This window comes from Ochotona princeps, chromosome 14, assembly GCF_030435755.1.
Source record: "Ochotona princeps isolate mOchPri1 chromosome 14, mOchPri1.hap1, whole genome shotgun sequence".
NCBI lineage: Eukaryota > Metazoa > Chordata > Mammalia > Lagomorpha > Ochotonidae > Ochotona > Ochotona princeps.
Genome location: NC_080845.1, coordinates 26,824,166 through 27,400,881, shown reverse-complemented (window position 1 = coordinate 27,400,881; position 576,716 = coordinate 26,824,166). Strand labels below are relative to the sequence as shown.

Below are 576,716 nucleotides of genomic sequence, written 5' to 3'. Positions count from 1 at the left end.
TCTCAAAGAGCTGTGCCCTCAAAATAAAAATGAACCAAAAATAAACTAACTCTCCTACAAAGAACTTACAAAGAAATTTTCTTGTGTGTAACTTGACAGTAAGAAACGTGACAAAGCTTTGCACTCTGCTGAGAACTAACCAAGACAGCCAGCCCTTACCAGGGATCACACTCACACTTTATACTCTTTGATAGATCTAGAAGAAGCAAATTTAAAAAGCAAGCCAAGAACGTAAATGAAAATGCCCTTGCCATACACTGTTACCTCCAAGCACTTGGCAGAAACAAACATAAAATTATCTGGGAACAAGAGAAAACAAAAACTGCCCTCATTACACTCTCAACAGAGTTTATAGGATTCCAAGGCAAAAATCACAATGGAAACATAGAATTCATCAGAAAATTAGAAGGATGAAATGATAGCAGAATTAGAAAATCAGAGCTGCAAAGAACATACTAGAATTAACAGATAAAGGCCACAAAGTAAAACCATTTAATATTTTCAGGAAATAATAAATGGAATTGAGAATTAGACTAGATAAAGATTAGCCCTTATGTATACTTTTAAAGGTTTATTTACTTAGAAAGTTAGAGCTAAAGAGAGAGTTGAGGTGGGGATGGGGGATGGAGACAGAGATCTTCCATTTGCAAATTCAGCTCCCTGGTAGCTGTAACAGCCAGAGTTGGATCAGGCAGAGACCAGGAACTAGGAGCTCCCAAGTAGGTGAAGAGATCTTGGATCATCTTCCACTATTTTTCCCAGGCCACTATTAGGGAGCAGTGGGGTATGAGTCAGTGACCATATGAAATGCTGGCATCACAGCTCCATAGCTCTACCAGCTATACCATGATGCCTGAACAAACAAAAAGAAATCTAGAAATTAATCTTTGAAATTAAAACCTGTGGAGGTGCGTAACAGACTAGATGCAATGAAAACAAATAATGAATTAGAAATGAGATATGTAGAAAATATCCAGAACACAATGCACAAATAACAGAATTATGAATAAAAGTCTAAAAAGAGACGGTATGAGTTAAATTTTAGCATGTTTGTTGGAGTTAAAAATGTCTTAAGAAAATCCTTGAATAGCCTTATAATTATTGAAAAAATTGAATAACAGATTGAATACTTCCATATAGAGAAAACTTCAGATCCAAATGATCTCATCAGCAAATTCTATCAAACATTAAAAAAAATACAATTCCAGTTTCATGAAAACTCGTGCAGAACTGGAAATAAGGGAATACTTTATGCTTCTTTATACTTCATTTTCTCTTTGTGAAAGACTAAGATGGCCTTGATCCAACGACCTAACATGAACTGATGAGGAAGAAGAAGCCTTGACTAATCTCAGTCAAGAGCATGGATGCAATGTTTACCAACAAATAATGAAAACAGAACAATTGTCAGTTTATGAAAAGAATGATCCATCAGTGCCTAGTTGGACTTAATGAATAGTTTATCACTAGAAAATCAATATAATTCAGAAAAAAAAAGAAAAAAAGAAAATCAATGTAATTCTCCAGATCAATAAAGAACATAATGTAATAATAGACAGAGAAAATAATTTTTAAAAATTAAAACTCATTTGTGAGTTAAAAAAAAACTACTAGTAATACAAAAATAGAGCTATAATTCCTTAACCTGATAAAGAATATCAGCACCAACAAATATAAACTTATATAAGTCATCATAATTAATAGAAAAACAAGGAAAGCTTTTCTTTCATCATGGGAAACAGGACATCAACTGTCTCTACTTGTTTAAAACATTATACTGAGAAATCCAACCAGCATAACACAGCAAGAAAAGAAACAAATCATTTCACAACTGAAAAAAAAAACTAGAACCATGACTTTTGTACATCATACAATCCACTAACAATTGCAGATAAATCCTTTGGCTGAAAAAGAACATTTAGCCCTTCAACTGGATATACAATTTACAAATTTTAATGATATTATATTATAGAAAAACATTATTATAATAAGTAGCATATTTTAAAAGATGTCATTTGAGATAGCATTACAAAGAAATGCAACAAAAGATGCACAAATATTCCGTGGAAAAGTTATTCTAAGTATTATAAAAAAATTCAAGAACTAACTATGTGGAACAATATTTCACATCCATTGGTGTTGCAGAAATGTCCACTCCCCCAGGTTAATCTATAAATTCAACAAAATTCCAAATAAAACCTGCGTATTTTTTTTTAATTGCCATTTCCATGCAGACGCTAACATTTGTATGGAAGAACAAAGGGTCAAGATTAGTCAGTGCCCGCCTGAATGCAAATCAGGGGTTTTTTTTTCTTTACCAGATACCAAAACCTTATATAAAGTTGATTCAGGATCAAATATACTGGGCCAGTGTGGCATAGCAGGCTAATCCCTTGCCTGCGGCACCAGCGATCCATATGAACACTGATTCTTAGTCCCCAGATGCTCCATTTCCAACTCAGCTACCTGCTGGGGGATGACCCCAGACCTTCTGACCCTGCATCCATGTTGGAGACCTGGAAGAATGTAATCAAAACTTGAATGAATGATATATGGGTATGGATTTTACAGCGACTTCATGTAGGATAAATGTAATTTATAAAATTTTTACAGATTCAAACATTATACTTTTAAAAGAATGCTGATGTGAAAATGCATGACACCACTTAAAATAATCATTATAAATCATATAATATAGTAAAATGGAAACATTATTTAGATATTTTATTTTAAAATTAGCTTTAGCAACAACTCATATTAAAACGCCATGATTGCGGTTCTGCCTCTACTCCCCATTCTAGCTTCCTGCTAACGTGCACTCTGGCAGACACCAGGTGATGCTCAAGTAGTTATATATCTCTGAGCCTTGTGGAAGATGCAGATAGAATTTCTGGCTCCTGAGTTTGACCTTGCCCAAAATCAGCTGTTGTGCGCATTTGCAAAAGTGATTCAGCAGATGGATAAAAGATCTTTCCATCTCTATTTCTCTCTCTTTTTCTTTTACTCACTCACTCAAGCTATCTTCCTCCTCACCCTTCCTATTTCCTCCAAAATAAGCGAAATAAGTAAATTTTTAAAATTTAATTACAGATTAGTGCTGAGGCATAGTGGGTAAAGCTGCTTCCTGTGTCACCAACCTCCCAAATGGATACCAGTTCGAGTCCCGGCTGCTCCATTTCCAATCCAGCTCCCTGCTAATGCAACTTGGAAAGCAACAGAAGATGACCCAAGTGCTTGGGCCCCTGCACCTACATGGAAGACCCAGAAGAAGCTTCTGGCTTCTGGTTTTGGACCAGTCTAGCTCAGTCTGTTGTGATCATTTTGGGAGTGAAACAGCAAATGGAAAATCTCTCTCTCTCTCTCTCTCTCTCTCTCTCTCTCTCGATCTCTCTCTCTCTCTCTCTCTCTCTCTCTCTCTCTCTCTCTCTGTGTGTGTGTGTGTGTGTGTGTGTGTGTCTCTTCCCCGCCCCTCTGTCTAAAACTCCACCTTTCAAGTAAATGAAACACACTTTAAAAATTAATTGGGATAGAAAAACCAATCAATGATTATCACAACCAATGATTTCAACTGCACACAAATTACAGTTGTAAATGAACACAAAGCAAAGAAAAATGAACAATACTTGATTTTTAACTTGATTTTCTTCTTTAGCTTTATCTTGATTTATGTGGTCACAATTCTGTGTCAATAATAAAATGGTATAATTGAATCGGCACATTAGTGTGATCTGAAAAAGTCTTGGGTTAAAAAGCTGCTTGGATTGAAACAAGATACCACCATTCATTCCATGGCAGCTTCTCTCGACTGCCAAGTATCCAAGAGAAACAATCAGTCTCTTGATTCCTGCGCTTAGGAATCTGGCTCTGCACAGCAACCCAAACATGCCTCATCAGCCGCCTTCATCCTTGGCCTGCTGTGCAACCCCATAATTTCATTTCATAAAAGAACTTGATTCTAGATTTATAGAAGAGAAAGATGAGAGACCAGTGAGAAGCCAACTTACTCCCTCTCTCTATAAGCAAAGAAGAGGAATATGATCTAAAGAAACTGTAGTACTGAGTTCCATTTGATTCTCAACAGAACATCACTCACACCATTTTGCAGCTAAGAGCCATGGATACATCAAAGTCATCAAAAATATATGATCTCAGTCATATTAACAAATGATCTAAATGGTTCACAAAGGAATTATGAAAAGGAACTTTGAGAATCATTAATATCGATTAATATTGCCCAGATATCTATCTAGAAAAAAAATACTGATGATGGTAAATGGCTTTAAATCACAACTAAAATGTTCATACCATCAAACTCAGAAGAAAAAAATCAACACTGCTATACTAAAGTTAAGAATAAATTAGAGGCATGTAAAGTCTGGAATAACAATATGCTATAAAAATTACTGATATAAAAATATGCCATTTAACAAATTTGATACTACAGAGGCATAAAATTCCACATAGAGTCTGGAAGCAACCATGTGAACATAAGGAGGCAGCTGGGGGGATGCCAACATGGTTAATTCAGAAAGAAACTCAGATTTATAACTGGTTGGGTTTAATTTCTGTTTTGAAGATAAATTACATGCCAGAAATCTATATGTTCTAAATTTTTTTCTACTGGCATTTAAAGGTATAAACTGGACAACATAGAAAATATTGTCAAATCTTCCCTCTTGTGTCCCTTAATTCTCATGCATACTTCAGTTCACACATGTATGCAACACACACACACACACACACCACATTCATAAGTACAGTTTCTAAGCTAGATTTCAGTAATAAGCAACTTCCACTCACCAAGAACAATGCAATATATACGTAGAAAAATGTCACTGTTTAGAAACAAATTGTATATTTTGATGCTTAAAAGAATGTTCAAAGACTTGTAAAGAAATTTATTTGTGAAAAGTTGGAAAAGAAGACCAAGTTGATTGACAGTTTGGAGTTTGTATTTCCACCATCTGATCACAGCCAAAATGCAAATGTGATTAAGTTATGAGAGACAGGAGTCTGCGAAGCGTCTGCAGCTTATTAGACTCTTTCCTGTAGGTACCAAGCCGCAGGGGGGTTGAGAGTGACCCCTGCTTTACTGCTCCAGCAGCCCCTTAGATTGGGAGTGGAAAACAATCTGTACCTAGTGTACCAAACGCGCTCTATTGGGGCAGCTGTTATTAGAAAGCAGGGTTCTGCATTCATGATTGGGATCGATAGGAAAAAGAGCTAAAATAATTTGCCTGTCACAACACACACACACAATAAAATGGTAGCAAAGGTGCTACATCTTTTTTCTAAGAAAACTGTGTAATTAGTACTTCACTGGAAGATAACACGCATACATACACACATACCACTGCAAGTACATATCTTCCTGAACATGAAAGTTGCATTGGTGCAAAGCCCTCTGTGCAAATCGTTTAACAAATACATTCAGTTTATTATTTAGAAAATCTATTCACGTGTAACCATTTAACAAACTTAGCTATAATTGCAAGATCACGCACTGTTGTAGGTACCTGAAGCTACAGAATAAACAACTGGCTTATGCTCACAGCAAACTCACAAACTCAATTAAAGGACATAAAAATCACGAACCTACATTCTACCCAGTGGAGGAAAGTCCAAAGTATTAAAAAGACTTGGGGGGCGAGGAGAAAACACAATTCTTCCTACAGGGGAATTTAACAGCTTTCTCAGAGAAAGTGGCATTTGCTTTTGCTCTTGCAGGATAGTCATTTGTGAACTGCTAGGTCTGGCAAAGGCAACCCATTTATCACTGACCAGCATGACCAGCAGTCTTCCAGCTTTGCCAGAATCTGTGCAAATTTTAGGAAACAGAAGCAGATGCCAAGTCACGCCTTTCTGGACCTGTGGTAGAAGATAAACTAGAAAACAAGTGGTGAGTAAGCCCAAGCCAATAGAGAAAACGACCGGAGGGAATGGAGATTGAGATCGAGAGGAACAGCACCGTGAGTTACTTCATAATATGAAAAAAAAAAAAGCCTTTAAAAATCACTCTCTTCGGACTTGTGTGTTCCACGTGGGATGTAAACACTGCGAAAATGTCTGCCCAATGCTCTCAATGCAGAGCTGCACAGACTGCACACCATCGGGGTCAGCCTGAACTCCCTGAATTCCAGGACCATGCAGTGTCCTTCAGAAGCACAAGCAGAAACTAGGCACCCCACGCGTGGGTAACAATTCAGCTTCGGGCCCGGCGTCGTGGCCTAGCGGCTAAAGTCCTCACCTTGAACGCCCCGGGATCCCATATGGGCGCCGGTTGTAATCCCGGCAACTCCACTTCCCATCCAGCTCCCTGCTTGTGGCCTGGGAAAGCAGACAAGGATGGCCCAATGCATTGGAACCCTGCACCCACACGGGAGACCCGGAAGAGGTTCCTGGTTCCCGGCTTTGGATCAACACAGCACCAGCTGTTGCGCTCACTTGGGGAGTGAAACATCGGATGAAAGATCTTCCTCTCTGTCTCTCCTCCTCTCTGTATATCTAATTTTGTAATAAAATAAATAAATCTTTAAAAAAAATTCAGCTTCAAGTTGTAGCTAGTGGCAATAGTCAAAAGATATCTCTCTATATATTTCCATCTCTCTCTCTTTCAAAAATTATGACAGCTACAGTATGGAAACCATTTGAAACAATGGGGTTAGATAAAAGGGGTTATTTGGATTTGAAAAATAGTTTGATTTTCCAAGCCTACCAGTCCCTGCAATTCTAGACTCTATTCCCTCGTTTCAGCTCTCAAACCACCTACGTCTTGCTTGACTTTATCTCATTCTTGGAAGACGTTGTTTAAAGAAGCAAAGTAAAAGCCAAAACACAATAATTTCTTTATAACTTCTCCCCTAAGAGAACTCACATGAAAATCAAATTGATGGCTTGTGCTCAGTGAACACAAGGAAAAGTCTTCAGGTGGGGAAAAAAAAAGCTTTCAGTCTCATCCCTCCCTTTTAACCTCTAGCTCCACTTCAGAAGGACACTGACACTAATCTAACTTTTATATATATAAAGATTAAGTGCTAGGGCCAACCACAATGCCTCAATAGCTAAATCTTCACCTTGCAAGCACCGGGATTCCACATGGGTGCCAGTTCGTGGATAGAAGATCTTTCTGTCTCTCCTTCTGTTCATATTCTGATTTGCCTTTCCAATAAAAATTAATAAATCTTTTTTAAAAAAAGCATTACACATTATCACTATTCATCCCGATAAAGTCAAGGTCAGTAGGTGCCTGAGAAGATAGTTTCAAAGGCATATCAAATGCTGTACAACAGGCTCCTATCAGATTTATAAATCTATACCATCTGGCTCCCTACGGACTCCAGGTGGAGAACTCTTGCTGCGGTACTGAGCAGATCACATGTCTAACCAAGACTGGGATTCTTCACCTGGGTTCCAGGAATAAATCCTTATTTTTACATGGAACCTTCTTGCTGTATTCTTAGACAAAGTTTCTTTGGAGATCTCCCCAATCAAAATGCTGGACTCAGAACCCTAACCAAGAAAAGACAGAAGACAGAACAGGTCAATCAACCCTCTCAGCTATATTTTGGCAGCTAAATATAGGGCAAACGGAGACTCTATGATGGACTAAGCCAATCAGCGGATTCTTCAAAGACCTCATCATGCTTGGAGTGGCAAGATTGGCAGCGATTCATAATTGGTGAACCATCAAAACCACTTGAGCAAGAACCTCAAAGCATGCCCTACTTCCGGGACCTGGGGAGGGTGGGAAATTGGGTGGGCCTTCTCCCTTAATACCCCCTTTAAACATGAAGGAAACAATATGGAAATAATAGTCTTACCTACTTCCGTATAGCCCTTGAACCTTTTTACCCTAATTAACTATGTAAAGATTGTAAAAAATAAAAAAATAAAATAAATTTAGAAATACATGATAAGTATAAACCATAAAAGAAAAACATAAATTAAAAATACAAGTAAACTGTACTATCTGCAAACTTAAAGCCTACAGGGCTGGTGTTGTGGCACATCAGCTTAGTCTGCCACTTTTGATACTGGCATCCAGTATTGGGGGCTGATTTGAGTTCTGGCTGCTCCAAAACAGGTGTGGCTTTCCTGTTTGTGTGTCTGGGAACGAGGGGAAAGACAACTGAAGAATCTGGGTCTCTGCCACCCATGAGACATACAGATGGAGTTTAGTTTGGTCCAACCTTGGTCACTACAACCACTAAGGAATTGAACCACTAGATAAAAGAATTCTCTTGCGTTCACTCTGCCTTTAAAACAAATAGATAGATAAATAAAAAATTTTTAATATTTTACTACTTATTTTAATTGAAAAGTCAGATATACAGAGATGAAGAGGAGAGTAATAGAGGATGATCTTCCATCTGCTGATTCACTCCCCAGCTCGTTGCAATGGCTGGAACTGCGCCAATCTGAAGCCAGGAGCCAGGAACCCTTCTGGATCTCCCACGTGGGTGCAGGCTCCCAACCGTTTGGGTTGTCCTTGACTGTTTTCCCAGGCCACAAGCAGGGAGCTGGATGGGAAGCTGGGATGTTGGGATTAGAACTGATGCCCATATGGGATCCCAGCACATGCAAAGTAAGGACTTTGGCCAGTAGGCGACCGCACTGGGCCCAATAAACCTTAAAAAAAATAAAAAATAAATAAAATGTTTGCTCATCGCAAACCTTAACTCACAAACAAGAATAGAAATCAGGCTGGAGCACAGGTCATGCCGAGCTAGGCTCTTACACCTACTGGTCTGGTCTGCATGAGCCACATATACTAGGCCACAGCATAGAGGACAGGTCTGGAAACAGAACTGACCCAGCAATTGCAACCACCAACACAGGCATAAGCTGACTGGCAAAATGGACTGTGCCGGACTCTGTACAGGCACGCACAAGAATCAGGTCTGGGATCACCTTAGAGGAAGTTTCTTTGGGGATCCCTCCAACTGAACTGCTGATCTCAGAACCACAACCATGAAGAGAAGTGCAAATTCCATGGTCTGACCATGGAGTGCAAGTGTCAAAGCTGAGCCTCTTCAGTGGCGCAGATGGAGCAGTGGACAGCATATCCAGGTGCACATGGAGGATAAGACGGTCCATCGTAGCCTGCAGAGGATACCTGTACCACCCCAGAGGGTGGAGGACAGAACAAATCGATCATCTACTCCAGCCATGTGTTGGCAGTGAAAATCTGGGCAAACGGAGACTCTAAGGTGGACTATGTCAGCCAGTGGATTCTGGAGCAATTTCATCGTGGTTGGGACGGCGAGATCGGCAGCAATTCAGAACCACTGAACTATCAAAACCACTTGAGCAGTGCCCTTGGAGCATGCTCCATGTTGGGATCCTGGGATGGGGTGGGAAGATGGGTGGGACTTCTCCCTTTATCCCCCTCCTTACCCCAGACACACACACACACACACAAAATGTGGAAACAATGGTCTTACCAACTTTCCTGTAACCCTTGACCCTTTGTAGCCTAATAAAAAAATCAAAAAATGCTTGCTCATCAAGATCTCCATCAAAAAATAAATCACAAGCCACACACTCGGTAAAAAATATTCCTCTGTGTGTGACAAATACACTATGTCTAGAATGTACAAAAAACCCTATAATTCATTAAATTTTAAAAACCCAGTTATAAAATGGAAATAACATTTAGACAAATAATGAAGGAAAATGCATGTATAAGTGACCAGAAAGTACTCAACATCACTAGTTATCAGGTTAACACAAGGTGAAACACATACGAATGATTATAAAGGAAAAATATTAACAGAATGTATGGAGAAATGCAAACTGTTACTTGATGCTAGTAGGAGAGCACACTGATACTACTATTCTGGTCAGTAGTTTTTTAAAAAAATATTGAGCATTCACCTACCCTATTACTCAGCAATTCTACTCCTATTTTCCAGTTTCAGGACCACAACAGGAACAAGGATAACGTGCTACCAGGCGAAATTCCTCTGTGACAGGGTAGGCACCATGGTGTAGCAAGTTCCCTCATGAGGTCATTCAATCATCCTTGGGCTTTAAGCCCTGGCAGATATGAATGAGTACAAGTCACACCTTAATCTAAGAGATAGAGAACATCAGGAGTTCTTACATAACCATCTGAAAGAATGGATCTTTATAAAGAAAGCAGGGTAGTAGACTGCAAAGGGGGATAGAACGACAACATAAGAAATCCAAAATACCCTAGTGTTATCATTTAAAGAGATCTTTGTTGCCATTTTGCTCAGAGCCCAATCAAATGCAATATTATCTATTCTTAATGTATTTCATGGCCTCTGCTTAAACATTTCCAGTGGTGGGAAACTACGAGTCTAGGAAGACGGTCCATTAATACATCAAGTGCCACTTTCCATCAGAGCCTCTCTGGATCATACCCTGATTTCAGACTTCGAAACTGAGGTCTAAAGACTTGAGACTTGACAGCATACAGTCCCTTAGAGGCAAAGCTTGAACAGGCTTCTGTCATCCTGTCCCCACTTGGGAGTTACAGCACTTCCACACTCACCCTGTCCTCTCTTACTCCTGCCCTTTACTCCTGGTTCCGTCCCCAGAGCAAAAGTGATTCTAATTCTTATTCCACAGGACAGCCCTTCCAATCCTTCAGCAAAGCTTTATTTCAGCTTCTGAATCTTCATTCAAAAGAAGATACCCTATTCTCAATCCAAGTCTTTCCAATCTCCTTCACTTGGCATCATTCTACAGCCCTACAGCCTTCAGCACTTCAAGTGTAGACAGTCCTGCAATGAGGGACACTCAAACTGCACTGAACGAAGACTCCCAGAAGGAAAGGATACAGTTAGCCATAAGCCTCCCTTGATTTTGGTTGTTGCAATCCCAGTACTATTCGTTTGATCAGACTGCAGCATCTTCATCTCACAGGTAGGAAAAATAAAATAGATTTGGAAAATTACAATAAAAATTACACAGTAAGTGAAGAACCAGGATTCTGACATAGGCAGAGGCCTCCAAAACCCACAATCTGCAGTCTCAATTCAGTGCTACAGCAAAGTCAAGGGAAACAGTTTTAAAAATTGCAGATACTGGTAACTGCCTAAAGGAGGTCTCTCACAACCCATGAGATGGGAAGTTCTGCTTTATTTTGTGCTTATCTTGCTAAATTTCAGATTGTGAGAAGGAAAAACTCAAATTTTGATCATTCCAGATATTAGCTCTTTTCCCAGGTTACAACATCTTCAAGTATGAGAGTATGGTTTCCAGCTGTTCATTTAAAAATTTATTTTAAAAATAACTAACAATAATGTAACAATTTTGCAGCGAAAATAAAAATAAGGATTGGTGCTTCTTTGCTCTTCTCAGTTAGCTATGGTATTTCATGACTATTCCATTTGTAGCCCACATGTCTTCATTTTTCCAGAAGTTTATGATAAAGACACTTAACAAACATTGCATAAGTATCAGAACGTGCTAAGACTTCAGAGTTTACCCAACCTATATATCTGGAATACTTATCAAATGCATAAGTGAAGCTAGTCTTGTCTGTCTTGTACTTCATGAATCCATGTTAGCCCTAAATTACTACACTTTGTAATAAACCACTCAGAAATCATCTTTTTAATATTCTGCTTTAGAAATGCTGCCTGGGGCTGGTATGTAGCATAAAAAGCTAATCCTCCATGTGTAGTGCCAGCATTCCATAAAAAAGCCCGTTCAAGTCCCAGCTAATCCAATTCCTATCCAACTGCCTGCTTATGGTCTGAGAAAGCAGCAGAGGATGATCTGAGCATTGGGCCCCTGCATCCACACAAGAGACCCCAAAGAAGCTCTTAGCTCTTGGCTTGGAACTAGCCCAGCTTTGGCCATTGCAGCCATTTGGCAAATGAACCAGAGGATGGAAGATTTCTCTCTTTCTGTCTCTCCTTCTCTGTAACACTAACTTCCAGGTAAAACAAAAACTAAGTCTTCAAAATAAAGAAATGGAAATGGTACTTGATGATATCATCAAGCTTATTGACCTATTTTGTTCAATATTCATCCCTGAGCCCTTCAAGTTTTATTGAAATTTACTGTGGCTCTCTTACTTGAAATCCATTCCTAGATCCTTAACTAAGGTTACCAGTAATTGATTCTCAAGCACATATACACATTCTTTTAGTATCATGGACAGCTGGTCAACTGAGCCCCTGGGAACTGAAACATATTTCACAACATCAGAACTTTACAGCCAACTGCCTACTTGGCATCTTCATTTAGACATCTATAAGGTATCCCCAAATTAATATGTCTCAAACAGAGTTTTAATTATCACCTTATTCCGAAACTTGGTCATTCAGTCCCCCTAATCTTAATAAATAAAATGGGTAGACAAACAGTATTATCAAATTCCTAAAATTCTTTGAACTCTTGTATGTGCTTCTCATTGTTGATCAGAAGCTTTATAATAAGTTTTCTGAATTCTGTGTCCTTCATCTTCTTGATGTCTTCCTCAGTTAACCCTGAGGTTGACATAGGGTTTTGCCCCTTTGCAGGGGAATCTTCAGTAATATTCATTTTACCTTAGTGTCTCCTTTTGCTCTTGATCATTGTACTTCTAGTTATCAGATTCTTCTCCTTGAGGCAGGTTTTTAAGCTGTGTCACCCACGGGTCTACAGATCAATTTTACTTATTGCAGTTGGTACACAGCTCTTTGCTTGCAGCCAATTGTGCCACTCCCTCCAGTAAGTACCAGGTCTGGGTTCTAACGTTAGATTTCCACCATGGTCTCCGTAGCCCCAGCTTCTGGCTCACCACTCTCCACCTCCTGTGATACTGTGCTGAGGCTGCACCATTGTCTCTGCAACCTTTCTCCCACTTCTGGTTGGAGCAGGTTCCAGGATTAGGGAGACACCGGGTATGAAATGGACACTTACCTATCCAGATGTGAGGATACAATGTAGTATGCATCTCCACTTCCAGACAAAGATGTACTTATATGAAACTGTTTACTATATCTTGACAATAGGATGCTGAACTCTCTGCCATTGTCTATGCCCGCAATGATGGACATATGACTGTGTATGAAGAACTATACTTTAGTAGTGATATACAGGAACTCTGTGGGAGAGGGTGATATTGGGGAGGGGATAAGGGAAATCCCAGGAGCCTATGGAAATGTATCATAAAATGATAATAATAATAATAAATAAAGATAAAAAACATATGCAGAATTCAAACATTTTTCAACACTTCCTTTGCTGTATTTTAGTGCATGCAGTCTTCATTTCTCTTCTGTATTAACATAGTAACCTCCTAACTAGTGCCCACAGTTCGGCCCTTATTCCATGCAGAGAGACCATTAGGTCTCCTGGAAACCCTTCCATCAGTTTAGTTGGTGAGCCTTTTCCTGAATTACTAGTCAGAGAGAAATTCCTTCAGTTGAAGGAAGTCACTGTATCTACTGGTGCCTGGGACTTACAGTTACCATCCTTTTCCCCAGGGTCTGAAGCCAGCAACCACCACAAGGGCAAAGAACTCTCTCCCTTATTTCAATGTGGGAAAGACTTCACAGTGTAGCTTATTCTCTGGGGTCCTTGTGGGTTCAAGCTGAAGCTACGCATGGCCCTGTGACCACCTTAATCCTTTGCTTCGTATCCTTTATCCTGATTCCACCACCGCCAGTGCCAGGACTCCCTCCATACATAAACTGCATCCCCACCTCAGCTTGTATCTCTTGGGAGCCAAGCCCAATACAGTATACTTACAGCAGTCCCGGGGGACCTATCAAAATGTTCACAGCACTGCTTTGCACGAAACTCTCCACTGATTTCCCTTCTCATGAGTGACAGAAAATCCAAAGCCTTTACCTCAGCCTAAGAACTTACATGATCTCCAGCTAACTTTCTTCATTATCTGTTTTTAGTCTGTCACTTACCATTCTACTCCCCTCACAGATGTCAACTTTGTATTCCTCTAAATACAACAAGCTAGTGGACTCAAGTTTCCTCCCTCTAAGAACACTCTTCCTGCCCACATTCACTATGCTTCTCCCTTTCTGCCAGGTCTGTTCAGATGTCACTGGTTGATTCTAGAGGCCTTCTATGTTGGTGTAAAACAGCATGTGCATCCTGCTTCCTATCACTCTGGTCCATTAGCCTTCTCCCACATGAGGGTCTGAGTCCCTTGAGACTGAGAGCAGACCTCCATATACAGTGGTGTCGCCAGCACCTACAACAGTATCTGCCATTTGTTTGGCATTCAGTGTGTTTGTTAATTTGTCTAAATAAATTACCTTTTGACTTCTCACACACAAACTCCATGAACACACATCTATGCCCAACAACGATCTTTTATGTCAAAGCCCTATTAACAATATTTAATCTGTTTCTTAGAGCTTGGGATCCATTACCTATGACAGAAATAGCACACAACTAAGAAGTTTAATTGTTGTTATGACTTTTTGCTGTAATGTTTCAATGGTATTCCATTAGAGAACAGGTGGATAATATGTGGAAGTCAAGAAACAATAGAGCTTTGCAACCCAAAAAGCTTGAGAACTTCTACTCCAATGGTGCATTGTCAGGTTGCTGGGCAGATAGCAACTATATCCAAAACATGCAGCATAGTTGCTAACACTAGTGAGAATCACAAAAATGAAAGTCAGGAAAAATTCATGGAACAAAGATTGCTGATACTTACAGATAAAAAAGCCCAAAATTATTTAATCATATAGAAACAATATATTTCTTGTATTACTTATAAGGAAGGGATTTTGTGTTGTGTTCTTAAAATAAACAACAAGTAACAGAAGAATTTTGGATTTGTAGTACTGGGTTATAAGTGGACCATGAAAATGAAGTCATGTTTAACTTACAATTTGTAAAACAAAAATGTGAAGGTCTATTTACTTTTACTTAAAAGGCAATTTTTTACCAAGAGACAAGAAGAGAGAGAGAGAGAGAGGTTTTCCATTCACTGCTTCACTCCCCAAATGGCCTCAACAGCCAGAGCTGAGCCAATCTGAAGTCAGGAACCAGGAGCTTCTTTCTGGGTCTCCCAAAAGGGTGCAGGAGCCCAAGGACCTGACTCATCTCCACTGTTCTCCCAAGCCATAAGCCAGGAGCTGGATGGGAAGTGGAGCAGCCAGAACAGGAACTGGTGGCCACATGGGATTCCAGTGCTGCAGATAAAGGATTATCATGCTAAGTCATCCCACTGACCCCTAATTTGTAATAATGTTTATAGAATGATTTATTAATTTTTAAAAGCAGAAGGGGGAAAAGAGAAAGAGAGAGAGAGAGAGACAGAGAGAGAGAGAGACAGAGAGAGAGAGAGAGAGAAATATTTCCCAAGTGCTGATTCATTCCCCAGGTCTGAGCAAAATGGAAGTCAAGAGCCAGGAACTCCGTTCTTGTCTCCCTCATGGGTGGCAGGGTTCCAAGTGCTTGGGCATTACCTGCTGCTGCCTCCCCAGGTACATTAACAGGAAACTAAATCAGAAGCAGAACAGACAGGTTCTAAGCAAGCATTCCCATATGGGACTGTCAGCAGTGCAAGTAGTGGCTTCACCTGCTGAGACATGCTGGCCCAATATTTTTTCTTTAATTGGAAAGGCAGAGAGGCAGATCTTTCTTCTGTTGACTCCTTCCTCCCAAATGTCTACAACAGACAGGTCTAGATTTGGTTAAATCCAGGCGCCTAGAATTTAAGCCAGGTTTCCCTCAAGGTGGCAGGGACCCAAATACTTTAGTCATTACTTGATGCCTTCCAGAAGGAAACTGGAATCCAAAGAGGAACCAGGACTTGAACCTACACACCCAGATGTCCCAAGCAGCATCACAACCACAGCACCAAGTGTCTACCTCTCAGCTATCATTCTTCAGTGTATAAAGGTGACCTTTGTGACAGAAGCACGGATGGCACGAGAGAGGCGGGCTGATCCTGTGAGGAAACGCCACATTTCACTTAGATCAAATTGTAACTCAAAAATTTGATATAGCACAACTTCAATGCTTAGGACAACTCCTTTCCCTTTCCTAAGTACTCTTACTATTCTACAACATTTTCCAAAAAGATTAACCCAGATCAATATGAGAAGGCAGCCTGCCCTGTGCACCTATGAGCTAAGTGAACTTTGGAAAGTATTCGAGTGTGTGTAGTTATCAGAGGGAATAGAGTCCCAGGCTTCTTCCACATTGAGTCTCACAGAGCTGCTACGCTCATCAGCTTCATGCTCAGACTTCTTGCTCCTCTGGAACATGCCCACTGTGCCCTAGGGCCAACACACTCCCCGGCATGTGAGCCCCAGAAACTGTCCCTTTCCTGTGTGCAGCTGGGTGGTTGCCACTTGTGCACTTCCCATTGCAGCCCGGATGGGTGGTCACCCCTGTCCACCCTCTGTTCTTGGCCCCCAGGTCCTTTTCTCTTTTTTCTTCTTATTTTAAAATTTACTTCCTTATTCAAAAGCAGACTTACAAAGAGAGGAGAGAGAGGCCTTCAATTGGTGAGTTCACTCCCCAGATGGCCAAAATGGCCAGGTTTGGCATCATAGGCTGTCTCTGTCTGTGGCACCAGCATTCCATGTAGGCACTGGCTCATGTCCCACCTGCTCCACTCCTGGATCCAGCTCCCTACTTATGGCCTGGGAAGAGGAGCAGAAGATGCTGCAAGTGTATGAGCCCTTGTCCCCATGTGAGAGACTTGGAAGAAACTCCTGATTTTGTTCCAACCCAGTCCCAGCCGCCACAGCCATCTGCAGAGTTAACCAGTAGAGGGAAGATCTCTGTCTCTCCCTGCCTCTCTGTGGTCCAAACTTTCAAATACATATATTTATATACAAATACATACATATGCATATATGTACATATGTCTGTATATACATATGTATATAAACATATATGAGAAAGAAAAGAAGAGAAGAGAAAAGAAAAGAAAAGAAAAGAAAAGAAAAGAAAAGAAAAGAAAAGAAAAGAAAAGAAAAGAAGGCTTACGCTTCCAGAAGGGAGAGTGCACCCCACATGCAAGTGGAATAAGCTGGTCTGGGAGAGTTTGGGGACATTTCAAAGGTGAGTGCTCCTTATTCATGCTCTTTTGTTTAAGGCAAACCCTGAAGAAGCAGCTTGGAGAGAAACCCGTGTCTGCTTCACTGGATCCCTTTGTCCTGATTTCGCTCTTCAGTGGACATTTCTTTCACACCCACCTTCTCTGCAGTCAAGCTCCGATGAAACGTCCCTGCCTGGTCTTGTTATCAGAAATTCAGAAAACAAAAGGTCTGTCTGGGCTAAGGTGACTCTGCAGGTAATCCTGGCAATGATCAGTGAGGGACTTCCAAGGAGGAGGTGGAGGGCAGGCTCACGGCAGCCTCCTCCTCAGATCCCGGCCAACTCTGGAGGGAGCAGATGGGGTCCATACTATTGCCTTGTTTTAATTGAGAAAACCAAAGCTGAGGATCAGGGACACTTGCTAAAGTAAGAGATTCTTTAAGTAAAGAATTGAACCTCTTCCTTAGAGTCTCACGCCCACAGTCTCAAAGAGCCAGAAACAAAATTTGTAAATTCAGCAGACACTTAAAAGAGTTCTGTTCATCCGTTCTGTCTCCAGGGAAAAGTGAAACTCCTTTCCACTCCTGAAGGCTTTCTGAGTTCCTGGACACATTAGCAAGGCAACATCTTCCTACTATCTCATGTCCAGAGTAAGAAAAGAGGAAGCCATGGGGCAGATATATCACCACCTGCCTAGGAGAAGAGGGATCCCCAAACTTAGACCTTCCTCTTGAGAGAAGCAAGTGATAGCGTGCTACTGTCTACCCAAAATTCTGTGGATTTATTTAGCTACAATGTTATCATCTCCATTAAGCCACAAGGAAGAGACAATTCTGTGCTTTTTTTATAACCTGAAAGGATTTTTTTGAGTTAAGGCTTTAAGAATGCAGATCTATCAGGCAAGAACAGCTTGTGTAACGAACTTCCTGTTTTCATCATATTTGGACACCGGGCCTCCTTGTTGCCTGTTATTATTACCCAGTTAATATGAACTGCCTGGAGTTTATTTTTAGCTGCGTTGACTCTATTGTAAGGACTGCATAACTGCTTTCAAAATGGGAAAATGTAATTATGGGATCTAACACTAAGTTGGGGATATTCTTAGGTCCTTTCACAAGGCAATGGTTTAAAAAAATGAAAATAGATCATTTAAAATGGCTAAAGAAAACACAGTTATCTGATCTAAAATAGTCCACTGACCCCTTTACAATCTAAACACTTCACAGAATAAAGACCCATTTTTGTTTAAATGATCAAAACATGTAAATTTTTATCTCCAAGTTCAGTGTAGGGGGAGGAGAAGAAAAAAAAACCTTGGTGGAGAATAGAGGCAGGAAGGGCATGGGGCATCATTCACCAAAAGAGAAAAAAGATGGAAGCTGAGCTGAAAGGATAAAACACCTAGCAGGGGCCCCGGGGGCTGAAAACAGACCTCAGAGCACTGCAGGTGGCTCCACACCCTGTATCCCTTGTCTAACTCCCTGGACACATGGGAGTAAAGGATTCAAGGTGCAGTGGACAGGAAAGATCACCTCTTCACCTTTGCTGTGGCCTAGAGCTAGTCACTCACATGGGTTCACATCCTCTGGGATTCCACACACTTGTCTTCTCCATTACACATTCGTTCATTCAATAAAAATGGAATTTGTCAGACCCTGGGAATTAAATGGTGAATAAGACACCATCTTCACAGTGAATCTGACAAACACATCAGTACAAAAAAACTCTGGATATTTTAGATACACACACCCAGGAGAATTCCTAACCTAGTCTGGGTAGGAGTTGGCATGTTTCCTGCAGAAAGTGCTGTTCTGAGCTGAGTCTGAGTTCAAGCTGGGCTTATCAGGAAGAGTAACACTGTCAGCCAGGGAAGCATCTTGGTCGGAAATCCAGATGTGAAACAGGGTGGCCACCACAGGTGGGGAGAAGACGGGGATAAGGAGAATAAAAGCCAAGCATTGGATGAGAAATACTTTATCCTGTGGGTAATGGGGGACAAGCCACTGTCAAGTTCTAAGAGTGAAAACATTTAAGAAATATTCCTGCAGCTACACTGAGAAATGAGTAGATAAGCAAATATGTTGCTACATTAAAAAAAGAATATATTTAGTCTTCAAACAATAGGAAATTCAGACACAGATGACATTATATTAAGTGACTTAAGTCAGTCACAAAGGAACAAATTCTGTAGAATTTCAGTTAGATGAGAAAATTGCAGTAGTTAAATTCACACACACAGAAAGACAGTGGTTATCAGGGGCTGGTGGAAGGGGAATATAAAAGTGTTGCTTTACGGTTTTAGCATTTCAGTTTGCGATTATTAGAAAACTTCTGGAGATAAGAAATGGGGATGACTGCCATGTGAATATACTCGATGTGTAGCATGCCATACTTTAAAATGCTAAGTTTTAGATTGTCTTTTTTTTTTTTTTTTTTACTTTTTAGACCTATTTTATTTCTGCTTTTTCTTTCTTTTTTTTTTTTTTATTGATTACAGTGCATTATGTGACACAGTTTTATGGGCACTGGAATTTCCCCCACCCCTCCCCAAATCCCCCCCATAGTGGATTCCTCCACAGTTCAAATTCAGTTGAGATTCTTTCATTGGAAGCATCTACCAGGCATAAAGTCCAGCATCTTATTGTCCAGATACGTTCATCAGTTTCTTGGGGAGACCATCCTAGTCTGAAGGTAGAGCCGGCAGGGTGGTTTTGATAGTTCAACAGATCTGAATTGCTGCCACTCTCACCACTCCAAGCACGATGAGGTCGTTGGAGAATCCACTGATTGACATAGTCCATCATATAGTCTCCATTTGCCCAGTATTTTCATTGCCAATATATAGCTGAGGTGGTTGATTGACTTGTTCTGTCCTCTGTCATTTGATGGTTAGCGTTCTGAGTCCAAAAGCTCGATTGGGGGGATCCCCAATGAAACTTTGTCTGAGGTGTTCTCAGACCAGATTCTTGTATGTACTAGCAAGTACAGGGCCCGGCACAGTCCATCACCCTGATCAGCTGGTGGTTGCAGTTGCTGGGTTGGTTCTGTTTCCATCCCTGCCTTCCACTAGAACCAGTGGGTGTTTGCAGTCCAGCCTGGTTCTGCCAAGCACAGACTCAACCCTCACATAAACCAGTCGAGGCTGCAGCCTAGTCAGAGCGACCCACAATAACCCCCACCAGGCGCGCCCCCTACTCTGGTTTGCCAGTATGTGTGGCAGACTAGTCCAGTCTGTCCCACATCCCCTTCTGCTCTCAAACATGTCAACGGGTATTAAAACCTTGTTCCATCTAACCAGCTCAACTATCCAGCCCTCATGGATGTTGTTGGGTGTCTGTCTAGCCACCCCAGCCCCTGTCCTAGTTTTCGTGCCCTCCCATGGGGGGGGGGGTGGTAACCCAAGAGGGAGGAGCCCACTATTTCCCTCCCCAGGCCACTCCCACTCCCGGATTATGCACTCTCCAGGTGGTACTGTGGTTTAACTTGACAGAACTAGCCCCCAGTGCCAGCTTCTGCCAGCTGATGCTGTGGCTAAGCCCCAACAACCCTCACCCGCTCTAATTGTAGATTGCACCAGTAGGAATAATCAGCCCAGCCTGGTTTTTCCCTGATCTGGTGCACATGAGGCACACAGGTGCCGTAGCCCTGCCTAGTCTGGTCTACCCCCATCCCAGCCCACGCTCTCCAGTGGGAGTAGCTGTTCAAAGGGAACCACCCCTTATTCCCCTGTCGGCTCTGCCCCTCCCTTCCTGGTTCTCATGCGTGCTGGTTGGGCGCTGCAGTCACATCTGGCATATGCGACCTCACCTTGGCATTCCGTGTTGTGTACTGCTTTTGTTGCGACCGAACCTGGCTCGACCCACGCTCTGTTCTGGTGTTTGGATTTGCCAGTGGATGATGTGAATTGATTCAGCCTGGTCTTCCCCCGACCCATGCCAAATGTATGCCAGTGGGACACTTTCCATAACCTCTTGGCTGTTTCCTATCATGCTTCTTGCGCTTACCTGCTGGGTCTGTATCCTGCCAGAGGAGTTGCCCAGGCTCATCCATCAGAACCCCTCCAAGTGCTATACTGAGTGCATACCAGGGGGTCCATGAGCCAGCACTACTCAGTTCACCTCCTATCCTAGCAGGAACAGTGGCTTTTCCTAACTGGCCTTCAACCCATTCTGGTTCTTGCTGTTGGATGTTTCAGCCCAGCCACGGCTTGTCTATACCCACATATAGCTCACACATGGCTCAGTAGGGGTCGAGACCTAGCCTAGTCCATCCCACATCTACCCTGGTCCTTCAGAACACCAGAAGGTGTTACAGTCTGGTCCGGCCTGGTGCATCTTGTCCCAGTCCACACTTGTGCCAAGGGAGACTACAACTGCATCCTGACCAGAACGCAGCCCCATTCCAGCTCATGCACCCCTTGGTGGGAACCTCCACCCAGCTAGGGTGTTCCCTTAGCCCCCCAACCAGGCCTGTTCCCAGCCATAGATCGCACACATGCCAGTGGTTGCTCTGACTCAGCTTGGCATAGCCCCTCTCCTGTCCCGACCCCTGCCTTAGACACTGTGGCTCAGCATCCGTGGCTCAAGCAGACCAGTTGATGCAAAAACCTAGCTGGGCATGTCCTGTGCTCCAACCTGGTTTCCAATCTTACTTGTGGGCTAAGGTTTGCTCAGTACTGCCCGGTACACCCGTGCCATCGCCTTTTCATACACTGACGAGGCATTGGTGCAACTTTGCCCAGCCTGTCCGACATCCAGGTCCGGAACACCTGTTCACCAGTGGGAGCTATAACTCGCCAGGGGAGCTTCCCAAGTTTCTCCCCCGACCCCCTCCCAGACCCAGTTCTACATGCCACTGGGCTTTAGGCCAGTGTCCAGGGCAGTCCGGCCCTCCCCTTGGCCTTGCTTGAGCTGGTGAACTTTGCAGTCTGGCCCACCCCACACCCTACTCAGGATGCCGTCGGTTCTCCAATCTGTGATCAATGGCAAGCTCCCTGGTCACACCTAGCTTAGTCCACCACCACTCCATCTCTTGAAGTAACCTGTGGGGCTAGAATTTCCATAGGGTTTGGCCCACACATCCCCCACAGAATCTTCCCCCAGATATGATTCTTTAGCGTGTTTGTTAATGTCATGGCCCTGCTTAATGTGACCAGTCTCCGCTGGGTCAGTTCTATTTCCAGCCCTGTCATCCACTTGGGACCAGTGGGTATGGTGGTCCAGCTCGAACCTACCCACTTCATACTCGATCCTCACGCAAACCAGTGGGAGCTGCAGCCCGGCTGGGGCGGCTCCCCATAACCCCCACCAGGCCTGCTCCCTTCCCTAGTTCGCATGCATTGCAAGTATGTACCGCAGGCTTGTTCAGTCTGTCCCACCTCCCATTAAGCTCTGGAACTTATCAATGGGCATTGAAGCCTAGTTCGACCCAACCAGCCTACTATCCAGCCCACACACATACTGGCAGGTGCCTTTCTGTTTAGCAACCCTAAACACCAGTGGGAGTAGTTACCCATGAGGGAGGTGACCACTATCTCCCTACTACGCCACTTCTGGATTGCGCACTCTCCAGGTGGTTCTGGCATTTAACTTTACAGAATTTGCCCTCGGTGCCAGTCTCTGCCATCTGATGATGTGGCAAAGCCCTACCAACACTTGCCCACTCTAATTTTGCTTGCACCATTCGGAACAGTCAGCCCAATCAGGCCCTTCCCCGATCTAGCTCACATGAGGCCCACAGGTGTTCCCCTCACCTGTCTCAGCCTTTGCCTTCAATGCTGTGGCATAGTATCCCTGCCTCCTGTAGACCAGTTGTTGTAAGAGCATGGGTTGGAATGACATGTGCTCCATCCTGATTTCTATTCTTTTTATTTTGAGTTGAAATCTGTTTGGCCCTGACAAGTCAGCCCCCTTCCAGTTGCAGCTCAGCCCACTCCACATCCTGTTTTAGGATGCTCCTTCGGGTGATGTTGCCTTGACCTGACCAGAATGCCATTGGTTCTTTTACTCATAAGTGATGGCAGGTACCTTGGTCACTCCTAGCTTAGCCCCTCTCCACCCCAGCCTGTTCGCTAACCTGCAGGACTTGTATTTCCACAGGGTTAGGCCTATACTTCCCCCATAAAGTTTATCCCCGGACCAAATTCTCTCGCGTGCTGGTAAGTGACTTGACCCTGCCGAATGTGACCAGTCCACTGTTCCACCACCCAGTCGAGTTATGGTGCCCAGCTAGACAGGCCCCCATCCATAGCCTTGGTGTGGACTGGTGTGTGGCAGTCAGTGAACTCTATGCTAATAGCCATTCTCAGGATTCCTAATTTGGCTGGTGTTTCAGTCTGGCTCAAATAGATCTTATGACACTCCCCTTCAAACCTTCAGGTCTCATTCCCACTCTTGCCCTAAAGTTTCATGTCCCTGTTACTGGGAATCACCAGGAATTCATGTCTCACCTACACTAAAGCTGGCCTTATTCGTGGGTGTCCCTAAGCAGCTATTTCAAATCATAAAAACCCTAGAGCTCGCTGCTGGGCAGCCAGCAGGCAGAGCCTGGCACCATTTGGTGCCCTGGCCGCCCAAAATCAGGGACTCAGTCACTGCCTTGTGGCAGTGGTCTTGGCCTGCTGAGTCCCCATCCTCGGATCTGACCCGGCCGGGGCGCCCCCCAGGGCCGCCACCCCCATGGGGGGCTGCCAGCCGCCCCCAAGCCCCAAGGTTCCGAACCCTCCCAAACTCATCCCGCTGCCGGCTTTTTGATTATTTGTCTTTTAGTATGACTTTAAAATTTAATAGATGGAAATATCACTGTAATTGCTTCATCTATACATATTAAATATATCAATTTAGATATACATATCTGTTTAGAGATGGGGAGGGAAAAGGAGAAAAAGAGACAAACGCAGTTAGTAGCTACTGTGATAATATGAGAGATAAAAGTGACTCAAACTTGGGCATTGTTGATTAAGACACAACAATAAAGTAAAATTAGTTTAGGAAATAGCTTGGAGAGTCTTACTTTTGACTAGAAGCAAGTACTAATGGAAAAGGAGGTGTTAGGAAAAGGTCCTGATATCTAGCTCGAAAACTAGGTAAGTGGTGATAAAGTCAGTCACTAGAAAATGTGAGTGATTGAAAAACATGGTTTAATTTCTAATATGAAAAATTAGAAAATAAAAAAAAGCATATTTCAGTAAACACACTCACACACAAAACTATTGCTATCACATTGACCATGGAATAAGAAAATACATAAACAGAGCACAGTAAGAACTAAAATTCCCACATGGATTTGCAAACCCTCAAAAGCCAGAAAATATGATGATAAATGGAACAAGTGAGGATCAAAGTGTAATGAAAGTCCAAGAAACAGTGAAGGGTGGAGTGAGGTCAGAATCTTGCAGGGGGACTTGGTGTCGGGGGAGCCAGAGCCCTTGTTTCTTGGTCTTTTTAAGTGTGTTTACTAGTCATAGTACATGAAATCCTCTTTCATTCCTACATCATCCCCACCCTTCCTCTGAATGCACTCTGTGTCATTCCTTCAGACTCATTCACCACGTTCCCAACATATTAGACCTTTAGGTACAACTTCCCATAAGTTCATGCCTCCATTTGAATGCCCTTCTCCCTCCTCCTGTGCCTGGAAATTTCCACTTATTTTTTAAGGTTCCTTCGTTTTCAGTCCATGAACATATTTTGACCTGGGTTGTATGCTGGATAGAAACACAGAAGACATAATCTCTGCTCTTAAACAGTCTGGGTCAAGAAGAGAGTGTGGATCTCTGTCAACAAAAGTTGGGAGCATGTGGTATGGGGAAACAGTGGAAGGATGGAAACTGCCTTGTTGGTGGTTAAGAGGGAACCACAAGAAAGCTTTGACAGTCCAAGTGCCAAGAAATAAGCTGCCTTTTTCTCTCTGATATCCTGGAACTGGGTTTTGCTACTAAAATGATTTAGCATAGTTTGGTGTAGTATAGTATTAGAGTTAGTTCTACTCAACTGTGAGCTTATCAAGGCCGTATCTTTCATTGACCTCACAGTCTTTTGTTCATGGTATTTGTTCAACAAATGTTTTCTGGATGGATGCACAGATAAGAATGGATGTAGCCTTGTTACTAATCCTCTAACCTAAGTCCTTCTGTGACAAGGAACTCATTGAACTACTAGTAGGTATTTTTTCATTAAGTTTATAATGTAATGGGCATGAATTAGTGAGATTCTGTCACTATTAGTACTCTTTGAACCAGAAGTAGCTATCTTGAATGTTTAATTCTTTGAAGCCACTAATATAACATTCATATACTAATATAAAACATGGTTTTAATACTCTAATGCCAATATATGACAGATGGACTATACTTCTTATTTTTAACAAAACTGAGGGTGAAAGAGAGAGAGAGAGAACATACAGAGAGTTCTTCCCTCTGGTTGCCTGCTACAACCAAGGACAACACCAGGAACTCCTCCGGGTCTCCCATATGGGTTGGTAGAGACACAGTTATTAGAACCATCTCTGCTGCCCCACAGAGTCTGAATTATCAGGAGCCAGTGCTGTGCACTGAATTTAGGCACTCTAATGGGGGATGAGGATGTCTTAACCAGCACCTTAACCATGAAGCCAAACACCTGACCCTACAGCTAGACTTTATGCCCAGGCAGGATGGGCTATAAGCTAAAAGGTGCACTAGGTAAACTTTCTTTTCAATTAACACCTTTTCCCAGTGCAGTCACTCAAAACTTCATGGATGAAATGGAGGCCATAAATTCTGCCACGGTGAAGGGGTAAACTGGGTATTTGCCATCCCAGCAGTGTTTATGCTTTGGAAAAGGATGAAGCCTTGGAAGCAAAATTATTCAACCAGAAAGTATTTTTCTGAATACTTGCTATGTACAAAACCTTATGCCCCAGGCCTCAAAGGGTCTACAGTCTAATTTAGGAGGAAATCTTATGCCCATGAAATCTTAAACCAATACAAGAGAACCAAGAGGACATATACAGGTACACGGAGTGCCTTCAGTCCCCAGGAAAAAAAACGCAAAAACTGAAAAGAACAAAGCTTAGTGGCCATCCACCTGTCATCTGCTGCTCTCCTACCCTCCTCTGTTCCTGCCACACCCATCTCACTGTCCTCAAACACACCATCACACACCTGCGTTAGGGTTTTTGCACAAACTGTTTCTTCCACATGGAAACTCTTCCCAGAGAGACTCACGTAACTCCCTCCTTCCGATCCCTGCTCAGATGCCACCTGATCACGTTGTTTAAAATAGCAGATTCCACCCCCACACCCAGTGCATCCTCTCTCTCTCCCTTACCTACTTGACTTTTCTCCATTGCACTGAACACCAACTGTCATGCCATATTTTTTTAAGAAATTTATTTATTATTGACTGGCTCCCTCAGCCAGGATGTAAATTCTGTCTGTTCAGCTTCCTGATGTATCCTTGCTACCTAAAATGGTCCTTGGAAGATAATTAGGCACACATATTGAAACCCTGAAAGAATGAACGAGTGAGTAAATATGCTCCCTTCCCAACTAGTGAATGAATATGCTCCCATTATGTTCATAGAGGTGAGAGCTACAAACATGATTCAACTCAATTGTTCACACTTCTCCTTCTACCTGACAAATTGCTACAGCTTTCTTTATCTACCATCCTTCACTAATTTCTCCTCAGCATTTGGGTAATGTATTGGCTTAATTCAGCTATGTACCTTATGTCATGAATTCCTTAAATAGTGGAGCTGTGGTTGTAATAAAATGGATCTCTTCAAAGCTTAAGAAAAAAACACTATGAGGAACATTGTTATCTAATTTTTTATTTTAATGAATAATTATAAAGATGAGTAATTTATTTCTATATTTATAGAAAATTAAGAGCATCTTTTCCTTTAGGAAAATGTAGCACTTTAGGAACAACAAATGCCTGGAGAATTTTTTTCTAATGGGATCATTCCAGTTAGGAACATTGCACCTGCTTATCCATAACAATCCCAGCTACTGAATGGGCGCTGAATGGTATATTCCTCCTTGGGCCTAACTGCTATCTGAGCATGTTGATCCCTCTGATACGATCTGCTAGTGAAAGAGTACTAGGGAGAGTAGCTAAGACACAAAGAGAAGCATGTGGTCTGCCTATGTGACAAGCAAAGCTGATGTCTTAAATCCAAAAAGAATTTGTCATGCAATTTTCTTGGTAATAGATCTTAGGTGACATAAGGCACAACATCCTCAGACATGATATTTCAAAAAATATGCAAAAACATGGTTCCAATGGACTGTTATTGGATTAATTCTCATGAAGGCTAAGGGAATATGCAGACTTTTTAACTCAGTGACATCATCTCTATCAGGAACAGAAGTAATGCGGCCCAGTAATGCAGTAAGGTTGCTTCCTGAGACTAGAACAAATTAGAAGGGCAGAGATGAGAGAAGAGGAGGAAACCACCTGCCCACTACATCGTCTCTCTGATATTCTGTGTCTTAGGTGAACCTTTGGCAACGTCATGACTGAAGCAGCTGACAAGTGCCTGAAGTGCCAGGAGTCTTTGCTGTTGAACATCCCCATAGTTTATACATCAGATATGCAGGAAGTGAGGCTGAGAACCTGATGACAAACTCTTAAGAACCTGACCTGCTTGCTTGCCATTCCCTTTCTACACAAAGATAAGCCACAGGAGGTTCCTGTAGATGACACCAGAGTTTCTGAGCTGACTTCACTCATACACTCACACAGCCGATGAGGGCCCTGCACTATTCATTATATTATAGAAGGTAATTTGAACGCAGACCTTTCTTAAAGCAGGAGTGACCAATCAACAATTTCAACTATTTCTTTAAAATAAAACACAAATAATGAGGCCAGCAGGATGGCTCAATTAGCTAATCCTTCACCTACAAAGCCAGAATCCCATATAGGAACAGGTTTGTCTTCCAGTGGCTGCTCTACTTTCAATCCAGCTCTTTGTTTATGGCCTGGAAAAGCAATGGAAGATGCTGCCAAAGCCTTGGGACCCTGCACTTGCATGGGAGATGTGGTAGAAGCTCCTGGCTCCTGGCTTGGGATCAGCTCAGCTCCGGCCATTGCAGCCACTTGGAGAGTAAATCAGCAGAAGGAAGATCTTTCTCTCTCCTCTCTCTAAACATGCCCTTCCAATTGAAGAAAAAATATGAAATCTTTTTTTAAAAACTACAAATATCAAAACGAAACACCCTTACAACAGGCAAAGCTGAAGTAATACCTGGTCTGTCTGCCGCATGGAGTTATCTCTTATGGACCACAAGGGGTTGACTTTTTGGTTAAGGTTATCTAACATTGCCAGTTTAAATGTTGGAGAGCATCTGCCCTAAGCAGCAAATTTAGCTCTGATAGAGTTGATGTTAAGCTGCTCTTTCTAACAATAATTAGTCAGCAGGTTCAGCTGCTTCTTTTATAGTATTGTTTATTACAAAACATTACGAAAACATTAACAAAACTCAAATTAAAATAAAGAAAAATCCACCCAAAATTCTGCCATCCCACAAACCAAACTGTTTACACTTTTTTATTCTCCCTTTCAGTCCCTGTCCATATGCAGCCAGAATTTTTATAGTTATAATCATAGCACAGATACAATTTCGTATTCAGGTTTGTCTCAATTAATGTTCGCAAAGGATTTTTACAGTTTCCTTTGTCATCTTTGTTTCTCCTACTAGCAGTCACCAAGGTCAGGTGCCTCCTATGGCATCTGCAGTGGTGAGCAAGGTTTCAACAAAATAATAAACAGAGTGACAGGAAAGAGCTATTTTTAAATTTCTCTTGTAAAGGATGAGATCTCTAGAATGAAATATGCATGGATAGGATTTCTCTCACCCTTTGTTCCCCTGGCTGGAACTCCTTATGAAGATAATTACATTGCACCATCACAAGCATGCCTTTTGTGATTTTAAGAAACAGCTTTTATAGGTATTTCCTCTATTCTTGGGTTGTTTTAAAGGGCTGCTTAATGTTTAAGACATATACAAACACAGAGGGTATCAAGGGTTTGTGTAACTTGGACTTTTTAAGGTGCAAAGATGCCATGCTGAGTCCACAGGAATGTCAAGTGGAACACTCAGCCATCAGAAGGCTGGGTACACAAGAAAAACATTTAGCATTTTAATGTATAGCTTGATAATCACTGGCACATCAGATTCACTGGGAGTGGAGAATGGGCAGGGGGTGGGGATTGAGCATTTCTAGTGGGAAAAAAAAAAGGCAGCTCAAATCCCAGGACTCACCATTGACAGTGGGCAACAGAATGTTCGAACTTCTCTATGGATTGATACTAGGAAATGACATACATCACAGCATGACACAACTTTTGAGTTAAGTGTTGTGGCACAGAACGTTAAGGACCATTTGCAACACCAGTAGCCCATATGATCATGCCCTTTTGGATCTGACTTCGCTTCTAATCTGGCTTCCTACTAATGAACCTAGGAAGACAGCAGAGGATGGCCAAAGTGGTTGAGCCTTGCCACGCATGTGGAGAGCAGATTGGCACTGCTGGCTTTTGGCTCTGCCTGGCCCAGAACTAGCTGTTGTTGACATTCAGAGGGAGTGGACCAACAGATGGAAATCCTCTCTCTCCCTACCTCCACCCCATTGCTTTAGTTTTCAAATAAATACATTTTATTTAAGAATGACAGAAGTGTTTCTTGATAAAAGCCCTTACTGGGTGGTGGATTTTTTATAGTGAGGGGGGGAAAGAACTACAAATATTTGAAAGAAGTATGTGCCTGTTTTTATACACTTGATTGTAATTTCTCTGAGCTGGATAGGCCTGAAATGTGAAGCACCTATTCTATCATGAAAGCCAACAACATCCCCTGTTTTAATGAGACAACTTCACACAGCCCTGGAGCTCCCCCCTCCAAGTAGCCATGACCACAAAGGGAGAGGATATCTGCTGGTGACAAAGTTAGGGACTAAAAATAAGTATGTACATGTATCAAAAAAATCATTTGTGATTCTTCACTTCTTGAAAGCTTTTGTTTTCAATTCTATATTGTATATTGTTGGGATCTTTATAAGCATAAATTCCTACAATAACTGGATAATTTTTTTAAAAAGAATAACATGTCATAACATTATGTGTGTGGGCTTCAAGGGATGCTGCCTGTGGTCCAGTGATCAATATGAGTCTTGGCCAATCAGATTCCTCGTCTTTCCTTTGCAGTGGAAACAGAAATGTTAGTGAACAAAAGGACAGAATATCTTCCTCATCTATTCTCCACCAGAGTCCAAGGGGATGTCCTGGTGAGACATCTAGAAATATTAGATTTTGGCTATGTGTGTGTGTTTGTTCTTGGTTATCGTAACAGAGAAAAACAGAATATCTCTGGCATCTAATGGGCAGGGGCCAGGAATCCTGCTGAACATTCTTATGACACACAGGGCAACCCCCTCATAGGAAACAATGAACTGACACAAAATGTCAACAGCCCAGTAATGCCAGTGCTGAGATACCATGCTGCCATGTGAAGTGGGAGTCAGTGAGAACAGCAAGCAGGAGCAACACCTAAGGCCAGATCAGGGTGTGGCCTCAGGTGCTTGGCCTCAGCCAAAGTGCTTGGGTATTTTGTTTGTTTGCTTTGTTTATTTTATTGGAGATGATGAGAAGCCACTGAAAGGAAAGCACATGATCTGATTTGGGTTCAAAACGAATTACTCTGAGTGGTCAACCAGAGGAGACCACCATGACCAGATAGAGAAAGCTCTTCAGATGCTGTTGTAAGAGCCCAGAGAAAATGTGATACCTGGGCTTAAATTTGCACCAGCGGGAACTGAGAAGGGAACAGCGTTAATGTACACATTTAGGGCATAAAAGTCAGCAGATGCTTGGAAGGGTTTGGCTCTCCAGGAGAGCCATGGAGGATTACTGGGTAACTCCCAATTTTCTTTCTCAGATGATGTAAACAAACACTGATTTCAGGACGGGAAGAAATATGGGCAAGCATGGAAGAAGATAATGAATCTAGGTGAGTTTCACAAAGATCTTAGCTATCATTTAAAGGAGATAAAGTATTTTAATAATGATCATCAATAGAGAATTGTTTATGCCTAAAACTCTTAGGTTGAGACATAGACTTTCAATCTAAAAAGAAATTTGGTATTATTTTGAGAAGGTCTCTGAGATCCTTAATGGCTCCATAATTTCATGAAATGGACGGTTTCCCTTTTTCAATCTGTAGTCAACCACACTTGGAGCTCATTCTGAGGGAACCATACCTGTGGAGTTAATTAAAGTAAATAGGTTGGCACGGACTTCAGCCAACTACTTAAGCAAGATTAAAAATAATTCTGGCAACAGACAATTTCTTCTAGAGTTCTTTTCAGTCTTGAAAGATAGGACTTTTTTTCAGTTGATGAAAATATTGGATTCCAGCTATGGACAACATTGGAAACAACCAAATGAAGACAGAGCAGAAACTGAGATGATTTGTTTAATAATCAAGCCACACTCGTGATTCTAACCTTCCCTGTACTACAGAGATACCAAAACAGCTAAGTCTCCAAATCCACATGATCAGTATCCCAGCAAACCCAAAATACACCAGAATTTTTATGAGATTTAATTTTTGAACGATTAAGTTATTTTTACAAGAATTACAATAAGTCTTTGAATGACTTGATCTCAGTTGTATTTGTGATCATATCTTGATCATATATCCTAGAATTTTTAATAATTATTATCATTATTTTGGTTTCCCCTCTCCTTCATGAAGCAGGAAATAACAATAAATAAATGATTCTTGAATCAGACAGCATGACCATCATTTGTACAAGAACACTTCAAAAAGTTTGTGGAAAACAGAATTCAAAAATAAGTGTTATGCTTAGATAAAAGGAGTACATTCTTGTGTTCTACATCACAGTGGAGTGACTATAGTTCACGACAACCTAGCATAAACTTTGTGAATGGAAAGAAGAAGAGAGCTCAAAGTCTCTAAGCATAAAGTGATGCTGACAGGAGGAAAACATCGGTTGTCTTTGATTCATACACATGGTATACATTTGTTGAAATGTTATACTGCTTCTCATAAACTGATGCAATTGTTGAATGTTAATCTAAATATTTTAATCCTTCATGACATAAATATTAACTTGATTTGATCAACATCCACTGAATACATGCATCAAAGTATCATACTGTACCCAAAAAATAAATACAATTAAAATTATTTTTTAACTTTTGGAGCCAGCAGTTATATACAAACCAGTATAGACCAGTTTGTATCCCGACTGTCCCACTTCCATTCCAGCTAACTGCTAATCATCTCCTTGCACCCATGTGGGAGACCCAGAAGAAGCTCTGGGCTCCTAACTTCAGATCAACTCACCTCTGGCCATTACAGTCATCTGGAGAATGAGCCAGCTGATAGAAGATCTGTCTCTCCTTTTCTGTGTAGTTTTATTTTCAAATAAAAACAAAATAAATGTTTTTAAAGACTTATTAAAATTATTTTTATATGTCATAAAAACGAGTTTTCTTCTTTCTACAAAGAATTTTTGAAATCTGTTCAGGGTTGTTTCATAAAATGCATTTTTCCATTAACTTTTTGAAGGATATTCTCTATGCATGTCATGCATGGATTTAAAAATGTTTTCCACCAAAATAAAGTTATATTTCAATTCCATTTTTTGCATGAGTTTTTTAAATACCCTTATAATGTAGTGGCCTCTGAATATTTCTAGAATCAGATGAATGCCATACATTCTTTATATGTGATAAACATGATTTGTTCACTTCAATTTAACTTTATTCCTAAAAATCTCACTGCCTGAGTTATGTTTAGGGACAGATACAAGGACAATTTAGAAAGTTCAGATGAAGTTTAACAGGAAAATATTTACTTTCAGCAAATCTAAAATATCCAACTCGATGATGTAGATAAGCTCTGAAGAGCTAATTCTTTAATCATCAATAATGCTGCCTCAGGTTGGAAATGGAAGTGAAAGGCCACAGCTCTATCGTGCAGCCTGCCATTTACCATTATGGGACTATGATTATAAATGAGTTTGACCAGATATTTTCTCTTTGATTCAGATAGTTATTCCTGGAGAAGTGCCTTAAAAGGAAGAATCTGACAATTGCAGATTTCTTATGGATGTAGCTCTTGTGGAACTGCTGCCAATTCCTGCAGTCCAGTCCCCTGAAATTATGGCAGCTAATGAATACTTAGAAAACATAAAGTTCAGAAGCCTGTCAAATGACTGTACAATTTGATGTATCAATGTGTACACTGTAGGAAAAACGTATATGTTAAAGCCCTGCCAAGGACTGGATTCATCTATACATGCTACAAAATCTATAGTTGTAATTTATTCATTCAATAGGTGCTGCCTATGTGCTGGCCACCATGTTGAGTCATATTCACAGCCATGTATCTCCATTACTCAATAGTTCCTAAAAAGTAGCCATTGTAACCTGTTTAGGTTGAAGAATACCTGATGTCCACAGTCTTGTGTCAAGTGATTGTTGGAGCCAGAAAGTAATCCAATTCTCTGTCCATGAACCCACCCCCTTGTCATTACACCACTCTTCTTCCTACAGTTGCACTTACAGGAATTCAAGTTCTGCGGGTCGATCTGAGTTCATCATTTTCCATCCCAATTTAGTTTCCTTTATTAAAAACCTGCCTTAACCTGTCTTCTTCCCTTTATGACCAATAAATACCCAAATCCATCAATCCCACCCTCAGAACACTGGCTGTTGTGGTCCATGGTCCAACTACCTGGGATCTTGCTATAAAGGTAGTAGCACTTCAACCCCATTCCTAGATCCACTGAACTAGAATCTGAATTTTTACAAGATCCCAAAGTGACTTGTGTGCATGTGAGCATTTGCAAAGCATATCTCTAGTCTAAGTGATAAGCCCCTCACCATCACTGCCACTGCCATTATCCATCAGGCTCTATGTTTGCTAATCCCCTCATTAGTCTTGCCCTTGTCTGGTCTCTCTTCACTCTTTTACCACCCAGCTCCTATGGATAAACCTCCAACAGATTCATTTCTCTAAAGAAAAAGTTGGGTCACTCTACAAACCCTCATACTTCATCCCAACCTCCACCTTACCACTCACCCCAAAAACTTCTACTAGCTCCTCAATGCCTATGGAAAAATATCAATAATGACAATACAAGTATATCTCTTCTGGCACATATTTTATAACAATACATGAACTAATTTGTTCATATCACCCCTATGAAATTGGTGGTATGATTATCTTCATTTTAGAAATGAGAAAATTTGGGGCTGAATGAGATTAAACAACTTGCCCAAAGTCATGAGCTGTGCTAGTAAATGGTAGAGCTATTAAGGCGTTAGCAAACTCCTAAACATTGCCTCTAATGCCCTCCACATTCACATGGAAAAGGAAGAAGGGGTTTTTGTAAAAGTGCTACATATTTGTTTTACCAATAAATCTACTAGGCATTTCCATCTGATTTCACAGATTACACATGCCATTTGCTACACATGCCATCAAACCTTGATGCAGGCTTTTGATGTCACTGTTCCAATTTTATAGAAGTAAACTAGGAATTACGGAAAACTGAATCCAAGTCAACACACTGTCTACTATATTGCATTGCAATTCCTTTTACCTAGAAAGTGTCCCTCATGTCTCTACATGTCCTCCTTTCACTATCTTTTTTTTTTTTTTTTTTTTTTTTTTATAATCTATTTTATTGTGTTGTTCTCCTTTCACTATCTTCTGAGGCCAAAGTACAGGTTACACATGTTTCTCTTTTCCTCTAATCCAGAAGTAATTTTTCCTTCCTCAGAGATCATATTAGTTCTGTTCTCCATTTTTGTCTTTATAATGCTACAAATATTATTTTAAGGTCATTTTAAATTAGGGTATACACACACACACACACACACACACACACATAAACTCTTAGATACTGGGCCCTAAATCCTTTACGTAACTATAGCTATAGTTCCTAAATTTTCAACAGCTTAATCTAAGAAGACAAGTAAAATCAAGACCACAATGTTAAGAAAAATTTAACGTGAATTTATGAGTAGAAAACAAATTGTAAGTGTGGTAATTGAGAGTTGAGACAAGAATTATTGCCTTGGAAAGAACTTGAGAAACAGACAAAAATTAACATTTGTAATTTAATTTCTCCCCAGAAGACCAAGAAAACCCATGTTATGAGTGGGTTTTCATGCCAAATATTCTCTGGCTTTTCTACCAGCTCCTTAGTTATTTTCCATTCTTTTGCCTATATTTTTCATTCTATTTTATTTTACCTGACAGCTATTATCTGACATAAATAACCCTTTTAAAATCTCCATTCTGGTAATAGTTACAAAATCAGCTCAGTATAACGCCAACCTTTTGTTACTACCTGGCAAAAAATCCTCCCAACAAATAGTTCACTTTACATTATTAAATGAGATGTGAAGGGACAAAAGGCGAAGACTTAGCTTAAATATTCTCTGTAGGATTCCTATCATGGTTATTCCTGTAACAATAATATCCCATTGGCAAGTAAGTTTAAACATTTACCAGCCCTCTATTCCACCAAGGCATATGTCACATACTATATTGTCAGCCAAATAATAAGATGTATGCTTTTTGCTCTCCACTCTTGTTGAATCTGTACTGATCCTCAGTAACCAGTTTTCTGTTCTATAACTGAATACAATCTTATAACTCAATAACTATTGTCATATTGGCAGCAATCAAGAAAGCTTTCATTTCCTCTTTCACTAATGCTGACTCCCACATCTAAATAAAGGTCAGTGGCAATTATTCCAGTAAATCTTTTTAAAATATGTTTCAAAAAGCAGAGCACTGAGCTGTATTTCCAAAAGCATTTTAAGATTCACTTTACAAGGGGAGACATGATGTGTAGCTTTTCACCTAACTCCTTTCTAGACAGAGCATCTCTGGTGTTCATGGGACTACCGTTCAAAGGAACAGTAAGGCATTTGCTATAAGCCAAAGGAATCTCCAAAGTCAGAAATAAAGTTCAACGCATTACAGGTATTTCTACTCTGTTCCAAGAACTGGGGTTTTGTGTGATTTTATACACAGCACTATAAACTCTAAAGGATCCTAGAGAGGCAGCACCTTAACTCTTGCTCACTGGGACTTATCCAGCATCTAGCACAGTGCCCAGCATATAAAACGTGCCTAATAAATATTTGTTGAATAAATAAATAAACTCACAATGAGGAAATTAGTGGCCAAAACAGTTAAGCAACCTAACTAAAGTGACACAATGATTTTGTAGCAAACTGACACTAAGGCTTGGTCTGCAATCTGTCATTTGATGTCATTTTCATGGAATTCAACATAAGCAAATGTAGATGTTGTGGTGAGAAGACAAATTGATGAAAATTGAGAGACAGACAGAAGCCTGGTTTTCAAACACCTCATCAGAAGTTACACAACCAAAAACCAAGTTGCATGTGAGATTGGGAAAGAAACATACCCCAAAATAGTAACTTAAAAAATTTTAAACTCTTCCAAGAGTAAACACACAAAAACTCCCTTTGTCTCCTTGATGGCCAAAATAACAATTATAGGAGTTGAAAAACTAGCTCTTAATAATAGAAAGCCAACCCATATAAGGAAAAGCAGCCCAGAAAACCTAGCAGGTTAACTATTAACTGAAAACTAGACCAAATATTAGTTGAGAAATACTTTGAAAAGGACTCTTAAATGCTTTAAATACTTTCTATAATATATTTTTTAAACCAACAAAATGGCCTGAAGAATCTGAGTAATGATGTAATGACCAGGGTCCAATTCCTCTCAGGGGACAAAAAAGCAAAACAAGTTGGGTAAATTTACCATTTTTCTTAGTCTTCATGGGATGAAAAAACACACAGGCAAGACTCCTGATCCATCATTGTCATCTTCTGAAACACACAAGCCAGGCCTTCATGTCAACGAGTGGGAAATATCAATAGGCAAGCTGAAAAGGAGCACAAAGCTCTCAATGTGTGCCAAGTACTCCCTGAACCTACATTATGACAGCACTGTAACTCGGGGGAAAGACAAAGGGATCCCACGAAGAGCACCTGCACCTGCCTCCACACGATGCTGCAAAGTCCATGAAAATGCTGCTGAACGGGATCAAGTAGAGTATTGGAGGAAGGACAACATTGCCTACTTAATGTTTCCAGCTGTGCTTTATCCACACTGGAAGAAAACACACATTTCTGACAACTCATGTTAAGAATAATGTAATTGAACTGGAATATTAAAAGGGGGCAGGAAGGACTAAAACGTTCAAAGAGAGTATGGAATGAACAGACTGTCAAAGCCTAGTTTATGCTCTTGAGAGCTGTACTTGGCCTAGAAATGGTGTAGGTCCTCCCGAGAGACTACTCCTGTATGTGAATGCAACTACTAATCACTAAGCCCTAATCACCATTGAAACTTTGTGCTCATCACTTTATACCCATTATCTCACTGAAATTTTGAAATAATATGAAGATGAAGTTATTAATACCTGCACTTTGCAGATAAAAGACTGATGTTTAGATAAGCCAAGCGATCAACCTTATTTTATGAAGCAAATAAATCTCAATATAAACTAACTCTGGTTAAATGTACCAAGACCTTTACTGCCATGTTAAACTGCTTTTTCCTTTCTTAATCCTACTAGCAAAATGGACTGCTTGCTTCTACCTTACCCCCTTAGGTGTGGCTAAGTTGGTTTGCCTACATCTCATCATAATGTAACAAATCAAACAGCTACCATTCGCTTCATTCTTAGGTATATACCTGCACACTTAACCAGATAGAGAGCAAAAATACTCAGAGGAGTAGGTGCTATGGTGTAGCAGGTAAAGCAGTGCCAGTTCAAGACCCAACTGCTCCACATTGATGCAGTTTCCCAGTAATGTAGCTGAAAAAGCAGCAGCAGATGATCCCCAGGACGTGGGCCTTTGCATGCACATGGGAGACCCAGACATAGCTTGGGGATGCTGACTTCAACCTGGCCTCGCCCTGGCAACTGATACCCTTCCCTCTGAAGAGTGAGCCAGTGGGTGGAAGCTCGCTTTCTCTCTCTCTCTCTCTCTCTCTCTCTCTCTCTCTCTCTCTCTCTCTCTCTCTCCTTCTCTCTTTGTAACTCTGTCTTTCAAAATAAATAAATCTTTAAGAAAGATATTCAGGAAAAAAGTTGCATTTGTACTGAACATGCACAGATTTTTTTCCGCCATTATTCCTGAAAACAATTGCATAGCACTTACATTGTATTCAGTATTATAAGTAATAAAGAAAGACTCAATGTATACAATAGGATTCTTTAAGCTATATGCAAATACTACCAAATTTTCCAGAAGCAATTGAGCATTTTTGGATTTTAGTATCCAACAATGGTTCTGGAACTAATCCCCCATGGCCCTGAGAGATGACTGGATGTTCAGGACAGATCCTGGGGTTTTTCTGACATTGTGTCTCCAAAGCCTAACTATTGTTCACTCAAGGCAAATGTTCAATATGTTGATAAATTGATGTTAATTGAGTAAGTGTAATACATTCCGTAATGACACAACAAACTTCTGACATGAAATACAGTTGATTATGATGAGGTGCAGAGACCCAATTCCTTAAAAATCAGATTTAAAAGACTGGCACAGAGCCCGGCAGCATGGCCTAGCGGCTAAAGTCCTCGCCTTGAACGCCCCGGGATCCCATATGGGTGCCGGTTCTAATCCTGGCAGCTGCACTTCCCATCCAGATCCCTGCTTGTGGCCTGGGAAAGCAGTCAAGGACAGCCCAAAGCCTTGGGACCCTGCACCTGCGTGGGAGACCTGGAGGAAGCTCCTGCTTCCTGGCTTCGGATCAGTGCAGCACCAGCCGTTGCAGTCACTTGGGGAGTGAATCATCGGACCGAAGATCTTCCTCTCTGTCTCTCCTCCTCTCTGTATATCTGACTTTGGAATAAAAAATAAATAAATCTTAAAAAAAAAAAGACTACCACAGACAAAGGTTAGACTTTTTTACAATACATTTGAAGTGACATAAAGGCATGGCCAGCACAGCAGCAGGTACAGGACAGAACCGGCGGATCACAGAAAATCAGTCCATGAAGAAGGGTTCCAAGGAGCTAACGATACACACAATCCTTGCTAATTACTGAGAAAAAAAAACATTCACTGAAACTTATTTGGTAACTCAAAAAACAACGCTTTAAAAACAAACCTCAAGAGGTAAATAGAAACCAGGACAATATTGGTAACCAGAATCCCCACTAAAGCCACATGTCAAAAACAGCCTGGTTAGCTGCTGAGTTCCAACCACTGAATTGTATCTTTTGTCTTTTGTTTTTGTTGTTAATGTTAATGTCTGGAAAGGCAGGGAGATAGAGATAGAGAGAGAGAGAGAAATCTCCCATCTCTTGGTCACTACCCAAATGCTTTCAACAGTCACAGCTAGGCAAAGCCACAGCCCAGGATAAACAAATCTAGGTAGGCACACATGGGTAAGAATTGCCAGAACTATGGATGCCACCATGGGCACTGCTACTACTTACAGCTTCCAAAATTCTGCTAAAACAGCTGGATCCTGGAGGTTACCACCACTGCAAGATATTCTACACTGTACTATCTCTGCTTCTTTAGATAACTCCCCAAAGATTCCAATTCTTGCACATGCAACTGTGGCTGTGGTTAAAAAAAAAAAAAACCTAAACTCAAGAGATAATGGAGAACACACACCTGACTTTTTGCCTCTGTTTCTTCCCACGGCTCACAAGATTCCCCAAATACAGAAAATGAATGTGGGTGCTAAGGGATCACAAGCAAACAGATACTTACTATGACACTGTCATCTAAGAAGGGTTGCAGAACTAAATTAAAACTGATCTCTCACCTAAGGAAGTCTCCAGAATTCACTAACAGGAACTATAGTTCAAAGTTAACCATTTCACAAGTGGAATGCACTTCCTGGAAAAGTTAGCCCTGGAGAGAAACATCACCTCAGGGGATCCCAAGCAGACACAGATTCCCCACTGCGTACCTTGCCAATTACACTTCCATTCCCTTCCAAGTCCCTGAAGTGACAACATGCCTGTGAGCATAATTTCTTTCCACACTTAGGACAATTATGGATGATTTCCTCCAAGACTGTACCAATGCATCTGATGTCCTTCATAATCATATTGATGGTGGATATTATGTTCAGTGAGTTCTTACTAAATGTAAATAGGTACACAAGGGTTCATCATGTATTACAAATGGAATGTCTAAATTGAGAGAATCCAAAAGTATTTGGGGGAAGAAAACAAAGGACTTGAGCCTTGGAAATGAGGGACAGGGTAGAGTAGAAGTCCCCAGCTGAAGATATGTGGGTGTTTCCATCCAAGATTAAGAATATATGTATATTCTTAATAATATTGTTAATAATCTTAATAATGTATATATGTTAGTATATTAATAATATATTATTAATCTTAATAATGTGCATATATATTCTTAATAATGAGGATGTTTATAAAGAGACGGTGATGATATCAGTTTAGGACACAATCTGTTGCCTATGGTGGATCCAAGTCAGGTTGCCCAGGAGGCAGCTAAGACTGTGTGTCCAATATTTGAGACAAAGGTCTGAGCTAGAGCAAGAGATCAGGACCCACAACCAGAAAAATGGTAATCTAAGCCATGCAATCAGATGAGACACTCTAGGAGAGTGTGAGGAATATAAAAGAGGCCCTGGGACAGATATCAGGATTGTATCCAATTTACTCTGACTTTAATCTGTTTCTCAATCATGTACTTATTTATAAAAACCAAAAATGTAAGAAATATATTTCAACTAAAAAGTTGGAATGGGATATGAAGGGATAATTCGTGACATGAAATATATACACAATAGAAGGTATGGTTGGTTCACTTAGAGGAGCATGTTTGACAGAACAAACCCCTCAAAGGATCGACGAAAACTCCATACTTTCAACTCAAGTGGATAATGAGGACCCAAACAGGCAGAAGGCACCCCTCAAAGACTCTCCCTGGAGGCCAAAAGCTAACCAGAGTCCCCATTATTCAGAAAGCCCCTCTGAGTGGTTGTCATGTGATTTGTCATCCCTGGGTTCTCAAATGTACGCTTTCCAAGGATGACAAAAAGATACTATAGGGGTTTTATAAAGCATATCCAAACCATGGATTTATATAACAACAACAAAACTTCAGAGAAGTACACCATGTCATCTGATGAGGTCACAACACCTCAGCCCCAGGCTTTACCCAAGATGTGGGTCACTGAGCGTTGGAACATGGCCAAGGATCGCAAATATCAGTCTCACAAAACCTTCTAACTCACCAAAATATACCTGGAAGAACAGCATCTACTTGCCACCTTTCCAGGAATGTTTTTGCAATTTCTTGGCTACCAAATTTCATACAGGTAAACTTCCTCTTTCCAGGAAAATAGTGATAATGATACTAGTAGCTATCATTTATTGAGTATCCTGTATCAGCCCCATGCTAGGACTGTGTATGTCTTAGTTCATCTCGTTTTTATAATATACCTATGGCAAATGAACAAGGCTTACAAAAATTTTTGCAAGGTCACATAGTTAGAAAGTAATACAGCCAGAAATCAAAGCCAGATCTTATTGGCTCCAATGCCTGTGCCCTTCCCTTAATATTACATTGCCAATTCTACTTCAAGCTGATAAATATTTTTATGATAAGCAGTCTGAAGCAATAGTTATATTTCTAGAAATGGCAGGCACCATTCTTCTTTGCTTTTCTTTTAAAAGGGAACTTAAGATAGAAGGAGATGGTAATAAGTTCTGTGTCAGAAGTATTGTTCTAATTGAAAAGGAGTCCAGCTTTGGACTGAACAGAAAAGCTTGCTTCTATCACTCTAGAAACACTGGGTTCCATTGTATGTCAATCTAGTGATGGACATAGGGCATGAAAGCCAGGGGTGCTATTGTACCTTTCCATTAGAGAATTCTCACCTAGACGTAGCGCATTTGCTAAGTGTTTCTGGTACAGAGGCACTAAATGGAATGTTTCATACCCAGAGAGTAAGAATATGTTGGTAGCAGAAATAGAAAGTGAATTAAAAGTTGACCAAAGTTAAAGTAGCTTGAACATCCAGCAAAAAATAGACCAGGCACGAGTAACTTATTCATCAGACACAGCTTACATTCTTAAGAATGTAGCCTCACAAACAAGGGCATGGCATGATCACTGCCTAGGCTTTGGAGTGAGGTAAGGAGATTGGCTTGCCAAAGGAAGATTTAGCCACAGAGCTGCCCAACACCTCATCATATACGCCAGATTTCTGGGCTAGAAATATTGCTGGTGTGCAGAATGCTCCATCATAGAATGAGAAGTAAGAGATGCTAGGGATGGAAGGCTCACTGTTCCCCAGGGGACTGAACCTGAACTGTTTCTCAGAATCAGTGGAGACATACTCTCTCACACACACACACACACACACACACGAGTATATCACCAGTATTGCCTCTACCCTAAGGACAAGGTCTCCTAATTCACCAAAGTGTATAAGGTTTCAGTTCTATGTGAAGGGTTCTCCTGAGACCTCCTTGGAGTTCAGCCCAAAAAACTGAGTCATTCCATCCCATCTCCTGGGCAAGAAGCCAGAACAGTCCCCGGCCCCCATCTCACACTGAAGCCTATGGCTATCACTGATGGCATTCCCATCTGCTGTCACAGCAGGATAAAGAATAACCCACAATTACAATGCACTTTCAAAACACAAAATGTTTAATAAGACTTTCATCTTTTTTTCTGGAATCACTTTATGTTTAGTTTGGACAACGGAGGAAAAAAAAGTCTGGAGACTTGGCAAGCCAGGAATAATAATATTCTGCCTGTTACTGGGGTAGCTGTCTGTTCTGTCTGTGGATATTAAAATTGCCATGCAGAAATGACACAGAAGGATTGTGATCAATTAGTTTATACCTAATGGTCATGATTGAAATCCAGTATAAAGTTATCATTTTATCCTGTCCACAAACACAGACAAAATTTATTTCACCTCTACCTCAAGGGAATTCAACTGTCCTTGTGCCTTACTGAAAAATGAGTCCTCAGAAAAACAAAGCCTCTTCCTTATGATGATTATAGAAATGTAAGGCACTAAGTCTGGCGATCTGGAAAACAAGCTAACGCTTCTTCAAACATCTTAAATAACATTCTCATTCTATTAACAGAAATAATTAATTACTCCTGCATGTGAGATATTTTTCCCACACTTTCTTCCACAACTCTAAGTTTTCTACTGAGAATTAGGCTTTCATTATAGAATGGGAACTGTGACAACTGAGTTTCTTTTCAATAATAATTGGCAGTTGATTTGTATAAATCAGTCATTTAAATATTTATACACAAAATCATAATTGTTTAAACATTTGATAAAATATCCTTACCCAGAATACACTCTAGCATTTAGGGAAAATGCCTGAATCATTTCTTATGACTCACTGACCACTATCAAATTTTTCTGTATTACAGATCTTGGTCATTTGGTTGGGTCAATATGTTCTCCAGATTCAGAGTTCATTTAACTCGTTGCCTGAATCGACTTCATAATCAATTGTCACATCACTTTTCATTTAGGATGAAGCAGGGAACAAAGATTAGAATTCTAACAAATTCATGAGTAAGCTGCTTAACTACTCTGAAAGTAAATTCTTTATTTGTAGAATGGTGTGAGTCGGGGAAGGAGAAAACTGTGAAAACCCTGTGAGCTCTGCTGGAACTTGAAATAATTTTTTGCTTTCTTGATTCATGTCTTGACTTCTTTTGTTGTCTCTTCATTTTCACTCAGAAACCTTCTCATTTGCCTTTTATTAATTCCCTGTCTCATTCTCTTTGGTGGCCTTTCAAAACTTTCTCTTCCTCTGGGTTCCCAAAATCCCCAGTCATAAGACACTGCTTCTAGCTTTCTGAGAAAACAGACGCATCTGAGGGATTTTTCTTTTGGACTTCCTGCCTCCTGCCCTCTGGATTCCTCCCAACTGTATACTGTTCCTCCTCTGAATCCCTGGCTCAGGTGGAAGCCTCTCCTCCTTGCTCACCTTCACTTTCATTCTGGTGACCCTCCCAGCGCCTGAATTCCTTGCTTTTTCAACTCTATGCCTCCTCTGGTTCCTCTTCTTTCTGCCTTTTAAGACAAGCTGTTCCTCGTGATTTTACCCTTGGCCCTCCTCTTTTTTCCCTTCGCTCTCTGCTTTCACAATCCCCAATTCTTTGAGGCTCTTTGAGCTCCTGGATCTCCTGTCCAAAACTCTCCAGTGTCACATGTATAAATCTCTATCAGACAGGTAACCTCCCAGTATGCAGGGACTCATCAAAGACACAACCTTTTTTGAAATCCAAGCACCAGCTTCCACCAGCCAGAGCCTAGAATAGGACAGCAGGAACTCAAAGTTATTGAAGTTGAAATAATATGTCTATCACCTGAAACTCAACCAACACAAAACTAACTTAACAGCTGTGTGGCCTTCCACAACCCCAAACAATCCACCTTCCTAACTTTCTTGTTTATCTTAATGACAATATCAACCTCTAACAGCCAAAACTTAAAATTGCAGCACCAACTTTGACTTGATAGTTCCCTTATCAGTGATATCTTGTAAATTATCATGTATTGCTAATCTTTGCTGTATTTTATATGTTTTATCTATCCATTCATTTAGCTGCCTGCCATCATAAAGCTCAAGACCTTCATTGTCTCCCGTATATTTATTATAATAAGATTAACAAATGATTTTCTCCATCTCTCCTCCATACTATCAGTTGATTAATCTTCATTTAGTTTATTTCTAATGCATTACTGCATGTCTCAAGAGCAATGAATATTTATCTCTTGCCTAGCAAATTACAAACAGCTTGCCCTAGCATTCAAAGTTCTTCACAATATGGCCCCCAAAATGCCTACAGGCTTGGAAGAACTAGCAATCCACTTAAGAAAAATAAAATTTAAGTACTCATTGATAGCTGAGAACTTTCAGAAAACAAGAGAACTCTGAAGCTCAACCACTCACTCTTTCTCTCAGTGCCATTGCTTCTCTTTTCAGTTTCTCTTCTCCCTGTTGCTTTGCTTCTTTGGTTGTTCACAGTTTCCATTCCCTCATAGTTTCAGCTTTTGTACAGCACAAAGCAGCCACTCCCAAGACCTCCCTAACCCTTGGAACCCCTCCACACTTCCTTGTAGTGTCCCCACTATTAACTGATTCAGTCTCGTGATTTCCCAGTCCCAAATTCTAAAAGTAAAAATGGCCCCATCCATCACAGAACAACATACATAGCATCTGCATTTGGAGTACATGTCTACCCACTTCTGCTCAGCTGTGACTCAATGACATGGTGGATGGAGAGGTAATTGTACAAAGACTCTTTGGGAAGCAGGGCTGTACGCAGGAAAGATTCTTTTAGAAGGGAGGTAGGCAAGGGCAGGCAATGATCAGCATCTCTCAGGTGTAACCTTTGATTGCTCTCCAACCTATACACCTCAATTCTGGAACAGGGAATCACCGTCTCACAAACCTACTGCACAATGCTATATTGTTTGCCTTCACTGACACTTGTCCTCTCTCCTTGGAATAATCTCTGCTACCAACTATCTCAAAACCTGCCATCCAAAGGACATGAACAGACATAAAAGTAATTCATAAAGCAAGAGGTAACAGGAAGAGTCAGCTATGGGAAATTATTTGAGCACTAATAAACAAAACTGAAAATGAGGTGTAACCTTGCCAAATGAGTAAACTTGAGTTTAGAATTATGTATATAGGCCCCTGTGTGGTGGCCTAGCAGCTAAAGTCCTCACCTTGCACACGCCGGGATCCCATATGGGCATCTATTCTAATCCCAGCAGCCCTGCTTCTCATCCAGATCCCTGCTTGTGGCCTGGGAAAGCAGTCGAGGATGGCCCAAAGCCTTGAGACCCTGCACCTGCGTGGGAGACCCAGAAGAACTCCTGGCTCCTGGCTTCAAATCGGCACAGCACCGGCCATTGAGGTCACTTGGGGAGTGAGGGAGGGAATCATCGGACGGAAGATCTTCCTCTCTGTCTCTCCTCCTCTCTGTATATCTGACTATGCAATAAAAATAAATAAATCTGTTTTTAAAATGACATATGTAGAGATATATCTAGATAGATAGATAGATAGATAGATAGATAGATAGATAGATAGATAGATATAAAGGGTCCAGCAATATGACCAGGGGCTAAATAAGTACCAGAGCCAAATGGGATGGGGGACAGACTGGTCTTCTGCTACACAAATTGGCAAACCAGGGTAGGGGGCAGGCTTGGTGGGGGTTATTGTGGGTCGCCCCGACTAGGCTGCAGCTCCCACTGGTTGATGTAAGGACCGAACCAGACTGGACTGCAACACCCATTGGTTCCAGTGCAACTCGGGACTGAAAACAGAACCAACACAGCAATTGCAACCACCAGCTGATCAGGGTGATGGACTGTGCCGGGCCCTGTGCTTGCTAGAACATACAAGAATCTGGTCTGGGAATACCTCAAAGTATCTTTGGAGATCTCCCCACTTGAACTGCTGGACTCAGAATTCTAACCAAGAAAAGACAGAAGACAGAACGGGACAATCATTCATCTCAGCTACATGTTGGCAGCGAAATATGGGACAAATGGAGACTTCATGATGGACCATATCAATCAGTGGACCACCTCATCGAGCGAAACTGGCAGTGACTCATAACTGGAGAACTATTAACTCCACTTGAGCACATATCTCAGAGCATGCCCCACATATGGGACTTGGGGTGGGCGGGAAACCGGGTGGGGCTTCTCCCTCAATATCCCCTTTTACCTCAGATACATGATGGAAACAATATGGACATAATAGCATTGCCCACCTCCCTATCCCCCTGAACCTTTTTTTTTTTTTCCTTCTCTTTCTTGATTTTCCTTCAACTATAGTTAACTATGTAAAGATTGTCAACAACAATACAATAAAATGGATTATATATATAAAAAAAAATAATAATAAATAAATCATTGCCTTGCACATTCCTGGATCCCACATGGGCACCAGTTTGTGTCCTGACTGCTCCACTTCCAATCCAGCTCCATGCTTGTAACCTGAAAGAGATGACTTTAAACCTTGGAATCCTGCATCCACGTGGGAGATCCAAAAGAAGCTCCTGGCTCCTGGCTTTGGATGGACTGACCTCCAACCATTGTGGCCATTTGGGGAGTGAACCAGTGGATGGAGAATCTTTCTCTCTGTCTCTCCTTTTCTCTGTAAATTTGTCTTTCCAATAAAAATGAATATTTTTTTAAAAAAAGAATATACATCAAGGCAATAGTTTGTCTTCCTATATACAGCTCTAATAATGTGCATTTAATTTACAAAATTCTCCAAAGATGTCCAAATATAAACAATGAGAAGCAGTAATAATATAAAAAATTTAAAAATGACAACACTATTTGTGTTAAGAACACAATAAAGCTGCTGACCTTTAAATGACTGATGATATTGCAAACTACTAGAATTCTTTTAGAAGCACATTTACCAACCTGGTAAATTTGGACAATACAGAAAAACCTAAACAGCAAAACAAACTCACTTTTCAACATGATCCATCTAGAGGAAACATTTTGATACAGACTTCCATACCCTCTCATTTTTTATATACTTTCTTTTTTTAATTAAAGCAACGTTTAGATAAAACTAGGTTAACTATTAACTGTCCTATTATTAAAAAAAAAAAAAAGGAAAAGAAAACTCTTGTTCCAGCACTATGGCACAGTAGGTTAAGACTCCACCTGTGCAGCTGCGGTGCCAGCACCAAGTACAAACGACAGTTTGAGTGACAACTACTCCACTTCTGGTCCGTCTCCCTGCTGATGGCCTGAAAGGCAACAGAGAATAGCCCTGGTGCTATTCTCTGTGAGAGACTCCAAAAAAACTCCAGGTTTCCAGCTTTGGACCGGCCCAACTCTGGCCATTGCAAGCATTTGGGGAATGAACAACAATGTAAGATCTCTTTGGGTGTCTCTCCTCTCTCAGTAAGTCTGCCTTTCAAATAAAAGTAAATAATTACTTTAAAAAATCATGAATCTTTGCCTATGCCATTAACCATCCTCAAAAATCATTACATAGTAGTTTATCATATGAATAAGTGATAATAGAGTTTTGACCAAAAAAAAATCCCTAATGCAAGACTTCAGATATTGTCTACTTGTTCACAATTATCTTTTAAAGATTTATTTTTTATTGCAAAGCCAGATATACAGAGAGGAGGAGAGACAGAGAGGAAGATCTTCGGTCCGATGATTCACTCCCCAAGTGACCTCAATGGCCAGTGCTGTGCTGATCCTAAGTCAGGAGCCAGGTACTTCCTCCGAGTCTCCCACACAGGTCCAGGGTCCCAAGTCCTTGGCCCATACTCGACTGCTTTCTCAGGCCATAAACAGGGAGCTGGATGAGAAGCAGGGTCACCGGGGTTAGAACTGGCACCCATATGAGGTCCCAGCATGTGCAAGACGAGGACTTTAGCCACTAGGTCACCAAGCTGGGCCCTTGTTCACAATTATTGATGGATTGTAATGGTCATTCTTGTATATATGTATGTTGTGGATAATCTTTCATCATTTTACTAAAGTAACTTTTCAATCAAAGAGTAATTTGAAAGCAGGATACCTTGATAAGCAAAGGAGTACAACCATTAAAAAGAACTTCTAAATTTTAATTTAATCTTGTGACATGACTGCATTAGAATAGGAAGGGATAGAAGGTAGCTGGCAGGAATATGATGGAGATGGTAAAAACCCCATCATCTATAGTAGGAAGCAATTGGGATGTGAACAAAAAACTTTTTAATGTCAGAACAACAATTATTTAGAAATAAAGAGGGAAACAGCTAATAAAGTAGAAGAATGAACAGAATCAGATACGAAAAAGCATGGCAGAAGACACAGCTGTTTTCATTATAAGTTTTGCTTTGTTGGAATTTTTTAAACCATGCATTAAAATTGGTTTGATAAAGGCACAAATCAAATTAAAAAGACAAAAACAGTATTATTATTCAAATACATAATAAGAGCGGATATACAAGTTGGTTTAAAGTCTACAGTTCTAATTAGGCAGAAAGAATTCTGTCTTTGTATATACCATTATCTACACACTTCTTAAGTTGATCATTTTGTGCATTTTTATGGTGAATCCTCTGTAAACAGCACATATGAGGAGATACTGGAGGAGATACTAAGAGACACCTGCCTTCTTATTCTCTCTGGAGAAAAGACAATGTCAGTCATCCTCTCCACATGACTCAGCTACGGGAATGTCAGAAAAACTGCCCCTGTAGAAATCCTCAAGTTTTCTCTCAAAAATTTTTAAATGTAGAGAAAAGTAAAGATTCCAATTCCCCCAAGCAAAGTTGAAGAGTGAATTTTTTTCCAGAAAAAAAAATCCTTAATTTTCCTGCATGCTGGAGAATATGCTATAGGCAACCCATACCAAAGTATACATCAGGAAATCAGGGAAGTCAGATCGTGAGACTAGGTGAAGTTTAGAGTTCCTACCTTTCAAATAATCTCTTCACATATTTTGCCATTTGACCTCAACTTTTTAAGGCTTATTTACTTTTTGCTTGAAAGTCAGAGTCATAGAGAGAGGAAGAAAAAGAGATCTTTTGTGGACTAGTTCACTCCCCTAAATGACTCCAAAAGCCAGAGTTGGGCCAGTCCAAAGATAGGAGCCAGGAGCTTCTCCCACAGGTCTCCCACAGGGGTGCAGGGACCAAGGCCATCTTCAGTTGCCTGCCATGCCACCCACTGGTAGCTATATTAGAAGTGGAGCAGCCAAGACTCCAACAGGTGCCCATATGGGATGCTGATGCCAACACTGCAGGTGGAGGATTAGCCTGATGCACCACTGTGCCAGTCCCCTTTGATGCATTCTTTAGTTCTTTTGAATATTGACTTGACAGAAAAAGCAAAAAGAGAAAATTTTACCAAGTCTCAGGGTGAACTTTGGTTCAACAGTTAAGATACCACATCCAGTATTTGGATGCCTGAGTTCCAGTCTCTGCTCTGCTTCTTAGCCAGCTTCCTGCCACCATGCACCCTGGGAAGACTCAGCTGAGTTCCAGCCTCCTGGCCTTACTCCCACATTTGGGATGTCTCTCAGCAGATAAAGATTCCCTCCCTGTCTCTGTCTACCCCTCTGTCTCAAATAGAAAATAACTACAAAGAAGCAAGAAGAATATTAGTACCTTTACAAGAAACTTTCACGGCAACACTGCACCCAAATTACACCCCCCACGCTTCTATATGGAACCAGCTTGTAGAGCATATTTACACAAACAAGAAACTGGATAAGTCTCCTACTGAAGAATAAGTCTTTGTCTCCTTCAAACTCTCTCCAGGTAGTGCCCAAAACTGAAATTTTAGAGCCAGGTCCTGTCCCTGTTCTTTCCTTACAACATCTTTCTACGCCCTTCCTCCTCTCCACGCTACCTTTCTCAAGGAATATCTCATTTTCCTTTCCAGTTCTTCCTTCCCTGAAACCTCATGGTAGAGTTTTATCCTATCACTCCCCTCCACTTCTACCCAACTGGTGTCAGAGGCTGAGCTGAGGGAGAAGACTGTCTCTTGTTCTTCCTCTACCTCCCTACATGAACAAGACCCACACATTCTGCCTTTAGGTAACAGACGTCTGGTAATGAAGACAGCTAACAAAAGGCAACTCATATTTTAAGTATGTCACAGACTGAACTATCTGTAAGTTTCTCAGACCTTCATGAACAATCTTCTCAATACATTCAAGTATCTACCATTTGGGTATATGTATTTTGATTTTCAACAGCAAATTAAATGCATAATTCTGTTTTCCATTTCTGCATATATTAAAATACCTCTAAAGTATTGCATCTCATCTACTCACATGGTGCTGGCTTTACCAACCACTACCAATATCTACCTTTGCTTCCAAAATAGTGAGTATTTGGAAGAAAAATGTGAATGCTCCCTCTTCTCACCCAAGTGTCTGTACTGACCCACAAGAGGCTCTGTTCCAAGGAATAAACACCACAATACTCATTGCTCCAGAGCAGTAACATCCAAGTGTTACACTGATCAAAGTCCAAGTTCGTGTACAATATGAAGCTTTGAACTCAGGAAAAAAGGTGGGGGGGGGCTTACCCTCACAACAAAGTTGACTTTTGGAGTGAAGATCTCATCTTCCAGGCAGGATACAGATGTTACAAGAAGAACCTGGAAGGAAAGAAGATTAGTAGGGCTGATGAATGTTATAAACTAAGACACGAGAGAATGCCAGAAATAGCCACTGTTTAGATTATACAACTGAATCTGTACAGTCTATCTAAATTTCAAAAATATGGATTTTAAATGATACAAAAAGTATAATAAGTCCCAAAATACAAGCTTAAAACAGTCATATAAATTAGCCAGCACCACAGGTGTAGGACTAAAGCAAAACCCATTGCCAGTGTTGGTTGGTAAAGACATAAACTGCTGAACAGACACACCACACAAATTTAGATTACGAAGCTCTACCTTCTACCAGAGTAACAGGACGAGTGATTCAAACTCATGGTTTTCCTAATTCCCCTTCTGTAATATCAAGGCCTGACAAATTCAAAAAGAAAAAGCCTGAACAGACCCTCTCTGTGTTATGCATTGTGCTAGGAATGCCTACATGATATGCACTACATGAGGAGCAAAATATCAAAATTCCAGACAAAGACAAGATTATTATTGCCTATAATTCCAACAGGACTTGGCAATGTTCTATTTTCCATCTTTATTTAAAATTTCAACATTTTCCTCACCATGGATTTTTGCATTAGTATTTATTTTTTAATATGGCAGGCAAGTGGTATTTAAGTTTGATGTCTGGGTTTTTTCAGTGCCCCTTTAAATTTTACACCATAGGTGTGACAACTAATTTTATTTGTTCACTTATCTAAGTCACAGGATACCAATATATCAGGTTAAACATTTCTGGTTGTGCCTAGAGGAGTTGTGCATTAAAAACTGATAGCCTGGGGCCCAGCGGCATGGCCTAGTAGCTGGGGTCCTCGTCTTGAACGCATCGGGAGCCCATATGGGCGTCGGTTCTGGTCCCGGCGGCTCCGCTTCCCATCCAGCTCCCTGCTTGTGGCCTGGGAAAGCAGTCAAGGATGGCCCAATGCTTTGGGACCCTGCGCTCACGTGGGAGGCCCGGAGGAGGTTCCTGGCTCCTGGCTTCAGATTGGGGCTGTGCCGGCCGTTGCGGGTCACTTGGGGAGTGAATCATCGGGCGGAGGATCTTCCTCTCTGTCTCTCCTCTCTGTATGTCTGACTTTGTAATAAAATAAATAAATCTTTTTAAAAAATTGATAGCCTGGGTCTGGCACTGTAGCCTAATGGTTAAAGTCCTCACTTCATATGCGCCAGGATCTCATATGGGCACCGGTTCTAATCCCGGTGGCCCTGCTTCTCATCCACCTCCCTGCTTGTGGCCTGAAAGCAGTAGAGGATGGCCCAAAAGCGTTGGGTCCCTGCACCTGTGTAGGAGATCCGGAGGGAGTTCTGGGCTCCTGGCTTCGGATTGGCTCAGCTCCAGCTGTTGCAGTCACTTGGGAAATGAATCATTGCATGGAAGATCTTCCTCTCTGTCTCTCCTTCTCTCTGTATATCTGACAGTCCAGTAAAAATAAATATTAAAAAAATTGATAGCCTAAGTAAAGCAGAATGCCAACTTTAATGTGGCTGGGTCTCAATAGAACAAAAGGCCAAATAAAGTCGAATTCTGTCTCTCTGACTTACATTCTTTCAAGCAGGAAGACAGGCCTCCTGCCTGCACAACTGGACTCACACTGAAACCTACACCTCAGCCCCTCCTGACACAAAAGGCTCAGACACAGACAGTATCATCAGCCTCCCCTGAGTACAGCTTGCCAACTGTATATCTTAGGACTTCTTAGAGCCAAAATCACAAGAGCAGCTCCTGTAAACTAGTTAGTTAATTAAATCATTGTTTCTGCCTTATGTAGATCCCTAATATACTAGGCAGGTGCCTTACTCTCCACATTCTAGTTCTGGCCCCGCTCAGAATTTACAATCTACATCACAGACAGGGGGAAAAAAAACTCTTCAAAAGAATACACTAAATATTTCAGGCTTTTTTCAGACTGGTAGTTCATGTTGTAACAACTCAACTTCACTCTGTAGCAGTAAAATACCATTAAACAACACATAAATGGATTTCTGTTCTTCTATTCCAATAAAACTTTATTTAAAAACACAGACTGAAGGCCTGATTTGGCTCATACATTGTAGTTGAGTAAACCCTAATCTGCAATAAATCCTCGTTTAGTTGTCAGTGCTAAAGTGTAAAGTAATACTCATTAATAAATTATCACTAAGGAACAATTTACAGCCCAGCAGTTTAAGCATCCATGCGAGTACCAGTTCAAGTACCCCATATGCTACATTTCTGAACCAGCTGCCTTGCTAATATGACTAGGAAAGCAGCAGTCCAGTTGTTAATCACAGCCCCGCTGCAATGAGTTGTTGATTGTGAGGACCTGTCTTCACCAGTGACTTGTAGAACAATGGCAATGCCATCAAAACAACGCAAGCTGGAAAGTAGGAGCCAGCGGAAGCCTCACCACATTGTCCACTTCCTTCTTGGCTTCCTTGGAAAGATGACTGGCTTTGGACACTGTAGTGTACGTGGATTCTTAGGCCATTGTGGAAGCAGGGAGAATCTTAGAGATGCAGTGGATTTCAGATGTTGAATCAGGTTTCAAATGGACACAAAAATACAAGAAATGGAAGCAGAAGAATTTTCCTTCAGACTTATCTTACCTTTAGATGAGTTCTCCACTTAAAGTGAAAACCTGTTCTGCATTGTCTTTAGATTTTTGCATAATTTCTGTCCTGTGATGACGATTCTACAAATTGTAGGACTCTCTGTGCATCATCACATATCTTAAAATGCTTCTTGAACTAAGGGATTTACATATTTAAAGCACTAACAACATAGTTGGTTAAAAATTCGCCATCCTAATTATTTTTATTCCTTGAAGACTTTTTTTTTCATTTTTGTATGTAGCACCTTATTGTATTGAAGCATAATTTTTACTGAACTTGGCAGATATTGGGATAGTCCAAACTGGCTTATAACTTTAACAAGGCATATGTCTACAGTTGAGGCACAGAACAGTTTTAGGAGGGGTGTGCAGAGAAATCTTCAATTCCCCAGTGAAGAGTAACTTACTTTCGGGTCCTGCCTAATAAGGTATATGTGAGTACCTGCTGACCATTTCCTGTCTGGTTCTAGGCTTTCTTTGTTGATCTCTATCTATTCTAATTTTGTTGTTGTTGTTTTGTTTTGTTTTGTTTTGGAAGGGGGGCTCCGGGGCGACCCTGATGGTCATTGCAGGAGAGGGTGGGGATCCAAAGTTGGAACTAAGTAAGGACCAGAGAAAGCTCCTCTCCCTAGTCCTGAAGGAAGTTTACTGTTCTTCTGTTTCTGCAGACCACTCAGGGCTCCTGACTGTTGTTCCGATGACATTGGATCCTGCAAGGAAGGATTTGGGCTTCTTCCATCCCATGTGGTAGATCCAAATAGGAGTGGATGACCTCAGAGTTCTCAGCCTCCGAAGGCACTCCAATTCCCCGTGGTCTCCTTGGCAGTTGGGATGTAGTCCTTGGTGCCCGTACTGATAGTCCCTGGTGAGGATCTGGGAGTCTCCAGGGTTGGGATACAAGCCTCCTCCTGTCCACCTGCTCCACTCTGGGGTCCCCCGTGTCTGTGCATATGACCTCCTGTTAAGATGTTGTCAGGATCGCTCCTGACTCCCCCTATACGTCTTTGTGGTTTTACTATTGTCTAATGTTGATTCGAGTCTGTTGTCTAGAAGTTACCTGATATGTTCCTGATAGGTTATACTGCACATCTTCCTCACACATTCTAGGGAGATGGAAGATTTCTCTGCTCTCCCTCCCCATTGCCAAGAAGCATAGGGTCTTAAAAGTGCATTAGGTTTTACAGTTCTTTGATGTAGATCACGAGCAGTCTGACTCACATTGATTGTTGGTTCATTGATTACATCACAATATCTTACTGCGTGTAATACAGGCCGTTAGAGGTTGAAATAATATTACAATTTACAGGTAATATTTTTTTTTCAGAACCCTAACAATAACTCTAATCATCACCCTCATTAGAACATGAATCCTAAATGAATCCTAAATCCAACCTTAGCTAAAACCTTAGTCACAAACCTAACACTAGATTTGGACCTAACCTTAATCCTAGAAGAACTTTAGCACTAGCATTAGCCCACACCCTAACATTAACTCTAGCTCTAAGCATAATAATTCTAGCATTGACTCTAACCTCACCATAATACTAAAATTAACAAAAAACAACTTCTTAATCCTAAATACAAACACAGCTTTAACCTTAACATTAATTGTAACCCTAACTGTATTGTTTTTTTTAAAAAAACACCTTTATTTGCTTTAAAAACATAAGACTTCTTGTACAATAAAGCATAAGCATGTATCATCTACAAAGTGAGAATATGTTCCTCATGGAACACGCAGGAAGAAAGGAAAAACACACACATGGCAAAGTAGTCACAGATTACCTCTAAAATAATTAAGACTTTCGGCCAGAAAAATTAACCTTTGAAAACAAAAGTATAACAATAACAAAAAGCCATATTTCACATACAGGTACTATTTTTCAGATTGACTTCATTTCATCTTAAATTAAGGCAAACATGTAGTATCTAACCTTTTGGGATTGGCTCATTTCCCTTAGCATAATGGTTTCCAGTTGGGCCCATTTGGCCACAAAGCACTGCATTTAGTTTTTTTTAATAGCTGAGTAGTATTCCATGGAGTACATGAACCAAAGCTTTCTTATCCAGTCTTCTGTTGATGGGCATTTCGGTTGCTTCCAAGTTTTTGCAATTATTGATTGTGCTGCTATGAACATAGTGGTGCATGTAGGTTTCTCGTGTAACAGGTGTTTTGGATATATTCCTAGGATGAAAACTCTATTTTTATAGAGAACAAATTCCATGTTTCATAAAACAGTTGCAATAACGTAATACTTTCTACTCTCTCCCTTGTTTCCATCCTCCTTCCTTCTTTCTCATTTTAATTTCTGCAATTGAAATTTACTTGATAAACACAAGCTTAACCCTCCATTAAAACAAGAATTCAATAAGTAGTAAGCAGAAAAGCCACTGTTTCTCAGGCGTAGAGACGTCTATTAAAAATAATCAAATCTCAAAATGCCAGTTTCATTCACATACAGTACATTTCTGTTACCACAAATCAGAGAAAATATGATATGTCTATTTGGGGGAACTATCTTATTTCACTAAGCATGATGGCCTTCAATTACATCATTTTGTAGTAAAAGACAGGATTTCATATTTTTATGGGTTAGTAGTATTCCATTGTGTATTTCTGCCACAATTTCTTTATCCAGTCATGAGTTGATGGATATATGAGTTGATTCCATATCTTAAGTAATGTGGATTGAGCTGCTAAAAGATGGAACTCAGATAATTTTTCATATGCTGATTTCATTTCATTTGGGTAAATTCCCACGAGTGGGATGGCTGAATCATATGCTAGATTTATTTTCAGACTTCTGAGGAATCTCAATGCTATCTTCCATTATGGTTGTACTAGTTTACATTCCCATCAACAATGTATTGGGGTACTTTTTCACATCCTCTTCATTTTTTTAGATGATAGCCACTGGGTAAAGTGAAACTTCATTGTGGTTTTCATATTAATTTCCCTGATGGCTAGTGTTGCTAAGCATCTTTTAATGTTCTGCTGGCCATTTGTATTTCATCTTTTGAAAATTACCTGTTCATATCCTTAGCCTATTTCTTAATCATATTGTTTGCTTGTTGCTGTTGAATTTCTTAAACTCCTTATATATTCTGCATATCAATCATATCAGATGTGTAGTTTGCAAATATATTCTTGCATTCTATCAGTTGCCTCTTCACTTTGTTTAACGTTTCCTTTGCTGTGCAAATGATATTTTAGCTTGACATAATATCTGTGTATTCTTACTTATGTGGCCGATTTTACTGGGGTCTTATTTTTAATTTTATTTTTTCTCTTTTTTTTTTAAAGATTTATCCATTTTATTACAAAGTCAGATATACAGAAAGGAGGAGAGACAGAGAGGAAGATCTTCCGTCCAATGATTCACTCCCCAAGTGACCACAACGGCCAGTGCTGCGCTGATCCAAAGCCGGGAGCCAGCAATCTCTTCCAGGTCTCCCACGCGGATGCAGGGTCCCAAAGCATTGGGCCGTCCTCGACTGCTGCTTTCTCAGGCCACAAGCAGGGAGCTGGATGGGAAGTGGAGCTGCCGGGATTAGAACCAGCGCCCATATGGGATCCCGGGGTGTTCAAGGTGAGGACTTTAGCTGCTAGGCCATGCCACTGGGCCCTATTGCATACATTTTTAAACCTAGCTTCTCTTTCTGCACCTTCTGGAATGCCCATAACTCATATTTGGCCTTTAATAGTGTTTCTTAATTATTCAATACTTTTCTTAGCCTGACACAGTTCCTCTTCCACCTTTTTTATTTTTCCCCCATTGTTGAAGGAAATGTCTTCCAATGATGAGATCCGTTCTTCTGCCTCACTCATTCTATTATTGAGACTTTCCACTGAATTTTTAATTTGTTCCACATTGTGTCATTCATTTCTAATACTTTGGCTTGATTTGGTTTCTGTGTTGCTACTTAATGTGTGACATATGCCTTCAACTCCTTGAACTCCTATATGTGCTTCTTGTTATTGTTAAAAATCTTTTTATAACAAGTTTTTAAAATTCTTTATCCCCCATTCCCTCAATGTCTTCCTCAGATAACTCTGAAGCTGACAAAGGCCTTGTTCTTTTGCAAGGTGGAGGTGGAAGGAGACAGCCATCTGTAATATGTGCCTCTGTCTCTTCTTTGCTCTTGGTCATTGCTGTTCTGGTTAGCAGATTCTTCTCCTTATGGAAGGTTTCCAAAAGCTGTGTTGCCCAATGGTCTACAGGTCAATTCTACTGATTGTGTTTGGTACCTGATTCTTTGTTTGCAGTCACTTGTGCCACTCCCTCCAGCGAGGTTGAGACCCAGGCTCTTATGCTAGGTTTCCATCATGGTCTCCTTTAGCCCAGCTCCTGGCTCACCATTTTCTATCCCCTGTAATCCCATGCTGTGGCTATATTATAGCCTGTACAGCCTTTCTCCCACTGCTGGTTTGAGTAGCACCCAGTATTAAGGAGACACCAGTTGTTCTAAGTCACTTGGTTGGCAGTGGTGCTGATTTTGCCAAAACCTGCTGGTCGTTAGGTTTGAGGGCCACCTGGGCCTATTTTGCTTGTTACCTATAGGTTACCAAGTTGGTACTCTTTTTCCCTATGAGATCAGTGCCATGCATTGAGCCAGAAGTAATTCCTGTGCTGGCTCAGTGCCTGCACAGCTCACTGCTGCTCCTTCAGCCTGACAGCCTTTTGCTGAGTACACAAAATGGCACCTGATGTGGTTCTGGTGGAGGGCTGGTCTATTAGTCATTAGGTCTGGAGGCCACCTGGACACGTTTTGAGTGGGACCCATATGATGCCATTTTGGTTCTGTTTTCCTTGTGGGACCAATGCAATGTGTTGAGCTGGATGTGGGTACTCTCCCAGCTTAGCACATGGGGAGCTCACTGCTGTTCCTCTAGTACCTCTGCCCTGAACACACACACACACACACACACACACAGCCTTTTCCTCAGTGCACACAATGGCACCTGATGTGGCACTGGGGGTGATCTCAGCTACAAAATCCACCCTGTTCTTGCATCTGCCTGCTTGGGCTCTGCCACTCTGTTTCTGCTCATGGTTGAAACACCAAATCAGCAGAATGAGCAGTTCTATGCCTGAGTTGACCTCCTGAGCTTCTGGTGAACTCCCCTTCCAACCTGGCTGCAGGTGAAGCTCTGGTTGTCCATCACTGACTGGCATATATCATCACTGCAACACTGCTCCATGTCTCTGCTGCTTCCCCATGTCCACAGGAGTCCCTTGTCATTGGCCTGTCCTCTCCTATTTCCTGGGATCATGGCCTCTCTGCTTCACCTTGGCTAATGATTCTCCATCTGTTTAAATGTGTCATTACCCTAAACCACCTTCTTGTTTCTCCCATTTCTGGGGTCTTATGCAGGAAGTCATACATATGACAATGTCTTTTAGTCTTCCCCTGGTTTCCTCTAGCAATTTGATGATTTCATATCTCAGGTTTATATTCTTTATTCATTGTGAATTGATTTTTGTAAAGAGTATAAGGTAGAAGAAATCCATATTTTCCAATGCCATTTATTGAAGAGATTGTTCTTTTCCAAGGATTGATTTTAGTTCATTTGTCAAAATTGGTTGTAGGTATCTGTTAATTTCTTGGATCTTTAATCTGTTCCATTAGTCTAAATGTCCATTTTGTGCCAGTATCAAGTTGTTTTTTAATATAGCTGTCCTGTAAGATGTCTTGAAATCTGGTATTATTATGTATCCAGCTTTGTTTTTGTTCTTTAAGATTGCTTTATTGGGGGCCCGGCGGCATGGCCTAGCGGCTAAAGTCCTCGCCTTGAACGCACCGGGATCCCATATGGGCGCCGGTTCTAATCCCGGCAGCTCCACTTCCCATCCAGATCCCTGCTTGTGGCCTGGGAAAGCAGTCGAGGACGGCCCAAAGCTTTGGACCCTGCACCCACGTGGGAGACCTGGAAGAAGTTCCTGGTTCCCGGCATCGGATTGGTGCGCACCGGCCCGTTGCGGCTCACTTGGGGAGTGAATCATCGGACGGAAGATCTTCCTCTCTGTCTCTCCTCCTCTCTGTATATCTGGCTTTCCACTAAAAATGAATAAATCTTTTTTAAAAAATTGCTTTATTTAGTTATTTTCAGTCTCTTGTGTTTCCATGTGGATTTTAGGGTCATTTTTTTCTATATATAAGGAGAACATTCTTGAAGTTAAGATTCAGATCACATAGAATCTGTTATTTGTGTTGGGTCTTGTGGACATTTTGTGATATTACTTCTTCCAATCCATGGACAGGAAAGATTTTTTTTCACATTTTTTTGTATCTCCTATTTATTTCCTTAATGTTTTGTGGCTTTTATTGTGGAGATCATTCATATCTTTGGTTAAACTTATTCCAAGGTATTTAAAGTTTTTGTGACTGTTATGAATTGGACTGATCTTACATGTTCTTTCTCAGTCATGGCTTGTTTGTGTAAACAAATTTTGTTGACTTCTGTGTGTTAATTTTATATTTTTTTTAAAGATTTATTCATTTTTATTACAAAGTCAGATATACAGAAAGGAGGAGAGACAGAGAGGAAGATCTTCCGTCCAATGACTCACTCCCCAAGTGAGCCGCAACGGGCCAGTGCTGCGCCAATCCGAAGCCGGGAGCCAGCAACCTCTTCCAGGTCTCCCACACGGGTGCAGGGTCCCAAAGCATCGGGCCGTCCTTGACTGCTGCTTTCCCAAGCCACAAGCAGGGAGCTGGATGGGAAGTGGAGCTGCCGGGATTAGAACTGGCACCCATATGGCATCCCAGCGCATTCAAGGTGAGGACTTTAGCCGCTAGGCCACGCCGCCAGGCCCTAATTTTATATCTTGAAACTCTCAAACTCTCTTATCCATTCTGATAATCTCTCAGTGGAGTCTCTTGGTCACCCTGATCATATCATCTGCAAACAGGGATCATTTGGCTTCCTCGTAATCCTCATAATTTGCATTTGTATCCATTTCTTTGTTTTCTTTTCTCTTTATTTTTATTTTCTTTCTTTCTTTGTTTTTTCTTCTTTTTTTTTTTTTTTTTTTTTTTTTTTTTTTGTCTAATTTTCTGGCTAAAACTTCCAGGATTATGTTGAATAGTAATAGTGAGAGCGGACATCCGGACATCCTTACCTGGTTCCAGACTTTAGTAGAAGTATTTTCATGTTTTCCCCCAACCAATATGATTCTGGTTGTAGGTTTGTCATAAACTGCATAACTATGTGGAGGTATGTTGTGGTGTTCTATCAAATACTTTCTCTGTATCTACTAATTATGGGGTTTTATATTTTTGAATTTGTTAATGTGATATATCACATTTACTAACTTGCTTATATTGAATCATCTCCCTGGATTATCTCTTGATGTGTTGTTGGATTGAATTAGCTATATTTTCTTGAGGTTTTTTTGCATCTGTGTTCATCAGAGATACTGGTTTATAGTTCTCTTTCTTTGTTATATCTTTTCCTGGTTGAAAGTTAAAGTGTTCCTGGCCTCATGGAGGAAGTTAGGAAGGATTCCCTCCCTTTGAATTATTTTGAATATCTTAAGAATAGTCAGTATTCAATAAATGTCCTTCGGGACCAGGGAGGAGAGCTTTCTCTGGTCCGAGCCTGGCTCCACCTCTGGACCCCCGCCCTCCCTCGCAATGACCATCAGGATCGCTCTGAAAACCCCTCACAGCAAACAAACAATCATACAAACTAAAAAAAAACTAAAATAAATAGACAAACAACAGAAAGTTGAGCTTGAAATCTGACAGGAAAGAGCTGGCATGGATTGGCTCATGCCTCGCTGGGTGGGACACAAAGATTAGTCACTCTTCACCATGGTGTTGAGGATTTTCCTGCACACCCCGCCCCCCCAAAAAAAATGTTCTGCACCTTAAATGTTGACAAATATCTTGTTAGAGTTACAAGCCAGTCTAGATTATCTTAAAATCTGCCTAGATCAGCAAAATTATACTTCAACACAACAAATGGCTAAATACTAAAATGAAATAGACATGAGACAGCTGAATGGTACCTTATAGCCATTTTAAGGTATATAGCAGCCGGTCCTGTATATAAACTAAAATTGAAATGTCAATGAGCTAATCATAGGTTGTGGTTAGGACTTGCTTTTTTTTTTTTTTTTTAACATACTGGTTACTCAAAACCATGTCAATTCCATAATATTGCAAATTGCTGTCGATGTTATATTGGGACTCTTAATTGACTGTGAGGATATTATACCAGCTCTGACTTCGGACCAGAAATGGTCTCCCCAAGAAACTGTTCAACCCATCTGGACAATAAGTAGCTGGACTCTATGCTTGGTATACGTTTGCAAGGAAAGACTCTTGATTGAATTTGAACTGTAATACTGCATCAAGGTGGAGGAATCCACCAGGGGGGAGGGGAGGGGGAGGGGTGAGGGGATTCCCAGAGCCTATGAAACTGTCACATAATGCAAAATAATTATTAAAAATATATATATATAATAAAAAAAAGAATAGTCAGTATTAGTTCTTCTAATGGCCCTGAGTGTTTTCAAAGAGCACTGTCTGGCCCGGCGTGATAGCGTAATAGTTAAAGTCCTCACCTAGCATGCACCAGGATTCCATATGGTGGCCGGTACTGATCCCAGCGGCCCTGCTTCTCATCCAGCTTCCTGCTGGTGGCCTGGGACATCAGTAGAGGACAGGCCAAATCCTTGGGACCCTGTACCTGCATGGGAGACCAGGAAGAGCTCCTGGTTCCTGGCTTAGGATTGGCGCAGCTCTGGCCATTGCGCTCACTTGGGGAGTGAACCATCAGACAGAGCATCTTCCTCTCTCTCTCCTCTCTGTATATCCGCCTTTTAAATAAATAAATAAATAGTTTTGCAGAATTCAGCAGTGAAGTCATCTGGACCTGGGAGGATCTTTATTACTAATTCAGTATCTGTCTAGGTTATTTTCTATGTCTTTGTGCCTCACTTTTAGTAAATTGCATGTATCTATAAATTTATCTATTTCTTCTAGACTTTCCAATTTGTTGGCATATCTCTTTATAGTAATTCCTGATAATCCTTTTTATTTTGGTGGTTTCCATTATGACATTTCCTTTTTCAATTCTGATTTTATTATTTTGGATCTTCCTCCTCCTCCTCCTTTTATTTTGGTTAGTTGAGTCAATGGTCTGCCAATTTGTTTATTTTCTCACAAAATCAGCTTTTCATTTCCCTTATTTTTTATGTAGCTTCTCTTTTTAATCTCTCCTGTAATTTTTATTACCTCTTTTCCCCTAATAACATCACAATTGACATGTTCTTGTTCTTCTATTTTCTTGAGATGCACTGTTAGGTCATTTACCCGTGACTGTATTTTTAAGATGGCAAATTAAACCTTAAGCTTTACATGCCAAGTTTTGTTCTGGTAATAATCTCATTGTAAGAATTATCACAGAGATGACAAATACATGAGAAACTTCTAATGGCCAAATTTTGTTTACTCAGAAGGCATGTTAGTTTTCTAGCGCTGCCATGAACTTTCATGCCTTAAAACAACAAGGAATTTGGGTCCAGAACAACAGCCTAGTGTTAAAGGTCTTGCCTTGCAATCTCCAGGATCCCACATGGGCACCTGTTCATGAGCCGGCAGCCCTGCTTCCCATCCAGATCCCTGCTTGTGGCCAGGGAAAGTAGCGGAAGACAGCACAAGGCCTTGAGACCTTGCACCCACGTGGGAGACCCAGAAGAACTCCTAGCTCCTGGCTTCAAATTAACTCGGCTCTGGGCACTGCGGTTACTTTGGGAGTGAATCAGCAGACAGAAGGTCTTCCTCTCTGTCTCTCCTCCTCTCTGTATATCTGACTTTCCAATAAAAATAAATAAATCTTAAATACATACACACACACACAGAGGAATTTACTGTCATACAGTTTTAGAGATCAAAAGTCTGAAATCTAGGCATTAACATGGCTATGTTCCATGTGAATGCTCTCATGGAAGACCTTCCTTTGCCTCTTCCTAGCTTCTGGTGATTGCCAATTCTTGGCTTTCCTTGTGTTGAAGATACATTACTCCAATCCCTGCCTCCATGGCCTCAAAATATTGTCCTTACTATTGTCCAGATTTCCCTCTTATAAAGTATCGTAATCCATTATGCATCATCTCAAATTGATTGCATCTGCAAAGACCCCATTTCCAAACAAGATCACATCAATAGATACCTATGTTTAGGATGTGTATATAACATTTTTGATGACACAATTCAGCCCATAGAGCAAGCTTAAAGATGTTTTTATTTCTTCCTCAGAAGACAGAAGACACAGAAGGATTATTCTCAACTCTTTTGTCAACTTGAATAGAAACTCTGTTTAGTATTGATAATTTTTCATCAATATATTCCTACTCAAATACTCTCTCAAGTAGTTAACCACATTGAATTTCAGCTCTTTGGGAGAGAAAAACTGGAGCCATATACATCATATATAATGTAATATTGCTTACTTTTTATTAAACAATAAATAGGTCTCTAAGTTCAAACAAGCTGACCTACAAAATTTAGAAATAAACCCATTTGATACTGGAGAACTGCCTGTAATTTTGTTATTCATTTTTCTCCCTAAGGACAAGGCTCTGTTATTTAGAATATACTATCTATAAATGCCATTAGAACTGACAATAGCTAGCAATCAATACTAAGCAATACTACTTGATGATGCCAGTAATTATAAATATAATGATGTTGATATGGATAGAAAAATACATTTATAAGAGTTCCAAAGCTTTTTTATTAATAAGAAATAACTTTTTAAAGTACATAAACACGTTCAAGTATTTGCTATTTCTTACATAATAAGTACAGATAGAGATCTGGAGTTTTTTAAAAAAAATTAACCGAAGCTCAAAATAAATATATTCAGTTGGGAACAATAGTCTTGTAACAATGTAGCCTTTAGCAGAGCACCTTGGAGTGATGAATCATGTACTTGATGATCTTAAGCAAGTTTACATATAATTAGAGAGGCATGGAAGTTAGGGGGCTGGTATTGTTGTTTTACACAGAAACCTAGCAGCAGACATCTAATAAGTACTCAGAGGTTTGTACTCATGTTATGTAAGAATTACAACACTAACAGGAAAAAAATCTCTAGTCAAACTGTAAAATAATTTTTCACTTCCGTTTCTGAGTCATTTATTGCAAATAGCAAACCAAAAATAACAGCACATAATCAGGAAAGGAATGAAGCTAATTTTGTAACACGTGTACATTGAACTCTTAATTTCTAGAATAACAGGAGCCCATCACTGTTTTTTTTATAGACAGAAATCTTAAGAAATATCTCTACCTTATGATATACTTGAGATAGCCAGATAACTCTTACGAACAATTCATGAAATCTATTTTAAGTGTCTAATGCATATTCACATTGTGAGAAAAGTTTGCAGGGAATATTCGTAAAATATGTATTGTTATTGTATTTTTAGATTGTAATATGTATTGTTAATGCTTAAATAGTTCAAGGACAAACTTAGATTAAGTTATTGAATAAAGGAATCTTATTTAATGTATGCTGCTGTTTTCTTGTAAAAATTTTTATAAATTGTGACTGAAATTCTGGCTTCTTACTGCTGGTATCCTGTATTTATTAGCCATAACTCTGCTGGATTCTGATATACAGCTGTTCTCTTTAAACACTGAAATCCTGGGGTTGGCTTTGTGGCATGTTAAGTTGCCACCTGCAACAAGAGCTTCTTTATGGGTGCCAGTTCGAGACCCAGCGGCTCCATTTATGATCCAACTCCTTGCTAATATGCTTGGGAAAACAGCAAAAGATGATCCGACTCCTTGGGCCCTTGCACCTACACAAAACTGCCAAATGAAACGCCTGCCTCCTGGCTTTGGGCTGGCCCAGACCCTATTATGTGGCCATATGGAGAGTAAGCCAGTGGGTAGAAGATTCCCTCTCCCTCTCTCTCTATCTCCCTCTCTCTCTCCCTTTTTCCTTCTCTCTTTTTTAAAGTAATTTTCAAGTAAATAAAAGCTTTTAAAATACAAATAAACTAACATGGTAATGCCTTACTACTTCAAACGCCCCTTTCCTCAGTCTATCCTGTTTCTATTCCTACTGGTGTTCCCTTGGGACTTGATACCCAAGCTTCCTCTCAGCTTCAACAGCTTTAACTAATTGCTTTTCCAACAGAACAAGGTGCCAAAGAAGTCTTTATCTTCCAAAGGAGAAAAAGAAAATAAATAAAATCTCTCCCAAAGATTCCTCTTTACCAGAACCAAATATAGTTCCAAGATCTGAATGTATGAGGTAGTTCTTCAGTTGTGTCCCGCCCTCTTCTTACTTGCTAGCCCTTACCTCGGGTCATTTCTTTCCTAGGGTTTCAAACCACACTCACAGCTTACATCTTCAACAGCGGGGAACTATTCCTCCTGAGTTGCTTAGATGCTAGTTCTCATCCTGTGAGTCCCGTGTGAACAGGCTTGGAAACAGGCTCGCCGTCCTTTCCTGAACCCACTTTTTAAAACCTCTGATACATTAGATACAGTGAGAGAAACCAAAATCTCTTCTCCAAGAATCTTAGAAAATGCCCAAAAATATGTGCCTATTTTCCCTTAAGTCCCTCAATGGTCCAATAACCCTATCTCACTACTGATTCCTAAAAGTCATAAAAATCCATCTGCTTTCCAAAGAAATTTGTTGCTATTGCTATAACCTCACCAAATCTGCTTGCAATGACTTCTTCCGTACCCTTTATTCATGGCATCTATACATCAGGGCTCAACCAGATTCCCTAAAGCATTACATTTGGTATTCCTGCTTCTGAAGATTGAAAGAAGAGGCACAGTGGTTTAGTAAATTAGTCATGTCCAGAAAACTTCAGGTCCATATCACAACAGGAAGCTATGGAGCTAGCAGAAAATTCATTGCCACCTTCCTCAGAAACAATCAACTAAATACTGCTGTTCTACTCAGTAACAACACAGTGACTACATTTCTTCAGAATATAAAGATACATTGATCCAAGAATATAAATGCAAGTAGAAACTGTATAGAACATCCAAACCCCAAGATTTCCATGTGACTCTTTGAGCATACCTCTATAAACCTAAACCACCCAGAATGATCTAAGAGTTTCAAAACTCAGATTGGATATCTTTAGGCAAGCAAGACCTCTGCCCAGAAACCAGCATTCTCCAAAGGATGAAGTTACCTAATAAAACAATCTGGAGAATAATACCAATTAAAATATCTCTTCTGAAACACATTTGAAATAGCATAATATTAAAATTTATATTCTCTCATGCCATTGAGACTGTAGGTATACATATCATTGTTAAAGTTCTGAAATACAGGTCCAGCACAGTAGCCTAGTGGCTGAAGTTCTCATGTCGCATGCGCCAGGATCCCCTATGGGCACCATACTTCCTATCCAGCTCCATGCTTGTGGCCTGGGAAAGCAGTTAAAAATGACCCAAAGCCTTGGGACTCTGCACCCACATGGGAGACCCAAATGAAGCTCCTGGTTCCTGGCTTTAAATCAGCGCAGTTCTGGCTGTTGCAACCACTTGGGAGTGAATCAACCGATGGAAAATCTTCTCTGTCTCTCCTCCTCTCCGTATATCTGACTTTCCAATAAAAATAAAATAAATCTTTAACAAAATAAATAAAGTTCTGAAAGAGAATCCTTTAGTAACATGAAGAAAAGGAATCCTTTCCAGGCATTGCCATGTTTAATCTCATAGGTCAGCCACTTGTCTTGGTATTGATGGATGAAGCCAATGATGGGAGAATTTTCCACCACTGGGCATTGTACATCTGGGCTTATTGCAAGGACAACTATTTTCACATGCTAAACTGAATTTTCTGTAATAACAGTCCACCAGCCTGTTAGAAAAGCTGTGTGGAAGGACATTTCTCATTAAAACAAATATGACCACTGATGGCATAGAAGCAGATTTTCCTTTTTAATTCACTTTTTCCTGCTAATGAAGTTGAACATGATATGCATCATTTCTCTTCAATTGTCATGTTGGGCATTGGCCATGGGCCATATGTAGGAATAATAATACTCACAAATAACTTTGAATGAACCATGGCATCACTTGAGAATTAGAATTTAAAAACACTGAGTTTCTCAAAAGGGCAATTACCATGATACACAACCTAGGAGTTCATATTCGTATTGCTACTCTCAAAAGAACTATGTGGCAAAAAATGTCTTTTTTATATTTTTCACATCAACAACACACATTACATATGCATTGCTTATTAAATATACTTCATATATAATAAAGATCACAAATCAATGTAGAAGTAGCACACAATAAAGAATACGGTTGCAAATTTTCGTCTCCATCTCCTAGATAAATTTCAAAAGATAACACAGTTATATGTAAAATTAATGTATAATTTTAATAATTTGTAATGCCTATAGGAGATTATACAAATTTATGTATAAAAACTGTGCAGTGGGAAAAAATCAAGGAAAAGTTTAAAAGTAAAATATTAATACACCTAATAGGTAACACTGCATAGGTTTAAATGCTCTAAAAGTATAAGATCAAAGATTACAATGCAAATAAAACAAAAACTTATCAACAGTAAATTCAGTTCAACAAGCAGTTATCCACAGTATGCACAAATCAATAAGAAAAACCTTCAAATTTCAGCAAACATGTTATAAATGGCAAAAGTAAATCATTCACAAAAGGAGAAATGCAAAAAGCTATCAAACATATGGAAACATGTTAAATCCCAATCATGATCAAAACATAGAAAATCTAAATGTTTTTGCCTATCTAATTAGCAATAACTTTTTTTTAAAAAGTTCAATTCTACTGCCTTGTTACCACAGCTAGCACAAAGGAAATAAGACTTGAGAGTGCAAGGTAAAGATATTTGTTAATTTCTTCTGACAAAAGGAGAAATTTCAGAGAGAATCGATTACTTTCTCCTGTACCCCAGCATCACGATGGTTTTATTCAAATATAAGGTCCCAGGTCACCCATCCTCTGAAACATTTTGTTCTTCATCTTTCAAACGCAAAACTCTCAAGCTATAATTCCTGTTATTCTACGCTTAATTTCTCAGTGGCTCACACTTTGACCTTAACCCCTGAGCTGTGTCTCCTAGCCCTCTAGAAGTCCCTCACTTCTGCTTCCTCTTCTGAACTGATTCCTTCTGTCCAATAAGACGTCAGCCATAGCCTCTGATGCACAACATGACACATTCTCTACTCAAATCTTAGCACAGCATTGTATATAAGGAAACTTCCAAAAGTTTGTGTGAAATGAGCATCAATTAAAAAGCGTGCATGAATTAAGAGATATTTGCACTAAAATAAATTTCTTTTAGCCCTATTTTTCACACACTTTTAAAAAATATTTATTTGTTTTTGTTGAAAGAGTGAGATACAGAGAGAGATCTTCTCCCTGCTGATTCAGTTCCCTAATGTCAGTAACAGCCAGGTTAAGTCAGGCTAAAGCCAGCAGCCTGGAGTTTCTTCCCCGTCTCTCACTGGGTGCAGGAGCCCAAGCACTGAACTGTCTTCCACTGCTCTCCTAGGCACATCAGCAGGGAGTTGGAAAGAAAGTAGAGCAGCAGGGACTCTAATTGATCCTCATATGGGATGCAGGTTTTAAAAGTGGAGGCTTTGTCCGCTGTGTCAGAATCCTGGACCCCACAAGCTTTTTAAAATTATCTTGTATGGCATCAGACAATAAAAGTAGCTAATCTGAGCTCGGCATCCCATATGAGCACTGGTTTAAGTTCCACCTGCTGTACTTCCAATCTAGATCCCTGCTAATGTACCTAAAGAGGTAGCAGGTAATGGCCAAAGTTCTTGAGCCTCTACTACTCATGTAGGAGAACCAGACAGAGTTCCAAGCTCCTCGTTTCATCCTGACCTAATCCTGGCAATTGTGGGTTATTTGAGAATTGATCTAGCAGGTGGAAGATTTACATCCCTTTCTGTCTATGGATGGGCAGATGGATGCATAGATGATAGATTGATAGACAGATAGATAAATAGATAGATCTTTCAAAGAAATAAATCTTTGGAAAAAGGTAATCTTAATTAAATCAAAGTGTCATGTCAAATGCCTTACATACATTATTCAATTAAATTGTCATAACCTCTGAGATGAGCAAATATTATTTTCCCAAGAGGAAGATGTCATTTAATGACTTGTCCACTCTGACACAGCTACTAATTCTACTTCAAGTTAATTTGACTCCAAGGTGTCCTTCAGATGCCTCCCTAGGTACCAGGGACTTCCATCACACAGAGCATACCAGAACATGGTCTGATTTACAGAACAAATCCCTGTTATACTAAACAGTGTCCTTCTGTATGAAGTTCTTTCTGCATTTATAGCCTCTAGCTAGGGAAATCAAATATTTCCTGGGAAACAAGTCAGTACTAAAGTAAGCAGCGCCTTATATTAGCTTTTATAAATGACTATTTTCTAAGGATTTGATTGGAATAAGAATTGACAGAATCAAACCAAAACCAGCATGCACAGACATAAAAAAGATCACCTATCCCATACCCATAACACTGAGAGGTCATTGAGTTGAGACAACAAATGTGAAGTGAAATCCTAGGGTTACAGGATACTTGTTGTAGTGTTCTCACAACTGGCAACTGGGTTGTATAAGTGAAATCCATGGGCACCGAGTATGGATATGTATCCAAAGGGACAGACATCATCCCTCAGGTCTTACCAGCAGACAAAATTGCACTATTGTTGACAGCCATCAGAATAACACCTTTTCCAGAAGGATGAGGTGAATGCCTTGAAGAAGCTAGTGGCTACAGTGAGACTGTTTTCTCTCCCTTATCCCATACAGCCAAGTTTGTTGGAGGAGTGCTGAAATGCTCCAGGAGAAATCTTTGCAGAGGTGGGAGTGCCAATCTGGGAGTGGAGACCACTAACTAGCATCTGGTCTAGGGGCACAGAACAACTCACAGCCTACTGAGATGGTTCTAGAATGCTCTGGACTGGAGATAGGATGCACACCCAACCACAGAGATTTGGGTCTGCTCTCCGCCTTGGAGTTCTGAAGACAAGAGGCCTGTTGGACAAGTCCTGCAGCAACACATTGAGGATGACAAGAAAAGGAAGGGTGTCACCTGCACCCATTTACCTGATAGCTATGGGAGAAAATCTCAGTGGCTTCCATTATGTCCCAGAAAGAACTACAGAGGCAGGAGAGGGATAAAGGAGGATTTGCACACATCCAGACAAGGCACTAGAGATATGGCCCATAGCAGAGCTACCCCACTCTGACGAAGCTTTCATCAACAGAGATGGCCAGGTTGTCCTGAACAAGAAATCATTCCATAGAGATCATTGCATCAGCAGACTACCAAGCACAGAAGCAACCTGCATGGCTGGAGCAAGAACAAAGGCACATTCTTGCAGCTGGCAGGAGGCCAACTGGATGAGAAAGGTACTATTTTCTTTATCCAAATGACCCATGTCCAGTCCTGGATAATCTACATGTATATCTTACAAGCAGCTTTTCTGACTCCCTTCTTTTCCTCCCCACATAATCCCTTCTTTGGGCCCCTTAAGCAAAGGGTTGAGGTAAAAATTTGTTGGGGGATTTCTAATGATTTATTTTATTTTTATGGGAAAGGTAGATTTACAGAGCAACAGAGACAGGGGAAAGATCTTCCAACCACCTGTTCACTTCCCAAGTGGCTGCCATGCCTGGAGGTGAGCAAATCCGAAGCCAGGAGCCAAGAGCTTCTTCTGGGTCTCCCAAGTGGGTTCAAGGTCCTTGGGCTTTGGGTCATCCTCCACCGCTTTCCCAGGCCACAAGCAGGGAGCTGGATGGGAGGTGGAACAGCCAGGATATGAACTGACAACCATGAGGGATCCCAGCAGTTATAAGGCAAGGATTTAACCACTAGGCCATTGCACCAGAGCCCAAGCTAAGAGTTTTAAATTGCATGTGAGGTCACAGTTGTAAACTCCATTGGACTGAACTTTAACCATCAAAAATGGCAAGAGTGTCAGTACTTGCCAGGGTTGAGGAGATGGGAGGGATGAGCAGGTGGAACATGGTAGAATTTTCAGACAGCACAGTGAAAATATTCTATGAAACTATATTGACAGATAAATGTCATATCTGTCACAATCCATGGGATGTACAATACCAAGGTTAACCTTAATGTAAACCATGGATTTAATGTGATGATGTAACAATGTAGGATCATCAATGCCCCCACACCTGTTAGAAGACATTGATAAAGGCTGGACAGCCTTCTATGTGGGAGTAGGGGACAGACAGGGCACCTCTGAACCTTCCTCTCAGTTGTGTTGTGAACCTAAAAACACTCTAAAAAACAATACCCTTTTATAAAGAATGTTTGAGCTGGCTGCGTACAGGGTGCTAAAGACTCAGTGCAAACTTTTGGAGCGCCTGGGGGATAGTGCCAGCAGGAGTGTGTGGAGACCTGGGGCTTCACATCCAGTCAGATGGAGTGAGCCTGGGGATCTCCCCACGTGCATGGTCTGTGGATTGATCAGGGAGGGGGGTAAGGAGACATGTGGGAGGGAAGACTGGTGAGGGAATATGCTGCAGGCAAGGAATGATATCTGAGGGATGCCCATTGACAAAGCCACTGTACTTGCAGGTCAGCAGGGGGGCTGAGACTAAGCGGTTTGGAAGGTGAAAACCATGGGACTTTCATGGGTCAGACAGATGCACCAGACCATGTGGGAGATCTCAGCTGGGCTAACTAGCATTGATCACAGCCAAACAGCACCCACCAGTGCACACTAAAGCTATGGCTTGGGGCCTGCCTGACAGGGCTAGATGACAGTACCTGCCAGAGAGAGTAGGAACAGGGTATGAATAATGTTAGGCAGGGTCCTGACACCAACCAACATGTGAGAGAACCAGATCTGGGGACAGATTCTGTGGACAACTCTCTGATAGGTTACAACTCCCACTGATGAGCATGAGATTGGGGCAGGTCTGGCTAGACAGGCGCAGCACATGCAAGCATGAGCGCGGTCTGGATAGTGGGGTCAGATGGCTTGAACTAAGTTTCAACACCCATTGAAGTATACAAGAGCTGAAAGGGATGCAGGACAGATTGGGTCAGTCTGCTGCATAAACTGGCAAGCACAGGAACCAGGGCTGGAACCAGGGCCAGTGGGGTTACTGGAGGTTGACCCTGCTAGGCTGCAGGTCATGCTGGTGCACATGAGGGCCGAGTGTGTGATAGGCATGGTTAGGCTGGGTCACAACATCCACTGGTTTACAGAAGAGATGGGGTTGGAGGCAGAACTTACCAGCAATTACAACTACCAGTGCATGTATAGGCTGACATGGTGACATACTGAGCCAGATCCTGTACTGACAAACACACACAAGAGTCAAGTCTAGGATTACCTCAGGCAAGGTTTCTGTGGGGATCCTCCCAACTGAACTGCTGGACTCAGAACTCCAACCATGGGGAGAATCATTGGACCTATGGTCTGGCCATGGAGTGCATGTGTCAGAACTGGACCTCTTAAGAGGCTAAGACAGAGCAGTGGATGGCATATCCAGATGCACGTGGAAGACATGGCAGTCCATTGGGGTCTGCAAAGGACATCTGATATCATAGCATAGGAAGAGGAGCAGAACAAATTGCTCAACTACCCCAGCCAAGCACTGACAGCAAATATCTGGGCAAATAGAAACTCTGAGGTGAACTGTGTCAGCAGATGGACCTTGGAAGGATTTCCTCATCCTTGGATCAGTGTGATCAGCAGCATTTCAGAACTATCAAAACTACTTGAGCAGAACCCTCACAGCAGGCCCCCACCAGGCAACCTGGAATGGCATTGGGTGGCCATTTCCAATCCCCAGGTACCAAAATGGCAGGGATGCTAGGTGTGGCTTCTCCCTTAATTTTCCCCCTTTCCCAAGATAAAGGAGGAAGAAGGGGGAAGATTTGTAAACACTGGTCTCACCCTGGTTAACTATGTAAACATGATCAAAAATAAAATTTAAAAAATAAAAACTAAAAACAATATCTGGCACATAGTTGACACTCAAGAGCCATAAAATATACAAATCAATCACTAGGTAGTTTGTATGCAGAAAATCAATCAATAACAGTTGTACTGGATTCAATATAGTACTATAAACAAAAAGAAATGATAAAGACAGTTTTTTTTTTTTTATTTAGCATTATATGACAGTTTCATAGGCTTTGGGAATCCCCCTCCCCCTCCCCTCCCCCCTGGTGGATTCCTCCACCTTGATGCAGTATTACAGTTCAAATTCAATCAAGATTCTTTCCTTGCAAACATATATTAAGCATGGAGTCCAGCTACTTATTGTCCAGATGGGTTGAACAGTTTCTTGGGAAGACCATTTCTGGTCCGAAGTCAGAGCTGGTATAATATCATCACAGTCAATTAAGAGTCCCAATATAACATCAACAGCAATTTGCAATATTATGGAATTGACATAGTTTTGAGTAACCAGTATGTTAAAGAAAAAAAAAAAAACACAAAGAACAAAATAACAAAAAAACAAGTCCTAACCACAACCTATGATTAGCTCATTGACATCTCAATTTTAGTTTATATACAGGACCGGACCGGCTGCTATATACCCCGAAAAGGCCACTGGGTACCATTCAGCTGTCTCATGTCTATTTCATTTTAGTATTTAGCCATTTGTTGTGTTGAAGTATAATTTTGTTGATCTTGGCAGATTTTGGGATAATCCAGACTGGCTTTTAACTATAACAAGATATTTGTTGACATTTAAGGTGCAGAACATTTTTTTTTGGGGGGGGGGGTGTGCAGGGAAATCCCCAACACCATGGTGAGGAGTGACCAATCTTTGTGTCCCACCCAGCAAGGCATGAGCCAATCCATGCCAGCTCTTTCCTGTCAGATTTCAAGCTCAACTTTCTGTTGTTTGTCTATTTATTTTAGGGTTTTTTTTTTTTTTTTTTTTTTTTTTTAGTTTGTATGATTGTTTGTTTGCTGTGAGGGGTTTTCGAAGCGATCCCGATGGTCACTGCGAGGGAGGGCGGGGGTCCAGAGGTGGAGCCAGGCTCCGACCAGAGAAAGCTCTCCTCCCTGGTCCTGAAGGACATTAATTGTTCTTCTGTGTCTGCTGACCGCTCAGGGCTTCTGGCTGTCTTTCCGATGACGTTGGTTTCTGCACGGTAGTGGACTGATCTCAGAATCTACATTTTTAAAGATTATAAGTTATTGACTCAATTTCTATCAAACTATAGAAATTTAAAATTGGAGCTATAGTCGAAAAAGTATACAGTGGTATAAGAAGTAGAGAAATAAATGGATTACTAAAAGGGTATCAGAAAAAGTTGGGTTGTGAAAATGTTCATTTTTTAATTATACTGATGTCTTCACAGATATGTATGTATATATGTATGTAAGTATGGATGGATAGATGGATGAAGATACATGCCTATCTCAAAAATCATCAAGCTGAATCCTTTAAGCATGTGAAGTTTATTACATGTCAAGTATTACCTCAATGACAAGAAAATAAATGATCAGCGGCTTCTTGATCCTTCTTAAGACACACTGTATAAACCAAAATAGAAATGTCAATGAAGTAGTCGCAGGATGTGGTTAAGAATTTGCATTTTCTAACATATCGGTCACTCAATACCATGTCAATTAACTCCATAATGTTGTTGTTGATGTTATGTTATGGCTTTTAATTGGTCGGGACGATATTCTGCCAGCTCTGCTTTTAGACCAGAGATAGTCTCCCCAAGAAACTTAAATTTATCTGGACAATAAGTGCTGGACTCTATGCATGGTACATGCTTGCAATGAAAGAAGCATGACTGGATTTGAATTATAATACTGCAACAATGTGGAGGAATCCACCATGGGGGGAGGGTATGGGGAGGGGTTGGGGGAACCTCAGAGCCTATGAAACAGTGTAATAAAATGAAATGTAATAAAAAAAAAAAAAAAGGAAAAAAAACCACAGCCAAGCTTTAAAAAAAAAGATTCCACTGAAGGAAGAGAAAAAGAAAAGATTCTCCAAGATTAGTGGAAAGAAATGATTGAGGGGGAGGGAATAAAGTCCTCGATATATTCCAAAAGAGTTGTCAACAGGTAACATTAAAACACACAACACTAGAACTCCTTCCAGAACCTTATCAAAAATAACCCGTTTGAGAGGACAGTGGGCAAGGATCCTCTTGTTAAGAAAAAAAAATCACTCAATACAATTTCCCTTCCATGATAGTCAATCACTAGGAATCAGGCTCCACAAATTACACACACACACAATCAAATCAATGAAACAAGTCACGTTTTTTTGCACAGCAGATAAGCTGAAGAAGTACCTACATTCCCCTTCCTTGTGAGTCATCCCAACAATACAAAAAGCTGTGGCCTGGTGTTTGCAGGAGAGTCAGCTGTGCCGCTCTGCAGATGAGTAATGAGGACCCCAGCCAACCATGCCTGACACCCTCAAAGCACCTCCCATGGAGCTGGCCATTTTCTTTCCACCTTATTCTCTTTTTTCTGCTCACATTTCTTTCCAGAATCTATCCTTATTTAAATTAGTGTGACAAGCATATCCTACCTGCTGCCCTGAGAAAAGGACAATAAAAGCTTACCAAAAAAAAAAAATTTCACTGCAGCTACAGAGTGATTCTATTCTATATTTCCTTCTTACAAAAGCAAAGCAGATTTTTTTTGCCTCCGCCAGAAAACAGTCCAGATTCCTAACAGTCTCCAATCTCAATTTGATACCATAATTGCCATAAATAAATTTCTTACGCACTAAAACCAGTTTTGCCCTTTTCCCAGGAGGCTTTTGTAAAGCTCAACATAAATTCAGCTATCTCATATGATGCAATTGTGATTTCGGAAAAGCAAAGACCATCATCAATACACAGTTTCATCCTCCCACTCCAACAGCCCCATGTAACTGCCGCCAAGTCCTCAAACCCTGAAACTCCCACCCACAAGCTGCCAAACCCTCTGGCTGCCCTATCACTGGCAGATGCTCTGATGCTCTGTCAGTAAAAGGTTTGTGAGAAGCTGAAAAGTGTACAAAATCAAACAGAATGCAAAGACATTTTTACTGAATTCAGTATTTCAGGATTCTGGAATACTTAATGCTTCAGAAATGAGAGATTTGTGGATCCATGGCTCAGTGTTTCTCTGTTTGGGCTATAATGGCTTCTCACTATTCACCTCAACGGAAATGAGAAATGGCAGTTCTGAGGACTTTAAACTTGCGCCCATGTAAAGCTCATTAACATGTAATTCTATAAACACAAACCCTTTCAGTCACAGAGGGCTTGCCTTGGCCATGGTCATCATGTCTGCAAGTACCCAATGAACAATTGTGTTGTTTTCTGAGCAAGAAGCCATATTGCCCTATCTTCCCAGGTTCTAGCTTGAGCATGCCTGTAAACTTGGTGACACAGTAAGCTGAAATACTACAGTCACAAGACTCCCATGGAACTCATGAAGGTCCTTCACCAAATTAGGTAGTTTCTGTTTCAGTCTCGAAAGTAATCTTGATGCTTTCAGCCCCTCATCTTACACATGAGAAAACTGAAGGCCCAGCAAGCTTGGAAATTCACCTGTATCAGAAAGCTTAGCAGAATGAACAAAATTCAGGCTTCTTAATTCCTAACCCAGTGTCCTTTCCACACCATTTGTCTGTTCCTGTTCCCTGTCAGAATCCACTGTTTTCCCAGTGGAGTCTCCCCTCAACGCCAGTACTCACATACTCCGAACAGAACATTCCATGGTCCTGTGTCTGTATGAATTTTCTAGAGCCAGAGACAGCAAAGAAGCCTAGAAATAGAGAAGGCACAGGTGAAACACCATGTGTTATCCAAGTACCCAGAAAGACCCACGATCACCCTGCTACTGGTAAGGCTGGACTTGGCACTGATCAGACATAGCATCAACACACAGGCTACTGAATATGAGTGTTGAGCCCTCAACAGAAAATTCCTTGGAAACAGATTTCACAGCCAGGAGGGTAACAATTCACTTCATTCTCTCAGGTAATCAGTATATTTTCTTTTTTTAAGATTTATTTATTTTTATTGCAAAGTCAGATAGACAGAGAGGAGGATAGACAGAGAGGAAGATCTTCCATCAGATGATTCACTCCCCAAGTGGCCTCAATGGCCGGTGCTTCGTTGATCCTAAGCCAGGAGCCAGGAACTTCCTCCAGGTCTCCCATGCGGGTGCAGGGTCCCAAGGCCTTGGGCCATCCTCCGCTGCTTTCCCAGGCCACAAGCAGGGAAGTGAATGGGAAGTGGAGCCGCCAGAATTAGAACCGGCACCCATATGGGATCCCAGTGGTACGTTCAAGGCGAGGACACTAGCTGCTATACCACCATGCTGGGCCCAGGTAATCAATATATTTTCTTTAGAGGGAAAAAAAGCCCAACTTAGGAAACTGTGGAATATATTATGCAATCAGCCCTAGACTCTTATTAACCATCTTGAAAGATGTGTATGTTTATTTAAACTGAAACAAAGATAATCATGAAGTTATAAAAATAGAACTGAGAGGTCCCTCATATCCCTCACTCAGTTCCGCCCCCTCTCCAATGGTTGCATCTTACATTTAAAAAAAACTACAATAATAAAATTAGGAAATTGACATTTGCATACGGGTTCATAGTTCTACGCCATAAAAAATACACTTTTAAAAATATAACTGGACAGATGTATATGTCACTGTCTACCACTCAACTGGAATCCTACAAAGATGGCAGCAGTGCTCCATGAAACCTGTGGGGCCATCTCTGCCAATGGACATGGATTGGGTTGCTACTATGGATCCACAAAACCCAAAGGTCAAGTATACAGTAAAGCACAGAGAACTTGACAGGAACCTACACCAGCAATGAGAAACCACCACCACACACTTCCCCTACCCTGCTGGGAGCTCTCAAGTCCTCATGGCACACCTGCTGAAATGAGGAAATATTCTTTGAGCATTTTCATATGGTTCCTCAGTGTATGGGAACAGCTTTCAAACTTCTACTATGCCAGCCATCTCAGAGAGGAAGGATAGAACTAGTTGAAGTGATGTCTTGTTTCTCTCCTTCCCCAGCAAGAGACCAAGGAAAGTCTTTTGAATTGGCCCTACAAAGAATCACAGAAGTTCAACTTGCAATGATTCTGAGAGTCTTCCTACTTTGATGCAAACCTTCTATTTGCAGATGAGGAAACTGAAACCTGGACATGAGTAAGGGGGAGGCAGAATTGCTCAATCATGCAGCTAGTTAGTGGTTGCTCTAAGGTTAGAACGTCAGTCTTCTACCTTGCAAATGGGCACACTCCCTAGTATCTACATTCTCTACCTTCAAAAGACTGTATTTGAAGGTGGAAAAGAAGGGGAATATCAACCAATTGCACGATACCCTGTGGAATGAATTTAAGTGGCACAGAAATTGATAGGAATAAATCAAAACGGAGGTAATTGAGAAAAATGTTAAACTTGTAACTCACTAAGGGACTATACTACTATAATCATATAGGGGGAAAGAGGTAAGAGGAAATTGGAGGAGGCAATGCAAAAGGGAAGGCAATGAGGGCATCCCTATACATACAAAAAATATATCCTAGAAAATAATAAAAAAAAAAAACTTAAAAACAAGAGAAAACAAAACTTATTTACCTACATTTAAAAGAAAGAGGCTGTTGAAATATACTAAGAAATAGTAAGAAATACTATTTCTAATACTAAGAAATATACTAAGAAATAGATAGATAGATAGATAGATAGATAGATAGATAGATAGATAGATAGATAGATAGATCTTGGTAGCTTCAACTAAAGCAATGACATTAAAATTGGAAAGAAGCAAAAGGATTCAAGATATATTCTGGAAGTAGAATCAGAATCTACTCAATTCTGTCATCCAGACCCTCAGTTACAAATTTCTGAGTCAGGCAGTACAGTGCAGGAAGGCCTCAGCAACCAGACTATAACCATGCATTAGATCAGAACTGAGTAACCTATATGGAGTTCTGACAACTGGGCTTCATTTTGCACTGTCATTGTTGCAACCTACCAACAGCTACTTAGTTCAGCCTGTTTCCATTTGTCTTGAAAAGCAACACCTCCTTCTTTCACACATTTACAGACCAACCTCCCCCATGCACCCAGCCTAAAACAATGACACAAAAACTGTGCTATAAGAATAATCTCAACTGTGCACTTGGGGTTGGGGTGTGTATCAGCTCAGCTCTGTGTGTATCAGCTCTGCTTTATCTGCCTATAAAATCTACGTTCAAGTTCAAGTAAGATTAGTGACACAATAATAGCATCATGAGGTGGGTTTTTGGCACAGCAGTTAAGACACAGCTTATCAGATGGAATGTCTGGGTTCAACCAGTTTCTTGCTAACATTTAGGAGGTAGCAGATGATGGTTCTAGTAATTTGGTACCGGTTATCCAGTAAAAGGCAAAGATTAGGTTCATAGAGTTCACAAATATCCTAGCTTTGGCCTAATCTGGTTCACCTATTACAAGCATTTGGGGAATAAACCCATGGTTTGCTCACTCTTAATCATAAACTCTTAAATCAAAACTCATAAGGCAGCCTTGCCTTGTTGTTGGTGTAAAAATTAAATGGCACTTGGGTCCAGCATGATAGCTCAGTGGCCAAATCCTTGCCTTGCAACCGCTGGGATCCCAATATGTGCTGGTTCATGTCTCGGCTACTCCACTTTCCATCCAGCTCCCTGCTTGTGGCCTGGGAAAGCAATAGAGGATGACCCAAAGTCCAGGGACCCTGAACCCACTTGTGAGACCCAGAAGAAGCTCTTGGCTCCTGGCTTCGGATTGGCTCAGCTCCAACCATTGTAGCCACTTGGCGAGTGAACTAGAGGATGAAAGGGTTTTCTCTCTGTATCTCCCTCTCTCTGTAGATCTGCTCTTCCAATAAAAATAAATAAACATTTTAAGAAAATTAAATGACATTTGACTCATCTAAGAATTCAGCATGAAGCTGGCTCATGGATGTACCATTCTTCCCCAAGACCCTCCAGTTCCCTGAAGAAACTGGAAACTGGCCCTGGCATCCTATATAGGCTCTGATTCAGGTCCTGGGTGCTCAACTTCCAATCCAGCTCCCTCCTAATGGCCTGGGAAAAGCAGAAGAAGATGGCCCAAGTGGTTGGGCACCTGTCATCCACATGACAGACCCAGATAAAGCTCTTGTCTTCTTAGTTAAGCCTGGCCCAGACCTGGTCACTGTACCCGTCTCAGCAGTGAACCAGTAAAATGGAAGGTCTCTTTCTCTACCTCTCTCTCTCTCTGTAACTTTTTCAAATAAATAAATAAATCCTTAAAATGTAAATGATACCTCAAAAGTTGTAAAAAAAAAAAAAAAGATCATTACATAATGTCAACAAAATCAAAATCACTCACATCCTACTTCTCAGATACTATTCTCAGGTGATTTTTTGTTGTTTTTTTTTTTATTTACCCATCATGCTATTTATTAACTCCATTATTTTTACTGAACATATTTCTTATTTAATAATCTGCACAGAAAATAATCTTCAAGCTATGAGCAACAGAAACCTTTCCTGAAACAAAAATGTACATGAATCTTCAATACCCCAATATTGCTCTAGTTCAAGATATGTAGGAAGGCACGTCCTGTCCGTTTTCTTGTTCTTCGTCCGTTCTCCTCAAGCAGCTTCTCAGCCATCCTGGCACACAGATAGTCTGTGTTTCATTTCCCTAGTGACCCACATTTTATGCAGCTCTGACAATGACAACCTAAAGAGTCACACTCTTCTCCATACTGTGTAAGAGGAAATCCTGCATATTTCTGATGAGAACTCATCCTATTTCAAGTGGGCAGGGAAGTAGATAGCAAAGAGAAACTGAGGTTGCCCGCCCCTCCCTGAAGCCCCACAACTGTGCTGTCCAAACCTCACCTCACTTTCTGTGCAGCTGAAAAAGCCACTTCTAGAAAATTCTGCCCAGAATGAGCAAGAGCCAAAACATAAAACATGGCTGCCAGATGTGCCCCTGTGATGACCTTTGGCTGATAGTAATGTCACGAAACTCAGTTATCATTACTGACACTCCTATTCCCATCATGCACCTGACACTAAGTCACTGTCAAGATTTCCAGAAAAGGGCAAGAAAATAACCGGTACTCCAGCTTCATCCCAAATTCTATCCCATATGCACATTCAACTAAATTCCATCCAAGGTACCACCCTTTATGCCTCAAGATAATGTAAAAGGATGTATCCATACTCTCACATGAACATGACCACACTTCTTAGGCAATTTTTACTTTGCATGCAAATAAATTTTGCTTCTCTGCTCACCTTTGCCTATTTCTTGTCGTTGAACTCTCTCCTATGTTAGAGACAAGAACCTGGGCCCAACCACCTTGTGGCACATTCAACCCACCTCAAATATTCTTCAAGAAAGATTGATTTATGCAATCCCATAATAGGGACAGTTTAAGATGAATAGAGACACTGAGCTGAAAAGCTATCTGAGGTTTGATACTGGAAAGGCAGAGAACTACTGCAGAAAAACAGATCCAAGAAATAGAAAGTTGAAGTGGAAGATGAGAAAGAAGGGTCCCAGAGAGAATATGAAATAAATTTTGGACAAAGCATAATGTTGGAGACAGCTGAAGGGGTTGGGAAGGCCATTCATAGTTAGAATCTGATACCGTAAAGAGCAGCGGGAGCAGAATCGGCACTTCTTTAAGAATTTATGAAGTGTATTTTTGCATCATTGCTTGAGTCTGCTAGCATTTCTGTGATCAAAATCTTATAATTTGTTTATATGAATATTCATGGAGTACAATGTGATGCTCTATAATAGGTGTACATTGCAGAAAAATTAAATCAAGTTAATGAAAGCACGCAATATCCCACACACTGATTTTATTTGGGGGGAAGGGTTAGTGAACACATTTAAAATCTACTACTTAGCAATTTTTGAATTTACAATGCATTATTATTTATTATAATATGTCACCATTCTCTGAAACATATCTCTAAAGCTTATTCTTCCTTGTTTAACTGAGCTTGGTACCCTTGGATCAAAAGCTCCACTTTCCTTGTCTGGGTCTCTAGAAACCACTATTCTATAATCGACTCCAGAGTTCAACTTTTTTTTTTAAAGATTTATTTATTTTTTATTACAGCCAGATATACACAGAGGAGGAGAAACAGAGAGGAAGAGCTTCCGTCCAATGATTCACTCCCCAAGTGAGCCGCAACGGGCCAGTGTGCGCCGATCCAAAGCCGGGAACCAGGAACCTCTTCCGGGTCTCCCACACGGGTGCGGTGTCCCAAAGCTTTGGGCCGTCCTCTCCTGCTTTCCCAGGCCACAAGCAGGGAGCTGGAAGGGAAGTGGAGCTGCCGGGATTAGAACCGGCGCCCATATGGGATCCCGGGGCTTTCAAGGCGAGGACTTTAGCTGCTAGGCCACGCCACCGGGCCCGAGTTCAACTTTTTTTAAAAGATTTATTTATATTATTTTTATTGAAAAGTCAGATTAAAGAGAGGAGGAGAGACGAAGATCCTTCTATCCATTGATTCGTTCCCCAAACGGCCACAATGACCAGAGCTAAACTGATTCAAAGCCAAGAGCCAGGAGCCTCTTCTGGGTCTCCCACGTGGGTACAGGGTCCCAAGGCATTGGGTCATCCTTGACTGATTTCCCAGGCTACAACAGGGAGCTGGATGGGATCTGGGCCGCCGGGATTAGAACTGGCACCTATATGGGATCCCACCGTGTACAAGACAAGGACTTTAGCCACTAGGTTACTGCAGAGTGCCCCAGAATTTGATTTTTGTAGCTTATACTTAGAAACGAAATCATACAATATTTGTCCTTCTGTGCCTGGTTTATTTCACTTCACATAAATTTCACCTAGGTTCATTCAAACAGCTGCAAATAACAGAACTTCCTTCTTTGTGAAGGCTGAATAGTGTTCCGTTGAGTGTGAGTGTGTAGGGTGGTTCTTTATCCTATCATCATCGAATGATGGACACACCTACCCAGCTTCCAGCTATTAGTTGTTATAAACAGTGCTGTAATGAACAAATGCAGATATCTTTCTATCATGCTGATTTCAGTTACTGTATACCCAAAAGTTGGATTACTATATCATATGGTAATTGTTTTTTAGCTTTTAGAGAATTTCCATATTGTTTTCCATAATGGCTGTATTAACTTAAATCTCCACCATTAGTGTGCAAAAGTTTTTTTTTCCCATACCCTCACTGACATTAACCATTCATCTGTTTGATAGCCACTCTAACAGGTGGTATAAGGTAATACCTCATTGCAGTGTTAATTTCTATTTCCCTGAAGATTAGTGATGATGGATATTTCTTCATGCCTATTAGCTACAAAATATTTTTCCTAAGATTAATGAACTAGTATGTCCTCCTTCACAATTACTACAATATAACATTTGTCTTGCTTATCTAAAATGAATTTATCACTTCATTATATGTTACATACCCTTGTGACTATTTCTAGGCTTTGGACTGTATTCCTGTGATATGACTGCCTGTTTCTGAGCCAGTTCTAAGCAGAAGAAATTGTCACAGCCTTACATTGTTTTGGTAACTTCTAGGACAAGTTTTCCTCCATTACTTAATGAAACAGCTTTCCTAGGTAATTTTAATATTTATAATTCTATATAACTTTAGAATCATGTTGTCAGATTCCTAAAAGTTATCTATGGAAGTTTTGTTAGAATTAAATTTGTAGAATAGTTTGGAAGAGATTTACATGTTTATAAGTTTGAGTTTTTTCATCCATAAACACAGGCTGCTCTCCACTGACTCAAATCTTCTGTCCCACAGGAAGTTTCGTTAATAAAGTTCAGCACTTTTCTTGGTAAATTTATGCTCAGGTCTCTGTATTTTCAATTGTGATTTTTTAAGGGTTGTGTTTGTTTGTTTGTTTGTTTAAATTCAGATATACAGAGAGGAAAGACAGAAAGATCTTCGGTCTGCTGAATCACTCCCGAAGTGGCTGCACCACCGGAAATGAGCAGATCCAACCAGGCTCATGCAAGGTGAAGACTTCAGCCACTAGGGTACCATGCCGGGCCCTCAATTGTGATTTTTTTTAAAGGACTTTTTGTACTTTCAAGCCCAGTGTGGCATCCTAGGGCTAAAGTCCTCATCCTGTGTGTGACAGGATCCCATATGGACACTGGCTCGTATTCCAGCTACTCCACTTCCCATCCAGCTCCCTGCTTGTGGCCTGGGAAAGCAATAGAGGATGGTCCAAAGCCTTGGGACTCTGCACCCGCTTGTGAGACCCAGAAGAAGCTCCTGGCTCCTGGCTTAGGACAGGCTCAGCTCCAGCTGTTATGGCCACTTTGGAAGTGAACCAGCGGATGGAAGATCTGTCTCTCCTTCTCTCTGTAAAATCTGATTTTTCCAGTAAAAATAAAGAAATCTTTAAAAGATAATCTTTAAAAGGTGTACTTTCTAGCAGATTTGTGTTGGTTTCTAAGAATGCTAATACATACACACACCACTGCATATGTATGTATATGTGTATATATGCATATGCACATATTTATGTACATATGTGGGTGTGTATATACACACTACCTATGCAGCCTACCAAAAATTCGTATTAGCACTAAAAGTTTTCCACTTGATTCTTTTCTATTTTCTAGGTGATAATTTTGCTTCTTCCTTTCTAAATTTATGTTTATTCTTCATTGAAAACAATGAGTATAAGCTCTCAAAATATCATTATAACTATTTTCAATGACATTCAACACCTTTCATGGAATGCTTCTAAGGTTTGATTATTAAGATGTTTATTCTTGAAGCTGGCATTACGGCACAGCAGGTTAAGTCACTACTTGTGGGAGTGCTTCTTCTAGTCCTGGTTGCCCTACATCTGATCAGCTTCCTCCTAACCACCTGGGAAAGCAGTGGATGATGGTTCAAGTGCTTGAATGCCTGCCATCCAACATAGCAGACCCAGACAAGAGTTATGACTCCTGGCTTCAGCCAGGCCCAGCCTCAGCTGTTGGGGCCATTTGACAAGTGAACTAGTGAAATATTCTCTCTACTGCCTTCTAAATATTCTTTAAAAAAAAATGTTTAGGGCCCGGCGGCGTGGCCTAGCGGCTAAAGTCCTCACCTTGAAAGCCCCGGGATCCCATATGGGCGCCGGTTCTAATCCCGGCAGCTCCACTTCCCATCCAGCTCCCTGATTGTGGCCTGGGAAAGCAGTTGAGGACGGCCCAATGCTTTGGGACCCTGCACCCGCGTGGGAGACCCGGAAGAGGTTCCAGGTTCCCGGCATCGGATCGGCGCACACCGGCCCGTTGCGGCTCACTTGGGGAGTGAATCATCGGACGGAAGACCTTCCTCTCTGTCTCTCCTCCTCTGTGTATATCTGGCTGTAATAAAATGAATAAATCTTTAAAAAAAAAAAAAAATGTTTATTCTCATTAATACACTGGTTTACTAAGAAATATACTTTTAGTCCTACCTTACTCAGTTTTAAATTTGAAATATACTTTTGTAGATGATAGCATACTATGATGTGATATTACATCAGTTTTTATTTAATAAATTTCATTAATAATTTCATGTTGAACCACCCACAAACTTCTGAAATAAGCCTACACTGTATCACTATTGGTATACCATTTTTAAAATAGTGTAAAATAATCAATTTACAACACAGTGGCATATTGGTGGAAGCATTATAGTCTTGTCAGGTTTGATGATCTAAATCATGCCTATTTCAAGTAATGTAAATTGAATAGATTTATAGATATATCTAGGTAAAGAAATATATTCCCTGAACATTTTCAGAAATTATTCATAAAGCAATTAACCTATTACTTTTTGGTAGAATAGATATTCAACAATCTTTGCAATTTCCTTATTGGTTGCTGGTATATACAGGTATTCTTTAATTAGGGAATTTGTTTTTGTGCCAGGATAATATTCATTTTACCATGATTTTCAGATCCTTTAAAGATGACTACTGTGTTATCTTTTTATCTATTTCCCTCAAATCTGTAGTTTTGTGCCAATTTCCAGTCTTAAATTTGTATCTATTTTCTTTTTTCTTTGATTTCCCTTTTTTCTTTTTCCTTATCAAGTATGTTTATCATTCCATTCTCTTTACTAATTCAGTAATTTTTTTATTTAATTGTGTTACTTTCTATCTCCTCTATCCTCAGTGAGATTATCTTCCAATTTCTTCATTCATCCTACTCTTTCTTCACGTTTTATGTTCAAATCAAATATGATATGATCAGCTTTGAATACCATTTTGGTGACATGCCTAAGTTTTTAGCAGTAGCTCCTATTATAACTAATGCATAAATTTTCTCTTTGACCCAAAAAGTTGATTTAGAAGAATCTTTTTACATGTCCATAGCTTGGATTCTTTTTTTTTTTTTTAACTTTTGTTTACTAACCTCTAATCGTGATTTTAGAAGTTTTATAGCACGAAGATCAGAGACTGTGGCATATATGTGTTTTTGCTTTGGAAAATTTAAAATTCCTACCTCATCCACCATAAACCACTTTGTAAATGTGTAATGTGGATACCGAGAAAGAATAAACATTGCTTCTTTATAAGAAAAAGGGATTGATTTTTCTCATTCTGATTTTATATATTCTCATTTCTTTACACACTTACTCTGTCAATTACTGAGAGAACTGTGTTGGAAATTTCTTGTAGTTATTTGGTCATCTAAAAACAACTCTTGTATTTATACTAGTTTGGCTTGCATATTTTAATGATGTATTTTCCACACACAAACCTTTCTAATGAGCTGCCACTTACCAATATAAAATGTGACTGCTGCATTTATTGTTTCAAGCAATTATTTTGCTTTAAAATCTACTAGATCTGGTAATCATATTGCCACTCCCTTGTCTGCTTATTCTTTAATTTTGGCTCAAATGTGTGTTTTCATACTACCTATGTCATTGTCATAACAGAATATAGTTAGCTGTTTGGTTTTTGTAGAGGTATATCCACATAACCATTATCCTTATCCAGATGCCAAAATTATCCATTACTCCAAATTTATCACTTACCCCCCAAGGCAATCACTATTCTTATTTCTAGCAACATAAACTTAGAACTTTATACAATCATTATATATTGTTTTGTGTCTGGTTGCTTTCTCTCATATGATGTTTTTGTGATTTGTTCTCATTCTTGCATAAACCAATAGTTCCTTTGTCTTGGTGGGTAGGTTTTTTATGAATTAATCCTCCTATTAATGAGTACCTCAATTTGTGCAAGAATGAATGAGTGAAGTTGCAAAATTCTTTTATAAAAGATTTGTGCGTTTATTTGAAAGTCAAAGAGAGAGGAAGAAACAAAGAGATCTTCAAATATTGGTTCACTCCCCCAAATGGTCATAAGAGCCACGACTAAGCCAGGCCAAAGGTGCCCACTGTTTCTCTAATGGGCTCACTCCCACTCTTGGATCTTGCACTCTCCAGGAGGTACTGCAGTTGAGCTCTATAGAGTTTTCCCCCTGTGCCAGCATCTGCCAGCTGATGCTGCGGCAAAGCCCAATCAACCCACATCCACTCTGACTTTGGCATGTACCAGTAGGTACAGTCCGCCTAGCCTGATTTGTCCCCCATCCAGCTTACATTCAGGCCAATAGGTGTTGTAGCTCTGCCCGGTCTAGTCTGCCCCTGATCCCAGCTCTCACACTCACCGGTGGGAATAGTGGCCCAACAGAAGATCTCCCTTCAGCACTCCCTCCCAGGTTCGCCCGCTCACCCCAGGGTCTCATGTGTGCTGGTTGGACACTGTGGACCAGTCTGGCATGGCCCTATTCACCTTGGCATTTGCCAATGGGTGTTATAGCCTGGCCCGGTCCAGTCCACCCCCAATCTGGCACACCCCAGACTCAGTCCACACTTGTGCCGAAGAAGACTGCAGCTATGTCCAGACCAGACCACAGCTCACGCTGGTGGGGACTATAGCCTCGCCAGCCTAGCCAGCCAAGCCAGTCCCCAGTCCCAGACCTCACGTGAATTGGCTGGTATAGTGGCCCAACCTGGCATGACCCATACACCACTCTGGCTCTCTGATTTGCCAGCAGGGGATATGAACTGGCCCAGCCTGTCTAACCACCAACCTGAGCCAAAGGTAAGCCTGTGGGTACCATTCCCTGGCCTGGTCTGGGCTGCTCCCTTTCTTGGTTCTTGTTCTCACCTGCAGGGACTGTGTCCCAACAGAGGAGTTCCCCAAGCTCCTCCATCAGAACCTCTCCCAATACCAGATATCACACACACTGGTGGATCCGTGGGCCAGCCCTACTTGGTCCATCTCCTGTCATAGAAGGAACAGTAGCCTTTCCTGTCTGGCCCTCACCCATTCCGGTTCTTACTATTAGGTGCCACAGCACAGCCAAGTCTAGTCCACACCCAGACAGAGCTCACACATTGATCAGCAGGGACACAGACCTAGCCAGGCCCATCCTACACCCACCCTGGTTCTCATGATCACCAGCGGGTGCTAGAGTCTAGCCCAATCTAGCACACCCCAGATTCAGTCCACACTTGTGCCGAGGGAGACTGCAGCTATATCCAGACCAGACCGCAGCCCCCACTTTGGCCCCCATGCTCAACAGTGGAACCCACCACCCAGCCAGGGCATCCCCTTAGCTCCTCAACCAGGCCTGATCCCAGTCACAGATCATGTGATGCCAGTGGTTGCTTTGACTCAGTTTGGCACAGCCATTCTGCTGTGTTGGCCCTTGCCTTCAAATGCTGCAGCCTGGCCTAGCCCAGCCGGCCTCCAGTCCCAGCTCTCACTGGCAGGTGCTGCAACCTAGCGCTGCTCAATCTGCTCTCATCCCTGGCCCATGCAAACCAGTAGGTATGGCAGCTTTGCCCAGCATGACCTGTACTCCATCCTGGTTTCTACACTTACCAGTAGGCTACAATTTGCTCAACCCTGCCAGGTCCACCCTATTCCAAAACCAACTCACACACTTGCTGACAGATGGAGCTACCCTGCCCAGCCTGCCCAATACCAAGGCCTGGACCACATGCTCATCAGCAGGAGCAATGACCCACTAGGGGAGTTTCCCAGGTTCCCCCATTTAGCCCATTCCCAGATCCAGATCTCACGCATGTCAGAGAGTGCTTGGCCCTTAAACAGCATTGCCTGCCCTATCCATCCCAGCCTTTACATGAGTTGGTGCAGCCCAGCCCACCCCACGCCCTGTTTTATGGTGTTCATGTGAGTGCTGCAGCCTGGACCTGCCCAATTTGTTCCAGACCCAGCACTGGTGATCATCGGTGAGTTACATGATCACACCTAACTCAGCCTATTACCATTCCAACTCTCAAGCTAACCAGTAGGACTTATAGTTCCATAGGTTTGGGCCCACTTGTCCCCATAGAATTCACTTCCAGACCTGATTCTCTTGCATGCTGGTTGATGTCATGGCCCAGTCTGATGTGATCCATTCCTTGATCTGACACACCATCAGGTACTGACATCTAGCCCTGCCAAACATGCCCCCAGTCATAACTTGCATGTGTGCTAGCATGTGGTGGTCAGCCATGCTCCATGCTAACAAGGCCAACCCAGGACTCCCAGGTGGGTGTATCAGTCTGACCCAGAAAGATCTTCAGGTCTCTCCCCTCCAAAGCACCAGGTCTCTGTCCCCTCGCTTACCTGCAAGTACAGTGGCTTTGTCATTGAGTGTCCCTCAGGATTCATTCCTCACCTATACATACAGTAGCCTTATCCATGAATGTCCCCCAGTAGTAACTGATACCCTCAAAACCCCAGAGCTCACTGCCAGGCGGGGAAAGGCAGAGCCAGGCACCAGTTGGCACACTGGCCACCCATAAGCCCAGGACCCTCCCCCAACCCAGCAGCAGTAGATGGGGAGCTAGAGCCCCCAGGATGTAGCCTGGTGTGGCATGGTTTCTCCCAGCTACAGCCACATGGCCAGGAGAGAAAGGTACCCACTCCGCAGCTCCAATTTTTTTCATTATACCACATATTTTTGTGGCTACAGCGTGATATTTCATTAAATATATACAGCATGTGACAACCAAATAGGGCTGTTGGTATTTCCATTTTCATAAATATTTCTTAAAATAGCTTAATAACACATAGTAATGGCTGAGTTTCCTAGGGTTTACATTCCAGTTTAATGCTATTGATGGCCTATGAAATCTTTGACTACCCCAAAATTGCTAGAATAATCTCCTGAATTTACATGGTTCAGTCTGTGGTCCCTCTCTGAGTGCTTCTGGGTTTGGTGTTAGATGCAATTAAGTTTTTCAACGATTTCTGCAAGTATTTTTTTTGCTGATCTGCTAAAATACAAGTCATTTTCATATTTTTGTATATTGTGACTTTTCTGACGTATCAGTTCTAACAGTTGTAGGTTCTTTTAAGGTTTTCTTTGTGAAGGATCACAGCTGTAAGAGCGTTTTACTTTCTTTCCATGATTGCTAGCTTTTGCTTCTTTTTCTTTCCTCATTCCATTGCTAGGAGTTCCAGTACAATATCAAATGAAAGTGCTAAACGCACATCTGTACTTGGGTCTGGCACAATGGCTCAATCCTCACCTTATATGTCCCAGGATCCCACATGAACACTAGCTTGTGTCCCCAGCTGCTCCACTTCCCATCCGGCTCCCTGCTTGTTCCCTCGGAAAGCAGTAAAAGATAACCCACCAAACCCTTGGGACCCTGCACCAAGAAGAAGCTTCTGGCTCCTGGCTTCAGATCCACTCAGTTCTGGCCATTGCAGCCATTTGGGGAGTGAACCAGTGGATGTAAGATTTTTCTGTCTCTCCACTCCATAAAAAAATCTGATCTGTCTTTCCAATAAAAAGAAATACATCTTTAAAAAAGAAGATCAAAAGTCAGGGAAAAAAAGAGGAGAGAAGCACACCCATACTTGTTCTCTATCGGGGTGAAAGGTTTTAATATTTTAGTGTCATTTGTCACTGAAGGTGTTTTATTTTGCTAAGTCAACAATAGCGAAATTTTGTGGAAGATATCTCTGTGTATGTTGAAAGGATTTTATGGAATTTTACCCTTTGCTCTGTTAATACATGAAGTATATTGATTGTTAGTCTCTTGCTCCTGGAAGAAATCCCACCTGGGGCCAGGCGGCGTGGCCTAGCGGCTAAAGTCTTCGCCTTGAAAGCCCCGGGATCCCATATGGGCGCCGGTTCTAATCCCGGCAGCTCCACTTCCCATCCAGCTCCCTGCTTGTGGTCTGGGAAAGCAGGAGAGGACGGCCCAAAGCTTTGGGACACTGCAACCGCGTGGGAGACCTGGAAGAGGTTCCTGGTTCCCGGCTTTGGATCGGCGCACACTGGCCCGTTGCGGCTCACTTGGGGAGTGAATCATTGGATGGAAGATCTTCCTCTCTGTCTCTCCTCCTCTCTGTATATCCGGCTTTCCAATAACAATAAAATCTTTAAAAAAAAAAAAAAAAGAAAACAAATCCCACCTGGCCAGGCATATGGCCTTTCCACACATTGCTAAATTCAACCTACCAATATTTTATTAGAATTTTGAGTCTATGATCATAAAGAATTTATATTCACTAGGAATTTTCTTTCCTTGAAATATTTTTTCTCAGTTTTTTATCTGGGTAATGCTTTCTTCATAAAATGGGTTCTTCTATTTTCAAAATTTGCTTAACATTCGTATTATCTCTTCTTTAAACATTTGATAGTATTCAAGGCCTCCACCTGCAGTTCTTGCATCTCACATGAGTGCTGCTTTGTGTCCATTGCTTCACTTCCATTCAGGCTCTCTGCTTATAGCCTGGGAGAGCAGTGGGGGATGTCTCCTAGGGCCTCTGTGCTCACAAGGGGGATCTGAAGGAGGTTTCTGGCTTCAGATTGACTCAGCTCAGGCCATCTTGGACATTTAGGGACTGAATCAATGGATGGAAGATCTGTCTCTCCTTCTCTCTATAACTCTGCCTTTCAAATCTTTTTTTAAAAGTTGGTATCATTTGCCAAAGCAATCATATAGGATTGTTATATTCTTCTTGGGAAGGTTTTTTAACTATAGATCCAAACTTTAAAATAGCTGTAAAGCTATGTAAGACTTTTGGTTCTGTCTTCTATTACCTTCTATTAAGATTGTTTTAAATAAAATTGAAAACATATCTAATTTGTTGAACGCATTGTTGTAAAATGTTCAAAATATTCCCTTACTATTTTGTAAATACATATTAGTTTTGAAAGAGCTACAGAGAGAGTGGGAGAGAGACAGAGAGATTTTCTACCTGTCGGCTCACTCCCCAGATGACCACAATGACCAGCACTAAGCCAGGCCGAAGCCCAGAGTCATGAGCTTCATCCAGGTCTCTAACATGGAGAGCAGGGTCCCACAAACTTAACACTACCTTTACTCCTTTGCCCAGGCCATTAACAGGAGCTGGATTGGAAGTGCAGCCTCCAGCACACTAACCAGCACCTCATAGCATCATGGCAGGCAGATGGTGATAGCACCCACTATACCATAATGCCAGCCCCATTTATTCTTTAATGTAAAATGCCACCTATTGTTTTAGTTCTTTCTCACTTCTAACGCTGGTGATTTTTATTTTCTCTCTTATCAGTGATGTTAAGGATTCACTGGGTTGATTATACTTTTCAAAGAACCTGGGGTTTTGTTAGTATTTTTATTATGTCCTCTTTATTTGGCTTTATCTACTTTGAGCTTGATTTGGATTTGTTTTTCTAAAGTCTTAAGGAAGCTTTAGAGCAAGTAGAACAATATTTGTGTGTACAGCATACCAAATGCAGGTTCAAGTATCACTTTAAGTGTGAGAGACACATTAGAGAACAGCACATTTGGGCTTTAGGGGATGTTTCTCACCTCTGGATACTCATTGAGAGTTTCTGCATATTGCAACACGTTGGATGAGATCCAGGACCAAAGTGCTGAAGGACCAGACTCAATGCAATGAGCATGTCTGGCTAGTCCACTGGGGAAACCCTGTGACCCACTGAAAGATAAGGTCCTCACGTTTAAGTCTCTTCTCACATTTCTAAAGGCTTTCCTAGGAAAATAGTGGGAGGATTATTGTCCCAGCATCACTTTCAACATGAATTTGAGCTCTCTGGAGACCAAAAACTATGAAGGTTGTTTTTCCTGGATGAGTCTCGCATAACTGTAGTTGTAGTTTTGTAGATTTTAGCATACTGATCTACCAATTTTGAAACCTAAAATTTTATTGGCATTAGTGTGTGGGTGATCTGAGGTAGGAATGCAATAAGGGAATAATACTGTTAAAGTTTCAAATATAATTAGTAATGTAAGCAAGGGATTTGCAACCTGGAAAGGAAGTGATTTTGGTCTGCTGTCCTACTAATAGAAAGTCTGTAGAAGGCCAGTGATTTCCAGGGAGATTTTCAACCTAGAAAGTGATTTGAAGCAACAATCTTCTAGCTATATTCTATTTCCCTTGGATTATGTTCTCTCTATCCATCTCCAGCTTAAATAGTTATGTCTCTTCTGGCTTATTAGCTTCCCTTTTGTCCTTCAATCTCGGAAGGGCTTCCATTGTGAAGCCACAAACTTCGTGAAAGAACTTAGATTCAAAAAATAGATTTAATGAAACAACCCTGCCATCAACCTGGAGATCTTCCTCAGTAGTTGTAAAGTATCGATTCAGTTCCTTTATGATCCAAAGCTATACCTGGGATAACCAAGTAAGTATACAAGTTTGGAGGGAGGCTCTAATGTGGAGCTGGAGCTGAAGATCTATGCCACAAGCCAAAAATAATCTGTTCTCAAAAACTTAAAGCAAGGTAGTATCTTTGCTTATTTTTCTGTAATTGAATAATATTAAAGTGTTGAATATATAATACATCCTTCTTTTATGCTCAAAAAATCTATTTACTGAATGCCTGTTTCATTTCAGGCATTGTGTGACACAAAGGAATCAAATGTCAAGCAAGCAGAGAAAAGAAAGGTGGTAAAACAGTCAAGAATGTAAAGGAGAGGAAAAAACAAATTGCTGGTGATCTCTGTTATTACCAAAGGCTCTGCATGTTCATGAGCCCATGAGGATAAAAGGAAAAAGTAGTTATGCTGGATCCCTGCTGTATGTATAGCAGAGAATATGGAGAGAGAGAGAGAAAGAGAGAGAGAGAACGTGCGTGTGGTGGGTTTTGGAGGAGATGAAGGAGCATAAGGAGAATACCTCCATTTCTGCCCAATAGAAGTGGGAGGATGGAATCACTGATGTTCCAGAAGCTAAGAAAGGAAAAAATGTAAATTATTTTCTTTACGCATGTGGTTTGCACAACATCCTCCAACGTAAGACACCCACTTGGGTCCTAAAGTTGGAAAAATCTGGGGAGGATAGGGAAGAGGAACAGAGCACTAAGACTTGACACAGTATGCCAGATGTCAGCACTCGCAGACCACCACCTGTACTTCACAGTTTTTACAAGCATAGGCTTAAGGTAGTGTTCATAGACTTGGAGTGAAAAAAAGTTCCCAGTACTATTACCATTTTAATTATTAAAAAAAAAAAAAGCTGGAGCAAGTCCCAGAAAATCCAATTCAGCTTCACTGAGCCTTGCTGATGTGTTAAGCTCTGTATCAGGTGTTAAGGTGATACTGTAATGGCTAGGACTCCATTCCTCCTACCAAAATCTCACAGAACTCAAGACTCACACTGCCACCCTACACACAATCCTTCAAAGGTTCTGTATTGCTTTCAGACTGCTCACATCTGCAGCTTAGCACCAAAGGTCCATCACAACACCACCCTTCCTGGCTCCCTTGTTTCATCTCCCACCATCTTCTCCATTCACATTCCAGCCTAACTGAGCTACGGCTCACTCTCCCAACGTGCTACCTGTTCTCCATTTCCATGATTTCCAATGTGTTGTTCCATCAGTCTAGAAAATTCCCTTCCCTATCTCCATTTCTCCAACTTCAATATTCAACTTTCTGCAGTTCTCCACCTCCTGCTTGATCAACCATGCCTTCTTTGAGCTCCCACAGAAGCCTATGCACACACATTGCACTTGCTGCACTGAACTAAAACTGTGTTGATGTGCCTCCCCCATTATTCTGTGAGCTTGCTGAGCACAGATTGTCTTAGTGGTCTCTTATCCTAGCTCCCAGAACAACATATGCACAGTAGACACTCAAAGAACGTGTAGAGAATAGATGAACAAACTGTAGTGCTTGAAAGACAAAAAGAAAAAGCAAAAACAGGATGAATAGTCTGTATTGACATATTTGACAAAGGCGGCAAACGAACTGGCTCTTTATGGGCAGGAAGTGTCATCTGGATTGTCCAGAGAAAAAGAATCAATCATCAACAGGAAATACATAAACACATACAGAAACTTACATACATCTATGTATCTTAGAAACTCAGGAAAGATGGAATGAAAAGCTAAGTCTAGAGGAAGGCATTTTACAGCACAAGGTAAGCCACCGCTCGGAATATCCATGTCCCATTTCTAATCAATATACTCCTCTTCCAGTTCAGCTCCCAGTTAATATGCATGGGAACCAGAGGATGGCTCAAGTACTTGAATTGCTCCCACTCACTTGGAAGACCTGGATGGAGTTCCTGGGTCCTGGCTTCAGCCTGGCACAGCCCTGACTGCTGCAAGGTATTTGAGAAGGAAACCAGTGGATGATTTCGATATCAAATATTTTTTGAAATCCATGCTTAATTTTTGCCTAATACACATTTTCCACGAAGTTGCTTAAGATCTCTGACAAGCACAGGATCTGAGATTTATTATAAGGACTTGGATCGCGTGAATATGGAAGCTGCAGGCACAGGTGGTGGTGATGTCTCAGTCTGAGTCCAATGCCCTGATGATATCTGTCCCATGCAAATCTAGATGATCAGTGCTCCGGCTCATGCAGCCATGCAGACAATTCCAGTCTGCATCTTCTCACTCTTTTCAGGCCCTCAACTCATTGGATGATGTTCACCCAGACTGGATAAGAGAATCTCCTTTACTCATTCTTCTAATCCAGACTTCATCCAGCAACATCCTCATAGATACCTTAGAGGTCACATTTTACCAAGTACCTGGGCATCCTGTGGCCCCTGAAGTTGACTATAAAATTGACCATCACTATAGAACATGGGTTAATGGTTAAACAGGAAGAGGCTGTCCCAAGAAGAAAAGGGCTGACCGGACAAAACCTCTAGAAGGAACTTTAGGATTCTGATAACAAGGGTCTCTGTGACTAGGATACAGGGACGAAATATGCATGATTACGGCCATAAACTGGAAATATAGAGATCTCAGACTATCAAATCTACTATCAACCAAATTTTAATTTAAAATTGTATTGCTTTCATTACAGGTTTCTACTTCCACTCCTTTTACTTATATTTCTTCTCATTCATTAATAATGGACTTCTCATAACCTAAAACAAAAATACACCAATGTTTACTGGGTGGGACTGTAGCAAAAGAATGAAAGGAAAACTACAAAAGGGGAAGACAGGAGAAAACTGCTCCCAACTGCAACACCAAGCAGACAGCACTGCCTCACCTGTATCACTGCATCCTTACTAAAGATGCAGAGACAGGAGTCCTTGGGGGTGAGCACTGTCATTCTAGAAAGGAAACATTTGACCTGTGTACTTTGAACTGCAACTAATGAGCCCGTGGCATTGCTAACAAGTCAGCAATATCTAGGGTTTGGTACTATAGACTGGTCACATCATGCAAAGAACAGAAAAAGCACAACCACCTAGCTCATTGTGCTCAATATTTACTGTACACCTGTTACAGAGGGACACCTGACACAGAGGGAGACCTGGGTGACTGTGATATGATTCAGGTGCTCTTACACCACATAGAGTAGGTGAGCTAAATGTGTTACACGAGAACACAATTCGGAGCCGCAGTGGACACATGGGAAAATGGAGACCAGAAGGAAAAGGAAGTATTCATTAATCTTAACAGGAGAAGTGAGGAAAAGTTCAAGATGGAGTCAACAAAGACTGCTAAGAAGTTTTCTCTGTTTTTTATTTTTGTTATTTTTAATTTGTTACAGAAAAAAAATCAAAGTATAGGATAAACAAAACTCAAACCACCATTTGTATATGTCATTTATTCATAAAAATGAGACCATATTACACAAACTTTTCAATAAATGTTCCAAGCAACAATATGTTACAATCAGCCTTCCATGTTATTTATTATATGCTTCTTTAACTGACGCTCACATTTATTTGTGTATGTGTCTGGCAAAAGGTATAAAAGAGTATACAGTCAAAGCATGTCGCTCCCAGGCCTCTCTTCTCCATCACTTAGCAAGTTTTAACCACAAGCAGTCACTGTTGTCAGTTTCCTGTGGTCCACCAAGAAACTGTTTGTATGTATATGGCTGTTTGTCTTCATACATCGATGAAGCTTTACAGTTTTGCACCTTGCTTCTCTCTGCCCAATCAGTACAAATGATGCTGTTTTGTTCTCTGAAGGGTTGCAGTGTGTTCCATCATGTGAATATAAAATGCATCCATCAGGCCTCTCAACTAGACATTCAGACAGTTTCCAGTCTCTTACTACTACAGTATTAATGCACTTGTGCACACATTTTGTGAATTCATCTGTAGGGGGAGGGAAATGCTAGTTGCAAGACTCTGAAGTCGAAGGATAACTGCACAGTGCCTTCCATTCAGATGGTTCCAACTTCCATTCTTGCCAACTACAAACAAGAATGCTTGTCTGTTTCCTTAGCGGGGGTTACCCAGCCAGTATTCCCATTTCCCTCCCCAGATATACACACACACACACACACACACACACACACCTTGCAGTTAGCTGAAGTTGCATGTTTAGTTCTGGCCAATGGAACATAAGAACGGGAACAGCAGTTGATGAGTATCACGTGTAGGTCAGCCTAACTAACAAGAGCGTGCATTCTCACCCTATCTTTCCAGTTCCACCAGTTGGAAACAGAAGAGTTGAAGGCTCCAGAAAATGGTATAACCACACAATGAAAAGAAACTGTCCCCAGATAACCCTTAAGAAAAATCAGCTTTTATTGTATTACATCAATGAGATGCTAATACTTGTCACAACATCAAGCTTTACCCTAATTCACCAACACACTCTTTTTTATATAAAAATCTGATTCCCAATTCTGAGGACACATTCCTAAGGAATGTTATTTGAGTATTTCAATGATCACATTCAATGTTAACCATGACATTAAGGCCAGGACACTGTTGATAAAATATCCTTCATTTCCTGGATTAGAGCTGTTTTTGTTTCTTTTTTTTAATCAAGAATAGATAGTAGTTTATCAAATACCTTTGCAATATCTGTGGAAATGATCTTAGTTATTTTTTCTTTGATCTTTCCAAATGATATATTATGTTAATATTTTATAAGGTTGAAATAGCCTTCCATTTAGTTCTAAAATTAACAATGCTCATTTGTATGTTTTATTTATATGTATATTTATACACTATTGAATGAAAAGGGATAGCACAACCAGGTAATAGACTGAAAGTTCTTTAAACGTGATTGAAATCTTGACATTTCAATTGAGGAAATAAAAAGCATAACAGAGCTTCTAGAGAGCTACTTTATCTAGAAAATCAGGTAGGTGAATATCATTTTTTCCAAAGCAAAAACAAAAAGAAACACAATTCCTGAGTGAAAAGAGAATTACAGAGCAGGCCTAGGAGGTCTAACTGAAAACAAGCAATGTTCTAGAGAGAACAGGGGCCATACAGGAGAAGGCCAAACTCAGGACAAGGTAAAAACGCTTCTCTTGGAGAAGGCTAGGATTGTATTAAAATTACTCACTGGGTGCTGGGCAAGGGTTAAGACTAGCTGAGTCTACATTTTGGAGTGAACTCTGTCAGTTCGTCATCCTGTAGCAATGGATGGTGGCACTGCTGAGTTAGTAAGAATAGCTGGCAGCACCTCTGAGGTAACACATGGAAGAGTGGAGCACACAGTCACCACACTTCTTTCTTTTCATTTTATTTTAGAGACAGAAAAAGATCTCTTCATCTGCTGGTTCATTCTCCAATGTCCACAACAGCCATGGCTGGGCTTCTCAAGTAGGTAGCGTGAGACATCACCAACTGCCTTCTAGGATGTGCAGTAGACGGGAGCTAGATCAGAAACTGAGCAGCCGCACTCAAGCCAGGCTCTCTGACTTGGGATGCAGGCATCCATGGGAATCCTAAGAAGCAAGCAAAGCACTGCCAAACACTTAGCCCAAGTCACTACACATCCATCTATGAAAACTAAAAGCTTCTCAGCGAGACAAAAGCCTGACTCCTTCCCAAAACACAGAATAAAGCACCCATAGTCTGAGGAGCTATGCAGCAGGCCCCTACAATCAGCTCTGCTGGGAGCCAAACCCTGTGCCAGTGAGAAGGGAACCAACATGCAAAAGAAACCTTTTTCAATTAATGTGAAAAGACAAGATTTTTTCTTTTTTTCTACTAAGTTCAAAATTATTGGAGATGGGGAAAATCTGCAGGCTCTGTCAGAATAAACGGACCTACAGCGCAGCTTCTTAAAGTCAAGGGGGCAATCCTACAAACAGTGGATCTGATCACCTGCTGAAGAATGAAATGGCACAGGAATGCAGCAGCCTCATTTTGGTGTCCCACTGTTACTCCATTCATACAGGTGTGGTTTGAGTATCACCACCGTGTGTCAGGAACTATCCTGGGGGTCTATCTATAAATAATAGTCCCCTCAAGTCGTTTATATACACATATCAGCTTGATTTATATGATGCAAATTAGGATGTCTGTATTATGTTAAAAAAAAAAAAACCTCAGCATCTTGACTAAAGCCATTCATCTATCCCCATCTATCCTCATCTTTTAGTTCTAATACACCAGAAATGAGAAATTCAACTATTACTATTGTTAATCATGAAAAGTCAGTTGTTACTTTAGCCTCATTTAGTCCTCTTTTATAAATTTGTCAACATAAAAGATAGCACAACAATTTGGTAGGACTCTCTTTTGAGTTAATTCCCTCAATTCTTTTTTTTTTTTTTTTCTTGTAAAGTACTGTAAATTAAAGCCTTTTGGAAAAAGTATCATACTTTTCACCTCATACCAATTTACTTCCTCCAGCTCGTGTTCAAGACACGAAAGTTTAATTAGCATTTAGTAAACCAGAAAAATAACAAGTTTAAAAGTTTAGTTATTTGACAGGTGGACAGAGTGAGACAGATGGAGCTTTCAAGTGTCCATTCATTTACCAAATAACCACACTATTGCTGGGGCTGGGCCAGCAAGTGCCAAGTCAGGAGCCAGGAACTCAATCCAGTTGCCCACCTCAGGGGCAGGAGCCTAATCACTGCAACCATCACACTGCCTCCTAGGGTCTGCCTTGGCAGCGAGCTGGAGGCAAAGCCAGACAGGCGCTGATTAACCCAGTAACTTTGATCTGGGATGTGGATTTCCTAATCAGCAGCTTAACAATTAGAGTAAAGACCCCAACCACAAACAGCTTAAATGTTCTCCCTTTACCTACCAGCTAAAAATTCCCTGGTGTACTTTCTTTAGGACAAAAGCAGATTTATTCGATCCAGAAGGAAAACACAAAAGCAAATGGCATATAAATAATGTAATTAGTTGAATACGACCCCCTAAAAAGGTAAACACATATCCTAATCCCCAGGACCTGTAAAGGTGATCTTAAATCCAAACGGGGTCCCTGAAGATACAATTAAGGACACCGGTGTGAGAGCATCCTGGATTACTTAGGTGGATTCGAACCCTCAGAACGGAGAGAGGACAGATTCCTGTTGTTTTAAGTGACCTGTTACAAGCAGAAATCAGCTCTCAAACCCTACCCCTATTACTTAATCTCAATTTGCCCTTAGTGAATATGTTCTTCTCTCTGAACCTCCAAAGTGTACTTCTGCTCCCCCAGAGTTCTTACAGGCATTGCGTGAGACTGCATATAGGAAAACACTCAGAATATTGTAAAATCTTATACAAAAATAGGACTATTATAGGAGTATAAATCTTATTGCATAAAAATCCAGTATGAATTATTTATTCTTAAATTTTATCTGGAACTTCAAATGAGGTTTGGGATCTGAGCTCTTTATTCAAATCCATTTGTTGCAATGCTGTACCTGCCTAATTTCAACAAAGCCAACATCATATCAATTCTTAATATCGAGTTTTACTTAGAGAATCAAGCTGTCACTAAAGCACAAAGTCCCTCTTTTGTCCCAGAATCTAACAAAGAGGGTCTAATTACCCCTAACTTCATCATCGGATTCACTTCCGCCCAGATATCCTCTACTGCTGAAACACTAATTTAGTACAGAGATGGACTAATTAGCTTATTGTCCCCGTGTATATTAACAAATCGGTTTTAACCAATTTGTCTTTAACAATATCTGTGAACTCACTTAACATAACCATAATTCTTCCTCTAACTGACCTTAATTGTTCCATACAAAATTTTCTAAGCTAAGAATGAACCATTAAGGACCTCTTTTTCCTATTTCTGGTTTTCCCCAACAGGTTAACCCAGTGGATCAACAGACCTGGTTCTTACTTCATGAAATGTGTATGAAGGTTAACTATAAGTAAGGATTACAAAATCTCACTTCAGTCATACACAAGCTTTCCCAATGGAAAGTAGGGGCTACTACAAGTTAGAAATTTCTTTCCCTTAGGTAAGGAAGCCTGGCGTAAAAAATTAGAGTGCACTGATTATGCAGTCTTGTATCAGAATTCATTTTCTTGGGTTTTATTTTTTTTAACCTAAATAAGATTCTTTCTATTTGTGTAAATGGCAGAGTTATACAGAAACAGGGAGAAGCAGAGTCAAGGAGAGAAATATCTACTTCCATCCTCTGGGTCCCCAAATAGCCACGATGATCAGGGAGGAGCCAGAGCCAGCAGCCAGCAGTCCCATCTAGATTCCATCTGAAGGTGGCAGGGGCCCAAATACTTGGGCCATCTTCTGCTACCGTTCCAGATACATTAACAGGGAGGTGGATTAACAGCAGCCAGGATCCCAACCAGCACTCCAACACAGGATCTGGTGTCACAGGCAATGACTGAAATGCCACATCGACAGCCCTGTTTTCTTGTGCCTTAAGTATTATTTCCTGTGTTAGTGCACAGTGGCTTTCAAATAATTCTAACACAGTACGTACTAAAATCTAACACAGTACATACTAAAAATGCTATTCCCTAAAATCTGCCTCTTCAGAAATCTTTGACTTAAAAGAATTCTTTTCACATATTAGTTCAAACAATAGAAGCAGACTTTGAGATGTGCAGTATCATTATCACTTGCAGTCATTACCATCAACACCACAGGCCCCCAGATTCCCTTCAAGAATGCACTTCAGGGCCCAGCACAGTGGTTTAGTGGCTAAAGTCCTCACCTTGAACGTGCCGGGATCCCATATGGGCGCCAGTTCTAATCCTGGCAGCTCCACTTCCCATCCAGCTCCCTGCTTGTGGCCTGGGAAAGCAGGAGAGGACGGCCCAAGGTCTTGGGACCCTGCACCCACATGGGAGACCTGGAGGAAGCTCCTGGCTCCTGGCTTCGGATCAGGGCAGCACTGGCCGGTGTGGTCACTTGGGGAGTGAATCATCAGACGGAAAGTCTTCCTCTCTGTCTCTCCTCCTCTCTGTATATCTGACTTTGCAATAAAAATAAATCAATCTTAAAAAAAAAAAAAAAAAAAAAAAAAAAAAAGAATGCACTTGAGGGCAGCACTTGTGGGCTGAGCCCAGCTGCCAGTCATGGTGCTCGCAGCCTGTTTCCCAGTAGCTTGAGTCTTGACTGCCCTGCACTTCTCATGCAGCTCCCTCCTCATGTGCCTGGTGAAACTTAGCTGGTGGCCCAGGTACCTAGACTCCTGCCACCCATGCAGGAGACCCATATGGAGTTTCTGGCTCCTGGCTTCAGCCTGGCCCAGACCTGCCTGTTGCAGGCATTTAGGAAATAATTTGGTGTAACATATTTCTGTCTCTTCTTCTTTCTCTCACACTGCTTTTTAAATAATAATCTAAAAGTAGGGAGCAGTACAATGACATAGCAAGCTAATCCTCCACCTGCTATCTCCTGCATTCCATATGGAACCTAATTCATGCCCCCACTGCTCTACTTCTGATTTAGCTCCCTGCTTGCGGTCTGTGAAATCAGAAGATGGTTCAAGTCCGTGGGCCCCTGCACCCATGTGGGACAAACAGAATATGGTCCTGGTTCCCAGCTTAAGATCAGCTCAGCCACTGCAGCTACTTGGGGAGTGAACCAACACATGGAAGGTATCTCCTTCTCTTTCTCTCCTGTCTCTGTAAAATCTGCCTTTCAAATAAAAATAAATAATATATGTATATTTTTTAAAGATTTTATTGTTATTGGAAAGCCAGATATACAGAGAGGAGGAGAGACAGAGAGGAAGATCTTCCATCCGATGATTCACTCCCCAAGTGCGCCGCAATGGGCGGGTACGCGCCAATCCGATGCCGAGACCTGGAACCTCTTCCGGGTCTCCCATGCGGGTGCAGGGTCCCAAAGCTTTGGGCCGTCCTCGACTGCTTTCCCAGGCCACAAGCAGGGAGCTGGATGGGAAGTGGAGCTGCCGGGATTAGAACCGGCACCCATATGGGATCCCGGGGCTTTCAAGGCGAAGACTTTAGCCGCTAGGCCACACCGCCAGGCCCGGATAATATATTTTAAATAATAATAATCTTAAGAAAGAATCCATTTGGTCTTTCTACTGAGCCACCTGAATTGTGGGTAATGTTATTTTCATATGCTTAACTTCAATGCCTTTCCACAGATAGAAATTAAATAACTTGCATGATGCAAATTAAACACCTGGGCCTCAGGATCGCCACTGAAATTTTCAAATTAAAAAGAATATTCAGGAAATCAATAAGTATATTCACAGGCATACCGATGACTACTCCTTGATGTTATTATCCATAACTTTAAGTGTAAGATTTACCCTCCACAGATGGAATTATAAAGGTATCTGCCATGTCTCAGACCAAGCAGTTTAGCAATAATGATCTCTTAATGTTCAGATCTACATGTGGCCTTCATAGAAGTCAACTCCGAGCTTCTTCCAATAATTACTGCCTTAATATTTTTCAGACAATCAATTCTCCATGAGGGTGTCAAGATAACCTCTCAGCCCAGGAAATATGCTAACTCTCCTGGTAAGGAAAACTTGAGTTACAGACGTCCCTTAGGTATTCTAACTCTTGCTCTGCAGGATCCTTCTTCAGAAACAAAACATCCTAAATCCACCATTCCTATAAGCCATCCTCAACCCAGTGTAGCATCTGGCCCCTCGCCACTAGAGGGGGTGTTTCTTCCATAGGTTTCACTTTCCCCATATTAGGCTGACCAGATTTTCTGGTTGAACCAGAAATAAGCCTTAAGATCAACACTTTGACCTTTATTTCCCCCTCAGTAGTGTGTGGGCCTGTCTTTTATTTTCAGGCCTGTGTCATCACCAAAATGTGAAATTCAAACTCGTATTATTGTACCCCATATCATACTGCATTGCCTTGTCACAGGAAGACAGGCTACACAGAGCATCCTCTAGAGACTTTGACATTAATTCACTTGAAAACAATCGGAAAATCCAACCAAGCTTGAGTATCTTTATAAAAGGATTTTTTTTAACCTACCAGGTTCATATTATCATTTAAATCACAGCAATAACAATGAAAAAGAACAGGCATTAATAAAAAGTGTTAAAGGAGAAACTCAAAAACTCTAAAGGGACCTGTCCGAGCTCTCGGGTAGCAAAAAGTGACTCCAAGAATATTTCCGTCTCCTTATTCTACACCATGAGCAAAGGGCACTGGATGTGAAATGGACCAAGTGCGAACCACATCTTCCTTTTAACCATGTCAGCCCAGAGCGCAAGCTGTGTATGGTCACTAGTTTTATTTAATTCAGTATAGTTCCTGGGCAATCCTACATACTTAGATTTGTCTCCACTGATCACAAAATCAAAACACAAAGTGGGGACAGAGTGGATGAAGGAGATTGAGAGAAATAGCTGATGATGGAAATGAAGAAAATTTAAAAAATAATAACAAATTTATCGAAAATCTTAAGGCAGGTGTAAGATACAAAATCAAAGCAAGATATCAGAATGAGAATCAGGACAAGAAGGAAGGAAGGAGAAAGCAGGGCAGTCACACCACCAGCCAGGCACTAAGCAACCCGCACAGCTTCAGAAGACAGGCCGCTGCTGCCTGGCTCACTGTTTGCTAAGGCAGAGCCCTTCAGCACAGAGGCAAGAATCAACCAGTCAGAAACCTCATCCAATGAATGAAACCAAAAAGCAAGGCAGGGAGGGATCCCTATAAAGAAAAACCTGTCAGGGCCCTGCCATGGCTTAGATTACAGGGCAGCACCATGACTTAGCAACTGAAGTTGCCACTTGCAGTGTTGGCAATCCATACGGGCTCCAGTTCAAATCCCGGCTGCTCAACTCCAGATGTAGCTCCCTACTCGAATGCAGCACGAATGCTTGGCTCCCTGCACCCATATGGGAAACTTGGAAGAAACCCCTGGCTCCCAGCTTCAGACCAATCTAAGCTCCAGCGAACCAGTGGATGCAAGATCTCTCTCTCTCTTTCTTTCCCTCTCTCTCTCTCTCTACCTCTCTCTCTCTCTAATTCTGCCTTTCAAATAAATAAATTTTAGGGGGGAAAAAAAACTTTCTCATAATAAAATGAAATTCACCTGATAGGAATTTGCTGAGGTCAAAGTGAGTCTTAGTCGGGATACTTTGGGTTCCCGGGACAAGCTCCCGGATCATGCTGGTTTACACAGTGAGGGACTGCACTCTCACAGAACTGAAGCTCAGAGGTAACACACACCAAACCAGCATTATCAGCACTACAGTAAGGTCATCAAGAGCTCAGATTCTTTCCACTCCTCTCCTCCACCAGTTTCTAGATCAGCTTTATCCCAAAACTGACCTCTCTTTGCCTTCAGGTGGCTGGAGCATCACCAGTCATAACACCAGAGAGGTGGTACCATCTCCTTCTAGTCTCTTGTTAGGATTAAAAAACCCATTTTCCTGGAAGCAGTGCAGCTCTCTCTCCTCCACTTCCCATTCTTGGCCAGCACTGGTAGTCAGCCATTTCTAACTGTTCATTAGTAGGGGAAACAAGGGTTACTCATGATTGTCAGAGCCATTATCAGGGATGGAATGACTGCTGGGAGTCCACCATCAGGACTCTGCGGCCGGCAGTTTATAATGATGAGCGCTGTTGTGACCCTGCTTTCGCTTCACGACCTATCAATAATTTAATTATGCGGCTTCTAGGATCCTTACGCTGAGGCATGTGGTTTGTCTGAGATTCAGAGAATTAATATCTGCTCACATCTCATACCTCCTAACGTGGACTTATTCATTGGTTCTAAAACACTTTATTATATAACTTTCTTGGTCAATCCATTGCTTTAAAAAAAAAAAATACAGCTCTAATGAACCCTTTTGTCTCCCACAGTGATTTGAGAGGAGACGGCTACTGACGAGAAGCCAGTCGGAAGCCAGGCTGGGAGCCAGGCTGGGAGCCGAACAGAAACAATGGCATGACTTAGTCTACCACAAACTCAGGTAGAGGAATGACACACAGCACATACCTGTCACCCCCGAGACAAAGAAAAATTGTTTAAATCATTTCCTACTGATGGTAATGGATTTGTCTGCTAGGACAGCTTTTCATTTTAATTTACCTGGAGCTCTGGTCTAACCCCTCCCCTCCTACCTCCCTCTCCCCATTTTAGTATACACCTGGTAATGAACGCCAACGAATCCTGCACACAGACTCAGAGGCCTACGGGAATTCTGGATCTGAGCCCTTTTAGCGACTCCCCAAACAGGCTTGACAGAAGGGGATCACTTACCAACTGTCTCATTTAAGAAAATCTGGGGGTGTCTTTAGGGGCCCAGGACTGGAAAACAGAAAGGAAAAGACAGTGGCCAATGAAAGGTGAACCTGGCCTGCATTCACCAGATGACAAAAACCAACCCAAACCTACCCCTGGACCAAGCTGAACTAGACACCAGCTCCACGTTGTTTCATTAAATGATGACAAAGTGCGGGCAGCAAGCAGAGAAGCTAAGGAATGCATACAGCAAAGGATATCAAGGACAATAATGTCAATTCCTGGGTGAATTAATTTATGCAGTTTTTTCCCTTTTTCATTTTCCTTTTATTCCTTATCTGTACTTTTCCGAGTGTTAGACTGCAGGAGCACTGTCTTTTATTTTTATTTATTTTTTAATATCTTCCATCCACTGATTCCCTCCTCAAGTGGCCACAACGGCTGGAGCTCCCCTGATCCGAAGCCAGGAGCTTCAGGCTGAAGCCTCATCTAGGTCCCCAATGTAGGTGCAGGGTCCCAAGGCTTTGGGCCATCCTCGACTGCTTTCCCAGGCCACAAGCAGGGAGCTGGATGGGAAGTGGAGCTGCCGGGATTAGAACGGGCGCCCATATGGGATCCCAGCATGTTCAAGGTGAGGACTTTAGCCACTAGGCTACCATGCCACGCCCCAGGAGCACTGCCTTTCTTTTTTTTTTTTTTTTAAGATTTATTTATTTTATTACAGCCAGATATACACAGAGGAGAGACAGAGGAAGATCTTCTGTCTGATGATTCACTCCCCAAGTGAGCCGCAACGGGCCGATGCGCGCCGATCCAAAGCCGGGAACCTGGAACCTCTTCCGGGTCTCCCACGTGGGTGCAGTGTCCCAATGCATTGGGCCGTCCTCGACTGCTTTCCCAGGCCACAAGCAGGGAGCTGGATGGGAAGCGGAGCTGCCGGGATTAGAACGGGCGCCCATATGGGATCCAGGGGCCTTCAAGGCGAGGACTTTAGCCACTAGGCCACGCCGCCAGGCCCGGAGCACTGCCTTTCTAAAGAGAGGACAAACTAAAATGATAATTTGTTTATCTTATCGCTACATCCTTTGACTGTTCCAATTAACATCTTACTGCCTTTTAGTTAAGAACATTCTTATCCAACTATTCTATCCTCGGTCAAGTAAGTCACTTAACTATTACATCACAAGCAACCCAGTGCTGATGTAGCTGAAAATTTACTTGAAACGTATTTATTAAATACACTTAAAACAAATTTATTTATTTATATTTTAAAGATCATCCATCAGCTGGTTCACTCCCTGAACGACTGCAAAGCCAGAACTGAGCCAATCTGAAGCCAGAAACTTCTTTTGGGTCTTCCATATATGGACACAGGGTCCCAACACATTGGACCATCCTCCACTGTCTTCCCAGGCCACAAGCAGAAAGCTGGATGAGAAGTGGAACAGCTGAGACACAAATCGGCCCCGATATGGGATGTCAGCATTTGGAGGCAGGGAATTAGCCAGTTGAGCCAACATGTCAGCCCCTTTACTTAATAAATAAATAAATAAATAAATCCCAGAAGATGGGCCAAAAATGTTTCAGCAATCTCTTAACACACTAAAATAACCAATTCTCAAAAAACAATAATTTAAGCTATTCTTTTTCTTTTTTTTTTTTTAACCAAATCACTGTTCTAGCAAAATTATCCAGTTCAGTTTCCAACTAAACTATACTGGGCCAAAATTGATTTGGACCAAAATAACCCTTCAGTTGAAATGACAATAGCCGAAGGCAGAGCAGAGACACGGGATCAAAAAGCAAGGTTCTATAGTAAGCAAGCAACACAGCCTCGAAGCTCAGGAGGGAGACTACCTGTGGGAAGGAGCCTTCCCCGGAGAAGCAGTGGAACTAGCCAGGCTGTTCGGGTAACCAGTCGGCTGGGTCAGCACCGCCCACCTCGGCTCCACAGGTGAGTCGCTTTAACCTATGTGGGTTAGGAGAAAGGCTTCTGGAAACACCCACCCACAACCATTTTCCCAGAAAGAAGGTTCTGGAGCCAGCTGCTGCGTGCTATCCAGCTCCACTTTCTAAGGTTTCCATTCCTGTCACAGACAGGGCAGAGGACAGGAATGGTGGCAAGCTGTGTGAAGGACTGCAAGCCCGGGACTCAGCCACAAAAGCTGGGGCGTAGGAGTGGAGACAGAGGACACCTCTGGTTTGAACAGTCTTCCAAGGAACCTGGTTATATTTAGGACTTCTGCTTAGCCTGTTTTTGCTCAACTGGAAAATCCTGGCAAGCCTTTTGAGCAACCAGTATTCACGTACATCCTCATTGGTTGCCAGGCCACTGGTGTGGGTGAGGAAAGCCAGTAGGCAGCATGGTTCAAGACAGCTTTGCCACAAAAGAAGGTGCTCTACGGGAAAGAAAGCAGCCCTTGTATTTCTATCCAGAACAGCAAAGCAGGTGTGAAATACAAAAAGAATGGGTGAGGACTGGAGTTTGGGCAAGAGGCTGAGCAGTGTGGAAGTATACTTCATTGTAAATAGTGTTGAGGAAACCCAGCAGCCATTCACAAAAGGAATTACATTGTACCTGTCCTTCCCAACATACCCCAAGGGGGAAAAATGAAGATTTAAATGTGAAACAGAGAAACCACAGAAGAAGTAGAAGCCAACATGAGAGAAATCTTTCATAACTTTGGAGTAGAGAGCAAGCTTTGTGAACCATGACAAAACCCAGAAAAAGGCAGAACAACATACATTTGTTCTGCTTCCATTATGTAAAATGAAAGTAAAAGGGCCGGTGCTTTTATTTATACAGCAAGCTAAGCTGCAGTCTGAGATGCCAGCCCACATTCACAGCGCTGGTTTGTGTCCCAGCTGCTCCACTTCCGATCTTGTTCCCTGCTAGCACACCTGGGATGACACACGTTTCTGGTTTCCTGCCACCTAAGACCAGAATGAAGTTCCTGGCTTCTGGCTTCAGCTTGACCCAGTTCCAGCTATTGTGGCCTTTTGGGGAATGAACCAGCATGTGGAAGATGCTCCCTCTCTTTCTAAGTATGAGTGTGTGTCTATGTGTGTGTGTGTGTGTTACTCTTCCAAATAAATAAATCTTTGAAAAAAAAAGCAAAAGAAAAATACAATTTATATTGGTACTGCCGTGGACATGCATTTAAAAAAATACCTTGGCAGGCTAATAATTCACTAGATGGAGGGCAGGGGTGAAAGGTAGACTCATTCCCAATTTACTATTTGAACCATGAGAATACATCTCACTTTCACAAGTTAAATCCTGTAAAGCTTAAACATGTGAAATAGATGTAATCTGAGATCTTCATGACCTACAGTCTATAGGCAACAGTTCATGTTCTGGTTGTTTCACTTTTGATCCAGCTCCCTGCTTATGGCCTGGGAAAGCAGTCGAGGATGGCCCAAAGCCTTGGGATCCTGCATCCATGTGGGAGACCCAGAAGCAGCTCCTGGCTCCTGGCTTTGAATCAGCTCAGCTCTGGTTATTACAGCCCTTGGGGAGTGAACCAGTGGATGGAAGATATTTCTGTTTCTCCTTCTCTGTAAATCTGAGCTGCCTGTCCAATAAAAATTAATAATTTTTTTTAAAGGTGGGGGGAGAGGGAGGGAGGGAAAGAAGGAAGAAGAAAGGGCCAGAAATTAGTTCTTGGAGGCACCTGCGGTCCAAAGGGTCTGGGTTCAGGGGCACTGCCTTCAGACGGACAATCAGGAGACTCAGCAGAGTGGCTCGGAGGCCACCCCAGGGAGCAACAGAACAGCAGCCCAGACACAGAGCAGGCCTCCTCTGCAGCCTTCAGCCTGAGCCTTGGACATATCCATCTCGGCACAGTTCCTGAGGCCATGAGGCTGGGGAGGATAAAGAAAACACAGCACTCCGAACAAAGCTGCCTGAGAAGTGCTTTCATTCATTCACCAACTGTTTATGGAACACCTCCTCTCTGCCAAGAACTGTTCTAACCGCTCACCAAGTTAATCCTGAAGAATATTCATCCCAAAGAATACACAGGTCCAAGACAACGGAAACAAAAAGACATTTTAATACAAGACAACATAAGCTCCTCTCGACAACATCCTTCAGAGACGGAAAAAGTCACTAAAAAGTCAATTTCACAACTACAAATTACTGTGGAACTAATGGAAATGTGGCTCATATTTTATTCGATCTATTCTGTTGGTTTTTTAAAAGCTGAAAATAGTGATGTAATACTGAATTTAAAGTAAGAGATATTTTCAAGAAATTAGAAAAGTGAGGTCATTTATTTCATTGTTACTAAACCTGAATAGCATAAATCTTTTGTAATATGACTTTCTAGTCTCCTCACCACAATTGATAAAACAGGAAAACATAACTGGGAAAGGAAGCTAATTTAGAACAGATGTCAGGGAGAATTTTTCCAGTAGTGAACCATAAACATGAGGAGTAAATACTGGAAAATGTATTACGTTTAAAAAAAATCAGAACCAGTTACTAATTACATGATCTCAGTAGGAAACCAGATACCTAACTATGTAGAACAGACATTTTAAAAATAACCCAAATAAAAAAAAATAACCCAAATGAATGGATAAATCATGCTTTTACTATCCAAATCTGGTTTAGACAGTACATAAACCTAAAAATCTGCTAAAATTCAGAAATGCCTTTCCAATGTCTATTAAAGTCAGCTCTTAATATCCACAATGATGTATCCAACTACAGACCCAAAATATTTGCAAGCAGAATTTCCTGTATTCTTCCTGACTGCTTTGCCTTTCTTTTTTTTTTTCAACTTAATACCTGCCTGGTAATTTCCCTATGCTCTACCTTCTTAATATTTCACTTTCTCTACTCACATTCTAGAAGATGAAGAGATCCACAGCTCCACCATTACCAGGTCTTCCCTAGGAAAGAAAATGAAGGGGACAGCCTTGCCTCAGCTGCTACACTTCAGAATTGGTTTATGCCCAGCATTCAATAAGGACAGAGGGGAACTAAAGAGCGGTCAACAACAGAATGCACCCAATGTAAGTTTGATAATTTGTGTGAAGCCTATATGTGACTCATTCGTACTCAAATGAACATATGAAAACAAATCCCAGGACCTGACGCAGTAGCACAGTAGCTCAAGTCCTCACCTTACACCAGGATCCCATAGGGGCACCGGTTCATGTCGCAGCTGCTCCACTTGCCATCCAGCTCCCTGCTTGTGGCCTGGGAAAGCAATTGAGGACGGCCCAAAGCCTTGGGACCCCCACATCCACATGGGAGTCCTGGAAGAAACTCCTGGCTTTGGATTCAGATCAGCTCAGCTCTGGCCATGGCAATTCCTTGGGGAATGAACCAGCAGACAGAAGATCCTTCTGTCTCTCCTTCTCTCTTTATATTTGACTTTCCAATAGAAATAATAAATTAAAAAAATCCCAATCTTAAAGAAAAAGCAACATTTGAACTCTCCGGTTTCTGCGTGTTTCTACAAGGTGGACAAAGGGTTATGCTGCTGGCCATATGTTCTCTCTTAAACATCACCATCCCACTACAGTTAACTACCAGGCAGGCCCAAGCATTTAATATCATTTTGCTACTAATACGACTACTGAAAGCACACGTTAATCCACAAGAGAGTGAATGAACCTCTGGACCACAGCCACCAGAGGTGACTTGGAACACCAAGGCAGAGCTGGCCCAATGCATTCTACTCCAGAATGTGAGATATACTTTAAAAAACATAAAATGAGCCCAACACTATCATATTACTGACCAAAATTCTCAGTCCCCACCCCGCCTCCAATAAAAGATGTACTGACGCAGGGTGAGCAGCTTCAAGGCAGCTTCTGTCACACACACACAGCACCTCCCAAGACAGCTTCTGTCTCACACACACACACACACAGCACCTCCCAAGGCAGCTTCTGTCTCTCTCTCTCTCACACACACACACACACACACACAGAGCACCTCCCAAGGCAGCTTGTCACACATACATACATACACACACACGGCACCTCCCAAGGAAGCTTCTGTCACACACACACACATACACAGAGCACCTCACTGCGGGAGAAGATGCTGAAGATCCTCAACCTGTGCACATGAGGCACCTCTGTTTTTCTCAGAGTCGTGATGATGGCAAAGGGTTACACAATTCTATTTTATAAACAGTGACTTCAGCAGTCAACTCTTCCTACAATGCAGGTGTTGTATTCCAGGCATAAATAAAATCCTGGATTATCACAAATGAGTAAGAGCACTTCTCCCTCAAATTGTCAAGAGTCCTTCAGAGCTTGCCAGTGATTGGGGAAAATATGACAAAGTAAACTACTTTCCCAACCAGATTACAGGCCTGTCCTTACTTATTACTAGCAATGGATAAAAAAAAAATTTAATAAGACTAAAAATACAATCAGCATTTCTACCACACAGTAAATTTCCATCTCAGGCTTTTTTTTCTAGAATTTTCTGTAACATAAAAAGTCTTTCCTGATCTATTACACCGCTTTTTCCTTGTTAAAATATAGTATACCAAATCACATGGACTTCTACCTAAAAATTCTAACAAATTCAAATCCCAAAACATTTTGCTAAGTTTACCTCTGAATACATATATGTGTGTGTCTGTCTTTATATATATCTATATATGTATATAATCTATAAATCTCTACATATACACATATCTATTGTTTAAATGTTTTGGAAAAAACAGCAATTCAAAAAAATTTTTGTAGCTAACTGGTTATACATAGATGCCACAAAAGGCTCTCAATTTTCTAAACTTAAAAAAAAAAAAAATTTTCCAAAGAAACTGACACTAATATTTCCTGGCTTCTAGCATCCAATCCACCATTGAGAGAAATCAGCAAACAGCAAGAGTTAACAGTCAAACCAAAAGTATATCAGGAAAAAAAAATCATAGCAAATCTTCCTACGCAGATATAACAGGTACACACCAAACTGCCATTTCCTTGTGCCATCACGCAACTGTCTGGGCCTGTGGCAGACACCTTGACAGGGAATGTTCAAACACAACTAACAAAAGTTCACGTAAAGAAAACAACTCAGGTATGATCTCAGAAATCCACTCCGGCCAAGAATATCCTAGTCCACAGAATGTGTTCCTTCTATTATGGCTGCTCCCTATTCAAATTCAAATTAGGTGAGACAACATTTAAGTACGGTTACTAGCAGAACTGAATATTCTTGGTTGCCAAAGTAACTTGAAGAAAGGTGTGAGGTGGGGCTTGGCCTGGCAGGGGGAATCAGGGTGTAGGCACAACAGCACAGAGACAAGCCAGATAAGGAGGACCACACCGCAATCTGAGCTCTCTCCTGGAGCCAGGTTAGGTGGCAGTGTAAGAAGGCGACAAGTAGAGAACGGGAAGCAATCAGATGCTGTAGGAAGGCAAATTACAAACAAATGTGGAAGGCTGGAAGGATGTCTCAAGATCAGTGAGGATGGCAGCTTGTCCAAGACATCCAAGAGGCTCTGGGGTTTTGGTGTGGAGACACAAGGCAGCTGCTAAGACGTTTGGGTCTAAGAGGGACACAACAAAAGCTCCCTTCTAGAAACATTAATCTTCCTACGCAGGTATGGAATTGATGGACTTGACAAGGAAGGATGGTGTTGCAGGCACATCAGACACCAGATGACTCCAACAGCCCAGGTTCCTAAGCCAGGTAGGTCTTGAGTATATAAATGTCAGCTGAAGGTACCAAATTTTATAGATGCGCTGTAAATGCAATATAGAAAGCCCATACTTGTGCTAGAAAACCCAGGTTTCACAAACAATGCTTTCACTTTTCCTTTCTATCATCCCCTTAGTTAACAACTTCTGGCTTGAGGTTTTTTTAAAAAACACCTTTCCTCTGCAGATCTTTGCATTAATAAGACTCACTACAAGATTCTGCGCTGTGGTTTCATCAGCAGAGCATTTAAAGCAATTCTGAAATCCCAGGTTGCTTAAGTGATTGCCTTATCACACATACAACAAGTCCCACAGATTCCTTATTTTACTTTCCAAGAGAAAGAGTAGTTTCTTTCTTACAGGCAGATTGGGCCTACAAATCTAAAACAAAATTAAAGGGAATTATCTCGCGAATCTGTAATCATTCCTTTACAGAGTCTCTAACAGATTGGCTCCCAAAAGTGTCAGGGAAGCAGAAACTAGCTGCTTGCTTTACTTCGCGTGTGTAAAACAGGCAGTGCATGCACCTCCCTCTTCCAGAAAAAGGACACACTCTGAAAGGCTTCCAACACTTCACAAAGTGGCCTCACTCCACCTGACCGTCCAAAAAAGAGCCTTAGCGTCTTAATCACATTTTCATAATCATTAAAGTATTGATTTAAAAAGCCACCCAAATGGTAATTTAGATGACTGAAACTGTCATATTGCATATGTCTGGGGAGTACCATGCCTGCCTTTCTAGTAAACCAGCCTTTTAGAAGATATAGAAAATAAACATTAATTTGAAAAAGAGAGAGAGAAAATAACTCTGCTTGGGTCACACGAAAATTACATTACATTTGAGGACCTAAAATGAGGCCAGAGACCTGGTCCTAGCTTGTAACCACCTCCTCTGCCCCCAGGACCTTCCAAGAGGATGCCACTAAACTCCCCAAGCTCAGCCTGACTGTTGTCCTGCCCGAGAGAGCTCTATACCAGGCTGGGGGCTAGGACCACCAGACCCACAGCCCCTCTGCGAAGGCAGGGCACACTAGAGCAGGCACTGGCGCCCTGGCGCAGGAAGGCAAAGATCTGGCACAAGGGGTGGAGTGGGGAGAGAACTAATCAAGACAGAAGCCCGGAAGGCACTCACACCCCGCCAGGCACTAAGCCCTAAGATAAACCAGGACACTGCTTCCTGTCCATGATTCTTGCCCATTGCCAAGGCCAGGACTCACAAACTCACTGAAAGACGTCACATTTCCCAAAAACTACACCTGATTCAGGAGTGCCTGCCTCTAGAGACCCAGATTAGGCCTGAGAGTTTAAACCGAACAAGGAGGGGAGAGGGTGGATGGGTGGGGTGCACGACACTGATGAAATTTGTCCTGCATGGAAATAAAAAGTATTTTTAAACCTTGGGGGGTGGGGAGACGGGGAGCGAAGAGTTAGACAAGAAGTAATACGTGGAAACTGTCAACTGCTTCTCTACACACCCACCCACCCGATAGCATCGCAGCCGGCCGGGGTAGTCTCCGTCTTGCCTGACAGCTTCACTTTCTTTGAGGTCTGAAGCTGGTGATCACACTGGCCCGTCATGGTATTTTCAGTTAACAAAGCAGTTACTCAACAGGGGAAAAAGCCACAAAGGAGCAGGGCAGCTGCTGCTGCACCCGTGATGCAAGTGCAGGATGAGCCCCGGGCCGCCACCGCCGCCTCGGCTCCTCCGTGACGTCCGGGAGGGGTATCCCCGACTCTCAGGAAGCGGTGGCCGCGGGCAGCTCCGCCCCCACGCGACTCGGGCCCGGCAGGGGCCAGCGGCGCGACCGAACACCCGGCCTTCCGAGGGCGGGAGGTGAGGCGGCCGAGCCCTCCAGCCCGCGCGCGCGCGCCCCTTGTCCCGCGAGGCCGCGCGCCCCGGTCCTTCGCCCGCGCGGCCGCCTCTCGGGGCGGACCGCAAGCCCACGCGTCGCTCCGCCTTCTCGGCTCGCCGCCCGCGCCGTCCTCTCGACACCCCCACCCCCACTCCACACCCCCAGCCCTCTCTCTCTCTCTCTCTCTCTCTCTCTCTCTCTCTTTCCATCTTTCTCACGGTTTACTCCCACTCACCCCGACCCCTTAAGCGCTGAGCCCGGCCTAGCCAGTGTCGCGGCCTTCACCACACAGGGTCCAGCCGCGTCCAAGATGGCGACTCCGCCCCCGCCCCCTTAGGGTCCACGCGCCCCCTCACCTCAACCCCGGCGCGCTCGCGCCCGAGGCCGGGCTAAAAATAGCCAGCTCCCCCCGCCCTCCCCATCCCACTAAATTTGGTTCTGCCGGATCCCGGCGCGGCCGCGCGCGCCCCGCCCCGCCCCGCCCCGCCCCGCGCGCCCTGCCCCGCCCCGCGCCGCGCTGAATGGGGAAGGGGCGGGGGTGACCGAGGGGAACCTACTCCGCTATCTGCGGCGCGCGCCGGCGGCGGGGCCCGGCCAACCGCCCGATTTAGTAACATCGCCTGCGTCAATCACGCGCCTCGCGTGCGTCAGCGCCGCGCGGCTCCAGGTCCTGCTCCCCGCCCCCCACACCCCACAACACTCCCTGCTTGCAGCCTTTGAATGGATGCGATGTAGCAGCGCCCTCCTCGCTGGAGAGGCTTGGAGAGGAATCCGCCGGCTGCGCGCGGCTTGGGTCGGCTGGCGTGCAGCTTCCTCCCACGGTCTCCACAGCCACCCTGTCCCCCTGGCTCAAGTGGATGCGCGGGCAAGAAGGATAACCCGTGCCAAACGCCGCATCGTTGTGTAGTTCAGCTGACAAGTGTCCGGTCACCACCGCACCTTCTCCGCTTCTGAATCGTGTGATCCTCGACAGTGGCATCCCCCACACCATGCAGTCCGCCACATATACACACACATTTCTAAGAACCTAGGAACAGGTTAAATGTAGAAGTCCCGTCTGCTTGCAGCGGACCACGTATGTCAACACCGCTTCACTCATGGTTTCTTCTTGCACAATTCATTTCGGAAAGGGTTTGCTTTCACTCGAGTAGCAACCAACCCTTGGAACTCGGCACCTTTAACTCTGATGCGCTTTGATTTTTTTTCTTTTCAGCCAGAAACTCACACTTAACATTCGTCGATTCCAGGAAGATGTTGCTCTTCCCCAGTGCGGTCACCCGGGCTTTGGACACAACCTCCCAAGACCAATGTGTCCCAGGAGACTAGAGCAAATCCCGAGCGAGGAGACTGACTCATAAATCCTTCTGTTTTGGGATTTGGAAATGTTTCATTTGGGAGATGGGAAGCGGTTGGAGGAGGGGCGCGGCTCTACACAACCATGGAAAAGTGAAAGTGCGAGTTCCCTTTCTGACCGAGCCCTGGGGACAAGGGACGGCTCGCAAGCACAGCCAGCCCCCGCTCCGCTGTTCAACCTGTTCAACACGTGTGCGACTGGTTTACACACCTGGGGTAGTTTGGAGAGCGCAGAGAAAGGTTGTGCGTCCGACTGGGTGAGAATGTTGGTAGTTAGGAAACCCACACCCGAAGGGTGGAAGAAAGAAAAAAAGCTTTTTCCCCGAGCCGGCTGCAGCCCGGTGCAGAGCACGCACCCAGAAAGTGACTGGCGGAGGCGGCGATTCAGCCTCGCCGCCGAGGGCCAGCGCGAAGTAAACAGCCCCCGAGCCGCGGCAGGAGCGCCGTGCAGCTGCACCTCGGGGAGTCTTCGGGACGCTGCCAGACTCGGGTTTGCAGCGCCTGCCAAGTCACTCTGAGAAGCCGGCTGGCGCAGCCTTCCCTTTCGGAAGAGCTGTCCTCTCCCTTACCCCCTGGCCCTGGCTGCGAGCCTCGGGGCAGCCTCGGAGGCGAGCCAGCAGCACTCCTCCAACTCTACTCCACCCGAGCCTGACAGCTGGGCGGGCCCGCTTGACCCTCGGGCGGGCCCGCGGCACCCTCCCGCAGACGCGCGCTCTGGCCAGCAGCGCCGCGGCACCAGGGGGGTTGGCGGCGCAGGTCCGAGAGGCTGCCCGCCGGCCCCGGGAAGGGCGGCACGGGCGCAGTTTCCATTGTGCCGCCGCTGCCGCGCTCCAGGGCGGGGAAGGTGCGCGCGCGTATACCCAGAGACACACTCACACACTCACACACACACCCTCCCTCGCACACGCGGAACCGGCTGGGCCAGGGGAGGGAGGGAGGAGGAGAAGGAGGAGGAGGAGGGTGACGTAGCGTCCCATGGCGTCACATTGACGTCTCGCATTCCAGGCACTCTATGGAGAGGCCGCTAGGGCTCCTGTGGCATAAATGACGTGCCGGGAGAGCTAGCGAACGCGCAGCCGGGAGAGCGGGAGTCTCCTGCCTCCCGCCTCCCCCCCCCCGCCCCTCCAGCTCCTGCTCCTCCTCCGCTCCCCCAAACACAGACGCGCTCACACCCGCTCCCTCACTCGCACGCACAGACACACACGCGCGCACACACGCTCCGCACACACGCTCCACTCGCTCGCCCGCGCGCTCACACCCCTCGCGCCCTGCGCCCTCGCCGGGGCCGCGCCGCAACCGCAGCGGGGAGAGCCGGGCTCACTTTGCAACGCTGACAGCTCCGGCGGTGGCCGTGGAGGTGGGAACGGCGGCTGGCTGCATCCTGCCCCGCGGTCGCGGCCTGAGCCAGAACAACCGCTGACCCTCTCGGCGCCACTCTCCCATGAGTCGGGGTCGCAGCATCCCCCCGCCAACCGCTCGCCGCCTCCGGGAGCCGCGGGGCTTGTACACTGCAGCCGGGCCGGGACAGCAGCCGTGACTGACCCTCCCCACCCAGTGCAGATTTCGGGGCAGCTCTCTAGAAACTCGCGCTAAAGACGGAACCGCCACAGCACTCAAGTATGTATTAAGATCCGTCCGGTTGAGAAAATGGGGACTCGCTCAAAAGTTGGCGCGCTGGGAAGCATAGCTCCTGGAATTGACAACTTTGAGTGTGGGGGTCTCCTGCCCCCCTCCCGCAACCCGAACCCCATCGCTGCCCTCCCCGGCTCCGGCTTTGCCGGATGAGCAGCCACCACGGGCTCTGATCTGAAACTTTTTTCCTCTGTAGCGGGCCCGCGGGGATCTCGGGAGCGCGTGGGATTCCTCTCCCCACCCCGAGAGGCGAAAAGCCTCTAACAAAGAGGAGAACCGCGATTTGTGCACCAGCAGCTCCGGCGCTGTAATTCAGGGTATTTCGCTCTAGTTGTCATGGTAATGATGCTCTCGGCGGCGGCGGCGGCGAGTTGCAGCTTCGGTGATAAGCGGCAGTAATTTTCCTGCCTTTTAAGGAGGATTGGAAATAGGGGCTATGGTGGGTGCCAGCTAAGGGGCCGAATGGTGTGGTTCGGAGTTGGCTGACTGGCTGGTTAGCGGCGAGCTCGGGAGGGCAGGGGGCTTGGGCTGCAGCCGCCAGAGTTGGCAGGGACGCTCAGGAAAAGCGCGTAATTGTAGGAATGTGGGTTTATTGTATTGAAATGAGCCCGCTGCTCCGCTGGGCACGTCTGCCCGGCCTCACCAGCTGGAGGGTTTTACCCTTTTCGCCTCGGGGGTCAAGGGGAGTAATTGCCAGCTCCCGCGCTCCGACACGCGTGGGGACCCGGAGCCTCTCCTCCGCGCTAGGCTCTGGTGCGGGGAAAGGGGAGCTACCTTCCTGGTTGCTACTCGAGCGCCAAGTTACTCCGAGAGCTCCACCGAGTAGAAATGAAAGTTGTCGGTGGCGAGAGGAGCGCGGGCCGGCGAGCGCTGCCCGCGACCGCCGACTCCCCCGGTTCCTGACGAACCTGTTCGAAGCTTTCGAGAGGCCCGGGAGGGAGGGAGGAGGGCGCGTCGTCCTCCGCCTCTCCTGGATGTCCAAGAAATGTTCTTGGAGATGGCCCTGCTTTGGCTAGGTGCTTCGGACCAACTTCCCCTGGGAGGGATGGCACCCACCGGGAGTTCAGGATCAGAAACCCAGGGTGCCTTGGCAGGGGAGAGCTCGCCTACGCCACGCACCCCTATTCTACCCCGAAGCAGATCCCTGGAGCATTTTACAGAATCAAGCTGGGGTCGGAGGGGACAGAGGGAAAAGAAGCTACCATCTGGGCGCTTGGGCACAATGAATGACTTGACTTACTCCGAGTTGGTTTAGCCTAGCTAGGCGCTTCGTCCTATAACTGTCAGACTCCCTGAGCCACAGCAACCTCCACGCATCCCAGAGCGGTCCCCCGGTCCCCTCTGCTTCCAGAAATCCTCCTCCCCGCCCCCACCCCCTGCGATGCGGCTGGTTTGGCAGGGTCTTTCTGAGAATCTTTCCCTTTCTGGCCGTGTCTCCCCTCAGTGCCCTTGCCCCCGCCCAGCCTCCGCCCCCGCTTCCCCAGGGTTGGAAACTCCGCGGAGGAGCCCCAGTCACAATGGTGCGTTTCACGGTTTCCTCCACACACTTCACCACCGGGAGGAGAACACGGGGGTGTTCCTTTGGTCCGCCCACGAGAAAGAAAGGGGCTTTGACGGAGGTAGTGACTGTTTCTTAATTTACAACCTCGTGGCTCAGCTCCTGGCCAGCGGCCGCGAGCCGGAGCGGCCCAACGTGTTTCCAGGCTCCCAGCCCTCGCCTAGGTAACTCGGCCGTTTTGGGGAGGTGGCGGGGAGTTGGGGTGGAGAGTGGGCTGCAAAGACCACCCAGGGGCGCTGGGACCCGGCTGTCGGGCAGACGCTGGGGTTGACCACGCGAGGGGAACTCCTTCCTCCGGGTGGTGCGGTCGCCCCCACCTCCCTCGGCTACCGGTCACCTCCAGCTTTGAGGCCATCCCAGGCAGGGGCGGGGAGGCGAGCACCTGCTAGAGGAGAGGGGGAGGGGACTGCTGAAGTCCCCCGCTGAAGCTGCGTGGGGAAAGGCAGCCTGTGCTGTGGCCGTGGAAAGATCCGCTGGGGTCTGCGCTCCACCGAGCGCAAGCTTTCCGTCGGAGCAGCTCGGACAGGGGCAAGCGAGGGAATCCCCCGTGCAGTAGTCCTTGAGGCTTTCCCGGACCCGAGGGCGGATTCTGAGGCCCTTTTTTTGTCCCTGCAGGGAAGGTCTGGGCGGCAGAGGTAGCGGGAGACGAAACTTAACGTGATCCTGGCAGACCGCGAAGCACCCCAGAGGTTTGGGGTGGTTTTTGTTTTATTTTATTTGTTTTTCTTTCGGACTGATTTGCTTTGATTTGGGTTCTGCGTGCGTGTCTGTGTCTGTTCTCACCGGGATCCACGTTGCCACCCTCGGAGCTTTGTCCACCCCGGGCCAAGGGGGCGCTATAAGACGGCGTTTGGGGTCCGAGCTTTCCGCGACAAAGTTTCACGAGGCTGCGCGCGGAGACTTTCGCCCGGGAGCCGCACTTGGCCTCCTCAGGAATGCGCTCCCTCGGGGTCGCCGGCTTGCCTGCAGTCGCGAAGCCACTCCGTCTCGGGAACTCCTCCCGCCTCAGGGACCAGTCCCGCCTCGCCGCCTGGCTTGCAACACGGGCCTTCCTTGCAAGACGCCCCTTTGTTTGCTTGGCCCACTGGCCCCAAAAACTTGTGCGGCTACTAGCAGCAAAAACCCATTAGCATTTAGAATGAAAAGCGTTAAGAGTCTATTAATTCCTCTGGGCGTTCACGCATTCGTTCCGGACCTCATGCATTTCCTATGCAATGTGTAAAAATTGTGTTTGAGGGGTGGGGACGGGCGGAGTTGGAAAATGGCTATTTTCCGCTCAGGCACACTCGCTGAACCCCCCCAAATTCTGACGGAACTCGTTCCTCGAGCGTTCTCTTTTCTTCGCTGTTCCTGCCTTCGCGAGTTTGGAACCAATTGTTGGGGGCAAAGAGATCAATTTCTGGGCGACGACAGGCTGCGAGGTGTTTAAGCCTCGGTTCGGGTGCCACAAAACAGCGATGAGCGCAGCGGGTGCGGACAATCTTCCCTCGACTTCCCCCAAAGCTGTGTGACGCTTCTTGCCCAGGCATTCCGGTACCCTTAAGTGCCCTTACTTGCCCTTGTGCTAATTCTTGGTCTTGAACGCAGTAGTATTTTCTAGACGCTCCCCCGCCAAAGCCCTGCCCAGACGCCCGCCCAGGCTGTGGTGAACCCAGCCCGCTCTCATGGCGACCTCTTGTCTGCCCTCTCTCCTGGCACCTGCAGAGCCCACTGCGGAAGAGCATCGCCTGGCAAGTCCAGGCCCTGAGCCTGGACCCTCCGCGGAGTCGGGCATCACAGCTGCAGCCACTTCGCCTGGCAGGACGTCCCCGCCTCCTACGCTCTCGGCCTCCACTGGAGAGACCCCCAGCCCCACCATTCAGCGCGCAAGATACCCTCCAGGTAGGAGCTGAAGGCAGGACCCACTTCTACCGCTGGAGAAGTGGGGAAAGGGGGACCTTCCAACACGCACCCTGCAGACTGGTCCATTCGCTGAGTGCTAGGACAGCGATGGCTGGCTGGCCACGCATAACACGGCACAGGTGGCTTCCTAGCACGAAGCTCCTCAATGTCACCACACCGTTGTTGCCTATCGAGATTAAATTAAGCGTTGCATTTCTCAAAATTAGGCTTTCCCAAGGGCAAAACACAAATACATCAGGTAGAGGGGAGCCTTCCATACAGTTCAATGTCATCATTGTTGCCTTCCTTTTTTTCCCCCATCCAGTGTGTGCATTTAGAGTTACTGAATTCCTCAGGGCAAAGTGGTGTCTTTTTGTGTCTGTAAAACCGAAATCTTTTGAGGGCACTGGTATGGGTAATTGGAGGTCAGAGGGAATGGGAGGTGTCAAAGAAGCATTTGAACTGAAAAACAAGCGGGTAGCACAAGTTTGGCAACAAAACAAAGGATTCTAGATTTGGTGGTGCCAGCTCTTGATGAGCTTGTTCCAGGCGTGCTTAGGTGCCAGGCCTACATGGGCATCTGAGAGGTATGCGGATATGCAAAGCAGGGTCCCAGCAAGTTCATCTTCTATCTGGAAACCTCAACAAGAGACAAGGAGAAATAATTAGGCACTGGCGAAAAGAGTGATAGGGAAGAGACAGAAAAACCTTAGAGGCACTGAAAGGAGCAGACCCCATGAAGGCTCAGGAGGTGTTTTTGTAAGTCAGGAGCCTGGCATTGTATCCCAACAGCCTGGCAGCCAGCTAAGTAATCCCTCAACTTCCAACTAGTGAGGGCGTTCTTCAGGCCTGCCTTAGAAAAGACAAGTTTGAACTGCTTGCCCTCATCACCACTTCTTCCAACAGGCCCTCATCACGCTTTTTCAAAGATTTCATCCCTACACGCATGACTCAATCAGATTTTGAGAATGTGGGTAAGAGAAAGATGCCAAAGGAAATGTGAAGCACTCACTTTGTGGATTAGTCACGCCCTGGACCCTATGCGATCCAACACAGACGTTAAGCACCTGCTTTTCCTCTCACTCAGAAGAACCAACCACCAGAAACTGGCCCCCTGGTACCCTGGACTGCCTCCTAACCACACTGGAAGGGAAACAATTGGCTAAGTCATCCAATAGACCTCTGAGGATGCTCTCAGCGGGAGGTCCAACCTCTTAGCAAGTGGCAAGCACCCTGGACACCCATAGCTGCGAGGGGGCTCAGTGTAGTCACCCAGGCAGGGAAACTAAGTATGCACAGAAACTGCCTCCTTTTTTTCCAGGGAGTTCAATCTTCTGTCATGAGATTCACTTGCCTATTGTGGTCGCCGTCCCCTGTTGTTCAATAGTTTCATTAGTCGGAGACTATATGTGTACATATATCATATATATATATATACACACATATATATGATAAAGCAGAGAGCTGCTTTGGTGGGTGTTTCTTTGCAGCTGCTGATCTTTTTCTTTGCAGATGGTGCAAACACCCCCAAGTTCATTTCCCTGGGCCTGTGTTCCCACCTCACCACCTAGCTGGCTGTAGTCAGCCACAGGGGTCCACTTTGTGCAGACTGCTAGGCCTGTTTGTAGAAGTGGGAGTGGGTGGGACACGGCAACCACACGTGTGTGGGCAGCATCACTTGGCACACATAAAATGTTAGGATGTCACCAACTCCCTCTGGGCCAGCAAGTCCCACGTAGGACACTTTTTTTAAGCTCCTAGGTTTGCAAATCAGTGTGTGTGATATGGAGGACCCACAGCCTTTTCCCCACACCATTCCCAAAAATAAAGCAATGGAGCATTCATTGGTGCCTCTCTCTTTGTCCCTTCAGCTAGGGCTCAGGGGACCACTCTAGTTTCAGAGGATTCTAAGCAAATCTTGAAAGACATTTCTGAGTGTCTGAGAGGGAGACATCAGGGTTCCCAGATCTGGTGAAAGACAGGGCAGGTTCCCCTGCGGAAGCTGGGTTTGTGGGTCAGGGATTCAGCTTTCTTCCCAGGGAGGAAATGAGTAAAGCGAGAAGCCTCCAGTCTGCTCCCGGGAGGGGGAGAGGATGCGGCTTCCTCTCTTTCCCAGATCCCAGAGCAATAGATCCAGCATCGGCAGTTAATGAAGGAAAGGGTGGGGTCGGAGGGTGTCCTGAGCTAGCGTCTGAGAGACCCTTCTCCCTGTCACTGCAGATATGCCCTGCGTGCAAGCCCAGTATAGCCCTTCGCCTCCAGGTTCCAGTTATGCCGCGCAGACGTACGGCTCTGAGTACGCCACGGAGATCATGAACCCAGACTACGCCAAGCTGACCATGGAGCTCGGTGGCGCCGAGATCACGGCCACGGCCACCACGTCCCTGCCCAGCTTCAGTACCTTTATGGAGGGCTACTCCAGCAGTTACGACCTCAAACCTTCCTGCCTGTACCAAATGCAGCCATCTGGACCGCGGCCCTTGATCAAGATGGAGGAGGGGCGCGCGCACGGCTACCACCACCATCACCATCACCACCACCATCACCATCATCATCACCAGCAGCAGCCACAGCCGCAGCCGCCGCCGCAGCAGCAGCAGCAGCAGCCGTCTCTTCCTCCCGCCTCTGGCCCGGAAGACGAGGTGCTGCCCAGTACTTCCATGTACTTCAAACAATCCCCGCCGTCCACCCCCACCACGCCGGGCTTCCCTCCGCAGACCGGGGCGATGTGGGACGACGCGCTGCCGTCGGCGCCGGGCTGCATCGCGCCTGGCCCGCTGCTGGACCCGCCTATGAAGGCGGTGCCCACGGTGGCCGGCGCCCGCTTCCCACTCTTCCATTTCAAGCCCTCGCCTCCGCACCCGCCCGCGCCCAGCCCGGCCGGCGGTCACCACCTGGGCTACGACCCAACGGCCGCCGCCGCGCTCAGCCTGCCTCTGGGAGCCTCGGCCGCCGCGGGCAGCCAGACTGCCGCGCTCGAGGGCCACCCGTACGGGCTGCCGCTGGCCAAGAGGGCGACCGCACTGCCCTTCCCGCCGCTGGGCATCACGGCCTCCCCCACCGCGTCTGGCCTGCTGGGAGAGAGCCCCAGCCTGCCGTCGCCACCCACGCGGAGCTCATCCTCGGGCGAGGGCACGTGCGCCGTGTGCGGGGACAATGCCGCCTGCCAGCACTACGGCGTGCGCACCTGCGAAGGTTGCAAGGGCTTCTTCAAGGTGAGCACTGCCGCCCCGCCCCCTTCTCCCATCTCCCGCCCCGCAGCCAGCCCCCAAGAGAGTGTCTGAGCGTGTGTGCAGGACAGGCCTCAGCCTTAGGTATGAGAAGCTTCACCCTTAGGGTTTCAGGGCCTGTGGCCCTTCCTGGTACCTTCTTAAGCCACTTATATCAGGCAGTAGGCAGGCCCTGACATAGTCCTAGGAGAGCTTTCCACTGGTTCTCAACAGGATTTCTGTCTTCCAGATGCAAAACCTCATTGCATTTCTTGTCTGTCCTGTGTGTGCAGCACACCTGTATGTCTGCTTTCATCTTTCCAGGAAGCGCTCATCTTCTAGACTCAGACAGTCCTAAGACTGGCTTTGGGATGCTGGAGCTAGTTTTGTTAGCAATGCTTGAAGGTAGTTATCTTTATTTCATAGGAAGGCTCAGAACGATTGATCCACTGTCCAAAATTCATTCTCTCTCTCTCTCTCTCTCTCTCTCTCTCTCTCTCTCTCTCTCTCTCTCTCCCTCTCCTCTCAGAGAGAGGGAGGCAGGATGCTAACTCACTGTGTGTGACCCCAGAAAGCTTGCTCTTCTCACGGTAATTCAGTCTGGAATAGACAGGAGCCACTGATGGGGTACATTTTGGGATGGCTGCCTCCTTGGAAACTAGGAGCTGGAGTTTAGGTGTCATTGGTCCACTCTGCCCTCCAAGAACTCCCCTACACTCACCTGTGTCCATCCCACCCACACGAGGCGTCAAGTGCAAACCTTGTTCCTCTCACATCTAAAGGCGGATTTTGCAGCATAAGGGTCATGGGCCTTAGTTCTATTTTTCCAGAACTTTCGGAAGTACCCTTGTATTTCACCTCTGAGGAACTGAATCCTAGAATGGTAAAGTTTTGGGCAGGCTTTAAGCCAGCACTTGGCTGCACGCAAGGACCGAGCAGGCCCTCCTTTTTCCACTGCTTGGTGTGGGGGGCTCAGCAGGGAGGTTTTCTCTTGCTGCAGTACCTTGGGCTTTGATTCCCAGGCTTCTGGTACTTCTGTGCCACCCTCCTTTCCCCTCCAGTCATTTCTTCAACGCAAGTGACCACTGAGTGTCCAGTGCCAGGTAGAGGCAAGGGAGAGGAAGAGCAGAATGTCAACGGCTGACTAGGTTTTGGGAGACCAATAGGGTTTATTTGGTAGCATGTTGCAATGAGAATCAGAAGACTCAAATAGGAGCAGTGCCCCGGTTGTCACCTGCCAACTGTATCACATTGGGCATGACATCACTTTGTAGGCCTTCCTTTCCTGTCAGTGACAAAAACTCAGAGAAGGGCTGTACCAAATGAGATTTTAAAATATATGAAAGCACTCTATCATGTTGTAAAAAGCCATAAAACAATAGCTCATTATTAAATGAAAACCAGGAAGCATTTATTAAAATGCACATGTTTATGGATGAGTATACATACTAGCCAACCATAGTTGTTTTTGGACTGGGATGGCAATCATGTTATTAATTGAATTCTGCAGATAAATGGGAAAGAACTTGTGGGAAGGCTTTGCAATATGTTAAGCGCCCTGCAGGTACCATGAATGATGATGTTTTAAGTGCTCAACCTTAGCTTTTTTTTTTTTTTTAATTTTGCCATTTAGTTTAGCTGTCGTCTCTATCCTCAAGCTTTAGCGGAGCACTGCTTTCAAGTGTCTGCATTCTGGGAATGCACAAAGGCAGTGAAACATGCAGCAGCAAGATGGGAAAGAAAGAAAAAAACAGTGAAGAGGATTACAAGTAATGCACAGTCATGGGGCCCTAGGTAACGGAAAGTGACCCAGGTCCAGCATGAAAATACATCCAGAAACATCCATCAAGTGTTCCCCAACAGCTTCCTTTACTGCAGCAATGCCTTGAAAACAAATCTATACTTGAAAAGGTGGGGGGTGGGGGGCAGGCAGAACAGGAGAGAACCACCCCACGGATCTGTTTATTAAGGGAGCAGGAGCAGATCTTACCCAGAGGTTTTCCACCATTAAATTGAATTCTTTCAACATGTGGCATGAAGTGCAGTGAATGATGGGAGCTCAGGGACTGAGCTGTAATGAACCCTGCCTTGCGTCACCCTACACATGCACACATCCATAGGAGCAAGCCTACAGGGTTGTGGGAAGCCACGTGCCACCAGCACAGAGCCTGACAGACAGCCTGGAGAAGGCTAGCGAGAACTAATGTTAGACCTGAATGACATGTGCCCTGAGACAACTTCATTTGGGAGACAGGAGTCTCGGCTCCTTACATGCGGAAGTGTTTTTGTGGTAGGGAGTTGTGTTTCCCACGGAAATTTCCTTCTCAAGCAGGAGATTTGTTTTAGAGAGATAGGGTGGCTTTGCTAAGTTTCAGGTCAGCTATTTAGAAGCTAATCCCTAAAGTGACATTGGAAGATGTTTGGGTGAAAGATGTTTGCAGGTGACTGGGAGAAAAATTGGAGGTGAAATAGAACACAAAACCTATTACCTGCACTTTTTTTTCTTAGTGCAGCCTAGGCTTACCAAATATAGTTATGAAAAATTTCACTCCAAGTGGGGAAATCTAGCCATTGGCATAAATATTTTCAGTTTAAAAGGCAAGCATTCTTTCACATCCGGAACATAAAATATGCTTAATTTTTTCTCCATGTGTCATTTCAAAATTATATGTGATCCTGAAAAATACAACATTGCTTTTATATCAAAGCCCAAATGTCGTCTACATATGGCTATTTTGCTGTCAGTAGTCATTTATGAAATGACCTAGTAATGGGTTTTTCACTAAAAATACATGATTCTCATGTTTCTTTCTCTCACTCTTTTAAAATTAGGCTTTTAATTTCATCATTTCTTGGATGTGATAAACAGTTTCAATAGCCAATTCAAAATTTTTCCTTTAAAAATCGAAAGTGGCCAGTTTATCATATGTATTCCTTAAGAAAAACAGAGCAGGCTAATAAAGTGAATTTCATAAACTTATGATTTCCTGTATGTTGCAACTAGACAAATCTCAATTTTGCTTTTCGATGATCTTCGTCTCTATTGGGTGACAAAGCCAGTTATTGTGATATTGGGCTTACAAAAGTGATAGCATACACAGTATATCCCAGATAATTTTGATTTTATTTTAATAAGGTCAGCAATAATCAGGGGAGTAGAACAAGTGGAAAATTGTTCCCAAAGGGATATTAGAAGTGAAGATAATCTAATCCTCCAAAATATGCTATGTTGACCTGGTAATTTCAGATAGGATTTTATCATTCAGAGTTGGGCGTCTCCTGGGACTCGCTTCAGAACAATCCAAGATGATTTTCATTGTCAGCAGCTAACACTAATAAAATTGTTTTTCCTGCAGGCTAGCGTGTTAGGAAATTAAATTTATCTAATTATACGAATTGTGCTGTCGCTTTTCACATTGTAATTAAAATACATTTTGTCAGGTCCTACCTCTTTCCAGAAACTGTTGGTTGACTATCTCGGTATTATATTTTCACAGAGAACAGTGCAAAAAAATGCAAAATATGTTTGCCTCGCAAATAAAAACTGCCCCGTAGACAAGAGACGTCGGAACCGATGTCAGTACTGTCGTTTTCAGAAGTGTCTCAGTGTCGGGATGGTTAAAGAAGGTATGAAGATAATATTTTAATTCCAATTTTCTTATACATATTCTCAGATACTGCTGAAAAAGATGCTAATATATATATTGGGGGGGTGAATTTCCAAGTTTCTCTTTTCCAGCATTTTGTTCCTGTGGCATATTTTTAGGCTTAAAAAAAATAAGTGAGGACTACTTATTTTCATTTCTCAAAAATCAACAGAGAGCTAATGTACTTAAGAAGCGGGCTTTTAGTGCTAATTCATTACCAAACACAAGCCTGGAGTGGCTTCCACTTTGCTTGCTTTAGCTCATTCTAAACACCACCACTGTGACCTGATCGGGCTCATGAATGACTGCTCCACTATAATGTGTTTGGATTCCTGTTTGTGATTCATGGCTATTGGTAACATGATCTTTGAGGATCGTTTTCTCTCTGTGTCTCTCTCTGCATCAGTTGTGCGGACAGATAGTCTGAAAGGGAGAAGAGGTCGGCTGCCATCCAAACCAAAGAGCCCATTACAGCAGGAACCTTCTCAACCCTGTCCACCTTCTCCTCCCATCTGTATGATGAATGCCCTTGTCCGAGCTTTAACAGACTCAACGCCCAGAGATCTTGATTATTCCAGAGTAAGTATAGCTACATCCTGCCTTTAAATGAGTGACTGCACTCTCTGTGTAGATACTAGTGATACTCCTGGATTGAGTGAGTTTGCTAGAGAGTTTTCATACCTGTTCCATATTTCTCCCTTCATTTAGCAATGCAGTGCCTCCATTGCACCAAATAATTGTTGCTTTCTTGGATCTCTAAATGCCTTAACAAATGACCCTGACAGAGCTGCACCTGTCATACCCATTGTTGCAGGATTCCTGGTGTTTGGGCTAATGAAAATCTGCACAGGTGAACTGCAATTGATGGTTTTCTGTATGGTCTAGACCAAGTGACTACTGTTCGTTTTGTTTTGGTTTGGTTTCATATTGTGATCAAGTCATCTGGGCAAGCCTCAAGTTATCCTTAAGCAATTTCCCCAGTTGCATCAGCATTGATTGACCTGCTGCTTACTCAAAGGGATTAGACCATTGATGGAGGGGAGCGAGGTCTGGCCTAACCATCAGGAGGTGTCAGGACTGGGATGGAACGCCGCCTCTGCTGCTTCCTGCCTGTGTCACTTGGCTCCTGCTCTTGGCTTTCTCGTCCCTACGGTGGAGATGATTACAATACTTAACCCCAGAGGGGTGCTCTGAACATCGGTCACACGCGAGTGATGACAACATTGTGAAAACCATAAATGATTACCAGTGTTGTGGCTTAGGTCAACCAAAACATATGGACATTTTGATTTCCCACGGGATATATCATAAAATCCCAGCCATTGAACTCTACACGTCGCCCCCAAATATGGACACTACAAAGGGGAGCAATGAGTGAAAGGATTTTCTGAGAAAATATATGTAAATGTTACTGTAAGGTAGTTTCCTTAAAAAGATTTATTTACTTTTATTTGAAAGGCAGAATTAGAGAAGGACAGATGAGATTTAGCTGCTGGCTTACTTCCCCAAAATGGCTGTAATGGCTGGTGGTGAGCTGGTATGAAGCTAGGAGTGTAAGAGTCCCTACCGGGGCTGCCACATGGATGTAGGAGCTCAAGGACTCCTATGCTGCTTTCCCAGGTCATTAATTGAGAGCTGGATCGAAAGTGGAGCAACCAGAATACAAAGTGGCACCCATATGGGATACCGGTGCTGCAGGTGGAGAATGAATATGATATGTCACGGCGCCAGCCCCATAAGGCAGTTTTTTAAAGGATTTAAAAGAGCAAACTTCTAGTAAAATGGGATCACACTGAGGAGGGAAGGGAAGGGGAAAAGTTAACAATTCCTGCAACAATTCCTACTCGCTAGACACTGTGGTACACTGTCTCATTTACTGCTTTAAACAGCCATGAACTGTAGGGACCATTATTCCCCCTGGAAGACCACACAACATGAACACATAACTTGCATACAGATAAATGACTGCAGTTTGGGGATCCCTGGTTGACTGATTAGACCTAGCAGCTACTGCCACATTGCCCTCCCCAGTTTTCATCAGCATTTCCAGCTTATGGCTGAATGGCTGACAAAGGGTGCGAGCGTGTCTTTGCTATGGGCTCTCCTCCTAGGTGGCAGAGTTGACAGAAATGATTGGTGTCCCTGCTGTGAGTCTCTTTCCCTCATCCTCACCCTCATTACAGGCTCTGAAGCCTCCTCCGCACCTGATCACAGACTCACATGAGAAGCATGGCAGAGCCTTTAGCGCCAAAGGTTGAGGACTCTTACCCTGATTACAAGTGTAGCATCTCTTCACGACAGTGAAATCGCAAATAATAGTGTCACAGAATAATGCCGCTGTTGAGAGTTTAGGCTTTGGAACCATGCAGACCTGGGTGAAAATCTTAGTACCACCAAGGATAAGCTGGATGATCTCAATCAGCAGATGGAACTGTACAATGCCTCAGTTTCCTCATCTGTGCTGTGGGGTAACCATAATAATAATCATAATATCTTCCTCCTGAAGTTTTTTGTAAAGCTTAAATATGATGACACCTGTCAAAGCTTTAGTACAGTACCCTGTGTGCTGTTTCCTTGGCCAGGTTTTCTTACTGTGTCATTGTTGACAATACTAATGAATATAAACAAGACAAGTCAAGTGCTATGCAACAACACTATTAAAGTAGGCATGGTGATGTCCGCTCCACAGATGAGGAAATTCAAACTGGAAGAGGCTAATGGACTTTTGCCCAAGGTCATATAGCTAATATGCTCTAGAAATAGAATTAGGAGCCAAGTGAATTGGACCCAAAGCCTGTGCTCTTAAGTGCCAAGCCTCAGTGCCACTGTGGTTTCAGTGACAGTGGACAGTGGGGGAAAAAAATGCTCAGGAATGAGACCTTGCCCTCCCTAAAACACCCCTAGCTTTGATGTATGCAATTCACCTGAATTAAGCAAGTGTCTAGGTACTGCTTGAAGTAAAGCTCCAGCACACCATCTGACGTTATCCTAGGGCATTTGAAATCACCCCTGATGGTCAGTCAGAGAAGTGGGGCTCCCAAAGTGACTTTTTTTCCCCTAAATTATACAATTATCAGTTGACTTGGCCTAATTAGTCATTCAATGGCAAACCCTCCCGGCACTTTGAGTTGTCCCAGCTGGGAACTGTCTCCACAGTGAAAAATCAATCCAGTGTGTTTGCTTGCCCCTGTACCATTCAGTCTGTGAGTCCAGAGTCATCATCCTCATCAACAAACATTTATCCAATTTAATTGTTAGCTTTGTCCAAAATACCACATTGACCGGACCAGAGTGAGGGTCACATTGAGGCATGGCTCAATTTTGCAAAACGTATTTACTTTCATTGTGTTGTTTTGGAATCAGATTGAACTTCATAGCTCAGATTCTCCTGCTTTTAGATTGCTTTACAAAATTATCAAGAATTGGACCAAAATCAAGTAAATGAAAAGACTTTTTAAAAAAACACAGTGAGTTTTCATCAGAAAACTTGGATGAAGGCGTAGGAGCATGCTGATCACATTTGCAGATGACAGAAAGCTGGGAGGGATCGCTAATATGATGGATGTCAGTATCAACATTCAGAGTGATCTCGACAGGTTGGAACAGGAAGGGCTGAAACCGTCACAGAGAAAGTTAACAAAAATAAATGTGAAGCTCGGTATTTAGAATTTAAAAGGAAAGGCCTTGGCTTGCCAGTAGATCATGTTAAGAAGCTCTTCAGGATTTTTCAGTATGAACGAACAAAGTATGTGTGTGGCCAGAGGGAGGGATGCTAAGTTGCCTTAGTTACTGTAGTCGATACAGTATGGGATGAGACCGGAAGTGTCAATAGTCCCAGGCTCTATCCTATCTGATCATACTTAAAGTGTAGATCAAGTCAGATTTTAAGTTGAGGTTGAAGAGGGCTATGGAAACACTGTTGCTAGAAACTTGTAAAGGATGCAAGGAGGACTTAGAAATATCTAAATCAGAAAGGGGACAATCTGGTGGGATGAGGCCATTCTTTTACCCTCTAGTAAAAAGAACCTGCTCCCCAGAGCAGATCCAGGGGGGAGAAGGAGAGAGACCTCTTCTAGTTTGTCCTGAAGGGGCACTCTCTTGCCTGTTCCAGCTCCTGTGAAAGTATGAGTTCATCAACATGAATAGTAACAGGATTGCTCAAAATGGGAGAGGTTACCTTGGATGATGTATAGTCCTTTATAACTCCTGAGATTTTATGATTCCAAGGTAAATATGAGTTCTTATACACATACATATGTATGTGTGCATATATGTATATATATATATGCATATCTATATATAGATATATATAGATATAGAAAAAGAGAGAGAGAAGAATGCATGTGGTTAAGTAACCTGTTATTTGACAAGATTGAATGGGCTTTGTTCTCTATCAAAATATGAAGACATAAAGTGAACTCATTGAATCCCTACCTAGAGCTAGGCATCAGCATATAGATCCTTCTCTTAAAAAATATTTATTTGTTTTTATTTGAAAGGTAGATTTACAGAGAGGAAAAGAGACAGACAGGGAGAGAGAGAATCTTCCATCTACTGGTTCCCTCTCCAAATGGCTGCAGTGGCCAGACATGAGCCAATCTGAAGCCAGGAGCCAGGAGCTTCTTATGGGTCTCCCAAGTGGGTGTAGGACCCAAGAGCTTGAGCCACCCTCTGCTGCTTTTACAAGCCATAGGCAGGAAGCTGGGTCAGAAATGGAGTATTTGGGACTAGACCTGGCTCCCAGATGGACTGCTGGCACTGCAATGCAGAGGACTAGCCTGTTAAGCTACCACACCAGCCTGGATAGATCTTACAGAAGTTCACTCAAGCCCCCAGCTTTGTATATGTTTTATGATTTTGTATCATTTTTGAGTGGCATTCACAGAAATTGAATTTTCATAATACTTTTCCCTTTAAGTTTTTATATCTGCAATCTCATAGAAGCGGAGGTGACCTTGAGAGCATCTAATCCAAACCCTGTATTTCCAGAGGAGAAAATTAAGGCTTAGAGGGACTAACAGGTTTGCTTAAGGTTAGTAGCAGAGCTAGAACAAATTCAGACCTCATCACTCAAGACAATCAGAGGGATTTTCAAATCAAAATGTTCTTGGAAAATTTGTATTACAAAAATAGAAAAAAAACTATGCGTGGATTTTTTAAATACCAAATAGACATTTATTGTAACTGCATCTTTTCCACAACCTTTTTTTTTCCTTTGGAGAAGCAAAGAAACAGACAGATCGGGAAAACTCCCATGCACTAATTGACTTCCCAAGTGTTTAAAATGGCCAAAACTGTGCCAGGCTGAAGTGAAGAGCTGGAAACTCAGTTCAGATCTCTTATGTGAGTAGTAGAGGCCAGGCCACTCCAGCCAGCACCTGTAGCCTTCCATGAGGTCTGCATTAGTAGGAAGCTTGGACTAGGGAACCAAAGTCTAGATGTAAACCTAGGATCTCCAACATGAGATGCCGGCATCCCAACTGGAAGATGAACTGCTAGGCCAAATGCCTGTTCAAAGTATCAACTCTTTGAAGAACTCCCACAAACTTCTTTTTCATCATAGTGCTATATGTCCCAGTGTCAATTTGCTGTATTTTTTTTTTTTTGGTAGATAGAAGCTTTATTATATTTTAATACAATTACAATAATGGTAATATCCATTAGGGTTTTTTTTTTTTTTTAAGCAGGTAAGCCATTTAGGAGTAATAATGAAAACTAAAAAGTTTCTCTTCCTCTTCTGATCCTACTCGCCAGGATAACCAACATTAACATTTTAGTGGGCATCCACATTTTACCCCGCTTGGAGTCAGAATCTGCCCTCTCAGGCTTATGCTCAAGAGTCAATCTGACGAACACGATTTTTCAGCAGTACTGGTTAACTCCAGTGAATCAGAATAACAAAAGAGAATACTTGCAGTGTGGTGTGCTTCCATTTTCATGAATCAATGCAGTTTCCTCCCCATTTGTGGGGAAAGGAAGGGTTTTAGTCCAAGTTCCAGAAGGACTGAATGTTAGAGAGGCCAGAAAGAGAGCTCCTTGGGAAGCGTTCCTGGCCCTGGGACCCCCACTTCTCCTCTGGGCCAAACTTCTCTCCCTCAGAAATGAGTTCTGATCCTTGAACATCACTGCAGTCAAAACATGTCACATTTGATTTGTTTCTCCTCGAAATGCTGCAGTTCTCTGCCCTACAGTTGCTTTTCGTTTAGCGATACAAGTGTATATATAGATACTCAGCTTGGCTTTGGAGCTGCAAACTTGCTAACGAGAAAATATACTTAATGTCCTCATTAGTTGGTCATTTCAAGTGTTTTCAACACACGAGGGTGTTTGTGGTAATTGGTGTTACTCAATGCAGAAGCAGGCTTACATCCCGAGAAATATGGCCCAGATAAAACCAGACACCAGCCAGTGGTATTTAAAGGGGGAACAAGATAGCCCATAAGCAACAACGTGGCTAACACGTGCTAGACCTACAAAGTCAACAGCAGGAAGACTGCCGAAACAGTGGTTGCTTGGAAGCTTCTCAGAAGCCCCTCTCAAACTGCCACTGATTCACAGAATGAGTTCTGTCCAGTTCTGCTCCTCCGTGGCACTGTTTCCTTATCGAAATGGAGCAGAGATTGGATCAAATGCACTCCCATGGTCTGCTCCAGCCATGTGACTCCCAGCCTTCTACCCATGCAACCTGCTGCCACTCTGATGTGGGCACAGGTCGGCATTTCCTAAATCCTGGAGCCCAGACTGCCTCTACCAGGAAGATCCTCAGTGTTTGCTTTAAAGCCAGGTTCTCAGACCACAACCAGACTCCCAAATCAGAACAGAGAGGAACGGGAAGCAGACTAGTGCCTCAGGTGATTCTTTGGCAAGCTAAGGCTTGAGAACCCTCTATAAGAGATTCATAATCATGATTCCTCTTTATCTTGAATTTACCAGCTTTTCCTGGGATTGGGAAGGGGTAAGCAATCAAGGGGCAAACAATATACGTTGTTCAGAAATTAATTTAAAATATTTATGGAACGACTGTAGGGTGTCAAACACTGTTCCTAGGGCATTGTTGATAAGGGAAGAAGTCTTCTACCCTCATGTAATGTAACTGTCAGTGAAAGAAAAAGAAAATAAACAAATACTGTTGAGATTCCTGGTGGTGGGAGAGGAATTTTTTTTTCAGTTTCTTGAGGCAGGGGCAGGCAGTTGTCAGAAAAAAATAAATATGGAGGGAAATAGTCTCATTGCCAATTTTGAAAAGTCACCATTTTTTTAAAATGTGAGGACCCAAGAACATATATATATAGTTTGATTTTTAGAATGATTGCATCTAAAAATTTTTGATATATAAAGGCTCAGAGAAAAGTGACCTTCTGAGAAGAGAAAGCCAATGTCCTTAGGGTATTTTACATAGTTAGCCAGGACTGAAAGGGAGATGCAGTACATATTAGAATCCACTCTGCTGTTACAGCATCACGTAGCCAAAGGTCTCATTTAATTCCCCTGTAAATGTCTTATTTTAGGCATAAGCTGTGGCTAACGTCTGGCCTGCACAGCTGCACTATTGCCCTAGGAAGTGTTTAGACTCTCTATAGCTTCAATAATAACAGTTGCTGTTGTTTGCAGCTTTGGGATATTATTCCAGATACTTTGGAGAAACTTCCACTAGAGGCTGGCTGTGAGTAATGTGTAATCTGACTTGATTACTGTAAAACCAGAGTTCTGGTAGACCAGTTATCCCTACTGGCTGGAATTTAAAAATCAGGGGAAAAACTCTCTTTTAAAACGTTTTTGTGTTTGGTCTGTGTTTAATTGGCATGATCAGTAGACAAATATTTCTGTATTTTCTTCAATGGGTCCAAGTCTGTGTAGCCCAAAGACAGAATGACATAGGAGAACATGGAAGTAGGATTGGTAGACCAAGCAGAGAAGACCCTGAAGTGTTTTGCTGTGTTTCTTCAAATCTTCTCTTCAATAGCCCCTGAGTTACGGGTGGCTCAGAATGAATCCAGTTTGACTCCAGAGTTCTGGGCTTTGGACCAGAAATCACTGCAGGTGCAGCCCATAGGGTTTGGCAGGAGCCTGGCTTTCCTCCTCACTGGGCTCCATCAGAGAAAAGTACACACACAGAGTAGGCAGAGCCTGTACCTCCCTGTGTGCAGGAAGCATGAAATGCCAGCCAGCAGGAGCAGAGGCCTGCAGTGGACCCTGGCGAAAGCTCTGTGCTCTCATGGGTTCTGAACAAATATTGGAAGCATAGGTTGTTGAGCTGGAAGCCAGGGTTTCATAAAAGTCGGTAGAGACAGGAGCTCTTAGGTCTCATTCCTAGGAGAAAGTTTGCATCTTTTGGTCTTTTTCTCTCCATTTAACTCACTGTTTTGCAACAAAATGGTGCTTGATTAGTGTGAGTTTCTGGGCAATCACATCATACCTGGGGCAATTTTTCAACATTTGGAATCACTGAATGTAAGAGCCAGAAATAATCTTAGGGACTACTAATTTAGTTGATTCTTGTTTTGGAGAGAAAACAAAGCCAGAGAGGTTAAGTAACTTGTATAAAGTGACACAATAGTTCTGTGCTAGAACCTCAACTAAGATCTAAAGGCCTGCTTGCCTAACCTGTCATACTTTGCTCTATTCCATACCAGACCTCATTTGGGAGTTGCACATGGAATACTGTTGTCCTTTTTTTTTTTTTTTTTTAAGATTTATTTTATTTATTTATCTATTTATTTTTGAAAGGCAGGCTTTTACAGAGAGAAGGAAAGACAGGTCTTCCATCTGCTGATTGACTGCCCACATGTCTACAATAGCCACAGCTGAGCTTACCTGAAGCCGGGAGCCAGGAGCTTCTTCCAGGTCTCCCAAGTGGGTGCAGAAGCCTATCCACTTGAGCCATTCTTCATTGCTCTCCCAGGTCATAAGCAGGGAGCTGGATCAAAAGTGGAGTAGCTGAGACATGAACCAGCATTCATATGGGATGCTGGCACTGCAGGCACAGAATTAGCCTAGTAAACCATGGCACTGGCCCCATAGTACTGTTGGTTTTTAAAAGGGAGTCCTGTCCTGAAATTCATCATGCTGTTGGAACTAAAGTCATGAAAGAAGAGGAAAAAAAAAATATATATATATATATATAAATTAAATTCCTCTTTTAGTCCACTATAGTTAAGAGTATATATGCTGCACAGAGATGGTAGGAAGTAGGTACAACACAGGCTCAAACCCTACCCCTTCCTGTCCCCAGGGAGGAGTGTTGCTTCCCTCTGGACTTGGCCCCACTCCATCACAGACAATCCAATGCCTCCCAGAATCCCTGTGTGATTGTTGGGTACACAGGAATAAATTACAGATCTTACAAAGTCTGGGCTGAAATTCATAGACCTTCTGCCTCAGCCTGTTCCCCACTTCATAAATACAGAAACAGGGTGCTGGTGATAGTTCCAAGAATTGCCATCATTTGTAAAACCTGTTCTAGATATCCCACTCTTCGCATGGATTTTTAAGTTTGATCAGCACAGCAGCACTTTGAGAAACGGATTGTGTCCATGTTACAGAGGAGAAAATTGAGGCTCAGAAAAGTGAAATAGTGTTTCACACATTAAGGGGTACCCAAAACTTTGTTTAAAGTCACTGGGCCCTCTGTCTAATGATTCTTTAGTTATTTCATGCTGCATCCGGGAAAAACATAAACAAAAGGAAGGCCGAGTTAGGCAGGTGCCCCATTTCCTCAGACCCAGATAGTTTTGCAATATGCAAATTGCTGTTTATTGCCAATTCCTTATTGGCTAATTTTCCTCCGATCAGGCTAGAGCAGATTGGCAAGCCTCGGCAGTACCCTGACTATTTCACTGAAAAAAATTTCAACAGCTGTGTTTTTTGAAGGCCTGTTACATGCCAGTCACTGTGCTGTTGACAGAAACATGGAACCAATGAATATATTATGTGGGAGATTCCAATTATAAAAGGCCAAGAAATGATTGGGAAGTTCCAATTGTGGTAAAGCAAAGTGCTCCATCAATCATTCAAAATGGTGCCACAGGCTACCACCTAGTAACATCAGGCATTACCAGCCAAGAGTGATAGGACTTAGCACCCAAGTCCTAAATCTTGGTTGGTTTACCACAATCTTGGTTGGATGTGCAGCTTGGGAAAGTGTCTTAACATTTCTGAGCCTTGGTTTCCTCATCTGTTTAACTAAAGATTTAAATCCCTGCCCCATGAGGGTCGACTGAGAGAAGAAATGCAAGATCATGCTTAGCCTCATTAAGATAAAGCAAATGATGTGCATAATCACACAAATGTTTCTCATATCTTTTAAATCTCATTGCTGGTTGTCCCTTGATTATTATCTTACTTTATCAACCTTCCTGTTGGAAGCAGAAATGTTTTTCCTCCAAGAACTCAAAGAAAATCATGGTACTACCTAATGGAGTACCTGAAAGCTGGCTAGAGACTTTTTTCCAACTGCTACCTTTCTTTGCTTGGGACTCCCTAGATCAGGGCTGTACAGCCCATCTTTCTGAAGTGATGAGAACGTTCTTCACCACCTTTGAAATGCAGTCAATGTGACTGAGGAACTGAGTTTTAAATTTTCATTCATTTTTGTTCATTGAAGCAGCCTCAAGCCTTGAGTCTGATGGCACATAGTTACTTGGGCTCTGCCAAGGACAGCTCGTCTTCCTTTACTTTCTGATATGTTTCATCACATGGAAACCCATCAACATCAAATAGAAGTCATTCTCATGCCCTGCTGCTTAATTCAGACTCTCAGCGTGCCATGAGAGTCATCTAGAGTCCTCACAAACTCTGCTGTTCCTGCCCCAGAATTTCTATATTTAGTAGGCTGGAGGGGGTGGGGAGCAGGCTGAATTTGTCATTTCTAACTTCTTCCCAGGTGTTGCTTATGATGATAGTCCAAAGACCACAATTGTGGAGAAGCATTAGGTAAATTTCCCCATGGCCAAACCCATCCTAGATCAGATACATTAGATGCTGTGGTGATGGGATCTTGACATTTATGTTTTTTCAGAGCTTTTTGGGTTACTAGGGTGCCCAGTCAAGGTTGAAAAATCACTGCACTAATGGGACTTCAACAGATGTCCTTGGCAATGGCATGATAAAGTAAAAATCACCTTCCTTGTACAACAGGGTCAATGTCAAAATCAGATGAGGCTTGGGAGTATGAAAAGGTCTTATACACAGAGGGACCTATAATCAAGGATTTGGGCATTACCAGGCTTGTGAGAGGCCATTTTCAAAGAAAACAGGGTCACACTACTCTCTGTGGTTTGTATTCCAGTATTGTCCCACTGACCAGGCTGCTGTGGGCACGGATGTGGAGCATGTGCAACAATTCTACAACCTTCTGACAGCCTCCATTGATGTATCCAGGAGCTGGGCAGAGAAGATTCCAGGATTTACTGATCTCCCTAAAGAAGATCAGACGTTACTTATAGAATCAGCTTTTTTGGAGCTGTTTGTTCTCAGACTTTCCATCAGGTAATGACTATGATACTTCTCCTCCATCCATCCATTGCTTCCTTGGAAAGGATCTGGAACGCTTCTGTTCCTAGATAAACCATCAGCCAAGAGTCTGCTCAAGAAGCAAATACGCAATGTGGTTTCTGTTGGAGTCTGCTTTCTGTCACTAGTAAACAAACTCGAGGGTGGGGACTTTGTTCAGATAGAGGGTTACTGGGTTTACATCTGCAAGCCAGAATGATATGGGGGTGGGCTAGGCTCCTGTAATGGCCCCTCCCGGCCAGGTCACATTACAGCAAATGACATCAATGTCTATGGTCCTATGGCGAAACAGGGAGCGCGAGAGTGGGGAGGAGCTGGGGTTGCTCTTTGGTCACCCACTCTCCTGAGAACTTACTCATTCCATGGGAACTGTGTTAATTCCTTCTGAGAGAACTCCCTTCCACTGCCTCCCCCAACTAGAGCCCCACCAGACCCTGACATCTCCCTCCAGCCTCACCTCTTAGAGTGACCAGTAGGGACCTAGTCTTCAAAACACAAACCCTTGGAAGTATAAATCAAATCCAAATCAGGGCGATTAGTGCTCAGTAAATATTTGCTGACTGAACTAATGCATTATGCCCTTCATCCAAGAATCAGAACACTGCACAATTCCTGGACCCCTCACTTTCAGTCCCAATTCTAACATGGACTAACATGGATCAGACTCTGAGCCAACTGCTTGCCTCGCTGGATATTCAGATCCCTCCTTTATAAAACGGGGAAGTTGGATTTTTAGAGTCTCTCGCAGCTCCAATATTCTAGGAGTCCTGGAAGATTTTTTTGACACTGAAGGTATTTCTTGAAAGCGAGTATTTGCCTTGGAGCACTGCATTTAACTCATGAGTTTCTATTTCACAAGTTCCTGTTCTAGTGCACCTGCTGGGGCTCCCAAGAGTTCCCACAGCTTCTTCCAGTCGCCGTGCTTATTCTGAAAACAGCTCCTGATCCCAGGATTTGATCCAACCTCTCCTACTTAGGGAAGCCAAATGCAAAGAGGAAGTGATTGAGCAAAACACTACAATCTCAGCTCTCTAAGCCCTCCTGGTATCTTTTTTCTTAAAGTTTATCACTGCTTTTATTCTCACAGAATGTTTAATTACAACTTCCTTGCTTCTCTTCCTAATTTTTAGAGGATTCTACTAAATGTTATAGAAAAAATTATCTCTACCCTCTTATCCATCCATATTACCCCCACCTCCTCCAAAGGGCAGGTTTCCGTGCTTAGTTCCCATCTATTTTAGCTTGGGAAGCTTTGGAAGATGTCCAGCAATCTTCATGTTGAACTCATGCTCTGGTGATTCTGGTGCTGGTGGTTGGTGGGTCCATTTTTTACACTCTGAGATTGAATCTTTCTATCCTGTGTGTGTCCTCTGTGGGAGATCAGTAGCATGGGTGGGGTGGAGTTAAATTAAAGTACAACTGATTAGCTTCAAGTGCAGCCAATTGCATGTACACCAGAGCCAAGCCAGCCTTGTGCTGGCTATCAGGCACACAAAAAGGGAATAATTAGCTCCATGCATGCAGGCACCATATAGGTCCTGCTCACCAAGATTTGTTCAGTGTCTGGCTCTAGAAATAGCACAGTAAATACTGGCAGAATGAAGAAATTAATACAACTGTTCACACCAACTACGCTACATGAATGGTATTAACTTGTACATGTGGCCAGTCAGGACAGATAAACATGTGGCAAGAGATCTGAGTAGTAAGATTAAAGTAAGGATGACATAAAATTCAAAATTAGTTATACCTAATACTTGTTTAGTCTTCCTGTGTTCTGGGCACTGTGTATGACTTTCAATTTCTTTATTTAATTCCCTCTGCAAATCTTAGGAGGTAGCCATCAGAATTCCTGTTTGATAGCTAAGGGAAAGGAAATTAACAGAGATTACAGGAGTGCCCAAGCCCTCCCTGCCAAGCAGTGACGTCCAGCTGTAAGCTCCAGGGCGTCTCTCGGGAGACAAGAATAGGATGACTATGGACATAATATGAATTATCAGGATAGTTTCAGAAAGAGTCCTCTACAGCCTCCCTGTTAAAAACAGAGAAGGTCGTATAAAATCAGAACTCATTTATATTAGGCCTCTTTTGAGCTTGTGATTGACTTCTGGCTCTTGCAGGGAGCTGGTGTTTTAGAGTCTACAAAATGGAATTGTAGTATCTAGCCTCAGGCCTTATCTGGTTTTGACATTTAGGAAAATTATGGGCAAGCTCTGACTCAGGAGCCCTGAAGGAACAGTCTCCTATTCGCACCAGAAAGAACGAGTGCCCTGGGCTTCACCCCTGTGATCCATGAGAACCCATTCCCTTACGTTCTGGCCCAGGCAAGCCAACAATTGATTCAAGTAAAGACAGCAGGTGCCATTCCGTGGGCTAAGGCTCATTCAGGATGTGGTGTGGTCTTGTTAATCACACATGCCTGGGAATATTTCTCAGCCCCACTATGAGTTCCCAACACTGCCTGTAGTCATCTGGGGCCTGTGTGTTATCCTGTCAGACAGACCCATGTAACGCATCTCTCTCTCCACCCTCCAGGTCGAACACTGCTGAAGATAAGTTTGTGTTCTGCAATGGACTTGTCCTGCATCGACTTCAGTGCCTTCGTGGATTTGGAGAGTGGCTCGACTCCATTAAAGACTTTTCCTTAAATTTGCAGAGCCTGAACCTTGATATCCAAGCCTTAGCCTGCCTATCAGCACTGAGCATGATTACAGGTAAGCACCAACTCGCCAAAGACCTGTGATTGATTCTGTCGCCTTCGGCTCCTTTCCCTTCGTTAAGCTGGATTCTGACTTTTGTCATTACACACACTAGAACATGAGGAAAATGACTGCCACTCATCTGAAATCTTCTGTGTTGAACCTCAATTAAAGACATGCATCTACAGCTTGTTGTCACATACTTCTAGGAGCAAGGCTTCCTAATCTGTTATTGTTAGCAAAACCAATGCAATACATCCAACTTTCCACTGAGCTCTATGGTGATTGGATCAGCAACTTTCTCGTGATTTTCAGAGTATTTCTAAGGAGGACTATCTTAACTAGCTGGTTGCTGTAGGACAAAAGTGCTAGTGATTACAGACATTGAAAACACAATTTTATTTCATTGCTTTGATTGGCAGAGAACTGAGGAAGGTAGAGATTTGTTACATAATCAGTGACTTGGCTATATTATGTACTTTCTGTCTCTGTGTATCTCTCCCTCTCTGTCTTTAGATTCCTAGGTTGGTGGTATCAGGTGGTGCATGGTAGGCAAGAGAAGGGAAACAAACTATGTCACTGTGGCTGTTGAGCCCCAGCTCCCTCAGCTCCTTAACACATCGAAGATGAACTTCTGGAAGTCCATCTTTTTCTGTGCAGTACTGGGGCATGGTGAGGCAGTGATGGCAGTTACAAAGGAAGCTGCTTAGATCTAGTACCTGTCCCCATCCTTTGGTCAGACCCAAACACCAGCTAAGCTGTTGAACTGAGGGTTCAAGTTCAGATGGATGTACTCTGGGCTGCAGAAGATATGTGTTTCAGACAGGTGGTGAGTTTTGGAGTCCCAGATGCATCCTCTGGTGCAGACGGCCTCTTCTTGCTGATGTATCATGCAAGAAACATGCATTGGTTTGCCTAGGCATTGCTTCTGTGTAACTTCTTGGAGCATTTCCAGTTAGCTAAAGGGCGATGTGTCTGTGTGCCTTAAGAGGTTCATGCTTTGAACAGTTTACATGAAGGCAAAGAAAAGCAAATGGCATGCTTGTGCGGCAGTCAGAAATCAGATGCAAATTGTTTCTTGCAAGTATTCCAGATAGAACCTGAGAGGCTCACTGCTTTTGATGGAATGGTCACAGGCTTTATGTCATTAATAAGACAAAAACAGGTACACTCTCAAGGAGTATTATCCCATTTAGAGGGCTTTCAAATTACATACTACAGCCCCTGAAGGAAATGGCATATTTAAGACAGGCTTGAGAGCATTTCAAAAAGTTAGTGGAAAAGTGAAATTAAAAGATCAATGTATTCTGATGCCAAAACCTTTGGAATCCATGGACCTTTTTCCATACTATAAATTTTCCATGAACATCTTCAACACTCCTCATGTTACTCCAGTAGGTCTATAATGAAAATGGCTCAAAGGTGATCTTTGAACTAAAGTTTTTGAGCTCAAATTCAAAACCATTCATCCCCTCCTAGAGATCTTAAACGTTCCAAGATGGGAAGTATGGAGCTTTGTTCATTTAAAAATAAAAATAAAATTAGAGGCAGCCCTGGCTTTCTGTAAATAAACCCATTGCCACATCTCTATGGAGATGGGTGTTGAGCTCAAATAATCAACAAATGTTCACTGATCTAGGTGCTATGCTGCATGTCGTTGGGTTATCAGCAACAATAACACACACACTACAGAGAGCTAGACCATGCAAACTAATGTGCAAGATGCTAAGCGTCGCATGGCATGGTAGAGACCTGGGGTGGGTGCAGAGTGCCTGGAGACCCCAAGTGGGAAGTAGTCTTCTCAGAAGTGAGCACAGCAGCTGGTCCCTGGTAAAGGCAGAGGATGTCTCTAGGCTAAATTCAAAGGTGTGAAAATTCCAGGGATAAATAAAAAACTTGCTTAATATGGCTGATACAAGTTTCATGAAAGAAATGGCCAAAAGCAGAGTGACAGAAGGTGCTGCTGGTCCGATATGGAAGGGAGGGACAGAACATGAAAGAACCTCAGTGAGTTGGGAGTGGGGGTTATCCTGAAAGCAGTGGGGATCCATAGAAGATCTTTACCATGGATGCCCTAGGCCGGACTTACATTTTAAGATATGCTCTGGTAGCAGGTTTTGAGCGCTAATTGCGAGGGGAAAGAAACTAAGAAGAATGAGCTCCACCGCAGGGGCTGAGAGGAAGGTTCACCCATGGATCCACATCTTTTGTAGTTTGATTTTTTTTCTTAAGATTTAGTTTTATCTGAAGTTCAAAGTTATAGAGACAAGAAGAGACACAAGAGATCTTCCATTCCCTGGTGCACTCCCCAAATGGCTGCAATGGCCACACCTGAGCCAACCTGAAGCCAGGATCTTCTTCTGGGTCTCCCTCATGGGTGCAGGGCCCAAGGACTTGGGCCATCCTCCACTGCCCTCCCAGGTCATAAACAGGGAGCTGAATTGGAAATTGGGCAGCCTTGGGTGCAAATCAGTGCCCCTATGGAATGCTGGAGTCATAAGGTGGAGGCTTAACCTACTATGTCATCGTCCAACATCTTTCCTAGATATACGTGTTAACTGGAAATCATTAGGCAACCAAGAGGCCAAGACATGTAGGTGACCAGTTAGTTACAACACAAGGAGACTGAGCAGTTCAGAGCACTGAGTAGGAGCTGGGAGGAGAATGATGCCAGTCCTCTCTGCAGGCACTTCGTTCTGTATTCTGTGGTCATAGCTTCTCTTCTTACTGCCCGTTTATGTGGGAAAAATCACATGGACTTTGGAATCCCGAGTTCAGGATTTAATCAATATGTGCTTTTAAGGAATGCGTTTCATGTCTCTGAACATCAGTTTCCCCATCTGTAAAATGGGTGTAATGACATCTATTCCATGGAGCGACAGCGAATATAGTAGAGAATTGGGTTTATGATGTAAACAAACTGAACTCAGGACAGACTCTCGGATCTCCCTTGCATCAGTGGCCACAGAGTTTCTCTCAAACGAGACACATGCCTGCTCCTTCTTCTTGAAAATTCCTGGGCGGGCCAAAATCAAACTCAAGAGGAAACAGGTGGTGACTTCAGAAGGCATTATATTTAGTGGGTATCCCTCTGAACTCCTGAGAGGAGGAAGCATAGCAATGATATTAAATAAGCACTTCGAATGGGCCAAGTGCTTTGTGATGGGTGTCTTTGGGCTTCCACCCTGGGGTAGCAGCAGCTCCCACCCACATCCCCTGCCAGATTGAGCAAAAGGGGATATTGCAGGTGCTGTGGTTATACCCACAAGAAAGTAAGACCTCTTTTCTCATATCTGGGCTCATCACACCTTCCCTGTTCTCTCTTGGGTGGGAGGAGGTTTAAAATGTGTGAAAACATCAGAGGTTGGCAGAAAAAGCAGAGCCTGGGAAACAGGGTGCATCGCTGTAGATGTGAATTGTTGTTTGAATGTGGGCCTGCCTGGGCCTTGACTTCTGAGTCAGCTCCACTGATCAAATAGGGCGCTTGTGCAAAATTGCCTGGGCTGATGGCTATAGATGGCTTGCCCCCAGTGAACTGTTGTTAAGCCAAGAGAGGAGCCCAGAGAGGGAAACAGTCTTGCTTCTAGGAAGTGTTAAGAATCTGAATAGCACTGATGATTTGCACAAATGGAGTTTGCTGTCCCCCTACACCTAGTTCTTCTTCCTTTCCCCCACCTTTTTCTTGTTCCTTTTCCTCTTCTTTCTGCCTCTTATGAGAAACTGGGTGGTGTGATGGGGCAGGAAACGGTTTCTTTCAGATCACTCTGCTTTCCTACGGAAGCAGGAAGTTCCCCATAGTTGTGGTTTTCAGATGCTTTTAGGTCTCCAAATTATCTGCTCTACCATGGCGTTTTACCAGTGCCATATCCCTGGAGTCATGGGATGTGAAAAACAACTACACCTGGATTTTGCTGTCAGGAAGGATGCCATCTACCAGGAAGCCATAAGTGATTATAGAATAGAAAGAATTCAGTGTATGGTGGCTAGTGCTCAGATCTTAAGAGAGATAAATTCAGGACAGGGGAAATGCACATTATTGCCACATTTTGGGGGTGAAGAAAGGTGAAGGTTTGGTCATGACTGCATGACTGACTTGCCCAAAGTGATAGTAGCATCTAGACATGAGAAGATAATGGACATTTCAGACCAAGAAGACATCATAGCAAGTGCACTGGCTATGAAACATCTTGGGGCAGAGGAGAAGCTGAGTATAGTAGAGTTGCATTATCTATATATTAAATCATTTTTAAGTTTTTTTAATTGGAAAGACTGATTTATAGAGAGAAGGAGAGACAAAGATCTTCCATCTTTTGGTTCACTCCTCAAATGGCCACCATGGCCAGAGCTGAGCCAATCTGAAGCCAGGAACCAGGAGCCTCTTCTGAGTCCCCACGTGGGTGCAGGGTTCCGAGGTTTAGGGCCATTCTGCACTGCTTTCCCGGACCATAAGCAGGGAGCTGGATGGGAAGTGGAGCAGTAGGGAAATGAAGCAGCACCTGTATGGGATGTCAATGCTGTAAGGTGGAGGACTACCCAGTTGAACTATCAAGCTAGCCCCAAAGTTTATCTATCAGATCTCAGTAGAATGGCATGAGAAACTAAACATGTGCAAGCAATTACATGCTACTACTGTATACTCTCCTCAGGGAAGCAGGAGAAGAACTGTGAATCCACTGTGGGTCACCATCTCTTGGCCTCTGGCACTGAACTAGAACTTTCTGTGCTTTGGGGAAATTTAAAGGATTTTCAAGGAAAAACTTATTCTGTCTTATATTTCTCTTATGGCCTGTTATGATCCAACCTTTAGAGTAAAATGAGTTTCCCATATAATAGTAGTATAAATAATATGGGAAAGGTAGGTTTTCTTATTGTTTTATAAATGTATTGCTAGGCACTTAATTTAAAAAAAAAATTTTTTTTTGAAAGAGAGAACTTCCATCTCCTGGTTCACTCCATTAGTGCCTGACAGTACTGGGCAGGGATGGGCCAGAACTCAGTCCACATCTCCCACATCTATCACCAGTAACCTTCTAAAGTCTGTACATCATCAAGAAGGTATAGTGAGGCACCAGAAAAGGAATCTAGTCAGACACTATGATGTGAGATGTAGACAACTTGACCACCAGCTGGACCACCTGACCTGAAAGGGTGGTTGTAGACCAGATAACAAGAATTCTCTAGTGCCCAAAGGTCATTCTGTGAATCACTACATTGAAGGAATATTCTGTATAGCTTTTCCTTATTTGGGTTTTCCACCATGTGAAGAGTTGAGTCCTTCTTTCTCTGCATGATTTTCCCTGGTCTTATTGGAACACAAGCTGTAAGACTGAGGAAGAACACAGACAGAGGTGGAACAGTGACATGACAGGATGAGGCTGGTGGCTGCTCCTGTCTCGGTCTCTACCACCTGTCTTCTCAGAGCTCCCTTGACCCCTCTCAATGGCTAGCGGGTTACCCTGTTTTTATATCAAATATAACCATTAGCTACATTTCAATGAAAACTAAAACCTGTCAAAACAATGCAGTTAGTTATTTGGAAGGCACTAAGAGAGAGATCTCAGTCTTCCATCTGATGGTTCATTCCTCCAAAGGCTGCAACAGCCAATGCTGGCCCAAACCAAAGCTAGGAGCCAAGAATTCCATCCAAGATTCCCACATGTGGATTGCAGGGACTAATGTACTTGCACCATCATGTGTTGCCTCCCAGGCACATCAGCAGAAACTAAATCAGAAATAGAGTAGGGACTCAAAACTGTACTCCAGTATAGTATGAGAGCATTCCAAGCAGTAGTTTAACGTGCTGTGCCACATTGCCCATCCAATGGACAACACAATTTTTGAAAAGGAGGGGCAGTTGCAGGATTTGGAGATAGAAGATCTGAGTTTATGTTTTCCAAAACTGTTTGATAGCTGTGCAATTTTATACAGTCCCTTGCTCTCTATAAATGTCAGTTTTCTCATTTCTCACGGTGACAATGTTTTAGTTCATTGAGGCTGTTCTAACACAAACACTGTAGACTAGGTAACTTATACATAAGAGGAATTTATTGCTCACAGGTCTAGATGTGAAAGATCCAAAATGAACTTTACGACATATCACAGATTCTACTGCTTTATTGCATTGAATCCTTATACACAGAAGAGGCAAACAAGCTGCTTTGGCCTCTTGCATAAGAACACTCATCATCTTTTTTTTTTTTTTTAAGATGCAAGCTTTGTATTTTTTTTAAAGATTTATTTTTATTACAGTCAGATATACAGAGAGGAGGAGAGACAGAGAGGAAGATCTTCCGTCCGATGATTCACTCCCTAAGTGAGCTGCAACGGGCCGATGCGCGCCGGTCCAATGCTGGGAACCAGGAACCTCTTCTGGGTCTCCCATGCGGGTGCAGGGTCCCAATACATTGGGCTGTCCTCAACTGCTTTCCCAGGCCACAAGCAGGGAGCTGGATGGGAAGTGGAGCAGCCGGGATTAGAACCGGTGCCCATATGGGATCCCGGGGCTTTCAAGGCGAGGACTTTAGCCGCTAGACCATGCCGCCGGGCCCAACACTCATCATCTTTATGAAGACTGTGCCCTCACTATTCCATCATCTCCCAAATAACTAACCTTTTAATGCTATCATGAGTTTGGTTTCAGCATATGACTTCTGGTGGAACAGAAACATTGAGACTCTAGCAGATAATGATATATTGCAGCTTTCTTGTAAAGGTTGAATCAACTAGTGCGTAATTCTGCAGAGAAAAAAAGATTCCAGACTAACTTTGATAGCCATTATCCCAAATGTTCTTCACCTTACACATTTCCTAGAACGGCTAGTTCCTCTCCTTCTTAGAAGGCCATAAAGATTTTCGCCCTTCCTTGCAATTGCACATGCAAGTTGTGTTACAACATTTGTTTCTTTCTTGGCCGACTAGACTGTGTGAGTTTCTTAAGGGCAAGGAGAATGATTTTTATTCCCATTGCTAGTATCTTGGTTTATTTTCCTCAAGTCTCTTAATATGCAAAGATTCTTGCATTTCTTCTTCTTTAACCAAAACTGTAATTACAATCTAGAGTCTTGGGATCATTTCTTTTTCTTTTCATTTATTGAATTGTGAATATCTTCCCATATCACAGTTTCCCATGATACCAGGTGTCTCATTTGTCCCATCTCTTCAGTAGAAATCAATGGGATTGGTGTTTACTGAGGCTTTTTCTAGGTATTTGGAATATACATTGGTATTCAAATAAAAATTCACAAGCAGGACAACTGCACTCATTTATAATTACATTAATATTGAAAAGGAATGGCAAATGTTGATTGAATAAATGGGTTACTTCAGAGTATCAGAGTATTCCAAGTTAGGGAAGTTACACTTAACTGATATTAATAGTCTGAGTTCCTCAGAATTGTCCTATTTTAATTAACATTAATTTAGTAAATATTTTATAAACTCTGCTACACACCAGGTACATAATCCCTGATTACCAGAGGAACTATGGTCTTGTTGGAGAGATAGACACACTCTCAAATCAATCAGAGACAGTCAGATGGAAAGACACCAAAACACCTCGTCTCTGGCTGCTGGCTGGCTTCCTGTCCTGCGTGGGCTGTGTCTCAGGGACTGCCCACTGTAAAGGATGTAGCATATGACATGAGAAGTAGCAGTGAGACAACTTCACAGAGAACGAGATGGAACTTAGAGCAGGAAGTCCTAAGCAGGAAGTCCCATTTGTTGATGTTTGAATTACCCATAAAAGCCTCTCCAGGAGCCAGTCTCTCCTTCTTCTGGCTAGAGCTATGTTGTTGTCTCTGTGTTAGCTGGTGGCCCAAGACATGCTCAGTGAATTTTTGGCCTGGTGCGGCTCCGGACGGCCCCTCTGCTCATCCCCTGCTCCCTGCTCTGCACAAGAAAATTGGTCATTTCTCTCGGATGGGCCCAAGAGGCAAAAATGGAAACCACTGGATGGAAAAATGCAGCTCATTGTGAGACATGCGACTCTAGAGGTGTCTGAAATTGGAGAAGCTCACGTTTGGGGCTCACGTTCTTCTCCTGGGGAGTAAGATTTCTCAACAGAGACTTATGAACACTAGATGTAGTTGGGGGTCAAGCTTTGAATGGGAACTAGGATTGATGAGAACAGAGCCTTCCAAGAGCTTTCAAATGCAAACACATCCCTGGACCTCTGGTTAAATTGCAGGCCCTGGAGGTAGGGCCCGAGATTCTCCCTGTCTAACCAGCTCCCCATGATGCTGATGCAAGTGATGTAAGGACCACGCCTTGAGAAGCAAGGGATAAGGGAACCTATCAATAACTGAGATTCAATGAAATTAGGAACAGCTATCATTTTTTTAAGTACCCATTATGATACATTGGGCCAACAGTTTGACATGTGTTCTTTTGTTGAATGTTCCTTAATAAATAGTTTTGAAAGTACTTGGGATAGATAATAGCAGAGATGGAAAGCAAAGATACAAGTCAAAGAGCTAATATAATAATTAGGGTCACATATATTTTTTAAAGGTTTAGTTATTTTTACTTGTATTATATATAGAGAGGAAGACACATAGAAAGAGATCTTCCATCTGCTGGTTCATATCTGAGCTGGTGTGAAGTTGGGAACTAGGAGTTTCTTCCAGATCTCCCATGTGGATGCAGGGCTTAAGCCTTGGACCATCCTCTGCTGCTTTCCCAGGCCATTAGCAGGGAACTGTATCTGAAGTGGAGCAGCCAGAACACAAAGAGGCACTGCCCATATGGGATGCTGGCACCACAGGCTGAGGAGTAGCTTTTTGTACCACTGTGTCGGTACATATTGAAGATTTGGTCCAATGGCGAGGAGTATTAAGAGGAGGTGCATTCAAGGAACATCAGTCATAATTAACTATAGTTCTCAATGCATATTAAATATGGTGAGTCTGGGAGGAGAATTTGTTAGAGATTATTATGAGACAGGGAAGACGCTGATACATAGCAGATGAACACAGACATTGCTGATTAGAAAGGAAGATTGCAAGGTTAGATACTTAGGATACTTGAAACTATGTTAGTGTTTATTATTACATAATAGGTATTGTTACAAATGCTTTATACATCCTATTAACTCATTTAATTCTTACAACAATCCATAAAACAGGTGCTGCTAGTTCTATTTCACGAACTGTAGAAGCAGATCCAGGGTTACCCAGCCAACAAGTGGTAGATGTAGGAATTATAACCAGGAGATTTATTCCCAACTTATGCTGGTGGAGGCATGAGAATTTATAAAGGACTTTGCTGTTTTTAGCATCTTTTTAAAAGTGTTTGTTTTCATTATGTTGGATAAGCTGAGTCAGAGATAGACAGAAAGATCTTGCATGCCCTCATTCACTCCCCAAATGCGCATAACATCCAAGGCTAGGCCAGGCTGAAACCAGGAACCAGGACATCCATCATGGTCTCCCACAGGGGTGGCAAGAACATAAGCACTTGAGTCATCACCTGCTGCTTCCCAAGGTCTGTATTGCAAAGAAGCCGAGTGGAAAGTGGATCCCGATCGGGGACTTAGATATGGGGTGTGGACATCCCAAGTAGCAGCTTTACCTCTATGCCAAATGCCCACCCCTCCCGCCATTGTTGGCTTCTTGATCACTAGCTCCCAATCTCTGTATTAATTCTGAGCAACCTGTATCTTTGTATTCATTGAGTCATTTACTCATTTAACAAATACCAATATATTTGGTATATATTGGTCCTGGGCTTGGTGCTGCAGATACAGTGAGGAGCAAATGTCCTTGGTGTCTCCACAGAGCTTACCTTTAATGGAGAAGATAGGCAGTTGTCATGTAAATACCTGATTTTAAACATTCAGGTCCTGTAAAGGAAAACAAGAGAGGGCTGAGGCAGAACATAATCCAGGCTGAGTGTAATGGGGCAGCTTCCTTGAAGAAACACCTGACTTGAGATAGAAAGGATGAATGGTTCTTAGATACAAAGGCCAACATGGGACAATGTAAGCACACAGTTTAGCTCTGTTATTTCACTCCATCTGTTTTTTCTTCTCGCCCCTTCTGAATTCCTCTCTCCTCCCTCCCTTCCTCTCATTCCCAGCAGAGAAATCTGTGAGTTGGATAGCTAAAATGTCCAGGAATCCAAATGTGTCTTTAGATGTTAACAGCAGACCAGAGTTAAAAACGTAAGCCTGTCTCCTCGCTACTAACTGCAGCAGTTCTAACATTGCTTGCCACAGAATAGGTACTCAAAAAACTGCTTATTGAAAGAAGTAACTAATTAGTTCACTTAGGCATATACAAACTAAAAGGGAATTCCATATAGGCCAATTCATCTCAGGATGGGGAGGAGTGCTCTAAAATTGGACATGTTCAGTGTTAAAAGGTAGCCTGGTATAGAATGATCTCTGCATTTGAAGGGAAAGAAATTAGTCACTTGCTAGTTTTTACTATGGAGAAGTCAATTTAGCCTTCTTATCTATTACAAAAATTAGTATTTGCCCTGCCTAATCCGTAGGCTTGTTCTGAGAGTCAGATAAAATAATCCAAATAATAATAATCCAATTGGCACCTTGCACTTTACACTCTGTGATATTATGTACTGGAGATGGTTTTTTGAGGTGGATATCTGAACTAAATGATTCAAACCCTGTCCAGTTCACATATATGATAATTGTGACACAGAACTCTATTGCATAATCATTTCTGCAAATTGCATTTTAGTATTTGCAATAGGTAACACCTAAGTTACTGAGACATTAGATAAAAATAATGTAAATCAAAATGCAAAAAAAAAAAAAAAACACTTAGAAGCTTCCTTTGTTTCATGGTGGATGGAAATCTTAAATTAAAATCTCTGGGAAGTGGGAAAATCTCAATGTCTGCTTCCCTTTGAATTGATGCACTCTCCATGTATCTGTTCCACAGCCATGTTTACCAAGCTGCAAGAAGAAAGTGGGCCCCTTCAGCTAAAATGTCAATAAGGGGGTCTTTAGGAATTTCAGATGACTAGGAAGGTCCCAGCCATTTAGTGACTCCCTGACAGGAGTTTGCATGGAAACCGAGATTTCTCTCAGCTCTTTGGAAAAAGTGAAGAAGCCACGAATCCAGTGGCTGTTTCAGAACAACAAAGAAGGATTGGGATGCCTTTGGCCGCTAACAGGAGTGCCTCTGAATTCCTCAAGGAATTCCAGGCGTACGGTAGATCCAGCTGGCAGGAGGTATCGATCTCCGCTTGAGTTCACTGAATAAATAATGGTTGCCATAGTTATTGAGCAGTCACCACTGGTTGAAGAGCAGGGGAAAACTCAGCAGCTCCTTCTGTGACTTTGACCATGAGAAAGCCGTGGTATACAAGATTCCACAATCAATCCCATCCAGAAATTCAGCTGGCATATTGCTCATATTCACAAAGGACCATCATAGCATTCTGTTTAGCATTACTATACCAACAGTACTCACCTGGTCATTTTAAAAGAAAGGAACAAGTAACCCTATTACCTTGTAATTATTTTCAATTTTTTGGTTTCTTTCAGCCTTCTTTATATGCAAAAGTAATCCTTACATAGATGTAAGCACAACTTAGATATGTAAATATTCTCCTTCTTATTCCATACTGTGATTTTCTATGTTGCCTTCATAGCATCTGAACGTATTGATGCTTACAGGATCATTATATGAACATACCATTATTTACTTAACAGTCCCCTAGTCTTTCTTCATTTGTATGTTTTTGTATGGGGCAGAGGATTGATAGTATATAATCCTATGTATTCAGGGTTATTTTTCTGCTGAATTTTTCCTCTGGATAAATCCCCAAGAGTGAGATTACTGGGTCAGAAGCTATAAATGCTTTATCACTCTTGAAATTTACTGTTGCATTTGTAACCTGATCTTCTGCTCTTGGGGGACAAAATAAAACTTAAGGTACCTATCACTGCAGGAAAGATTTCTCTATGAGTTCATTCTTGGGTACTTCCTCTGAGACTGACATACAGGAACTAGTTATTTAGTAAAGATAAGCCAAGGAGATGGTTTTTACCTGGGGTGATTAGCTCACAGTTTCCAGGGGAAAGCAAAATCATGCACACTAAAGTTTAGAAAGTAAGGGTTTTATTGTCTTTGGTTTCCTTGCCTTTGCCAACCACTTGCCACCTGTCACACTTTGTCAAGATGCTGACTGCTATTGTGTGCAGTGCCCTGCAGTTAACAACACTTTCACGTTACATGGTCTTAATTGAGTCTTTCAATCCCTGTAGTGGAGATCAGTTGTGTTCTAATCACCTTTTTCTTCTACTTTAGTGTGTAGTATTTGATATCTACAGGTAGAATACAAGATTTGTATATTTATTACCTTGTGTTCCCTATTTTCCTATAAGGTCATTGAACCTGAAGGAAATTAGGTCACCTATTTATTATGTACTAGAACCGTAACTAGAATTCCAAAACTATTTAACTATTTAATGCCACAATGCCTGCAGGTTAAAATCTGCTGAGGTACTGCTGAAACTTCTCATCACTTTTAGTATAATTGTAACACAACAGACCTGGAGTCTACTTTTAAGATCATAAAATCTAGCTTGCTTCTCCAGGGTATCAAAAAGGGAGGCACTTAACCAAGTCATACCTAAGCTGGGAAGAATATAAATTTTTATGTGGAACAAAAAAAAAAAAAATCTGAACAGTTGCTTCATTTTTCTGATTGGCTTTTGCTTTAAGGAAATAATTTTTCTAATTTTTTCAGTTGGGAATATCTATGTTAGAAAAAAATATGATTTCTATGGATAAATGTACTGAGACAGGAAAACTTTGAAACAACTTAAGCTAGTTTTTTCCTTAGAAGAGAGGTTCTGACATCTAAATTCTGAGGGAGAGCTAAGTGATCTGTATTGGATGTTGGATGCTTTTCTCACTTCAGGGAATTAATACATTGCTGTGGAAAAAGAAGATAAAATGTGTCACAGAACACTAGGTTGAAATCCCAACTACAAGCAGCTGACTTGGGAAAAATCATTTAACCTAATACATAAAAAGATCATGTTATTTAATGTGGAGGTCACTTTCTTTATTATTTCAAAAACATAAGACAGTGCTATTCACGTCTTGATACATTATAGATTGCTTGCACCACATACTTGTGTGTATCTAACTTTTCCATTTCCATAGCAGGAGAGCCTATGTGTTTTACACAGAGTGCCACATGTAGGCCAATTGGTGATTTCAGGGGTTCTAGAAAAGGAAAAACAAAGCTGGGTCCTTCTCAATGCTAGTGAGCATGGCAAGAATGCACTTTGGATTGGGTCTTCTGGGATCAGCTGTGGCATTAGCAGTTACAAATCACACCCTGCCTACCTCCCTCATGTGAGGGTCTGGATGGGAACATTAATTCATTTGCCTGGGTATGTTTTTGTGTCCCTCTGAAAAAGAGCGGTTGTGAGACCGTAGACGAAGAATGTGTGCAAAATAACAGCCATTCTGTTGTGAATTCGGTGTGGCTAATGTGCCAGGAATTGTGTGTAGCTAAAGTGGCCCTCTCAGAAACCCTGAGTTGAATATCATCATCATCTATCTCATAAGTGAACTGTGACCCCAGAGTCAGGAGATTTATGTGGGGGGGGGGGGGCATGCAGCAAATACCTGGCAGCATTTGGGCTTCAAACCCTGGAGTTGTTTTACATAACCATTAGCTACTCTGAGAGAGGGCATTTTGGCTGTAAAATGTCCTCCCAAGTGGCAGAATAGGACAAGGCCCTCCACTGGGGATTCCAAGGCTGTAAGGATGTATTTGCTTCCTAAACTCATCCTTTTTGTCCCTTGCAGAACGACATGGGTTAAAAGAACCAAAGAGAGTGGAGGAGCTATGCAACAAGATCAGAAGCAGCTTAAAAGAACACCAGAGTAAGGGACAGGCTCTGGAGCCCACCGAGTCCAAGGTGTGTGGGGCCCTGTCAGAACTGAAAAAGATCTGCACCCTGGGCCTCCAGCGCATCTTCTACCTGAAGCTGGAAGACTTGGTGTCTCCACCTTCCATCATCGACAAGCTCTTCCTGGATACCCTGCCTTTCTAAGTAGGAGCAGCCTCATCTGCCAGCACCTGCTTGCTCAACAGCAAAGCGATGGCTCTGGACCATTTCTGTCCTTCCTTTAAATGAAAGAGAAGCTCCTGTAGAAAGCAAAGACTTTTTTTTTCTGGCACTTTTCCTGACAAACTAAAGCCAGAAAACTTGTAACGTATTGTGTTGGGGTTGTGTTTTGTATTTAGGCTTTGGTGGGTGGGGTGGGAGTGGGATATAGTTCATGAGGGTTTTCTAAGAAATTGCTAACAAAGCACTTTTGGACGATGCTATCCCAGCAGGAAAAAAAAAAAAAGGATAATATAACTGTTTTAAAATTGTTTTTGGGGAATACAGTTATAGTTGCTTTGTATTTAAAAACAAGAACAACCAGGGGTTGTTCGCCAGGGTAGGCTGTGTCTTAAGATTGATCCCTTTAGAATACATTTCCTGTATTGAGGGTACATGTGTGGTGCAAACAAGGCAGAAATTCCTAATTTTTTTCTTTCCTTTTTAAACTAATGGTGAAGATGGAAGATTACCTACAAATCAGACATAGCAAAAATGATAATGGCTGTTCGCTTCCATATACAAGTGCAATTTTTTTAAAGTGCTGTCTTACTAAGTCTTGTTGATCACCTCTCCTTTATTTTATATGAAAATTAAAAAGGAGACAGTCGTGTTAGCAAATGACACAGGCTAATTTTCTGAGTAGAAGCCTGATCCACCTGCCCTACAGAACCTGTCTGAAGTAGGGCCCATCTAAGACATTGAGGCCATTCATGATGGAACCAGATTCTTGCCCTGACTGTCCAGCTGTTCTGAAGCGGGGAAGAGGGTCAGGTGATAAAAATGGATTATATACATTGTTTGGCTTGCATAGGATCATCAGCACTGGCAGAGTTCCCCAAACTGGTCTCAGTTGTCAAGGACTGATACATCCATTCAGAAGCCCCAGGAGTGCTGAACCAGTTAAGCATTTGATATCTAAATGAGAATGTGCAAATCAGTAGGAACTCGGTCATACAGGGTAAGCACCAGGGATAATAAGGATTTATATATATATATGTATACATATATATAATTTAAATTTTGCTATTGGTTCAAGAGACAATTTTGGAGAGCAAGCAAGTCTTCTTTTAAAAAATATACAAATGAATGTGAGTATTAGAAAAGATTAGTGGGCTGCGTTTCAACATTCCGTGTTCGTACTCCCTTTTGTATGTTTATACTGTTAATGCCATATTATTATGAGATACTTTGTTGCATAGTGTCCTTATTTGTATAAACATTTGTATGCACGTTATATTGTAATAGCTTTGCCTGTATTTATTGCAAGACCACCAGCTCCTAGAAGCTGAGTTGCAGAGTAATTAAATAAATGGGGTGTTCACAGTGACTTGGATACACCAGTTAGAAATTAAATTAGCAAATATATATATAAATATAGCAGGTTACATATATATTTATAATGTGTCTTTTTATTAACCATTTGTACAATAAATGTCACTTCCCATGCCGTTATTTTATGGTTCATTTGCAGTGACTTTTAAGGCAGTACTGTTTAGCACTTTGATATGAAAATTTTGCTTATGTTTTGCTAAATTTGAATGTTTGAAGATTTTTAGGTCTAAAAGTCTTTATATTATATACTCTGTATCAAGTCAAAATCTCTTTGGCCATTTTGCTAAGAAACAAACTTTGAATGTCAAACTGATGTCACAGTAGTTTTTGTTAGCTTTAAATCATTTTTGCTTTAGTGTTTTTAAAGGAAAAATAACAAAACTATGCTGTTTATATTGTCATTAAATGATACAATCAAACAAATGCCAAATGAATTGCCTAGCTGCTGCAAAATATAACCCAGATAGAAAATCATATACTTCCCCCCAGAGTCATTCTGATATTTGATCATGTATTATGTTTGTGTGAGCTTTTATGAAAGATTATTATTTTTATAGCAAGATTGTAGGACCTGGAATGTCAGGATTTTGAAATGTTAGGTTTGGAAGGGACCTGACTTGTCAACCAGTCCAAACCCCTGAAATTCACAGAGGAGCAAACTGGGGTCCTTTGACAAGTGAAGAGCAGCCAAGGTCAAATAGCTAATAACAAAATCAAGACTACAACCTAACTCATCTTTCCATCGTCTTTTTTTTTTTTCTTAACTGACTGCATCTGTAGGAAAACAGCTTTTGAAACATAACTACTAATATTTACATTTTACCTAAAGGTAGCCATGAGTGAAGTAATACTTTTGCATTAATTTCCTGAGCTTATATGCAAACATAATAAACATTATTAAATATCAGGAAAGCTAACATTTCACACAAGATCGCTTCAGACCAAATTCAAATTGAATTTGAACAAATTAGAAACACTGTGCATACATAACCTTCTTGCACACCATTAGTATTTAGAGAGTGAATCCTTGTTTTTGACATGTATGTAAAGGAAAAGCAAAACAAGACAAACTCAGAGCCCTGGAGAAATGCTAACTTTTTCTTTTTGCACTTATCAGACTTAAGGCAAAGACATTTTAGCTGTTGAATCTCTTGGTTGGAAGGAATGAAGAAGCTGATGTAGTTACAGGTCCAGACACTAGTGCTGAAAATAAAGATTGCAGCCAGTGTTGTTCTGTCTTCCATAGTTACTACAACTATGAGAGCCTCCCAAGTCACCTATCAATCCAACTCTCTCTTGTCTTAATGTTGACACACAAGTTTATACAGAGTGGATGACTACACTAGCTCAGAAGAGGACAAGTATTAAAGCAGGTGATTCTTCCCCTGGTGGGAGAGCTCTCTCAGTGTGAACAAGCCTCCTATGGGCAGGAAATCAGGAATCCACCAGCTGTTAATGGAGAGTGCCTTGCTTTTATTTCATACAGCGGAGTTTCCCCAAGTTTCTCTGCTCCTCTGACAGCATTGCTCTTTAGTGTGTATTAACTTGTGGTTTGAAAGAAATGTTCTTGTACATTAACCATGTAAATTTAAATGATTAAATTAAATTACATTTTATCAATGGCTACTGGTGTGTTGAATAAGCATGCTTCATTTAACAGTTTTTCTCTGAGTCATTTATATAATAGTATTTGCTTGTGAACTCTTAAACACATCCCCAAATGGAATTTTTAAAAGGCTTAGTAACACTGAAAAATTAGTAGGCATTCTGAAAGTGAAAATATATTAAATCTCCTTGATTGGAAGGAAGGACATTCTAAATTCAATAACCATTTATTGACTGCTTCCTGGGAAAAGCACTGCTGGGTGTTTGAGGATATAGAAATATGTGCAGTGTCTGAAACTCCAATTTTCTTTCAACTATATATGGTATAAACAGAGGTGCTAATTTTGTTGTCTAAAAGTATCCCTCAAAGGCATGAAAGATTCATTCCTACATCAAGATGATAGGGTATAATTGTTTGTGAACAAACATTTACTAGGATCAGGGTTAGAGTTATCAGAGAAGGGTCAGTGTTCTCTGCCTGTTTGTTTAAGCCATTCCCACTGCCTTGCTTAGAAACATCTTGTGTGGGGCCCAGCATGGTAGCCTAGTGGTTAAAGTCCTCGCCTTGCACACACCGGGATCCCATATGGCGCCAGTTAGTGTCGCAGCTGCCCCACTTCCCATCCAGCTCCCTGCTTGTGGCCTGGGAAAGCAGTCGAGGACGGCCCAATGCTTTGGGACCCTGCACCCGCATGGGAGACCAATGCTATGGGACCCTGACCCAAGTGGGAGACCTGGAGGAGGTTCCAGGTTCCCAGCTTCGGATCGTCGCGCACCGGCCCGTTGCGGCTCACTTGGGGAGTGAACCATCGGACGGAAGATCTTCCTCTCTGTCTCTCCTCCTCTGTGTATATCTGACTGTAATAAAATAAATAAATCTAAAAAAATGGACTAGATTGAAAAGAATGAGGGGCACATATTTGAGTTCATCTTGTATGTGAATTCAAATATGAGTGCTTGTCCAAAAAAGATTAAAGGGGGGATAGGCAAGGAGAGTGTAGAGTCTCTGGTCCACTGTGTCTTGGAAACGGACAGGAAGGTCAGGGTTAAATGAGAAACACTTTCCTGTAGTTGAATTTTTTTCAATTACGTACACAAACAGACACAAGAAACTAATTTTTAAAATGGTAGTAAAATTCACATGACATAAATTTAGCCTTTTTTTTCCTCAATTTCAGAGGTAGGGAGAAAGATATAGGCAAGCAGAGGTTCCGTCTGCTGGCTTACTTCAACCCACAAATGCCCAGAAGACCAGCCAGGCTCTCTGATATCTGAGAACTCAAATCTAAGTCTCCCACATGGCACTCCCTGTTTTCCCATTCCACAACCCCCAGCAATTACCATTCGACTGTCTGTTTGTAGGAATTCAACTGTTAATATAAATGGAATCATTTAACATTTGTCCTTTTGTGACTGTTTTCTATCTCTTGGCGAAATATTCTCAGGTTTGTCCACATTGCACTGTAGCATAGGTCAGAGTTTCCCCCCTAGGTGGTCAGTTAGCCTAGTGGTTAAGGATTCCTGTTTCCCATATCTCCACATTGGAGTTCCAATGCCAAGGTGCTTGGGTTCAATTCCTAGTTTTGGCTCCTGATTCCAATTTCCTGCCATTGCAAACCTGGGCAGGGAGTGGGTGATGCTGAAATAGTTGGATTTCTATCACCCACATGCAACACCTCAAATTCCCAGGTCCTTGCACCTGTCCAGCTTGGCCCAGCCCAGCACTGGATCTTGTTCATCACAGGCATCGCAAAATAAACCAATAACTGGTAGTTCTCGCTGTTTGTCTTTTACCCTCTGCCTCTCAAATATACAAATAAAATTATAATTTTTAAAGAAATTTCTTCTTGTGTAAGGCTGAATAATATTTCATTTTTGTACAAATGTACCACATGTTGTTTAGTCATTCATCCACTGATAAGTATTTGGCTACTACCTCTTGGTTACGTGAATCACACCCCTGTAAACGTGAGTGTTAAGATATTTTTTGGATATCATGCTTTCTATTTTCACTAGTAGCTTTTGACCTTCATTATGACTTCAGAACTTTGCAAGAATAATATTTTAAATATATTTGGGCTTTTCCTTCAGTACTGAAGTCTCACTGTTTTTTTTCCTTAGAGGAGGTACCTGAAACTGCTTCCCAAGCAAGGATATTCAAAATCCTTTGTTCTAGGACTTAGCCAAAAATGAAAAAGACTAAAGTATAAGAGGCTTGATACTTGTCCAAATACTTTTCTTTGAAAGAGCCCAACTGGTTGAAAATCCCATCAAGTTTCAAAGGGGATTTTTATGCCTTCTTTTATTTAACATCACTCACCATGAACAAATCCTTTCCTGAATGTTGTATGAGTTGCACTGTGACGTTGACCTAGGCAGTATTTTCTGTGTTCCTTGTGGCCTGTGTTACAAGCACACTGTCATTTCTGTTTTGCTTTTTCCTTTGTTTGTCCCACCCACTTCATGGCTCAAAAGCCCTGGGATCATCAACCCCTTTTTGATGTGGTCCAGGCCATCACTCATATGAGGTCTCTCAAGGTACTTAATTTGAGGGAAGACAATAGAGAAGCATTTATTAAGCATCTATTGCGTCTGTGTGTCAGATAATCTTTTAAATTCACTCATCCATGATCTTATTTAATGGTTACTACTTCTAAGACATTGTTACTCCATTCTGAGAGTGGAGAAAGGGGCTGAGTGAGACTAAGTACCCAGCCTAAGATCCCATAGCTAGTGAGTGGGATTTGAACACACATTGCTATGGCTCTACCACCCCTGATTGCTTTTGTGGAGCTTAGCCGTAAAACTACTCCTTCCCAGAACCTGGGGATCATTTAACCTAATATTCTTGCTCATTAGCAAGAAATCCACACTTCAGCAACCATTTCAATAGTCTAATTCAACTACATCTTTTTCTTCCTGCCACACTTGCCACCTGCCTTCTAGATTCCTTAAATCCGTAAGACTCCATCATCTTGTCTCCACAATGTTGGAACTATGTCCATCACCAACTGTAAATCCACTGAGACTGATAATAACAAAGTCCTGCTCCACTTTGGAGTCACTTTGTGGTGCTCCCCACCCCCATCCCTGAACACATTGTTGGGGCAGGTGTTGGAGTGCAGCTGGTCAAGCTACTGTATCCCAAGTTGGGAGTGATTAGGATAAAGCCCCACTCTAGCTTCCCATCCAATTCCCGCTAAATTCCTGGAAGACAGTATATGACAGCCCAAATACCTGGGTGCCTGTCACCCACATGGAAGGATTACTGGCTCCTGGCTTCAAACCAGCTCTGCCTCAGGCTTGTGGGTATATGGGGAGCAAACCAGCAGGCAGATACTCTTTCCCTCTTCCTCTCCATCTCCACTCACATTATCTCTCCCTTTCAAATAAATGTTTAAACAACTTACAAAACCATACAAGCTTTCTCTACTCTCAGAGTGGACCTTAATTATTTAATTTCTCATAACTATTTCCTGATTCTAGCTAGTTTTGCAACTTTTCTTGCAAGTGATTTAAAACTTCCATGTGAAGTGAAATCATCATTATTTAGCTTCTATAATCAACTTTCTATCCATTTCTGGCCACTTTCACCAAACTCACGAAGACCAAAACCACTGCCCATTAGATCTTCCTTTTTTTTTTTTTTAAAGATTTATTTTTATTACAAAGTCAGATATACAGAGAGGAGAAGAGACAGAGAGGAAGATCTTCCGTCCAATGATTCACTCCCCAAGTGAGCCGCAATGGACCGGTGCTGCGCCGATCCAAAGCCGGGAACCAGGAGCCTCTTCCAGGTCTCCCACGCGGGTGCAGGGTTCCAATGCATTGGGCCGTCCTCGACTGCTTTCCTAGGCCACAAGCAGGGAGCTGGATGGGAAGTGGAGCTGCCGGGATTAGAACCGGCGCCCATATGGGATCCCAGGGCATTTAAGGCGAGGACTTTAGCCGCTAGGCCACGCCGCCGGGCCCCATTAGATCTTTCTTTATGGCTGCAGTGCAATGCTGGAACACCACTAACAACCGGGCACTCTTTGCACATCTTGAAGTTGTTTTTCCCTAGGAGCCTGGCACTCATCTTGTACTTTGAATTTATATGCCCTCCACTCATTGTTAAACCTTCATTTCTTCCCATCAACCATCCCATCCTTGCTCATTTTTTCCTGCTAACTTTTAATCAGTTTCTCTGAATTACACAAATGTATTTTTAATGGAAACACGATGGTGGTTCAGGGTAAGGACATGTACAAACAGATGGAGAGTCATAGCCAGGATGAAGCAGAGCGGCAATAGTCCAGGAAATAGGTGAGGACAGGCCGATGGCAGAGGGACACCTGGAAATCTATGGACACAAGCAGCAGCAGAGCAGTGTTATGATGACCAGATATGCCAGTGGCAGTCAGCGATCAGCAATCAGAGTTCCATCAGTGGCCAGGTGGTAAGGGGAGCTCACTGGGAACTCAGAGGGTGAATCCAGGCATAGAACTGCCCATCCTGCTGGTTTACTTGATTCAACCATGAGCAGAAGCTGAGTAGCAGAGCCTAAGCAGACAGGTAAAGGAAGCAGATGGATTTCACAGCCCAGTCCCCCACCAGTGCCACAGCAGGTACCATCTTGTGTACTGAGGAAAAGGTTGGAGGATTAAAGGAACAGCAGCCAACTGTGCATGCACTAAGCCAGGAGGGAACTCATTTCTGCTCAATGCATTGCACTGGTCCTACAGGGAAGATGGTACCATCTTGGCATCCAACAGGTTCCACCCAGATAGGTCCAGGTGGCCCCAAGACCTACCAACCAGAAGACCAAGACTTCCACCAGTGCCACATCAGGCACCATTTTGTGTACTGAGGAAAAAGCTATGGGGCTGAAGGAATAGCAGCAAGCTGTGCAGGTGCCAATCCAGGAAAGAACTCATTTCCAGCTCAATACATTGACTAGTCTCACAGGGAAAATAGAACCAACTTGGCATTGTATGGATTCCACCCAAAATACATCCAGGCGGCCTTCAGTCTTAATGGCCAGCAAGTTCTGGCAAGATCAGCACCACTGACAACTCTGTGATTTAAGACAGCTGGTGTCTCACTAATCCCAGGCACTGCACAAACCAGCAGTGGGAGAAAGGCTGTACAAGCAACAGTGCAGCCACAGCACAGGATCACAGGGAGTAAAAAATGGTGAGTCAGGAGCATGGGCTATGGAGACCATAGTGGAGGTCTAGCACAAGACCCTAGAACTGAACTTTGCTGGAGGGAGTGCCACAAGTGACTGCAAATGAAGAATCAGGCACCAAACACAATCAGTAGAATTGACCTGTAGACCAGTGGCAACACAACTTAGAAATCAGCCCTAAGGAGAAGAATCTGACAACCAGAACAGCAATGACCAAGAGCCAAAGAAGAAACAGAGGCACATATTACTGATGCCTCCCTTGCAAAGGAGCAAAAGCCTTTGCCAACCTCATAGTTATCTAAAGAAGACATCAAGGAAATGAGGGATAAAGAATTTTAAAAACTTGTTATAAAGCCTCTTAATAGCATCAAGAAGCATATAAAGGAGTTCAGATACTTAAGGAATATGTCACACAGAAGGTAACAACACTGGAACAAAATCAAGCCAAACTATTAGAAATGAAGAACACAATGGAGCAAATTAAAAATTCAGTGGAAAGTCTCAACAATAAAATGAACAAGGCAAAAGAAAGAATCTCAGAATTGGAAGACACTTCCTTCAACAATGGGGGAAACATAAAAAAATCTGGAAGAGGAATTGAGTCAAGCTAAGAAAAGTATTCAAGAATTAAGGGACAGCATTAAAAGGCTGAATATAAGAGTTACAGGAGTTCCAGAAGGTACAGAAAGAAAAGCTAGGTTTAACAATGTATTCAATGAAATTATAAAGGAAAATTTTCCTAATTTGGAAAAACAGTTGGGAAACAAAATTCAGAATGGGAACCAATAGGGTTGACCAAAATCTACCTTTATCACAACTCATGATAATGAAACTCTCTTCAGCTGAACACAGGAAATAGATTCTTAAATATCCATGTGAAAAAAATCAATTAATATATAGAAAAGCTTTAATTAGATTCACTGCTGACCTGTTAGAGGAAACTTTACATGCCAAAGAGAATGCAGTGACATATTCCAGATTTTAAAGGGGAAAAATTGTCAGTCAAGAATAAAGTAACCAGCAAAGCACTCCTTTGTCCTTGAAAATGAAATAAAATTCTTCCACAGTAAAGAAAAGCTCAAAGAATTCACCTTTTCTAGACCTGCCCTAAATGATACTCAACAGTGTTCTCTTGACAGAGGAAAGGAAGAAATGGCTCTTTCTTGTTGCAATTTGTAGTTATTCAGTTTTAAATCCATTTATTTTTGCTATGATTTTTAGTATGTCTTACTTCCCATTCATTTTTCTCTTTTAATAAATCCTTGAGATGCATTAGATATTTTATTTGTGATATTTTGATTTTGTGTAAGCACCTGGTATTATAAATGTCCCTTTCAATACTGCTTTTCATACATCTGATGGATTTTGAAATTTTTGTTTTTACTTTCATTTCTTAAAAAAGTTTTTTTCTTATTAATTTATTCAGTGAATCATAGGTCACACAGTAGCATTGTTTTCTTCAAGAAGGTTTTTTATTTTTATTTCTTTTTCTTTTTTTTAAGATTTATTTGATTTTACTGGGAAGGCAGATATACGCAGAGGAGGAGAGACAGGGAGGAGGATCTTCCATCCGATGGTTCAGTCCCCAAGTGACCGCAATGGCTGGAGCTGAGCCAATCCAAAACCAGGAGCCAGGAGATCTTCCAGGTCTCCCACGCAGGTACAGGGTTCCAAGGCTTTGGGCCGTCCTTGACTGATTTCCCAGGCCACAAGCAGGGAGCTGGAAGGGAAGCGGGGCAGCCAGGATACAAAGGATATAGTATCCCTGCGTGTGCATGGCAAAGACTTTAGCCGCTAGGCTACCACACCAGGCCCAAACAAAATAAATCTTTAAAACAAAACACAGCAAGACCTTTAAAAGACTAGTTTGAATTTCTGCATCTTGCCCAACACTTAGATTTGTCAGAAATGTTTATTATTCTTAATTCAGTAATTATAAGATGACATCTTAGTTTACTTTGTTCTTAATTTTTTTTCACAGAACAAATTTAATATGCTCAAAACAATCACTTTTCTTACCTTTCAGAACAGTTTTCATTTCCAACTCGATGAAATCTGAGATGATGTGATTTTCATCCACTTCAAGGTGAGAAATGAGAAATCCGGACACCATGCTTTATACACCACATCTTCTTTCAGAAGGCGTTTGATACTGGCCTTATTTCTTTTTTCCATACTGGCCTTTTAGATACAGCATTGCCATTGTCTGGCCCCAGATAGTGGCTCTGCATGTGAAAATATAAACTTGGAGACAGTCAAGGGAAGTACTATGGCAGCTGATAGTTTAGAATTGCTGATACGAAGGGCTGACCCTGCACTTGCACTAGGTCTGATTTTGTATTGTAACCCATAGGTGAGCTAGGGCCTTCTCTCTCTCCTTAACATTGAAAAGGGACTGGTTTCAACTCTATTTCACAAAGAGGGAAATTGAAAGTCTTTATCAAAATGATTTGCAAATTCTGTCCATTTTTTAACTGGCTCTGACTTTAGGCTCCTCCCCATCCTTCACATACACACACTAGTATTTTTGTTTTTGTTTTGAAGGCTGAGTTACAGAGAGAGAGAGGAAAAGACAGAGATCTTCCATCTATTGGTTTACTCCCCAAATGGTCATAATGGCTGGGACTGGGGCTGGACTAGGCCAAAGCCAGGAATCTGGAACTCCTGTTCTTTTTCCCACACCAGTGCAGGGGCCCAAGGACTTGGGCATCTTCCAATGCTTTCCCAGGTACAGAGAGCTGGATGAGAAGCAGAGCAATCAGATCTGAACCAGCATCCATAAAGAATGTCAGTTTCACAGGCAGCAGCTTAAGCAACTGTGCCACAACTCTTGTACCCAGGTTTCCTTTCTGATTCATTAGCTCAGTTAATGTTGTGGGTTTATTGCTGTTGTTGTTTGTTTGTTTTGCTGTTCTGACATTATCATCCTTATGATCTGTTTCCTGTGTTGCTCTAGAGACTGACTCATATTCCCCCCACCATTCCTATGCAAAAATTATGGATGAGATTTTCCCAGGATGCAGAAATTAGGAGCCCATCTTAAGCAATAGCTGGTGTTTTTTCCCCCTTCTTCTCCATTCCTCTTGACTATTGCTACATATGAAACGTGGACATCACTTTAGTCCTTGAGTCTCTTCTACTGAGAACTGAAGAAAAGCAAATAGTAAGGAATCGAATCCCAGAGGGCTTTGTGGAGCAGAGCTACTCCAGGCTGCTAATGATTGGGCTTCTCATGAGAAAGAAACACTTGATTAAACCAACATTATTTTGAGTTTTTCCCTTACTGAAAGTCACATGATACCCAATGGGAACACACAGGATGCAAGAAACCTGGCTCTGCAGTGTAGATTAAGATAAAGAAAAAAATTTTTTAAGATGAAGAAAAATTTTTTTGATCAAAACATTTTATTCCAAAATGCTTCTATTAACTTTAAACAAAAGGAATAAAGGCACTTTATATTAAATGTCATCTTCAAATAAGATGCTTCAAATATTTTATATTTTTATGTCTAATTTTTTTTAAAAGATTTCTTCATTTTATTACAGCCAGATATACACAGAGGAGAAGAGACAGAGAGGAAGATCTTCCGTCCGATGATTCACTCCCCCAAGTGAGCCGCAACGGGCCAGTGCGTGCCGATCCGAAGCCGGGAACCTGGAACCTCTTCCGGGTCTCCCACGCGGGTGCAGCGTCCCAAAGCTTTGGGCCGTCCTCAACTGCTTTTCCCAGGCCACAAGCAGGGAGCTGGATGGGAAGTGGAGCTGCCGGGATTAGAACCGGCGCCCATATGGGATCCCGAGGCTTTCAAGGCAAGGACTTTAGTAGCTAGGCCATGCTGCCGGGCCCTTATGTCTAATTATTTTATCTGATCTTATCTTAAATGACAATTGATGATTGAATATACCAAAAGTTTTGTCTTACATTTTTAACTTCATGATGTTGCTAATTTCTTTTTTCTTCCTGTTGTTGATTTTGTCTTGTGGCTTTTCATTTAAGGGATTTACAGTAGCTGTGAAATGGAGACTAACATATCCAGATGTGAGGATGCAATGTAGTATGCATTTCTACTTCCAGACAAAGATGGACTTACAATGAAACTGTTTACTGTATCTTGACAATAGGATGCTGGACTCTCTGCCATTGTCCATGCCCGCAATGATGGACATATGACTGCGTATGAAGAACTATACTTTAGTAATGATATACTTTAGAGGAACTAGGTGGGGGGGGGAGGTGACTGGGGAAGGGATAAGGGAAATCCCAGGAGCCTATGGAACTGTATCATAAAACGATAATAATAATAATAATTTTTTTAAAAGATGAAGAAATTTTTAACACTAGCGATTCAGTGTGAATCACCCGGTTTTTGAGGCTGTCAGAACAAGGAGAGACATCTAAAATCACAATTACTTGCTACTATTCATTCCTTTATGCATTCAAGCTGAGCTTGGCCCTGTTGGTGCTCCCTCATAAACATGTAGCACTGAGGCTGTCTGCTCCCTCAAGCTCTTAAAGCTTTCTACCTCAACATCTTTCTCACTGCATCATATTCACTCCAAATCAGCTCATTCAGTGTTTTCCAATTTCTATTTCTAAAAGAAAGGATGACGATCTAGCTCAGCTTTCATGCCAGAATATACTGTAAACATCTGGAGGAGTTATAAATTAAATGTTCTTGGGTTATCACTGGTCTAGTCAGCTGTGGCTGAGAAACACACATTGGTCAACCCTTGAATATGTGACTTCACCGATTTCACTCTGGAGGGACTGTGAGTATAGCTTCACAGTGACTACTCTTTCTAGTATAGTAAAGAGCTTACCTTGGCTCATAGGGCCAGGTATAGGGGGACAGGTTAGAGAGAATAATTTTTTCTTGATCTCCTTGGTGCCTGGAACAATGTCTGGCTTACTGGAAATCCTTAGAAAATTCTTCTTGAGTGAATTCAAGTTAGACACTCATCGAATGGAGTGGGATGTGAAAAATATATTAAGTTCCCAGGAGATAGACTCTGTCATGATTTCCAAAGTTGGCATCCAGAGCCGAAGTGTCTAGTTTCATTTTTTTTTTTCTGAACTTCAGTGCAAGAGGGGGAAAGAGAGAGAGAGAGAAAAAAAAAAACTAACATAACCCCCTTCCAAGAAAGGTTTCTTTTTTTCTTTCTTTTAGAAAGCAGCTGTCAGTTTAACTTATCCCAAAATACTGTCAGTGATGAGCATGACTGAAAATGCGTTTTATCTGTAATTAGAGAGATTACATTAAACACTATTATTTGCAGACACACATTGAATTAACCCTAATCGAGGCTAGCAAATAGTAGAGCCTGCCTATTTTTCTCCTCAAAATTTTTAGAAAATTGTGACAGTTGACACACAAGGGACAATGCTGACAAGATTTCTTTCCATCAAATGCCAGACAGTAATTGTAATTGCCTTTAAAAATGTTTTAAGCAGTTTCGTTAGTAAATCAGAAGTTGCCACAAGTCATGCTGATAGTTTCTAAACATGGGGGCTGTTGACTGTGCATTCCAATATGAGTTTAATGAATTGATTTCCTAAGGAATTTAACTTTGCATCTGTTTTTAGGTATAATTAATTCACTCTGATTAATGTGATTAGCATGGATATCAGTGGATTACACATGATGCCCTTTATTTATTCTCTTAGTTTTAATCTGCCACTCTGTCCACTGGGAAATTATACAAGTGATTTTGGGGGGACACATCTTGCTGGTGGCTCTGGTCACATTGCATTTCTTCAAAGCAGAATCCTGGCAGGAATTCACTGATTATCACAGACGGGTGCAGTAATATACTTTTGTTTGAGGGGACTTCTTAAAGTTTACACAGTCCCTGCCTTTAAGGAGCTTAGCTTCCAGAGGAGGTTGAGACAAACATTTGAACACAAGTCACTTACAAGGACAAAGGATTGTCCTCAGGCTCTCTTTTCTCTGTTTGCTCCTCCTTGAGTCTCCTACAATGATGCTGTTAGAGCATGTCACCGGCCCACTGCCATGTCTAGGGTTCCTGCTTTCTCCTTCCACATGGCTTCAGCCACCACTCCCACATACGAATCTCCAGCTTAGTCCTTGCTCCTGAGCTCTAGACCTGGAAGCTCCAGATGGCTCCACATACATACTTCTGATTCAACATCCCAGTCCTAAACCCCTGATGGCCCCCTAAACCTCCTCCTCCTGCCTCTCCAATATTTGTAAATAGCTCCACCATCCATTCATTCAAGCTCAACCACTACTACAAGTCTCTGGACAAGAAGAAAATCATTTGTTCCTTGTGATTCTTACCTTTAATGTTTATCTTTAACATTTCACTGGTGTCATCTGGAAAACTTATGAAAGCCTGGTTTCTTGATACATGTGCCCAGAAACTATGATTCAGTGGTCTAGAGTGGGGTCTGAAAATTTTGTTTTAATTTGTGTATTTATTCGGAAAGTAAAGCTAGAGAGAGCGAGAGAGAGAGAGAGAGCCATCTGCCAGTTCAATCTCCAAATAGCTACAACAGCCAGAGGACCAGGCCAAAGCCAGAAGCCAGGAGCTCCATCCGTCTCCCACGTGGGGAGCAGGGGCCCAGGTGGTTGGACCATCTTCCACTGCTCTCCTAGGTACTTGGATCAAAAGTAAAATGACTGGGACATCAACCAGAGCTCATATGGGATGCTGGCATCACAGTCAGTGACTTAACTCAAGTATTTACATTTCTAACAATGCTCATAGGTGACACTAATGTTGTTGGGCCAAGGAACACATTTTGAGAACCACTGTTCCAAAGAATGATGAGAATTTAGGTATGTTTCCATGAGCCACCAAATCACCATAATATGAACAGTCGCTGCTGAAGAAGGAAGGCCCAGGAAGGAGAGTACTTCTACATCAGCCAGAGGCAATATGAATTAACAAAACAGCATGTGATTTCATTATTCCTTTATGAGGAGTGGGTTTCTAACACAGTTTGGACAGTCCTTTTTGATAATACAGCCTCAGGCCCTCGCTCTAGGCCAGCTTCCTGCTACAGTGCTCCCTGGAAAGCAGCAATGCTTGTGTTCCTGCCACCCATGTGAGAGACCTGGATTGAGTTCCTGACTCCTAGCTCTGGTCTGGACCAGCCCTAGCTAGTTTGAATATCGTGGAATAAACCATAAGGATTTGGACCCATCACAAGTAGCATCTTAACCCAATGTGTCGCTGGACCCCATTCACCAGTCTTCATGTGAGAAAAGACGTCAAAAACTGAAGACGTGATGGAATATTCAGGCTTGTAGCATCCAGAGTTTCTTTCATTTTTTAATATTATTAGGACCAGGATGTGAATAATTTCCCAACTTCCCTCAAAGACTTTTTTTCATATTAGTATGCTGGTCAATTACCTGTAATTCTTTTATACAAACTACAGCTCAAATGCCAAGATAATTGACAAAAATCTGATTTCCCAAATATCTTGTAGAAGGAAAATGAATATAGAGATAAAAAGGAAACCTCTGTTTGCACTAATTGTGGTACAACCATACAATGGACTGTTATAAAGGCTTTGAAACTAGCATTAATTTAAATGTATAGATATGGAAAAATGAAATGATGGGAGACATGTTGCATAGCAGTATGTGCTTGTATATTTTTTTGATTAAAGAGAAAGTATAAGTTTCTTACATATGTATATAGATGCAGAAAAATGTGGAAAGGTATAATCAAATCCTGTGTAATATTTATCTGTGAATTAACCTCCAAAGATTGATTTGTACCTTCTAGATTTGTATGTATTGATTCTGTATGATTGCTGCAATAAGCATTTAGGGGAAAGAATGCATTCCCAAATCCTACAAAGAACAAGTACATCGCGGAAGCCCTCAGGCACTGCTTCACAATCTCAGTTTCTTTTTAGCATTACCTGGAGAGCTTTTAACCTTATCCACAGCCAGGCTGCCCCAAACACCAATAAATCAAAACCTCCGTGCGGGGGCCCCAGGCTTCAGGATGCTTGTACAGCTCCCCACGTGTTTTTAATATGGAGCCAACAGTTGAGAGCCAGCACCTCCAAAGACCTTTTCCTGCATGCCCTTGCTTTTCACAGGATTGCTACGGGCTCTGGTTTATAGGGCCTCCTTGGGTCCCTACAAACAAGCCTGTCGCCAAGAGAAACACCACCGTTCCTCAAATCCTGATATCAGTGTAGTTAGACTTCAGAATAACTTGGCAATGGAACAGACCTAGAAATTTCCTTGGCCACCAGATGTGGTATAAGGAGGAAAAGTGGAAAAGAGGACAGAAATTAAAATATTGTGATGCCTGTCAAAAGCTGCATGATCTTGGATATTACTTTTCTCTGAGCCTCAGATTCTTTACAACCCTGCCTCTCTGTGCTGCTAGTAAGATTAACTGACCCAAAACACATGAAAAGTGTTTTGTAAAATGTAAATGTGATTGGGCCACTGCTATGGCGTGGTAGGCTAAGTTTCCACCTGTGGTACTGAAATACTATATGGACACTGGCTCATGTCCCAGTTGCTCAATTTCTGATCCAGCTTCCTATTTATGACCTGGAAGAGCAGCAGTAGAGGATGGCTCAATTCCTTGGGTCTTTACACCCATGTGAGAGACCCTGGAAGAAGTTCCTGGCCCCTGGCTTCAGATCAGCTCAGCTCCAGCTGCTGTGGCCATTTGGGGAGTGAACCAGCAGATTGGAAGATTTCTCTCTGTCTCTCCTTATCTCTATAACTCTGCTTTCAAATAATAATAATAACAACAACAACAACAAAGAATGTCCCTAGAGAAAGCTGGCATCTGGAGAAAAAAAAGAGGATTAACTGAGTCTCTATAGGAGATCCAGGCGTCTAGACAGACAAGAAGACCTAAGTTCAAAGAGAATTGAATAAGGAGCAGATCCAGTGAACTGAAACTAAAAGCAACTTGACAGGCCAAACATGAAACACTTCTTTCTCAGAAATCCAGGGAAGACTCTAAGAAAGATCTTCCATCGGCTTTTCTGATGGCTTCCAGGAATTTATCCCAATGTGGTGCTGTCCCAGAATAAATAGGTTTTCTTCTCATAATTAACCAGAGGTTCTGGGAATGGGCTGAGCTCAAGGCTGAATTCATTACTGAGATTGCTTGAAATTTAATTCAGGTCTCAAGGAGGTGGTTCCAATGTGTCACCCGAAAAGAATCCTTGCATCGAGACAACAGTCTACATATGTCTCCAGATTGACTTTGAAATGACTCCCCCTAGTCCTTAGGCTTAATTTATTCTCTGAAAATAATAGGTTCTGGAAGGAACTTCACTGCAATGCTGTCTGTGGGAGGAGCTGAACAATAGGTGGGCTCATGGGAGACATCATCTGAGCCAATGGGTGGGGATGAAGGAAAGCTAAGGGCCCTGTAGAAATTTTCATCTCTGTATCCCCTAAATATCAAACTGCTGTGGAAAACACACACAGTGCATCAACACCCTGGAAGTTTCTCCTGAAGGTACAATTCCTAGTGCATAGTAGGAAGTGAATGGATATTTGTGGAATGGACAACATTGCCATCAGGTCTCATACACAAAATATGTTCACTGCAGTACAAGTGTTGTTCTTTTGTTCATTTTTATTCCACACTTGGCTGCAACATTTCACATAAAATGGGTGCATTCAGCACATTCTCATGGTTACTATGGGTACACAATGAAAATAATCCATGACCTTCAACAGGTGCACCCTATTTGTAATGTTTACTTGAATCTTCACAGATTCAGAAAAATGAGTACTGCATTCTTCTACACAAGCGGTAAAGGAAAGCCAAAAGAGAAGGGTGGCAGTCACAAGGAAACAAGTCAAAGGGTTTCAAAACTGATTTCTTGTTTGAATACCTGTGTGGATGATGGTGCTGTTCAAGACACAGGAAGAATTCACAGCTTGGAGGGGAAATACCATGAGCTGAGCTATGGATACAGTGGGTTGTGTCTTTCTGCTATCCAGGGAGACATTATTATGTAGACTACTGGATCTGCAAGAACACAACCAAGAGAAAACATCTGGATATAGTTAAGTATACTCCTGAGAGCCATCAGTATATTATAGAGATAGAAATTCAGAACGGAGTACTAAGGGAAGAATAGTGAGGGCAGTTTTAAGGGGAAGGAGGCAGCCTAGTCGGGAGCAAATTGTTGAGGAAAGCAGAGAATATAGGGGAAAATGAAAGGGGCAGTTTGAAAGTATGAAAGGGGACACAAGGTCCCAAGAGATGTGTTTCAAGATAGGAAAGTCATGTTCAATATCAACAGGAGAGAACAAGTGGGTACCTCTGTACCTATCAACACAAATGGTCACAACAACCTTCCGAAAGTAACAAATGCTTCACTTTGTCTTTCAGATCTAGCCCAGTGTCCTTTGCTTGGCCAACTCTAGCTCAAAACCATACAACAATATGTAATTCTAGGAAAAGTACTTCTCACTTTACCCATACTGACATAGCACAATTCAGCACAGTCCATCCCTTGTGCACTTGGTACTCATAAAAACTTCTTTAATCATATTTAATTTCCCCCACAATAATAAGACCATGTTTCTGTGTAACATGATTCAACTAATGAGCTTTGCTACTCATCTATTACTAAACTGAGTTTTCAAAAGGTTATTACAAAGTTCTATCAGCTCATTGGAAGATGGCTACCAAGTCATTGGGAGACTAATTCTATACTCATTCTCTTTAAAAAAAAATTTTGAATTCCTTGATCAGAAACAAGGCTGTATGTGATACCATAATGACCAAAAAAGGCACTCTATAAGAACAATGTATTTCTGCCCCTAAGGTGGACACGACACAACGCAATCAGCATGGACCAAATGGACTGAGAAAAAGTACAAAATCTCCAGATGAAACTGGTCTTTCTGCTGCAGTTGGTTATTCAGCTATGGAGATAACCAGATTGGGTCTGGTGAGAAGTCCGTGGTACTAGGTCATCTCTGTCCCTGCAGTCATGACCACATTATCTATGAGAGAACTAGGGAAGGACAGAAGTGACTGGGGAAGGAAGCTGGCAAAACTAGTCAGTTTTGTCACCTGATTTATACAGTTTCTGTCTAACAAGGTTGCTGTTTGGCACCTTGGCTAAAAATATTGTGCTAGTCCATCCTCATTCAGAGAGGTCTGTTCACAGCCTTCATCTCCAGGCTTCAGTGTTTCTAATTTTCCCACATCTTCCTGCTAAGTTCATAACGAATCAAGCACTGATCACAGTTCCACATTTTGTGCCATCTCCTTGGGCAAACCTATCAACCTTTCAATATTTATTCATGGCCTCATGTGAGTTTGGGTACAGTGCTACGTGCATATAGCTTCAGATTCCTCTAGAATTTTTGGAAGATCTCTCCAAAAGTCCTTCTCTTTATAAAACTACCTTTCAAATAAAAATAAATCTTAAAAAAATAGAAATAAAAAAGAACTGAGGCCAAGACAGAGGAGTGGGTATGCCAAGCTGGGTCAGAGCAATCACTGACACTTACGAGATCTATGGTGGGGAATGGGCCTGGCTGGGGAGAAAAGAGGATACCCTGGCTGGGTTGTGCTTCCCATTGGTAAGTGTGAAGGCCAGAGTGAGGGCTGCTGTCTAGTTTGGGCATGGCTGCAGTGTCCCTTGGCACAAGTGTGGACTGGGTCTGGGGTGCACCAGACTGGGCTAGACTTCAGCACCCACTGGTGATTGTGAGAACCAGGGTGGGTGTAGGAGAGGCTGAACTAGGTCTCTGCTCCTGCTGAGCCATGTGTGTCTGGATATGGATGAGTCTTGGCTGAGCTGAAACATCCAACAGTAAGAACCAGAATGGATTGAAGGCCAGTCAGGAAAGGCCACTATTCCTGCCAGTACAGGAGGTGAACTAAGTAGGACTGGCCCGTGGACCTCTGGTGTGTGCGAGATCTGGCATTGGGAGAGGTTTTGATGGAGGAGCTTGGAGAACTCCTCTGTTGGTACACAGTCCCTGCAGGTGAGCGCAAAAACCACAATAGGGAGTAGCCTGAACCAGGCCAGGGAATGGTACCCATCGGCATACATTTGGCCCAAGTCAGGGGCGAGCCAGACTGGGCCAGTTCATGTCACCCACTGGTGAATCCAAGCACCAGAATGCAGTATGGGTTGGGCCAGGTTGGATCACAACACAAGCCAGTTCATATGAGGGCTGGGACTGGGGGCTGGTTGGGCCAGGCTAGGCTATAGTCCCCACCAGCATGAGTTGGAATTGGGGATAAGCCAGGACCAGTCAGGTTACAGTACCCACTGGCAAATGCTGAGGTGAGGCAGGCCATGCTAGACTGGATTGCAGCACCCAACCAGCACCCATGAGATCCGGGGTGGAGGAAGCAAAGCTGGTAGGGAGGCTGTAGAGGGCTTTCTTGCTGGACCACCATTCACACTGCAGAGCATGAGTTGGGATGGGAGCAGACCAGGCCTGGCAGGGCTACAACATCTGTTGGTTTCATATTAGCTGGATCAGGGAAAAGCCAGACTGGGCTGATTGTTCCTACTGGTGGATGCATAAGCCTGAGTGAGTTTGGGTTGGATGGACTTTGCCGTGGCATCAGCTGTCAGATGCTGGTATGAAGGGTAAATTTTGTCAAGTTAAACCGTAGAATCACCTGGAGAGTGCAAATGGGCCCATTAGGAAAACAGTGGTCACCTCCCCCTTGGGTTGTCACTCTGGCTGGTGAGCATGAGAACCAGGACTGGGGCAGGCATGACAAGACAGAGAGTGGCACCTGCCAGCATGTGTGTGGGCTGGATAGTGGGGCTAGTTGGATTGAACTAGGGTTCATTGACATGCACGAGAGCTTAATGGTACAGGCTGGACCAGTCTTCTATACATGTTGGCAAGCACAGGAACCAGTGCAGGGGGGCGCAGCCTGGTAGGGGTTATTGCGGTTGCTCTGACTAGGCTATACTAGTGTCCATGAAGGCCAAGTATATGATGGGCAGGATTGGACTGGGCTGCAACACCCATTGTTTTGTGTAGAAGATGGGGCTGGAGGCAGAACTGATCCAGCAATTGCAACTAAGAGCATATTTATAAGCTGTTTGGGGCAACAGACTATGCCAGACCCAGTATTGGCAAGCACACACGAGAATAAGGTCTGGGATCACCCCCAACCGAATAGCTGGACTCAAAACTCCAACCATGGAGAGAATTGCAGGCTCCATGGTCTGACTGTGAAGTGCATGTTTCAGAGCTGGACCTCCTCAGTGGCTTAGACAGAGCAGTGGACAGCATGTTCAGATGCACATGGAGGATATAGCAGTACATTGGAGTCTGCAGAGGACACTTGGTACCACAGCAATGGAGGACAGAATAACTTGATCAACTACCCCAGTCAAGTGTTGGCAGTGAATAACTGGGCAGAGACTCTAAGGTGGACTATGTCAACCAGTGGATGCTAGAGAATTTCATCATGCTTGGAGTGGCAAGATTGGCAGTAATTCAGAACTGTTGAACTATCAAAACATGAGCAGGACCCTCAGAGCATGCCCCATACTGGGGACCCTAGGGTGGTGTCAGGTGGCTGTCCTCCATTCCAGGGTGCAGAGGGGTTTGGGAGGCTAGTTGTGACTTTTCCCCTTATCTCCCTCCTTCCCCCAGATACAGTAAAGAAAAAAAGAAAATGTGGAAATGGTGATCTCACCTACCTTCCTGTAGCCCTTGACCCTAATCACCATAATCAACTATATAAAAATAATCAAAAATAAAAATAGCTAAAAATTTTTTTAAAAAGAGCTGAGAGGCCAGTGTGATGATTCAGTTGTCTAATCCTCTGTATTACAGTGTCAGCATCCCTTATGGGCTCCAGTTCATGTCCCAGCTGCTTGACTTCCCATCCAGCTCTTTGTGACCTATGAAAGCAGAAGAGGATGGCCCTGCACCCACATTGGAAATCCAAAAGAAGCTCCTGGCTTTGGTTTGGCTCAGCTCTGGTCATCGTGGTCATTTGGAGGGTGAAACAGCAGGTAGAAGATCTTTCTGTCTCTCCTCTCTGTAAACCTGCCTTTCCAATAAAGATTAATAGTAAATATTACAACAGAAAGAGATGAGAAGCCGATGAGGAGTCTGGAGTGTGAACTAACAAACAATTGTGGAGAGGGAAGATATTTTTCTCTGTGTGTGGCAAATTAATGTTTTTACGTTTATGTTTTCAACAATGGTACGTTTAATGAATTATTTCATATTTTTTAAATTTTTTATTAGCACATTTTGAAGGGACAGGAGAGCTGCTGTTCACAGTAGAAAACTGGGGAAAGAACAAAGATACTTAAGTGGTATTTTATTATTAATTTTTGAAATATAATTTTGTAACATATGGCTTCTTCTCTTAATCCTGTGCAAGCTGGGGGAAAACATCCATTCTTCCTCCCTGGGTGTCAGAGGTAGGCTTACACTGGGAATATATCAAAGCTGAGAGCAGATGCAAACAGAAGGCCTGGAGCAGGAGCTACACTGCTCCCAGGAAGTGTACTACACTCCAGTTACACTGGCAAATGAAACAATGCAAAACTCTGTTGTTAGAGAGCTGAAAGCTGTTTCTACTCTACAAGAGAATTCCTACAGACAGACTGTCCTTTGTATCAGGGGCATAAGCCCTGAACGGAGAAGTAGAGGGGGTGGCTTTAGTTACATAAATAGCAAACAAGAGTCTACCTAATGTTCTTGGGAAGATCTGTGATGTAGCCTAAACACCTCAAAAGTTCAATGACTGTGCTATGATACAATGGTTAGGTTTCAACAGCCAGAGTGATGCATCTACAGGTTATGTGGCTTCTTTGAATTTGGTCTGTGCAGAATTAAACTAGATGTTGTGTACCTAGAAATAGCTCATTATTCCTGAGACATTTGTGCTCTTGTTTGCAGCAATGGATAGCTGTAATGAAGAGAAGGACAGGAGTGACACATAAGTAGAATTTTCACGTTGCCTGGCAGGAGTCTTTTCAAAGACTGAGCTGGGATTGATGCCTGCTGGCCATTTGACGGCCTGTCCATGGTACATGCGCACAAGAACATAGGCTGTACAGTTAGATTACTGCCATTGGTGGCAATGATGCAATTGTCTTATTGTAACCAGAAAATGAGGCCCTACCTCTGTTGGTAGGTTGGGCTGTCTTCAGAAGCAGTGAAAATGTCCACTGCTACTTGTCCTAAGGTGTGAATTGCAGGAGCAGATGCTGGAATAAGAAGCCAAAGACAAATGATGTGAGAAATGGGCCAGAACTAAGTTAGACAAAAGTACTTAACAAGGATGTCCCAGATCTCCAGAGAGAAATGGAGAAATAATCTTCAAAGGTTAATGGTCGGACTTATGGATCCTAAGACATAAAACTCTGAGAAACATAGGAGATGAAGGTTACCCAAGATTTGACAAAGGGGGAAGTCACAGAACAAAATACTATGTGTTGGGCAGGGGGTAGCTGAATCTATACCCAACTTAGGATACTTACTCAAAATCTGTGGGAAACACATTCAAGACTGCTATTGCTGTGTAGTCAACCACTCTAAAAATCTGAACTAAAATAACCATTTCTTGATGCTCCTGGCTTCCATGGATCAGACATTTACACAGAACACAGTAGGGGCAGGTTCTGCTCTCTGGTGTCTGGGCGTTGGCTGGGAAGGCTTGAAGGTTGGGGATACTTGTTGACTGGCACTACCACAATCACCTGCAGCGGTTGTCACCATTGTTGCTGACTGTAGGTTTGAAGAAGGAGCAAGTGACCTCTGCATGTGGTGTCTCTGCATGAGCCAGTTTGGAGTGCTCTCCCATAGTGGCTGGGTTTTAAACGGAGCATGCTGTGACAGCCAAGCAGGGACATTGCCATCTTCTCTCCTCTTATCTCTGATGTCACATAGCAACACTTCTTCCAAAGCCACAGCCCACCCACATTCCAGGGAAGAAGACATGGGCATGTCTCTACGGCGAACAGCCAAAGTCACATTAAAAAAAAAAAAAAAAAGGAGAATATGTGAAATGGGAGTTATTCTTTTGGTCATCTTTGGAAAACAAAAACAGAATCTGCCACAGATAAATGTCGCTATTGAACTTCTCTCGCGTCTGGACCTTGGAGAGTTCTTTGTGTATTACTCCAAAGTTTGGGCTCAAAAGCTAATGAGCAGGCCTTTGTTATATTTGAAATCCAATAGAAAACCTGGAAGGATGAGTTTCTGGGGCCAGCCTTGTAGCATAGCCAGGTAAGCTACCGTCTGCAGTGGCAGCATCATATTTGGGCTCCAGTTTGAGTCCTAGCTATTTCAGTTCTAATCCATCTTACTGCTAATGGCCTGGACAGCAGTAGTAGAAGGCCCAAGTGCTTGGACACCCAGATAAAGCTCCTGACCGAGCCTTGCCCGTTGCAGCCATTTGGAGAGTTAAGCAACAGATAAAAGATCTCTCTCCCACTCTGTCTCCCTCCTGTGTAACTTTGTCTTTCAAATAAATAATTAGCAAAGTCCTAGAAACAAACCAAAAATGACAAATTCCTTCCAACCTAGAGGATGAAAGAACAGGAACACAATGTAATTTTTTTAAAAATGAAGCCATAGAAATAGGTCTTGGTTGGGGAAGCACTGGAGAAAAATAGTGGCAGAGTGGAGAATGGGGAGAAAAACAGACCAGTGGAGGCTACAAAAGGAAAAATCAGTTTCTATGATACATGAATAAACTTTGGGAACTATTAACCAATCATACTGTAGAAGGAGAAGGCAGCAAACTCTTTCCAATTAAGGAAGCATTAACTAAGACAAATGATTCATTGTTAATGTATATTAACATTAAGCACTCAGTTATTTTCAGCAGTGACAGCTCAAATGGGTGCCAGATACACACGACCAGTGATTTACTATTTTCACATTTACAAGCTTGTTGTAACAGGTAAGCTACATCTATTGTTTATTATATTCAGTTAGGTTTAGTTATTATTTATAATGTTATTTTTTATTGGTTATATTAAACACTCAGCATGCTAATTTGTATTATCTTTGATTCTACGATTGTTAAACTACTTGGTCATCACTACAACCTGGAATGTTTTAGCACCAGGTGGCAGCAAAATCTGAGAGCTGAAATAAAGTTCTTGGCAGGAAAGCAAACACCTAATTAAGAATCTACCTTAAGCCTGGCGCAGTAGTCTAGTGGCTAAAGTCCTCGCCTTGCATGCATAGGGATCCTATATGGGCACCCGTTCTAATCCTGGCTGCCCCGCTTCCCTTACAACTCCCTGCTTGTGGCCTGGGAAAGCAGCTGAGGACAGCCCAAAGCCATGGGACCCTGCACCCACATGGGAGACCTGTAAGAGGCTCTGGGCTCCTCACTTTGGGTTGGTGCAGCTCTGGCTGTTGTGGTCACCTGGGGAGTGCATCAACAGATGGAAGATCTTTCTCTGTCTCTCCTTCTCTCTGTATATCTGACTTTCCAATAAAAATTAATAAATCTTAAAAAAAAAAGAATCTACCTGAAACCCAGGACAGTCAGTGAGGAACAGTTTCTCTCTCTCTCTTGCTCTCTCTCTCTCATTCCCCATTTTAGTGAGTGATTATCGAAATTGTACCTTCACTTTGGCTCCCTCTATCTGTACCCTCTTATGTTCTGATGCACTCACAAATACTCTTGAAGACACAGAGAAGATCTAGCCAGCCAAGTGGACAGTGCTGGAAGTTAGCTGAAAGTTAGGACAGGAAAAGCTTGGGTAGCCCAACTCCATGAGAGCCAGTAGCATGAACTGAACTGGAATGTTAGGAAAATTCAGAATCGAAGGAGCAATGATCAAGATCAAATGTCAATTCTAAAAGACCAGAAGCAGGACTGAAGTTGGGCAGCAGAATGAGATAAGACAGTAAGCAAAGCAATAATGACTCACTTTTAGAGGTCAGGAAGAGTGTGTGATAAGAATCTAGACTTACCTTGTTTTCTTTTTTTTTTTTTTTTTTAGCTATTAATTTTTATTGGAAAGATAGATAGGAGGCGAGTCAGAGAAGAAGATCTTTTGTCTGATGATTCACTCCCCAAGCGGCCACAATGGCCAGAGCTGCGCCAATCCAAAACCAGGAGCCAGGTGATTCTTCCAGGTCTCCCATGTAGCTGCAGGGTCCCAAGACTTTGTGCCGTCCTTGATTGCTTTCCAAGGTTGCAAGCAGAGATCTGGATGGGAAGTGAGGCTACCGGGATTAGAACTGGCACCCATGTGGGATCCCTGTGCATGCAAAGTGAGGACTTTAACGGGTAGGTCACCCGCCTGGCACTACCTTGTTTTCTTAAATGTCTCCAAGTGTTGACCATTTCTACAAAAGCCTTTCTTGAACAAAGGCTGGCTGAAGACCAGAGATCTGGTAACCGTGTGTAGTTTTACTCTGTACTTGCTGGCTGATCCACACTGGCTGTTTGCAAGCTTGAGGTGACTGCCTCATCAAACGAGAGAGTGAGTGCTAGTCAAGCCTTGCCAGGAGAGAAGGTAGTGATTTGGGATGGCAGTTCCAATTTGCTCTTATTTAAGAAGCATTGCCTTAGTCACTTCAGATTTTATCTAGCTGGTGCCTGGTACTTAAGCTGTCAACATGGATAGAGAGGCATACTTTTTAGACACGAATACAAAATCATTTTAAAGTCCATTAAACAGATTTTTAGTGGCAGAGTAATGCAAAATTGCCAAGCAACTTTATTTTCAGATGCTTCCTTAATCATGATATACTTGCACTTCCAAACAGTATTTTTCAATAATTATATTTCACAAGCATTTTTTTAAAAACAGGTGTTAGAGCTTTTAGACATTTCCAGTCCTTTTCCCTCGTTGTCCTAAAGGCCCAGGATTCAGTCCTCAGAACATGTATCAAACTCTCAAATTAGACACAATCATTTGAAGAATCCCTAAAAGGTTTGGAAAGGAGTCTATTGTAATCTTTCTTTATTCATGAAGCTTTCTGCACAGCTGCATGTTTCACTGTATGGCTGTAAAAATCGATTTTCATGTCATATGTCTAAAGAAGAGACAACAGTCTTTGTTCCATGTAACATTTCAGAAGATTCACAGGTGTCAGAAGTTGGATGGATTCCAGCTTTTGCTCTTAAGGAAGAAAAGACCTATTGTGGCCAGCAGCTGGCTCTTGAGAAATAGCTGGGGTTAACGCTTGGCCTTGCAACCCAAGAGGTGGACTGTCTTCACAGGGCAGGCATTTGTGAACCACTAGCAATAAGATGAAGTGAAAGTGTCTCATGGAGAAGGATTGCTAGGTACTCAAAGAGACCTCAAAGGTGTGTTCTTCATGTCCCAAGGCTACAGTTCAGGAACCTGATACAGCAGCATGTTGATAGTGGATTTCTCTCAATCTCCATCTCTCTCTCTCTCTCTCTCTCTCTCTCTCTCTCTCTCTCTCTCTCTCTCTCAATCTCCTCTATCTCTAATCTCTCTAATGGGCATCCATTAACAAGCTGTGATGAACAGGAAGCTCAGCTATTCATTTGAAACCAGGAACTTGGATTCTCTGACATATTCTTCATCTGTTTATATAACAGATTTACACAGGAAGCCAGACTATTATCAGAAGTCATCTTTACATAGACTCAGAATAAGGGAGCTAAAATATGATTTGAGCATTTAATATTGAGCTTATCTGCCTCATAGCCCTTTACACTGTCTCTATGAAGAGCAAGATAGACTAGAAGTCTCTCTTGATCTGGATTTGATCTAATAGCTTTTCTGCTTCTAACATTCTATTCTCAATTCCGATTCGATTTCCATTTTCTCCCAGGCCAAGTAGAAGCATAAAAGGAACTCAAAAGGGTCAGACAAACCACAAAAGGAGAGACCTGTCTCAGGATACATAAGGAGTAAGAAAAAATGTCCTTTACTACTTGGCATGACTTCAAATACCTATACCCAAGTACATCACACCATAATGTTCAAGAAGCACAGACATGGTTAATTATCCTCTGAAATATTTTGGGACATCACAGAGATAAAGTATTGGGTAAATTTTCTGATTTTCTAAATTCAGAAATGATTCAAGGATAAGAAATCACTTATACAACAGAGCTTTGGAAAAGCTTAGGCAAATTATTGAAAACAAAAGAATTCAGAGATCTGTAGGAGACAACATTAGTTACAAATGCATGAACAATTCTATACTGGTTCCTCATTTGCTCTCCAGGCTAGTTAATACATATATGTACTGATTTATTGGTTTATCAGATTTAAGATTAAGCACATGTTTAAGCCATTAAATCATTTAGATGGTATTTTTCTTCCATGATTCAAATCAGTTAAGTAGGCAAAATGTCTTTCACACTTTCAAATCCTCAAATATTGTCTTGTTTCCAGGTTTAAAAATACCAAGTTTAGATGATAATGCAGATTGAACATCAAAATATATGCAGACTTTTCTATACCTTCCTTTTTTTTTCTAATCTAGCAAGGTATTCCAAACATTCCAAGATCTTTTAGTAACAGAATAGCTTTCATTCCATTCCAAATGCATTTTTATACACATGATTCTAAAAAATCAGGGCAACAGATTTTCTCTCCTAATATGCTAACAGGCTATAAATTTTAGCTCCTTTATTTAAACTTACATAGATTTTTTTAAATGCACAAGAGCAATAATTTAGGTAGTTTGATATTTGCATCATGATTGAGGTCTTTTGAGAACAAATTGGAACTTTAAATTCAAATACAAAAATATTCATTTATTATTAGATTTCCATTATATGCAAGTGTTATGCTATATATGACTTTAACTAAATTTTACAAGTTGGGGAATAGGCAGACAGAGATCTGTAGCATTACTTCATCTGTAATTTATCTGCAGCATTACTTCCTACAGTAATCTGTAATGTTACTTCATCATGCATAGTTCTCCTGGGGATATTTCCAGTTATCTTCACCACAAATTAATTTAAAAATACATATAAATAAATTATTTTTATATATCTATCAATATTTGAAGTCAGAATTACACACAGAGAGGGGTACAGAGGCAGAAACACAAAGAAAGTGATTTATCCCATCCAGATTCACTCTCCAAATGGCCACAACAGTCAGCAACTCCAGGTGGAGTGGCAGGAACTCAGGAACTCCTCTGCTGCTCCCCAGGCACATTAGCAAGGAGCTGGCTCAGAAGCAGAGCAGCCAGGCCTGGAACTTGCACTCTGATATGGGATGTGGCAGTGCAAAACAGTTGGCTTAACCTGCGATGCCACAACACTTAGCACGATTTATAATTTCACCTCTTCCAGAAGTGATTAAAGTTCTTTTACAAAGCTACATAATTCAACAACATTTCTTAAAAGCAAAGAAAAGATTAGATATAAAATAGATGTTGGAAAAAAACAATAGGGCTTAGGAGACGCTTCACATCCAGAGAGAAATCACGATCATACTTTGAAGTCCTGTTACATGAAATTTGGCATAGGCTTTCCTTTTTTTCTACTTTTTTAATTTAATTTTTAATTCTGTTTTTGGCATAGGCTTTCTAACAGGCATTGCAAAGAAGGAAACAATCAGGTATCTAATTCGTAAGTTCACAAACCCAAAAGTTGCTATTCTATTATTTTTAAAGATTTATTTTATTTTTTATTGGAAAGTCAGATATACAGAGAGGAGGAGAAACAGAGGAAAATCTTCCATCCAATGATTCACTCCCCAAGTGAGCTGCGATGGCCGGTGCTGCGCGGATCCGAAGCCGGGAACCAGGAACCTCTTCCAGGTCTCCCACTTGGGTGCAGGGTCCCAAAGCTTTGGGCCGTCCTCAACTGTTTTCCCAGGCCACAAGCAGGAAGCTGGATGGGAAGTGGAGCTGCCGGGATTAGAACCAGCGCTCATATGGGATCCCAGTGTGTTCAAGGCGAGGACTTCAGCTGCTAGGCCACGCCACCGGGACCCTATATCCTTTAATATTTAGATGTATGGATTTGGGGAATTTTTTTCCATACTTAAAATCATTTGCTCAGGTTTGAAACGTTTCTTTTCTTTTATATAAGCATTTGCTTATATAAGCAATGGGGTGATTATTGAATCTATCAATTTATTTCCATGAAACAAGTATCGTTTATTTCTTTAGTAATCATCTCCTGGGAAATATAAAAGTTAACACATCTTTTGCTATAGGCAATGTAAGTATTAATTAAAAATCTCTTGCAGAGCCTGGTGCGGTGGCTTAGGGGCTAAAGTCCTCGCCTTGAAAGCCCCGGGATCCCATATGGGCGCCAGTTCTAATCCCGGTGGCTCTACTTCCCATCCAGCTCCCTGCTTGTGGCCTGGGAAAGCAGTTGAGGACGGCCCAAAGCTTTGGGACCCTGCACCCGTGTGGGAGACCTGGAGGAGGCTCCTGGCTCCGGATCGACGCAGCACAGCCGTTGCAGTCACTTGGGAAGTGAATCATCAGACAGAAGATCTTCCTCACTGTCTCTCCTCCTCTCTGTATATCTGACTTTGCTGTAGGCCCCGGTCTCCCAAGGGTTAACTCCACAGCTTATCTTGTTTCTAAGGGGTAACAGGATGGGCAATCTTGGCCTGATACATTTAGCCCCTGGCTTGAATGCAAGTTCCTCTTCCCTGCTTCCCCTTTTTTAAGATGCCCCCAGGGGAGCTTAGGAGTTGCTTGAGCATTGGGATAATACTGGGAGGAACTAGGAAGACTATAAAAGAGGCAGGCTAACCCCAAATAAACGGCATTCTGTTTACAAGAATGACCCATTGTGTGTTGTCTTTTTTGTAACCCTAGTCCCGCCACTCGGCTCTGGGTAAGTGGCATTGAGGGCATTGCCGACACTTCGCAATAAAAATAAATAAATCTTGTAAAAACAAAATCTCTTTCAAAGGGTTGCAATGTAGAGAAGGTGGGCTGGGAGGAGGAATTTCCTACAGAGTAGGACAATGGGATTTGGAGCATGCTAAGCATCAAGAAGAGGGAGGGTGGGGCTCTTGTGAATTTTGTTGATTTCTAAATCCTTAGAAGTATTTCTACCAGTAGGAGGATTAAAAGGTTTACTGGTGAGAGTGTCAGCTGTCAAAGGAGTGAGGATAGATTCTATAATCCTGTAAGAGTGCTCCAGTTGTTTCTCCAACAGGTATCTAGAAATATTTGGTATCTCAGAAATGATTTTTTTTTTGTACTGGTATTCGCTCTTGGTTCTTATACAATCCTACTGCTTTTGGAACAAACAGCAGGCTTCTTGAACTTAATTTTTGCTTGGTTGCTCTCATATTTCTTTTGTAAAACGCTTTGTATGTTTCCCCTTGCAACTATTGCCTGCCATGCTTTGACATCAACATCAAAGTACATATATATTAAGGATTGTTATGTCTTCTTGGAGAAAAAAGGGTGATTAGTTAATGAGCTAATGCACACCTTTATATCCCTTTTTTGTTCTTTTTTCTTTCATTTTTTTATTGTATTTTTGTTGACAATCTTTACATAGTTAATTACGGTAAAAAAAAAAAGGTTCAGGAGGTATAGGGAAGTGGGTAATAGTATTATGTCCATATTGTTTCCATCATGTATCTGAGGTAAAGGGGGATATTGAGGGAGAAGCCCCACCCAGTTTCCCACCCACCCCAAGTCCCGGATGTGGGGCATGCTCTGAGATCCTTGCTCAAATGGTTTTAATAGCTCTCCAGTGACGAATCGCTGCCAGTTTCGCTCAATGAGTTCGTCCACTGATTGACACAGTCCATCATAGAGTCTTCATTTGCCCAGTATTTCACTGTCAACATATAGCTGAGGTGGTTGATTGACTTGCTCTGTCCTCTGTCTTTTCTTGGCTAGGGTTCTGAGTCCAGCAGTTCGATTGGGGAGATCTCCAAAGAAACTTTGAGGTATTCCCAGACCAGATTCTTGTATGTTCTAGCAAGCACAGGGCCCGGCACAGTCCATCACCACAATCAGCTTGTGGTTTTAATTGCTGGGTCGGTTCTGTTTTCAGTCCTGACTTGCACTGGAACCAATGGGTGTTGCAGTCCAGCCTGGTTCTGCCCAGCACATACTCGGCCCTTACATCAACCAGTGAGAGCCGCAGCCTAGTCTGGGCGACCCACGATAACCACCACCAGGCCCACCCCCTACCCTGATTTGCCAGTATGTATAGCAGTCTAGTCCAGTCTGTCCCACATCCTATTTGGCTCTTGTACTTGTCAGTGGGTATTAAAGCTTAGTTCCATCTAACCAGCTCAACTATCCAGCCCTCACGGATGTTGTTGAGTGCCTCTCTGTCTAGCCACCCCAGCCCCCATCCTAGTTTTCATGCCCTCCCGCGGGAGTAGTGACCCAAGAGAGGGGAGCCCACTATTTCCCTCCCAGGTCTCTTTCAGTCCCGGTTTATGCACTCTTTGGGTGGTTCTGTGATTTGACTTGACAGAATTAGTCCCCAGTGCCAGCTTCTGCCAGCTGATGCTGTGGCTAAGCCCAAACATCCCTCACCCACTCTAATTTATGCTTGCACCAGCAGGAATAATCCGCCTAGCCTGGCTTTTCCCTGATCTAGTCCACGTGCAGCGCACAGGTGTTGCAGCCTAGCTTAGTCTGGTCTGTCCCCATCCCAGCCCAAGCTCTCCAGTGGGAGTAGCTGTCCAGCGAGAGGACCAACCCCTTAATCCCCCTGCCGGCTCTGCCCCTCCCTTCCTGGATCTCTCGCGTGCTGGTTGGGTGCTGCAGTCAAATCCAGTATAGGCAGCCTCACCCTAGCGTTCCATAGTGTGCACTGGTTTTGTCGCGACCAATCCCGGCTCGACCCACACTCTGTTCTGGTGTTCGGATTTGCATATATATTAAGGATTGTTATGCCTTCTTGGAGAAAAAAGGGTGATTAGTTAATGAGCTAATGCACACCTTTATATCCCTTTTTTGTTCTTATGTCTGCTTTGTCTCAGATTGATATAGCCTCTCCCACTTCAGATTTGTTTGTTTTTTGAATGTTAGCATGTATTGTGACTAAATTCTGCCTCCTTTCTTCCTCGCATTTGCAGTCTAACTTCCATATCTTAAAATGTAACTGTTTTTGGAGATAACATTTTATTTGATTTATTTGTTTGAGAGGCAGAGATAGAGAGTATAAGCTCCTTAAATGGTTATAACAACCAGGATAGGTTAAAGCCAGGAGGTTGGTATGTCATCCATGTCTCCCACTTGGGTGGTAGAGGCCCAAGTACATGAACCACTATCTGCTCCTTTTCCAGGCACATTAGTAGGGCTCAACATGGAAACCAGAGCAGCTGGGGTTCAAACTACAGGGTGCTCACATGGGGCATTGGCATTGCAGATGGTGGTTTAACTCACTGTGCCACAATACCAACCCCAAGAGAGATTGTGTTCTTTTAAAATGTTTTATTTTTTAATTTTTATTGGAAAGTCAGATTCACAGAAAGAAGGGGAGACAGAAAAAAAATCTTCCATCAGCTGGTCATTCCCCAAGTGGCCACAATAGCCAGAGCTGAGCTGATTGTAAGTCAGGAATCAGGAGCTTCTTCGGGGTTTTCCATGTGAGCGCAGGGTTCCAAGGTCTTTGGCCACCCTCTACTGCTTTCTCAGGTCACAAGCAGAGAGCTGGAAGAGAAGTGGAGCAGCTGGTATATGAACCTGCACCCATATGAGATCCCAGCACATGCAAAGCTAGCACTTTAGCTACTAGGCTACTGCACTGAGCCCATAAAGATCGTGTTCTTAAACAGGTGATAATGCAACTGAGATTGTTAAGGTGGACCCTAACACTACTGTATTGATATCCTTATAATAAAAGGAAATCTGGACACAGACAAAAACAGAGGGAAGACAGCATGAAGAGCCAGGGAGAAAACAGGAATTATAAGCCAAGGAGAAAGGACTAGAGTCTACCCTGCCGTCAGGACTTTTAGCAAAACCAACCAACCAACAAACATACAAAAACTTACAGACACCTCAACCTCAGACTTCTGGTCTCCAGACTATTAGAAATAAATATGGGTAATTTAAGTTCTCTATCTCATTACTTCTTTTCTTTCCTACCTTTAAAAGAATCTTCTTGAGTTGGGTATTTTTTTAATCTATTCAGAAAATCACATTAACAAAACACTGATGCATTTAAACAATTGATATGTATGCTGGTAGAGGTTGAGCCTGACGCAATAGCATGATTGACGGATCCTCTACCTTGCAAGAGCCGTGCTCCCAATCCAACACTGGTTAGTGTGCTGGCTACCCCAGTTCCCATCCAGCTCCATATTGTGGCTGTGAGAGTAATAGAGCAGTAGAAGATGGCCCAAAGTCTTGGAACTCTACACCCTCATGGGAGACCCAAAGAGGCTCCTGGCTTCTGACTTTGGATCAACTCAGCAGCCATTTTGGGAGTGAACCAACAGGTGGAAGATCTTTCTCTCTGTCTTCTCTTCTCTCTATAAACCTGCCTTTCCAATAAAAATACACACATCTTTAAAAAAATTTTAGAGGTTGCCTTGGAGTTTCAAATATACATTTACAACTAATTTAGGTACATCTTATAATAATACCATATCACTTTACAAATACCTTATAAAATAAAGTATACCCAATCCTTCCCTTTTATACCTTAAAATACCATACTTCCACTTATACATATTTAAAATCCCCTAACAGATCATCAATATTACTATTTTGAAAAGATACCTTACAGGTTAGAAAGCACAGAAGGACAATAAGCAAGATACTTACCAAATTGTTGTATCAATATGAACACAATAATGTACCCCCAAACATGTTCATAGTTGGCGTTAAAAGCCATCAATTCTAGAAATTCTACAATTATTAGGAGAGGCTGTCTCTGGAAAGCATATGGAAAAATGAATACAATTTGCACACACATAAAGTAAGGGGCAGCTTGTGCAGATAACCCAGGTGGAAGGCCCAGGATAGGACTAGGGAAAGGATCAGAATAAAGAATATTGAGAATTTTATTTTATTTTTTTTTTAGTACAAAGGATGTATGAAGGAAAGTAAGGGGAGATAAAGTTAGAAAAAAAGGGCAGGGACATGTGAAATATTTATTCTCTTGCATGCTTTTACACTTATCATATATTAATTGACATTCATAAAAATAACTAAAGTACTACGAAGTCCAAGATGCCTTGCAAACTACCAAAAGTTAAATATTTAATTTTAATTATATTTACTATGCTCTAATCGCAGATGTATTTAAAAAGTTGCATCTTCGAGGATGAGTTGGGGTGGTGAAGAGGGCAGGTATAAGGAATAAAGCAAAAAATTACAGTAAAAATTACCCTTGAAAAATTTTAAAATTAGTCATAAGGTTCATTAAGTATGACTTTATAAATGCTATCTTAAGCAACAATTCTGTTTTTGGATTTATTTATTTTTATTAAAAAGGCAGATTCACAGAGCGTAGGAGACAGAGAGACAGATCTTTCGTCTGCTGATCTTCCACATGGCCACAACGGGGAGTGTAGGGTGAAGAGTCTTTGGACCATCGTCTGCTGCTCTCCTGGACCATCAGCAGGGATCTGAATGGGAAGCAGGACCATGGAAACACAAACTGGCCAGTTGAGTCAGGGAGCCTGTGCCAAATTCTTATCTACACTAAGTTTTGAGAATAACTAAACCAAATAATCTAAACAACAAAATAGGTTAGAAGAGAGGGCGGAAGTCTCTGGGAGATACAGGAGTATTTAAACTATTCTGCATGTGAAACGATGATCAGAGTCCTACGTGGTGAACAGATGTATGGAGAATTTTGGTGTTGCTGCTTGTCTGAAAGCTTTAGTCATTTTTGGTTTGATACGAACGTGTGTCATCTTTAGCAGATTGGTTGTTAGGTGTGTGTGTACATGCATGTGGTGGCAGGAGACAGTAAATAGCAGAGTGGTCTAGGCACTCAAGTCAGTGAGTATAAACTTACATGTTTAAAATGTGTCATAAGATAGTAGAGACAAATGGAATTCTCTTCCTACACTGGCTAAAATTTTCTTGAGTGAATATAGATGTTCACCAGAGCTAAGTAAAGCAATTTAAGAAAAAGCAGGAATGGTTTTTAGAAGACTTTGGAATAAAACCAGACCTAAGTGCAGGGATACAGCTATGCCTCAGAAGACGACTAGGACCAGGAATTGGAATGTGTTCCAAACTATTGCCTTTTTGTGCAGCTAATCACCCTTCCATACCACTGCATCTCTATTTCTTCACGTGGATTTTTACTACACTTTCAAAGGAGTCCAGAGCTTTAAAAATGGTAAGGATTATTACTGCTATTTCACCAGTGTTTCCAAGAGAGGTAACAGAAAAATATTACTAAGGAAGTATCTATTCCTTGATTTATATGAAGAATTGCTAGCTCTCTCTTTTTTTTAAGGTTTATTTATTTTTATTACAAAATCAGATATACACAGAGGAGGAGAGACAGAGAGGAAGATCTTCCGTCCAATGATTCACTCCCCAAGTGAGCTGCAACGGCTGGTGCTGCGTCGATCCGAAGCCGGGAACCAGGAACTTCTTCCGGGTCTCCCACACGGGAGCACCTCGACTGCTTTCCCAGGCCACAAGCAGGGAGCTGGATGGGAAGTGGAGCTGCCAGGATTAGAACCAGCACCCATATGGGATCCCAGCGTGTTCAAGGCAAGGACTTTAGCTGCTAGGCCACGCCACGCCGTAGGGCCCAAATTGCTAGCTCTTTATTTTCCTTTTTCATTGAGATTAACTTACAGGGAGTACACAAACCCTAAATGTATAGCTTGATAGCTTGAGGGATTCTCACAAGTGCAATCACGCCAGATCAATACATAGAACTTTGTCAACACCACAATAAACACTCTGGGTTAATTCCAGTTCAAGGGAAACTAAAATTATCACTTTCATGTTTTTTTTGTCTCACTTGATAAGATGGCTAGAACAATAGAATGTACAAATAATCAGAATGTATTCAGAACAGCAGGAGCTCTTGCAGTAATGCTTTACTAGAGGAAGAACTTACTGAAGGTAGTGTTGGTTTTTAAATCTTTCTTAAACATTTTTTTTTTTTTTAGAAAAGACCCAAATGTTTTTAAATGTTACAATTTATGACCTACAGGCTTGGGTTCACCACTTCACATTTATGAATAGGATCTATGAACAGCATGGCTTTCTCTGACTCACCATGACACAAATTGAAACACATGAAGCAGCACACTGAATGCTACTGATGGCTTTCATCGTGATGATATTGAGTAATGGGGTTTTGGGGGGTGGGGGAATTAAGCCATGAGGGTGAAACCCTGGTGAGCGGGATTAACACTCTTAACAAGAGATCTCAAAGAATTCTACAGTCCCTTTTTCCTATCATGTGAGTTAGTGGTACAGAACTGAGCCCTCATTAGAACTCCACTGTGCTGACACCAGGGTCTGAGTTGCAACCTTTAGAACTACATTTCTGTTGCGTAAGCCACCCAGTTTATGGTGTTCTGTTAGAGCGGTCCAAGCTACTAAACACAGCCTCCAAGAACTTAGTTGTCAGTATCTTCTCTATTCATTCCAGAAATGAGGTAGATGGAACTAGCTATTTGTAATACATATATAAAATATATGAAACAGCTATTTTACATTTAACAAATATATAAAACAGATTTGTACATGTGTATATACGTTATATGTATATGTTAAATATGTGTGTATGCGTATATACATATACATATATATATATATATATATACACACACTTTTTTAACTTCCAAGCCGATTCCTAGGAAAGATATTTTATTTTTTGAGCTTGAGTTGTTCCTGAGCCACTTCTTTGTGGTGAGGGGCAGGGGTTCACGCATGTACATAATTGTTAGTATTCAGATCTGCAAGGGAGAAGCAGCTGCTAAGCAAGGAAAGGATTCACAAGCCAAACTTTTAGATCCATATTATGGTGCCATATTTGAAGCTGATCTCAGAATCTCCATATATTTGCTCCATGGTATTAGAAAAAACTGTTTCTCCGGCGAGATTGGCAGCAATTCAGACCTGTTGAACTATCAGAACTGCTTAAGCAAGCAGGACCCTCGGAGCGTGCCTCACATCTGGGATGGGTGGGAGGCTGGGGGAACTTTTCCCATTGTTTCTCCCCTGACCCCAGATACAGGGAAAAAATGATGATATTAGTGTGGAAACAATGGTATTACCCACTTTCTTGTAGCTTTTGACCCTTTGTACCCTAATCAACTAAGTAAGAATATTCATTTAAAAGAAAAGAAGAAAAAAAAAAAAAGAAAAAACTGTTTCTCAACATTATTTTTATGTAGTGGGTAACAGTGGGTAACAGATTGTTTTCCTGGCATGTTTCAGGAACTGTGCTAAGTTTTAAGTGCATTTTATATATATCTTCAGAAAATTTAGAATCTAGTAAGGAAACAGACAAAATGCAAAGTCCAGGGTGAAGAATTTCAGGCCAACAGGCCACTTCAGCTCCTCAAAATCATTTGTAGCAGGCTCATTTTTTTTTTAAAGATTTATTCATTTTTTATTGGAAAGCCTCTCTGTATAGAGAGGAGGAGAGATAGAGAGGAAGATCTTCCATCCGATGATTCACTCCCCAAGTGAGCCGCAATGGGTCGGTGCTGCGCGGATCCGAAGCCGGGAACCAGGAACCTCTTCCAGGTCTCCCACGCAGGTGCAGGGTCCCAAAGCTTTGGGCCGTCCTCGACTGCTTTCCCAGGCCACAAGCAGGGAACTGGATGGGAAGTGGAGCTGCCGGGATTAGAACCGGCGCCCATATGGGATCCCGGGGTGTTCAAGGCAAGGACTTTAGCTGCTAGGCCACGCCGCCGGGCCCAGCAGGCTCATTTTTAAGTTGCAAATTTTGTTTGGCCCATGAATGATGTTATAAATATTCAAAAAAAAAAATAAAAATAAATAAAATAAAAAGTTCCCTGTTAAATAGAGATAAGCCCAATTGCATTTAAAGGAGCATTACCTTGAAAGCAAGAGGGTGGGGAAAGTTTCCTGGAGGAGACGACCTTTGAGTTCCATAGATAAAGACAATCACTTTATTCTGGTAATGGGAAAGGAGAAAGCAGGAGAGCAGGCAAAATGGTTCCCAATAAGGGGTTTAAAAAACATATTTTAATACAGAGCTCATGGTGGAATTTTGTCAAATCTTTAAAGTTAGTTTGGAGAGCACTCAGTTTTATTTATGACCCCTTCCCACACACAGTGTACCAGTCCTGTTCCAAAATCACAAGAAGCCTGGCAATGCAGAGGGGCTCTTACTCTCTCTCCAAATGGGCTAAGAGGAGGCAAGATAGACACATCTCTATTTCCCATAGTTTCTTTTCTCACCCACTATATCCTTGAACATGACCCATATGTGTCTGTGATTTCCTCAATTTTAAACGACCTTTGTCACTATGTAGGCTGTTTTTGTGCCTGTTCCAGAATGCTTTTCAAGTAACAGGCAGGAACCTAAGAAAGGAATTTGAGGCCAATCTAGCCTACGACATCTGCTGTTAGGTAAGATATGAATCGAATCCTTAGAATATGAGACCTGGGCCCTGGGGAAAATTATTTTTCCAGCCCCCATTTTGTAGTCTATAAAATGTGGAGGATTATAATACTTACTTGGGAGTTTGCTGTTGGGCTTAAGTGACTTATATATAAAGTGCTTAGTCCAGTGCTAGCACATGGAACACACTCTGTAAAAAGCAATTCTCTTTTTAAAAAGATTTTTTTTTAATTGGAAAATCAGATACAGAGAGAAAGATCTTCCATCCGCTGATTCACTCCCCCAGTGGCTGCAACAGCCAGAGCTATGCTGATCAGAAGCCAGGACCCAGAAGCTGCTTCTGGGTCTCCCACGTGGGTGCAGGATCCCAACGTTTTGGGCCATTCTCTAATGCTTTCCCAGGCCACAAGCAGAGAGCTGAATGAGAAGTGGAGCTGCCGGGATTAGAACCAGCGCCCATATGGTATCCCGGGGCGTTCAAGGTGAGGACTTTAGCTGCTAGGCCACAGCGCCGGGCCCCCAATCTTTTATAATCTGTCCATTTCCAGTCTACCCGAAGAACCTACAGACGGGATGTCATTATCTCTGGTCTGCACATCCAGAGAACAGCTGCTATCACTGAATGTATTCTTAGCCAGTCAGGTGAACAATCACAGCATCATAGAGAAAAGGGCTGAGTCCGGACATGAGGCCCTCAGAGAGGAGGACCTGTATCTTGGACCGGGCTCCAAAGTCAGGCACCTGCTTGCTCACATGGCAGCAGCCGGTCTAACTAGAATAGCATCCGGAAGTAAATTAGGAAATCCAAGCGCTCCCTCCCTGTCGCAAACGGGCTAGACTGGAGTGAGCCTCATAAAACTTTGTTGAGCCTCAGAGTCACCCTGTATAAAACTGAGGGTACAGTTTTTGGAATTCATTGCAACCTGTCTGAGCTTCAAATGCTGGGCCTGTGACAGAATAAGCTACTTACTACTCACGGTGCTTTTCGGATCGGAGGAGAAAGCACAGCATTTTCGTTTTGTTTCTACGCATGTACAGGAGCAATAATGTGTACCATTACATCCTAGGAAAATAGATGGAAAAAGAACAAAAAAGCAGAGGAGTAGACAAATGGGTACTGCCTGCCAACACAATAGCAACTTAAAAAGCGCTTGAGTGGTTTCTTCTGTGGGCTCCCGTGTAGCAGCGCCACAAAGCAAACCCAGAACATTCCTTAACACAGAGTTTCCGTGGTCTAGAACCGCACCTACATTTGTACTCACCTGGTGACCACCAAAGCCGGCCGGGCGGCGTCGAGGGGCGGGAGGGGGCGGAGCCAGCGCGGCTCGCCTCTGGCGACGCCCCGCCCCGTCACGCCCGCGCCTGCGCCCGGCACAAGGCCGGCCTCGAGCGCCCGGGCGGGAGGTAAGGGGCTGGCGGGAGGACGCTTTGGGGGCGCCGGCCCTGTGAGGCGCGGGGGGCGCGGTTCCTCAGCCCGACGTGGTGTAGACGCCTGGCGGGAAGTCCCGCGTCAGGCCAGAAGAGCCAGTGGCTTGGCTGTGACCCTGGCTGCCAGAAGTGGCGGAGCTTCTGCCTCCAGTTTCGTTTTTGGCCGAGCGTTCGCAGCTGGTGTGGGGAGGCCGCGGACGGGGCGAGCGTGATGGCCTCTCCGTGTTGGGGTCGGCTCCTCTCCTGCCCGTGGCCGCTTGGCTGGTCCCAGAGTGTGACAGGCCCGCCCATCGGCTCGCTCGTGCAGGGTTTTGGAGTATATGGTCCTCCAGGTGGCGGTGGGTGAACTACGAGGGGTGACGCCCCAGGATCGTGAGGGGAGGTTCGGGCAGCCAGAGGCCGGAGCCTGCAGCACGCAGGTTCTTTCCTTTGAGGTGTAGAACTCGGAACGTCTGTAAGGTGGTACCTAAGGGCTTGACTTTTCAAGTTCATCATCAGTTCAAAACACACAGAATTCGGGCACTGCTGCCAAACCCAAGGCCAGGTTGTCCACAACTTGAGACTTCTTGGGAAATTGAAGTTTTTACTTACAAATAACTTCTTAAGTACCATAACTAACCTCTTAGTACCTTTTCTTCATCACAAACATGAGTCTTGTGGTATCCAGCTCTTAGTAGTTGTCAACATGTGTCATGAAGCTGGTATCCACCAATGCAATAATTGGGACCGTGAATATGATAACGTTGTGATTCTTTGATTTCTAAATGTTTTCTTTTTAAGATTTACCCATTTTTATTGGAAAGGCAGGTACACAGAGAGATGGAGATAAAGAGAAAAAAATTTTTCCACCTGCTGGTTCACTCTTCAAGTTGCCAAATCGGCCGGAGCTGAGCTAATTTGAAGCCAGGAGCCAGGAGCCAGGAGCTTCTTCTGGGTCTCTCACGCGGGTGCAGGAGCCCAAGGCTTCGGGCCATCCTCGACTGCCTTCCCAGGCCACAGCAGGGAGCTGGATGGGAAGTGGAGCTGCTGGGACATAAATCAGTGCCCACATGGCATCCGGGCACATACAAGGGGAAGATTTAGCCACTGGGCTATCGTGCCAGGTCTGGATGTTTTCAATGATCTTAGGGGAAGCATCAACTTTTAGGTTTTTGTTTTAATTGAATGTGAGGTAAATTTACAGTTGAAATTCTAGAGTTCTCTACAGTACCTGCCAGTGTTAAAATTTTACAGTACAGTTGTTAAAAATAAGGTAGCATTAGAACTATAGCAGTAGTACTATTAACTGTGCTACTTTCTTTAGATTTGATTAATTTCCTAATCCAGGACCAATGTAAGACTCCATGTAGTATTGTCATGGCCTGTCTGGGTCTTGTTCTGCATTCTATGATGATTTTTATATCTTTTCTTGTCTTTAATGACCTTTATACTTTCTTTTAAGAAACATTTCTTTTACTTGAAAGAATTAATGAGAGAGAGGGAGAGACGGAAAGATTTTCCATCTGTTGGTTCACTTCCCAAAAGGCTGCTATGGTCAGAGCTTTGCAGGTCTAGCTAGGAGCCAAGAATTTCTTCCAGGTCTCCTCGCAGGTGTAGGGGGCCAAGGACTTGGGCCAACCTCTTCTGCTTTCCCAGACCATTAATAGGGAGCTGAATTAGAAGTGGAGCAGCTGGATGCAAACTACATCCATATGGAAATGCTGGTACTACAGTGGAGGATTAGCTTGCTATGCCACCATGCTAGCTCCTTTGACCCTTTTTTTAAAAAAATTTTATTTTATGACACAGTTTAATAGGCATTGGGGTTTCCCGTCCCTTGCCCCTATGAGCTTTATACTTTCGAAGAATCCTAACCAGTTCTTTCATGGTGTTCATCAAAGGGAGCTTGTCCCATGGTTTCTCACAATTATGACAAGATCATGCCTTTTTTTGCTGGTGCTGCCACAAAAATGTGCCCTTCCCAGTTCATCACATCGGGAATACATGATGTGATTGACTGATAATGACACTAACTTGATGATCTTACTTAAGATAATGCTTGTTGTGATTCTCCGATGTAATGATTCTGTTTTATAATTAGTTGATATCTTGGGAGGAAACTAAGCAAATATCCTGTGTTTCCTCTCACAGTCCCTTGCTAGCTTTAGCATCCATTGATGGGTCTTACCCAGTGATTATTACTGTGGTGGTTGTTTTTTTTACTTCCCTATTTGTTAATTAGAGTACTTATATAATGATATTCACATGCCGCGTTTATTTATTTGTATTTACTGATTTGTATCAGTGTAGACTCAGATACTTAGTTTCCTATTGATTATGATCTTACACACTTTTCTTATTTTATGTTGTAATTTGTTTCAGCTTTGAGGTTAGAATTATTTTCCAGTTACTTTCTGTATCCTTTTAACGTACCCTTCTCATTTTTATTTTTATTTTTTTTAAGAATTTTATTACTCTCGGCACCTAAGATACTCCAGGGCCATCTTGTGTCATCTTTTGGTCCAGCTTACCGATAATGCATCCCAGGAGGTAGCAGATGATATCAGGTGGTTGGGCCTTTGCAATACACATGGGAGACATGGATGGAGTTCTGGGCTCCTAGCTTTGGCCTGGTTCACTTCTGAGATGTTGGGAACACTTATGGAACGAATCAGCACTTAGAACATCTTTTAGTCACTGTCTTTCTCTGTTCCTCTGCATTTCAAGTAGATGAAAACCAAACATTTTTAAAAGACATCAATGGGAATTTTTTTGTGTCTTCATTATATCAGAAATATATTCCAAATTTACGACTGGAAAATCAAAAAGTACTGAAATATGCTTTTATTCATTATTAAATTAGACATTTAACCTGCATTTTATATAGTGAATTAGGACCTTCCCATAAAAAGTTTTCAAAAATTTGAGTTATTCGCTGGTAGACAACTTTTGGTTTTGACAATATCATGAATTGTGGTTTTGTGCTCTGAGTTTCATACACATATTTAATTGTAGTTTTAGAAAAATGGAACATGGTAGAGAAAAAAAAAACAAAAATACTAGCTAGAGAGAGATTAAGAGTTGGAAAAGTTTCTTGGGATGTTCTTGAAACAGTATGTTTTCCTGGGAAATGGTTTGATGGTAGCAAATTTCCTTATATACAGAAAGCTGAGTCTTGTATGACCCTAATCTGGAAATGCCATTTAATAAAAAAAGAAAGTCATTAAATAGTATAGCAGAACAGTGAAGACAAGATAAGTAAGTCAACAATTAGGGGTCACTAAGAAGACTCTGGGAGCTGGCGCAATGGCTCAGCTGACTAATCTTCTACCTCCAAGTGCAGCAGCCCATATGGGCGCCAGTTCATGTTCCAGCCGCTTCACTTCCCATCTAGCTCTGTGCTTGTGGCCTGGGAAAGCACTGGAAGATGGCCCAAAGCCCCCAAGTGAGCCGCAACGGGCCGGTACGCGCCGATCCAATGCCGGGAACCAGGAACCTCTTCCAGGTCTCCCACACGAGTGCAGGGTCCCAAAGCTTTGGGCCGTCCTCGACTGCTTTCCCAGGCCACAAGCAGGGAGCTGGATGGGAAGTGGAGCAGCCGGGATTAGAACCGGCGCCCATATGGGATCCCGGGGCTTTCAAGGCGAGGACTTTAGTCGCTGGGCCACGCTGCCAGGCCCTATATCCATGTGTTTTAAAGAAATAATCTAGGTGGCAGTATGAACGTACTTGTAAGAGCAATTATATTGTATTTTTAAAAAGATTTTATTTATTTTTATTGCAAAGTCAGAAATACAGAGAGGAGGAGAGACAGATCTTCCATCCAATGATTCACTCCCCAAGTGGCCACAATGACTGGAGCTGCGCCAATCCAAAACCAGGAGCCAGGAGCCTTCTCCGGGTCTCCCAAATGGGTGCAGGGCCCAAGGCTTTGGGCCGTCCTCGACTGCTTTCCCAGGCCACAAGCAGGGAGCTGGATGGAAAGTGGAACCACCCGAATTAGAACCAGCACCCATATGGGATCCTGGCGTGTTCAAGTCGAGGACTTTAGCTGCTAGGTCATCACGCTGGGCCCCCAATTGTGTCATTTACTGTTTAATCCATCTTTTGAGGTTTTCATTTCTAAAATTTTTACTTGTCTTATAGTAAGATAGACTTATTATTTCATTAATATCATGCAATTTTTTGGAGAATTCTATCTTTATATTTGTCAATATTTAAAATCATGATTTATGTTTGGATTATTATTTCTGGTTGCTGGGCTATGAATTTTCCTGGTGTCTTTGTTGGAGTGAGTGGAAGTTGTGGACTTTCTTCTTGGGCAGTAAGATTCTCCATGTTTTTGCAGTTTCTATTATAATTTTTTTAAAGGTTACTTATTTTATTTGAAAGTCTGAGTTACAGGTAGAGAGGACAGGCAGAAAAAGAGAGATCTTCCATCCACTAGTTCACTCCGCAAATGGCTGTATTGGGTCAGAGTTGGATTAGTCCAAAGCCAGTAACTTCTTCTGGGTCTACATGCCAGTGCAGGAGCCCAGCGACTTGGGCCATCCTTCTGTGCTTTCCCATGCAGGGATCTGGATCACAAGTGGAGCAGCCAGGACTAGAACCTGCACCTGTACTTGTGGGATGCTAGCTCCACTAGAATTAACTTTATGTGCCACCATGCTGGCCCCCATATGATTATAGTTCTATTACTATTTTTGTTTTTGGTATCTGGAAATGTTTTTCTTTTCTTTTGCATGGGAGATATCAAGCATGAAAACCAAGTTATTGTTGAATGACTGGTAGCAACAATCCATACAAACTATACTTTAGTATTTTCAACTATGGAAGAAAATTGAGATTTAGAGCATTTAGAGCAGTGGTTCTTAATGTTTTTGAGATGATAGATGTCTGAGAATCTCTGGGAAGCAATCAACTCTATCTTCAAAATACAATACAGTCACAATTTTCTGAAACTTTTTTGGGACTAAATAAAATATAGGAATTACTATATCTGTGGAACCTGAGATAGGAAGACCAGTGGTTACAGTAAGATTATCTAAAATTATTTTTAGGTATGAAAAAAGTTGTGGCGAATAAGCTGGCATGGTGTGTAACAGTGATTTTCAAGTGTAGTTAATATATTAAAGCCTGTTGTTCATATAAGGTCTGATAAACTCTGGATAAACTCCAATTTATAAATCAGATCAAATTTTCTCTTCCTGAATTCTGGGTGTGGTTCTGGGTCTGTTCATTTCCCTACCATCTCCTACCTTGGCCCTAAAGGCACACTCCTAGACTTTTTTTTTTTGAAACACTGGTAAATAATTGTTGGTGAACAGAAAAACATTTGATTATACTGTTAGGAATATAATTTCTTAGTACCTCTGTCACTGGATGTTTGTGTTGATTGTGGGCAATACTAATTACTTTGTAAGAAAGGGTAGAAGCAATTTAAAGTACATCAATAGGAAGATTTTTATGTTATGATGTAGAAGTGTATAATTACTTTAATTACATAGTTACAGACTGGTGTGGTAGCCTAGTGGATAAAGTCCTCACCTTTTGTGTACCAGGATCCCATGTGGGCACCAATTCATATCCTGGCTGCTCCACTTACCTTCCAGCTCCCTGCTTGTGGTCTGGGAAAGCAGGCAAGGGCAGCCCAAGGTCTTGGGATCCTGCACCCATGTAGGAGACCCAGAAGAAGCTCCTAGCTCCTGGGATTGTATCGGCTCAGCTCCAGCCTTTGTGAATCATTTGATGGGAGATCTTTCTCTGTGTCTCTTCTCTCTATTTGACTTTGCAATAAAAATAATAATAAAATATTACATAGTTACCTTAAAATTAAGGAAGTAGAGTTTAATAGGAGCATATTAAATTTTTGGGCCCTGCACTATGCCTAGCGGCTAAAGTCTTAACCTTGCATGCACTGGGATCCCCTATGGGCACAGTTCTTATCCCAGCAGCCCCGCTTCCTATCCAGCTCCCTGCTTGAGGCCTGGGAAAGCAGTCAAGGACAGCCCAAAGCCTTCGGACCCTGCACTCATGTGGGTTCCATATGGAGTTGGATATGTAGTTATAATAAATCACTAAGATTCCTAACTTTTGGCTTTTAAAAATAATGAAAGTGCTTTTAAAAATCCTTAAAGAAGTTGCTCCTTTTTAGGTTTGTCCTGTATGAGTGGAGAAGACAGTTCTTGCCAGTAGAATTGACACAGCATTTTCTAGGATGTCTGAAGATGAAGAAAAAGTGAAATTACGCCGTCTTGAGCCAGCTATCCAGAAATTCACTAAGATAGTAATCCCAACAGACCTGGAAAGATTAAGAAAACACCAGATAAATATTGAGAAGGTAAATTTTTTTTTTCATTTTCCGTCAGAAGAAACAGTTGCATAATCTGATTTATATTTTTTGTGTATTGGTAGCTAAATTTAGAATATTAAATACTTTGCTAAAACACTTAAGTCCTATTGATTTAATAATATCCTTTTTGTTTATTTCCGCAAATATGTCTCTCATATATTTTCCGTTGTAGGAAAGAATATAGAAATAGAATCTCTGCCTTTTTATTTGTACTTTTGAAGTTTTAAGCAGTTATTAATATATAAACTGATAGTGCATCATAATATGAAGGTAGTAAAATTTGGCTGATGGATCTTCCTTTAATTACATTCACTCAATGGTAAGGTGTTTTTATTTTAATTTGATTATTTATTAGCAACTTCTCTCTCCTTTAAGTGCACATATATGAGGGATTTTTTTTTTAACGTTGCTGCTTCCCAAACTGAGAGATACTGCCTAGATCAGTTGAGGCAATATGTAGAGAGAAGATAAAATTATCTTAGGGACTGTGCTGGAGGCTGCATAGAACTGGCACTTGTCATGTTTTAGGGGAGTTGTGGCATTGTGGGAATGTCACATTGCTTTACCAGGTTATATCATCCTGTGTAATGATTTAAAAGAACCTCTTCCACTCTACATTTTACATTGTATGGTTCTACATTGGTCTTTTGTTTGTTTGAAGATTGGAAACCCAGGGTATGGTTTTGTATAACATAAATATTTCAAATATAAACAAAACTCATTAAGTTTAGCTGGGTAGCTTCTTTTTTAAAAGATTTTATTTAAAGATTTATTCATTTTACCTGAGAGAGAGAGAGAGAGAGAGAGAGAGAGAGGGAAAGACAGAGAGAGAGAGATCTCCATTCGCTGGCCTAGTCCTCAAATGGTTGCAACATCTAGAGCTGGGCAGATCCAAAGCCAGGAGCTTTGCTGAGTCTCCCATGTGGATGCAGGGGTCCAAGCACTTCAGCCATCCTCTGATGCTTTCCCAGGACATAAGCAGGGAACTGGATCAAAAGTGGAACAGCCAGAACTAGGACCAGTGTCTATACCGGATGCTGGTGCCTAAGGCAAAGGGCTTAGCTAACTTTGCCATAGCACCAGCCCCTGTTTTATTTATTTGAAAGGCATAATTACACACACAGAGAGAGACAGACAGATAGGAAGAGAAAGGGTTTCCATCTCTTGGTTCAGTCCCCATCAGGCATAATGACCGGAACTGATCCAGACAAAGCCAGGAGCCAGGAACTTGTTCCAGGTTTCCCACATGGGTGCAGGATCCCAAGCATTTGACTGTCCTCTGCTGGTTTCCTAGGCATATTAACAGAACTGGATCTAAAATGGAGCAGTTTGGTCTTGAACTGGTGGATACTAGCACTGCAGCAGCCACTTAACCCTCTACCTGACAATGCCAGTCTCTCAACAAATAAAAGTTTTTTCTCCTATAGATACATACCAACTATCTTCCTAGTCTTTAAACTTTATTTAAGAAGTATAGAAAATAAGTGAATATTTAAAAAAATATTTAATTTATTTGAAAGGCATATTTTACAAAGAAAATGAGAGAAAGATCTCCCGTCTATTGGTTCACTCTCCAAATGAATGCAATAGCCAGAGCTGAGCTGATCTGAAGTCAAAAGCCTCTTCTAGCTCTCCTATGTGAGCGCAGGGTTCCAAGGGCTTGGGCAATCCTCTATCGCCTGCCCAAGCCATAAACAGAGAACTGAATGGGAAGTGAAACAGCTAGGACACAAATAAGTGCCCATAGGAAATGTCAGTGCCACAGGACAGAGAGCTAGCCTACTGCACCACTGCCCTGGCTCTAAGATGAGCTTTTTTTTTTTTAAACTTATTTATTATTATTGGAAAGTCAGATTAACAGAGAGAAGGAGAGATGGAGAGAAAGATCTTCCATCAGCTGGTTTACTCCCCAAGTGGCCATAATGGCCAGAGCTGAGTCCATCTGAAGCCGGGAGCCAGGAGCCCCCTCCGTCTCCCATGCGGGTGCAGGGTTCCAAGGCCTTGGACTGTCCTTTACTGCTTTCCCAGGCCACAAGCAGGGAGCTGGATGGGAAGTGGAGCAGTCTGGACATAATGGATCCCGGCACATGCAAGGCAAGGACTTTAGCCAGTAGGCTACCACAACAGCCCAAGATGAATGTTTTTAAAAGAATATTGGTGTAACTGGTTGAGCCATCGCCTACAACACTGGCATCTTTTATAGGTGCTGGTTCATGTCCTGGCTGCTTTACTTCTTGCTGGAGACCAGCTCCAGCTGCGTTCAGGGCTTGAAAAGGGTATGTGGATTTGGCGAGGAAAAGAGACATGGACATGGTCACGGGTGCCCTCCATCAATAGTTCAACTTGATGCCCTCCATCAACAGCTCAAGAAGCTGTCCTTTTTGTTTACACAGACATATCACAAGCCTCTGCACGAACATTTGATTGTTCTATTTTTAACTTCATGAATAAGGGCATGCACAAATGTTTGATTATTTTATTTTTTATTTCATGGCTAACCAGGTACTCTTAAAGATAATTCTGTAAGTTACTATAATCGTTTTTCTTCAAAGCAAGGCATTATCCATTCTTTAGTAGTAGTCATTGGATGACAGGCAGGACTCCAAGGCCAGGGCACATACAGTTACATCTTAATCAGTAATACATTCCTACTATATTTCTATTTCTACAACTTATCTATCATTTAATGGGAGAAATATATCAAAAGGGAAAGAAGATAAAGATCCAAGACAAAAGTTTCAAATATTAAATCCTCCTACAACTATAGGTTTAACTGTACTCCTGTGTGCATGAATTCTCATGAATTGTTAAAAGGCCCACTCACCTAGACATTATCAGTAACATTAACTCCTAATCTCACAAAAGTTGCAAAAACCATCTCACAAGGGCAAACAACAGTGCCTCAACAGATTACAGAATTCTCTTGTTTTTATTTTAAAGATTTATTTTTATTGGAAAGTCAAATATATGGAGAGAAAGATCTTCTGTCCACTTTTTTATTCTCCAAGTAGCCACAATGGCCAGAGTTGAGCTAATCCGAAGGCAGGGGCCAGGAGCTTTTTCCATGTCTCCCACGTGGGTGCAGGGTCCCAAGGCTTTGGGCAGTCCTTTACTGCTTTCCCAGGCCACAAGCAGGGAGCTAGATGGGAAGTGGAGTAGCTGGGACATGAATCGGCACCCATATTGGATCCCAGCACGTGCAAGGTGAGGATTTAGTTGCTAGGCTACAAGATTTTTTTCTGTCACTCTCTCTTTGTAGCTCTGACTTTCAAATATATATATTTAATAATGTGTTAATTTAGTTTAATTTTGTTTTCATTGTGTTTGAAAGGCAGAAACACAGAAACACGCAGGCCGGCCGTGTATCTTCCGTACACTGTTTCATTCTCGAAATGCCTGCAGCAACGAGGGCTTGTCTAGGCCAAATTAAACAGCACAGAACTCAGGCCAGATTTCTCATGCATTGGGGCCAGCACTGTGACGTAACAAGTTAAGGTGCCTGTGGGGACCCACATCCTGTGCAGGTATGAGTTTGAGCCCCAGCTGTTGTAGTTCTGATCCAGCTTCCCCGCTGATATCCTGGGAAAGCAGCAGAGGATGGTTCGAGTGTTTGGGCCCCTATATCCACGTGGAAGACTCAAATAAGCTCCTGGTTCCTGACTTTGGACCAGTGCAGCACTTGTCACTGTTGTCATTTGGTTAGTCAACCAATTGATGGGAGATCTCTTTCTGTCTCTGTCTCTTTTTGTAATTCTGCCTTTCAAGTAAAAGGGGAAAAAAAAAGAACATCTTAAAAAGAAAAAAAGAATGAATAGCATGTGTATGAATGGATATGCTGTGGTAAAGTAAGAATATTTATAATCTGCAGTACTCACTCTGGACAAAAAAATGAAGAACTAATTTTGGACTCCAGGTGTTTGCCAGTGTCCCATTTTCAAAAAGGTGTATTCTTCTCCCGGGAGAGGTGTAGAAAGATAAAATATTATGCTGGCCATCAATCATCCGATATAAATTTAAAAGAAAGTCAGGCTAAAGGGAAGTTGAAGGTAAGCCTTGGTGGGGTGATTCTGCAATGTCTGAAAACAATGAAAGTAGTGTGCTGTGGACACCTGGGGCTGTATTCCATAGGTCCTTCAGCATAGCATTTTATTACACATGATGGGCTTGATTAGAATGTAATACTGAAATTTGAAGTGTTAGCATTCAGCTCTCTTGGTTGATATGAGATAGACTTAGCATAGTTAATAGGAATGATGAGATAGGGAGCTTGGAACATGATTTTCTTTGTTTCATATTATTGAGATTTAGTGGAAAAACTTATTGTGTAGCATATACTGTCTTATTTATTTTTTGATTAAGGCACAAGAGATAGAAAATACACTGGTAGTGTATTTTTCTAAGTGGAGTTTTTTTTTTGTTTGGAATCTCATACTAAAGAGTTGCACTGGTGGCAACTTTTTTTTTTTTTTTAATCTTGCTCTCTATTGTCAGCTTGATTGGGTCTTAGATGTAAATTGGCTATTCCAGCACCAGCTACCACCTCCATATTCCAGCTGAGATGAAATAACTGGAACTACACTCCTCCTTGCATCTTCTTTTTACTCTCAGTGTGTTTATATACAAGCACACATCATTGCTCCCTATAAAGAGAATGCTCTTTCTGTTTCGTGATGCAGTATTGTATCACATCTGTGGTGGTGGTATTAGTTCTTTTTAAGTTACCTTCTAACATGCCTTGTTTTCTCTAAGTTCTTTTTTTCTCCCCCCTCCAACCCTAACTCTTTCCCTTTCGTATATAGGCTTTCTTGGCTGGCTGATATTTAAGAAAGCTCCCTGGAAGGCATATGTGAGTGTGCATGTGGGTAGCAGTATAGTACTGGCAGCCTTGTTGCCTTGAGGGGTAAATACGTGAGGCTCTAATTTAGTAGGAAACCTCCACATGTCAATATCTGTGGCTCTTGTTAGCTACTCAGTTTCTCAAATATGTCAGTCTTCCAGTCTGCTACCTACTGGGGTGTGTTTATTTTGTCCAAGGTAATGGTTGTGGCAGAGATAGTGTTGGCAAGGCTAGATGGGCAAATACAGTGTCAGTTTTGTGGACTAGCCCTTTAAGCTGAAAGAAGGAAAGTATTAGAGAAAGCAAGTAGTCACGAAGCAGAGCAGACTCAACACCAGTTGTAGATTTCTGGTCCAAGTTTAATCTTCCTGATTGTGGCACCTCATCCCTTCCCTTAGCTGTGTGTGGCATCTGGGATCCCTAGATTCTCTCTGAAACTATCTTCTGAAGATTTCTCTAGTATTAGGGACATGGCAGTTGCTTAAGCAAGTGGAGAGGGAGTTGGTAGACTACCTGTTTGCTACCTTCCCATATTGTTATGGATATCACTTCCTATAAAACATCCTTTTAATAATACACAAGAGGTCTTTATGCTTTTTGAATCACACATTTACTTCTACATATAATACTAAACTTATAATACATAGTTGTTGTCTTTCAAAGAAATTTAAAATTTAAGATGAAGAAATTTCCATTTTTGCATGTGTATTTACTGGTTTCTTTATTCCTTTGTGTAGAACCAGTCTTTGTGGGGTACCATTTTCTCATTAGCTTGAAATACATCCTAACATTTTTTTTTTGGTAAAAATTTGCATGTCTGAGAGGTAGAGGATGGAAGGATACAGAAAACAGAAAAAGCTCCGATCCACACGTTCATTCCTCAGATGTATGCAGTGGTGGGGGGCTGGGCTGAGGCTGACATTGGGAGCTAGGAATGCACGCCACATAGGTGGCAGGAATCCAACTGCCTCCCCACTGGGGATGAATCCTGTCTTTTATTTTTTCTTATTTTGCTCTGTTTTAAAAATATTTCCTCTACATATGAAATTCTACTTTGACTTTTCTGTTGTTTTTTGGCACCTTTAAGATCTTTCTCTGCTCTCTTCTGGCTTGTATTATTTCTCAAAAGTCTTACATCTTTGTTTGGCTGTAGTGTAGATATTTTTTTTTCCTTTTGGCTGTTTTTTTTTTGGAAGAATTAAAAATGTTTTTTTCTTTCTTATCTGAAAGACAGATTGAGAGAGACAGGCAGACAGATGGATAGACAGAGAGAGCTCCCATCTGCTGGTTTACCTCCAGATGCCCATAATGGCTAGAGCTAGCCTAGGCCAGACACGGGGGTCAGGAGCTCAGTCCAGCCTCCCATGTGGGTGGCAAGAACTGAATCACTTGAACCATCACTACTACCTCCAAGGCTCCACATTATCAGGAAGCTGGAGCCAGCAGCCAGAAGCCGGTACTGAATCCAGATACTCCCACAGGGTGTGCAAATGTCCTAATGCTCGGTCAAACATCATCCCCTCAGGCTGTTTTAAGATTTTTTTTTTTGTCAGAAATTATTTTAAGTAATTCTCTGTCATTGCTTTAAAGATTTATTTCCATTTATTTATTTATTTGAAAAAGTTACAGAAAGAGAGGGAGAGACACAGAAAGAGATCCTCCATCTGCTGATTCGCTCTCCAGAGGATTGCAATGGTCGGGGGTGCCCAGGCCAAAGCCAGGAGTCCCGAGGTCCATCCATGTCTCCCACGAGGGCATCAGAGGTCCAAGAACATGGACCACCTTCTGCTACTTTTCTCATCAGGGTGGATGGAAATGGAGTCACCAGGTTATGAATTGTCACCCATAGGGGATGCTGGTGTTGTAGATGGTGGCCTCATGGGCTATGCCACAATGCAAGGCCCCTCTTTGAAGTAGTACTGTTGTGATATGATTAGTACAGTTTTCTTCACTTTATTGTTCTTTGAGCATCTTACATTTGTGGATTTATGCTTTTTTTTTTTTACCAAATTTGGAAAAACTTCGGCCATTTAAAAAATTTTTTTCCAGTCCCATCTACTCTATTATTTGTACATCATTTTGTTATCATTTAATCCACAACTCACTGGTGCTGTTGTAATTTATTTTCAATCTGTTTTTCTCTGTATTTCATTTGTATCATTTCTATTGCTTTGTCTTTACGTTTATTAATCCTTTCTTTTGCATTGTTTCCTGTGCTAATAATCATATCCAGTGTACTTTTTATTTCAGATCTTCTTTTTTCCTCTCTAGAAATTTAATATTGTAGAATGTTTTGTAGAACAGTTTTTCAGCTTAGTAGGTAAAAGGCACATCCGGTATCAGGATACCTGGGTTCAGTTCCTGGCTGCAGCTCCTGATCCTACTTCCTGCCAATGCAGGGCCTAGGAGGCAGTGATGATGGCTCAGGTAATTGAGTTCTGCCACCTATGTGTCAGACCTACCTTGCATTCTGAGTTCCCATGTTCAGTTTTGGGGCAGCCCCAATCATTGCAGGTAGTTAGGGAATGACTCAGAAGAAAGGAGCACTCCTTCTCTCCCTGCCCCCTGTGCTTCTACCTATCAAGTCATAAATAAAGATGCCTTTAATGTGTCTTCTATATATACTGATTTTTTTTCTGCATTCTTGGCTACATGAAGTACTTGGTAATTGCTTATAATATACCTTATTCCATCATTTTATCATATCTTACTCATTTCTATTGACTGATTTTCTCAATGCAGATCATATTTTTGAGCTTTTTTTCATATATGGTAATTGCTTACTGTTGCAGACATTGTGAAACTTTGCTGGGTATTGAACTTTTTGGATACTTTTTGTCTAAAAAGGCATTTATTGGAAAATGTTATGAAGAGAGAAAAACAACCAAACATGTGGCCACAGTGCCTGGTGCTGGCCAAGCTGAAGCCAGGAGCAGAGAGCTTCCCCCAGGCCTCCCACTTGACTGCAGAGATGCAAGCCCTGGAGTCATATTGCATTCCTTTTCCCAGGCCACTATCAGGGAACTAGGCCAGAAGTGAAGCAGCCAGGACTTGAACTGACACCTATGTGGGATGCCAACATTGCAGATGGTGACTTAACCCACTAGAATACTTTTGTATTTATTTTGTATTTAAATATTTTTAGTTTTATCTTTTAAAAAAAAAGTTTACTTATTTGAAAGGCAGAGAGAGAGAGAGAGAGAGAGAGAGAGAAATGGATGTCTTCCATCCATTTATTCACTCCCCAAATGGCTGAAATAGCCAGGGCTGGCCCAGGCAGAAGCCTGGAGTGAGGCTTTCTTTTATGTTTTCCTGTGTGGGACCAGAACAGCCTTTAGTTCATTGCTGATTTTCTGCACAACATTTGGGGATAGTCTACCTGAGGTTCTGTGTATTGTAAAATTTTCTGCTTGAAATGTGGTCACAGGAGCTGTTTTTGACGTGTGGCCTTTAGGGATTATTCCACTTGTTTTTCTTTTCTTTTTTTTTTTTAAAGATTTATTTATTATTATTGGAAAGCCGGATATACAGAGAGGAGGAGAGACAGAGAGGAAGATCTTCCATCTGATGATTCACTCCCCAAGTGAGCCGCAACGGGCCGGTGCGCGCCGATCCAATGCCGGGAACCAGGAACCTCTTCCGGGTCTCCCACGCGGTTGCAGGGTCCCAAAGCTTTGGGCCATCCTCGACTGCTTTCCCAGGCCACAAGCAGGGAGCTGGATGGGAAGTGGAGCTTGCCGGGATTAGAACCGGTACCCGTATGGGATCCCAGGGTGTTCAAGGCGAGGACTTTAGCCGCTAGGCCACGCCGCCGGGCCCTCCACTTGTTTTTCAATGATTTTTTTTCTGACCTCGGGTAGTTTCTTCATAGGAAAGTGCTGATGAGTAATTATTGCTGCAGATCCCTGCAGTTGTGTTTTGGCATCCTCTTAGTTCCATCTCCTCCTCCTGCCACCCTCTTCCAGTACTTTCAGTAAATTCAGCAGCATTGGCCTCCACAAGATCTCAGTCTGTTTCTTTAAATGAAAGTGATTTGATGATGCTGTTAAGTTTATGTCTGGTGAACATATCTTCTTAATAGTCTAGTTATTTTTAGGCTTAATAGTTCTTGTTCTCAGGCGATGTGAAAATTTTATAAATGTTAAAAAGGTTTTTGCTGCACCATTCACTGATAAATTTAAAGACTGTGAAGAAAAAGGAATATTAAAATGCCCTGGAGAGTTTTTCAGTGCTCCCCACTTATATTCCGTTATACATTTATCTGATGCGTACGTGGGATATTTCCACATTTCTATCCTTTCGGATTATTTCCAGGTTGATTTTGTCATAGTGCAACTATATCAACAACGTGTGTAATGTCATCATTCAGATCTGCTGACATTTTTTGTTATTTGTTTTTTTCATTCCAACTATAAAGAACATATGATATTTGATGTTGATTTTTTTTATTCTATATAGATGTTCTACTATGATATTGTCTTATTTTCTTAAGATTCCTGTCAAAAAATTTTCTATTCTTATCAACTTTTTGGACAATTATTTTTTAAGATTTATTTATTTTTATTACAAAGTCAGATATACAGAAAGGAGGAGAGACAGAGAGGAAGATCTTCCATCCGATGATTCACTCCCTAAGTGAGCCGCAATGGCCGGTGCGCACCAGTCTGAAGCCGGGAACCTGGAACCTCTTCCGGGTCTCCCACACGGGTGCAGGGTCCCAAAGCTTTGGGCCATCCTCCACTGCTTTCCCAGGCCACAAGCAAGGGAGCTGGATGGAAAGTCCGGGCCCCTTGGACAATATTTTGAAAGCTAAATATTGCCTTGATAAAAAAATGAGACCTGCATTAACTGCTCAGTCTCATTTTATTTATTCTGTTATACAGTCTTTTTTCAAATTATAATTATAATTTTTTAATACTTAACATTATCATTGACAAACATTTGTAATTTGCCATATACAGTAGAATTTTCTTAGGATTTCTGTTAATATTGTTTTTCACATCTTTATATCCTCTTTTTTTAGTTTATAGTTTTAATTTCCATAGAGTTTTCAATATCAGTTTTTTCACCAAAATAAAGCAACCCAAGTCTGTTGATTTTTAAAAATTTGTCTTGCTATTTCCAGATCTCAGTGTAATTTTCTAGACAATGTCCTGCTTTTGTGGTCATTGGAAAGTGAATTAATTGCTATGTTTTGTAGCTAGTCTATTTCATATTTGATGAGTGCTGATTTTTGCAACAACTGAAAAAAATCCTTTTGTGATGAAAAATTCAATATCTTCCCTCCTCTTTTTTGTAGTATCAAAGGTGTAGAGTCTGGGACAAGTTGCATGAAGAACATATCAATGCAGGGCGTACGGTTCAGGTAAGGCTATTATATTGTTTCTGGTAAATTAACAAGAAAACAGCATAAAAAAATTTTGCTGTAATATATCTTTCATACTTATATATGTGTGTGTGTGTCTTTTTCTTTATGGATACTTTGTATCAGGAATTGTTGAAATGGAATTATGCATATGTTAATGTTTGTTTCATAATACCAAATCTTCCTTGTGATGTTAAATCAGTCAGCATTCTCGCAAGTAGCACCTTTTCCAGAAAACCTTACCAATGTTGGTATTACTTGGTTCTCATGTTTTTGCTAACTGGTAGTTCAAATAATGCTACATTGTTGTTTCAACCTTAATTTAAAAAAACTACTTTAATTAGTTACCCCTCACTAGCGGATGGAAGATTTCTCTGCACACCCCTCCTAAAACTGTTCTGCACCTCAACTGTTGACAAAGGCCTTGTTAGATTTATAAGCCAGTATAGATTATCCTAAAATCTACCAAGTTCAGCAAAATTATGTGTCAACACAATAAACTGCTAAATATTAAAATGAAAACAGACACGAGACAGCTGAACAGTACCCTATAGCCACTTTAGGATGTATAGCAGCCGGTTCTGTGTACAAACAAAAATTGAAGGATCAATGAAGTAGTCACAGGATGTGGTTAAGAACTTGCACTGTTATAACGTATTGATTACCCAATACCATGTCAATTAATTCCATAATGTTATAAATTGTTGTTGATGTTGTGCTGGGGCTTCTAATTGATCGTGACGATATTCTGCCAGCTCTGCCTTCAGACCAGAGATGGTTTCCCCAAGAAACTGTTGAATTTATCTGGACAATAAGATGCTGGACTCTATGCTTGGTATATGTTTGCAACTAAAGAATCTCAGCTTAATTTGAACTGTAATACTGCAGCAAGGTGGAGGAATCCACCACGGGGGGGAGGGTACGGGGAGGAGATGAGGGAATCCCAGAGCCTATGAAACTGTGTCACATAATGCAACGTAATTCATAATTTTAAAAAAAAACTACTTTAAAAGGTGAAAGTTTTTTCATATTGCTTATTGTTTTTGTTAATTATCTACTCATGTTCTTTGCATATATTGTGTTGATACCTTTTCTGAGCACTCCTTATAATTGAAAAGATATTGTACTTTTGTCTGTAATGTGTATTGTAAACATTCTCAGCTGTTATCAGCTTTTTTCAAAAGAGTAAATTTTTGATAGGCACAGCGCTTAAGTTGTCACTTGGGGTTTCTACATCCTACATGAATAGTGCCTAAGAATAAGTCCCACCTCACTTCTGACCCAGCTTCCTGCTAATCTGCACCCTGAGAAGAAAGCAGATGTATCTCATGTTAGTATGATGTATTTGTCACACTTGATAAACAATACTCAACCTCCCTATTATTAGCATCTCCTATTAATATAATGTATTTGTTACAATTAGAATTCTGTATCTAATGAAACCGGCAATCACATGTTAGGAAAATAAAGACACTTTAAAGTGAGTTTTTGCAAAGAATACATGTAAGGTTTTCTTGAATTTCAAAAATGATTTTAATGTCAGCTAAAGCGAACAGTTTGGGATAAAATAAAATGAATTCAAGGGATTATTAGAAAAGATGATAGAACTCCAGAACATGTTAGTGATGTAGAGATAGTTGAGATGTACAAAAATAGATTTGCTTGAAATTTTTTATAAAAATTATACTCATTTCTCTCCATGTGTATTTTAGAGCTTACTAACCAGATTATCGGCCTGAGAAGTGGGAACTGTGCTGCACTATCGTTATTTTCCACAGCATCTGGTAGTTATGTGTTTATTGAATGGTAGCAAGTATGTTCGTGTCAATACGATTATTGTGGCTTGGATTTTCTGTCATCTTCACTGCGTAGCATGTCACTGAAAATCATACAGTTTACTTGAGACTTTGGCAGCGGTTAAAGTATTTGTTTACTGATATAAAAAAAAGTTTATTTACTGTATTGCTCTCCAGTTGGCACAAGAGATTAACTTGTGATCCCCTAGGTTTCACACGTGGGTACAGGGACCCAAGGACTTAAGCCATCCTCCTCTGCTTTCCCAGGTCATCAGCAGGGATCTGCATTGGAAGTGGAACAGCTAGGCAGGAACCAGTATCCACATAGGATACCAGTGCCTCAGGCAGAGGCTTGGTGCCAGGCCCTGTACAAACTACTCTTTTAGAATTATGAACAGTTGCCATAGATTTTCCCAATTTGTTGTTAGTAGATTTATGTAATAACAAATACTCTTCACCCACATTATGATGTATTTTGATAAAAAGGAATTCTTAATATACATATATTCTGATTTATTCATCTTCTTTGATTGTCTAGTTCAAGGCATCTCCTTGATCCAAACAGCAAGAAGGATCTTTTCCTATATTTTTGATTGAATATTTTAAATGATTTGCGTTCAGTAAATATTCAGGTATTTTTTCAAGCATCCTGGAAGTGGTGGTATGTGGTAGGCATAAATAAAATTCCATTTTCTCTTAGAAAACCATCTGTTTCACTCTTTGCTTATTTCTGCTGTGCTGTTTTTGAAATACGTTACAGTTTTCTGTGTGTGTGGGTCTGTTTCTGGTCTTTCTGTGTTCAGTTGCAGTCCTCACTTTGTTTCTGCACCAGTTTTCATACTACCTTCATCTGACAGTTTTAGGAAAAAGTTTGATATCAGAAAGTTCATATTAGGGAATCACATTGGGTTTGTACATTTATTAAAAGTATATATCTTTACAATATCTACTTTTCTTTCCTGTGAATATTGCATATTCTTGGACTTGTTTGTATATTCTTTAATATTTGTGAATATTTTGGGTTTTTTTGCATACAGGTTACAGTACATTGTACTTTTTAAAAGTACCCACAAAAATGTCTATTCTATGTGATCATCTACATTATGACCTTGTTACTTTCCCCTTGAGTCTGGGTAAAAATAATGCTGATTAACCTCTAAGGCTAAGTCAGAAAATCCACTGGTTATTTGAGGTTACTTGTTATGTCCAGATATCGTAAAACCCTTGTGCTGGAGACAGCCATAGCCATAGCTGAGCAGTCGGCAAATGTCAGCTTGAAGTGCCAGCCACGTGAATAAGCCATGTGGGAAATCCAGTGCAGTGACTTCACTGACCTATGGTTTAACTGCATGTAGGATCCCAAATGCGACCTGCTCAGCTGACAACTTCCTAAAATTTGGTCCACAAAATTTTTAGCAAAATTGAATGGTAGTGTTAGGTCGTTATGGCTGGATTAATTGTTTATGTAGCAACAGATGACTAAAGTACAGATTTTATGAACTTGCTGTAGCTATTCAAGTATTTTGTTAATCAGTTTTTTTTAAATATTTATTTATTTTTATTACAAAGTCAGATATACAGAGAGGAGGAGAGACAGAGAGGAAGATCTTCCGTCCAATGATTCACTCCCCAAGTGAGCTGCAACGGCCGGTGCGCGCCAATCCGAAGCCGGGAACCAGGAACCTCTTCCAGGTCTGCCATGCAGGTGCAGGGTCCCAAAGCTTTGGGCCATCCTCGACTGCTTTCCCATGCCACAAGCAGGGAGCTGGATGGGAAATGGAGCTGCCAGGATTAGAACCGGCGCCCATATGGGATCCTGAGCGTGTTCAAGGTGACGACTTTAGCCGCTAGGTCATGCCGCCGGGCCCTAATCAGTTTTTCAGTAGCTTACAGTGTAGTTGTGCGTGTGTGTGTATGTGTGTGTATGCATGTGTGTTTTGGGGGAAAGTATTAAAATTAATGCTTCATAACTTTTACAGGTATACATAGAAATATGGTTCATTTTCATGTATATACATTTTTATGGCTAGTTATATTTAAAGTTTCTTGATATTTCTAATAATTGGCTTATATTCCCTCTGAATTTTCTGTTTATAATTTAACTTTTTGAGCAATGTTTTTCTTGTAATACCACCCATTTTTCCTGATTTCCTTCTTGTTTTGATTTTTCCTGGTTTTTTTGTCTGTTTCACTAGTTATTGTGAGAAACAGTTGGTTATAAATAAGCCTGTTCAAACATATCTTTAAAAAAAAAAGCCATTTAAGGGCCTGTAGTGATGGCCTATTGACTAAGCTCCTAGCCTTGCACACGCTGGGACCCTGTATGGGTGCCGGTTTGTGTCCTCGGTTGTGGTTCCTTCCAGCTCCCTGCCTGTGGCCCAGGAGGGCAGTCGAGGACGGCCCAGAGCCTTGGGACCCTGTATCTCCATGGGAGACCTGGAATGAGCAACTGGCTCCTGGTTTCGGATCAACTCTGTTTTGACCGTTGTGGTCACTTGAGGAGTGAACCAGCAGTGGAAGATCTTTCTTTCTCTTCTTTCTGTAAATCTGCCTTTCCAATAAAAATAAATACATTTTTAAAAAATGCCACTTAAAAGACAGCAGCTCCCTCTGCAAAAATAATTCTTACTATTATTTATGTAATTTTTTTTCTAAAAGCAAAATCTCATTATACAATAAACATTATCCAATAAACATTTTCTTTATCATTTGAATAACTTGGGTACGGTTTGCTCTCCCCAAAAACTTGACACACTTATTGATAATAGAGAATTCTGGGAAATATTTCCCAATTTCTACTTTGGTAGATGGTAATTAGCAAAAAATCAGATGTTTAATAGTTTAAAGCCTCAAGAGAAGTAGTGTAAATCTCTATATGATTATCAAATGTCTCATAGAATCTAATGGTATGGTGCCAGCCAGCTGGATGTTCAATATGGGGATATTATCCTCATTCCCCAGATCACAAAAAAATGCTGAAGAGCACAGATATTTAGTGTTTTTCCAAAATGTAAAAAAATAAATTTTGTGTTTGTGTAGAGTAAGTAGTGGTGTGGGAATGCACTTTATCTGGCATTGTGTTAATGACCTGAGGTGGCAGTAGGTGAGCAGCAGTTCTGTCTAAATGTCTTCTTTTTAACCCAGAAACATATTTTTAGAATTTTTAAATTTTGTTTGAGGAAAGTCAGAAAGAGAGAGAGGGAGAATTTAGAGATTGAGATTGAGTCCCTCCCAAACATTGTTTCACTCCCAAATTCCAACAGCAGCCCCCTGACAGGCCAACGCCAAAAGCAGAAGCTCAATGCAGGTCTCCCACTAAGCAACAGGGCCCCAAATACTTGGGCCATCCCAGAGTGAACATCAGCAGGAAGCTGGAGTGAGGAGCAGGAGCATAACATCCCAGTATTATGGGATGTGGACATCTCAACCAACAGGTTAATCCCTGGCTGAACTTCAACCCCTGGAAATATTTTTAATAGTAACTCAGTGGATAGGAGACATGAATACTCAGTTAATACATTTATAATCAGTACTCAATAGGTATTTGAATAAATCAATGAATATCTTTTTCTCTTTTGATTTTATTACTTTTTATTGTTTTAAATATTTATATATGTACTTTGTAAGGTATATGTAATAATCTATATAGTATAAATATATGAAATATATATTATACATCTAAAAGATACATATATATAAAAGTGTTAATGTGTAGCATTAATAGATAGATTTCCTTATGTTGCAGTAAGTATGAAGTCATGAGTACCCTAATGTTACAGTTGGGTAATGCAAGTATAGTCCAGATTTGTTTTAATTAAATACTTATGATTCTGGAGCTTTTAATACTAAATTATGTGATGTCTAGAATATGTTTGCACTAAGTTATTTGCATGTTTACCATTGGGCTTGTGTTCTGTGTTTGTAAAGAAATCAAATTAATTATTGTGATACCAAATGTTTTCTGCTATAAACAATTTGCTTTCAAAATTACATGTTGTGAAAACACATTAAGAATCCTAAATCGATATTTAATGAAGACAAATATATGCATAGCCACTCACCTTTTAATCATTAAATACACAATTAGTCATTTTCCAGACTTTTCAATTAACTTAGAATAATTACTTTTTACAGTTATCCTCAGTATGGATAACTGTATATTTGAATGCATCTTTTAATCTTTAAACAGTTCTGAAAGAAGGTAAAAAAGTCATAGCTTGTGATTAAATCTAGATGTAGTGCTAAAGAGACAGAAAAAGAAGTCATATTTCATGAGAAATTTTGGTTGTGCTTTACAGTTTAATACTTGCCTACTGAGAAGTTTATTAAGCTTTCTAATAAAAAATTTACTATATTAATTGTATACCCATTGTTATAACTTTTAGATATTTCTTTTGAGTTTTTAGAATTTTCACTGTCATAGGCACTAGAGATTCAGTAGAAGAAAATTCTTGTTATCATAGAATTTGTATTTTGGGGCTGGCATATGGAGAGGGCAAAGATAGGGTTTTTTGTGATTAAAAATGTATTTTAACTGAACACATAATAAGTGAATATATGTGTGGGACACAGTGTGATGTTTTAATATACGTATACATTGTTAACTAAAAAAATCAAAGACATTAGCTTAATCTTTTGCCTGTAGTATTTATGATTTTACTGTGGTGAGAACATCTCAAATCTTCTCTTTTGACTATTTTGAAGAAATTTGAATTTATTCAAATAATTTGATAAATTGTTTCTGACTGTATTCATCATACTATTGTAAAATATCAGAATTTATTCTTCCCATCTAACTGTAACTTAGAATCCATTGACCAGTGCTCCATGTGTCCAGGTTTCTCCCTTCCTGCTGCCTTTCCCAGCCTCTGGAACCGTACTTCTTTCTCCTTCTGTGTGTTGATATTTTGGAGTTTCCTGTAAGAGTGGAATTGTGTGGTCATCTTCCTGTGTCTGCATTTGATTACATAACATAATGTCCTCTAGGTTTGTCTATGTTGTTGCAAATAACAGAATTTAATTATTTGCAAGCCTCTGCAATGTTCCATTGTATATATGTTCATATACAATGACTGTTGTGACCAAGGAGAATAAGAGATGCAGTTAGATAGACTTGCTGGAGCAGATCATAGTGGGCCTTGTAGGATTTGGTATCAGAGTTGAGTACAAAGCTCTTTTTGGAAAGTTCTGAACACATAGGATTTCAAAAGATCCATGTTTTTTCAGTGATTTAGGTTATATCATGTGCCTGTATATAAATAATAGGATACTATTTTACATTTTGGGTTTTTTTTTTTCAAACAAGTTTCTTGAAGCATTTCCACCATGTAATAAAGTGCACATATTTAAATTAGATGATGACAAATGTTGACATATGAATGCACTGTAAGACTATCAGCACCATAAAGGTAATGAACATGTGTATTTCTTTCTGAAATGTCTTTATGCTTTTTGTTACCCCACACACCCTCTTGGCCTGTGTCTGCATTCTTCTTATCCGCTATCTCAACCTGCCAGTCTAAACCCATACAACCACTGACCTGCCATCACTGGACATCAGTTTGGATTTCTCATAATTTTATATATACATAAAATAGGTACTTAAAATATGGCTTCTTTTACTCTGCCTAAAGATTTCCTAAATATTTTGGGATTCATCCATGTTGCATTGCATAGCCATTTCATTTTTTCATTACTGAACACTATTCTATTGTATCATTACACCACATATTGTTTGTTCATCTGTTGGATGGTCGTTTGGATTGTTTTCTGTCACAAAAGCGCCATGGACATTTCAGTACCTATCTATACAGACAGAGGATCTCATTTCTCATGAGTGATTATTTAGAAGGAGTGAAATTGTTGTTATTTAGCTTGCTAAGAAACTGCTCTTCTTCCAAAATGCTTACACAATTTTGTATTCCTGGGAGTGTGTCCATGTCTGTCAGTATGTGTTATATTTAGTTCCTATCTATCTATCTATCTATTTATTTATTTACTTATTTTTGCCATTGTAGTAGGTCTGTCTACAGTAGTGTGTCACTGTGATTTTAATTTTGTGTAATGATTAATTTATGATTAATGATGTTTGATTTGTTTTGAATTAAGTATTTTTAATGCTCTTGTGTATCCTTTGTTGTCTTGCCAGCTCTTACTTTTTTGTGTGTTTGTTTTAGGGTGTGTAGTATACATCATATTTTTTTATTTTCAAGAGAAATAATAAAAAAAAAAATCTCTATTTCTCCCTTGCTAGTCTTTTTGGTGTTGTTTTTAGGTAGTTTGCTTTTAGATGTGTTATATACCTCATAATATCTAAATAGTCAGTTATATTTTAAAGTAGTTGTATTTACCTGTGTCACTTCCATTTCTGATAACTAATGCCTTTGCATAGAAGAAAATCCATATTTTTATCAATATGGTTTTTCTTTTGCCTGATTTTTTCTTTCCTCTTTTTTTTTTTTTTTTTTGTTAAGATTCATTAAGTCAGGTTTACAGAGAGAAAGAGTGACAGACATCTTCCATCCACTGATTCACTCCCAAAGGCTACAGTAGCTGGGGCTGTACCAATCTGAAGCTTTAGAGCCCAGAATACCTCCCATGTGGGTTGCTGGGATCCAAGCTTGGATCAACTTCTGTTTCTTTTCCAAACGTATTAGTAGGGAGCTGGATCTCAAGTGGAGCAATCAGGACTTGAACCAGCACTCAAATAAGAATGTTGGCCCATCAACTAGTGGCTAACACTCTGTGCCATAATGTTAGCCCCAAGATTTTCTTTGTCATTGCTTGGAGGCAGTTCTGCTGTGATGAATTCTTTCGTTGACTCTTTTTCCGGTGCTGTAAAGATATTTAAACATATTCTCACATTGTTTCTGATGAGAAGTCTGCTCATTCTTTGTTCCTCTATATGCAGTGTGTCTTTTTTTTTTTTTAGCTACTTATGATTTTATTTTTATCATTGTTTTTGGTGCATTTTGATTATGATAGGTCTCAGTGGAATTCTCTTCATATGACTTGTGTTCTTAGATGTTTGGATTTATTGTTTGATTTTTTTAAACTTATTTATTTGAAAGGCAGAGTTATGGAATGGGGGGAAGAGAGATAGAGAGGGATCTTCCATCCACTAATTCACTCTCCAAATGACCAGAACAGTTGGGGCTGGGTCATTCTGAAGACAGGCACCAAGGGCTTCTTCCGAGTCTTATGTGGTGGCCAAGTGTTTATGCTGTCCTTTGGTGCTTCCCCAGGCACATTAGCAGGGAGCTAGGTTAGAAGTGGAGTATCCAGTACTTGAGCCAGCACCCATATGGGATATAAGTGCTGCAAGTGGAAGTTTGGCCCACAACATCACAATTCTAGCTCCTGGATTTATTTTTTGCATCAAACAATATCTAAAACGAAAATACATTGCATCAAACAGTATATAAAATGAAGGCTGAAAAAACCATATATATATTCATGTCCCCTACAATCTCCTTTTTTCAGGGATTTCAATTATAAATACATCATGCATAAAATTATTGCACAGCTCACTGGTGCTCTAATTTTTCTTACAATTTTTCTCTCTGTTTAGTATTGGATAGTTTTTATTGCTAGGCTTTCATGTTAGTTATTATTGTTGTTTTTTTGTATCCACAATGTGCTTATTGGAAGGTCTCCCTCTCATCTTGATTCAGGGCTCCCTTAGTGCTGAATCCTTCTGAAGGAACATCCTTCTGTAAGCCTCACTTTGCCTCCCGTGGGCTGGCAGAGGACAGTGGAGCAAACAATACACAAAACAGCTGTTTCTGCGTGGCTAAAAGCAGTGATGATTTTGTAGCATTGTGGGCACTTGACATCCATGAGGTAGGACTTGGGGCTCTGCACCAGGAGTTCCTTCTTGCACTTCCTCTTCTCTGGAGAGGGATGCAGAAGATCCTTGGCATGTTTGCGTGGGGAGGTCGTCAGTGTCAGAAAGGCCATGTTGAGTTAGTCTTAACAGCAGTAATACTCAACCTTCCATTCATGTATTCAGTATATTTTTCGCCTAGAATACTTCTAGTTTTCATGCCTAGAACTTTGATTTGGATCCTTTTTTATACCCTCCATGTCTCTACTTAACTTCTGGAATATATGAAACAATTAAAATGACTTTTCTGCTAATTATAATATCCATGTCAATTCTGGGTCAGTTTGATCTTTGATTGTTCTCTTACTATGAGTCATGTTTTCCTGTGTGTAATGTCTGGAAACCTTTGATTGGGTCTCCTTTACTACGCTGAATGCTGGATATTTTTTGTATTCCTATAAATCTTGAGCTTTGCTCCAGAATGTAGTAAGTTACTTGGAAACGGTTTGATCCTTTTGGATCTTTTATGATTCATTGGTCTGAATTGAAGCAGTGCTCAGTCTGTAACCAATTATTGTTCTTTACTTAGGCAAAAGCTTTTCTGATTATGCTACACAATACCCTGTTAATTAAGATTTTTCCGCTTTAGCTGGTGGGAACAGGCACTGTTTACAACTTTGAGTGAGTGCTGGACACAATTCCCTGTCATCTGTTCAGATGGTGCTTTCCTCAGCTTTGGACGGTTTCCTCACATACATCTTGTGATAAACACTGATTTGTAGTGACCCTTAAATATTGGTCTATTGATGACCCTCTCCGTACCTGCACGGTTCCATCTTGGGCCTTTCTTCTGGTCCTCCCTGTGCACTGCACTCCACTCACTTGGTTCAGAAGCGGGAACCCATCTGTTAATATGTTTTGAAACTTCAAATAGGATAGGCTCAACAGTTGTCTTCTCTGTAAAAAGACAACATTAGTATTAGGAAACATTTTGTGGTAAATTTTGAAATGAAGTGGAAGGATTGCAAGGTGTTCCTACATTAATAATGCATGGAAGAATATTAACTTGGCTTTTATAGAAATTTGATCAGCCTAGCTTTTTTTTTTTTTTTTATCCACACCAGTGATAAGAGACAGAACTTGCTGGGAATACACTTTTTTTTTTTTTTTTGGACTCACCTTAGAGACACTAATTTCATAGATTTCAGAGCACATTTAGAGAGATTGTACTCTCCAGAGAGTCCATCCTACTATCATAAGTAGCATGGATTTACACAAGTAAAATCAGCCATTGATTCATAGACGTGAAATGTGACTACCACAATTTTTGCAAGGGAGAAATATAAAACAGTTGAGCTGTTACCTTTTACTTTAAGAAAGGGGAATTTAAAATGAGGGAATCAATAAGACAATGGAGAAGTAAGAATTAGAGAAATTAGGAATAAAGAAGAAAAGAATCAAGAAAAACAAGGTCATGCACAGAATGGATGAGAGCAGGTTCCAAAATTAATGCTATCAAAGCATTAATTGTTTTAGGTGACTGTGAATCTCAGGGGAATTTGTAGCATTTTTCCTTAAAATTTCTATGAACTGATTAATTTTGATTTAGAATCTTTAACTTCTACTCTGATGGGCAGATGTTCTGTAGAATCACAAGACGGAATTTAAATCCAAGACACCATTAGTTATGAAACATACAATTGTTTTGTATCCCTCTAAGAAAGAAAATGCTGCCAGTTAACGATGGCATAATGTGTTTTCACGATCTATTTTAAGATATATTACAATTTCAGAGATGTTAAATTATGGAAAGATATTATATCCTAAAATTGGATGTAATATCTACCCTCTCTTTCCCCAATCTATTCTGTTTAATGTGTTGTATTTTCTCAATATTATTGTTCAGAGATAGCGTGAATATCTCCTACTTCATTGAGTTTATCTACCTAGGGCCTTACAGTAATATACCTTTGAAATTCCCTTTGATTGTGTTTCTTATCCTCCTTTCAGTTTTTAATATTTCTGTCTAATAAGGAGTCAAGGGCAAAATAGGAGTTAAGTAGTTCTGTTTTCTTGGCATCATCTGTTAACATTATACCATCTGCCCCAAGCAGTAGGCCTGAGCCTTCTTTCTTGTTCTTGCTCTACATTTATTTTTTAAATCCTTTTTATTGTTCTTAACATTTTTCACCAGCCTCCGCTCATTCTGGGCTCCCATTTTACTTACATGATTCTCCTCATTTCACACCACTCTTTTGTATTCACGTGCCTTTTGTTCCTTTTTTTTTTTTCTTTTTCAATAAATCTCTTAAAATCCAAAACTTATCATAGCACACCTTACACAACCATGTTGGGTCATGTTGGATTCTTTTCCTGCTTAATTTGTGTATAATTTGTATTATAAAAGTGCCAGAATTTCACTTTTCAGAAACTTTTTTTTGTCAAAAAATCTTATTACCCACAATATAATTTCTACTGTGGTAGATTATACAGCTTTTCTTTCTTTCTTTCTTTCTTTCTTTCTTTCTTTCTTTCTTTCTTTCTCTCTCTCTCTCTCTCTCTCTCTCTCTCTCTCTCTCTCTCTCTTTCTTTCTTTCTCTCTTTATTCTTATTTTAAGATTGACCTATTTATTTGAAAGGCAAAGTTAGAGAGGGAGCAAGACAGAGATCGTCCGTCTGTTGGTTCGCTGCTCACGTCTTCTAGATTTCCTGTGTGGGTGCAGGGGTCCAATCACTTGGGCCACTGTGCTGCTTTCCTACACCCATTAGCAGGGAGCTGGATCAGAGTATAGAAGAAGCCAGGACTCTAACCAGCGCTCATATGGAATGGTGCCACACAGTCAGTGGCTTTTGCCGTAAGCCGGAGGACTGATCCTCAACTTCTTTTTTTTAACTTGATAAAAATCACATCCCTACATAATCACTAGCTCCAGTGTTCATTTTTTTCTGTTAGGAACTCTGGGATGCTATGGTTGCCTCTTGATAGCTGGCATTTCCGATATTTTAGGTCTGGACAATAGAATTAATTTCAAAAGAAGATTCTTTTATTATTTCTTCTATCCAATGGAAGAAAAATATTTCATATGCTAGTGACATATTTTCCATTTTGTTAGTGAGTTTTTAAGGGGAGAATTCTAGTTGGTTTCTTGATAGTTGGAGATTCTTACTAATTTGGGACTACTACTTTGCTTCTTTGTGGAAAATATGAAGAAAACATTCATTTTCGTATTTGTTGGTTTGTACTATATACCACAGACCAAACAAAGCCTTGAGGATGCAACATGAAGAAATTAAGTCACAATCTGTTCTTGCAGACTTGAAAATTCAGGCAGGTGAATATCTTATCCAACAACGTGGTACCTAATATAATTATACAATAAGATCCCTGGTTAATTCTTCTCCCTTTCGAATACTTTAAATCTCTTTTGTATCCTAAAATTATCTGATCATATAGGTCAGTAAAATATTCTTTCCTAAAAATCTTTCTATTGTGAAATATAATGGTCATACTTAAAAAGCCTAAATTGTAAATATCTACCAAAATGAATTTTTTTTGAATTCTGTGAATAGTCATGCGCTGTAACTCAGATCAAGAACTAGACAGTTACCAACACCCTAGAAGTCCTTCATTGCTTCACACACTACAGTCACCTTTCCTCAGGTAAAAGTAAGGACTGTCTTGATTCCTAAACTGAATGCATCTCACCTTCTCTGTGTATTGTTATTATTAGTGTGTATACTCAAGATTACGATTTTAGTTAGCTGGGTTTTGAACATAACATAAATTAGATTAGACAGAACAAATCTTTAGTATCTGACAAGATTTGCCTGTGTTGCCCATTATTATAGTTATCTGTTTTCATTTCTGTGTATATTCCTTTCAATGAGTATACCATAGTATTTTTGTTCTATTGATGAATAGTTGGGCTATTTTCAGTTTCTGTTACAATGCTGATAGCATTCTTATATATTTTTACTGATGCATGCATACATTTCTTTTTTAAAAAATTATTTATTTTTATTTGAAAGAGTCACAGAAAGGAAGACAGAGAGAGAGATAGATCCTATATCTGCTGGTTTACCCCGCAAATGACTGGAATGGTTTGAGCTGAACCAATCTGAAGCCAGGAGCTTCTTCCAGGTCTCCCATGAGGGGACAGGAACCCAATGACCTGGACTATCCTCAGCTGCTTTCTCAGTTCATAAATAGGGAACTGGATTGGATTGGAATTGGAGCAACCAGCACTGGAACTGGTACCCATGTGGGATTCCAGCACTGCAGGTAGAGGATTAACCTGATGAGCCACCACGCTGGCCCCACATTTTTCTTTTTAAGATTTATTTATTTTAGTTGAATGACTTAGAAAGAGAGAGAGAAAAAAGGGGGAGGGGAGTGTATCTTCCAGCTGTTGGTTCACTCCCCAAATGACTGCAACGGCCAAAGCTGGGTGGGTCCAAAACTGAGAGCCAGGAACTTTTTCCAGGTTTCTTGCATGTGTGCAGGGGCCCAAGGCCTAGCGCCATCTTCTGTTGTTTTTCTGGGCCATAATAAGGGAGCTTCATCAGAAGTGGAACAGCTGGGACTTGAAACGGCTCCTGTTGGAGAGGCCAGCAGAAGAGGTGGAGGATTAGCCGCATAAGACACCATGCCTACCCTCTGTATTTCTGCCAAGTATGTTCCTAGGATAGGAATTGTTGATCCTTTTGGTATACTTATTTTTAGTTTTCATAAAGTTTTCCAAAATAGTTGTACTGGTGTTATAACTCTGCCCAAAAGTGGATGCAAGTTCCTATAGGTGAAACTTCCTCACAAATGACAGTTTTTATCATGATCAAATTTTAATTTTAGCTATTCTAGTGAGTAATTAATTTTGGCCTTAATTTACATTTTTCTGATTATTACTGACATTGAGTAACTTTATGATCAGTGCTCATTTATGGTTCTTTCCTACTTCTAGTAGATTTTTTAAGATATTGATTTGAAAGAGTTCTTTATATAGTCTGCCAATGACTCTTTTTGAAAAATATTTATGGAAACCAATGAAAACTCTGACACAACATTCCAAAATTTGTGGGACACTGCCAAAGCAGTGCTACGGGGTAAACTCATCGCAATTGGAGCTCATGTCAAGGCCCAAGAGAGGCGCCAAATACAGGAACTAAACACACACCTCCAGGAATTGGAAAAACAACAGCAGAAGAGCCCCACACACAATAGGAAACAAGAAATCATCAAAACAAGGGAGGAAATCAACCAGATAGAAATAAAAAAAACCATACACAAAATCAATGAATCAAAAAGCTGGTTTTTTGAGAAGATAAACAAGATAGACACCCCACTGGCCCGACTGACAAAGAAAAAGCAAGAGAAGGCAAGAATTAACAGCATCAAAGATGAAAAAGGCAACATAACAGACACCGCATCCATTAAGGCCATAATTAGAAATTACTACAAAGCACTGTACTCCAACAAATCAGAAGATCACCAAGAAATGGAAAAGTTCTTAGACTTCTACCACCTGCCAAAACTTAGCCCAGAGGCAACAAACGACCTGAACAAACCCATAACTGAAGTAGAGATTGAATCAGTGATTAAAGACCTCCCAACAAAGAAAAGCCCAGGCCCAGACGGCTTCACTACAGAATTCTACAAAACATTCCGAACAGAACTGACCCCAATCCTCTACAAACTCTTCAAAACAATAGAAAAAGAGGCAACCCTTCCAAACTCATTCTATGAAGCCAACATTACCTTAATCCCAAAACCAGACAGAGAACTAACAGAGAAGGAAAACTACAGACCTATCTCTTTGATGAACATTGATGCTAAGATTCTCAACAAAATCCTAGCCAACAGAATTCAAAAACACATCAGACAGATCGTTCATCCAGATCAAGTAGGATTCATCCCTGGAATGCAGGGATGGTTCAGCATTCGCAAATCCATAAATGTGATACACCACATCCAAAAACTGAAAAACAAGAATCACATGATAGTATCAATAGATGCAGAAAAAGCTTTCGACAAAATCCAACACCACTTCCTACTAAAAACCCTAACCAAGGTAGGCATAGATGGAAAAATCCACAACATAATTAAAGCCATATATGAAAAACCCAACGCCAGCATCATACTGAATGGAGAAAAGCTGGAACCCTTCCCACTGAGATCTGGAACAAGACAGGGATGTCCACTTTCTCCACTACTATTCAACATAGTCATAGAGGTCCTCGCTGAGGCCATAAGACAAGAAAAAGAAATCAGAGGAATCCAAATGGGAAACGAAGAAGTCAAACTCTCACTATATGCAGATGATATGATTCTTTATGTAGAAGAGCCAAGAGACTCAATACAGAGACTGCTAGAACTTGTACGAGAGTTTGGTAGAGTGGCAGGGTACAAAATTAATGAACAAAAATCAACAGCCATAGTGTATGCGAACAGCCCCAAGATGGAAAAAGACTTAACCAGCAAGATACCATTCAAAATAACAGAGAAAAGTATGAAATATCTGGGAATAAATCTAACCAAAAATGTAGGAGACTTATTTGAAGAAAACTACAAACTACTTAAAAAAGAAATTGAACAAGACCTCAAAAGATGGAGTAACATCCCATGCTCCTGGATAGGTAAAATCAATATCATTAAAATGTCTATACTGCCAAAAGCAATATATACATTCAACGCAATCCCAATCAAATTGCCCAAAACATTCTTCATGGAACTGGAAACAATGATCCAAAGGTTCATCTGGAAGCACAAAAAACCACGGATAGCTAGAACCATCCTGAAGAACAGGAAGTTAGCAGGGGGAATCACAGTTCCGGACCTCTGGACATACTATAGGGCAGTGGTTATCAAAACAGCGTGGTACTGGCACAAAGATAGAGAGGAAGACCAATGGAGCAGAATAGAAACACCAGAAGGAAACCCACACAGATACAGCCAAATAATCTTTGACAAAAAGACAAACGACAATCCAGGCAAATGGGAAGGTCTGTTCAATAAATGCTGTTGGGACAACTGGTTAATAGCCTGCAGAAACAAAAAAATAGATCCACATCTCTCACCATACACTAAGATCAGATCTAAATGGATAACAGATCTAAACCTACATCCAGAAACCTTCAAACTTTTGGAAGAAAATGTTGGAAACACACTGAAACACTTAGGGGTAGGCTCTCACTTCCTAAAAAAGACTCCAAATGCAGTAGAAATCGAGACCAAAATAAACAATTGGGACCTCATCAAACTAAGAAGCTTCTGTACAGCTAGAGAAACAATCAACAAAGTAAAAAGGCAACCCACAGAATGGGAGAAGATCTTCGCACACGACATAGGTGATAGAGGGCTGATCTCCAGAATATACAAAGAGCTACAAAACAACCAAAATGTCAAAACAAACAAGCCACTCAAGAAATGGGCACGGGAAATGGGCAAACACTTCACAAAGGAACAAACCCAAATGGCAAATAAACATATGAAAAAATGCTCAAGTTCCCTGGCAATAAGGGAAATCCAAATTAAAACATCAATGAGGTACCACCTAACGCCAGTAAGACTGGCCCACATGAATAAAAGCACCAACAACACTTGTTGGCGAGGTTGCGGGGAAAAGGGATCCCTACTCCACTGCTGGTGGGGCTGCAGGCTGGTACAGCCTCTATGGAAATCAGTATGGAGAATATTCAACAATTCAACATACCGAATGATCCAGCAATAGCACTCCTAGGAATATATCCAGAACGCTTGTTTTATGAGAAACCAACATGCACTCCTATGCTCATAGCAGCACAATCAGTAATTGCAAAAACATGGAAGCAACCAAAATGCCCATCAACAGAGGATTGGATAAGAAAGCTATGGTTCATCTACTCCATGGAATACTACTCAGCTATTAAAAAAAACAAAATGCAGTTCTTTGTGGCCAAATGGGCCAAACTGGAAGCCATAATGCTAAGGGAAATGAGCCAATCCCAAAAGGTTAAATACCACATGTTTGCCTTAATTTAAGATGATATGATGTTATGTATAACATGTTATGTTTTGAATGTTATATGTTGTGTATAAACTAAAATTGAAGTATAGGTGAGGTGGTCACAGAAGGTGGCTAGGAACTCGCATTTACTTTTAACATATTGGTTACTCATTACTATGTCAATTAATTCCATAATGATGTAAATTTTTGCTGATGGTATTTTGGAGCTTTCAATTGACTGGGATGATACTCTGCTGGCTCTGTCTTCAGACCAGAGAGGGTATACCTAAGAAGCCGTTGAACTTGACTGGACAATAAGATGCTGGACTCTATGTTTGGTATACGCTTGCAATGGGGGAATCTCAACTGAACTTGAGCTGTGGTTATGCAACAAGGTGGAGGAATCCACCATGGTGGGAGGGTTTGGGGAGGGGTGGGGAGAACCCAAGTATCTATGTAACTGTGTCACATAATACAATGTAATTAATGAAGTTAAATAATAAATAATTAAAAAAAAAAAAAGAAAAATATTTATTTTTATTGGAAAGGCAGATTTTATAGAGAGAAGGAGAAACAGAAAGATTTTCCATCCACTGGTTTACTCCCCAAGTGGCTGCAATGGCCAGCTCCAATGACTGTTCTTCTCGGTGTATATATTGTAATTACATGCTTTCAGTTTATCTTTTTGCTTTATTAGTAATGTCTTGATGACTAGTTCACTAATATAATATAGTTAAGATTATCAGTCTTTTTTGGTTTGGTCTTTTTTTGTAATATGTTTAAGATGTCTTTCCTGGGGCTCTGCACAGTAGCCTTGTGGCTAAAGTCCTCATCTTGCATGCGCCGGGATCCCAAATGGGTGCCGGTTCATGTCCCAGCGGCCTTGCTTCCCATCCAGCTCCCTGATTGTAGCCTGGGAAAGCTCAGAACCTAGGGGCTCTGCATCCACGTGGGAGATCTGGAAGAGGCTCTGGGCTCCTGGCTTCGGATGGACCCAGCTCCGGCCACTGTGGCTAATTGGGTAGTGACTCAGTGGATGAAAAATCTTCCTCTCTGTCTCTCTTCCTCTCTGTATGACTTTCCAATAAAGATAAAACAAATTTTTTTATATACATATAAAAAGATATCTTTCCTGTACTGGTATTATAACTCAGCGTATTAAACCATAACCTGTAGTGCCAGCATCCCAAGTGAGGACTTGTTCAAGTCCCTCCTGCTCCAGTTCTGGTGCAGCTCACTGATCATGTACCTGGAAGGCAGGCTGGCTTATGCCCCTGCCTCTCACACGGGAAATCTGAAAGACTCCTGGCTGTGGCCTGGCCCAGCTCTTGTGGTTACTTGGAGTGTGGACCCATGGATGAGAGATCTGTCTGCCTTTCTCTCTCCCTGCCCCCTCCCTCTCTTTCTCAGTAAATCTGCCTTTCAGATAAATAGATCTTTTAAAAAGAAAAGAAACATTTTCTACCTTAAAAACATGAAGATTTCTCTGTTTTAAGACAATCGCTATTTTGCTTTTTCTGTTTAGACCTATAGTTTATATTGTTGATCCTTATATATGATATGATGCGGTGTATCCAGTTTTTTTTTCTATATGAGCATTCGACTGAGCAGGCATAATGTTTGAAAATGTCACTTTGCAGTATCATGTTTGTCATAAATCAATTTGTTGTTTTTTTCTGGACTCTTATTGTGTATTGTCCATTCTCAGAGCAATCTCACCCTGTCATATTTATTATGAGTTTTTAATCAATCTTGATATCTAATAAATTTTCCTACCTTCTTCCTCATAAGTAGTTTGGTCAGTCTTAGCCTTGTACGTTGTCTTAACTGCTTTAGAATCAGCTTGTTACATCCAGCCTTGACAACATAGACGTCTTTGCAGTGTGACTCCTCCAATACATGAAGTATGTTCTTTTTGTTTATTTTTTAAAGATTTATTTTATTTTTATTTGAAAGGCAGACATACAGAGAGAAGGAGATAGAGAAAAAGATCTTCCACCCGCTGCTTCACTTCCCAAGTGGCTGCAGTTCATAGCACAAAGGGTTAAGCTTGTACTAAGAATGCCAACTTTTCATTTAGGAATGCAGGTTCAAGTCTCTGCTACTCTATTTCTGATCCTGTTTTCTGCTAATGCACCTGGGAAGACAATGGATGATGGCCCAAATGTTTGGGCCCTTCTCACCCATGTGGGAGACTTGGATGGAGTTTCTGGTTTCTGGATTCAGACTGTTCCATCCATGGTTTTCAGACGTTTGGAAAGTAAACCATTAGATTAGAGATTCTCTCCCTCATCTCCTGTCACTAGAACCTTTCACATAAAGAAACAAATCTTTTAAAAATATACATTAAAAATACTGAAATACCAAAGTCCTCATCTTGCATGCACCTGGATTCCATATGGGTGCTTCTTTGTGTCCCCAAAGCTCCACTTCCCATCCGGCTCCCTGCTTGTAGCCTGGGAAAGCAGTCTAGGACGGCCCAAAGTCTTGGGACTCTGCACCGTGTGGGACACCCAGAAGAAGCTCCTGGCTCCTGGTGGCTCAGCTCCAGCTGTTGTGGTCACTTGGGGAGTGAGTCAGTGGATGGAAGATCTTTGTCTCTCCTCCTTTCTGTAAATCTGACTTTCCAATAAAAATAATAGAAATATTAAAAAAAAAACACAAAAATTCTAAGATACTCTAGTAGGATTTGCATACAAATATATGTTTATTGTTTGTAATAACTAAAACCTAGGAACAACAAAAAGGACTGTTGATCCCCAGAGGGATAGTTGATTAAATTGTACAACTGTTCTGTGGAATATGGTGTGAGCAATGACCAGTAAGGAACTCCATGATGAACTATCAAGCTGGAGTATGAGATGAAAAATTACAATTCATTATGCAAAATCTACTCTTTGTTTTTAGAGTGAAAGCCCATATTTGTTAAGTGTGGGCAAGAGTTCCTGAGAAACATATGAAAGGATTGGGGTTAGAAACATGATGGGATTGGTGAGAAAATAATTTTTTCCTGGTTGTTTCTACATTTTTACATTTTTTAAATGAAGAGCATTTGTTAGCTAAATACACTGTTGGCATTAGAAAGTGCTTTTGGGGGCCCGGCGACGTGGCCTAGCGGCTAAAGTCCTCGCCTTGAAAGCCCCGGGATCCCATATGGGCGCCGGTTCTAATCCCGGCAGCTCCACTTCCCATCCAGCTCCCTGCTTGTGGCCTGGGAAAGCAGTCGAGGACGGCCCAATGCATTGGGACACTGCACCCACGTGGGAGACCTGGAAGAGGTTCCTGGTCCCGGCATCGGTTTGGCACGTACCGGCCCGTTGCGGCTCACTTGGGGAGTGAAACATCGGATGGAAGATCTTCCTCTCTGTCTCTCCTCCTCTCTGTATATCCGGCTTTTCAGTAATAATAAAATCTAAAAAAAAAAAAAGTGCTTTTGGAAGATGGTGTTTTTGAGGATGGGCATTTGTCTAGTGGCTAAAATGACCCGTCTCATGTTGGAGTGCCTGAGTTGATTCCCAGTGCTGGCTGGCTCTTCTACCACTTCTTGCTAATACATACTATGGCAAGAGGAGGCAGCGGGTGATGGCTCAGGTGTGTGGGAGAGCTGAGCTGAGTCCCTGCCTTGCAGCTTCAGCCACTGTCTAGCATGGGTTGTTGTAAGCTTTTTGGGGAGTGAACAAGCAGATGGGAGTAGTCTCTTCTTTCTCTTTTCTGCTTTTCCTTCCCTGTCTGCCTCCTTTCTTACCATTTTCCCTCTTTCCTCCCCTCCTTCCTTCATTCCTTCCTGTTTTTCTCCTAATCTTTCTCTGCCTCTCCCTTTCTATCAACCTCCCTCAAAATGAGTAAATAGGTCAGCTTTTAAGAAATATTTGTTTATTTTTATTGGAAAGATTCACAGAGAGAAGGAGAGACAGAAATATCTTCCTTCTGCCGACTCACTCCCCATGTGGCCATAGTAGCTGGAGAGAAACCAATCCAAAGCCAGGAGCCAGGAGCTTCTTCCAGGTCTCCCACACAGGAGCAGGATCTTGACTGTCCTCCCAGGCCACAAGCAGGGAGCTGGATGGGAAGTGGAACAGCTGGGACACAAAGTGATGCCCATATAGGATTGGATGCATGCAAGATAAAGACCTTAGCCACTAGGCTACCACTAGGCTACAATAGATCAATTTTTTTTAAGATTTATTTATTTTTATTGGAAAGGCAGATATACAGAGAGGAGGAGAGACAGAGAGGAAGATCTTCCATCTGATCATTCACTCCCCAAGCAGCCGCAACAGTTGGAGCTGAACCAATCCAAAACTAGAAGCCAGGAGCCTCTTCCGGGTCTCCCACGCGGTTGCAGGGTCCCAAGGCTTTAGGCCGTCCTCAACTGCTTGCCCAGGCTACAGGCAGGGAGCTGGATGGGAAGCGGGTCTACCAGGATTAGAACCGGCGCCCATATGGGATCCTGGGTGTTCAAGGCGAGGACTTTAGCCGCTAGGCCACGCCACCGGGCCCCAAGGCGAGAACTTTAGCCACTATGCTATTGTGCTGGGCCCAATAGATCATTTTAAAAAGGAGAATGGGTTTATACAGCCATAGACATGGGCAATCAAAAATATTTTTCCATGCTTTCTATGATAGGGAGGGAATATGTGATCATTTCCACATATAACCATCATAACAAATTGCTTCTGACAGATGCTTTGTACAGGTAGACAGTGGCATTTATGTTGTTTTTTTGTTTTTAGCAACTCCGCTCCAATATCAGGGAAATGGAGAAACTTTGTCTAAAAGTCCGTAAGGATGACCTGATACTTCTGAAGAGAATGATAGATCCAGTGAAAGAGGAAGCAGCAGCAGCAACGGCAGAATTTCTGCAACTCCATTTGGAATCTGTAGAAGAACTTAAGAAACAGTTCAGTGATGAAGAGACTTCATTACAGGCTGCTTTAACCAGATCCATGACCGTGGGCGGTAATGTATTGTATGAATTGTTCTTGATCATAGTGATATAGGTAATTAAAGCTCGCCTCCTTGTGTACATACTACAGATCGTCCGTAGATCCCCTAGGATCACCTGATGTCCAAATATGCTGAGTCTGTGGACTCCGAGTATGACTAGAAATATACATCCTGGAAATTTTGCAGGATAAATGTTCAAGGCCATGCTATGAGAAACAGCATTCTGGGACTTTAAATATCTATTTGTGTATGTATGGAAAATAAATTGTTAACGTATTTCCCAAAAAGAATTCGTCTTGGTCTGCGGAGTATTCTTCCTTCCTGTGCATGTGTGGGGGTGACCTGCTAAGGTATGCCTCTGGTTTTCTCAGGGAATGTTGAGTTTATCATCCAGTTCAGTTCTCTGAATGAAACTGACAACATTAAAAAAAAAATCTGCAATGAGGGTCATGCCATCAATCTTGTGAAGTGCTACTCTATGAAACAGCCTTGTAAGAACTGTTATTATATCTCTTCTGAGGATGTCATTGATAATTGTCAGTCTAACTATAATAATGTCTTTAATCCTGAAAATTCTTGGCTTAATACACAATAGCACTTCGGAGTAGCTGTTTTTTTTCTTTTAACCTTTTGAGTATTAAGTACAGTTATTGATAAGGTTTGCCTGTTTGAGTAGTCTGCCAGAAAGTTTAAAAGCTAATTTTTTTTTAAAGATTTATTTATTTTTATTACAAAGTCAGATATACAGAGAGGAGAGACAGAGAGGAAGATCTTCCATCCGATGATTCACTCCCCAAGTAAGCCACAACGGCCGGTGCTGCGCCAATCCTAAGCCGGGAACCAGGAACCGCCTCCTGGTCTCCCACGCAGGTGCAGGGTCCCAAAGCCCTGGGCCGTCCTCGACTGCTTTCCCAGGCCACAAGCAGGGAGCTGGATGGGAAGTGGAGCTGCTGGGATTAGAACCGGCGCTCATATGGGATCCTGGGAGTTCAAGGTGAGGACTTTAGCCGCTAGGCCACGCCGCCAGGCCCAAGATTTATTTTTTATTGCAAAGGCAGATTTATAGAGAGAAGGAGATACAGAGCGAATAATCTTTTCATCTGCTGGTTCACTCCCCAGGTGGCTGTAATGGGTGTAGCCAAGCTGATCTGATCCAAAACCAGGAGCCACAAGCTTCTTTTGGGTCTCCCACACGTGTATAGGGTCCCAAGGCTTTGGACCATCCTCAACTGCTTTCTCAGGGCAAAACAGGGAGCTGGATGGGAAGTGGAGCATTCAGGACGTGAACCGGCACCCATATGGGATCCCAGTGGTTGCAAGTCAAGCATTTAGTCAGTAGAGTATTACATCTGCCCAAAGCTAAAATTTTAACTACCACATTAATTTTTAATTATCCTGTCTTTACTTCATAATTGTATTTTTTTCTATTTCTGCTTTAATATTTAATATTTTTTATTTTTAAATTATCCTCAGTTGCTACCTTTCATGTATCATTTTAATCCACTTTTAATTATTACAATCATTTTTTTAAAAAAAAATGTATGTGCTTGGACTGGTGTTGTGGCATAGCAGGTATAGGTGTCTTCTGCAGTGCCGCCATTCATGTAAGCAGCAGTTCATGTGCCTGCTCCTCCACTTGCAGTTCAGTTCCCTGCTAATGAACCCAGGAAAGCAGTGGAACATGCCTCAAAGTGCTTAGGCCCTTGATACCCACGTGGAGACCTGGAAGAAGCTCTTAGCTCCTGGCTTCAGCCTGGCTCAAGGTTGGCTATTGTAGCTATCTTAGGAGCGAACTAGCAGATGGAAGATCTCACTCTCTCTGTTACTTTCTCTTCAAACAAACGAATTTCTGGAGACAATTTTATAATTTCAGTGTGCTATAATCATTTTGCTCTCTGGATTAACAGTGTCTAAAATGTTTTGGGGGAGAAGATGTTAGCACTCATTCCTTCCTTGAAGAGTTTTTGGGAATGGTGTTTTTAGCAGTTCGTAGTTACTGTTTCCATTGTTCTGTTCACCTATGTTGTCACCATTGTACTGGTGAGTTTGAAGACTTTCCTTCTTATTGAATACAAATTGTTGCTTTATGTGTGTTTATGTAGGACTGGGCTTCATACTAGTTCCCTGTGAGCAAGAGTCCCTCTTGTGTACCAGACTTATGCCACTGATAGTAAGAGTGAAGAAGCTGAAAGTTTTATAAGCGTAGTTGGTTTGAATATATTTTCCTTTTTACAGCTCCCTGTCTGATAAAAAGATTTCACTTCTGTTAGAGAATTATCTCACAATATGACAATATTCTAGCAATTGATTTGGACTGCATTTTATCATTGAATCATTCAGGTTTCCCCCAGAACTGTGTATGTTCAACAGAGTTGGGTGTCTAGGTCTTCAGAGAAATTGGCTGATTGCCAGAGAAGGCAGTTTAGTTTACTAAGTTTTCTGGCAATTAACTGTCTCCACAGGAAGATAACTAGTCTTAAAAAAATAATAATTGGCAGAATTTGAGGAGTATGTGTATGAAGAAAGGAAGAGATTGGGCAGAGCCAGAGAATGAGGGAGAAGGAGTAAGTCAAATGCATTTTTCCACTTTGTTGACTTTTAAACTTGTGAATTCATGGAAAACCAAGTAGGCTAAAGGACTTAATTACTTGCCACTGAGAGAAAAACTAAAAAATCTGAAGCTAGTGCTGACGTGATTGATATAGTCACTCTCTGTAGAAAGGTACACGGCTGAGTTTTATGTAAAGCAGTGTAACTTCAAAGTTCTGGAGTGCTGTGATCAGACTGTGCTTTGTCAGTAAATCCACTGTCAAAACATAAAGCTGTTAAAATACTGTTTAACCAAGTTTTTTGGGTTTTTCACCAAGTGTGAGAATTTCTGTTGGTTTTCTAGAATTTAGAAATATTATTAAGAAATAAGTGAAGAGATTTGAGAGGATAATGAAAAGGAAGTCACTAATTTACATTAGACTTTTAATAGCTGAGTTGCAATTGACCTTGCTCCATATGTGGTCTTCTAGTGGTAGACTCTTTTCTGTCGTTCTGCATATTTTTATCCTGTGCTCTTTGGTTGTTCCTTATTTTTGCTTTAAATTACTCATTATGGTAGTGGTAGCCTATACAGAAAATATATTTTATTTGCATAGAAGTAAGTGCCTTAAAATACTTTTTTCCTTTACACTTTAAGCTGATTCTAAATAAATTGCTAGGAAACATCAGCAAAGATTTCAGAGCAGTGTTGCCATACTTCCATAGTGGTTTCTCATTTGTCGATAGAAATAACATGTAGAATGAGACATTTTATGTTCTTTGGAGAATGAAAGAAGCTTATGAAGTTGGAGGAAGATATGAAGATTTTGCTCTCTTTGGTGCAGAATCTCAGAGTTCCAAAAGCAGATCTTCTCTGTCCATCTTGCCGGATTTGAGAAGCCTGTTTTGGTATCACTTGTGTTTATAGTTTCATCGTTAACATATTGCTACTCGCCGAAAGAAGTAATGGGTCACAGATCTGATTTGTATTTAGAAAGGTGCTACAAGTCATACTGAGGGACTCAGGGCTTCTCTCCATTTCAGTCTTGCTTGACTTGCCATCTGGACACATGCTTCAGAAACTTGATAGGAACAGAACCTTATTACATGTTAAACATTCACAGACTAAAGGGATCCAGTCTTAAAACTTCTGGGGAACTTCATACTATCATGTTGAATTTGAGTAAATGTTAGATTTTTATCTTAGGTAATGAACAGATGCTGAACAGTTTTGTGAAATATGTAGAAGGTTTTGTATTATGTGATAGGCTTTGATTTTTTTTTTCTTAGAAATCTTTCTTTGAAGCTAAAACATTACTTTGGAAGTAATTGTATTTTTGTTTTCAAAAAAAGTTTATTTATTTGCAAGTCAGAGGTACAGAGGAGAGAAGGGGGGAACCTTCCATCCGTTGGTTTACTCCTAGATGCTCACAAAGGTCAGAGCTGTGTCAGGCTGAACCCGGAGCTTGCTTTAAGCCTCTCATGTGGTTGGCAGGGACCCAAATATTTGGAACATCTTCTGCTTTTACTAGGCCATTAGCAGAGAGCTGGGGTGGAAGTGGAACACCCAGACAGAAACCAGCACCCACAAGGATGCTGGCATTACGGGCAACAACTTTTCCTGCTACCCCAGGACATCAGCCCCATCTTTTTATTTTGATATATTTCACGTAAATGATTGTGGGGAGTGGGGTGCTAAAGCTGCGCCTGGGATTGATAGGGGCCATCGCAAGATGGCAGCTGGCCCAGGGCCAGGAAGCAGAGTCGGTCTCGCCAGCAGGTAAACAGGAAGTCACAGGGATAGACTAATGCTCTCGCTGTGGTTACTGTCCTATCACATAGCGCCAAGTGGACCCACAGGGAGAAGTGATTGGTGGAGAACGATATAAAAGTAGCTGGTAAAAGCTAGGTATAAAAGGACAGGGTACGATGAAGGACAGGATGGATAGATACTGGGACAGACGAGGACGGATGGACAGACAGACGAAGACGGATGAGAAAGACTAGGGGACAGGAAGAAGGGTGGCGGAAAGGAGACGGGGAAAGTACGGGAAGAAGAATGGGAGGAAGGGTGGCAGAAAGAGGGCTGGAGAAGTAGCAGGGCACAGCAGAGCGGAGATAAGAATTTAAATGCAGCTGCTTTTGGCAGTGGGGGGTTCGGTTGCGGTTCCAGCGTTTTCCCAGCCCTCAGAGTATGCCTTGTCTTTTTAGTGTCGCTGCTGGCCAGCGACAGATGATTGATAAATTGATGTCACCATTTTTAAGTTATCAGAACGTGAAAAAATATAGTGAGTGGCTTTTGAATTAATTTAGATTTTAGTGAAATTTTTATTTACAGTGAAATCAGTTCATGAAATACAGGAAAAGAGGGAGCGTGTTTGTATATTTATACATCAAGAGAAAAGGGAAAAGTCTAGAATCTATGTTTCTTATTTGGCTTTATATCTTACTGCTACCTAAGTGAATAGATTATGCTAATTTTTATTAGAATTTATAGCAAATAATAATGTTTTATAATAATAATTTTGGAATTTGAAAAGTAGTGGTGAGTAGTAACTTATTTACTTTTTTCAGAACTATCTGAGATTATTATGGCTAATGAAATGATTATAATTCTTTACCTCTGTGGGCAGCCTTCTGTCCTGCAGCTACAATCTCTCTGTTTTGCTTCATCATATTCTTAGCAGTTTGAAGGGTTAAAAGTCAAAGGACAGTCACTGAGATAGTGATTTTGTAATGCAAGATAGAATATATGAATTATAGAAGTTGTACAAATGAAACGGTTTGCTTTCTTAATTGATAACCATGGCTTGAATTCATTAGTGATGTTAAGAGTTGTTAAGTCTGTAATGGGTCTCCCAGGAAAGAGAAGACTTCTTTGTTCTAAAACTCCATTTGAACTGAGATGCATACGCAGTTTGGTTTCAAGTGAGACTTTAGTGACTTAAACATTTCTTTTTTTTTTAAATTGAGGGATATCTTTTATGTTTAAATGTCAAGCATTTCCCATCTTTTATTTTTTAGATGAAGAATTTATATGCACTAATCTCTCTCTGCTCATGTGTTATATCCTGGTGTATTTCATTTGTGTTATTTTCTTAAAGATTTATTTATTTTTATTGGAAAGTCAGATTTACAGAGAGAAGGAGAGACAGAGAGAAAGATCTTCCATCTGCTGTTTCACTCCCTAAGTGGCCACAGCAGTCAGAGCTGAGCCAATCTGAAGCCAGGAACTAGGAGCAGCTTCTGGGCCACCCATGCGGGTACAGAGTCCCAAGGCCTTGGGCCATCCTCCACTGCTTTCCCAGGGCATGAGCATGGAGCTGAATGGGAAGTGGAGCAGTCAGGACATGAACTGGCATCCATGTGGAATCCCAGCATGTGCAAGGCGAGGATATAGCCAGAGCCATCACATCAGGCCACACCAACCAGTCTTAATGCCATGTACTTGTAACTACTTCTTTTACTTAAGGCATCAGTAATAACAAATTGCAGATTTTGTTAGTATATTTCTCTTCCTTGAAGGCCTGTATTTGTGCTGCTTTTTCTTAGAACCTGTATTCTCTTTGCCTACTGACACCAGTTTTGTATAGTAAGGCTTTCCAAACATTGCACACCACACCAGGCTGGAGAAGATGCCACAGCTTAGAGCCCCCACAAAATTCTGTATGCATATAGGTAGATAGGTGGATAATGCATTCTCACATTGTTTCATGATCACCTCTTTTGTAGCTCTTTCAGGGCATAAGTTCTTTGAGAGTCAGTCCTCTGTCATTTACTTTTTCATCCTTTACACCTACCATAATATATAATAAGTGCTAGGAAGAAGTTTTGAGATTTTAATTTTTATTGGAAAGGCAGATTTACAGAGAGAAGAGAGACAACAAAGTAAGCCTTTGTATCTGTTCTGTCCATTTCCACTGCCATTTGCTGAGTTGGGTCATCGACATTTTGAACGGACCTGTTACAAATCCTGCAGACTTGTTTATCACTGTCTAATTGTCTCACCCTTAATGTGTTCTTCATACTTCAGCCATGACTTCATTTCTAAATCTAAAATCTGATGATGATGGCTTCCAGCTTCTCAGTAGTCTCCAACTCTTCCCAATAGTTCCATATTGATATGATGAAAAGGTAAAATTCCAGTGTAGTTTATAAGGTCATGAATAATTATAGTTTGGATTTCCAGCCCCACGGCTTGACTTGTTTTCTTATCATAGTGTGCGTCAGTTTTCATCATAGCAGTGCTTAATGTACAAAGTCCTTAGTGGGTTGATGATTCGTGTGTGTATGTATATATGTGTGTGTTTCAAGATTTGTTTTTATTTATTTGAAAGTCAAAGTTACAGAAAAAGAGAGGGAGGAAGAGAGAAAGAGAAAAGCAGAGACACAGAGAGAAAGGTCTTTCATCTACTGGTTCTCTCCCCAAGTGTCTGTAACGAGTTGTGCTGAGCCAGGCCAAAGCCAGGAGCCAGGACTTTGTCCTGGGTCTCTCACATGCATGTAGGGGTTCAAGCATTTGTGCAATCATCTGCGGCTTTCCTAAGTGCATTATCAAGAAACTGGATTAGAATGGAGCAACTGGTTCTCGAACCAGTGCCCATATGAGTGCATGCCTTGCAGGCAGCAGCTTAACTCACGAAGCCGCAGTGCCAGCTCCTTGATGATTTTTTTAAAACTCAGAAAAGAAATAGAAGGAGAATGAAAACATATGTCAGAGAATCACTCAAAAAGTGATACACATATATAAATATACATATAGTAAGAATGAACTATTTTATCAGTGAACACACATCACTTCCTGCTTTTAACATCCTGTGTCTCTAATACTTATTAATTACTGAAGTAGCCAAATGAAAGGCTAAAGATTTAGCACTGAAAGGCATTAAACCTGTGTCTGTTGGATGTCTCTTCACAGAACGTTGGCCAAATAGAATAGTTTTCCTTTGGTTAAATATCTTAGGTTAAATGCCAATAAGGTTATTTAGGATGGAAACAGAAGATATGTAGCCATTTGTTTGAATGAAAAAATAAGGTATTCATGGATAAATAATTCTGTTTTCATAGAATAACCAACTCACTTTTAGCATCTAATTAAATAATAAGCTTCTTCCATGGCAGTAGCAATTATTTTATGGAATCGACTTATGCTCTGCCTATTCCAACAAAGCAACTAACCTCTGCACCTGGGGCTGTGTTCACGCAGGAGAATTTCACAGCACGGAAGCCGAAGCCAGCTGCCAGAGTTTGACTCAGATCTATGCACTGCCTGAAATTCCTCCGGATCAGCATGCGGCGGAGTCATGGGAAAACTTGGAAGCGGTATGTCAAAGAAGAATTTCTGTTTGGTAGCTGTGAGGCAAAAAAGTAAGTAACTTTCTCTTTCTCTCTTTTTAAGGACTTGATTGAACTTAGCCAACTGGTCACTGATTTCGCTCTCCTAGTGAATGTGAGTATATAACGGGGTTTGGCTCAAAATTTTGTTATATTGCCAAGAATAAGAGGTTTTTTCCAATCACTAGGCTTGAGATTAGAATTTTAATGAGAAGTTATAATATTAAAAACTAGTATTGACTTCCTCAAATTCCAGATTAATTCTTTTTTTTAAAAAAAGGATTTATTTTATTTTTATTGAAAAGTCAGATATACAGAGAGGAGGAGAGACAGAGAGGAAGATCTTCCATCTGATGATTCACTCCCCAAGCGACCGCAACAGCCGATGCTGCACCAATCCAAAGCCAGGAACCAGGAACTTCTTCTGGGTCTCCCACGCGGGTGCAAGGTCCCAAGGCTTTGGGTCGTCCTTGACTGCTTTCCCAGGCCACAAGCAGGGAGCTGGATGGGAAGTGGAGCTGCCGGGATTAGAACCGGCACCCATATGGGATCCTGGGAGTTCAAGGTGAGGACTTTGGCCTCTAGGCCACAGCCCCGGGCCCAAATTCCAGATTAATTCTTATTTTTTTTTGTTTTTCTCTTTTTTTTTTTTAGTTTTTTTTTTTCTTTATAACTTTTTCATTTCACATTAATTCTAACAATTCTCACATTAATATAAAAAGCACTGTATCAGATGCTTAGCATGGGGGCAGAGGGGTTTGTCACAAGGTTGGATAGAGAAATAAATTAAGCCTGCTGTTTGCCCTCAGGGATTCTCTAGTGGGAAAATATATGTTTAGACCCTCCAAACCAATCTTTTAAACATGATGACCAAATGCAAAAAAATAAAGTTTGAAGAGAAGTACTTTTAGCTCCAAGGAAAAGTGTTTAATTTTACTGGAGAGAGGCAGGGGCTATGAGGTCCACGCATTAGGAAAAGCTTCATAGCATTTGCATGAGCCTTGAAAAATTAGCAGCTATTCATGGGTTCATGACAAGTGAAGAGGACATGAAGAGAAAAACATATGGCCTGTTTAAGAATGATAAGTACTACAGTATAAACAAAGCACAAGGTGTCATGGGCAAGCAAGACCGTGATGGACTTTGGACTGTGCTTTGTAGGCATTAAGGAGCTAAGCTTCTGTACAGGTTAGAGTCATGTTGGTTAGTTCTTTATTTTTTTTATTTTATAATTTTCAAAAATTTTTTTAAAGATTTGTTTTATGTTTTCATTGGAAAGTCAGATACACAGAGAGGAGGAGAGACAGAGAGAAAGATCCTGTCCGTTGATTCATTCCACAAGCGGCCACAATGACTGGAGCTGAGCTGATCCGAAGCCAGGAACCCAGAGCCAAGAGCTTTCTCTGGGTTTCCCACACAGGTGCAGGGTCCCAAGGCTTTGGGCTGTCCTCACCTGCCTTCCCAGGCCACAGCAGGGAGCTGGATGGGAAGTGGGGCTGCCAGGACATGAACTAGTGCCCATGTGGAATCCCAGCACATGCAAGGCGAGGACTTTAGCCGCTAGGCTACCATGCCAGACCCTGGTTTGCTCTTTATAGAGACCTGTGTAGGCTGTGAACAATGACTTTAAAGATTTACTTTATTTTTATTGGAAATTCAGATATACAGAGAGGAGGAGAGACGGGGAGGAAGATCTTCTATCTGCTGGCTCACTTGCCGAGTGGCCACAATGGCTGGAGCTGCGCAGATCCAAAGCCAGGAGCCCGGAGCCTCTTCTAGGTCTCCCACACGGGTACAAGGTTCCAAGGCTTTGGACTGTCCTTGACTGCTCTCCCAGGCCACAAGCAGGGAGCTGGATGGGAAGTAGGGCCACTGGGATTAGAACCGGCACCCATGTGGGATCCAGGCACATGCAAGACAAGGACTTTAGCCACTAGGCTACAGTGCTGAGCCATGAACCGTGATTTTAAAAGGGCAGAGATCCGAGAAAGGAAGATGAGATAGCAATTAGTTGAATGAGTTTAACCTGGAGCCACAGCAGTATCAGTGTAGAGGTAAAGGACAACTGGAGATATTTCTGGAATAGACCTAGTACAAATTGGAGGAAGATGTTGTCAGGGTAAGGAACATTAAGGTACTTTTCCGCATAATTGGGTACCAATGATGCTGTTAAATAAGTTAGGAATTCCAAAATAGTTTTTGGTTGGGAAGAAAGAATAGATTTTTCTATCATTCTTCTGAACTTATTTTTCCTTTCAAGCAATTATGGAAAAATAAGGTATAAGTGTTATCTGTGTGTGTATCTACATATACATGCATGCACACATACGTACATACATACATATATACACATTCTCCTATATGCCAAATCTGTTTCTGCTTTTCCTCTTTATTCTTGATCAGACCATGATTTGGAGATAGTCTGTCTTAGGCTATGGTTTCCTTGAAACCATATAGCTATGGCTTTAAACTAGAAGTTCCTACATCACAAAATAACTGAATTGGAATGGGAAATGATTTAAAATATTCCCTAATTTCCTCACGTACCTAATCTCTCTACTGTGTCTCAACTTCTCCAATTGTCTTTTGGCTTCTTTCTGAATAATTACAGTGTTGGGATTCTTGATACTTCAGTTCTTCTGTTTAGGGGTTATAATTCATAGAAGGTGTTTCTTATGTCGACTCTGCGCTAGATGGACTTCTCTGGGCACTTTTGCTCTCTGCAGTCCCACGTTTATCAAGTTACTTTGTGTCCCCACATAAAAACTGTCAAGGTTTTATGACTAACATCATCATTCCTCACCCTATACCACCCTTGATTCTTTTGAGTTTGTTCTGCAAATTTGATTTCTAGGTTTCATAATATTGGCCTTTTATGTTACTTCCATGCTGGTTAGTGGATATTTTCTTGCAAGGTAATGCCTAACATTGAATGTACTAAATTGTTTTAACTATATCTAATGCCTCTAAATCAGAAGAAGCAAAATGCTTAAAGTCTCCTGTTTAGATATATGTATAATCTATTACTATATTTACATGTAGAAGGCAATGATCTAACAAGGGTTTCAAAGTATGTGTTGTTTTTAGAAAAAAGATATATTCAGCTCATAATCGATGAATCTAATGCAGTTTGTAAAATCTGCTTGTATGATTATTTAAATGCACACATTTTTCTATTGGTCAAACATCTATAGTATAGCTGAAATGTGTGTTTTAATGTATATAAATTATAAATCAATAGCTGGTTTCAAAAATAAGCATCTATAAAGTTCTTACTCAAAACACATGCACTTCCCTTCCAGTGGGGTGGGCACATGAAAGAAAAATTAAGATGATTGGTCATTTAAGAGTTACATGTTTTATGTAAGCAGCTCATAATCTCAGTCTAAGGAAGATTGGTGCAGAAATATTGTAGCCCGATCTCTAGACAATGTCCTAGTTATAACAATCTGTGTAAGTACGTGAAGCAGAATGCTGTTTGGCAAAAACTCAAAGGAGAGACCCTAATTATTATTCCCTGAATGACGAAATTCTCACGGCCACATGACCAAGAACTCACAGAGGCTCCATTTAAAAACTGAATGAACTGGGAACATAACCAGAGTGACCACATCCTCTTCGTATCATCACATGGCTGTAATAGTATCTAGGCCAAGTAACCATTCATTAAGAAACACATTCTGTGCACATAGCACTGTGACCATCTCAATGAGGGACCCAGGATAGTGTTAAAAAAAAGGATCTAAAGGATAGTGATAATGGTTGTATAGCATTGTGAATATGCTTATTATATAAATGATGCACTTAGGATAGTTAAAACGATAACTGTGGAACGTATAATTCCCACAACATAAAGAACTTAAAAAGCCATTGAGAGATCAAGACATAGTCTGATGTTACTTAGTATCTATTTGTTCCATTTTCTTCACTCTTTATTGCTCACATGCTGCCTTTTTGTAGCTTTGTAACCAGCCCTATTTCTAATCAAGGAAAGTTAAAAATCCTTGGGTCAGAGGTGATAAGCTGGTCACCTTTGCTGTTGATCTTACTCTGGTTCCTATCTTTTTGCTTTAATCCCATGATTTGGAGATCCAGTTTTATTCTGGCTGCATAAAAACAGGGATGCAATGAATTAGATCAGATTGTTCCCTGTGTAGCCCTCTGATGTTATCCAATGGCACTGCCCAGTGTGCGATAATGTCTGTTAGAGTCCATCCTCATTCCTTCCATTAACCTCAACTGCTAGCCTACTTTTTTGTCCTTTTCAAATTTCTTTTTTTTTAAGATTTATTTTTATTTTTATTACAAAGTCAGATATACAGAGAGGAGAGACAGAGAGGAAGATCTTCCATCTGATGATTCACTCCCCAAGTGGCCACAACGGCCGATGCTGCGCCGATCCGATGCTGGGAACCTGGAACCTCTTCTGGGTCTCCCAAGCAGGTGCAGGGTCCCAAAGCTTTGGGCCGTCCTCGACTGCCTTCCCAGGCCACAAGCAGGGAGCTGGATGGGAAGTAGAACTGCCGGTATTAGAACCGGATCCCATATGGGATCCTGGGAGTTCAAGGTGAGGACTTTAGCTGCTAGACCACTCCGCTGGGCCCCCTTTTCAAATTTCTTCTTTGGTTCCTCACATAAAATTCTGCATTTGCCACTACCAATAACTTTACACATTTAACATGGGAGTTGGCTCAGTGTCTTTTCTACTGCTGATGCCTCTCAGGTCATGTCAGCCTCCTAATTATCTATATCTACTTTGCTTGCTGCCTATGATATATAATGCCTGTATATCATAGGATTTGGTATTGCTTTTGAGCTTTTGTATTTCTGTTTGTGTGTATGTGTATCTGCATGTGATTAATGAATACATATTACATAAAATGGTGATTCACCATCAGGATAGCTCAATTTTGACTGGATCGGTTAGAATCTAAGACCAGAATTGGTCTTGAAAGCTGGCTGGAACTTAAGAAGGAATAAAGTAAAATGCCTGGAAGTTATTTTTGCATTATTTTCTTTTTTTTAAGATTTATTCCTTTTTATTACAAAGTCAAACATACAGGGCTCGGCGGCGTGGCCTGGTGGCTAAGGTCCTCGCCTTGATCCCATATGGCCGCTGGTTCTCATCCTGGCAGCTCCGCTTCCTCTCTATCTCTCCTCCTCTCAGTATATCTGACTTTGTAATAAAAATAAAATAAATCTTTAAAAAAAAAATTAAAAAAAAAAAAAACATACAGAGAGGAGAGACAGAGAGGAAGATCTTCCGTCCGATGATTCACTCCCGAAGTGGCCACAACGGCTGGTGCTGTGCTGATCCTAAGCCGGGAACCAGGAACCTCCTCCGGGTCTCCCACGTGGGTGCAGGGTCCCAAAGCCTTGGGCCGTCCTCGACTGCCTTCCCAGGCCACAAGCAGGGAGCTGGATGAGAAATGGAGTTGCTGGGACTAGAACCGGCGCCCATATGGGATCCTGGCGTGTTCAAGGCGAGGACTTTAGCCACTAGGCCATGCTGCCGGGCCTTGCAGTATTTTCTTAAATAAATACATAGCTTTCCAAGAATACAAATAAAACTATGCAACTATTACCAACAGTCTCCAAGGAAAAACATTATAATTGACGTCAATGGATTTGAAAATGAATTTGTGCAGTGTGTTACTAATAGTCAATGTGGAGGATGTTGGCCTTGGAGTGTTGACAGCAAGCATTCAAGGGAAAAGAAGTTCTTCTAAAGATTCATCTGTCCACATTGTATTTCACTTGATAAGTATAATAAATCACCTTTTCCACAGAATCATAAGTGATCCTGTTACTGCTTATCAAGAGTCAATTATTTTCAAGCTAGTAAAGGGATTTAGTTCAGTGTCCCCTATTGCCTTTTTTAAAAAAGGTTAATTTATTTTTATTGGCAAGTCAGATATCTAGGAAGGAGGAAACAGAAGCATCTTCCATCCATTGATTCACTCCACAAGTGGACTCAATGGCTGGAGCAGAACCAATCTGAAGCCAGGAGCCCGAAGCTTCCTCTGGGTCTCCCACATGTGGGCGCAGGGTTCCAAGGCTTTGGGCTGTCCTAGAATGCTTTGCCAGTCCACAAGCAGGGACTGGATGGGAAGCAGTGCCACTAGGATTGGAACCAGTGCCCATATGAGATCCTGGTGCGTTCAAGGTGAGGACTTCAGCCGTTAGGCTACTACGCTGGGCCCTCCCTTATTGTCTTTAAAAATATGCCTACAGGGCCCAGCGGTGTGGCCTAGCGGCTAAAGTCCTCACCTTGAATGCCCCGGGATCCCATATGGGCGCCGGTTCTAATCCCAGCAGCTCCACTTCCCATCCAGCTCCCTGCTTGTGGCCTGGGAAAGCAGTCAAGGACAGCCCAAAGCTTTGGGACACTGCACCCATGTGGGAGACCAGGAGGCGGTTCCAGGTTCCTGGCTTTGGATTGGTGCAGCATCGGCTGTTGCGGTCGCTTGGGGAGTGAATCATCAGATGGAAGATCTTCCTCTCTGTCTCTCCTCCTCTCTGTATATCTGACTTTGTAATAAAAATAAATCTTTAAAAAAAAATATGCCTACATATACTACATATAGTCCTTGTGAGAAACATTGCAGTGTCACTCATAAATGGTTTAGGTCATTGTTAAAGGGATACTGAATATGGCTTTGTGGTAAAGTAAAATTGCCAGGCAGGGAATTTGAATAAGTTCACACATTGGAGGCCTATTAAGATTAAAACAAACATGAAGCAAAATTCAAATCAGAAACAAAAAGGGGGATCTCGGTGGACAGAAGTGAGAGAACGTCTGTTCCACCATTGTTGCGAGCTTGCTTTTGTAGATTGATGGGCTTGTGTCTCAATGGTCTGATACAGAACGATGAAGCACGGTCATGGCGAACCAATGTTGGCCAGATTCAGCTCTGAGATAGGTTTGGCGTTCTACTCATAGTAATTGGCATTTTTGGACACCTGGTTGCTGTCTAACTGTGATTATTGTGTCAATGAGTTTGTCCTTGCTTGAAAAATGGAATTTGAATACAAGCAGTTTAAGAATTCAAATCAAGCAAAGTATGGGGAAGAGAAAGACAGGTGTGTATCATGAAGGGTGGCTGTTGACTCCAGGATAGAGGCTCTTTGTTCTATCCTCATGCCCCATATTCAAGCAAGCTTCCTGATGTCAGTGAATAAGTACTTAAAGATGTAGGCTACTTGGCAGGGTGAGGAGGCTTCATTCCGTGCTGGTGATTGCGATCCTGAAGGCTTTAACACTCCAAATAATCAGTGACCCCAGAAATGTTTTTTTCTTATAGTCTCTTTTCCAATTATTCCAAGCAGTTTTTGCAAAAAAAAATTTTTTTTAATTAATGATTTTAAAACTTCACTTTAGGTAAAAGCTTTTACACACTGTACTGCCCAGTTATAGGAAGAAATATAAAAAAGCATATCGTTAAGACCTTGAGGTCACAGGCAGTGGGAATGGTGATAAGCCTGGAAGTGTGTTCCCTCTTGCTGGAGTCACTTTCTGCTGAGGGAGGACAGGCACTCTGGCTGTTCCTTCTCTCCGAGACAGCTCATCAGGACCTGAAGGGGATTGTGGAGTTTTAGCCCTGTGATTTATCTGCTAGCTTATATCCTTACAGGCAAAACTGGAAAGTGTTGTGGGTGTCTCAATGGGAACATGAAAGGGTGTCAGAAGTCCAGCTAAGTTGAATATAATTAGTCTGGCACTTTTGCTTCTCTGGATAAGAAAAAGAAAGATGACAATAAAATTTTATCATGAGGAAAGGGAAAATTGGATGAATAAATGCCAGAAGGAACCTCATGTTTTACTACCCTAGAATTTCAAAACATCATAGGAAAAAGTTCACCATATTTTTGATGGAAACCTGAGTTAACATTTTTTTTTTTTTTTGTTAAGATGGGGATGATTTTGTCTATTTTCTCTTTATGCTTGGCAGACATCTCCTTTAATCCTCTCTTTGGCTCTATAAGCTGCAAGTCTCAGTATCCTCTATGACAACTGAAGAGTGCCTGAGCAATACTGTGCTAGGGCAGATAGTGGCAGTGCTGGGATTTGAAATAGAATATCTGACCAAAGATTGTGCTCTAACTGTTATCATATAGGAGGATTTTCAAAGGGAAAAATGGCAGCATCAGCTTCACTTATGAATTTACCAGGAAAACACGCACAGTCCCGTTTGTTCAGCTATGTCAGAAACTCTGAAAGGGGCACCCAGCAATGTTTAAGAAGTGCTCCCGGTATTTCTGGTTGCATGCTTGAGTGTGAGAACCATTGTTTTGGTTTTTTTTTTTTTTAATTAATTTTATGATACAGTTCCATAGGCTCAGGGATTTCTCCTCTTTCGTCACCACATCACCTCCCTCCTCTAATTTCCCCTGTATTTTAATAATAGTATAATTCTTCAGAAACAGTCATAAGTCCATAATTCTGTTATTTAAGTGCATGATGACATTGTAGGTATGCACAGTGGAAGAGAGTCCAACATCTTATACTGAGGATACATTTAACAGTTTCATTGGGAGTCCATCTTTAATATGGAAGTAGAGATGCATACTGCACTGTACCTTCAATCTTCATATGATAATCTCTATTATACAATTCCTCCAGATGAATATATGTACATGAATGTTTACCTATGAATCTATTGATCTTGAATTTTGTATGAAGGTTGCTTTATATCAGAGAGAACATATCATATATGTCTCTTTTGGATTGGCTTATTTCACTGAGCATAATGGTTTCTAGTTGGGACCATTTTGTTGCAAATGGTAAAATTTCATTCTTTTGAATGGCTTAGTAGTGTTCCATAGAGTAGATGTACCACAGGGTTTTTTTTTTTTAAATCAACCTCTCTTTTGACCAGCATCGGGGTTGTTTCCATGTCTTTGCTATTGTAGGTTGTAGTGTTGAAAATACAGGAGTACAGGTCACTTTTCTCATATGCAGATCATTTCCTTTGGTATCTTCCCAGAAGTGAGATAGCAGAGTCAGACTGCAGGTCAGTTTCCAATTCTCTTAGCACTCCGCTTAAATGACTTCCACAGTGGTTATTCTAGCCTATTCTCCCATTAACAGTGAAATAGGGTATCTATCTCCTCACATCCATGTCAGCAGGTGTTGTTACTAGAGGTCCGAATGTAGGCCAACATCTCCCTGAAGTTAAGTAGAACCTCAGTATGGTTTTCAGTTGTATTTCCCTGATAGTTAGGGGTCCTGAGCATTTTTTCATGTCTGTTGGCCATTTGAATTTGTTTTTTTGAAAAATGTTCATTTTCTTTGGCCATTTTTCGCAGGGTTGTTTCTTGTAAATCCTGGATATTCCCTGTTGGTTGTGTAGTGAGCAAGGATTTTCTCTCATTCTGTTGATTGCTTCTTCACTTTGTTGATCATTTCCTTTGCAGTACACAAGCTTTTTAGTTTGATGTAGTCCCATTTGTTTATTTTGGCTTTGACCACCTGTGCTTTAGTGACTGTTCTAAGAAGTCTTTACCAATGCCTATGTCTTGTAGAGTGCTTCCTATGTTTTCTTCTTATAGTTTGATGGTTTTTGGTGCAGACTTAGGTGATTGCTGCATTTAGAACTGACTTTTATAAAAAGTGACAGGTGCGGGTCCTGCTTCTTACTTCTGCAGGCTGCTATCCATTGTCCCAAGAGCATTAGTTGAAGAGACCAGACTTTCCCCCTGAATTATTTTCTGTTCTCTTGTCAACAGGTAATCGGCTTCTGTTCTGATCCATTGATCCCCTCTTTTTTTGGTTCTGAGGACCATGGCCCTGTAGTGTGTCTTGAGGTCTGGAATTGTGATTCCTCCAGCTGGGTTTTTATTCTTCTGGATAGCTGTGACCGTTCGTCGTCTTTTGTGTTTCCAGATGAACTTTTGCATTATCTTTTCTATTTCTAAGAAGAATGTTGTTGGGATATTGATTGGGATTGCATTGAATCTGTATTACTTTCTGTAATATGGACATTTTGATGATGTTGATCCTGCCGATCCAGGAACATCATTAGTTTCTCCATCTTTTTAATGTCTATTTCTGTTTTGAATGTTTTGTCATTTTGATTATGGGGTCTTCCACATTTTTGGATGCAAGGTATTTGAGATTCCTCTCTGCTATTTTAATGGGGACTATACTTACAGTTTGTTTCTCTACCATGGAGTTATTTGTGTATACTAATGCCATTGATTTGTGTTCATTAGTTTTATATTCTGCTACCCTGCCAAATTCTCTTATGAGTTCCAATAAATAGTTTCTTAATTAAATCTTTTGATTCACCTATGTCAGATGTCACACCATCTGCAAACAGGAATAATTTTAATTCCTCAGTTCCAATTTGAATTTCTTTTTATTTCCTAATAGCTCTAACAAAGATTTCCAATACTATGTTGAAGAACAGTGGTAAAAGTGGACATCCTTGTCTAGTTCCAAATCTCACTGGAAAAGCCTGCAGTCTTGCCTCATTTAGTATGATGCTGGTGTAGGTTCTTCATGTATTGCTTTGATTGTCTTCCTATGCCTATCTTGTTTCTGATTTTTAACATGAGTAGTTTTGGTTTTGTCAGATGCCTTCCCTACATCTATTGAGATGAACATATGTTTTTTATTTTTCAGTTCGTTGATGTGGTGTATCAATTTATTGATTTGTGAATGTTAAACCATCCCTGCAAACCTGGGATAAATCCCTTCTGATGCAGGTGAATGATCTGCCTGATGTATTGTTGGATCCTATTGGGTATTATTTTTTTTAGTATTTTGTGTCTATGTTCATCTTTTAATATTGGCTTCATAGAAAGAGTTGTGTAAGGATTGCCTCCGTTTGTATTGTTTGGAATAGCTTGTGGAGGACTGGGGTAAGTTCTTGAAAATTTTGGTGGAATTTAGCGGTGAAGCCATCTGGCCCAAAAGTTTTCTTTGTCGGAAGGGATTCAACTACTAATTCAATCTCAGTCCTTTTTATAGATCTATTTAGATTATTGATCGCCTCATGATTCAATTTTGGTAGATTGTATGTATCCAAAAATCTACCCATTTCTTCTAGGTCTTCTGATTTGTTGGTACTCCGTTGTTTGTAATAGTCCCTGATTATTCTTGTATGTCTGAGGTATCTGTTATATTTCCTTTTTTGTCTCTGATCCTATTGCTATGTGTCTTCTCCCTCCTTTTTTGATTAGTTGGGCTAGTGAGGAATCTATTTTGTTGATTTTCTCAAAGAACTAGTTCTTTGATTCATTGATCTTATGTATTGTTGTTTTAGTCTTTATTTGGTTTATTTCCTCCGGTATTTTGGTTATTTATATATATATATATTTTTGCTAATCTTGGAATTGCTTTGCTGCTGTTTTTCTGGCTCCTTCAAACATGGTTAACTCATTAACTTGGTGCTTTTCTAATTTGTTGACATAAGCATTGATTGAGATGAACTTTCCTCTTAACACTCCTTTGATCATGTCCCATAAGTTTTGGTATGTTGTGTTGACACCTTCATTTGTTTCAAGCAATTTTTAAATTTCCGCTTTGGTTTTTTCTATAGCCCATTGTTCATTTAGCAGGATGTTATTCAGTTCCAGGTATTTGCATGTCTTTTGGGGTATTTTGACTTACTGGTCTCCAGTTTTCCTCCTCGATGGTCTGAGAAGATGCATGATATTTCATTTTTTTTTTTTCAATTTGCTGAGGCTTGTTTTGTGACATAATATGAGGGGGAAAAGTGTTTTCTGTGTCTGTAGGATGAAAAGTCCTGTAGATATAAATTGAATCCATTTGTTCTGGTGTCTGGGTGAGCTCTGTTGTTTCCTTGCTGAGTGTCTGTTTGGTGTGTCCATTGATGTTAATGGGTGTTAAGGCCCCCTGAATATTATTGTAATATAGTCCATTTCTCCCTTTAAATGCATTAATATCTGTTTCACTTAGCCATTTTTTACAGCACTGTGTGAGAACAAGATAGTGGTAGAGAAGGCTGATAGTTGATGTGGTGGTTAAGTTTCTGTTTGGGACACACTGCATTCCTTAGAGTGCTGGGCACTGCTTCTGATTCCAGGTTCTTGCTAATTTGTACCCCGAGAGGCAGCAGATAATGGCTTAGCTCAAGTACCTGGGACCCTGCCTCCTGTGGGCAACTTACACTGAGTCTGGTTCCCTTTTTCAGCCCGGCCCAGCTTTGGTTGTTGCAGACATTTTGGGGAGTAAACCGGTTGGGTGGGGGGAAATACTCTCTGCCTTTCAAGTAAATAAGAATAAACAAATAATTTGAAAGATAATAGTGGAGAATGTTTGGATGAAAGAATATTACAGAATACTTAACAGTGAAAAGACACATACTGAATGTATGAGAAAGGAAGGGATATCAATACTCTTAATGGGAAACAACTGTCAGAAAAAATTGGCTGTTGTGTGGGCTTCATGTTCTCAAATGAGGATTGGAATAGTATTACTTCTGCTGCAGAATAAATGAATAAGCGAAGGACAATCCAACACTACTTTATTAAACTTGTTTCTCACTGTAGAAGGTGGCGTTTGTCTGGGATCAGAGACAGTCTCCTCTTTAGTTCTTCAAATTAAAAAGTCTACTATCTGTAATGGTGGCTACCTCAATTTATACATTTCTCAGAAATCATGATACTATACCATTAAAATGGGTACAGATTGTATTTAAATTCTATCTAAACAGTTTTGATTTTAAAAATCAGAATATGCTCCTACTGACAACTTTCCATCGCTGGAGGTGTGAAAAAATAGTCCAGTAACACCCAGGGTGCAGTGCCGTAGTGGGGCCTCCCACATGCAGAATTGTGCTGAATAAGCCAGCATTTCTTCTACTCACAGATCACGTGAACCAGTTAGTTATATCAGCACAGGTGTGGCGATGTCATTACAATGCTCTATTAATATATTTGATCTGAAGAATTATAATTCATCATGACTTTAAAATGTATTAAAGTGTACAGGCATAAAATATAGGATGTTAAATTCATTCACCACTTCCTAGTATATGTTACAAGTGAAAAAATTTCACGGTAAATCATATCGTAGTCTTATCCCTAAAACACACAATTTGTATTTAATGGATCAAAGGCATTTTACTCCTAAGGTGAATTCATGTGATTTAAACAGAATCTTCAAAGAGGATAAGTTAGAGGGTTATTTTTGGTTCAATTTTTTTTCCCATCAAACTCAACATGACATGTAAATGCTTATTTGGATTTTTTTTATAGAGTAAGTAGATTCATTTGGAGAATAATATGTTTATGTGTTTCAGTGTTTCAGTATGAGGTGCTTTTTGCTAGAGAAGTGCCACCCTTTTATTACCTAATAATTAAGCCCCCCTCTTCTTTCATAAAAGTGAATTCATACCTTTGACTTGGTTTATCAGATGCTATTAATGAACCATTATTAAGACTGCAAGGCTGCAATACCTGGGGCCCTGATTACAGGAATTAAAATAGTGTGTGTTGGCTTCCTGCAGTTCCCCAGCAGGCATGCTCACTCGTAATTCCTTTGCATCTAGTCTCAGCAGGAGAAGATTGACAGCATTGCAGACCATGTCAACAGTGCTGCTGTGAATGTTGAAGAGGGAACCAAAAACTTGGGGAAGGTAAGACTCTGCTCCTGCTGACAAATCAATGGGACTCGGACTCCCAGGAATCTCTAGTATTAACCCGATTGATCTGCTCTCTTCAGTGGTGAGGGAACTAGCAATTAAGGAAATAAGGAAGAAACGACACATAGGTGGTGCCAGAAATCAATGGTTGCAATATTCTACTCTCAGATTTATTTTATCAGGAGATGAATTTTTTTCAAGAGGAGAATAAGCTGTACCCCACTGTTCTGTAGTTGGTGTTGCAAAGGAACAGGCTCAGAGGTTCAGGGAGAGGAAGGAGGGGCTTGCAATAGGCAGGGCAAGAAGGGAGGGCCATGTCAGCCCACCCGGAGAGGGATCGTCTGTTTTCCATAGGATATTGTTTTTAACCCTCGCTAATGGCATGGAATAACCTCTGTGCAACATAAAAACTGGATGGGGATAGGAATCTGGCTGCTTAAAATGTTGCAATCAGCCAGCTAGTTTGTGGATTGATTTACAAGTAAAATCAATTTGTAGCTGTCCATGCTCTACAGCTCATTTTTTAAGTTCTGATGATTGGAACAATTGCAATACCTGTGGAACATTTTTGTCCTCCCACCCTGCACAAGTACAATCTTAAGGCTAATTATTATGTACCAGGAGTTAAAGAGGCATTGCCAGGAGTAATGAGAGGAAAATGCACATCACCACAGGCAGGTAATCTCAACTCAATTTCCAAATTGAATTTTTCTTTCTTTTTTTTTTCTTTTCTCTTTTTTTTTTGCAGGCTGCAAAATACAAGCTGGCAGCTCTGCCTGTGGCAGGTGCACTCATCGGAGGAGTGGTGGGGGGTCCGATTGGCCTCCTCGCAGGCTTCAAAATGGCAGGAATTGCAGCTGCACTTGGTGGTGGGGTGTTGGGCTTCACAGGTGGAAAATTGATACAAAGGAAGAAGCAGAAAATGATGGAGAAGCTCACTTCCAGCTGCCCAGATCTTTCAAGCCAAACAGACAAAAAATGCAGTTAAAAACCAAACTTTGGTATGATTGGTGCCCACGTCTGTTCTAATGAGGACCTAGGCTGCTGCTGGACACTCAGCTTTTGGAACCCGAGTGTATCAAGACAGCAGCTCTAGTGTAGACACTCACGCCGGGTGAACTGTGATAAGCTGTAGTTCGTTGTTTGCAGGGGGGTTAATGGAGACAGAATGAGGAGCCAAGGCTGATGCTATATCCTGTTGACATCGGGTAAAATTTAAAGACTGCCAAAGAGCAAATTTCTGCCTGGAAATGTGAAGTCTCTATGCATCGTTCTGCTGGGGACCTAAGTTGTATAAAAGTATTGAGCTAAGGAAGAAACGATTCTTCTGCAACTCTGAATTGGAGCCCTTACTTCTACATTTTTAGGCCTTTGGGCAAGGACAGAAATGGGAGTTCAGAAGCCTTTCTTAATACTTCCAGAGAGAGCAATCAGGGCCTTGCAAGGGGTGCAGGCGGACTGCCTCATGGGTGAACCCTAGTGCAGCTTTGTCCCACCGTGGGTTCTGGTGACAGAAATTGGACGTGCTAAGAAAGACAGGCTTGACTTCTCTTTCAGATGTCTCCTGTTATGACACTATCTTCTTTTCGTCTTCATCTGCCTCTCTTAGATAAAGAACACAGAGCCTCACTTGGTGGGAGACTTGATAGGCCAGTCATAGAGCCTGCTGTGTCTGCCAGCCTGTCTCCCAACATGGCAGAGTTCCAGTGCCCTCTGCCTTCCCTCCCTCATGACTGTCAACAGTTCTTTGGTTTCTGGAGTGAATTCTACCAATGGGTAACGGGCACTTTCCTCATCGTCTGCCTTTTTATATTGTTTTCTTCTCATTTCTGTAACCTCTAGGTTAAAAAAAAAAACTGTATTGGCGATGTTGGTCAAGTTTGGGCTGAAATGCATAGGAATGGGGTGACAATAGACCATTTCTTGGGATATCTTCCAGTTTCTAGGGCTGATGTGCTTACCACACAAGAGCTCTTTAACCCTAGGTCTTCTTTTTAGCTGGCCTCTGAGAGTCATGAACTAACTTCTACCTCACGTCCATATCCCTTTTCCATGCAGGCCTTGCTATCTTAGGATTTCCCTGACTTACCACTGCTGTTATTTGTTCCCCAGAATGGTGTTTCTACCTTCTTTTCTCTCATGTGGTGCAAGTCAAAGCCCAGTGCCAAGACTCAGGCTCAGTGCAGGGGCCGTGGTGCTGATCCTGGTGGTTGGCACTGACGACAGACATGGGCCAGCCCAACTCCAGGTCCAGCTCAGACAGCAAAAAGGTTTAAATTTAGAAAGCAAAAAATACATAGGAAGTTAAGATTACAAGTAACTTCACTCTGCACCCAAGTAATTTGGAGAAAGGGACTGCCTCTTGCCTTACTGTTTATTCTGAGGACAATAACAAGCACCTATACTCCAGAGTGGGGGAGCTGCAGGGGCCTGGGAGATGAGGTTCATCAAGGAGTCAAATGGTGTATCACTTAACTTCCTTCTGCTGAATTTACCTTTAATAACTTATTGATTGCCATCTTTCACTTCTCTCTCTGCAATGAATTCCAATGAGACAAAGCACCATTTTTTTTATCCTTAAATAACTGGGAAGTATCAGTATTGCTACCTGCAAACTATTTATATATATCTGCAATGCAATATCAAGGAGGAGATGTTCAGTAGCGGATTCTGATCTAATATCTACAAATCAACTCCTTTAAGGTTGAACAGTTGATTTCAATTTTGCCATCCTTCTGTTTTCTGGCCCTTGTCATCACTGTAATACATGATATCCAAACCTAAATGAAGATCAGAACTTACTTGGGTGCTTAGTTAAAACAGGATTCTTAAAGCCTCAGTCCGGGGGGGTTCTGGCAGAGCCAGTCCAGTTCTGTCGGCCGAAATTATCCATTTGGTACAGTCCTCTGTGTAATCAGCTGTATTGCTTGATCCTGTGAATTCCAGTATTCCAACCTTCTCTTGCACAGCACATGACTTCATTCTGCCAGATTAGCTACACCTAGAGCCCAGCATCTTTGCAGCAGTTCTAGGTACTTAAAAATGTAACACTGGTTTACTTAGGACCTGGAGTGTGCCAGTGTGGGACACCTCTGTATGTACTCATATGCACCCACAGTAGCCTTTGATTTATCCTGCTCATCATACATGCAACATTACATTAGCAGTCTTCATGCTTAGGCAAACTAAACAAATGTGTATAATTTAAAGATCTATTTATTTCTATTGCAAAGTCAGATATATACAGAGAGGAGTAGAGACAGAGAGAAATATCTTCCATCTGATGGTTCACTCCCCAAGTGACCACAATGGCCAGTGCTGCGCTAATCCGAAGCCAGAAGCCTGGAGCTCTTCTGGGTGTCCCACGCAGGTGCAGGTCCCAAAGCCCTGGGCCATCCTCAACTGCTTTCCCAGCCACAAGCAGGGAGCTGGGTGGGAAGTGGAGCAGCCAGGATCAGAACCAGCGTCCATATGGGATCCTAGCGTGTTCGAGGTGAGGACTTTAGCTGCTAGATCATGGCGCTGGGCTCAAAAATGTATATAATTCAAAATTTAGTAATTGTATCTCATTAATGACAGAAACTAATCAACTTTTGGTAGAAATTTCTAGACATGTTTAATTAGCTATACGTTAAAGCCTTATAAATAACAAAATGTTTTAAATTAGCCTGATATGGAAAAACCTGTTTGAAACATTGAATTTAATGGCCTGTAGTATCAACTCTGTCTGCCCTGTGATTCCTGTCTTGTTTTCACTGTGGAAGGTAAGGAACGCTCCGTCGGGCCTTGGCACCGGGAAGGGCTAAGGCAGCTAAGGCAGCACTCGGAAGCGCCTGTTGCTGTCCCTGAGGATTTCTCCATAGAACACAAACTTGGAAACTTTTTGGCTGTAGTCCACAGTAAAACCTGCCCTTCTGGAAATACCTGGGACATGCATAATGCAGCAACACCTACCATTTGAGAAAGGCATTCTGATGCTTTTATTGTTTCAATTTTTAAATAAGCCGGTTGTAGCCTACTAAGTTGATTTCATAGCCTACTGTGTTGCTAACCCTAGTTTGAAACAAACCACCCTTACAGAGTGAACTGCAGTTTCTTGAAGACCTGTGTGCCGGGTACTTCACCAGGCACTTTCCAGGGAAGGGACCAGAGTTTCCATGACTGAACAGTTCACAAGGCCCACTCAGGTGCAAAGGAATGAGCCCAGGGGTTGGTAAGTCCTTGCTTTCTGCATTACCCACATGCCCATAGAGTGCAAGGTAAACTTTGAATTTACAAGACCCATTCATTAATGCTTTTTTCACTTTCTCAATCTTCTGATTACTCACTGAGTGTCCAGTAAGAGCTCCCAAAAGTTTAATGGCGTCTGATGCCTTTGGCATTGTTGCTCAGTTCGGCCCTTCATTGGTAACAGCGCCTCCATTCCTCTTAAACTATAGATTCTGCTATATTTATGTGTTATAAGTGTTGTTGAAACAGGGGCTTTTAGATAACTTAAAAATAAATTTTAACTAGAAGAAATAACTCATGGATTCAAAGGATTTTTTCATTAAAGTGATATCCTTGGGTAGTCACATACTTCCTGTAGTAACATTACGATTATTTTGACCATTTTCAAGATTTTTTTTCCCATTGGAAAAAGCACCTTGCAAGCACATGGGGAAAGCCATCTTCATTTTTATTAGTCACAGACTACACTCCCTCATCCTCATGAGCCCTCTTCCTCAGTTTGTTTTCTTCTGGCCCAAGGTCTATCCACATGTTCAGGAACCAGGATCTCAGGAAAGCCAGGAACCCACCACATCTCCCGGGGCCAGGACTTGGAGGTTTAATTCAAACAGTTCTATAAAGGGAGCGTTCCTTCCCCAAGTCCAAAAACCTTCCTCTGTGGGCTGCTGCCTGCTCTTACCCGGGAGGGGGGGGAGCGGGAAGGACTAGATCCTGCCAATACCAATCACAGGAAGTTGAAGAAACATAAATATAGAGCAAAGGATATTTTTCTCCCATGAAATACAAAAACCAAACCGTACCCTGTGTCAGTGACAGGTGTTTGTCACTCAGGGTCCCTGTTGCCCTTCCCTGCTGCTGTAAGAAACCTCCAGGAGGGGCAGGTGGTCTGTGAAACGGGTGTCTCTTGACAGGAAGTAGAATGTTGGGGTGTGTGAGTTCTCTGGGTGCTGGATTACAGTCCTCAGCCCTCAGAGGCCCAGGGAGGTAGGCGGGCGTCCCCTCTAGCCTAAACCAATGTAAAATGTTCAGGCCTTGTGTTTATTAACACTTCATCTTTTTTTTTTGTTTTTAAAAAAAGATTAATTTATTTTTATTGCAAAGTCAGATATACAGAGAGGAGGCAGAGAGGAAGATCTTCCATCTGATGATTCACTCCCCAAGTGGTTGCAATGTCCCAAGGCATTAGGCCGTCCCCGACTGCTCTCCCAGGCCACAAGCAGGGAGCTGGATGGGAAGCAGGGCTGTCACAATTAGAACCAGTGCCTGTATGGGATCCCGGTGCTGTTGTGCTGAGCCCTTCATCTTTTTTCTAAGTGGTTGTTCTCACTGTTTATAGTCACTTGCTTGACACCCTTTGAATAAAAACTTTTGGGGTATCACAGATAATTAATGGTGAAAGAGTCAGTTGGTATCTGTTCTCCCCATCAAGGAAATTAGTTTATTTTGTTAGATAAAAAATAAGTGTGTTGTATTAACGAAATGAAAAGCCAAAAACACAAAAGGTGCCAAAGTCGAATATTTTGCTCGAGATCACAAAGCTAGTTAGCACAGGAACTAGGATTCTAAGCATGGTCCAAGAAAAAAAAAATCTTAAAGTGGATTTGAGCTTTAGCTGTGCCCTATTAAGTTGCCTGCCTAGGGTAGTGGGCTCTTAGGCCAGCATTAACATTCCAAATCAGCTGTGACAGAACTGGAGGGGGAACCTCAAGACCAGAGTTCTGTCTCTCTCAAAGCTGCTTATTGGGGTGGCTGTCTTTGGGATTCCCGTTTGTCATCTACTCCATCCATTCTGTCTACCCTAGTCCTGTCAATTTCACTTTAAAATTGGATGCATCTTTCTCCTTTTTAAGTGGCAAGAGCTCAGCCCATCAAGACCAGGAACTTCTTCTGGGTCTCCCACATGGCTGCAGGGCCCAAGACTTGGGCTGTCTTTGCTGCTTTCCCAGCCACATTAGCGGGAGCTAGATTGGAAGTGGAGCAGCTGAGTCTTGAACTGGTGCCCATACAGGATGCTGGCGTCGCAGGCAGACTTGCCTATGTGCTATGCCACAGTGCCCCCCATCATTTCTGAATGTATTCACAGGCTTTATTCTCCTAGCAGACTGTTGCCTCACACTTATCTTCTTCAACTCTAAACCTCTCTGATCCTTACACCGCTGCTGCACAAATAACAATCAGGTTGATCTCTCAATTTTCTGTATACCCCACTTAAACACCAAATAGGCTCAAACCCCTTGTAGACATGCACTCACAGCCTTCCAAAGTCTGGCCCTAGGTTTATCTCTTCAAACTCACTACAAGCTATCTGGCAGTGCCATAAAAAAAAAAACCAAATATTTCACAAGAACGATTTTAAGGTTTTTTTTTTTTTTCTGTGCTGAAGGTAATCTTTGTTCACATTCTCTGGCCTAAAATACTTCCTGTAATACTTCAGTTTGCAAAACGAGTCAACTGAACTTTCAGCTTGTAAACAAGCTCAGAACATGTTTCTTAAAGAAATACTGTTCCCAAGAAGTTACCTTAACCTTGGAAAGTCTTAAACCTCAAATGTGCAATGTGTGCGCCTCAGAACTGAGCCTGAGCATTGTTCAGCAGCTTCATCAGTCTGGCCTTGAGTGGGCCATCATACAGGAAAGACAACGAGTAGTCACAACTTGCATTCACTTCTCAAGTGTTGACCTTTACTCTTGACGTAAGGTGAATCACTAATGTATCTACTTGAGTTTCAGTAAGCCCCCTAAAGATGTCTTCCATTTTGTTGTTAAACTGTTGACGTTCATCAGGATCAGCAAGAAAAGCCCAATGGTGAGATTCTGTAAAATTTACTATACCCACCTGTCATTTATTATGTTGCTGAGTGGTGCTTGGCTAAGGAAACATGCAATAAACTACTTAACTGATGTCCTGTTGTTATGTTAAGTGCTGGGGCCACAAATAGGAAAATTTTAGACCTACACAGTGTATCCATTCTGGCTCATGAAATCCAGTGCCTACAAAAGTGAAGCACAGTAAAACACAGTAAGTACCCAAAAAGGAATGAACAAAGTAACACAAAAAATGGCACAAATAATAGAATGACTAACTCTACTTGGAGAAGAAGGGGAAGACCTTGTGCGTCCTGTGGTAGTTGAGGATTAGGATGGCATTCTGGGCTTCTAGGGTAGAGGAACTACCACATACGAAGGACGAAGGGTACAAACCTAAAATACCAGAGTGCTCAGAGAACACCCAGCAAAGTGTAGCTGAGTGATGAAAACACATTCTAGCTAGGCAGTCTTACCTGTTTAAAATGTAATCACTCGTTGTTTAAAGGAATTGTCATTTTGTGTCAACCTCTGAGTCTGTTAGTTTGCCTTTGTTGACAGGTAAGTAATAAATCTCACATTTGCTGAAATATTTGTTTTTCTTTCCCATACATAAGTGATCTCCACTTTCTTACCTTTGCTGATGAGATCCCCTGCCTCATGCGCACTGCTCACTTTTTCCTGCCTAACTGTGCTTTCCATAAATACTTGTTGAAAACCTACTGAGAAAAGTCAGAATTTACTCTTACAGGGCTAATTCTTCACAGTCCAGTTTTCCATTTCTTTACAGACATTTCTTGACAACTGTGAGTCAGTAGTTCCCATATCCATTAGTGGTTAATTCTGCAATGTTCTAGGACTTCGCAGGTTGGTCTCCAACCAACTTCCATAGGGTCTGTTTCTTGTAGCACTTCTTGGCATGAGAGTGATAAGGGAAATAGCAACTACACCCCCTACCGAGTTATTGTCAGATGATGAGGTCGTAGCATGTATGTCTACCCTTTTGGGGGACCCAGTTTTCCAGGACAGACCAACTTCTGTGTATTAATAGGACTGAATAACCTGACAGAAGAAATCCAAAACTTGGCTTGGAAGCTATGAATGGAGAAGTTTCAGATGGAGGTGAAGACTTGGAAGAGAAAGGGTATGGAGAGTTATCAATTTGGATTGACTGGTTTCCTGTAGGGTCAGAATACTTGGGAGCCAGGGAGATATAGTGTGACGGACTAGCACTGATATGGAGGCTGGGGTGGGAGAACAGTGGGATTTAATGGCTCTGTCATGCAAGAACGGAGGGCTGGTATTAAGAGACAGACACTTGACAGGATTTGAACCCAGGTCTCCAATGCAAATGCTCAGCCTGATTTGACCAGTGAGCTGGAGGAAAAGAAAAGTAATAAAGTATTTGATACTTACTAATCCTCCATTGCCCCTTTGTACTCTACAGTATGTTGTTTGTTATAGGCTGCTGCCACTTGCCTGGATGAGATGGTAAAATACCATCAGTAACTTCTGAAGAAATGGCAAATAGGAAACATAACAAAACACAGAGCTTGGGCAGTTTTGATTCTAGAATCCACGGAAGTGGAACTTTACCTTGGAATCCTCAAAAGTTTCTGAAATGGACTATTAAGCAGTGTTTAAAAGCCAAAGTCTGTGCTCATTAGTCAGAACGATAAGTCATGAATGATGCCTTGTTCTGCTTTTCTTGCCATGTGTAGCCAGGGATGCTGTTTTATCCCCCTTCGTGGGCAACTGTTTGAGCAACACAGAATCTGAGGCTCTCAGGAGTGACCTAATCCTCCATCTGTACATTCTTACAGGACATACAGGAGACATGACTTTCCTCTGGCAGCCACCTAAGTAATACACAGAGGCCACAGCCTGGATAGGCAACAAAAAACCCTTTATCTGAATGGACCACAGTTGGAAGAAACAATCGGACAACAATACTTAACACTTGCAGAAAGAGAATGATCACCTCGATTAACAGAATTCTCCTCGAAGGAAGGAGCATCCCATGTTTAGCAGAGTACAGCTCCTTTTCCTAACCAAAAAAATCACTTCCTCCAGGAAAGGTCCCTGGTTCTCAAGGTTGGTTCCTATCTAGATCCTGCAAAATGGGCAACATTCTTGAGAAACCTCCCAGGGCCCCTACAGGATTCTGCAGTACCCAAGAGGGCACTCACTGGCGTGTCACCCTGATCCTTAAGTTATCGCTGGGTTAATGTGTGCTGCAATATTTGAACCTACGCTGACAAAATTCTTAGGGTCCCAAAGCCAGTTTAGGACATGGGGTTGGAGGTAACTGAATTCATCCAGGCACACAGTTATGGCTGAGAAAAATCATGAGGTAAGATTTTTCAAATTAGCCAGCCGAGTCCATTCCAGGAAGGATGCTGCTTTCTAGTCCTTTCGTGCATTTGCTTGTTGAGTTACTACCTTTTTCCATCAGTGACTTCCTGACTGCCTTCACTGCCACAAGTTGCTGACAGTACAAGATAGTTCAAGTCCTGCTTTGAGGACATTCAGGTGATGAGCAAGGAAAAGAATTTATATGTGGTTCAAACTCTAAATAGGCTTGGTGCCCTAAAGCACAGGCAGGGCTAGGGGGCACTGGAAGGATCCTAGGCACTGGGGATGAATATGAGGAAATTGCTCGGGAGCATTTTGGAAAATTAATTTGAAAGTTGCACGTTTCCTGCTCCAGTGATTCCAAAACCTACTCCTGTTGTCTGGCGGCAAGCAGCCGCTCGCCAGTGTGTGCTCTTCAAGAGGGAGCTCTGATGCTTCTGTGCCAAGGCCAAGTTGAGACATCGGCAGAGCGGAACCATAGGGCTCATTCAAATCCAAGTACAGTGAAATTACCTAAAAACAGATTCTAAACCTGGAAAAATCAGACTCTTGATCATCTAGATGATGAGTAAAATGTTTCTACAATGTGATCATATCTGCAACAAAGCTATAACAAAGTGGATTAGTAAAAAGTCTCAAATATAGAAATATTTTATAAATATAGTTTTATTACTTGGAAATACATACAAAAATTCAGACACAGCTAAAAAACAATTGCTAAGCATAGGTCCTCTCCAACCTTTTTAAGAACACAGAAAACAGTTATAATTGTCAAAAAACAATTTAAGTCCTCAAACAACTTAAGTCTTCATGATCTTTATTGTGTTTAAAAGTCAGCAACTGCTTTGTTCTTTATATCTACTTAATAACTTTTCCTCCAATACAGGCTAGTATTTCAGTTTGGTTCATAAGGTTATATTTTAGAATAGCTAAAGCCATTAATTAGAATTATTTTGAAAGCAGGAATACTATTTGCCCATTTCCAGTCTTCTGTCACCCTATATTATCCAAGGTTTCTCAGAAATTCCCAGTAGTTGTTAACAGAAAGCAACTGCAACTCCCAGCAGCTCTGGGAGATAGAAGTGTGAGCCTGACAGCCTTGAAATCATTTAAGGTGGCAAAGTGTTTTTTCCCTTCCCTGCAATTTTGTTATTTTGTGTCCAGCCAGACTATCTCTTTCAGAGAAACAATTAAAAGTTGAGCTATTCTACTTTTCATGATTACCAATCCATTCATTGTACTATTTTACATTCTTCTTTTCGTCCTCATTAAAATAAAAAAAAAAAAAAAAGGCAAGCCACGAAAGCCTCGATGGCAGTGTGTACTGTCTACAAACGGGAGCTGTTCCTGAGCTGGAACACTTCATCTTTGCTTCATCCTCTCCAGCTCTTTCCATGCCAGCTTGTCCTCCTACACACGATCTGTAACAACCTGACTTCAGAACCTTATCTTCCTGGGTGGTTTCATTTAACATAAAAAAAAAAATTGGACTGTTGTCACAGAAAGTTTCCATCTTTTTATGGTTCGCTCACAGCTGGAAGGATTCCTGAAAAACAGCAAAACTAGCTGCAAAGCACAAAAGCTTGCTCCTTGTTCGGGTTTTGTGACTCTGTCTTCAGTCTAGTTCTGTCCCCCCTTCCTCACATCTGAGAAGCCTGAAGCCTAGACTAGGCTGGATGAACTGAGCGGGAATCTCTACCTATAAAAGCCATGGATATTCATAGACGCGAGGGGAAGTCTGTGCTTTGGAACCTGCATCCACACCATTCTTACAATCAAACTTAAATATGAACCTACTTCGCTGCCAGAAATCTGGTGATGCCTCTACAGCTCCAAACTCCTCAGCTCAGCACACAGGGCCCCTCATGCTCAACTCCCATTTCTTCAATCTCATTTCCTCCTGACCCCAACACACTGGCCCTAGTACGGGAATTGTTTTCTTGAATGCATTTGCTGTTTCGTATCTTTCCTCAGATTATCCTTCCACTCAGATTCCTTACGTCCCGAAGAACACGTTACCAGCATAGCTATCTCCTCTATAAGCTATTTGAGACTCAGCACTCCTTTCTGCCACATGAACCTCTATTTTCTATGTAGATATCCATCTGCCTAACCAGACTAGAAGTAACTTGAGGGTAGAAACAATACTTTACCCATCTCTGTATCCATATTATAGTTAAAAGCCCTTGCATTCAATAGATGCCAGATGGAAATATGCTTCCCTACCCCTAAACCCAGTTCAACCCCTGGGATCCACAGACTATACCGACCCTTCAAATTTCGATAGGCTGTTCTCAGACCCGAGAAGTCTGCAAGCAAAACAGCCTTAACACCTACATTTTAAAACCCCTTACAAGCCTTAAGTGCTCTTGCTAGTGCCTTTGTATAAAACGGGCACTAAATCCTGATGAGTGCTGAGTACAAAAATCATCCAAAATCACTCTGCTCCTCATTCATTCAGGAAACACTCAATGAGGGCTGTGTCCACTGGAGACACAAAAAGCAGTGTCCATGTCCTCAGAAGACAATGGCATGGCAGGGCTGCAGCCTAAGCCCAAGTACGCAGAAATGTTACCTCATGCATCCTCACATCTCTCACTTCTTCCTTGACGGTCACCTACATCACACCCAGCACGTGCTCCTCACAATTACCACTTTCCAGCAAGCTCCTTGCAACCCAATACTTGAGTGGTATCTTCTGTTTCTTATTTTTTCAAACCAATTAATTGCATGGGCTGCTTTTGGTCTTACATATAGACTTGTTGAATGTTTCTGAATTTTCAATGCTGACCCTGGAGATCTGGTCCATCCTCGGATTCATTACCATAACTCTGACTTCATTCAAGTTACTGATCAAATGTAATGATGAGAACAGAACTGAGGTCCAAACTCCAGAATGTTCTGTCTTAGCTTTCTTGTCACAGTCTGGTAAAATATAGTAAACATGCCCCTTTTTACTTTATCAACATTTATTTTCTGAATAAAACTATGGAAACTATGGGTAATTCATGCATGACTAAGGATTGTAGGCTGATTTTTAAAAATAATAATTATTAAATATCCATTATAAATACTCATTTTAAAAGGACTGGAAGATGTGACATATATTACAAACTACATATAATGGCACATGTCAGCCTGTTGAGCTTAAAAATAGTCTTTCCTGAAACTGGAATTTATATCCCCAGTATAAAATGACCCTTGGCCTATAGCACCTATCAAGGCCCAGAGGAAAGCCTGTCTGTCCTCCGGCACTGGATATCCTGATATGGCACCGAGGGTCCTCTCCCTCTGGTTCTATTCCCTGGCACAGGGACCCATCTGACTGCACAAACCAGAGAATCTAGAGGGGATAGGGTCCTCAAACAGTTACACAATGGGAAAAAACTCAATACACATGATCCTTACTGTTGCTGTTTTTGGTCTATATAATTATCAGACTACAAGACGGAGTAGAATTACAGAAACACAATTTCTCTTTGTAAACTACAGTCTTAGATAGGAGGAGTCTTTAAGCCATCTAGTATTAAAATGGTAACCTGCTCCACTAGTACCTTCCTTTCTCAAATGTAGGTAGAAAACATTCAAAATTTCAACTGCTTTTTAAAGACAAACACAGAAATTTAATAATACTTTTCATTCTCTGTTTTTTAATTCCTAAGAACAATTCCTGCCAAATGTGCTGGCTTATGGCTCTCCTCCTCTTTATAGTATGTTTAAGTTATACATTAAGAATCCAGAATATGCTACTATGGAATTTTCATAAGCAACATCCAACCATTCAGGGAAACACAGCACACAGTGAGAAAATTTAAATTTATTCCCCTCCCAAGTATCCAGAATATATATGTATACACCCCCTTAGCTTTGAGAAATGTGATATTGAAAATGGCAACAGAATTGGTCATATGGAAAGAAAGAAAGCCACTTACTACACAGGAGGCCTCCCTCAGGTCTCCTCATCCTAGCAGTGCACACTAGTCACATGCTTTTAGCAATGTCACCTTTTGTTTATAAAAATTTTACAGGACAGGTTGAAAGTGAAGATAGGCCTCTGGTTTTTATTTTTTTTTACCCTAGCAAAAATTTTTAAAAGAGGCTATACCAAATGACAATGCATTTTCAGTCAGGGGGAGAAAAAAAATTAAAAACCCAAAACATCTTTCTGTTTATTCAAAATAAAAATACACATAGAATTATGAAAATATAGGTTTACTATTTCCACCATGTAAGTTGATGCTGTGGTCAAAAGGCTTGCAAATCGTTTTTCAAGTTTTTAAAGCTCATCTCGATCCCTCAATAAAGTGTACCTATGTTCACTGGGTGCTAGTTTCTGGAAGGAGCTCTCAGGTGGACTGCTTGCCTCATCTTGGACTTGCTACAAAAGAAAGAACAAAATACTTTATGTCAATATGTTTTATGGAATTGTACTCTAATATATAAAATAAATGGTAACTTTATTAAGCAATAAAAGGCAGCAACTGTGCACCAAAGACTGGGGCTAATCTGGAAATCCTGCTCTCCTAATTCCAAATGCCCTTTCTCAGAGTCTCCAGGGCAGGACTGTGATGGGCCACTGACGATGGCCCTGCTGGAGCTTCTGGAGCATGTTGGACACTGGGTGCCTTCCTGAAATATCTTGTAGGGAAAGGGTGGTGAATGTCCAGCTGTGGACCGTGCAAGACTTGCAAAACCATTTGGTTTGACCATGCCAAGACAACTGCTAATAGGACTTGAGATGTTATAGCAGACTACTTAGTAAGTTGTTTATTTTGTATGGCCTGCAATAATGTTTTAAATATCCAAATGACCCCTGGCAGAAAAAGGTTCCCCCCACACTGAGGTTCCACTTCACAAACCATCCCCTGTCACAGCGCTAACAGAACTAAAGGCCCCTGTTCTGTGGGTGTGGCTCGCATTTATCAATTTTCTGATGGCAAAAATTATCAAAACTTATTAAATTAAGGAATGGAAAGAAAAACACTTTAATAATGAAAGATAACATTTCTATAGTATATTACTTTGGTACCAACAGCAGACAAATATGACTTCCAAGAATTCCAAAGGAAAGACAGTGTAGTCTCTATACTTCATCTCTGTGCGGAGAGCTCCTGAAACAGGCTGTTGTGCTGCAGAGTGATGCCACTTTCCCATTGTAACTGGAAGTTACATGCCTACAAACTACCTGACTGCCATAGTTCTCTTCCTAATAACATTTTTTTGCTGAAATATGTTCAGATTAAACAAAAATTATCATTACTGTAAATCATGCATTTACAGCATGCATTAATTAGTGCACAAAATGGATAAAATAAAAGGTATTTATTGTTTAATGGAAAAACGGAAATAAAACATGAGAACACAGTAATGGTAAGGTATATTTCTCCTAAAAGGAGACCTTCTTTTTGTAAGAAAACAGTCACCTCTGTGCCACTGCCCTCAGGCTGCTCCATCCTACAGCTGCTTAATTACTGAAGAACAAATCTGACCTCAAGGAACAGCATGTCATCAGATTCCTAAAGACAACTCTTGACTCTGAGCTAGTAACAATTCAATCTTTCTTCTGTTTTAAGAGATTTATTTTACTTGAAACAGAGAAGGAGAGACAGACTACATATGAAGTTCTTAGGGAAAAATAGCGGCTAAAGGTTTGGGGAAGTAAAACAGGAGATTGTTGGTATATGTTTTCCTCTCAGGCATGATCTAAATAAATCCTAACGCAGTAAAACAGAAACTGCTTTTAACTGAAATTACAAAGTACAATATCAAATTCTCAGGTTAAAAAATACATATGCAAAGATAAAATTTCAATAAATTTAGAAAGCTGCATTAGACCATAAATTTTGAGCATTCTGAATACTGTGTGTGTGAAGGTTCTTAGGATGGCTTAGTAAAAGTAACAAACTATTTCTTTATAGTATAAATCAATCTTCAAGTGACACAAGAAGATTTAAATAACTCATGGAATCCACTAATCTCTTCACTGATTTGTCTACCTTCAATTCCTACTTCTATTTGAAACGAACTATAATTAACCTTTTGTTAGCCATATTCCATAGAGGTTAGAGATTCGGATCATCAGGGTTTGCATGATCTGTAAGCTATACTAAAATATTCTTGCAGCTTTTTTGAAAGTTCAAACATTTTAAAATTAATTAAAAAGCAGCAGCATTTATCCATTTTCTAGACTGTATTCAGAAGTTCCTTACAAACATAAAGCCTATGCAACAAGTTCAGACCTCCTTGGAAAAACAAGCAAGTTTTACCTCTCCAGGAGCTGTGTCAGTTGGATCAGGTCCATGATGGAATTCTCTGTGTAGTTTTCCAGAATGTAAGTCAAATACAAACTGCTTGAGTTTTCCAGGAATTCTAAAAAACAGAGTCAAATAAAAGTTTAGCTTACGTTGTAGAAATGGACTAACCTCTATTTTAACAACTTTGCAATATTAAAAAAATTATATTTTACCTACAATCCCATCCTACTATAACATTTACAGTAAGATACAGATCAAACATCTCCACATGACTGTAATCATGGCATCTATGTTCTGAGTTCCGTGTTCTAATTCTTAGGCACGTTTCACCAAACATTTTCTATCATTTCAACAGATACATTGTGACTTATGATTTTTTTTAACGTAACCAGCCTTTAATGCTGTGCATTTATATATTTTCCTTTTTTTCTCTTTCTCTCCCTCAAGTACTGCAAAACCACACTATAAACAAGAGGTCTCAAGGGAGCAGCTGTGTTAGGGGCTAACCTCGTGGAACTGCAACTGTGTAAGCAGAGTACTACTAAGACACGAGGATAAAATCAGCACCACACACTATGTGCCAGCTGATGCTCTGCGTCCTCTGGAGAGGCAGTCCTTCAGGGCATCACTGCCAACAAGAACCAGTGTCGTGAACCTCAACAGAAGAGCAAGTGTGCATGGCTGCAGCTTCACCGGACAGCACAACAGAAGTGCAAAACACCTCTCAAGGCCATTAAACCAACATCAATGTGCACTAATGAGAGGTGCTTCTACAGTACTTTTCTTTGTTTTGGTCATTTTTTGCACTGTTGTGCATATTCCCAAGTCACACTCTACAAAATTAGGAAAAAGTGTCCTCCTATGGCTCAGGACATCCTGAAACAAATGATGTATGCATCAACATAGCTCCCTGTTCATGGCCATCGCTCCCTTGACTGCAAATCACACATGAGCAGATTCGCAGCACAGACACGCACTGTGGCAGAAAGAACCACACTGGGGTAAGCATACTGAATGTCAGCTGTGCATGTGTCATTATTTCTTTGAGCTGCATTCAAAAGTAGATTATTTAAGAATAAAAACTTTGACAAAGTGTGAGTGAACCATCAGCTAGCTACCTGTTTGCTTTCTGAAGTCTTGCCAGCACATTTGTCTTTCAATTGAAATTTATTTTGCTAATTTGATAAAAGGTCATCTGCATTCAAATTTACATTTTTTCAGAAATTGTTTTTTTCCAGTGCATGTTTCAACTTACATTTCTGCTTATGTGAATTGTCTGCCTTTTCCTGAGATCTTCAGATTTAAAGCAATTCATTGCATATTTTAAATAGAAGCCCTTTGTTTTTATACCTATTTTAAGAATTAAATGTCGGTAGGTACACATCCTCCCCCCATACTTTAACTCTTCGAGTTGAACTGATTTTTAAAAATCATTATCTATTTTTTGTTAGCAGCGTATGGGGGCTTTGTAATGTTACCAATTTCTTTTTTATCCTCTCCTGAGGTCCTAGAAGTGCTGTTTTCTTCCCTTCAATAACTCCCACTGTGATAGACCAACCAATAACTTCATTGTATGCCCATTTCGGCTCCCCACTAGCTCCAATGCAACAGAGAGCAGCAGGTGCCAAATGCACAGTTTACAAATACAAACGACTGTCAGGTAGCTGTATCGACAGAATGCCTCCGGAAGGTTCTCTGGTGCTCAAGTAATTGCACATGTACCAGAGATAAACACTGAGAGGAGATCAATTTAAATTTAATCCGACATCATGTATGTCACTCACAGCAAAGTGCTAAAATCCATCCATTCATCCATAGGATCTCAAATCTATATAACGTTTAAGATAAAGCCTCTGTTGGTTTGTCTTATAAGGTCTAAAGATTACCCTAACAAATGAAATGAATTGCTTCTGCAAGGTCAAAGAATAACTTATGATTAAATCTCAAATATGAAAATTTCACGCAGAATATCCAAAGCAGATTTTTGCTTATATTGATTTTTTTGTTATTTATCAACAAATGAGAAAAGAGAAAGATTTGTGAGGAAATGGCAAATACAAGGGCAAAGGGATAAAACTAAATTGATGTTGTAGAAAAACAGATTACGAAGGAGTTCTTACATAGCATGTGGCCAGAAACTAGCCATCATTATTAAGAAGTAACAATCAGTGAATCAACAATAAATTTTCAAGAAAACAAACATGATAATTTGCTAGAAAGGAATACAGATGGACCCTTGGCATTTTCTCTCCCACCTTCCAAACATTGTTTTTTGTTCACAATTCATTTGTAGAAGAGGGAAAACAATGAAACACACAAATATTCAGCATGCATTTTTAAAATTTTATGTACACGATCTATCTTTTGAGGTCTGGGTTCTGTGCTTCTATTCTGTTATCACTCTCAAACAGGTCAAATTCCAGAATGCTTTTTAACTCAGACGCTCCTTTTTCTCCAACAACTGTTTCTATAGTATCACATATACTGCAATCAGACAATACCTAAACATGAGGCCTCCTCCCCCTCAGAACACTGCATTTCACATCCATCCACTCTGCTGCATGTACAAAGTGTACTGAATAGCAGTATTCTACTAAGGGGGATATAAATGGTACCTCAAAAAACTGGCAGAAAAACAAGCATTTTGGTGCAAAAATTTTTGAAATCTATTTTTTTCCATAACATTTATGTCTTATGAACTTTTGGAAAACTCTTCTTGTGCATAGATTTCAATTTCTTGATGAAAAATAGAAAATTCCACTTTCCATATACTTCTTAAAGTACCTTCACACAACAATTGGTTCTTTTCTCTATTTAATGAGACTCCAGATTTTAGTGATTATAAACAATGTTATTCCAAACATGGGGCACAAGTTTTTGTGGGAACTTTATTTCTGCAGAATGAAAACAGGGTCATACAGCTTTCTAAAGAAACTGTCCAACTATTTTCTAAAGCAGCTGTGTCATTCTGCAATCGCACCACATGAGCATTCCACTGGTTCCACGTCCTCATTGACACTTGGGTTACCAGTGCTTTAACTGGAAGCACTGAAGAGCTGTAATTTAAAATAGAGACAGAGGCAGTTCCAGTTTGCTGGTTCACTGCACTGCTCAGTCTCTCACATTGGCTGGAAGCAGGTTAGCCTCGAGGGTGGCGGGACTCAACTACTGAACCATCACTGCTGCCTCCCAGGGTGTGCGTTACTAGAAAGCTGGAGCCAAGAGCCTGGGCAGGTGTCTTCAGCACTGGGCCACGCGCCCTACCCTCACAGCAACTTTAACTTGAATTTCTCTAATGACTATTGAGGTTGAGTATCATTCTTATGTGTTTATTTGCCATGTGTGTATGTTCTTTGCATTCTGATAATCTTTTATAAGTCTTTGATTTTATTTTTAAAATAGAGTGTTGAGATGCTTACTTTTAACATGTTGGTTACTCATTACTATGTCAATTAATTCCATAATGATGTAAATTTTTGCTGATGGTATGTTGGAGCTTTCAATTGACTGGGATGATACTCTGCTGGCTCTGTCATCAGACCAGAGAGGGTATACCTAAGAAACCGTTGAACTTGACTGGACAATAAGATGCTGGACTCTATGTTTGGTATACACTTGCAATGGGGAAATCTCAACTGAACTTGAGCTGTGGTTATGCAATAAGGTGGAGGAATCCACCATGGTGGGAGGGTTTGGGGAGGGGTGGGGAGAACCCAAGTATCTATGTAACTGTGTCACATAATACAATGTAATTACTGAAGTTAAATAATAAATAATTAAAAAAAAAAAAAAAAAAAAAAAGAACTTGAACCTCAGCTCATGAAGAATTCCTCCTGTTTAGTTCTAAGAGTTTTCTACTTTTTTACCTTTACGTCTATAAGTAATTCTAAGTTCTTTCATAAGAAAATTCACTTTTGGTGTGAAGTCACTTACATGGTTCAGCCATCATTTGTTGCAAAGATGAGCCATTCTCGTTTGAATGACCTTACCCATATGTCTACTCCCAAGCTTTCTATTCTGCTCCACACAACTATGTACCTCCTCTTTCATCCACACCACACCGACGTTAAGTACTTCAGATTTGTATCATGTCCCAAAATCAAATACTGTAAATCATCCAACTTTCTCAAAAGCTTTATGGCTGGTTTATTTTTACCTTTCCATATAAACTTTAGAATCAGTTTGTCTATATCCACAATTAATCTAGCTGAGATTATGACTGGACTTGTATTAAATATATAGGTCAACTTAACAGACAAATAGACAACTATGTTGAGTCTTCCAAACACTGAACAAAGTAGGTTTCTTTATTTATTTTATGATTTTCTGCATATAGATCCAGCATATTTTTTTTGTTTTTAACATTTATTTCTAGGAAATTCTTGTCCCCATCCTCAGAACTATTATAAATGATAATTTATATATAGATAACCTGTGAAGAAATATATACAGATAACCTCTGTGAAGAAAGCTATTTCTCTCCAGAATAACCACTTTTTAAAAATAAATATTTTAATTTGAAATGCAGTTAGAGAGAGGGGGAGAAACTGAGACACAGAAAGAGAGAGAGAAAGATCTTGAATTCGCTGGTTCACTCCCTGAACGGCTGTAACAAACAGGGCTGGGCCACACTGAAGCCAGGAGGCAGAAGCTTGTTGTGGGTTGGCCCCATGGGGGATGGCGGCCAAGCACTTGGCCTTCCTTCATTCTGGCAGAATGCTGGATCAGAAGTAGAGCAGGTAGGACTTGAACTGGTACTGATATAGGATGCTCATGTCACAGCCAGAGAATCATTTGCTATATACCACTATGCCAGGCTGTTTTATTTAACTTCACTGTATTGTTTTCACAGTCTGACAGCCTTGGACTTGAATTTGAGTATGTTACTGCCTGTCCTAATGCTAGAGAACCGTACAATGATCATGAATGAGACACTGTTCTCTTAAGAGCTGCAGACAAATGTATTCGCTAATGCTCACAACAACTTTATAAAGTAGAAATGATTAATATCCCCACTTCTCATTTGAGGAAACCAAGCCACAGCAGAGTTAAAGTGACTTGCTCAGGGATGATGCTGTTAGTAGGTAACAGTGCTGTCTGCATCTGCAGTCTGCCCTTTTAGCTACTATGCTATTTTGTCTGTCACTGACACTTTAGTAGTGTTAACTAAATTTCTACAAATTCTCTATTGTAAAGTGGTCATAATACCTATCCTATAAGTTTGCCGTACACAATTTGAGAACACACATAATGTATAAATGAATGCCAGTACACTTCTAACTATCAGCATTTGATGTCCATATTGCCGTAGGGGTCAAATAAAGTATACTGAAATACTTTATAAAGCACAAAATTAGACAATGGACATCAGTTTAACAATAGGTGCTTATGGACCTGGAACAGTATATATACATATGTGTGTGTGATGTATAGATTATACACATCCAATATATATGTAATATATGTATATATACACACATGTGTGTGTATTTAATTCCCCAGGAGCTGACAGGTGAGACATCTTCAGAGCATCACAACTAAAGATACAAACAGGACAGGAACACATCAATTGAGCAAGGAGCAAGTGACAGAATTCCAGATGAGTTGATAGAAGTATTGAAAGTAGTCAAAGTTCTAATTAGATTAATCCAAAAGCAAATAAAAAATTTACTAAAAATATACTAACACTTTCACATTTAAAAGAAATGTAAATATCGTTAGATTCTGTTATGAGCTTGGGATTTTGGGGTTAACACACCGTATTATGAATCCTGTATGATCTTGTGGTTCATGTCACTTCCCGAACCTGTTTGTCTGAGATAAGGAACAGGTAGAACGACGCGGAAGGAGACTGTGCCCCAGCAATCTGCTTTCTCTAACTTCACCAAACCATACTTCCTACTGATGATCCCAGTTATGCTGATGTACAAAGTAAACGTAGTAGTAATTACAGTAATTTATGGAAACTGCTTATCATTTAAGTCTTAATTACTATGTAGCACAATAACAATTATTCAAGTCATTAAGTGTGGCAGATTGACTAGGCTGCATGTTTTATTAGATTTTTAACATTAATATCTACTCACATAGATGCTTTATCTAACTCACACAGCAGACACCTACACACAGTTTTATGAATGCTAGAGGGAATTGTGCCTAGAAAGGAAAATCAGGCACCTAAGGGAGAAACTGAAGGAGTTGTTTGTTTCAAAGAGCTTTAAATATAATCACTTAGCTTCTTCCCTACTTACAGAACTGAAAACTGGAAAGAGGAGGATAATTTCCCAATTCCAGATTTCTTTAGAGAATTTTAACGATTCAGTTTCTTGTACCATGTCATAAGTAGAATGCTGCCAGCTGATAAGTTAATTTCACTTGGTCAAGTGGTCAGCTCATGGGTCAGAAAGAGCCATGGCTGAGAAATAGACAGACTGGGTCATGTAATCAAAAAATGACCACTTATATGAGTCTGGGTTCTATAGGAAGCAGACACCTAATAGAACAAAAGCACCAGAACATTTTAAATCTGACTTCAGAACTGCACCAGTAACACTGAGATCCAAGTAACAATTTCTCAACAGGATTTTTCTGATGCATAATACAACAGCTCCATAATAAAACCCAAAGCTGGGCATAGTTTATTGACTCACAGACCTAATTTGAGTCAGTATCTTATTGATGATCACTAATAACTCGGAACTTTATATTTAGAGCTTTAAGTTTCCCATTAAAGGGAAGATGGAAAACAATATACAAATGACCCTTGGTCAGGTAGTATCTTAATGCCAAACAGGATCTCTTATTCTTTCAGTGTGAGTTTGTAGCTTCACAGAACAAGTCCACAAAGGAGAGGAAAAGAATACCAACCAGTTAATTTGTCTAGCCAAATGGTCAACGCCCACACACCAAGTGTCTAAAAACATACCTGGAAGTTAGGGAGACTTATCAGTTCACCTGCTGATAAAGACACTTAGGTTAATTCCATATCTTGGCTATTGTGAATAATGTTGTAATAAACATGAAACAAAAATACGTCTATGATAACTGATTTCATAGCTTTTTGTTCAACACTCAGTAGTGGCATTGCTGGTATGACGGCAGCTCAATTTTTATTTTAAGAAACTTTCATGTCGTTTTCCATAGTGGCCATACTAATTTATGTTACCACCAGAAGTACATACAAGGGTTCCTTTTTTTTCCACATCCTTATCAGCCCTTGATGCATTGTCTTTTTGACAACAGCCCTTTGTGGCCTAACAAGTATCAGGTGATGTCTTTTTGTGGTTTTAATTTGCATTTCTCTGGTAATTAGTGATATTAGCCTGTTGACCACTGGTACATCTTTTTTGAGAATTATTTATTCAAATCCCCCGCAAATTTTTATTTTTTTTGAAAGATTTATTTATTTTATTACAGAGTCAGATATACAGAGAGAAGGAGAGACAGAGAGGAAGATCTTCCATCCGATGATTCATTCCCCAAGTGACCACAACGGCCGGTGCTGCACTGATCCGAAGCCAGGAACCCGGAACCTCTTCCGGGTCTCCCACGCGGGTGCAGTGTCCCAAGGCATTGGGCCGTCCTCAACTGCTTTCCCAGGCCACAAGCAGGGAGCTGGATGGGAAGTGGAGCTGCCGGGATTAGAACCGGAGCCCATATGGGATCCCGGAGAGTTCATGGCGAGAACTTTAACCGCTAGGCCACGCCACCAGGCCCTAAATGCCCCGCAAATTTTTATATTGTGCTATTTATTACCTGACGAGTTCCTTTAACCACTTACCATTTGTATACATTGTAAAAAATTTTTTTCACATTCTAAGGCTGTCCTTGACTCTGTAGATTGCTTCCTTTGCTACAGAGAAACTTTCTAATTTGATCTAATCCCAATTTTTTAATTTTTCTTTTGTTGCCTGTGTTTTAAGGATCACATCCAGAAAAGTCACTGCTCAGACCAACGTCATAGAAGCTCCACAAGAGGGGCTTCAAAAGATTCATAAAATGTGCATTCTATTTTTATTTTATTTTCCCTTATACTTTATGAAGTTCCTTCATACTTCCTTCAAATAGTTTTAGTTTTAGGCCTTATGCTTTAGTGGTTACTCCATTTTGAATTAACAATTACATACGATGTGAAATGACGATCTAATTTCATTTTTCTGAATATTGTTACCTAGACTGCCCCCCTTCCCAGCACCAATATTGAAGAGGGCCCTCTCTGCATAGGTGCGCTTGACACCTTCATCAAAAATCAACTGGCCATAAATGAGAGAATTTATTTCTGTGCTCTCTAGTTTGCTAGTATTTATTAAGGAGTTTTACACCAATGCTGATCAAAGATATTGCATTGTGATTTTCTATTTTATAGAGAGTGTTCTTATCTGGCTTTGATATCAGGGACTCCATAAAATGGGTCTAGAACCTTTAATATTGAAGCCGCAAAATTTTGGTAGTTCGAGAAATATTATTATTTGTTCTTTAAAAGTCTCACAGTTCAACAGTAAAGCTATATGGTGCTGGACTTTTCCTTAATGGGAGACTTTTTAGTTCTGAATCTTACACAACGTGCTATATAAACCTAAGTGTTTTGTTTTACAATTGCTATATCCTCTTGCTGAATTGACACTGTCATCATTATATAGACCTTTTTATGCCTTTTTATGTTGTCAACTACAGTTAAGCATGTGCCATTTGTTTTTCTTGCTCAGGTTTTGTAATTTGATGGAATGTTTTTATTACAGTTTAATAAATGTTTGCTTTATTTAAAAAAAAAAAAAGACCTTTTTATGCCTCTTGTCGTACGGGTCAAAATAGGTCCGTGTGGCACCCAGACCTAATGTCCAACAGGTTCAGGCAAGATCAGCGCCACCAACAACCTAGCTATATAGGATACCTGGTGTCTCCCTAATCCTGGGAGCTGCTCCAACTGGAAGTGGGAGAAAGGTTGCAGAGACAACAGTGCAGCCTCAGCACGGTATCACAGGAGGTGGAGAGTGGTGAGCCAGGAGTTGGGGCTACGGAGTTCTTGGTGGAAACCTAACATAAGAACCCAGGCCTGGAACTCACTGGAGGGAGCAGCACAATTGGCTGCAAGCAAAGAGTTGTGTACCAACTGCAGTAAGTAAAATCAAACTGCAGACCTGTGGGTGACACAGCTCAAATAAATAAAATAAATCTTTAAAAATATTATTATTATATTTTTAATTCCAGAATTTTATATGCATGTAATTTCTGCTAAATTTCTTATTTTGTTCAGTTTTGCTTTCCCAACTTCACTGAAATGTTTGTATTTTCTTGATTCAGTGAAGTTTTCTTACAACACTTATTTTGCACTCTTTGTCAAGCTGTTCATCTATTTCTTTTTATATGAGGTCAGGGGCTACAAAAGAGTTGTACTGCTTGATAATATTATGTCTTCTTGGTATTTCCATGTTTCTTACTGCCTTATACTGATGTCTGCACACTTGGAAGAAGTATGGAGCTATTCCCATCAGCAGAGCTCCTCATCTACCCAGGGCCATGCCAGCCACTATAGTAGCACTGATACCCAGAGTACCTGCATATCTTCCCTCACACCAGGAAGGATTCCACAGTCCTAGGATATGAGACTGTCAAGCAGATTCTTTCTGGAATTAGCCCAGTACCAGTTCACCCCAGCTGCTCTAAACTCTGAAACAGCCTCTGTACCAGTCCAGAAGTCATAGCCCTGAAATGAGACCAGAACCCAGAAAGCCAATGTCCAGACTCATTCCGCTGTACTCTGGTACAAAGCACACAGGTTTCAAGCTGAGCCCCAGGACCCATGCCAGTCCTCACAGGTCTAACCAGCAGGTCAGTATACCCGATTCAAAATCTACCACAGTGCTAGCACAGCCGCAGGCTCCAGAGAACTCAACCTTTGTAAAAGGTCACCCTTTAGTTTCTAGTATGGTTGTCACTTGGAAGTTCAGTTAAATATCTAATGGATTTTGAATTAATAAGTATGAATGCAGGTAAAATGAGAAGAGTTAAGATTTGTTACTACTTTCTAGCCCTTTTTTTTAACATAATAATCATTCCTCATTAATCTTTGTAACAGTTCCAGTAGAAAGATATAAGTATTCACCATATTCTATATATGAAAAAAACAAGAACAGAGAAGTTAAGTGACTTGCCCCAGGCACATTTTTTCTTTTGGGAAAAAACACATTTCCATTGAAATATTCAGAAGGGAGGTAATTCATCTGGTAATAGGATCTCAAATTATCCTGTAACTAAGGAATCTAATCATATGAGATTAAAAAGGGTATTAAAATAAAGGTTAAAATTTAAAAATGACTGTATTGCCTACATTTTGCATCTATTAAGAAACATCTCCATATTTAATAAATCTTAGAAAAATGACAAAAATTCATTATCTACAGCAGTTACAATATTTACATTTTTATTAACACAGTAAGTTCCTAAGAATAGAGTCGGAAGGCTTACCTATTCTTGGAAAGGCTCACAGTTGCATTCCATTAGAAATGGCTAGTAATAGCAAAATTCTGGGTCATGTGCATATTACCATTCTCAGCTAGATGTAATCACAAATGAACAGCAACATTACCAATTCCCTTTAACCTAATCTAGGAGTACAATTTATTCTCATCAATGTGCTGGCAAAGAGAAAGTTCAATTTAGAGGTAATTTCTAGTAAGACATAAATTTTCTTTCAGAAATTAATTGTCAATCATTAACCCACCATCACCCAAGCATTAATCAACAATTTCAGTCACTTACACCACATCCTTTAGTGAAAAAATATCCAGCTGCTTCCATCAAACTTTGTACTACTCTTCTGTATAAGTTTATTTAAAATTGTCAGTTGTTTAATGTTCACTTTTGAGAACATACCAGTAATTTTAAACACAAAAGGAATACTTACAATACATCCTTGAAGTCTCCAAACACATACATATGCCTAAAGCTGTCGATAGCGATCACAGGGCAGTCCGCTGGGGTTTTCTGTATATGCAGAAGAGGATGTCTAAATTTGTCACAGTCTGCATGTAAGAAGTTTATTGTACCTTTAAAAGAAACAATTTTGAGATGTAGGTTAGAATTTACGCATTTTCATAGATATTAAGCTCACCAGAAAGGATATGCTTAAAAATAATTCCCAATATTCTTGAGTGATACATGTGTCAAAAACACTAAAACTTTAATATTATGTGTAACATTAAAAGAGGTAGGGTTTTCGCTCTTAAGACAAGGGAGCTTAATTTCTTTAGAAGTTAAATGAACTCAGTCCAAATTTGAATATAACAGTAATCTATTTTCTTGAAGTGGGCAATTGTTGGCTCTGTACATGACTCAGGCTCCAAGGGACCAAGTTACTCAAACTGACATACGAGCTGCTCTCATAGGACTGTTTCATTCTTGCCTGTCCATCCCACTGTGGTTAACTTAATGCAACTTAATCTCCAAAATGTTTACAAAACTACTACTAAAGAGCCATCTCTACACAATGCCTTTATTCTGGCTTGTGACACTTCAATTTCCACTTCGATATTCTGCAGAAGTCCACACAACTATTCAAGCTTCTTTCATTTAGAAATAAGTTAATTATTTAATACAATAAGCTCTCTCAGCAATATCTCTGGAAATGTTTCTTGGAAAGGGGATCCGACAAAAAGCAAGATGCTAAAAAGTTGTGCCCAAAACAAATGTTATTTAACTATGGACCTGCTTGCTTTGTTATTTGATTTCTGAAACACTTCTGAATTAGCAAAACAATATTATCTCTTTACTAATGCCTCCCGATCACATCTAAATACAAACACAAGTTTTAAACTCAGTATGTTTATGTGAATATAAATATACCACAAAAAATGCGCAGGGGAGAGAGGGAAAGAGAAAGAAAAACAAGAATGCAAATAAACACCTTAAGCTGTCTACCTTTTTCACTTATCAACTGCCGGGCTACTTCATTCTGGAATATTTCTAAGCTTTCTGTGTCATCTTTCATATGGAAGAGTATAAGAAAAGGCAGTCCTTCTTCTGTCAATTCCTGCAGACAAAAGCAGTCAGTGAGAATGATCAGGTCTCTCCATCCAGTTCCAGCTAGTTTCTAGCTAGGAATAGTCTGGAACTCACTTCATGTAACACAATAGTAATAAAATCACAGTGTGGGGGGGTAGGTCTTTTAACACAGATCAACATCGACCATTCATTCATTCATTCACTTTCCTCCCCACCCAAATGCACCAGCACTCATAAGACCCAGAATCTCTGCTCTGCAGAACAAACTGATTTACATTAAAGGAACACATGGACTAGACTGGTTACAACTACATATGAGGTTTCAGGGGACGGGAAGCTGAGACCAGGACATTTGGAGTTAACCAGGAAAAAATTACCGTGGTTCTTTATCAAGGTGTTAGTAATGTTAGGAGAGCATAAAGTTGATTAGTATTTTCAGTCTTCACAGATAAGAGTGCAAAATTGAAGGTAGCAACAATAAATCTGATTAGAAACTCCTGGCTCTTCTAAGGTGTATTCAACCAATAAACTATCCTTTGGTTTTCCTATCCCCTAAAACACAATAGTACAGAAATTAAGCCAAAAAATACCCTTACAATGGCCTTTCAGTTTCAAATGTGAAAGGCTAACTATCATTTTAAAAATAAAAGCTAGAAATGATTAAGTTTAGTGGTGGAGACATGCTGAAACCCAAAACAGACTGAAAGTGGGACTCGTGTCAAGCTGTGAATGCAAATGAGAAGTTCTTGAAGGGTATTAAAAGTTCTACTCCAATGAACATACAATAAGTAAGCGAAACAGCCTTATTTCTGATGTTGACAAAATTTCAGCACTCTGAGTAAGTCACACTAGCCATATCTAAAGGCTCCAACTCTCTTCAACTTGATGAAGACTAAGAAAAATGGTGACGCTGAGGAAAAGTTTAAAGCTAGTGGAGGCTGGTTCATGAAGTTTAAGAAAAGATTACTTCTCTATAACATAAAAGTGCAAAGCAAAGCAGCAAGAACTGATATAGAAGCTGCAACAAGTTACACAGATATTGGCAAATGTGCTTACACTAAATAACAGATTTTCAATGTACACAAAACAGCCTTCCATGGAAAGCAGCAGCAGTCTAGGATTGACACTCAGAGTAGAAGTCAGTGTCTAAGAATGGGATGACTGTCCTTAGGCGTCAATGCAACTGCTAATTTGAAGCTCAAGGAAATATTCATTTACCATTCCCAAAATCCCAGAATGATTAACAATTATACAGAACCTATTCTGCCAGTGATCTATAAACATAACAAGTCCTAAATGATAGCACATTTGTTTTTAACAGTCCACTGCAGAGAACTACTAATCCGAAAAAAAAAAAAAAAAAAAAAAAAAGATTGCCTTTAAGACATCACTGTTCTGGGCCCAGCATTGTAGCCTAGTGGCCAAAGTCCTCACCTTGCATGCACCTGGATCCTACATGGGCACCGGTTCAGGTCTTGGCTGCTCCACTTCCCAAAGCTCCCTGCTTGTGGCCTTGGGACCCTGCACCTGTGTGGGAGACCCGCAAGAAGTTCCTGGCTCCTGGCTTTGGATCGGCACAGCACCTGCCACTGCTGTCACATTGAGAGTAAATCATTGGACAGATCTTCTCTCTGTCTCTCCTCCTCTCTGTATATTTGACTTTGTAATAAAAATAAATAAAATCTTAAAAAAAAAAAAAAACCCAGGTAGCTCTCATGAAGAAGTTGGTTATAAATGCCCAGCTCCTAGCTGGTCTCTCTCTCTGCTTCCTGGCTCTCTATGTGACACCTCCTTGGGGCTCAGCATTCCACCATACACTACTCATCAGCTGCCAGAGCTACGGGGCCATGTGAACCTCCAAAACTGTGAGCTGAAATAAACCTTCCCTTGAAAGCAGTTTCTCTAAGGTGCTTGTTATAATGATGAGAAGCTGACTAGCACACAAACACAAAGCTGAGACTCCCAAGAAGTTCAAGGAGCATCTCATAACACTAAAAAACTCTTAAACTACTTTCACTGACCCTCAGTAAATCAATCTTCACTTAGAATATCCAATTGATAATAACATATAAATTTAGTAATTAAAATTTTCATTTAAAAATGCAGACATTAGTGAAAGTTAAAAATTGCCCTCTGTCTAGCACAAGGGGAAAGATAAACTAAAACCCAAAAGCTGGAAGCCTCTGGAATGATGCTGAGAGGGTCTCAGGGTATCTTGAAGAGTCTATGTTTATTATCCCCACAGCTTAAAATGTTCACTACTATCCAACATGTTAACAGAACATCGAATTTCAAGAATTAGGTTAAGCTACAGTGCTAAGACTAAGATTTGGATTCTGGAGTAATGGCAGATATAATGTAGATCTATCTTACCAGTAAGAAAATTAGAAAATCTGGAATTTCTAAAAACGGATTTATTTACTTTATTGGAAAATCAGATTTACAGAGAGGAGAGACAGAGAGGAATCTGATCCTCTATCTGCGGGTTCATCTCCCACATGGGAACATGGTCACAAGGCCTTGGGCCATCCTCTACTGCATTCCCAGGCCAGAGCAGGAAGCTGGAAGGGAAGTGGAGCAGCCAGGGCATGAACCAGTACCTATAAGGCATCCTGGCATATGCAAGGCAAGGACTTTGGCCACCAGGCTACCTACCGTGCTGGGCCACTGGAGATGTTTTTAAAAACACCTCTGTGAAGGTGTCTAAAGGTTTAAACACTAGACAGACACATAGGTCAAGAATAAAACCCAAGGAAACTCAGAACATGAAATATGGCATTTGAACTTGCATTTACCCTCTGTCCATCTGCCATTTCAAAAGAGGCAACAGATACTGCTCAACCTAATTGGTCATTAGGAAAATGTAACTTTAAAATCATAATGATAATCTGTACAAGTTCAAAAAAATTTTAATGACTGACTACATCAAATGTCCTAAAATGTGAAACAATGAGAACTGAGAATGTAAAATGTTACAACCACTTTGGGAAACTGGTATCATCTTATAGAGATGAATTTTAAGTATGCCCAATGACATCAATTCTACTCATCAAACTACCTATCCAATAGAAATGTTCACATGAAATGGCTTACTTCACTAATCTCCCTCTTGCTACCATGGGGATCCCAGAAGGGTAGGGTTTGAGACCCAGTTGTTCCACTTCTCATCCAGCTGCATGCTTATGGCCTGGGAGAGCAACAGAGGATGACCCATAGGCTTGGGACCCTCTACCCACTTAGAAGACATGGAAGAAGCTCCTTCTGGCTTTGGATCAGCTCAGCTCTGGCCATTGCAGCCAGAGTGATCCAACAGTTGAAAGATTTCTCTTTCTCTCTGTAAATCTCTTTCCAATAAAAGAGAGAGAGAGAGAGAAAGAGAGAGAGAGCGAGAAGGTTGGCAAGATGGCAGAATAGAGTGAGGACAGGTTTAAACTTTGAGAGAATTAGGGTGAAGCAGAGAGGACAGATTTCTGGAAACGGAGAGGTCAGGCCGATGGCAGTGGGGCATCTGAAGTTCAACAAACACGGGGAAGCAGCAGAGACAATGTGGTGGTGCTGTAGTGCCCAGATACCCCAGTGGCGGTTAGCTATAAGCAATCTGTGATCAGAACTCTACTGACAACCAGGTGGGAAGGGGAGTTCACTGGAAGCTCTGGAGGTGAACCCAAGCAGAGAACTGTCCATCTTGCTGATTTGTTTGATCTATCACGTGCATAGACGGGGCAGCAGACCCCAAGTAGCACTGCAGGAAAAGGGTAGATCTCCCAGCCTAACCCCCACCAGTGCCACATCAGGTGCAAGCAAAGGCTACAGCTGCGCATGTGCTAGGCCAGGACTGATCAAGACCTATTTTGTGCACTGTGGCAAAGGCTAAGAGGACCAGAAAGACAAAGGCAAGCTGTGCATGCACGAAGCCAGGAGCAAAATCAAGTCTGGCTCAATGCGTTGCATTGGTCCTACAAAGAAATCTGTACTCACTTGGCATCCTACAAATTCCTACCAAAACAGACCCAGGTGGCCCCCAGACCAAATGGCCAGCAGACCCAGAATATCACCAGTGCCACACCAGGCATCATTTTGTGCACTTTGGCAAGGCTGAAGGACCAGAGGGACAACAGTAGCTGTGCATGTACTAAGCCAGGAGCTAAGTCAATTCTGGCTCAGCGTACTACATTGGTCTCACAGGGAAATCAGTGCAGACTTGGCACCTTAGAAGTTACTACCAAAACAGGATGAGGGGCCTTCAGATGTAAAGGCCAGCAAGTTCTGGCAAGATCAGCACCCAGTGATTTAGGACAGTTGGTGTCTCCCTAACACCGGGCATTGTTGGAGTCAGGAGTGGGAGAAAGGCTGTGCAGGCAATGCTGTGGCCACAGTGTGGAATCATGGGGGCTGTTGAGTGGCTGTTGAGTTAGGGCTATGGAGACCATGGTGGAAACCTAGCTCAAGAACTTGGGACTAAAACTTGCTGGAGTGGCACAGGTGACTGTTAAACAACCACTGAGTATCAAACACAATTGCTAACAAAGAATTGGGTACCAAACGCAACAAATAAAATAAACATATAGACCAGTGGGCAACATAGCTTAGAAACCAGCCCTGAGGAGAAAAATCTGCTAACCAGAAATAGCAATGACCAAGAGCAAAAGAAGAGAAAGACACACAACGCATATTACTGATACCTTCCTTACAAAGGACCAAAAGCCTTTGCCAACCTCAGAATTAACTGAGGAAGACATCAAGGAAATAAGGAACAAAGAATTTTAAAAACTTGCTATAAAGCTTATCAACAATGAGAAGCACATACAGGAGTTCAAGGAATTTAAGGAATATGTTACACTGAACATAGCAGCAATGAATCAAATGAAAGCTGATAGGTTAGAAATTAAGAATGCAATGCAGCAAATTACAAATTCAGTGGAAAGCCTCAATAATAGAATAAGTGAGGCAGAAAAATGTCAGAATTGGAAGATATTTCTTGCCACAATAGGGAAACAATTAAAAAGCTGTAAAAGGAAATGAGTCAAAGAAGAGTTTTCAAGAACTAAGGGGCACTATTAAAGGCTAAATATGACAGTCATAGGAGGTCCAGAAGGCACAGAAAGAAAAGCTGGGCTTAACGGTATATACAATAAAATATTTTAAAAAAAACTTCACTAATATTAAGAAAATATTTGGAAACAACACATAGGAGTGGTACAAAACTCCCAACAGGACTGACCAAAAGCAAACATTACACAATAGAAGATAATCAAGCTCTCTTCGGTAGAACATAGGGAAAGATCCTTAAATATGCACATGAAAAAAAAATTAACATTTAGAGGAGCTCAAATCAAAACCAAAGCAATATATGACAAATCCATACCAGCATCATACTAAATGGGGAAAGATTTGTCTAGTTCCACTAAGATTTGGAGTTAGACTAGGATGCCTAATTTCACCACTGTTCTTCAACATAGTATTAGAAGTCCTTGCCAGAGCCATCAAGCAAGAAAAAGAAATTAAAGGAATTCAAATTGGAACTGAGGAATTAAAATTATTCCTGTTTGCAGATGGTGTGACATCTGACATAGGTGAATCAAAAGATTTAATTAAGAAACTATTTATTGGAACTCATAAGAGAATTTGGCACGGTAGCAGAATATAAAACTAATGAACACAAATCAATGGCATTAGTATACACAAATAACTCCATGGTAGAGAAACAAACTGTAAGTATAGTCCCCATTAAAATAGCAGAGAGGAATCTCAAATACCTTGCATCCAAAAATGTGGAAGGCCCCCATAATCAAAATGACAAAACATTCAAAACAGAAATAGACATTAAAAAGATGGAGAAACTAATGATGTTCCTGGATCGGCAGGATCAACATCATCAAAATGTCCATATTACAGAAAGTAATACAGATTCAATGCAATCCCAATCAATATCCCAACAACATTCTTCTTAGAAATAGAAAAGATAATGCAAAAGTTCATCTGGAAACACAAAAGACGACGAACGGTCACAGCTATCCAGAAGAATAAAAACCCAGCTGGAGGAATCACAATTCCAGACCTCAAGACACACTACAGGGCCATGGTCCTCAGAACCAAAAAAAGAGGGGATCAATGGATCAGAACAGAAGCCGATTACCTGTTGACAAGAGAACAGAAAATAATTCAGGGGGAAAGTCTGGTCTCTTCAACTAATGCTCTTGGGACAATGGATAGCAGCCTGCAGAAGTAAGAAGCAGGACCCGTACCTGTCACCTTTTATAAAAGTCAGTTCTAAATGCAGCAATCACCTAAGTCTGCACCAAAAACCATCAAACTATTAGAAGAAAACACAGGAAGCACTCTACAAGACATAGGCCTTGGTAAAGACTTCTTAGAACAGTCACTAAAGCACAGGTGGTCAAAGCCAAAAAACAAACAAATCGGCTACATCAAACTAAAAACCTTGTGTACTGCACAGGAAATGATCAACAAAGTGAAGAAGCAATCAACAGAATGGGAAAAAAAATCTTCGCACTTCTATACAACCAATAGGGAAGTAATATCCAAAATTGACAATGAGCTTCAGAAACTCAGGGACAACAAAACAACCATGTGAATAAACGGGTGAAGGAAATGAATAGACATTTTTCAAAAGAACAAATTCAAATGGCCAACAGACATGAAAAAATGCTCAGGTTCCCTAGCTATCAGGGAAATACAAATGAAAACCACATTGAGGTTCCACCTAACTCCAGTTAGATGTTGGTCTACATTCGGACCCCCACTTACACCACCTGCTGGCATGGATGTGGGGAGCAAGGTACCTTCCTTCACTGTTGGTGGCAGTGTAAGCTGGTACAACCACTATGGAAGTCAGTATAGAGAGTGCTAAGAGAACTGAAAATGGACCTGCAGTATGACTCTGCTATCCCACTTCCGGGAAGATATTCAAAGGAAATGAAATCTGCATATGAGAAAGGGATCCATAATCCTACGTTTACAGCAGCACAATCTACAACAGCAAAGACATGGAAACAACCCAGATGCCCGTTCAAACACTAGTAGATTAAGCCGTGGTACATCTGCTCTATGGAATACTACTCAGTCATTCAAAAGAACGAACTGCCATTTGCACCTAAATGGTCTCAATTAGAGACCACTACGTTCAGTGAAATAAGTCAATCCTAAAAGGACAAATATATTTTCTCTTGATTTAAGGCAACCTTCATGGAAAATATTAGAGTGATAACCCTTTCAATACTGTTTTGCTTATATCTAGGAGGATTTGATTCATTTAAAAAAGTTTTGATTTTTCTTATTAATTTCCTGACTCTTAAGTCATACAATAGCATCATTTGCTTCAGAAAAGTCTTCTGTTTTCTTTTTCATTTCTTCAGTGACACATTGATCATACAGTAACATGTTATTTAATTTCATGTTATTGTAAATGTTGTTTTCCTGTTGTTGATTTTGTTTTGCAGGTTTTTGTTTAAAGGCATGTATAGTGACTGTGTAGTAGACTATCACATATAGACATGAAGATACAATGCAGTGCCCATCTCTACTACAAATCAGAGACTGACGAATTCAATGAAACTGTTGAATGTATCTTTTCTAAAAAATTTATTTACTTTTATTGGAAAGGCAGATATACAGAGAGGAGGAGAAACAGAGAGGAAGATCTTTGGTCCAATGGTTCACTCCCCAAGCAGCCGCAATGGCTGGAGCTGAGCCAATGCGAAGCCAGGAGCCAGGAGCCAGGAGCCCCTTCCGGGTCTCCCATGTAGGTGTAGGTGCAGGATCCCAAAGCTTTGGCCCGTCCTTGACTGCATTCCCAGGCCATAGGCAGGGAGCTGGATGGGAAGTGGAGCTGCTGGGACACAAACAGGCACCCCTATGGGATCCCAGCACACTCAAGGTGAGGACTTCAACCACTATGCAATTGCACCGGGCCCAAATATATCTTGACAATAGGTTTCTGGACTCTGCCACTGTCCATGACAAGATGTCAGGATATACTTAATAGCAGAATCATGGTCTTACGACTGATTGTGAAGGACTATGCTATTGCAATGACATGAGAGAAATTAGTGGGGGGGTAGAAGCGGAGGGGATTTGCGGTGCAGGGAAGGGAAATCCCAGAGCCCAGAGCCTATGGAACTGTTTCATGGAATAATAAAATACATATTTAAAAAAAAAACATGCTTATAGCAGAATATTTTCAATAGTTAAAACTCAGAAGCAGTCTAAACATATATGAACAGTATTAGAGATAAATTAGGGTATACTCACATGACAGATTTATATTCCGTATGGAAATGAATATACTGAAGCTTCCCATAATCCAAATGAACCCCACAAAGATAAAACTGAAAGAAGCCAGATGTGAAAGACTGACTCCCTTTTGGGCAAAACTCAGGATAGTCCTATTCAAAACTACTGCAGTGGTTATGGAGATGGTTAGTGACTAGTGATTCAAAACGGAACAGAATCTCTGGAAATACTCCATTTCTTGACCTAAGCTTGAGGATCAATGAACTATAGCCACGTGTCAAACCTAATATCCTTTGCATTTTTGAATCACTGAAAAAGAACTTTTAAAATATTTTATGCTATGTGAAAAATTTTATCGAAAAACAGTGTAACCAAAAAAAAGTGTTATTTGAACATATCTGTATTACCTTGGTTGTGTACTGTATAAAAGCTGCTTTTATGTTACAATAACAAATTTGAGTAGTTAGAACACAGATTATTGTATGAAAATAACACCAAGATTATTTTTTGTTTGGTCCTTAAAAGGAAAAAAATTGTCCACCACTCACTAATAATAATTCAAAAATTATTTAATAATTTAATATTAATATTATTTAATAATAGTTTTTAAAAGATAGAGTAAGTCATAATCAACAGAAACCTTTTTTCTGTAGAATAGATAGGAATCAGAAAAACCTCTTAGTAGCAAAGGATTACTCACTCTAAACAATTAATGTAACTAAAATCTGCAAAGCACCGCTCTTAAGCAGCATCCACTTAAACAGGGACCCTCAAATAACAGGTGCATTTCAGAAGGCGGGTACTGAGAGGCATTTTCACACTCATGTGCAGGGATGTTTGAACCACCGCTGGCCGGGCATGTAAGAGGGCCCTGGGACAGCAGCATCACTGCTCTGATTATGAAAACAGCTTCGACAGAGCCCACTAGATGACTGACGAGGAATGAGTCTTGTGTTAAAACAGTAAGACAGGCAGAATAAGCTCACCCTTCCATAACCTATACTTAAAACAACACATATCACAGAGTCCATACCTCTCCATTTTCAAAAGTTATTTCTCGGACAAGAGGAACACATTTATCTTGAATCCAATTGTAAGTCACGTCAAAATTTGTCATAGATCCCAAATACACCATATCTGGAGCTGAATGCTGTTAGAAAAATAGGGAGAAAGAAATCAAACCTAACTATCATTTGCTGGCCAAAACACATCCTTAAATTTATTTATGAACCCAGAAAATCTACAGGAGACAGAAAATAAACATAACAAATGGAAAGTTTGAGGAGAGCATTATAGCTGGTAAAAAGCTGATATTTCTGGGGGTTAGCACTGTGGCCCAGTAGATCACGAAAGCAGTTTACAGCAACTACATTCCATATTGGCAACAGTTCATGTCCTTGCTGCCTCACTTCTGATGTACCTCTCCGCTAATGGCCTAGGAAGAGCAGCAGAAGATGGCTGAAGTGCTAGGGCCCTGCTTCGCCGGTGGGAGATGGGGATGAGGCTGTTGGCTTCAGTATGAACCATCGCAGGTCTGTGTGTCTATCTGGGGAATAAATGGAGAAGCTAAGAAACTTCTCCAGAGGAATATATCTAGAGTGTGGGTGATATGACTTTCAAACCCAGACACAATACCACACCATATATACTCCTAACTAGCTCACTGTAATGGGAAAGACTGAATTGGATTCTGATTATCCAATAATGGCACTATATGTGCAAACTAGTAGTAAAGCAATGCATTTCCAAAAAACAGAAGCTAAGGTTTAGATAAGGTATAAATTGCTCCCCTGGGGTCCTTACGCTAAAACCTCAATTCATAGCAGGTTGTGTAAGGTATGTCACCTTCAAGAGGTGGGAGCCTAGTTGGGTATGATTAGATGATTATAGGCTGCTGTCCTCAGAAGGCATTCATACATCTCTTGAGGGTCCTGGGTACTTCTTGTGAAAGTAAACTGTCATGTAATGGCATGACTAACCCCCTGCTGGTTTCCACTTTCCAGTTTCACCATTTATATTCCTCTGCCAAGTCCTGATGCAGTCCAAGGAAACACACCAGAGGCAAAACACATGAAGCCACAAAATCTTGAATTTCAGCTTCTAAAACATTGAGCCAAATAAACCTCTTTTCTTTACAAACTACATATCCTCAGCTATTTATTATAGAAATAAAAAATGATCCAGTAAACTATCTGATTTCAAATAGGAAATGAAACTTTAAAGGAAAAACATCACTTATCTGATTACAAAACATTAAACCTTCTAATGTCAAAATATCAACGTACGGAACAAATACCCGTAGATATCTTTTTCTCTGTATAAAATTGCAATGACAGGCCTAGGCCGGTCTGTGATAACACATACCATTACTTCTGCCTCTTAACTGTGGCTATAATTATCTGGTCCTAAATAGTTTCACATTTAGACACTTAAAGTTTCTTGGCTCAAAGACCAAAAGTAACCCAGTTGCTACTCATTTTCTGGCAACTATTAGGTGAATTTATACCATTTAGGAACTTAGCTTTATGATACAACCAGGAGTGATGACCACAAATCACTGAGGTGTCTCTTGTAGTTAGCTCTCAGGAGGTGTATGTTTGGCACAGCAGTTAAGACAGGCATTTTTCAAAGGATAAAATGCAAACGGCCAACAGACACATGAAAAGACATTTAATGGAGCCAACAGGGAAAGATAAATAATCACAGAGTTTTCACCTCATCCAGGCAGTATGCCTATTATCCAAAACTCAAAAAATAACAAATGCTGGGGTGGGGAAAACAGTAGCCTAGTATGCTACTGATAAAAATAGCAAACTGACAGAACCAACATCTGAAAGAGTGTATGGGGATTCCTCACAAATCTGAAAAAAAACATCTACCATATGACCCATTTATACCATTTCTGGGAATTTACCTAGAAAAAAAATGAAATCAGCATATAAAAAAGTTACATCTATATTCTCATGTGTATATCAGCTCAATTTACAATAGCTAATACATAGAATCAAGTCTGATATCCATCAACTGATACTGGATAAAGAAATTATGGTACATATACACTAAAGAATCCTACCTCCTACCTGGTCATAAAAAATAATGAAATCCTGTCTTTTGCAACAAAATGGATGCAACCAGAGAATATTATGCTCAGTGAATTATACCAGTCCCCAGAAGACAAATATGCTTTTCTGGTTTGTGATAACTAATATGCAGAGTGCAAAAAAATGTAATCTATGAAATTGACATTTTGAGATTTGATTATTGTTTAGCCCTTATCTATACTCCTAAGGAACAGTAGATTCTTTTCAACTCATCAGTTGAATTCTTTATTTAGCGGAAAGTTAAAACTGTGCTAAAGTAAATTATGTCACTGAAAACATTAGAAGAAAAATGAGAAAGGAAAGTGGAAATATAGTAGGAACCCTGGGGCAAGGACAATAGGGTAGGACATATTATGTTCTCAAAACTGTATATAAGAAATAAATAAAGTTTGATCCCTTTATATAAGTAATTTTATAAAAAGAAAAAAATAAAATGAAGGTGGAGGGGGGAAAGACCCTACCCAGGAAAATCACATCCTATTACAGAGTACCTGGGTTCTGGTGCCAATTATGTTTCCAAGTCTAGGTTCCTAACGTATCCTGAGAAGTAGCAGTTGATGATCCCCACACACTCATTAGAAACACTCAGACTGAGTTCCAGGTTTCTGCATTAGCTCCAGCCTGGGTACTGCAGGCATTTTAGGAGTGAACCAGCAGACACAAAATCTCAGTCTCTCAAATAAGCAAACTCTAAATTCATTAACTCCTAGGAGTATGGTGGGTTAAGCTGCTGTTTGGCAAGGCCACATCCCAACTGGAGTGCCGAGAACGCGGCCCTGCCTTTGCTTCAAACTCAACCTCCTCCTATTGCACATCCTGGGATGCAGCAATAATGGCTCAAGTGTTTGGGGCCTTGCCACCCATGAGACAAACCTGTCATATTTCCTGGCTCCTAGCTTCAGCCTGGTCCACCCTGGCTACTGTAGATATTTGGGGAATGAACCAGCAAATGAAAGATCTCTATTTACCCCAATAGTGCTAAATGTTGGCTTCCAGAGTAAATTCAAAACAAAGGCTAGAAAAGACCAAAAAAAGGAGGCTATTTGCACAATACTGAAGATGCTGATAAGAACACTCAACCCCCATATCAGAGCTTTTGGGTTTGAGTCCTGGCTCCACTGCTAACCCCAGTTTTCGGCTAATGCAGACGGTGAGATAGGGCAGCAGTTAATGACTCCAGTGGCTGCCGCCCACGTTGGAGACCTGGACTGTCCCAGCCTTGCCAATCCTGGCTGCTGCAGCCATCCAAACTGTGAACCTGAAGTAAGAAATCTCCCTCTGTCACTCACGCATGGCTTCAAATAAACAAAATTTAAAGCAAAATAAAAAAATAAGAGGGCTAATGGTAAATGATTTTTTTTAAAAAGGCATATGGGTTAGGGGATTCCTAACCACATCTTTATAACTGCATGTGAGACTTCAAGCCTCTGCAGATTTATCTTTACTTGGAAAGATTTGGATTAGCACAAGATGATATTTCAAGACATGTCCTACTTAAATTCTAAAATTCTTTGGACATTAACACATATGCAATTATACTATGCAGTTATTTAAATTACATCCGATTATATACATTAAGAAATAACAACTTACCCCTGGTGGTTTGTAGATTATGTTGTCTCCACTATATCTTTCTGGCTTTGAAACATCCCTAACAGGAAGGTAAAAAGAGTAGAAAAACTTTTTAATAATAGCAATACTATGCCGGAAAGAAACAGAGATAGCCATTTTGCAATAAATAAATAAATACTTGAATACAAATATATTTATCCTTAATAAATACTTGAAATTTGAAATGGAACACCAAAAAGGCATTCATGTAAAGGAATTATTTAATACAAGTCAGATTTTTCTTCTTTTTTAAAATTTTACTTTTTATTATTATCATTTTATGATACAATTCCATAGGCCCTGCGATTTCCCTTATCCCCTCTCCCAATTCCCTCCTCCGCCTCACTGAGTTCCCCTATATCATTACTAAAGTACAGTTCTTCATACACAATCATATGTTCATCACTATGGGCATGGACAATGGCAGAATCCAGCATCCTATCGTCAAGATATAGTAAACAGTTTCATTGGGAGTCCATCTTTGTCTGGAAGTAGAGATGCATACTGCATTGTATCTTCACATCTGGACATGATAGCCTCCATTACACAGATACTGTACATCTTCTTAAATGAAAAGCCACAATACAAAATCAAGAGCAGGAAGAAATGTACAAATTTGCAATGCCATGAATTTAAAAAACATGTTACTAGATATGATAGTCTCCATTAAAGAGTTACTATACATCCCTTTAAATGAAAAGCCACAAAACATAATTGACCACAGAGGAAAGAAAATAAAAGAGAAATTAACATCACCATGAAGTTAAATAACATGCTACTGAATTTGTCACTGAAGAAATGAAAAAGAAAATCAAGAACCTTCTTGAAGAAAATGATGCTACTGTATGACCTATGAATCACTGCAGAATTTAACCAAGAGAAAGTGTTCTGAAGCAATGAAACTAACAAAAAAAAAAAACCAATCAAAATCCATGAGATATAGTTTCCGTTGATCTTAGTTGCTAAGATGTCTCCTTAGGCAACAAATAGATGGGTTTTGGTTTTCAATCCAGTCTACTAATCTATGACGTTTGATTGACCAGTTTAAGCTGTTTACATTCAGAGTTAATATGTATGGATGGTACTTTGGTTCTGTCATTTTAGCAATGGGTTGTTCATTGGTTTAGTCTTCTGTTGTTATTTTACAGGGATGTTCTTCACATTTGCCTTTGGTTTTGGTGGGCGCTATTCCTCTTCTCTATCAAGAGAACATCTTTAAGTATTATTTGTAGGGCAAGTTTGGAAGAGCCATATTCTTTCAACTTTTCTTTACTGTGGAAGAATTTTATTTCATTTTCAAAGACAAAAGAAAGCTTTGCTGGATATGTTATCCTGGGCTGACAATTTTTTTTCTTTTAGAATCTGGAATATGTCACTCCATTCTCTTCTTGCCTATAGAGTTTCCTGTGAGAGATCTCCTATGAGTTTAGCTGGCATTCCTTTATATGTCAGCTGATTGTTTTCATGTGCACATTTAAGGATCTTTTCCTTATGTTCAATTGAAGAGAGCTTGATGATCATGTGTCTTGGTGAAGATTGCCTTTGATCAGGCCTGTTGGGAGTTCTGTGCCCCTCCTGGATGCTGTTTCCCAATTCTTTCTCCAGATTAGGGAAATTTTTCTTTGTTATTTCATTAAATATATCTGTAAAACCAGTTTCTCTTTCTGCACCTTCTGGGACTCCCATAACTCTTAGATTTGGCCTCTTAATAGTGTCTTTCAATTCTTGAATACTTTCTTTGGCCTGATCCAACTCCGTTTCCAGCTTTTTGTTTGTTCGCCCTCGTGACAGGAAATATCTTCTAATCTTGAGATTCTTTCTTCTGCCTCCTTCATTCTATTTTGGAGACTCTCCACTGTACTTTTAATTTGCTCCTCTGTATTCTTCATTTCTGATATGTCAGCTTTCATTTCATTCATTTTCCAGTGTGAGATATTCCTTGAATTCCCTGAATGCCTGCTTTATGTGCTTCTTGTTGTTGGTAAGAAGTTTTATAACAAGTGTTTTGAATTCTGTATCCCCCATTTTCTCGATGTCTTCCTCAGTGAACTCTGAGGTTGGCGAAGGGTTTTGCTCCTTTGCAGGGGAGTCTTCAGTAATATTCCTTGTGCCTTTGTCTTTTCTTTTGTTCTTGGTCATTGTACTTCTGGTTATCAGATGCTTCTCCTTAGGGAGGTTTCTAATCTGTGTCACCCAGAGATGCATATTTCGATTTTACTTATTGCAGTTGGTACACAACTCTTTGCTTGCAGCCAATTGTGCCGCTCCCTGCAGTGAGTTCCAGGTCTGGGTTCTTATGTTAGATTTCCACAAAGAACTCCGTAGCCCCAGCTACTGGCTCACCACTCTCCACCTCCTGTGACCCTGTGCTGAGGCTGCACCATTGTCTGTACAACCTTTCTCCCACTTCTGGTTGGAGTAGGTCCCAGGATTAGAGAGACACCGGGAGTCCTATATAGCTAGGTTGTTGGTAGTGCTGATCATGCCGGAACCTGTTGGCCGATAGGTCTGAGGGCCATACGGACTTATTTTGATACGTTCAATGCCACTTATTTTGACATGTTCAGTATTATTCTCCTGTGGGACCAGTGCAATGCACTGAGCTCAGCACATGCTCAGCTCACTGCTGTACCCTGCGGTCTTAAATTCTTTGCCACACTGTTAAAAATGGAGCCTGATGTGCCAATACTAGAGTTCCTGATCTACTGGCCATTAGGTCTGAGGGCTATCCGGACCTGTCTTGGGTGGAACCTTGTTGCTGGTGGAGTTCTGGCTGCTGGTAGAGTTCAGATCGCCTTTTGCTGAATGCCGCTGGTATATCAGTCACTGCAACACCATACCGTTGTGTCCGCTGCTTTCCTGTGTCTGGAAGTCTCCAGGTACCCCGCTGCTGTTGTTCTGTCCTCTTCTATGTCCTGGAATGTGCCCTCTCTGCTTCGCACTGGCTAATTATTTATCCGTCTGTTTAAACATGTCCTTACCATTTTCAGCCATCTCGATTCTCCCCCACGTCAGATTTTTCTAAAGGAAAATTTCAGTTGTTCTTGCAAATATAGGCTCTGAAATTGTACTGGCAGTTTAAGTACTAAAAAAATTAACTCCTGGTGAGAAGTGTTTTGCCTAGCAGTAAAGACAGCTGCATCTCACATGAGAATGCCCATGGTTGAATCTCAGCTCCATGCCCAACCCCATCTTCCTGGGAATGCACACCCTGGGAGGCAAAAAAACGATGTTCATGCTGACTGGGTCACCCAGATTGAGTCCTACCTCTTGTTTTCGCTTGGACTATTCTTGTGGGCATTTAAGGAATGAACCAACGAATCGAAGTTGTTTGTCTCTGTTTCTCAAATAAATAAAATAAAACTTTCAAAACACAACTGCTTTGGACCCATTTTCTCATACCATTAATGGGTCACATACACTATAACTACATTATCGTTTGCTTGTAGGTAAGATTCTTCAGTAATTTTCCTGCTTTTAAAGACTAAAACTTCTTAAATACAGATTAATACAATCTATATTACTAAAATATCGTACCATGTTGTCATTTCCTTCACTTTTTTATATGATCTGACACATAATGTATACTGAAAAATGTCTAAGACCTATTTTTTATTTTTCTTTGAAAAGAAGAATCACAGAGAAGACACTGAAAGATCTTCCATCTACTGTTTCACTTTATAATGGCCCCAATCACTGGGACTGAACTAATCAGAAGCCAGGAGTCAGAAACTTCGTCTAGGTCTCTAACGTGGATGCAGGGGCTCAAGGACTTGAACCATCCTTTACTGCTTTTTCAGGCCCTAAGTAAGGAGGGAGCTGGATCAGCAGTGGAGCAGCTAACATGAACTGGTGCCCGTACTGGACACTAGCACTGTAGGTGGACATTTACCTTACTACATTCAGCGCCAACCCTACAAACACTTATTTTTAAGATTTCTTTATTTGAAAAGCAGAGTTTGAGATCTTCTATCTGCAGATTCACTGCACAAATGGCAGTAATAGCTGAGGCTAGGTCAGGCCAAAGTCAAGAGTCTGGGAATAGATGTGACAGGGACCCATGTGCCTTTGCTGCATTCCTGGGCAGCAGGAAGCTGGACTGGAAGTAAGACAGTTGGGATTTGAACCAACACTCATCTGGGGTGCTAGCATTGCAGGTGACAGCTTAAACTACTGTGCCTCAATGCCAGCCTCTAAATAGGTATTTATTGATTAACTATACAACAAATTCTGCATTAACTTTCTCTCTATATAAATTATTTTTGGATTAACTGAACACTAAGATATTTCTCATTATAGTAGTGCAGCAGATAGAGGTGAGAAGTGCTCACCAAGATTGATGAAGTGGGTACAGAAAAAAAGAACATGGCTTACTCATTCATTCACTCAATGACAATTTACTATGTGCTTCTTTATACCAGGCATGCTCCTGATAGTGGGTATATAGCAGACCCAGAAAGACAAAAACCTCACTCTCAGAGCTGACAGCTTGGCAGAGGGAGATACGCAAAACATATATTTATTAATACATAATACTATCAGGCCAAGAATGTCCCCATGAGAAGAAATCCAGGGGAAGCCCTTCCTCATACAGGAACAGGAAGGGCGAGGGCTCCACTTCACAAGCTGGTGGCAATGTTTGAGGATAAGCAGTCAGGTCTGTTAAGCTGGCGAACAGGAACCTGAATGTCCCTGGGAAGGGGTTTCACCTACTGACTCTGTATGTTGATCCTCAAAAAATAATGCTTTTAATAAAATGCACACACAAACAAAATCTACAGAATATCAAAACAAGGACAGAGTTACAAAGTTGAGGGAATACACTGTGCCAGAAATTTGGGCTGTACTCAAGGTAGCTACTGTAATTGGGATTAATAGTTTCGGACTAACATAAAATAATACTGCATGGAAGTTAAAGGATGGCTGAGATAACTTCCGATAAGAAAGATTCAGGATAGAACCATTAATTCTATTTTGAGAGAAAGAAAAACAAAAGAGAGAAAGTCATAGACACAGCAGAAAAAGTGAAAGCGGAGGTGAGTGTAACATCCCGAAGACAATCTGGAGTTTTCAGATCCAAAAAGGCCGTAGACTTGATAATTAACACCCTGCTAATTTTGACCTGTGATGAGACAAGTTTCATTACAGAGATGGATGTGAAAGTTAGCGGCCAAGTATTTAAAGTTTTTGTGTTGCTTAGTGTTTAAGAAAATCAAAGCAGACAAGCATAAACTAACTTGGAAAAATATAAGAAAGAAAAGAGTGCGCCCCTGCTGGGTTGTGGCTTCCACTGGTGAGGACTAGAGCCGGATTGGTGGCAGTGGGCTGGGCTGGACATGGCTACAGCCTCCACTGGCGCAGGATTTGACTGGCTCGGGGGATCAGCACACTGAACTAGACTCCAGCACCCACTGGTACTTGTAAGAGCAGGGTGAACATAGCACAGGCAGGGAGGGCTAGGTCTTTGATGACCACTGAACCAGTTGAAAGCTGTGTCTGGGCGTGGATCAGGTATTGCTGAGGTGCAACATCCAACAGTAAGAACCAAAATGGGTATGGGTATGGGCCAGTTGAGCAAGACCACTGTTCCTGCCAGGACAGGAGGCAGACAAAGTTAACCTGGGCCACTGGTATGCACAAGAACGGCCACTGGGAGGAGACCCAACAGAGGAGCACAAGAAATTTATCAGGACACAGTCCCTGCAGGTGAGTGCAAGGCAAGGAGCAGTCCAGACCAGGCCAGATTATAGTACCTGCTGGCATACATGTGGGTCAGGTCTGGGGACAGACCTCACTGGAACCATTCATAACATTCACTGGAAGATCTGAGAACCAGGACAAGGTACGTGAAGAGCCAGGTCAGGCTGCAACACCAGCCAGTTCACATTAGGGATGGGACATGGATCAGGTTGGGCTGAGATAAGCTGCAGCACCCACCAGCAGGAACTGGAACTGGGGGCAGACTAAACTGAGCCAGGTTGTACAATGATAGTGGATGCTTAAGTGAGGCGAGTCAGGTCAGCTGGGGTCAGTGGGTGCAGGATTCGTGAGGCCCGGGGGTCAGGAGGAAGTGGGGCACATGTTGCCTGGCCTGGATCCTGGGGCCTGCCAGCAATGTGGGTGCTAGGTTTGTGAGTCCCAGGGGTGGAAGATCTGGGGGGGCTCGGGTCACTGGCTTGGGTCCTTGGACCTGCCTGCGAGGTGGGTGCGGGGTTCATGAGCCCTGGGGGTGGGAGATCCAGCAGGGCTCAGGTCTCCTGGCCCAGGTACTAGGGTCTGCCTAAGAGGTGGGTGCCAGGATCATGATCCCTGGAACTGAGGATCTGGTGGGTCTTGGGTGGCCTGGTCCAGGTCCTTGGACTCATCTGCAAGAATATGCTCTCTTCAGTGAAACAGTTGGAGCAGTGGACACAGACCCTGATGCACAAAGAGAGTATGGCAGCCCATTTGGTGCCATAGCAGAGGAAGGAGAACAGAGCAAATTGGACAACTACCTCAGCCAAATGATGACAGCAAAAATCTGGGTGAATGAAAACCTGAGGTTGACTATTTCAGCCAATGGACACTGGGAGGATTGCATCATCCTTGGATTGGCAAAATCCACAGCATTTCAGAACTATCCAAACCGCTTGGGCAGAAACCTCGGGATATGCACACACCAGGACCCTGGGTTGATATTGGGTGGCAGTTGCCCATCCCTGGGTAGTAGGACATTTGGGAAGTTGGGTGTGCCTTCCCCCTTTGTCTCTCCCCTTCCCCTAGAAACAAAAAGAAGAAATAGCAAATTTGGAAATAATGATTTTATCCACTTAGCCCTAACCCTCAATCCTTCCCACCCTGATCAACCATGTAATTATCATGAAAAAAAAAAGAGAGATGATAGAGCTCCAAAGATAAAAGGTGGGTTGAGAAAGAAACATGTTTTTAGAAGGAAAGCAATTCATGAAAAGGATCAGCTTGAAAACAAAACAGTAATAACAACTGATGGCTCAAAGCTCTAGAAGAATTTGAAGAAATGGTTAGAAGGATACTAGACAAAACCTATACGAAAGAACTATTCTTTTTCTTAAAGACAAGGTGTGTCGCTTTAGTGTGTTACTCCCACCTCATGGCTTAATGCTTGTCCTGGTACAGTGTCAATTAATGAGCTGAATAACTGGACACATGAATTCATTGTTAATTTGTCCATTTTTTTCTAACATAATGAAATACAATAGGCTATAGAAGGAAAACAAACATGCTGGACTCTATGCTTGGTATATGCTTGCAATGAAAGAATCTCAACTGATTTTGAACTATGGTAATTCAGCAAGATGGAGGAATCCACCATGGGGGTGGGAGGGTTTAGGGAGGGGTGAGGGGAATCCTAGTGCATATGGGACTGTGTCACATAATGCAATGTAATTAATAAAATAATAATAATAATAATAATAATAATAATACATAACAAAAGAACAAAGCAAAAAAATTACAAGTGAAGGATAAAGGAGGAGGAGCCAGCTTTGTGCGGTACAACTGATTAAACCACCACTTGTGATGCTGGCAGCCCATTCAGAATGCCTGCTGGAGTTCCAGATGCCCTCTTCTCATCCAGCTGCCTGTTAATCTACCTGGGAAAGCAGCACGAGGTGACCCAAGTACTTCAGTTCCTGCCATCCGCTTGGAAAACTTTAATGGAGTTCCCAGCTTCTGGGTTTGGTCTGGCCCACCCTTAGGTATCATGGCCATTTGGGAAGTGAATCAGTGAACTGAAGATCTATCTTTCTCTAGTCACTCTGCATTTCAAATAAATAAAAGCAAAAAGAATGGCTGGTAACTTTGAGACGACCAAGATAATCTTCAGAAAGGTCATTTTCAGGAATTTAACATGACAGCCAAACAAACTCAAAGCATACTGTCAATTAAGACACTTACCCAAATGCAGAAAGGAAGGCACAGTCATCATGCAAAATACTTGCTACTCTTTCAAATACTCTATAGTTGTCTGAATCCTTTTGCTCAAAATATCCAATGATATTTCTTTTGCTGCGCTGTAAAATAAGGTATGTAATTATTTTGCAAATAAACAGTTTTATAAACACATTATTTATTACAGTACCCAAACAGCTCCATTTGCTATTCAGCTACCTCCAAAATGTTTATCATTTAACACCTATTTTAAAACTTGTAAAGATGACACTCAGTTGAAACGATTTGAATTACAGTAAAATAAAACTATATTTCCTTCCAGCATTTCATTTTAAATTTTCAAAAAAAAAAAATAAACAATCAGTGAGTCTTTTCCTGAATAAGGAAATTAATTATAAACTGTGTCAAAACATCACATTAACTCATATGGGTCTCTTATTCACCTACATGTGTGAGCCAGAAATGTCAAGACCCTATTTTCTGCATAGGTCACTTCTCAGAATTGTGGTTGCAACAAGCATCACTGAGCGAGGTAAGAATCTGCTTGCTGTGAAAAAGTGAGCTCCCCAGGCCCAGTGTCTGCCACAGCCTACTCTAATTGCAGGCACCCAACGTGGCCCCATGTGCTGCCTCGTTAGGACTTAAAGTAAGTGAGAGCAAACATGCCCACAGTGCTTCCTGTGATGTGAGCAATGAAGCTCTTTGTCTCTGACCCATGAGTTTACTTTTTCTGATAGCATCCATGAAATGATAACTGGTTAGTGTTAACTTCTCAGTAGCACAAAACGAAATCCCAAGCCTGACATGACAATAAGTGATTGTGCTAAAGCTGAAATTCAACTGTTTTTGCGTTTGCTGTTGTTTGTATGACTAGGTATACAAAGAAAGGACATTTCCAAGTTTACTGGTAAGAGAGACAGATTTTAAGACACTAGAACTGACATACAGAATTGCCATAGGGAGACAGGAGAGCTGAAAGGTCAAGGAAGCTTTGGGTGCAGATGCTTGACTGTAACTTCTTCCTCTATGTATTCATGATTTTCCTTGCCCTCAATTAACTCAAATTAGCGCAACTTTATAAAAAAGTTCAGTAAAATATTAGCAATTCCCTTGAGAATCAGTTCAAGAAAAGTTCAAATCCTACAGTGCCAAAAGTGCCAAATCCATAGAATGCCCAGATTGCCTGCTTGCATTAGACAGATTCTAATTAATTACTACATTAATTAAACAAGCAATATTCATTTGATTTAGCAAAAGATGACAACTTACATCAATAGAGGTGATTTCTGCTAAGTTCTGAACTTCTTGAACTGGGTCACTTTTTTGCTGTCTGATGTAATCTGCAAGTGCTTTCACGGATCGCTGTCCTCGGTATTCTCTCTTCATCATCATTCCATTACGGAACAACTTGAGAGTCGGGTATTTGCTTATTCTGTATCTCTGGGCTATATCAGCTAAAATAATGGAAAAAATTAACTTTATCCTCACAGATAACCAGAGTGTTCCCATTAAGCAGTCCAAAAATCTTACAATTACTAAATAAGACATTTTGGTCTATGTCATTCTTTTAGCAGTGAGAAAGGAAAACAAAAATTAACTATGATTTCCATTTATATTGTTTAAAAGACCAAATTTTAGACTCACACAGTATAAGTTTAAATCCTAAATTTGACAATTACTGGTTGTGAAACTGTAAATTACATGAGCTCCTGCTTTTTAATCTATTTACAGATGGACAATTTTTACCACATACAATTGTTTTAAACAAAAACAATAATACTGATTATGTGTGTGTGTGTGTGTGTGTGTGTGTGTGTGTGTATAAATAGCACTAGGGTAGGAATTTGGCACAGCAGTTAAAATACTGCTTGAACACATTATCCCATATAGAAGTGCCCAGGTTCAAATCCTAGATCTAATTCTAGCTTCCTACCAATGTGCACGTAGAAGGCAGCCAGCGATAGCTAAAGTAATTGTGTTCCTGCACCCACATTAGAGACCCAAATTGAACCCCAGATTCACTGCTTCAGTCTGGGACAGCCTTGGGTGTTGCAGGCATTTGGAGAGTCAAATCAAGGAATGGAAGATCTCTCGTCTCTAACTCTCTCTCTGTCCCCTGCCTTTCAAACAAGTTTTAAAAAGTAGTAATAGTTATGCCTTGTAGGGTTTAACACAAATCAAAATGTATGATGAAGACAATAGCAGCATATAATCTGGGAGAGCAGGGATAAACATAAAGTAAACTAAATGAAGTATACTAAGTTCTTTGCCCAACCCAGGAAGAGGCTAAAGACTTATATTTTGATCAGTCAAGCTTACATTTTGTTCTCTGTTGGATAAGCAATAGAAGAATATTAAAGGTATATTACAGGCAGATAGAATATGGGTTCTCAGAGGGGACTGAAAAAAATGTCTATGTTATGAATATTACATAATACTTTAGTAAACTCCATGGAGAAGTTCAAGGAGAAATCATGATTGGTTATGAAAATCCTTTAAACAGATACAAGCAGAAAAAGATCAACGATTGTAAATGAGACTGAAAAAATTCCTTATTTATGAAATCACAGAAATCTGAAATAACATTAAGATATCTTAGTTTACACATAGGATATCTTAATTGATACTCTGAAACCAGGCAGATTTATATATCAGAATTCAGAGTATCTTCTAGAAGCAGATTCAGAGTGGATATATTCAAACTCCTGGATTCAGCCTAGCCAACCTTAGGCTTTGCTGGCATTTAGGACATGAAATAGTGGATAGAAGTTCTCTCTCTCTCTCTTTTTCCCTCTTTTTTAAAGCAATGCTTGCATGTTGTTACAGAAAAATTTTCAAGATATAGTAGAAAGTAAAAATAACAGCTGAACAGTATGTAAAGTTAAGATGTTTCATCTAAGAAAAACAGAGAAGAAATTTGAGGATTAAATACAGATATGTATGTATACACAAACACATGTGCTTGCTTGTATGCGCCCCTATTAACAAGTACCCTGCCCTGAGGAAAAAAAAAAAAACAATAGGAGAAGCTAGAAATGAATTCAGGATTTCCCTAACTATACTTTGCTTTTTGTAATTTTGATTTGGGAACCATGGAAATATTCAACATAAAATTATAATATAATAGAACATTATAATTAGATATAAAGTTGAAAAACTTAGTACTAGCATTATACTAAAATTAAGCTCATTATATATTATGAATAAATTACATGAGAAATTATGGTAATGTCATTGAGAACCAAGAATTTCAGCATAAGGTAAAATGCATAAAACTGAAAAAAAGCTTCATGACAATTCTTCGGGCAAAGATTTTTTGGATAAGACCTTACAAGCACGGGCAGCAAATGTAACAACAAATGTGACTGCATAAAAATTAAAAAGCTTCTGCATAACAAAGGCAATAACAGAATAGATGAATTCTCGTGAAGAAATTATATAGAGAATTGGGGGGAGGATATTTGCAAACTATACATGTAACAACAATGAGCTAATATTCAAAATATGAAGGAACTCAAACAACTAGATACCAAAGCAACCAAATAATCCAATTAAAAATGGGCTAAAGTTCTGAATGGATATTCTGTGAAGAGTATCTACATGGCTGTTGTCTCTCTCGGCATGAGTGTGGACTGGGTCTGGGTTGTGCCAGACTAGACTGGACCCTAGCACCCTTTAGAGCTCATGAGAACCAGGATGGGTGTAGGATGGGCCAGGCTAGGTCTCTATTACTACTGAGGCATGTGGGAGCTGTGTCTGGGTGTGGACCAGGCTTGGCTGAGCTGAAACATCCAACAGTAAGAACTGGAATGAGTAGGGGCCAGTAGGAAAGGTCTCCGTCCCTGCTAGGACGGAAGATGGAACAAGTAGGGCTGGCCCATGGACCCACCAGTATGCTCAAGATCTGGCATTGGGAGAGGTTCTAATGAAGGAGCTTGGGGAACTCCTTTGCTGGGGCATAGCCCCTACAGGTGAGAGAAAGAACCAAGACAAGGAGCAGCCCAGACCAGGCCAGGGAACGTAGGTACCCACTTGCAAATGATTGGCTCAGATCTGGGGTGAGCCAGGCTAGGCTAGTTCATATCATCCACTGGTAAATTCTAGAGCCAGAATGGTGTGTGGGTCAGGCTGGGATGATAGTTGAGATGGTGCAGACCAGGCCGGACAGGGCTACAACACCTGTTGGCCTCATGTGAGCTGGATCGGGGGAGACCAGACTGGGTTGACTATTCCTACCGGTACATGAATAAGTCAGAATGGGTGTAGATTGGATAGGCTTTGCCACAGCATCAACTGGCAGAGGCTGGCACAGGGTGGGGGAGGGCAAATATTGTCAAGTTAAACTGCAGAACCACCTGGAGAGTGCAAAATCTGGAAGTGGGAGTGGGCCCAGTAGAGAAATACTGTGCACCTCCCTCTTGGGAGCTTCTTCTGGGTCTCCCACATAGGTGTAGGATCCCAAGGCTGTCCTCTACTACTTTCCCAGGCCACAAGCAGGGAGCTGGGTGGGAAATGGAGCAAACTGGGACATAAACCAGCACCCATATGGGATCGCAGCTCTTGCAAAGGGAGAATTACACAACTGAGCCAGCATACCACTCCATGGATGCATTAATCTTGTATACTGGTTTTTTTTTAAGCTGTATGTATTTAGTTAAGATTTTTTGATGATATTTACATTGTTGATAAGGGTGGGATGAGTTGAGGACCTGGGGAAAATAGGCGAGACCACTGTCTCCAAATTTTCTTTTTCTCCTACCTGCATCTGCCAGTAGTGAAGGAAATAAAGGCAGAAGCCACACCCAGCCTCTCAACTGCCTTAGTACCCCAGAATGGGGAACAGCCACCTGATGTCATCCCCAGGTCCCTAATGTGGAGCATGCTCTGAGGGTTCTTAGTTCTGAAATGCTGTCAATCTCATTGATCCAAAGATAAGGAAACCATTTCAAGGTTCTCCGGCTTACATAATCCACTCCAGAGTCTCCATTTGCCCAGATATTTTGCTGCCAATGCTTGGCTGGGGTAATTGTCCAATTTGTTCTGCTTTCCTTCCTCTGCAGGCCCCAATAAACTGTCATATCCCCCATGTGCATCTGGGATACTGTTCTTTTATATATTTGTTCTACATATTTACTACATACAGTTGCATATTTATAATACATGTTTGCATATTATATCATATATATTTTATATATTTGTTCTTCTTGGCTTATTTTCTCCCTTATTTTGATCTTTGTTTTTCTGTTAATCTTGGGATTATTTTGCTGTTTGTTTTTTTTCAGATGCACGATTAGTTGTTAGCCTGGTGCCTTTCTAGTTTCTTGATGCAGGCACTGCTTGCAATGAACTTTCCACTTAGCATTGGCTTGACTGTGTCTTACAAGCTTTGATAATGTTATACTGTTTTCATCTGTTTCAATAATTTTTAAAATTTCCTCTTTGATTTCTTCCATAACTCACTGTTCATTTAGCAGCACATTGTTCAGTTTCCAAACATCTGAATATCTTCTGGGTTATTCTGACTTGTTGGTCTCCAGTTTTGCTATGAAATCAATTCTTTTAAATTCCCTGAGGCTTGTTTTCTGGGCTATAACGTGATCAATACCTGTTTTCATCTGTAGGGTGAAAGGTTCTGTAAATAACAATTAAGCCTATTTGTTCAATTGTCTGGGTGAATGCTGCTGTTCCCTGGCTGAGTTTCTGTCTCCTCCACCTGGCCATAGAATTTAGTGGGGTATTAAGGTTCCCCACTATTATAGTATTGGAGGCTTTACCTCCCTTGAAGTCTGTTAATATTTGTTTCAACTAGCTAGGTGCCCTGGCATACTCAGCTGTAACCAGACAGTTACAAATCAAAACTACCAAATAACATTTTGCCCCAAAACTGACAAAAGACAAATAATAATAAAGAGCCTAAAAGCTAAAACTAGGTATCAATCTCTGAAGATGAAATATTCCTGTGAGATCTCCATGAATAAGGCTATTGCCTAATTTGCCAGTAAAAACTAGTAAATTCTTTTTTAAAGATCTAAATGATATGAGCGAGATTCAAAAGGAAAGAAACCAGTTTAATAAGAAACATCTATTTTCCATTTGTAGCCTACAGACAGTTGGAAAATTGACAGGGTAATGAGCAACACAATGCTTCTAATTTTTACACTTGGTGAATTAGTTGATAATGAAAAAGCAATGTGTTAATGGCAAAACTGCAGGAAATAATAATAGAATAAACAAGGCTATAGACTGGACTACAGAGGCTCTTAAAGGCTAAGAGAAGGAATTTGAGTTTTACCCTGTTGGTGACAAGTAGTCACTGAGTGATAAAATAATCACTTGAAGGTAGAGGAGAAGCAGACTAGTAAGGAAACTACAGCAATATCTGACAGAGATGACAAGCATCTGTTTACAACTTTAAACACGACAATCACAAAGCTGCCTTAAAATCCTGGTTATAAAGCAAAAAAGACTAACTGATTTTTAAAGAGTACTAAAAGATTAGATATTCACTTGCTTCATTCTTAAATAACATCATAGCAGCAGGTATGCTGTGTAATGAAGCAGCTTTCAATTATGAAATAGTAAAAACCTTAAAATTATATTGATCAATAATCTCAGACAGAAAGGAATTTAAGCGTTGGGCAGTGATTTTAAGATAATTACAATGTGACATTTTGACAATATAACAAAGAACTTATGGGAGTATAAAAGTGTTTTTTTCATTAATTGGGTAAATCAAAAGCTAAAATGGGTGTCAAAGGAATTATAAACTTCAGAAGGTTGAGAGTCAGCTGATTGGAAAATTAGTGTGTGTTTTTGCTTCAATAGTCATTTACTTTTCCTTGATGGGTCCTGCCACCCTGCTTCACTAAAGCCCAGTAGGGTTCCAAAAGACAGAAGTGTCTCACTGCCTTGTCTTAGCGATGTTCCTCCCTTCCATGATTATGCATGGCAGGCAGTACAGAGAGGCAGATGATTTCAAAAGAAAGGTCTTACAGTTCTTGCCTTCCAAGAGAAGCAACGGCTACTATGTACCTCTTCCCATTCCCAAGCAACCTTCATCCACAAGACCAGGCACACACACACTCTCTCACACACACCAAAATAACAAAAATTTAAGCAAAAAGCTTTTTAATTTCCAAGGAAGGTTCAAACTACATTGGAAGACAGATAGGCAAGAGTAACTCAAGTGTATGGCCTAATCCAAGGACCATTACAAAGTACTTTCCTAAAAATGCACTTGGGAGCCTCAAAATTCTGCATTAGTCAGAAATTAACACAGGAATGCCTTTTGCTTAGTGTCATACGATGGACCGCCACTGGAGGTCAGCAGAGAACCTAGTCCTACCAGGGGTAAACAACCAAGACCTCTCATAATACCCCAGAAAGATGAATTCCATTTCCCAAGTCCCTAAGTGAAGACTGCGCAAGATGAGATGAAGTGCCATCATGATCCAGTTAGAACAAGGAAATGAAGTGTGAGTGAGCATGTGTGTACACATGCCCCTGTGAGTATGCACTGGGGTATATGGATGTGTACAGAAATTGGAAGAGACAACAAAAATCACCTGTAATGCAACCATTACTGGGGGAAAAATATTAACATTTTGGTCTATATTCTGGGATTCTGGGTAATTAGCAACGGTATATTTCAATTGAGGAAAAAACAAAACAAAATAAAACTCTTAGTTCAACCAAACATCAAAGTGGCAGAATGAGTTTCACTAGCCTGCACAGCACTAAAAAGAACATTATCAATATTCTTTGTGGCAATGGTCACTTTCCAACTGAGTCAATTTTTATGTTTTCCACACAATATTGAATCATAGGTACTTCAAATAGACTTATGTCATTATTTCACAACAGTACAGTAAAATATTTTCTGTCATGTTTTACCAAATCTAATTCATTCTTGATAATGACAGTTTTATGAACAAGTGAATAAAACAGAAAACTGAACTACACAAATGTTTTCTTATCACAGTTTTTATACCTGTCATAAGAACTGTTTTATTCATTTTTTACATATTTCAAAATTATACTATTTTCATTAAAAGGAATATACATTTGTTTTTATAACTGTGACAAATTTTCATCTGGAGTCTGATTCACATCACTTTCCAGTCTAGCTCCCTGCTAATGCACCTGGGGAACAGGAGAAGATGGCCCAGGTCCTTAGTCCCTTGACCCACATGGGAGACCTGGAAAAAATCTCATGGCTCATGGCTCTTGGCTCTGGCCTGGCCCAGCCCTAGCTAATGTGGCCATCGAGGGAGCAAACTAGCAGATGGAAGATGTCTCTCTATATAACTTTACTTTAAAAAAAAAGAAAAAAAAACACTTTATTAAAAAAATTCCCAAAGTAGCACAATATACAAGGTTTCTAACAGAGACAGACTTCAGAACTAAATTCAAACATGTCACACTTCAACTTAATCTTGTAACATTATGAAAGAAAACAATTAAAGAAAAAAATTTTAAATTGATTTTATTTTTATTGGAAAGTCAGATATACGGAGAGAAGGAGAGACAGAAAGATCCTCTGTCCGTTGATTCACTCCCCAAAAGAAAAAATATTAAAAGCAAGTATATGCTGATTTGTATATTTTTCAACATTGATTTCTTTCAAGAAACTGCACTAGGCTTTATCAAATCTTTTGGCATGTACAGATGGGAGAAGTTGGCTCTCCTTACTTTACCCACCGAAGCAATATTAGATTCCCCAATATTAAGCCTTCTTTCTATCACAGGCATGAATTGTACACGGTATCAGCAGAATAGTCACCAAAGGCATATGCATTTTTCATTATGTCTGGTTAAGGTAGAAGTGCCAATGCCCAGGATAAGACACCTTAAGAGAGAAGGTAGCATTAGGGTCCCCCCACCCCAGAAAGAGCCTCCAGTGTCAGACATTTTCACAAGAAGCTTTCCATGAGAAACTTGGGACAGCCACACAACCAACATGGATCATTTTCCAAAACCCATAGTAGTTCTAAACACTGCTCAAAATATCAGTAAAGGTTTGTTCAAAGAAATTGTAACTTCAATGGTTTGTGGCTGGCCTTGTGCGCATAATGGGCATAATGGGTAAAACTGCAGCCTGTGTCACCACATATTCAACATATAGGTGCCAATTCTAGTCCCAGGTGCTCCACTTCCAATCCAGGTATCTGCTAGAGGCAAGAGAAAAACAGCAGAAGATGACTCTAGTGTTTAGGCCTCTGCTACACACTTGGGAGATTTAAGTTCTCTGGTGTTGACTCTTCAAATCTAAATTTCATAAAACTGAAAACTTAAAATTTTACAGAAAAGATGAAGGACTAATTCAATGGACCTGTATACCCTCACCCAGAAGCGACCATTTACTCAACTATGGCTATCACATGTCTTTTCCTCACCACACACACACAGTCAGTACAGACGCAAATTCAGAAATTTTTTTAACTGAATTGCCCAACTATATACAAAGTAGAAAGTAGAGGGTTTCTGGTCCTAAGTCAAAAAATTCTACTTCAGTAGATGGCTTGGCCACATATCACAGAAATAACAACACCTATAAGATCCTACATTTTGTTTACAGAATGATCCATTAGAGATTATTCATACAGATTATTCTCCAATTCACAGCAAGAAGTTTTCAGTTGATTTTATACACTAATGGGAAAATTTTCATTTTCTATGAGTAATCTCATTTAAATCACGTTGTACCTGGAAATTGTATTGCTAGCTAGTGAACACTGCACTAGTCGTGTAATTCTCCTGGGCTAGTCGTGTAATCTTGGTGGCCCACCCAGTCTCTGCATCTTGCAGGGTCTTCATCTGTAAACAAAATGCTCCAGCTCCCTCACACGCCCTATGTTTTATCCTACTTCAGAAATTTCACACCTTGGGGGGATTCAAGATGGCTGAATAGGGTACAGTCACACTACCTTAAACATACACTGTGATACAAAAAGAACAAAAAAAAGGATTACAGTTCTAGGGGTCTGACTGATGCCTGAAATTCTCAGCAAAGTGTATTAAAAAAAAATAGGAGCACTCCAGGAGACAAGAGGGGGAAGGCAGAGACACCTCTGCAGTGAGCTGTGCAAGTACAATCAGCTGCCAGCTATAAGCCACCATAGTACCACATCAAGGAAGGAGAAAATTGCTGTGTGGTGTTTTATCCAAGAGTGAATTTCAGTCATCCACTGACTTCTACTTCAGCCTGGAGAGCCGAATGTGGAAGCTCCATTGCTTTCCTTTCCTCCCCGACTTGTGCACTGTGCACAGTATCACACCCAGCAGTGAGAAGCTGCAAGCATGCCTGTTATGCTCCTGTGAGCATCATAGTCGAGAGTCAGGATGACCCCAAAAGAAAAGGACAGATCTCTGCACCCTGCAACTGTGGGACTTTCTAGGCCTTAGTCAAAAGTACACAGGGTGATTCACCTGTGCTTCTGGGCGCTAACACCAAAAACAGGCCCTACCCTAAAATAACCTGTTTCCACAATGGGAGATCCGGGTAATGATCTCACTATATCCTGCTACACAGGCCTATGACAGTTTGCTCTAACTTTCTTGGTACCACTGATACCTACCTGGTGGACACAGGAAGAACTACCTGTATCGCCCCTCTCTGGACTACACCTTGTGAAGTAAAATCTCCTATATACACTGTAGACACCATGTAGGACTAGAACTGGGGTCAGGTCACATCGTGTAGTCCTAGGACTAACACTGTTCACCTTTGCAGCTACAGCACCACTTGAATACTCCTTGCAGGACCCAAGGAAGGGTTCATCCATAAAACACTGTCCCAGGCTACAGCAGCTGGTGCCTCAACCCACCACACTGCTCGGGCTTCCAACAGGATGAGGGGGCAGTCAACTTTGTCTCCCTCAGTGCCAAGAGGTAGCCCTGGCTATCACATTCACCAGGGAGACTGACACTAAACTCTGTAAACTACAGATAGACCTCCATTGTCTTATTCATCTCAAAGTAGTACTTAAATCCCTACAGACTACAGCAGACTGGATCACAGATCAAGACAAAAGAAACCAATCTGAGATTACTTCCTGGGCTCACCCAAAAGCAAAGCCCTTGCCATCCACATGGGAGACCCAAAAGAAGCGGGTCTGGGACACCAGTGGCATAACAGGTTAGTTCTCTACCTAAAAGTGCTGGCATATCATACAGGTGCCAGTTTGTATCCCGGCTGTTCCACTTCTCAATCCAGCTTCCTGCTTATGGCCTTCTGAGAATGCAGTGGAGGATGGCCCAAGTCCTTGGGTCCCTGTACCCACATGGGAGACCTAGAAGAAGCTCCTGGCTCCCAGTTCAGACTGTCCCAGCTCTGGCTATTGTGGCCATTTGTGGAGTAAGCAAGTGGATGGAAAATATCTCTTTCCTTCTCTGTCTCTGTAACTCTGCCTTTCAAATAAAAAATTTTTTTTAAATACAACTGAGAGCTTTAACAGCAAGATAGATCAAGTAAAAGAATTTCTGACTCCAAGGACAAGAATCTTGAAATAGCTCCATCAGACAAAAATAGAAAGAATTAAAAGAAATAGAGAAAGTCTATGAAAATACAGGATACCATTAACCAACCAAATATTTGTACTACAGTTATTCCTGAAAAAAAAGAAAAAAGGAAAAAGGTATTGGAAACCTGCCAAGTGAAGTAATAGTTGAAAATTTCCCAGGTTTTAAAAGAGACATGGGCATTCAGATACAAGACATTAAAAGAATCCTGAGCAGATTTAAGGCTTACTGTGATCAAATTGTCAAAAGACAAAGACAAGCAAATAATCCTACAGACAATGAGCTACATAAAAAGGAAAATCAAATAGACTAACATCAGACTTCTCAGTGGAAACACTACAGGCCTGAAGAGAGCGAGGTGACATATTCTAGTCTTAAATAAGAAAAAATTTCCAACCAAAAATATTACATCCAATGAAGGTATTCTTTAAAATTGAAGGAGAAATAAGGTATTTTCAGATAAACAAAAATAAAGAATTCACTACCATCAAATCAGCCTTACAAGAAATTCTTTGGAAGTAAACATGAAAACACATGTTACCACCAAATTGACTAACACATCAGGTAAAATCATTATACAACAAAGATGACAAGGTCTCAGTTTTTATCTATCAATACTAACCTGGAATGTAAATGGATTAAATTTACCAAGCAAAAGACTTAGGATGGCTGGAATTTCATTGCTACAACTTACAAGAAATTAACTTCACAAGGAAGCACAAAGACTAAAAGTGAAGGGTTGGAAATGAAATGCCAGGAAAATAAAACCAAAAGCAAGCTGGCATAGATACCCTGATACAAGACAAAACAGACTTTAAATCAAAAACTATAAAAAAGAAAGAAAAAGGGGGAAACAAGGGCATTATATTTTGACACAAGATTCAATTCAACAAGATATAACAGTCAAAGACAAATGTATCTAAACCAGATCACCCAGATATATACAGAGAATACTATTAGACCTAAAGGGAGAGACAGACTCCAACACAACAGCAGTGAGTTCAACAACCCACTCTTATCAGTGAATACATTATCCAGATAGAAAAGCAATAAAGATACACTGGAGTTGAAACATAACTAATCAGGAAACAGACCTAAAAGACATTTATAGGACACTCCACCCAACAGCTATAGAACACACATTCTTCTCACCAGCACATCTTCTGGGATAGTTCATATATTAGGCCACAAATTAAGATGAAGAAAATTTAAAGAATGCAATTATGCCATGAGTCTCCTCAGACAATTAAAGAATAAAACTACAAGTCAATAAGAACAAGAATAGAACACTCATAAACACTTAGAATTTAAACAGCATGCTACTGCATGGCTGACAAGTCATGGAAGAAATTAAAAAGGAAATCCATAACTTACAATAAGTGAAAATAAAAACATCAAAGTATGTGCGATACAGCAAAAGCAGCCTTAGCATGGAACTTCAGAGCATTAAGTGCTCACATTAAAAGCAGAAATGTCTCAAAAATATGAAGATGCAGAAATAGGTGAAATTGAAACTAAAAAAATACAAATGATCAACAAAACAAAAAGTTGGTTTACTGAAAAGACAAAATAGATAAATCTCTAGCCAGACTTACAAAGAAAAAAAGTGGAAACCTCAAATAAATGAAATTAGAGATGGAAAAAGAAACTACAATCAATACAACTGAAACGCAAAGGACCAATAGTAATGAAGAACTACAAACTAGTAAACTGGAAACCCTCAAAGAAATAGATAAATTACTGGATTTATACAACCTACCAAGAACAAATCAGGAAGATACAGAGAACCTAAAAAGATTCATAACAAGAGATGAGATTGAAGCAATGAGACTAAAGTAATCAAAAGCCTTCCTTCAAGGAAAATTTTGGGATCTGATGGCTTTGCCACTAAATTCTATAAAATATTCAAAGAGGAAGTAATCCAATATTCTTTAAACTATACCAAAATATTGGGCAGGATGGAATTCTGCCAAATAATTTTTATGAGGCCAGCATTATTTTGATACCAAAACCAAACAAAGCATAACATGAAAACTACAGAGCTATTTCCCCAATGATCGTAGACGTAAAGATTTTTAACAAAATAGTAGCAAACAGAATAGAGACCCACATCAAAAAGATAATACATCACAACCAAATGGGACTTAATCTCAGAAATGCAAGGATCATTCAACATTCACAAATCAAGAAACGTCATAAATCACACCAATAGAAAGAATAATAAAAACCAAATGGTCACCTCAACAGATGCAGAGAAAGCATCTGGTAAGATTCAACACCTATTCATGACAGAAATCCTCCAAAAATTAGGTACAAAAGGAACATTCCTCAACAATATAAAGGCTATGGAGTTCGACCTTGGGGGCTCGGGTGACAGCAGCCCTCCACAGTGGTGGCGACCTGCTTGTGGAGAGTACCCGAGCCAGGTAGGACCCAATGCTCGGGACTTGACCCATGGGCAGCGTTGCCACACGGTCAGAGTCCTGACTGCTGAGAGACCGCAGAGAGATATTTCTCCCCCCATGGCGAGTGCACCATGAGGAAATCCAGGGACAGGATTAAGGCCTCTAGCCCCACCCTGCAACCACAACCTTTTGGTAGCAGGAAACTAGGGGGTGGGAGTTCAACCTTGGTGGCTCCGGTGACAGCAGCCTCCACAGTGGTGGCGACCCGCTTGTGGAAAGTACCCGAGTCATGGGCCCAGCGGCATGGCCTAGCGGCTAAAGTCCTCATCTTGAAAGCCCCGGGATCCCATGTGGGCGCCAGTTCTGGTCCCGGCAGCTCCGCTTCCCATCCAGCTCCCTGCTTGTGGCCTGGGTAAGCAGTCGAGGACGGCCCAATGCTTTGGGACACTGCACCCGCGTGGGAGACCCAGAAGAGGTTCCAGGTTCCCGGCTTTGGATCGGCGCACACCAGCCCGTTGCGGCTCACTTGGGGAGTGAATCATCGGACGGAAGATCTTCCTCTCTGTCTCTCCTCCTCTGTGTATATCTGGCTGTAATAAAATGAATAAATCTTAAAAAAAAAAAAAAAAAAAAAGTACCCGAGTCAGGTAGGAACCAATGCCTGGGACTCAGCCCATGGGCACCGTTGCCACACAATGAGAGAGTCCTGGCTGCTGGGCAGCCAGTGTACCCTTAGGCACCAGGCTCTGCTTTCTGGCCACCCAGCAGCAAACTCTAGGGTTTTTAGGGTATGTAGTTGCTGCCTAGGGACATCCAGGGATAAGGCTAGCATGAGTGTAGGTGAGGGATGAATTCTGTGCAATTTCTAGCAATGGGGTCACCGAGCTTACTTGCAAGCCTGGGGAATGAGATCTGAGGGTCTGGAGGGGAGATTCCTTAAGTTCTATTTGGACCAGACTGATTCACCAACCCACATGAGAATCCTGAGATGGGCTTAAAGCATCACTGACTGCCACACACCAGTCCACATGAAAGTTATGACAGGTGGCCTATCTGGCAGGGCTAGGTACCAGTACATGACTGAGTGGTGGGACAGGGGATGGGTCACACTCGGCAGGGTCAGGACACTAACCAACATGCGAGAGAACCTGATCCGGGGGTAGATTCTCTGGGGGAAGTATGGGCTCAACCCAGAGGAAATACAAGTACCGCTGCTTAGCTCAAGAGTACGGTGGTGATGGGCTGAGCTAGGTGTGACCATGGAACCTCCCATCACTTATGGATAAAGGAACCGACAATAGTCTAGGGAGGTCAAGGCAGCAGCATCTGAAAGTGCATCCTAAAATAAGATGTGGGCTGGGCTGGGCTGAAATGCAACTGGAAGGGGGCAGACCAGGCAGGGCCGAGCAAACCTTAACTCACAAGCAAGAATAGAAATTAGGATGGAACACAGGTCATGCCGAGCTAGGCTCTTACACTGACTGGTCTGCATAAGGCAGAGATACTAGGACACAGCAACGAAGGCAAAGGCCACGACAGGTGAAGGGCTAAGCCAAGCTGGGTCAGAGCAACCACTGGCATTCACGCAATCTACTGTTGGGAACAGGTCCGACTGGGGAGCCAAGAAGACACCCTAACTGGGTTGGGGTACCCACTGGTGAGTGCGGGGGCTGGAGTGGAGGCTGCGTTCTGGTCTGGACATGGCTGCAGTCTCCCTTGGCACAAGTGTGGACTGGGACTGGACGCACCAGGTCGGGCTAGACTCCAGCACCATCTGGTGCTCTGGAGGCCCAGGGTTAATATAGGATGGACTAGGCTATGTCTCTGACCTACTGAGCCATGTGTGAGCAGTGTCTGAGTATGGACAAGGCTTGGCTGGGTTGAAACATCCAACAGTAAGAATCAGAATGGGTTGAAGGCCAGTCAGGAAAGGCCACTGTTCCTGCTAGGACAGGAGGTGGACTAAATAGGGCTGGCTCATGAACCCACCGGCATCCACAAGATCTGACATAGGGAAAGGTTCTGATGGAGGAGCTTGGGAAACTCCTCTATCGGGACACAATCCTTGCAGGTAAGTGCAAGAACCACAATAGGGAGCAGCCCAGACCAGGCTGAACCAGTTCACATCACCCAATGGCGAATCCAAGCACCAGAACAGAGTGTGGGTTGGGCCAGGTATTGTCGCAACATATACCAGTGCACATTACGGCTGGGATTGGATACCTGCTGGGCTGGGCTAGGATATAACCCTCACCAGCATCAACTGGAGTTGGGGGTGGGCCGGGCCGGGTCAGGCTATAACACACACCACTGGCAAATGCCAAGGTGAGGTGGGCCATACCAGACTGGGCCATAGTACCCAACCAGCACACGTGAGAACCAGGAGGCAGAGGGCAAAGCCACCAGGGGGAATGTGGAAGGCTCCCCTGCTGGACAGCCACTCCCACTGGAAAGCGTGAGCTAGGGTGTGGGCAGACCAGACTAGGCAGGGCTACAACACCTGTGGGCCTCATGTGAGCTAGATCAGGGAAAAGCCAGGCTGGGCTGACTGTTCTTACTGATGCAAGAATAAATTAGAGTGGGTAAGGGTTGGTTGGGCTTTGCCACAGCACCAGCTGGCAGAGGCTGGCACTGGGGGCTAAGTTTGTCAAGTTAAACTGCAGAACCACCTGGAGAGTGCATAATCTGGGAGTGGAAGTGGTCTAGGAGGGAAATAGTGGGCACCTCCCTCTTGGGTTACCACTCCCACTGGACAGCATAAAAGCCAGGATTGTGTCAGGGGTGGCTAGACAGAACAGCACCTGCCAGTATGTGTGTGGGCTGGATAGTAGGGCAGATTGGGTTGAACTAGGCTTCAATGCCCACTGACATGTACAAGAGCTAAATGGGATGTGGGACAGACTAAACAAGTCTGAGGTACATACTGGCAAGCATGGGAACCAGGGTAGGGGCGAGCCTGGTAGGTTATGGTGAGTCGCCCCAACTAGGCTGCAGCTCCCACTGGTTTGCAGGAGGGCCAAGTATGAAGTGGGCAGGATTAGGCCGGACTGCAACAACCATTGGTCCCCATGGAAGACAGGGCTGGAAAAAGAACTGACCCAGCAATTGCAACAACCAGCATATGCATAAGTTAATTGGGGTGACAGACTGGGCCAGACCCTGTGCTGGCAAGCACACACAAGAATCAGGTCTGTGATCACCTCAGATGAAGTTTCTTTGGAAATCCCTCCAACTGAACTGCTGATCTCAGTACCCCAACCATGAAGAGACTATGTCAGCCAGTGGATTCTGAAGAGATTTAATTGTGCATGGAACGGCGAGATTGGCAGCAATTCAGAACTGTTAACTATCAAAACTGCTTGAGCAGGACCCTTGGAGCATGCCCCATGTCAGAGGACCTGGGATGGGTGGGAGGCTGGGTTGGGCTTTTCCCTTTATTTCTTCCCTTACCCCAGATACAGAAAAAAATAATAGTATTAAAGTGGAAACAATGGTCTTACCCACTTTCCTGTAGCCCTTGACCATCTGTGCCCTAATCAACTGTGTAAAGATTTCCAAAATAAAAGAATTAAAAAAACATACAAAGGCTATATCTTGTAAACCAATCGCAGGTATCACACTTAACAGGGAAAAGCTGAAAATATTTCCTCAGATTTTCAACAAGATTAAGGATGTGCAGTTTTATCATTCTTATTCAACAACATGGTGGAAGTTTCAGTGGGTGAAATTACAGAGAAAGGAAAAAAAGGCATCAAAATTGGAAGAGGAAGTTAAACTACACAAGTTTGCAAATGACATGAGTTGTACACAGAAAAGCCTAAACACTTCACCAAAGAAGCTGTTAGAATCGATAAGACAGTCCAGTAAAATTACAGGTTACAACATAAACATACAAAAAACCTAACTGTTTTACACGTTAATGATCAACTCAATGAAAAGAGAAATCAAAAAAGAAATTTCTGCCTAAAGCAACAACTGTGGCTAGCTGGGAAATCACAGTATGGAAATACAGATCTCAAAAAGTAAAAGCTATTTTTTATTTGTATGCAATACAATTATTTAAGCAGAAAACCGTAGACTCTAAGTAAAACTTACTAGAACTATTTTAAGTTCCAGAACAAAAAAGCAATATACAATAATCAATATTTTTTTAAAAGATTTATTCATTTTATTACAGCCAGATATACACAGAGGAGGAGAGACAGAGAGGAAGATCTTCCGTCCGATGATTCACTCCCCAAGTGAGCTGCAACGGGCTGGTGTGCGCCGATCCGATGCCGGGAACCTGGAACCTCTTCCGGGTCTCCCATGCGGGTGCAGTGTCCCAAAGCTTTGGGCCGTCCTCGACTGCTTTCCCAGGCCGCAAGCAGGGAGCTAGATGGGAAGCGGAGCTGCCGGGATTAGAACCGGCGCCCATATGGGATCCCGGGGCTTTCAAGACGAGGACTTTAGCCGCTAGGCCTCGCCGCCGGGCCCACAATAATCAATATTAAAGTGACAGCACAGCAAAATGGCAAGCAGAGTCTATGGCAGCCTTTGAGAGGTCCCGTGCTTTGACCCCGGCATCGACACTGTGGATAATATCAGTCTTCTTTTTAACATAGTAAAAGTGATTCCATCTTAATTAGGATGGTGTTGAGGACTCACCTTTTATCACGCCTTTAATGAACATTGGTAAGAATGATGAAAGGGTTACATTTCCAGAAGTCCAAACTTTCACAGATGTGAAAGAAAACAGTGGGAGCTCTGGGGGACAACAGGACAGAGCTCAGAATGCTGCTTGCAGTCAGCTGTCTGGAGCAGTTAGAAGCCACCAACACGAGTAGCTCATAAACATGTCAAATAAGAGATACTATGCCACATATATCGTGGCTCGAGTCACTGGAGGAGTTGCCTGACACAGAATTTCATGGATCACACTGATTCCAGGTCTGGACAGGAGCCAGAGTGAAGGAAAGATTTTGCCTTCCGTCAGGTCACTTCGGGGTACTTTCATCTCTCCCAACTCTTACAGGGCATCCAAACTGGTGGGAAGAAGCCGCTCTTCGGAAGGAGGCCTGGTCTCCCTGTTGAGGGCAGACTCACCAGCTTGAGGGGAGCTTCAGCACCCTGTGACTGGGGGAATTGTGTGACTACAGGACAGTGTGTGGTGTGCAGCTGGATCTCTGGGCACACAGAGAACTGCATAGATCTTTGTGTGGTTCATGTGCTGGCAGGGTGGCAGCTGTAGCCACCATTTGCTACCCTCAGGTACTGATCACCAAGAACAGGAGGTTAGGCTGAGATTCCACCAACAGTCATGCTCACTGCTTCTCCTATGCTGACAAGAGGAGTCCACCACGCTCAGCTTGGGTATCACCCCGGACTCCTATGTTACACTTGAGCACAGACCACCACCCACACCAGATACCCATTGAAGGAGCAGTCATTCCACCTAGCCACAAAAGCATAGTTCGAAAATTAACTCCCCTAGAGGAGAAAAACAGATGCTTCTAAAAATAATTAATAATACAAAGAAAAACAAGAGAATCATGAACAAGGAAGAAATATTTCATGTACATGGGTTGGTAGAATTAATATCATAAAATATCCATACTACAAAAAGTAATTTACAGATTAAATGCAATCCCATTCCAGATCTTCTTAAATCTAGAAAAAATGATGCTAAAATTTACATGGAAACACAGGAGACCCACAGATCTACAATCAACCTGTTTTTGACAAGTGAACCAAAGTCATTCTAGGGAAGAAGCACAATCTTTTCAACAAATGGTGCTGGGAAATTTTGCTCTATGAAACAAGACCTCTACCTTACACCATCAACTGTAAGTGAATAAAGGATCTATATATGAACTGAAATCAAATTACTAGAAGAAAATATCAGAGACACTCTGTAAGATACAGATGTAAGTGAAGACTTCTTGGAAAAGGGCCCTGAGGCACAGGCAAAAAAAAAAAAAAAAGCAAAATTAAACAAATGGGATTATATCAAGTTAAGAAGCTTGTATACCCCAAAGGAAACCATAAACTAAGTGAAGGGGGAACCAACAGAATGAGAAAAAAATATTTGCAATGCAACTGACATGGGAATGGTATATCCAGGATCCATAAAGAGCTCAAGAAATTCAACAGCAATGAAACAAGCAGTCCAGTTAAGAAAACAAGGAAAGGAGGTTGGCATGGTGGAGCATGAGGCTCATCTCCACCTCACATTGCTGGCATCCCAAATGGGTGCTGGTTTGTGGCCTGGCTGCTCCACTTCCCATCCAGCTCTCTGCTTGTGGCCTGGGAAAGCAATAGAAGACGACTCAAGCACTTGTGCCCCTGCACCCACATGGGAGACCCGGAAGAAGCATCTGGATCCTGGCTTTGGATCAGCTCAGCTCTGGCCACTGCAGACACTTACGGAGTGAACGAGTGAAACTTCTCTCTCTCTCTTCTCTCTATAAATTTGCCTTTCCAATAAAAAATAAATAAATAAATAAATAAATCTTTAAAAGAGAGGTGGGGGAAGAAATGAGGAAAGGACATGACCTAGTATTTCTTAAAGAATGAAATTCAAGTGGCCAACAGACAAGAAAAAATGCTCAGGCTCACAAGCCATCAGAGAAATGCAAATAAAAACCACAATGTGGTTTCCTTTCACCCCAGTCAGAATGGCTATCATCCAAAAATCAAAAAGAAAAAAAAAAAAAAAACAATCAATTCTGGTGAAGATGTGGGGCAAAGGAAACTCTAATACACTATGAACAAGATTGTAAATGAGTATAAACATCATGAAGACAGAATGGACAGTAATCAGACATCTAAAAAAATAGATTTACAATATGACCCGGCCATCCAACTCCCGGGAATTTATCCAAAATAAATGAAATCAGCATATGAGAGTTATCTGTACTACCAAGTTTATAGCAGCTCAGTTCGCAATAGTTAAGATATGGAATCAACACAGATGCCCAACCATGGATGACTGCATAAAGAAAACATGATATATATGAACTATGTAATACTACTCATCCATAAAATAAGAATGAAATCTTGTCTTCTCAAATCAAATGGATGCAACTGGAAACCACTACAGTTAGTGAAATAAGCCAGTCTCAAAAAGACAAATATCACGTTTTCCCTGATCTGTAATAACACACAGTACAAAAAATACTATCTACAAAAATACTGTGACAGTGACAATCTGGGATTTGCTTATTACGCACAGCCTTTGTTTATATTCCTGAAGAATAGTAGGTTTTTATGGTGTTCTTCTGTTATCATTTTCTACTTGCCATGTGCTGATATCTTTAACTGAGTGTTAAATCTTTGATTCTGCCATGAAATCAAAGTATGATCTTGTAAAATAATACAAAAAAAAAACTAACAATGGAGAAGGGAGGACGGGGAGTGCACACAGGAGGGAGGGTAGAGTTGAAAACATTCCTAAGCTCCTAAAATTTGTATTGTAACATGTGAAATTTGTCCAACTCATATAAATTTTAAAAAGGAAAAAAATCAGTTCTATTCCTATATAGTAACAACACAAAAATGGGATTAAAATGTAAAAGCATGTGACATTTGAAGCAGCATCAACAAACAATAAACATTTAGGGATACATCCCAGAAAAGATGTGCACAACCTGAAAAAAAAAAGCCCACCAGAGAAATCGCAAAATGAGGACCAAAATATCGAAAAAAACACCTGACCAAATGCCTGAAAACTGTCAAGGGTCTGAAAAGTAAAGACTGAGAAATGTACAAATCAGAGTTAATCTGAAAGACCTAGGAGTGGGCATTTTATTTAGTGTAAGACACCTGGATTCCACATCAGAGTCCCTGAGTTTAGTTTCAGCTAAGCTTCCTGCCAATGAAGATCCTGGGAGCCAGTGGTCAGAGCTGCTCAAGTTACCAGGTTTCTTACCATCACATGAAAGACCACGCTTGTATTCCATACTCCTGATTCCAACCCTGGCCCAACCTAGTCATTACAGGTGTCTGGGAAATAAAAGAGCAGATGGGAACACATTCACTCTGTCTTCCTGTCTCAAAATATTACTTTTAATAAAAGACCTGCAGACTAAATGCAATAAACAAATGCATACCACTCTTTGTGGCATGATTAAACCGGACACCATCCTGTCCCCTCTTGTCCAGAAGGTATATCATTCCTTCTTCCAGCATATACATACTACATATACTACCTGCTTGTCGCTCAAAAGCATCTTCATTACTAGATCAGTGTCAAGATACTGCAGAACTTAAACAAAAGTAGTTCTTCCTTTACTTAATAAAGGTCCCAAAGCACAAGAATTGTGATGGTGGAAATTAGGAGACACCAAAGAAAATCATAAGGTGCTTCCTTTAAAAGCGAAAATATGAAGCAGGCATCCTAGTGCACTGATTAGGCAGGTGACTACCTGATGTCTCCCAGGGTTCAGGTCTGAGTTCCACTCCTGATCCAGCTCGCAATTAATGTGTACCCTGGTAGAGAGCAAGTGACAGCTCAAGTGGCTGAGTTCCTGCCACCAATGCCAAAGACCAAGATAAAGTTAAAGACTTTTAGCTTACACCTTGCCCAGCCTGGTTAAGGTATTTGGGGAGTGAATCCATGGCTAGATAATCTCTTTATCAGTTTGCCTTTTAAATAAATGGAAGTTTAACAAAGGAAGAACTATTTTTTTAACAGGATAACAATGAAAGGATAAAAGTACACTAAGTATTTTTAGAGTTGGGCATCTGGCATAATGGTTAAAATGCAGCTTGGGATGTCCAAATCCCATACTGTAGCACTTGAGTTTGAGTCTTGGCTTCAGTCCAAATTCCAGCCTCCTGCTAAAATGTACTCTGTAATCGAACAGGTGATGGTTCAAGGGCCTTGGCTCTTGACACCACACGGGAGGCTTAGAAGGAGCTGCAGGCTCTTAGCTTTGGCCTTGCCTGGCCTCAGCTGTTCCCAGCAGGTGAACTGTGAATCAGAAGATACCTGTTCCTGTCCCTGTTTCCCTTCCTTTCACACAAAACGAAAATACATTTAAAAACTTGCTAAAAATATTTTGAAAAAATATTTTGAAAAAGTATTTTGAAAGACTGATTTTACTTATTTTAAACACAAAATAACAAAGAGGGATACAGGAGAGAACGAGAGAGATTATCCATCTGCTGATTTACTTTCCAAAGTGCCCACAACAGCTGGAACTTAGGGAGAACAAAGCCAAGAGCTTCATCTGGGTCTCTCGCTTTCGAGCTCAAGGATCTGGGCCATCCTCTGCCACTTTCCCAGGTACATTAGCAGGAAGCAGGATAGGAAGCAAAACAGCCAGGATGCTAGCACTGCAAGCAGCAACTCAGCCCATTATGCCACAACATAAGCCCCCCTAAAATATTTTGACAGTAAAAGATATCACAGACATAGATTTTAGTACTAAATGTTTATTACCATAAATAATACAATACTATAAACTTTTATCACTATAATTATTCTACTTTATTAGTTATTATTGTTCAGCTTGTGTTAAGCCTAACTAACCTTTATCACAAGAAAAACACAGTGATAATTTTTCCATTCTTACAAAGGAAAAATATAGTGCATGTATGTATGTTTTGTGTATATATATATATATGTGTGTGTGTGTGTTTATGTATGCGTGTGTAATTTCAAACCATCATTGCTTAGGCCATCTACAGGGGATATTGGAATGCATCCTCAATAATGAGTCTCTATTAGATATACACAAGGAATATTATTCAGCCTCAAAAAGAAATTTTTTTTAAAGATATATTTACTTATTTCGAAAGAGTTACATACAGAGAGGGAGAGACAGAAACAGGATGAAATGCTCCATACACTGGGTTTAAATAATCATCAACAGCCAGTACTGTGTCATCCAAAGCCAGAATCCAGGAGCTTCACCCATACCTCCAAAATGAGTACCACAGGCCCAAGTGCTTGGAGCATCCTGTGCTACTTTTCCCAGGCCACTTAGCAGGGAGTTAGAACAACTAGCACACAAACTGGTATACATATGGGATTCTGGTGTTGCAGGCAACAGTTTAATGTACCATGCCACAACACTAGTCCCTTAAAAAGAAAATTCAGACACATGAAATTGGTAAATTTACTCCATGGAAAACTATTCTTCCATTAAAAATGAAACTCTACCATTTGCAACAAAATGGTACCAAAGGGAAACCATTATTTCAGTGAAATAAGCCACTCATAAAAGGACAAATGTCATCTTTTCTCTCTGACATAAGGCAGCCTCGATGCAAAAGAAGATACATAGATACATAGGTAAACATTCACACACATATATTTTTATAGCTAAACTGAAGACTAACATACCAGGAATAGAAGATATGCTGCAGTATATCTCTACTCCTGAATAAGAGGACTCTTAATGAAATGATTAAATATACCAGTGTCTATATGTACAATGACATGATAGACCCTTTAGCAGAATGTTGTATTCATGAGTGTTGTTGAAGGATTATACTATTGTAATAATATAGGGGAAATCAGGGGCAGGAGAGGAGAGGGGAAATCCCTGTGCCTATGGAACTGTATCATGAAAAACAAAGAAAAAAGTTAAAATATAACAAAGTGACTCTTGAGGACATTATACTAAGTGAAAAAAGCTAGTCACAAAAGTTCAGCATATGATAGTCAAAGAACAAACAGAAAGAGTGGTGTTCTTCAGGGGCCTGGGGGAGGGAGTAAGGAGAAGCTGTTGTTTAATGCGTGTATCGTTTCAGTTTTTCTAGATGCAAACATTTTAAGATTGATTCCTCAACAATGTGAATAACTTATCACTACTAAAACGGTACAATTAAAAATGGTTAAGACGGGGCCCAGTGTGCTAGCATAGTGGTTAAAGTCCTTGCCTTGCACGCCCCGGGATCCCATATGCGCGCCGGCTCTAGGCCCAGTGGCCCTGCTTCTCATCCAGCTCCCTGCTTGTGGCCTGGGAAAAGCAGTCAGGGACGGCCCAGGGCCTTGTCACCCTGCACCCGTGTGGGAGACCCAAAGGAACTCCTGGCTCCTGGCTTCGGATTGGCTCGGCTCTAGCTGTTGTGGCTGCTTGGGGAGTGAACTATCGGATGAAAGACCTTCCTCTCTGTCTCTCCTCCTGTCTGTATATCCGCCTTGCCAATAAAAATAAATAAATATTTTTTAAAAATGGTTAAGATGGTAAATTTTACATGTATTTAACCATAAATAAAAAATAAGGTACTTTCAAATGAATAGAATGGGAAAAATATTAGCAAATAATACATCTGAAAGAGGTCATATATTCATACTAGATAAATCAAATCCAACAGAAACAATCTAATTAAATATATGCAAGGTTTGAATAGATGGTTTACCAAACCATGTGCAAATGTCACATGAACATGCAAAGGTACTCCCAACATCACTAATTATTAGGAAAAATGCAAATTAAAACACACAAAAAAACAGCATCCCACACTTATTAGAGTATGTAAAATGAACATTCTAAGTGTTGGCACTAACTATAGATAAGTAAAACAGTATAAGTACAAAACAGGTTATATTTTTAAAAGGTAAACACAAACCTACCATATGACTCAAGCATTTTGCACCCAGGTATTTGTCATCAAATAAAAGCATAAGTACAATGACCTGAATGTTCACACAGCTTTATTTGTAATAGTCAAAAATTGGGAATAATCCTACTAGGGTATACAACTACACCACGGAATGCAACTAAATAACAAAAAAGAATGTTACACACAGCGTGGAACAATCTCAAAATAACACTACTAAACAAAGAAACAAAACAAACAAAACTACAGATATAAAGAGAACATATACTATATGACTGCATTTATATAAAATTCTAGAAAATACAAGCTAATTTAGAACAACAGACTGGTGCTCTGAGGATTGGAGAGTGGGGAGGGGACAAAAAGGCAACAGGAGTATCCAAGGGATGACAGGTATATTCAATCTCTTGATTGTGATTTTATATATGTACCAATATATATACAGTATCATTTAAACTTGTGAATCAATCTCTTTTTAAGAAACCCAAATCCTAACAAAAGACAATTTACCTGTTAGGCATTTATATTCAGGACATATAAATTTAAAAAACAGTTTAAAATTAGCTTTTATTTGAAAGACAGAGATAGAAACAGAACAATCTTCTACCTGCTAGTTTATTCTCCAAAAGCCCACAACAGATAGAGCTGGGCCAGGCCAGGCCAGGCACCTGGGACTCCAACAGGTCTCCCATGTGGGTAGCAGAGTTGAAACTATCACCTGTCGTTTCTTAGAGTGCCTATTAGCAGGATGTTGGATGGAAAGTGCAGTGGGAATCAGACCCAGGCACTGTGATATGAGATGTGGGTGTCCCAGGTGGAAGCTTAACCTCCTGTATCATCCCTGCCACTGGGACTCCTTCTAGTTTAAAATCTCTATAATCCAACTAGCACATAAGAGGTTAACAAAATACAATCTACTTTACAATCTCTAGGAGAATGCAAAAAGCTTGAATAAATCATCAACAAAGGTTTCAAATATCATCTTTTTAAAAATATAAACTAGGACATTGAAATATTTAGAGAATACACAATATCCAATATAACTTTCATTAGTAACAACTCTGAAACTATTGCTTTTGGCTCCCATGAAAAGAAATCTTACTAGCACTGATACCAGTTTTATTTCAAAAGTCAATCTGTTTAATATATAAACAAATTATATTTATGATTCAACAATATGAATATCAAACTTTCTCCCAAATGACTGGAAGCATGAGAATATAATTTCATATTTTATGGTTTAAATTCAGTGAAAGAAAGACTCTTCTCTGTATTGTAATTCCTAATTAAATACATAAAGAACAGAAAAATCTGAAATGAGAACCCACACCAAAAACATCATGTTCCCCGTCAGCTAGAAGTAGGGGAAAGACCCAAAGCAGTGTGGAAACACAAGCTGTGCTGCACTGACAACCTTTTGTGGCTCTTTTCACCCTGTCTAGCTATGAGTCTTGGCAGACAGAAACAGGGCATGACTGAGAGGACTTTGGAATGCTTTCCTGGGAGCAGCTGTTAAGGGATACCGGCAGCTCACATCAGAGTGCCCAGGTTCAAGCTCTGGCTCCATCAACACACACCCTGGGAGTCAGTAGGTGACTGACTACTCAAAATACTTTGAGTCCCAGCTAGCCACATGGGGAACCACAAATTCCTAACTTCTGACTTTGGCCTGGCCCTGGTCTGGCTTTTGGGAGTGTTTGCGAAGTGAACCAGGGCATTGGGGATTTCTATCTCTCTGCTCCACTGGTCTCTATATACTTTGCAAATGATTTTTAAATTACAGATTAAAAAATTTTTTTGTTCTGTCTAGCACAAGGCTATACTAGTAAATTCCACAAACTTTTATTTAACAGAACAGAAAAGAAGCAAATAGCTCTGTGAAAGCTTTAGCTCAGGGGGACAGGATTCCAATCCCAGCCTGATTAGAAATTAAGCTAGATAACATTAGTTAAGTGACTTCATTTCCACTTTCTCATCAATGAAACATAAAGTTATGTGTATCCACAAACCAATTCTAACTGATAGGTTAATTAGAAAGGACAGGAAATTTGCAGAATGGAAGCTAGTTCTGCTTTTAGGCCAACTGATCAGTAATTCAATGCAATAAGCTTTTAATGAGTAGTCTCTGTGTCTCCAGGAAACTGTAAGGGGCTTGAGACAGAGATTAATGAGTGCCTTGCTCTCCACTTAAAAAGCAGAATAGAAAAGAGGGGAAAAAAAATCCTGCCTCGGAAAGCTCACAATGCAACTGATGACAACTAAGCCACAATAAACCAAATACTACTAAATACGATTGCGATACTAAGAAAGTTCAAGAATAACAGGAGTATTCAGAACAAAGCATCATTTATAGCTCACTAACTTCAGTAAAGACAAATGTGTCACAGATAAGTATGAAGATTTTCCAGAGAATAATCTGTTTAATTAATAAAAATCAGTATCTACAGTTAATTATACTTCACACACAGCTTAAAAGGCCAATTTTGGCAGAATTATTAAAATAACAGTGAACATACAAAAATCTGACTGACTTGAAATGACTACAAGATTGTATTTTTGCATGATTTAAAAACTAGTAGAAATCCATTTTTTCTTCTAAAACCTTCTTAATTTTGGTATGCTTTCAGAAAAAAAAAGTTCTGATTTATTAGCGATATGCATGATCTAGTACATTTTAATGTAAAGAAGCAACAAAACCAATTCACACAGGCAAAATGGAAAGTTTGCCATAAGTATATAAAGATTAAATTCTACCAAATTAATCAACATTCCTAGAACTTTCAGAGTTTGTCCACAAGAAAGACGTGTGGGTTGGAAGTAGGGGTGGTAAGGAAGCAACAGCTGATCCAGACTTCCTGTTCAGGTACTTACAGTGCTGATCACAATCAACTCTGGCAAACACCACTTGATTCTGACTTGGATATTCTTCCTTAATGACATCGGAAGCTTCCTCAAAAATTGGATGTAACATTTGGCTGAAACGGCACCTATACACAGACAAGGATACCAATAAGAAGTCAAAAGCACAAGTAATAAGATCTTCTCTCAGCTATTACCCACTGATGAACCTGGAACCTCTTCCGGGTCTCCCATGTGGGTGCAGGGTCCCAAGGCTTTGGGCCATCCTTGACTGCTTTCTCAGGCCACAAGCAGGGAGCCGGATGGGAAGTGGGAGCTACCGGGATTAGAACGGCGCCCATATGGGATCCTGGCGCGTGCAAGGTGAGGACTTTAGCTGCTAGGCCATGCCGCCGGGCCTAACCCATAGTTTTTTTTAAACCCATAATTTAACTATGGGTATTTTTAAATACGTGCAATCAATCATTTCCAATTCAGGTTGCATAACAGTAACACAATCTGTAATTCTTTCAACACAAAACCCTTTAGTTCAGAGAACTTTATTCTGGTTCTCAGATATAATCTAGTCAGGTACTCCTTGAAAAGTATTCTACTCCTTTGAGTCTCCGTTCACGTATTATTTGTAAAGTGAACTGGACTACATAATCTGCTGTCAAACTTGTGGTAACTTTTATTTCTAGGCCATCCTAATTTACTTTGGAAAATGCTATTTTGAGTACATATCATGTTAATCTAGAAAGATGATGTGAAGAAACTGACGACTAGCCTGAAAGCTTACAGATGATTAGGACTTAACTAAGAAGCACGAGAGAACAAAGAGTGTATCATGCAGGAAAAAAGAAGTATGACTAACAGTCCAGAGGTGGAAGAGTACAGACTCGACAGGAGTTGAAAATGTTCAATATAATGAGCAGAATGTGGGAATGCAGAGGCAAAAGAGATGGCCACAGAGGCAGGAAGAGAACCAATCATGAATAGCTTTTTTTTTTTTAAAGATTTATTCATTTTATTACAGCCAGATATATACAGAGGAGGAGAGACAGAGAGGAAGATCTTCCGTCCGATGTTTCACTCCCCAAGTGAGCCGCAACGGGCCGATGCGCGCTGATCCGAAGCAGGGAACCTGGAACCTCTTCCGGGTCTCCCACTTGGGTGCAGTGTCCCAATGCATCGGGATGTCCTCGACTGCTTTCCCAGGCCACAAGCAGGGAGCTGGATGGGAAGTGGAGCAGCTGGGATTAGAACCGGCGCCCATATGGGATCCCAGGGCTTTCAAGGCGAGGACCCCAGCCGCTAGGCCACGCCGCCGGGCCCCATGAATAGCTTTCTAAACCAGAGTGAGGGACTTAAAATTCAACTTGCAGATAGAGGAGAGCCAGGGCTGGTTAATCCTCAGCCTGCAGCGCTGGCATCAGCAGACGATGGCCCAAGTGCTTGTGATCCTGTACTCACAAGGGAGACCAGAATAAATTCCTGGCTCGTGGCTTTGGATTGGCCCACCTCCAGCTACTGCAGCCATTCAGGAAGTGAACCTTTGTGACAGAAAATCTCTCTCCTTTTGTGCCCTCCTTCTCCATCTGTAACTCTGTTTTTCAATAAAAAATAAATCTTTAAAAAAAGATAACGGAGAACCATTTTAAGAGGCATAAGGTTTTTAACAGGAAATGTAAACTAATCTAATGTTCACTATGGGAATGAACTCTGGCTTACCCTGAGGCATAAAGAATGGAGATATAAAAGATTTTGCCAATCAGTACTTCTTTCCAGCTGAATCTTTTTTTCCCCTACATTTGTTTCATATTATTTAACACCTAGCACATGCACTATCTTTGTTCTACATGTTGTCAGTGATAAGACATTATTGCTACCATCAAAGTTCGTTTGCTAGAGCACAAACATAAAACACAAGATAGGAAAGGGAAAAAAAGTGATACATAGAGCATTCCATCAGCACAGAAGACAGAATCTGATTCAGGAGGAGGAAGAATATCCCGGAAGATGCGGTAGATAGTGATAGTCTGTGTTAATTAATCCACTGTCTACACTGTTTTTCATTCTTAAACATGGGATCCTAAGTCCAGACCTCCAAGCCCTGCCTTCTTTCAGCACTCAGAATACGTGCAGAATTGCAACATGCATTTTTGATTACGAGTGTTATTTGAGGTTTTATGAATATTTGTTAACAATTTTCATTTCAAGATGTGAAGGACAGGATCAGCTACATTTTTCTTTTAACACAGGCATCTTAAACACTTTAAGCTACCTCATTTGTAAATGACCTTAAGTGTATAGTGTCTGGAAATGCTGTCTTGCTATAAGAAAGGGTTTTGCAATCCCCTTAAAGAAGAATGCACCATTAGCAAATTAAGAGAAATAAAATTTAAGTAATGCCAAAAAGGGCCAAATCAAAAAAAAAAAAAAAATGCTTACTTACCAGTCAGCATAAAAATTTACTAAAGCAACATCAGCATTATCTGAAATTGGAAAACAAACCCAAATAAGCTAAGTTATTTGTGTCTACATAACTGACATTAACAATTAACACAATAACAATTAAGCTCCCTTTCACTCAGAAATCCATACACAGAGCCATGAACAGCTTATACAACAATGGCAGGCCCTGTCCCTTTTTTTCTAAATCTGCCATCTTGACATCTTCACTGCATCTTATATTAACATAAAGCATAAGGGAATTCCAGTTCAAATCAGGAAATAAGCTATGACATAGTCCACCCTCATCGAAATTGAAACACAAGTATTTGGATTTAAATAATTCATTTTTTGTTCTTCCATATTTGTAAATAACTGAAGATTAGCTTCCCAAGTAAAATTATATTTCATAAAGGGGACATGTATAAGTTATTTGTAAACCTCAGATATCCCAAATCCTTAAAATAAGGAACTTATAACAGATACTGTTGCACAAATTGCACTTTTTCTGGTTCCCAGCCACTGAACAGTTACTCTCTGTTTCAAAAGTAGCTTAGTATCATTTGCATTTCAGGATGTTGAAACAAGAGAAAAATGTAGCTCTGTTTATTGTGTATAAATTTAACCCAGGGAAACCTACACTTACTAAGTAAGTGCTCTATATACATACATATACATATACATACATATATATATATACACACACACACATACACATATGTATAGCAAGAGAATACACACACACACACACACACACACACACACACACACACACATATGTATGTATTCTACAAGTTTCCAGGTACATCTTTATTCAGCCTAAAGCAGTGAATACACTGTAGTTCCTGGATCTGAAGCTTCAACATCACCTAGAAACTCATGAAAATTCTGAGAGGTGGGAACTAGCATTTTTACAGGAACGGGGGGTCAGTACAAGCAGTACAGATATTAATAAACTCTCTAGGTGATTCTGATACATACTAAAGTTCATAAAATCACTTCTCTAAAGAAACCTTTTACAATAGAAATACTTTTGGAATTTAAAGTTTCATGATCACAGAGGAATTTGATATTCATTTAACATTAAAACTCATACATACAAACTATTAGATGAAACAAAGTGCTTTTAAAGAAACGAATTTATGCATATTTTCTTAAAAGATCCTAAATGGTGATAGTCCATCAACCAAATCTTCATTTTCTCTCCACTATTTTTAAAAATAAGAAGAAATAGTTTCCCCCAAGTTAAATGTACCTGTAATCGCACTGTCAGCACAGAATTGAGTGAAATCTATACATAAGTGTCTTTAATTGGACCAGTAGCAACAAGGGATCAAAATAGGTGATTTTGCAAAGAGAAGCTACTGCTGATTTTCAAGATCACTAACATTTAACACTCCACAGCAGGAACTCTTCCTCTAAACAGACTTCAGGAAAAGGACTTGGGAATTATTAGGAATGCCATCAGGACGGGAAAAAAATCAAAAAGACAAAGTATTACCACACTCACAACATGGAAGACTTGACACTTTTTAAGAAATTTATTAAGCATCAAAAGTAAAAGTGTTCCAATACTAGCTCTCCAACTATGCTAGTGAACTGAAGCTTTGATTCTTTTATAGAAAAATACTGAAAGTATCAAGGTACTTACTTAGAATTTCATCTATATTCTCTGTATTAAGACTTGTGATTTCAGTTGTTACTGGAGTAAAAGCCCAAGTTACCTAGAAATTTAAGAGGAATATAATCAATAAATGTGTCCAGCAAAGACAAAGCATAAAGCACTGAAAAAGAAATTAATACAGTTGACCTATCATGACTTAAAAAATCATCCATAAAATGGTTTTAATTTTTATTATGCATTCTAACCCGTGACTAGTTAAATGAGATAGCAAAAATGTTAACTTCTCAGGTTGGAAAGTGATCAAATAAGACTTCAATACTTCGAAGTATATAAAAGAAATTGCATTTAGACAACTAAAAAAGCTGAGAATTTACCCACCCTTTTAAATTCATTCATTCAGCAACTTCATCACACTCAAGAGAAATATCGTCAGGAGCTTATCAGTTTTGAAAGCATTAATACAAAAGCAAAGGTAAGTTTGTTGTCACATTATAATTTTAAGATGGAAAAAATAACAATGTATTCAAGAAGACTTATCTACAAAGCATAAACCAAAAGTCCTACTTACATCATTTTTTTTTAAAGATTTATTCATTTTATTACAGCCAGATATATACAGAGGAGAGACAGAGAGGAAGATCTTCCGTCCGATGATTCACTCCCCAAGTGAGCCGCAACGGGCCGATGCGCGCTGATCCGAAGCCGGGAACCTGGAACCTCTTCCGGGTCTCCCATGCGGGTGCAGTGTCCCAATGCATCGGGATGTCCTCGACTGCTTTCCCAGGCCACAAGCAGGGAGCTGGATGGGAAGTGGAGCTGCCGGGATTAGAACCGGCGCCCATATGGGATCCCGGGGCTTTCAAGGCGAGGACTTTAGCCGCTAGGCCACGCCGCCGGGCCCACTACTTACATCATTTTCACTTACTGCTGAAAATGCACTGAGAGATTATTATACCTAAAAAGATTAAGAAGGTTGTTGTTTCTACTTTAGTGTATCTAAAATCTAAAATTCAAATTTATAACTTACAACCTATAAAACAAAAATAAAATTTTAAACTGAAATATCCCACTTCTGGTTGGAGTAGGTCCCAGGATTAGGGAGACACCAGGAGTCCCATATGGCTAGGTTGTTGGTGGTGCTGATCTTGCTGGAACCTGTTTGCCTATAGGTCTGAGGGCCATACCAACCTATTTTGATCTGTTTGACGCCACAGTCAGTATTATTTTCCTGTGGGACCAGTACAATGCAATGAGCTCACTGAGTTCTTGCCAAGGTCAGCACATGCTCAGCTCACTGTTTTCTGCACAGTCTCAAAGTCCTTGCCACATTGTACAAAATGGTGTCCCATACACCATGGCTAGAGTTCTGATCTGCTGGCCATCAGGTCTTAAGGCTATCCACCCTATCTTGGGTGGCCATGTACGATACCACATTGTTGCAGTTCACTGAGCCAGAAATGAGCTCACTCCCAGCTCAGTGCATGTGCTGTACCATATACAGCACTTGCCTCCTTAAACAAAATGGCGCCCAACATGGCTCTAGAGGGCAGACTGGACTGTAAAATCCACCCAGGCAGATTCTTTTTATCTCCACACAATGTTTACAGTCCTCAAATATGAATACATGGGCAAGTAGGACTCATTTGTAATAATTCTGCACTGACAGGTAAATTATGACTTTACAAAAATGTAGACTCTGTAGTATTACTAGAAATTTACAGAGGCTGCTTTTTTCAAGTATCGTGTCTTCTACATATAAACAGCCTAAATAGGCACTTCAGCATGGAACTGCTGGCCTCCCAGAGAAGCTTCCAAAGAGGCTTCCTTCCCTGCCGTTCCCTATGGTATTACCATAGGTGCTACACATGCCAGGCATTCTGCAGCAGCATGCTACAGCTCAGTGTACTTTTGCTAAATCTACCATTTACTTGCCTTTATGCTGGGAGAGTCTCAAGGTACTTTACACACTATGTCTCTCATATAGCAAGAAATAAGTCATGTAACAGGCAACAGTTCTCTTCCATTTTTAATCTGGATTGACAAATGAGCCTACTACTTCAAGTCCCAAAGCCTTGGGACGCAGGCTGCTTGTCCTCCCTGGGGACCACTCTTTTCACGGAATAGTCAGTCCACTCACATTCCAGTTTTGCATTAAGCTGGCAGGCAACAGAAACACAAAGGTTTGCAGCTGGCTGAGAGGAAGCAGATGTTGAAAGGTCCTTGGAGAACAGAAGCTGAGACCGACAGGAACTATAAGGGCCTTGAGTTTGGGTATCAATCAAGGTACACTTCACCTGGTTGGTATTCCCAGAAGCATTATAATGAACTAGAGGTTCCAAGAATAAGGGGGGAAAAAAAGGACTAAATAAGACTAATACTAGGAAACTGCTTTAACCCTTGAATTGCTCAGTGATAACACCTTCCTATATAATATTAATTTAACTAATGTTCGCATGTAAGAATTAATCTATATTAACAAAGAAATTTTAGCACTCTTTATTAACAAATACGGTGTAGAAATGTTTGGTAAAACAAATTCCACAGCCAAAATATAATTCAAATACAGATAATACAATCCCAATCATAAATTTACACAGTGAAAAAAACCATGGATAAATTAAAATAAACAAAAATATTTGTAATTCAGATACTTTGCATATTAAGTATTTCATCATGTGTGGATTTCCACTAATTTTATTGATATTATGCAGTAAGCATTGTGGTATATCACATTAAGCCACACTTGGGATGCCTGCATCCCACAATGGAGTGCAGCTTAGCCTGATCCAGCTTACTGCTAATGCATTCAGGGAGGCAGCAGTGAACAGCTCAAGTGCTTGGGTCTCTGCCATTAACATAGGAAACACAGATAGTATTTTTGGCTCCTGGTTTCAACCTAGCCCGGCCCTGGCCACTGCAGGCATTTGGGGAATGAACAGTGGATGGACGCTCTCTCCCTCCTCCACATAGCTCTCTCTCCCTGTCCCTGTCACTCTGCCTTTCAAGCAGATGAAGATAAAAATTGGTATCATGAATATTTCTTCTTCACTATACAGAAAAATGAGAGAAATTTTTACCTGGAAGAGACCATGTATTTCTCTGATCTTCAGAGAAGATACTCTAAATACAAAATGCTTTTTAGGACTGCAAGATTCCCCATGTGTGGAAAAGACTAAAACTCTAGCAATGGCAGTAGAAACAAATCATTAAGAATTTAGAGAAAATTCAACACGAAAACTGCTTGCTCCCTTGTCTCTCTCTAACGGCCTAGAATCTGGGGGTACTAAGTTAGTAGTAGTACTGGTGAGACAATATCCCATTTATCATTATTTCTCAACTAGATTCTACCAATGGTTTATGTAAGTAACATTCTAGAACAAACACCAACATATGTAAACAGTAAATTCTGATTGCTGTACTGGATACTACACTGTTAATGATAAAAGTATACACATATTAGCATATATATTCTTTTGTTCAGTCACTCATTTATTCCTCAAACATTTCACCATGGTTACACACTATGGCTAATTTAAATAAAGGTATATAAATAACATCATGAACATGTTTGCATCCAACTAGATAATCAAACTTCAGTTCATACTAAAAAAAAAAAAGACTCATTCAAATATTTTAAGGTGATAATTCTTGCAAAATCCTTCCCTATTCTCAAAAGAAAGTGCTGGGTACTGAAGGAGAATTACTTTGTATTTTAAGAATTCCCTTTCTGTTGAGGTTTTCAAGCTCTGAGGGGATTTTAATATGGAACAATTTGATCAACACTGTTACTGAATAGCCATAATGTTCTAAAACATTAAAATATCTGAACAATCTGATTATTATCCTTCTGGACAGGATGTAATAGAAAATAAGAAAGCACTGCTTGTGGGGTAATTTTTGGAGGTAGGGGAGGTAGAAGAGACAGAGAGATTACTTCTCATATGCTGTTTCACCCCCCAGATGCCTACAATAGCTGGGGCTGGCCCAGGGTCCAGAGTCCAGGGGTCAGGAGCTCTATCCAGGTCTCAGACATCAGCCAGCAGGGACCCACCTACTTGAATCATCATCAGCTGCCGCCCAAAGTGTGCATTAGCAGGGGACTGGAATTAGAAGCTGAGTCAGGACTCAAACCCAGGCATTCTGATGCAGGCATCTTAAGCAGTGTCTTAACTACTACACTAAACATCCACCTCTAAGAGATATTCTTAATAACAAATTGAACCTGACATCCATCTGATCAAGCAAGAAGGAGTGTATAGGAAACACTGCATATACAGGAATAAGTAAAAAGACACTACAAAGAAGTAACGAAGCAAACAGCCTCATCAGAATGTGTGTGTGTGTGAGAGAGAGAGAGTGACAGAGAGAGAGACTGACTCATAGGAAAAAGAACAGTCTAGGTCTGGGCAGTGTTTGGCTATGGGGTTGGGGTGAAAGGAGCCGCTCCCAGGGCAGCATGCAGGCTGCAGCTGGTGCCCGAGCCAGGCTGGACACAATGCTGGGGACTCAGGCCACAGTCACTGATGCCACCAGTGAGCTAGTCCTAGGCATTCCCAGGCCCTAGAGATTTCTTCCCCCAGGGTAAGTACACCATGAGGGAATCTTGGGAACTGGATTAGGCCCCTGGCTCTGCCCTGCCACCACTGCCTTGCAGCAGGAACAGTCTGGACAGTGTTTGGCCCTGAGGTTGGGGTGAAAGGAGCCCCCTGCAGTGTGGCAGCTGCTGGGGGTGCCCAAGCGAGGCAGGACCCAATGCTGGGGACTCAGGCCATGGTCACTGCTGCCACGCAGTGAGTGAGTCCTAGGCTTTGGGCAGCCAGTGCACCTACCGGGTGCCAGGCTCTGCCTGCTGGTTGCATAGCAGCGAACTCTATGGTTTTTAGGACATGTAATTGCTGCCTAGGGACATCCATGGATAAGGCCAATGTGAGTGCAGGTGAGGGATGAACCCTGTTTGACTACCTCAACAGGGGACATGCAGGAGCTGGAATTGGGGGTGGGCCAGGCCAAGCCACAGCACCCACTGGCAAAGGCCGAGGCATGGTGGGCCATGCCAGACTGAGCCGCGGCACCCAACCAGCACACATGAGAACCAGCGGGGAAGGGTGTTCCTGGGATGGGGTGGGAGGTTGGGTGGGGCTTCTCCCTTTATATCCATCCCTCCTTACCCCAGATACACACACACAAAAAAATGTGGAAACAATGGTCTTATCCACTTTCCTGTAACCCTTGAACCTTTGTGCCCTAATCAACTATGTAAAGATTATCAAAATAAAAGAAAAAGAAAAAAGAACAGTCTATATTTAGGCTCCCCACAAAAGCAGACTCCGAGATAGGAGTTAAGTATTTGGAAGATAAGGAATAATGGGGAAGAGAAGCAAGGAATGGAAGGCAGCCAGTACCTGTAGTGACTGAAGAAAACTGAGTACTTCAAAAGATTAACAGAAAAACAAAAAAAGAATCAAAAGTAAGATTTAAACTTGGAAAAAAAAAACACACTCCTTTGTGAAATTCATGCCGTTTTTTGGTAACATGTATTTTTCACGTTGCCTGGAAAAACTTACTTTGTACCAAAAATGGTTTTGTCCCCAAATGAACTCCTACTTTAATTCCATGGACTTGCTCAAGCACCACTGTAGTATACCACAATTTTGGCATGCTAAACACTAAAAAATACCAACACTGTCACCTAACTTTAAAAAAAAATTAAGGCTTATATTGCATAGATTGTGGTATTTCCTAAACTATGCTAACAAATTCTTTGCCCCTCTGATGCACCAGCTTTTGTTGCTGCATTTCTACACTGCAAAATATGAAGAAGATTATCTTTTACTTACGCCAAACAACACCATCGTTTGTTTCTGGCTGTTTTGCCAGTGAGCAAATAGTCAAATAAAAACAAAACAAAACAAAAAATCAAACAAACAAATCCATAACTGTTCCTTAGTGAAACTTTTGATTTCTTGTTTTCCATATTCACTAAATGCCAGGATGACTCGGGCTTCAGTTTTCTATCCCCGAGTACTGTGTCTTAGGGTAAAAACAGCTGTATCACCAAATCTCACAATGACTCCATTATTATATAGATGTAAAACACTAATCCACTATTTACAATTTTCTAACTATTGCATTAGTTCTAATTAAATTAATTCCAAATTCCCACCAGAAGTAGTTCTTGAGAGACTATATACTTGTGAGATACTATCCCAACTAAATGATCATTAAAAAAACTTTAACGATATCCCATAGTCCACATACTGTTTTAATTACAACTATAAAATGGGTTTGTCTTTCCTGCATTTGAGCTAAACCCTCTAGTGAGCATCTCAATGCCTTTATATGGATTAAAGGCTCATTACCTCATGACTTCATCACTACCATGCAGTAGTTCGGCATTCTCAGTCCTGCTACCAAAAAACTAAACAGGGAATGACACTGGCTTGTCAAAGAAAATCTAAATGCAGAAATCTATGTCCCTTGCCAATGCCTGTCCCTTGTTTGATTAATTGCCACGAGATAAACATAAAGAAAAAAATGGAACAAGGACTGGCACAATCACAGCTGTACTATTTACTTCAATCCCCAAGACAATGTGGGCGTTAGAAAGAAAAGACCAAATGGCAGAAGTGAGGGAAAGAGAACTCATTTTCCTATAGCTACAAGAACTTTCAAAAAAAGACAAAAAGGTTTTCTAGCTACAGAGATTAAAGGTTGTCAATCAACATTAGAAACAAATGTGGTCAACTTCTACTCCCTGAATTATCCACTGCCTTTATAACATGTATTAACAACGAAATACAGGAAATCCTTAATCTTCTATATCTGAATTTCACTCAGACACCTACAAATTACCATTGAATTATTACCCTACTGGGTTTCAATGTAGCAGCCAACATATATTTCAATTAACTGTGATTTGGAGCTGTGCACAGTTTAGTTTCAGCCAAGCAGCAACTGATTTAAGAATATATTCCAGGCAACACAAAACTTTACAAATGAAACTTTAAATAAGTCACTGCTAATTTCGCAATATGAACTTTCATAAAAACTTTACTTGCAACTATTATAGTCAATTAGTTGAGGTTACCATGTACTAAACCACAATTGAAACTTGTGATTTTAGGCAGTCTGAGGATACAAACTTTAGTACCTGCTGTTATTTGCTGTGTGATTTTCAGCATGTACTTCTCTGCTTCAGATTTTCTATTTGTCCATAAATAAATTGAGCAAACAATGTAAGGCTGCTTTTCACCCTAATATTCTTAAAAGATCCTGAGACACCAAGGTGTCTCTCACCAGAATCTGCATTCTGAAGAGAGCCATTAAAACCAAAATCATCAGACCAGAAACTGCTTCATAAAAAATGATTTTCACATCTTGGAAAAATGCAAAGCAATCAACATTTACAATTATCTTCTTCACAAGACTGTAAGAACATTAATACCTGAATGTGTATCATAATATTACAAGCAGAGGCTTTCCAACTGATTTTTTAAAACTACTGAAAGCAAGAAATACACTTAACAATGCAATGCAACACATATAGATCGAATTACATGCTTCTCCCCAAAAAAATCCTTATTGCATTCAATATGAAATATTTTTTTATTTCTATTTCTTTTGGGCAATGTTTATTGTAACCCCCATCATTTGACTTCACAAGCCATTAATCTGTCTCATCTGCAGTTCCAAAAACATTGCTCTAAAGAGTACTATGCAGGGTCTGGAACAGTAGCCTAGTGGCTGAAGTCCTCGCCTTGCATAGACCAGGATCCCCTATGGGCGCCAATTCATTTACTGGCTGCTCCACTCACCATCCAGATCCCTGCTCGTGGCCTGGGAGAGCAGCAGAGGATGGCCCAAAGCCTTGAGACCCTGCACCCACATGGGAGGCCTGAAGGAAGTTCCAGGCTCCTGACTTCAGATCAGTTTAGCTCTAGTCATTGTGGTCAGTTGGAAGATCTTCTCTCTGTAAATCTGACTTTCCAATAACAAGATTACTATACATATTTTCAAGCAATATGTTCAGAATATTTCAGAGAAGTTCTCTCTGCTCAAAATCCATTTATTCTGATATACTCCATCACTAAAAAGCTGAGGTCTAGGGTTAGTCTTCAGCATAGTGATGAAGACTGCTTAGGATGCCTGTATTCCATATTGTTGGGAGTCATGGAATCAATTCCCAGCTCCACTGCCAATTCCAGTTCCCTACTGATGTGTATCCCGGGAGGCAGAAGTTGATGGCTCCAGTGGTTGGGCCCCAACTACCTATGCAAAACACCTGTATGAAGCTCTTGGTTCAGCCCAGTTGTTGTGGGTACTTGTAGTATGAACCAATGAATGGAAGATTGTTAGTCTCTTTGCATTCTAATAAAATAATTTTTTGTTTGTTTGTTTTAAACAAGAAAAGTTGAGGCCTTCGAGGAGTAATCCTTCTGAAAAGATAAATATCACTAAGGTCAAATGTCCAAAGTAGATCACCACACTGATCTCTATTTTGTTTAGTATTTTCCTTTTGGATACAAATTACTGCATGCATGACAAGTCTCAGAACATATAACCAGCTACAGATGTATATGCAGAAACATTTGAAAACGTTCTAGGTAATCTGAAAATACAAAACATTAGCTTGAGATACACATAAAAAGTTACTTTTGAAAATCTTTCAAGGATGTCAAAAAAATTTTAAAAGAAGCACCACCTGCTTTATTCAAAAAGACACTCTTCCTTACTCCACTATCAATGCCAATCAAATTATTTTCCTGAATACCTTCACGCAATAAGTACTGAATTCACTTCTTTTATTTAATAAGAAGTACCATTTGAGATATAACTGTACACATAAATGGCTTATTTCCTTCAATCCTGGGATTTCCACAGGTACTGAATTGGGATCCAAAGGACAGCAGAGTTACAGCACTATCTACAAGGTTCCCTAAAACATTCAGGTCAATAGAAGATTCCAAATACAGTCTTATTTGGAAGTAGTCTCAGACAATTTTGAAATCATCCTGGACATGGAGCAGGTTCTAACTCTAATGAATGGTGTAATTACAAGAAAAGGAGAGGACTTAGAAATGCACAATGCAGATAACTTGCAAACACAAACACAGGAATTGGAATGGTACATCTATAAGCCAAGAATGCCAGGAGTCACTAAGACCAAAAAAAAAAAAAAAAAACTCACTTACAACAGTTCAGAGACACCCTTACAAGCATCTTGACTTCAGACTTGGCCTCCAGAACCATAGAATTGTTGGATAGAGATGTCTTAAGATATCAAGTTTGTGTTATTTTATGACACAACTCCAGGACATTAATTCCAAGCCATAAGTCACATTAATTCACATTTTAAAGCCATATACACATATAAAAGAAGTCATTACCATTAACATACATAGTTGAAAGGCAAATATACTACTGGTTTTTTTGCTGCTTTTTTCTTCTTTGCCAAGGTTTTAGGTTTTATATTGTTTCATTTGTTCTTTAGTGCCAAGCACAGTGCTTCACATAAGCGGAGACTCCACAGTGCCAAAGGACCAGACTGAACCAGATACATTTCTTCCATTCTTAAACATTTCACAATTCTATGTGAACACAAAAGAGGACTCTCTACTTAGAGCTGAGAGAAGTCATAAATGGCTTTTATTTTGCAGTAAATACACAGAAAACACTTTCTTTAATAGAGCTCAAAATGTGATAATTACAGGATCATAAACAAGTATTCTAGAGACCTCTCACCTCAATAATTTACCTGCCTTAACATCAACATGCCAGTTAAAAAAATGACAAAACAATTCAAATCTAATTCATAAGAGAATGAATGAAAAATTCTGTTCAACCAAAAACATAATACTGTACTCACCAATGGAATATATTGCAAACAGGAGGAAAATATAGGTGTCAATCAGCTGGAATTCAAATTCGCTATCATTATGGAGAGAATTGTCCTATTATCAGTAAGGGAAACTACTACAGCAGTTTCAATAGACATTTTATTTAGTAATCAAAGCAGCAGACTTTAGGGGACTGCCATCGTGAGACATTCTGCATCGGAGTATCAGACCCAGATGGAGCTCCTAGCTCTTGGCTTCTGCTGGCCCAAACCTAGCTACTGTATCCATATGGGATCTCTCTTTTACCCCTACTCTGCCTTTCAAATAAATAATTTTTTTTCAAAGATTTATTTATTACTGCAAAGTCATACATATATACACACACATATATATACATACATATATATATATATATATATATATAGAGAGAGAGAGAGAGAGAGAGAGAAGGAGAGACAGAGAGGAAGATCTTCCATCCATTGATTCACTCCCCAAGTGACTGCAAAGGCTGAAGCTGTGGCAATCCTAAGCCAGGAGCCAGGAATCTCTTTCGGGTCTCCCACGTGGGTGCAGAGTCCCAAATCTTTGGGCCGTCCTCAACTGCTTTGCTAGGCCACAAGCGGGAAGCGGGGCTGCCGGGATTAGAACTGGTGCCCGTATGGGGTCCTGGCTCGTTCAAGACGAGGACTTTAGCTGCTAGGCTACTGTGCCAGGCCCAATAAATAAATCTTCAAAAAATTTTTTAAATAAGGTGTGTATGTAAGCTAAATAATCCTCTAAGTGGAACTTTCTCAGTCGTCTAATGATCATACATTGGAACTGGCACTATGGCAGAGCAGTAAAGCCACAGCCTGCAACACTGGCATTCCATATGGGTGCCAAGTTCAAGTCCTGGCTACTCCACTTCCTGTCTAGCTTCCTTGCTAACTGCACTTGGGAAAGCAGCAGAAGACAGATCCAGTGCTTGGGTCCCTGCACCTACATGAAGACCCAGATGCAGCTCTTAGATCCTGGCTTCAGTTTTGTCTCAGCTCTGGTTGTTGCAGCCATTTGGGGAATGATGTAGCAGATGCCAAGATCAATCAACTAATCAAACAATATCTCTGCCTCTCCTCTGTAACTCAGCCTTTCAAATAAACAAAACTAAAAAAGGGGGAGGAGAGATCTAATGTAAAGAAGAAAAAAACATACTTCACAATTTTTTGCTTTCTGTGTCAGGAAATATAGAACACAGAAAAATGCAATAAACCTCAGATTATTCCAATTCAATTCCTCAATCCCTGTTAATCTCTCTCCTCTTTTATTTAGGTCTTAATAGTAGTAATTAAGAATGACACAGTTGAAGGGAACCCTAGCTTATCTAACTGTGGAGTATCTTCCCTTTGCACTGTACACAGCAGTCTCTGGCTCAGTGGCCAGCTGCCCACCATCTAAACACTCGCCGTGACAGACAGCCTACAGCAGAGTTTTGTCTAACAGGGCTGAACATCTGCTCACCTTTCTCTTCTCATAAACAACTCACCAAGAATCTATCCACTCATTCTTCTGTCAGCTCATGATACCAAGTATCAGTACTTGATTGAGAATCTGTAAGGGTACAAGTATTTGGACAGCTAGTGCCTGCAGGAAATTAAATCCTATTATGCCCTTCAAAAGTTCACAATCTACTTCAAGAAGACATCATGACCAACTATGAAAAGCACGTAAGACATAAGATGCAAACATCGTAAGGCTTATATAGAAAGCTTATGTGAGGGCCGAGTATGAAGTGGGCAGAATCAGCTGGACTGCAACACTCATTGGTTCCAGGGGAAGACAGGGCTGGAAACAGAACCGACCAAGCAACTGCAACCACCAGCTGATTGGAATGATGGTCTATACACACAAGAACCTGGTCTGGGAACACCTCAAAGTTTCTCCAGGGATCCCCCCAACTGAACCACCGGACTCAGAACCCCAACAATGAAAAGAAAGAGGACAGAACAAATCAATCAACTACCCCAGCCAGATGTTGGCAGTGAAAAACTGGGCAGGTGGAGACCCTAAGGTGGACTATGTCAGTCAGTGGATTCTGGAGAGATTTCATCATGTTTGGAATGGCGAAACTGGCAGCAACTCATAACTGCTGAACTATCAAAACCACCTGAGCAAGACCCCTGGAGCACGCCCCACATCAGGGACCTGGGATGAGTGAGAGGCTGGGCATGGCTTCTCCTTTCACCTCCCCCTTTACCCCAGATATAGAAAAAAATGTGGAAATAATAGTCTTACCCACTTTCCTGTAGCCCTTGAACCTTTGTGCCCTAATTAGCTATGTAAAGGATTGTTAAAAATTTTTTAAAAAGGCTTATAGAAAGCATGATACAAAAATTGAGGGGTTGGAAGAAGGCAGAAAGCTCTACAAGCATTACATGAACAGAGTCCCTTCTATGGACAGATGAAATAAGTTGAGCTGTGAAGCTGACAAATTGTCTTCCTATTCCAACTAAGTACCCACTATCCAATATGAGGCATGTTTCATGAGAACAGGAGATCATATGATGAACTTTTACTTAATCAAATTGACTTACAAACCATCTTATTTGCAAAGAGGTTTTCACCAACTAATTTCTATTAAAAATCTACATTTTAAAAGATTTGTCATGTCCTGGCTTCCACCAAATCTACAGACATATTTAGATCAATGTCCAAAACTTACCAGAATTAGTAAATATAATACATGCTTCTTTGTAAATAACTTTACACTACAGTGAAAGCAATATTTTTAGGACAATTCTAGTTTATGTGAGACTTACAGGAGCAAATGAAATTGTATAACTAGCAATTTGCAATCATCCATACTTACATAAATAGGATTTTTTTTAATCTATTCAGTGACCAAAAGCCTGCAGTAATAATCTACTCTTCCTTTATTAAATTCAACTAGAAGATTATATACTTCTAAAGAAAAACCATCATTTTCCACATACTTAGTCAATCACAACAGTTACAGATGTATGTTTTGAATGACTTTGAATTCTCATAGTAATAGAAAAGCCACTTTCTATGTGAAGTTGATGACACCTTTCAAACAGCAGGATTTAAAACATGTTCCTCCACTTTCATTTGTACCACTTAAAGGAATTTATTTGCTTTTTTATTAAAAACAAGAAATGCATATCAAGGCAGATGTTTATTCCCATCAATCATAATTATATTTGTTATTATTTTTATAAGATAGTACCATAACTTATCAGGGGAAAGAGACAAGCAAGTAAGTATTTTAAGGAACTATGAATATTTAGACTCATTTAATACAAAAAGCTCCACCCATTTACTCAACCCAGAGGGTCAAAAGACAGCACAATCACAAAGAGGGTCAGCATAGGCACCACCCTCCTTTAAAATACTTTTGCAATTGTACAATTCCTTCATTTGACAAGTTATCCTTTTCTACTCATCATGTATCAGGACAATTATCTCCTATACACCAAACATGATGCAAACTACTTTGTACACATTAATCTTATGACTTAGCAAAGTAATATCCCACTTTTAGCTCAGAAAATAAAGCTCAGAAAAATCAGGAACTTTAACATCACTCAACTAAAAACAGGAAGAGCCAAGAATGAAGCAGACCATTTTAACTTTAAAGTCAGCTACCTCCTAGTGTTGACAGTATTCCTGAAAATTCAAAGGTTAGAACTACTTCCACAACACATCAGTACACCCTGAAAGGGATGTACATCGCACACCTAGCCTTCTGGAGAAATTAAAAAAAAAAAAAAAAGGAAACCAAAAAACAGGGTTGGTGCTATGCCTTAAGTGGGTAAAGCTGGTACCAGCATCCCATATTGACAACTGTTCTAGTTCTAGCTGCTCCAGTTCTGATCCAACCCCCGGGTAACACATCTGGGAAAGCAGCAGCAGATGGACCAAATACCTGGACCCCAGTATCCAAATGGGAGACCCAGAGGAAGACCTGAGCTCCTAGCTTCAGTCTGGCACAGCTCCAGCCATTACAGCCATTTGAGGAGTGAAACAGCTAATGGAAGATCTCTCTCTTACTCTCTCTTTCTAGCTCTTTCAACTAAATAAATCTTATTTAAAAATCTTGAATCACACACAAATAATGCACAAATATTTTTACAAATATTTAAGTAACCAATAACATAATTACAGCTTACAAGCATGTATCTTTTAATAGAACATCTGAAACAGAAATTGGATGTCTTCATTTTATAAATGAGAAAACTGAAACCCTGCAGTATTTGACTTACAGTAGAAATAAAAACATTTTGCTAAATGAGTAAGACCCAAATAAGCTAAGTGATAGTGTAAATTAGTGGCAGACAAGGTTCAAATCCAGGTTATGTGCACATCCATAAACTATCTTCATAATTACATAATAATTTTAAGTACAATACAAAGTAAGTAGTTACAAACACGGCTAACCAGTATTCTCCTAAGAGTGACCATTAGACTATTCTCTTAGTCCCTTTGTGAGGCTGCTTTTGTCAGTATGACAATGCAATTATTAGGATTAGAAGATCATAGGGGCTAGATGCTAGCCATCCAAGCACATGACTGCAGTGCACACAAAATGACAACTACTTGAAAGTTTCCCAAGAAAGGTATATGTATTTACATTTCTTTGCTCACTCTCTCAGCCTAATAACATTTACTGAGTATCTACTATCTGACAAATCAAAACAGTCTTCCAGATGTTCGGCACAGCATGTAAACTGCCATGTGGCACACCTGCATCCTGTTACCAGAGTACCAAGGTTTTATCTCCACCCAAGCTTCCTGCTAATGCAACAGATTATGACGTGCACAGCTGATTTCCTGTCACCCACATGGGAGATGCAAACTAATGGAGTCCATGGCTCCATAGCTTTGGTCTTGCGCATCCTAACTGTTGAAGGCATCTCCAGAGTGAACCAGCAAACAATGGGAGATCTCTCTTTAATCTTTGTGTGAATGTATGGATGAATGTGTGTTTCTGTCTCACTGCCTTTCAAATAAACTAAACATGTATTCTTACAATAAAAAGCAAAGAAACCAAAAAATTGGTTTTCAATGCCCCCAATGCTCTATGGATGCATGTAATTCTTTCTCCAGAGTTCGCAGAAGAGCAGGAGAGGTCTTTACCCACATCCAGTAAATTCTGGAATCTCAGAAAGATTAAATTTTTGGAGTTAAGTGGTAAAACCAGGAGTCATTTCAAACAGCTAAGAGTAAAATACATACAGGTCTGTGACTATAGCTTTTTTAAAAAGAAAAATTTATTTTTACTGGAAAGCTCAATCACAGAAGAAGAGACCAAAAAAATCTTCCATCCGCTGGTTCACTCCACAAATGGCTGCAACAGTCATAGCTGAGCTGATCTGAAGCCAAGAGCCAGGAATTTCTTCCACACCTTTCATCTGGGTGCAGGGTCCAAAGCTTTGGGCCATCCTCCACTGCTTTCCAGGCAACATGCAGGGAGCTGGTTGGGAAGTGTAACAGCTGGGACATGAACCAGCACCCATACGGGATCCCAGCACTTGCAAGGTGACAATTTAGCTAGCCATTTTACTAGACCCTGTATTTCCTTTTATTCCCAAGTACCAGTAGTCTACTACTCTACACCAAAAGTAAACAGAAATCTGATCTTGAATAAGTACCTATTTCAGCATTAAAAATCCATTCAAAAACATACCAAACGAAACTGAAAGGAAAATCCCTACAATGTTATCAGTGGCTGATATCCGCACTTCTTCTATTATGCTTTCCCTGAAGGTACATTACTTTCAGGAATAAATAAACACCCAGGAAATCTTTCAAAAATTTAAATCATTACAATAGTATTTTTCACATTACAAACTGTGCCCTTCCTTCACTCATGGAAAATATTTTTAACTTAATATACCACAGATACACTAGAGTAATCAGTCAAGTCTACTCCTAGCAGAAACAAGTAGACTAAATCAGTAATACTACCAATACAGTTAGGAAGCTCTATCTAACTTTCAGATCAGCAATTAAAAAAAAAAAAAAAAAAAGCAAAAACTAAGAGAAAGAAAACATCAATAAATGACATCTGTAACAGAAAATACAATTTTGCAAAGTGCATTTTAACTGCATGAATTTCTACCACACTGTACCTAACTCACAAGGCCCCTCTTGTAATTTCCTGAATATGCCTTGGGCATTCCCACATATGGCGACTTAGCACTGGACTAGGCTTATGAGCCTCTTGTAAGGCTCCTTCACTCAGAAACCCAAATGACTAACTCCCTCACCGACTTCCAGGCTCACTTTCTCAGTAACGTTGACCAAGCACAATTTCCCTAAACGCAATCCTCTGACTTCCCTCACTTAAGTTACACTGTTTTTCTTTTTCCCATAATAGTTAATCAAGGTATTACAAGCCTTTAACTTTTTGCACTAGAAAAAGATTTACACATTCACAAAGGCAATGGCACTTTTACCACTTTTTATTCCATAAAACCACAGCAGCAAGCAGGACCACCAACTCTCATGAGTCAGAATATCTAAACATGAATACTAATAAACTGGAGTGATAAGTAGCAGATACAAGATCTGCACTAAAATCTTGGATTGGATCCCTGAACAACATTCTTCTACGTTTTCTTTTTTATTTAAATACTAGAAGACAAAGACCTATGCATGAGTATCTTTGCAATAACACCATATTTTTGTTGGATTGCAAAACATTCTGTGAGAAACAGTAACCCTTTTTATAGAAACAACTCCTGTTACCTAGAAACGAAGGGGAATAAGTCAGTTTGAGTAGTTTTGTTTCCTTTTTACCGTAGAAAATTTATTTGTTCATTTGAAAGAGAGAAAAGGGGAAGAAAGAGAGTGAGTGCAAGAGTGAGAGAGAGAGATTTTCCATCCATGGGTTCACTCCCTGGCTGCAATGGTCAGCCTAGGCTGGGTCTCCATGTGGGTGGCAGGCGCCCAAGGACTTCGGCCGTCTTCTGCTGTTCTTCCCCAGGCCTTTATTAGCAGGAACTAAATCAGAAGTGGAGCAACTGAGACACGACCCAATGCACAAAGAAGTGCTGGCATTGCAGGCAGTGGCTTTGTCCTTTATTCCAGCTCTTGAGTAGGTTTTTTTACTTTTTCTAAGAAATCACTTTGACCTCAAGAAAAGGAGCACTTTCCGAAGGTGACATCAATTCAGAACCTTGTTACTGTTCGCATACAGCTAGTCTCACAGAGACCTTCTAAGTTTAAGCTCAGGCGTCCCAGATTAATAGTTCCAAGTAGGGAAACTTAATCCAACCATGGTGTTGAAAGTAGGTTTAGATAAAGTGAGAATGCAGTCTCCTTGACTGACTACTATGGCCTCCTAAGAAGCGGGACAGAGAGTGGACACAGGCATAGACATGCATTCTTCCTGTCTCTTGCAAAATGATGCCACACGCTACACAGAAATGGAGTGATCCAGTAAAAAGCTACCACCTTCAGCAAGGACAGATACCAGCACTATGCCTTTGATCTCTAAAACTGTGAGCTAAATAAACCACTTAAGTTATCCTGCTCCAGGTATTTGATTACACTATCAAAAAAAAAAACAAACAAAAAACCAAAACACCCTCCCCAGAATATCACCGATTAGCTGATATCCAACTATATTTGGGTCAGAACTCTAAGACTAAACAGCAAACAGATAACTCTAAAGCATAATGCTTATCATTTGAAATTGTTCCTTATGCACAGACTTGAATGCTATGTGAATAATTCTTTTTTTTTTTTAAAGATTTCTTTATTTTTATTTTTTATTACAAAGTCAGATATACAGAGAGGAGGAAAGACAGAGAGGAAGATCTTCTGTCCAATGATTCACTCCCCAAGTGAGCCGCAACGGGCCGGTGCTGCACCAATCCAAAGCCGGGAACCAGGAGCTTCTTTCAGGTCTCCCACACCGGTGCAGGGTCCCAAGGCTTTGGGCCGTCCTCAACTGCTTTCCCAGGCCACAAGCAGGGAGCTGGATGGGAAGTAGAGCTGCCGGGATTAGAACCGGCGCCCATATGGGATCCCGGGGTGTTCAAGGTGAGGACTTTAGCCGCTAGGCCACGCCACCGGGCCCTATGTGAATAATTCTTAAAAGTTTTCCCAAAACTTCAAATTCAGTAAGACACCTACATGTAAATCTGACACTACCTTGCCCAAAGAAACAAGAAATGTTCATTCTCTTTGACATTTTAATGTGTGTGCACGTAAATATATTTACACAATCTATACTCCATCACTATATACTTCAATTCCTATTTTGGAATTTTCTTGAACTATTTAGAAAGTTGCTTCTCAACATGCACAAAATACCAGTCTCCTCAGCTTATATAATTTCTTGCTATTTTCAAGTAGGCAAAGATTCACATTAATTCATTAATTTATCAAATTAGAAGCTTAAATTCCCTCACAGATTACCTTCTGATATCCTGAGACAAACATTTACAAAACAATAGGCCATCATTGACAGGTAAAGTAGCTGACCACAATTCAGGCATGAGGCCTGTGTACAACAGGAAGCCTCAGTCTGTAACACAGGAATCCCAGTGCCCTACAGGTGTGCCAAAATGTGTCCTAGTGGTTCCAATTCTCATTCAGCTTCCTGATCAAGTCCTGGGGAAAAGCAGAGAGGATGACTCACAAATAAAACAAATAAATATTTAAAAAAAAATAAAACAAATCAAAGTTTGTATGTTTTTATTTAATAAAGTTTCCCCTCAAGTATCATTAAAATCCCTTTTAAGTAGCCCTCATAAGGTATTTTTCCACAGAGAGACTGCAGACCCTAAAATCCTTAAGTCAATTCACATTTCATTAGAATTGGGAAACAAAAATCTGTTTCATCCTAGTAACATGCTGTTGAGAAAACTAAGACCTCAAGAAAAAAAAAAAAAAAAAAAACACCTTGCCTTACTTGACCTTTTGGAATACTAAAAGAATCAGCATTGTCACTCCTCAAATTCACTTGTCTTATTTGAACTATAGCTATTGAGTGCCTTACTACATTTGCTCTCAGGCAACCAAAAGCCAATCCTATGCTCACTGATGAGATCACTGACATCCTCCAGGTTACCACTGTCCCTTCCCAAGAAGCCCTGAAACACTAGCTGGGGCATTTTCTTCTTCATCACACCTTTATCTTGGGTTCTGAGGCCAACAGCGAGAGTAAAGGTCTAAACCAGCACTAGCTGCTTTCTGTGATGGTAGAAATGGCCACCACCTGCACTGTTCAACAGAGCAACCATTTGCACATGTGGATATTAGAGCACTTGAAATACAGCGACTCTGACTGAAATGTATTTAACTGTAGTGAATCTAAAGGAACAGGACAATGCAAATCAAATATAACTTCAGTCATTATTACTGCACGTGATTCCCTCAAGGTTTCTCTATCCTTACTCACCTGCTGAGCTGAACAAATCTCTAACAGTAGTACCATCTGGAATAAAATAAAGGACCTCATTCCTTTTCTCAATGTCAAAAACTCCTCTGATTTCTAAACGCCTCTTCCTAAACCTTTTAAATCCAATTACCGAAGGTACCACTCTCAGGCTATAACATTCTTAAGGAGAAAATGAAAGGAATATTGGAACGCTTATTATTTAGTCTACAGTTTTCTTTAGCTCAACTACTACAATGTTTTCTGAAATGGTTTCTGCCTTCTTTTTCTTTTTCTCTACTGTACTAGTAAAGTATATGTTGAAATTCAAGCAGTTTAAAATTGCAGCCCAATAAAATGTGCCAAGTTCTATATAACTGTAAAATAACAAGGCTGGAGGGATCACATAGAACTTGATCACAATATCACAAAGGGTGCCACCACAATGATAATTTTATTTCAATCTTCACAAGGACAAGGAACCAAGGTCGGAGACCCATTACATTACATTACACAAGAGACTCCTCCAAAATGACATTGTCTTCCTCTTTCTTCCTGAGTTAGACGGGTTGAATACTGGTAAAAAACACTAAAGACTCTCATTTCACTTTCGCTAAGCTGATAATAAATCATAACAGAAGCCAGTCAAAGGGTTTGCCAGTTTCTTTAGTGTGATTCTGATAGCTGGTCATCTCAGCAAATTAGACAGCAAGATTTCTGGATGGGAAGTGGAGCCATCAGGACATGAACTGATGCCCATATGGAATCCTGGTGCTTACAAGGTGAGGGCCTGGCCATTGAGCCATTGTGCCAGGCCCAAATTATTTATTACACTATTGAAAGGCATAGCGCTATCTTCAGTCTAACCAGTTTAAAGATTAACTCATCAATTTAACCCTTCAAGGCACTGCCCAAACTTATCATCCTCCCTAATTCCTCCACTGAGAAGTAATTTCTTACATACTTCTAAAGCAGAACTTCTTAAATTTTTATATGCATATGAATCACTTGGCTATATTGTTAAAGTGAAGCTACTTGGAAGAACGCTCAAGCTCAAAACCACACGTGTATGTAACAGACCTTATCGCCCATTCCCACATACTCCTTCTCTTTGGCATCCTGCTTACTTACTGAGTTACACATTTCTTGGAGGCATGATATGCATCTCAATTATCTTCTCTTCTCCATATATGATTGCAAACAAGCATTCAAATGATAGGAAAACAATACAAATAATTAGATGACGGTTCATGCTGCCTGGGCCATAAATGGTCCCTCTCTATAGAATCAAGGAAGCTAAAGATCAATAAATGCTATGAAAAATGAAACTTTTTAATCATTTCCCTGGTTAGAGGAAACATAGAATGGCAGTGGTCAATATCAGGAAAGCTGTGACCAAAGCATGATATTCCTTCCATGGATAATAGGATGAACATATTCTTATGGAAAATCAAATATCCAATATCCAAACAAATATCCAATCAAACTTGTAATTAGGGAGTTAGAATAGTACCTTGACACATTAAGACAGTTCAATCACAAAAATATGCAAATTAAAATACAATGAGTTACCATCACTTCATCTTTCAGACTGACAAATACTCAACCGGGACATCAGACCTTGCTAAGGCAAAAGGGAAAGCATTCCACTAATGGTGAGACCACAAATCTGCACAACCACTCTACAGAACAATTTCCTGATATCCAGCAACACCTACAAAGTTGCAGATACTGTACACATTTACCCTTTGGCCTAGCAACTTCACTCACAGCAATCTATCTCAAAGATACACTATCAAAACCAAGTACGCACAAGCTCCTGTTTGCAGAACTATTTGTAACAGGAAAGAATGAAAACAACAATGGTTTGACAAATCTCCCAGTAACACGCAAGAGGTTTAACAAGAAACATGAAATATTTGTATTAAAATCTCTGTGAGATTTTTAAGTTTTTTTTTTTTATATAAAGTAGACAAATGTATGACTAATTGCTTGAAATGCTACCATTTCATCAAAGGGTTGGGAAACAAATAAAAAATAAAAACACTTTGCACATGTTTAGAACAAAGGAAGGAAATAATAAAATATATATATATTTGAAGTTTTCTTGTATTAGGAGAAAACAGATAAAAAAATTAAGACATACAAATATGCATATAATTTGCTTTATAGATCTGACTTTTGAAGCAGTAAATCTCATATTACAACACTAAAATTTGACAGAGAAATGAAACAAATGAACCAAACAATATAATAAGCTGGTAGTTAAGACCACATACAGTGAATTACAAATTTTTAAGAAACAGTGAAACAGAAAACTAGATTACAAGGATGCAATAAAAATACTCAAAATATGAGCAATTTTACAGTATGGAGGATCTAGCTGTCTAAATAAATTATAACAGAGGCCAATGCAGTGGCTTACCAAGCCATCCTCTGCCTGAAGTTCTGGATATGGATGCCAGTTCAAGTCCCAGCTGTTCCTATTCCTAATCCAGCTCTCTGCTAATGACCTGGGAGAGCTGCCCTGAATGGCTCAGGTACTTGGGTTCCCGTATCCATGTGGGAAACCTGGAAAAAGCTCCTGACTCCTGGCATTAGATCAACTCAGCTATGGTCATTGCAGCCATTTGGGAAGTTAACCAATGATGGAAGATCTTCCTCTGTCATTCTTGACTTTAAGAACTAATATATATATATTATAAAATACACTATAAATATATAAGTTTTTATATAACTTGAAAGATAGGTTTTACAGAGAAGGAGAGCCAGAGAGAGAGAGAGGGAAATCTTCCATCTGCTGTTCGTTGTCCATATGGCCACGGCCAAAGCTGAGCTCTGTCTTGGTCTCCTATGTGGTGCAGGGGTCAAGGACGTCGGCCATTTTCCACTGCTATCCCAGGCCATAAACAGAGCTGGATCAGAAGCAAAGTAACTGAGATCGAACTGGTGCCCATATGGGATGCCAACATTAGCAGGTATAGGATTAGCTTATTATGCCACTGCACTGCCCCTATAACTCTCTCAAGTTAAAGAAATAAATCTTCTAAAAAATAATAAATAAATTATAAGGAAAAGAGGTGGAGAGGGAACAGAGATTTTAAAAATTATATAGGAAACATATAAATCCATTGGAATGTATGGACCTTAGATGCCCACTGCTTTGAGCAATCACTTAAAATAAAAAAGAAAACAATGAAAAAAAATTTTTAATGACTTATGCTAAATACAAAAAAATCTGTTAATTTTTCTGATTTGATAATAGTATTCTGGTTGATGCTGTTTTTAATTTTTACCTTTTAGAAAGATGCACTAAAGAAAACTAATCAGCTGGGAAAAAGTTTTCTTTAAAACATCAATGTCCCAAGTCTCACAGATACATCCAGTCTGGTATAGAACCTGATAGAAGACTCAAACATCACTTTATTAAAACACCCCAGGCAGGGCCCAGCACGATAGCATAGCAGTTAAAGTCCTCATGTTGAACATGCCGCCTGGATCCCATATGGGCACTGGTTCTTATTCCGGCAGCCCTACTTCCCATCCAGCTCCCTGCCTGGGCCTGGGAAAGCAGTCGAGGATGGCCCAAAGCATTGGGACCCTGCACCTGCATAGGAGACCCGGAAGAAGCTCCTGGCTCCTGGCTTCGGATTGGCACAGCTCCAGGCGTTGCAGCCACTTGAACCATCGGACAGAAGATCTTCCTCTCTTTATATCTGCCTTTCCAATAAAAATAAATAAATCTAGGGCCCGGCGGCGTGGCCTAGCGGCTAAAGTCCTCACCTTGAAAGCCCCGGGATCCCATATGGGCGCCGGTTCTAATCCCGGCAAGCTCCACTTCCCATCCAGCTCCCTGCTTGTGGCCTGGGAAAGCAGTTGAGGACGGCCCAATGCATTGGGACCCTGCACCCGCATGGGAGACCCGGAAGAGGTTCCTGGTTCCCGGCATCGGATCGGCGCGCATCGGCCCGTTGCGGCTCACTTGGGGAGTGAATCATCGGACGGAAGATCTTCCTCTCTGTCTCTCCTCCTCTGTGTATATCTGGCTGTAATAAAATGAATAAATCTTTAAAAAAATAAATAAATAAATAAATAAATAAATAAATAAATCCTAAAAAAAAAAAAAAAAAACACCCAGGCAACTCTTATTGATCAGTCAGATTTCTGTAAGCCACAGACCTGGGACAAGTTATATTAATTAGATGACTAACACAACTAGATACCAGTTGAAGTACATTCATCCAAAAGAACTCTTTCTCAACACTGGAGTCTGTATTTATTGACATAGCCAGCACTCTGGCAGAATGGCTTAAGCAGCCACTTGTAATCCTGGCATTCCTGGGTGCCAGTTCAAGTCCCAGCTGCTCCACTTCTAATCAGGCTCTTTACAAATGTACCTGGGAAAACAGCAGAAGATGGCCCAAGTGCTTGGGTCCCTGGCCCGTGCTTGGAAGACGCAGAAGGAGTCCTGGGCTCCTGGATGGACCAGGCCCAGGCCCAGTTGCTGCAGCCATGTCTCTGTAACTCTGGCATTCAAAAAATAAATCTTGAACAAGGAAAACCTGTCACCTCTGAATTCTTCCGTACTTTTAATGTATTTAATAAATACCAGATAATGCCAGCTCCAGCAGGTAAGTTTAGCGGAGGCATTTGGCTTGGTGGTTAAATGCCAGTTAAGATGTTTACTTTCTCATCAGAGTGCCCCCTGTTCTGTTCTAGACTCTGCTTCCTGACAATGCAGACCCTGGGGGGGGCAGCAGCAAACGCTCAGGTGATCCGGTTCCTGCCTCCCACATGAAAAACCTGGATTGAGTTCCCAGTCTCCGACTTCTGCCCTGGCTGAGCCCTAGTCATTGAGGGTATTTGGAGAATGAAGCTTGTAGGGAGGGGGTGGTGGTGGTGGTGGTGGTGGGGTGTGTGTGTGTGTGTGTGTGTGTGTGTGTTTCAGCTCAGAAAAGCTACCACACTGAGCTTTTGTACATTTAGTTAGCCATCCAGTAAGGCTATTTAGGCACAGAATGATATGTTCCAAACTGCTTCTTAGATCATGGAGAAGACAGCTAACACACCATATGATATTTCAGCTATTACGAACATTACTAGATTTGAATAGGTATAATTCTTCAACGCTGAGATCTAGAGTGTAAAAAAAAAAATGCTTGCATAGAATATATGGCTTTTTAGACCAGGATATGTAAGGAAAGCTTGATGACCTTGGCTAAGTGGAACCTAGGTTTTCTGTGGCTATGTGTGGGAGGAAATAAACTTCAAGTGTGAAAGCAGAAACTGGAACAGGAGGAAAGTACACTGGGGACCACAGAGAACATATTATCAGACAGGTGGGACACTGAGAATGCAGTCTGCGTTACCAGAATAGAACTGTCAGCTAATCAACTCAAAGTTGTGATTAGACTGATGGTCTACAAATATCTGCTAACTAATAAATGATAACACCTGGTAAATACTGTGTTCAAATTAGATCTAGCTTTATTTTCCAGCTCATTAACCTCACTGTGTAGTGTCTCAAATGTCTCCTAATTTTTTATTCCTCTATGTTTGCTTAATAAGATAAATACACACAATATTAACAAGACAATACTTTCGCAGACCCTGAGACAGGTATATTTTGTCTGGAAAAAAATCAATTTTGAACATTTGATATGGTGGATAGATTGTCTATAAAAACTTTAAATTATTTCAAAATAATTTTTTCTCCTTCTAAAACTTAGCTCTTCAAACAAACAATACAATTTGAGGGAAAGCGTATCTTACACAGGATTCCTATTCCGAGCTTCAGCTCTTCTTTGAAATATTTTTGTTCTTTGTATATTTAAACCACCTAAAATCATTTCTGCCAATTCATAATCCAAGCCATCTTATGGATGAGGAAAAGGTCAATATCTACTGTCCTTGAGAAGGTGGTCTCTAATAATAGTATTATTCTGAAAGTTCTTGAAGGGAAAAAGAATTGCAGTATAATAAAGAGTCCCATGTGGAATCTTTCCCACTACACAGAAGTCATTCACTGTTGACAATACCACATTCTATCATTTAACACGACTACGTTTATATATAACTTGGAGTTCTGATTGTTCCTGTTACTTTTTCACAGTGTTTTTTTCTGGGACCAAGGGCTGTATCTGGATTTGGCATATGGCTTACAAGATACAAAGAAAAGAGAAAACTATTTCAAATGAACTGTTTAAAAAGGTAATGCGACACGGTGGAATAAGCAATGCAAATCAAGAAACCTGTTTCTAGTTCCAGTTCTGCCTGTAACCAGCTATCTGCCTGAGTCACTCGTTTCTGAAAGTGTAAAGAGGGTTTGATTCAGTAATTTTCATCTTAAACGTGGCTTTCTAAAACACAATTAAAGGATTTTTCAGATACCACATTTTAACAACAGTCCAATTATGGGCCCAGCCTCAACAGCGTAGCAGTTAAAGTCCTGGCCTTGAACAAGCCTCCAATCCCATATGGGCTCCGGTTCTAATCCCGGCAGCCCCACTTCCCATCCAGCTCCCTGCCTGTGGCCTTGAAAAGCAGTCGAGGGTGGTCAAAAGCTTTGGGACCCTGCACCCGCATAGGAGACCTGGAAGAAGCTCCTGGCTCCTGGCTTTGAATCGGTCCAGCAGCAGCCGTTGAGGTCACTAGGGGAGGGAACCATCAGACGGAAGATCTTCCTCTCTGTATCTCCTCCTCTCTTTATATCTTTCCAATAAAAATAAACCTTAAAAAAAAAAACCACTCCAACTAAAAGTACATCTTCGTACCATATGGAGTTGGTCCTTCACTTTTGCTCCAATTTGACCAGACATGTCGACATGTTAGGTTGCACGTTCAAGATGTACTTTGGAAAAAAAGAGAGACAAGGGACAGACCTTCTTCTGTGATGGGATATTGCAAGGCAGGGAGTTCAGTAGTGAGGGCATATGGATGCCGAGGACCTAGCTAAGGCATTCCTAAGCCAAGTGCCTCGAAGAAGAAACCTCGGTGGTGATGGAAGAAAGAAGGGGCTGTAAGCAGCCTGGAGGGAAGTCTTGAACTGAGGCTGTCGGATAACCACAATCTCCACTTTCCCAAACCCTTATTCTCCCAGTGGACACCAAACCAGCTCCAGTTCCGGGTTCCCAACCAATCGCATCAGGCCACAACAGAGGGTTCGGCCAACCCGGACACCGTTTCAGGGCTCCAGAGTGAGATTCGCACAATCCCAGCACCTGTCGGCTCGACACGCTTTCCTGGCCGGCGGGGTGACATAGAACACTGGGGCCCTCCCGGGTCCTCGTCGAATCGGGGCACCACCAGGTGCTCAAGCCCGCAGCCCGCTCCCCGGCTCCTCGGCAGGGACACCCCCCTAGCCGCCCTTGTAGCCCTCTCCCAGGACTCACACTCCTGTTTAGGGGGTCCCAAGCCGGACCATGGCTTCTCAGGCCGCAGGGACGCAGGCCTGGGAAGCAGACAGACGGCTCAGAGTGAAGGCGGTGGGGGGAGGGAAGGCTCGTCGCTGCCGGAGAAAGCGACAGGGAAGCAAAGAAGAGCCAGAGAGTAGGCGGGTCGCCCTTCGGCCAGGGCAGGAGGCCGTCGGTGCGTCTGTCATTCCCTCACACACTCACCAGGAGCAGCACGGAGCATCTGAGGTCGGATAAGGATAGGAAGACGGCGGGATTCATGGTAGCGCCGGGGTCGGCTGCAGGGACAGGCGTAGGCGGCGGGGACTGGGCTGGGCTGAGTAAGGAGAGGGCTGGGCTCCAGGAGCCGGCGGCAGCTGAGGAGTCTCCCAGCAGCAGCAGCCGCACCTAGTCCTCCCGACCCGGAGCTCCAGCGGCGAACACCCGGGACAACTTCCAGAGGGGCCTCGCACACCCTCACTTCCGGGTCCTGCCCTCGTCGGAGCACGTCGGGAAATGTAGTCCTTTACTTTTCGCACTGGGGTACGTCAGTGGGCGTCTAGAACTGCCTTTCCCATTAGGCTCTCCGCCCAGGTCCACCGAGTCCTCTGAGCGCGGCGCCCTGTGGGATACCAAGGCCAGAGGGCGGTGTACTGCGGCGCTCCCGAGGATGCGAACTTCAATTCCCACAAGGCTATGCGGCCGAGAGCCTCGGGCGGCCTCCTGAGGGTCTCGGCTGCCTTCGGCGCGGTGGGGTCTTTCCCCACCGGTCGTGGTAGTGTCCTGGCCTGGCGGGAGGGGCGGCCCCGTGGGGGTCGTGCCTCCTGGAGTCGCCCCCGGGACGTCAGTCCTGGAGGAGGCGAGGGTGAGTAGGAAGGGTGCCTGAGAGGGAGGCTCGGATGATGGGTCCTGGCCCCTACCGCAGACTCGAGGCCCTCCTGGCCGGAGCGGTGGACTGAGCCTCCTTTGTTGGCCTCCTCGCCTGCTGCCTCTTTGCTCTGCGTTACTTGCTGAGTTACTGAGAGCCACCTCTCAGAGCCTCAGCGAGTCCGTGACTTCTGCCGCAGGGTCCCGGAGGGCTCGTGTGAGGAGGGAGAAGCACCGTGTCCCCTGGAAAGCCCGAGGCGACAATGATTGCTACTCCTCATTGATCGCTCCTACTGGGTACTGACACTTTGCTTTGGCTGCGCGGTCGCCCCGGGGTGCTCTGCAGCATCTTCAGTGCACACCCAGCCGGGTCCACGACCCCACAAGTCAGCCTTAGGAGAAACTCTTGAAGGGATTCCTGCTGCCTTTGCTTCAGCTTTCCTGCTGCCTGCGGGGACCTTTCCCCCTTCTCTTACTGGAACGTCTTCTCAAATGTTACCATCCCTGACATTTTTCATCCCTGACATCTGTCACACCCAACCTCTGAGTCCTCTTCGGAAGCACTGTGCCTATAAGTGTGACTACAGCGCCACTACTTCTGTACACTTAGAATTGTTCGAGGCTTTATTGCAGTGGCTTGCTTTGTTAACTAGTCAATGATGATAGCTTTGTGTTTTTGTAGCACTTTAGTGAAGTGGTTCTGACTGTCACCTATAAAATGATTTATAGAAAATTGGTGTTGCAGATATATATTACATGTGCTTTGAAAAAAATCCCAGAGAATGACTGTCCCAGGGTGATAAAATTTGATAGTGGAAGAACCAATACTCTTATTCGGGTCTCCTGGTTTTAAGTTAGCGCTCTTATCCTTATACTAACCATCTACCTCTCTGACAAAGCCCATCTGTAGTTGAAATGAGAAATTTAAAAACACTGTGGACTCATGAGCTCAGCATTCTAACAAGTTAAACTTTGTTCATGCTCACCCTTTGGACTTAGCACACAACCTCTGATCTTGCATTCCACAAATATTTATTGCTCACCAACGGTATACCTGTGGTTGAACTAAGTGCTAAGAATTGTGGTGTGAAATGAGTGTATATATTACCAACATTAGTTATTAGTGACTTTTTCAAAAGGCATAATGATTTTTTTATAATTGTAATGTGCCCAGATTCTGATCTGTTACAATCTAAAATGTAAGATCTCAGGGTACAGCACATAGTTGACACTCAACTTGTTGATTAAAAGAACATATACACCCTTTTATTTTGCATATTTTACATAAACCCAGAAAGCTAATGTAATCTAAGGACATACTGCTTCTTATTAACAACTGGGCCCATGTATAATTCTTTGTCATGTCTCCATCTCCACCTGTTTTGTAGCTTCCTTCAAGTGATTTTAATATAATCCTACATGTAACAGTTCAGAAGAGCTCAGACATGGTAGAATGGTCTCGCCACACCCTGAACCATCTTACTTTCTGTCAGCATATTAACTCTAATTATCAGCCAACTGAAGACATGAGGAGCTGACCTTTACCATAATTAGGAACATATAATCTTTGGAAGGTGAAATTTGAACCAGTATTTCTTGTCAATGGCAGCACACGTACCCATCAGCCGTGATGAACTTGTCTTACAAAGACTCCAGATCCCTAGAAGTCTTGGGGGTTGGAGATACATAGTTTGGCTTTTTCATGTCATCAAATTTGTCTACCTTTGTGGCAGCAGTTAACTGGAGCTGGTTTGAAACTACTCGCTTTAAATAAGTGTGCATGCTCCAGTTGGCCATGATCCTCATGACCCTCAGTTGCCTTACACAAGTTATTCCATGGCCATTGTAGACATCCTGCGGGGGCTTTCATAGATCATCATGGGTTTAGGAAGGCTATTGAGGATCACTGATACAACTACTATTCCTTTCTGTCGGGTACTTGAATTCTTCCTCTGTTGCTGATATAATTTAGACTGCTCAGACACCCTTGTAATAGGGATACCATCATCTTATGCAACTGGCACATTTCTAAAAAGTTGCAATAAGCCACATGGGACTACTAGTGGTAATGAAATTTTGTTTCATGAAATGTGGTTAACCCTTATGATAAAGTATCCCAAGAAGGATTAAAAGACCTAGATCTTAAGCAAAGCATATTTCTTTGATGGCCCAAGGACAGAACAAATAAAAATGTCACTTTTTGTGGGTATAAGAACTAGGTACCTTTGATTTAATACTTAAATCTAGTTAATTCTGACTTAATAGTTACATTTATATGTTGCTGTTTTTGATGTGACTTACCTGTCATCTCCACTCATAATATTAGTTATAATGTTTAATATTTTGTGGAATCATACTAGCAGGATTAACCATGAAGTCACTGTGTGCTCTATGCATACTTTAGAGCCTATCTCCACACCACCCCCCTCAGGAAGCCGCTGAAAAGGGTCTTAGAAGTGCAGATTGCCTATTTGATAGATGACCAAGTGGCACAGAGATCACCCTCTAGCCCTGTTACAGCAATTCTAGAGGTAGGATTATAGAATTTTTGTTTTTAATCCTGGGCAAGTATTAACACTAGTCCTATTTATCACATACCCACTCGAAACTACTGAGGCAGATCTCAGAAAGGCTTCCTCTGTGTGTGCTCATGGTTTGAATCATTGTTTCAGGTTGTCCCAATTGTTGAGAGGACTATGAGCAAGTCGGAGAACTCGCTGTTCACTGGTTCCTCCTTAGCATCCCAGATCCATGCCGCTGCAGTTAATGGAGATAAGAGTGCTCTGCAGAGGCTCCTCACAGGTAAGCCTGCCCCTTCAAAATGGACACCTCAGAAACAATGTGTCGTCAGAAGCAAGCTTATTATTTTCACTTTTAGGTCACAAGGCACATACATTTATTATAAGAATATGTTATTTATAGCTCATGCTAAGATGTAAACAAGAACAGAAATTAAGTCCTAAAACATAAAACTGTAGATTAGGCTTAGGTGAACAGCACTTAAGGTATTTCTACATATTTTGCACCGAAACTGGATATACAGGGCTACCTCAAAACATTTATAAAAGGATGGTTTATTTTTGTGTGAAAGAAAAACCCTAGAAATGATTTAGAAAAGTTTATGAGAAATGCATATTATTTTAAAAAAAAGTATTAATTTCAAAAGCTTGTTGCACCAAAGCAAGCATCTTTCAGTTCAATTTCCAGTGAACTTTTTAAAAATATGGTTTTTGTTTTCACATGGAAGGCAAAGAGACACACAGAGACAAAGCTTTTCGATCTGCTGGTTTACCTTTCAGAGGCCCACTAAAGCCAGACTGAAACCAGGAGTTCAAAACCCAGGTCTGGTCTTCGCCATGGGTATAAGGAATCCAAGGACTTGAACCATCACGCCCTCCTTGTGTGTGTATTAGCAGGAAGCTAGAGTTGGAAGAAGAGCTGGCACTCAAATGCAGGCATTCTTTTTTTTTTTTTAAGATTTATTTATTTTATTACAAAGTCAGATATACAAAGAGGAGGAGAAACAGAGAGGAAGATCTTCCGTCCAGTGATTCACTCCCCAAGTGAGCCGCAACGGCCGGTGCGCGCCGATCCGATGCTGGGAACCTGGAACCTCTTCCAGGTCTCCCACACGGGTGCAGGGTCCCAATGCATTGGGCCGTCCTCGACTGCTTTCCCAGGCCACAAGCAGGGAGCTGGATGGGAAGTGGAGCTGCCTGGATAAGAACCGACGCCCATATGGGATCCCGGGGCGTTCAAGGCGAGGACTTTAGCCGCTAGGCCACGCCGCCGGGCCCAAATTCAGGCATTCTGAAATAGATTCTGGTATCCCAACTCACATTTTAACTGGGGACCCACAAGCTTGCCTCACCATGAACTTTTGAAGTATCCTTATATAAACTAAGGTGTAGAGAAATTAATTCGTTTTTATAACAATCAAAATCTAGAATCAGACAGTAGATAGTGATCTTTTAGTACTTAATAGATACTTGAAATATCAATAATTACTTTTTAGTGATTTAATATGAATCCAATCTTCTTACCATTTATATACACAAATGAAATATATATATATATATCTCCAAAGGAGAAGTTCAGGAGAGAGAACAAAATGAATAGGGGAGAGAGTGTTCAACGGCACAATGACAAAGAATTTTCTGGAACAAATGCCACATATTCAAAGGGCCCAAAAGGATTAAATAAAATTAATATTTTATATTGTGAGCTTTAATGGACAAATTTCTGATGATATCATGATTGACAATTTGGTCTGCAAAGTCAAGTCTGAACTACTTCTTGAACTTTCATACTTGTTTTAGAATTTAGTTTCATCTTTAATCTCTAGTTCTTCCAGGAACTTCTGCCCTTTGGGTAACCTAGACATTAATTCTCTTCATTGATGTACCGTGAATTTTGTCTTTGTCCTCTGCGCTCTTACTTTCTTCTCTGCTATACAATCTCATGTTCATTTTCAACAAAAAAGCTATTTTACACAATACATTCAATATAAATATTTTTTTCTCCGTCAATGATATTAATCCCACCTTCATGTTAGCTTCCTATGTGCACAGTCCAGGCCCTCCATTTCATTCATTTAAATCTGTATTTACTCAAATTTTATATTCACATCAAAGACTTTAGTTTCTAGCTTGCTTCATAACAAGAAACCATAGTTTTTCAGCCTTACTAAAATCTCTACTCCACTCTCGTCTCTAAAACAGCATCTGTTTCCTTCTGTCTTTACTTTCCTCCCAATTCAGATCTGTTTCCATAAAAATTATTTTTCTCTTGACATGAGCCTTGTGGCAAAACAGTTGAAGCCACTGCCTTGGACTCTACATTCCATAGTAGAGACCTAGCTGCTTGATGTCCAGTCCAACTTCCTGCTCATGTGCCTGGCAGGCAGCAGATGATAATCCAAGTGCTTGAGTTCCTGCTACTCCTGTTGGAGAATTAGATGGAAGTCCTGGCTCCTGGCTTCAACCTTGCACAACCCAGGATAATGCAGGCATCTGAAGACCATTTTTCTGTCTCTGTTATTCTGCCTCTCAAATAAATAAACAAACAAATACATGTTTTTGTTTTTTGTTTTACAAAGTCATTCTCTGGGGGCCTGCTTTTGGCGTAGTGGGTTAACCTGCTGGCTGTGACAACAGACTCACATATGGGCACCGTTTCAGTCCTGGCTGCTCAACTTCTGACCCAGTTCACTGCTAATGCACCTAGGAAAACAGCAGATGATGACCCAAGTACTTGTAGGAGACTCAAATGAAGCTCTGACTCCTGACTGTAGGCTTTCTGTTGTGGCCATTCAGGGAGCTAACCAGAGGGTGGATATTTCTCTCTCCTTTTCTCTCTCTGTAACTCTCTTTTAAATCAATGAATAAAATTTTTTAAAGATTTATTTATTTTTATTTTTTATTACAAAGTCAGATATACAGAGAGGAGGAGAGACAGAGAGGAAGATCTTCCATCCATTGATTCATTCCTCAAGTGACCACAACGACTGCTGCGCCGATCTGAAGCCAGGAGCCAGGAACTTCTTCCAGATTTCCCATGTGGGTGCAGTGTCCCAAGCCTTTTGGCCATCCTCAACTGCTTTCCCAGGTCACAAGTAGGGACCTTGATGGGAAGTGGAGCTGCCGGGATTAGAACCGGCACCCATATGGGATCCTGGCACATTCAAGGTGAGCACTTTAGCTGCTAGGCCACCATGCTGGGCCATAAATAAATTTTTTTAAAGTCCTTTCAAAAACAAAAATCCTTCTCTTGCAAATTTCTCTTTTTTCCTTACCTTCTGTTAAACCTGGCTTATTGCATTCCCAACTCTGGAGGGATTTAACTTACTCCTGGTTATCTGTGAACTGTTAAACACAGTGGAAGATGATAGCACCCCAGTTTCATGATAACCCTTTGGAAACAGGCTCTCAATGCTTTCTGCTCATTATACCTTTTTTGTCCATGCTGCACAGTTGGTAAATTCCCCTCACCTGAAACCACTAACTGCCCACACCCTCTCCTGTGGTCTCAGGTAATGCTCTGTGCCTCCTGGGGAAAATGAAAGCATTGAAGTAGAAACAACCTCAGCTGTAATCAGGATACCTACAAATCTATCTACATCTGCATTCTGTGCTTTTCCTGATAGAGCAAACACATCCCTTTGTAGTAAAGGTCAGCTTTTCCACAAGTGCTCTAAAGCAAGGGTGAGATACATGTAAGGCCAGTGAGATCATTCAGTCTGGCTCTGCCAAAGGAACTGCAAGCAGGACTCAAAATTAGGTAAAAAAAAAGTTGTCTATAAATAGACAAATCATTAGATTGACTATTTATATGGCTTATAAATGATGCTATATTATAAATATCCGAATGACCCTCAAGAGCAAAAAGATTTCTTATCCCCACTGCCCTCTTCCTCCCCCTACAGATACTATCTGCTAAGAAACCCTTCTCCATGGTTTCCTTTCTTTTTTCACTTTTTAACCTCTTTCATTATTCTAAATTCTTTTTTTTAAAGATTTATTTTTTTTTAAAGATGTATTCATTTTATTACAGCCACATATACAGAGAGGAGGAGAGACAGAGAGGAAAATCTTCCGTCCGATGATTCACTCCCCAAGTGAGCCGCAACGGGCCGGTGTGCGCCGATCTGAAGCCGCGAACCTGGAACCTCTTCCGGGTCTCCCACGTGGGTGCAGGGTCCCAAAACTTTGGGCTGTCCTCGACTGCTTTCCCAGGCCACAAGCAGGGAGCTGGATGGGAGGTGGAGCTGCCGGGATTAGAACCGGCGCCCATATGGGATCCCGGGGCTTTCAAGGCGAGGACTTTAGCCGCTAGGCCACGCTGCTGGGCCCTCACTATTCTAAATTCTTCCCATCAACAGTTAAACATGTTCTACTAGCTCCATTATTTACAAATTCCTTCCGCATTCTTCATCAGTTTCTAGATTTTGCCATATCTCATCTTGTCCTCACAGCAGATTAGTATACTAACAATATTAATGAACTATATATAGCCATGACTTAAGTAAGTTGGAAGTATATTTGATTCTCATAATAGCACAAATGTCTGTGAGCAGTCTGTGGCAGGTAGACATCTCTGCTTGACAGAATCAGCCAGTGATGCTGCCGGGCTTGACTCTGCCAGTCTAAACATATGACTTCCATCTGTGGCTCAAAGGAAGACACATTTGTTGTCATCATAGGGAAAGAAAATCATTGGGAGATGTGGCTGGGCTGTAACGACCAACAGTAAGAACTGGATTGGGTGTGGGCAAGGCAACTGTTCGTGCCAGGACAGGAGGTGGACAAGTCAGCCTGGGCCAAGGACCCACCAGTATGTGCGAGATTTGTCTCTAAGAGGAGACTCAATAGAGAAGCTTGGGGAACTCCTTTGTGAGGGCTCAGTCCCTACAGGTGAGCATAAGAACCAAGACAAGAAACAGCCCAGCCCAGGCCAGGTTACAGTACTTGCTGGGACTGGAAGTGGGACTGGCTGGACAGGTGGTTGCGCCCACTGGCATGAGTATAGGCTGGAGGGTGGAGTTGCTTGGGTTGAATTAGGCTTCAATGCTCAGTGATGTGTACAAGATCTAAATGGAATGTTGAACAGACTAGACCATTCCACTGCACATGCTGGCAGGCCCAGGAACTTGAGCTGGGGCTTGTCCAGTGGGGATATTGGGGGGTCACTCTCACTGGACTGCAGCTCCCACTGGTGTACACGAGGGCCACTGGTGTGTTGTGGGAAGTGATGGGCTGGGCTGCAGCACCCATTGGTTTGATGAAGGAGAGCAGAATTAATTTATCCAGTACCCCAGTGAAGCTTGACAGCAAATTTCTGGGTGAATGGAGACTACGGTGGACTATGTCAGCCAGTTGACCTTGGAAGGATTTACTCATCTTTAGAGTGGCAATATAAACAGCATCTCAGAACTATCAAAACCACTTGAGCAGAACCCTTGGAACATGCTCCACTAAGATGACATTGGGTGGGCCATTCCCTGTCCCTGGTTACTGAGGCAGTTGGGAGGCTGGGTGTGGTTTCTCTGCTTGTAAGCCCCTCTCCCCCAGATACAGGAAGAAAAGAAAGAAAATGTGTAAACAATGGTTTCACCTACTTTCCCCTGATCCTCGACACTTACCAGCATGATCAACTATAAATATCATCAAAAATAAAATTTTTTTAAATGAAAAAAATTAAAATTGAAAAAGAAGAAAATCATTGGGAAAGAAAGCACAGAGAATACAATTTGTTATTAAAGAGGCAGATGACATTTAGACACAGAGTAACACCTAGGACAAAAAGACTTTAAAAAGTCTCTGTATGGTGTCATGTCCAACTAAAATTCACGGTGTTAGTTCCTTAGGGGGAAAAAAAATGAGACACTGAATGGGGGCCAATTACCTCATTCTGTTACCAAAATCAAGCTTTTTTTAGGCAGGGAGAGAGAAAAATCTTGTTTCTTTCCAGTTTCTCCAAAATGCTAAGCCGTCCTTTTTCTCAGTGCTTTTGCCAGGCATTTTGTTCTCCTCATTCTTTGATTCTAAATCAACCTTAAATCTCAACTTTAAGATAACTACTTCAGTGACTAGCATTGTGGCATTGTAGGCTAATCCTGCACCAACTAGCACTGGCATCTCTTATGGGCACCAATTCATGCTCTGGCCACTCCACTTCTCATCCAGCTCCCTGCCTATGGCCTGGAAAAGCAGAAGAGAATGGCCCAAGTCTTTGGGTTCCTACACCCAAGTGGGAGACCCAGAGGAAACTTATGCCTCCCAACTTCAGAACGGCTCAGCTCTGGCTCTAGTGGCTATTTGATGAGTGAATCTTTGAATGGAAGACCTGTCTGTCTCTCCTTCTCTCTCTGTAAAACCTGCTGAAAATAGTCGTGCTCATGCTCGCGGCGGGGGTCGGAGGTCAGGGCGATCGTCTCGCGGGCCGGAGAAGGAAGATGGCGGTGGAGTCGCTCCTTACCCGGAGGAGATCAAGAAGGAGCCGGAGAAGCCGATCGGCCGCGAGAAGACGTTGCCCACTGCTGCTCCGGGTGTTCACCACCAACAACGGCCACCACCACCGCATGGACGAGTTCTCCTGCGGCAACGTGCCGTCCAGCGAGCTGCAGATCTACACCTGGATGGATGCAACTTTGAAAGAACTGACTAGTTTAGTAAAAAAAAAAAGTCTACCCGGAAGCCAGAAAGAAGGGCACACATTTCAATTTTGCAATTGTTTTTACGGATATTAAAATACCTGGTTATCGCGTCAAGGAGATCGGCAGCACCATGTCCGGCAGGAAGGGGACCGATGACTCCATGACCCTGCAGTCCCAGAAGTTCCAGATAGGAGATTATTTGGACATAGCGATCACCCCTCCGAATCGGGCGCCACGCCACCGCCTTCCGGGTGCATGAGGCCGTATTAAACGCAGTCTGCTATCTCTTCGTTTGATTTTTCAGTCAGCTTTGTAAAATACGCTTACTCCTTTCCTTGTTTGATTATTGCCAGTAAGCCTTTAAGTTCTAAACACGTTGTTATGCATCTATTTAGAGAATTTGGATTTGCTATGGTCTGAATATTAGCAGTCCATATGTTTCAACCCTTCTGTAAAATATATAAAGAAAAGTGCTCTTAAAAAAAAATCTGCTGAAAATAAATCAATTAAAAATAAATGAATGTTTCAGAAAAAAAAGTCAATCCAATCCCAATTAAATATGATCATTGTGCTTTCTCTTGGCACTTAGTAATTTTTTTCATAGACCTTATCTCAGATTATGATTATTTATGTTTGCTTGTTTAAATGTTTGTTTCCTCTATAAGTGTAGCTTCTATGAGGGTACACTAAATCCGTTTAGTTCATCACTATTTTCACAAAATCTAGTGCAATACTTGGGACATAGTAGACACAGAGAAATATCCAGTGAATGAATCAATACATATTATAATCCTTCTTTTTTTCCTTGCTGTTTATTCTGAGTTTTCCACCCCCCACCGAGATAAGAATTTGAAGTAGAGCTATAATTCTCAAATTCTTTAATTCTTAAATTTAATGTAACTCTTAAATTCCAAAATTCATTTCTTAAGTATCTTTCCTCTCAGGTACTCTGTAATTATTCTGAGTGCCAGTACTAAAAATGGACTGAGGTGAAGTGACTTGAATTAAGAGGGGGGTAGAGACTAAATTCCATAAGGAAAAAAAAGTTTAAGTCAAAATGACTGAAGGAAAGGTACCATATAAAATGAGATTTGTATTATTTCAATGAAAAATATAACCTTCAAAGCACGTACGATATCTTATAAATTAAAAAAACGCTTATCTGGGGCTGGTGTGGTGACTCAGTGGCTAATCCTCTGCCTGCAAGTGTTAGGATTCCATATGACTGCCACATGTCCTGGCTGCTCCGCTTCCCACGCAGCTCCCTGCTTGTGGCCTGGGAAAGAAGTGGAGAATAGCCTAAAGCCTTGGAGCTCTGTAGCTACGTGGGAAACCCAGTAAAGCCTCCTGACTACTGGTTTCAGATTGGCTCAGCTCTAGCCATTGTGGCCATTTGGGAAGCGAACCAGCAGATGGAAGCTTTTTCTCCCTGTCTCTCCTTCTCTCTGTAAATCTGCCTTTCCAATAAATTGTTTTTAAAAACAAAAATAAAAATGTTTATCCCAGAGGCAAGCCTCTGGCTCAGCAGCTGTCATTAAGACATGACGTTCTACAGTGGAGTACCTAGGTTAAATTTCTTATTGTGGCTCCCAGTTTCAGCATCCTGCCAATGAAGATGCTGGAAGGCAGTAGGCTGAGGTTGTATAATTGAATTCCTGCCACCCGTGGGGAGACTTTGAGCTCCTGGGCTCCTGATTCCTGGCTTCTGGTTCCCGGCTCTTAATCCCTCGCTCTGGCCCCAGCCCAGCCCTAACTGTTGCAGGCATTTCAGAAGAGAACTGGCAAGTAGGGGCCCTCTCTATGTCTGTCTCTTTCTGTCTTTGTATACGTGTATTTGCCTCTCAAACAGAAAATTAAAAATTTCATCCGAGTTTAGGCATACAAATTAACTAATGTGTTCTCACAAAACCTCAGACCTTTCTTTTATTCTCCTAAAGAGAATAATCCAGATGAATTAAAAACTAGTTATGATGTAAAACCAGTACAGAGCTGATAAAAGTATTCACACTTTGGTTCCCTATGTTTTCTACCATCTTGCCTAAGGAATGCCTGACTCATTATAACTATTGGTAACACGGATCATGTTTTAAGAATTGTGTCATTATGTCTCATGTGCATGACAATAAAACCTTTGGTCTATGGTATTTCCTAGTTGCTACTAAAATAGGAACCATGTCATGTTAAACTTCAGAGTATTTTAATATCCTTTTATGTAGTACTTATTTGATAATGTCCAAATATATTCAGCTTCCCTTTTCTAAGCAAGTAACATAGTACTACAGATGAATTTTTTTCTTGATTCTTTGTTCATCAACTGCTCAGTGAACTCATTCACTTTCGCATTTTCTGTTTTCCCTTCTCTGTTTCCATGGAGAAGTATGTCAGTGATGTGTTTGGCTCCATGGAAACAGATGAGTGTCTCTTTCCACATACAAAACTAATTAAATCGAACACTTTCAGTGCTGTCCATTGTCCTGCAGGGCCACTAAAGAGACCTTCTTTGAATGAAACATCATTTCAGTAGCAATTCTTAATACAAAGGATTAATGTCTTGACATAACCTACTGCTTCCTAAATTCAGATATGTTAGAGCTAGGCCATAGATGTATAAACATATACAAAGATATATTCATCTTTATCTGCTGTGGTCATTAACTAGGTATGTGATTCTTCTATTAACAAACAACTCAAACAATGTGAATTCAATGGAAATATAATTGACGAAACAATTTAGTAAGTTCGTTTAATATTATTCATTGTAGTATAGCAGAAATGTTATGGGGCCTGACACAATGGCCCAGTAGCTAAATCCTCTCTTATACATGCTGGGATCCCATATGGGCACTGGTTCATGTCCTGGCTGCTTCACTTCCCATCCTGCTCTGTACTTGTGGCCTGGGAAAGCTGTGGAGGATGGTCCAAAGCCTTGGGACCGTGCACTCATATGGGAGACACTAAAGAAGCTCCTTGCTCCTGACTCCTGGCTTCGGATTGGCTCAGCTCCAGCCATTGTAGCCACTTGGGAAGTGAATCAGTAGACGGAAGATCTGTCTCTCTTCTCTGTAAATCTGCCTTTCAAATAAAAATAAATAAATCTTTAAAAAAAAAAAGGTATGGATTTTAAACCCATTATTTTAGCTGAGAGAGAGAAAGAGCATTTCCTTTTCCTGGTTCATCCCCCCAAATGCCCACAAAGGACCAGCTAGTGAAATCAAAAAGTGCGAACGTAATCCAGGTCTAGCATGTAGGTGACAGGAAACTAGTCACTGGGATCTTTGCCAGTGCTTCTTAGGTTCTGCGATTAGTAGGAAACTGGAATCAGAAGCTGGAGCCTGATGTCAAACCCAGCTGCTCCAGTATAGGATTTGGGCATCTTAACTGCCCACCAAGAGAATGAATTTTAGTCACATAAACCTAGATTTTGAACTGTAACTTAGTCAACAATTAAATGTGTTATCTTGGCTAAGCCACTGAATCTTTTGAAGCCTTGGTTTCCTCCTCTGTATATGGTAAGTTAGCAATACTTAACTTGTTTCAGAACTAAATGAGAAAATGGCTGTGAAGCATCCAGCAGTATGATGAATAGTACTCTGTTACTGTTTTATCAGGTTAGACTCAAAGTAAAATAATTAAGTCTTTCCATAATTTCATAAATGTCTTAAAAAACAGTTAAGGCTACAATGATCAATACTGGGTTTTTTTTGTGAAAACCAAACAAAATAATTTTTTTCTTTCTTTTTTTATTTATTTTTGACGATCTTTACATGGTTAATTAGGGCACAAAGGTTCAAGGGCTACAGGAAAGTGGATAAGACTATTATTTCCACATTCTCTTTTTTCCTTCCTGCATCTGGGGTAAAGGGGAAATAAAGGGAGAAGCCATGCCCAACCTCCCACCTATCCCAGGTCCCTGATGTGGGTCATGCTCCAAGGGTCTTGCTCAAGTTGTTTTGATAGTTCAACAGTTATGAATTGCTGCCAATCTCGCCGTTCCAAACACGATGAAATCTCTCCAGAATCCAATGGCGGCTGACATAGTCCACCTTAGGGTTTCTACTTGCCCAGTTTTTCACTGGAACCAATGGGTGTTGCAGTCCAGCCTGATTCTGTCCAGCACACACTCGGCCCTCACATTAACCAGGGGGAGCTGCAGCCTATTTGGAGTGACCCATAATAACCCCCACCAGACCCACCCCCTGCCCAAGTTCCCGTGCTTACCAGTATGTGAAGCACACTAGCCTAGTCTGTCCCACATCCCATTCAGCTCTCATACATGTCAATGGGCATTGAAGCCTAGTTCAGCCCAACCAGCTCCACTATACATAATTTCAAAAATGTCTTAAAAAACTGTTAAGGCTACAATTATCAATACTGGGAATTTTTTGTGAAAACCAAGCAAAATAATTTTTATAGTGTGTGTGTGTGTGTGTGTGTATGTATGTGTGTGTGTATATATAGGCACACACACAGTGTATAATGATTGATGTTGATAAGGTTGTTTGCAGTGGCATAGTGACCAGGAAGCACCATTCTCATTCTACCATGGCTTTGAGCAAGCATTTCCTCTTTGTTTGTTTGTTTTGGTGGGGTTTTAAGTTTTGCTTTTGGATAATTAAAGCTTATTTGTTTTTATGTGATAAGCATAAACATGTAGAAACAGCTAGAGCTGCCATCCACTGGTTTGCTGTCCACATGCCTGCAGTGACCAGGACTGGGTCAGTGACAGAACCAAGAACCAAGGATCAAGAGCCAATCCAGTTCTCTCAAATAGGTGACAGAGACCCAATTACTTGAGCCATTAGTTGCTGCCTCTCAGAGTCTGATTAGAGAGAAGCTCAAATAGGAACTGGAGCTGAGATTTGAGCCAAGGCTTGCTAATGTGGAACACAGGATACCAACTAGGCCAGTGCTTCTCTCCTTCTTTTTTTGAAGCTTTATTTGTTTTTATTGGAAAGTTAGCTATACAGAGAGAAAGAGAGACAGAGAGGAAACCTTCTGTCTGCTGGTTCACTCCCCAAACAGACGCAATGGCTAGAGCTGAGCCAATCTGAAGCCAGGGGTCCGGAGCCTCTTCTGGTCTCCCACATGGGTGCAGGGTCACAAGGCTTTGAGTTGTCCTCTACTGCTTTCCCAGGCCACAAGTACGGAGCTGTATGGGAAGTGGGGCCGCTGGAATTAGAACTGGTGCCCATGTGGGATCCTGGCGCATGCACGGCGAAGACTTTAGCCACTAGGCTACCACACTGTGCCCTCTCTCCTTATTCTCAATATCTCCAACCTGGTAGTTAGATATGACAAAGCACCAAAAAGTGACAAAATAGAGGAACTGTTTCAGTGCCTTTATCTCAACCTTAATCTTAAAGGTTAGGATCATTTAGTAATATTTTATAAATTCTTACATGTATATATACATATATATGTATGTATGTTTATAAATGTAGTTTATTATGTGCATCCATGGGCTGCACACCCACAGTTTCAACCAACCAAGGCTTGAATATATTCAGAAAGTGAAATTATTTCTGTGCTTAGCAATATACAGGGTTTTTCCTTGTCTTGATTTCCTGAACAGTGTGGTGTAACAACTATTTTTGTAGTGTTTACGTAGAATTTGGTACTATAAGTAATCTGGAGATCACTTGAAGTATGATTAGATTATACAAAAATAATATTCCATTTCATTTAAAAGACTTGACCATCTGCGGACTTTGGTATCTGAAGACATTCCTAGAACAAATTCTACATGGATGCCAAGAGACTGCGTCCATCCTAGTAGAAATAATGAAGTGAGCCAGCATTCATTCTATATTAAGATTGCTTATGTTCCAGCCACCGTATCAGCATTTTGTAACTCACAAGCTTATTGAATGGTGAAATAACTCAGAATATTACATGCTCTTATTGCCTTCATTTTGAAATTTATCAGACTGAGGTATAGAGAGGTTAAGTAACTTGTTTAATAAGTAGCAGAAGTTAGATTGAAGCCAAGAAACTTTGACTGTGGTATCTCAGTGTATGGATGCATAGTTGTACACACATGAACTTCCATATGTATGAATAAATAGGGAATGAAAACTATAAGAGAAATTCGATTTGAACCTTGGCTTGAAGAACTAAGCCTTTATCTGTTTTGGAATTTTCTTAACCTTTTTGTGTCACAGACTTTTGGCAATTTAGTAAAGGTTATAAATTCCTTCTCAAAAAAAATTGCATCAGCTTAAACACAATACATGGAACTATTAAAAAACTTGTAATATTAACATGAAGTTTTCAAATATTTTAAAATTGTGACATAATAATATAGCTGCCATAGTTTTTATGAATACATTTAATACAAAGACTTAGTGTCAGATCCAAGAGATATTATAAATTCTGAATAGCAATGAATGTTAATGATGTTTTAATATACTTGTAACAATTATAATGAGAAAAGACTTAAAAATGTCTCATGTTATTATTATTCTTGTGTTGTATGTTAGGACACTGAGAGAAGTTAATGAATTCTATAAAAGTTGGCAAAGTTAGGTAAGATTCAAACCAAGTTATTTGATGATGAATCCTATATTCTTGCCGTTGTTCATGTATTGTCTCTGTGTAACAATAAGCAAATATTTTTAAAATGACATTACAAATGCCTTCCCAACATTATGACAGTGTGGAAAGTGTAGTGTAAGATGTGGGTTAGAGCTGATGAAATAAACTATTCTTGGTCCACTCAAAGGTGATAGATTAAGCAATTAAGAGAATACTCCACTTATTTGTGATGAATTGTGTGATCCTGTAACAACTGTGTGGACTGGAGCTACTGTTCTGCAGGTGGCCATGATTTCCTCTAACTGCTTGCCTTGCATCTCTGGTTTCTGCATATGCCATCCCTTAATCATACATACTCTACTGCTTCAGCTAGTCTTAAAATAACTGAATGTGTCTGAGCAGCGTCTTCCCAGTCATTGGTCCATCCCAGCTTCCTGAGCTGTGTGCAGGGAGGGCATGTGCAGAATGCCAGCCCCAGTTGAATAAGTGCCAATTGGTCATGGATTAGAGTCCATCTCCACAGTTGCCAAAATAATTAAAACAGCCCAGTACATTGGCCAGCTGCTTCCTGTACTGACTGTTCCTGACAGGAATATAAATTTAAGTGCACTGCTGACCAGTGAATATTAATTTACATAATCCCTGCATTTGTACAATATGTTACTGTTACCAAATACTCCCAAGCAATAAATCATTTATTTGATCATAAAAATAAGTTATGGTCTAAATTGGCACGCTAGTAGCTGAAATGTTATCCGGAAGGGTTTAGGGTAGGCAGATAAAGCCCTGGACCTAACTTGGTCATTCCCTTTAATTGAAGTAGCACCAAATCTAATGGTATTGTTATTACTCAGAAACTAACCAGGAAGCCACATCTACCCAGAATTACTTAGAATGGGAATGCAGTGAGGCTTGAATGCATTTTTATAGTCATGGATAGGAAATATGTACTTTAAATATCTTGAAGCAGACAAATTTTGCCTTGTGTGCATATTAAATGGTGACTGTGTAACTTAAGAAATCTTTTTTTGGACCATATAGATACCAGTTACGTAAAAGCAAAATGTGTTAGATTGAGGAGAAGGCTTGAAGCTTCCCAGCATCTTACCACATGCTTGGAAATTTCTGTGCTGGATGGGAGAGTTACTGTTAACCTCAAGTGCTGACCTTGCTCTTAGGCCCTGAGGAGCCCATCGATTAGGATTATTCCAGGAGGGAAGGCTGCCTGTGTTCCTCAGCACTTCCTATTGTGACTATACTTCTACATCTTCTCTTTTACTAAAGCTCTTCCAAGGAAGAGAAAAATTATGATATGATAGCTGCAGCTTGGGCTAATATCAGCTACTGTTATCTTAACATTAACAAAGAAAACGTAAGTAGAGAGTGCACTTGAATCATCACAGACAACCAGAGACTAGCTTTATTGCAGTATCTTATTTATAAGTATCTAAACTCCAAACATCCTTGAACTAATAAAAAAGAACATGCTCTATCTGTGCTACTTCTTAATGCTGTTTAAAAATTGTGCTTAAATGAATAAAAGAGTCTTTGGAATCTTCTAGATTTGATAGTTATGGCAAGCCCTTGTGAATTAGCTGAATAAACTGTCTGAGAAACTGTAGTCTTTTTGGCTCTCAGTATTTCCCAAAGTGAAAAAAAAAACACAAAGGCCAAACTATGTGAAAAAGAAAAAAAAAAATGTAGATCAGGTACAGAACATCCCAGTCAAATGTGTGATACATTCTCTTTCTTTATTTACACTTTCCATTTCCTCAAAGGTAACATTTCATTTGGTCAGTTTGCTTCCTCTGTTAGTAAAAGTTTAGACTCTGCGTTAGTAGCAATTGGTTTCCCTCTTGCTCATTTCATGTGTAATTGCCTTCAGTGTAGTATAGGATTGTCTCATTATTTACTAATGAAAGTAGCAGTTTTTCCATTTAAAGAGAATAGCAAGGGTTGTGGGATCTTGTGGTGTTTTTTAAGAAAAGGCTGTTGCAGAATTCTATGACAAAGTTCTCTGTTTTTAGTACACAGGATGTTTTCAATTTTTTTTTACATTTTATTATTATTATTATCATTTTATGATACAGTTCCATAGGCTCCTGGCATTTCTCTTATCCCCTCCCTAATTCCCGCCCCACCTAGTTCGTCTATATCATTACTAAAATATAGTTCTTCATACACAGTCATATGTCCATCATTGCGGGCATGGACAATGGCAGAGAGTCCAGCATCCTATTGTCAAGATATAGTAAACAGTTTCATTGTAAGTTCATCTTTGTCTGGAAGTAGAAATGCATACTACATTGTATCCTCACATCTGGATATGTTAGTCTCCATTTCACAGCTGCTGTACGTCCCCTTAAATGAAAAGTCATATTACAAAATCAACAATAGAAAGAAAAATAGAAATTTGCAATACCATGAAGTTAAATGGCATGTTACTAGATATGACAGTTTCCATTACACAGCTACTATACATCCCCTTAAAAGAAAAGCCACAAAACAAAATCAACATCAGGGAGAAAAAAGAAACTAACAACATCAAGAAGTTAAATAACATACTACTAAATGACTAACATTTAGCTGAAGAAATGAAAATCAAGAACCTTCTTGAAGAAAATGATGCTATTGTATGATCTGAGTCATTGAATGATTTAATCAGAAGAAAGTGTTTTGAAGACATGAAACTAACAGAAAACATCAAAACCCGTGCGATACAGTTTCCGCTGGTTTTTGTTGGTGAAGTGTGTCTCTTCTAGACAACAGATAGATGGGTTTTGTTTTTTAATCCAGTCTACTAATCTATGATGTTTGATTGAGCTTAAGCCATTTACATTCAGAGTTAATGTGTATGGGTGGTACTTTGGTCCTGTCATTTTAGAAATGGGGTGTTCATAAGCTTTAATACCCATTGACAAGTACCAGAGCCAAATGGGATTGGGGACAGACTGGTCTTCTGCTACACATTCTGGCAAACCAGGGTAGGGGGCGGGCCTGGTGGGGGTTATTGTGGGTCGCCCCGACTAGGCTGCAGCTCCCACTGGTTGATGTAAGGGCCGAACCAGACTGGACTGCAACACCCATTGTTTCCAGTGCAACTCGGGACCGAAAACAGAACCAACACAGCAATTGCAACCACCAGCTGATCGGGGTGATGGACTGTGCCTGGCCCTGTGCTTGCTAGAACATACAAGAAACTAATCTGGGAATACCTCAAAGTATCTTTGGAGATCTCCCCAATCGAACTGCTGGACTCAGAACTCTAACCAAGAAAAGACAGAAGACAGAACAGGACAATCATTCATCTCAGCTATATGTTGGCAGCGAAATATGGGGCAAACGGAGACTTTATGATGGACCATGTCAATCAGTGGACGACCTCATCGAGCGAAACTGGCAGCGATTCATAACTGGAGAACTATTAACACCATTTGAGCACATATCTCAGAGCATGCCCTACATCCGGGACTTGGGGTGGACGGGAAACCGGTGGGGCTTCTCCCTCAATATCCCCCTTTACCTCAGATACATGATGGAAACAATATTGACATAATAGCATTACCCACTTCCCTATCCCCCTGAACCTTTTTTTTTCTTTTTTTTCTTCTTTTTCCTTTAACTGTAATTAACTATGTAAAGATTGTCAACAACAATACAATAAAATAGATTTAAAAAAAAAGAAATGGGTTGTTCATTGGTTTAGTCTGTTGTCATTATACTGGGATATTCTTCACATTTGCCTTTGGTTTTGTTTGGTGCTATTCCTCTTCTCTGTCAAGAGAACATCTTGAAGTATCATTTGTAGGGCAGGTTTGGAAGAGGCAAATTTTTTTAACTTTTCTTCACTGTGGAAGAATTTTATTTCATTTTCAAAGACAAAAGAAAGCTTTGCTGGATATGTTATCCTAGGCTGACAATTTTTTTTCTTTTAGAATCTGGAATATGTCACTCCATTCTCTTCTTGCCTGTAGAGTTTCCTGTGAGAGATCTTCTGTGAATTTAATTGGCATTCCTTTATATGTCAGCTGATTGTTTTCATGTGCATATTTAAGGATCTTTTCCTTATGTTCAATTGAAGAGAGCTTGATGATCATGTGTCTTGGTGAAGATTGCCTTTGATCAGGCCTGTTGGGAGTTCTGTGCCCCTCCTGGAACTTGTTTCCCAATTCTTTCTCCAGATTAGGGAAATTTTTCTTTGTTATTTCATTAAATATATCTGTAAAACCAGTTTCTCTTTCTGCACCTTCTGGGACTCCCATAACTCTTAGATTTGGCCTCTTAATAGTGTCTTTCAATTCTTGAATACTTTCTTTGGCCTGATCCAGCTCTGCTTCCAGCTTTTTGTTTGCTTCCGACGATGACAATATCTGCCAATTCTGAGATTCTTTGTTTGCTTGCTTCATTCTATTTGGAGACTCTCCACTGTCCTTTTCATTTGCTCTTCTGTGTTCTTAATTTCTGATATGTCAGCCTTGATTTGCTTTATTGCTTCCTTAAATTCTTTGAACTCTTGTATGAGCTTCCCATTGTTGATCAGAAGCTTTCAAATGAGTCTTATGGATTCTGTGTCCCCCATTTTCTCGAAGTCTTCCTCAGTTAACTCTGGGGTTGGCGTAGGGTTTTGCTCCTTTGCAGGGGAGTTTTCAGTAACATTCATTGTTCCTTTGTCTCTTCTTTTGATCTTGGTCATTATACTTCTGGTTAGCAGAGTCTTTTCCTTGGGGCAGGTTTCTAAGCTGTGTCACCCACAGGTCTACAATGTGGTTTTACTTATTGCAGTTGGTACTCAGATCTTTGCTTGCAACCACTTGTGCCGCTCCCTGCAGTGAGTTCCAGGTTTGGGTTCTTATGTCAGATTTCCACCATGGTCTCCACAGCCCCAGCTCTTGGCTCACCACTCTCCACCTCCTGTGATACCATGCTGAGGCTGCACCATGGTCTCTGTAACCTTTCTCCCACTTCCGGTTTGAGCAGGTCCCAGGATTAGAGAGACTCCAGGTGTCCTATATAGCTAGGTTGTTGGTGGAGCTGATCTTTTCGGAACCTGTTAGATGTTAGGTCTGGGTGCCACACAGACCTATTTTGACCCGTACGATTTCACAGTCCGTATTATTTTCCTGTAGGACCAATGCAATCTACTGAACTCAGTGAGTTCTCGCAAACTCAGCACATGCACAGTTCACTGTTGTCCCCTGCAGTCCCAAAGCTTCTGCCACAGTGTACAAAATGGCGCCTGACATACCACCACTAGAGTTCTTGATCTGCTGGCCATCAGATCTGAGGGCTACCCAGACCTGTCTTGGGTGGAACCTGTAGAATGCTACATTGATGCAGTTCACTGAGTCAGAAATGAGTTCTCTTCCAGCTCAGTATATGCTCAGTCTTTTCCCTTGCCTTTGCTTCCTTAGGCAAAATGGTCGACTCTAGGGGGCTGACCTGGCTGTGAAATCCACCGTGTTTTCGCACTGCCCATCTGTGATCTGCTGCTCTGTCTCTGCTCCTGGTCAAATCAAATGGACCAGCAGGACGGACAGTTCTATGTCTGGGTTCACCTCCCAAATTCCCAGTGAAAGTCCCTTCCCACCTGGTTGCTGGTGGAGTTCCGGCTGCTGGTGGAGTTCAGATTGCTGTTAGCTGAATGCTGCTGGAGTATCAGTCACTGCAACACCACACCGTTGTGTCTGCTGCTTTTCTGTGTCTGTCAGTCTCCAGGTACCCCTCTGCTGTTGTTCTGTTTTTTCCTATTTCCTGGAATATGTCATCTCTGCTTCATCCTGATTAAATGTTTTTCCATCTGTTTAAACGTGTTCTTATCCTATTCCGCCATCTTGATTCTCTCTGTTTTCAAATTTTAACATATATTATCATGTAATCACCATCATAGTTAAGATATTGAGCAATTTCCTGTGCCACTTTTTAGACAATTCCTTTTCCACTTAGTTACACCCTTTCTAGGCTGCTATGTAAAAGAACGATATTTAATTTTTTTTTTAATTCCTTCGTTGGAAAGGCAGAGAGAAGGAGAAACAGAAAGATCTTCTGTCTGCTGGTTCACTCCCCAAATGGCTGCAGCTGCCAGAGCTGAGCTGATCTGAAGCCAAGAGCTGGGGCCTTCTTCCAGGTCTCTCACACAGGTGCAGAGTCCCAAGTCTTCGGGTCATTTTCCACTGCTTTCCTGGCCATAAGCAGAGAGCAGGATGGAAAGTGGAGCAGCTGGGATATGAACCAGTGTGGGATCCTTGTGCTAGAAAGGTGAGGATTTAGCTAATTGAACCATTGTGGAATTATGTACTCTTTGAGACTGAATTCTTTCATATCTCAGCATACAGTATTTGAAATTTTTCCATAATGTTGAATGCATAAGGAATTCATTACTTTTTGTTGTTGAACAGTATTCTATTGTATTGATACACTATTGTTAGTTCTCTCATTTTGCAGTTAAAGTACATTTGTTGACAGATTCAACTGTTATGAATACTGTTGTCATAAATATATGCACACAGATTTTTACGTTAACCCAAGCGTTCCTGCTTTTATTTGTCTGAGTAAGCTAGGCAAGAGATTATTATGCCATGTGCTAAATGCATGTTTAAGTTAAAAAAAAGCTGGCCATTTTCTATAATGGCTGTATCAGTATGCATTCATACCAGCTGTGGCTCAGTGTTCTAGTTGTTCTATATCCTCTTCAGCATTTGGCATCCTCAGATTTGCCTTTGGTTTTGTTTTCATTTCAGCCATTGTAGACAGATATGTGGTAGTATCACATTGTGGGTTGAATTCATAAATCCTTGTGTGTTAATGATGTTGAACATCTTTTCATATGCTTATTTGATGAAAAGTCTATTCAAAACCTTTGCCTATCTTTTAATTTCATTATCTGTTCTTTTATTATTGTTTATTATGTCTTTTTATTATTCAGTTTTACAAGTTTTATATTTATTACCAATAGAAGGCTTTATCAGATTATGTGTTTTGCAAATATTTTCTCTCAGTTTGTGGCATGTCTTTTTATTTTCTTAACAATGGTTTTCAAATTTAATATGAGTAAAGTCAAATTTATTTTTTATGGATTGTTACTTGGTATTCTAAGAAATCTTTGTTTAATCCATGGTCACAAATAGTTTCCCCCTTCTTTTGCTTCTAAAAGCTTATGTAGTTACAGATCTTACATTTAAGTTTACAACCTCTGTAAGTTAAGTTTTAAATATATGAATATAGTGCTATATCCTGGACTAAATAATTGTATTCCCCCCATACACAACTTCCTATCTTGAAATCATAGTCCCTATAGCCGTAATAGGAGGAGGTTGGACCTTAGAAATGAAGTTTAGGCCACACAGATTGAACCCTAGTGAATTAGCCCTGTTAAAGGTGTCCCAGAAATGTTCCTAGCCCTCTTTTTCCACCACGTGAGGCTGTAGTAACTAAAAGTTGGCAGTCTGCAGCCTAGAAGCAGGTCCTCACTGGAACCTGGTCGTGCTGGTACCCTGATCTCAAGCTTACAGCCTCCAGGACTGGGAGAAGTACGTTTCTGTTTGTGAGTCAATGGTGCTTTATATCAATCAGACCTAAAACAGATGCAAATGTTAGGTTGAAGAGTGGAGGTTTGTTTTTTGTTTCTGCATATGAATTTCAAAATTTTCCAGTATTGTTTGTTTAAAAGACAATCTATTAGTTTACCCTTGTACCTTTGTTAAAATTAACTGGTTATGTATCTGTGGATCTGTGTGTCTGTTCCTTTACCATTGCCACACTGGCTTTGTTACTGTGGTGTTGTCTTCTGTTATGTCTTGAACACAGTGTGAATCTTTCAACTTCCTTCTTCTTTTTTCAAAATCATTTCTTCTTCTCTTGCTTTCTCAACAACTTTAAGTCCACATGTTCATTTCTACAAAAATTGCTTCTGGAAATTTGTCAACACATTTTTCTTAGTAATATTTTGTAGGCAAGATAAACCATGAATTTGATTCAATAGTGGTAGTACACTAATTTTCTATAGCTGTGTAGCAAATTAGCACAAACTTGTCCTACGATAATCAGCATTTGTTATCTCACACTCTCTGGACATGGCCTAGCTGTGACTTTTGCTAAGGCTCTCATGAATCAAAGTCTGAGCCAGGCCTGAGATCTCCCGGTTCAGGCTTCGATTACAAGTATATGTTGGCAGAGTTTGTCTTCATGTAGCTTTCTTTTTTTTTTTTTTAAGACTTTTATTGTGTTAAGTGATTTTGTTTTTCTTAGTGAAAATTTAAATCTTGATTTTGAATTCTTTGCTTGTAAAAGCCTGCTTCTCCAACACTACCAGGAAACTCTGCTGCTTCAAATCTTTCCAACTTCTGCCATCTTTGACCTCTAAATCCATTTTTAAAAGACTCGCCTGATTAAGGCAAACAATCCAAGCTCATATCTTTTCTGATTAAGTGAAGTTAAGTGATTAAGGAAGGACTTGAATTACACATGCAGCCCCTTCATGTCCGCCAAGCAAAAGAACCTAGTCATGGATGTGACATTTTATCATATTCATAGGCCCTGCCTGTTTCCAAGAGGAGAGAATCACGAGTGTGTAATGGGAGTGTATATGCAGGGTAACACCTTAGGATTTTACCTACCGCAAGTCTTATTCAGAGTGTCTGTATCTCAAGTGGACTCTGAAGGATCATGTCTTCCAAGGAATAAATCCAGTTAAGTTATAGATTTTTGGGTATAAACATGTTGTTTATTATTTTGCTTTTAGTGTCTGCAGGCTCTGTACTGATAACCCCTGTTTCATTCCTGATGTTAGAAATATGTGTCTGTTTTGCCTTAAGTGATCAGTCTGGTGCGGATTTATCTGTTTTATTGTCTCAAATTAGCTTCACTGAGTCTTCTATATTGTCTTTCTGATTTTAATGTTTTTTTTATCTCTCTCTTAATCTCTATTTTAATGTTATTTATCTCTGTCCACTATGTTCTTCTTGTTTTGGGTTAAATTCATTCTTTATTATTGTCCAAAGGTAGAAGTGTATATCATTTATTTGAAATCATTCTTTTAATCTAATACAAATATTCAGTGCTGGTATTTCCTTCTAGACCTCCATTATATGTAGGGTATGAACCTTACAATAGTATTTTTTTAACTTTTATTTTTGGTGATGTTTACATAGTTGATTGGGGTGGGAAGAGTCGAGAATTAGGAAAAGTGAGTAACACCATTGTTTCCAAATTTTGTTTTTCTTATTCCTGAACCCAGGGAAAGAGGAATGATAAGGGGAAAATCCGCACCCAGCCTCTCAACTGCCTCTGTACCCAGGGATGGGGAATGGCCACCTCATGTCATCTCAGAGTCCCTGATGTGGAGCATGCTCCAGGGGTTCTGCTTAAGTGGTTTTGATGGTTCTGAAATGCTGTCGATCTCGCTGATCCAAGGATGAGTAAATCCTTCCATGGTTCATTAGCTGACAGTGCACCTTAGAGTCTCTGTTAGCCCAGATATTTGCTGCCAATGCCTTACTGGGGTAGCTGAGCAATTTGTCCTGCCCTCCTTCCTCTGCTATGGTTTCAGGTGTCCTCTACAGGCTCCAATGGACTGCCATATCCTCCATGTGCATCTGGGTTTGCCATCTACTACTCCAGCTAAGCCACTGCGAAGGCCCAATTCTGACAAATGCACTCCAATATCAGACCATAGATCTTGCATTTCTCCCCGTGGTTGGAGTTCTGAGTCCAGCAGTTCAGTTGGGAGGATACCCACAGAAACCTTGTCTGAGGTGATCCCAGACCTGAATCTTTGAGTCTTGTGTTTGCTTGCCAGTGTAGGGTCCAGCTCTGTCCATCACCCACATAAGCCTGCATACACATTGGTAGTTGCAATTGCTGGGTCATTTTTGTCTCCAGCACATCTCTTATGTAAACCAATGGATGCTGCAGCCCAGGCCAACCCTGCTGACCACATTTAGCCCTCTTGTATATCAGTGGGAACTGCAGTCTGGTCAGTTCAATGCCCACTAGGCCTGCTCCCAACTCTGGTTACTGTGCTTGCCAGTATGTACGCCAGATTTGTCCAGTCTATGTCCAGCCCTGGTAATTCAATGTGGATACTGAATTAGCAGATGGAAGATCTCCCTGTTCTTCCTCTCTTTCTGTAGTTGACATTCAAATAAGTCAATAAATCTGTATATGTGTTTGTATATACATATACATGTATGCATACATACATGTATGTATGTAAATATGTACATATATTTATTTATGCATGTATCTTTCTTTATTCTTGGTGTTCCAGAATTTGTATTTTCATATCCCTTCTATTTGAAGAGATTTATTTATTCTGTTAAATCTAAAGCTTTGGGCCCGGCGGCATTTCCTAGTGGCTAAAGTCCTCATCTTGAAAGCCCCGGGATCCCATATGGGCGCCGGTTCTAATCCAGGCAGCTCCACTTCCCATCCAGCTCTCTGCTTGTGGCCTGGGAAAGCAGTTGAGGACGGCCCAATGCATTGGGACCCTGTACCCGCGTGGGAGACCTGGAAGAGGTTCCAGGTCCCGGCATCGGATCGGCGCACATCGGCCCGTTGCGGTTCACTTGGGGAGTGAAACATCGGATGGAAGATCTTCCTCTCGTCTCTCCTCCTCTCTGTATATCCGGCTTTCCAATAATAATAAAATCTTTAAAAAAAAAAATCTAAAGCTTGCTGGCCTCAAATTTACGTTGTTATTACATTTTCAATCCCAAAGAATGTTTTTTCTCAAAATATAAATTCTGAATTGACAGGAAATTTTCCTTCAACACTTCAAAAATGTTCTGTCTCTTCCCTCTTAGTTTCTGATGAAACATAAATTATTATTCAAATAATTTCTCCCTACATATAGTGCATTTTTCTCTCTTGCTGCTTTCATGATTTTTTTTTTATCTCCAGTTTTCAGATATTTTATTTCATGGATTTGGCATGGATTTCTTTTGGTTTATCCTGTTTGACTTCGTAAATATATAGGTTTATATCTTTCACCAAATTTGGGCCATTTCCAGCCATCATTTCCTCATTTTCAATCCCTTTACTCTTTTCTCTCTTTCTGAGACTGATATTTTCTTATTGTCTCACAGGACCCTTCTTTCCATCTTTTCTATCTATTGTTCAGATTGAATAATTTTATCAGCCTGTCTTCTTTCCTCTCTCATTCATTCTGCTGCTGGACCTACTCAGTTTTTAATCTTGCTTGTTTTATTTTGTTGTTTGCTTACTAAATATTATTATTCCAAAATTTTCACTTATCTTATCTCTGTATTTTTTCTTTCTTTGCTGAAACTTTCAATTTTCCAGTGTTTATTATTATTTGAGCATTTTTATGATAGCTAATTTAAAATCATTGTCAGCTAATTCTGATATCTATAATGTTTTGGTATCTATTGGCTGTTCTTGCTTAAATTTTTTTCATGCTTGAACTGTAGTAATTGGTGATTGTAGCTTTGACAATATGCCTAGTTTGTTGTAACTCTGAATCATACTTAAATATCCTATTTTAATAAACTGACAATCTTCAAATTTAGAATAAATATTCTGTTTCACTTTTGCAGACTGTGCTTCAAAGGTCAAGTTAGTGTCCAGAATTCTTTCAGGCTCTTATACTCTGTCCTACTTCATTGTTACCCAGACCAATTTAGGACATGGGCAGTATTCCACTCCTGATTCAGTTCTCAGATCTTTTGTTAATTTTGTTCTGATCAGTTTTGCACGTGGCTGCTCAGAAGTGGCTATGATTTCAAGTAACAGTTTACAGAACTGCTTTCTACCACTTTTTCTTATTCATGATTCGCCTTTATTTCAGAAAGTGTAAGATATCACCTCATTATCATGCATTGCTTAATTCAAGGCAAGATCCTTGACAGGGCTCCTCTCCAGAGTCTGTACAGTGACAGTGGAGAGGGGAAGAGATATACTTTGTTTTGTTCTATGTACGTAGAGTAGAACAGGTATAGTTAAATGGGCTTAGTCTACAGGACTACCTGCTTTGTAATTTTGTAAGTAGAGAGAACAGGCTCGTTTTGCAGAACTGTATGTTTGTAGCACTTGATGTTTCCAGGTTATTGGATATGTGGCACCCAGGCTGTCTAATACACAGGAGGCCAAAAGTTCCCTTCAGGAGACTTACTGTGTATCAAGTTCCAAAGTCCTTAACCAGTTTGCCTTTCTTGTCCAATTCTAATTTATTTTGGACCAAGTTTTCAGTTGTAATTATTTGGAGAATCACAATTATTTTTTTAGCCCTTGTCTGCTCGCCTGCAGGAAAGTGATCTTTTAGCTTTTTACTTGTTGAACATTATGGTTAGTGGTGCTTTAAACCTGTAATTTATAAAATAAATCAAAATTATGTTATTGCAAAGATTGAAGGGAAAAATGAAAGAACAAAACAAGGAAGGAAGGGGGGCTTAAGGGAAGGACAGAGGGAACTGTGGTTATCTTCTTTAAATTTTATCTTTGAAATACTTGACATTTGTACTCTTTATATTAATACAAATTTCTAAACAGAATCAAGCTACTATGCTATTACTACGTCTTCTCTAGAGTGGAAAATCAGCCATGACTCATGTTTGTATCCTTCATTAAAATATACCATGATTCTTAGTATTTAGTGGTCAGCACTAAATAAGGACTTGTTGACAAAACAAAGGAGTAGCAAAGGAACATAACCTGCTGTATTTCTCAAACTATCTACTTGGCCTTACATAATAATTAAAAATAGGGCCCTTGGGATCATCAGTTTGCATTCTATCTCCAAGGACTATTTACCCCATGGATGTCAACAGGTTCTCTAACTTGTCTTAATTTCTGTTTCCTATAATAGAGGAATGTTAATGTCCATCTCATAATTAAAAATTAAGTAATGCATTTATTTAGCTCAGTTCTTGATAATTTACCTAGTGTATTACTCAGCTTTTCATTACTGTAACAAGACACCTCAGGAAGGCTAAATTTATAAGAAAGAAAATATATTTTTTGACTCACAGATCTGGAGGTACAAAATCTAGAGGCCTCATCTGAAAGCAACTTTCTTACTGGCAGAACATGGCATGGCAAGAGACAGGGAGCATGTGCATCTGTCTGTTTGCTCCCTCTCTCTTTCTCTTTTTAAAGATTTGTTTATTGGAAAGTCAGAGTTACAGGGATAGAGGGAAAGACGGAGAGAGAGAGAGAGAGAGAGAGAGAGAGAATTATGTTCCATCTGCTGGTTCACTCCGCCTACCGGTTGGGGCTGGCCAAAATAGTGGGTCTGGGCCAGGCTGTGAAGCCAGGAGCTTCTTTCAGGTCACCCGCAGAAGTAGCAGGGGACCAAGTACTAAAGCCATCAGGACGGAGCTAGATTGGAAGTGGAGCAGTTGTGACATAAAGAAGCACCCATATAAAATCACAGCATTGAAAGTGGCAACCTTCCATACTATGCCACAATGGCACCTTCTTTGTGGTCTTGTATAAAAACAGCATGAAATATTAATGGAACTCTTATTCCTTAGTCCCACTCCAATCTAGTTACTCTCAAAAGCCCCACCTCTGAACATCATAATTGGATTAATTCTCCACTTTCTTTTTTTAAGATTTTTTTTTTGGAAAGTCAGATTTACAGAGAGAAGGAGAGACAGAGAAACAAACATTTCATCGTCTGATTCACCCCCCAAGTGGCCGCAACAGCCAGACCTGAGCTGATCTAAAGCCAGGAGCCTCTTCTGGGTCTCCCACATGGGTGAAGGGTTCGAAGGCTTTAATCCGTCTTTGACTGCTTTCCCAGACCACAAGCAGGGAGGTGGAAGGGAAGTGGAGCAGCTGGAACACAAACTGGTGCCTGTATGGGATCCTGGTGCATGCAAGGCAAGAATAGTAGCCACTAGGCTTCTGCGCCAGGCCCAATTCTCTACCTTCTTAGTACCGTAAGACTTGGGCACTCAATGCTTGAACTCAAGGGATAAATATTTTAACTTCAGAGCTTAATAAGCATAGTTCCTTCTTGTGTTAACAATAACAATTCTAAAATAGTCATTATCTGTTCCTTATATTTATAGGAAACCCTGCTCTTAAAGACAAAGAAGATCAATTTGGCAGAACACCACTTATGTATTGTGTGTTGGCTGACAGACTGGACTGTGCAGATGCTCTTTTGAAGGCAGGGGCGGATGTCAACAAAACTGACCATAGCCAGAGAACAGCCCTCCACCTTGCAGCTCAAAAGGTGAGAATAAGGGTTATGGGTTATGTTTGGTGTGGTATTTCATAGTTGATTAATTATACTATGCCCTAAAGAGATGATGAAGAGAATATAAATACAAAACATAAAACTTTTACATTTAATATTCCTTTTCTAAAGGCAGTCTTTAAACAGCAGAGACTAAAGAACAGATAGCCATCAGTAGCTGCATTTACTTATCTGGATTCCTCAAATAATGACATTATTTTCTGTGATTTAAGGTTTGCTGAGGAAAAAAGATCAAAGTTATATGTACAATATGACTGTGTTACAAATCTATTTATGTATAAGAAAACAATTATTTAAAATATACAAAAATGTCCATGTTTGCTAGATTTAAATATTGGGAAGAGAAATGTGGATTTTAATACTTTAAACCTAAACAATACTTTAGTAGTTTAATGCTGTTTAAATGTGTTTTCTTAGTAAGTATCACTTCTACAATAAGAAATTGTAATTTCTCTTGAAATGCAGGAAAATAAAATTTTACCAACTGTTTTAAAATGCAAACTACATTACCACCATCAGCTATTTCAAGTTTTTAAAGAGATAGTTTAGACCTCGGATCTTTAGAATTAAATACATCTAAGAGATAAGATGTGAAGTTTCAAAATTATTTAAAAATTACCTAAAGCTGTTTCCCCCCCCAATAAAATTTTGGTTTATGAAATATATTTCCAGTGCCTGGTAGTTTGTGTGTGTGTGTGTGTCATTTTATACCTCTATATTTTTGGAATAAAGCAATGAATATAAGTTGGATTCAGACGAAACTATTGGAGTTATTTCTCATTTAAATTTGAACCAGATAAGGCTAATTAATTGAGGGGTTACAAAAATACCTTTTCATTAATTGAATCCTTACAAGGGGCTGACATTAAGATGCACGGCTGAATACTCCAGTCATGTGTTCTCATTAATTAAATATGTCATGTTATTTCCAGAGTTGCTTCTCTTGAATTTGCTTGTTATTATTATATTTTTTATAAAACCCCCCTCATTTTCTATTTTAACTGCTGCTTAGGTATTTAAAAACTTTGACCTAGGCTTGTCAGCTGATAAAACTATTCAGTCAGAAAATGGTACTGCATTAATTTGTTCTCATGAAAAGGTAAACAAGGAAAAGTGAACAGTCCAGACAGAAGTAGGCCCAATATTAAGAATTTTATATCCATTCAGTTGTTTTCATTGTGATTCACTTAGGTGTAAAACTCAGTTCAAACTTGTAGTTTGAAGGGACCTAATAATATCAACCAGATTATGTGGGAGAAGATAAGGATGTAAGTTGATGACTCAATGCAATGGCAATTTTGTAGAAATATAACACAACCAAAATAATTGGAAGAAGAAGTATATATAAGTAGATATGTTGACCCTGAGTCTCTTGATGAGCTACAGTATATTATTTTCTTTTGCCCTTTGTTTCTGTTTTGATTTCAGTGGTGATTTTATGCTGTGAAAGAATAGAGTTATGACTATTATGTAGGAGTTAACATAGTTAACATCTCATATTCTTTCAAATAACTAATAATTAAACATTACTTTTTTTCTATGTTACCGACATTTTTAAGTGCCCACCAGAAGCAGTAATGTGGCTTAAAACGACACTAACACTAACTAGTAGAACTTCTAGAACCAGGAAAATAATCTCTGGTATCCTGCTCTGCCCAGTCAAGCCTTGGTGTTATTTTTAGTTTCATGCTTCAAACAAAGCAGCATGTTTTTAAAAATCAGAAACATTTTAGAACAAGAGGGAATAATATGGTGAATGATCTAAACAAAATTTCTTTTACAAAAAAAAAAAAATAAGAAAGGTTTTAAACAGAGGAGAGACAGAGAGATTTCCATCTACTGCTTTGTTCCCCAAATGGCCTTAATAGCCAGAGCTGAGCTAATCCAAAGCTGGGAACCAGAAGCCTCCTCTTGTTCTCCCACATGGGTGCAGGGGCCGAAGGATCCAGGCTACCCTCCACTGCTTTCCCAGGCCATAAGTAAGGAGCTGGATGGGAAGTGGAGTAGCTGGAATATGAACCAGCACCTATATGGGATGCTGGCACTTGCAGGTAGAGAATCAGCCTTTTTAGTTACCACATGACCCAAATCTAAACATAATTTTTAAAGAACAGTTGGAAATGTTGTATCCCCGATCTGTAACATACCTGCTTCTAAGCTTATAGAAACACAAATTCTCTTTAGAAGAAAAAAAATTCACCTTAAGCTTCCAGAATTTTTCCATATTAAAATAAACCAAATATGATCTCACAATGAAAGATCACCAGACAAATACAAAGCAATCTATTATGGTTGAGGGGAGAAACAGAAAACAGATCTGTTTACAGAAACCATCAGATATTAGCATCATTAGAGGTACGGCATAAAATAACCAGTAATGGAATTGTAGGAGAAGGTATTGTGGCACAGCAGGGTGAGCCTCTTTCGGGGATGCCCACAACTGATATCTGAATACCTGATATCCAGTCCATCCCTTGGCCTCTGATCCAGATTTCTGCCAATGAGCAGTCTGGGAGGCAGCCGATGATGGCTCGAATACTTGGGTTCCTACCACTGCTGTGGGAGACCCAGAGAGTTACTGGCTTACGGCTTTAGGCTGTGTCATTTGGGGAATGAACCAGAGGGTTCTCTTTCTCCTTCATCTCCTTCCTCCTCTGCCCTCCAAGGATAAAAATAAATCAACCTTAAAAAAGCAATTAGTAATGGGATAAGAATAGAAAATAATTCAAGTAGAAAAGGATAAAGATAAAGAAGAAGGGGCCCAGCGCAGTTGATAGTGGCTGAAGTCTTCACCATGAATGCACCAGGATACCATATGGGCGCCGGTTCTAATCCCAGCAGCCCCGCTTCCCATCCAACTTGCTGCTTGTGGCCTGGGAAAGCAGTCGAGGATGGAACAAAGCCTTGGGATCCTGCACCCACATGGGAGACCAGAAGGAGGTTCCTGGCTCCTGGCTTCAGATCAGCTTAGCTCCAGTCATTGCGGTCAGCTGGGGAGTGAATCTCGAACAGAAGATCTTCCTTTCTGTTTCTCCTCTTCTCTGTATATCTGCTTTTCCAATAAAAATAAATAAATCTTAAAAAAAAAAAAAAGCTAAGAAGGAATCAAACAACAGACCAAGCATCAATTCTGGCCATGAGGTGCTTGTTTTGGATGAACTCTTCTGCCCCAGAATTCCATAGAAACTGAAGGAAACACGTGCACTGTTCGAAGTCATTGAGGACAATCAGCATTGCAAAGTCTGCACAACTAGTCATTCAAAAAAGGACAGCATGTGATGTGAACTCCACCACTTTTTTCCTAGCACCACATCCATCCTGGCTTTTTCGTTTTAAAGTGTTTTCCAAATTGGAATGCAAAAGAATGCAACTCTAACAGGAAGCAGCAGTCTTACTAGACTGAAGAAACTAAGGTAGAATTAGAAAAGACTAGTGGCTGGAATTTGAAGGGTAATGCCATGGAAGGAAGGGAACTGCGCAGAAGAACTCCGAAAACCTGAGTACAAAGTTCTCTGAAGTCACTAGCAGGTTCCTAAAATTGTATAGTATAGGGCTTCAGGACCTAAAAACTTATTTGTAAACAACAGCTGGGAGACTAAAGATCTGAGCAGATTGTTTTTAGAGTGTCCTGTATTTTCGTTCACATGTAAGTCTTTTAATACGTAACAAATTGATTTTTGTACAGGGATCTATCTATGTTTTAAAACCTGAATTACTGGTTTTTCCAGCATGATGTAGTTCATTTTAAGCCAAGGACTAAGTTGTCCATGCACTCAACTGGGTTTCATGATTTTTGTTGTTGTTTTTCCTAAATGGTCCTAAAATACTAGCAAGCCATTTAGAAAATTAGAAAATTAAAATTATATGAGCAGAATATTTGAAGGGAATTAATTTGCTACTCAAAACTGCTTTATAAGAGGAGAGTAGAAATACATAGAAAACTATTGTAATTCAGGCCAATAGGAAGCAGTTGATGTAAATGATGTAATTTGGCAAACAAAAATTTTCACCAAATAATTGTTTTCCATGTAATCATTGATATATACCCAGAGAGATAGTAAAAAGTGAATTGCATAGGTCTTCTGCACACAAGTGCCTTTTTTTGGGGGGGGGGGGCTTGTGAAAGTAAAATTCCATGTTATTCCAAAGATGGGACCCTTGGAATTGAATGCTTTCCTCCTTCTCTGTCCCTGAGCCCAAGCTCCTCTCAGCTTCTTGGGGATGCAGCTGGGCAGAGACCGAGAGGGGAAATGCTCCTCCCTCCCCAGGGCTCTGGGTTGGAAATCCATGGGTTTTTCAAGGTGGTCATAGCAGTTCCAGATACTTTCTGGAATGTCACAGTCCTGTTAAATCTGGTTTCCCTTTGTTTAGTGAACCTTATTGATATATTGGGTAGCAAATATTCTTTTCAGGTCTCCTCTTTTCCACTTACTCTAATGTATGTGAACTCAGAAATGTGATGTATATATAATTATCAACATTCATGTATTCATTCATTCATCTTTCAAATATTATAGTCATATAATGTGGTAGGCCTTAAAATACAAAGATGCTTTTAAATTGCTTACAAATATCATGGTTGATGATATTAAACAATTTAAAAAAGGGCCCATATATTGTTCAATACATAAATGTTGTAGAAAATGTCAAAGCTATCACATGTAAATAGGCATTATTATTATTGATTCATTCTCATATGTTCTTATTTTATGTATAATAAATTTATTATGTCATCTTACCGTAGGTTAATTTGAGGGAAAAATTCATGCTCCCCTGGTATGAATTTTTTGTTTGCATCTCTGTTAGAACCTTATTTCTTTGTATTGTAATTATGGCTTACTTGTGTCTTTCCCACTAACCCAGTGCTCTAGGCAATAACTTTGTTTTATTTATTTTTGAATATTCCTAGATCTAGCGCAGTATCTGACATGACTTGGTTGAATGAATTTTATGTTACTGATAAAGTCATTAGTAATACAAAAGCCAGACATTTTGTTTATTAGAAACATTTATCCAGTTTCAAAATACATACATGTGGAAAAAATTATTGAACTGTGCTGCTTGGTTTTGACACATATTTACTTCTCTGGAAACAAATTGCTGTTAGTACAAGCTTCTGAGGAAATGGTACGCATGAAAATAAAATTAATCTCAATATACTAAACATCTGTACCTAATTTATTTTTCATTTACTACCCTCAGTTTAATCCAAGAAAGCAATTGATCATACCTTTTCTGCGCTCATCCTGTTGTTAGAAATGTTTTGCTCTAAAGAGTCCATCATTTCTTTGACTTCTACAGATACATGTATTTGTTAATAAAAAAGCACTAAGAATCTTACAAAATGCCAATAGTTATATATTTTAAAGCTTGCAGAAGGTTATTTATTTGATGAATAGAAAATTACATTTAAAAATTATACCATGTTAAATATATACCTACATTTATAAATTATACCATGTTAAATATAAATTATACCTACATTTATATAGGTATATAGGTATATACCTACATTTATATAGGTATATATAAATTATACCTACATTTAAAAATTATACCATGTTAAATATAAAAATTAAAGAAGCTTCAGGTTTTGGTGTGCTGCGATTATTCTGTTTTTTATTTGCAAACATTTATGAAAACTAAAGATTCAATACTAGTTTTCAGACTTCAAGATAAGTTTTTTCCATGTTCATATTTTACAAAAGGCAAAGGAAAAATAATACCTCTGTATTATTAAGCTCTTATGGAGACTTATAAGAGATAACACTATTTGGTTTCCTTATTTCCATATGTGCATACACACATACTAAACAGTATGTTCTTCAGGCCTGTTTAACTCTGTATTCCTATATTCCTTCTCAGTGTACATACACTATTACCGTAACTCATTACCATGCTGTTAACTAGAAATTTTGTTTATCTTTTATCTCATTCTCACTGAGGCTGTTACACAGTGATAGTCATGGCTCAATTCCTCTTATGCTTACAATTCTTGTGTATATCCAACACTTACTGATACTACAGTAATCTATCTTTCCCCTACTCCTCTGATAGTTCATTTGTTTTCCTTGTTAACTCCTTTAACTATCAAAAGTTCTGCCTGAAGTAAAAATCTGTATATTCCATCCCCCTTAAATCTCTTCTACTTTTCTAACTTTGAGCTGTTTAATTGTAAATCTTTGTCTGTAGCTCCAACTTTTCTCCCAATTTCGCCTTATATTTCTGTCTTCTAGAAATCTCTGTATGTCTTTCCAAAGTCTCAATTTCAGTATATCTAAAATAAAGCTTCAGCATATGCTATAACCAACCTTCCATCTGATTTTTTTGAAAGTTTATTGAATTAATATGATCAAAAATTAACTGTTAAACATAAACATTCAGGAACATCTCACATATATAACGCTGTGCCTAATTCTGGAGTATGTCAGCCATTCTAATATGAAATCTCTTATCCATCAGTTTCTTCTCATGGCCCATACTGGCAAATATACATTTTTATGTTTAGGAATTTATCTCATAGGTATTTCATGGAAGTTGTGTCACATATGACTTTTATGCCTGACTCTTTCACTTAACATAATGTTTTTTGCTGCTCATCCAGGTAATCATATTTCAATGTTTCATTCTTTTGTATGGATAAATAATGTTTTCTATTGTGTATAGTATATATATAGTATACTACTGTATTTATACCATATATACCGTATTTATGTTATAGATCTATATACACATAATTGTGTGTATGTGTATTTTTTAATCTCATCAACCATGGATGTTTGGACTATTTCTACCCCTTGGCTATTGTGATTAGTGCTACTGTGAATGTATGTGCATGTGTAACTGTTTGCAGTTCTTCCATCTAATTGTGTTTTATCAATTTGTGCTGTTAATAATGATCAGTTACCCAGGTTAGAACCTTTATGGCACATAGTAGCTGCCAAATATTTATTAATTGAATAGATTTGCTAATGTGTCAAAGGAGATATTTTTCACTTCTTTGTAATTGTTAACTCTGAATTATAGTCCTTGTTCTGCTACTGATTATTTATCTTCAGGCAAGACATAACCTTTGTATGCTTGGTCTTCCTCTCTGTAAAATAAATTTCTTGAGCCACAAGTATAAGCAAAGTCAAAAGATGATGCGGGAAAATACATTTTAACTTACAACAAAGGCCAAATAGAAATTGCTCCTGGAATTGATGAGAAAGATAGCAATCCCAGGGAGAAGTTCACATTTAAAGAAAGGCACATAAGCTTCAATCATTTGAAAGTATATTCAAATCTGCTTTTAGAGAAATACAGGAATTGGCATTGTGGCTGGTAAAGCCACTGCCTGCCATACCACCATCCTTTAAGGGTGCCAGATCATGTCCTGGCTGCTCCACTTTGTATGCAGTTCACCCTTCATGCACTGGGATAAGCAGCACAAGAGCACCCCAATGTTTGTATTCTAGCTATAAATGTGGAAGACATGTGTGAAGCTTCTGGCTCCTGGCTTTGCCCTGGAGCAGTGCTGGCCTTTGCAGCCATCTGGGGAGCCAGTGCTGTCTTCTCTCTGTGACTTCAACTTTCAAAATAAATAAACAGAAGAAAAAGAAGAAGTGAAATGAGGGAGAGAGGGAAAGAAGGAGAGAAGAGAAAAAAGAAGCAGGACAAAAGTAAAATGGAAAGAGTTCAATTAAACCCATCATTTAAACCTATTTTTAAAGGCTGTGAAAATAATTTAAATGGAGTTACGTTGGAAATAACATTCTTAAATATATTCTCAGTCTTTAGCGGAAGTCTTTCTATAAAACAGCACGTGTCATTCTGTTTCAGGAAATGTCACTTTTCTTGATGTCTTAGATGGTGCATCCATACATGAATACATCTTCACATTTATCATTCAACTTAGTGGTTTAGATGCACTGATGCTGTTAAAGTGATAGGGTTGCTGGACTTCCGTAATCTTATTTAAGACTAATAGACTACCCTGTATGAAAAATTGTCACTTTCTGTTACCTTTTTTTCTTACAAAGATAAGTGTTCATCATAGCAAATAAATTAATAAAGGAGAGGAGAAGACGCAAGAAAGAAAAAGAAAAAGAGAGAGAGACAACCCGGGCGGGGATGTGTTTTGTGTTGTTACTCATACCTTTTGCTGCAATTTATTAAGCATTTTCAGTGTATACTACTAGGCTTCTCTGGAACTACATTGACTCAGTAGTCTATTTTTAGATAATTGGGTTATATATTGTACCACAAACTACATAACCAGTGGATATCTGAAGAATAAGTAAGCAGTGATAGTTCATGTGGTTTTGGCTGTCCTGTGCTTGTAAAAGAAGACATCATAAGACATTTGTGATGCCTGCATTCCTAAGAGATGCGGGGAAGTCTCAGCATATGAAACACTTACGTTGTAGAATCTTAATGATCTCCTCAAGAGATAGATGATGTTCGGACAACCCTTGTCAACCCTACCTAGGCTGCTTTTTTCCAAGCAGTGAGAAAGTCCTTTTCTAGAGTCTTTCCTTCATTTTTTTTTCAACTCCTGGGGTTTATAACTAGTATCTTTTGTCCTCTTGCACATTTTTAGGAACTAATTCTAAGCCTGTCCTGTCATTTTTCCAGTTTAGAAAAACTTTTAGATATTTAAGATCTTAGTTTCCAATTGATGGTCCAGTCAAAACTTCAGTTGGTCTGTTTTCACGCAATTCCAAGGACTGAAAGAAAAGCCTGTCTGTTCTTTGATCTTAGTTCATGAGCTTCAACTTGCATGCATAAAATTTACCATCACAACAAACAACATCTTAGTTGAAATCATTTCTTTCTTTATCTAACATGATCCTACTTTGAAAAACAACTTCATTTAACTTCAGGATAGCTTCACAGATGTTGGAGTAAATGTATATTACACATTTTCTGTGTAATTAAACTGAAGGAAACTGAAATTGGTCAATTTCTTCAAGGCCACTTTGTCATCCTCAGAGTGAGGAATTACCTTGTGATGTGATCCCTAGCTCAGTGCTCTTGATACTGCTTTAGCAAAAGAAAATCTACTTATTTTCCTAAAGCTTTCTTTCTTAGACTCTTGATTCTTCTATCCAAATGTAATTTCTAAATTCAATTTTTTTTCCATCAAATTTCCAAAAATACACGTAAGGGTTTCATTCTTACAAAGCATACTTGGAATTTGAACATCTTCCTTTAAATACATTGTTTTGTTTGTTTGTTATCTGTCATACTGCTCAGACATGGTAGAACAGCCATAAAGATTGTAATTTGAAACCTCATGGCTTGCAAGATTTTGCTTTAAACATGATAGTGTTTTCTACAGTGTATTCATTTTCCAGACATCTTTATCTTTTCAATGACCCTTGCTTTTACCAAGACATGAAAATACAAGCATCTGCTTTCTATGAATAGATTCAGAGATCCCCCCAAGCCTGGATTCCCATGGAAACCAATCAAAAACTAAAAGGAAAAGAAAGAGTATGTATTGAATTTCCCTGAGACCCACAGCTTGTTTTTCATTAGACTCATGCTGATTTCTTTTCAACTCTGGGCACAGAGCCAACAAATATTTTTACTGCTGATAAAAAGGAATTTCAGATCCATTTATTTTCATTTAACCTTTTAAAAATTAATTTTGTATGTAACATAAATTCCAAAGAAAACTTGAGCATTAATTTTCCAATTATCTTCTTATGTCCTAGGACCATAGTTGCTCACATAATTTCCTCTTCTTTTCTTCTCAGCTCATATTTTACTGTTAAAGAAAAAAAGGTGGCGGGGAGGGAATCAGAGGCTTATTATCCCTCAGTGTGAGTATTTTCAACCCCCAGGCACCACATTTTCCCTGAGACCAATCAGAGAAGTCTTTGCACCTCCCTTATATGTTAAGCTTTTACAAAGCCCAAATGGTGTTTTATAAATATGATAGCCAAATTAGCACCAAAATGCCCAAGTGGGAGGAATCAAGAGACTTAGGGAGGTGATGGGTAGGGAAAACAGGTTGTAATTTTTAATGAGGTAATTAAACTGGTATTCATTGAAGATCTCTGTCTTGTCTCTCTCTTTCTCTGCAATTCTGACTTTCAAGCAAAAATAAATAAATCTTAAAATTGTATATGTTTTCACTCTGAATAAGGTGATAAGTCTTCAGCAAGTTTTGAGAACAGTAGTGACATGTTCTGTCCTACGTCTTGAAAGAATCATCTAACCAAGTAAAGTTTTCTCCAGTTTTACTGTTATCTGTTCCTCATCTACTCCTCATATGTAATTCCCTTACAGTAGAAATGCACACATTTGTGTAAATAATATTGAAAATGGATACCTAGTACTGAATACACTCAAAGCCTGACAAGCCCAGAATGTAACGTGACTTATCACTGTTGACATGTTGTCAACCAAATGCAGATGATTTGTGTTGAAAGTTTTTCAAATAAGTCTGTTTCATACTCTCTGCTGCTTAAGATATATCTTGTGTTCATATTGTTGTTTTGGATCAAAATGCAGCATTTTACTGTATGCATATTTTGAGGTGCCACCGATTACTTAGAGTTGACCATTCTTTTTTTTTATTAATCCTGTACTTTGTGAATGCAACCACATATGTCATTTACCACATAGATACTTGTTTGCATGTTTGATTGCCCACTGATGGAGAGAATCATTTTTTAAAAACATACCTTTTTTTTGTTTGAAAATCAGAGTTACAGAGAGAGAGAGAGAGAGAGAGAAAACCTCCCTCTTCTGATTCACTCATCAGATGCCCACAAAGGCCAGTGGAAGTCAGGCCAAAACCAGGAACAGGAGTTTCATCTGAGATTCCTGATTGGATAGCACAGGTTCAAACACTTGTCCATCTTCAGCTGCTTTTTTCCAGTTTATTAGCAGAGAGCTAAATCAGAAGTGGTGCAGCCAAGAAAAGAATCAGCACCCACATGGAACACTGACAGTGCAGACTGCAACCTGGTATACCACAGCCCTGGCCCCCTAATAAACCTCACTGTGGAAGGGCATTTAGTGATCATTTTGTTTCCACTATCTAGTACTTACAACTCTGTCAATGCTTGCTGAATTGAATTGAGTTCATCATACACCCTATCAATATCATCTCAGTTTTTGAGTTTGGTGTTCAGCATAGTTGACGTCTGTCCCACTTTGGAGTCTCTGGTATTCTTATCATAATCTTTGACATCAATATAGATTCTGCTTATGGAAAGGCTTTGTTACTGAAACACTAGTGCTAAAATCAAGTTCACTAATTTAAGATGTTTTATTCTTTTATTATACTGTCTAAACTGTGTCATCAGTGTTAAGTAGGATTCTTGAAAAATTTTATATAATCTCACAGAACCCATTTTTTTGCCACATTAATGTTGATGAGTATGACATTCACTCATTTCTTCAACAGCTCCATACACTTTTAGTATTTAATATAATGTTAGTCCATTTTCTGTTGTTGCTGTAACAAAAAATGCTGTAACTTGGTACCTTATAAAGTAAGTTTATTTGACTTAAAATTCCGGTGGCTAAAGAGTTCAGGTAGCACAGCACTGGCATCCTGGTGTGAAGGATACTCCTCTCACTGTGTCACAGCGTGAAAGAGAAGCTGAAAAGGAGCTGTATGCATACAGAAAAGGTCTCCAGTATCTGAACCTTTGAGGGTCAGTTTATATCTAAGCCATAGCAACTGTATATTAGGAATTATTCTGCATTTCTGTGCATAAACATATGGTAAGTCAGTATTTCATTAATAAAAGTACACATATTCAGGAAGGTGAGAGACAGGAGGTGAGACAGAGCAAAAGAGAGATCATCCCTCTACTGGTTTAATCCCCAAATGACCACAATGACCAAGGCTGGGCCAGGCCAAAGTTAGGACCCAAGAGCTTCATCGGGGTCTCCCACATGAATGATAGGGTCCAAGCACTTGGGCCATCTTCTGCTTTTCTTGTACCTTTAGCAGAGATCAGGATCAGAAGCAGAGCAGCTGGTGCATAAACCAGCACCCGTATTAGATACTGGTTTTCTAGGCAGCATTTTTTTTTTTTTACCCGTTATGCCATAATATTCAACCCTATGAATCTTAAACTAGGAGACCTAGATGAATCTCCTGACTCTGGGCTCCAACATGGCCTAGTGCTAGCCATTGCAGTCTGGGAAGTGAACCCACAGATATTCCTTGTGTGTGTGTGTGTATGTATCTCCCCTCTTGCCTACTCCCTTGTCTCTGTAACTCTGACTTTTAAAAATAAATAAATAAATTTTTAAGAAAATGGAAATAATATACTCACAGTTGATCTTAAGCCATTCCAGATTTCAAAAGACATGTTTGAATCCTTGAGAATTTTGTGTTCAAATCTTTCTATCTCTTTGTTATTCATCGGTTTGACCCTGAAAACTATTAGGCATTTGAGCTAAAATATTAAACTATACTTGGAAAATTTTTACCATAACTGTGAACATATTTTTAAGATATATTTAGGGGCAGGTGCTGTAGTGTAGTGAGTAAAGCCACTGCCTGTGTTACTAGCAACTGATATGGGTGCTAGTTTGAGTCCCAGGTGCTTTACTTCTGATCCAGCTCCCTGCTAATACTCCTGGGAAAACTGTAAAGATGACCCAAGTGCTTTGTCCTCTGCACCAACCTGGAGGATCAGGAAGAAGCTCTTGACTCCTGGTTTTCAACCGTGCCAGGTTCAACTGTTGTCCAACTGTCCAACTGAAGCCATTTGAGCAGTGAGCCAGCAAATGGAAGACTTTCGCTGTGTGTCTGTCTCTCTCTATTGTAACTCTGCCTTTTGAGGAAAAAAAGCTTTTAAAAAGAATTTATTTATGGGCCCGGCGGCGTGGCCTAGCGGCTAAAGTCCTCGCCTTGAAAGCCCCGGGATCCCATATGGGCGCCGGTTCTTATCCCGGCAGCTCCACTTCCCATCCAGCTCCCTGCTTGTGGCCTGGGAAGGCAGTCGAGGATGGCCCAAAGCTTTGGGACACTGCACCCATGTGGGAGACCCGGAAGAGGTTCCAGGTTCCCAGCTTCGGATCAGCGCAGCACCGGCCGTTGCGGCTCACTTGGGGAGTGAATCATCGGATGGAAGATCTTCCTCTCTGTCTGTCCTCCTCTGTATATCCGGCTTTCCAATAATAATAAATCTTTAAAAAAAAAAAAAGAATTTATTTATTTGTAAGGTGGTATTATATTTGTAAGGTGGTATTATATTTGAAAGGCAGAGTTACAGGGAGAGTTCTTTAGATCACTCCCCAAATGGCAGCAACAGCCAAGACTGGGTCAGGCTGATACCAGGAACAAGAAACATCATCTAGATCACCCATGTGGATGGCAGGGGCCCAAGTAGCTGGAGTGTATTCTGCTGCTTTCTCAGGTACATTAACAGGGGGTTAGATAAGTAGTGGAGCAGCAAAGACTTGAACAACACCTGTATGGGATGCTGGCATAGCAAGAGGTGGCTTAATCCACTGTGTCACAACACTGGCCCCTGAACCTTTAAATTACATTCAGGTAACTGGTCATTTCCATATTGTGCAGGTTTTAAACTATTATTGCATGTGTTTGTGTGAATGTGTGTGTATTTAGGTATGTGCACACAGGTACATACTTTAAGTTTTTTAGGGACCTGTGGTGTGATATAATGAGTTAAGCTATTGCTTTTGTTTCCAACTTCCCATATGACTGCTAGTGCATGCCCCACTTGTTCCACTGAATTTCTATTAGATATAAACATTTTTTGAAAGGCAGATTTGCAGAGACAGACAGAGACTGTCCATTGGCTAGGATACTCCCCAAATGGCCACAATGGTTGAGCCAATTGAAAGCTTGGATCCAGAAGCTTTTTCCAGATCTCCCACATTGTTGCAGGAACACAAGAACCTGAGCCATCCATCCTTCATTGCCTTCACAGGCCATGAGTACAGAGCTGGATGGAAAGTAGAGCAGCTAGGACATGAACAGGTGCCCATATGAAATGGCCAGTCCTGTAGGCAGAGGAGGCTTAGTCTGTTGTGTTGCAGCACCAGGCCCTGCTCCAGTTGTGATCCAAATTCCTTGCTAGTGCATCCCCAAAAGCAATGAAGCATGGTCCAAGGGCTTGGACCCTTGCTACTCAAGTGGGAGAATCGTAAGAAGCTCCTTGGCTTTAACCTTTCCAGGCCTTGCTGCTGTGATCATTTGGGGAGTAAATCAGCAGATGTAAGATCTATCCCTATATTTGTCTAATTCTACCTTTAAGATAAGTAACTTAATCTTTAGAAAAATATATTATTTAGTTTAATAATTTCTGTACATATGTTAATAATGGAAGTTTTCAATGCATGATCCTGGAGTGGAGAAAACATTTTGCTATGAATTAAAATGTAGAAGTAAAAGGAAAGAAAATAGTAATATGACTACAGGAATAAGAAATGCTTTTTCCTTCCAAAAAGCATGGTAAGGAAAGTAGAAAATAAAAGAGAAACAGGAAATAATATTTAGAAGTTATTTATTGAATAAAAGTTAATGCTACTAACATGTAAAATGCAAAAGAACAATGACTCTATAGACGTTAAAAAAGAGATTACTAGATAATGCACAAAAAAGGAAATGCAAACAGCCCTTAAATATATGAAAACATGCTCAGTATCATGCATGATAAGAGAAATGTAGATTCAAATTACAATGAAATAACACATTTCATGTCTCAAATTGGCAAAACCCTGAAAGTTTGACAACATATTCTGATAGCAGAACTGTAGGGAAATGAGCACTCACATATTGCTGAAGGAAATGAAAAGTGACACTTATGAAACAGTATCAACAAAATTAACTGGAATATACGTTTACCTTTAACCTGATATTTCCACTCGTGGAAATCTATCCTGTACACACAAGGCAAAATAAGAAATTATGTGTACCCAGAGCTATTTAACTGTAACTTTATTTGAATGTAGAAAGTCTAAGAGCAAATGCATTTTTAGATGATAGATTGGTAAGCAAGAATATCCTTCCACAAGACAGAATTCTGTGTTTGTAAAAGGCAATGAGAAATATATAATAATATGAAATGCTGTCATAGAATGGCAGATTATCATGTGTGATAGTCTGTATTTCACATATAGCTGTAATGTGGCCTCTAAGATGGTTGTTAAGAGAAAAACAAGGTGCTGAACCATATATACAACCTCATTTTCCAAGAAAGGAATGGATAAAAGATTGTGTTATCAAAAGATAATAGAATAAATTTAAAAATGAATAAAGGTGCTTACCTACAAGGGAAGAGAAGGAGATAAGATGGAGGGGACAGGAGTGCAAACTAGATTTCACTGAAAATATCTTGTTCTATTATCTTGGTTTTGAAACCCTGTAAATATGACTTCCGTAATTATTTTTAAATATTCAGAAGTTTTTAAAAAGCAGTCCCTAAGTTTAAAAACAAAATGAAACAAAGAAACCTAGTTCTGTAGCAAGTTAACCTGGCGTAACTATACTGATAATTGTTTAGATGATTTTAAAACACAGTAATTTGACTCTAGTCCTAGTAAGATACTTCCTAAGGACAAAAAGACCCACAAAGAAATTCTAAATTGTATTCAGTAAATATGTATTATTAATAATAGTTATACTGTTGATAATAATAGTTACTGTTACTTGACATAATATAAATAAATGGGTCATTATGTTAATATAGGATAAAGCAAATGGATTTTTATTCATTTCATTAACGAAAAGCTTTTCTTTCTATGAAAAGATATGTAAGTGTGAAATGGTGGTAGGTTTTTCCACTGAAAATTATATTCTGAATTTTATTGTTCTATTCACTGAAAAACACTGCAAGTAATGACAACCCAGAACCATTGATCACCTGTTATCCAAATTGTAGTCTCTCAGTAGCATGAAAAGGAACCAGAGCTCCTTAGAGAAGTGGCTGTACACATTCTGGGGCAGGTCATGCTTGCATTGTCTTGTCACACTTGTCACAGGAATCCAGTGAGGCATACGAGGACCATCATATCAAAAGGAACCAGAGATAACTGGAGTTTCCAAATGAGACAAGTTAGGTAGGAAAAAGAAAGGGACTCCAGTAGATAGAACATTAAACATGCTAAATTTCATTATTTAGAAATTCTAAAAAATCATATTAGAGGGTTTCTAGGATAAACTCATTATCCTAAAAACTAGTAACTACAAAGCAAATAACAACTTACCATGCCTTTTCTGTGCAAATTGGTTAGGTGAATTCTAGCAAGTTCATGTAGGAGAAATGATAGAAGTAGAATTTTACTACATTGCAATTACTAATAAAATAATGAGTCGAATGATCATCACTAAATACTAAACTCATTAGGAGAAAACACTGAAAAGGAGCTATATAATGAATGGATAAACAACATTAATGACTGGTGGCATCACAAAAGGTAGAGAATAAGGCCCAGCACAGTAGCCTAGCGGTTAAAGTCCTTACCTTCCAAGTGCTGGGATCCCAAATGGGCACCGGTTATAATCCCAGCAGACCCACTTCCTATCCAGCTCCCTGCTTGTGGCCTGTGAAAGCAGTAGAGGACAACCTAAGACCTTGGGACCCTGAACCAGCATGGGAGACCCAGAAGAGGCTCCTGGCTCCTGGCTTCAGATCAGCTCAGCTCCAGCCATTGTAGCCACTTGAGAAGTGAATCCAAGATAGAAGATCTTCCTCTCTGTCTGTCCTCTCTGTATATCTGACTTTCCAATAAAAAATAAATAAATCATAAAAAATAGTAGAGAGTAGACATTATGTCCATCCTGTTGGAATTCAATATGATGTACCTATGACATACACTTTCCACCAAAAATAGTAATAATAATCTGATCAAGCCACTAGTTCTAAGTTTATAGACAAAACAGAGATTTGTGGAACATGTTAAATAATACTGTGGACGTTCTTATACTCTTTGCGTCTATGTGTTTGTCATCCACAGGTGTGTGCACATTTTAGAAGTCATGTGTTCAGATTGATTTCCCCAGTTTGAATTCATTGTAACAGTTTCCTTTCTTGCTCCCCCTTCCACTGTATCTTTGTGTATCCCTTTTTCCACAATGAAAGTCGTGACTGCCAACATTGTCAGCACATTTATTCATTTATTCTGTCATAAGATACAACTGAGTTGGCTCCAGAATTATTTTGGCAGTGCTTCACGCATCCCATTACAAAAATGCCAACTTAACAAAAATAGTGTTGAATTTGTTTATAGTTCTTCCCCACCACCTGACTCACAGACAAATTACGTGTTTGTAAGTTACTCAAATGTGATAATTCCCCTCTTCAGTGCTCATGGTGTCCATTTACTTCCGTCTGCTTTATCAGCAGTGGAAATCTCTGATAGTAAAATTTTAAAACATTTAATTATTTTATTTTTAATATTGTTTATGTAGTTGAAAGAGATGCACACCCAAGTAGGCCTCTGATTAGGGAGAGGTGAGTACCTAGGAAGATGGATAGGATAAATGTTTCAGTTCTCTTTTTCATTCTCCTGTGTCTGCTGGGAGGAGGGGATGGCATGGGAGGGGCCATTCCTTGCTTTCAAACTACATCAGCACCTGGAGATGAGGGATAATCATTTGCTGACAGCTGAGATCCCAGTGATGGGAACAATGCTGTGAGGGTTTACTTGAATGGTTTTGATAGTTCTGAGACATCAGCTTCGTTGCACCAGGAAGGAGAAAATCGTGCCAAGGTGCCAGGGTCCTTTGGTTGACCAAGTCCATATACCCAGAAGCTTGCTGCAAAGATTGTCCAAGAAAGTTGTCCAACCTCTTCTGCTTTCCATCTTCTAATGAGGCATTCAGTATCTGCCCACCTAGATGATCTGTCTCTCATGTCTCCCCTCTGCATCTTTGCATGCTGTCCCCTGCACAGGCATCATCACTTGCGGAGGCCCAGTCCTGTTACATGCACTCTAAAGTCAGACCACATATTTTGAGTTCCCACAAGAAGCCTTGCCTGGTGTGACCTCAGACTTGACTCTTATGTGTACTGTGTGTGCAGAGTCAGGTCGAGTCTGTCAGCTGCACCAGCCAATGCACATACTTATAGATAAAGCTGCCTGGTCAGTTCTGTACCCAATTCCATCTCTTGTGTGAACTGATGGGTGCAAGAGCCTAGTCCAGCACAGTCCACAAAGGCCCACTCCTCGCACACACTAGTGGATGCCTTGACCCAGTTGTGGTGACCCCCAATAACCCGACCAGGCCCACATCAGCCCCAGTTTTTGTGCATGCTGGTATGTGCTTCAGTATAGCCTAGTCTATCCCATATTCCGTCTGCCTGTTGGGCACACCCATGGACACTACAGCTTAGCTCAGCCCAATCCACCCTGCAAACCTGGCCCACATATGTTCCGACCTGTGCTGCCACCCTTATCCAGCCCCAGCTGTCCCAGCCACGGCTCTTGTGCTCATCAGTGGAGCTGGAGCTTAGTAGGGGAGTGCATATAGTAAAATTATGAGAAATTTCATGTAAAGTTATAGTAAAACATTTTCCTAATAGACCTACATTCTTGTTCAGAGAAGTTCAATATGTGAGCTTTTAAAATCTTAGATTTCATTTTAATTTTCTAATAACTTCTGTGACAGTTCCTTACAGTTTCTTACAGTTTCAGTTTTCTTTGAAATGTTACCAAGTGTGAGATCTTTGGCTTTAAAGAGAGGAGTAAGTCACATGTTCCTGCATTTCTCAAATCGTTTTCATTGTTACCTCTTATAATCAAAATGTTGTAATTTATGACTTTTATAACCTCTTTAAAATGTTTCCAATTCAAAGAGATTATTTATTTTCACCTCTCCTTTTTGCATTTTCTTTTTTGTTTCTTAGTTCATCTTCTCATGGCATGTATCATTGAACATGCATTACTCACTGAGGATGCAGACTCTCCAATTTGTCATTCTTGCTTTTATTTTTCTGTCATCTGTATTGTTTATATTTAATAATTTTCCCCCTAAACATAATAATTTTCTAATTTTTTAAGTACTAAATATTGAACAAAGAATAGAGAATAGCCTTTGGATTATAAATTGATTCAAGTGTTTGCCCATATAGTTACTGACTCTGTGTCATTTATCTCTTTAGTCCTCAGTTCCTTCATCTGAAAAATCAAAATGATGATGATCTCTACATATAGCCTTCCTGTGCGAATAAAGTGAGCCAGTGCCAACAAACTGCTTATATAACCCAGCACCTGCACCAAAATAATACACAATGAATCTTAGCTATTATAATCACTGTCTAGTCCATGTGCTGAACAAAACACTGTGAAGAATACCAAAACAAGCAAAGCAAACTCTAATGGGGCAGATGATCTATATCTACCAATAATTTGAATATAAGGTAGAATTAATGGGTCCCCAAAAAAAGAATACAAAGTGTTAGAGAAAGATAAAGGAAAGAGAATATAATGTTGGATTTTAGAGGATTTCACTGTTTAGTGAATGTGGCAGAATTTTCAGTAGATTCTGAAAAATGCTATTAATCATCAAAGACTTGAAGATAAGCAATGTGTCCTTCAGAGATAATTGTGAGTAAATGACATACACTTAGTCAGTGATATCTAATGGCTTTACTAACCATATCCTTTTATATTAATAGTGTTTCAATTTTTTTCAGACAAGATTCTACCAATAGTTTTTCATCTTCTGGCTAGTGGTACACACACAAACAAGGTTATATTATAGGTACAAATTCTTTTTTAAAAAGATTTATTTGTTTTTATTGGAAAGTTAGATCTTATATAGAGAAGGAGATAAAGAGAGAAAGATCCTGTATCTGGTGGTTCACTCCCCAAGTGGCCACAGTGGCCAGAGCTGAGCCTATCTGAAGCCAGGATCCAGGAGCTTCTTCCAGGTCTCCCATGGGCATGCAGGTTCCCAGGGATTTGGGCCATCTTCTGTTGCTTTCCCAAGCTACAAGTCAGGAAGTGGAGCAGCCAAGACATGAAACAGCGCCCAGATGGAATCCTGGTACATACAAGGTGAGGGTTCAGCCACTGAGCCATCGCGTCTGACACTATAGGCACAAAATCTGTATCTAGTCACTTCCCATTTACCAGATGACACTGGTATAGAGAAATAAAAAGCACGGACTAAACTAGAGGTCAGTTTCCTCTAGATTTCATAACATCTGTTAATTTAAAATATCTTCATCATCAAGGATGTATCCTTTTATAATGTTATAGCCAAGTTATATTAGTAGCCTGAAATTATTACACCATGGCTCTAGAGCCTTCTCAAAAAATATAGCTAATGATTCATTTGTTAGATGCCGTTCTAACAAATTAGCTCTGATGATTCTGTTGTTTCTGAAGTAGATATTCTAGAAGTATGTCTTCACACTTGACTATGGGAATGTTACTCATTTTTAAAAAAGATTATTTTTTTTTTATTGCAAAGTCAGATGTACAGAGAGGAAGAGAGACAGAGAGGAAGATCTTCTGTCTGATGATTCACTCCCCAAGTGACCCCAATGGCTGGAGCTGCGCCATCTGAAGCCAGGAGCCAGGAACTTCTTCCAGGTCTCCCATGCGGGTGCAGGGTCCCATCCTAAACTGCTTTCCCAGGCCACTAGCAGGGAGCTGGATGGGAAGTGGGTCTGCTGGGATTAGAACTGGTGTCCATATGGGATCCCAGTGCCTTCAAGGCGAGGACTTTAGCTGCTAGGCCACCATGCCAGGCTTGAGAATACCACTCTTACTCATCCTCTTTGAATCCATACTTTGTTATGTCGTTGGTATTGGGAAAGGAGCTCACCTCAGAATTCCTAACAAGGAGGGCCTTTTGAAGTACAAATAATTGTGCAAAAGGTAGGAAAAGAGCAAAAGATTGTGCTTTGATGCAGCTCTTGCAGCCAAAATTAACTCTATATGAAATGGTCAACACTCCTTAACTATCTTCTGGGAACTCATGCAACACGCAGTAATTATGGGAAAATTCTTTCTCACTCTTAGCAATGTGCTGAGGATTTTTTTTAAAGATTTATTCATTTTTTTTATTACAGCCAGATATACACAGAGGAGGAGAGACAGAGAGGAAGATCTTCCGTCCAATGATTCACTCCCCAAGTGAGCCGCAACAGGCCGACGCTGCGCCGATCCGAAGCCGGGAACCTGGAACCGCCTCCAGGTCTCCCACGCGGGTGCAGTGTCCCAATGCATTGGACCGTCCTCAACTGCCTTCCCAGGCCACAAGCAGGGAGCTGGATGGGAAGTGGAGCTGCCGGGACTAGAACTGGTGCCCACATGGGATCCAGGGGCTTTCAAGGCGAGGACTTTAGCCGCTAGGCCATTCCGCCGGGCCCGTGCTGAGGATTTTAAAGTGAGGAAAATATTCTCTATTGCCAGCCAACCACTTAGACAGAAAGTGCTGGGTAGTCACATAGGTTGTGCTTTGTACTATTTATACATTTTGTGCATCCCTATGAGGTGGCACTCAGAGCAAATAGAACGTTTCTGCACTTAAATATAGATATGTATTTGAGTAAATATGATATATATATATATATATATAATTTGAACCCAACAACAGGAGATCTCTTTCTTGATTTGTCTCCCAAATAACTTTTTAAAAAGGTGACTGTATTTAACAACAAAACATTGAATACTCAAGAAATATAGGCAGTAGGTTTTACTTGTTCTCAGCAAAATAAATGTGATGAAGCACATAGTCAAATCAGCTTGATTTAATTAATTCACCATCTTTGTGCATTTCAAGATTTATTTTACATCAAAGAGCTAAATAGTCAATAAAACAAGTTAATAATAAGAAACAAATTTGGAACACTTGGATCATCTCAACTATCACTATTTTGGTTCAAGTCAACATCCTCTCTCAGCTTCCGAATTAGCTTCTTGTCTTCTGCTCTCAGCTTAACAGTATAACCTCAACATAGCAGTTAGAATGTACCTTTTTAAAACATAAGCTAGAACATAGTTTTTGTGCTAAGACTTTTTGTTAATCTTTTCCTTTTTTACCCATAGTGGTTGGGATCAAAGCCAAGAGTGAAAAGCATAGTCCAGGCGTCCCACGTGAATGACAGGAACCCAATTATTTGAACCATTGCTATACCCTTCTAGGGTGCTTATTAGCAGGAAGCTGTAGTCAGGAGCTGGGGATGAAGTCCAGGTACACGGATGTGGAATGTAGGCATGTTACCCACAAACCCAAATACCATGCACTCAGGTATCCTTCTCTCTATATATCTGACTTTCTAATAAACATAAAATAAATCTTTAAAAAAAGAAAAAAAATTCTGATACCAATTTTTATGTAACGAACTGGTTTCCTCCCTTGATGACAAATTAATGTTTTTACTTTTTGGTATAATTTTGAACAAGGGCTATAATTTTTTTAGTGTCATTTCCATGTATTTGCTGTATTGATCCATTGAAGTAATTATCTTTCATTGATATTTGACTTGGACAGTCTGATATCTGGGAGGTCCTTCTGGTTGACTTCTGTCTCCATTTGCTGTGATCCTAGTGAGTTGATGGCTTGCTCACAATTTGTTGTATTTTAAGCTCAGTTTTGTATTTTGCTTCAGATCAGAAATGTCTCCACTGGATTTTTTTCTTTTCTTGTTTTTTTTTTTTTTTTTAGTTAGAAGGAGTATTTGGAAACCACCTTCTAAGGACTAGAATCCTACTGCTTTTACAAATATCAGAGCTTGAAATGTTTATTTAATTAATAAAATATTATTTCATCATTTTTACCTAATTCAGAACTAAAATAGTTTAAATTTAAGCTCCTCTGTCTTACCTCGCTCCTTCCTTTCCGCTTTCAACTGAGATGATAGATTAACACATTGTATAGGTGAAGCAACTGAGATTCAGAGAGCTTGTTTATTAGTGAGTGACCGCACCAGGGTCCACATACAGGCCTGTTTAACTCCAAATTCTTTGCCTAAAGTCATGTTTGGAAAATTTGTCTTGATACACTTCCCTGCCTTCAAATCATAATATCTTTAATAGAACTGCTGGAGAATTGGAGAATTTTTTTTATTTACTTGTTGAGTAACTGTTTCATCTGTGTGAGACTAATGTCCATCAACAAATTTTATGTACTCTGCATTTAGGTTTATCCAAAATTCAGTCACTTTGCTCCGTTCCCTATTTACTGCTACTTTGATCTTAGCCACATCATGCTGTAATGGATTATGTAGTAACCTTAACTGAATGATCATACAGTAGATCCCCCTGCCCATCCTTATCCACAAGGATTATGTTCCAAGACACCGAGAGGATGCCTGAAACCACAGAAAGCACTGTGTAATTCAGTGCCTTTTTCTCACACCATCAAGAAGCAAATATTTTAACAATAAAACCAGTATAAATTGCTTTTCCTTAATCACAATATCATGGAAAACTCGTTCTTACTATAGATCTTAGCAATTTAGCAATAAAACTATTTTCTCTACTTAAGTCTAGAACTTTCATCTATAGGAAGCACTGTATGACTTTCTTTTGGCATACCAGAACTGTTAGCATCACTACCCTGGGTTTTTGGAGCCATTATTAAGTAAAATTGGAATTAAGTAAAATTAGAATTGTTTGAACTCAAGCAATGCAATATCCTGATAGTTGATTAACTACTAGGTGACTGGTGTTTACCATATGGGTAGGGTGAACCAGAGGGATGATTCATGCCCTGAATGGGACAGAGCAGGATCACTGAAAATTTGTCCTGGTTTTTGCTCTTACCACCTGTTTAGGCATGACACATTAACCAAATAAAGGAGCAGGGAGTTGGTTAAATTGCAGTTAAGACTCGGGTTAGAATACCCGCATCCTGTATTCAGGTACCTGGATTCAAGTCCTGTCTCTGATTCCAGCTTCTTGCTAACACACATACTGGATGGAAGCAGGTGATGACTCAGGTGGTTGGACCCCTTCTCTCCACATGGGAGACTCAGATTGTGCTCCTAGCTCCCAGCTTTGATCTAGCTCAGCTCTAGCTGTTGTGGGCAGTTTGGGAGTGAAACAGCAGACAAGAATGTTTCTCTCTCTCTCTCTCTCTCTCTCTCTCTCTCTCTCTCTCTCTCTCTCTCTCTGTCTCTCCTCTCCCCCCTCCCCTTTCTCAGATTTGTCATTCCTCTGCTCCAGACTCTAAGGTTTTTCCATCTTTCTAAGCCAAGTACAAAAGCCAAAGTACTTGTGAACCATAAAGTCTTACAGGTTCTGAATTCCATTGACTGCAAACCTTATTTTTAATTTTTTTTCTCTACGTAAATCATTCTAACTTCATGACTGTTCCTTGAATAAGTGGGAAATGCTCTTTCCACAAAGTTTTTGTGTTTGCCCTTTTCTTTTCTAGTAAAGCCATTCCAGTGTGAATCCCTGTATTGAACACCCTCATTTTATCACCAACCAATTTACTCAACTCACTTGCTCAGTGAGCCCTTTCCTAATTGTCTGACCTAATATCTCCTCACCTTACATATTTTTCTGTTTTTACTTTACTATTTATTATTTTGTTTTTCTTAATACTTAACAATACCTAAATGAAACACTACTTATTTAACTTACCCTACTCATTGTCTTTCATCCCATATAAAGAGTTTCCATAAAATCAGATGTTTTTTTGTCTATGATATTCACTGCTTTATCCCCATAACTTGTAACAAGTGCATGATTGGTGCTCACAAATGTTTGTTGTCAATGATTATGGTTCTAAAGTTATAGCTGTATTAATGCCGGTGGCCCAAAATTTCTCACATGAAATACATATTCTTGACTAAAAACACATGAAAACATTCCAATAGTCTGTTACTAGAATATTTTTCAAAGGGACATAACTGTGCTTGCTGTCTTCTTTTTTCTCATATAACCCTATGTGCTCACCCCAATGACTTCTGCCTGTTCTTTATAGAATACTTCCTCTCTTGGGGCTGTATTTTTCTTTTCTTTCCTGCTTTTTTTCCTCTTCTCTGGTTAGATAGCCACAGCCTGTCCATTCGAGCTGCCGCTCTGTGAAAGTGAGTCAGTGCAGCCTAGTGGAGAGCAGAGGACTGAGCATTTGCATCTCCAGAGTGTTTGTATTGACAAATGGCAGTCAGTTATTGACATTTATGTCCCTTGGTGATACTTCAATTGGCTTATCTTTGCTGGTCAAATGCCTTAATTGTTCTGGCCTTTAATTCAGTCAAAGTTAGAGCTAGAGCAGAGAGGAGAAAGAAGGAGCAAGTCTAACAGAACATCAAGCTTGAGCTGGGAGGCTGCCAGCAACGATCAGCCTGTCATAATGTTATGATTTGTTCATTTTTATACCATTTATTAGCCTTTACTTGTTGTGCCATTTGGCCTCCAGGGCAGATAAAGTGCTGTCTAATTTGGTAGGTTTGCTTCTGTCAGAGCAGCCTCGACAGGGAAGGTGTTAGCTGCAGTGACAAATAATCAATAGCTGTCATTGTCATGAGGAACGTGAGCAGTAGGGCCTTTCATCTGGAGGATTAGAGGTCTAATTGGATTGAGAATAGGGAGGGTGGGCTGTTGGGTAACCCTGTCAGCATTGTGAAGCTGTCAAATGTCAGCCTTATTCATGGTGAAGGGAATAAGGAACCGTGTGCTCTCAGAATTCAGGAGAAAAGCATGTGAAAGCTCTTTATAAAAAGGAATAGATCCTGAAGTTGACTCAGCTAACATATGCTCTCTGTTTTATTTAATTGGAAATCCCTCTGGATAATAAGTAAATTAAACTTTAAATGATGTTTTTAAGACTGGAGGTGGAAAACATACACACATACATGCAAGTACACAATATATATAAATCCAGGTTGTTTCTTTCTCATTCTCTTGATTTGATAATGTTAGAAAGTAAGGAAGTTAAGTGAAGATTAAAAAGGAAACTTTACAGGATAAATTGTGACAAGTGATAAGCCTTTTAACCCTGTTATTAGAAAAAGTGAGACATTCAATTAATAGATGAGTTAGAAGTGTGGATACTTAACAGTTATTTTTCTTCTGTACTCATTTAGAAATGTGATTCCATATTAAAAAATCTTTAACTTATTGCTACATGAACTAACACAAATGGAGAATAATGCATTGGCTAAACTGCTTCTTCGACAGAATGCCCAAATTTTTATTCCTCAGCAAAGTAAAACAAGGGACAGGATTCAGTGTAAATAATGCTAAGAATATCCTATCCAGTCCAGTCTCAAAATTCCTTATCTTATATTCCTATATTCTTGTATTGTACCCCTACATTTCTGTTATAATGCTATCATTTGAAGTATAAATAGAGAGGGTATTCAAGAAAGAAAGAGTTAGTTTGTTCTCTAATGTGCAGAACTTTAAAAAAAAGATTTATTTATTTTTATTTGAAAGATTTTACAGAGACAGACACAAAGAAAGATCTTCTATCTGCTAGTTCACTCTTCAAGTGGCCACAATAGCCAGAGCCAACAGCTTTCTCTGGTCCCCTAACATGGGGGCAGGGTCCCCAGGCTTTGGACCGTCCTCTGCTGCTTTCCCAAGGCCATAAGCAGGGAGCTGGATGAAAAGTGGAGCAAATAGAACGTGAACTGGCATCCATTTGGGATGCTGAAACCACAGGCAAAGCATTAGCTTTTGCCACGCTGGCCCCAGTCTACAGAATGCTTAAAATCACCTCTTCAAGGCCAAGAAAATGACTTTAAATTCCATCAAATAGTAACTATAAATGTTAGGCACAATATTATAAACAGAATTTAATTTTCTTTACATATTCTCTATGTGCAAGTTAAATTTAGCAGATTGCTGTTTTTCCAAATAATTAATACTTTTAGATGCTTTGTAATTTGTAAGATACTGAGAGCATGTGTAAGCATTGTATGTGCATGTATCTTCATAAAAGACTTGAGTAAGGCTAAGTTGACAGTACTGTCAAGACTTCATGAATACATGGTCCTAAGTTATGGATTATTCATTTAGTCCTCTGTAACCTCACAGTTTTCCCTATAGTCTTTCAAAGCCCAGCCAGCCAATTTGAAATAAAAGGTATTAAGTGGGTGTTTAAACACCATAAAGGTGAACCTGCAACACTGGGGTTCATTACCATTAAAGATACTTCATAAAGTTCTAATAAACGATTATAGTGACTTATAGATGTATTTCAATTAGGGAATTTAAGGTTATATATAATACCAAGTATATAAAGAACAAATAACTCATTTTGGAAGCTTGACATGAGGTTTTTTTAATGTGTGTCTTGAAACTATTCCTGTAATCATGTTGATGACTAAGTGTAGTGAAATACATCCTGAAGGGAAATATCTCATCTACTGTCACTTATAGAAATTTATACTATGAAAATGGATAGGGCGATTTTTGTGAGTTATAAGATATTTTTGCTACTCTGAGGTTATATTTTTAATTAAAATTTTAAATTTTAATTTATATTCAGTTACATACTTTTGTTAACATGTTATAATTTCACATAGCATATTTATGAGCTGCAGTGTGATATTTCAAGATATTTAAATAGTCTATTATGATCAAATCACAGCAATTAGCATTGTCAGCCCCTTAATCATTTCTTTATGTCCGGAGATTTCAAGTTCCTTTTTTGTCTTTTTATCCACTATTTGCTGAAACTTAAATTTTTATTAACACGATAGTTATAGAGCAGCGTTTCAATGTACATTGTGTAGTGATCAAATCACATTGGTAAGCACGTCAATCTCCTTATCATTACTGTATGTTTGAAACCTCTTAGTTCCTCTCACAATTTATGTAAGCAGTTACTGTAGAATGTAGTCACCCCGCTGTGCTGTATAGCACTAATTTTTATTCCTTCTATCTAATTCTATTTTGATACCCATGATCCAAACCCTAGTCCTGAGTAATCACTGGTCCATGTTTAGATTCATGTAACTAAGTACTTCTAATTGTAATTATCTAAAGTATTTGTTTTGCTTAATCTAACCTAGAAAAGTTGAACATTTCAAAACAGCAGTCCGGGTCTTCAGAAACTTTTTCTTGGTTTTAACACATTTCTTCTAGAAATATAGCTGTGGAAGTATAGTTGTGACCACCTTTAAAATATTCACAGGAAATGGTGAATGCAAATTTGACATACTGGCAAGAGGAAAAGGTTGAATAGCTAGATTGGCGTTAGAGTTTTTGGGCAAACACACTCTGTGACAAATCTTTGCTCTTAAGATCAGATTGGAGTATTTTGTTCTTTGTAGTTCTTCATCATTTTTATTATTTGAAAATACCAATAAATATTTACACAGTAGCCACTGTGATAAGTTACAGAAATATAACCGGAAGCAAAAACAGTACTGACCTCAAGGAGTTCATAGTTTAGTGAAAACAGACAAAGCAAATGGCTCATTAAATATTATTTTCTTCTGTTAAAACTAGAATGTTAATAAATCTAGGGATATCATTGGAGCATGTAGTTAGGGAAGTAAGCCATGGGGGATGCTATAACCAGAAAAAAACCTATTGAAGAGCGAGATTTAGAGCTTCAAAACTGATTATATTCTATGAAAGGAAAGAAATTTGCAATTAACATTACTTTCCTTTGTGTCATTAGACACCTGTCTTAAGCCTTATTCTTTAATTTCATTTTTCTATTTGAGCTTCCTTAGAAAGAGAAAAGTTATATACATCTTTCTTTTATCTGATACATGGGCACGACACAATAGTCTAGTGACTAAAGCCTCACCTTGCTTCTGCTGGGATCCCACATAGGCGCTAGTTTAGATCCCAGCTGCTCCACTTCCCATCCAGCTCCCTGTTTATGGCCTGGGAAAGCAGTTGAGGATGACCCAAAGCCCCTGAGGAGACCTGGAAAAAAACTCCTGGCTTCTGGTTCCTGGCTTTGGATCGTCTCAGCTCCAGCCTTTGCAGCCTCTTGGGGAGTGAACCAGCAGGTGAATGGTCTGTCTTTCTCTGTCTCCTCTCTGCATATCTACCTTTCCAATAAAAGCTAAATAAATAAACAAATAAAATAAACATTTATCTGATACATAATAAGGGGAGGAAGGTGGATGGGAAACACACACAAGAGGAAATATTACTGTAAAATACATGAAATTTCTTAACTTTTTAAAAGTATTTACTTATTTTTACTGGAGAAACAGATCAGATATATAGAAAGAGACAGAGAAAGATCTTCCATCTGCCAGTTCACTTCCCAAGTAGTTGCCACAGTCAGAGCTGAGCCAATCCAAAGCCAGGAGCCAGGAGCTTTGGGCCACCCTCTACTGCTTTCCCAAGCCACAGAAAGCTGGTTAGGAAATGGAGCAATAGACACAAGAGTCAGTGGCCCTATGGCATTCTGGAGCTTGATCATATGGCATCCTGGCACTTGCAAGGTGAGGGTTTAGACACTGAGTCATAGCCCCAGGGCCTTCTCACTTTTTTTTTTTTAATAATTTAAGTTTATTTTTAATGTATTTATTTTCTTTTTTTATAATGCCACCCATGTGGGATGAGAGAGTCACAGGCAGTGGCTTAACCCATTTCACCACAACCCTGGCATATTTCTTTCTGAGGGCATGTTCTTTTTATCTTTTTAATATTTTTTTTTTACTGGAATTCATTTTTTTATTTATTGAAAAGGCAGAGTACAGAGAAAGATTGAGAGTGCAATGTCTTTCGTCTCTTATTTCACTCCCCAAATGGCTACAAAGGCCAGTGCTGAGCCAGGCCAAGGCCAGGAGCCCAGAGCTGCTTCTGGGTCTCCAACATGGGTCAGGGTCCTTTGGGCCATCTTCTGCTGCTTTCCCAGCAACATCAACAGGGAGCTGGATAGAAAGTTAAGCATCCAGGTCTTCAACTAATGCCCACATAGGATGCCAGGGTTGCATGTGGAGGCTTAGCTTGCTATGCTAAAATATCGGCCCCCAATAATTTAAGTTTTTTAAAGCAATGCAAGAGGGCCAGCCATGTCAAATCCTGACCAGCCCAGCTCCAGCTGTTGTGGCCATTTGAAGAGTGAACCAAGAGGTGGAAAATATTGTACTCTCAATTCTCTTTCTCTCTCTCTTTCTCTTTCTCTCTGTGTCTTTCAAATAAACACATCTTTTTTAAGTACAAAAGAATTGGATTTTTGGAAGTGAAATGATCTTGATTCATGTCATAATTAGCATCTGCTTCTTTCTAACTGTGATTTTAGGCATGTTCAAACTTGAACACTTGTGGCTTCTGTTTCCTACTCTAAGTTTGTGACAACACTCAGGTTCTTATGCAGGTTAAATGGGTTAATGGAGTTCTAAGAACTTTATACAAAATTTTATTCTGTTAAGAGACAAAGAGCTCTGACTTAAATCAGAAAATCTTAAGTCGCTTGAGTGTGTAAGAAAAATATTCAAGCTGATTGAATTAGTTACTTTGAAGTTACTGAATGTCAACCAAGACATGCAGTTGACTGTTCTGACGATTCTGTACCATTGGACTCTAGTGAATCTCAGCCTGTTTTATCCTATCTTGCAATTGTTCATGAAAATCCACTCTTGTTCTGTGAACCTCTAGAGTACAAAATGCAATAAAATTTGTCTCTGTATTCCCCTGCATTGCCTTGAGAAAGTAGGTGCTAAATAAATATTTACAAGGAGTGAAAGAATGAGTCCTCTGGACAATATTGTCAGAAATAATTCTTCATCCAATTTAATATGCAACATCCTTGAATTGTTCTGAAGTGCTTAACCTTTTATTATAATACTAACTTAGGAATTTATTAATGACATGCAGTATTTGACTCAGACTGAGAAAGGACAGACACTTGACACCAGCCTACCTGCTCAGACAAGAGATGCTCTAAGCGAAGATGCCTTACCTGGCTATCAGGGTTTGGCAGTTTGTGGTATTGAAGTGCATGTAAGTAATAATTGATCTCTAATCAAGGACAACTGTTATCAGCATGAAAGTTTGAAAAGTAGATTGTCAGTTGTTACTTGTACATCCACTACACAGAGGAGTAGGCTACTTGAAATTTTGTCTAAAAGTAGCAGGACCCTAGTCAACCACCGGTTGGAAAACAGTTTAAGATTTAGTGGTTGTTCATCTAGTGGGACAGTTTTTATTTCAGAGTGGTGAATTGGCAGCCTGGGGAGGAAATGTGAGAGAGCCCAGTGGTGATCACTAAGGTATCAGGTTTCAGCTCATAGGTTATGTTAGTTGTATGGTAACTCAAGGTATGATGTATTCTCTCAGTTGTCAGTTCAAGACTGCCATTGCCTTAGATTAATTTAAAGGATGAGTGTGATTGAGACTACCTAAATACTTAACATAGCAGTGGAATTCATACAGAAATCATGCAGTATTCTCCACCATGTAGAGAGCATTTAAAAATAGGAAAGCCTTCTGGTAATGGTATAGCATCTCACAGTAGACCAATTCTGCAAATAACATTTATTAACTGTGGATTGAAAATAGAAACAACTCTCTGAAAAAAAAAATGACCATACATAAACATAAACAGGAATTGACACTTGGCAGAGGAAAGAACTCATTATAGGGTGAGTCTCCATTTCGTTGCAGGGCCATTTAGTTCTTCAAAAAAAGAATACACACACACACACACACACAGACACACACACGTATTTATCAGTCTATACTTATATATGTTGGAAAGGCGTCTTTCCATGATAAAAGTAAAACAAGGACAAGTGAAATTAAGAATTTATCTCTTGGACCCAGCCAGTAGCCTAGTGGCTAAATTCCTCCCCTTGCACAGACCAGGATCCTGTACGGCTGTTGGTTCTAATCCCAGCTGCCCCGCTTCCCATTCAGCTCCCTGCCTGTGTCCTGGGAAAGCAGCAGAGGACGGCCCAAAGCCTTGGGACCCTGCGCCCACTTGGGAAACCCAGAGGAAGCTCCTGGTCCCTAGCTTCAGATCGGTTCAGCTCTGGCTGTTGCAATCACTTGGGGAGTGAATCAGCAGACAGAGGATATTCCTCTCTGTCTCTTCTCCCCTCTGTATATCTGACTTTCCAATAAAAATAAATAAGTCTTTATTAAAAAAAAATTTATCTCAAACCTTACAAGAAACACTGAAGGAAATTTGTCATACTGAAAGGAACTGATAACCATATGGACACTTGGATCTTGAAGAAAGAATAAAAAGTACCAAAAGAGATAAATTTACAGTAAAATAATTAGGTATTTTCTCTTAATTATTTCAAAATACATGTGACTGTCAAAGGTAAAAATTATATGTTGCATTACAGGATTCATAGAATCAATAGATACAATGCATAAAGGCTATTTGGGAGTAAATGCAATTAAGTAAATGCAAAGCTCTTACATTTTATATGAAGTGGTAAAATATTAACTCTAAGCAGCCTTTGTAAAGTCATGAACTATACTCCCTAAAGCAAAATGAATAAAAAAGCCAAAAATATAGATTTTTTAATCAATAGGCAAAAAGGAACTCTTAAAAATTACCTGAATCCTAACTCCAAAAATTCTGATTCAATTTGTATGAGGCAGTAACCAAACATTAACAGCTTTGGAAAGCCTCCCTAAAATATTAAAAATGGTGATATTAAGACTGATGCTCACAGGGCTTACCCAGTTACTGAACATAGCTCTATATGACAGAAAAGTCCCTACATATTATACAGAGATGAAATGTTGTTGGAAGAGTGCATTTTTATTGAACAGCATCAGTTCCTAACTGCTGACCCATAGATCTCTTGTTTAACTGTTGATGACAGTGTTTTTGTCTTGTAGGCAAAATGGGAGGAAAAATACCCACATGACATTTAATGTATTTGGGTGTGTAAGTATGTCTTTCCATTACCATGCATCATGAAAGTAGCCAAGTGGATTTTCCCTTTAAAGTGCAGACTTTTAATAATCTGACTTAAAATATAGGCTGCATGGGATGCAAAAATGCATTTAGGGGAAGGTCAGAGGAGCACTCAAAATTGTCATCCAGAACATCTCAGACTCAATGAACGCTATCTAAGTTGTTGAAAGGAAAATGCCATAGTTATGAAAAATATCACCAACAAAAGAGACTGTGATTTTAAGTTTTCACCGCCAGTTGTAAGCGGTATAGATAGATAGTCCAAATTGTAGTGGATTCATGGCCATTTGCAATGAAGTTCTCACCAGGGTAACTGTACGTGTGGTATGTAGTGGATTCATTGGTAGCCAACCATTAATGATTGTTCTCAGGAATGGCAAGAAGGTTGTACCTAGATGTTGGTTAAAAAAAAAAAAAACCTGCCAGCTGGTGTTCTCTTTGAAGGACAATTCTGTATTCCTCCTTTGAGGGCTTGGATTATTAGTGAAATAATGCTGATAAAAGAGTCACATTGTTTGTCGAACTTATATTGCAAGGAAGTAGACTTTATTCTCAGTTTAATATGAGTGCAGCTGCTTTATTTGTTTATGCTTGTTTTAAAATTTATAGATTTGGTTTTAAAACTTGCATGTTGGTATATATGAATGAATAATTAAATATGTATTCACAGATTTGTACATGGACATCAGATTAGCTAGGAAACACTTCAGCAAAGCCAGTGAGTTCCCTTTTGCCTGCTTCCATAATCTATACCTCCTCATCAACCAACATTCTGATTTATAATGCCAACAATTGGCTTTGCCTATTCTTGAACTCTTTACAATTAGAAATATGCAGTATATATTCTTCTATGTGTGATTTCCTTTGGTTAATATGATCTCTTGGGAGATTCATTCGTATTGTTGCATATATCAGCAGTTCTTTGTTGCTGAAGCATATTCCATTGCACAAAATTATCATATCTGTTTCCGCATTTACATATTTATGGATACTTTTCCTGTTACATTTTTAGACTATTTTGAATGAATCTTGTTATGACTATATTAAAATTTTTGTGAAAGAAAGTCTTTTTGGGGACATAAATGCTCAACTCGTCCAAATGATAGCTAAAAATGGAGGTTTTGTTTTTGTTTTTTGTGTTTGTTTGTTAATTTTACTTGAAAGAGTTACAGAGAGAGAATGGTCACAATGGCCAGAACTGAGTGGTCCAAAGCCAAGGCTGGGAGTCAGGAGTTTCTTTTGGGTCTCCCACTGGGTACAGGGGCCCAAGGATTTGAGCCACTCTCTACTGCCTTTCCAGGCCATATGCAGGAAGCTGGATCTGAAGTGGAGCAGCTGGGACTTGAACTGGTGACCATAAAAAGGTTGGATTTGTTTGCTAATAGGATAATAAACATAATGTTTTCTTTGAGAACAATGTTTGGGAAGGATTGCAACAGCAGTGGAAGCCCAGTCACCAGGAAGATGAAAATTCGCAAATATTACCAAAAATTAGGGCTGTTCCTTAAATAGCTAGTAGTAATTCTGAGTAATTCTGAAAATAATAAAAAGACATGAAAAATGGGCAAAGAACTTGAAAGGTAACCTCACAAAACAAAGTATCCAAAGTATCCCAGTGTTATTGGTGTTAGCTCTGACTTGCAGCCATCTGGTGAGTGAAGCAGTTGATGGAAGAAAGACCTCTTTCTGTCTTTGCTTCTCTCTGAAACTCTGTCTTTCAAATACAAAAAAAAAAAAATCTTTCTTAAAAATCCAACCTTTATCCTTCAGGGACATACTGTTACTAGCTTTGAAAACCACTTGTGTGCAGAAATCCTAGAAAAAGTAGTTCAAATTACTGGACTTGAGGAAAAATCATAAATGCTGCTATACAAGTGCAAGACTACTTTGAAAATATGGGCAAACAGGAATAAAAATTGGGGGGGGAGTTTATAAAAAATTCTGAGAGCCATGCAAAGTTTTTCATAATACACATTTTCCTTGAATTTTTTAATATCTCGGATAAGGACACAGCAAACTTACCAACTAGGTCAAGGTTTGAGAGTTACTTCAGAGACAGCAAAAAACATTCATCTGTGGTCCCCAGCTCTGTTGATCCTTCCCCTTTATATTTGAAAAAGTAAAATTCCAAACATTTGCTTGTTTTAAATGTAAATTTCCACAATAGTTTTTAAATATTTCATCCCACAAGATCCTACAAGGCAGAAAATCAGAATTATCTTGGAAGTGTAGAACTGGAATGCCTTCTCACTTAACTGGGAAAGTGTCATCTGTAAAAACCACCTATTGATAATTAGCAATTCGTGTGTGCTTTGAACAGCTCCCCAAGAAATTGAATTGGATTTGACCAGAGGAGAAAAGAACTAGGAACATACACTATAGTTTTGGCTGCAAGGCCCATACAACCAAGATAAGGAGAATGGACATATGCGTGCTTTGTGTACCTTGTAAGTCAGGCAATAGTGCTTCTGTGGCTCAGAGATGGGAGTAATCATCGAGAGAAATTTATAGAGAACATATCAATTTCTGGTCTTCCTCCTGGATTTTAAGAAACCACCCTGCTTTGTTGTTGTTTGGCATCCTGACGCAGCTACAGAGATGTACTGAGCTTTATACTATAATTAAAATAGTGGCTTTAAATGTTCATAGAGTCCTTCTATGAATCCTAAATAAAATCTTTACACTTATTTTCTAAAGATATAATTCCTTTACTAAATCCCTCCTACCTGAAACTCCTGACTGGCTTCTGTCCTGCCTCCTGGCCCCATGTGATAGCCTAGTGGTTAAGTCCTAACCTCTCATGCCTGGGATCCCATATAGGTGCCAGTTTGTGCCTCGATTGCTCCACTTCCCATCCAGCTTCCTGCTTGTGGCCTGGGAAAACAGTGGAGGATGGTCCAAGTCCTTTGGACCCAAAAGAGGCTCCTTGCTCCTGGCTTGAAATGACTCAACTATGGCCATCTCAGACACTTGGAGAGTGAACCAACACATGGAAGATCTTTTTCTCTGTATCTCCTTCTCTCTGTATGTCTGACTTTCAAGTAAAAATAAATATATCTTTAAAGAAAAATAAAGAGGAAAAAGAGAGAGAAAAGAGAAGGAAGGAAGGAAGGAAAGAAGAAAAGAGAGAGGGGGAGAGACTATTACATAGTGATGTTGAGGTTTCAGGTAAACAGAAATGGTTAAATTCTTATTTTAAAAATGGGAATGAGGTATAGAAATTTAGACACAAGAATAGAGTGAGCACAGAGTGAGAGGCAGAAATAGCTGTAACAACCTTTTGAAATGTTGATGAAATTGGTTAACAGAAGAGAGTGATAGGTTGAACTTCCCTATTGTGCACATTTCTTTCCTATCCAGCACTAATTTAAAATATTTTTCTTTTCTAGTTCCACTTCTTTCTTTCTGTCATTCCTCTCCTTTCTTTTTGCATATCACTTATCTATGTCTTAAGCCTTGAAGAGTCATACAGTAGCATTTGCAGGCATTGTTTACTCTTTCTGATGATCCTCCATATTTAAAAATAGCTGAAGATTTAGTTTTCTTTTCCATTGAATATTCTATTGCAAAGTCAATAGAGTCATTCCCGAACTTGACCCTGTTACTAAGCTAGCGGACTCATTCATAAATATAGTCTCCTTGGACTAACTAGATTGATAGTGGGCTACCAGAAATCCCTTCCAGATGTGCATGACTGCGTTTGGAAGCTCTAAGCTTTACAACCCTGTTTAATGCCACTTGATTCTAACCGGAGCAATATCTCTTCTCCATTGGCAGAGGGGAATTGAGGATGTGATAGGAAGTTTGAGTTCGTAGTAGGCATGAGAATAATGTGATGGGCTTGAGGATGAATGCAAGGAATGTTGAAACCAATAAGACAAATATTCCATCACAACTACAGGCAAATTATATCTCCTACAGTATAGACCAGGAAGTCCAACATACATTTGATGTTTAGCTTCTATAACATTTGGTGACCAATTGTAAAACATGCCAGTTACTTTCAAACAGATTGAAAAATTTGACTGAAAGAACAATTGCTTCAGGTATATTTTGTAATGTTGACTTCCTGCAATTTTGTCTTTAACTTCGTTCTCAACGAATTTTACTCTATTCATTACTCATTAATAACCACAAGTCATTAATCTCAAGTAACTTTTCCTTTGGTTTGTAGAATCTATTGTGTCAAGCCTATTCTATCCAAGAAAAGTAAGGCTAGGTATTCAGTAGAACTACTTCTTATTTTAAACTATGAATATTGTAAAAAAAATTAAAAGAACATTGAAAATCATTTAATACGGTATGTCCCAAAGTTTCTTCCTTAAAATAATATTTTCTTGTGATGTTGTGCAAAACATGAATCTCATGATCAAATAAGCTTGGGGAATATTGCCTACAGCTATGAGTATCTTAGATTCTGGGAAGTCTCACAATCAAGAAACTTGTTTGGTTTTTAATCCAGGATTTCTCATAGTTATTTGATACCAATACGTTTTAGTATAAATTCATAGCATGTGTGAATCTAGTGATATGTAAAACACTAGTTAATAATTTAGTTGAGCTCTTCTACTTTGCAGTTGAAGAAACTAAGCCACCAAAAGTTGTTTTACTGAATACATCTAAAAACAATACACAGAGTAGGTGCTCAGAGATAAGTTTTTGGTAAACTGAGTGATATATTCATGTTTAGATAACTAGTTAGAGGCAGCACCAAATCCAAATCCCCTGATATAATTATTCCTATAGATTTTAACACTAACTTTATATGTATGTATATATGTGTGTGTATATATATAGATATATATACACCATTATTTAAGCTGATAATAAGTAAAAACATTTTTATTATTGCCACAGAAAGTTTCATATGCTGACTAATAAGGCAAACTAGAGAGATAAGTAGTTTGCTAATGCTTTAAATTGTGTTCAATCACAGTTCTCTGTCTCTTTTCGCCTATAACAGTGTCAAATGTCAGTCTCTTGATATTATTTAAAGCACCATGGGTTTTGAAAAACCAGTTTAGATCTTTTTAAAGGCATCAGAAATGGGAATTTTCTAAAGCTTTTTCTATTCCCATGACTCTCAGAAAATTTTTCAGTTCATTCTAGTGGAGAAAATAATGGTTCTTCCTTGAAGTGCTAATCTCAATAACAACCATCAAAAAAACTCCTCAAAATTTTCCACCTCTAAATAAGATTTTTTTTGTTTTGCTTTGCTAGTTTGTTTTTATATGCTTGATATTTTATCCTTAATACAATATTTTTTCATAAAATATTGTACTGAATATGTAAGGAACATCTCAGAACTCTCAGTTTTCAGGATTCCAATTTTGGTCTGATATTGTTGGTAATTACCATTACCATGTTTAACAACTCATGTTTCAGTATCAGCAAACAAGATATTTTAGAATTACTTACACTTGATGCTCCTGGTTGACAATTAGCTTAGATTAGATTATTATCTCCTATCGTCTTTTTTTTTAAAGATTTATTCATTTTATTACAAAGTCAGATATACAGAGAGGAGGAGAGACAGAGACGAAGATCTTCGTCCGATGATTCACTCCCCAAGTGAGCCGCAACGGCCAGTGCTGCACCGATCCGAAGCCAGGAACCTGGAACCTCTTCCAGGTCTCCCACGCGGGTGCAGGGTCCCAATGCATTGGGCCGTCCTCAACTGCTTTCCCAGGCCACAAGCAGGGAGCTGGATGGGAAGTGGAGCTGCCGGGATTAGAACCGGTGCCCACATGGGATCCAGGGGGCGTTCAAGGCGAGGACTTTAGCCGCTAGGCTACGCTGCCGGGCCCTCTCCTATCATCTTAAAACAGACATTATCTCTCAGGAGTGATATCAGCTTTTTTTTTTTTTTTGAAGATGAAATTATTGGAAAAAAATGTGGGAAGGGACAAATCTCTCTATATTTTATTTATCATCAAAATAACCATACATTTAGATTGATGTATGCAGGGTCACATTAGTATCAGAAGTTTTTATGGCCACTGTGTAGGTTACTTGATGCAGCCAAGTATATTGTGCTGTGTTTTCTCAACTGCCTTTGTAAACACAGCAGCCTTAATAGATCATTTTGAAAGAAGCTACCATTCGGCTGCATCCGTTGGTAGCCTTCCTTCAGATTTCTGACATATCCTTAATCTGATGCTCAGCCTTGTCATTTGGATCAATAGTAAACTAGATAAGATGTCTTCTGCTTGCAAGGCCATAGCCATAAAAGGTATTTGAGAAATAAATTCACTTTTTATGTTCATGCCACAAACCTGGGGAGCACTAATTTGTCATTTGTCTCTCCATCTCTCTGTAAACAGTCAGTTAAATTGGTTATTGATGAGAATAAGGTGAATTATACTTGAAACAGGAGTAATATAGAAGTAAACTTTGTAATAAATTTCTTAGAATCCTGTTGGCTGTTATTTTAACTTTATTCTTTAGAATATTGATAAGTTAGCTTTATCATATTTTCTATTCCAACTTATCAATAGTAATGATTAATTATAATTATAAATTGTAACACATTCATGTAATATTTAATCTTCATAACACACATAAAATACATATTCATTTTACAATCTGCAATGTACTTATTTTAAAAATATTGAACTATATATAGTTCAATAGTGCCTGCTATCACTGAGACACTGCTAGGCGTCACAGGCTCTGCCTATTTAGAAACAAAGGTTGTATTGATAGCATATGTTAGAACTGTAGCGTTTTTTTTTTTTAAAGCTGTTTTCATTTTGTTTGAAGAACAGTGAAAAAGAGGCTAAGAAAGGAAGATTTCCACCTACTGCTGAGTCCCAGGGTGTGCATTAGCTGAAAACCAGATCAGAAACAAAGTATCTAAGACTTGAACCAACCTCTCCAATATAATGCCAAATAATTTTTTAGTCATAGTCAGCCAGCTAATTACTTCCTTCTTTTGCATTTTTAAAAACAATTTACTTCTCTTTACTTGACAGAGTAACAGGGAGAAAGGCAGGGACAGAGATTTCCCATTTGGTGGTTTACCCCACAAATGTCTGCAACTGCCTGAGCTGGGCCTGTGCAAAGCTGGGAGCCAGGAGTACCTTCCAGGTCTCTCTTGTGGGTGCAGGGTCCAAGGATTTGGGCCATTGTCTGCTCCTTTCACAGACCATTAGTAGAGAGCTGGATCAAAGTTTCAGCCAAGGCTCAAAGTAGTGCCCATATGGGATGCTGGCACCACAGGCAGAGGATTAACATGCAAGTGTCACCACCCCATTCCCTCTGATGTATGATGTTAAACTTTTAAAAGTAAACCCATACTTTAATCATTTAGGATATGTGTTTCCTCATTTATGAACTGAAAATAATTCTGTTAGAGCCAACGTTGTGACACACTGGGTTCAAAGCACTACCTAAAGTACCTGCATTCCATTCGAGTTCTAGCTACTTTGCTTCCCACCTAGTTCCCTACTTATGTATCTGGGAAAACAGCAGAAGATGGCCTACGTGCTCGGGCCGCTGCCATCCAAGCAGGAGACTTGGAGGGTGGGTGTTCTAGGCTCCTGGGTTTGGCCTGGACCAACCTTTACTGTTGTGGCCGTTTGAAGAGTGAGCCAACAGATGAAAGATTCTATCCTCTTTCTTTCCCTCTCGTCCTCCCTCTCTCTTCCTCTCTCTCAGCCCTCCTCCACTATCCCTTCCTCTCTCTCTATTAACTCTTTTTTTCCGGTAACTTTGTGTTGCAAACAAACAAGTAAATTAAAAAGAAAGAGGAAGGGAAGGGAAAGAAGGAGGGAGGGAGGAATGAAGGAAGGAAGGAAGGAAGCAAGCAAGTAAGCAAGGAAGGGCCAGCGCAGTGGCATGGCAGATTAATCCTCAGCCTGTGGCAACAGCATCCCATGTGGGCGCTGGTTCTAGTGCTGGTTGAACTGGTTCTGAAATGGCTCCCTGCTAGTGTCCTGGGAGAACAGTGGAGGATAGCTCAAGAGTTTGCACCCATGTTAGAGACCCAGAAGTTTCTGACTCTTGGCTTCAACCTGGCCCAGCCCCAGCTATTGTGCGCATTTAAAGAAAAAAACCAGAGGATGAAACACCACTGTCTCTCTCTTTCTCTCTCACTGCTTTTCAAATAAATAAAATAAATTTTTTTAAAAAAGAAAGAAATCCTATTCTAATGTGGAACTGAAGTAGAGAAGGCAACAGATGGATTCAATCAATTGTTTGAAACAGTTCCCCTAAAGGCACACCTCCTTGCAGAGTAGATGAATTGATTTTTTTAAACTGCATGTTAGGATCAATAAAAATAAGGTTCATTGTTAGAAAACTAAAGATGGGGGCTGCCACAAGACTTGGGCTGCTTCAGAGGAGCTAGGGGATGCATTTGACTGTTACTTGTAATGTTACTCAGAGGGCTGCTTAAAGTCAATAAGAACAGGCCAGACAGATTATAATGGACATCAAATAGTTAGAACATTATGAATAAATGCTTTTGTGTTTTGTTAATCTGAAACAGTCAAATGAAAGACGTTTTTGTGTGAAAACTACTTTTATGATGAGAGGGGAGCAATACTAGTATCTGGGGAAGAAACCAATATTTATTGAACACATTCTATGAACTGGTCATTAATTTATTGCATTTTTGGCCAAGAATAAATCTAAGGCTTTGAGAAATATCTTGCTTACAGTTAACACAGCCAGTGAAATGCCAAATCTGACTGATTCTACAATCTATTCTCCTTTAATTAAACTGTAGTAACTCCTCATGGGGGAGCATTTCTGAATCCATGGAAGATTCAATTTTGGTATGCTGGGAAATTGAGCTATTTGTGTCAGGAAAAAAAAAGACTAAAATTTTACCCTTTGGTTAAGGAAAAGAAAAAATCATTACAACTTAAATTATTCAACAGGCAATTAAATTTTAAAAATTAGTTTTTCAGTAACTATAAGGAATACATTTTTGGTGTCTTATAATCATGCAAAAAAAAAACAGTAAGCTGGGTGAGATTTAAATCATAATCAACCTCCTGTCTTTCATGTAGGACGAAACCTGGACTAGGAGAAATTTAGTGGCTTGCTTTTAGAGGTGAGAGTGATGGAGCTTTATCATATCACCTCTCTTGTGTTACTGTCTTACCTACACATTTCAGTACTGCCTCCCAAGACTTTTCTCAACACCCTTCACCGTGCACTTCTGGCTTCATTTTTGGCTTCAGCTTCCTGCATCCCACATTCTACTCAATCCTCCAGCATGCTAACTGTTCAATGCCTTTAACCTAATCACCTCTTCTTCTGTACACAGCATCCCTGCCCATATAACTTGCTTCCTGGTTTATTCTAGCTTAGAATAACCTCTAAGATACAGTTCAGACACTGTTTTCTGATTACCACACCTCAAGGATTAGTTAGGTGACCTCCTGTTGGAGTCCTTACTGCTATCTGTCCTTACCTCTTTAGAATTAATTCCATTGTGTTATAGTGGTGAACAACATTTGCAAATGGTCTCACTATCTACTGTGACCAAAGTGAGGAATAGTATTGAATTATTGTATCATCTAATATGTAAATATGAGTCTTGACATACTTATACACAGCTTACTAATGTTGGCTTCAGCATGTATGTATAGAATGAGCCTACAGAGACAAGTCGACTGAAATGAGCAAAAGTAAGACTTGAATTTGTTTTTATATTTCACTTCATACAAAATGCAGAACATATCCATGTTATAACTAATTTCAAAGAAATGGAGAATGGGAACAAGATAGAGGCATGGGGAGGTGTTAGAGTATTGGTGATCCCAGATCAAGATTCTATTGAAATGCTACCTTCTTTATGAAGCTGTTGCTGTTCTATCTCTGTCCCCTCCCCATGAGGAGCTGTAACTTCATGCTCTATTCTGTATGCATGATTTGTGTCTGTACTAGTTTTATGTGTCTGAACATACAGCTGTGTTTTAATTATTTTCAGTTTCCACAATGTGTCTCATACCAATAATTATTGACTTTTGAATGAATGGTCAAAGTAGGAGAATCAATCCTGATTGCATTTTAATACCTACAAACGATTTAACAAATAATAAGTCCAAACTCTAGAAATTCTGATTTCGTTGATCTAAGATAGGAAACAGCTCCTCCGGGTTAAGAATGCTTAGGTCTGCTTCTCTGTTTAAACACCCATACTGAAGGTGTGGAGTCCTGTAAATAGTAGGCCCAGTGCCTTCCAGGAGCTTGGTAGACATGCAGATTGTTGGGTCCGGCATCAGACCTAGTAAATGAGAAATTCATTGTAGGGGACCTCCCCCCATAGTCTGTGTCCTCAAGGCCTCCAGATAACTCTGATAAATACTAGAGCGTGAAAAAGGCTGCTGCTCTTTATTCCCAATGACTATTTCCACTCAAAGTCTCACTCTTTTTTTTTCTTTTTATTGATTACATTGCATTATGTGACACAGTTTTACAGGCACTGGGATTCCCCCCACCCCTCCCCAAACCCTCTCCCCATGGTGGATTCCTCCACTTTGTTGCATTACCACAGTTCAAATTCAGTTGAGATTCTTTCATTGCAAGCATTTACCAAGCATAAAGTCCTGCATCTTTTTGTCCAGATAAGTTCAATGGCTTATTGGGGAGACCATCTCTGGTCTGAAGGTAGAGCCGGCAGAGTATCATCCCAATCAATTAAAAGCCCGACATAACATCAGTAACAATTTATAACATTATGGAATTAATTGACTTGGTATTGAGTAACCAATATGTTAAAAAAAATGCAAGTGCTTAATCACATCCTATGACTTCTTCATTGACATTTCAATTTTGGTTTATATACAACCGGGTTCTATACACCTTAAAATAGATTACTATTCAGCTGTCTTGTGTCTATTTTAATTTTAGTATTTAGCAGTTTATAGCGTTGAAGCATGATTTTGCTGAACCTGGCTGTTTTTCGAGTAGTCTAACTCTATAGCTCTAACAAGACATATGTCAACAGTTTAGATGAACAGTTTTAGGAGGGGTGTGCAGAGAAATCATGAATACCCTAGTGAGGAGTAACTAATCTTTGTGTCCCACCCAGTGAGGTATAAGTGAATCCACGCTGACCGTTTCCTGTCTGATTCTAAGCTTTCCTTGTTGTTCTCTGTCTATCTATTCTAGATTTTTTGTTTGTTTGTTTTGAGGGGTCCGGAGCGATCCTGACGGTCATTGTGAGAGAGGGTGGGGACCCAAAGTCGGAGACAGGCAAGGACCAGAGAAAACTCCCCTGCCTATTCCTGAAGGAAGTTTATTGTACTTCTGTTTCTGCGGACCGCTCAGGGCTCCTGGTTGTCATTCCGATGACCTTGGATCCTGCAAGGCAGGATTTGGACTTCTTCCATCCCATGTGGTAGATCCAAATGGGAGTGGGTGACCTCAGAGTTCTTGGTCTCTGAAGGCACTCCAGTTTCCCGTGGTCTCCTTGGCAATTGGGGATGTAGTCCTTGGTACTCATACTGATAGTCCTTGGTGAGGATCTGGGAGTCTTCAGGGTTGGGATACAAGTCTCCTCCTGTCCACCTGCTCCACTCTGGGGTTCCTCCCCGCCACCCCTGGCTCCATGCGTTTTACCTCCTGTTAAGAGGTTGTCAGACTCGCTGCTGATTCCACCCATATGCCTTAAAGTCTCACTCTTAAAGACATGAGAGTACCTCCCAAGCACAGTAGAATTGTACTTGGATAAAACAATTTCACCACAGTTTATAGTTTTTTTCAATATTTGTGCTTTGCTATTTTCCTATGTAGGAAATGCTCTCTACTGAGAAGTTATTTTCATAATAATCTAAACAAAATGGGACATGTGAGTAAGGAAAAACAGAAAAAATCTGGCACTGGGCAAGGGAGTTTCCAAATCATTCCATATTCCTCCTATAGATGAGGGATTTCTTCCTTCCTTCCTTCCTTCCTTCCTTCCTTTCTTTCTTTCTTTCTTTCTTTCTTTCTTTCTTTCTTTCTTTCTTTCTTTTTTTCTTTCTTTCTTTCTTTCTTTCTTCCTCTCTTTCTTTCTTTTCCTTCCTTCCTTCCTTCCTTCCTTCCTTCCTTCCTTCCTTTCTTTTTGGCAGTAACATGTTCTTATTCTCTTCTGCTGTTTGACTGTGTGCCACTTATAGCTCTCTCTATTCCTATGGAAACCAGGTTACTGGATGCAGCCGAGCCTTGGAAGAGGCCACAGGAGAAATGTTAGGAGAGTTCAGCCACAGAACAGCTAAAGAGCTTGCCTTTCTTTAAGATTCTGTTTGAGAACCAGAATCTGTTTCAAGCCAGAGAGATGTTCTTGGCAGATGTATTGTCTAGTTGCTCTGCCAGATGGATGAACATCTTAAACTTGCAAAACAGCAAATCAGGCTCCTAATCTGTCGTTGAAGCACCATTCTTACCCTTTGCTTAGAGAATTGTCAAATAACTTTAAAAATATTTTTGAAGATTTGCTTAAGATGGCAGATTAGTGATGTGATTATCATAGTTGCTGAATAATTAGAAATTTCAGTTACAAAATACAGTGTTTAGACTTGACAATCATAAGGTTAAGGAAACAGAGTGTCACAGGAAAAGCAGTGCAGATTTAATTTTATTCTTATAGCTCAGTGAATTCATGTCTTTCAGTAACTCTATTTTTATAACCATTTGCTTTCCTGTAAAAATTCACTGTGAAGATTAAGAAGCTAAAGTTTAATCAGACCTATATCAATTGAGACAAGAAGCTTATCTAAGCACATAAGCATGTGTACTTTGATATGATGGTGATATTTCACAGCATACATAAAAACAATGCTAACTAGATAAGACTGTATTGAGCCATTTATGTGAATACTCAAGTTATGTTTATATTTCAAATGTTACATGTAGGTTCATATTCCCAATATATTTGCTTTACTTTATGCTTCCAATTTCACATGTTAACGAAGAAAGAGAACTGAAAAATCTTCATCCCAAATTTTATTTTTCATTTCTCAGTGGTTGGCACTGCTTTTTGTCTTATACTCATTCAGGAATTGTCTGATGATGTGACTTATTTGTCCCTTGCTTCTACTTAGCTCTCAGTATTTCTATTCCATATCACTGTAATAATAATCCCTTGAGTGTCTTCTTTGCATTTGATTTGTTTGCCTCAAAAATCAGCGTATCTTCCAAACACACAAATCCAGTCATATCATTTCCTTCTCAAACTCCTCATTGATTCCCATTGACTGGTATAACAAAAATGCCATAGGCTGGGTGACTTGAGTCACATACATTTATTTCTTACATCTCTTAAGGTTGAGGAGTCAAGATAAATGCACCAGCAGATTTGGTAACTAGTGAAAAGGATGCTGTTTTTTGCAGAAAAGAGTAAGGGAGCTCTCAGAGGTCTCTTATAACTAATCCTGTTCCTGAGGGTTCCATCCTCATGACCTAATCAACTCCCAAATACTCACACCTCCTTTCATCACAGAGGCTGCTATGATCCCAGTATAGATTTTGGGCAGAGCACTGTCCTTTACCAATACATACTATATGCTCTTAGGCTTGACTCTGCATTCAGTTTAATTTTTTGAGCAGTTAATTTATGTCTCAACCAAGTAAACTTTCAATGCTTTCAGTTTATTCAAAGTTCTTAAATTGAAGAACCAGGTGATTATTCTCACCATTTGTTTATGCTTTGGAGAGTCCTTTATTCAGTTCCACAACCACACTGCATTTCAGTGTGCCAACCCATTGCTATCTCTTCCTCTGCCTGTCCAAAGGAAGGTGAGCAAAAACCAAAGCTTAATCTGGGCAACTTGCTTTAATTCTGCCTCTCACCACTCAGACTCATTAACAGATAGTATGGTGGAGTTCCTCAACCTTGCCTGGCAGTTGTGTGTGTGTGTGTACTGTTATTTTATTGCCAGCTACAATAAGAGTAAATGTAAGCACTGGGGATACAAAGAAAATAATAATGCAAAGAGATTAATTGGAAAACATACAGATTCCAAAGTTTTGATTTTGGGAAAACATCTGGTCTCCACATGTTTGGTACTCCTATGGGAAAAAGGCTGCCATAGCAGCATGAGATATGGAGTTCTGTTACAGTAATTATTTCAGCTGAAGAACGGGCAGATATAGACAATAAATTAGCCATTGTGGGTGGGGGAAGGAATTGGAGGCGGGGATGTTTGGATATTTTAAAGATGAATGACTATTTACCTAGAAGTTAATGAGAGAAATAATAGCCAAAAAAAGACATAGAATATAATCTCAAATATATCTAATTCAGGAACATACTCCCTTTCCCTTGAGTCAGTGGAAGATATTAATGTTTGTACTGAAGCCAAAACAATATTTAGAATTGTTGGATATTCTTTGCCTTAAAACAGGCTATGACTTTAAAGAAGGCTGTTTGTTCAGAGAAGAGGCAGAAGCAGGACAAGGCCCAAACCTCAGACCCGAACATTGTCTACTAGCTCAGTGACAATAAGTGTAATCTTCCATATGTCACTGGAGGCAGGACTGCAAAGAGATCATTATGAGACTAGGTTCTTAAAATGGACTAGCAGCTGGATATAAGCAGCAAAGAGAAAAAACAAAAACAAACAAATAAAGCTAAAGCAAACAATATTCTCTTTTAAATGAAACCGTGATCAAAAATTCCAGAATACATGAAGACATCTAATGCTGGCAGTTTCATTGTTCAGATTATTAATTCCCTCCTAGTGTTAGGATATAAACAAATCAACAAGAAATGCTACACAAATAGTGAAGGTTTTTGCAAAAACAACTAAGAATTAATACCCAGAATACATAAATAACTCCTACAGATAAGTAAGAAAAAACAAATCAAGTTCAGAAAGTTCAGAAAAAGACAAATCAAGGTCACAAAAGAAGCAACTAACCAGCAAACAATTACACATTTTCCATCTCAGTTGAATGAAGTATAAATCTATGATAAAGTATAACTGCATACCTATTAAATTGGCAGAAAGTTAGCAAATTTGACAAAACCAAGTGTGGCAAAGATGTGGAAAAACAGAAATTTTCATAGGTTACTGACAGGAATGCAAATTGCAATAGCTACTTTAGAGAATTAACTTCAACCAAGCAGTTTCAACAAATAATTGCACACTTGCTGGGAGGTGTATAAGAGAAAATTCATCACAATACTAGACATAATAGTAATGATGAGAAATATGTTAAGACATTCTCTAGAGAAATAAAATGCATTGTTTTCATATGACAGAACACTTATCCAATGAAAATCAATGAACCAAAGCAACGTGGATAAATCTCAAAACTATTACGAGTGATTCACAGGGACCATTTATATAAATACTGAAAACATGTAAAACAATACTGTGTAATTCATGGATATACATAGATATATGATATAAAAGTATTGCCTGGAATGACATATACCCAATTCAAGATAGTATTTCCCAAGAAAAAAGATAATGGAGTTGGGAATACAAAGGGAGCTCTTGCTGTATCGCTTTTATATATGTATATGTGTGTGTGTGTGTGTATATATATATATATATATATGTAATATGTGTGTGCGTCTGTGTCTATAAAGATTTCTATGTTTTTATTGGAAAGTCAGATATACAGAGAGGAGGAGAGACAGAGAGGAAGATCTTCCGTCTGTTGATTCACTCCACAAGTGGCTGCAATGACCGGTGCTGAACCAATCCAAAGCCAGGAGCTTCTTCCGGGTCTCCCATGTGGGTGCAGGGTCCCAAGGCTTTGGGCTGTCCTCGACTTCTTTCTCAGGGCATAGGCAAGGAGCTAGATTGGAAGTGGAGCCGCCTGGATATGAACCAGCGCCCATAAGGGACCCTAGTACGTGTGAGCCTAGGACTTTGGCCTCTACACTACCATGCCAGGCCTGATTATATTTTACTTTAAAAAAAATGAAAACTCTTAAGCAGATTTTGAAGTATTTTACCCAAAATCTCCATATTACAGTAGATTCTATGAGATCACAGGCTAATCTTCCACCTGCTATGTTAGCATCCAATATAGGCTCTGATTCGAATTGTAGCTGCTCCACTTCAGATCAAGGTCCCTGCCTATGACCTGGGAAAGCAGAAGAGGATCTCCCAAAGCCTTCGGACCAAGCACCCATATGGGAGACCTGGAAGAAGCTTCAGGTTACTGGATTCAGATTGGCTCGTCACTGACCCTTGGGGCCATTTGGGGAGTGTACCAGCAAATGGAAGGACTGCTCTGTAAAAAAAAATCTCCCCTTTGAGTCAAACTAAATATATGTTTAAAAATATGTGTATGTATATAAATCTCCATATCATTGTAACTAAGGTTAAATAAATGAGCTTTTCCAAAACTGGAGTTCACCTTAAGAGAATTGGACAGCCAGGGACCAATGCTGACATAGCACACCAAGCCACCACTTGTGACGCCAACATTGCATATGAGAGCCCTGGTTCAAGTCTCAGCTGCTGTGGGGTTCCATTCCAGCTTTGCACTAATGGACCTGAAAAGGCAACAGAGGATGGTACAAGTACTTGGACCCCTGGCAGCCACACAGGAGACCTAAGTGGAGTTCCTGGCCCCTGGCCTCTTCCTGTCCCAACCCTAGATGTTCAGGTCAGTAAGGGAGTGAGCCAGCAGCAGATAAAAGAGCTCTTTCTCTCCTCAACCTCCCCTCTCCAGGCCCTGCCTCCAAATAAATAGATCCTTTTTTAAAAAGAGAAGAATGAGGCAAACTAAATTTAAAAACTGGCATTTGGGGCTGATTTGTTTCTTGTATTTCTTTCACATGCTGTTCTCCAGGTCAGAAAACTTCTTCATTCTCTTTCTCTTGTTTAGAGATCATTCATGTGTCATAATCAGTTAAGTGACACACAGAAGAAACTCTTGGTGTCAGTAATTACAGGAATATTAATATGAAAATAATGACTGCGTGAAAAAATGTTTCATTGACTGTTTCAGAGACATTTGGAAATGTTTTTACATTTCAGAGGCATAACAGACTTGATCATTTGGGGTAATGTTCTTTTAGTTACTAAATCAGGACTTTCCTGTAGTTTCATTTCTCTTATTTATGCTCATCTAACCATGAAAATTTACTTAAGAATGCATACTGTTTTAATCTGTTGTCTCCATCGCTCTTGTTTCGTTTTCTACACAGTCAGATATTACAAAGACAGATCCTAAAACAAACAGGCTCATGTCAGTGTCAGTTCCTGTGCAGCCCTATAATGGTCCTAAGTGATAAACTTCTGGGTCCTCCTGAAACCACTGAATAATAAGAATATTCCTGAAAATTAAATAAATACTTATTTGAAGAACTATTGATAAAATGAACAGACATTTTAAAAGTCTATTAGTTTATTTGAAAAGTAGAGTTTTACAGAGAGGGAGGGGGAAATGGAGAGGTCTTCTGTCAACTGGTTCATTCCCCGAGATATGCATAATAGCCAGTGTTGTACCAAGCTAAAGCCAGTACCCCAAACTCCACTCAGTTCTCCAAGTACCTGGACCATCACTTGCTGATTCCCAGGCACATCTGTAGGAAGCTGAATTAGAAGCAGAGTAATATAGAATATAGAATGTGAAATCTCAACCAACATCTTAGCTGATTGCACCACATCTCCTCTCCCACATCACATTTTGTTTGTTTCTGTTTTTATGGGACTGTATGAGAAACAAAGTAGCCTAAAGCGCGGGTTCCTAGGTCATACACCTTTCAGAAGGCTGCCGGAATATGGTCTGCTTTCTCAAACTAGTAGTACCTTCTTTTTTTCCAATGAAAATGAATATAACCCCTTCATTTTAGCTTTTAAGGTTCTCTACCAATTCTGTTTATATTCAGAGATTAAATTTGCATGAGTAAATGTTGAATAAATGCTTGTTCATGAAATGGAGGAAGCTGGTTTAGTCCAAGTGAATTAATTATATTGTCTTCACCCTTGGCCTTTATAGATAATATCTTTTTCAGTGTGTTCTTTTAAAAAAAAAACATTTATTTATTTGAAAGGCAAGGGTTATAGAGAGAGAAAGGGACAGAGAGAGATATCTTCCATTTTTCTTCTGGTTCACTCCCCAAGTATCGTCACTAGTTGGAACTGGGCCATTCCAAATCCAGGAGCTCCCTCCAGGTCTCTCACATGAGTACAGGGGCTAAGGCCTTGGGTCATCCTTGGGCACATTTGTAGGGAAATGAATTGTAAGTAGAGCATTTGAGATTCATACCAGCACCCATTTGGGTTCCCATCATTTCAGGCAGTGGCTTTACCTGCTATTCCGCAATGTAGACCCCCATAGGTAAACTAATAGGTTTGTGTCCTTTGGAATAGATAAAGGTTGACTGGACCATATAGCTGACACGTCCCCAGGGTACCAGTAAATTCCTGTTGAGTATGCCTTGTTGCATTTGTGTCCTGATCATCTGTGCATGGTATAGACATCTTAATGTTAAAAAAAAATTTTAAGCTCCATCATTTGTAACATTCTATTTATACTCTTACCTGTCCATAATCTTGGTTCTTTCCCTGATAACTATATGTATCATAGTCAAGTTTTTGTATCTACATATACCCTGTCACGGGCCCTTCTGGGTTCTACCTGATCATCTGTGTTTTGTAGCTTCTGGAAAACTCTGCATAATAGTATCGGTAAATATTTACTGAGCATTTCCTTGTACACTATTCTAAGTACTTTATGTATATATATTTTTCTCTTATATGTATAATTTCTCTTAATTTATATGTAGAGATTTATATTTTATATGAGTCATTATTGTTATACCTGTTGTATAGATGGAAATATGATTGAAGAGGACACTTTATTTACTCTACAAAAATTTTCCAGTGTATGGACAGGTATTTAGTCTAACAGTAAGATAATGACTGGAATGCTCACAGCACATGTTGGATTATCTGTCTTCAAAGCTCAGCTTTGCTCCCAATTCCAGCGTGCCACTTTGGAGACAACAGATCATTATTAACGTAGTCGGATCCCTGCCACCCACATTTGAGACCTGGTTTGAATTCCTGAGTCCAGGCTTCAGTCTGGCCCAGCCCTGATTTTCGTGTGAGCATTTATGGGGCTGAACAAGCTGTCCCTCCCTCGTCTCTCTCTGTTTCCCTCTTCTTTCTTAAATAAATATAGATAAATAAGCCAAGACATTTTTAAAAGAAGTTTTCCAGGCTGGGCATTTGTGCTAATAGTTAACACACTAGTTGGCAACCTAGTAGGTTGCCAGTAGGGTTTATTAACTGGCTTTAGGTCCTTGCTCCAGCTTCCTGGCAGTGCAGACTCTGACAGGCAGCAGTGATGATCCAAATACCTGGGGTTTTACCTCCAATGTGGAAGACTCAGATTGCTTCCCTGGCTCCCATTTCAGAAGTAAACCAACAGGTAAGAGAGCTCTTTTTCATTCTCTCTCTCTCTGTCTCTCTCTCTCTCTCCTTCCCTCCTTCCTTCCCTCCCTCCCTCCCTCTCCATCTACTTCACAAGTTGAAAAGGAAAATTTCCACAATACTTTTACGAGGAGCTAAGAAAAAAATCTATATCAATGATCATTGTAATATGTAAAATGAAATTAAACATCATGCTCTTATCTGCTTTATAATTAAGCCCAATGAGTATGTGTTGAAGGAATAAATGAGTAAACATTGTTCCTGGAGTGTACCATGTGTAGGTAGAGTCCATATAATAATGTAAAATGTAACTATGCCAATGGTAACTCTAGTTACCATCCACCCAGCATATGCTGGCTTCCTTCTTCCTTTTTCTTCCAATTTCACAATTAAAATGATTGCCTCATTGAATGTCTTTAAAAGGTCATAATGAATTATTCTGTAATATTTGAAATGTTATGCTCAGACAGGCCAGACCTTATTTTTTGATATGCAGGCTGATATAGATTTGCTTTTTCTAGGTACTTTCCTGCTTTTCAAAGAAAATATGGCAAGAAATTTAGAGCAGGGTGCCCTCTTGAGGAAATGTTAACACCTTTCTTCTCAAGAGTAGGCATTGAAAGAAATGGGAAGTCTAGACAAATGTCACACATGACACACACTATTACCGTAGCCCAGATAAATTAAACATGAAAAGTAAGAATAATCAAATAACATTTGCTTGAGAATTCAGATATTAATTTGTTTTTTGTTTTTTCACAGGCAAAAAGTCAGAGACACAGAGAGCTCCTATCCCCTGGTTCACTCCACAAATGTCTGAGCTAAGAAGATAATCCAGCTTATTCCTGCATGGGTTAACAGGGCCCTAATGCTAAAGTCATCAACCTCCACCTCTCAGGAAATACATTAGCAAGAAGCTGAAGTCAGAAGTGGAACCAGAACATGAACCCAGATTTCCTTGATATGGAATATAAGCATCCCAAGCGGTGTTTGAAACCACAGGGCGAAACACCCCTCTCAATACTTAAGAGTTTTAACTCTTGGCCCTGCCAGTAGCCTAGTGACTGAAGTCCTCATCTTGCATCCACCAGGATCCCATATGGGCGCCAGTTCAAATCCCAGATGCTCCACTTCCCTTCCAGCTCCCTGCTTGTGGCCTGGGAAAGTAGTAGAGGATGGCCCAAGGCCTTGGGACCCTGCACCTGCATGGGAGACCCAGAAGAAGCTCCTTGATTCAGATCGGCCCAGCTCCAGCTGTTGCAACCACTTGGGGAGTGAACCAGCAGATAGAAGATCTTTCTGTGTGTCTCTCCTTCTCTTTGTAAATCTGACGTTCCAATAAAAACTTTTAAATTATTTAAAAAGAGTTTTAGCTCTTAGAATATAATAAAGAAACGGTGAGTTGGAATTTTTACATGAAAACAAAAACTTCTGGTAGATATTTTATTTCTTTTTACTTACATAAACATTTGCATAATATTTATTAACTATTTTGTGGGAAGAACTGTGCTGGTCTCTTCCTTTGTGGAGTGTTTGTGTATAGGGGAAATCATAATAAAAACAAAATAAATATATATGTAAATATAAACTGAGAAATGTACTATGAAGGAAACAAAAAGTTGTTAGAATAAAGAGTGCTAGAAAGAGCCAGCACAATGGCTCTACTGGCTCTTCCTCTGCCTCCAGCCTGGATCCCTGATTCATGTCCCAGCTCCTCCACCTTCAATCCTGCTCCCTACTTATGGCCTGGAAAAGCAGCAGAGGATGGTCCAAAGCCTTGGGCCCCTGCACTTGTATGAAAGACTTAGAAGAGGCTCCTGGCTCCTGCCTTTGGATCGCCTTAGCTCTGGCTATTGTGGTCATTTGGGGAGTGAACCAGTGGATGGAAAATCTTTCTCTCTGTCTCTCCTCTCTGTAAATCTGCCTTTATAAATAAATCTTTTTAAAGAAAAAAGAATACTAAAATAGCTTCTACTTAGATTTTTTTAAGGAAAGTCTTTCTGAGAAGAAATAATTGAGCTGAGTTAGTTTACTCCTCAGTGCATTCTGTTTCTGTTCATCTCACAGACCTCTCTTCCCTATCCTGAGTCTGTCTGTATCCTCTTAGCTCTGCCCTGACCCATAGGCTGAGTTAATCTTTTCTTGGCCCCTGTAAACAAACTGGCAGGTCTTCTTCATCCTTCTGCACTTCATTGTTGCTATAGTTAGTTCTCTTTGCCATAGAGCTTCACATTATTCACAATATTTATTTGATTAACAAATATCTTCCTATTATCAGCAGCCACTCACGATAGAAAATCAATGTGCCATCATACTAAAAGACCCAACCTCCAACCAGCACAAGATTGTAGAGATGTCTCAGCAAATGAAAAAAAAAAAAAAAAACAGATAAGCTACATTATGCTTTGAATCGAGAGCATTAACAGATAGCTTGGTTATGCAATATTGTTTTGGTAATGTTGACCTTGCTGTATCTGTGATACAACACCTGTAAAAGCCCTCAGCCAGAATTAGATTTAAGGGACTAGATCTCAGGGGAGAATCCAAAAAAACTGTATTTAGGAAGTTGTGTGTTGTCTTAAGCTCCCATGTTACACAGGCTTTCTGAGCACTGGTTGGCCTGGGCCCACAATATTATAAAGCTCTAGCCCTTGAGCTTTTTTCTCATAGTAGGCTGATTCTGCCATACTGGAAGATTTAACTAACATGGAAGATTATGGCCTGCAGGTGGATGGACCTACAGTGAATTCCAGGTTGGCGTTCAAGTGACCATATAAGTCTTGTACCTGAATGTTGAGTAAGCTGTTTCTAAATTATGTCTGAAAATACTTGCCACTTCCTGCTTAAGAACCAGAAGACATGATCCAAACAGCCTCTTTGAATCTCAGTTCCTTCCTTCTTAAATCAGAGTTTAACATGTGTCCTTATGTCACAAGTTTATTATGTTTTGGTTATAAGTACTAGCTATGATTTTGGTCAGAAGATACTGAAACTAATGTACCCTCACATTGCTGCTGATAGATAACAAGTTGAAAAATACACCAGGAGTCATAAAATGTGCAAACCTGCTTGATTTAGCAGTCTGGTTCCTGATCACTTATTCTCGTGGATAAATTAAGAAAATAGCCTTGTGGGCCCGGCAGCGTGGCCTAGCGGCTAAAGTCCTCGCCTTGAAAGCCCCGGGATCCCATATGCGCGCCGGTTCTAATCCCGGCAGCTCCACTTCCCATCCAGCTCCCTGCTTGTGGCCTGGGAAAGCAGTTGAGGACGGCCCAAGGCTTTGGGACCCTGCACCCTGCGTGGGGGACTTGGAAGAGGTTCCTGTTTCCCGGCTTCGGATCGGCGCGCACCGGCCCGTTGCGGCTCACTTGGGAGTGAAACATCGGACGGAAGATTTTCCTCTCTGTCTCTCCTCCTCTCTGTATATCTGACTTTGTAATAAAAATAAATCTTTAAAAAAAAAAGAAAAGAAAATAGCCTTGTGGAAAAACATGTACATTGAAAGCAATCTCCATAAAGCAAAATATTAAAAACATTATCAATAATAAAGCATATTGCCATAGACCAGTAAAACTTTGATCACATTGTAGACTATATTTACATAAAAAACTGTTAGAAAGAAACGGAAAAAAATCTGATATCTTGTACAATTATAAATATTTTTTTATCAGTTTTTCTCAATGTTATGAATCTAACAGTCTGCTTACAATACTTATAATATTTATATTTTTAAAATCTGGGGTGCCAAAGTTAATTGCTTCTTGTCTCCTGTTTTCTTTATCATTTATTTAGGGAAATTATCGTTTCATGAAACTCTTACTTACACGAAGAGCAAATTGGATGCAAAAGGATCTAGAAGAGATGACTCCTCTACACTTGACCACCCGACACAAGAGCCCTAAATGTTTGGCACTTTTACTGAAGTTTATGGCACCGGGCGAGGTGGATACCCAGGATAAAAACAAGGTAATGATTTGTCAGAGTTGAAGACACATAAGAGCAGAAAGCAAATACTTCCTTAATGACATGAAACAAAAACCTCAAGGAAAAAGACCTAAATCATCCCTCAAATGTGCAGGAGAGCAATTCCAATTCTCTATACATCCCAAGAAAGTATTTCACTTAAATTCCATCATTTTACCTTCTAACAACTATGTATGGTAGATAGTATGATCCCTTTTTTCAAAGACAGGAAAACTGAAGCTCAGGAAGTTTGAAGTAAAACCTAAAATCCAAGTGGAAAACCTAGAACCCAGAGCTGTGTAACTCCAAAACTCAATATCTAGCAGATGAACATATTAGAGTAGGTGGTTGGATACACGGCAGCCAATGCCTAGCAAAGTGTCCTAAGTGCAGAAGTGGTTCAAAGGCCTGGGATTTGGAAACCTCTTGGATTTGGAAACCTCTCGGGTTTCAACCCAGATGCTGTTACTCACTTCTTCATCATCCTCGGGCAAATTCTTCTTTGTGCCTCAGTATTATATTTGAGAAAGAGATAATGAAATTATTAAAGATAAGACATACAAATTGCACAGCACAAAGCTCAATGCATAGTATATTTTTAATAAATGTTAGCTATAAAGTAATTACCAGCTTTATTTCAGGATTAATATATGCTCTGGCATTTGCAGCTAGGATTTGTTATCTTTCCTAATCTTTAATTTTCATGTCTTGTACACACTGGTCATTGCTTTCATTGATGCCTTGATCTTTCTTTACAAGAAAAAAAGTGTCATCTTTAGATAACAGCAATCCTCTCCTTTTCACAAGGCACTTAATCACAGAATTCTAAAACTCCGTTTGAAACTCTTAGGATTACATCCACAATTGTTATAACAACAATTCTTTCACAGTGTTGCTTATGTAGTTTCTACAGTTTGTTTAGGGGTCAGCTGAAGCTTTGAGATCAGCTTTAACTGCAACTCATGTCATTTGTACCATTAATATTTTACTGAATAAAATTACTTCAATCAATCCACAAAGACTCAATAGTCACAAATTTCTTGGGCTTTATCATTACTCCAGAAACTTTCTGGTATCTTCTAGTATCTTTTCTTTTGTTGTTGAACATGGATGAGAGGTCATCTAGACAGGCAGAGAGAAGACAGATTTGCAGTATCCAAGCAAGTACAGAGAAAGAACAATAATGCAGCCTAGAGCAGTGATTCAAACTCTGTGGGAACTAATTATTTTTTTAAATTTCTTATCAGATCAATTATTTCCTAGCATGCATTGAAACCAAAATGTGGTAATTACAAGTATGTCTGAATATCTATCTGTGTACCTAATGGAAAACAATTCAGTCATTTTGTAAAAGATGTGAATTTCAGAGAAAGAGAGAAAGATGTCCCATCCTCTGGTTCCTTCTCCAAATGGACAGAAGAGCTGGAGCTGGGCAAAGCTGAAGGAGCCAGGAATTTCATCTAGGTCTCCTGCAAGGGCAATAGGGATTCAAGTAATGGAGCAGTTATTGACTGCTTCCTGGGTCCATAAGCAGAGAGCATGATTGAAAGCAGGACTCGACCTTTTTCTCTAGTATGGGATGTGGGTATCCTAAGCCACAGCTTAACTCACTGCACCACAACACCCACCTCACGGTTCTGCCTTGAAAAGGAATGAAATTCTGACATGTGCCGAGCATGTCTTTGGAGAACTTTGGAGAAATGATATGCTAAACGAAAAAAGTCAGACACAAAAGGAGAAGCATATGATTCATCTCAGGAGGACCCTAGAATTGTCAAATTCATTGAACTTGAAATTGTGATGATGCTTGCAAGGAACTGGAGGAAGGTGAGAATGGGTAGTTATTACATGGGTACCACGTTCTCATTTGGGAAGGTAAAAAAGTTCTGGAGATAGATCATGATGATGGTTATAGAACAACATACTTAATACCACTGAACTGTATACTTATGTTTAAAATAACTTATGTTATACCTATTTTTCCAAAATAAAAATAACTACTGGAAAAAAACAAACAAAAAAAAAAGCAAAACTATGGAAAAGACAAAGCCAAACTTTTTTAATAAACTAATATAAAAGACAGAGACAAACTGAAAGAATTCTTCCATTCCCTAGTTTGCTCCCCAAAATGCCTACAGCACCAGAGCTGGATGTGGAGCTGGTGGAAACCAGGAGTCCGGAAGTGACTCCAGATCTCCCACATGAGTGGCAGGCACATCTGCTGGAGCCATGACTGCTCCCTCCCAGGGTGTGCTTTCAGAGGAGGCTGGTGTGGGAAGAGCCAAGACTACAATTCCAGTTGTTTAACCAGAAAATACAGGTATTCTAAGTACAGGTGTCTTAGCTGCACCAAATGCCAGCCTCCCATGCGCAAACTGTTTACCATTATATTCAACAGGTATAATATTACATTTCACTAAATAAATCAATATAACGTGAGAAAAGGAAGAAATGATAGGAACTATACATGTTCATAAAAATATGGTTTTATGCAATTAGAGCTAAAATATTTAGAACTTCCTGTTCTGCAATTCTTACTAAATGACAGTAATTAGTTAAATTTTGATTCTTAGTATTAAATTCCTATAAATACAGTTGAGTGAATAACACATGTATGGATTTTTAAAGTGTTTAATCAGACAGATGAGCTTAGTTCATGCTTGTTAAATTATCTAATTCTAAATAGGATTGATGACATTGCTACACAAGAGATAATGTGTATCAAATGGTTTTTGACTTGCCTCTACAAATCTCCCAACCGGAAGATATACATAGGTGTGTAGAGGAGAACGTCAGAAGAGATTTTAAAGCAATTCACTGAGATCAGACTGATTGTGCTTACCTTTTATCTAAAATAAGTTGAGTGTTATTACATACATCTATTATTGAGATGAAATATGTCATCAGCAATTATACTTAACAGTTTATCCTATAAATTAATCAATTCAAGTTTGTGTTTTGATAAAATGAATGGCTTTCAAATCCACTAATTCCCAATGCATTGATCTTCTTTGTGATATATATTAATTCTTAAAACATTTTATCAGATTCTGAGGAGCATGGTGATAACCAGATAGGTGGTATCAAGATCATCATTGGTAATTATTCGCTGTTCTCACTTCTGTGTTACTGTAGTAACCAGTGAATTAACTTTCTCTCATGATGGTGGATCACATTCTGAAGGATTCTGTCAGGATTAACCTGAGTCCAACCTCTTTCTACCTTCATGTCCTTGAAGAGATTTCTTGGCCTCTTGTGCTCAGTTTTCTCACAAAACACATGCAAATTAAAATAAGTCATTATCTCCCAGAGATATCTTGAGCTAAAACATAGAGAACTCTTACAACAGTGCCTTTCACACGGCTTAGGAAAAGTTCACTGGTGTCATTCTACAGCAAACAGCTCTGCATTGGAGTGCCTACTACAATAACCCTGAGCATGTGAAACTGCTCATCAAGCATGACTCCAACATTGGGATTCCTGATGTGGAAGGCAAGATCCCACTGCACTGGGCAACCAACCATAAAGACCCAAGCGCTGTTCACACCGTCAGATGCATACTGGTGAGTAGAGTAGTGCTGCTAGTCCTCAATGGTCTTTATTAGAAAAAAAATTGTTATGAAGCATCCATTATATACAAAAGCACATAGTGACATACAACAACCATGTGGACCTATTTCCCACTTTAATGCCAGCACTTAGACCACATTAGGAATTTTCTATGCATTTATTCTGTAGACCCCATGCTCATTTCCATTTCTTCAATGACAACTTTGATAAATTTCCATTTTTATCAGTCTCTCAGTTTATTTTGTTTTTTGTATATTCACTTATTTTTTGTTGGGTTGGTTTTTAAATTTTTATCCATATAAAGGAATGTACTTTATATATACAACTTCTTAAGCGCATTATACTTCCCACTCTGCTGTCCTACCTTCCCTCAATTTACTCTTCTTCTTTTCTTTGTTATTTTTTCTTTCAGTTTTCACAGTGGCATACTTTGAATCTTCCTTATAATCAAACCTAACCTTCCACTAAATCAAAAAAATTGGACTAGTAGTAACTAGGCTAAACAATAATCAAATCTCAAAATTTCACTTGTTATTACAAATCAAGAAAAAACTTGGATATTTATCTTTTGAGTTCTGCCTTATTTCACTCAGCATAATGGTCTTCAGTTACATATATTTTGTTGGAAAAGACAGGATTTCATTCTTTTTTTTATACCTGAATAGTAATCCGTTTTATAATACATGCCATAATATCTTTTCTTCATTTTAAAAGGCGTAGCCCTGCTTCCTTTTTTAAATGGATTTATTCATTTAGTTGAAAGGCAGAGTTACAGAGAGAATAGGAGAGACAAAAAGAGATCCTCCACCTGCTGGTTCACTCCCTGAATAGCCTCAGCAGCTGCATCATGGTCAGGCTGAAACCAAGAACCAGGGACTTGTTTAATGCCTCCCATGTGGGTGCAGGAGTGCAAGCATTTGGACCATCTTTCACTGCCTTTCGTGTCTGCTTAGCAGGGACCTGGGTCAGAAACAGAGCAGCCAGGACTCAAACCAATGCCCAGATGGGATGCTGACATCACAGTCAGTGGCTTAACGCACTACGTTACAATGCTGGCTTTCTTTATCCAGTCATCAGTTGATAGGCATCTGGTTTGATTTCATATTTTAATTATGGTGAATTAAATTGCTATAAATACGGGATTACAGGTAACTCTTTCATATGCTGATTTTAGCTCTTACAGGTAAATTTCCAAGAGTGGGATGGCTGGCTCACATGGTAGAGCTATTTTAAGATCGCTGAGAAATCTCCATGCTGTCTTTCATAATGGTTGTAGTAGTTTACATTTCCACCAATGGTGTTATTAGAATGCCCTTTCCACCCATATTTGTTATTTTTTGATTTTGGGGTAATAGCCATTTCAACTAGGAGTGAAGTAAATTTTTTAAAACTTATTGTGGTTTTTATTTGCAATTCCCTGATGGATCCTGAACATCTTTTCATAAGTCTGTTGGGCATTTGCATTTCATCCTTTAAAAAATACCTGCTCATGTGCTTAGCCCATTTCTTAACTGAGTTGCTCCTTTTGTTGTTTATTGATCTCCTTATAAATTCTGGATATTCTTTATCAGAATGCAATTATTTTCCTCATTCTGTCAATTGCTTTTTTAATTTATTGAGTTTTTTTTTTTTTTGCTGTGCAGAAGCTTCATAGCTTGATGTCATTCCATCTGTTTATTTTTGCCTGTATTACCTGTGCTACAGGGGTCTTATCCAAGAAGTTGTTGCCTTTGCCAATGTCTTGCAGAATTTCCATGTAGGGATTTGATGGTTTCAGGTCTGATGTATCTCCCTGATCCATTGTGAATTGGTTTTTAATAGGGTGGAAAACAGGTGTATTGTGTCATACTTAAGCATGTAAGATCCACCATTTGTTGAAACGAGTTTCCTTTCTCCAGAGAGTGATTTTATCTCATTTGCCAAAGATCTGTTGATTGTAAATGCATGTATTAAATTCTGTGGGGCCTAGTCTGTTCCATTGCTTGGTATATCTAACAGCAATACCAAGACTTTTTTTATTATTATTATAACTGCCCTGTAATGTATCTTGGAATTAGATATTATGATGCCTCCAACTTTATGTTTATTGTTTAGGATTGCTTTAGCTAATGTGGATCTCACTTGATCCCAGTGAATTTAGGGTCATTTTTTTCTTGATCTGAGAATAATGTCCTTGAAATTGAGATTGGAATCACATCAAGTCTATAAAGTACTTTGGATAGTATGGACATTTTGATGATATTAATTCTTCCAATGCGTGAACATGGAAAATTTTCCCTTTTTTTTGGTGTCTTCTATTTCTTTGCTTAATGTTTTGCAATAGTCATTTTAGAGATCTTCTATATCACTGGTTCAGTATATCCCAAAGTATTTAAATTTTTTTGTGGTCATAGTGAATGGGATTGATCTTACAAACTCCTTCTGAGCTATGCTTTTTTTGTGTACTCTAGGCTACTGATTTTTGGGTGTTGATTTCATGTCCTGTAACTTTACCAAACTCTAATGAGTTCCAGTAGTCTCTTAGTGTGGAGTGTTTTACTTCCCCCATGGAGAGGATCATGTCATTTGCAAACAGGCTGAATCTGACTTCCTCCTCTCCAAATTGTAGCCCTTTGATTTTTTTTTTTCTTGCCTAAATGGCTCTGGCCCAAAATTATTGCACAGTAATGCTGAGAGAAGCATGCTTGTCTGGTTGTCTGGTTCCTGGTGCTAGTGGAAAGGCTTCCCAGCTTTTCCCTGTTCAGCATGTTGCTGGCCATGGATGTGTCCTATATTGCCTTGATTGTGTGAAGGAATGTTCCTTCTATTCACACCCATTTTGCTTAAGGTTTTTAATCATAAAAGAATGCTAAATTTTATGAAATGCTTTTTCTGGATCTATTGAGATAATGATACGGTTTTCATTCTTCAAGTTTGTTAATGTGACGTATCATGTTTATTAATCTGCATGTGTTGAACCATCCCTGTATATCAGGGATAGATCCCACTTTGTCCAGGTGAATGATCTTTCTGTTGTGCTATTGGATTCAATTACCTAGTATTTTGTTGAGAATTTTTTTTTATTCACGTTCATCAGGAATGTTGGTCTGCAGTTCTCTTTATCTGTTGCATATTTTTGCCTTTATTTTCTCTGTTCTTGCCTTTACAGCATTCAAGTATACATTTAGTCTTCTTTCATTTTATCTTCATATTTTTTTTCTTTAATATTCATTTATTCATTAATTACATTGCATTACATGACACAATTTCATAGGTACTGGGATTCCCCCCCCTTCACCCCAAACCCTTCCCCCATCATGAATTCCTTCACCTTGATGCATAACCACAGCTCAAGTTCCGTTGAGATTCCCTAATTAAAAGTTTACGCCATGCAGAGTCCAGCATCCCACTTGTCCAGTTCAAGTTCAACGGCCTCTTAGGGAGGCCCTCTCAGGTTTGTAGGCAGAGCCAGCAGAGTGTCACCTCGATCAATTAGAAGCTCCAACATATCATCAGCAACAGTCCAGGTATGATGAGGCTGGTGCAGAGTCCACTGATTGACATAGTCAGTCTTAGGGTTTCCCCTTGTCCAGTTTTCCGCTGCAAGCATAAAGCTGAGGTGGTTGATTCATCTACTCCATTTTCCATCTTTTTTTGATTAATGCTTTGATTCCTCCATTTTGTTCAGGGGACTCCCCCTAAAAAAAACTTTGAGGCATTCCCAGTCCAGGCTCCTACATGTACTACTATTAAGCACAGTGCCCGCCACCGTCCATCACTCCGATCAGCTGATGGTTTTAACCCCTGGGTTGGTTCTCTTCTGAGCCCCGACCTCTATTGGAACCAATGAGTATCGCATCTCTCCCCGGCTCTGCCCATCACACTCTCGTCCCTCACCTAAACCAGTGGGAGGAGTGCTGGTCGGGTGTTGCATTCCCTACTAGCACAGGCCATTTCACCTTGGCATTTTGTGTTTTGTACTGTTTTTTTTTTTTTTTATCGCAACCAAACCCGGCCAGGCCCCCACACAGTTTCAGCACTTGGGCTTGCCAGTGGATGACGTGAACCGACTCAGCCTGGTCTGCCCCAGCCCGAGCCAAGTGTATTCCAGTGGGTCACATTCCAAAGCCTCTTCTGGGTTATTTACCTCCATGCTTCTTGCGTTTATTTGTAGAGTCAGTGTCCATATTTCTTAATTAGGTAAGGTCACTCATTAGCTGAATCAGTTCCAGCAATTGACAGTGGATTATCTTCTGCTGATAGCATTCCCTAGCAGCTGAGGGAGTAATTCCTTTATTCTAATAGGGAAATTAAGCAATGCATGAAAATGTTTGCCACAAAGATCCAGTAATAGAAAAATGAGTAATTGTTCTGAACTGTCACTACAGAAAAATAAGCTCAATCATCAATAAACATGTAATTTTTTTTAAATCTTAACTCATTCATAAAAGAGTCACAACTTAAAACATCAGTGAAATGTCTTTCATATCCAAAGAGTAAAGCATGTGGTAAGCATCACACTATCAAATGATTACTTGGTGCCAGAATGTGGAGAGATAAAAACTTTAACAAGTTGTCATGAGTATGCTCAGTGCTGTTTCCATTTGGGTAGCAATTCGACAATACCCGGAGGAATGCAGAAGTGCAGATGTGGTTCAGCATAGCATTTCTCTTTTCTCCTAAAGCTCAGAGAAACATTTCACACATGTGCTACAAGAGACTTGTAAAAGGAACACATTCAAAGCAGCATTATTTGCAACAGTGAAAAAAGAAAGCAAGAATAACCCCAATATCCCTCTGTAAGAGAGTGGATAGCTGAACTGTGGTTTATTCATATACCTGCAGAAATGAACTAAAGCCAGCATAGATACCCAAAAGTATTGTGTTGAAATAAGTTACCTAAGAACATAAATACTACCATAATGAAAATATTGAAAGCACACATACAAAACGTATGTATTATTTGTGAATGTCTTGATATATACAAAAGTGCAGAACATACAGCTGTAGCTGAACCCAAAACAGGTACAAAAGCACATTAGGCATGATATTGACTCCTGTTTGGTCTGGATAAGCACTGTGCAATGTTCTCATATTTGTTTCTGCAATTGAAAGTGAAAAAAAACTTAAGAATTAGACCACATACTTTTTTTTACATTTATTACTCATGCTGATAGAGAATGTAGATTACTTGCTAAGAAATTTGTTCAGTTAATGCTTATGCCAAGCTTAATTCATCAAGGAATGTCTGGTTCCTTTGAAACAGGATGCTGCTCCAACAGAGTCTTTACTGAACTGGCAAGACTATGAGGGTCGGACACCTCTTCACTTTGCAGTTGCTGATGGAAATGTGACAGTGGTTGACGTCTTGACCTCCTATGAAAGCTGCAATATCACATCTTATGATAATTTGTTTCGAACCCCACTTCACTGGGCAGCTTTGTTAGGTAAGTTGTATATAAAACAAAGATCCAGCAATAGGAGGAACCGAGTGTAGGAAGATTTCTGACTTCTCTTCCCCTCTGGTTTCCACATCCTTTTTAATTATTTTAATTTAGAATTGACATATTGAATGATTTTGTAAAATAAACCCCTCTATTTTATGCTTATATTTTAGTAACAGGAGGTGCTGTCTTATAAAATTGGTTTTAATTACAACATTCTCTCATAATTTTTACTATAAATGTAGTAAGCAACTGCCTATATTTTTGAAGAGAGCACTTTAGTTTCATGCGTATGCTAATATCATATTTGATTTTCTGACCTGGGTAACTTTTTAATGTGAGAGAACATATATGTTTGTATTGTTTGTTTTTGTGTTAGATTTTTGAGGGAAATTGAATAGTTTTAAAGATAATAATTCAACTCTTTTTTCCCTGATATCCTGATTTTTTAATAGTATTTTCAGTTTTTACTATTACGCTTTTTGAAGATTTGTGATATTTATTTGAAAGGCAGAGTTACAAACTGACAGGGGGAAGCAAAGAGATCTTACTGGTTCATTCCCAAATAGCTGGAAATTCAGCCAGAGCTGAGTCAGACAAAGACCAAGAGACTGGAACTTCTTCCAGGTCTCCCAGTGGGTGCAGGAGACCACGCACTTGGAGCATCTTCTGCTGCTTTCCCAGGTGCAGTAGTAGGGAGCTGGATCAAAAGTGAAGCGTCTGGGACTTAAACAGATGCCCACATGGGTTGCCAGCATTGCAAGTGGCAGGTTTATTGGATATACCTCAACATCAGCCTCCAGATTTTTTCTTAGTTTGGGGGATTATGTTTCCTGTTTGCTTTGTTTTATGCTTTCTGCTGTTTGTACTAGGAATGGTAGTACCATTGGTAGTATCTAATTGCCTAATGCTTTAGAAAGGCTTCTGAGATTCTATCTATATTTCTTTTGTATTTATTACAAAAACCTTTTTTAAGCCTGAGTTAAAGTCATGAGTAAAACTAACACATGTTGATTCTTACCTGTTTGAGAAAAAGAATGAAGCACTGTTTCACACTTGGCTCTGGGAGTAACTGTTAATGTAATCTGGGCTTCCAGTTATTATCTTGGTCATTGTCTTTTTGAATGTGGTTTTTGTTGCATTTAGTTTTATAATCAGATTTACGGTGATTATTTAGATTCCTTTTCAACATCAAGGTGTGTTACTTTTTCCTTTTCTCTAGATTTCAGGCATTCATGGTAAATTTGTCTTCACATTACTAAATTGACTTTTTTGTTCCATCAATTCTGCTTTCTTTCTGTCTCCTCTGTGGATATATTTTAGATGACATTTTTATTTCCTTCTTTCATCCATTTTTCTTTTTATCCCATCCTGTTTTCTTTTCACCTTCTTCTGTTGCCTTTGTATTTTAGTCTCTTTTCTTCTTAGGATATTCTGTTTCTCTTTCATAGAAGCATCTCTTTTTGTACTTAGTCGAGGAAGCCAGATTCCTGAAGTGTTCCTCTGGATCCTTCTGTAGATCATTTTCAGAGGTATGCTCTTTATCTTTAACGACGCTCTTTTTCAGCCTGTCCTGATGTATGTTTTTAGAGTGTCTTTACTAAATGTTTCTCTGTGTTCCTGAAAGAAGAAGAGATGTGTTAAGGGAACTCTATGTATAGTTTGCCTTTGATCCTGCCTTTGAATTATGGAGAACTGCATCTTAAACCATGTTTGCAGAACCTATAACTGAGCAGAATGGCCATGCAGATTTCTTTTTCTGCCTGGCTTCCATGCAGTGTGTGCTTGCTAATGCATCATTGCCCAGTGCCCCAGAGCATTGAAGCAATAGAGTGAATGAAATCCATGCTTCCTACATATATGATGACCAGGTTCACTCATTCTTGGTCTTTTCTACAGTTCTTCACTGGTGAAAACCACCTTTTCCAGAATGCTCTGCAAAGTATTGTCCTAGCAACTACCTCATAACACCTTTTTTGTCCTGGAATTTGAGATCAATGCCTAGATGTTAAAAGACTGAAAGATGGAGTTAGAGGAGATGATTAGGACTCATAAATAAGAGAGATTGTATTGTTTTTCCACCTGAAGAGAGCAGTGTGCAATTCTAAGTGTCTTGGGCAGTGGACCCCTGAGAACAGGGACTGTGAAGGCTAGGAGAGCCTGGCTCTAAAACATATTCTCTTTGTGACATGCACCTTTATCAAGTGAAACCAGGGAATTGCAAAGAGATAATGATACCTACTGTAGTTTTCTTTTTCTTTCAGTCTGGCAGTTATTAATGTTGTTTACTTCCTGTCTGAAGTACTAGGTTCTTGCTGTTTTCACTTCTACCTTGTCTTAGTAGTCTAGTGAGTTTAGAAGAGGTAGCAGTGGTACTGTTAGGCAGAAACCATTTTGAATATTTCATTATGGTCTTCTTTTAAATTCATTATAAATTGATTAGTTCCTTTGTGTATGATAACTACTTGGTTGTGTCTGGTTTCAGGCCATGCGCAGATTGTCCATCTCCTTTTAGAAAGAAATAAGTCTGGAACTATCCCATCTGACAGCCAAGGTGCAACACCCCTGCATTATGCAGCTCAGAGTAACTTTGCTGTAAGTAAAACAAGGCAATTCTTTTTTTCCAACTAAATTTTTTATTTTGTTATGGTTGTGGAATTATATGAAGTTAGAAGAAGTCATACAGCAAGAGTCTATCTACCCTTCACCCAGTTATTCTAACAGTAGCATTTAGGGCAATATAAACAAATTAACATTAGTATAATCTACCCATCTTTTTCAGATTTCACCAGTTTTACATGTACTCATTTGTCTGGATTTGTATTAAAATTATTCTTAACAGTGGCTCATGCTGTTCAGTCTGATGCAAGTGACAGAGTTTTTGTAAAATTATATGAAGCTTTTATTTTAACTTTCATTTTATCATTTTGTTGTATGCTAAGTAAATATACTTCATCTTTTTTGTTACTTACTTTTATGACACTAAAGACATCTTTACTGTTCAGCAGTCTTTAGTTGCCCTAAAAGCAGTATGACAAAGCTGTACTCCTGATTGTGCAGTTTGCTAGTTGTGTATTACATAATTTTCTCAGAGTTAATCTCCTCATATGCAAAATGTGGGTAATTAACACCCTTTCTTCTAGGATAATTGTAAATCTCAAAGCAAATGTATACCAGGGGCCTACTGTAGTTCTTGGCATATGCAAGTTTTCAAAAAATTAAACGTATTCTAATTATTACTACTTTGACAGCTGTTTTTGATACAGCTGAAAAAACAAAGACATGAATTACTTCCAAAAATAATGAATATTACCAATAACTCTCCTTGCAGCTTGTAGTAGTTTAAAAGCATTTTTTCATCTTTTACTTGTTCGAAGTTGTACTGTCAAGGCTACACCAGCTACCTGATTCCAAATGGTCACCAAGACCCAGAGATTCGTCCAAAGAGACATTCATTAAAGTGGTCATAGTTGATTTTGCTTCCTTCAACACAGGTGTGCATAGGGAACACCTTGGATTCATTAAATTATGACACTGTCATCTGTAAAGTATTAGTGATCTTAATAACCTCTCCAGATGTTCTACCAAATATTTAGATTGCTGTTATTTCTACAGCTTTCTTACTGTAGTATCCAGAACAAAGATGGCTACAGTTCTGGTTGACATTTCTAAGCAGTTTATCTTCTGTTATTTCCCTGCGTCTCAGAAAGATACAAAGTAGTATTTTGAGGAGGAGCTTTTCTTATCACAAATAGATTTTTAAAATTCACTTGGTCTTGTCTGGTCAATCTGTGGAAATTAGAACTCTATAATTTAACACAAGTCTATAGGACAGGTGATGTTATCTCAATTACATATTTAAAAAAAACTCTGGGCCCGGCATGATAGCGTAGTGGTTAAGATCCTTGCCTTGAACACACTGGGATCCCATATGGGCGCCGGCTCTAATCCCGGCGGCCCTGCTTCCCATCCAGCTCTCTGCCTGTGGCCTGGGAATGCAGTCGAGGACGGCCCAAGACTTTGGTACCCTGTGCCCACTTCATCCGAGGAGTCTCCTGGCTTCGGATTGGCTCAGCTCCAGCCATTGCAGTCGCTTGGGGAGTGAATCATTGGACGGAAGATCCTCTTTGTCTCTCCTCTTTGTATATCTGCCTTTCCAATAAAAATAAATAAATCTTTAAAAAAACTAAACTTCCAAAGGTAAAATGAAATATCATGACCTTGAACACCGGTCTTAGACTCGAAATTTAACAAATTGCAAATACCAGAGCCAAACTAACTGCACTAATGGGAGTAAGAAACAAGTGGGAAGACATTGTAAACAATTATCCCAAGAAATGCTTCCTTTGCCTAATAATAAAAAAAAAATGAAATACAGGAAAAAAAGAAGAAAAACAATGACAAAAACTATAGAAACATCCCTCTTCCCCCAGAGGCATGCCTGAATGTGTATGTGTGTGTGTGTCTGCATGAAAATTGTCCAAGACAGACTGAACAAGTCTGTGGTACATACTGGCATACATGGGAGCCAGGGTAGGGGGCAGGCCTGTTGGGGTTATGGGGAGTCGCCCCAACTAGGCTGCAGCTCCCACTGGTTGGCGGGAGGACCGAGTATGAAGTGGGCAGGATTGCGCTGGACTGCAACAACCATTGGTCCCCGTGGAAGACAGGACTAGAAACAGAACCGACCCAGCAATTCCAACAACTAGCATGTGCATAAGCTGATTGGGGCGACAGACTGTGCCAGACCTTGTACTGGCAAGCACACACAAGAACCAGGTCTGGGAACACCTCAGGCCAAGTTTCTTTGGAGATCCCTCCAACTGAACTACTAATCTCAGAACCCCAACCATGAAGAGACTATGTCAGCCAGTGGATTCTGAAGAGATTTCATCATGCTTGGAATGGCTAGATTGGCAGCAATTCAGAACTGTTGAACTATCAAAACTGCTTGAGCAGGACCCTCAGAGCACGCCTCACTCACATCAGGGACCTGGGATGGGTGGGAGGCTGGGTGGGACTTTTCCCTTTGTTTCTCCCCTAACCCCAGGAAAAAAAAATATATTAGTGTGGAAACAGTGTTATTACCCACTTTCCTGTAGCCCTTGAGCCTTTGTACCCTAATCAACTATGTAAAGATTATCAAAATTAAGAAAGTAATTCATTAATTAGTTTTTTTTTTAAGTGTCCAAGAAAACATGTTTTTTAAAGGTTATTTTGTTGTTGTTGTTGTTTGGAAGGCAGAGTTACAGAGAGAGAGAAGAAGAAGATCTTCCATTTACTGGTTCATTCCCTAAATGGTGACAACCTTCAGGGCTAAGCCAGGCCACACCAGAAATCAGGAGCTTCTTTTGGGTCTCCCAAGGGTGAAGGGGCCCCAGGACTAGGGTTATCCCCTACTGATTTCCCAGGTACATTAGCAAGGAGCTGGATTGGAAGTACAGCTCCTGGGACTTGAACCAGTATTATAGGCAATGGTTTAACCATTTATGGCACAACACCAGCCCCAAGAAAACATATTTTAGTGTTCATCATGACGTTGAATAGTATTGAGTCTTTTGTTACTTCACCAGTGACTTCACCCTCAAGTTTAATTGAGGATGGTCATTTACATTTTTTTTATGTTTAAAAGACACTTTTAAAGTATTACAGAGTCTACTGCCAATATAGGACAGAGGACTACTGTTGTCAGCAGAAATTGTGGCATTCATACAAAGATGTAAATACCTTTCTTGTCAGTGAAAGTCACATACAGTAGTGGCTTCATTACCATAGAACATGATCCCTATAGTCTCAATTTTTTTAATGAAATTTTCTTACAGGAAACAGTTAAAGTGTTTTTAAAACATCCTTCAGTGAAAGATGATTCAGACCTTGAAGGAAGAACATCTTTTATGTGGGCCGCTGGCAAAGGCAGTGATGATGTCCTTAGGACCATGCTGAGTTTAAAATCTGACATTGATATTAACATGACAGACAAATATGGAGGCACAGGTAAGAAATGGTGGACAGATTCTGTTTATTTTCATTCCAGCTGTAAATCTAGATGATGCTGTAACGTTTACAAAGTACTAACCTGAAATCCTTGTTCCTAATTCTGATCTGTTTAAGTTTAATCTGCACCTTGTCAGTTTGGATTTTCCAGGCTATTCACTTCAAAGGCCTTATTTCTTCCAAGCTTTGTGGCTAAAATTAGTATTTGTTTAAAACTTTGATTTCTCTCTGATATAGAAACTCTTCTGGTCTTGTATGTTTTTGTAAAAACATAAACCTATACTTTAAAATCATGCCTGTATGGTAATTATTGTATTTTCAAAAGTTTAGAATTATGTTTCACAGAATACATTGTTCTGTGTATGTTCTTGTGAGTCTGATTTGCTATGATCTTTCCTCAGATTTGAGTAGCACTGCTGCATCCTGAATCTCCCACATTAGAGATAGGTTGGCATGTCAATAGTGACTTAAAAGCTTCAAGTCTTCTATCAAGAGCTTTCAGAAGATGCTTTAATAAAAAAAAAGGTTAACAACTCAACTTTTTGTTTAAGATTTGTTCATGTTTATTTGAAAGGCAGATTTTTAAGACAGGAGAGACAGAGAGGGAAAGATCTTCTGTCCACTGGTTCACTCACTAAATGGCTGGAACTTAGCCAATCTGAATCCAGCAGCCATAAGATAGGTCTCCCATGCATGTCAAGGGTCCCAAAGCTATAGGCATTATCCTCTGCTTTCCCAGGCCATATGCAGACTCCTGGATGGGAAGTGGAACAGCTGGAACACAAACCAGCACACATATCAGATACTGGCACTTGCAAGGTGGAGAGTCTCCAAAGAGAATGAAGCAAGCAGAAGAAAGACTCTCAGAATTGGCAGATATTTCCTGTCATCGGGGGAAGCAAACAAAAAGCTGGAAGCAGAGCTGGATCAGGCAAAAAAAAGTATTCAAGAATTGAAAGACACTATTAAGAGGCCAACTATAAGAGTTATGGGAGTCCCAGAGGGTGCAGAAAGAGAAGCTGAGTTTGCAAATGTATTTAATGAAATAATAAAGGGAAATTTCCCTAATCTAGAGAAAGAATTGGGAAACAACATCCAGGAGGGGCACAGAACTCCCAACAGGCTTGATCAAAAGGCAATCTTCACCATGACACATGATCATCAAGCTCTCTTCAACTGAACACAAGGAAAAGATCCTTAAATGTGCACGTGAAAAAACTCAGTTGACATATAAAGGAATACCAATTAAACTCACAGAAGATCTCTCACAGGAAACTCTATAGGCAAGAAGAGAATGGAGTGACATATTCAAGATTCTAAAAGAAAAAAATTGTCAGCCTAGGATAACATATCCAGCAAAGCTTTCTTTTGTCTTTGAAAATGAAATAAAATTCTTCCACAGTAAAGAAGAGTTAAAAAAATTTGCCTCTTCCAAACCTGCCCTACAAATGATACTTCAAGATGTTCTCTTGACAGAGAAGAGGAATAACACCCACCAAAACCAAAGGCAAATGGGAAGAACATCCCAGTAAAATGACAACAGAAGACTAAACCAATGAACAACCCATTCCTAAAATGACAGGACCAAAGTACCACCCATACACATAAACTCTGAATGTAAATGGCTTAAGCGCAATCAAACGTCATAGATTAGTAGACTGGATTGAAAAACAAAACCCATCTATTTATTGTCTAGAAGAGACACACTTCACCAACAAAAACCAGCGGAAACTGTATCGCATGGGTTTTGATGTTTTCTGTTAGTTTCATCTCTTCAAAACACTTTCTTCTGATTAAATCATTCAGTGACTCGTAGATCATGCACTAGCATAATTTTCTTCAATAAGGTTCTTGATTTTCATTTCTTCAGTTACGTATTAATCATTCAGTAGCATGTTATTTAACTTCATGGTGGTGTTAATTTCTTTTTTCTTCCTGATGTTGATTTTATTTTGTGGCTTTTCATTTAAGGGGATGTATAGTAGCTGTGTAATGGAGACTGTCATATCTAGTAACGTGTCATTTAACTTCATGGTATTGTGAATTTCCATTTTTCTTTCTATTGTTGATTTTGTAATATGACTTTTCATTTAAGGGGACGTACAGTAGCTGTGAAATGGAGACTAACATATCCAGATGTGAGGATACAATGTAGTATGCATTTCTACTTCCAGACAGAGATGGACTTACAATGAAACTGTTTACTATATCTTGACAATAGGATTCTGGAGACTCTGCCATTGTCCTCACCCGCAATGATGGACATATGACTGTGTATGAAGAACTATACTTTAGTAATGATATAGAGGAACTGGGGGGGAGGAATTGGGGCTGGGATAAGGAAAATACTAGGAGCCAATGGAACTGTATCATAAAATGATAGAAATAATAATAATAATAATAAAATGTAGAAAATAAAGTGACTAGGAACATTTCCAAAAAAAAGACACAAGATTTTGTTTTTGTTTTTTATCATTCAGTGGCAACTTGAACATATCTGCCTTGTGTAGTATTTCTTAATTTCATATTAGAAAGAGGAAAATCACATCCCAACAAGGTGACATAACAAGTTTCTCAGTGCAAACTTTTTTAATTTACAGAAACATACTAAAAGCCATTTGTACCTACCTATTGTCATAAAAGATCTTGTCTGCCAAAACTGTTGATGTACCTAATAATCTCCTTTAATACCAACACCACCACACCACCGCACCTTAAAATTTATTTTGCAGCAGGATATAAACAAAATTTATTTTATAAGAAATACTAAATCATTTGAAAGTATTTCTTTATCAGAGTTTCATAGCAGATCTCAAGTTTCCTACAGGAAATGCTGTGCACGCATTGGACATTGACTTTACAAATTATCTCAACAGTTCATTTTTTTCTGCAGTTCCCATTAACATGTGGTCTGCTATTTACCATTAACATTGTCTTTTGGTTAACTTTTTCTTGTATTGAGACAAGATGTGGGCAAAGACAGTTGCATCCTTTGCGCTGGGAGTGCCTTTCTGGTGTGCACTAGGGTTGGGGTTCAGACATAATTGCTTGATCATTTCATTAGCTATTGGGTTCTTTTTTCTGTGAGGATTTTGTTATACATCAGAGATGCTTTTTTGTCATTTCTCTTCTGTGAAGATGAGCTCCTTTTTATAGGTTTGTACTTTTCCTACCATTAAGAAGATACTTTTTAAATAAGATTTGTCTATTTGGGGCCCAGTGTGGTATCTCAGTGGCTAAAATCCTCACCTTGCATGTGCTGGGGCACTGTTAAGTATCCCAGCTGCCCCACGTCCCGTCCAGCTCCCTGCTTGTGGCCTGGGAAAGCAGTCTAGGACAGCCCAGTGCTTTGGGACCCTGCACCTGCGTGGGAGACCTGGAAGAAGCTTCTGGTTCCTGGTTCTGGATCAGTTCAGCTCCAGCCATGATGGTCACTTGAAGAGTGAATCAGCATTAAAGGCGAGGACTTTAGCTGCTAGGCCACCATGCCAGGCCCTAGAATTACATCTTTATTTATTTATTTATTTTTGTTGTTGTTGTTGTTTTATGATACAGTTTAATAGACATTGGGGTCTCCTGTCCCCCTCCCCAAGTTATCTCTTCTCCTTTCTGTTCTACCCTCCAGACTTACAGTGGGTGTCTTTCCTGAATTCTCACAAATCCATCATACTGTCACTGAGCTGTCTCCCAACAGTGTAGAAGATTATCAGTCATTTTGTTGTGAATCCATCCCTGTAGTGCATGCATGAGTATTTCTCTCTCTTTCCAGCTATGTACATATTAATTTTCACTACATTTCCCTCCAAAATGTTTGTTTTTATTGGAAAGGCAGATTTACAGAGAGAAGGAGAGACAAATGGAAAGATCTTCTATTCAGTCCCCAATTGGTCGCCATGGTTGGAGCTGAGCCAGTCCAAAGCAAGGAACCAGTTTGGAACCAGGAGCCAAGAAGTTCTTCCAGGTCTCCCATGTGGTGCAGTGTCCCAAGGCTTTGGGCCATCCTCTGCAGCTTTTGAAGGCCATAAGCAGGCAGCTGGGCAAGAATTGGAACAGCCAGGGCACAAACTGGCACCCATAGGAGATGTCCGTGTTTGTAAGTGGAGGATTAACCAATGGAGCCATCACACCAGTCCTAAGAAGAGACTTCCACCAATAACAAATTGTGAATTCCCATTCAAATAAAAATAATAAGAATAAAGTCAAGTCATTATTTGAAAGTTTGTCATTTTTTCTTACTTCCCTTTTAGCTTTACACGCAGCTGCCCTTTCCGGCCACGTCAGCACTGTGAAGTTATTATTGGAAAACAATGCTCAAGTAGATGCTGTTGATGTCATGAAACATACTCCACTTTTCCGAGCCTGTGAGATGGGACACAAGGATGTGATTCAGACACTTATCAAAGGTTAGTTCATAGAGGACTCTCAGAAGGTAGGGATATTTGCATGGTCTGTCTGCAATAAAGCTTTAAGTGGCAAACAACCATGTAACACAGGCAGAAAGCTGAAGGGAAGAACACCCAACTCAGGAACCTCCAGTTCTATTTGTAAATTTACCCACTGGTAGTGGTTTGGTTTTCGAAAAGTCACTGTGCCTGCTTATCTTCCATTTTATGTCAAAGAGGAGTGATTTCTTTACTTGCCGTATCTATCTTAAAATATGAAGTGGACATTGCATATGTGGGAGCATTTATATAAAATAAACAATTTAATTTCTGTTCTTTTTGTTAAGTGCTACATAAAACATTTTCATTATATTTTTGCTTTCCCAGGTGGTGCAAGAGTAGACCTGGTTGACCAAGATGGGCATTCACTTTTACATTGGGCAGCACTAGGTGGCAATGCTGACGTTTGCCAGATATTGATAGAAAACAAGATCAATCCAAATGTGCAAGATTATGCAGGAAGAACCCCGTTACAGTGTGCTGCATATGGAGGATATATCAACTGCATGGCAGTGCTCATGGAAAATAACGCAGACCCTAATATTCAAGACAAAGAGGTAGACATTCTGAGTCTTTCTGTATCAAATTAGTTCCATAGTAGTTAGAGCATTCCTTATTTGTGGTAAACTCAAGTGACACAACAGCTTTCCAAATGAAGAGATTGCCTACATGCCTATTAATTTTGATTCTTCTCTGTCTGTGTTCTTTTTTGGTCCTCATCCATATCTATAGATAATTTAATAGTCCTAGACTAAATTGGGAATAATTTTTACCTTTTGTAAAAGATGCACATGGTATGTGTACTTGAGCATAATTACAATTTTACCTAAAATTAGCATCATTTTCACCATATTTATATCTTTTTTTTTCATGATCAAGGAGTCTAATATGCCAAAGTCCTAAGAGCTTTATGTTTAACAGCTCATTCAGTTTTCATTCAATGCTAAAGTTACTACTGTTTTTCCTATTTTATAGATGAGGAAATTGAAACTCATGAAGTTTAGATACTGCGTGAATAGTGCTGGAAAGTTAAATTATCACACACAATGTTGAAATAATCATCTCTGTGACTTACTTTTCTTCTTTTAAACCTCAGAATAATTTCCCCTAAGTGATATCACTGAAGCAAAGTAACAAATGGTAGATAAACATGATTATGAGACTACCAAACAGGCTTCTTAATGATAATTATTAACCTGTACTTTTCTCAGTTATGTAATAATGTATCGATTTATTTCAACGTAGCAAGTAGATTTTTTGTTGGTTTAGTTATTTAATTCTCTTTTGAAGATTTATTATTTGTTTAAAAAAGCTAGAGAGAGAGAGAGAGAGCGAACAGGAAAAACACAGAGAAAGAGCTTCCATCCACTGGTTCACTTTCCCAAATGGTTGCAGCAGCCAGAGCCATACTGCTCTGAAGCTGGGAACCAAGAGCTTCCTAAGATCTCCCGTGTGGGTGTAGGGGCCCAAGGCCTTGAGGCATCCTTCACTGTTTTCCCAGGCCACCAGCAAGGAATTGGATTGGAAGTGGGGCAGCTGGGAACATGAACTGGAATGCATTTGGGATGCCAGTGCTGCAGGTTGAGGATTGGCCTGTTACCCCATTGTACCAGTTCCAAATTATTAATTCCTTTTTTTAAATTTGAAGTTTTTTGATGTTGATTACATAGTTGAGAGGGATGCATACCCGTGTGGGCCTCCAATCAGGATTGGGAGGTTCGAGGTATGGGAGAAAGTGGCCAGACAAATGTTTCATTTCTTTCTTTTTTTTCTCCAGTGTCAGTATATGTTCATCAAGATTGTTACTATATGTAAACATAAATTAAACATAATTTAAAATTATGAAGCATGATCCTTGTCCTTATATTATTTACAATACAACTTTTTGAAAAGATTTATTTGAGAGAATGATTGAAAGAACGACCTTCCCTTCCGCAGTTCATTTCTGAAATGCCTATAACAGCCAGGGCTGGGCCAGGCCAAAGCCAACAGCCAGCAACTGCATCGTGGTCTCATGGTGGGCAGGCACATGCTTGAACTATCATCTGCTGCCTCCTGGAATGTGTTGTAGCAAGAAGCAAAATAATGAAGACCTGAAAAGGGAATCTAGTATAAGATGGAGTGTCCCAAGCAGGGGCTTAACCCACTGCACAAGAAAACCAAATTATCATTTATACAGCCCTCTATATTTAACCAAGTTGCTAATTTTGTATGTAGACAACATAGAGCTAAAATTCACTTTACAATTGCATTTAAGCTGTTTTACAGTTCTATACACTAGGCTATTTCCTAGGCCTACTAATTTTTGTGTGCATTGATTGGATTATCTACAGAAACAATCATGGTATCTGGAACATAATGCTTTGATTTCTTCATTTCTAGTTCTTAGGACTTTATTTCTTTATCTTAGATTATTGGACAAGCTAGGATCTCCAATGTAATGGTGTATAGGATTGATTATAGTTTGCATCCTTAATTCCTTAAGTCGTTCTGACTTTTCGGAGCACAAGTTTCCAGTGTTTTACCACTGAGTGTGGTATTTCCTAAGAATTTTCTTACATTTCTCTTTGCTAAGAATTTTGCAGAATCATACCCAGGTTAATGTCAAATAATATTAATCACAAAGAGACAATATATTGTTAAGCATGTTTTGTACAAACACAACTCTAGCTGTGTTCTATCAGTTTAAGTTATGCTTTCATTGTAGTCCACTTCAAATATTTTAAATTGATATTTTATTTACTGTATTGACCGATAGATTATTTATAACTGTATTCTCTCATTATTTTTTGAGTTGATTGTATGAGTATCCAATTGGTACTGTAACAATTTGTTACAAATTGAGTTAAAACAACACAAATTTGTTATCTTGCCGTTCCACATGTCAGGAGTCCAATATGGGTCTTACTGGGCTAAAAAGTCAAGTTGTTAGCAAAGCTGCATTTCTTTTGGAGATGCAAGAGAGAGTTTATTTCTTAACTTTTCCAGCTACTAGAGGATACCAACATTCCTTGGCTCATGTCCCCATTCCTTCTACTTCAAAGCCTCAATGGCTGCTTGACTTTCTTATATTGTATTACTTTGACTCTAACTCTCTTTTCCTCCATCTTTTGTTTGTAAAGACGGTTATTATTGTGTCAGGCCTCCATGGATAGTGGAGACTAATTTCCCCATCTCAAGATCTAGTGATTAGCAACCTTATGCACATATTCACAAGTTCCATGGATTGTAATGTGAATACCTTTGCTGGGGAGCATTATTCTTGGGGAGTTCTTTATGGCCCAGGATATGATTAACTTTGACACAAAATTGTACATTTGAAAAAACTAATAATTTTGTCTCTGTTGAACACAGTGGTCTATATACCACTTGGGGAAAATCCTTACAGTGTCTCGTTTAGATCTCCTGTCTTTGTATTCTATAAACGATTATGAAAAATATTTTGAGGACCTGGTGTGTTGGCTATGTGGCTAAATCCTCACCTTGCCCACACTAGGATAAAATATGGGTGCCGGTTCATGTCCCAGCTGCCTCACCTCCCATCCAGCTCCCTTCTTATGGCCTGGGACAGCAGTGGAGGGTGGCCCAAAGCCTTAGGACCCTACACTCACATGGGAGACCTGGAAGAAGTCCTAGCTCCTGGCTTTGAATCAGCTCAGCTTTGATTCTTAGGGCCACTTGGGAAATGAACCAGTGACTGAAGATCTTTCTGTTTGTCTCTCCTTCTCTCTGTAAATCTGCCTTTCCAATAAATATTTTTAAAAGTGTTGAAACTGTCCACTTTCATTATCAGTTTGACTATCTAGTTCTTCTTTATCTTTGGTCTTTAACTAAAAGCTGTGTTATTAGGTGGCTAGAGTTTAGGATTGTAATATTTTTCTCTTTGACTTATTCAACAAATAATCTCTATTATTCATGACATTACAGTTATTTAATTTAGTCATTGAAATTTAGTGATCTATGGAATTTTACTCAACTTGGGTTTACATTATGTTTCCCCCTAATTTGCATCAGGTTTCGCATTTTTGGTTGAAATGTTACATATGTGATACCAAATCTTTCTCAGATATCATCTCTAATACTATATGTTGCCCCTTAACATGGTATTAATTATGATCAGTTGGGTTAGACCATTAGTTTACCCCACTGTGTGCTTACCCCCTTTTTGTAGGTAAGCCATTTAGATAGAGAATTGTTTGTAACTTTGAGTTAGCCTAAATGATCACATGTTCAAATATGCTTACTCCTGGTGTACTTGACTTCTGTTCATGCCTTCAGGGAAGAACAGCTTTGCATTGGTCCTGTAACAACGGGTACCTTGATGCCATTAAGTTGCTGCTAGACTTCGCTGCTTTCCCTAATCAGATGGAAAACAACGAAGAGAGGTAAGCTGTTGTTTAAAAAAAAAAGTATGCTATTCATCTCACTTCCTTTTTACTAGATTTTTTTATATGAATCCTAGGCATTAGTCCAGGAATAATAAATATATGGAAACTTTAGCCTAAGAAATCCAGACGCAAAAGAAATGAGCTAACATTCAATGCAGCATTGATTTATAATAGCAAAACCTTATAGCTATTCAGAACTTTAGATGTAGAATTAGTTCACGTTTTGTAGATTATATAATTAGGGTCATCTTCTAGCTTTTGGCTGACATAAGATATTGAAGTCTTGATTCACCAGGATCAGGAGTTTTTTTAGATCAATGATATGTATTAAATATTCAGGTGATTCCCAGGATGAAGGAGATGTTATCAGTGGTCAAAGTGGTGCCACCATGTAGCATAAATACATAAAAAGACACTAAGATGAAAGGTAAGGGTATTATCTAAATACAGACTTCTCAAATGAGATCCACACAAGTTATGCCAGGTTGTTACTCAAGGACCAGACACGATGTGAATTATAAGCAAAGGAGATTCTTGGTGGTCTTGGGTCTAAAAAGGTTCTAGTAATTTGTAGGGAACAGATAAGTCTGTGATCAAATTTCCACACCTGAGCTCCCTCTATCCTAAGTCCATGCCCAACTGATGTGACCCCCTGCTGTGAGCTATCCCCCCCCCCTCCCACCCTCACTCCCATCCTATCAGCAGCCTCCAATTCTTTCTTTCTGTTAGTTCGTGGGAAACTTGACAGAGAATGAAAGACTTCTTTAGGCCCACTGATCCTGCTTTTTAGAACCAACCCCCTCACTATTTATTTCAGAAACTCTCAGTAGGATTACAGAAAACACCACCTTTGCAAGACTAAATAAACATGAGAGAGAAATAAGAACCTGAAGAAGTAGTGATTATTTGTTTCTATAGCTTGTCCAAAATGTTACTATTTACTACCTGTTAATTTTTTAAAGAAAACAATGAGAAAAACTTTTTTTTTCATTTTATTTTATTTTTAAATTTATTTTAATGTTTATTTTCATGATACGGTTCCATAGGTTCATAGGATTTCCTCTTCCAACCTCTCCATTTGCACACCCCACCACTGTTTTCTCCTATATTATTACGATAGTATAGTCTTCCAGCAACAGTCACAAGCCCATCATTCTTCTAAGTGTATCATGACATTGTAGGTATAAATAATGGTAGAGAGTCCAGCAGCCTATTCTCAAGATTCCATTAATAGTTTCATCTGGGAGGGCATCTTTTATTCAGGAGTAGAAGTGCATACTGCATTGTATATTCACTTCTCAATATAATAATGTCCCTTATACAATTCCTCTAAAGGAGTATGTGTATATACATATTTACCTAAATATCAATTGATTTTTTTTATTTCACTTTATGACACAGTTTCTTTCATAGGCTCTGGGATTCCCCCCCAACCCCTTCCCTTGCCCTCCCCCCATGGTGGATTCCTCCACCTTGTTGCAGTAGTACAGTTCAAATCCAGTCATGATTCCTTCATTGCAAGCATGTACCATGCATAGAGTCCAGCATCTTATTGTCCAGATAAATTCAACATTTTCTTGGGGCGACCACCCCTGGTCTGAAAGTAGAGCTGGCAGAATAGCATCCCATCCAATGAAAAGCCACAACATAACATCAACAACAATTCAGAGCATTATGGAGTTAATTGACATGGCATTGAGTGACCAAATGTGGTGGTCACATCCTGTGACTACTTCGTTGACTTCCGAATTTTAGTTTATACGCAGCTGGCTGCTATACACCTTAGAATGGTTATAGGGTCTATTTTGATTTTTATATTTAGCAGTTTATAGTATTGAAGCATAATTTTTACTACACTTGGTGAATTTTAGGATAGTCCAAATCGGCTTATAACTCTAACAAGGCGTATGTTAACAATTGAGGCGCAGAACAGTTTTAGGAGGGGCGTGCAGAGAAATCTTCAATACCTTAGTGAGTAATTAATCTTTGTGCCCTACCTAGTAAGGTATATGTGAGTCCAAGCTAACCGTTTCCTGTCTGGTTCTAAGCTTTCCTTATTGCTCTCTCTCTATCTGATCTAATTTGGCGGCGGGGGGGTGGGGGGGTGCTTCAGCGCAACCCTGATGGTCATTGCAAGAGAGAGTGGGGATCCAAAGTTGGAACTAAGTAAGGACCAGAGAACGCTCCCTTCCCGAGTCCTGAAGGAAGTTTACTGTTCTTCTGTTTCTGCGGATCGCGGTCCTCAGAACTTTTTTTTTTTTTTTTTTGTAATTCAATTCCCATTTATGTTATAAACCTGGAATTTCAGACCTAGGAGACTACGAGACTACTTGAATAAAGGGACTTACTGCTTCCTGGAATAAACATATGTTAATTTCAGACCAGAGGTCAGAGGGGGAAATCCTCCTAACTGCTTGCCAATCTGTAGATAAAGAGACTCATGTAATGTTTCATTAGCAACATGCCTGATGGACAGATGTCAGAACTTGGCACTGCTTTTTACGCTTATTGACATTCTTGTTTAAGTATTCTACTCATTCCATCAGATCATTCCCACATGGCAAGTCCCATTGTGTCCTATCTCTTGTCTTTATCTGCATTGTTTCTTGGCTGGTTACCATCAATGTAGTGCTGATTTTTACTCATCGTGCATTGACACGAACCAGCTAATGCACGCTGTGTAGACATCATTTTTGCCACCTTCTGCTGGCTTTCAGTCAATATCTGTCTGACAGTCACACTCCAACATTGATGGGAATATTCTCAGTACCTGAATGCTTCTAAATTAAATTGGGATGAAGATTCAATAGTCACTGTTAAAATGTGGTCAGTTGCTTAAACACTAGGTATAAACCTCAATCTTTGAAATTTGTTAGATCTTCAGAATGTCTCTTTGAGTCACAGATTGTCTGCAAATTCTATTTTGAATTAACTGACTATGAAGGAGACATTTTTGGGGAAATTGAGGTGATTTGACCATAAGTGGACATTAGACTTTACCAGGAAAATTGCTAATTTTGCTAGTTGTAATAATGACATTGTAGCTATAACCATATTACTCAGGTGGTATTCTGAAATATGTTTTAAATAATTCAGCAAATGCTATGAATGAAGGGTTGGATAAAGCAAATGTAGCAAAAAATTACTAAGTATATTTCTGATTATCATTAATAGTGGATTAGTATACTTTTGTCTCCACTTTTGTTTATGTTTGGAATTTGTCACAATATAATGTTAAAAATATGTAAGGGGCATTGTTTGATCCAGAAGAAATCTGAGAACTCCGGTTTTTCTCTTTCATTTCCCTTTTCATGGATGAGAAACCAAAAGTTCAGAGAAGGAAGCAGAATGCTCTGTGCCACCTAGGTGCCCTGACTCCTAATCCAACATTTCTTTTTACCTTATTTGTAACTAAAGGCATACTTTGGACCCGTGTTTCAAAAACCAGGTTTTGATAATGCAGCTTGTGTATTACCTGAAAAGCATCATATATTAATAATTTTTTAGATGATCCAGTTTACTAAATGTATATGTTGTTTGCACATTGCTTTTAGACCCTTTTGCTCTATAGAAAAGTTACTTTATTCAGAAATTGATAGATTAGTGGAAGAATTGCTGAACTGAGAGTCCTGTGAGAGCTGTGTTTGAGTCTACATTCTGTACAAACTAGTTTCCTAGTCTTCAGCAAATTGATTACCCTGTCTGGGTTTTTTATTTCTATTGTAAAATGAAAGTGTTGAACCTAGTTACCTCTAAAATTTGGGTTATTCCTGCTATCGTATGAATAATTAACTCTATGATAATATATTCCATTAGAGAGCTTGTAGTAATGAAAGGCATTTGCAGATCTATAGTAATTTTTTTTAAAGTTGTGAATTTATAAAACGCTATATAGGCATGTCTGTTCAACAGCTTCTGCTATCCAAAGAGTAGTGACAAATCAAGCTGTCTTAAATGAGAGGTCATTAATTTCAGATTGTGAGCTCCCCCGCCCCCACAGTTTTCGTATTGAAACAACCAAATCACTCTCATAAGTGAAAACCATTTAAGTCTTACCAATTTGTCTTACAATGAGTGTTAGGTAAATTTTGAAAAGAGATAGATTTATTCTCTATAATCATTGGATGACTTTTTCATACCTAATTATCTATACAATTATCTTCCCCTCACCTCATCAATTAGCTAATTATGTCTTCCTAATACTGTTCTTTTTTAAAAGATTAATTTTTTTTATTTGAAAGGCATATTTTTAAAGAGAGAGAAGGAGGGAGAGAGAGGAAGAGGTCCTCTGTCTGCTGATTCACTCCCCCAAATGGCTTCAAAGACCTGAACTCAGCTGCTACAAAGCTGGGAGCCAGAAGCTTCTTCCCGGTCTCCTCTGTGGTTTTGGGAGCCCAAGGCCTCAGGCCATGGTCCACTGCTTTCCCAGTCTGTAAGCAGGGAGCTGAGTGGGAGCAGCCAGGACATGAACCAGCATCCACATGGTATGCCGGCACTTAGAGGCAGATTAGCCTGTTGCACCACTGCATCAGATGCCCAACCTCCTTACGTTCCTCCCCACCGACACTGCTGATGGCCTGCACTAGTCACAGTCAGCACAGAGAGGCCAGCCGCAGTGGAAACCTTAGGTTGTCACAAATGCTACTTTGAGTCCTATGGAAGTAAGCCCAGTTAAGCAACTGTGGTATTGCAAACCAAGCTGCAGTGTCTGTTATAATAATTATCAACACTGACACTAATTGCTTCCCTTGCGCCACACACACATTTAATAAACATGTTTCACTTTCTATGTATTTTACAGTCTGTGGATAAGTGTTCTGTTTAACAGATGAGGAAAGCTGAGACTTAGAAACACCAACTAAATTGCATAAAGTAACAGTTGTCATTGCCATTGTTTTTTGGTTTTTGGTTTTTTTTAAAGATTTATTCATTTTATTACAGCCAGATATACACATAGGAGGAGAGATAGAGAGGAAGATCTTCCGTCCAATGATTCACTCCCCAAGTGAGCCGCAACGGGCCGGTGCGCGCCGATCCAAAGCCGGGAACCTGGAACCTCTTCCGGGTCTCCCACACGGATTGCAGGGTCCCAATGCATTGGGCCATCCTCGACTGCTTTCCCAAGCCACAAGCAGGGAGCTGGATGGGAAGTGGAGCTGCCGGGATTAGAACCGGCGCGCATATGGGATCCCGGGGCTTTCAAGGCGAGGACTTTAGCCGCTAGGCCATGCCGCCGGGCCCCGCAATTGTTTTTTTTTTAAAGATTTATTTTATTTTTATTACAAAGTTAGATATACAGAGAGGAGGAGAGACAGAGAGGAAGATCTTCTGACCACAATGGCCAGTGTTGTGCCAATCCGAAGTCAGAAGCCAGGAACTTTCTCCAGGTCTTCCACATGGGTGCAGGGTCCCAAAGCATTGGGCTGTCCTAGACTGCTTTCCCAGGTCACAAGCAGGGAGCTGGATGGGAAGTGGAGCTGCTGAGATTAGAACCGGCACCCATATGGGATCCCGGCGCATTCAAGGCAAAGACTTTAGCTGCTAGGCCACGGCGCCGGGCCCACACTGCCATTGTTGAATGGTTGATTTGGGATGCTTGTTTCCTAAACTGTAAATGTTATACTTTTTTGCACTGTTCAAATTCTTAAAAATATGTCATTTTACAAAGTAACTGTTTTTCTTTGAAAGAAAGAAAGCTTGGTGTTTTTTTCCCCATATGATTTTATTTTTATGTGGTCAGATTTATCAATCTTCTGTTATGATTTTGTGTTGTTTAAAGGTTCCGTGATTTCCTCTTGTACTTTCATGTTGTTGTTTTTTTTAATATTAGATCTTTGCTCCATCCAGAATCTGTTTTGGTGTAGGATGTATTACAAGAATCTCTTCCCCCCCCCCCACTACCTAGTTGTCCCTACACTGTTTACTTAATGATTTATCTTTTTTGTGGTAACCAAAGGATTATTCTTATACTCTAAATCTCTCCATTTGGAGGCCCACTTTTTAAAATTTCACTTAAAATTTGTTTATTTGAAAGGCAGAGTTATATATATAAAGAGAGACAGAGAAATCTTTTATCCACTTGTTCACTCCCCCAAATGGCCATAACAGCCAGGACTGGGCCAAATCAAAGCCAGGAACTTTCTCCTGGTCTCCCATGTGGGTGCAGAGGCCTGAGTACTTGGGGCATCCTCAGCTGCCTTCACAAGAGCACTATTAGGGAGCTGGATTGGAAGTGCAGCATCTGGGAATGGAAATAGGACCCATATGGGATACTGGCACTTCAGGTGATGGCTTCACTTACAATGCCACAGTGCTGGACCCATGAGGTATATTTTTATTTCATAAGCATTAGCAAATAGCAATCGTGGGTATGACTCTCACAGATACTCTGTTGCAATACTGTTTTTTTTAATGAGAAACAGAGAGAAATTTCCCATCTTCTAGTTCACTCCCCAAATGCCCAAAAAAGCTGAAGCAGAGCCAGGCAGCAGGAATTCAATCTGAGTTCCCACATGGATTACAGAAGCCCAATTTCTTGAACCACCACCACTGCCTACCAGGGTACACACTGGTAGGCAAATGGGACAGAAACAGAGCCAGGGCTGGAAGCCAGACATTTCAAATCTAGCACACAGGTAACTGCAGAATTTGGGGAGGGCTTTGGGGATAGGGTTGGTTGATTAGTTGGTTGGTTGCTTGGTTGTGGCAGTGTTTTTTAGACGGGCACAGAGATTTAGGACATGGAGAAGAAAAAGGTGATCATATGTTCTCACTAGCCTCCAGTGTGTAAGCTTGTAAGCAGCACTAAGAAATTGATATTGTTAGCAGCTCAAGGTACCTGACTCTTCTGCTATATTCAGCTTTATTTTGTATCCTTCAGAGTATAGAAGGTGCTTTTGCCTGAAGAATATTCCACATCCTAGAGTGAAGATTTCTTCTGATGTGTAGTAATGTTGCTGGTCTAAATGTACGTTGAATTACACTCTAAGACTTAAAAATTTCCTCCTGCTTCAGGTACACGCCGCTTGACTATGCTTTGTTGGGTGAGCGCCATGAAGTTATTCAATTCATGTTGGAACGTGGTGCCCTGTCCATTGCAGCCATACAAGACATTGCTGCCTTCAAAATTCAAGCTGTATATAAAGGGTACAAGGTCAGAAAGGCCTTTAGAGACCGGAAAAATCTCCTCATGAAGCACGAGCAGTTGAGAAAAGATGCTGTAGCCAAGTAAGTGGGAACTGCGGGGGCTGTAGGGATCCCTCGGGGTCGGGGAAGGGACAGCCAGCAGGGGGACAAAGGAGAGAATCACATAGACTTGTGTTCCCCATGCTGTGTCACCTTACCTTTCTGCATACACTATCCTCAGAGCACCGAGTCTACAGCAAGGAGGGTCCTCTTGATCTGTCCCTGGTATTCCAGCTCAGGAACAACTGTCATCCATGGAGTGATTCGGGGGTGGGAATGACACCTGAACTACAAAGAGTTAACTGAGTTCATGCTCTTGTTGTGTTTCCTGAAGAAACTTATGCCAGTATCTAATCAGTTTTCCCTAGATGAATATCCCAAATAGCTAAAACGGTGCTGAACTGCTAAACAAAGTCAGAGGCATCACAATGCTGGATTTCAAGATGTATTACAAAGCAGTTATAATCCAGACAGCCCAATATTGACACACACAAAAATATGTGAACTAATGGGACATATAGAAACTCCAGAAGTCAATACACACATGCATAGCCAACTGATCTTTGAGAAATGTGCCAATACTTTAGATCATTGGAAAATTGTATCTGCATGTCTTGTCAGCACTACCACGTCAATCTCACCTTGTGAAGTCTACAGTTCATCTCTTCAGATCTCCTTATGTTCTCACTAGTATTGTCACCACATGACCTGCTAGTTTCTCTTTTTGAAATGTTCTTTTTTAAAAGACTTTTAACATGTTGTTGTTTACTTAAAAGGCATGCTTACAGAGAGAGAGAGAGAGAGAGAGAGAGAGAATCTTCTGTCTGCTTGTTCACACCCCAAATTCCCAAATAGCTACAATAGCTGGGACTTGCGGAGGAGGAAGGCAGGAACCAGGAGCTTCCTGCAGGTCTCCCATGTGGGTACAGGGGCTGAAGCACTTGGGCCATCCTCTGTTGTTTTCTCAGGTGCGCTAGCAGTGAGCTGGGCTGGAGGTGGAACAGTCAGGACCTGACTCAAGCACAAAAATGGGCTGTTGGCATCTTAGCTTTGGCTTAACGTGCTAAGCCACAATGCTGGTCTCTGAGATGTTCTTTTATATCCTTTTGTTGACATTCTTGTGTCTGAGCACTTCCTGTAAACTATCATCATCTTAGAAACTACCCATGATGCTGCTGAGACTCCTCCACTTGTATCTCCAAGTCTTTTTCTTCAGTACCGCTACCTCCCTCACTCTCACACTCTTGTATCAACTGTTCTGAACTTTCTTCACTTTCTCACCATGGTCTCTGGAAGATGTGAATGTCTTTCTGGCTAGAGTATGAGCTTGAGTATGTCTCTTACAATTACATGGTCATCTTTGACTTTGGTTACTTTTTCATACTTTGTTGATGCTTTTGAGTTGTTGTGTCCTCAAAATGACAAGTAGTAAGGAATTCTATAACTCTTAAAACAGCACATTCCCAATTTAGTTTTGTAAAAAAGTTTTCTTTTTCTGGGTCTGGCTTGGTGGCCTAGCAGCTAAAGTCCTCGCCTTGAATGCATCAGGATCCCATATGGTCGCCAATTCTAATCCTGGCAGCCCTGCTTCCCATCCAGCTCCCTGCTTGTGGCCTGGGAAAGCAGTCGAGGAGAGCCCAAAGCCTTGGGATCCTGTACCCACGTGGGAGACCTAGAGGAAGTTCCTGGTTCCTGACTTCGGATTGGCACAGCACCGGCCGTTGTGGTCCCTTGGGGAGTGAATCATTGGATGGAAGATCTTCCTCTCTGTATATCTCACTTTGCAATAAAAACATAAATAAATCTTTAAAAATTTTTTCTTTTTTTTTAAATTTTTATTTTAAAGTCAGAATTACAGAGAAAAGGAGACAGAGAGAAAGATCTTTCACTGGCCCACTGCTGAAGTGGCTGCAACAGTCAAGCTGAGCTGATCCGAATACAGAACCCTGGAGCCTCCTCTGGGTCTCCCACATGGGTGCAGGGTTCTAAGGCCTTGAGCCATCCTTAATTGCCTTTCCAGGTCACAACAGGGAGCCAGCTGGGAAGTGGAGAAGCCGGGACACAAATCGGCACGCCCGTAAGGCAAGGACTTTAGCCACCAGGCTACCACGCCGGGCCCAAAACTTTGTTCTCTCTTTGTCAAATCAATGATTAAGGATATTATGCTACAGTAGTTTTTTTTTAGTAAGGTCCAATGTATTGCTTTCAAAATTATTTTAAAGGATGTTTCTTTTTCTTTTTTATTTTTAATTGTCATTTAATTTACTATGATATTTTTTAGTTATTATGATTTTATGATACAGTTCTATAGACTCTGGGATTTCCCTTACTACCTCTCCACATTTCCCCTCCCCTCACTAAGTTCACCTATATTATTACAATAGTATAGTTCTTCATAAACAGTCACAAGTCTATCATTGCAGGCATAGACAACGGCAGAGAGTCCAGTGTCCTATTGTCAAGATATAGTTAACACTTTCATTGGGAGTCCATCCTTGATCTAGAAGTACAGATGCATACTGTATTGCATCCTCACATCTGGATATGATAGTCTCCATTACACAGTTACTAAACATCCCCTTAAGTGAAAAGCCACAATACAAAATCAACAACAGAAGAAAAAGAGAGATTCACAACACCATGAAATTAAATAACGTGCTACTGAATGACCAATGTGTTGCTGAAGAAATTAAAAAGAAAATAAAAAACCTTCTTGAAGAAAATGATGCTGCTGTATGATATGAGTCAGTGAAGAATTTAATGATAAAAATGTGTTTAAAGAAATGAAACTGAAAACAAAATCCACGAGATATAGTATCCACTGATCTTTTTTGGTGAGATGTGTCTTCTGTAGGCAACAAATAGATGGGTTTTGTTTTTTTTTAATCCAGTCTACTTATCTATGACATTTGATTAATGAGTTTAATCCATTTACATCCAGGATTAAATGAGTAGATGGTAATTTAATCCTGTCATTTTAGCAATGGTTGTTAATTGATTCAGTCATCTGTTGTTATTTTACTGGGATGTTCTTCACATTTGCCTTTGGTTTTGGTAGGTGCTATTCCTCTTCTCTGTCAAGAGAACATCTTGAAGTATCATTTGTAGGGCAGGTTTGGAAAAGGCATATTGTTTTTGCTTTTCTTTACTGTGGAAGAATTGTATTTCATTTTCAATGAAAAAGGAAAGCTTTGCTGTATATGTTATTCTGGGCCAACAATTTTTTCTTTTAGAATCTGGAATATGTCACTACAGTCTCTTCTGGCCTATAGAGTTTCCTCTGAGAGGAATCTAATTGCCATTCATCAATAGGTCAATTGATTTTTTTCACATGCACATTTAAGGAGCCTTTCCTTATGTTCCACTGAAGAGAGGTTGATTATCCTGTGTCTTGGTGAAGATTGCTTTGGTGTATCCTGTTGGGAGTTCTGTGCCCCTCCTGGATGTTGTTTCCCAGTTCTCTCTCCAGATTAGGGCAATTTTTCTTTGTTATTTCATTGAATACATTTTATACCCAGTTTCTCTTTCTGCACCTTCTGGGACTCCCATAACTCTTATATTTGGTCTTTTAATAGTGTCTTTCAATTCTTGAATACTTTTTTTGGCCTGATCCAGCTCTGCTTCCAGCTTTTTGCTTGTTTCCCCCGGTGACAGGAAGTATTTTCCAATTCAGAGATTCTTTCTTCTGCCTTCTTTATTCCATTATTGAGGCTTTCTGCTGAATTTTTAATTTGTTCTATTGCATTCTTCATTTCCAATAATTTGGTTTGATTTTGTTTCAGCATTGCTATTTTCTGTGGGACATACTCATGAAATTCTTTGAACTCCTGTATATGCTTCTCATTGTTAAGAAGCTTTATATTAAATTTTCTGAATTCTGTATTCACCATTTTCTCAGTGTATTCCTCAGCTAACTCTGAGGTTGGCAAGGGCTTTTGCTCCTTTTCAGGGGAGTCTTCAGTAATATTCATTGTACCTCTGTCTCTTATTTTGCTCTTGGTCATTGTACTTCTGGTTATCAGGTTCTTCTCCTAGGGGCAGTTGTCTGAGCTGTGTCATTCACAAGTCTACAATTTTATTTTATTTATTCTCTTTGTTACATGACTGTTTGCAGTCACTCATGCTACTCCCTGCAGCAAGTGTTTAGACCTGGTTCTTATGTTAGACTTCTACCAAGGTCTCCATTGCTGCAGCTCCTGGATCACCAGGCTCCACCTCCTGTAATACCATGCTGTACATGGTGCACCGTTGTCTGTACACCTTTCTCCCACTTCTGCTTGGAGTAGGTCTAAGAATTAGGGAGACAGAAGGTGTCCTAAATAGCTAGGTTGTTGGTGGTGCTGATCTTGCCAGAGCCTCCTGGCCATTAGGTCTGAGGACCACCCTGACCGATTTTGAATCATAAGATGCCAAAGTTGATATTATTTTCTATGTGAGACCAGTGCCCAATTTGGCTGTAGTGGGGATCTGGGCTGTGAATATCCACCCTGTTATCTCACTACCAGTTTGGGATCTGCTGTTCTGTCTCTACTCCTGGTCAAATAAAACTAACCAGTAGGATGGACAGTTCTTTGTCAAGATTCACCTTCTGAGCTCCAGGTGAACTCCCTTTCCCACCTGGCTGCTGGTGGAGCTCCAACCACCGGTGGAGTTCATATTGCCATTTGCTGAATGCTTCTGGGGTATCTGGTCACTGCAACACCACACTGTTGTCTCAGTTGCTTTCCCATGTCCAACAGTCCCCACTGCCCTCTGCTGTCTCTCTGTCTTCTTCTGTTTTCTGGAATGTGCCTTCTCTGCTTCACCCTGGTGTGTTTAAATGTGTCCTTACCCTATTCTGTCATCTTGACTCTACTATTTTAAAGAAACATGCTACTATAGTTTTAAAGATTTATGATTACTTGCAAATGTACTGTATATGAATGAAATGGTCATTTTCCCAGTCAGTTGTTGTTTATAGTCACTGTCTGCACTATCACTGAACTAGGCTCCTTTTGCTTTTTATTTGTTAAACTTCTTTTTCTTTTAAAGATTTATTTATTTTTATTAGAAAGTCAGATACACAGAGAGGAGGAAAGACAGAGAGGAAGATCTTTCGTCCAGTGATTCACTTGTCAAGCATCCGCAACTGCTGGAGCTATGCTGATCTGAAGCCAGGAGCCTGGAGCCTCTTCTGGGTCTCCCATGTGGGTTGAGGTCCCAAGATTTTGGGCCAACCTTGACTGCCTCTCCAGGCCATAAGCAGGGGGCTGGATGGGAAGCAAGGCTGCTGGCAATAGCCACTAGGCTACCACACTGAGGCTGGTTAAACTTATTTGGTGAAGTCATAAGCCTTCTTATTGTAATGCAAATTTAAAGGTGTTATCTCTAAAAAAAGAAAAAAGAAAAATGATTGATAGAAGAGAGGTAGGTAGGGAAGCCTAAAGAGAATATCCTTATTTTTTTTTTAATTTTATCTATGAGCTGTTTGAATCTTAAAAGTTAAGGTAAAAAGAAGGAAACAAAAAAAAAAAAAACAGTGCATTCCATGGGTGAAAGGTCTGGCAGAAATTCTTTTCTTCCATTTAGTCTTATAGGCAGCTCTTGAAATCAAAGCGAAGTCAAAATCCTTTTCCAGACACCAACTTCCTGATCCTTGTGGATAGGAAGTGCTCGTGATGCTCCTGCCCCTGCACAGGTCTCCGTTTCCCAAAAATGGATCCCATTGTTGCCTGATCCCCACACATTACTGGTTTGGCAAGGCCTAGATTCAGAGTTGATGCCTCTGTCTAACTTCCTCACAGGGCCATCTGATTCATGGGCACTTGATTCAGTGGTTCTACTGCATTTCATTCTGTGTCCCAGAGCTTCAATTCCCCATCAGTAAAGTGAAGATAAGGTTTCCTAATTCACAGTCACTCTTAGAGCTCCATAACTACCCTGGGACTGTATGCAGAATGTCATGTGATGGGCACATACACACATTTTGGAGGATAGGACCCAAAAACTTATCACATTCTCAAAGGAGGTCCATGATTCACAACATGATGAAAGCTACTGAACTAAATGATTCCTAAGATGGCCAGTGATGTGATGTATCAGGTTAAACCACTGCCTGTGACACCAGCTTCCCTTTTGTGCACCAACTCCAACCCTGGCTGCTCCACATCTGACCTAGTTCCCTGCTAACGCACTTGGAAAAGCAGTGGAAGATGGCCCAAATACAGGCCCGAGGCAGCCACCGACCTTTTCGGCCACATAGAGCAGGTCAGTGTTGGTGTCGTAGAATAGAAACAACACTCCCAGCAAGCCATCCAGCTCCTCCTGTGTAAGAGACACAGAGACATCGTCCTGCAAGTGTATCGAAGAACTCTGTCTCAGTTACTTCTTTCTGTAACCCTGCCTTTCAAATACGTTTTTTAAATCTTTTCTTTTTTTAAAAATGATCTCTAAAGTCCCTCCTATCTCTCACATTCTGTAAGTCAGGGATCCTAAAACATGCAGCATTTTCTTCTTCTTTTGAAAGAAAACTAAACAAGCTAATATGAGTAGCCTTTGGTCAGTGACAGTGCAGACAGAGGCAAGCAGACTCCTGGATACCTCACACCACCATGACAATGTCAGAGCTGAACCTTTCCTGCCTCCCAAGGTAATCCACTTCCTCTCACTGGCTACGTTCCAGCAGCTGTGTTATCATCTGTCCAGGATATGATATCAGGAATTTTTAAATTACGGGAATATCTGGTCTCAAGGATCCCTTCCGAGTCACAGGTTTGGAGAGCGCTCGCTTGCATGTCGTTGCTGTCCTCTTCCTGCTGCCTGGAATAACCTCTCATGTCCCTCCTCTCTCGCTGTGACAGTCTTCATATGTAGACTTTTTCTCTCCCTGTTTAATTAGTGTCTTCCTCCCACATCCACCCATAACTGTGTGTGGAGACCTCTATTTTTGCACTCATCACTTCCAGAACTCCCTGTCTGTGGGAGTGTGTGGGACTTACTCCATGACTATCAGTCCCTTGAGAGCAGGAAATGTGTATTCTGTAAGGGTCCTTGAAAACCTGCAATGAAAAGTATGAGGTGCAAAATCAGAATATGTGGAAAATACACACTATGAAAAAAACTGTGGTTTTCAAATGCTTTTTCTGCAAAATAAACTGATACTTTGAACTTGCTCGTGTACTTTGCTCTCCAATGCCAAGGGTTTATTATGTAGTAAGTGTTCAATAAGTACATGTTTAATAACTGCCCCCACTATGGATCTAAGAGTTTCCATAAGTCGGCTTTTGTTTCTCCGTCAGTCAAATGGAAGGTAGTGCCAGGAACTCTGTTAGGTCTCTTCAGTCCTAACACCATCAATCTCTGGAAATGTACACTAACTGGCTTGCCTCACTCAGGGCAGTGAAAATAGATCTCTTTTGTTCTCCATGCACTCTGGCAGTTACATATGTGTGCATTTGGTTTTCCAAATTCCTGCACATTGATCATGGGAAAATTATCTTTTGATAGGAATGTAACTTTTAAAAGAAATACAAAAGCAAAGGAGTCCCAACAGCATTTATTGAACAGACCTTCCCATTTGCCTGGATTGTCGTTTGTCTTTTTGTCAAAGATTATTTGGCTGTATCTGTGTGGGTTTCCTTCTGGCGTTTCTATTCTGCTCCATTGATCTTCCTCTCTATCTTTGTGCCAGTACCACGCTGTTTTGATAACCACTGCCCTATAGTATGTCCAGAGGTCCGGAACTGTGATTCCCCCTGCTAACTTCCTGTTCTTCAGGATAGTTCTAGCTATCCGTGGTTTTTTGTGCTTCCAGATGAACCTTTGGATCATTGTTTCCAGTTCCATGAAGAATGTTTTGGGCAATTTGATTGGGATTGCGTTGAATGTATATATTGCTTTTGGCAGTATAGACATTTTAATGATATTGATTTTACCTATCCAGGAGCATGGGATGTTACTCCATCTTTTGAGGTCTTGTTCAATTTCTTTTTTAAGTAGTTTGTAGTTTTCTTCAAATAAGTCTTCTACATTTTTGGTTAGATTTATTCCCAGATATTTCATACTTTTCTCTGTTATTTTGAATGGTATCTTGCTGGTTAAGTCTTTTTCCATCTTGGGGCTGTTCGCATACACTATGGCTGTTGCTAAGGGAAATGAGCCAATCCCAAAAGGCTAAATACCACATGTTTGCCTTGATTTAAGATGATATGATGTTATGTATAACATGTTATGTTTTGAATGTTATATGTTGTGTATAAACTAAAATTGAAGTATAGGTGAGGTGGTCACAGAAGGTGGCTGGGAACTCGCATTTACTTTTAACATATTGGTTACTCATTACTATGTCAATTAATTCCATAATGATGTAAATTTTTGCTGATGGTATGTTGGAGCTTTCAGTTGACTGGGATGATACTCTGCTGGCTCTGTCTTCAGACCAGAGAGGGTATACCTAAGAAGCCGTTGAACTTGACGGGACAATAAGATACTGGACTCTATGTTTGGTATACGCTTGCAATGGGGAAATCTCAACTGAACTTGAGCTGTGGTTATGCAACAAGGTGGAGGAATCCACCATGGTGGGAGGGTTTGGGGAGGAGTGGGGAGAACCCAAGTATCTATGTAACTGTGTCACATAATACAATGTAATTATTGAAGTTAAATAATAAATAATTAAAAAAAAAAAAAAAGCAAAGGAGTCCACTACCGCATGTGCTTGAGCATGGGACCATGTTTCTCTAGCCTGTTGGTACACCTAAGTTATTGACAACCTCATGTCCACCAGATTAAGAGAATACTAACAATAACAGATATTCAGTTTCAAGTGAGTTAGACAAAGTGACATTTTAAAATCTGCCTCTAACATTCGTTACATGTGTATTTACTAAAAAGAACTTTTATATACTACTTCTCCATCTTAAAAATTTTTACATGCCTATAGAACATCTGAAACATAAGATGAGCTTAGATTTTCCCCCATTTGTACAAACAAGGTAACCAAGATTTGAGACAAGTGCAATGGCTCAATTGGCTAAGTCGCCACCTGTAAGTACCGGCATCCCATGTGAGCACTGGTTCGAGTACTGGCTACTATACGTCCCATCCAGTTCCCTGCTTGTGGCCTGGGAAGGTAGCAAAGGATGGGCCAAAGCCTTAGGACCCTGCATCTGTGTGGGAGAACCAGAAGAAGCTCCTGGCTTCTGGCTTCAGATCAACTCAGCTCCAGCCGTTGAAACCATTTGGGGAGTGAACCAAAATGGAAGATCTTTCTGTCTCTCCTCTTTGTGAATCTGCTTTTCCAGTGAAAAACAAAACAAAACAAAACAAAAAACAAAAGAAAAAAACAAGACTCAAAGAAAGTTAGCAACTTAGCTGGTAAGTGGCCCAGCCAGGTATACACTTAAGTCTTCCAATTTCCAGTCATTGCTTTTTCCAACAAAGTCAACACCTTATTCCTTGCCAAGAACTCAAACCCACAGAAAAGTTCATACCTCACTTTTTCTGTGGAACTTGATTTACATTTGTTATGTAAGGAGAAACATAATTACTATTGAAGTAACTTTTTTAGTAATTAGCTCACTGTATGATTTAGTTAACATTTTTCCTAACCACAAGTAAATAGCCTGTTTCTCACTTGGAAAAGATGAAAAAGCCTAGACAAGTAGTTCTTGATTAATTTGTATCCATAAATCAAAAACATTTCTGTAAAACACTGAGGGGCTATTGAATAGATTTTTTTAAACTTTACAATCCAGAGTATCAGAATACATTTAATGTACATATATTAAATTATTTTTATGGCTCCCTTATGTTCTTCAGTTATCTCTTGTTGCATTAGCAGGTACCCTAAAACTAAATGGCCTAAGTGGCTTAAAACAAGAATAAATGTGTATTCGCTCACACAGCTTCTGACAGTCAGGAATTTGGGAGCAATTTCTCTGTGTAGTGCTGGCTCGGGGTCTCAGATAAGATCAAAGACATGATGTTGGCTGGAGCTGCTGTTGTCTAGGCTTTCCTGGAACTAGAAGATCTTTCCAAGGTAGCTCACCCATGTGGCTTTTGGCAGGAAGCCTCAGTTTCTCCCTCAGATAGAGTGATCAAAGAGATAAGAACCATCATGCCTTTCAGATCTTCCCTCAGAAGTCACACTGTACTTTTTACAACCTCCTATGGGTCACACAAGTCACGCCTATTTACTCTAGGAAGAGACTTTACAAAGGTGTGAGTACCAGGAGATAAACATCAAAGCCCATTGGGAGGCTGGCAGTCATAGCCAACCTGTGACTGCTTCCTCCTCACCCCCAAGTGACATATGGTGAGGGAAGTAATGTATGACCTGCAACAAAGATCAGGACTCAGAATCTGAAATGAACTATGGAACTTACAGGCCCAGAGAGTGCCAGCTGGCGTCAGAACACAATTTTTTAATAAAGATGTATTTATTTTTGTTGGAAAGGCAGATTTACAGAGAGAAGGAGACACAGAGGAAGATCTTCCTATACTAGTTTGCTCCAGAGATGAACTGATCTGAAGCCAGGAGCCAGGGGCTTCTTCCAGTATTCCCACGCAGGTACAGGATCCCGAGGCCATACTCTTCTGCTTCCCCAGTCCACAGGAAGGGAGCTGGAAGGGATGTAGAGCAGCTAGGACATGAACCAGCACCCATTTGGGATCCCAGCTCATACAAGGCGAAGCCTTTAGCCACTAGGCTACCGCACCAGGCCCCTGACCCTATCTTCTTCATCTCTTTTTCGAATTTTTCATACCAACTGAATAACTTTGGTTCCTTTTTCTGGTGTTTGTTTCCTAAACTTTACAAGTAAAATAAGCCAGTTTTACAACATAGCTCCTTGAAGATTAAATATCTTTCACATTCTATATTAAACTAGAGAAAAAATGTTTTTTATGTCAGGACATTCATTGCATTAAGGACTAAATGTTACATTGGAAACTATCATACAGTGCTACTAGTAACTACCTAATGGAATGTGTTCAATATCTGTATATGGCTCCATTCAGTTTTTAACTTTTTACGTATTTATTTTGACTCATTTGAAAGGCAGAGGGGCAGAGATCTTCCTTCTCCTGTTTTACTCCCAAAATGCTTGCAACAGCCTTCTCCTACCCAAGACAAATCCAGGAGCCCAGAACTCAATTCTGGGCTCCCTTACAGTTGGGAGGAACGAAAATCCTTGAGCTGTCAACTGCCACCTCTCAGGGCTGCTTTAACAGGAAGCTGAATTGGAAACAGAATCAGGGCTTGATCCCAGGCGCTATGGTATGCGGTACGGCTGTCGCACGCACTACCAAGTATACACACATACCCCATCCACCTTCATTTTTTAAATGATAGAAGAAGGTTAACTAAAAATAAAATATTGATTTGAAAGTCAAATTCTAATGAGAAAGAGATCTTTCAACTACTGGTTAGTACCCAGATTGCTGCAGTGGCCAGAGCTGGGCCAGGGCAAAGCCAAGAACTTTATCCAGGATGCCCGCATCCACTGGGTGTCAGGAGCCCAAACACCTAGACCATTTCCACTGCCTTTCCCGGGCCTTTAGCAGGGTTCTGGATAAGAAGTACAACAGTCAAGACATGAACCAGCACCCAAATGTGATACCAAAGTTGTAGGCCACAGCTGAACCCACTATGCCAATATATGGCCCCTAAATAAAATTCTGAAAAACTAATTCTGTCAATGGGATGATTTTTACAGGAAAAAGTATAGCAGCTGAGTTCCATGTTGACTCTGTAATTCACCAAGTAGGCTTGGCTAAGTCACTTATTTCTCTGCCTCAGTGCCTCCTTACCTATCGATGTGACCAACCCTCTGTAAACTGAGCTTTCTTCAAACTCAGACTTGAACAATGGTCCTGGACTTTTTCCCTCAGGAGAAACATGCATGTGGGATCATGTTCAACTTTCTTTTAAGAAAAAAAAAAAGATCTACTATTTGTTTGAAAGACAGAGTACAGAAAGGGGAGAGAGAGAGAGAGAGAGAGATCTTTCATCTGCTGATTTCCCAAATGCCGACAATGGCAGGGGCTGGGCCAGGCTGAGCATCACAGGGGATGCCAGCACCACAGACCTCCTGTGGCACAATGCCAGTCCCATGTTCAGCTTTCAGGAACAGTGTTGTGTGTGTGTGTGTGTGTGTGTGTGTGTGTAGGTTTGTTTTTGCTATTATTACTCCTTTTGTTTTAAAGTAGTTTAGATAAAATGGAGCAGGTTAACGTCTACTACCCAGTTCTAATCTTTCCCTTCTCCCCACCCCAACAGTCTTCGTTAATATCACATTAAAAAACATCTCTGGAGACTGTCATGATTTGAACCTGGAAGATTTTTCTTTATTCAAATTGCATTATTTAAAAAAAAGCCACTAATTCTATTCAAAAACTTCAGGTCTACTTAAACCTTCTAAAGTTTGCATTCTTCTTCCTAATGCCACTTAGTGAAAAATGGCACTTTCTTGCCTGAATGCCGCCTCCTTCACAGAAGGCTCTGGAAGGCAGAACTGCTCCCTTGCTTTCTGAACATCCCAAGCCTGTACAAGTCTGGATCCCCTGCGTGTTTTTCTTTGTTGGATGCCCAGCAAAGTCTGAGGGAATAAGGTTTGCCCAGTGACTTATCACTGGGTGCCTTCTGGACTGGAAAAGGAAAGTGAAGAAATTAATGACTGCTCGACAACAAAGCTCAGGGTCTGGCCTCAGAGCCCTTCTTAATGTCACTGAGACCCATGCAGATGCCAACCTAGACAACCACATCCATGTCCGTCTCTTAAGGAAGCTGTGTTCCTCAGTACCCATCAGAAGAGCCGTGCTGCCGCTCCCTGTCAGGAGCAGGGCTATGAGACCCATTAGCAGCGCAGAGGCCTCCACCTCCCTCACAAAAGCAGCCCTCCCTCAGTTAGGTCACGCTGCGGTGGCCCCTGCCCGCATCCATGAGTCCTGGGTGTGACGGTGACAGGCTGTCTGCTAGCCTGGCAGTGGCTGTGCAGCACGCTCAAGTGTCAGCGGTTGGCAGAGATGGAACAAAGCCAGGATCAGATGAAAACCTCAGAGCCCAGGCAGGAGTCAGCACGACCCACCTGGCTACATCCTCTAGAAGGGCTCAGTGGAAAACTGTGGGATAAGTAAGCCTGCACCCCAGCTCAGGGGCTTCTCCCCAAGGGAGAAGGACCTTCAGGAGAGGAATTTAACAAGTTGACAGGACTTTAAATCAAAGCCAGATATCTCCCAGCTGAGTCCTTCCTGTCCCTTGAGATCTAAATAAGCTTTGCCTGGTGGATGTCTGAATTCTGCAGCTTCTTAGGGACTCCACTTTGGCTTTTGCTCCCAGGCCCAGGACTTCAGCCATGCAGCCTGTCAGATTGCTCATTAAAAGGCATACATGAGCGTGGTAGCCCTTAGGAAGGTTGGTGTCATGGAGGAGCCTCACATTTCATTTCGCACATTTCATTTCCCATAATGATGATAGGTGACAATTCATATTCAACCCTCCTGTTTTCTTAAGCCTTACTACTCAAGAGGTGGGCAGTAACCTCTGTAGCACCTGGGTGCTTGTTAAAAGGCAGACTCTTGAGTCCCACCCCAGACTTGCTAAATTAGAACCCATATTTAATAGCTGACTAGATGGTTCTGCCCACTGGAGTGAGGAGCAGAGATCCCACGGTGTTTTCTGTCACCTTGCCCTGGGAGGGTTCTCTGCCCCAGCCCTTACTCTGTGCAGTCTCTTCTTGCCACTATCTCTTTCCTCCCTGTCAGGAGCTGCCAACAAATTAGTCTCGTGTGGAGCAGCCCTTTTGCACCGAGCAGCCAGAGCTGGTCACCACCTGGGCCCTGAAGGTCTCCCCTTCTCCCAGCACTCAGTCTAGCCCCTCACACTTATTGATGTGTTTGTCTAACAGAGTTCCCCCAAGAGGGATCTGACACCAGCTATTAGGATAAAACAGCTCTCCGTCTCATTACGAACGAAACCCCAACAGCTGATATTCCAGACACCCCCCATGCACACTGTAAATCAGGTTGAGATGAGTCGTAGACATGGGCAACCACATCAGAATGTGCCTCTCCTGGGGGGTTGGTAGTTAGCAGAAGTAGGACCAGAAATCTTCTTGTACTTTCCAGCACAGAGCTCTCTCCACCATACTCCTAATCATCCTACTGTAAATTGAGCCTCAGGCAGACAGCTTCCAAATTCTCTTTCTGAGCAGTAGCTATGAACTGTCTTCCTGTACAACAAACATTATTCAAATGTCAGAAGTAGGACAACCCCAGCTGTCTTTTTTTCCCAATTTTTTCTTTTATATTTAATGTTGTTTACATAGTTGAAAGGGACGCACACCCATGTTGGCCTCTGATTAGGGAGGGAAGAATCGAGGTGCAGAGGAAGGTGGTTGGGACAAATATTTCAGTTGTTTTCTTGGTTTGACGAGGGTGGAGAGACTCCCCACTCAGGCTACATCCGTACCCGGGGATGGGGGATGGTCGTTTGATAACACCTTAGAGCCCCCAATTTAGGGGAGAATGTTCCGAAGGTGTTACATGAGTGGTTTTAATAGTTCTGAAAAGTTGTCAGCTTTGTTGTACCAGGGTACATAAAATCTCTTCAAGGTCTATTGCCTGACCAGGTCCACCTCAGCGTGTATCCATGCAAAGCTTGGCCTGGAGAGTTGTCCAGACTGTTCTGCTTCCCATCCTCTGACAAGGCACTAGACATCTACTGGCCTAGATGAGCTGGATGTCATGTCCTCCACGTGCACCTGGGCACATTGTCCACTGCACAGGTATCGGCAACCAAGGAGGCCCAGTCCCAATACATGCACTCCAAGTTCGGGCCACATATCTTGTGATTTTCTCTATCGCTAGGATTTCAATCCAGTGATCTAATTAGGGAGTCTCCCAAGAAACTTCACCTGGAGTGATCCAGACTTGACTTGTGTGTGGCAGCCAGTGCAGGATCAGATTTGGTCTGTCACCCTCACCAGCCAACGCACATGCTGGTGGAAGCAGCTTCCTGGTCAGTTCCTCTCCCAGGCCCATCTCTCACACAAATTGACAGGTGCTGTGGCCTAGCCCAGCCCAGCGCACCACAGGCCTGATGTTCTTGCACACCAGCAGATACCACAGCCTAGTTGGGCGTGACCCCTAGCAACAAGGCAGCCTAGGCAATTGCCTACAGCTGGGAACAGCTTGCTTATATTACCTGCCTTGGGCTAGTCTCTTCACTCACAGCCAAACCCTGGTTCCCACCTCCCTGCCTGTAAACTACATGTCATGGAGGAGCTGGAGCTTTCTTGACTCCTCTAGATGCAGTCACTACTTGCCCTCTGCAAGTGCACTGGGCTCGCATTTCCTTTATCATATGTTAGCTCTTCGTTTCCTGGGTGTTCTCTCGCGGTTAGAAAATCCTATGGTGAACCGGAACTCTGTGCTCCTCATTTCTATATCTCTGGTATATAACAGAGGAGAGACAGAAATGTCACATTTTCCCCCTTTTATATTTACCTAGAAAATCCCTGTGAATTACTAGCATCCTGTCCTTACCTTGGCTGCTTCATCCTTAGGCTCCTCATCCCTTCCTGGCTAATTCAGTCCCACCTGCCTCACTCACACACTCATATTGAGACCTGGCCTCTCCTGTCCAGCCCATTTCTGTTCAGTTGCCTCTCAAGGATCCCAGCTTAGAAACTAGCTCCTGGTTATGACGTTCTAAAAATCAGGCTACCTTCTGGGCTACATTTGCACAGGAAGTAGTAGCTTTGAAAAACTGGCAGGAGCTCTCAATGGCAGCCTTGTAACCCAACCCACAGGTGTGTTTTCATCAGCTGGATGGTGCTTGGCAAGTAATTTCTTCAATTAGTCATGAAAATTTGTCAGTGGTTCTTTTTAACAAGAAGTAGAGCACATTCAACGGCATCGTTATAACTGTCATCCTCTGTGGCATTCTAGAAAAGAAAAAGGAGGAGCATTAACCAAGAGCGGAGAGCCCACATACTCCTGGGAATGTGTTGGGTCACACAAACAAAAGTTACCTGTCATGTGTATCTCAATTACTGCAAAAATCGATCTATGATTCTTGTCAGCTCCATCGTCTTTGGAACTAAAAAACCTGGTGAAAACGAGATGATTCTTATTTGTATCTGGTGAAAAAGCCTGCTTTTGGTGTGAATTTCTAAACCCCTTCTGTGACATCGTAGCTCCTTTTAAAATCTAAATCTCACTCAGGACACTTAATCAGGTGATACTCTTTAATTTTTTTTCCTTCTTCTTGGGCTTTGCTTTCAGAAAGCGGGAAGAAGAAAACAAGCGAAAAGAGGCTGAAAAACAAAAAGGAAGGCTGAGCCCGGACTCCAGCAGACCTCAAGCCCCTCCTAGCCTGCCCCAGGATGAGCTCAGCCGGCAGAGCCTGACCCCCAGCGAACAGCTTCCTGTTGGCAACATGGTCCAGGTTCCTGAGCCAGGAGCCTGCAGAGGGTCTGCAAGAGGGTCTCTGGGCAGAGGCCCTCAGAAGGAGCCATGTGTTTCAGAATGGCAAGGGACAGACTCCAGAGAGTCAAACGGTAGGTGTATTGCCTTTGTTATCTGATGCCAATGCCTGGACTCTGGACTCTTCTGATTTCTGTATTTAGGCCATTTATATTTAATTACTCTGTAGACACTAAATCTGTACGTATGTAGGGACTTAAAACCTCCATTTTATGATTTGTTCTGTACTTGTTTGCTCTGATTCCCAGTGCTCTGTTTCTTTTTCTTCCCTGTGGGTTACTTGAACATTTGTTAGGATTCCACCTTGATTTATAGTGGGCTTTGAGTGTCTGTTTTTGTAGTGATTGTTCTAAAGATGACTTATGACAGTGGCTTACTAATATCAACATTTATCACTTGGAGTGATATGTGAAAGCTTCACTTCCTTTGGTGTCTTTATTGCTCCTACTTTTGAATCACTGCCTGAGTGAGAGAGATACTTGTAAGTTTTGTTTCAATCTTCAAATATAATTGATAAAACTCATGAAAAGGATAGTCTATTGCTGCTCCTCTGTTGTTTCTTCTTTCCTGATGTTCCAGGATTCTTTTTTTTTTTATCATTCTTTGGCTGAAGAAAGCTGCAATCTTTCTACTTTGTGTTAGATATCATGGTTAAGGATGCATTAAACTTGCAATTACAGAAGGTATTGAAATAATGTTTTTGCATAATTGATAAGAAGGGTGGAAGGGAATTGAAGCAGGGAAATATAGTTATTGTCTTAGAATTGTACCTGTGTGACACATGAAAACTGTTTTCTTTATATTAATAAACATTAAAACAAAGCTCTTCAGTCTTTAAGAGTATGATAGGATAAATTCTGAAAGTTTTTCTGTACCTAAAAATATATTTGCTTTATCCCTAGTGAATTACTAAGCCAGATATAGAATTTATGGTTGGCAGTTCTTTTATTTGAAAAATATTGTACCACTTCCCTCTTATTACTATGCATTCATATGAGAACTCATTCAATTGCTCGTATTCAACACTTGCAGGTAACAGGTCATTTCTCCCTGTCTATTTTCAATATTTGTTATCTTTAGCTTTCAAATTTTAATATGTGTCTTAGCATAGGGCTGGGGAGCTTATCCTAAATGGGGCTCACTTACTGTATCAGGGTTTCTTTTTTTTTTTTTTTTTTTTTTTAGATTTATTTATTTAACTTGGAACTCAGAATTATAGAGAGAGAGGGAAAGACAGAGCTTCTATCCCTTGTTCACTCCCCAAGTCGTTGCTATGGCCAGAGCTGAGCTGGTCCAAAGCTGGGAGTGAGGAGCATCTTCTGGGTCTCCCACATGGGTGCAGGGGCCTAAGGGTGTGGGCCATCGGCAGAGAATTGCATGAGAAGTGGAGTAGCTGGGATTCAAATCAGTGCCTAGATGGGATGCCGGCACCAAAGGTGGAGGCTTGGCTTACTGTGCCACCGACCAGCCTAACTGTCAGGGCTTCCCCAGACCACCTGCACCTCCCTTGCTAGGAGAACTCACAGGTCTCAGCTGATGGTTACACTCACAGCTGTGACTCATTAGAACAAATGACACCATACAAACGCAGCAGAGGGAGGTGATGCATGCTGTAGAATTCAGAGTTCACCATGCACAAGCTTTCAAGAATCCTCTCCCAGAGGCCAGCTTTGAGCTATAGTGGTTAAAGCTGCTGCAGTGGCATCTTTTGTGAGTGTTGGTTCAGATCCTGAGCTCTTAACTGATTACTTGGGAAAAGCAGTAGACGACCTCCATAGTGCTTGGGCCCCTGCCCCTACGTGGGAGACGAGGAAGAACCAACGGGCTCAACACTAGCCTTTGCAGCATCTGAGAAATAGCACAGCAGATGGAAAATCTGCCTGTCTTTTTGTCTTTGCAGCCATCTGAGAAGTCATCTAGCAGATGGAAGATCTCTCTCTCTTTCTGTTACCCTTTCAAAATAAATAAATATGAACTAAGAACCAAGAACTCCATAATTGTTATCAGGAGTCAGTCACACAGGTACCTAGCACACAGCACACTTTCAGACTCCTGGAAGAAAAGCATGTGTTCAGCATGAAGCCTATTGATGACACAAAGCAGTTTTAGTATAGTTAGGCAATGGTGGGCACCCCCTCCCCCGAATGTAAGTGTAAATCCCAACACAGCTAAAAGGGCAAACGCTGTTTTATTGTCATTAAGAAAATAATTTTGAGTTTATTGACTCTCAGAAAGGATCACATGATTTAATTTACCACTGGGACAATTCATTCTATCCCTGTGATATTCAGTTTCCCTGCCTGTAAAATGTTACAGTCAAACCCCATAATAGGTCTTCAGGATCTGTTATTAAGTCACACTGGTAATCTAGCCAGGCACTGTGTACATCTTAAGAGCAGGTGTTCGGCACAGTGGGTAAGATATCACTGCGGATGCCTGGTTTGAGTCCCTGCTCTTAAGCTTCCAGTCTGGCTTCCTCTTAATGCCCACCCTGGAAGATAGCAAGTGATGGTTCAGGTAATTATATACCTGCCGCCCTTCTGAGAGCCTTACACTGTGTTCTGGGCCCATGTTTTCTGCCAAGCCTAGGCCTAGCTTCTGTGGCCATTTCAGGATTAAACTAGAAAGATCTCTCTCTCTCTGTCTCTCTCTCTCTCTCTCTCTCTCTTTAATCTCTCTCCCCTCTTCTTTTTGTCCCTCTGATTTTTTTTTAAAAGATTTATTTATTTTTATGGAAAGGCAGATTTACAGAGAGAAGAAGACACAGAGAGATCTTCCATTCTCTGATTCACTCCCCAAATGGCCTCGATAACCAGAGCTGAGCTGATCCAAGGCCAGGAGAAAGGAGCCCCCTCCAGGTCTCCCATATCAGGGCAGGATCCAGGGAATCTGAGCCATCCTGTGCTGCTTTCCCAAGCCATCAGCAGGGACCTGGATCCGACTCGAAATGGTATCCATGTGGGATGGTGCTGTAGGTGGAGGATTAGGTTGTTATACCACTGGCCCTAGATTTTTAAGGCATTTACTCTCTTGCTCACTCCCCAAATGTCTAGAAACGGAACCATTACTCAAAGCCAGGCATCCAACCTGGGGTGTGGGCATTGCCAACAGCATCTTATCTGGTGTATCAAACACCTGTCCCCAGCTGCACTTTTTATCCACATAGCTCTTGCTTTGCAGATCTCAGGGTGAATGTTCCTTTTGCATGGAAATACCTTCCCACTAAATGAGGCTACATTTTGCTGCCATATGCTCCCAATGCTCTCCTATATTTCTCTACTTTAAAGCCATCCCCTTTTCTGTGATTACTGGTTTACTTAGACGTTTTTTGTACTAGACTGCAAGCTTTGTAAGAGTAGGATTGTCTCAGTTATGTACTTACAGCTAACAAACCACACTAAAAACTAGGTGGCTTAGATCCACAGCGATTTATTATTCCTCATGATGCTGTGATCTGATTGCTCCATTCCTCTACCAGATTCACCTGATAAATGCACTGGGCTACATTCAGGCGGAGAGTCCATTGAACTGCAGGATCTAAGACAGACTAACATGAATGGCCCGCGATTGAGGCTATCAGGTAAAATTCTTTGACTCATCACTACATGGTCTTTGATCCTCCAGCAGACTAGTGATCTCAGGACAACATTCTCAGAAAGCAAAAACAAAAGCACAATACCTCTTGAGAAATAGGCTATCAAATGCACATATGCTGTTCTCTTCATCAAAGCAAGTTATGAAAGGCGCACACTGGGGCCAGGTGGGCTAACCTGCTCTTAGAATGCCCACAACACAATCGGAGTGCCTGGCTTTTCCACTTCTGCTCCAGATCTCTGTATATATCCTGGAAGGCAGCAGGTGATAGCTCAAGTGCTTGGGTTCCTGCCACCCACATGGGACACCCAGATGGAGATCTAGGCTGCTGGCTTCACACTGGGCCATTCTTGCCCATTGCAAGCATTTGGGGAGTGAATTGGAGGATGGAGGATGTTTCTCGTACTTGTTTTGGGTTTTAAATAAATAAAAATAACCTTTATTTAAAATGTGAGCTACAAGACCATTTTAGACTAAATGACGTAGAGAAACAAACTCTGCTTTTGCTTGCATTAGGATAAGAGGAAATTCTGATCGTCATAGTTCCTTTTTGTTCACAGATTAGTCACATTTCTCCCACATGCAAAATATTCTTATGCCTTTGCCAAGGCCCTAAAATCTCATCCCAGTTATCACATTAAGTAAGCTTGAAGTTTGGATCTTGAGACTCATAACAAGTCCAAATGTGGTCCCAGTTCCCCAGACAAGTTACTTTCTGATTCAGAAATCAGCCAGCCGGACAAACCAGTGAGCAGTGGTGACACAGGGACAGATTAACCACAGAAGACACTCCTGTCCTGAAGTGTAGGATAGGAGGCACCTAGAGGCACTTGTCTGCAGGCACCTACCCTGAGAGAGGGGGTGTTCCTTCACTGTGCTCTCACTCCTGTGTGGCCCCCTAGTCCACTGGCTCCGGGGTGCTTGACCTTGCTACCTGCGCTCTTGGCTCTACTTGCTGAGACGTCCTTCTTCATCCTCCAGAAATGACCCATGCTCACAACTGAGTCACTTTCTCAGCCACTTTCCTGCTGGGTGGAGAGTGGGAGCTCACAAATATCTTCTGATTTTGAACAGTCTCTGTTCAAGCTGGTGGTACTCTCAGCAATGCAGTTATCTATCTATAGTTACGTGTCACACAGAATTCTCTCTAATCTGACATGCCCAGCTGCCTGTGGGAAAACCCTCTTTGAGAGTCCTAGAAATTTTTTGTCCATCTGAGAAAACCTACTGTGTCCCACCTGAATCTTTTGTGAGGCCTCAACAAAGGGCTGTAAACATGCTTCTCATGTGACCTTCATCCTGAGGCTAAACTTGTTTAAAACTGTTGCGTATTGGAAACTATAACAATATTTAGCAGTTTTATTGCATTGTCCAGCACATCCTGAGATCTTTACATTTCTTAAGCTTGAAAACTGACAAATTCCTTATTTCTACCTACAACTTGTTACATGCAACTTAAAAAGCAATTGCTGTTTCTCCAACCTTCCTGAAGTTGAAGTCTCCAGAGCCATAGCTGTGAGTTCATTGGGTGTATATTCTGCCTTCTATGGTCCCACAGATGGCAGTTCTACTGGATACTCTGCTCCTACCAGGAGTCACCATTCTCTGCTCTTCCTGCCTTCACTTATAGTCTCTTAATTCCTTTCCCATCTTTTGTTTACCCACCAGTCACAACGTCAATGCCATAGGTTTTAGATTAGGTTAGGATAGTGTCTCCCCTCTATTGTTACCCATCTCTGTGTTGGTAATTGTGTGGCACAACAAGCCACTCTTAAAACTAAAGAACTTCAAACTCCAGGGCTGAGCATTTGGCCAGGTGATGGGGCTGCCCACTTCCCACACTGGAGGGTAGGTCACGGTTCCAGGTTCCTACTAGTGCACCAGTGATGGCTCAAGTAATTGCATTCCTGCCTTCCATGTGGGATAGCTGAATTGAATTTTTAGCTGCTGGCTTCAGCCCCAGCCAGCAGCCTCTGCCATTCTAAGCATTTGAGGAGTGAACCAGTGATGAGGGCTCTCTTTCTGCCTCAAACAAAAAAAAAATTTTTTTTAATTACCCATTTAAAAACAGCAATTATTGTTTTTCACACTTCTGTGGGTTAGTGAGGCAGTTCTGCTGGGTCACCTGGGCTCTCCAATGTGGCTGCCAAAGGATCACCTGAGCTGGAAAATCCAGACGGCCTCCCTCATCTGTTTGGCAGCCACTGCTGGTGGAGGTTGCAGCTCTCTTTGATAAAGCCTTCATTCTCCAGTAGGTCAGACTGTCTCCTATACATATCAGAGCTGCACTTAGAGAGAAGGTAAGCAGAACTTGGAAGTCCTCTTGAAGCCAAGGCACTAAAACATTCAAGCAACTTTCCACCACATTCTGCTTCTTGTTGCAAGTCACAAAGGTAGCTCAGATTCAAGGGAGTAGAGAGTCCATCGCTGGATGGACAGTGTGACAAAATCATTCTGCAAAGATGTGTGTGTGTTAGACTCTTTGGCCATTAAACATTGTATTTTAAGAGGCTATAATAGCTCTCCTGTTTCTACATCCCTAGCACCTTTCAGTGAATCTTACTAAGAAAATTTTACTTGCTGAAGTTATAGCTGGGTGGTAGTAAGTACTTAGAGATTCAGACGTGAAAGGTCATTAAGCCTATGATGGAAAGCACTCAGGCTTTCTGTAAACAAAATCACATTTGTTTGGCAAACATTTGCATTTACACAGTTCACTGGGTCACTGTGCATGCATTCACTCAACAGATGAATGCCCATGCTATGTGCTAGCTGTACTAAAGCTTCACAGTCACAATCAATTTCTGTCCTACCATAGTGAGCACAATATTGGCTGTATAGGTAAAGCTGTGCTGACCTCACTTTTCTAAAAAATTATTGGACACCTTGGAGTTTACTCTGTACCCCAAGAATTACACTTAATCCTCATAATCTCACATTGAAAATGCTAATTTCCCTAATCCAGTACTCTACTGAGCAAGGAAGGGAAAGTCCAGAAGTTCTAGGCTTCTTGAACCTATACAGGGTAATTGGGTATATGTTAGCCTTACAGAATGCCCAAGACACTAGCACTACAGGTCAGTCAGTTGAATGGCCAATGGTTGAAGCTGATCTTATTCTGATAGAGCAGTCTCACATCCTGGGAAATCCATCGGGTTTTATTTTCTCAAGATTGAATAATTTATTTGAAAGGCAGAGTCACAAAGAGAGAGGGTGAGACAGATCTTCATGTACTGGCTTTCTCCCCAGATGGCTGTAATAGCCTTGGCTGGAACATGCCAAAGCCAGGAGAATGACACTGTGCCAGGAGACTCCATGCAGGTCTCCTACATGGGTACAGGTGCCCATGCAGTTCAGCCATCTTCCCCTGCTTTCCCAGGTGCATTTCTAAACTGGAAATGTAGCTGCCAGGACTTGAATCAGCACCCATATGGGATGCAGGCATCCCTGGGAGTAGCTTACACAAATAAGCCAATTTGCAAGCCTCAGGAGAGCACTGGATTGTTTTCTAGGAACCAAACCTTTGTCCTTTGGCTATACTGATACCAGCTGGATTTCCACAAGGCAATCTAATGGGACTTAACAATATTTTTCAGGGCACATATGGCTCATGAAATTAAGGAAGTGGACCTGCATATTTCATTGTTTTAGAGGGAGGGAAGGGAGAAAGAGAGTTCATTGGTTCATTCTCCCAAATGCCTGTAACAGCTGGGGTTAGGCTAGGCCAAAACCCAGAGCTGGTCACTCAATCCAAGTCTCCTACAGACGTCCCAACTACTTAAGTCATCACCAGCTGCCTCCCAGGGTCCACATTAGCAAGACATTGGATACTCTGATGTTGGCTATGAGCATCCTAAGCGTGGTCTTAACTGCTAGGCTAAATGCCTGCCCCTCTGTGTGTGTTTCATGAGACAGGATACAATTAAAAATTATCAAAGTACACTGCATGTTAAAAGGGTAATAAAATCTATTCCAGTTCTAACTGTGCAATATACATCTGTGTGCCTGTTATTTTGTGTATGTGCATGTATGCATAGAAGTAAACTGGACTAATTTTTTTGGTATAGGTCACTGTCAAAATAATTTATTAAACATTTATTTACTTTTATTTGAAAGACAGAGTTGCAATTAGGAGAGACACAAAGAGAAATCTTCCATCCACTGGTGCACTGCCCAGATGGCCTCAACAGCCAAAGATGTGGGGTGGTCTGAAACCAGGAGCTTTCTCTGGGTCCCTAATATGAGAACAGAGGCCGAAGCACTTGAGCCATTTTCTGCTCTCCCAGGCCCATTAGCAAGGAGCTGGATGGGAAGTGGAGCAGCTGGAACCCAATATGGGATGCAGGAACTTGCCAAAAAAATTTGAAAGCTACTCTTATCAAACAACTCTAAAGCAGGGAATCCTCTCTTTGAGGGTGGGAAGTGGAGGCAGAATAGAGGACTTGTGAGAAAGGACAGCTACAGGGATGCAGGCTGCTGAGGTGCTTCAGACGTAAGGAAGGGGAGCTCCACCTGCATGGGCAGCCTTTGCCCTTATTCACCTGCCCCAGGGGCCACAGGCAAAAGAAGTAGACAGATACTTCCAAGAATCAAGACTGGCCTTGACTAGAGTCTCTCTTGCATGGCATTCCAAGGAGACATGAATGTTGCTGGATGAAGGACACCACGACCCAGTTACTTTTAGCTACAAAAGGAAGGGTTGCAGCTACTTCAATTGATCAGTGCTTAGGCAGTATAAACTTTGAGGGGTTGGGATCACGAGATGGGACTATGGACCCCTTTTGTTCTGTACACAGAGAAAATGCTGAAACTTGGAGGAACTTCAGAAAGCATCTATGCCATCTCCCAAAGCTCATCAGCAAATTCAGGCCCTGAAAAGGGGGAACTGTTCAAGGTTCCTCAGCAATATTTCTTTCTCCTCTTTGTTAGAAATTCTTCCCTTTTCTATTGTGTACAATGTATGCAGAGCATTTTGGTTAAATGCACAAACTTTGACCAACCCAGCCTATGTTCATACTTAAACTACCACTTGTCAGCTCTGTAACACTGAGCAAGTTACATAATTCTCAAACTGTCTCTCAACTATACCTTATGTAGAAGACAGCAAACCTCAGGTCAAGATCTGCAGGATGGGCTGGTGCTGTGACACAGCCCATTAAACCACCACCTGTGACACTAGCATCCCATATTGGAGCACCAGTTTTAGTCCCAACTGCTCTGCTATTGGTGCAGGTCCCTGCTGATGTGCCTGGAAAAGCAGTGGAAGATGGCTTAAGTGCTTGGGTTCCTGCCAACCACATAGGAGACCTTGATGGAGTTCCAGGCTTCTGGCTTTGGCCCAACCCAGCTGCACTAATTTGGTGTGGTGGGGTAGGGTGGTGGTGGAAGATCTCTTCCTCTATCCTTCTATCTGTGTCACTCTGCCTTTTAAATAAACATTTTGTTAAGATTTAAATACAGTGGTTTAAGCACTCAGTAAATGTGACCCATTGTCACGATGGTCAGCGGAGTTGAAAGGATACATAATTTTAGAAAGATGACTGCTTAAATGCAAAATGGGTTTGAGGGACCAGAGAGGGTTTGCCTAGTAGCAGGTGAACCACAGGATGGTATGATCTTTGAGGTAGAATTGAGTTGTCTTGGGGGCAGATTTCTTGTGGGTAGTGGTGGGATAAAGTTGTCTTTGAGTCAATATGGTTCTCAGGAGTATCTGAGGAGAAGCTCACTGTTTTAAGGACAGTCCCTGGCGTTTTCTTCTCACCATATGGGCTGTCAGGGCCAGTGGGCATGACTGTTGGGAGTGGGAACCTTCCAATTAGTACTGGGATAATAGCTAACGTAACACATTGCCATCTTTATGCCAAAGATACTCTTCCTTGCTCCAGTTATGTGCATTTAGGTACTTAATTATATCTTCAGTTGCACAACTCACAGGCCTCTAAACTATCCAAGACAGAGCAACTGGATAATGGTGAGCGTGTACCATGATAGTGTCATATTTTCACTGCCTCCACCTGTCTCTCTCTCTGTCTCTCTCTCTTTTTCTCTCTCTTAACCCATGGAAACAACTGATCATTTTATTGTCTGCGTAGTTTTGGCTTTTCTAGAGTATACTATGGTTGGAAATATACAGCATGTAATCTTTCCAGACTGACTTCTCATTTAACGTTCCTCCATGTCCTTTCATTTTTGAGAGCTCATTTTTTTTAGTGCTATGTAATATTCCATTGTCTGGATGTACTACCACTCATTTTCTTGTCTCCCAGTTTTGACCATTATGAATAAAGCTGCTTCAGATACGCAGGCAGTGTGTACAATAAGTTTTGGATTCATTTGGGTAAATACAAAGGAGTGAAATTGCTGCACTTATGATAAGATTATGTTTAGTTTCCAAGTGCACTCTGAAGGGACTGTGTTGCATTTCTGCCAGCAGTGAAGGTACTGTTGTCCTACCCCCTCACCAGCATTTGGTGGTTGGTAGTGTTTGGGATGGTGGCATTTCACAAGGCATAGACTGATATCTTGTTTTCAGTGGTTCTATGTGTGATATCATAATGGTTCTCTGAAAGTGTACTCAGAGATGTGTGGCTCCCTCTTCCTTTCTACACCCCATCTCCAGTTCTTGCTCCATTTTACTCCTTTCCCACCCCCTAAGTAATTAAGCTCTTTGTGAATTATTTTGTCACTTTGTTTCTCACAGATTAGCAGAGACAGGTACATTTTCTCATATCCAATACTTTATTAAATCAAGAGTGGAATAGTTTAAGCTACACCATCCCATGGAAGTGCATTACTATAGAATCTGTCTCTGAGGTAGGCATTTCACTGCATCTCCCAAACTGGAATGCCTGGATCCACTCTTGCTACTCTGCTTCCAAAACAGATAGAGGATCTTGTTCTGTCTTCCTGTCTGTGCATTTCAAATAAAATTAGAATAAGTGAAAATAAAATCTGTTTTGGAACAGATTTCAGTGGCCTCTGACCGTTAGGGACAGCAAGGCCAAGGACACTTTAATCCAGTGCCCAGAGCAGGATGATGCACAGCTCGGCTACAGTGCCCGGAGGCTCAGGCTGCCGCTGTTCTACCTTCCTTCTACGGCACAGCCTTCTGGGGTCCCACTACAAAAGGAACAGGTTCTGGTTTGTCCCCCAAACTTTGGGACATGTAGCTACTAGTGTCTTGCTCATCCGTTCTTCTTAGCAGATTCTTCTGGATCCAGATTCCATGTATCTTTCTTCTGTCTTGCTAGCTCCTCGGTGCCTTTGAACAGGTTGTCTGTAACCCTCTTCAGTGTTCTGTTGTCTGCAGCAGAGAGAATGCCTCAATTCTGCCAGAGAAATAGAAATTCCTTTATTGTCTTTTACACTGAAACTAAATTTTTCATTTCTGATGTTGTATTTAGTTCTTTCTCAATTTTTTTTGGTTATACTTTTATGTATTCAATCTCTGTGTGTGTGCACACTAATAGATTAACCTTGCTATATGTCCATTTGTTATCACTTGTAGTAGATTATTACTCCAGACACCTTATAATTGGGGGCTATGAAGTCATTTTCAGAGGACTCCCCTGGTGCAGCCTGAATAGAGGGCATGTTACAAACTGTCAGCTTCTGGGTGGTTCCTCAGATACCACTTGGATCAGTTTTTATATTAATATCTTCTATGGATTGAGACTAAATGAACACCAAAGCCATGGGAGGCACAGAACTTTGATTTTTGATTTCAGAATAAAACTTCCCACTGCTACTGAGACTTTTTTTTTTTAAGATTTGTTTTTAATTGGAAAGGCAGATTTACAGAGAAAAGGAGAGACAGAAAGATCTTTCTTCCATTGGTTCACTCCCCAAGTGACCACAACAGCTGGAGCTAAGCTGATCTGAAGCAAGGAGCCTCTTCCCAGCCTCCCACATGGGTGCAGGATCACAAGGCTCTGAGCCGTCCTCTATTGCCTTCCCAAGCCACGCGCAGGAAGCTGAAAGGGAGGTGGAGCAACTGGAACATGAGCAGGCACCCACATGGGATCCCAGAGCCAGTTGCAAGGCAAGGATTTAGCCACGAGGCAATCATACTGGCCTGATGAGACTTTTAAAAAATTATTTATGTATTTTTAAAATGCAAAATGAGGCGGGAGGGAAGAAAGAGCTCTCATTCAATAGTTCACCCCAAATGCCTATAGCATTCAGGGTTGACCAGGTCAAAGCCAAGAGCCAGGAACCTCTTGTGTGTCAGCCACAGGGGTGGTAAGACCACTAGTACTTGAGCTGTCACCAGCTGCCGTCCCAACACGCACATTATCAGGAAGCTGGACCGGAAGCTTTCAAGCACATACTCTGACACGGACGCAGCAGCTTCAGCCACTGCACCATGCACACACAATGAACAAATTTTTCTTTTTAATCCAAATAGCATTTCTGCAATTTTATCAGTTCTGGAACCCTGGTTTCCTGCAGAGTCTCTGAGTTCACTTTCTGCCTGGGAAGCCTTGTTTTCTGTTCCTTTCAAGATGTTGAGATACAACCAGCTATTTAAGCAGACCCTGTGCTGCCCATGCCACCACCCATCTCCACTGTTGCTGGATCGGCTCACACATCCATGGCTGAGTTTCAGTGATCTGTGTCTGGGCCCTCCTGAGACTTCCTTTATTTTCATGCAGGCATGACAGTGCCTTCACAAGGATGTTCTTTATTTGTCATCAGCATTTCTGGCTTGCACACTTCCTCTATCATGACTGAAGTTAAGGAATGGTTTTCCTAGTGGTAACAGCCACTGCTATGGTGGTGCTACAGGACAAATCTGCATGTTTTATATAAATACATAAGCAGAATTTCCCTACTGTGCAAGGTTTGGACAGTAAACAGTGTCCTTTTTCTTTGCCTCACCAAGAAATAGCCAAGGAGCATTCCAAAGGCCGATCTGCCTGTGTCCACTTCCAGTCCAATACAGGCAATGAGGGGAACAGGTGTCCCAGAGTCCCATCTGCCGAGAAGCCCGGGGGCGAGACAGGTGGCGAGCAGCGGTATGAGAAGGGAAGAGGCCTTGTGAAGCAGCCACCCTCCACCAGGCCGCCTGGGCCTAATGAGAAAGGGGAGGACACCAGTCATGCGGCTGTGAGCTGCCCGCAGCGCGAAGGCCACAGGAAACCCAGCCAGCGGCAAGACATGCCACCCAAGGCCAAAGGTGTCCCCCAAAAAAGGCACATGCAAGAAGTCAGAGGTAGAAGGTGCTCCCCTGCTGGTTCCAGCCGGCCTGGCAGTGCCAGGGAGGTAGGGATACATATCGGACCGAATCCTCTCCACCATCGCATGCCACGAAACAGAGCTGCCCACGACAAACCCACAGGAGACAATTCAGACCTGCCACCGAGCACAGAGGAGCTGAGGCCCCGAGCCAGGGAGCTGCGGACAACCACCCCATCTGGGGACGTGCAGGTGTCTAAGGAGACTGAACCTGCAGCTCTGGCCCTCACTGCGCAGAGTGTGAACATTGACCTTCTGCCCGTAGAGCTCCGGCTGCAGATAATCCAGAGAGAAAGGAACCGGAAGGAGCTGTTTCGCAGGAAGAACAGGGCGGCCACAGTCATCCAGCGTGCCTGGCGAAGGTAGGGAAGTGGCATCTGCTCCCGGTGCCCTTCGGTGTCTCCCATGAACTCTCGGGGGGCACATGTGAGGCCAAGGCTATGGAATCACTTGTGAAATTCTCAAGTGTACAGGTCCTAGCAATTTAGATTGTACAAACTGTTTGGAACATGTTTTTGCCCAGAAAAACAGGAAACTACCCAGAATAGCACAGCGTAAAGAGAAAACAAAGCGCACTCTTGTGTAAGAGCCTGTGTGTGTGTTAGTGGGAAATGCTCCTACTTATCTGACTTGGGGGAATCACTTGGCCTTCCTCATGCTTGGTTCCCCCATCAATAGAAGAGGATGTCACATCATCCTGCATTTTGTGTAAGTTGCTCAAGTGAGCTAATGTGTTTTTGTAAACTCAGAAACCCTGCACACATGAGATACTTTTTTGTGACTTCACTACCCAGGGATTACTCATTCTTCAAATACCTAAATCAGGACCTGGGCATGTCTGAGCTCCATGTCTAGGGTGGGCAGTCAGAGTGCTGGAGACAGGTGAGGGAACTACGTGATGCCTCCCAGGGTCGGGGCCCCAACCTCTGCCTGCAAAGCCTGTGCACGTGTCCTTGTGACTGCTGAAGCTCCTGGCCAGGAGGCTGCCAGACAGGCCAGTCTGTTTTGTAGACAAGCAATCTGCTCGCAGCGGAAGAGTTGTCCCCACGCTGCACTCCAACGCCAGTGCAAGGAAGGCCTCCCCCTCCGTGACTGATAAAAGTGGCCTTTCTTGCCAATGAGATAATGGGGCTGGGAGTGGGCCTCCTGTTCTTCAGCTGAGAGTGAAGCTTGAGAAGAGCTGCCTGCATACCCCTGGGACCCCCTGGAGTAGGGCAAGGCCCTCTCCTACCATGATCAGTACGCATGGTCCACATTCACTATATGCTAGATACTGATGATCAACTTTAGCCCATTATTACCTCATTTAATCCTCCTTTGCAGGGTTAATGAGCTGTGGGATGTTCTCCCCATTCCACAGATCAGGACACTGGAGCACAGCGGTTAAGTAGCTTACCCACATGTCAGTGGAGGCCATGCTGCCCTGAGCAGGGGCCATACCGTCTGCCTCCGGGTCCACTCATGGACATTGTTTTGCTCCCTGTCCCTGGAGACTTGGGCCAGGACACACCCTGGCTACCACCCAGAGGAACTTTCTGTTAAGTATTTTGTCTAAAACCTGGTAGCTTCGCAACCTGGCAAGAGTTACCTCATCAGGTCACACGGCTGGTCCCTCAAAATGTTCCGCCCTCCCCATCAGACTGTCTGTTGACTCCTATGAAGAGTCAGTGCTGACAGCTCCTGTCTTGGGTCCAGGCTTGCAAATGAGCCTCCCATCATCTCCCTGGGAACAGTGGGTTCATAGTCCAATGTGCCCATCTGGGAAGGCAATTACCCAGGCCCCCTTGGGCTGCACCATCATGCCTCAGCAACATTGCACTGCTCTCTTGCCCAGCTGCACACATCTGCTCATGCAGAGCATGAGCTTGGCCTGGGAGTTCCTGCTCCGCCTCTGGAACTCGGCAGGTGTCCCAGCCTCACAGGGCTCCCCAACCTGCCACAAGCCCACAGTCCCGCACAGGGCCTCACAGCATCCGCACCTTTGCTCATGCATGGGGCCACTAACACTGCACCCACTCATTCACATTCTTAGTCCCTGAATTCCTCAAGGACAAGACTGAATCCTAGTTCAGAAAGGGTAGGATGGTAGAAACAATTCACTCAAAATTGCTGCCAGATTTAAGAATGGGAGCTTGAATGATCTCCTAGGAGTCCAGCAAACACCAGAGTCAGGGTACTTCTGATTGCTCATGGCAAATGCACAGGTAGACAGTGCTTTGATCGAAAAAATAAGTAATAATAAATAATTGCAGGAAGATAAAATTTCAACTCCATGTTTCCATGAAATTTTGAAGCACTTGGATGCTATTCCAATAGCCAATAGAAGCCTTAAGAAGTTTATTTTTTTCAGTGCTGTGGTCTTAAAGTCTGTCCTCTCCAGGTACCAGGTGAGGAAGCACTTGTCCCACCTTCTGCACATGAAGCGCCTTGAAGCCAGTGACGTGGACAGATGGAGCCAGGAGTGTGTGGCACTGCTCCTCCACGTCTGGAGAAAAGAACCAGAAGTAATGCTCCTGAAGACCACTGCTGCAAGCAAGGCCCCCAAGATCCCACCCAGGGGCACCCCACGCACGAGGGCCACCAAGCACTCGGTGCTCCAGCAGATCTATGGTAATAGTCCCTTTGCCCCACCCTTTTTCTTTAAAAGGCCAAGTGATGGGGGGAGACAGAGGGAGGGACAGGTGGAGGCGGGGAGATTATCCATCGGTGAGTCATCCGCAGATGCTTGCAGCAATTGGGGCTGGGACAGTTGGAACCCAGAAGGAGGGAATTCGAGCACCTGAGCCATCAGCTGCACCTCCCAGAGTGTGTCAGCAGGAAGCTGGCCCAGAAGCAGAACTATCCCATGGCCTTCAGTACGCAATGGCAGCGTCCCAAGAAGGGGCATAACCTGCAGCACCACAAGGCCTGCCTGCACTGACACTCTACAACAAACATGCAGCATCACAATCTCAAATAGAATCTAATTACATTGTGTAAACTTCCCTTCAGTTTCAAAAAAAAAAAAAAAGAAAAAGAAAAAAAGACTTGTTCTGTGTCCAAGCGCCAAGGGACTTCTCTGCACCCTGTGTATGGGCTCCCACCAGCAGTCCTGGTAACTGGTTTCCTGAGGCAGTCCACCCAAGACTTCCCTGGCCTCCATGACTGCAAGGCTCCCAGTGCAGACCTCTCCAGATCCCTGCCTGGGTCTCCCCACTTCACACTGACCACTGGACTGGGGCAGCTTAGACATTGCCTGCCTCACTAGCTGTGCTTGGCTACCCATCCATGGGAAATGTCAGACAGACAAAGGAAATACTTGTTCAACAGATGAATCACAGAAAACTGAACCATCTTCAGCTTTGTAAAGAGCCCACCCAAAAACCCTGGGAGGGAACAAGCCTGGCTAGTTCCCCATATCCCAGAACAGACTTGAGCCAAGGCACCTTCAGAGAAGAGCTCCAGTAAGTGCAGGCCCAGCTGGTCATGGCAGACAGCTGCCAGCACACACCTGGACACAGTGAGGACTGTAGGGCTTGCTCAGGCCCAGCTGTCACCACCTAACATGCATGACCACTGTCGGTTGTTTCAGGTCCTTCTCAAGAAGGGAGAGTCCGCCACCCCCCAAGATCTTCCAGAGCCCCTCCTGCGCTGCACCTCAATTCAGGTAAGGCAGCTGCTACACTAGCAAGGCAGACTGGCAGAGGAGGGATGACGAGCACTGAGGGGGCCAGGATTTCCAATGGTCATTTGATTTCAGGTATGTGTGGTGGTTTTTATCTCCCCTTTCATGAGATTATCACAGCAGTCAATACCTTTCGCCAAGAGACAAATTAATTTCACAACCAAATGCTTTCACTGACATCACTTCTATGGGAAACAACAAATGGTAGGTTGTTACTGATGGCTTTTACTTACTCGTTCATCAGTCTTCAAAGCAATACCTCAGGAATGCCTGTCCTGTCGTGGTGTCGTTAGGACCCCCGTCTCCTCCTGTGGGAGGAGTACCGGCAGGAGCCCACGGGCAGCACGTCCTACTGACAGGAGACGCGCAAGGAACGTTCTTTCCAGCCGCGAGATGCCACTGTTTTACTCAGAGCCCTTCCTTCATGCCGACATTAAATATGGGTGATAAGTTCAGGGCTGTCAGCAGCTAATGCCAGGGCCAGTGTTTCTCACAGGTGGCTATGGCAACCCACTCCCCTGCCCCCTCTGCAGGAGCAGGGTGCAGCTGGGAAGGTGAACAGTGACTGTCAGCGTGAACTTTAACATTCATTTAGTTTTGGATGGGGGAGGGCTCTGGACGTGGGGGACAGAGGCAGCACTGCCAAGTCTTTGATAAGATGCGCCTGGCAACATAGGCAAGCTGGTCAGGGAGTCATAGGTGCGGTATTGAGGCACTTTCAAAGGAATCTAGACCCAAAGCTCTACATTACAAAAAAAAAAAAAAAAAAAATTAAAACTCCCAATGTAATATAACTGACGAACAGCTTCAAAAACAGAACTATTAGATAAACTGCCAGAGAGGTGGCATACAGGCAGTCAAATGTTAAATTTTGTAAGATCATTTTTTACTTTAAGATAAAAAAGAAAAATCAGGACTATCAGAAGTCTTTTTAAAAAATGAAGCTGCATGGCAGCATAAAAGCTTTGCAGTTAAGGACAGAGTCAACAAATTCAAAAGCAACACAGTGGTTTGGGGGTCTTAGGCATTACTATGAACAAGCAACTCGGTTATTCCTACACTTGTTTCTGGCTAGTTTGAAAATCAGGCAAGGACAAAACAGGGAAATTTCTTGTAATCCTAACTTGGGGAACACAGGTTAGGCCAGCCCCAGCCATGTTAGTCAGTGACTTAGTGAGGCTGCTCAGAGCTGCTAGCTATAGGCTGGCCAAAGCCTTGACGGGTATTACACGCAGGTTCTCCATGAATTGGGCGTCTGGATACTCATATGAAGCTTCAGAAATGTGGCATCACAGATACCAAACAAACCCATGGACAGTTCCTTGTTCCTTTTGGCCTCTTTTAATAAGGGTTCATTTTGTGCTTTAAGAATTCCCTAGGATTAGGGGCTTTAAAATTGGCAAATTACTCGGCATATTACAGATGCTCAAGTATCTGATGACCCAATATTGTTGCTCCCGCATTAGTGGTTCCTCTGCCAGTTAAAAGGAACAGAAACCAAAGATGAATCGAACAAAGTGACAGCTTCTTGGGCTGACACTCAGCATTCACGCTGGCTCAGCAAGCCTTTCTGTCCCCGGTCCTCCATCCCAGCCCCGCACACCACTCACAAACACCCGCACTGCCCTTTGTTCTCTTCCTGCCTCACACACCCTGAGCTGGACCCACCTCCATCAAGATTCAAGAACGCCCTCTAATATCCCACTTCACTGAAGGGCCTAGCCATGGCCTGAGTGCCTCTTGGGTATAATCCCACCCATGTGCACAGGGACATGCTGATGACAATTCAACACATGGCAAGGGCAGCAAAAAATACACACAAGTTCCACAATGCATCATTCAGTTACAGAAACAGCAGAGGAAAATTGTTTTGTTACCCTTTATGCTAAGACTTAACTGAAAGAGGGGCTAGATAAATATTCAGCTTGCTGGTGCACTCGCCCAGATGGCTACAACAGCCAGGTCTGGGCCAAGCAAAAGCCATGAACTTCTCTGGGTCTCCCATACAGGTGGCAGGAACCAAACAACTGAGTTACCATCTGCTTTCCCAGACCATTAGCAAGCAGCTGGATCAAAGTAAAGCAGTGGGGACACAAACAAGTACCCTTAGGATATGATGGCATCCTAGGGGCCAGCCTTACCTGATAAGCAGGGACACTGGCCCCGAGTTCTTACAAAATAACAGAACCGGCCAGCATTGAGGTAGAGGGTAAAACCACCAACTGCAATGCCAGCATGCCATGGACGCCAGTTCATGTGCCAGCAGCTCTGATGACCTAGGAAAGCAGCGGACACAGTCTAAGGGTATGGGCCCTGTCACTCACACGGAAGACCAACTATTGCAGCCATCTAAGAAATGAACCAGAAGATCGAAGAGCTGCTTCTTAGCTTCTCTGAGATAAATGACAGATCTCAAAAAGACAGGCAGCTTCATATGAGTTTACATACCCCAGAGAAAGGAGAAAACACAGCAGTGTGGCTTCTGCAAGGAAGGTCTGCTGGGTTCAGGTACCTACACTCACTGGTTTCTGATTATGGCATCCTACAAAAGATCATTAAAAAGGCCTCAAAAACATTTTAAGTTTGAAATGCTCTTCAGTCTATCTTGTTTGAGGATCTAAACCGTTTTCAAACCAATCTGGAATATACTATTGCAAAATACACAGCAAAAGGGAGTTAACAATACTTTTTGTGACTATGTATTGACGGCGACAAAGTCAGATTCTAAGGAGAAGGCAGGCCCTCCCCGGCAAGTTTTGTTCTGTTTTAAAGAACTAGCCCCAAATGTTGAGGGGATGGAAAATTCAAAGCTAACAAGTCATACAGTAAACTGGGCCAATCCTTTTCCTCACCATATTCAACTCTTCCTCTGACATTACATTGATAACCTGAGCGCCAATGTGCTATTTGTTTTTAACAGTGAGCAACTTGGAGTGTGTACATCTTGAGAACAATGGAAGATCAAAAAACTTTTCTTATAACCTGAAACCTGTCACTCAATCCAAAAAGCACACCTCTACCAATTTGCCCACCTGTGGGGGAAGACACTGTTCAGAGGAGCTGGCTTAGCAAATGTGAAGTTCTCATTCTCCAATCATCTTGCACATCCTGGAAAAACCTTCTCACACACATCGGAAGCCTGATGAGCCTGCATGAAAACACAGTATCGACAGAAAGGAGGCCTGGGTTGTGCTCCTTGGCTCTCACACGGCACTGGTGTGCACAGCAAGCAGGGTCCAAGCCCGTGCAAACTGCCTGCTTCCACTGCATCAGCACTCCTGGCATAAGCATCAGCGATTCAAGTCTAAGTAACACTGAACAGTTCTGAAGGGTCACTGGGTCAGGATGTGTCGGCTGGCTGATGCAGGCTTGGCTTCCTGGTCAAGTGATGAACCTAAAAGGGGCCTTCATCACAGACAGCATCATACCCCCGTATTCCAGCTTTAAATTTGAGAACCATGACAAAGTAGCTGCAAGGCCCCAGGAACACGCTGCTGGCTCAGCACAGCCTCCTCTCACTGCTGAAGAGCAGCTGTCACACTGTCAAGAGACCACGCAGCATTTGCGCCTGGCCCGTCAGGCAGTAAGGTGCAGACCAAGCCCGGCCTCCAGCCCACCTGCATTTTCTGAACTCAGAGGTGAGCCATCTCTCAGAATGCCGCTCTCACCAGCTGGAAACACTACAAACCATGTATGTTCTGGCTCTTCCAGAACAGCTGGCTTCAACAAAACCCAGTGACTGTGGGCCTCATGTTCTACAGGGTAAGGCTGTGCGGAGTGTTGACAGGAGGCCCAGCGACACCCCAGCCTCACAGACACGCCGTGGACTTCCTCTGTCTCACAGAGATCCACACCACTCGTGTGCTGGCGGCAAGACAGAGGGAGGGGAAGCAACACAGCACCCACCTAATCATTTTTTTTCAGGGGGCCTGGGGGTGGGTGGAGACCAAATGGGGGTTGCTTCACTGGAACCACAAAAACTGAGCTGTGTTTCCCGGTGAACAGGAGGCGCTGAAGTACTCCACAGACACGCCACCACGTGTAACTGGAGAGCTTGTCTGAGGCCAGGAAGGCAGCCTGCACCGTTAGCAAGTGTTACTTTCCTGCTGTAGGGCAAAGAAAGGTTCATACAACTTTTTTAAAAGTTCAGCTTTAATGACAAACATTTATTACACGAGTCTCTCTTCAAAATAAGATAGATGTAAAATAAACAAGTTCCCACAGGAGACACTGCAGTGCTCTTCAGTACACTGCACTCATGGCGCTGGGCCCGTGGCTATGCCCCGTGATGTACATGTTGAAGCAATAATGTAAGTCGGTGAGCCACTGCTCCTGCATGCTGCTACTCTTCAAGGCCTGCGGCAAAAGACAAGAGTTGTAGAACTATAGCAAAACCACTGTACTACTTGACAGTGCTTTTCACACCCAAACACAATTTTTTTTCTCAAAGCCCTGGCAACAGTATCACCATGGATAGGTCGCCGTAGTGAGTCTCACAAAAGATGGCATCACACAGGCAGGCAAGTCCCTAAGCATATCCTCAAGTGCACCTGGACTTCTGCGGAGCCTGCTCCTTTGTGGACACACTAGGGACGGAGGAAATGTCACCATCAGCTACCCCTACACCCTCACCCCTCCCCTCGCCGTGTCTAGTGTCTCACAATCTGCACTGACATCAACTGAGTCCACAGGGCTGACTGACAAGCTCTGTCAAATCTCTTCTTTACAGGGTGGGCGGATTCTCCAATCTGGGAATAATCCCACTTCTTCTCTTCTCTTCTGTTACTTCTGAATTATTCCACTGCCACATCTATTATTTCTGAGGAAATTTAGAAAGTACCCACATTATTTGCACAGAAAAGCTCTATTGCTTCAAAGTATTACTCTACACCTCATCAAGTAACCCCGACACACCTGTACAAGCAGTTCTTTAACCCTTACAAAGCAAAATTATAAGGAGCCCCAGACACCGAAGCCGACCCACAAAACAGACACGGCCGAGGGCAGAGAGCCAATCACCACACAAAGCCAAAGTTTATGATTCTTCCTGTCTCTTTCCAATAAACTAACTAGAAATTGATCTACAGTTTACAATTGTCAAACATGTTCCTTAATGATGCTTACATGCAGTGAGTATTCATAAATGTTCGTCACCATAAAAACTTCACTTGGATAGCCTTACTGGTTACCAAAGCACAAAGGCATACACAAAATGGGATTCCCACTGAGGAAAAGACTGAACCCAGAAGCAAGCAGGTCTGCTTGGCCACTGCGGCCGACAGCCAGCCAAAGTCTTCTTTGAGTCCAGGCGGTAATGATGCTGAAGCTTCCACCCCTTCCCTCCAAGCTGCTTGGTGCCACCTTCATTCCGAACAAATCTTTCAAGGTTTTATGACTGAATCTGCCAAAGACATTTTCTGGACTAAGCCATTCGGGCACTGGACATCAGGGTATGTCCTGAGAAACCACCACACTGGACTTAAGGCCAGGTGTCATTGGACGTGCAGGAACCGCATCTCCCGACAGCACCCTCACCCTGGTCCTGACCTAGGCACACACAGCCTCTGGTGCCATCCTTACCGTGATGTTCTTGATGATCTGCTGCACCAGGATGGCATTGGTCAGCATGTGAGTGCGGAGGGGAGCGTGCTGCAGCAGCAGGCGGAGGAGCTGCCCTACCACGGGCAGCTCCTCGGGCCCCACCCTGTTCACCCGCAGGCTCTGCAGCATCAACCTGAGGACTCGAGGCAGGAGGGCCAGGATGGAGACGCAGGCCCCCCACAGTTTGTCCCTATGGTAACAGAGACAGAAGCAAGGCAGTGAGATGACCCATTTCCATATTCCTTCAAACCTAAGTGTTCAAGAAATAGTTTCCTCTTCTTTTTTAATAAAACACCATAAATCCTAAGAATTAGGTTTCATCAGAACTAAAATTCAGTGAAGAATGAGCTGCTCTCATCTATTTTATGGATTCCAGGAAGCCTAGCAACCAGCACTTTTCCAGACTCCACAAGACATACGGGGCATCCTTTAAGCCCCGTATGGTCTTACCCATAGCACAGCACCTGCCGGAGAACAGAATGACCAGGGAGAGTAAACTGTTTTGCATCGAAACAGATAGCAGGAGGCAGGCACCTGATAGCAATTAGGATGCCAGCTTCCTAAACTTAAGTACTTGGGTTCAAACCCCCAGTTCTGGCTCAACTAATTAAGTTCTTGCCACCCAGGGGAGACCTGACTGAATTTCCAGCTCTCGTACCTGGCTTCCTATTTGCTGCAGTAACTGGAGAAGTGACCCAGCAGATGTTTAAGTGTTCCCTTTTGAACTTTAAAAAAATTGTTTTATTGCTTTTTTAAAGATTTACTTATTTTTATTGCAAAGTCAGATATACAAAGAGGAGGAGGGACAGAGAGGAAGATCTTCCGTCCAATGATTCACTCCCCAAGTGACTGCAACGGCCAATGCTGCACTGATCCAAAGCCAGGATCCAGGAATTTCCTCCAGGTCTCCCACACGGGTGCAGGGTCCCAAGATTCTGGGCTGTCCTCCACTGCTTTCCCAGACCACAAGCAGGGAGCTGGATGAGGAGCAGGGCTGCCAGAATTAGAACCAGCACCCATATAGGATCCTGGCGTGTTTAAGGCAAGGACTTTAGCCGCTAGCCTAACACACTGGGCCCTATTTCATGTTTAATACTGTTTACATAATTGAGAGGGATACATGCCCATATGCACCTCCGATTAGGGTGAAGAGAATCAAGGTATTGAGGAAGGTGGCTGGGTCAAATGTTTTGGGTTTTTTTTGTTTGTTTGTTTGTTTCCTCCTGTGTGTGCAGCTCCTTGCTGTCAAACTACATCAGTACCCAGGGATGTAGCATCTGCCACTTGGGTAAAAGAGAATATTATTCCACTAGCAAAAAACACAACTTGTGAAACTACAAGCTTTTAACCTGGACTTGGCCTCTTCAATGTCACAGAATTGGGCAGATTTGCAGAGAAAACAATGTGATCACCAGAAGCCAAAATGATTCCACCAAATGGCTAAAAGAGGGGCTATAGCCATACCTGGAGTTCATGGAATGCCAGAATCAATTCAAGGTTCAATAAGCATCACTCTCTTGGTATCTCTTGCAGCAGATGCAAGACGTGTTTATGGTACAGATGGATGAACCTATGGCTAGTTCAACCATGTTCTAGACATGCATCCATAAAATGGAGTGATTTCCATTTGAAGGGAGTCACTGACTTCTAAAAACTGTGACCCTGGTCTGTGGCAAACCCCTTTTAAAGTCAGAGGTGGGGAACATGTGGCACTGGGCTGGCAAGACAGCCACAGGCAGGACTCACAATCAATCCACAGCAACACTTTTAGGCTGATGATTCTGTATGGCCTGGGAATGATGATGATATGAACATCCACTCTGGCAGGAAGAAAGCTCCCCACTCCTGTTCTAAGGGAGCGTGACTACCTCTGGGTCCTGTCATCATCTGACAAACCTCCCTGGCCGCACACAAAGTAACTACACTGTGGAGACTTCATTCACCTTGCTGGCTGGTATAATGGCAGCCAGGCTGGGACAGTCAAGTGCAGGGAGAAAAATGGCTGTAAACAGAGCTAATGAAAAGCTTACAGCATGAAGACTACTGGGACACTCACATCCCATACTGCAGTGCCGGGGACAAAGCCACACCTGATTTTAATCCAGCTCCTGCTAATGAATGCTGGGAACCAGCAGGGAATGCCCTAGTTCTTGGGTCCTTGTCATCTATATACGAGACCAGATGGAGTTCCGGGCTCCTGGCTAAGGCTTATCCTAGCCTTGGCTGTTGTGAGCATCTGGGAAGCACCCCAGAGAATTCAAAGTACCAATTTCTTGTTAACTCTACCTAAAAATAGAAATGAAAGATAGAGAAAGCTGTTTTGGTTCCTAATGGACTTCTAATTGCCAGCATAGTAACTACAAGTTGCTCCCTGTAATGGTCTGTAATACACTTCTGTCACTTAATGGCTTGTTCTGAGAAAACGGGCAGACAATTTTGACAAAGTGAACATCAGAGGATTTATAAAAACTCTCATGGTGCACGCCAGTCACCTGGCATGGTCTCCCAATACAAGCAAGAAATGCAGTAAATACAAGCTGTATGACTGTACACTGTTTCACGGTGAATTGTTTACATTCAGAAGTATGCAGCACTTCACTGTTAGGGTGACTCCGATGTCACTAAGTGACAGGGAATTTTCCGCTCCACTTTAATCTTACGGGACCACCACTGTCTGTACGTCCTGCCCTTCATCAGAGTCACTGTAATGGCACACGGTACACCTGTATTCATTCACCTTGTGTTAATCTGGGTGGTCAAGTAATCATAAACATTTTAAAAAAAAGCTTAAAAGCCAGATGGATGAAACTTCTAAGTGTCAGAAACCACGAGAGAATTCACAGAAAAACATAGAAGGCTGAATACCTGCTCGTAAAACTGGGCATTGGGAACAGACGCATGAGTATCACACACACTGAATTCTGTTCAGCCCAACCATATGGCCAAAGTATACTGTTGCTAAAAAACTAACAAAAACGTCTGAAATCTCACATGAAAATATTTAGTAATGGGGTAATATAATAAGTGACAGGAAATGACATACTACAATCTATACAGTTCACAGAGAAATCTTTAAAAAAAAAAAAAATCCTTAGAACTTCAAGAAGCTCCTTGCTATTTAACAACTCTTCATAAGTCATGCTTCAGAAAAATACCATCAAACCTATTATGTATGAACTTGATGAATGTATCTGCAGTAAAATAATACCAACTTTTTTCTATACAGACTCTTGCTGGGAAAAAAAAATATGACAAATGAGTATGTGATGACAGTTGAATATAACAGACTACCACAAATCAGGGTTAAATAAATTAAGGTCACAAGCAAAATCCAGTCCACAGCCTATGTGTTTATAAAGATCTAATGAAATAGTCATACTATATGTTGTCTTCTGCTACCTTCATAGCACTACTGAGTAGCTATGACAAAAATCTCATGGTTTGCAATATCGAAAACATTCACTGATCCTTAACAAAAACTATGCTAATACCTGGTACCCAGAAATAAAAATGAATGGACCAGGCCGGGCAGGGCTACAACACCTGTGGGCCTCATGTGAGCTAGATCAGGGAAAAGCCAGGCTGGGCTAACTGTTCCTACTGGTACAAGTACAAATCAGAGTGGATGAGGGTTGGTTGGGTGTTACCGCAGCATCAGCTGGCAGAAGCTGGCACTGGGGGCTAATTCTGTCAAGTTAAACTGCAGAACCACCTGGTGAGTGTATACTCCGGGAGTGGGAGTGGCCTAGGAGGGAAATAATGGGCACCTCTCTCTTGAGTTATCACTCCCACTGAAGAGCGTGAAAACCGGGATTGGGGCAGCAGTGGTTAGACAGAACGGCACCCGCCAGCATGTGTGTGAGCTGGATTAGGCTTCAGTGTCCATTGACATGTATGAGAGCTGAATGGGATGTGGGACAGGCTAGCCAAGTCTGTTGTACATACTGGCAAGCATGGGAACCAGGGCAGGGGGCCAGCCTAGTGGGGCTTACTTCAGGTTGCTCAGAATACACTGCAGCTCCCACTGGTTTGTGTGAGGGCTGTGTGTGTGCTGGGCAGAAAAATTAGGCTGGACTGCAACACCCATTGGTTCATGTGAAGACAGGGCTGGAAACAGAACTGACCCAGCAATTGCAACCACTAGCATATGCATAAGCTGACTGGGGCAACAGGGTCTGATTGTGCCAGACCCTGTACTGGCAAGCACATGAAAGAATCAGGTCTGGGATCACCTCAGACCAAATTTCTTTGGGGATTCCTCCAATAGAACTGCCAGACCCAGAACCCCAACCATGAAGAGAATTGCAGATTCCATGGTCTGACCATGGAATGCATGTGTCAAAGTTAAGCCTCCTAAGAGGCTCAGACGGAGAAATGGACAGCATATCCAGGTGCACACGGAGGATATGGCAGTCCATTGGAACTTGCAGAAGACACCTGGTACCACAACAGAGGACGGAAGACAGAACAAATCGATCATCTACCCCAGCCATGCGCTGGCAGTGAAAATCTGGGTAAGTGGAAGGTGGACTATGTCAATCAGAGGATTCTTCAGCGACCTCATCGTACTTGGAACGGCAAGACTGGCAGCGATTCAGAACTGCTGAACTATCAAAATCACTTGAGCAGGGCCCTTGGAGCATGCCCCACATTGGGGACCCTGGATGGATAGGAGGCTGGGTGGGGCTTCTCCCTTTACCTCCCCCCCTTATCCCAGACACCAAAAAACAAAACAAAACAAAAAACAATAATGATGAAGTGGAAACAAAGGTTTTACACACTTTCCTGTGTGCCCTAATCAACCATGTAAATATTGTCAAACTAAAATAATTAGAAAGAAAAAAAATGAATGGAACACAGCTAAATCAATCTATATGAAGGAATCACATAATACTGAAAATCAAATCATTAAAGACTTACAATAAGATTTCTTTTACATAAAATTTGTAAGTATACAAAAATGATATGGTTCACAAATGCACATAAAACCATTTCTTAAAGAAAGAAAAAGCCCAGAAAGCTGCTCGACAGCAAGGCGCGGCGGGCTGGGGAAGGTAAAGGCAGCACGAAGGCACAGGGAAGGTGCGGACACTGACCATCTTCTAGTCCTGGATCCTAGGAGCTGGCCAAGTCTATGTTCAGCTTATGATACCTCTTTATATACATAGAAATCTTATATAATCAACTGATCTGATGTACTTTAACGGCATTCAAAGTTCAAAAGAGGCCAGAAAGGCACACATCAGAATGTTAATAGCAAGTAACTGTATGGTTTTTATGTTTCTCATATTTGCTCACCTGGTAAAGGATATCCTCCTAATTAACCAAAAAGCTCCAACCTAAATCTTGCATGAGCCAAAGTACTAATGAAGTGCACTAGCATGTCAGAATAATTTCATTAAATCCGTGAATTTAAAATTCGACTCTAGCTAGACATAATGAATCCCAAAACAAAACACACTGCAGCCCACATTCTGCAAGGAATAGTTTTTCTATGGCCAGACATATAGCAACACTACTAAATAAAAACTCAAACTTTTACAATGGCATCTAACTTTTCAAATTTCTAGCTTACCATAAAAACAAATTCCTAAAAAAAAATTCTCACTGTAACACAAAGCAACTCCATAAAGGAACAAAGAGCTAGCTAGGTTTACATAAACTATCTGAAAGAGAATTTAAGATATACCTAAAACTGAGTGCTCTTTAACTCTTTATTTATTGAGGAAGAGGCAGGAAAATTCAAAATTAAAAAATAAAACTATCATTACCTCTTCCTTAGATGCTCTGCTTCTCCCTTCTCCAGAGTGAGCAGAAAATAAAGAAGACTGTAACAGCAAGAGGCCAGAAATGGCAAGAGCGTCTCACTCACGACACATGTGTGATCCAGGAGCTTACAGATAACCCCGAAAACACAGCCGGCCGTGCTGTCAGGGATCACGGTCAAGCCAACCTGGGCAGAGAAAAAGGAGATTAAGTGTCCCTTCATAAGAGCCATCGCCCAAATAAAACTGAAACTCATTCACTGGACAATTACCACTGCATCACTCCGACTTAAAAACAAATTCTACATATACAATACACCACCTGCCACACATTAAGGTCCTGTTTTCCTTTGAGAATTTCATCTCCAAATTAAGTGACTTTGAAAGCATGCAAAATTTGAATGCATGCATTAGCCGAAATCATTACCCGCTTTACAACAGAATCTCTCCAAAGTTCCCATAAGTTATGATTTATAATGATGGTAGGATATAGCTGTGTTTCATACATGCAAGAAAAGCCTGATGCCAACAACCACGCTTAAAGTTTTAGATTATTCAGACTAGAAAACTCTGGTATCTTGCACTGGCTAAATATACAGAGTTCACTTTACCATTTAGACTTCCTCTGCCATTTGATTTAGCCAGTCATTCAGACCCAAGTCAGGAAACCATCTCCACACATAAAACACACTGCTGTATCTGACATCTGAGCAGTACACTATGAGGAAAGCCTGGAAGGCTAGATAATGGTTAGTACACAACAGTGATTCTTCTAGACCCAACTGCATGCGCTGCCATTAAGGCACAGTCTAGAAACTTGTAGATATACACAATGTGAGTCTTCTGAAAATTGCTGCTATTCTCAAGAAAAAAGTTTGCATACTTTGAGATCTTAACTTCCTACATTAAGCTGTTTGAAAACAATGGCCAGAATGGCCTGGCATGTTCTTATTTTACTAGACTCATGAATGTATTCACAGGAAAGCAGAAATCGCTGGAATGAAGGTGCGATTTAAAAAGTCAAAAAATAAAACAGGTGGGCATCTTTGGTGACACATAAGGTGAGGATAAGGAGTTTGACAGCAGGAAGGTAAAAGAGTACTAGAAATTTAAAGTAGGACTCTCTTCGAATCCAAGGGAAATAACCTTTTAAAAAGAGAGGCTGTGTATATGCCTATCAAATTAAGCAAGTGAATCCCTGGAATTTCATGGCCATCATAAAAAGTCAAAGCTTAAGCCTGGGATTCCAGAAACTATACAGCGACAGCAAACTGTCTCGACAAGTCAGCTTCTGTGTTTGTGGAATTAATTTTTCTTTTTTAATAGAAAATTAAAAACAGTAACAGAGGTATATAAATGTGATTTTAACACCATGGAAATAACAGCCAGCCAATGGTCAGAAGACAAGGAAGCCTCAGGGTTGAACTAATTGAACCTGGAGTCTGTTAAACCATCCATTGAGAACTTAGACTACAGTCTGGATGCTGCATTGGCCATACACTGATACCAGACATGAATTACAAGATCATTTTAAGTCACATTATTTTAATGTCTCATTTCACAGATATAGAAAGTAAAATTCCTGGGGAAAGGTGTTCCTTGCAACATCAGCATCCCATATGAAAATGTTTCAACTCCAACCACTCTCTGCTTTTGATCCAGCACCCGACTGATGTGCTTGGGAAGGCAGCACATGATGGCCCAAATCCTTGGGAGACCCAGATACAGTTGTGGGCTACTGACTTCAGCTTGGCACAGGTCTGGCTATCATGGTCATTTGTGAAAGTGAGCCAAAAGGTGGAAGATTGCAGCGATAGCAAAGTCTGTCTCGACAAATCTAACTGTGGTTGGGGAATTTGGAAAAAAAAAAAACAATTTTAAGGATATTTACCAAATGCTTACTGATGGCACTTTGCAGGATTTCAAAGCTCTGACTTCGGACAGGGATAACCAATAAACTATGACAAACTGCCTGTCAGAAAAGGAGAAAATTGGTAACCAAATTAGGGCATTTATGTCAGAAACAAGTTCAGTGGATTTAAAAAGAAACGAAAAACAACAACAATAACAAAAAACCCAACCTGCCCTACTACTTGTAACAGAAAACAAAAACTGAGCTTTAAGAACTTAAACAAAAGCTAATTTTCCGAACATCCATTCATTCTACATTTACTGAATATGAAGTCAGCTTAGCCACTAGGCACAGAAATAAAGGAATGAAAAACTCCTACACTCACACTCAGAGTAGCTTACTTTATTACAAATCACTTAGGATTTCTATTGAGTGCTGTAATAGAAAAATCTGAATGACTCAAACAAAAGTAGAAATCCAGATCACAAAAAATACTGAAAGATATAGCCAATACTAACACAGTTCAAGTACCTCTTTTATAAAATGTTTAGAACCAGAAGTGTGGTTTTTTTTCTGAGCATTTCATTTTTTTGAATTTTCTGATCGGGGAAGGCCAGTCTGTCTGATTCAATCATGTCCCTGGCTCCTATTTTCAAAGGAAAGATGGAAGTGATACGGGAGGGTGGGATAAAACATCTATAGGAAAGTAAAACAAAAATACAAACAAAACAAAAAAAGGGAGACGGAAGTGAAATAATTAACACTTTACAACCAAAAAAAAAAAAAAAAAAAAAAAAAAAAAAAAACAAAGGACAGCCAAGCCCTTTGCAGATGTCAGTCATAACAAACTCCAAAATCTGATGGCATATTGCCAAAAAGTTTATAGAAAAATCTCGTTACAAGGAAGAATATACTCTGAGACAAATCAAGTGAAATTCAATCCTCAAGATTATTTTATATTAATAGTAAAGAATTTTTATAAGTAGGAAAACTAAAGAGCTATAACCATTTCTGTGTAAAAATATAGACTGGAAATCAAAAGCTTTAAAAAAAAAAACCTGATTTTTTTTTAACCTTTCATAAGCAATAGTTTTTAAAAGCAAATGCCAGGCACAGTGCAATGTCCCAGTGGCTAAATCCTCGCCATGAATGTGTTATCATCCCATTTGGGTACCAGTTTTTGTCCCAGCTGCTCTACTTCCATTCAGCTCCCTCCTTGCAGCCTGGGAAAGCAGCAGAGGGTGGCCCAAGCCTTGGGGCCCTGCACCCTGTGAGAAACTTGGAATAAACAGCTGGTTCCTGGGTTCAGATAGGCTCGGTTCTGACCATTGCAGCTACTTGGGGAGAGAACCAGCAGATGAAGATCTTTCTGTGTTTCTCCTCTCTGTAAATCTGCCTTTCAAAAGCAAGGTCATCTTCCTACTTCAAAGAAAGCATGGTGAATATTTTTACTAATAATGATAAGACCGGTTTTGTGAAACAAACCCAGTGCATGTGCCTGTGCATTAAACCTCAAACTATGATGCTGGCATTTATTATTGGATGTACTGTGGCTCCACTTCCAAAGTAGCTACCTGCCAATGTGCCTGGGAAGGCAGCAGTCGAAGGCCATAGTAGCTGAAACCTCAGCCATATGGGAGACCTACTTGGAGTTCCAGGCTCCGGGTTTCATCAGTTTGGGACACTGCAGGCATTTTGGGAAATAATCATAGGATAAAGAATTTCTCTCTCCCTCCTCTGACTTTCAGTCTAGTACAAAGAAATAAACGTTTTTTGAAAACTTACTATTGGAGGGGCCTGAGCCGTAGCTTAATAGGCAAATCCTCCACCTGTCAGCGCCAGCATCCCATATAGGTGCTGGTTTGTGTCCCAGATGCTCCACTTTCCATCTCGCTTCCTGCTTTTTGCATGAGAAAGCAGTAGAAGATGACCCAATCCCGACATGAAGACCCAGAAGAAGCTCCTGACGCCTACCTAGCTTTGCACCTGCTAAGCTCTGGCCATGGCAGCCACTTGAGGAGTGAGCCACAGACAGAACATCTTTCCCTGTTTCCTCTTCTCTCATAAAAATCTGCCTTTCAAATAAAAACAAATTCATAAAATTTAAATGGTGGTTTACTCTCAAAGTAATAATATGGGTAAATCACATTTGAAATGCCTATTCGCTACTTCATCTCTTACTTTCTTGTTCCTTTCAGTTCTAAAGTGAATAGGTGGGCCAAGCTAGGTAAGCTCCGACACTGGAGTAGGTGTACAAGCAAAAGTTGCCAGAGCAGGCTGTCTACGAATATCAGACCTACTGCCCCCACAAGAGTCAGAGTCAAAATGGAGTGAGATGAGCTGATGGCTGAGCAAAGGGATAATTGATAACAGAGGGAAGAACTGACCAAAGAAAAATAAGTGTATTAGGTGTAATGGGAGATCAGTCTTTGCTGTTAGAGAATGCATTTGTAACAAAGAATAGGAGAGGCATGTGCTGTGGCAAGACTAAACTTCCACCTTTGGCACCGGCATCCCATGTGTGCACCAGTTCAAGTTCCAGATGCTCTACTTCCAATCAAGCTCCTAGCTTACAGACTGGGATGGACCAGTGCCTGAGCTCCTACACCCACAAGGGAGATCTGGAAGAAGCTCCTGAGTCCTGGCTTCTGTTTGCTTAGCTCTAGACCTTGTGACCATTTGGGAGTGAACCAGCAGATGGAAGATCAATCTCTCTGCTAACTCTGCCTTTCAAATACAAAAATTAAAAAAAAAGAAAAAAGATTAGGAGATAACCAGAATGAACGCTATGGTGCTGAACTCTTTATTTCTGTCCATGAAGAGGGTGTGAAAGAAGAAACATTCAAGAGCAATTAATAGGGGCTCGGCGGCGTGGCCTAGTGGCTAAGGTCCTCGCCTTGATCCCATATGGCTGCTGGTTCTAATCCCGGCAGCTCCACTTCCTCTCTGTCTCTCCTCCTCTCAGTATATCTAACTTTGTAATAAAAATAAAAGAAATCTAAAAAAAAAAAAAAAAAAAAAAAAAGCAATTAATACATCTCTAACACATCTCTAATTCTCTAATACATCTCTAATTCTCCATGTCAGCTTCTCCACACATTCTCCATTGTAGAAATTGGTTTGCCATAGCTACTCTAATTTCCTCTTACTAATAATTGAGGAAAACACCAGGCCTTTCCCTAAGTTCCTTACCTACAAAAAGCTAAACGCATGACTGTAGCCACTAGAGTATATTTCGCTAAGGCAAACCACAGTACAAAGGACCATCCTGTTCTAACTAGTTCCAAAGAGCCTCAGAAAAATGATGTTCTAGATGTTAAAGATTTCATTGTGAACTTTCAAGAAACAGTGGAAATGCATAAGGATTAGTAGAGAAATGAACTAAATGCTGTACTGACTTCTACAGAAAGTCACACAAGCTGACTGAAAAGCATTTACTAATCGTGGCAGAGAAATCAATTCCCAGGCCCCAAAGTTGAAACCTGGAAAGAGTTTAAGACAACATGTGTTCTATGAAGAGAAAGATGGTAGGAGACAGAATGACGAAACAAAGGCACAGGGTCCAGTGTGCAGTGAGAAGTTTTCGAAGGGCTGTGCTGCTTTCTTTGTTCTTTGTTTACTTCGAAATAAAATAAATTTTAGGTATCAAATAATTATGCTGGATACCCAACTCAATTTTTCTTTTCACTTTTTAAAAACCAATACTCATGGAGAAACCTACAAGTAAAAACAATACCAACCACCATGAGTGGTTAGCCAGGGATAAACACTGTTGGCCTGAATTCAGCATGCGGACCAGAGCTCACAAAGCCGTAAGGTGAATGTTGCATATCTAGCAAAGGTGTAGCCTTCAGATAAGAAGCACATAATAAGAATTTAGGGGCTGGGGTTGTGACACATCAGGTTAGCTATTATCTGCAATGCCAGTAAGTGCCAGTCAAGTCCTGCTGCTCCACTTTCAATTTAGCTCCCTGTTAATTTAGGAAAGCAGCAGAGGATGACCCAAGCTGATGGGCCCTTGCAACCCTCACAGGAGACCGACGCTCAGGCAGCTGTGACACTTGAGAAGCTAAACAGAGGATGTAAAAAAAAAAAAAACCTCTGCCTCTCCTCTCTAAATGCCTTTCAAATAAATAAACAAACAGGAAGGAAGGAAGGAAGGAAGGAAGAGGGAGGGGGAGGGAAGGGGAGGAAAGGAGGAAAGGAGGAAAAAGAGAGAGAAAAAGGGAAAAAGAAAAAACAAAAAGAGAAAGAAAAAATTCAGAACAGAATGAGTGAGGTAATAAAAAGATAATGGGGAAAAAAACACAAAAAGCTGGGGCTGACAAATTAGTTCAACAGGCTAATCCTCCATCTGCCAGCACTGAGACCTCATATGCTGGCCAGTTTGGTATTACAGCCGCTCCACTTCCCATCCAAGTCCCTGCCTATGACCTGGGAACGTAGCAGAGCATGGCCCAAAGGCTTAGGAGTCTGGACCTTATGGGGGGTCCGAAGATGCTCCTGGTTCCTGGCCTCAGATTAGCTCAGTTCTAGCCTTTGTGGCCATTTGTGGAGTGATCCAGCGGCTAGAAGATCTGTCTCTCCTCTCCATAAATCTGTCTTTCCAATAAAAATAAATAAATTAGGGTGACAAGAAAGAATACAACCAATTTCCTGGCCACCAAAGGCCTGAAATCATAAAAATGAATCAAAGCTGCAGCAGGAACACAGCCTCAGAATTCCACACATCAAAGAATGAAACCACAATTCAGGGGAAAGACTGACTGCATACTCACTGGACAGTCACCTTTGAATGTAAGAAACTTAAGAAACAGAAACAGAAGTTAACAAACAAATTGAATTCCTTAGTGTATTAATATTGATAATGTTTTTCAGTGTTTAAGTGTTTTTAATATTTAACATAATCTTTCATATTATGGCAAAAAAAAAGCCTTATACTTTAAGACACTGAATAATTAATACAGACTTGGTTTAAAGTTTCACTAAACAGCACTAAAACAATACAGTCAAATTGATCATATTTAGGTTTATTAGTGTTTTTACTTTAATATTTGTAAAGTTTTGTGAGAAAATCAAGCTACTTAAAATGATGAATATGTTGTAGTTAGTTTAAAATTTTAACCAAGTCTATAAAAGGAATATAACACATATCAAAGTCCTTTTTGAATGAGAATCAGTATTTTAAGTTAAACTACAGTGACATATTCTTACAATCTAAGGAACTAGTAACTTTTTTTGTTTAAAAAACACTTCAAAGATATCAAATCCTACTTAAATTTTACTCATTTTATAATATTAGGTCAATTGTTCCTCCATTAAGCAAACAGATGGATACATCCTAACCTGTTATTTTAAAAGGGAAGAAATTTATCAAAGTGCTGATTTGTGCCAGTTTAGTGAGGTAACAATTGAAAACAACCTATCCCCTTTACAAATAAGCATCTCCGTCTAAGATTGTAAGCATTTTCAAAATAGCATTTATTACTACCTCTATCAACACCACACACATGGCAACTCTAACTTACAGTAACTATTGCTGGTGGTTCAGGAACTGAATTTCAATTCTCATTCTTTTCAAATCCACTATTACTGGACTAGCATTGTGGCATAGTGCGCAAAGCTACCACCTGCAATGCTGGCATCACACATGGTGTCCTGGCTTCTCTGCTTTCCACCCAGCACCTGCTGGTGGCCTGGGAAAAGCAGTAGAGGATGGCTCAATTGCTCGGACCCCAGCAGCCCACTGGGGAGGCTCTATGAGGCTCCTGATTTCCAGCTTTGGCCTAGCTCAGCCCACTGGGTAATCTGGGATGAGCAAATTAACTCTTGAAAGGATAAATAAAACTTGGGAAAAAACCAACCAACAAACAAACAAACCACCATTACCTCTGTCACATCCCAATGGTGCAAAAATTGATCCAGATCTGTAAGATAGAGAAGCACGGGGGAGAGCTGGGTCTGGATGACATGAGGAACTCCTCGGAGGCTCTGAAGCCAACTCAACTCCTCTTTCGAAAATCCTAATGCAAGTAACAAAGAAGGTCAATTAAAACAAATCCCAATGCAGTGATATTCTTAATTCCTGAAAACAAAGATGACATGATTCTTGTTTCGGAGCTTCTGCATCTCATGCAGTATTTCTTTAAAAAAGGAAACGTTAGCAACGATGGCAGTTCCTATTCATGTAATTACATACCTAACAGGTCTGACACAGCTCAGTCTAAAATACTGCAGGATAAAGGGTTTACCACTTTTACTTACAAAAAAGTGATGGTATAATCTTTCCCATGAACAGTAAATATAAGCAGCAAATGAGCAACAGGTTAAGTTACCATTTGCAATGCTGGCATTCCAAAGGCATCCATTCCGTATAGGTGCCACTTTGTGTCTGGACGCTCTACTTCTGATCTAACTCCCTCCTGACAGCCAGGAAAGCAGAGAAACTAGCTGGGGCCCTGCCAGCTCTGCAGGAGATCTAGCTCCTGGTTCTGGCTTGGCCCAGCCCTGGCTGTGGCAGCCATTTGGGGAGTAAGCCAGCAGATAAACAAATCTATCTCCAATTCTGCCTTTCAAACAGTATTAAAAAAAAAAAAAAAAAAGCAAATGAGCAAATAAAAATGATTCATCACTCTTTCACTTGAAACTTTATACCAAAGGGTCCAGCATGGTAGCCTAGCAGTTAGTCCTTGCCTTGCACACGCCAGGTTCCTATATTGGCTAAGATTCATTTTCCGCCAGCCCTGCTTCCCATCCATCTCCCTGCTTGTGGCCGGGGAAAGCTGTCAAGGATGGTCCAAAGCCTTGAGACCCTGCACCCACATGGGAGACTCGGAAGAAAGCTCCTGGCTCCTGGCTTTGGATTGCCTCAGCTCTGGCTGTTGCAGCCAGTTGGAGACTGAATCATCGGAAGGAGGATCTTTCCTCTTTGTCCCTCCTCCTCCCTGTATATCTGACTTTCCAATAAAAATAAATCAATCTTTTTAAAAAAATGTATATGCCAAGCCATACATATGCATGCTTCTACATTAACAGCCATTTCATGTTTTAGAACTTCTCTACTCCCCAAATGTCTTTTCAATTTTGACAGCACATGCTGACTCCCTTACCGTCCTACATACTTGCCTCTCCTATGCAGACAATTTTCCAAAGTTCCTCTCAGAATGATCAGAACACCAGTGACAAGGCCAAACCCTAGCCAGCTGCTTGCAGTTCACTTAGGTCCCTGTTCTGAGCACAGAGGCATCTTCTAGTCTGAGAGCTAGCCCGTAACAACACTGGTGCCTAGAGAACATTCTAAAGCCATTAAAGTTTTTAGCAGGTACCATTAAAATATTAAGTCCACCTACCTCAAATATGTACAGCCAAAAATACCACATAAACATTCATGGAGTTTACATTTAACTTCTAAAAATATCTTGCTAGATTCACTACAGTAACTCTCAAGTTCACTTTGCAAAAAAAGATCTCCTAATCTCAAATTTTCAGAAAATCAAAGAAACTCATCATCATCCAGAGGAGAAAATGGCAAGTTGAAATAGTACAACAATAATTTAAAACAGGAGTTAATATATATTAATACATACTTTTAACATTCCCACTCTTTTCAATATTTCTTGAGGGCAAATTAAGTATAAAAAACATCAAATCAAAATTACCATACTATTATAAGCCAAATTAAGTATCTTAAAGACGTTAAATAGCTATTCTGCTCATCTTTTTTTAAAACGTACAATGAGAGTTTCTCTGGCTATCTAAAAAAGACCTAAGTAGGTACCAAGTGACAGTCAGGTAATCCTCAACTTTCAGATTATCCTTATGAGAAACCTCAAGGTGGATCATGCAGCACCTTCTCTCAGGCACTTGACAATGTAAGACACAAATATTACTTCAAAGATTCCCACTTATAAATCAGAACAAAAATCATCCCAAGATAGGTAGGCTACGTTATCATCCTCAAAACCTGGAGTCAGATTTGGCAGCCAATCCCAGAAAAACTGCTGACTCACATTCCAAACTGGGAGATAAACAGTTACCTGCAAGCGTGGAAAATAAGAAGCTGACGTAGTTCACGTCACTGATCAACCAGTCATTAACTTCACACTTCCATCCCGAAAATGATGATCTATAATAAATATCAGGAAAACTATTATCAAAAGTGACCAAAACTTGACAGAATTAAAAATAGCACAGTAAGCTGATTTAATAGCTTTAAAAAAATCCAGTTGTCTTGATTTCATAGAAGAGGTTCGGTTATCATAACATAAATATTAGATGTTCTACTACATGTATCTGACATTTGATTATGAAGTGTAACTGGCGCACACATGTGCGTGTGTGTGCTACAACATATTATCTCTACCCCACTTAAAATCCAAAGTCCACAGAGCCAGGCTGAAGTTTTACATTTTCATTTTTAATATTTAATTTTTAGTCATATTCAGCAAATAAGTTTTAACAAGCCCCACATTTATACCTAACTGAACAAAAGTATCTTACTTAGGCAAAGAAAACTTCTCTTAAAAGCCACCATAAGGCACCCATGTGTTCCTATTCTCACCAAGGTTTTATCTAAATCTAAATAAAAGCTAAGCAAAGGTATTGACAAAAGGAATAACTAAATGTAAATTAGCTTCTCAATAAGTGAGAATTATTTGGTTTCTGCTGTGAGTTTAGCAACTCCTTTAAAACTCCTTCTAAGACACAAGTTGAGAACCTACATTCCCTACAACAGTGCCTGGGTTCAGCTTTGGCTCCACTCCCAATCGGAGCTTCCCATCAGCACACACCACAGGAGACAGCAGTGACGGCTCAAGTGGGTGGGTCCCTGCCACCCATGTGGACTGAGCTCCCATCCTTAGTTATAATATCCCAACTTTTGATATCATAAAACCGGCACAGACCCTCAGTAGAAAGGAATGAAAAAGTGTGGCCAGAAAAATTCTAACATCCTCTTAAACCCAGTAAAACCAGGAAGCAGTCAGTGGTGCCATCTTGTGGCTAACATGAGTAACAAATCCATTTAAGAGCCTGGGACAAATGACAAGCAGTGGTATGTCATAATGTCTTTAAAACTGTAAAGACCACATCCACCATCCAATGCAGGAGTCATACCTCCGAAAGAACATGTTATTACTAACATTAAGGCTAAAGTGGTAAATCTGAACTGTTCCTGGAAGACCAGGTTATCTGTTCACTCTACTTGAAACACAAGCCAAATGTTCTTATTCCAAGCTTACAGGCTGACCGCACATTGCAGACCACCTTTCCACATTTACACTTTACATTCTTCCAATGCAGCTGTTAGTAAACAAGGGCAGAGAGGTACAGAAAAGGCTATCATGTGTGTTGTTTACGGAACAGCACAGAACAGGATAGGGGAAAAGTCAAATTCAAACTAACTGTAAGCAGGTAATAAAGAGAGAAGGCAAGTCCAAATACAATTTTTAAAGCTAAGAGAAGATAAACACGATCAATTCCTGGTTAATGGGTTTTTCACACATAGAACGCCCTGTACTTAGATGGGAGATAAAGAAAACATCGGCTGCTTTACAGTCAAGATCAAGAAAAGGGGCTATTTTGGAAATAAAATCAAAAAATACATTTGGGGCCCGGCAGCGTGGCCTAGCGGCTGAAGTCCTCGCCTTGAAAGCCCCAGGATCCCATATGGGCGCCAGTTCTAATCCCGGCAGCTCCACTTCCCATCCAGCTCCCTGCTTGTGGCCTGGGAAGGCAGTTGAGGACGGCCCAATGCATTGGGACACTGCACCCGCGTGGGAGACCCGGAAGAGGTTCCTGTTTCCAGGTTCCCGGCTTCGGATCGGCGCGCATCGGCCGTTGCGGCTCACTTGGGGAGTGAATCAACAGACAGGAGATCTTCCTCTCTGTCTCTCCTCCTCTCTGTATATCTGGCTGTAATAAAATGAATAAATCTTTAAAAAAAAAATACATTTGAAGATCCCTAACATTAAACTCTAGACCTATGAGGAATAACAAAATAAACGGTAATGCCATTTCCCCAAAAATTCAAACTCCCTTCTACATTCTTTTTAAAAAGATTACCCTAAATGGAAATACACCTACAGAGAAAATAACAAGATTATGTAATACTAAAAATATAAATTTTAACTTCAGGAAATTAAAAACACTTTCAAGTCTACAAACATTTTAAAATGTTTATTATTTATGATCTGGAAGATCAACAGGGAGCCAGACACAGGTCCAGGTAGAGACCTTCCACCTGCTGCTTCACTCTGCAGATGCTGCCAAAGGCTGGGTTCAAAGGTGGGAGCCTGGAATTCAATTCTGGTGCCGCACCGCAGGGAGCCCACCACCTGCACAGCTCCTGTGGCCTCCCAGGTGTGTTAGCAAGAAACTGGAAGTGTAAGTGGTATTAGTCACTGCACTGAATGCCAGCCTCTCCTGGACTTTTAACCACAGAGTACTTTCAATGAAATGATCAAAGACCTTTATTTTCAGTACTTTCCTAATTCTCACAATGCCTCACTATAAAAATAAAAAGGGCCCGGAACAATGACTCAACTGACCAATACTTCCCCTTCAAGTGCCCGGATCTCATATGAATGCCAATTTGTGTCTCAGCTACTCCACTTCCATCCAGTTCCCCACACCCATGTGGGAGACCCAGAAGTTCTTGGCTCCTAGCTTTAAATGGCCACCTGCAGAGTGAACCATTGTGGCCACCTGCAGAGTGAACCAGCAGAGACAGAATCTCTTTTCCTCTCTGCTTTCTGTAAATTTGCCATTCCATAAAATAAACAAATAAGATGAAGAGAGAGAGAGAAAGAAAAGGGGGAGGAAGGTGGGTGAAAGGAAGAACAAGGTAAAAACATGTATTTATTTATTTGAACGGCAACAACCAGAGCTGGGTCAGTTTGAAACCAGGACTTTCTGCCCAGTGCCCCACACAGGTGCAAGGATTTGAACTATCCTTTCACGGTTGCCATTCATTAGCAGAGGGCTCTGTTGGAAGTAAAACAGGTAGAAATGGATGCCAACGCTGCAGATAGCTTTTCTTATTACGCCACAGTGCCAAGCCCCAATATGCTCTTAAAAATGTATATATGAAGTACACGAGGACCAACACTGATGGAATAGGCTAAGCCTCTACCTATGGGGCTGGCATCCCTGATAGACACTAATTCGAGTCCCAGATGCTCCACTTTTGTTTCAGCTCCCTGCTAATATGCCTGGGAAAGCAGCTGAAGATGCCCAAGTGCTGCCACACAACATGGAAGACTGGTAAGAAATCCCTGCCTCCCAGTGAAAAGAAGGCCCAAGTCTTTGGATTCTGAACCCCAGGGCAGACCTGGATGGAGCTCCTGGCTTCAGACCAGCTCAGCTCTGAACACTGTGTCCACTGGATGGAAGATCTTCCTAGCTCTATTCATATAACTCTATCTTTAAACACACACACACACACATAGTGCCTCCTTAATATAAATAAAAATTTTTAAACTTAAAATATATAGGGCCAGCACCATGGCATAGGTTAAAGCTCCAACTGTAGACCAGCATCCCATATGGGCACCTATTCAAGCCCCAGGTGTTTCACTTCTGATCCAGCACCTTGCTTATCACCTGAGAAACCAGCAGAGGACGGCTCAAGTCCTTGGGGTCCTGTACTCATGTGGGAGACCCATAAGAAGCTCCTGGCTCCTGACCAACTCAACTCCAGACACTGTAGCCATTTGCAGAGTGCATCAGCAAATGGAAGATCTCTCTCCTTTACTAACTTATATATATATATATATTTTTTTTAAAGGCAATACTTTTGTAAGCACCCTTGACAAAAGCTATTAGGTGTAAAGAAAAACTGCTGTTGATGAAGATATTAACTGCGACTTCCCAAGACAATCTCTTTCAAGAAATGTTCAAAAGGTGATTTTAACTGAAAGTTACAGCTAAGAAAGAGTGCCCTCTACTGGAAGTTAATAGACAAATTAATAGACCATTTAAATTCTCAAAAAATAAACACTTAAGTTTTTAAGTAAAATAAATGCTTCTATTACACAAAGTACAGTATTTTAATTCCCAAGTAGGAAAACCAATCAATGTTCAAAGCACTATAAAATATGGCCAAGTCCAATTTATAGATTGAAGAAATAAACACTGAAGTATTACACATATACAACATACTACATAGCTCTTTTGCAACAGGAAATGTATTGTCAGTCACGAAGTACAATTCTAGTGTCCAGCGTTAAGTATCTGTCATATACTGTATACAGATTGGAAAATACAAATCCATGGGAAGAATGAGCCATCCCTATTGCCCTGGAACAATTTGTAAAAGGGGACTAATCTTTAACCAAAGTTTTCAGTTATAATTTAAACTTCAGTTTCTGCCTAAAAAATCAGATTCTGCCCAAGAACTACTAACGTAAATACTACTGAGTACTAAAACAGTATAGGTAATAATGGTGTATCAGCATATTTCAACACCAGCAATATGAAATAACTGCAAAATGTCTTAGGAAAAAACAGGTACAATTACTGTGGAAAATGGCATGGTGGGTCCTCAGAAAAGTTAAACACAGAATTACATCCAACCCAGAAACACCACTTCTGGACACATAACCAACATAATCAAAAGTAGTCTTTTTTATACTACCATGTTCACGGAAGTATCACTTATAATCTTCAAAAAGTAGAAACAGTTCAAGTGTCCATCAACAGACAAACTGAAAAAACAAAATTTTAATGCCTGCATCTGAATTATATTTTTCAGCTTAAAAAAGGAATGACACTCCTTTTTCTTTTTAAGATTTATTTATTTTTATTGGAAAGGGATTTACAGAGAGGAGGAGAGAGGAAGATCTTCCATCTACTAGTTCACTCCCAAGTAGCCACAATGGCCAGAGCTGAGCTAAACGGAAGCCAGAAGCTTCTGGGTCTCCCAGGAACGTGCAGACTCCCAAGACGTTGGCCCGTCCCCTGCTGCTTTCCCAGGCCACTAGCAGGGAGCTGGATGGAACGCAAGTTAAGCAGCTGGGACACCGTATGGGAAACCGGTGCACGCAAGGCAAGGACTTCAGCCACTAGGCTACTATGCCGGGCCCAGGAATGACATTCTTACACATGGTACAACATAATGAAACACTATGCCAGGTGGAAAAAAAAAGGCAAAAAACAAAAAATACTGCACTGTGGCACAGAAAGCTAAAACACAGTCTGCAGTACCGGCATCCAATATGGACTCGGGTTCCAGTCCCAGCTGCTCCACTTCCAATCCAACTCCCTGTTAATCTGCCTTGGAAACAGCTTTTGCCCATGTCACCTCCAGAGGGATTCCAGCAAGAACTTCCTGATTCCCACCTTCAACCTGACACAGCCTTAGCCCCTGTAGCAATCTTGGAGAGTAACCAGCAGATGGGAGATCTGTCTGTCCTCTCTCCCTGATTCTTAAGTAGTAACCCCGAGCTAGAGGAGGAAGTAAGGAATTCACTGCCTGATGAGTACAACTTCAGTTTGGGATAGTGAAAGAATTCTGGAGAATACCAGTAACTACTACATGTCCCCAAAAAGTTAAAATGGAAATTTTTGTTATGCATATTATTAGATGAAAAAAACATTTAAAGTGTCTCCGGCTCTCAGTCCACAAGCTTGTTTAATTCACCAGATAGATTCAATTCTGAGAATTCTGAAAGGAAGGTCTAGTTACACAGTTCCTCACTCAATGATTTTAAGTACAGTTCTCTCACCTGCCAGTAACATTCACAACATGCTTTTAGAAATGCAGTTTTATCCCTTATTCCTACCTACCAAAAAAAATCAGTAAACAAGTAATTTGAAAATCATACCCTAGTGAACTGATAACAGGATTCGGTCACCTTAAGAGTAAAAGAAAATGGTGGCAGTATATGATTTTAAAAGTTTTCTGCATTTCACAATTAATGAAAAGGAAAAGGTTACACACTTAAAAAACAGATCACTTGCATGTAATACCTCATATGCAGTATCCCGATAAGCATAGCCACCAAGCTTGAACTGAGTCTTCCCATAACACAGCAACGACTTAACCGAGAAAGCAGATCAGCAGGCAGACTGGGTAGAAAGTATATAAGCTGAACCAAATGTTGCTGAGACTCTGCAGGGAGAACCACCACCGTGCCTTCCTGTGGATCTAGGGACACAGGCAGACATTAAAGTTAACTATAAAAAGATTCATACCACATATGCTTTATGTCAGTAAATCAATACGTTAATAGTTTTTTTCAAAAAGCACTCATGTTGGACTTATTCATTTATTTCCTTAAATAAAACAAAGAACACAAAAAACATTTAAAGCTGTAATAATTCACAAATCTAATATCTTGTTAAACAATTCTACACAACAAAATACTATTTCAATGAAAAGAGAATTAAGCTAGTACTTGCCACAATGACACTAATTTTTTCAGTATGCCAGTGATATATCAATAAGTACAATTTATACAGATGTATACATTATGTGTATTCCAATATGCCTGTTTTAAATATTAGTTCTATTTATAAAAAATACATGAAACTCATAAGACATTCTGATTAAGAAAAGTTACCTTGCCAAAGCCTCGAAGAAATGTTTTAAATAGCCGATTAATTCTAAACGTATGACTAGCAGATGGTTTCAAAGACAATTTAAGAATGCAATGAATATCTACAAGTATTAAGTCTAACTACTCTAACAGATACTTCTAGTGAGAGTCTACTGCTTGATGGTGTTTTGCTAATGTAACCAAGATACAACTGACCTAATGTAAGCACAATCTAAGGCACTCTCCGTGGGGGCATCTGTGATCTAGCAGCTCATGTGCTTCCAGCCCATGTCCACGTGGCTTGGCGTGACACCTGGCTCTGGTCCGACTCCACCTGTCTGCCAAGGCAGAGCCTGAGGAGCCAGCCACTGGGACAGCTCAAGAATTGGATTCCCACCATTCAAGTGTGGAAGACCTGGATTTTATTCCTTGTTCCTGGTTTTAGGCTTAGCTGAAGTGAACCAGCAATGGGAGTGTTGGCTCTGTGTCTATTTCTCTGTGTGCCCCCTAAATAAACAAGCTTTAAAAAGTAATAAAAATCGGGCCCGGCGGCGTGGCCTAGCGGCTAAAGTCCTTGCCTTGAACCCCCGGGATCCCATATGGCTACTGGTTCTAATCCCGGCAGCTCCACTTCCCATCCAGTTCCCTGCTTGTGGCCTGGGAAAGCAGTCGAGGACGGCCCAATGCATTGGGACCCTGCACCCGCGCGGGAGACCTGGAAGAGGTTCCAGGTCCCAGCTTCGGATCGGCGCAGTACCAACCATTGCGGTTACTTGGGGAGTGAATCATCGGACAGAAGATCTTCCTCTCTGTCCCTCCTCCTCTCTGTATATCTGACTTTGTAATAAAATAAATAAATCTTTAAAAAAAAAAAGTAATAAAAATCAAAGATGTTCCCTTAAAACTTCTTTACTGAATCACAACAGATCAACAACTACCTACAGCATTAAACAGACTCACCATAGATTCGGAGCGCAGTCGCTTGTAAACTTTTTAGTAATTCCTTATTGGCTCGTGCTGCAGCAGTATGAATGATATCAATAAGCTGTGTAGAAAGCTCAGGATTTCGGGAGCCAAGATGAGCAAGTTGCAATGGTAAACCAGCCAGCCAGCGTGATAACACTTTACTACGATATCTTAGAAAGGCAAAAGAACAAAAGGGCAATTTTCAAAGATAAGGAAAACACACTTAAGCAAAAAAAAAAAAAAAAAAAAAAAAAAAAAGAGAGCGAGAGAGAGAAAAATTAACATATCTGCCACAGTTACTAATTATGTAGCAATAACACATTTATTCACAAACATCAGAAACCCTGTAAGAGGTCAGCATCACTTACGCAGCAGCAGCATTTTCCAAGGCTTTATCTACTGAATTCCAAGTTCATATTATTTTAGACACTATCTATATCTTTCTTTTACTTTAGAGTGCACAAATAATAAAATAAAAAAAATTTTGCTATCCTGACAGATTAATGATTTAAACATGAACTTCATTGTCAAACTTGGGTCTCAGCTCTGCTACAAATTGGCTGCATATATGCCAACTTATTTAACACTAAGCTCTGATTCCCTCTATAAAATGGGAGCAAGAGTTCCCATGTCATATTATTTATTATTATGAAAACTAATAAACTTAATTATGAAAAGCACCTGGCTTATAGCAAAGGCTAGAATGTTTCCAACAATAAGTTTGCATATTCCATCCTAACAGCTTTCTGACTACTCCAAGAAAATGTGAAATTCACAGAAGAAAAAAATTTCAACTCCTGGCAGTTTTACGCCTTGTGTTATCTCATCTGTTGGCACCAAATTAACCTAGAAACTTTCTTATTTTCTATTAACCTCAGTATTATCACACATGACATAGTATGGCACTAAGGGTTACTGATTCAATCTCCATAATATTTATGGGGAGGAAAAGAGAAATTCACACTATCAGAGTTGTTCCAAGTGAACAAAAGTGGGCAAGTTGAAGCAAATGTGTAAACCGGATTTTATCTGTTCAAAAACATTATTCAAGTGCACTGGCATTATCACATAGGCCTACTTATAAAATTATGTATCATTTCTTAAATGTTATCAGAATTTTTTTTTAAAGTCTCCTCAAAGGTTTTAACCACCACCAAAGAGCTCAGCAAGGGGAAAAGTTACTCAAACTAAGGAAAAAAAACACAAAACTTACCTGAATCTGTAAGATCGTAGTTCTTCCTTTTGATAAATTTTACTGAAAAACTTCAGCAATAGAGTCCGAACTGGAAGGAGAAGGCCCCTCTGCTGATACAAAGTATATACTGCCTTAATGAGTGTCTCTGTAGCCTCTGCAAATAGAAAGCAAACAGTTCTGCATATAAACCAAGAGGTTCCTCTAACATTCCCAAACTCCTCTGAACGCACAGTACTTTACTTTGTCCTATGCCAAAGCATATCTCAGCCAAACTCAGGACTATTTTATCCAAATCCTACAGGAACAGCCATCGACTAACACCACTGTCAAATCAACCACAAGTTATGGTATACATTTTCTTAAGAGATAACAAAACTAAAGATGACAAAAACAGGGTAGCAGATGGTGAATCAGACAGGTACCAAACAAGAAAGCTTTGAATTAATAAGTCACCCCAAAACTTGACAATGTAACCTAACCTCAAGGTAGAAGAAAGAACAAAGACAGAATTCATTCTATGTGGATCAAAAGAAAAGGTTTAATTTCTAGTCAAACCAAATCAGAAAGAAGTAGCAATATTTATCAATTTCTACCTACTGAGAAAGGGATATCCTGAGTCATAAATGATTTCAGTGCTCAACTGCTTTGCTTCATAATCAGGCTAGCTATCTTTTGTGGTTTGAAAGTAATTACTTTAATTACAAGAAATGTTTGGAAATCATCATTTCAGTGCTCGATGCTAAAACAACATGCATGAGTTCCTCTCTTAAATAAGGGACAAGACAAATCACCTACCTCTGTTGGGTTGTATCTGCATTAACCTCCACGATACTCCAAGCAATCTGTTCAGTTGCTTACTATTTAGCCTAGAGCCATCTTCAAGGGTCTCTGTCACAAATTTCCTGATCATTTCTATCCAACTGGAATCTTTCTGCAAAGTTGAGGCATTTGCCAAGGACACCATGATATCAGACAGTGTTAAATTCAGTAAGAGATGATCTACGTTATTGGAGAGAATCGTGCAATGCTTGATGCTAAAAACAAACAAAGACACACACACATCTATAAAGTGTTAAATCTACCATGCCTGGTTCACCTAGATTACTTAAAATAGTCTGTCAATGTCTATCAATGTGAAAAAAAAAACTTCCTACTAGAATATACTGCCAAAAAGATCACGTAGGCAAGTTTAGGCCACACTTCTGTAAACACACAATTCATAAAACCAAGGTTTTTAAGAAAGGCCTGATTTGAGTGCATAGTGTTTAGTTCATTACTCAAAGTGCTATCCACACAAAAAGTAAATGCCATTAATACCCGAGAATCTTAAAAGACTAGTGGGATAAGGAGACACGGAAACCCTAACACCCTTGAAGATTTCTTTAAAGCAGGTATTTGTACCATAGCAGGCCCGGGCTTTGCATCTAACTAATCATCTGATCTTGCCACAATTTTCTCATGGGAGAAATAAGGATAAAGATAAGTAAGCACTGAACTGAAGTAATTTGTCTTTGTAACTCACATTGAAATCAGTTCGTTATACTCAAAAGGCTTTTCTTCCAAAATTTGAAAATACCTCAAAATAGTGTTTCAATTTAAAAACTTTGCAACTTAGATAGTACTCATTTCACACCATTCAAAAACAGAGTCCGTATTTTTCATGTTTAGGAAAACATAAAGCTGACTAAAATGTAAACATCTCTAACCAATTTTAAAAAGAAAAGAGTAAGCTTAAGATTAGCCTTCAGCAAAGACTTCATAGTGAAAAACACTACTACTATGAGAAATAAATTTGGCACGACACAAATGCTGAGACAGAATGACAAATATGCACAAAAGAGAAAACAGAATCAGATTACAAAGATTCAGAGGCAGAGACAGTGCACTGGCTCAACTACCTAATCCTCCACTTTCAAGCGCAGGCAACTTATATGGGGGCCCATTCCTGTCCCAGTCGCTTCACTTCCCATCCAGCTCCCTGTTAGTAACTTAGGAAAGCAGTAGAGAATGGCCCAAAGCCTTGGAAACCTGCACCCATGTAGGAAACCTGGGAGAGGCTCCTGACTCCTAGCTGTGAATTGGCCCAGCTCCAGCAACTGCAGCCTTCTGGAAAGTGAACCAGCCAATGGATGATCTTTCTTCCTATCCCTCCTTCTCTCTGTAAATTTGCCTTCCAATGAAAATAAATAAATCTTAAAAAACAAAAACAAAGATTCAGAGGCAAAGGAAACGAAATTACATGTGAAGACAAGAAAGTAACAAGGTCTGCAAGCTTCTTCCAGATAAGCAAAGGGAAAAAAATGAGCTACAGACTCACAAACAAAACAGCAGTTATATAGTCATATAGTCATATATAGTCATATAGTCATCATAGGAAGCCAGGCAAGGACAAGAGCTGGGGTCAGTGCTGTATGAACCAGAAATGGGCCATATAGGAAGGATAAAATAAATTATCTTGATTTGAAATTTGCTTGAGTTTTGGGATGGCAGAGAGGGTAGGCACCTAGCCCCTGATTGATAGGGATGATAAGATAAGGGAACAAAGAGACCCAGAAATACATTCTACCTTGGTTATGTTCAGCTTATCATAAACCCAGGTAGATAACCAACAGGGTACAATCTCACTAGAAGAAGCTGGAGTTTTGTTTCTAAGTTATCCCACATGATCACTGTTAGTTACAAAGGAAGCTAGACAAGTTAGTTTTGACTTTGTGTGACTGTGCCCAACTAAAACCAAGTTTGCTCGTTAAGAAATAATGAAGTCAGTGGTAGACTGACTAACATTTCTTGCCCATACACAGATTTCTCTTAAATTTATTTCAAACAGCATAATCTACTATGATGTGGAAGGTCTCAGGGGATATCTGCACATCGAAGAGTTCATCTAGCTCTCCAATAATTTATGCAAACATTTCATCCATTCTATGAGGGAGGCAGGTTTCTGGAAAAACTTAAATTTCCAGCAGTGGTAGCAAAGAGAATTAGAAACAAATCTGTTTGCTATAAATAACTTTAAATCTCAGATTTAATACTTTTAAAGTCTCAAAAGCACTGAAGACCCAAGGCTTGTGAAAGATACACTGTGCCTACTTTATGCTGGACCCTTTTAGAGGTTTCTCTTTCAGGGTAAAGGTGAACTGGAAGTATAAACAACTTTCAGATAAAACCTAATCCCAATTCTATATCATCCCCAGTGGTTCTTCTTCCCAATCAACACTCCAGCAAAGTTTTCTGGTAGTTATTTGACAAACTGTTGCTGAAGTCCAGTATGGAAAGGCCAAAGACCTAAAACACTCAACACAAGTCTGAAGCAGAACAGAGATAAAAGAGTCACATTCCCCTACTTTAAGACTTACCTAATAAGCTACAGTAATCAAGACAACATAGTACTAGTAAAACACACAAGTAAATTAATAGACCCCAAAATAGACCCAGAAAACTACAGCCAGCTGAATTCTGACAAGCGAAAAAGGCATTTCAATGGATAAAGTCTTCTCAACAAATGGTGAGATAGCAATTGGACTGAATTCCAGAACTGAAAACTAAAAACAGAAAATACAATGGGCTCACATATGACTAGAGTTAGACACAACTGGATACAATTAAAGATAACACACATTAAATCAGCCTTGAGAGTAAAATGGGACTCATTCTTTAAAGACATTTCAAGATTCTAGATTTCATTTTCAGGCACTTCACTGAATTCCAAGGAAAATAAAAAGAAAACCAAAAATAAGCCCACAACTCAGCTTTGACAAGGGAAAAGGGAACTCTACTGGACACATCCATGCGAAACTGAAGAACAGAAAGAACTGAAGAACAGGAAGAACTTAAGCAAAAACCAAACAGCTGACTTTTTAAAAAGTATCAACAGAAAGCCAACTCAAAGTGACTTAACACAGCAATGGAAGCCAAGAGCAAGTCAGATGTTATTGTCACTGTGTTCAAACAGGAATATCACACTATGCAAAACATTCTTTAGAAATGGAGAAGTGCAATTTTCAATGCAAAAAAAAAAAAAAAAAAAACCCTCCATAAGATTCTAAATGATCTCAGAACACTTAAAAAAAAAGGTAGGAAAACAAATATGGTAATGGATTAAAGTTCTCCAGAATAATTTTGCTTGCAAACTCAAATTTCACCACTGCCAATAACAACCAGTTGTTTTCCTGGAACAGATAAACTTACTTTGTTCATTTTTATGACGATGCCTGCCAAACAACTAAGTCTGAATACCCACCACTTGTCTTGCATATGTTCCAAGACTCCTAGGAAATGCTTAAAATCAGAGACAGCATTGGACTCCATATATACTGCATTTTCCAATATATACATAAATGATAACATTTAATTTATAAATCAGGCATAGCAAGAGACTAACATTTAACAAAGCACAACAACTGCACTATACTTTACTGAGTTATGTGAATGTGGTATCTATCAGTAGAAATTACTGTCCTTTTCCAACTGTACATATTTTTTTATTTACTACATAAATTGTTATGTTGATCCCGATCTTTTCTTTTAATCTCTTACTTTAGATATTTCTCTCCAAAGCACAGGCAGCAACTGCAGGTCAATTTCCTTTTTGATTTCTGCTTAAATTCTTAATCCCCATGGCACTATTTTTCTTTAAGGTTTTCTATCCTCAGATCCCCACAAACATCTGATAGTACATATGTGTCCAGTATAATCATTCACACATATATTCTATGGACTTCATAGTTTAATAATACAGCTCACTTTAGAAACAAATAGTTTTAAAAGAAACTGTCACTATTATAAACAGAAAAAAAGAATCTAATATAATTTGCAATAAATTCACATCCCAAACACCACCACTTACACCTTACTTGCTAAATCAACCAAAGCTCTCTATTCCCTTTGAAAGATTTTCCCAACAATGGAAAATCTACTAAAGTCAACAATGAACTACTGCTCTCACAAGCTGATCTATAGGTGAAAGTCAAGGCATACCTTTATTCTAAGACATTCCACATTTATTGGAATCTTGTAATAATCATCACACACCAATAATTATGAGCACACAGAAAGTGTTCATAAGAAACTGAATCCCAGTGACTTTTTAATAATGTTAAAACATCCTTTCAAGTACACAAAACAATTGAGGGATGAGAACTGTGGCGTGGCAAGCAGTGTCACAGCCTGCAACATCAGCACCCCAGATGGGTAGTCGTGTCCCAGCTGCTCCACTTCCCATCCAGCTCCCTGCTAATGGTGCAGCAAAAGCAGAGGATGGCTCAAGTGCGTGGGACCCTGCTACCCCTGTGGGAAATTCTGATGAAGTTCCTGGTTCCAGGTTTCAATCTACTTCAGCCCTAGCCCTTGAGTAAGTAAATTAATGCCTGCTCTGAAATGTCATTTATCAAACATCACATTTTCTTTGGAGAAAAGAATCAAATGTCAATTCTAACAGATGATGCACCTGAATGGGTAGCAAGTTATGACTACAATTCATGATTAAGAATTTTATAACAAAAATAGGGCCCGGGGGCGTGGCCTAGCAGCTAAAGCCCTCGCCTTGAACACCCTGGGATCCCATATGGGCGCCGGTTCTAATCCCGGCAGCTCCACTTCCCATCCAGCTCCCTGCTTGTGGCCTGGGAAAGCAGTTGAGGACGGCCCAAAGCTTTGGGACCCTGCACCCATGTGGGAGACCTGGAAGAGATTCCTGGTTCCCAGCTTCGGATCAGTACAGCACTGGCCGTTGTGGTCACTTAGGGAGTGAATCATCGGACGGAGGATCTTCCTCTCTGTCTCTCCTCCTCTCTGTATATCTGACTTTGTAATAAAAATATATAAATCTAAAAAAAAAAATTTTTATTAATAATCAGCACACTGACAGTGACTCTCAAGTTTTACTTTCCCAAGCATATTTTACTATTTATCGCTGCTGCACACACACTATGGTGACAAAAGGTAAATACTATACATTGAACAAATTCAGTGTCAAATTTTTTTTATTACCAAAGCTTACAGGGGGGTTTCAAGTGTTTGACATTTTTTAAATTACTATTCAACACAAAAGTACTAAGTCCATAATCTCTTACTCTAAAAGAGCCTGGGAGAAAAAAAGAGACCAGCAATTTGTGTAAGGAAGGCAGGGCACTGGCTGCTTGGTCCTGTGTCTGCTTCTTTGTTCAGGCTATCAGCAGACTATTCTGTGAAGAAACAGGATCAGAATCTCCTCACTCCTAAGAAATACCAGCAGAACAAGCAGAACCTCCCTGCAGAGCTCCTGTCTCAATATGGTTTTATTTACTTATAAGTTGGAACAAAATCACTTAAGAGAATAAGAAATACTTTCATATGCCTATATGGCCTTCTTCTGAGCACATCGTCTGAATCCTGCTCAAAGTCCTCAATGATTCTCTCCCTAGGTTCTTCCATATACACATACATGCATACACACACACACACAGAATCTTTTGGCAGACTATTTGTGATGCTGTAAACACTCAAATGATCCTTGCCAGAAAGATTTCCCATCCCAATTTTCCCATTTATCTATTCACTTGAAAATAGACACTTTAAAACATCAGATATTATTTAAATATGTATTTTCTCCCTCTTTTAAGATTTATCTTTTTTTACTTGAAAGTCAGCGTTAGAGAGGGGAAACAAAAAGAGATCTTCCTTCCACTGGTTCAAGTCCTGAATGGCTGCAATGACCAGAGCTGAGCTGGATTCAAAGCCAGGAGTTTCTTACACGTCTCCCAGGTAGCTACAAGGGCTCAAGGCCTCAGCTCATTTCTTCCATGTCATTAGCAGGCAGCTGAAATCAGAAGTACAGCAGCAAGGACTAGAACCAGTGCCCCCACAGGATGCCAATGCCACCCACCTTAGCAACACTTTTAAAACTCACTTGTATGTGTTTCGATGCATTTATCAAACACAAATTGAGACAAAAAAGGTGAAAAAAATTAGTTCTAAGGCTTAGATGACATTTTCAAGATCAACCACACTATTATTTTTATGTTCGTAAAATTAGATAGAAAATACCTCACAGTATCAAGTGTTACAGATTAGGGCTAATTAATCTCAAAGTTAAACAGCTTTCTCAATCTATACAGAATGATAAAATCACAATACCTTTTATTTGTCTCTTTCCTTCTGTTCTTGGTTATTTCTTTTAAGACATATGGAAAATGACTCATAAAATGGTGTTTAAAATCGAGAAGATAGTTCTTTCGAAGCCATGACTCCTATTAAAATAAAAATCACAAAATCTGTAATGATGTAAAATAACAAAACTATAAACATATCTTGTAAATATTCAAACATAAGTGTCCCATCATAACACGTCTTGGTCTATGACATGATACATAAATTTTATCATCAGAATGAACTACAATTTACATTCACAGACCCTACTGGCATTTAATAATTACTTTTACTTTACATTTTATCTCGTTTGAGAAAAAAAGAATTTGGATCATTAATATAATATTCATAAAGTATATAGTCTACTTGGTGTCAATCATACTTAACTTTATTTCTCAACAATTCCACTACCTTCCACTGAAGGCATTTTATGCTCTAACAAAGCATTGTACTTCCCTAAAATGCCAAAGCATACACTGGTGAATTTATCACTCTTTCTTACTTTAAACATTGTCCAATTATTCCACATTATAACACTCTTACTTCCTCCCTTCCAGGTTAGGCAACCGGCTCATCTGCGAGAAATTGTACATCCGTTATAAAATCAGCCACCCTACAGATTAATTGTTATTCCTCCTGAGTATCCCTTACTGGATTCTTTTTCCTAATCTCTAAATGTTAGGGTTTACCCACATCAAGCCTTTAAATAGATTCTACCCAAATTTTAGACTCTATAAGTAAACATATACTTGACATCTTCTCAGACTTCTAACTGGTGTCTTAAACTCAGTATGAATAAAACCAAATCAGCTCCACTTGCAATCACTCTGTCATTTGGACTCTTATAGTCACTACGCTTGGCTGTTTTCTCCTTCACTACGCACACCAGCAATACTGCTCAGCTACTCACAATTATTTCAACCATTCTACTCCAAGCTCCCACTACCTTCTGCTTTGATTGCTCAACAGCCTTCTCAGGTGTCTCCCTGCTTCCCCACTTATCCCTCAAGCCAGCTCTGCACACAGCAACAAGAGAGTATCTTTTAAATGCTTATGACTGTTAAGAGCAGGACTAGTCATCCAGGAGACAATGTTTGCTAGATCTGAATGGTGAGCACACAGCTCATTTTTATTTTAGGCTTTTTAAGTGCAATATATTAAAGTTAAATCAACTTAACACAGATCATCCTACTGCCCTGCTCAAGACCCTCCAATCTGGGGTGGAAATGTGATACATCAGGTCACACCACCACTGGTGACACCCATACTCAAATCAGAGTCCTGGTTCAAGTCCCAACTGCTCCATTTCCAATTCAGCTCCCTGCTAATACACTTGGAAAAGCCACAGAATATGGCTCAAAGGCTGGGCTCCTGCCACCCATGCTGGACACCCAGATGAAGTACAAGGCTCCTGGTTTTGGCCACCCCAGCAAGACCATCACTGCCACTTGGGGAGTAAACCAACAGATGGGAAGAGTTCACTTTCTCTCTAACTCTGCCTTTCAAATAAACAATTTAAAATAAACAGAACACCCTCCAATCAGTATCTTTTGATCATACCAGAGACCCAAATGTCTCACATAATTGCCTACCCTCACTTTTTCTCACTCATCTACTTTTCTCCAGCATTAACCTTACACAAACCTTCCTAACCATTCCTCAAATGTGCCAAGCTTGTTTCATATCTCAGTGCATTTGTACTTGCTTTCTCTTACACCTTCAGACCTCCAAAACTTGCTGCTTGAACTTCATTCAGAGACAACCCATCCTCAGCATTTTCTAATCAGGGATCACTGTTCCAGCTTCCTTTCACTGTATTTCTGGCTCATGCTTTCTATATACACTCCTTTACTTTCATTTTTGTTCCTGATATTCAAGTACATATTTGTTCACAGTCATCATCCGAAGCTAAGTAAGAACTTAGTCATCATCTTGGTCATCATCTTACCAGTAAAGTATATCTTGGTATCCTCAGAGCCCAGAGCAACACTACAATATTCAAAAGCCATTTATTCAATGGTAACAATGTTGTGTATCTGTGCTGTCCAACAACAACTACCCACACACAGCTAATGAGCACTTGATACACGACCAGGAACAAGTGTTCAGCATAGCAGTTAGAGCTCCAACTGGAACTCTCATGTCCTATATCACAAAGTCTGGACACAAGCCCTAACTGAGCTCATAGTAAGACCCCAGCGGTCAGTGGGTAAAGGTTCAGGTACTTGGGTGACAGAGAGATAAGGCAAGACACAGGGGATCTTTCATCCACTGGTTCACACCCCAAATGGCTACAATTGGCTAAGTCATGTGAAAGTCAGAAACCTGAAATTCCATCTGAGTCCCGCATGGGGGTGGCAGTTCCTTGGGCCATTCCAAGCACATTAACAAGAAAATGGACTGGAAGCAGAGCAGCTGAGACTGAACCGCTGCTTCAATATGGGATGACGGTGTAACAAGTAACACTTAGTCCACTTCACCACCACACCAGTCCCAGGAATTAAGTTTTAAATCTTAATTAAGTAGCCACAAGTATAAATATCTAATAGATCTCTGAGTAAATGCTTCCAAAAGCATTCAGTTCGGTGGCAAATTCTAATCCTCACAGAAGAACAGTGGCAATAACTTACAGAGAAGAAAAGCACCAAGCTAAGGCAATAAAGCAGAAATCGAAAACACAAGCTTTGTACAGAGTATATGTATAGCTACAGTAGCAATCCCAATGCTATTAGTATAAGACCCCTCAAAAACGAAAAAGCAAATTAAAGTTGAATTGTTCTATCATTTTTTTAGCTAATATTAAGGATATAGAAATAATACCAGAAACAAGCATCCTTGGTAAGGATCTCAGTATTCAAGCACTGGAAAAAAGAATTCAGTATGCTTTGAAATTGCTTTTCAAAGAATCAAAGTTTGAAATTACTAAAATATTTTCCAAAAACTATTTCAATACACATCAAATTCCTCAACTGTTGCAAGCATTAGCAAACTAAATGTATTCGTCCTACCAGCAGTTCCCAAAACCACATGTAATTCATACACCAATATCAACAGATACTGATCTGTATTAATATTTTCTATTGATTAACAGAAAACCCTACAGATTTTTGGATAAGAGTGAAAACTCAGCTTGTGGTACATAATTTTAGTTTAATGCCAATGAACGTCATTTCCTCCTTCCTAAACACCAAGCTGTTACACAGTTCACCAAATGTTAACTACTAACCTACAGGATAAAAGAAAACAATGAGAAGGGGCCCGGCGGCGTGGCCTGGCAGCTAAAGTCCTCGCCTTAAACACCCCGGGATCCCATATGGCACCGGTTCTAATCCCGGCAGCTCCACTTCCCATCCAGCTCCCTGCTTGTGGCCTGGGAAAGCGGTCGAGGATGGCCCAATGTTTTGGGACCCTGCCCCCGCATGGGGGACTTGGAGGCGGTTCCAGGTTCCCGGCTTCGGATTGGCGCGCACTGGCCCGTTGCGGTTACTTGGGGAGTGAATCATCGGACGGAGGATCTTCCTCTCTGTCTCTCCTCCTCTCTGTATATCTGACTTTTCAATAAAATAAATAAATCTTAAAGAAAAAAGAAAAAAAAAGAAAACAATGAGATGAAAAAGAAAAATAAAGTGCCCTTTAATGTCAGCTATCAAGTTATTATCATTCAGACTAAAAAAAAATCTGCCTAGATAACTTAAGAGAATCTTAACTGTGGATGCTTTTAAATATTAATCCTATCATAATCAGTTATTTCAGTTTTATGCAATATTTAATTCATATCCAAGTCTTTAACATTCCACATGCAGGCTTTCAAATTTGCTATCTCATGTTACTAAACTATTAATAAATGTAGCCAGGTCATAATAATTTGAAATGGCTCTAAAATACATGACTTTAAATATCCATAAAATCAGAGCAATGTTTAGAGTCTTGTGTTATCCAAATGACAAATGATCCAAATCTAGTATAATTAATGAATTTGCATATTCTTATTTTTATATTACTACTCAAGCCAAATACAAACACCACTACCAAAGCAATGAAAGATTATTGGTGGGACCGGTACTGTGGTGCAGCCTATTAAGCCACCATCTGCGATGCCAGCATCCAATACAGGATAACTGGTTCAAGTCCCATGTGCTCCACTTTCAATCCACCTCTTTGCTAATGTCCTTGAGAAAGTAGAGGAAGATGTCTCCAGTATTGTGGGCCCTGCCACCCACTGGGAGACACAGACCTCTGGACTCAGCCTAACCCATCCCTCACCATCACAGCAACTTGGTGAATGAACCAGAAATCAAAAGCTCTCTGTGTTTCTTCCTCTCTGTCACACTGCCTTTCAAGTAAGTGATTAAAAACAGATTTATTTAAAAGGCAAAGTGAGAGAGGAAGAGGCTTTCCTTCCACTCACTCCTCAAATGGCTGCACAGCCAAAGCCGGGCTAGTCCGAAGCTGCTTCCAGGTCTCCCACTTGGATGCAGGGATCCAAGCACACTGCCTTCCCCAGCACGTTAGGACAGCACATGATGGCCCAAGTGCTTGGGTACCTGCCACCCATGTGGGAAACTCAGATGAAGGTCCAGGCTCCTAGGTTAACCCTGGTCCAACCTCAGTTGTCATGGGCATTTGCGGAATGAATCAGCAGATGAAAGATACTTTTATGCTGCCTTTCAAAGAAAGAAAGATCCTTCTTTTATTTTCCCTTAGCCTTTCAGATGAAAACACAGATGCTCCTTGACTTATGTACCACTAACTCCTTGAAATGTAAGCTCAAACTCTGATATCCTCAACCAATCAAACATCATGGCTTTGCCTAATCTACATAAATGGGCTCTGAATAGTTACATGAATTTACAGTTAGGCAAAATCACTGAAGGAACTCTATAATAAAATACTGAGTATCTAATGCAATTTATTTAATCCTGTACTTAACATACCATTGTAAGTCAGAGACCGTGTGAAGAGCCTCTAAGATTAGATAACACACTTTGCAAGAGTCTGTATCTATTATTACTGTCACTAGTCTGCATCACAAATTAATTGTCATATGGAAAGCCAGCTTGCATCCTCAAAAATCACACATTCTATATCTAACCATGAATAATTTTCTTATCAATGTGCGAAATGAATCATAGGACAGAAAAGGCTAAAAGACCGTCATCAAGACTGTCTTGAAAAAGCAATTCAAAGACCACTGTCAGGGGTGGGTTAACTGCCACCTGTTAACGCTGGTGTCCCATACAGGCACCAGTCAAAAGTCCCAGGTACTCCACTTCTGATTCATCTCCCTGCTAATACGCACCCAGGAGAGCAGAAGTGCCTGGCCTCTTGTCTCCCACATGTGAGCACTCAATGAAGCTCTTGGCTCCTGCGTTCAGCCTGGCCTAGAACTGGATCTCACAGCCATTGGGGAGTGAACCAGAAGCAGGAAGACAGCCCTCTCTGTCTTTCCCTCTCTCTAATGCTGCCTTTTAAACAAAAAAATCTTAAAAACATCATCTATCAGCAATTTAATCTTGCAGCATAAAAATTAAAACTTCATTTATATTTGTACAAAAGTATAAGAATCATGTACTACATTATCCATGAGGTCTTCAGGATGGCCCAATTTTGCTAAACCTAGTCATGTTGGAAGAGACTAATCAGGAACTTAAACAAAAAAAAAAAAAAAAAAAAAAAAAAAGTCATTTACTTGAAAGGCAGAGTTACAGAAAGACTGGGAGAGGTCTTCTGTTTACTGGTTCACTCCCCAAATGACCCCAATGGCCAGAGCTGGGCCAGCCTACAGCTTCATCTGGGTCTCCCACATGGGTACAGGGACTCAAGCACTTGGGCTACCTTCCACTGCTTTCCCAGGCAAATCAGCAGGAAACTGGATCAAAAGTGGAGCAGCTAGGAATTAAATCAGTAGTCATATGCCAATACTGCAAGTGGCAGCTTAACCTAGCACACTGCAACACTGACCCCATAAGAATTTTTTAAATATTAAGTGTCCCCCCCCAAAAAAAAAACAGGAAGGAGAAATAGAAAATTTGGAAACAATGACCACACCTACTGTCCCCTAACCCTTGATTCACCCCATTCTGATCAACTATGTTAACATCATCTAAAAAATCCTATTAAGAGACTCTAAAACCTGGAATGTTCCTACATAATCTGTGATAAGCAATACATAATTACTATGAATTATACCTAATAAAAAATAGAATCAGGCATTTTATTTAAAATACTGTAAATATTCATAGATAAGAACATCACAAAACAGTTGAATTTGTATTTTTATATGATTACAGTTCAACTGGGTACTGGGGTAGGCATCAGGCATTGCCCATCAGGACACTGCTTGAGACACTTGCATCCTAATCAGAGTGCCTCGATTCAAGACTACACTTCCACTTTCAGCTTCCTGTCAACACACATCCTTGGAAGCTGCAGGTGAGAGCTCAGACAGTTGAGGCCTTGATACCCAGTGGGAACTCGAGTTCCAGGCTCCTAAAACAGCTTTGCCCAGTCCCAGCTATTGTAGGCATTTGAGGAGTGAACCAACACACGGAAGATGATAGATTCCTGCCTTTCAAGTACATAAAAATAAGTACATACATTTTTAAAAGCTTGGATACTTTTGGGAAAGCACACAACCAATTAGTAATAAACTGATTTCTAATATTCTCATCTGTAATAAAAGGCATTACTAAGAAAATAAAGAACCCATGTGTTCTCACCAATTTATGAGTTTCATCCTGCTCTTTAGACAGTTTCCACAAAAGGGAAATAATATTAAGGACTTGCTGCATAACTTGCAGAGGCTCTCGTTCTACACCACTTCCTGCAGAAGCAGCTGGCTGTGGAGGCACTGCTTCAATCCAGCATTCAATCAGCAAAGGAATTATTATCTCAATAAATCCTTTCAGGCTGTCGGTAGATGACAGGCCCTCATCCACACCACCTACTCCTCCAACCAGATACCTAATAAGATAAAGACAACAAAGAAACTGATTAAAACCATTATACTCTGCTTAATTTAAATCTTAACACAAAATATCAGTAAAATGTACCATAAACAGATAATTACATTAAGTAAGACTAGTAAGAAAAATGAAATTCTAAGATGACAAAGCCAATAGATTATCAAGTTTTATATCATATTAGGCTTTGCTAGAAATGAATAAATTAATGCTTTCAAACATCTCCTCCCATCAGTAAACCAAATCAAATCACTGTATGAAAACTAAGAAAGACAACCACTTGTCTTCCCACCATTAACCATCAATGGTCAGAAGTAATAATTCAATATAGGAAAACTGAGTGTGGACATAACTGAAATCCTTCTTACCGTAGCCTGAACTGTGAACTGACATTTGGCTGTGAACCCCCATTTTCATAAACCTGGATGTGTTGCTGGTCGTTGGCATGTTCCTTCCAGTTGATAAAAATGGAGTTGCTAGTGGCATGGGGATTTTCTTTTTGTTCCTGAAGTCCTTCACTTTCTCTCAACCTACTGGATCCATCTGCCAAGGCCTGAAGGAATTTACTGAGTCTCACTAAGACTTTCAGCCTCCATTGCTGAGAAGTGAGTCTCCGATTTGGATTTACAGAAAGTATCCAGGACTGGGATCTGTCTCTATTTACCAGTCCTTTGGACAGCTGCTGATGAGAGATAAGTTCTACGAAATTCTTAAGCAATATACTGCTACGGCCAGTAATTAAAGTTGGGTATTGTTCCAGCAGAATGTCCAAAACTTTTAAAGAGTCTTCCTGAATTCCTTCAGTAATATGAGTCATGGCACTAGAGAGGTGGGCACTTACCAAAGGAAAAAATGGAGAAATTTGTTCAGCTCGTATTTTGGGGGCCAGGAATTGAAGAAGCTGAACTGCTGCTAATCGCACATTAGCATCTTTATCTGTAAACACAGCAGTCACTTCACTTAATATGTTTGAAAGGTGTGCATCAATTATAAATGGGTACTGAGACAAAAGGTCTTTAAGTCCAAGAAGAGCACTTTGTTTAACCCCAGCATTGTAGTGATGCATCTGTGACAGCAAATCCTACAAATAAAAACAGATTTTTAAGTTCTTTAAGTTCACACATTTATACATTCAATCATTTTCCAGCAGACATGCTAATTACAATTACATTAACAAATGGGCACTCCTTGTGGAATCTGCTTCAAGATGCATTTTTAGGGTCCAAAGCAACAACCTGGTGGCTAAATCTGCACCTTGCACCCACCAGGATCCTATATGGGCGGCGGTTCATGTCCCAGCTGCTCCACTTCCCATCCAGCTCCCTGCTTGTGGCCTGGGAAAGCAGTAGAGGATGGCTCAAAAAGGACAGATTTAGTTAGGCAATCTTTCATGGAGAAGGTAGAAACAGTTTCAATGTAATATGTAGGTAACTCCACAACATCACCCATCAATAAGATACCCCAGGACTCTAGGCAAATCATTTACAAGATTTAAAACAACTTTTCAAAAAAGAATAGCATCCTACATGACGTCAAAGAAAAAACATTTTTTTTAAGATTTATTTACTTGATAGCCATAGTTAGAGTGCAAGCATGCAGGAACACATTCTTCCGTTTACTGGTTCACTTTCCAAAATGCCCTCAATGGCAAGGGCTAGGTCAGGCCAAAGCCAGGAGTCTGGAACTCCAACCAGTTCTTCCACACAAATGGCAGGAGCCCAAGGACTTGAACCACCATGCCCTGTTTTCCCAGATACATTCAAAGATGGCAGCTGGACCGAAGCAGAGCAGCAATGAACTGAATCCATTCCGCCATAATGCCAACCCCCACAGAAAATCTCATTTTATATCAACATAAGACACATGATTTACCTTTATGTTAAGTTTCCTATTATTTGTTGGAAGAGTTCCATCCTCTTTGAGTTGCTCAGGCAGATGTATAGTCTTTGTTTTAAAGTTTGTAACAGTTGCATTTTCTAACCTGGGTTTCTTTTTACCCACTTTGAGTTTTACTTTTTGAAAATCATCTTGGCGTTTCCTTTTTTTGGTCATTCTTGAGTACTATAATGAGAAAAACTAATTTTAAAACAACAGCTAAAAGATAAGGACAAATTATAAAATAAGCTAAATAAGCTTCCAGGCCCATACCGTGCTATTTCCCAAAATTTACTCCATACATATCCAGGAACCTGGGCCAACTGTGATTAAGTCAAAGGAGTTACTGATAGCTAGCACAAAACCACCTTTCAGTCTTGCAAGATTTTCTGTGCCACTGGAGCCCTCTGTCAAGCAATGTAACAAACAGTAACCTTCTGAAATAATTTCCCCTCTGCAAGAAGACAGCAAAGATTAGCTCAAGATATACTTTGTTCTCTGCTGACCCTAGAAGTGGCAGAGGAAGCTTTAGCAAAAGCAAGGCTGAAAACTAATGCTACTATTTAATGCAGCCTATAATGATCAGGCCAAGTTTCATGAGCCTTCCCTGAAAACTGAAGATTTGTATATGCAGCAAGGAGAGTAGTGGGCATTTCACGAGCAATGAAAACAAAGATCAGGAGTAAGATAAACCTGGTATAAGCAAAATGAAGATACCAAAGTTAGGAACACCCAATGAAGTTCAGGCTAAACCTAAGTAGAAAACTTACTCCACAAAGAAAAACTAAAAAAGCAGAAAAGGAAATGTGACAGAAGGACAAGGAACAAAAACCAGGTACTGTTACAATGAATAAGCACAGCCATACCATCTTCCACCACCTTCTTCTTCACTACAGTTTTTCAACTACATTCATGTCTTTCTATTTACAAGCAAAAATTGTTATCAGTGCCTCCCTCCTATTTCTACTTTAGACTGTTTACTATCTTCCCCACTGGATTCTTGACCTGTCTCTAGTGTTCACTGTTTCATTAGCCACTCTCAGAGCATTCCCCCTAAAGACCCATCTGGGGGTAGGGGATGGTGCTTGGCCTAGCAGCTGGGACACCTGTGTCTCACATGGGAGGGCCTGTGCTCCCCGGCGGCCTGTGGCTCTGGATCCCTGTCCTCGGCCAAGGTAGTCCCTGAGATGACAGCAACGATCTTCAACTAGCTGTTCCCTACCGAACCCCTGGGAGGCCTGGATTGAGCTCACGGGGCTTTGCCACATTGGGTCTCGGTTTGGGTGGCTGTAGGATTTGGGGAGTAAACTGGCAGCAGACAGACCCCACCAAGGCTCAGGAGCTTCCTGCTGTTCCTATTCCTGTAAGTTCTTTCCACATGCCCCACCCATCCTCTCCAGCTCCACCTTCCCACACCTAGCCTCTGTCAGGAAGGAAGCTCCATCACCTGGAACCACTTGAACGCTGCTTAAGCAGCCTTTTCTACACTCAAGAAACAATGAATTTTGCTTCCAGTGTACACTCACTTGAATAGGTAAATGTTATGGACAGAATAAAACTAGTCCTGGTATATATATTATCCCCTGCCTATGCTACAGAAAGTTATACTGCTACATATGGGAATACAAAAATTGGTGGGAAGTGTTGGTACAAACCGCACAGCTCAAACTCCAGCCTCCAGCTTCAAAGAATCCAGAAGCCAACCAACTACAGTTAGATCCAAATTCACCTGATCACAAGGTTTTCCCTCAACAGATTATCCATGAACTAGGATGTGGCTGCAGTTTGAACAAACAATTCAAGGAGCAGATTGATTTTTTTTATGACATCCCACTTAATACTCCAACCAGAGAGATTCAACACTTATATCATGAAATGGGCTAAGTGTGCTCACACTCGTACCCACACACTGTTAAAGTATAAGCACAAAGACATGATCCAGTCTCAAGCAGCACACAGGAGGCAGAGTACCAGACCATGACATCAGCGATCTCCAACTCACAAACCATGAGAAGGCAGTCCTGCAGGCATGCATTTCAAGCCAGTCCTTCAACAAGTTGTAGCAGGGTTAACACACGGCTGAGCTCGGCAAAACCGGCTTTATGTACTAAGTACTGCAGCGAGGCCTGGAAAACCTCATGGCAAACCGGCTTGCCTTATTTCACTTATCCAAATGCCAAATTATCATCTTACATACTCCTATGGTTATCCAAGTCCAAAACAGGCAAGGCCAACAAAGAAGGCACTGATACTCCATCTGGATTTTATTTTTTCAAACATCAGTTTTCAGTAATTGGGCAATGATACTCTTACAGCTTTTTCTACACTTACTAACAGGTGCCAGATACATAGTAAAGGCAATCAGGAAAAAAATCCTGGTATGTGCCCCAAGTACTCTAGCTCTCTTCAGCCAAGCTGTCCATCATTTTTTAATCTGCCAAAATTAAGACAGTAAATTGCCGCTCATTGACTTGTATTTTAAAACTAAGGTTTATTTTCATGGTACACAAAGAACATCTTTATGATTGTAATTTTTAAAGTTCTACAAATAATTCCTGCTGTTTTTACTTAAGGACTCTCACAGCACAACCAAACACCTTTACTATACCATTTTTACTTGAGCCACTTTTGAACAGAAGATGGGGACCTACCTTGCTCTCCCGGTTAATAACCCCAAAGTTTCAAAGGTTAACTTTAATAGACATCTTTTCCACTAAATTCAACAAGAAGCAGATTCTCATATCTTGGGTTTTCAACTGAACTCTATCCCAACTACTTTGCTCGCTCCTCCTTCCAAACTTCCTCTGCACCCTCGTCCCCAATCAAGCAGAGCAAGCACACTGGCCCTGGGCCTTTGGTAATTTCCTCTCTAGCCTCTTACAGGAATGCGTTGCTCCGAACTCCCCTGAAGGGTCAGTGAGGGACACCAGACTTTCCAAAAAAGCCAAAGCCCCAGGCAGGGGCGACTCCGGGGACCTGGGGGTAGGGTGGTCCCGTTCGGCCAGGTGCAGATCGCACAACCCATGAAGTCTGCGAGATTAAGGGCCAATTAGGGAAGGCTGCCCAGCCCCAGTCAGTTTTCGGCGATGCTTTCCAAAAGTGAAGACCTCCGCCCCTCACGCCCCCGAGACTTAAGAAACCATTGCTCCTTCCACTCCAGTGGACGACGGGCCGGATCGCGGTGGGCGAAGTGGAGGGCCCGCGACACAACCCGGTCTCAAACTCTCGAGAGACCCGAAACCGCGCGAACCGGCCTTAGTAGTCACCTGTAGGGCTCAGGACCCAGGCCCTGCAGCCGAGGGGCGCCGCGGCCGGGAAGCCTGGGGCCGCACACACCCGCGCCGGAGCCGGCCCGCCGGCAAGGGCCGCACACCGGGACGCCACGATCCCCGCGCGCCGTCCCGCGCCCCGGGAGGGCCTGGCCCGACTCACCCGAGGGATCGGCCGCGAGCAGAGCCCGAGCGAGGCGACCGAGGCGAAGAGCGCGCAGGCAGAAGCCCACAGGGCAGCGGCGTGGACCACTGGCCTCGGACTCCTCGCTCCCGCAGCGTGTTTTCAAATCGCCTGGTCCTCACGCGGCCGCTTCTCCTTCCGCTGCCCGGAAATCAGGGCCCCTCCCCCGCCGCGCTGCGCTCACGTGACCGCGGCCCGCAGCCGCGCGCAGCCCGGGAGGCGGGGGGCGGGGCCGGAGCGGGAGCGGCAGGCCCCGCCCCGCAAGTGGCAGGCCCCGCCCCGGAAGCACCCCGCGCAGCCGGGTAGGGGGCGGGGCGGCAGGCCCCGCCCCCGGGAGCTCAGGCCCCGCCCCCGGAAGCCTCTCCCCGCGTGCAGGCCCCGGAGGAGAAGCCGAGCGCTGGAGCTGCCCAGGACGGAAAGCATGTCCCTCACTTTGTGCCACCAGCACCTGTCAGGCCTGCATCTCGGAGGGTGTGGCACGGGTCAAAGGCAGTTGAGAGCACGCCTTTTTCTCCTCCCCTTAGGCCAGACAGCCCCATTCGGAGAGTACAAAAGAGTTGAACTACATTGAAAAGGGTTGAAAAGTTTGAAACTACAAAGAGGATAGAATTCCTGAGGACACTAACCTAAGCCAAGAAGGAGCAGATGAGAATTACTTATTCAAGGGCGAAAAGGAAATACACCTAGTAGCTGGATCTAAATCCTAGTCCATCATTTTCCCTGATATTTCCTTCTAAGCATGTAATTTCTGCTACTGAAATTAAGTGGGTCCCAGTCCTAAGTAAACTAAGCAAGAAATTAAATGCCTAGAGAAGAGATGAGAAAACAAGAGAAGTGAGCCTCTGGAATATAGCCTTGCCAAAGACTAACATGGTGGCATATAAGTGCCACAGAACTAGAGTTCCTATCTCCGTTCCTATTTGTCTACAGTTTAGCAAGTGTAAGACATGTTAGATTGACCTCCATACAATGGGTGAAGAGTCTAAACAATACTGTAAATCTCAGAGACCCAACCATCCAAACTGCAGCCTACTCTCCAGTAGAAACTACATTCCCACTCTATAATGAGGCATAAGGGAGTTCCAGAAACCTCTCTTCCTGGCAGCACAACCACAACACAGCAATATGCCTAGGATTCACTTAGCACTAACATTTAGGAGTCAGTATTATGTAGCAAATAAGGCTGTGAGACTAGATCAGAAGAAATGTGTGTTACCAGCCAGACATAACACTGTAAAGTCTAGGCTCCTATCTAACAACTTACTCAAGACAGGCTTTGGCCATCTAATTGTACACTGCAAGATCAGCATGTTCAACACTAAACTCCTGATTTACTCCATGAAATCTACCCTCCCTACAAATTCATCCTCTCCAAGAGCAAGTTCATCCTTCTGTTTATCACAGCCTTACAGTGGCTTCTTCTGTCATACCACCTCTAATCCAGTAGAAAATTCTGTTGTCTCTACCATCAAACACATCTTGACTCCCACTACTTAACACCATCTTTCTCGCTCCACTGTGATCCAGCCACTTTATTTTTGACTGAACCATACGCTCGTCCATATTTATGGGGTGCAATGTAGCATATCAATGTACAATGGGCAATGATCATATCAGGGTAATTGGCACATCCATTACCTCAAACATTTATCATTTCTTTGTGCTGGAAACATTCAAACTCCTCAATAGTACCACTTCGTACATAAACGTTTAGTTGTTGCCATCCATAGTTTTCCTACTTGGTTATAGAACATTACAAGTTATTTCTCAGGGCTGGTGTGATGGCACAACTGGCTAATCCTCTGTCTGCAAGCGTCACCATCCCATTTGGACACTGGTTCGTGTACCCCATCCAGCTCCTGCTTATGGCCTGGGAAAGCATTAGAGGATGGCCCAGAGCCTCAGGAACTCAGTACCCCATGTGAGAGAACTCCTGACTTTGATATGGCTCAGCTCTGGCCATTACAGAAAAAGAAGTTATTTTTTCTTTGCAACTGTAACCCTGACCCATTAACCACTCTTTCTCCACCCCTACCTTATTTCAACACTCTGAACCTCTGTTAAGCACAATTCTACCCGTGCTATACTTCCAAGAGATCAACTTTTTAATGTCCCAAATGTAAGTGAAAGCATCTCACACTTTTCTTCATTTGCCTTACCTGAAAGGTCTGCAATACTTGGTGCAAACTGTGAGCATTCCTCTTCTCATCCCCCCTTTTCCCACTGTGCTTCAGCCACACCTGCTTCGTTGCCTTCCTCAAACACATGCAATGCATGACTGCTTTTGGAACATTGTGTTAGCATTTTCATCTGCCTGAAACACCGTGAACTTCTTGGTTAATTCCCTCCCCTCCCTTAAGTCTGCTAAAATATATTTTTCCAGAGATCTACACTGAACACTTCACTAAAATCACCGCCTAGGAGTGGCACTGTGGCATAAAGGGTAAAGCTATTCCCTACAAAGCCAGCATACCATGGAGGTGCCAGTGTGTGTTCCAGCTCTCCATTTGTAATCCACCTCCCTGCTAATGGCCTGGGAAAAGAAGCAGAGATGGTCTGAGTGCTTGGGCCACTGCCATTCACGTGGAAGAACCCGAAGTCCTGGCTGCTGGTTTCAGCTAGCCCAGCTCCAGCCATTACAGCCGTTTGGGGAGGAAACCAGCAGGGAGCTGGATGAGAACCGGCCCACCATGGGATCCTGGCACGTACAAGGTGAGAATTTTAACCGCTAGGCTACCACGCTGGGCCCTCCCCCTAATTTTAAAACACTATGTGATCCAACAAAATGCTATGAAAAGGTTGCCGATCTGCTATCTCTAGTTTAAGACTTAAAAGGTATGTACGCAAAAACCAGAAATCAACAAAAAAGTAGATATACAAAGACAGGTTTTATCCAACTCTAAATAGTAAACTCAGTAATAACAAGGATATTTGCTTAAGCTTTGGATGAATAATAAGCATATTGGCAGGTGTTGTGGCACAGAGGATTGAGCCACCACTCAGGGCACTCCATCTAACATCAAAACATCTGCAATCAAGTCACACCTCCACTTTTTTTGAAAAAGATTTATGTATTTTTATTGAAAAGGCAGAATTACAGAGAGAATGAGAGACAGAAAAAAATCTTATAGCCACTGGTTCATTCAAGTGGTTGTAACAGCCAGAGCTGAGCTGATCCAAAACCAGGAACCAGGGTCCTGTTTCCGGATCTCCCACGTGGGTGCAGGGTCCCAAGGCTTTGAGCCATCCTTGACTGTTTTCCCAGTCCACAGGCAGGGAGCTGGCTGAGAAGTGGAGCAGCCAGGACATGAACTAGCGCCCATATGGGATGCTAATACTTGTAGGGGGAGGATTAGTCAATTGAGCCATTGCACTGGCCCCTTACCTACACTTCTGATTCAGTTTCTCACTAATGAACCTGGAGTTTAGTAGCTGATTTTCGAAGTACCTAAGTTTCTACCATCTGTATGGAACACTCTCTTCCAAATCTCTGTCCCACTAGCAATATAAGCCAGTATATTTGTTTGCTGGGGCTAGCTAACAAAGTTTGATTATCTGGATGGCTCAAATAACAGCAGCTCATTGGCTCTCAGCACTGGAGAACTTAGTCTAAAACAAAGGTAGAGATGTTGGGGGAGGAGTTCTTTTCCTCTGAGGGAAAGCTGTTGTCTGTGTTGGTAGCCTTTAACATTCCTTGCAACTGCTGTTTTCTCTATGTCTTGGTATTATTATCTTCCTTCTAGTGCATGTCTGTGTCTAAATTTCCTCTTTTTAAAATGAGTACCAGTGATAATGGATCCGGGCTGCCCTAATGACGTCATTTTAACTTAATGGCCTCTGTACTTTCAAAAAAAGTCACTTTCTGCGGTACAAGAAATTACAGCTTCTACCTATTAGGAGGGGTTGGGGAGGCACAAGTCAACTCATTATAGCTAGCAAGACTTCAGTCCATAAATGTCTGTACTTCATTGCTGAAAAATTGTTACTTTTTAAAAAAAATATTTATTTATGTTTTATTGCAAAGTCAGAGAGAAAAAATTGCTCCTTTTTGTTTATGCTTAGAAGCATCAACAATTTCTTTTTGTCAAAGATTTTATTTATTTTTATTTGAAAGCAGATTTACAGAATAGGAAGAGCCACCCAGATTTGGCCATTGCGGCCAAGTAAGGAGTGACTCAGCGGATGGAATACTTTTATCTGCCCTTGTCTCTGCCTCTCCCTCTCTGTAACTCTGCTTTTCAAATCAATAAATAAATGGTTAAAAAAAATTTGAAAGCCACTGTAAGCACAAAAAGATACACATACAATTGTTTTTAAAGAATAAAACAAAAGGAAAAAATAATGAAATATGAATAGACACGTTTTATATAAAAATTTTAAGTTTTATGTTAAAAAAGCATTTTAAACAAAATCAGTAGGGAAAAAATGGAGTAAATAACAAATGTTTCATGGACAATTAACTAGCCATTTGAAAAGGGGGAAAAATAACCCCTGTGAAATTTATACCACCAAAAACATATCACTTATATTAATCTTCGATAAGGAAAACAAAAATTTAAATGTCACCACATGCAAGTATTCTTTGGAAAATACCAACAAATTCAACAGCATCACTTAAGGTCCATGCAGCAAACAGAAACAATGTCTATTTTGGTTTATTTGTTTTGTTACAGAGAGAAGTCAATTTTATTATAAACAGTAAGTTTTGAAATAAGCCAATTATTTTTTAACAAAGAAAAGTTAATGAAAATAATTGTTAACTAGGTGCTCAAGAAAGAAAAGAGGACACGAAGATATCACACGGAAAAAAAAGAACAGAAAGCAGCTGCTACTGTGGTGTTGGGGGAATCAACGCAAGGAGTGGGGGAATATTCAAACTTGAGATGGAACCCACCAAGGGAGGGGTCAGACCTCCAGGGTTGGGAAGAGGTGCAGTGTTTGTTGTCTCAGAGAGAGTGCTTCCACAAGAGTTAGGAAAACATCAAACTAGAACCAACTGCTGTTCTGGAACCTCGGGTGATGCTGACAGGAACAAGGCATAATGAAGAATAAAGGGTAATCTGTTTTCCTCTGTCCTCCCAATCTTCCTGAACATCCCATTAGCAAAAGCCAGCAGGGAGCCACCCACAAGGCGGAAATCTAGTTAGCCAAAGAGTGAATAAAGAGTATGTTGAGATTTTAGATAAGTATCCCTTGAATTCACAAGAAAAATCAGAAATTGCCAGGTTAATATTTCAAATCCCCAAGGATGATCTAAGCCCAACAATCTCAGCACCGAGGCTAGTTTTAAGCTAATGATATAGAACTGTCCTTGTTCCTCCACAGTGGATTGTCAACCCTGAGGATACTAAGACACAAGACGGTCCATGCCCGGTAAACTCTAAAGTCAAGGTCTGAATCCAGATCCCCAAAACAGAAAGAAATTAGACAACATTTCTAATTCTAGCCAACTAAAGAAAGCTTGAAAATTACCAACTGGCATATGCATAACCAGGATAGTATTTCTAAAATATTATCCGTTAAAGTAGCGTTTTACGATTAGCCTATTACATTTATAGTCAGAAATTTATTTTTTCAATATTACTTGCAAAATTTTAGGACAACAAATTATACAAACATAAATACAGATACTGTATGATAACCATTAGTTTCTGTCTCCCTCTCTACCTCTCAAATAAAAACGTGGAATAAAAACCAGAAAAAAAAAAATAAAGCATGGAATACGAACATTAAATATGTGAGAATGGCAAGCTTTCAGAGGAAGACTGTGGTGCTTTTCATGAATATATACTTCCCTGTTGGGTGTGGAGCTGCAAAACTGTCCATCCCTTCGATTTCCACTGCCAGGACTCTGTCCTAAAAGAATAACCAGATATGTAAAAAAGGATTTATGCTAAGAAAATACCATAATTTTGGTGACCTGGGAGTGGCACACTGGATTCAACCACTGCCTTTGAAGTCAGTATCCCACATCAGAGCAAAGTCTCAACTACGCAGTTTCTGAGCCAGCTTCCTACTCATGCACTGGAGAAGGCAACAAGATAGTCAAGTACTTGGGTCCCAGCCACCCAGGTGGGAGATTCAAACGGAATTCTAGGCTCCTAGCTTTGGCATGGCCCACCCTAAGCCATTGCAACCATTTCAGGATGAAAGATTTCTCTCTCTCTTCCTTTTTTTATGTGTAGCTTTCCCTTCAAACAAGTATAATCAATATTTAAAACCTCTTTAATTTTTACTATTAGTGTTTTTAGGGGTAGGTATTTGGTATGTTAAGACATATCTGGGACTGAGCCAGGCCAAAGCCAGGAGGCAGGGTCTTCTACCAGGTCTCCCATGTGGGTGCAGGGGCCCAAGGACTTTGCCATCCTCTGCCTTCCCAGGTCCTTTACCTGGGAACTTCGGGTTGGAAGTAGAGCAGCCAGTACTCGAACTGGTGTCCACATGGGATGCTGGCATTATACACAGTGACTTAACCTGTTATGCCACAATGATGGCTGGGAGAATCTTTTTAAAATGCAGGTACCATATACTCAAATTACTGATATTTATTAGTGTGCAAATGGGTATTCATTGGTACAATTTACATTCTTCTCTATTATCTATGTAAAATATAGAGAATTTGTATGGGGAAAATAAACCGCCAGTAAAGAAGTGAATCTAGACAGGGTTGATTATTAGCTGCTTAAATAACAGAGAATCTTAGAAAAGTACACATTGTACCATTTTAAAAGTCTTATGAAAAAAATCAAAACTGCATTTGATCAAGCCTAGACCTAACTACCAATTACTGGGAATGAAGGGCAGAGGAGCTATTAAATTATACCATGGCAATGCAATCTGCAGAATCTGGATCTAGGAAGTTCAGCAAGACAATCTGGCTTCTTTAGAAAAGCTATTTAAAATAAAAATTATTGATTTTCTTTATTTGAAAGACAGAGCAATAGAGAGACAGTGAGAAATACAGGGATTCTTTCCTCTGGTGGCTAACTACCCAAATGGCTCCCAAACAGCTGTGGCTGAAGCCAGGAGCCAGGAACTCCATCCATCCTCCCACACGAGTGGGAGTCAAGCACCTGCTGCCTTCCTGGTGCATTACATGGAAGCTGGATCTCAGGAAAAACACTGGGACTTGAGCTCACACTTTGACACGGAATGGGAATTGTCCCAAGCAGTGACGTAACCCAATGAGCCACAATACACACTCCACCCTCCCCGCAAAAAAAAAAGAAAGAAAAGAAAAAAAAGATAATTCTGAAGAAATGAAAAATACTGAGTAGGAAGCTATAAATTCAAACAGTCTGAATAAAATCATTTGTAATGTACAGCCTATTCAAGGATACTAAGTCAAGCAAAGCAACCACAGGATGAAAAAGTTACTGATGACATGTTAAACATGGTAGGGCAGACTTGATTGAAGGGGACGTGGATAGGAATAGAAATAAGTGCAAGAGGGTCTCGCTGCTGGAGAAAGAGAGATTTGATTTAACTCTAAGGACAACCGTGGATTTATAACCAAATCACAGGGCGGGATTTGCGGGGTGTCAGTGGGTGAAAAACAACTGAGCCAAAGCATCAAGAACAAGGATTTATAACTAAACAGACTTGACAGAATTATTGGTAAAGGCAGGTCAGGGTAATAAGGTACCAAGAGGGACCAGGGCGATGGTGATAAGAGGTAAATCCTCTGGCTACATGATACTATCCTGTGTGAGTGCCAGTTCATGTCCCCTCTGCTGCACTTCCAAGCCCACTCCTTGCTTATCACCTGAGAAAGCAGTGGAGGAGAGCCTAAAGTCTTGGGACCCTGCACCCACGTGAGACCCGGAGGAGGCTCCTGGCTCCTGGCTTCGGATTGGCTCAGCCCCAGCTGTTGCGGTCACTTGGGGAGTGAAATCAATGGAGGAAAGATCTTCCTCTCTGTCTCTCCTCCTCTCTGTATATCTGCCTTTGCAATAAAAATAAATAAATATTTAAAAATAAATAAATGAATAAATAAATTCAATATGCCTTTGATCTTAACAACCCAGAAGTTTTACAATCCTTTCTTCAATCTTATAATTCTTTCGTTTCAGGTTTCATATCACTATTTAAAACTAGTTGTTTTGTTACTCTTAAAAAAGGAAACTTATTTTGTTATTTATAAGTTCTAATTGCCTTTCCCCATCACCACTACACCCCCCAAATAAATCCACTCTACAATATAATCATCATTATCATTAATTATGCAATTGTACGAACCAGAATTGAGACTAAAAACATTTCCTTTAGAGTACTCAGACAAAACAAATTGATTGTGTTGTGTGATATAAGATTTTCTCAGAACTATGGAGGCCGTGTAAAAACAACATCTTAATAATTGATGAATCTTCACAGTAACAGCACATTCATATTAGTTGTGATTAAAAATGAGAAAAATGTTTCAAATTAATGTTTTCCCTTCTACACCTTGCATGTTTCTTACGAAATGTATGAAATGTGATTATAAGGACTAATAACTACAAAAAGATATATAGGGCCCGGCAGCGTGGCCTAGCGGCTAAAGTCCTCGCCTTGAAAGCCCCGGGATCCTATATGGGCTCCGGTTCTAATCCCAGCAGCTCCACTTCCCATCCAGCTCCCTGCTTGTGGCCTGGGAAAGCAGTCGAGGACAGCCCAATGCATTGGGACACTGCACCCGTGTGGGAGACCCCGAAGAGGTTCCAGGTTCCCGGCATCGGTTCGGCTCGCACCAACCCGTT

General features: G+C 40.9%; 6 protein-coding genes, 1 long non-coding RNA gene and 1 pseudogene across 15 annotated transcripts; 5 read left to right on the top strand and 3 right to left on the bottom strand.

Moving 5' to 3' along the window:
- The first annotated feature begins 30,251 nt into the window (after positions 1-30,251).
- Positions 30,252-33,414, top strand: LOC131481922 (uncharacterized). The gene is made up of 3 exons (XR_009246653.1): positions 30,252-30,541; positions 30,914-30,985; positions 33,055-33,414. It is a non-coding gene; the product is annotated as an uncharacterized LOC131481922 (long non-coding RNA).
- Positions 33,415-119,391: 85,977 nt separating this feature from the next.
- On the top strand, positions 119,392-158,899 carry NR4A3 (nuclear receptor subfamily 4 group A member 3). 3 transcript variants are annotated; one of them, XM_004580956.2, is made up of 8 exons: positions 119,392-120,199; positions 123,477-123,653; positions 125,874-126,868; positions 130,360-130,489; positions 130,916-131,088; positions 141,797-141,996; positions 144,556-144,734; positions 158,513-158,899. In XM_004580956.2, exons 3-8 carry the CDS (start codon positions 125,876-125,878, stop codon positions 158,758-158,760), a joined length of 1,923 nt encoding a protein of 640 aa, XP_004581013.1. In that variant the 5' UTR covers positions 119,392-120,199; positions 123,477-123,653; positions 125,874-125,875; the 3' UTR covers positions 158,761-158,899. The 3 variants fall into 3 exon arrangements, with proteins under 3 accessions (XP_004581013.1, XP_058528643.1, XP_058528642.1); XM_058672660.1 differs by lacking the exon at positions 119,392-120,199 and adding an exon at positions 121,762-121,936; XM_058672659.1 differs by lacking the exon at positions 119,392-120,199 and adding an exon at positions 122,970-123,242.
- A 40,700-nt stretch (positions 158,900-199,599) lies between these two features.
- STX17 (syntaxin 17) lies at positions 199,600-261,337 on the top strand. The gene is made up of 8 exons (XM_058672467.1): positions 199,600-199,750; positions 205,908-206,093; positions 216,242-216,307; positions 238,641-238,866; positions 246,590-246,705; positions 246,782-246,832; positions 260,238-260,324; positions 261,079-261,337. Exons 2-8 carry the CDS (start codon positions 205,971-205,973, stop codon positions 261,316-261,318), a joined length of 909 nt encoding a protein of 302 aa, XP_058528450.1. The 5' UTR covers positions 199,600-199,750; positions 205,908-205,970; the 3' UTR covers positions 261,319-261,337.
- LOC105941581 (small ribosomal subunit protein eS27-like) lies at positions 225,784-226,062 on the bottom strand. The gene has a single exon (XM_012925697.2). The coding sequence runs from the start codon at positions 226,060-226,062 to the stop codon at positions 225,784-225,786; it is 279 nt and encodes a 92-aa protein (XP_012781151.2).
- Positions 261,338-273,516: 12,179 nt separating the features above from the next.
- On the bottom strand, positions 273,517-368,241 carry ERP44 (endoplasmic reticulum protein 44). 2 transcript variants are annotated; one of them, XM_004580955.3, is made up of 12 exons: positions 368,075-368,241; positions 341,265-341,337; positions 339,618-339,657; positions 337,196-337,311; positions 310,116-310,300; positions 308,853-308,968; positions 300,921-300,978; positions 297,260-297,376; positions 287,890-288,001; positions 286,877-287,018; positions 275,986-276,088; positions 273,517-274,097 (listed from the first exon to the last, which is right to left on the bottom strand). In XM_004580955.3, exons 1-12 carry the CDS (start codon positions 368,129-368,131, stop codon positions 273,996-273,998), a joined length of 1,221 nt encoding a protein of 406 aa, XP_004581012.1. In that variant the 5' UTR covers positions 368,132-368,241; the 3' UTR covers positions 273,517-273,995. The 2 variants fall into 2 exon arrangements, with proteins under 2 accessions (XP_004581012.1, XP_058528747.1); XM_058672764.1 differs by lacking the exons at positions 337,196-337,311; positions 339,618-339,657; positions 341,265-341,337; positions 368,075-368,241 and adding an exon at positions 314,307-314,443.
- A 279-nt stretch (positions 368,242-368,520) lies between these two features.
- Positions 368,521-522,383, top strand: INVS (inversin). Of its 4 annotated transcripts, XM_058672762.1 has the most exons (18): positions 368,521-368,714; positions 371,389-371,518; positions 398,435-398,601; positions 454,513-454,686; positions 458,079-458,246; positions 463,499-463,679; positions 466,162-466,271; positions 469,499-469,670; positions 473,918-474,073; positions 474,440-474,669; positions 478,391-478,497; positions 485,515-485,727; positions 501,952-502,226; positions 505,631-505,732; positions 515,249-515,345; positions 517,364-517,593; positions 518,555-518,629; positions 521,568-522,373. In XM_058672762.1, exons 2-18 carry the CDS (start codon positions 371,413-371,415, stop codon positions 521,714-521,716), a joined length of 2,712 nt encoding a protein of 903 aa, XP_058528745.1. In that variant the 5' UTR covers positions 368,521-368,714; positions 371,389-371,412; the 3' UTR covers positions 521,717-522,373. The 4 variants fall into 4 exon arrangements, with proteins under 4 accessions (XP_058528745.1, XP_058528743.1, XP_058528746.1 ...); XM_058672760.1 differs by lacking the exon at positions 505,631-505,732 and having other exon boundaries at positions 514,631-515,345; positions 521,568-522,377; XM_058672763.1 differs by lacking the exon at positions 505,631-505,732 and having other exon boundaries at positions 521,568-522,372.
- LOC101521609 (histone deacetylase complex subunit SAP18-like) lies at positions 377,613-378,350 on the top strand (annotated as a pseudogene).
- A 279-nt stretch (positions 522,384-522,662) lies between the features above and the next one.
- TEX10 (testis expressed 10) lies at positions 522,663-568,158 on the bottom strand. 3 transcript variants are annotated; one of them, XM_058672217.1, is made up of 16 exons: positions 567,958-568,158; positions 564,523-564,711; positions 563,492-563,731; positions 563,019-563,203; positions 562,408-562,651; positions 555,677-555,789; positions 549,359-549,597; positions 548,582-548,717; positions 547,363-547,538; positions 545,834-546,011; positions 539,902-539,990; positions 537,755-537,888; positions 531,905-531,985; positions 530,020-530,201; positions 524,228-524,438; positions 522,663-523,003 (listed from the first exon to the last, which is right to left on the bottom strand). In XM_058672217.1, exons 2-16 carry the CDS (start codon positions 564,700-564,702, stop codon positions 522,890-522,892), a joined length of 2,502 nt encoding a protein of 833 aa, XP_058528200.1. In that variant the 5' UTR covers positions 564,703-564,711; positions 567,958-568,158; the 3' UTR covers positions 522,663-522,889. The 3 variants fall into 3 exon arrangements, with proteins under 3 accessions (XP_058528200.1, XP_004581010.2, XP_058528201.1); XM_004580953.4 differs by having other exon boundaries at positions 563,019-563,731; XM_058672218.1 differs by lacking the exons at positions 563,019-563,203; positions 564,523-564,711; positions 567,958-568,158 and having other exon boundaries at positions 563,492-563,627.
- Positions 568,159-576,716: the final 8,558 nt, after the last annotated feature.

Bases quoted from the DNA above. Each gene is read 5' to 3' on its own strand.
- NR4A3 (XM_058672659.1), top strand. The intron at 126,869-130,359 runs GTGAGCACTGCC...ATATTTTCACAG, and splicing joins GTTGCAAGGGCTTCTTCAAG to AGAACAGTGCAAAAAAATGC. The intron at 130,490-130,915 runs GTATGAAGATAA...TCTCTGCATCAG, and splicing joins TGTCGGGATGGTTAAAGAAG to TTGTGCGGACAGATAGTCTG.
- STX17 (XM_058672467.1), top strand. From the start codon at position 205,971: ATGTCTGAAGATGAAGAAAAAGTGAAATTACGCCGTCTTGAGCCAGCT. The intron at 216,308-238,640 runs GTAAGGCTATTA...TTTTGTTTTTAG, and splicing joins ATGCAGGGCGTACGGTTCAG to CAACTCCGCTCCAATATCAG. The intron at 238,867-246,589 runs GTAATGTATTGT...GTGTTCACGCAG, and splicing joins CAGATCCATGACCGTGGGCG to GAGAATTTCACAGCACGGAA.
- LOC105941581 (XM_012925697.2), bottom strand. From the start codon at position 226,062: ATGGCCTTTCTGACACTGACGACCTCCCCACGCAAACATGCCAAGGAT.
- ERP44 (XM_004580955.3), bottom strand. From the start codon at position 368,131: ATGAATCCCGCCGTCTTCCTATCCTTATCCGACCTCAGATGCTCCGTG. The intron at 310,301-337,195 runs GTAAGTACCTGA...CCATTATTTTAG, and splicing joins AGTTGATTGTGATCAGCACT to CTGATATAGCCCAGAGATAC. The intron at 300,979-308,852 runs GTAAGTGTCTTA...CCTTCCTGTTAG, and splicing joins GCCTTCCTTTCTGCATTTGG to GGATGTTTCAAAGCCAGAAA.
- INVS (XM_058672760.1), top strand. From the start codon at position 371,413: ATGAGCAAGTCGGAGAACTCGCTGTTCACTGGTTCCTCCTTAGCATCC. The intron at 454,687-458,078 runs GTAATGATTTGT...GTCATTCTACAG, and splicing joins ATACCCAGGATAAAAACAAG to CAAACAGCTCTGCATTGGAG. The intron at 478,498-485,514 runs GTAAGCTGTTGT...CTCCTGCTTCAG, and splicing joins ATGGAAAACAACGAAGAGAG to GTACACGCCGCTTGACTATG.
- TEX10 (XM_004580953.4), bottom strand. From the start codon at position 564,702: ATGACCAAAAAAAGGAAACGCCAAGATGATTTTCAAAAAGTAAAACTC. The intron at 546,012-547,362 runs GTGAGTCTGTTT...CTGTGTCCCTAG, and splicing joins GACTGCGCTCCGAATCTATG to ATCCACAGGAAGGCACGGTG. The intron at 537,889-539,901 runs GTAACTGTTTAT...TACTTGCATTAG, and splicing joins CTTATTTTCCACGCTTGCAG to GATTTTCGAAAGAGGAGTTG.